Raw genomic sequence first — 476,575 nt, forward strand, 5'->3', positions numbered from 1 at the left:
TTAACTGCCATAGCTTGTTCTCGACATCTAGTACTGTGAGTCCTCCATTACGTCCTTCCTCAAGATTGCCTGGGCTAGTCCTGGTCCTTGGGGTTCCCATATGAATTTAGAATCAGCTTGCCAATTTCCACACACAAAAAAACTTGTTAGGATTTTGATTAGGATTGCATTCAATCTGTAGATGATGAATGGAGGGAGAATTGGCATCTGCACAATATTAAGGCTTCTAGTCTATGAACATACCTGAGTTAGTTTTTACTTCTAGGGTTTGATTTTTTTTAATAGTATTATAATTTCAATTCAAAAAGGTGTTTTCTATTTGTGTCTGGTATGTGGAAATAGCATTGATTTTTTTTATATTTTCCTTGATTCTTGTGATCTTATTACATTCACCTATTTCTAGCAGTGTATGTGTAGAGTAGCTACAGATAATGAAAGTTGTATGCCCATCTTTCCAACCTTATACCTTTTGTTTTCTCACCTAATTGCACTGGAGCGGATTTACCTTATGCTACTGAAAGGAAATGATGAAAGCTAGCAGTGCTTTTCTTGATCTCAAAGGAATTGTTCTCGGGCGCAAAAGGAAGGCATTTTTTCTTTTACCATGAAGTATGACGTCAACTCTAGGGTTTGTAGCCACAATGATCAGATTAAGGACGTTTCCTTCCATTTCTAGTTACTGAGAATTTTTATTGTGAGTGAAAGTGGAACATTTTATCAAGCGCTTTTCTGTGTTTACTGAAAATGGTCAGTGATTTTTCTTCTTTATGTTAGCACGGGGAATTGCATTGCCTGGTTTCCTACTGTTCAGCCAGTCTGGCGTGCTCAGAACAAACCCACATTAGTGGTGATGACTTCTCTTTTTTATATATCATTGGATTTAGTTTGCTTGTATTTTTGGTTAGGAGTTTTGTATATCTGTACATGAATGGAAATCACCCTCTACTTTTCCTTCTGGAAATTTCTTTTGTTGGGTTTTGTTTGCAAGATTATGTTAGCCTAGAAGAAACAAAACAAAACAAAACAAAAGATTATGCTAGCCTCATTAAAAGCATTGGGCAATGTTTCTTCTTTTCTGTTCTCTGGAGGAGTTTGTGTGAGACTGATGTTTTTTCTTTCCCCAGCATTTGGAAGAATTCACCAAGCAAGACCTTCTAAGCCTGGGGTTATTTACTTGTCCTTGTGGGGGTCTCACTGTTGTTTTTATTGGCAACACTTATTTATAATTAAGGTTGTGCAACTTCTTATATGTTGAAAACAGCCATTTGTAGTTTCTTTTTCTGTGGTCTTATGAGTCATGGCCCTGTGCCTCTCTCTAGTGGATGCTTGGTCTCTGATATTAAATATTTAAGTACTTAAATATTAAAGAAACCAGCCCATATCATATTACATATTGAAACTATTTCCCCCAAATTTTTCGTTGGTCCTTTAAGGTATTTTCCACATTGAAATTTTTGTGTGTTCAGATGTATTCATTTTTTTCCCTTTTATGGCTCCTTCATTTTATGTCATGACTAAAAAGGCCTTCCCCACTCAAAATAAAATTTAGAATGTAAATAATTTGTATATAAATAATTAGAGACATAAGTAATAATTTCCAATAGGCTATAAATAAATTTTCCTCATGTTTCACTTTGATATTTATGTGGTTTCAGTTTCAACTCTTAACTCTTTGATCCCACTGCAATTTATCTTCATGTAAATAAAAAGGTGGAGATCCCATTTTATTATTTTTCCAGCTGGCCATTCACTTGTTCCAGTGCCAGGTGTTAACAGTTCGTCTGTCCTGCTGCCCTGAAATACTCCTTTAGCAAAGTCAAAATCCCCATGCTTGTTTACATCTCTTTGCACATTTCGTAGAGTCAATGATTTTTTTGTTTATTCATGTGCCGTTGAACTACGTATGTTTATATACAAGTTTATGTTTTGTTTTAAAATCTGATGGATTTGTTTATTTGATTTTGGTTCTTTTTTCACTTTTTACAAAGGCACCAGTGCAATTCAATGAGGAAAATAAAGGTCTTTATAATAAATGATGCTGGAACGGTTACCCAGGCAATTGTTTCAGCTTCCCCACTGAGGCCCAAGGTTCCTCTCAAACACATTTTTGTATCCAGTGTGAGGAAGGGTGTCAGGCCTCCTTTGGTCCGTCTGTCTGTCCAGGGTCCGCCTCTGTCGCTTACTCTGCATCCTTCCGGGTCCGCATCTATATTCTCGTCTGTAAATTGGGATACTCACCACTCCCCTCCGTTAGGGAGAATTACATGCACTGAGTTGATGCGTGTAAAGCAATAGAATAGCACCCAGCCCGTGGCCAGCGCCCACCAGATGTTGTTATTGTCTTGGGATATGTATTCACGTTAAGGGAGTATCCGTTCATCCCATTTTATTTAGGGTTTTTTTTTGTTGTTGTCTTTTTGTTCTTATCAAGAATGGGTATTAAATTTTGTCAGATGCCTCTTCAGACCCTGTGGAGATGACCCTGTGACTTGTACCGCTTCTGGTAGAAGAGGTAAGAGTCACCCTCACGGACACACTAAGAGAAGACCTGCCTTGCAGTGCTGGTGTCGGCTCCACTTGGGGAGGCAGGATGTGCTGTTCTCTTAAATATGTTGCTGGATTCACCTTGCAAATATTTTTTTCAGGAGTTTTCTATTGTTGCACAAACAGAATGGGTCTGTGGTTTGCTCTGCCAGGTTTAGAGTCAGCGCTACACTACCTTCATAAAGTGAATGTGGCCATTTTCTTCCTTGCTCTACACGGTTGGAGCGTAACCGGCCACAGAGGTCTCTGGTCTTAATGGCAGGACACGCTTCACCTGTGGAACTTTCTGGAAGGGTGTTTGAGGTAGGCTATGAGCATTGACCTGTCTAGATCCTTGCCTCTTCTTGGATCTGTTTGTCCTTCACAGTTAAGTTTTCCAATTTAATAAATAAAAAGATGGGATGCCCAATTAAATCTGAATTTCAGATAAACAACCATGTCTTGAGTATAAGTGGGTCCCGAGTACTGCAATCCTCAGTGTGTTGCATTGGCTATTTAATGACTTCTCTAATTTTTTTCAAAAACCTATTTTTCTGATTTGAAATTTGTTGATTTCTGGGTCAGTTTTTACCGCGAGCTTCTACTTTCCTGATTGTTCCGATTGTTCCTTTTCTAACTTATGTTAGATGCTTTATTAATTTCAATTCTTATGATTCTATTGTTCATCTGTCTGTCCAGTGTCCGCCTCTGTCGCTCACTCCGCATTCTTCAGTGTCCTATTAAAGGCAATGAATTTTCTTTTGGGGCCTGTGTATAGAGATGTGTAGAGAGACGGCTGTAAGAGGCCCCGGCTGCGCTGGGAATGCACGTTGACTGGCATTGCTGGGGGTCCGGGCAGGAAGCGGGCAGGGGCTGGGCAAGTCCCCCAGGGCGGATGAGCGGAGGCAGAGGAGTGGGCTTCCTCCAGGGGCCCCAGGGGGCTCCGTGCTGCCGCGGGGCAGTCGCCTGTGCACAGGCCGGTGCTCGTCATCGCCGTGGGTGGGGAGGAATCGGGGCAGTGGGGGCGGCAACGAGCTGAGGGGAGATGAGGAGGGGAGGCAGGGCCGAGCCACGCACGTGGGCGACTAACGGGAGGGTAGAGGGGGCACCTGGGAGCTTCCGGCTGCCTCAGAGCTGGCTGCCCTTTTGGTGTGTTTGGTCCACGGTGCCTGAGGATCCCAGGAGCCCTGAAGGTGGTATGTGGGTCTGATGCTCCAGAAACCTGGGCCAGGGCCTGGGTGGGGACAGTCAGCTCACTGCGGTAACCGAGCCTCGGGTAACAGCCCCAGGAATGGCCAAGGGTGAGTCGGGACTGGGCCCCCAAGGCCCCCACCGCCAGCGTGCAGGGGCAGTTACGCCCTGTGACCTATGGATGCCCCTGGGCAGCACTGTAGAGGGACTTGCTCGGGCCTGGCTGGCGCCGGCAGCCTCCCGGGGCTCGGGGCCAGTCTGGGAGCCCAGGAACAGGCTCCTGACGCAGGAGCGCCGAGGCTTGTGCCAAGCAGCGTCCTGCTCCCCACGGGGTGTGGGACGGCCGTCAGGATGGGCCCCACAGAGCTGTGCCAGGCAGCCCTCCCCATCCGACCCCCTCTCTGGCCACACAGCCTGCTGGGTCGGAAACCCTTGCACTCCTGCTTCTGTGTAAGCCTCTACCTTTCCTGCATCTCTGACCTCCAGCTCTGCTCTTTCCAAAGCCTGCGGCCTGCTCCCTCCCAAAGCCAGAGTGGGGAGCACAGCAAAGAGGGCAGGCAGCCCCCCATTTCAAGGTGGGCTGCCCTTTGTCCCCAGGCATTTCCCTTGAAGGCCATCAGAATAGCCCCCTCCCCCTCCCAGTCAAGCCCAGATCAGGGACTGGCGCCAAGCGGACCCGTCTCCCTATATGTGGCCCATTAAATAACAGTCCCCAAATGTGCCCACACCTGGATCCCTGGAACCTGTGAATGTCGCCTTATATGACAAAAGTGGCTGATTGAGTTAAGGATCTTGTGATGGGGCGGTTATCCTGGATTATGCCCACAAGCATCCTTACACATGTTCTGAGGGTGTCTGCCACCCAGACCCACCCGAAGCACAGGGAGACTCCACACACACAGAGGAGAAGGCTGTGTGACCACCGACGGAGGGGCTGGAGGGCTGTGACCACACATCAAGCCGCAGCCGCCAGAGGCTGGGAGGCCCCGGAGGGAACACCGCCCTGCCTATATCTTGGTTTCAGCCCAGTGATACTGACTTCAGACCCCTAGTCTGTGACAGTATAGGTTTCTGCTGTTTTAAGGCAGTTTATGGCATTTTGTCCAGCAGCTATAGGAAATGAATACCTGCCAGCATCCTGCTTGCCAAACCCCTGTGCAGAGTGGGAGGCGGTGGCTTAGTAGTGGAGCCGATTCTCAGCCCTGCCAGGTACGGTATACATTCACTATTCACTATTTCAATTTTCGTTTTTAATTTTATTTTAAACCTTTATTTCTGCAAAGCCAATCAACAAGTGTTGGAGGAGGGAAGTGTAAAAGTTATTCTTGCATATTTGGGAGCAGCAGGCACTCAGTGTGAGAAAACAAACTTAAAATAGTTGAATGGAAGGCAGTACCCGGCCACGTGTATTTTACGAGCCACGATGTTCTTGGCTAAGCGGCGCTCCTCTCTTCTCTAAAAGCTACAATATGAGACAGTCCACAGTAGCTCGCTGAGAAGTGCTGGCGTCAGAAGGTGAAGGCCGAGCGCCCCCAGGCGTAGCCCTCCGGGGGCTGCCGAGCCGTCAGGGAGCATCATGTGCAGTGGGAATGTTTCTGGATCTTTCTCCCAGAATCCTGATGTTGTGACACTGAACGTCTGGGGAACAGCAGATGCTCCCAGGAACCAGTGTGGACGAGGACGCCCAGGCCAGTCCAGAGGGGTCTGCCCAGGGAGGGTGGCCCACGCAGGAGCTGGCAGAGCCCGTCACAGCGGTTGGAGGCTCGTCGGTCCAGAGCAGTGGTTCTCATCTTGGGGTGCTGTGGCTGCTGGCGGGGGGCGGGGGGATGGTGGCTGCTGCATCTCGCAGGTAGAGGCCAGAGATGCTGCTTAGCACCCTGCAGGGGGAGGACAGCAGGAGCTCCCCAGCAATGGGTGTTCCACTCCAAAGGTCAACAGCGAGAACATGGCTGTTGTTGGGGCTGGGGGCTGAGGTGCCCCCTCATCCAACCTTCTCCTAGCCTGGAGGACGAGGCCCAGAGACAGGCCTCAGCCAAGCACCCTGTGAGTCAGGGGCAGGGGCCCCCAAGCCACACCCCTGCCTCCCCACCCACGGGTGAGCCCCACGCAGCCAAGCCAAAGAAGCAGTGGGGGCGCAGCCCCTGGCCAGCCTGCTGTCCCCCGGCCGCGGCGGGTCCCTGGGCAGGACCTCAGGGCTGCGGGCTTGTGCTGCCCCTTCCCCCACCCAGCCCCCTAAGCAGGCTGTGCTGCAGCCTCCTCTTTAATTGTGGACTCAAGGGTCTACAGAGCGGGTGGGGGGGCCCTCAGCAAAGGGTCCAGACCCTCATTTCATGGCCAAAGCTAGCCTGGACACGTGCTGGCGGCCAGCCCCGGCCCTCGGGCGCGCTCCTCAGTAGCCGGAGGCCTCGCCGCCCTTCCTGGGGTCAGCCACAGCATGCACACAGGCCCCCTCCTGGGACACGGCCTGGACCACGTTCAGGAAGAAGAGCCTCCTGGTCTGGTTCTGGCCCCGGGCCTGGAGCCCCTTCTGTACCTCCTGGAGAGGAGAGAGGTCCAGGTGAGGGCCGCCTGCACGGGGCTGGGGCCCAGGCAGGGATCTGAGAAGCAGACTGAGAAGGCAGGGCTGGGCGAGGGGGGCTGACGATAGGAGAGGAGGACGCGGCCCCGTCCGCAGGGCATGGACTCGGGGGCCTCACCCTCAAGGGACCCTAGAGGAGAAGGCTGGCCCCAGGGAGCCTGCAGGGAGGACACTCCCCAGACGGCAGCTCCAGATGCAAGCCCATCCTGCCCTGGGTCCGAGGACACCGGAGGTCCGAGTGCACCGTCTGAGGTACCCAGGGGCTTTGGGGGAGACGGGAGCTACTGGGGACTTAGCCTAGAGGCTCCAATCTGAGGACCGTGAAAGCAAAGCCTTCCAGAAGGTGGCTTGGGCCACGTGGAGTCCCAGGTCCTCCACACACTGGAACTGCCACAGTCAACATCTGGCCGCCTGCCGGGGGGCTCGGTGGCCAGGGTCCCCGGGACACGGAGGGCAGGCCCTGGTGCCAGCACCGTCAGGCTGCATAGGACCGTCCCCTCTGACAGTCACATGAGAAGACCGGGGGCCCTAGAGGCCCTGGAAGCTGAGGGCCGCACTGGTTGGGTAATCAGCTGAAAGAAAGACCCATTTCCCCGAATATCCTTGAGCCCGAGGACACTGGCTCTGGGCTGAAGGCACCTGTGGCCCTGGCCATGAGGCGCTCAGCACACGGTGCCCTAATGGCTCAGGTCTGAGATGGCGGGCGCACGGCACCCGAGGGCGTCAGGGCCCCGGGGCTGGCCTCTAGGACACCGAGTGCCTTACCTCGGGCACAGCGCCCACACACTTGCGAGTCTGCAACCCTTTACACAGATCCTGGGGTGCAGGAACTGTGCTCCTTGGGCCCCCCATTTCCACATAGCATTTTGGACCAAGCCCAAGGATGGTAGACCTCAGGGCCCTAGATGCCAGAGACCTTTAGGCAGAAAGACCCCCATGCCCTGCAGTCCCCAGAACCAGGGCCCCTGACCTGAGGTCACACTGGCAGGGGTCTCCGGACCTCTGTGCCCTGGGTTATAAGTTTCTCTGCCTGATGCACTAATTGCCCGATGTCCTTAGGTTTGAAGACCAAGGTCCTCACGGTGGAGGCCACAGCAGGAACTGCAGGCCTTGGGGTCTGTTCCTCAGGGTCCCGTGGCCACACTCCAGGGCCCTAAGGAACAAGGACCCTCCTGACCTCAATCCCTGGGCCTTGGAGACCCAAGATCTCCACCTGGAGTCTAGCATGTTCTCCAAGGCCCTGGACCTGCGTGGCCAACACTACGTCTCCCAGGGTCCTGAGCTCCTAGGTCTGTAGATTCCAGGCTGTCATCTCTGAACCTTCAGTGTCTACGGTCCTTAAAGAATTGATGTCATGGAGTAAGAAACTGCAGTCTAGGGTCAAGGAGAAGGGTGAGGCCCGAGGGGGTGCGTGGCATCTCCTGCCCTGAGGGGGCCCGTACAGGGAGGCAGGGCCTCAGACTCTTGAGAGTTTGAGCCAACGGGCTGAGGCCCTTAGACTCCAGGCCCCGAGATCAAGGTTCTCAGGGACTGTTTCGGCTGACGGCCCCTCCTGTGATCCTCAGAGTGCTACGGGCCATGGGGGCGGCCTTGAGACAAGAGAGGCCCACAAGGGGAGAGGTGGCTCTGAGGACCCTGAAGCCCAGCTGGCTGAACTGGCCCTGGGCACGGAGCTCAGAGCCTTGAAAAGCTGCCAGTCTTTTCAATGAGGTCCTAGAGGGGGGCATCTGCCAAGCCAGAGGAGCCAGAGGGAGCTGCCCAGCTGTGGGGTGGGGTGCAGGGGGCAGGGAGGCCAACAAGAGAATTCAGCTCCCTGGGCCTGCTTGTGTGGGAGAACAGAGAAAAGCATTCATCAGAACCAGCGCCAGGGCACCCCCAACCCCCAAGGGAAGCCCCTCTGCAGACTCTCCCAAGAATAATAAACTCTTTTACAAGTAAACTTGCAAATAAAAGTAGCTGCGAATCACACAAGGAAACAGACCACCATGAGGGGAAATCTGAGAGACCACAGCCAGGAAAAACAGCACTGGAGAGAACAGCACAGATGGGGCAGGTCAAGGTGCAGAGGTCAAGGTGCAGAGGCACTTTGCCTGGGACAAGCATCACCCCGTTCTCTGCTTTGGAGGCCACAAGGCTGGCCTGGTGACCCCCCCCCCCCCCGAGCTTCTGGACTGATGGTCCCAAAGCTGAGGTGCGCCTGGCCTGAGATACTCAGTGCCTGGGATGCCAGTGGGGGCTCTGAGCGACACCCACGAGGGTGTCCCGCCTGGTGGTGGCCTGGGCCTCGGCCTCACCTGGCTGAAGCCGGGCTCGTATTCCACCTGGCCCTTGTCGTCGACATGCAGGATGGGGGCTACAATGGCTGCTCGCAGGTCAAAGCCAAGCCACAGCTTGTTTATAATGGCCTGCGGGAGAGAAGGTCTCAGGGAGCAAGGGGAGGCCAGCCACTGCCCCACCCCCTTTCCTGCCCCAGGAGCAGGACCTCAGGGCTCCCCGGAGAGGGTCCATTCCAGCCGGGAGTCCCCAGACTCACCTGGGCCACAGCAGAGGTGATGAGCTCCCCTCCAGCCCCACCAATCACCAGCTTCGACCCCTGGGCTGCATTGACCAGGATGGAGGGGACCATGGATGATGGGGGCCGCTCACCTGGAACTAGAGGCCGGGCAAGAGTCACCTGCAGCCTCGCGCCCTCCAGGGCCGGCCCTCCATCTCTGTCTCCACGCACCAGTGCACAGACCGGGGCTGGGCGAGGTGGGGGGCCGGGCCGGGGGCGACCGCGCGTGCCCACCTGCCTGCCTGCACCTCCTCCCGGGGGTGGGCCCCAGGCTCACCGGGGGGCGGGGCGACTCCAGAGCCCGGCCGCTGCCTCCAGCACAGGTCCAGGAGCTCGTTGTTGAGGAGGATGCCTGTGTGCGGTGAGTACACCATCGCGCCGAAGCTGTAGGCAGAGGGCAGGGCCTGGGCTGGGGCGCCCGCACTGCCCTCGGGGAGCCCCCCACCTCAGTGGCTGCCCTCCAGCATGCCGGAGCCCCATCCTCTCCTGGGCAGCGCCCCCAACGCTCCACTCGTGCCCCCGTCAGGGCGCCTTCCTGGGTGAAGCCCGTCCCCGGGTGCGTCGGGCTCAGGGTCACCCGCCAGCAGCCCTTTCAGGCAGAGGTGTCGGGGGTCTAGGACCCCTGCTGACAACGAGGGAGAAGGGAGGGGAAGTCAGGCGCCGCCCCGTGGAGACAAGCCCGGGAGGCCGGGGCTGGTAGGTCCCGCTGAGGAGTAGCACCCGGGGCCAGGCAGGCACCTACGGCGTGTTGATGGTGCTGGTGGCGGCCACAGCGCTGCCGTCCTCCCCCAGCACGGACACGTGCGCTGTGCCCATCCTGGGGCCCCCGGCCCCAGCCAGGTTGTAGTGGCTAAGCTGGTGGTCACCCCGGGCATCGATCTGCTGGCGGATGTGCTGGGCTAGAGCCTCCCCCAGCAGGTCCTGGGAGGCGTTCTGGGGCGGGCAGGCAGGCGGCAGGGTCAGGGAGGGGCCAGGCAGGGCCTACGGAGCAGAGGGTCCCCTTGGGGGCCCCTCCCCAATCTGTCCTCCCTTGAGCCCAGGCTACCCCCAGACCTCACCCACTTCCAGGTCCTCTGAGATGTGCTACCACTGTCTCCCCATTCCCGTACCTGCTGCTCCCAGGTCCCTTCCAGCCCCCAGACCCGCTGTGCCCTCCCTGTCCTGGGCCACTGCCAGGCTCTACTGTCCTAGAACCATGTACACATCCCTTCTATCCCACCTGGCCAGACTCTTGGGGTCCCGGGACAGAGCGCTACTGGCCTGGCCCTCCCTTCGTGCTGACCAGGGGCTGGGCAGGGAGCTCTCCACCAGCCTCAGCCTGCCTCACCTGCACTTCCAGGTGGCTGCGAGGGTCCCACAGTCGCCACCTCTGTCCCCCAGCAAACTTGAGCGTCTCCACAAGGTGATGGTACAAGTTCACGCTCCCCTCTGGCCTGGCCACCGACTCGGAGGAGAAGTTGAACCCTGGTTCAAGAGGCAGAGAACAGATTCTCCCCCAGAGCCCCTGGAAGCAGTGTGGCCCAGCCCATTTGATTCTGGACCTCTGGCCTCCAGAGCTATGAGAGAAAGATTTCTGTTTTAAGCCACCAGGTTTGTGGTGATTTGTGAGAGCCGCCGTGGGGAGCAGATGCACTTGGCCGCAGGCAGCTGCAGCCCCAGCCCTGGACGCGGCCAGGAACCCTTCACCACCCCACAGGCTGCCAGAGGTGGGCCAGGCCTCAGCCCTGGACGCACACTCTGGACGGGCAGCTCACCACCTGCAGAGCCCACCTGCTCCCGGGCCCTAAGGGTGGGGTGACTCAGGGGCTGGGTGATCTCAGACCCTCAGCAAAGCCGCCAGGGTGGGTCGTGCCAGAGGCCGACTCCAGAACACATCTTGACCTGTTCCCACAGCCCTGGCTTCAGCACCTCGAGCCAAGCTAGGAGAGGCAGCAGCTGTCCAAAGCCACAGCCGGGCTTGGAGCTCAGGTTCGCGGCAGGGCAGGACTCCCCGGGGAGGCCAGGGGCCTTGCCTTTGAGGACATTGAGGATGAAGCTGAGAATTGCGCCCCCCGCGGGCGGTGGTGGTGAGTACAGGGTATAGTCTCCCAGGGGCACCGCCAGGGCATCCACCACTTGTGGCTGGAACGATGCCAGGTCCTGCAGGGTCAGCCGGCTGCCTGGGGTGAGACAGAGGCCACTGTGTACAGAGGGGGAAACTGAGGCAGAGAGTGACAGCTGCTGACCCCAGGTCACACAGTGGGGCTCCCCTCACCCCCTTAGCCTTCTAGATCAGGAGGGGTGATGGTAGGTCTGCAGGCAGTGGTCTCAGGGCTGGGCCTAGAGCCAAGCAGGGATGGGTTCAGAGGCCAGAGGTAGGCAGGTTGGTGGGGAGAGGAGGGGTCGGTAGGCAGGACCAGCCAGCCTCTCGCAGACTGTGAGGGTGGCCAGCTCCAGGCCTGGAGCCCACCATGGCCCACCTGGCTCCCCTTTGCTGGCTCTAACTGGAGGGGGCTCTGCTCCTCCAGGGCCTTGACCTCAGGACTGGACGCACGGCCCTGGGGGCAGCTGCACTCCTGCAGGGCCTGCCCTCGGGGCCGGTGCCCAGAACCCAGCTCTTTCTCTGGCAGGGTCAGGGCTTTGGGACCGCAGCACGGCTGACCTTCCCTGGCAATGTCGTCCAGCAGTGTCTGGCCCAGCCTCCCTCTGTAGAAGGCCTCTGCGCCCTCCGTGGCCACAGTCTCCAGGGTCGTGGCCAGCGCGGGCCAAGGGAATGGGTCCTGAGGCCTCAGGGGTTCTGTCCCATTGAAGAAGAGCTGCCTGGGGATGCGGGCAGCCTCAGGGTGGCATCAGGTCCTGAGGGCAGCCACCCCCCTGGAGGGCTCTCAGGGGTCCTGGGACCCTACAGGGGGTCACCTGGCCTGGGTCCCGACAGCAGGGGCGGGCCTGTGGGGACAGACTGTGGGACTGGGTGGGCCTGACACCCTCCCCTCACTCACCACCCTGCCCCGGGAGGGCACGCCCCCAAGCCCGGCCTGTGACACGCAGGGAGGACCTGGGCAGTGGCCAGCAGGGTGGGCTACCGGAGCCCTCCTGCCAGCCTGGAGGGAGGGAGTGAGCAGGACCGGATGGCAGCCGAGCCCAGGCTCAAGCCCTGGGAGCCCTGTCACTCGCGTGAGTGCCCTCGGGCCTGCGCCACTCCGATCAGGTTCTGATCAGGTTCTGCCCCGCGCAGCCCAGAAGTCTGTGAACTGAGACAGCAAAGTACCGGCTGGCTTCAGGCCCCCGACACCCCTCAGGGTCAACTCTCCAGCTTGAGGAGGTGTCAAGGTGGGGGCTGGGCTAGACAGGCCGTGGCCTGAACCCAGGAGCTGAGGGGGGCGGCCCGGTGTCTACAGGTGGAACTCACCTCAAGGACGACTTATACAAGGAAGGCCGCAGGAGGTCATTCTGCAGGAAGTGACTGAGGATGGGGGGCATGTGGTAGCCCCCTCGGAGCAGTGCGATGGTGGGCTGGAACAGCTGTGCCCAGGGCAGGCGGCCGTGGCGGCGGTGGGCCTCGGCGTAGCCACGGAGCTCCCCGGGCACCCCGACCCACTGGGCCCCTGCACGTGTGGTGGCATCATGCCCCTGCCCTGGCTGGCCCTGTCCTCAGCCCTGTGGCCTGCTCCATCACCCCCACACATGGCCCCCAGCCTGGCAGTGAGCTTTCTAGAGCCGAGCCTGACCACACCCATCCCTGCTCAAAACCCCTGTGGCTTCCCACCACCCTCCACACCAAGTTCACGGCCCAGCCCTCGGGACCCCCACAAAAACTGGCTCCAGGAACCGCCACCCCCTGCACCAAGCCAATGGCCTTTGCCCAGGCTGCTCCCCCTGCCTGAATCACCCCTCTTTACTCAAGGAGCCCCTCTCCCCGGGAAACCCCCTCAGCAGGTCAGGACCTCTAAGGGGGCTGTGCATCCCCTTGCTGCTTTCTCCTGGCACTGGGGGTCACCGCCTGTCCATTAGGCACACTGCCCCCCTAGGAGGGTGTTCTGGTCAGCCCCAGTGGCCTGGAGGGGTGGGAGTGGTGCCTCTCCCAGGGCCTCACCTGTGCCCAGTGGCTGGGCCTGCTCGCACTGCTCCAGCAGACCCGGGACATAGCTGTTGGGCACCGTCTCCCTGGCATTGATGACCTCCACCTTCCCTGGAGTCAGGACAGGGTGTAAACTTGTTCGGGTGCCTCCAATAGGATTCATCTGACACCACGGCCCCCCAACAGCTCTGACCCCGCCCCAGGCCTCAGTTTCCCTGTCTGTCCCATGACCATGAACTGGCCTGTGCTAACACTGGGATGGGATCTGCTGTGGAGGCTCTGCACCAATGAGGTGGGAGGGCCCCAGGAGGCCTCAGGGAGGGCCCAGGCGGATGGGGCGGCCCCAGCCATGCACTCATGACGTTTACGAGCACTATCACCAGTGAGCGCTTGCGGACGAGCCCCTCTCCCCCAAGGGGGGCACATCCGGGCTCACCTGTGGTCACGTTGAAGATGGTGAAGATGACGCCTCCGCCCAGGCCCATGCTCTGAGGGTTGACAGCCCCGGTGCAGACCAGCGCTGCGATGGCAGCATCCACGGATGAGCCGTGCCGCTGGAGGATGGCTCTAGGGAACATGGCACAGCGTGGGGGACCCGGCCCCAGCCCCCAACCTGGCATTCCCAGGGGAATGGTGACAGATGACTGGCCCACCAGCCACCAGCCACGGGTTAGGTGGGAGACCACACCGGGCTGCCCCCTTGCATCCAGCTGCTCACAGGTGCACAACTCTCTGCACTGCAAATTGTGACGCCATTTATACCTCCCCATATGTACAGGCTGCTCCTCAGTTTGCACGGTTTCTGCTGCCGTTATTTCCAGGTCAGCAGCCCAGGTTCATCTGCAACAGGCAGAACCAGGCCTCGGCCAGCCCCCGGGTCCCTCTCAGCAGCCCCGGGAACCCAGCCCTATGTATCCTCCACTCCCTGTCTCACTGGGGACACACTGGCCTCCAACCCCTTTAAGACTGGACTTCTTCAAACTGCACTTATCAGGGTGAGCATTTAATAATGTATATGATTGGTGAATCAGTAAGTTGTTCATCTGAAACCAGTATGATATTATATATAAACTATATTTCAATACATAAAGATTATTAAAAAAAGACTGGACTATTTTAGGTGACCCCAGGCTCCTGTCCTGCTCTCAGGGCTCGGGGTGTGGGCTGATGGGTCCCACAGTCCCTCCCAGGGCCCCTGTGTCTATGGGGAAGCTCTCCGGCCTCAGATCCCACATCTATCCATGGGCAGCAAGAGGTGGGCCCTTTGGCTCTGAGGTGCTTCTCACACTGGCCTGGGTCAGGGAAATGACCCTGTCCTCAGGCTGGCCCCGCACAGCCCACTGGAGGTGGCCTCTCCCCTCCCACCCAGAAATTCTCCCCAGCACCTCAAAGAAACCAGAATTTAAACCCCAGTTACAAATGGGGAAACAGAGGCCCAAAGGAGGTGGACATCTGCTCCCCTCCCCCACCCCGTGGGGCCTCTGACCCCAGTGTCCTCCCTCGGCTCAGGCACCCTGGCCTGACCGCTCCACCTGGGCTCACGCCCTCCCCTGAGGCGCGCACCCCTGCTGGGGGCACCCAAAGGCTCCGCGTGGGCCCACGTAACCCTGGACCGGGGCTTGGAGCCAGAGGCCCGACAGAACCCAGACTGTTACTGAGGCATAGAGAAATGCACATTGTTAAGAAGATAAAACACCATAAACAAAGACAAAAGACAAGCTGGAGAAGAAATTTTTAAAAAATTCCCATCACAGAGGCCTTATCTCCCCTGGCCCACTGCTTCCTGCGCCTGGCAGTGCTTTGTGCCCTCAGCCTCCAGGAGGGCCCCCCTTGCCCCAACCCTGGTTTTCCTCCCCTCGCTCTGCTTCCCAGGCTCATTCCTTGGTCCGTGGGCATCTGCACCTGCTCCCAGCTGAGCTGATTCAGGGCTTGAAGTGCAACTGTATGCTGAGGCCCGCCAGATGTTTGTCTGCAGCCCGGCCCTCTCCCCCGAACCCCAGACCCTCACCCCCGGCCATCCACAAGATACCTCCCCTGGATGTCTACGAGGCATTTCCTTCTGATGTGGCATAAATGGCGCTTTTTTTTTTGTATCATTAATCTACGATTACCTGAGCGATATTGTGGTTACTAGACTCCCCCCATCACCAAGTCCCCCCCACAAACCCCATTACAGTCACTGTCCATCAGCGTAGTAAGATGCTATAGAGTCACGACTTGTCTTCTCTGTTATACTGCCTTCCCTGTGTCCCCACCACCACGTTATATGTGCTAATCGTGATGCCCCCTTTCCCCCTTATCCCTCCCTTCCCACCCACCCTCCCCAGTCCCTTTCCCTTTGGTAACTGTTAGTCCATTCTTGGGTTCTGTGATTCTGCTGCTGTTTTGTTCCTTCAGTTTTTTTCTTTGTTCTTATATTCCACAGATGTGTGAAATCATTTGCTACTTGTCTTTCTCCACCTGGCTTATTTCTCTGAGCATAATACCCTCTAGCTCCATCCATGTTGCTGGAAATGGTAGGATTTGTTTCTTTCTTATGGCTGAATAATATTCCATTGTGTATATGTACCACCTCTTCTTTATCCATTCATCTACTGATGGACACTAGGGTTGCTTCCATATCTTGGCTATTGTAAACAGTGCTGCGATAAACATAGGGGTGCATCTGTCTTTTTCAAACTGGGCTGCTGCATTCTTAGGGTAAATTCCTAGGAGTGGAATTCCTGGGTCAAATGGTAAGTCTGTTTTGAGCATTTTGATGTACCTCCATACTGCTTTCCACAATGGTTGAACTAACTTACATTCCCACCAGCAGTGTAGGAGGGTTCCCCTTTCTCCACAGCCTCGCCAACATTTGTTGTTGTTTGTCTTTTGGATGGTGGTGATCCTTACTGGTGTGAGGTGATATCTCATTGTGGTTTTAATTTGCATTTCTCTGATGACAAGCTATGTGGAGCATCTTTTTATGTGCCTGCTGGCCACCTGAATTTCTTGTAAACTGCGCTTTTTACTTCCCTCCCGCCTCTGCCCCAGAGCAGCTCCTCTCCCAGTCTTCACTGTCTTAGAAAAGAACACAACCATCCACCACTTTGCTTGGGCCGTAAACTCCAAAGCGTCCTTGGTCAGTCAAGTTCTTTCATCCCATATCCAACCCACCAGCCAGTCCTGCAGTGAGGGTTCATCTTACACCCAGATTTGAAACAGTGGCCCAGTTTCAAATAACCTATTATCGAATTGGATTAAGGTGATCCCAGAATGTTGGTAGCCTAGGCCTCAAATTCTAAAAATTATTTTTTAACAATTCTTAACACACTCTCCAGTGCTAATTTAAAAACAAGCAAACTAGGAATTGAGACAGCATAAACAAACCCCAAGAGAAATCACAGACAGTGAAGAAAAAGACCCATAGGATATCTAGGTTATGAAATCGTCAGACCACAGATTTTAAATAACTACATTCAAGGATCTAAAAGGCAAGATAAGTTCAGGAGAACTGGCAGATCTAGAACATAGAATTAGCAGCTCTGTGCTAACAATAGATTAACAAAAGATTAGATGCACATTTTTTAAAAAGATGAATTCCATACAAAATATCCAAATTTAAGCACAGAGAGAAGAAATGATAGAATATATAGAAATAGATTAAGAGACATAGGGATAAAAATGACAAAACAAAGATTTCATGCAAACACTAACCAAGCTTGTATAACTATATTAATTTCAGACAAAGTGGGCTTTAAGAAAAAAAAAAAGTGTTATTAGCAATAATGAGAGATACATCATTATGAAAAACCCAGAGCAACAAGAAGATACAAAAATCTGAATGTGTGATCACTTAACAGATTTAAAATACACAAAGCAAAAATTGGCAAAACAAAAAGAAGAAATAGACAAATATACATACCGGGAGACTTTAATGTACTTCTCTCAGTAACTGATAGAATAAGGAGGAAAAAAATGGATGACACTACAGACTACTTGAGTGACATCACTAGAATAAATGAACTGAAGTGGCATTTATGGAACACTGTACTCAACAGTCATGCAGCTGAATACACATTCTCTTCAAGAACACATAAAAGACTTATAAAAATTGATCTTTTGCTGGACCTTAAAGCAAGTCTCAACAAGTTTCAAAGAAGGAAATCATCTAAGTTAATTAGAAAATTCCTATATATTTTGGAAATCAAGAAAACTATTACTAAAAAATCCACGAAACAAAGAAAACATTACAGTGGAAATTAGAAAGTATTTGGAACCAAGTGTCATGAAAACACCCTACATCAAACCTGTGGGGTCATCAGATCCGTGTGGGAGGCAGTGGGGGGGGGCAGCAGCTCTGGGGAAAGCCCACTCCCTCTGCAGGCCTCACAGGGGCGCCTGGAAGGCCCGTCAGCCTGGAAACCTTTGCTCAGATGAGTTTCACAGACTGAGTTTGGCAGTCAGTCTCCAGCGTACGGGGATGGACGGTGGCCCAGGGAAGTCTGGGTAGGGCTAAAGAGTTCTGGATCCTGAGGACTCTCAAAATGAGAGAAGCAATGCTCTCCTTCAGGGCAGAGCCCTGCACTGACAAGAAGTTCTAGAATTGAACAAGACAGCAACAACAGAGGCAAAGGAAAGAGAAGACAAATATCAGAAAATAGGAGACCATATATATTTTTTAAATAATTTTATAAAACCAGTGGAAGGAACCCAAGAGCCATGAAGTGATAAAAGCTATTTTGACCCACCTTCCATCCTAAAAGTACAGGAAAAAAATCATCTTGCTTAAACATGAACAATAAAATATGTCAAAATCACACCCTATTTAGAATTGTTATAAGGGAAAAAACAGATTATAAAGAGCAGAATAATGTCCCATGGAGGCATGCCAGAAAGACAAGCCCACAAAGCTGATGTAAACTGCAACTTGATATTTCAAAATGTGCTAGAATAAATTGCTATTAGAAAAGCTATGAAACAACAGCCTACACCAGAATTAGAAAAACTGCGAAAAAAAAAAAGTGAAATATCTGGAGTGAATGAAGACTTAAAAATGAAATTACAGAACTCAGGAAAGAATGAAATATAAAAGAAAGAATTCCCAGAAATGAAGGCTAACCAAGGATAAACACAGGGAAAATACCTACAGAGATTCCTTAAAAGAAAGATGAGATGAAACGGGGGAACTTATTTTTAATCAAAAAGAAATGAAGAAAGAGATTTTTAAAATGCAGATATAGAAGTTAGGCAAAGAAGATCGAATAAATAGGAGTCCCAAAGAGGAAAGCCAAATTTTTGGAACAGAATAAATAAGAAAAACAACAACTCAAGATAATTTTTCTGATTAAAAAAAAACTTACTCTGTATTGAAAGGGCATTCCACTGCATGGGAAAATTAATTCAGAAGAGCCAATACTGAGACATAATCTAATAAGCCTATTGGACTTCAATAAAAAGATTGTCATCAGACTTCAACATCGGTGTTTCATGCCAGGGACAATGGAGTGTTATAATCAATATATTCAAGGGAAGAAAATGTGAGCCAAGGATTTTATATGCAGCTAAACTGACCTTCACCTACAATGGCCACAAAGCTATCAACATGTAAGAATTCAGTGAATATTTTCCCCATGAACACTTCCTGAGGAATCCAATAAAAAAACAAACTTCAGACAATCAAAATAACTGGAAAGACATTGACATGAGTGGGAGTAAGAATTAAAATTATACTTACCTGCGGAACAAAGTCCAAAAGTGAAGGTTATAATGGAAATAGTGCAGAAACGTTATGGTCATTGTTCTGAAAACATAGGTACAGTACAGCCATTACAAATGGGGTGTTCACATTGTTTTGAGGACATGGCTGTTGTCTTTTACTTATGGGCAAGCCAGATGACAAAAGCAAACGAACAAACAAAAACAAAAAACTCTTTGGTTTTATGGGCCCCAGTACTGATAAAAGTAAATGATGCCTGTTACTGCACATCAAATTTGGATGTTAAGGATCATCCCTTGGACCAGCGGAAATTTTCCTTTTACTAGCTGTGTGGACAGAAAACTCATCTGCTGGGAAGAGGCAGAATTTACTGGAAAAATGGTGGAAACCCCTAATACTATTATGGTTTGTGGAGCCTGTCATGTGGGTAAAAAGAGGTGGTGGGGTGAGAATGGAGAGAAAATACGAGAAATAGAATAAGCCCATTGAGTAATATGTATTAACTGGGAGTAAAATGATACCGCTTTGGATCGTACACTGGGAGAGAGGAAGGCAGAGGGAAGAGGAGGTTACCAGATAGTGTCAGTATTACTTGTAGTAGGAAACTATTGGTCAGGGTTCTCGGAGAAACAGAATCAATAGGTTAGACACGGAGAGATTTTTATTGTGAGGAATCATCTCTGTTATTGTGGAGGCTGGCAAGTTCAAAATCTATAGGGCTGGCCAGTGGACAGGTAGGATTTCTAATGTATCATCTTGAGGCAGAATTCTTTCTTCTCCAGAAAACCTCAGTTTTGCTCTTTAGGCCCTCAACTGATTGGGTATGGCCCACCCACATTTTGGGGGATAATCTCTTTTACTAAATGTTGATTGATTGTAAATGTTAATCACATCTACAAAATACCATCACAGCAACATGGAGACTAGTTTTTAACCAAACAACTGGACCCCACAATGTAGCCAAATTGACACATAAATTCAACCACCACAGGAGCCAACAGAGAATATCCCAAAAAAGTAAGAACTAAGAGTACAATACCTTATACATCTAATATCGTACTTACATATTGTATGTATGTGTACATATTGTATATACATACACATATTGTATGACATAATAAATATATTGACATAAATATAATCATTAGAATAAAAATGCAAGCCTTTCTGGATTAATACTTAGTCTACAGGCACACACCTAATCATCTACATTTGCTTTCTTACAGCACTAAACTATGTTTTCTACCTTTATCTTACATCTACCTACTACTTCAGCATTTTATTAAAAATAATAATAATAATAATAATAAGGGAGAAATGTGGGATTCACATATAAATCAAGTATAAAAATCAAACGAATATTCATATTTGACCTGATTGTTTATAGCTCATGATGTGTGATCAAAACCGAAAGTTTCTGTGATGACTGCCCTTGCACTGTTCACCATGTAAGAACTTATTCACTATGTAAGAATTTGTTCACCATGTAAGAACTTGTTCGTTATGCTTCAGAAGATTGGAGACTGTTGAGAATTAGGCTTGGGGTGGATTAATGATTGTGCATTGAGTCCCCTATACAGAATTTTATTGTTGTTAACAACCATTTGATCAATAAATGTGAGAGATGCCCTCTCAAAAAAAAAATGCAAGCCTTTCTTGATATAAAGAGCTATACCAAGAAGAGAAAATAAGTGATGTATTTGCTTGTTTTGCCCAAAGAAACCCAGAAATAATTACTAAATAAGAAATAAAGTAGGGGAGGAAATGAAAGGAAAGAGATATATACATTTTAAAATGAAAAAAGACACAGGAAAAAATTAATCAGAAACAAATGAAAATGATTTTCTGTAGAATGAGAGGGAGGCCTTTGAGTACCTTTTTATATATTCAAGTTTTGACTTGAATTCAAAAATGAAATTAGAAGAAAAAGGAAAAAATAAAACTCTAAATTGAATACAAGCTGAAAAAACTAAGCTAATTACATAGTGAACTGATACCATAACCTCACAGGAAAAAGAATTTAATTTACTGGACAGCTTTTGTGGGCTATATCCTAAGGAAAAACCATAACAAAACCAAAATGAAAACCCTGCAAAGACATCTTGAATTTTACTTAGTAGATTTGTTGTTCATAGTGGTACTGTGGGAGCAATTCTGAAACTGTTTTGTGAATATTTGGGGATAGTGCAAGTTACCACCTATTTTGACACTGGCAGAAGAGACATACATCCAAGGAGGGGATGGAGAAAATGGAGATGAACTCTGTTGTGGTGGATTTGAATTGGAGGTGTCAGTGAGAACTCATGATATTTAAACATTTCTGGTTCTATGCATTGACACGACGTAGAAGTGATGGCATTCCAATAGCAATGAGTGCTCTCTGCACCCAGATCTTGGTGTCTAAATACCAATGTCTACCAATTATTGATTTCAGGTCTAGTTGAGGGAATATACAAGTAGATTCCAGAACATGTTGTGTGAGATGTCAAGAAAATTCTCTAAGACTATTGGATTCATGTAAAAGAACATAGTTGTTGGCATAAAGGGCTACCTTTAATTTGTGACAATTAGAGCACCAAAAATAAACATGATGGATTATAGTGGTGGATTCAATATATTATTCAATATATTGAATTAAAACAACCCATGAGTCACTAGTGATACTCAAGAATATCTGGGTTGTGGGGAGGGGGGCTTCTTGACAGACAAATGTCAGCTCACAAATGTTGAAGAAATGACAGGTTTAGAAATCACCTTTTTGCAGACACAGATTTATTTATTCAGACAAGAATCAAAACAGATGCCAAAACATGGGATGATGTTGTTTGAGAAAAGAATATTCACCTGTTCTCAAAGTATCCAACCATGTGTTACTGATTTAATAGGGAAAATGGTACCCCTTACACAAAAGAGGTCTAGATGACACCACTGTTATGAAGTGAGCCAGCCTAGCATCCCCACAACGGAAGAACCTAACATTTTGCTCCCTCTTATTGATGCAGCTGGAACAGACAGACCACCACCTCTCTTCTGTTTAACCTGAATCTGATCGTAAATAACCAGACAAACCAAGACTGTGATGAAGAAAGGCTGTGATAAATTGGAATGACTTCTTTAAAAACGTTAACGTCATAGAAGACTAACTGATTTTTTTTTTGAGCACCTGCTTCAAGGAGCTCATGTTCTGCTGGTGCTGGTTTAGGTTATTCTTCAGTGTATTATTGAAAACTATACATAGAAAGATAATGAAAAGATATTAAAAGTTACCCATAATCCCACAACCCAATATAACCATTGTTAATAATCTTAGTGTATTTCACTTCAGACTTACGCATACATGTGCAAATAGATGTGTGTGATTTTAATGCTGAGCAAGACTGCCTATATTTAAAACTGTTGTCTGAGATGAAATAACCTGGTTAGAGAAATTCATCATCTTCCAACTGATTTTTTTCCAAATAGGGGATTGTTCTAGATTAAATAAGACTAAAGAAACATGACAATCATGGATTGGATACTTGATCTAAAAAGGTGACTAGATAGATAGATGGTAGAACATAGATGATAATAAACGATAGAGATAGAGATAGAGACAGATTGTAGAGATAGATGATAGAATTATTGGCTCAATTGGGAAAATTTGAATTGGACTAGGTACTAGACACTATTATCATATCAAGGTTTAATTTCTTCAGTGTGATAATGGAATTAAGGTTATATAGGAGAATTATCTTATTCTTAGTAGATGTATGCCAAAGAATTTAGGGGTAAAATGTCATGATGAATGTAGCTTACTTTCCAAAATATGGATAGATAAATATATGGAGAGAGAGAAAGAAAATGAGGTAAAATAGCAACAATTAGTGAATCTAAGTGAAGGGTATATGTGTATTCTTTTCATTTTTCTGTGAGTTTAAATTTTTTTCAAAATAAAAAGCATTTAGGGGAAAAACAGCAACAATAACAAAAAAAACTTGTGGAATGCAGCTAAGTCAAACTTTGAGGGAAAATTATAGCTTTCAATTCATAGATGAAAAGAGAATTTAAAAATCAATAACCTGTGCTTGCTTTGGCAGCACATACACTGAAATTGGAACGGTATAGAGACAATCAGCATGGCACCTGCACTAGGACGGCATGCAGATTTGTGAAGGGTTCCCTATTTTTGTGGTTACCATGGGGGAGAGGTTGGGGAGGGCATGGAGGAGAGGGAAGGGGATAAAGGGGCACAATAATTCACAATCACAATGTAGGGTGGTCACGGGGATGGAAGTACAGCACGGAGAACACAGTTAATGATTCTGTAACATCTTACTACATTGATAGATAGCAACGGCACTAGAGGGGGTGAGGATTTAATAATATGGGTGACTGTTGAAGAGGAATTAAATGTACAATAAACAGAACCAACAAAGCCAAAAGTTGATTCTTCAAAAAGACAGTAACATTGATTTAAAAACACCTATCAAGATCGATCAAGACAAAAGAGAAAATACTAATTGCCAATACCAGGAATGAAAAAGAGGGCTCATTACAGACCCTACAGATATCAAAAAGATACTAAGAGGACAATAAATAGTAGTATGACAATAAATGTGACAATATGTATAAGCCATACAAATTCCTTGGAAAGAACTTACTAAAACCGACACAAGAAGAAATAAAAAGTTACTGTCTTATATTTATAAAAGAAATAGAATCCATTAGTTAAGACCTTCATATGTGCACAAATAGTTCACGCTCAGAAGGCATAGCCAGTAAATTCTTCCAGTTACTTAAGAAGAAAATAATACCAATCTTAAAAACAAGAAACAAGAAAACCAAACCCTCTCTCCCAGAGCATGAAAAAGAAGGAATACTTCCCACGTCTTTTTATGAAACCAGTGTAACTTTGATACCAAACCCTGATGAGGATATTATAAGAAAGGAAAATTACAGACCAATTATCTCTCATGTCTCTTATAAAGACAAAAATCCTAAACAAAATATCAGCAAATCAAATCTAGTGATAAAGAAAAATGATATTAAAATCATGAACAAGTGGGGTTTGTTCCAGGAATGCAAGGGTGGTTTAAAATTCATTGCATTTCTTAAAAGGAAAAATTTATTTCATTGTTTTGATAATGTAGAACATGTCTTTGATGTACAACCTGGTAGGAAAATCGGCAAGATTTTAGCAGAAACTTCACAGAAGAGGATATGGGAATGATCAGTGACGACTTCCAACCCCACGGCTTTAGGTATGGATTTATTTATTGTCTCTCCTCCCCCACCCCCACCAACCAAGGCGAAGATTTGCCATCTGTGTTCCTACTGTGCCCCCAGGACAATGGCTGACAGCTAGCAGATGCTGCACTCCTGTCTGGTGAAGGCAAAGAAGCACGCTTCTGCCTTCACACACCTAGGATACCCACTGACTTGTACCCCAGTACACACCCACGTGCACAGGCACAGGGCATGGGCTCAGGGCCACCTGGCTGGAGTTCCTGCTCACCAGCTGCATGACACCAGGCATATAACTCAGCCTCCCTGGGCCTGGGAGCTCCCTGAGCCGCTGGGCTGTGAATGGGGGAGTTCTGGCAGCAGAGTCACAGCATAGAACAATCACGCTTTCTAACGTGCCTCTCCTCAAGGAGCTGGGAGGCTTCTGTCACCATCACTGCTGTCACACACACACCCACTCAGACTGCACAGGCACACATGTGCTCACACATGGGGTGCTCAGTGCCCAGGAACATGGGCTGTTTCCTCCTGAGCCCCAGAGAAGAGGAATCCCTGGTAAGCTGGACAGGAATACAGAGAGAACCACAAGGGCTGGGAGGGGTGGGGGGGCATGCCCAAATCCCCCACAAACCTTTCCCCCAATAGTGTTCCCTGCTCTGACCCTGGACCCAGCAGCAGGTCCTGAGATGCCAGCTCCAAGTCCTGGGGCAGTTGGTGGGCAGATAGCTGTCATCAAGGGAGTATGTCCCACGTGCCTGGTGAGCTCCATGCACCCCCCTGAGGGAAGTGCTGATGTGAGTCCCATTTCACAGAAGGGGAAACCGAGGCCCATGAGGTGCAGCGACCATCCCGAGTCTCTGCTTTCCTCTGCATCGAGAGCACCACCCACAGACCCCTGGGTGCATCTGTGGCAGCTGACAAGGCCCTTCTCTAGGGGCCCATCCCCAGCCTCGCCTCCGCAGCCCGGTGCCAGCCTGGATGCCCCCACCCAGGAGTGCTCTGAGCCCCCACCAGCCTCCTCTTCAACTACGCACTTGACCAATAAAGCCCTGGCCTTTACAGGCTGAGCCTAGAGGCTGGGCGGACACTGGGGTCCCAGGCATGGGGTGGGGGTTCTGGGAAGACCCCCCCAGCAGCCCTGGGGCGTTTCCATCCCTGCAGGGGGCGTGGAGAATCATGGCCCCAGCTGGGCCTGCCCACTCTGCGACATTAGCAAGGTCTCTTTGTGTGGGCCTAGTTTCCTCATAAGTCAAGTGGGACAGTGGATCCCACTGAAGATCCCGTGGGAGGCAGACAGATGTCACAAAGCCTAAAGGCCACCAATGACCCTGAAGCCCACACAGTCTCCCTAGACGGCAAGCACTTACTCCAGGCCTCAGAACACCCAGTTTGCTCACAAGCCTAACCTACTGGGATATCCCCCCACAAGATGGCAGGCTGGGGGGAAGGGACCTCACTGCCTCCACGCATCCACTGTATGTCCACTAGGCGTGGTGCTAGGTCTCCTGCGTAGACCTCAGGAGTGCTTCCCCAGGGGCTGGGGCTGCAGAAGGCGGGGAAGCTGGAGACAGGAGGGAGGGAGGGTGGGCCGCAGGCACGCAGCCCCCACGGAGCCCGCGGCAATCTGGCGGGGGCCCTCGAGGGTGGGATCTTGAGCCCATGTCAGGCGACCCCCATTCCACAGCAACCGGGGCCAGCTCCAGGCTCCCTCCCACTCCTGGCTTCTTAAAACAAGAGCAGGAAGTGGAGAGTGCTGGCTGACGAGTACACGGAGCCCCGGGGAGAAACCACATCCCACATCCGCTAGCCTCACCCAGGGGGTTTGCAGGGAGCTCTGAGGGCTCAGAGCAGAGCCCCAACCCGGGACCCTCATGCACACAGCAGGGCACGCCACGGAGACCCCCCGCCCCAACAGTGACTCGGGGAGCTCCCCAGAGACATAGGGGAACAGCCTCCTGCTCCCGGAGTCCATGTCCCCCTCTGGTCTCTGGGGCCAGAAGCTCCCAGCCCTGTTTACATCTTTGCAACTGTGGGTTCAGGTTGACCCCTCACCTCTGCATGTTCTCCAGGGCATGGGGTAGGGGCAGGCTCGCCCACCCATCCTCCAGCCCCCCACCTGTCCCTGGGCTGCCACATCGGCCACTGCCATCCTAGGAGCCCGGAGGGAGGGGCAGGAAGCCCTGTGACAGCCCAGGGAACGAGGTCTGGAAGGGGTCCTGGAAGGAGAGGCTCACAGACGCAGGGAAGAAGAATGAACAGAAAGAGGACCGACGGGAACAGGAGAGCCCGCAGGAGGCGGAAGCCCCAGTGAGGGACACTGGGTGCCCAGTGGCCCCTGGGGGCCACACTGCCCCTGCTCTGGGACCCACCCCTTCGGCTCCCAAAGCATTTCTGATTCTGACAGTCAGTGAGGCAGATACTCCGGCTAGCAGACCAGGCTGGCAGCAAAGGCAGGGTGCTTGCTCAGGCTCCTACAAGCCCCAGCGGGGAGGGGGCAGAGGCGTCCTGCCACGTTCCACCCGGTGACCAGGGAAGCTTCCCATGGGCTGGGCTTCCTGGAAAAGGGCTGGGAAATGCCAACTGGGGACCCCTCAACCACCCCTCCTTGCTCTGACCGGCCAGACATCAGTCACTCTGCCCACTGCTGGCCCCAGGCCCTGGCACAGACTCGGGGGAGCTGGGGGGTCGGGGAGAAGTTGGGACTCAGCCCAGGCAGGGGCCAAAGTAGGAGATGGGTCCCAGGCAGCACTAAGCACACCCCGGCAGGCTGGGACTCCCATTCAGAGCCCTTGAACCCCCTTGCCCAGGCCTCTGGTTGAAGACCCCAGCCTTAGAGAATTGACAGGCCTCTCTGAAGGGGCCAGCACGGCCCATCAGGGGCAGTGGAGGCCAGACTGGTGACATTGAGGCAGTGCCCTCTCTGGGCCTCCTGAGCTCTGGAGCTGCTCCCGGACACACACCACCTCTGTTCGGCCCACACGGTCCTCACCTCAAACCCCAGTCTGCCCCATCCACACACCTGTCGCCTGTTTTGTGCAAGGGCCCTGGGGCTGCTTCCTTGCTGGAGCCCAAACCCACGTGGTGCCCACATGCACACGCACACATGCACCTCCTCCACACTCTCCACACCGGTCACAAAGTCCCCGGAGGGCCCAGCCGCCGAGGGCCACCGGCTCCCATCCACCTCTTACTCACCGTCCAATATCTGAGCAGACCTTGGAGTCGCTGGCAACTGCAGCGTGGGCAAAGGCAGGGGGGCCACAGTGGGCCTGGTGGCGAGAGATGAGCACGGCAGGCACGATGACAGCCAGGGCCAGCCCCAGCCCCAGCAGGACCGCGCCGACCACCACCCCACGGCTCCGGGCCATGGCTGCCACTCGGCGGGTCCAGGAGGCAGGATCAGTGCACAAGCCAGTGTGCGGTGACTCACAGATGACTGGACAGACAGACAGACAGACAGACGGAGCAGGAGACAAGCAAAGGACCGATGGGCCAGATTGCTGGACAGAGGAGAGTAAGAGAAGATGGTCAGACAATTGGACAGAGACGGGATTACCGACGCTGGACAGACAGATGGGTTACAGGTGAAGAGCACACAACCTGGCAGACACGTGGGTGAGCAGGCGGCAGGCTAGCAGCGATCGGAGCGCTGTCCCCCTCGAGCGCTCGCTACAGAGGCAGGACTGGCCACATGTCTGAACTTCCAGTTTCCAGCCCTTGCTCTCAGCTCCGGCAGGATGCCAAGAAGCAGCGTGTTCATGGGGAGTTTTCCCCTCCAGAGGAGCCAGCCTCGGCTCTTAACTCCTTCCTTGCTGCCAAGGCCCACCCCCTGCAAGCCTGGAATGTGCCAACAGCCCCTTCCCCACCCACCAGCACCAGAGCTGCCCCACCCCATGTGCTTGAGGATGTGGAGTCCACTGTCCCCAGGGGAGCTGGGAGGCAGGGTTCCCAGGGCCCCCACGGCTGCCCTCTGGGTCCCAACAAAGCCAGGCCAGCAGGGCTGAGGCCCGCCTGGCCCCTGGCCCCAGGTCAGGGGCAGAGAGGCAAGGGGGGCCAGCAACGGCAGCCCTCTTGGCACGGCCCTGGCCAGCAGAAGTGCCCCTGAGCACCGCCAGAGCCAGAGGACACTGGGTGTTCAGGGCGCAGAGACAGCGGGAGGGGAGCCCCAAGACGAAGTCACTCAGGACCTGAGTTCAAGTCACCGCTTAGCTGCGGCCAAGCCAGGGCGCCAGGAGTGACCAGGCGGGGGCTTGGCTTCCCAGTTTGCATCAGATGCCGAGGACTTTAGGACGTCTGTGTGAGGAATGCAGATAGGACCCTTGTGCCCACACCACCCTCCACCCAAGTCCCTGGGCAGCCGGAGCAGGAGAGGCTGGGGCGGGCCATCCCGCAGGCCTGTAACCAGAGCTGCCCCGTAGGGTGGGGAGGGCTGTGGGCGCCTGCCTCTCCCCCCACTGTCCCCCCGCCACAGTGACATTGCTCAACCAGGAACCAGAGCGCATTCCCAGGCTGGGCCTGCCCACCCACTGGAAGGCAAGGGAAGCAGGGACAGCAGGGCCGGGGGGAGGGGGGGAGGCAAGTGGGGGGCAGCGCCCCTCCTCTCCCAGCCACGCTGGTGGGGCTGATGCTCGGGTGCAAGGACTGCCAGAGCAGAGGCCCTGGAGAGGAGCCCGGCTGGAGAGGCCCAGCCCGGGGGGGCCCCGAACGCCCCTGTCCAGGAGATGCAGGAGGGAGGGAAGCCTGCCCCCCCGGCCGCCGAGGGAGCCCTTGGTGAGCCCCACGGGCCTGGGGCCCTGGGGTGCACCCTATCCATGTCCTGAAGCCCAAGGAGCTTCGTGACCAGCCCCACCTCCAGGTCATGAGACCTCCCCTCGGGCCTCGCTCTTCTCCCCTGCAAATGGGACCATGGCCTTTCTTCTGGGGCCAAAATGAGGGTGAGGAGAGACTCGCGCACCCCACAGCCCAGTCTCCATCCCCTACGCCCCAGAGCCCAGAGGCCGTGCCCTCCCTCAGACCCCTGCCAGCGCAAAACCCCCATTTCCTCGTGGGCACTTTGGAAGCACCAGGTTTCCCAGCCTCAAGAAGGAGAGCCCAGACCCGGTCTTGCATGGCCTCTGGGCCCCTACCCTCAGGGGCCCCCAGCTCGTGCCCATGGGTCGTGGGTGACACCCCCACCCGCCTTCCCCGGCCTAGTCCAGCACTTCACTTCAGGCGCTTCAACTGAGCGCAGCCAGCCGGCCCTGGGCCGGGGCAGGAGGGCCAGGCCTGGGCGAAGGAAGCAGGGTGCTGTGTCTCCTGTGGGCCGCCTGCCCGCAAGCTCCCCACCCCGGGCCGCGTTCCCGGCCACCTGCCGGTCCAGCCCTGACCCTAAGGACCTGGGGCCTCTCCCAGATCGCTGTTCTCTGAGAACTGGCTGCCCCCCAAGCGGCTCACAGCTTGGGTTTCTCGGGATTTGTGCTAGGAAAGCCCCCAGGCCTGGCTCTGACCAAGATGTCTTGCTCCAGCCTCTTGCCCAATCCCAGTCTTCCCAAACCTGTTTCACTCTTTGTGTCCTGGGTGTGAGCCCAGACACCCACCAGACTCGGGGGGTTCCAGGGTTCCCAGCTTAAGCCGCCTCCCGCTGCAAGTAAACTCAGGGCCGTGGCGCCCCCTGGTGGCGAACGTTAGGAAGTGCCACTGCCCAAGCCAGGGAGGCGATGGCCTGGCCCCAGGTCCTGGAGCTCAGGGTGGGAAGGACAGTGCTTGGCATGGACCTACCCTGGGCCCTCCCACCCGCCAGGTCTCCATCAAAATGCTGGGGCTCTCGCCAGTGTCCAAGGTGGGAAGACCTCCAGATCCACCCTTCCCTGCCGGACAGCTCCATTTCATACACAGGATGCTGAGGCCGGGGAGCTGGGAGCCAGGCCAGCAAGGCTGCCCAGAGCCTGGCCCTGCAGCCCGCATTTATTGCACTGTTTTTCCACTCACAGGGAAACACAGCCCTCAAAGTCCCACTCCTGGCCCCAGTGGGCGTCTCATCCCTAGACTGCTGCCCAGCCTGCGCACCCTGAGGGCTCAGTAGCCGGCAGGCTCCCCGCCTTTCCTGGGGTCTGAGGCGGCCGCCCAGCCATCGGATGTGCGAACAATGGCCTGCACCACAGCGATGTAGGTGGAAGTGACCTGGGTGTCGTGGTGCCGGGTCCTCAGGGCTGCGGCCACCTCCTGGATTCCGGGAGGAGAGAGGAAGGCCTCAGTGGGGCCCAGGACACCATCCGAGCCAGGCCAGTGTCATGGGCTTCAGAGACCCAGGTGGCGCCATTTCTGGCCAGGTGGGCAAGAAGAGCACGTTGGGGGCACCTGGGCCTAGGGGTTCTTCCTGGGGCAGGTAGCCTGGCTCCTAGTGCACGGGACTGAAGATGGCCCAGGCAGCGGGGGTAAGGGCCACCCGCCCTAGGCAGAGGACAACAGCTAGCGCCCACTCCGTGAGGACTCAGGAGACCTAAGTCTCCATCCCAGGAAACCTGTGCTCCCGCACCCCCAACTGTGACTTGGTTTCCCGCCCCTGCCAGCCCCACCTGGTCAATGTCTTTCTCCAGCGTCGTGACATTGGGCAGGAGCTGGTTGTGCAGTCGGGGCTCCTCTACTGCACGCGTCACATCGTAGCCAAACCACAGGCTGTGGATGATGGCCTGGGGGTGGAGTCAGCACAGGGTGAGGGGCGGGAGGGGCAGGGGCCGAGGGGACTGGGCCGGGTGGGGGCGGGGGTGCATACCAGCGCTGTGGCTGTGGTGATCTGCGTGCCCCCAGAGGCGCCCACTGCCATGCGGACCTGGCCGTCCTGGCCCACGATGATGGCCGGGCACATGGATGAGAGCGGTTGCTTTCCTGTGGGCGGCAGTTGGTCAGGGACAGGGGTGTGGGTCAGCTGCTGCCCTGGACACCAGCCCTTTCCACACCTGAGCCCCATGCCCCACACCTGGCTTGATGAAGTTGGCTGGTGAGGGGGGTACCCCAAACTGGTTGGTGATGTTGGGGGAGCTGAAGTCATCCATCTCATCGTTGAACAGGATTCCACTGACTGACGACCGCACCTTGGCACCAAAGCTGCAGACCAGCCTGGTCAGGCCGCTGTGCCCACCCCACCTGGCCCCCACCCACCCACCAGCTGGAGCTCCGACTCGCTCCCATGAGGCCAGGGACTCTACTGAAACGGGGCCTCAGTTTCCCACCATGCAGGGGGGGATGGGACCCCCTCTGGCCCACCCAGGCTGCCGGCAGCTCCTACTAGAGGTTGATGGTGCTGGTGGCCGACACGGCACTGCCGTCCTCCGAGACCACGGACAGGTGCGCGGTGCCGCCGTCGTTGGGCGTGTAGAACTCAGGCTCATAGTAGGAGGTCGGGTGAGTGGTGTTGTCAGAGATCCGGGCCCGAAGCTGGGCAGCAAAGAACTCCGAGCTCATGTTGCGGACCACCTGCCGAGACCCCAGAGCCGGCCTGAGGAGGTGGGGGCGGGTGTGGAGGGGCACAGGCTTGGGCCAGCCCCTCTTGGGAGGCTCCCGATCATGGCCCTGACCACAGCCCTCCTGCACCCCAAACCTCAAGGGGCCCATCTGACCCCCTCTCTCCAGACTTCGTCTCTGTTGCAGTCAGCAATCCTGAATGTCTATCTGTCTGTCCCCCAAACCCTAACTTTTGACGAATTCAGCCATTCATTCATGGAGCTTGTAGTACATGCCTAGCACTATGGGATCAGCAGGGAACAGACACGCACGTCCCTGACTTCATGGCAGGAAAGACCAAGGCAAGCAGGGACATGCTGGAAAGAACAAGACAGGCAAAGGGAATGGGGAGGGATGAGGATGGGGAGGAGTGTTCAGGGAGGGCTTCTGGGAGGAGGTGACATCTGCAGTGAGGCCTACATGGTAAGTGCAAAGGCCCTGAGGCAGGTCTGAGTGACAGGCAGAATGAATGGGGTTAAGGAGAGAGGAGGTGGAAGACATTGGTAGGGGCCAGGCCCATAGGTCTTCATAAATCCTATAAAGGCTTTGGTTTTGCTCTGAGCTACCCAGCCTGGGGTAGAGAAATGCGCACACTGGTGGGTTACATGATCCCTCTGGTGGCCATGTGGAGGAGAAGAGTAGAACCCAGCTGGGAGGCTATGACATGAACCAGGTGAGAGATGATGGTGGCTGGCCCAGGTGGGAGAGAAGAGGCACCAATGGACCCCACGTCTTGAGTACAGGGGAGTCATTAACCGGGAAGGCGAACTCTGCAGAAGGGGCAGTGCTGGAGACAGGAGCTTGATTTTGGACAGGTGCCCTTTGGACACTGAAGAGCCTGTCACAGGTGGGTGGTGGGCCTGTGGGGGTGGGGGGTCACAGGCAAGGCTGGGCGGAGGGATAAATGGGGAGACTGGCTCAGGTGGCTCCCTGAAGCCATGACCTGAGCAGGTGGCCAGGATGGTAAGGGCGCAGAGGGAGAGGAGAGGAGGAGCCGGTGAGGAAGGCCCTGGGGGCCGCACGAAGGGAACACGGGCCATTCCCAGCAACACTCCTTGGATGCACTGATGGATCCAAGCAGAGACCTTTCAGCCTGAATCTACTCCCAAGGACGCAGAACCTCAGCTCCAGGGTGTGGGATGCTCTGCAAGACAACTGCCCTGGGCTTTAAGATCAGGAGAACAAAGGTGTTAAGAGACTGGAAAGACATAGCAGCGACCACAAGCTGTGAGCTGGGTGGGCCCTCGGACCTAAGGGACGCTGGGACCCTCAGGGAGATTCTGACTCAGGGGCCTAAAGGGTCGGGACACCTCGATGTCAGCATGTAGAGGTCCTCAATCTCAGGAGATACAACCTAAAGTGCAATATCTGCTAACTTACTGGCTAACGATTCAGAAAAGAAACGTGCATCTCGACAGAGAGATGAACTGAGACAGGACAAGAGGAAGGAAATGTGGCAAAATGTCCACAACTTTGCAAAACAAGCAGTGGAGGGAAGAAGAGGCCTGCGAACTTCATGACCTGCTGCTGCTGAGGCCCGAGGGGGAGGCGGAGGCTGGGTGCAGGGTGGGGGGGACCCAGCATGGACTGAGCAGGAGGGCGGGGCTGGACGGGTGAGGGCTGCAGAGAGCCGGAGGCGGCCAAGGCTGCTCTACAGGGAGCAGAGGAAAGGGCAGCGGCTGGAAAGCTCTGGACCGGCACCAGCGCACCTCTGGAGAACGACCCGTCAGAGACAGCAGAATGGTAATGCTGGAGGCGGAGCAGCACAGCAGGAAGGGGCACTGAGGCAGCTGGTGGAGCAGCTGCAGGGTCACCCTTAGCCAGGAGGGAGGGTGAGGCATGCAGTGTATGGCTTCTGTCCCCTTGGGGACACAAGACAGCAGGTCACTGGCTGCTGTGAGGAGTGGGTACAAAATGGTCATCAAGAAAGAAAAGAGAGAGACCCAGTAAGCAGACAAGCTGCTGGTCAGCTGCGGCCCCTCCCGGGAGGCACGAGTCAGTCTGAGTGGCCTGCAGGTCCACCCCCAAATGGGGGATCCTAGCAGGTAAGAAGAGACACGATGGGGCTATTGATGGAGGCCCAGCCTGGAGCTGGAGGGCCTGGCAATGAGTAGGTGGGTGGAGATCTTGGAAACATTAGCTTCCGGGTGTGGCCAAGGAGCAGGTGGCCAAGGCCTCTGCCCACGTAGAACACTGTTCCTCTACCCATATCCATCCTTCTCATCACCTTTGAGGGTTGCAATTCTCCTGTGCATTCTTCACCTCAGCACTGACCAGTCCAGAACCTTCTAGGCCCAGGGCACAGCACGTGCAAAGGCCCTGAGGTGGGAGTGAGTATGTGTGGGGGGTGGGTGTTAATTATTCATTGTCAAGTCTGTCACATTGTGAGCTCCTTGGAGCAGAGGCCCAGATTCATGGTCCCCAGTCCACCCCAGCACATAGTAGGTGGTGGGGATGGATTAATAAAATAAACATGAGGCTGGGGTGGTCCCGAGGAACCCTCCTGGCACCTCTGTGGAACGCCCCCCACCCATCACAGGCCAGTGCCTGCCCCTTACCTCAGTCACATTGACAAACTTGGGGTCCCCAAGCAGGGTCCTCTTGGCATAGGCAAACCGGAAGGCCTCCACAATGCGGTGGTAGGTCAGGCCCTTCTGCTCAGGCGTCTCCACACTTGCCCGGGAGAAGTTGTACCCTGGTTGGGCAGAGCCAGGCACACATTGGTGGCCCCAGGGCCCTTGGGACATCCTAGCTCAGCGGAGATGGCTGGCTGTCCCAGCGTGGTCTTACCCCTGCCTGAGCCACTTGGCCCACCTTGAGAAGAACATTCAATACCTAGCAGCAGTGGCCACGGCAGAGGAATGTAAGGCTGGAATGAGGCAAGGGAACCCCTGGCCTGGGCCTCACATGCCCAGCTAGAAGGCTATCCAGTCTACACGGTTGCACACAACTTAGACCCTCTGGGCCAGGTGCCCCTGGACATGAACTTCTGGCACCAGGTGCCAGGGGCAAGCCAGACCTGGTAGCTCTTGAGCCCTTGCACCTGAGCCCAGCCCACCTCTGGGACACCACTTTGCACCTCTCCCCCTCCCAACCGCTCCTTCTCTTCCTGCAGCCCCTAAGCATCACCCCTCATGCCCCAGCCACTGTGCACTGCCTCCTGCAGGCCATGGAGGGGCAGCTCACCCTTGAGGATGTTGAGGATGAGGGCCAGCACGGGCCCGCTGAGTGGGGCACTGGGCACGTACAGCTTCGCGTCCCCAAGGCTGATGCTCAGCGGGTCCTCTATCAGCTCGGCACGGTAGTTGTTCAGGTCCTTGGCTGTCATAATGCCCCCTGTGATGGGACAGCAGTTCAGTGGGTGGACATGGGATGAGGACTGCAAAGTTGGAGGGGTGCACAGGCCACCAGGCTGGGAGCCCTGCCTTCTCTTGAGGGCCCCCACCCCTCCACCCCCCAGCAGCCCTCTACCTGCTTGCCCCACTGGCCTCCAGGTCTGCCTTCCCTCCCCTTGGCTTCTCCAAGCGGAAATACCTGCTCCCATCTCCCTGCTACTCAGCCCCCTCCTCCCAGGAGGAACTCTCCAGGGAAATGGCTTCGGACAGACCAGATATTTACGGGTTAAATTCTAGAGTCAGTGGTAAAGGCTGACATGCTCATCACCCTCCTCTGAGACGCACTGACAAACATAACGCATGAACAAGTCCACAGCTCATGGAGTGAGAGCAGCACCGGGCTCCCAGGCCAGAGTCCATCAGAACCTGTCCCACAAGGTCCTGACTACAGGACCCTGCGTGCAGCCCTTCTGACGCCTCTCTTGCCAAGCCCACCTATCTCATCCCCTGGGGCCCTCGTGGAGAATTAAAACTGCTCTCTTGGAATGAATGCCCTTCTTCTCTCTGCCTATGAAATCCAACCTTATTTGCAGCTCAGGGACCACCTCCTCCAGGAAGTCCTCCCAGGTCTTCATTTTAATGTTTCTGCAGCCTATGCCTGCATGTACCCCCTGGGAGCTTTCCCTCTGGGACTACCTTAGTTTTGGCCCCAACCAGGAACTGGGCATCCACGCCATCTGTCACTGACTACAAACACATCTGCGCCTCTCCAAGGTAGCCGGCTCACCCTCCGCCTGAATGTCCTTGACAATCTGGGCCGTGAGGCTTCCGTTGTAGAAGGCCTGGGGGCCCTCGGAGGCCAGCGTCTCGTACGTGTCGGCCAGCCGTGGCATGGTCACTCTGTCCCCCTGCCGCAGCACCTTCCCATTCCGGCAGAACACCTCGCTGGGGCAGAGGGGCCTCCGCTGAGGCAGGGGTAGTGCAGGCTTGGCCGGCTACCCCCACCTTCCCAGGAGGACAAAGGACAGTGGGCGCCTGTCCACAGGCAAGTGGCCCTGGCATCGGGGCTTGTCTGCTGGCGTCCAGACCATGCCTCCTAGGGTCCCCTGCCACTCGGGACGCTCGGGTGGGGACCCTGCACCCCAGGCTCAGAATGTGCGCCCACACACGGTGGGGAGAGTTTTTGTCTCCCGGGACCTGTCCCTCTATCAAAGCAGCTTCCTGGGTGCACTGCCAGCCGCTCACAGTCAGCAGTGCCCTCGAGCCCGTCCACCCGATGTCCACCCAGCGCCCGCACACGTACCACAACGCAGGCTGCCGCTCAATGGCAGCCCGGCTTCTCTCCAGGGCTGCTGCCAGGCCCTTCCCCACAGGGAAGCCCTGGCGGGCCAGCTGGATGCTGGGCTGGAAGAGACGAGCCCAGGGCAGCCGCCCGTGCCGCCTGTGTGCCAGCTCATAGCCTCGAATCTCGCCGGGAACCGCCACTGACAGCCCGCCTGTGGGGGGAGAGGGGCGAAGCTAGTGGCTTCGGGAAGGGGACCTCAGGAGGGGTGCTGCGCTGGGCGGCATGCCAGGCACAGACCGCAGATGGGGCTTAGGAGGGAAACGGAGTTTCGGAGTCATTTTTGGACCAGGCAGACGAGAGAGTGGATCGGCTGGAGATGTCTGAGCGGACGCGGCAGGGAGGGAGGAGCGTACACGCCGGCCTCTGCCATCGCAGGGCCAGCTGTCTGCCCCATAGGTGCCACCTGAAAACCAGCGCCCCGGATTCCATCTGTTGCCCTTGTTTTGTCCCCCAGCTTAGGGAACACCTCCTGACACTCTAGGAGGTGCCCAGTAAATCGTGGTGAAATAAATCCAGAACATTCTAGCAATCTCAGCCTCTGAAGGATTTCATTTCTACACATACTGAGTTTCCCAATGGGTACAAAACTTCAAAGACTCTGTATATCGGACGGGATCCCCAAGGGGCGGCTCACAAAGCCCTGACCCGAGGGGCAGGGCCTGCAGGATGGCTCAGGCCCACAGTGGGTGGCAGGCACCCTCGCCACCTTCCTCCAGCCTCCCTCCCTGTAGCCCACTTGGGCCCTTGGAGTGGCGCCCCCTGGGGGCCACCGGCTTCCCCTCAGCTGCCTGGAGACTTTGGGGGCCCCCTCTCAGCATGAGGCCAGGTTAGGAGAGACTCCACCCCGTACTCCAGAGACATATCTCCATGAACAAATGAATGAATGAATGACTTGGATGTCTGTTAAATTCAGCAAGGTTTTTAGGCGGCCTGGACTCAGTCCTGTCCTCACCACCGTCCAGTCCAGCTGTATGACCTCGGCCCTCTGGGCCTCAACATTCCCACCTGTGAAACAGAAATCAACACAGCATTCCCCCTGCCGCGAGTACAGGGAGGATTCAGAGCGTCACAGGTGAGCAGGGCCGAGCAGAGGGCCGGCCCCAGTGGGCCTGGTAGTGCACAGGGTGACCCCGGAGGGGCCTGAGCAGAACCAACAGAGGCTCCGTCCCGTTACCCTCCGTGATGATGGACTCAACCGTCCGCTACGGGAGGGTATCCTGGGCAGGAGGGAATGGGAGGGGCGGGCACCGGCGACGGGCAGAGCTGACCCAGCCCAGGACAGGCACGCGCTCATCCTCCCGGCAGCCCGGCTGCGCACACATCCTGGGCCGGCTCCTCACCTTCCTCCGACTGCTCCGAGCTGTTGAACATGTGGGCAGAGGCCAGCCCAGGGGCCACCTCGCGGGCGTTGATGACCTCGGCTTTTCCTGGAAGGAGAAGTGAAACTGAGCAGGTGCCCCCTTGGCGAAGCCCCTCGGGCTTTCCTTCCACCACAGGCCCTGAGCCCCACAAGCCAGAGTGTGCTGCTTGGACTAGACAGTGATGACCAGGGAATGGGTACCAGATGGCACGAAGGGGAAGCAGGTTCAGCAAGAGTAACAGCAGTTTACTCGGATGTCATCAGGGGCACAGGACGAAGTCCCCCCTTAAGAGCTGTAGACGATGTCTTGACACACATCCTCGAGTCATTTTACAGGAGCTGAGATCCCACCGGACAGACACGCTCACCCTAGCACACACTCCAGACTAGCTGGAGCCAGAAGATTTATGATTTGGATCCCCAAAATACCTCCAGATGCTCCAGATATCAGAAGATGCCCATGAGCCGATCACACGTTCTGAGACCCTCACTCACAATTTTCCCTTTAAAAACCCTCGCTTGTAAGCCAATGGGAGAGTTTGGGACTGGGCGTCAGCCGCCGTTCTCCCCACTTCTCCTGGCGCCTACTTCTCTTCACTTCAACCCGATGCCAGTGTTTGACTTGCTGGCAGACCCGGGTTTGGCCGGCTTGATAACAGAAGCAGGTGGGCAGGCTGGACCAACGCCAAGCCCTCACCCCTTGGGGACCCGGGGCCCCCCAGGTCAGCCTGCACCAGCCCAAGCCCAGCGTGGGACGGGCACCCCCAGCCCTCTGCCCACCCCCATGGGTGCTCACTCGTTGTGCTGTTGTAGATGGTGAGGAACAGGCCACCCCCGATGCCCATACTGTGGGCGTTCATGAGCCCCACGCACAGCAGGGCCGCGATGGCAGCGTCCACCGCCGAGCCGCCGTCCTGCAGTATGTCCCTGCCGGAGGCCCGCGGTGAGGAGGGCGAACAGGTGGCTCCCAGCCCCTGCGTGCACCCTGCTGCCCACCTTGCCCTGCCTGGTCGCCCTGCCAGAGGAAGACAGCAGCAGAGCCCACGGCGTGTTTGTTTTAAATGTAATTAACTCTAAAACCCGTGGGCTCGGATGTCCCTCTTTTTCAAGCAAACAAATGTAGGTGACTTTTATAACAGAAACAAATGGAGAAGTGTTACTTTTTATTAGTGACTTCTTTTCTGTTGGTCTTTACGGGAACCTGATCTTGTATGTAACGTGAGACAGGGTTCTAAAACAGCATAAAAGAGCAGAGTTTATCCAAAGAGACGGATACCCTTACAACGGGGCCCAGGGACCCGGCCGGGCCCAGGGAGCCCTGCAGCCTGCGCCCGGGTCGCTACGCCCTCGTCCCCTCACCAGAGGATGCTGAGAAGCCCTGGGGAAAGAACAGGCAGCTCCATACACAGAGGCTACCCCTTGTCTAGGCAGCCCATTTACAGGAGGGGAAACTGAGTCTCAGAGAGGCGAGGGTCTTGCCTGGGCCCGCTTACTGTGGCTGTCCTCCAGGCCTGTGTCCCCACGCCCTGGCCCGCTTACCTCCCAATCTCCGAGCAGTGCTTGGCGTCTGCGGCCACAGCTGCCCTGGGGTACACGTGGTTGTGCGTCTTGGAGGCCGCGGGCAGCCAGAAGCAGAGGCCGATGATGAGGAGCACGAGGGACACAGCCACCAGGGCCAGCACCGCCATGTGCCACTTCTTCATGGCTCTGCTGGAGGGGGTCGAGGGTCAGGGTCTGCTGCGGGCCTGGCCTTGGGCACACCTGGACTCCCCACCCCACAGGGCACACCCCAAAGTCAAGTCTCAGAAACGTGTCCCTGTGTCTCCTCCCAGCTACCCGGAAAGCATGCAGGCTGTTCAGTCCCTAGACATGTGCTCAGGCTGTTGCCTCTGCTAGAAGCTCCTGGCCCCACCTCTGCTACCCCAAATCTCCCTGCTTATTCTTGGGGCCCCACCCCACCAATAAGGACCCCATCTCCAGCAGGGGCCCCGCAGCCCCAGATTTCATATGCCCTCTGCTTAGCCATCTCCTCATAGGGAGGACCCTCCATTGCCAAGCAGGGAGCCCCAGGAGGGTCAAGCCTGGCCGATTGCTTCTGTTTCCCCCTCAGCCCAGAGCCCAGCAGTGTCCATGGGTTCCCCCAGAGGGGCCTGTGCAAAGCATGGGGTTCAGCTTCCATTGAACCCTCCGAGGGGCGCCCACAGTCCCCTGCTGAAATCATCAAGTCAGCCTCCATGTGGTGGGGGCCTACCTCCCTCAGCAGATGGGGGCCCTGAGCCTTGCCTGGGGAGGTGGCCACGAAAGCTGGGAGTGTTTGGCTGAAACAGCTGGAAAAATAAGCGGAGTCTCCCTCACACACTGCAGGAGGCTGTGGCCACAGACAGACTCTGCTCCAGAGAGAAGCAGGCTCCTCGCTCTCCTGAAAATCAAGAGGGTGCACCTGAGAGGGGGTGCACCTGAAGCAGGCTGGCCGGCCCTCCCCAGGGAGCTGTGAGGTTTCTCTGCCTCCACGGGAACTCTGGAATTGAAGAGGAGGCTGCCAGCCGCTGGTGTTGGTGTGAGTTCTCCAGATCTTCTCCCGGGCACAGCCCAGGGAGGATCTGCACGGAGCAGGGCCAAGCCCGGCACAGCGATCCCGCAGGAGCCTGGGGTTGGTGAGGAGAGACGTGCTCAGGTGACAAAGCAGGGAGACCCATGCGTGAGCCGGGCCTAGGGGGTGGGGGGCACAGGCTCTGCAGCCGGCAGGGCCCCACTGGGCCCCGCCTCGCCCCTCACCTGGGCGGACATTGGCAAGTTGCTGACCATTCGTCCAGTGGGAATGACAGAGGCGCCCTGCTGGGTATGTTGTGAAGACTTGGTGAGGTGGAAAGCGTGAAATGCTAGGCAAATGTTGGCTACTGTCACCTCTGCTGGCAGGGAGACGCCCTGCTCGGGGGCTTGGGGCACAGGGCACCTGGCGGGGCTCCTGCCCACTCCTTCCCTGCTGTGCAAGAAGGGGCAGCAGCGGCCCCATGATGGTGGCAGGAGGCAAGGGGTGTGACCCCGATGGGGAAGGAGAGTGTGGGGACAAGCAGGGGGTCCCCCTCTCCAGGATGCAGTTCCCTCCAAGGGGCAGGTGTCTGCCAGTGAGCTCCAGGCTGGGGCCCCTCTGGCCCACCCTGTGCCTATTCAGGGGACCTGAACTCCAGGCCCGCACAGTGTCCCTGAGATGGTCTGGGAACAAAGCACCACCCCATGGCCGTGTGGGGGGCATCCAGACCCCAGCGGGGAAGGGCTCTCCCCTCCCGGGGCTCCACGGGGGGTGGGCAGCAGTAGGATCCATGACCCCGTGGGACCCGAGCCGGCCCCTCCTGTCCACTGCGACCACCTTCACCGAATCCAGGCGCCACGGCCTCCGACTGGACTCCCACAGCCGCCCCCTGCCCCCTGCCCGCCTCCCGGAGTTGACTGTCCATTCACTGCTCTTCAGTCCTCAGAAAAGCAGCCAGAGGGCTCTCTGCGGAGTGCCAACCAGGCCCCGCCCCCTCCACCGGCCGGGGGACAGCCCCTGCCCTCTGCCCCCAGCCGGGCGGGACAGCCCTTGGGGCGCACCCTGGGCCCGAGCAGGGAGCTCAGGTGTGGGTCAGTGTCCCAGGTGGGGGCAGCTGTGCTGGGAGGCTGCAGGGCCTCCCGACCGAGACCAGCAACGCACAGCGTCTGCTCCGGATGCAGAGCTTTTCCATCATGCATGGTGGGGAGAGGTGGTGCAGGGCAGGGCGGGACAGGGGCCAGCGTCCCCAGCCGGGCACAGACACAGCCCCGCCTGCCAGGGAGGCCCCCGCTCCCACCGCCAGGCCAGGGCACGCGGGCCCCTTGGGAGCACAGCCCCTCTCTCCTGGACTTGGTCTCATGAGCTGAGATGCCCTCAGGGCCCTCCTCTCTCCCCTCTGGCCCCTGGGGTGAGCCAGCGGTGACCCCCTGAGGTCGGCGCTCTAGCCTGCCCTGCCTGTCCATCTGTCTGTCCACCCATCCGCCCAGAGGCCCAGGAGGGCTCCCGAGGGGCAGGGGCACCTGGTGAGGCTCGGGCGGCCGGGACTGTGGGGTGAGGGATGCAGCCTGGCCACCTCCCCTCCTCCTGTGCTGGCCCAGGCCCTGCAGGCAGACATCCCCAGGCCTGAGGAAGACCCCCTGCTGGGGACCGCGCTTCCGTTTCCCAGCCTCCCACCCCATGTTTTTCTCAGAGACTCACCAAAACAATGTCTAAACTCCGAGGCCTGCCTCTCACCCAAATCAGTGTCAGGAGAGGAAGCTAAGACCAGAGGGTGGGTCAGGCACAGAGCTGGGACTCAAATCCGAGCCCCACTGCTCAGGACCCTGACGGGCTACCTGAGGCCCCAGGGCAGCAGGGGTGCGAGAAAGCCACTGTTCATCAGAGGACAGCTCTGGGCCGAGGCATGGCCAGACCAGTGTGCCTGGCAAAGCCTCAGCCAGAGTGCCGCTGAGGCCCCACCCCAGAGCGGCCCCAAGCCATGCCTGTGCCCCCCACAGAGACCTCAGGGCACCTCTGAACTGGGATTGGGGTCTGGAAGGGGGCACCAGGGAGCAGGGCAGGAAAGGGCCAGAAGGGGCTGGAGGCACTCACATGCTCACCTAGTCCCAGAGGGGGCAAGAGAATCGCCGGGGGGTGCCCAGCATCCCCATGGGGCAGCTGAAGGCGTCTGACAAGAGTGGAGAGCAGGCAGTCCTCTGAGAGAGGTCCGGCCTGGCAGGAGGCCGGCCCCAGAGGCTGACGTCACAGCAGCAAGGAGGCGCAGTGACTCGGCCTGTCAGCAGGTGACTAAAGTTCGCACAGCCCTGGGAGGGCCCTGGGCAGGAGTGGGACGCGGCAGCAGTGCCCCATGGAGGTGGCAGCAGGCAAGGGGTGTGACCCCAATGGGGAAGGAGAGGTGTGGGACAGGGGCAGAGTGTCCCCCTCCTGGGACTCAGTTCCGTCCAAAGAGCGGGGTCCCCTCTGGCAAGCCCCAGGCTGGGTCCCTTACTGGCTGGCCCTGCCCTGCTCAGAGCATCTGGACGCCAGTGACAGTGTTCCAGAGAAGGCTCCCGAGGCAGTACAGCACAGGTGCTACCAGGACTGGACCCGAACCGGGACCTGAGAGGCCTCAGGGTCCCTCCCTGGAACAGGGCCTGTGGCCTCACATCCAAACAAGCTACCCCCTGTCTGGGAACGGTAATGCCCCAGGGCCAAGGAACCATGTGAACACCCTGGGAAGGCTGGGCCCAGGGTGGGCCAGAGCTCATCCAAGGTCACGCAGCCCAGCCGCACATGCCCAGACCCCCACACCTGTCCCCAGTCGCTGCATGTCCCCAACCGACAGGCCTACCAGGGCAGGAGCAACGGCAGGCCCGGCGGGACCTTGGACACCGCTCCCCGCTGCCCCTTGGCCCTTGCCTGCCAAGAACAAGGTTCAGCCGCTGGCTTCTTGAGTCGCGGCTCCCTCCCCTGCTCCCGGGCCAGTTGTGTCTCGGCTGCCCTGAGGTCCCCGAAACCCCCATCCGTAACACTGAATCCACAGCCGCCCGGTAAGGCTGCACCATCTGATAGAAACAAGGAGACACAGAGCTGACCAGACCACTGCGGCCCTCCTGGGTCACACGGCCAGAACAGGCCTTGACCTTCCCCCCACTGCCTTTGAGCAGGCATGGGACGGAACCCCCCGGGTGCACACACATGAAATCCTCGAGAGCCACAGGATGGGGTTGCTACAACCGAGCTCTTTCCCTGGACACAGCCCAGAGGCCGGGCACCTACCCCCGGGGGCTGGAGACCAGCCAGGATCATCCGGGGATTCGGCCCCGAGCAGCAGCCTTGCAAGGCCCTCAGCTCAGAAGGGTCTGCAGCGGAGGGACACAGGGCTCTGTCCCCACGGTGAGCCTGCTCAGCAGTTTTCTGCCTGCCCAGGATGGCATGAGACAGCGGTATGAGCAGCAGCAGAGGGGAGAATGTCTGCGTGGGCAGAGGACGGCCCAGGCCCCACGGGCGGCCCCCGCAGTGGAGCCCCGGGCTGGCGCAGGCTGGAGAACCAGAGAGCTATCTTCTACGGGGCACAAAGCCCGGCAGCAAGTGCAGGTTCCAGGGACAGGGACAGGCAGGGAGGCACCTCATCAAGGGCCGTGTCAACGGAAGCATGACGTACAGAACAAAGAAGGCTCATCCTCACGTGTCAAGCGTTTCACATTCTGCTCTGGTCAGCCCCCCACCCACACATGGCCTGGGAAACCACGTCCCACCAGGAAAGGCTGCCAAGCTGGGCCGGAGGTCTCCTCCAGGGCCCCAGGGCTCCTGTCCTAGGCACACAGGTGGTGACCTCCCCATCCCCAGAAATATGCAGCCTCACCCACCAGAGATTCTGACCCTGCCACAGCACTACCTTCACCCCCACACCCCCACACGCACGCACACGCACACACAAGCTGAATCCAGGCTGAGTGGAGTAGGTTCCCAGGATGCAACGGAGAGGGACGTATGGGCAAGAAGTCAGAGAAGCCAGCCTGGAGTTTCTCAGTTATACTCCAACCCAGCTCAATGGCTGTGTCCCCACAACCCCAAAGCCACAGGGGTGAAACTGGGACACAGCCCAAAACCCATTCACAGACAGGAAACTGAGGCTTAGGTAGAAGGGACTTGGCCGAGCTCAGCTGGCCCTGGGAGGCACAGCAGGAGGGCCCAGACCCACCCCTCCCGCCCTGCCACTGCCAGCCCACAGCGAGAATTCACCCCGGGTGTGAGCGCACAGCTGCCCGAGGCTTCCCCCAGCCCTGCCCATGCCCCCGGATGGGAAGCTTGTCCCTACCCAGACCAGGAGTTGGGCTCTGACTCTCTTGCTGCCCACCCTGGCGGCATATGGCTGAGAATTAGAAAAAGGCCCCTTCCCCAGAACTTGATAGCCCGGACCTACCGGAAACCTGTCGAAATAGCTATATATTCCTGTAGTGACCACAAGGTGGCGGGCGCCCCCTAGAGTTGTGCAACGATTCCTTGCAAAATGGACCCCGGCCCGCCCCCACCACAGCCGCAAACCAGGGCCCCAGGAGGGGCGAGCAGGGCCTGAGCGGGCAGAGCGCGCCGGCCCCACCACAGCTCCGGCCCCACCCCAGGGCTGGGCTGCCCTGCGGCTCCTCCCGCCCCAGTCGGCCAGGTCCCCCTGGGCCTCAGTTTCTCCCTGCCGCCCTCCTCCTTGATACCAGGAAATCCACTTCCGAGGGGCTGCGGCTCCAACCAGGTTTTCCTCGGAGAAGTCAGGCAGCTCCACCCAGCCCTCCTCCGCCCACCCCACACCTGGGGCAGTGAGCCTGGACAGGCAGCCTCAACCCACTTACCAGACAAAAACCACAGGGGCCCCTGGTCCATCCGGTGTGACCTCGCGGCAGGATCCGTCCACACAAGCCCCGCCCCCTTCACCCCGAAGGGCAGCTCACTCCCAATCACACAGGTGCATACGCTGGGGCTCCCAGAGGAAGAGGGACTCCCCCAGCGCACAGCCAGCACGCGGCCAAGCTGGGGCTGGAACCAGCCCTCCAGACACTCCTGGGAGGCCCCAAACCCGAGTTCCCCTGACCTAAGACGACCAGCAGCTCAGAGAGGGCTAGCTGCACTTCGGGGTCACACAGCACTGGGGCACAGCCAGACTCCCCTCCCAGCTCACCTGGCTCCAGGGCTGGTTCCCCTGTGGCTCTCCAGCAGGAGCTGAATTCCCAGTGCCCAGCTGGGATCCAGCTCCTCCCCTCTTTCCCCCTGCCAGCCTGGGGCGGGGGAGGCTTTAAAGGCACAGGAACCTTTCCAGGTGGGAAGAGGGCTGGCTCCTAGTGCCATCTCTAGGGTTGCATGCCCCAGGACAGCTGCTGGCCTCTTGGAGCCTACTGGGGTCCCACCTCCTGAGCGACAGAGCTGAGTTTTGAGGGCCTCAGCGGGGCTGACTGAGGCTGAGTTCTGGACAGAAGCAGGTCAGGCCAAGCATCCCCTGGGAAGAGGTGTGTTTCTCCCAACTTTCCGAAGAGCTCTGGGGCACAGGCAGATGTCCGCACCACTGAGGGCTGGGAGTCGGGAGTGTAAGCACCTGAGGCTCCCCCATGCCCGAGGAGCCTCAGGTTCTCCCCGTGACTCCAGGGTACAGGTGCCCCCTCCATCCTGCCTTCCCCCTGACTGTTGGGGCTACGGGTGGGGTGTTGGGAGGTTGTCACTCCAAGGACCCTGGTTCCCGGGACTGAAGGGGGTCACATGACCCAGGGGAGCCTTCCCTCATCCCCTTGCTCTCTGGGGTCACGAGCAGGCAGGCTGATGGGGGACATGGGGCAACGAGGGTAGGGGTTGGGGCTTTCATCTCATGCCACAACCTGCTCTGCCTCATCAGATGAGATGGAGTGGGTGCCCCCACAGGGCTGGCAGGCCCAAGCCTGCCTGTGGCTCTGAGGTCCACACATCTGCCGCCACTATCATAGCCCTGTCTTACATTCATTCATTTCCAGCCAGATCCTGGCTTATCTGGATTCTTCCCTCAAGGAGCCCTCGGCAAGATTGGAGATAAGCTAGTGTGATTGGCCAAGGAGGAGCGCAAGGCCCTTAGGGGGAAGCAGGCACTGAGTGGTGGGCAGAGCTTGGGCATCCAGCAGAGCCCAGATGGGACTGGGAAAGGCCGTACAGCGCCAAGTGGGGGGAACTGTCTGAGCTGGAGGCCGGGTCCTGCAGGCACCCTGGGAGCAGGGTGGGTGTGCGGGAGCTTTTTGACCTCCCAGGGCCCTCCTGAGCCCTGAGGCATCAGCATTTGAAAGGGAAGTGACTGGATTCGGACCCAGAAGACCAGGCCAGTGAGTCTGGACTTTGAGAGCCAGGGGAGGTGGTGAATGTGTCACTGGGCTGGGTAACCCATTAACCCCAGCTCACTCATTAGGACCCCGGTGGGTGACCATTAGCTCCTCAACCTGTTCAGGAGTCACGCTGGGGTGTGGGAAGAAGGGAGCGTTGGTGGCTGGGGCCTGGCTGAGATACGCTCTGTGTCCTTAGACGGAGGCGTCTCCCCACCATCCTGAAGATTTTCATCTCCTAATCACCCCTGCTATGCTGGCACCAGCAACCTAGAGTGCTCGGGGTCCTTGGTCAGCAGGAGGCTCAAGGGCTGGTCCAGGGGTGGGGCTGGCAGGGCACCTGGCCCATTTCCCTCTGAGAAATGGGCTCACAGTGTCCTCCGAGGCCCTTCCTGTCCTTGGAGGGTCAGGGCGACCCCCACCTCTGTGCCTGGGAAAACAAGGACCTGGTGGGGCAAGAAGAGTGTTCCTGGCACAGGAAACACAGTCTGAGAGGGGAAGGGACTTGTTCAAAGCCACTTGGCAGAACAGTGACCCATGACCTGGGGAAGGCCCTGCAGTCCACTTCCTGAAAGTGGTGCCTCCTTGCAGTCTCTGACATGCCCCACCCAGCAATCCTGGGAGTGGCTGTGTCTGAACCCCAGGAAGTACCAGGTGAGCCTCATGCCCTAGGTGGGCCATCGCTGGCAGAGACACAACATCCCAAAACAGGCGCGAGCCTCACAGGGAGCGAGCTGGGTGGACGGGGGATCTGAATTCAGGCAGCACCTGATGCATTGTCAGAACTCCTGGGACAGGATCTCAGGGCCCAACAGCAGCCAGGAAACCCGAGAATATCCAGAACATTCTGTGTGCCCTGCTATTTGCACCAAGGAGACATTTGGTAAAAGGGCTGAACAAAAGTGACTTTGACTCCAAGCACCATAACTTTAATCTTAATGAACTTTAGGATCACAGAATCTCAAATATTTGGTCTCTGATCTCCCATCTCCAGCATCCTAAAAAGGTTGGCTTGTACACCTGCCCTGACAGGGACCTCGCTACATTTAAAGACAGCGAGACTGTGATTGCTTGGCAAGTTCTTCCCAACATCAAGCTCCAATATAGCTTCTGGAGCTGTGAGGGTTGGCCTGCTTTAGGTGGGCTTGGCCGCACATCCTGCCCACTGTTTGAGGCCACAGAGTGGAGGAGCAGGGGCCACCCCAGGCCCTGAGGCTACCTGGCCAGAGCTATGCAGACCCCATTGCAGGGAAGGAAGAAAGACTGCAGCTGAGTAAATTTGCTGGTGTTGCCTAGAAGGAGCTGGGGAGGTGAGCTCTGGCCCATTGCCAGCACAGGCAGAGCCTTGCCGACACCCCCTGGAGCCATTTGCAGGTCCCCCATTTTAGCACCTGCCTTTGATGTGTGGAAGCTGGTGCACCACCAAGTGCGTGGGCCTCCATAGATGTCAGCTCATTAGTACCTGGGAACGTCTCGCAGCAGGGCCGGGTCTGACACCTGGTAGACCGAGTTCGACCCCCAGGCTCAGAGGCAGGATGGCAGGGTGGCCAAGGGAAAGGGCTCTAGGTCCCTAGTTCAAATTTGACCCCAGCCACTGATTGCCCAGGGTCTCCTTTTCCTGCCCTCTGTTTTCTACCTGGAGAGCGGGGATAATCAAAATAGCTGTGGGCAGCTTTGCTGAGATGGTTGTGCACAGGCTGCAGTAAGTGCTGGCCACTCTCATGACTCCAGCCCTCATGAGTCCAACATCCAGGCCTGCAGCTGCTCTGCCCCTGCCCAGTGAGCAGCCCACAGGTCCAAAGTGCTCCCCCTTCTGACCGTGCTGACCTCCCTGCTCAAGGAAGCACTTATCACATCACCTTGTAATTCCCTGTGGTGTCTGGGAGCCTCAGAGGGTAGGGGAAATAGGCTGAGTCTCATTTGCACCCCAACCCTCATCCCGGGGCATGGCCTGTGCTGGGGGAAGGACACACACTCTTGTCTCTAAAGGGGGCTGCAGGCTCAAGCCTGCCTGTCCATGCCTGCCCCCCCAACCCCACACACCTGACCCTGCAGGGGCTCAGTGGCCTGTGGGTTTACTGATGCCAAAACTGTCCAGAACTTTCCATGCAAGCCCTGTTTGACCCACCTGGGCTTCCAGGAACCTCACTCCCCAACCCCTTGCTAGCATCTGGTTCCTCGGCCTCCTCCACCTCTTCGAGCTGGACTCAGTTGCTCTCTAGCTGACTTCTGCTAAAACCTCCCGTGGGCTGCTGTTTCTGATGCCTCAGGTCGACGTGCCCAAACCTGAACTAAGCAACTGCCCTCCCCAGACTCCTGCAGCCATGTTAGCCAGAGTCTACACCAGGGTAGCCACCACTGCATCCTTGCTGGCCCTGTCCAGCTGCCCTACCTCTACACCCCCTCCTGGCACACCCAACCCTGGCCTCCTGAAGGCCGCCCCTTCTCACCTGGCAACAACTCCCCAGAGACTCCAGTCCCTAGGCTGTGTCCCTACTACAGCCCCAGTGCTCAACAAGCAAATCTGAGTATGTCCTTTTCCCACCGAACAACCCTTCAACGGCCCCCTTTGCCCTCCTGAAAACTTACCACCTTGCTGAGGCCCCACCCTTCCTCTGTGGGTTCACCTCTGTTGTTTGATCTCCCACTGGGACGTCATGCCAACCTCAAAGCCACCTCATCCGGAAGCCCCCGACCTCCTGGTCAGGTAGGGAGCTGTTACTTGGACCTCCCCAGTCTGTCTTGTACTCCACAGAATCCACAGGACCCAGTGGTCATCACTGAATGATGGATGTTGGGTCAAAAGAGCTCAGACCCATCCAATGCCACTGTGTGCCGGGCCCTTTCTTCATTGTGCCTAATCCTACACCACCTTTGCCAGAGGCGCATTTGATCCTCCCCATTTTACAGACAAGGAAATAGGTTTACCAAAGCTACTGCACTGAGTTGAATAATGCGTCCCTCGAGCTCATATCTACCTGGGAGCTCTGAATGTGACTTGACTTGGAAATCTCTTGGTAGATGCCATTAGTTGAGATGAGATCCTACTGGACTGGGGTGGGCCCTAAATCCAACAACCAGTGTCCTAATAAGAAGGCCATGCGAAGACAGACAGACAGACACAGGTGAGAAGGTCATGTGAAGACAGAGGTAGAGAGTGGAGAGAAGCAGCTGTGAGCCAGGGAATGCCCAGGACCGCAGGCCATCCCCAGAGGCTGGAGAAAGGCCCTGCCACCTGCAGAGAGAGCACTGCCCACATCTTGATTCCAGACTCTAGCCTCCAGAACTGTGAGAGAAAAATTTCTGTGGTTTTAAGCCACCAAATCTGTGCTAATTTGTGATAGCCACCGAAAACTAACGCAGCTACCTACTTCACCTATGCTTGCACTGCCAATGAGGGGCAAATCCAGGAGGTTCGAATGTAAGTATGAGCCTACGGCTGTGAGCTGCACGGTGATTGCTGGCCCTGCGGCAGGGTCACAGCCCGTCCCTGTGGAACCAGCTCCAGGGGACACTGTCCCTGTGGACCATTCACCTGCTTCCTTCCTCCACAACCACCCTGTGTCCTTTGCGGTGGCTGCCAGTAGGCTCAGTGTCACCTGGCTACTTGCAGAGGTACCATCTGCGGGTTGGCCTTCTTCCTCCTGGGCTTGGACTAGCCCACTGAATGGGTAGAGAGGAGGCCCAAAGGTGGGGCAGGTCCAGTTCCAGCCCCAGTCGTGGCCCTCTTACCTGCCTGCTAGGTCATCTGGACCTTGGTTCCCTGTCATTCCAGCTGGGCCATGACATGGGTGGCCTAGGGTTTGGGGAGCCGAAGGTATGACTTGCTGCTGCTTGTCTTCTGGCAGGCCACACCTGGGGCCCAGGATGCCCCAGCAGGGTCTGGGCTCCAGCTGTGGCCTTCCCTTCTGGTTCTCCGACTCCCCCACCTCCGACCACCCTGGCTGTGCCTGAGACCTGGTGCAAGCCCCTGAACTGCCATGCTAGCCCTGGGGGCTGAAAGGGCAACAGCCCAGCCGTCCCACCATGGGGCCTCCACAAGGAGAGCTCTGCTGCCCAGGACAACTCGAGGAAGAGGGGCCAGCAGCCTTCAGGTAAGAATACATGAGCACTAGTGAGAGGACATGATGCCCCCACTCCCAGGGCAGAGTTCTGCCTCTGGGGCCTCCTGGGTTAGGCCAGAAAAGTCCCCCCAAACCAACTCAACCTAACCACACCCACGGGAGACTGACAGGGGCCCGTGCAGGGGTCTGGGCCGATGCCATCCTCCCTGCTTTCCTGGGAATGTGTCCAGGAATCTCTCAGCCAAGGACACAGAGGGTGGGCTGGGTAGGGAGGGGTGGCTGGGAGGTAGTTCTCTGCTTTCCACAGGACTCTCTAAGCTGGGCATCCCCCCATGCCACTGCCTGGGTCGCCCCCTTCATGATACCCAAGCTCAGCCCTCCCTCCCCCCACCCCCACCCCTCTGCCTCCTCCTCCTCACAGTCAAGGGGACCCTGTCCAGGCCTGGCTCAGCCTCTGGAAGGATATGGTCAGGATCTGAGAGGCATCCCAGCTCTGGCTCCAGCCCTGAGCATGTGGGGGATGGGGAGGAGGGTCTTACCAAGCTGCCAGCTCTGAAAGGGGTTCTGAGAAGCCTCTGGGGCAATGGGGCTGCTGCTAAAGCCTCTGGCCCCGTCACCACCACGTCAGATCAGCGACAGCACCTCAGCCCTGGAGTAAGGCAGGCAGGCAGCCATGCAGGTCTGCCAGGGAGGAAACTGTGGTGCCAACAGCCCAGGACAATGCTGGCTACAGAGCAGCAAAGGGAAGGCTGCTGAGTTCAGTGACAGGGGGGCCCAGGATGGAAAGAGGCTAGGGATGGGCCTCAAGGGGGTGCGCAAGCAGGCGGCAACAGAGGCTGGGTTTTGGTGGGTGTCAAGGAACAAGGACACTAAGCCACCCTGGGCTTTGTCTCAGGGCCTCAGCCCTGGGGGACCACAGAGCCCAGCACCCTATCCCTGAATACACTCCTAGGGGGCGGCGCTTAACACAAGGAAGGGGCCTGACTCTGTGCTCACCCCCATGTTCCCTGGGACAGCGTCTCCTCACCCTCCGCACACCCCGGCGCACACGCGTCCTCACAGGGTGGGCACACCCTCCGCGCCGTGGCTGTCCAGGGTCTGGGGCCTAGAACCCCGAATGCGCCCCTACCCGGGGAATGTGCGGGGCCCAGAGCTGCGGTCGGGAGCGCTGCAGGCGGCAGGCAGCGTAGGCCCCTCGAGAGAAGCTGGGGGGGTCGCTAGCTCAAGCCTTTCCGGGGGGGGGGGGAAGTCCTGCCTCCTCACAATGCCCCGCCCCTCCTGTCGGACAGAAAGGCTGGAGGCAGGTGTGGGTATGGCTGGCCCGATGCCAGCCTGTCCGGAGCTGGGCTTAACGGTTAACCAGCACACCCAGTCCCGTTTATCTCCCAGGCCCAGGTCAGAGGCGGCGGGCCCCACCCATTCTGCCCAGGCCTGCCCCCAACCGGCAGAGGGGCAGTGAGTGTCGGTTCAGGAGTGCCCGTGCAGGGTGGACAGGTCAGGTCCATCTGTTCCCTGAGGGCGAGGTTTCCTGAGAGCAGGTGATGGCACTGCCTGCGGCTGGCAACGGACCCCCGCCCACCCCGCCCTGACTAAAAGTCCAGCGCTCTTTGCACTGTCAAAGCGGCTGATCCAGTCAGCGCTGTGGCCAGAGGGTTTAGAACGGCACGCGCCACCTCGTCCTGACGCGGCTCAGCGCCTCCCTCGGCGGCTCCGGGCACCCGCGACAGAGTTTCCGAGCCCGGTCTAGAGCGGGTGGGGGCCTCTCCCAGCGAGACCCCCAAACTGAGTGCTTGGAGGTCCAACGCCCAGCAGGCACGCGTCTCATTCGCCTGCTCCAGCCCCGGCTCCAGCCCCGGCTCCGGCGCGCAGCCACGGACCTCGCGCTGCCCCCACGGCGCCTCCAGGGCTCGGGGCAGGCCGGGGGCCGGAGGGGGCCGGGAGGCGGAGCGGGGCGGGGCGGGGCCGGGGGCGGGGCGCAGACGGCCGGGGGAGGGGTGCAGACGGCCGGGTCTCCTGCCCGCCCGGGCGCCCCGCCCGGGCGCCCCGCGGCCATGGGGGCGCGGCTAGCTCGGCGGGCTGGGCCCGAGGCGAGCTCGGGGGCCGGGGCGGCGGCAGGGAGATGGGCCGGCGCCCTATGAACGCCGGGTGCGCTGGCTCCGCGAGATCCAGTCCACACTCCGCAAGCGGCGGCCGGAGCGCGTCCGGCAGCTGCTGCGCCTCCTGCGGCAGGCGAGAGAAGGAGCGCGCCGGCCCGGGGCTAGAGCCCGCGGAGGAGCCGGGGGCTGCGGGCCGGGAAGGGGCCAGGAGACCATGCGGAGCTGGCCTCGGCGCGGGAGGCAGGGTGGACCCGGGACGGGCGCGCGGGACGGGCGGGTCCGCGGGGGTGGGAGGGTACGACTGGCCTCTGGGGACTGTCTTGTCTGCGCGAGGCGGCGACGGTTGGAGGGCAGTCGGCTACGGAGGGCCAGTGAGGCCGCGGGGACGGGCTGTGAGCGTGTCCAAGTCTCTGGGGTTCGACTTGTGAGTTGTGCGTGGGCAGCGTGCCCCAAACCTGCAGCTCGAAGCCCAGATTCAGGCCTTGGCAGGCAAGGAGGGAGGCTGGGAGGGGTGGCAAGTGGGGAGTGTGCATCATCTTGTTTTCGAGGGGCCATGGGAAGAGGGCAGCCTCCCCTCCTCCAGGGTGAAGGGAGGCGCTACACAGGCCCCCGGAGAGAGGACTCTGGAAAGCGACAGACCGGCTGCTTTGCAGGTGCAGCCTCGCCGTGACACCATGGCAGCCCGGACAGAGCCACAGCACACATCACCCAGTCCCCTAAGAGGCAGCTCACCCAATGAGTACACCCAGCAGGCATCTATACATCACACATCTGGACAGGCGGGGGCTCTGGCCCCACACACGGGGTCCCTGAGTCCCGGCTCCAGGGCCCTAGGTTGCTCTAGGAGACATGGGTTCTGGGCCCCGCGTCATCACTGGGCAAGCCACTTCCCTCTCTGCCCGAGTGCACCCCCCACCGCAGCAGCTGCCGCCACAGTCTGCCCCGTCCTATAAGCCGGAAGCAGCTGTGCAGGTCTTTGGGCTGCAGGTGTATGATAGAGATGGAAAATTGAGGCTTGGAGAACAGTGGTGAGCCTAGGGCCACAGAGCAAACTGGGGGGCAGCCAAGGCCAGGGCTCACCAGCCAGCCAGCCTCGCAGCCCCATTCCTCCTGCGCTGGGTTTCCCTTCTCTGGGCCCAGCAGGCAGGAAAGGTGGGTCTGGCCCTTCAAGAGGAGCTGTCCAGACTAGTGGAGGCGGGCTGATCCAGGGCCCTGTCTGGGTCAGCCAGGCTCACCGGTCACCCCTCCCTTCAGGGTCCTGTCTAGCTGGCATCTGCATCTTTAAGTGTTTAAAATGCAAACAGCAGAGCAGCACCAGATCAGTTAGACTATCATCCGGAAGCACAGATCTCTGTGACGGCCTCTGGAGTCCAAGGCACCAATTCCAGGCCCAGTGAGGGGCCTGTCCTGCCCTAGACCCACAGGGACTCTACAGTTACGGCCCTTGGGCATTGCTGCCTGGCCTGTCTTCTGGTGTGCAGCGGGTTATGTACAGAACATGTCCTGTCTGGCCTGGGGACGGCCCACGTGGGGTCTAGAGGCCCCCTGGCTGTGCCTACCCCAACAACTTGTCAGTATATCCTCTAAATGGGCCCTCTAAAAGGAGGTTCGGCATCACACCGGGCCTATGGAATAACAGGAGGAGAAGGCCGAGGACTGGAGGCGGGGAGGCCAGGGTGGGAGACTTGGAGGCTGGACAAGGGGGCTGGTGGAGCAGGGAGGGCATGAATGCTGGGCTGTAGAGAGTTCCCAGCATGCAGACTCTGTGAGTCTCCAGTTTCACTGGCTAAGAGCATTTGGTCTCCACAAAAGGGGATAAGGGTCAAGCTCAGGTGTGTGTTTCATAGGACTGGCTCCGGCAGCTCTGTTAGGAGGGGATGGGAGACGTGTTGGGAGGCCGGCAGCCCCAGGAGGAGGCGGTTGAGCGGTGAGGAGGGAGGGCTGGCTGGAGAGGGATAAGGGAAGAGCACAGAAGATGCCTGCCCAAGGGAAGGATGGGGACAATGACACCTTTTGCTGAGCTGGGTGCCAGAGGCAAGACCGGCTCAACGTCAGGAGATGAACACACCCATGAGCTGCCTTGGGGACAGTTGAGCCGAGAGAGAGATCCACCCCCACAGGAGTGGTCTGAAACTGTCAGCAAATGGACGGTGGCTGCAGCTCAGGAGAGCTCAGGGACCGGTGGGAGAGGTAAAGGGCCCAGAAAGAATGCTGGAGGCCAGAGGCATTTGGGGATCATCAGAGAAGCCCCCATAGAGTCCCCTGGACAAGCCCAATGTCTGTCCTCGAGGCAACCAGTCCAAGGGCTGCGGGACCTGCGTCATTGCCTCCCTCGGGCCCCCAGGGCACCGACCCTCTCCTCACCCAGTCTACCTGCCCCTGGATTGTCGGTCCGTCATCATCTCGGGGAGACGTCAGCAAGCCTCAGGGAGGGAACAGAGAGGAAAATTAGTGTGAGGGTCTCTGGCCGGACCAGGCCTGGAAAAGGGAGGCCTGGCTCCTGGCTCACTTAATTCTCGCCACGCACAGGACCTGGGCCTCGAGGGGACCCTCCTCACTGACATCCTTTATAGGAACGTGGCCTTCCTCAGTCTGGTGGACCCCATCTCCCGTTACGTGCTCATGAACCTGGCCCAGGACCTGTAGTGCCCCAAGATGGTGAGGCTAGTAGGCACAGGCCTCAGGCTGGGCAGTGTGGTTGATGGGCCAGGAGAGCCCAGGGCTGGGGGCTAGGAACCTGGGTCTGTATCTGGCTTGCTGCGAGGCTGTAGGCAGGTCACTGTGCCCCAGTGTGACCTGATGCCAGTTTCGGTGTATTAGGCTGGGCAGCAGCTGGAGCACAAGTGAGCTGTGCTTTCCCAGTCCTGCAGTGTGTGGGGGGTAGATCTGCTTCCTGAGTGGCAGCCTGTGCGCCGGGCCCTGGGACCCGGCAGGACGTCATATAGGTACCTGGTGGGATACAGAATGTTCTGACAAATTCACCGACTGAACCAAACTCCCGTCCTCCAAGTTTCTGGGTCAGAAAAGAGCCACCCTAGACTGGAGGTCCTGACCACACATCCCTGTCCTGTATGGATACCCTTGGGGACAAGTGCTCACAGCTTCCCACAGCATCGTGAACCATAAGCAAGTCCCTCCTCATGGTGAGTTGTTGTCTGCCACCTACAGCCTCCCACCACCCCCATGCCAACACGTCTGCCCCAAATCCCACTCTGATGGCACCTAAAAACATCCTTCCATGAGCATGAAGTTGCCATGCTCATGACAGAGCCTGTGGCCAGCGACCAGGCCCCTCTCTTAGTCACAGTGAATCCCCTGTGAAGAAAAGGTGCCCACCACAGGCCCTGCCAACTCCGAACTCCTGAATCCATGTGCAGTTGTCCTGGAGGCTTCTAAGGCTGGCCTAGAGCCATCACAGTGACCGCCAGGGCTTGCTGACTGTGTGTGCACTGCTGCCAACAGAAGGGCAGGATAAAGAACGTGCCGGGTTCTGGAGCGTGCTCAGGGCCAGCTCTGTGGAAAGCTGGGCACCCGTTTTCTCCCTGAGCTGGTCCTCTCTGAGGGCCCAGAGCCGGGAGAGAGCCAGGTGGCAGCGCTGGCAGCCCAGACCCAGGCCCACAGGTGCCGTCTAGCACGGGGAGTGAGAGGAGTTGCGTGCTGACCTGGCTCGCTCCTATTCCCTGGGGTGGCGATGGGGGCAGGGCTCCAGGGAGGCGCGTGGGCCTGCCTCCTACTGGGGCAAGTGCCCAGGGAGCACTGAGGGCAGGCAGGGAGCCGGCTGGTAGCCCGAGACCCTGGCCTTGGGCCCGAGGACAGGGAACGAGGGCCCACTGCCTGGGCCGCCTCCCGCCACACACGGTGGGCCTCGGACCAGCCTGTCCGGCTCCCCATGGGCAGCCTCCCCTGGCTCCGAGCCGGGCCATAGCCGGGGTGGAGGAGGAGGCTGGTGGGCCAGGCAGTGACCCATGACGAGTGACCCCACGTGAGCACGTGCTTGACTCCCCAAGGCCCGGGGCTGGGCGGGAGGGGTGGCACTGCCCACCCACCCACAGGACTATGAACTCTGGAAATCCTCAGACAAGATCTGTCAGCAGCTCACCTACCACCTTACCTCTCACTCCACCTGGCAGCGAGGGTCCAGCCTGCCCCAGAGGAAGACTCGGAACTGGTAAGGGGATCCCAGCCTCAACCCCACCCCACAGCCCCCAGGGTGCCATGCCAGGCTGACATGGAGAGGCAGGGCCAGCTCTAGGGGAGACTCCAGGCTTCTCTCAGCAAGAGGCTGGTGTCTGAAATCCCACCCGTGGGCCTCTCACCCTCATCTGCCTGGAAGCCAGTCTGGCCAGTGGCAGCAGATGCCCCACTAGATGCCCCGCTAGCAAAACTACACTCTTCCTTTGACCCACCTTTGCTCGCCCTTCCTTCCGTGGCCTGTCACAGAGCTTGACACCCCGTCCCCACCCCATAGCAAGATGACTTCAGTGGGCATCAGCGAGTCCTCACAACAGGCTGTGAAGGAGACAGATTCTGGGTCTCATTTCACAGAAAGGAAACCGAGGCTGGGAGGGGCAAAGCGGCTTGCCCAAGGCCGCAGCCTGGCTTGATTTTCCTGCAGCCCTCTGGGAATTCTCTGCCTGCTAGCTCACTCTGCCCTGGCGCCCTCTCCCCGCCTCTCCTCGTGGCCACAGGCAGCCTGGGAACCTGCCACCAGCACCCTGCCCCAGGGTCCCGGTGCCATGGCTCCAGGCTCTCCCTACCCACCTACTCGTCGCCGCTCCTCGGGCCTGGTAGCCCCCACTGAGCCTGGAGCCTAGAGACTTGCTCCTGCCGTGGCAGGTGGGGGCCCTGGAGGGGGTCCCACTACTTTCAACCCCCAGTCTGGCCTATCTGCCTAGTGGACTATGTTCCAATGACAGGAGGGACCTAGAGGGGGTTTCTGGAGGCAGTGGGGGGCACTCCTCAATCTCCAAGCTAATTTTCCAGATTAGACACAGGGAGCCCTTTCCCCAGGGCAGGTCCTACCCTCCTGCCCCCCACCACTGCCCCTCTCGCTGCCCTGGACCTGTCCCCTGCTGGTCCCCATGGCCCGGGAACACCAGCCTGATACCCTGTCACCCTCACCTGAACGCCTCTGCCTCCCCACAGAGGACCAACTTTAAAGGAAGCATGGGAAAAACATGTGGGCTCTTGAGTCAGAGTACCTCAGTTTGGACACCTGGCTCCCCACTTGGTGGTGTGTGACCCTGAGAGTCTCACGTCTACAATCTGACATCCCTGTGCCCCTCTGCAGAGGGGATAATCACTCCTACCCTGATGGGCTGGCATAAACACCAGTGAGACAGTAGATGTAGCAGGTGATGCAGGAGCACAGAAGGTCTTTGTAATGGTAGCAGCTCGTGGAGCCTGAACATGTCTGTATTTAATCCTCATAACAGCCAGGTCTCCTTTTCACCAAAGGGGAAACTTAGACTCAGAGAGGTTCCCAGCATTGCCCATGGCCACACGTTTAAAAAGCGGCAGTGTTGCCAGGTTGGCCCAACTGGAGGGCCTGGGCCTTGCCATTGCCCTGGGCAGCCCGGCAGTTCACTGTCTGCAGCTGGCGGAAGCCGCCTGGGCCATGGGCCCTTGCTCAGTCCACACCACCTGCAACCCTCCCACAGCCTCAGGAGCAGCCTCCGCAAGACTCAGCTGGCGGCAGAGCCCATGAGCCTCTTGGGAATCCCGCTGAAAGCACGGGACCTGCGGCACATAACACGTTACCTGAGCAGCCAGGGAGCTGGGCTGGCGGTGCTGGACCCGAGCTTCAGCGAGCTGAGTGAGGAGCTTCTGCGCCTGCTAATGCCCAGCCTCTGGGCACTGCCCTGTCTCTCCCAGCTCCTGCTCAATGGCTGACGCGGGCCACCACCTGCGAGCTCACTGAGGCCATCGAGGACACCACCAAGTTCCCCACCCTGGCCTGGGTGGACCTGGGCAACAACGTCGATGTGGCCTCCCTGCCCCAGCCCCTGCTGGTCAGCCTGCGCCAGCGGCTAAGTCAATGAACCTCACTCCCCACCATCTATGAGGGCCTGGACCTTGAGCCGGGGGGCAGTGTGGCCACAGCCACCACCCCTGCCTCCCCTGGGGCTCTGCAGCAGCTGGGCAGGGGTCTGAGCCCCAGGTCTGCTGTTCCAGGTGACCCACCCCTAATCTGGCTGCTACTGCCCGACTGATGATGCTCCCGAGCACAGGGGACAGGGTATGACGGAGGCCCTGGAGGTCCCCCAGAGATCCAGGAAAAATGCTCAGCCTGGGATTAGGGGGACCCAAGGAGAATGGGCTTGGTGGAGGCCAGTCGGCCCAGGCTGGAGCCTCAGCCTTCCTCAGCAGGAGGGGCCCGGGGCCCACTGTGCAGATCCCACAATAAAGGGTGATGCCTCCCTCTGCCTCAGCGTTTCTGCATCAGAGACCTCAGGGCCACCGAGCACCAGCCCTGCTGCTGAGGGAAGGGGTGGCCAAGGACACAGGGACACTGCCTACCTGAAAGGGAGGGACCAGCTCACACTGACCCCTCCCAGGGGCTCCCTGGGCAGGGACCCCACAGACACCAGGGTGGGGGCCGAGTCCATCTGTGGGCTGGCGAGTTAGAGGAGGCCACCAGGAACACGGCCCTCTTCCGTGGGAAGGGCGTGGAGAAGAGCAGTTGGAGGCCCAGAGAGGTGCAAAGCTTGGAACGAGCCCCACAGCAAACTCGTGCCTGAGCCCAGGCTGCTGACCTCCCACCAGGGCCCTCTGGGCCCGGGACAAGAGTGTGCTGAGTGGGGGCAAAGCTCATCTTCCACTGGGCACAGCACTGCCCACCACCCCTAGTACCACCACAGGCCTCCTGTACTTGGCCAGTGGGCAACTCTGTGGGGTTAGGAGACATGTCAGACCAGATACAGAGAGCTTGTGTGTCCCCTCCAGGCCCTGGGGGCCCAAGTACCTGTACAGTCCTCTGCTGGGGGGGCCCTAAGAGAGCATGCAGGGGTGGACGTGGGCACAGCCAGCACCAGGGTGCTGGGGCGGAGCTGTCCTAGGGCTGCCCCAGGAGGTAGCCCGCTCCCAGCAGGGGGCTGTACCCACCACAAGCACCACAGGACAGGCTCTAGACCAGAAGGTAAGGCCCTGGTTATCCTCACAGCCCCGTGTGGAGAGCCGGGGTTCAGTCTAGGAGTTGGGCAGGGCAGGGACAAGAAAGGAATTTAGAGCTGTCCATGGGGGAATTTGAGGCCCAAGCTGGGGAGGCCAGGGGCCACATGCTCCTGTGTGGAGCCATAGGCCAGGTCTGGGGGCAGTGGGACCCTGTCGGGTGAGGACACCCATGCCTAGGAGGGCCTATATGCACAGGACCCCCAGCTGACCACAGCTGTGGCCCACAGAGGGGGGACTGTGAGCACAGAGCACAGCACACCCCAGGCCAGCTCCAGGCACGGCAGCCTCCTGAGCCAGAAAAGAGATGGAACAGGGGGCCCAGGCTCCCGGGAGCAGGCAAAGCAGGGTGGGAAGCGGAAGGCGCCAGCAGAGGGGAGTGACGGGGAGGCTGGCCTGGGGCCGGCAGGCTGATGAGCCCGACACACGCAGGCGGCTGTGCTCTCTTGGGACTCCTTGCTGGAGAAATGCCGAGCTCTCTGTGACCCCCTGCCCTCCTCACTCCTTGCCCACCACTAGCCCGGATCCAGCCCACAAACCTTGAATGTCACCATCCGGAGAGACTTCTAACAGGGTGATGTGAGGACCTGAGCTGGGTGTTGCCAGGCGAGCTCCGGGGGAATCCAGGCAGCAGCTGGTCTCAACCTTCCTGCCTCTTGGACAGAGGCACTCGATGTAACAGCTGAGCTGGAGCATGAAACGGCTCACAGGAAGAGGGTTGGCCTTGTTGCCAGGCAGGTGTCCACTGCCCCATTGTAGGGCCCTCCCGTCAGGGCCTCACGACCACCAGCAAGGCGACGCTGCATGCGGGGACGCTCTAGGATGTGGCGATTCCAGGCCATGGAGGCAGCGAGCGGGCCTCGCCCAGGCCCCATCCTGGAGACAGACAGGCTTGGCTTGGTCCCAGCTCTGTCCTCCGCTGCTGGTGGCGTGGTCCTCTTGGGTTCTGTTCCCTCATTTTGGAAACTAGGTAAAGCAAGCTTCCTCTTATCCTGCTGACGTGAGGATGACATAAGGCTTGGGAAGTGCCTGCCACATAAGGGCACAGGGCAGGCTCTTCAGCGTCAGCGGGGCCTCCACCCAAGGCTTTCTGGGTGGACATGGCTGGAGCCCAAACCTTCGGGATTAGGCAGTGCTGAGGCTATTTATTTATTTAAGGAGCACTTCCATAGCCTTTCCCTAGGCCAGGTGCTGTTCCAGTGACTGTACATCCTTTGATTCTCTTTGCGCTTGTATGGTGAGTGCTATTACCACCTCCACTTTGGAGGTGAGTGAACTGGAAGCAGGGAGAGGTTGAGTGACTTGCCCAGAGTCAAAAAGCTGGGAACTGCAGGAGCCAGGATATGAGCCAGGCGGCCTGGCCTCAGTCTGTGATGCTGACCCTGCCCGATGCTGCCTGCACAGCCATCCTGGGGGCCAAGAGTTCATTGGAACTCCTGAGCAAGTCCCTGCCAGAGAGGCGTTTGAGGCAGGAGACCATCCTGGTGGCTCTGCTGGCAGGCATCTTGGGGCAGGGAGAGACTGCCAGCCACACTGCCCTTGGAGCAAGGCCAGTCGGACCTCCCTGTGCCTCATTTCCTCATGTGCCACAATGGTGGGGGGTGGGGGGAGCAGTGAAGACCCAGGCTCTGCCCTCTTCCAGGACTCAACAGGATTAATGAGGAGTGGGTTTGGAAGCTTGTCAGACTGAATGGAGCCCAGCCCCATGCTCAGGGCCACGGGACCCACGCCCACCTCTGGCAGCCTGGCGGGGGCAGCTGCATTTTGTGCCTGCACCTCTCCAGGCCTCAGCCTCCTCAGCCCTGACCCCGCCTTGCCAGGATGTCCATAGCACTGAAAGGATATGTTGAAAAGATACCAACGCTCCTCAGGACCTCTGTGACCAACACTTGGGAACTTCTGTATCTCATTACGAAGGTTATTTGAGCCCAGATAAGGTGTTCTAAGATACGAGTTTACAGCAAGTGTCAGCCTCTACTCAGTCTTCATCTTGAGAAACCAAAATCTCAGGTGACTGATCCCTGTGGCTGATATCAACTTAGCACAGAGGTTTTTCTCTAGGCCTTGGCGGGAAAAGAAAACATACTTCTTAGAGACAGCCATCATTCTTCAATGGAGACTAGTATTTCTTTACCCAACTGGATACTTGTTTTATTTTTTTAAATGTCTTATTTTAAAAATAATCCTTCATTGCAGTACAATTGAATTACAATAGATATACCAAGTGTTACAAGTTTAAAGTGTGTAGTATGGCCTCTATTTACATCTATGAAACCACCTCCACAATCAAGACAGTAAACCTGTCACACCCAGAAGGTACCTTGCGCCCCTTGGTAATGCCTCCCTGCCCGCCCCCTTCCCTAAGCAACAATTGACCTGCTTGCTGTCCCTGTGAAGTACTTTGCATTTTCAGAAGTTTCAGAAATGTGCAATCATATACAGGGTATACTCTTCTTTGCATGACTTCTTTCACTTGCGTAATTATTTTGAGACTCCCATCATGTTGAATTGTTGAGAGGTATCTGTTGGTCAGATGTGCCACAATTCATTCACCTGTTGATGAACACTGGGTTGTTGAGTACAGCCTGTATGACTGTATGATTCCGTATTATCTAAAACTCCAGAAAATACAAACTAATCTAGTTTTTAGTTATGACAGGTAAAACTGCTAGGAACTATTTATATACAGGTTTTTGCCTGAACATAAATTTCTTTTTCTCTTGGGCAGTGGTAACTCAGTATGCTTTTTCTTGTAGTATCTTTGCCTGATTTTGGTATCAGGGCAATGCTTGTCTCAGAATGAACTGAGAAGTATTTTTCTCTGTTCAATTATTTGGTTAGAGTTTGTGTAGAATTGATATTATTTCTTCCTTAAATATTTGTTAGAATTCCTCAGTGAAGGTGCATGGGCCTAAAGTTTTCTTGGTGAGGTTTTCAACTATAATTCCAATTTCTTTAATGGAAATATAGGACTTTTCAGATTAGCTATTTCTTCCTGAGTGAGCATTGGTATTTTGGGTCTTTTGAGGAATTTGTCCATTTCATCTTGCTCAATTTGTTGGCATAAAGTTGTTCATAATATTCCCTTTCAGTATCTCTGGAATATGTAGGAGACACATCTCTCATTGGTGAGATTGGTATAATTGTGTCTTGTCTTTTTTTCTTCCTTGATCAGTCTTGTTTAAGAATCATCTTTTGGTTTCACTGATTTTTCTGTTTAGTGCTATAAATTACAGCCCTAATTCTGCTTGAGTGGCATCTCACAAATTCTGATATGTTGTAGTTCCATTTCCAAGTCAGCTTGAAATACTAATTTCTCTTTTTGTTTCTTCTTTGGTCCATGTCTTACTTAGAAGTGTGTTACTTTGTTTCCAAATATTTAGGAATTTTCTGGATCTTCCTGTTCATGATTTCTAATTTTATTTCACTATGGTCAGACAGCATGGTATGGCTTGAAGTCTTCTGAATCTTGGTAAATGTTCTGTGTGCACCTGAGAAGAATGTGTGTTCTCTTGTTGGGTGGTCCTCTAGTGTTAATCAAAGTCAAGTTGCCTTATAGTGTCCAAATCTACTATATCCTTGCTGATTTTCTACCTATTTGACCTATCAATTATCAAGAGGGAATGAAAATCTGTCTGCTATTGTATTTATCTATTTCTTGTTGTAGTTCTATCCATTCATTTCCTGCTTTATGCATTTTGATGTTTTATTACTAAGTGTGTAAATGTTTAAGATTATTATGGCTCCTTGATTAGCTGACTCTTGCCATTATAGAATGATCTTCATTATCTGTGGCAGTATTTCTGGCTCTGAAACCTTCTTGCCTACTATTAATGTAGCTGCTTCAGCTTTCTTTTGATTAGTGTTAGCAATGGTATTATCTTTCCCAATCCTTTTACTTTTAACCTATTTATATTTTTATATTTACAGTGTGTTTCTTCTAGGTAGCATGTGGTTGGGCCTTGCTTTGTAAAATCCAATGTTTTTTAATTGTAGTATTTATACCATTTACATTTAGTGTGATTATTGATAGGCTTAAGCCTATCATCTTTCTATTTATCTATTTATCCTGTATGTTCTTTGTTCCCTTCTTTCCTCTTTTTCTGCCTTGTTTGGAATTATTTATAAACCCGTTATAAATCTCCTTTGTTGGTTTAACTCCTTTTTTGAGGTAAAATTCAAGTGACATAAAATTCACCATTTCAAGTGTACAATTCAGTAGCTTTTAGTACATTCTCTAAATTGTGCAACCATCATCACTAATTACAGAACATTTTCATTACTGCAAAAAGAAAAAGAAACCCAAACCCATTAAGGAGGCCCTTCTTGTTCTCCCCTCCCATCTCTGGCAACCACTGATCTATTGTGTCTTCATGAATTTGCCTCTTCTGGACATTTTACATAAATGTGGCCTTTTCTGGCTTCACTTCACATGTTTTCAAAACTCTCATCCATGTTGTAGCAGCTATCAGTAATTATTCCTTTTTACAGCTAAATAATACTCCACTGTATAGATATACCATTTTTGCTTATCCATTCATTGGTTGATGGACGTTTGAGCATTGGCTTAACTCTATTTTAGTTTTGTTTTGGGGCTCTTTAAATTATCACAGTCTATTTCCAAGTAATATACCACTTCTAGTATAAGAACCTTATAATATGCTTTCCTTTCTCCCCTCGTTTTTTATGCTAATTGTCATGCATTTAACTTTGACATGTTGTAAACCCCATAATAAAATATTCACTCCTTTGTGTAGCTCCAGATTTTCATCTGATAAAATTTTCCTTCTGCCTAAAGGATGTTCTTCAATGTTTTTTGTTAAGTAGGTCTCCTGCTGAATTTTTCAGCCCTTGTATTTTTGTTTTGCCTTCATTTTTAAAAATACATATTCCAGGTATTGAATTCTATATTGAGAATTTTTTCTGTCAGTACCTTAAAGATGTTGCTTCACTATCTTCATGCATGTATGTGATGCCGGGGTTCTTGTTTGCGAAGTTGAAGAATGAACTTAGCAAACAGTCAAGGCAGGAGAGCCAGGGAGACTTTTATTGAGAGATGCAGTGAGAGGACAGAGCTCCTGGCTTATGCCAGGAGGGGACAAGAGAGCCTGGGGTGGTGCATTGTCTAGGGAATTTATAGGCAGTTGAGAATTTTTGGGATTTGAAGGCTTAGGGTGTGGACTTGTACCACCTGCCCTGCCCTCAAGGTGGGTTGGGTTGTTGTCTGTTTGCTAGGGCTGTTTACAGTAAGTCACGGGTTATGCTGAGATACCCTTGCAGATCACTCAAACATTCCAGACCAAGTACTCTTGGCCTTTTGATCTTTAACTGATCTCACTGAAGATGTCTATATTCCTAGTCTAGTATCATTACCCTAGAGAATTAGTGTGACCTTCACTTTGCATAATGCTGAAACAGTTTCAATAGGAACTTTACATTGTTACATTGCCTTGACTGTAAATATCTTGCCTTGCTTTTTCCGGAGGCCCTCAACCCTACTTTGTCTAAGCCCATGGTCCCTGCCTCATATGGTTCCCAGTGAGAAATGTCATCCTTATCTTTGTTCCTTTATTATCAGTTTCTTCTCTAGATTAGCTTCTTAAAGATTTTTTTCTCTTCACTACTGGTTTTGAGTTATATGTCATGGCGTTTTCTTGTTTCTTGTGCTTAGAGTTCATTTAGCTTCTTTGATCTGTCCATTTATAGTTTTCATCAAGTTTGGAAAGGTTTTGGCCATTTCTTCAAATGATTTTTCTATCCCCCAGTGCCTCTCCTTTGGGGACTCTTAACACCCATATATTAAGCCACTTAGAGTTGTCCCATAACTTTTTCAGATTTTGTTTGTTTCAATTTGGGTAGTTCCTAGAACTGTCATAGAATTCACTAATCTGTTCATCTGCAGTATCTGTTAATCCCATCTAGCTATAGAAACTCAATTTGAAGTTTCTCCTCCCTTTCCCCCACCCTCTCCTTCTTTTAAATCTTCCATGGCTCTACTTAACTTTTTGATAATATGAAATATAGGTAAAATAATATTTAAATGTTCTTCTCTGCTAATTCTAACATCTGTCAGTTCTGAATCTGTTTTGATTATTCTTTTTATGGATTGTCCATTCTTCCCTTGTCCTTTCTTTGCATGCCTGGTAATCTATGATTGGATGCCAGACATTGTAAATTTTATTTTGTAGGGTGCTGGGTATTTTTGTATTCTTAAAAAAATTGTTTAAACTTTGTTCTAGGAAACAGCTAACAGACTGTAAATAGTTTGGTCCTTTCAAGTCTTGTCTTTATATATATAATTACATCCAGGGCTTTGTCAAGGGCTAATTATTCCTCATTTGTAAGGCAAGACTTTCCTGGATAATTTGTGTAAGTCATGTTTTTAAATGTTTTTATTTGAAGTTTTAATGTTTCATTTTTATGATGTTTTGACATCTTGGGATCTTGCTAATAGTGGATAGGCTGCCCTTCCCAGTTAGTTAATTCCTAGAGATGGTAAACAAGTAGCCTGCAGAGCATGCCCTTCATATACAAACTAACCAATCCAAATCTGCCTCCAACCACCTTTATCTAATGCACACACCAAGCCATATTTTCCCTGCCCTAAGTCACCCCAAGGCTAGGTACTGGACAACTAGATACCACCCTATAGCCAAGAGTCCTCTGAATTTATTCAAACTACCCAATTCTAAACTTCCTCAAACTTGTCTTTTCTGCCTCACCCATTCCTTCCCCATGGGAACCACAATAGATATCAAGCCCTCTCCTCACTCCTTCCTCTCGACCCACCCTAGTGGTTCCTCATGTGACCCTGTGTGGCATGACATGCTCCCTCCTCTTGGGAATTTTAAGTAATAAACTCTTCTAAGGCAGTTGCTTCCATGTCTGTCACCTATCGTAACTGATTAAAAGAAAATTTTGGTAAAACAATAGTCTACCCAATATCCTGTGAATTAATTTTTGTAAACAGTTAACTATTCTCAACCCTGTGTGATACTAGGCACAGTTACAATCCTTTTGGATGTTTGTTTCCCCCAGCCTTCCTTAGTTTCCTTACCCTCACGTGCTGACCAGTGTTCTGAATGTTCTAGAGACCCTTCTGCAAATCACCTCGGTTCTCTGTGCAGCTTTCTTCTCCCTGGTATTGTCCTATGAACTTAAGCTGCCCTGGCCTCTCTAAACTCTTGCTCCAAGTCCTTAACCCAGGTAGACTGGCAGGGTCTGCTTCAGTTTCTCCTTCCCTGTGCCACTGACTGGAAATTACTGAAAGGCAGTAAACCCACCTTATTTGTTTCCCATTTCTTGGGGATTATTCTCCTTCAGTGTCTGAATTCCCCCCCCCCCCCCCCGCAAGCATGAGAGTAAATCCAGGCAATTACTTCCACCTTGGCCAGAAGCAGAAAAAAATACTGTATGCTCTATTTTGATTTAATTTTTTAAAAATGTTACAGAATCCCCAGCAGGACAATGTAGAAGCTGAAACAGTATCAGTGGATGGACTGAGTCTAAGCCCTCCCTTGTATAGATAACAAACCAGGGGACACCACTCCAGGGAAGTGACAGTGGAGGTAGTCACAACCAGAAGCCACCTCTTAAAGCTTGGTCTAGTTATCTTTCTAATCTTTCTATCATACCAACCTTGGTTCCATATTTTCTTTATCTTGTTTTCTACTTTAAAGTAATGTTTTCAAAGAAAACACATGTTTTTTAAAAAGAGAGAATGTGCTTAAATATTCAGACTTCCACGTGATCATGAGACTGCCCCTCTCCAACTGCGGCAGGAAGTCGGAAGCTTATTCTGTAGAGGAGGAGGTTAAAAGGTCTCTGGGCTGGGAGGCTTCCCCCGAGACCTGGGAGACGACACGAATCTGGGCATCCTAGACGCTGAGACTCTCCAGCTGTCTTCCCCGCCGAGTCCCCAGAAAGCCAACTCCTGACAAGAGACACTGGGAGTTTTCTCCAGAGAATATTACCAGCCCAAGGGGAAAGTCCTCAAGGGAGGGCATTGGAAATCTACTCAAAAAAGCTCAATCAACTCACCTTACAAAACACACTCTTTTCAATATCCAATTCTCAAAATTTAAGCAGACCATCAGTGACCGCCAGACAGCTAAGGAAAGTCTGTAACATAAAAGACCAAAGAAAAACAAAGACGGGGATGAAAACATCACACAGGAAGATAAAAGGTTCAACAAAGCGTATTGGCAGCCTCAGAGATAAAATATGATGATCACGGAATGAGGTCCTATTAAAAAAAAAAAAGACAGAACATTCAGAGTCAACTCGAGCAAGTCTTCTATAAAGAAGATCCAAAGACAAGAAATTGGTGAGTGGGGAGAGAAAAGATAAGAAAAACAGAAGTCCAGGAGATCCAACATCTCAACAGGAATTCCAGAACGAAAAAACAAAACCAAAGGAAGGAAATCATTGACAAACAATTCAAGAAAGTTCCCAGGAGTGAAGGATGAGAGTCCGTTCTGAAAAGGCTCACAGCCCTTCATCAAGGCACGCCATTGTGAAATTTCCGAACACTGGCAACAGAAGGGAGAAACAGGGATACACACAAAGGATGGAGACTCAGAATTAGCTTCAGACTCCTCTCCCTCACCAGATCTAAATGACAAAGTAACCCCTTCAAAATTCTAAAGGAATACAAATCTTATACCCAATCAAGTATCAGAGATCAAGGCATTTTCAGACATGCAAGTCCCTCGAAAAACTACTTCCCATGCACCCTTTTACTGCAGGCGCTTTACCAGAATGAGGTAGTAAATCAAGAGAGAAAGAGGTTACACAGAAAACAGGAGATTCAGCAGAGGACTGCTCACAAAGACAGTATACATTTGGCTCAAGGGAGAGCCAGTCAAGAAGAAACTGATAAAATAGATGATGTGTTCATGTCTCTGGGGAATTCTGGGTTTGAATTATTAACAAGTGGACAGAAACTAAGCAAATAAAAATTCAAGAGGATGATTAATTCTAGGGAAAAAAATGTTCTGCAGGAAAGTAATCCAGTCTACTACATGGCTCAGCTATGATTTATACATACAAAAGAACACTGAACATGCTCTAACTAAAATCCTATCAGCGGGACTGGTGATGGGACATTTGTGGTGGACAGGAATAAGAGGCAGAAGTCAGAAGATAATGCCAAAAACAGAAACATCAAGGAGCAGCCATGCAACACATGTTTAAATTGAGATGTGGAGGCAAATACCAACAAGTCAGCCAATGGTTAAAAGGGAACCTTGATATACATAAACAACAGAATATCATTCAGTCATAAAAAGAAATCCTGCCATTTGCAATAACATGGATGGATCTAGAGGGCACTATGTTCAGTGAAATAAGCCAGGTGGAGAAAGACAAATACCATATGACTTCACTTACTTGTGGAGTATAAAAACAAAGCAAAACAGAAAGAACAAAGAAGTAGACTAGAAACTGAGAAATAACAAGTGTTTACCAAGGAGGCGGGGGATAAAAGGACACAATAGTTCACAATCATAATGTAAGTTGGTCACAGGGATGGTGGTACACATGGACAATACAAAGATTCTGTAACATTTTTCTACGTTGAGAGATACTAACTGCACTAAAGGGGGCGAGGATTTAAGAATATGGGTAACTGTTGAACCACACTGTGTCGAACATTTGAAAACAATATAAGATTATATATCAATGATACTTCAATTTAAAAAAAGGGGTGGGACCTTGAAACAAGGAACACGGGGGAGATGGGCGGAGAGGACTGCTGCTTTTCCTAAGAAACCTTGCAAGGCTGTTTGCTTTCAGTGCAAATAACCGATTTCTTTCTAAAATGCAAGATATGATACTGTTCATAAAGCTGTATGTTTTAGGTTAATTTTCTTGATTGTTTTTTAAAACTTCCAAATTTTTACTGTCAACATTAGAAAGAAAACCATAAATGAGAACCCCCTTCACTTTTCAGGATCTAGGAAGGGTTCCAGCTAGTTTTCAGTGTGTAAGGTTGATATTCCTGCATGGTTTCCAAGGTGAAACAAAGACAGCTTTTCTGATCCAGGATGCAATTCAGTATTATTAACTGTATGTAATGTTAGTATTTAAGAATTACAGTTTTACTGTAAAAGCATGGTAATTTAAGTAGTGTTCACACTAAAATAACATACTCTAGTCCATGGCCAAAATGTGGCTTCAGATGTCCTGAATCAGAATTGCCTAGTGGGGGAAGCAGAGGCATTGCTTAAACTGCAGATCCCTAGGACCCATGCCAGAACAGCTCATCAGAATCTCTGGGAGGTGGACTTGGAATCTACATTCGAACAAGATCCCACGGTGATGCTGAAAACCACTATTCTCTCACTGTACTAACTTAGTAGGCTTTATTAATAAAAAGCCAGTAATTCAATGTCTACAAATAAAGGGCACTAGCAGAGAAGTGGGCAGGTAACGCACGCAGGGTACTAGTGGATACCACAACTTCTACCTGAAAGAACTCTACTTTTAGAAAAAGCTTGAAGAAATCCACTCTATGCATAACTCAATGTACAAATGTCTTTTCTTACCAGAAACAATCAACCCTTGGTCAAATCAAAAACAAACTAACCCCAACTCCATTCACAGTAAGTTCACCTGAAACGGCCCCCAGTCCAGAAGCCCTCCTCTGGACTGGCACTGAATGCAGAACCACGAGCATACTTCACCCAAATGTGTCAGAGGAGCTGGGGGTGCTGCAGCAAGAGGCACAGGGGTTGCCCTGGGGGCTGGTGTTTGAAGTCTCATGTGATGTGCCTGTGGTATCTGACCAACCCACCAAGGCCTGTTTCCTGGGAGTTCTTTATTATAAGAATAATATAAGATCTGTTTCCTCATGACAGGGTCATGATCGTAAGAGAGATTGTTAATTTAATTCCTACAGTTAATGGATATGTTGGGTTTTCTTCTTCTTTCATTACTTGAACAATCTGTCCAATAAGCAATGTGCTAAGGGCCAATCAATAATCAATCCCTTTTCCTCTTAATAGTTTTTCTGTGGTTCATCCTCTCCTGAGCCCTTGGTAAGACCTCTTTTTGGTATTCTTTTTCAGGCAGCTTTTCCAATTTCTGTGTTTGTGTCACAACTGCCACAAATGTCACTTTGCATGCCCAACCTTTCTACCTTTGCTACATTAAAGACCACAGTTATGCTAAACAATGTTATCATTTGATAAAAGCACAATAACGTGTTCCCCCAAATCAATATGAAACTGCTTATGAAGCCAGGACAGGAGCAACTGGTGTTGGCCACTAGGACTTTCTGAATTACCTTTTAATAGATTACTTTTTCCAAGTACTGACCCACTAGTGTTTTCAGGCTACAGAGGTCAGAGTATTGGACTTCTTCACGGGGGAGGACCAGCCTGTGTTGTGCTTTTCTAGCTGAGCTGATGACACTTCTGTAAAGGTCACCTGAACAGAGCACCATAACAAATGCCTGTGTCTGAAGATCAATGAGACAGTCTGTATGTTCCTGGAGTTTTCCTAGGGCTTAACTGGAAACTGGCCTGGGACAGTAGCTTAACCTCCTATCAGTAACTGTGCTACTTCAAAGCAGGGCATTTTCGCAGGACAGCTCCCAGGGTGTCAAAATTTAATCAGCTGCCAAAGCAAACAGAACACCACACTCCAAAATGAACACATAGTCCTTATTTTCTCAAAAACAAAGGAAAAAAAACACTATATTTATTTAGTGAAACATTTACCCTTATCTAAAGAAAGATGCTAAAAGAAAACCTAGTACATACACATAAGCACGCACCTGCCATGAACCCAGATAATCTAAAAGAAAAAATAAGAGCAAAGTTCTATTTAACAGATCAATTTATCTTCGCTTCTGGAAGATGTTTCCACGACCCATTCCACGTCCTCTTCCTCTTGCAGCCACTGAAAGGTGGGGAAGAGAAAGAACAAAGTCAGGTCAGTGAGCTCATGCCACGGAGCAGCCAGAGCCCCAGAACAGGGCTGAAAAGGCCACCTGGTCCAACACCATGCCCACCCCATCGCATGTCCCCACCGTGCAGAGAGCCAAGAACTGGCACCTGGTGTCAGCGCTGCAGCGGCACCAGGCTCCTGCATTCTGGCCCAGCCCTGCTCTCTACAAGAGGCTGGGAGGCAGCCTGTTGAGGTCAGGTGGTCTGGGAAGCAAGTGTTGAGACCATAGGAAAGATAAATTCCCAGAGCAGCCTTAGAGCAAGCTCATAAAACTTCACAGATTAATTTTACACTTAAAATTCTGAAACAAATAGTTTAATGTTAACATGTTAGAAACCTGAATGAGGAGTTTTATTACTCTTTGAGTTATCCTACATGTATGAAACACATGTTTTATAATGGCAAAACAAATAAACAAAACACAAAAAAACAAAACCACTCCCCATACAAAGACTACTGTTCTCTGTGACCCAAGTGTTCTTGGTGGGGACAGTGGCTTGGGAGGACAGGCGAAAATATTCTGATGGCTACTAACTGGAGACTCATCTCTTTCCCCTCTATTAGAGCCTATGGCTGCCCTGAGGAGGCAGGAAAGTCACCCAAGAACCCAGTCACATAATGACAGGGCCAGAAGCAAGGGGCTGGAGAGGCACAGATGGCTCAGGCAGGAGCCAGCAGGCCTAGGCAAACTCAGTGCCAACTGCCTTCTAATGCCCAGCTGCTGGGCTTCACCTTCTGCCAGAGAAGACAGTGCAGTTACGTGTGACAATGAGAGCAGCCCTTCCCGAGAAAGCAGAGAGAACAGCAGTTCTAACAAACTAGCTGGCATTTCTGAAAACCATTCCTTCTCCAGGCCAAGGTCCAGAGCCTCTGTCTAGAAAGGGTAAGGAGAGTCTGATCAGTTCTTCTGGAGGGCATTTTAAGGGATTACTCTATTGCATCTTTAAACCAAAGTCACCTCATATACAAAATAGGTACAGCAGCCAAAATACTGATGGAGAATCTACTAACTTTTCTGTACTGTAAATCTTTTTACAAATCAATACTATGACAATTTCTAACAACTGCACTTCTTAGGAAATTAGCTAAGAAGCTTATCAGTATGGCAGAACTCTTCACAGAACCAAATGTAAAACCTCTGATTGACCTAATGCAAAAGAAAGGCCAGAGTAAGTCACTGGAAAAATACTAGTCCCACTTTTGGAAGTGCTAAAGGAAGGATTTATTTTCAACTATGAGAAGCTTTGGAAATAGAAGTCCAGCCCCCTTTAAAGGGTAAAGATAGCTTAAAACTTACTTCTTATCTGAAAATGGATCCCCACTGTCAACACTGTCCCCACTAGTGCTGGGTGTCAACACATACCCCAGCCTCTCTGGGAAGTGCTGCCCCATGCCAGCTAATCCACACCACAGTGCCCCTGCTCAGGAAACAAGACAAGAACGAACTCCCCCAAAACCCTAGAGAGAGTTTCTGGAAACATAGGGTCTCCTAGAAAGTCATTACAGGAGACCTATCTACTCTTTCATTTAAGACAAGAACCCCCATCTTTCTTCTAAGGAACCACTTTGGATTTTGCATAAGTCCTATGAATGCCATCAGGCGAAGCACCACAGAGAAGGGAAGGGCCCCCTGAGGGCCCCCAAGACTGCAGGAATGGGAAGGCAGTGGGTATAGAGAGAGTTGAGGTCAAATCCACCCCCAGCCCAGGCAATAACAGGGCCCTTTCCTAAAAGACACATGACAAACCTTATGTTAAAACCAGCACACAAGGAGCACCTACCTTGGGCCTTCAGGATAGCAGCTTTTCCCCGGCCAGCCCCTGAGCCTTGGTTTTTATTTTTCATGCTCTTCAACATGGGTGCATTTTTCAGCATGTCAGGCAAAATCAGAAAGCGGATCTTGCTGCCACGGATGTATACCTGCTCCAGCTGTGCCACTCGGCCATCTCTGTATGTGACTGTGATGTTGGACATCTGGAAGGGAATCACCAGCTCATCAGTAAGGGCAGCAGCACCAGTGGAGGACAAGGGCACACCAAGAGGGGCAGCTTTGGCTGGTGGTAGGGAAGTCCAGAAATGCAGAAACTAACATGAAATAAAGCAGCCGGGCAAAGCCAGTGGGAATACCAGTGACTTCCGTGTGCACCGGGGCTGTGCTAAGCACATCTCACAGGGTTCTCACAGCACCTCCAGGTATAAACATTCCCATTTTTACAGGTAAAAAGAATCAAGTACTCATCCAAAGTCAAAGAGACAGAATGCAGGGATTCCTGATTGGATCCCAGATAGCCTGGCTCCAGACCCTAACTGCTACACTGCCTACCCTGCCAGCACGTGAAGTGCTCTCAGTGGTGATAAACTCCAGCTGAAAGCAGCTTTGAACTGAGTGCCCAAACTCTGTGACCTCTCCTGCATCTACCCAGCACAAGGACTGCAAAGGAATCATCAAGGTCACAAGCATGCACCAGAGGAGGCTCCTATCCCCCTGAGTGTATGCTCTAGAAGGCAAGACTTGAGTTCCTAGGGACCGAGAAGTAGAGGTAGCAGTGCCTGTATGAAGGGTCCAGAATATCAGAGGCAGGAGGCAACAGCTTGCACAAAGACAGGACACATGGGAAGGAACCTACAGGATGCCAAGGACTGGAACGGTGGAATTATGACCAAGGACAGGGGCACCACCTTGGAGACTACGGGGGTCACTCAAGTTTGTGGACAGAGGAAGGATGAGTAGGGATAGGGGTAGCACTTTGGAAAGATGAATGTGCCAAACTGGATAAACTGTAGGATGGAAGGGCAGGGAGCCTGGAGGTGAGACCAGACTAGCTTGGCACGGGAAGGTGACACAAGCCTGCCTGTGCCAATCTCTACAGGCACGTCTGCCCGAGAAAGCAGAGAACAGCACTTCTAACAAGCTCGCTAGCATTTCTGAAAAAGTAGCTTATTTTGTGAGTCTTCTGGATGGAAGAGGATAATAATTTATGGGTCAAGTCCACATTGTAGAGAGGGGTGCCATCTCCCCAGATTTCTGACTCGCTTCTTGACCAAGTCCCTGTATTCTGTTTGACTTTGGCTTATATTCACTTGCTCTTTTCTTCCAGTGCTAACTGGCCACCCGGTCTCTGCTTGAGCACCCAGTGTTCAAAAAGACTAACAAAACTCTTGGCAACCCACCAACATCTACACAATTGGAATGGCTTCCAGACCTTCAACCCATTGTTGAGCTCCAATCACAGGCAACAGGGCTCAAGTTTCCCATAAATCTGCTCCAGGCTCAACACCCCCAGTTTTTTAACAAAAGTCCATACATGCTTTCAATCCCTGCCATCCTGTTCTTGCCTTAAAGAACAGCATGGCTCAGGTGCCACAGGTGAATGTGCTATTGTTGTGGTTATGATATAGTTGGACTACTTGAGAGAAATCTGGGTCCCACCCAGGCTCACAAGTATCAGCCACTCCTGTGACTCCATTCAGGCAGAACAGGCCTGGGACCTGTATTTGAGGATGGCCCTGCCACATGTCGGAGGTGTAACCCTGGCTAAGTCTGCAGCCTCAGTTCCCTTACCCGCAATGTGAGGAAAGTACAACAGAGCCACCTTTCACTGAGCCCTCATTAGTGTTCCAGGCAACTTCACATTGTAACTTACAGAAAACCACAAGATCCTACTGGGTAGATACTATCACTGTCCCCACTTTCTGAGAGATCAAACTGCAGAGGCAGACCTGTCCCGAGGCCATGCCCTTGCCCACCATTGTCTTGCCTGAGGTCACACTGCCCCTATGTGGCCTGGCCAGGTTTGAATCCAGGTCTGACTCTAAACCCACACTTTAACCACTAACAATTAAACAAGATGGCTATGTCTCAGTGCTGTTCCTATCACCTAGCACATATCAGAAGCTCAGTAAATGGTGAACCTAAATGATAGTTAAAACGTCTGTTTTGGGGGCTGTGCCCCCACTAAGCCACTTCCCCAACACATCCTGGTACGTCTCCCTCCTGCCTCTGTCAGGCTCTGCTGCTTTGAGAACTCCTGGCAGAGGCTGTTACGTAAGACCATTTGTATTAGTCATAAATGGCACGTGTCATGCCTGAAGCAGGAACCAGTCCAGTATCATCTGACTCCTATTACAACCCTAATAACCAGGTCCGCTATTGCTCTCAGGCCTTCCTTGCAGCACCAGTGGAAAACGGCTGTGTGCAAAGCCCCCAGTCCCACCTAACCATGCAGCTTATTATAGGTCTGAGCTGTGTCGGCATCATAGGCCCAAGGCAACAACTTAAGTGAACTGGGTTTCAAAGAAAATCAGGCAGAAACAACCAGTTTACTCAACTTTCCCAAACAGCCACAACGGAATACAGAAGGCATACACTAGACGCCAAACTGAAACGACATCTTGGGGGAGAGAAGATCTTAGTACAGTCAAAATTGTGCGAATTTTCCCACACATCTGCGACTAAGACGACACCACTAGCTCCAGGGTTACAAAGCAACACTGGGATGATTCAGGACCGTCAATCACAACATCCCACTTGCGGGACACACAAAAAACACTCAACAAACGTCTGGTTTCCTTTTCACTTTTCCCTGCCCCCTTCTTTTAATAATAGAGCCTTCTTATTATTCAGCCATTAAAAAAAAGAAATCCAGCCATTTGCAGCAATGGATGGATCTAGAGGGTATTATGCTCAGTGAAATAATCCAGGTGGAGAAAGACAAATGCCATATTTTCCACTTGTTTGTGGAATATAAAACCAAAGCAAAACAGAATGAACAGAACAGCAGTAGGCTTAAAGACACTGAGAAATGACTAGTGGTAACCACGGAGGAGGGGTTGGGGTGGGTGGGAGGGGAGCACAAAAATTCTCAATCATAATGTAAATTGGTCACAGGGATGGTAGGGCAGCATAAAGAATAAACTCAATGGTTCTGTAACATCTTCCCATGTTGACAGACAGTAACTGCACTAGAGGGGGTGAGGATTTAATAATACCGGAAACTACTGAACCACTGTGTTGTATATTTGAAACCAATTAAGACTGTACATCAATGATACTTCAATAAAAATTTAAAAATTAAAGAAAAAAATAGAACAGCCTTCTTTTCCTCTGATCCCTTCTAATCCATTTGCCTGCCTGAAATGTAACAGTCAGAGCTCAGGGTCTGACAGGTCGGAGGCAACAAGATCTGGCAGGTTTATTCCTCCGCGCCTCATCTTTACAGACTAAGACCAAAGACTTGGGTGTAGGTCTGCTCTGTCCATGCCTGGTCACCCTGGGCATCTGGACGCCTGTCCTCAGAGAGGTCCTGTGATGACTGAAGGATCTATTGGCAGTAGCATAGTGCCTGGCACCGAATAAGCATGCAACAAATGGAAGCTTCTGGGTACTACTGAGTGCACACATTCTTTTGGAGACAGGTCTTAGCTTAACAAGTTAAACTCAGACTTTTAAAATACTTAACAGTGCCCAGGATCTTGGTTTCTAAATTCTACTCCTATCCGAAAAGAAACCAAGGCTCCCTGAAGAAATGGTTGATTCCAGAGCTGGTTAGGGAAGGTAAAAGATGAGCATGTAACAAACATTTTGCTCCAGAAGGTAAGGATGTGCTCCCCCAAAATGGCCAGGGCACACCAAAGGATACAGGAGTCAACTTGAGGGGGCTCTTGCTGGACAAATCTGGGATACTCTGATCAAAATAATAATCATAACAGATTATAACCCATTTAATAAAACAGAAACCCATGAGCCCATATTGATACAGTAGACCTAATACAGAAAAAGCATGGAGTTAAATAAAAAGTCATGAATCTCTATGTTGTACACCTGAAACTAATATAGTATTGTATATCTACTGTACTTCAACAATAAAAAATAAAAAACCTAAAAAAAGAAGAAGTATTCTTTTGCAACCATCATGGTAAAAAGACTCAAGCAAGAATCTTAACTGGATACTAAAGGAGGGGTGCTAGAGGTGGTGGTGACGGGCAGAATATGCACAAGGTATTTACTTAAAGAATCTCCCCACAAAATTCTTATTAGTTGTAAAAGTAAAAAGAACACCCAGTGGAGAGACCACACAACACACCAGCCAAACGATCTAGGTTAACATCACGAGGAAGGGGAAAACAAGTATTTAGTGTGACACCCTAAGGAGATGAAAACTCTTACACAGTAACAGCCCCCCAAAAAAGCATAACACGAATCTAATCATGAGGAAACCCCTATAAAAAGATATTCTAAAGATACCTGGCTTTATTCTTAATTTATTTTTTATTTTGCTATCATTAATGTACAATTACATGAGCAACATTATGGTTACTAGACTCCCCTTATTATCAAGTCCCCACCACATACCCCATTACAGTCACTGTCCAACAGTGTAGTAAGATGCTATAGAATCACTACTTGTCTTCTCTGTTATACTGCCTTCCCTGTGTCCCCACCACCACATTATATGTGCTAACTGTGACGCCCCCTTTCCCCCTTATCCCTCCCTTCCCACCCATCCTCCCCAGTCCCTTTCCCTTTGGTAACTGTTAGTCCATTCTTGGGTTCTGTGATTCTGCTGCTGTTTTGTTCCTTCAGTTTTTTCTTTGTTCTTATACTCCACAGATGAGTGAAATCATTTGATACTTGTCTTTCTCCACCTGGCTTATTTCACTAAGCATAATACCCTCTAGCTCCATCCATGTTGTTGCAAATGGTAGGATTTGTTTTCTTCTTATGGCTGAATAGTATTCCATTGTGTATATGTACCACATCATCTCTATCCATTCTTCTACTGATGGACACTTAGGTTGCTTCCATTTCTTGCCTATTGTAAATAGTGCTGCGATAAACATAGGGGTGCATCTGTCTTTTTGAATCTGAGATCTTGGTTTCTTTGGGTATATTCCTAGGAGTGGAATTCCTGGGTTAAGTGGTATTTCTATTTTTAGGTTTTTGAAGTACCTCCATACTGCTTTCCACAATGGTTGAACTAGTTTACATTCCCACCAGCAGTGTAGGCGGGTTCCCCTTTCTTCAAATTCTTGCCAACCTGGCTTTATTCTTGAAAAACATCGACAGTGTGAAAAGCAAAAGCAGAGGAACCATCCCAGATTAAAGAAGCCTCAAGTGAGCTAACAGTTAACAAAGTGCAGTAAGTGACCCTGGACTGAATGATGTCACGAGGAACACCCTGCCACAAAGGACATGATTGGGACACCTGCAGAAATCAGAATCTAGACCACAGGCTACAGCACTGATTCAGTGTTGAAGTTGCTGAATTAACAACACTAGTGTGTTTACAAGAAGAGAATATATTTCTTATTAGGAAGTATACACAAAAGTATTATGTGATGAAGGAGTATGATGACTGCAATCCACACTCAAATAGTTCAGAAAAAAATAGATAAATAGCTTAAAAATTAGTTTTCCTTCTAGCCAGAAAGCTAGGTATCAGAAGAAATAACTAGCCATACCATATTCAAAATTTCAAAAACTTTCCAGACATTAATTCTGGACAGTTTCCTACTGACAGTCACATGAGAGTTTCTTTTGGGTTATCATGCTTATAAGACATAATGCTGAGATCATTTCCCCACAGACCATTAGCCACAGCCAAAGAAAAAGCGTTCAAATAGTTCAGTCAGTGATGCGGTGGTCATGCCAAGGCCCCCAAAGCACCATTTCAGCTTCTGCAGAATCTAGTTAACTCTTATCACTTTCTCCCACCCAAGCTTCTAGGCATTATGTTGTTTTAAGGGTAGTGAAATGTTTGGTTTGACCAATACCCTCTTCTTTTTAACATTTACTTTGTTTATAACCATAAACTCAACACATACTTGTCATTTTTTAAATGAAATTTTAAAAAAATGTTTTAATCACATGTAATTTCTACCAAAAAAATAAGTACTCACTTGGATTGGTTTCTAGAGGTAGAACTATGGTATCAAAGGGCAGGAAGGCTTCTACGTTAACATGTTGGATGTGTTTCCAGAAAGGACTTTAACAATTTATACTTTTACTAGCAGAACAGAAGTATAAAGAACCCTTGGTAGCGTTAATTTTATTTTGCCAACTTGCAAGTTTAGGCATTCTTACTATTTTCTAATTTATATACCTGATTATTTATAAAACCATTATTTTTTGCATGTTATTTTTCTTCTCTGAATTATCCACTTTATGACTGTGTTCACTTTTAATTGGGAAATTAACATTCTTGATTTGTAAAAACTATTCATATATTTAAATACAATAAACTTCCATCATGAAAAAATTATGAGATTATCTAAATGCCTGGATACTGACTAAGCCAGGCCAGAACACTTTGAACATTCCCTACAACTCTAGGAAGGAACTCTAGGGACCGTTCATGCTAGATGCCTAGTAAAATCCATGGCCATAAAAGTTTCCCCCAAAAGGTTAAATAAATAGAGTCTTGCCTTTAAAATCAAAATGATGTGCTCATTTCTACTCATTATTCCTCACCCTAAAGCTCTTTTTATGGTTTCTAATAGTTTACCAAATATCTGACTAGGATTCTTTCTGAAGATATACTTTTTTCAGATTTTGAAGAAAAATCCCTTAGTTCCCTCCTTGACATTTAATAAAGACAGGATGTTTCAAGACCATGGTGAGTACACATAACCAAGAATAGAAACTTCCCCATTTGGGGGCTTCTGGTTCTATGCCTAAGCTGGGCAAGAGATGGGATATACTCCTCCACTGGGTCCCATCCCTGCTACAAACAGAAATACCTCAAGAGGACTGCATGGCCAGCCACAGGGGCTCTGCTCGCCCGATGCACAGGGGGCCCTCAGGAGATGTTCACGGGAGCGTGCATGGGGACCCAGCCCCCACAGTAGCCTGCAGCGCTGGCCACCAGACCGTGCTTGCCTTGCAGCTGCACGACTTGGGGAGTTGGAGCAGCCAGGCTCCCTGCCTTCCCAGCCAAACCTCAGATGCACAGAAGCACCTATACCTTCCTGCTCAATAAGTACCATCTCAGAGACCTCAGCTGAGGTTTAATGCATGCACACATTGTATTTTCAAATGTCAGTAAAGGCAGTGATAACCGACTATATTAAAAATAACCAAGGAACTGAAAAACAAGGCATATTTTGTAAAAGGATGCTGTTGAGGATATTATCTAACATAAGACTGTATCTCCTTCATCAAGGCCCAGGGAAAAAAATGTCTCCCATATCTGAGTACCAGGGAAAAAACCCTGCACAACTGATATTTTATATTCAGAACATATGTACCTCAGAACTGATGATTTCCTCGCCTGGCCTACAAACAGCTTAGAACTGAACAAGCTAGGCTTACACCTGGATGTACCTCTTAAATACACAGGGATTTGGGTTTGTGTTTCTGGGTACGATGGCCTGGTTGGTTTCACTTTACTGTTTACCTCAGGTTATCTGCACCTTGACCGCTCTCCTTTTATGCAACCATGTAATTTTTTTAAGCCACCTCTAACTCTTTTTGAAAGTGGGTGGTGTAAAAAGTAAATACTTGATACCCTAATTACATGCCCAGGGAAAAAAGTCCACACTAATCATAGTTATGGTAAAAGTCTCTCGTTCATTTCCCAGATCTCTGTGGTGTGACCCACCCCTCTTTCACAACAGAAAATTTTATTAAAGCCCAACATCAAATGGCAAACACTACATACCAGTTGCCCTCTAGCAAAAAGCAGGCAAGCTAAGTGCTAAGAGGATGCTCCCGTCCCCAAAGGGCAGCTAACTGGGGCTGAGGAGGAAGGAGAGCAGCAGGCACTGCAGCAGCCACAGGCCTGAATGAACTGTGCTCAGTGTTCTTGGCCACAGGTCAGCTCCACCCCAGCCTGCTGGGGTTTCCACAATGTTCAAGTTTAGGCAGAGCAGTGAAGCCTCAGCATCTTGGCATGCATGGTCTTATGGGCTCAACTGTGCTCTGCCCCCATTCCTATGCTGAAGTCTTCCCCCAGTACCTCAGAATGTGACTATTCTGAGAATCGATCTTTACAGAGGGAACTGGGCCCTAAATCCAGTGACTTGTGTCCGTATTAGAAGAGATTAGGATACAGACACACACACAGAGGAAGGACTATGTGAAGACACAGGAAGACAATAGCCACCTATAAGCCAAGGAGAGAGGCATGGAACGGATGCTTCCTTCACAGCCCTTAAAGAACCAACTCCGTGACACCTTGACCTTGAAATTCTAGTCTCCAGAATCCTGAGAGGATAAATTTCTGTTGTTTAAGCCACCCTGTGTGGATCTTTGTTATGGTGACCCTAGCAGATTAATACAAGCAGGAAGCAGGTGGCTGGCTCCCACCATGTGACACGCATCGACTCATTTATGCTGCATTATGGTCCTGAGGCTGAGGTGCTATTTTTATCCCTGATGCAGAAAGGAGGGAACAGAGGGTGAGGGAGGTCCAAAGCTCATTCCAAGTCACACAAGTTGGCAGGTTGTAACCCAATTCCAGATTGGTCTATCACTAGAATCCGTGTGCTTACTTCACAGTGGCTGCACCTGAGAGACCAAGACCATCTATCAGATACCCTCATATGACAGATGAGAAGTCTGGGGCCCTGGAAATTCAGTAAGTTGTCCAAATAAATAGTTGAATAAATATATGAAGATATCTTACCCCCAGTCTTACATTCTACTCACCAAACTAAAGTAGTTAAAACCAATGAGATGCCACAGGACTGATCTACAACAATGGTACCTCACAAAGGCAAAGGAGGCGAGGCCCTACAGGAGTTTTAGAGAGTCCAGATCATCTGCCTCTATAGCATCAACACCAAGGAAAGAAACCTGAAGTCACCAGATGTCTATCTCCCTGAATGCCAGGGAGCTGGTCAACCTGGCAAGAAGATGATGCTCAAAGCTACAAAGAAATCACAAATATCTGATCTGCAGTATGACCTTGGGTAAGTCACCTTACCTCTCTGATCTTCAGCTTTCTCACCTGGAAAATATGAACAGGTACCATATGTTGTTGACATTTCTAATGTGCAAGGTGCTGCTGAACTAGCTGCTGCACATACATGACTCACGTGATCTTTGTAACAGTTCTGGGGTGTGAGAGTCCTTGGGAGTACACTGCTGAGGTGTCCCTCCCAGGGACAACAGGCTGGCTGTGAGGAATGTAGGAAGCTGACGGCCTGGAACCACCACAATATTCATCTGGAGCCTCTCTCCCCAGCTGCCAGCCAATGACTGACCACAGCGGGGGTACTAGAGCCAGGCCATTTCTGCCCCATGCTAGATCTTTCGATGAGCAATCTTTGCCAGGCTGGGACTGCCTCAGAGATACACACAGTGGAAGGCTCTTCTTATTTACCCCTCCTTCCTTTCCCCTCTCCTTGTTCCAGTGTCAGACCAGTGTCCTGGACTGAAAGCTCTACTGGCTACTCTTGCTCCCTCTTCTTTATCCTTTACTGTCATTTTCCCCAATAAATCCCTTGTACAACTAATTATTTCTGGCATCTGTGTCTCAGACGATTCAAAATAACACCATCCCCATTTTGCAGATGAAGAAACTGAGGTGATTAACACACCTAAAGTCAGACAATTAGGATTCAAATCTACATCTCTGATTCCAAAGCCCAAGCTCTTAACTGATGATTTAAAGAACAAAGGAGAAAGTATGCTGACACACTTTGTAAAGTAATGTTACACAAATTCATGAGATTGTTGGCAGAAATCAAAGCAGTGCCATGCAAAGGGCACCATATCAGGAAGCTGCTCCAACATTTGTTAATGGACCGATGTTCAGTAGATGAGTCCTTAAAAGTACCCTCCCTATTTTGTGGCCGACAAAACTATCACCAAACCCACTTACCTCACGAGGTAACCGATATCATCAAGTGAGACTCCTCCCCCAGGAAGGTGGCACAAAACACAGAATCCACCAACTGTGAAGCGTTACACAAACACGTAGGGACAAATGGGCAATGGGCCTAACACTAAAGAATTCTACAGCAGGGAGTACTGCCCCTGCTCAACAGGGCCCCAAAATATGGGAGACAATGATTATGGAATGGAGAAAACAACTATAAATGGCTCTTATTTATGCCCACATCCCCAACACCGGTAATACTGCCTGGCACACATTAGGCATTCAATAAATAGTGACTGAAAACAACTTTAAAGAGGCCTCCAAGCACTGTCTTTCTATCCTCCAGAACAGAGGCCCATGCTTCTCCCACAGCCTCACATGCAAAAGCAGGATACCTGGCAGTTCATGTTGTCTTCCGCCTCAATGAGCTTCCCACGATACACCTCACCAGTGTTTGTCTCACATGTCACAATGTGACCCTCGGCCTCGTGTAGAACTTTAATTGGCACACCAATAGACATCTTGGCAAGGAGAGAGTTCTATAGTGAGAGAGACAACAGTCAGTTCACTGGTCAGAGCCTAGGAAGACATGTGGCATATACCATGCCTCCCTTAAGCCTGACACTCCATAAAACTTTAATCAAGATACCGAGGCTGCATTTTCTACAGAAAAAGGAGCTTAACTTGAGGAAGCCTATCTGGCAGATACATGCAAGACATGGGGTGAGGAGGAATGTGGGGGCTGGATAAACAGAAAGTTAATGGGAATGAAGAGAAAGAGACTCCCATCTCCATCCCTGTTACCGTATGTCCTTTGTCTTCATCAAATAACCAGTACCCCATACTGTGTGTGTGTGTGTAGGGGGAGAAGGGGTTGCTACGTATGTGCCGCACAACGTATATTTGTCAACCCCCGGTTGTGGGTGACACCACTTTGAGAACCCATTATACACACCTGAGCTCTCCGGCACAGTAGCCACTATTTGCACTTAACTATTTACATCAAACTTAATTAAGATGAAATAAAATTTTAAATTCAGTCCCTCAGTCACACTAGCCACATTTCAAGTGGTCAACCGCCACATGCAGCTAGTGGCTTCAGTATTGGGCAACACAGATACAGACCAAAGGATTCAGGCAAATCTAGAAGAGGCTATGCATTTAATTCAACCCATTAAGTGCCCTTGGACCTTCCACTTACTTCACTATCAAGGCTAAAGAGAAAATATCAGTGTTCACAAAATAACGTGCTGTAAGCCGGCAATGCATATCTTGGAGGAAAAACAATCCCGGGCAAGCATCTGATTTAACCTAATTAAAAGGGAAAAGCAAGGGACCTTTTATTCCAAGAAGAGCAGCGATTGAAAGTTATAATACATACATCTTTGTGAGTTCAAGAGAGGAAAGCGAACACGAGGTTGAAAAAGACAGGCTCCCGTGATGAGGGGACCTACGAGTCTGAGTTTGGCTGAAAACAGCGGTAACTACTGCAGAATTATAAGCAATGATCCACTGAAAAGGCAACAGAACTTACAAAATGGATCTAACGCAGTTTAGAAACAAGGAAACTTGATAAAACTTCTGTAACAAGGTGGAAAGCATGAGCGACCAGTGTCTGAAAGGGAGATGGAGGCAGAGATGCAAAGAACTTCGAACAGAATTGACCAAATAGGGTTCGGGGGAAGAAGGCAATCAGCGAGAAGTGATTTCAAGACTACTTGCCTGAGTGCTTCGAAAAACATGGCTTGGAGAGGCACAGAAAGTGAAGAGCATGTACTTTGGAGCGAAGCGAATGAACCCATTTCCAGGCGCTAGTAGGCTACGCGGAGGTTCGGGTGGCCCCGTCTTCCCGCCCCTCCCTCCACTAGAGCCCCGGAGAGCGCCACAGCAGCGCGTCCCTTTCCCGCCCCCGGCCCCTCAAGGAAGCCTCGGCCTACCCTCGCCCTTCCCCAGCCTCTCCTCACCGGCTCTGGCCTTCTCTTCCTTTCCGGTGCGGCGGCGACTCTGGCGACAGCGAAGGCGTGAGGAGAGCGAATGGCGGCTCGCGCGCTCCCAGAACACCACACGTTCCCAAAATGCCGCGCGCAGTACCGCCCCCTTCCCTTTCCTAGTGGTGAACGAGGTCTTGCCTCCGCTTCCTCCTCACCCCTCCGGCTGGGAAACGTGGACTCTAGTACGATAGTTCCGGCCCCAGAAGAGAGGGCTAGAGACCCGGCCCCGGTGTCGCCGGAAACACCGACCCTCGGGCGGGCAAGGGGAGAGTGGGGCTCGTGTTTCCAAGCACCAGGGACGGGCTGGACGCAAGACAGGGATCTGGGCTCTGGGCCCTCGGATCGGGGGCGACAGGCAGTGGGGCCGAGGGCCAGGACCTTCCTTCACAATTTAACCTTTGAAACCCGGTACCTCCAGGTAAGGGGCGCCCTCAGCAAGGCGAGGTATCTCACGGTACAGATAGGGAAACAGGTATAGAACAGAGCGAGGGCCAGCCCAGGGCCGACCGCCGAGGGAGCCGGAGTAGTATTAGGTCTCCCGTAGCCTCGCAGTGTGTAGAGAAACACCCAACCTGAGTCCCAAAGCTGGCAGAGACGTAGCCGGGCAGAGGCGGAGCTGCTAAGGGGAAGTCTCTGGGCAGCCAATGTTCGCAGAACCGCAGGGCCTCGGGGCGGGGCTCAGAGAAAGAGGCGGGGCCTCTGGGACCTGAGGCGGGGAAGGGTCTGCGCCCCGGCTCCAGCAGAGGGGAAAGGGGCGGGGCCACCAGAAGCCGAGACTGCCAATGGCCGGGATGGGCTTACATCCGGTAGGGGGCGCGGCTTGTGGCAGGGCGGAGCCCCGGGTCCGAGGCCTGGAAGGGCCGGGGCGGGGCTTGGGGCGGCCCAGCTGCCCGGGTTCCTTCTCCTTTCGGCGCTGGCGGTGGCCGCGGTGGAACCCGACAGGCGCCGGCCCCGCTCCAGCACTAGCCGAAGCAGAAGCTGCAGCCAGGCCGGGGTCATGGGCGCCCCGCGCTGCCCGGGTCATGAGGACGGAGGCGGAGGCAGCGGGGTCGCTGCTAGAGCCCGGTCAGTCTCTCCCCCAGGGCCCAGCCCTCAACCCCAGGAACGAGAGGGACTCCGCCCTCGCCGAGCAGGGTCCGGCCGCACGACCTTGGGCCGACTGCCGCCACAGTCGAGCCGTAAAGCTTTGAGCGAAACCTGGCCAGGTGTACGTTTCTACCTTGGCCACGCACTCCCAACCCCGGTCAGTTAGTATTTCCTGATACTCCCAGGGCTGGGACCCCAGTCAGCTCTAACAGCGGCCAGTGGGAGGGCCCTGGTTGTGAGGCAGGGGTGGCACCTTCTCCAGAAGCTAAAAGCCCTACTGGAGCGGTCTTGGAAGATCCCGTCCCCTCGGGGACCTGGAGGAATAAGGCCTAGAAGGGCGGGGACTGGCTGAGAACACAGAGCAATGGGAGGGCTCCCCCTGGCATTTTGTCTAGCTACAGTTCTTCACCTTAGAGTGGCTTCTGACCCAAGGCGCCCTGAGTTCCTTTGGGGAGGAAACCAAGACTGACAGTTCAGTGCTGTGGACCTCAGTTTGTTTTTCTAAGTGAGGGAGAGGGAAAATAGTGACTCCTTTCTGCTTAAGGCACAGGGTTGATGAGAAAAAGAAAGTGCTAGTAAACTCTAAAGTGAGGTACCAACTCATGGCAAAGGCCAAGACCCTGTGGTACCCTGATCCTAAGACATCCGTGGGACCCTGGTGTCATACCCAGGGGATGGTCTGCTGTGTTTGCAGCAAAGAGTAGGGCCTGGTGCTCTTCTGGGATTTGCACCCTACTCCTCCAGTTATATAACTCTAATCTTGGACCAGATCCTTGCCTTTCCTGTCTCAGTAGAGTAATGGTTCACATTCACAGGGCTTGCTCTGCGCTGGAACCGTGCTGAATTGTTTATGTGCAGTGCCTTCTTAACCCTCACAAGGACCTCCTGAAGTAGGTTACACTTGTTGAACTTTTGCAGATGGAGCGGACTGAGACTGAGAGGGTTACGTATCCATGGCCTCCCTTCCTTCTTTGGCCACAGCTGCCCAGTGAAAGCCAGGACAGGGCCTTCCAGGCAAACCCTACCTCTCAGGTGGGACAGCCCCTTGGCTCCAGGCATCAACATCTGGCAGCAGCTTTGGGCTTAGAAGGCCTCGCCTATCCTTATCACCCCCAACAGCACTGTATCTGGATCCCTAAGGGCTGGCCTGCCCATACCAAGACTGGGGATTTAGCTGCCCATACCAAGACTGGGGATTTAGCCGTGCAGGGCTTCAGGATCAAGGGGTTCTAGGGATCAGGGCAAGCAGAGGAGGGCCCGGAGACCCTGAAGAACAGCTGGACAGAAGGGAAGGCACAGAGTCAAAGCCTGACCAAAGGTGGCCCCGTTAGCTGGTGTCAGAGCCCAGGCACAGAGTAAGAAGCTGTGACCCAAGGGCTGTGGTCTGGAAGCCTGGGGGAGGGGGCATTGTGGTGACAAGTAGGCCTGGGCATCTCAAGGGATAAGGTCTTTTTGGTGAAATGCCTTCCCTTCACCAAGCCTAGCTGAGTGCCTGCTCTGGTCCAAGGGCTGGGAGGGAGTGAACGCTACCCCATTGGCAGCCACTGAGGAATTCTCCATCCATCAGTGGGGAAGATAATACTGCCTCAGATACTCCATATTGAGGGGGTCAGAGAGGAAAAGAGACCAGAACATTTGGATATTCAGAGATAGAAGACAACATTCCAGACTAAAGGTTATGCAAGCTCAAAGGCTGGGGAGTAAACAGCCCATGAGAGAGAAACAAAAAGGCAGTTTATGGCCACAGGGAAGGGTTCTGGAAAAGGGAGGCACACCACCATGAGGAGACAACACCCTGCACAGAGCTCTCCCTCTGCTCAGCCTGCTGTGGGGAATTATGGTAGAATATGAATCCCTAGCTTTCCCAGGAGCCTGGCACACAGTGTGTGCTTAGTAAGTTCATTTCTTCTAACAAAGGTTTATCGAGTTACTACTGAGTGTCAGACACTGGGCAACAGGAATGACTGTGAACAGGATTAGCAAATTCTCTGCCCTCGGGAGGCTTACAGTCTGCTGAGGAGATACAGCTGCTTTATGCTTATTTTCCTAATTTCTTTGCTTAGTACTGCAAAGGAAACAAACTGGATGCTGGGAAGGAGGGTCCCTTCCCCCTGTGGGCACAGTCAGAAAAAGCCCCTCAGAGGAGGATACTTTAACCGGGGATACAAATCAAATGGGAGCAGCCTTGAGAACTGCAGGGGAAAGAGAGTTCCAGGAAGGGACAGCTTCGTGTGCAAAGGCCTGATGGGTTCCCAGGGTAATTGGAATGGGGTGAGGGCCTAGGCAAGGCTGGAGGGGCCTGGGCTGGGGGGCGCCCAGCAGGCCATGGTGAGGGGGAAGATGTTTATTCTAAGAGCAGGGGGAGACTGGATGGGATCCCTCTGATTGCTGTGCACAGAGATGGGAAAGGAGCTGGGGGCGGACTTTGGGTCAGAGGACAGGCGGAAGCTGGGCAGGACTAAGCCCTCAGGACTGAATCCACGACAGTGGGAGGAGGCAAATGTGCAAAGGCTTTGAACCATGTCCTAGGTTCCTTTTATAGGCAACTAGGGTCAGGGCAAGGAGGGAACAAAAGCCTTAGCCTGGCCCCAATCCCCAAACTGGGTGGAGGGTAGGGTTCACGTCAGCACCTATGAACAGCTTTACATATGCTCTTACCCTGAGTTTACACAACAGTCTGCGGCTGGCATCTGTGGCATCTGTTTCATAGAGGCAGAAGCAGACGGAGGGGTCAGGTACACCTCCCCAGGTGACTCAGCCAGCAGGTGGCCTATATGGGTCCGTGCCATCCCGCCTTGCGTGGGCCCTGCTGCATGCCTCCCTAGGTGAGGAGCAGGGGGGAGAGAGGGGCAGCAAAGGAGCAGTCTCAGGCTCCTGCCTTCTGGGAGCATACAGCAGCCCAGTAGGTCCCAGACCAGCTCAATGCAACGATCCCTCCTTTGAGCCAAAGCATGAAATTGGGCCTGAGGAGTGCAGGTGACAGAAAGGGTGTGGCCAGCCTGGGATCAGGGAAAGGCCCTGCAAGTGGTGCCCTGCAAGTGGTGGCATCTGAGCCGGGCCTGGGGAGGCTGGGGAGTGTTTAGACCTAGGAGAGTAGGAGCTTGGGACCTGCTCCAGCAAGAGACTGCTCAGATAAGGCTGGCAGGTCAAAATGCCAGGGTGGACTCCAGGACCAACGAGCTGCCTTCCAGTCAGTGCAGGCACTGGCAGCTGGGGCTGGCATGGCAGGCAGGCTCCTGGGGCAGCTCTGCACAGGCTAGATGCAGGTTCAGGAGAGGCCCCAGCAAACCCTGAGATGAGGAAACAATGTGGGTGGGTTTTCACAAGCTGAATGGGTGTAGGCCTCATGCCAGCCTGACTCCACTCAGGGCCTCAATGCGTGCTCTTCCCTCTCTGTCTTGCTCTCTCTGACACTCCCTGCCCCATTCTGAGGCACACTCCCACCATTCTCCCCACCTAACCCTATTCTTCTCTTACGTTTGCTTGTTTTTGCTGTCCACCAGGACAGGCTTATGTCACTCACCACTGTATTGCTGGCTCAAATGCCACGCGCTTACTAGGGTCTTGGGAAATATCTGTTGATTGAAATCAATCAGACCAAAGTCCCCCACTTTGAGACAGCCAGACTCAGTACAGCAGGAAGTCAGTTGCTCAGCCCACTGCCAGCCAGTGACAGAGCTGTGGCTAGACCACCCAGGTCAGCCCTTTCTGTTCCACCTCACTGCTTGGGAAGAACATACTGAGAGGTCACCCAGGGTAGCATCCCACGTGCCCAGAATACATGACAGTCCCTTCCTCCTAACCATGGTCTTCATACTTCGGTGGCCCTGGGGACTTTGGAGTCAGGCAAACCTTCAGGGACCTTGTGAATTCAGACATGAATATCTGCTGAGTGCCTCCCATGTGCCAGCCCCATCCCTGCCTCCTCGGAGCTCTTGCCAAAGAGGGGACTCAGAGAGAGGCCCAGGCATGACAGCGTCGTGGGGAAGTGATACCCACAGATAGGAGTTAGCTTAGGCACTTGGGAGGCCAGGAGAGTCCAGGCAGAAGGAGCAGGTGTGCAAAGGCCCTGGAGCATAAGGGATCATGACAAGTGAGGATTCTGCCTGGAGGGCAGCCTGAGGAGGACAAGGGGAGGCGGGGAGGCAGAGGATGCTGGGGCAGCAGCCATGAAGCATTGTCCTACGAGATAAGGGAAGCAACCCATTGGAGGACTTTGTGTCGGGCTGCCCTTCCCTGACTATGAGATTGCTGCTGTTGTAAGGAAAATGGATGGGGTGGGGGCGCTGAAAGGCTGTGGGCCAACCTCTGAACAGCCCCTGCAGGATCTAGGCAGGAGCCTGTGCTAGTGGCTCCAGTGGGGGTGGTAGTGGCAGAAATTAGGACAAGGGTCTGTGACTGCCCTGTGTTTCCATGCAGGGGACTTTGTACAGCTGCCTGTGCCCATCATCCAGCAGCTTTACCACTGGGACTGTGGCCTGGCCTGCTCCAGGATGGTGCTGCGGTGAGTGGGCAGGCCTAGGTCCTCCCCAGCCATACCATCTGCTCTGGTTGTGGGGAGATGCAAGGAGAGACCCGGGTGGGATTCACCCTCCACGTGGCTGTCCTTGGTTGGGGACTGCAGGGGGCCCAGCCTCCATCTGAGCTTGGTTGCATCAGCAAAAGCAAGCAAAGGGTGGACCAGGCTGTCTGGGTGTCTCCTCTGGGAGTGCCTGGAGGCTCTGAAGATGGCCAGGAGAGTCCCAAGGGCCCAGGCCTGGCCCACAGAGTGAACCCACTTCCACTCCATCCTCCGGCCTTGGGCCTCTGGAAAACTGAGTCACCAGGAGCCGATCGCTGAGCTGAGGCTGCATGAATGTCACTGGAACCTTAACCACCAGAGCATGAAGAGAACATAGCCGTCTCCTTGTTGGGGAATTTTCAGGCAACTGCCTGGAACCCCAGAGCAGCCTCTCCTTTACCTGTTTTATATCCTGAATTCCTGGCAAGATAGGGTTCTGTGCCTAAAACTTGGAAAATTACTGATGTGGTCCAAGCACCTCATCCTAGAGATGAAGCTATTGAGGCCAGAGAAGGCAGCAACTTGCCCAAAGTCACACAGCCTGCCAGAGACATGCAAAACAGAATCCAGGCCCCTGACAACCTGGCTGGCACAGTGCCCGAGACCACTTCAGGTTGTGCTTGGGTAGCGTGGGTAGAACGCAGGATTTCAAGACAAAGGACGGAGACTTCTTAGAGAGCAGGAGCTTTGTCAGTAGCTGGCAGGCCCTTGGGAGGAGGTTGATCCAGGCCAGCTTTCCCCTGAGGACAGGATGACCTCAGCAAACCGTCTGCCCACAGGTACCTGGGCCAGCTGAACGACAGTGAGTTTGAGAGCGCCCTGCAGGAGCTGCAGCTGACCCGGAGCATCTGGACCATTGACCTGGCCTACCTGATGCGCCACTTCGGCGTGAGGCACCGCTTCTGCACCCAGACCCTGGGTGTCGACAAGGGCTATAAGAACCAGGTGAGCAGCTGGCCACCAGGCCTTCAGCCAGGTCCAGTCATTGGGTGAGGGTGCATGGACACCTGAGCACGCACACAGGTGTGCAGAGACCAGGGAGAAGCATCAGATACCCTGTGGGCAGGACCTGTGAGCCAGCAGACTAGGTGACCTTGAGGTCCAGCCTGCCCAGAGGATCTGAGTGGTAAGCTGGTTCCCTTGGCACCCCTGCCCCAGAGACCCCAGCCACCTACCTTTAATAGCGCTTGACCCTGTGTAGAGGAGCCTCTCGGCCTCCCTTCCTGTCCTTCCCTGCCATCGCTGAGCACAAGGCAGGGTCAGGGCCTCTGACCTTGTCCAGCCATTACTTTCCCATTTTCTTCCTTTTCATGGGACAACCAGCTCCAAGCTGGGTAATTGATGTTCTGGAAGAAAAAATGAAATACCATCTTTCCTCTTTTTCCTTTTGAAAAGAATGCTGACGTAGCCTCACCAACACACTAGTGGGTTCCCCTGACCCCTCAGCCCCCACTCACCCAACAGTTAGAGCCAGTCCCACCTGCTGCCCAGGCAGATCTCACCCTAGGCTCTGAAACATGGCAGAGCAGAGTCGCGGCTGGCCTTGTTGGCAAGAGGGTTGTCACATGGTGGTCAGTGCTGGTCAACCTAACTGTCCTTTGAATCTTCTAGGCAAGGGAAAGGAGGCTTATGGATCTGACTTGGTTACCATGCCACAGGGCAGAGGAAAGGGCCCAGGAGAAGGGTCTCTGTTCCCCTAAAGGCCTTGTACCAAAGCGTGTTCCGTGGACCTCCCCTGGCTAAGCCGAGGGGCTGCTGGGCATGTAGGTGGCCTCAGCTGCCTCCTTGGCTCATTCACTACAGACGCCTGCTGTGGTGCCCGAGCCCAGAGACGACTGACCTGGCCTGGGGAGGCGAGCCGAGCCCAGCCGACCCCCCACCCCGCCGTCTCCTGAGCAGTATCGTCCTCATGCCCCTGTGTGGCCCTGTGCCCTGCAGCCAGCCACCTGCCGCCTCTAGACAGACACAGCTTTCTGTCCAGGCATGCTGCCTATGCCACCTCCGTCAGCAGGCTGGTTTCTTCACCCTCCTGCCGTCTCTAACCCCATAATACGCTCTTCACTTCATCCCCATGGGGCGAGGGCAGGCAGGACAAGCAGCCCCTCCAGGCTGCCTTCTCTCTTTAGTCCTTCTACAGGAAGCACTTTGACACAGAGGAGACCCGGGTGAACCAGCTATTTGCACAAGCCAAGGCCTGCAAGGTCCTGGTGGAGAAACGGTGAGCCTCCCTCCGTCCTTCCTGGGTGCCTGGTCTTCCAAGTACTTGCGGTGGGAGAGGCCTTGGGACGGCACAGTGGAAAAGCTAGAGATCTGGAGTCTGGCAGAACTGGAGCTTCCTACACTGGGGCCTGTTTTTCCTTCCATAAAATGGGGACAAGAGGGGACCTACTGTATATAAAACTCACCTGGGGTAGATCCTGAGCAGGGGCTGGAGGAACAGGAAAGCCAGACAGGCTCCAGCAGCCCTATGGGACAGAACGTGGGAACCCCAGTGAAGAGATGACAGCCCGAGGAACATACACAGTGATGGGTGGGTGGCAGGGGACAGCCCGTTGTGTAGGCTGTCTGGGGAGGCCTGGCTCCCAGATCTCCCTTCGGACTGCTGTGACCTTACGTGTGACTCCCACTTCTCATCTACGCATGGGGGCAGGTTCAGGCAGACCCTGGGAGTGACTTATCCGGAAACGAGTGACTTTCTTCTCCAGGCTTGCTATGGGGGCCATGCTCAGGCCCGCTGGCTCAGGGCCTGGCCGGCCTCCCCCGCACCCCTCTTCTCAGGTCATCCTGTTCTTTACAGATTTCTGATTTCATTCTTAACAATGTAGCTACACGATAGGCAATTTGGAAAACAGGTGGGAAAAGTCTCTGCTCATCCTTCAGCCACATGATCCCATGTCGGAAGGAGAGTCAGTACATGTTTATTTAGAGGTGCTTGACGGGGCTGTCCCCGTCCCTCAGGTGAGGACACAGGATGGGAGAAACAGCGTGAGCCGCCCACAGTCACCCCAGCAACTCGGCAGTGCTGTGACCTGGACCTGGGGCTCCCACACCCAGTTATCCCATGAAACCCGCTGCTTTTTCTCCCAGCCGAGCCCATTTTCTACTGTAGCTGAAATCCCACTTGTGCACATATACTGGGAACTCAGCCAGCTACTGCATTTCAAAGACCAAATGGGAAACTGGCATGTTTCCCTGGGCTGAGGCAGCAAACCAAACTGTCACGTGACCTGGCAGTGGGCTGGAGTTGTGCCAGGCCCTGTGGTGCTGACCCCACCACTCCCGAGGAGGTTGTGAAGGAATGAGGGCCCTGAGTGGGCAAGCATCTCTGCCGGTAAAGATGGTGGAGTCCCAGCTTAGGGGACCCCCACCCCCACCTGCCCTTCCCTTTCTGGCTTCTCAGCAGGATCTGCTGCCTCCAGAGCACCGGCTGGAGTAGTGCTGAGGGGTCTGCCTCAGGGCGGCTGGCTCTGCTGGGCGGGGGTTCCTCTGCGAGTGCCACCGTCTAGCCCTTCCTGGGCAGCCCTCTCTGCCACAAGGAGCCTTAGAAAAGAAGAAAAATAGCCCTTTCAAAGAAGCATTTGGTTATGAAATTGGCAAAGCTGGGCTTGGCTCAGATTTTGGGAATTAAATCGGGCTGACAATTTCCAACGTAAACCACACATGATTTAGGGTAAAGGATTAAGGGGGGTGGTGCTCAACAAAAAGATTCACTCATCAGGCCAGGAGGTGGGTTCCCATATGCTGCTCCACTGGCCCCTGACAGGGGCCCATCAGGGGCTGGCCCCTTGCCACCCCAGGAAGGGCCTGACGGGGCCGGCTTGTCTTTGGGTGCACTCAGAGCCCCTCTGCCACTTGGCCTTAGGCTGAGCCTGGGCCGCAGTGATGACCAGCACGTTCCCACCTATAAGCAGCCCAGGGCAGAGGGAAGATGAGCCCTGTTCCCAAGCTCTGTGACACGCAGAGCAGGGGAACGAGAACAGGGCACAGGGTCCGCTTGAGCGGTGGAGGATGGGGCCCAGCAGCACCAGCTGACCCTCCTCCCGCCCACAGCACGGTGAGCGTGCAGGACATCCAGGAGCACCTCGCGCAAGGCCATGTGGCCATCGTGCTGGTGAACTCGGGGGTGCTGCACTGTGACCTCTGCTCTAGCCCCGTCAAGTACTGCTGCTTCGCCCCCAGCGGCCACCACTGCTTCTGCCGCACCCCCGACTACCAGGGCCACTTCATCGTGCTGCGTGGCTACAACCGGGCCACCGGCTGCATCTTCTACAACAACCCAGCTTATGCCGACCGTGAGTGCCGGGTGGGGACGGATGGGGTGGGCTGCACACGTGGTCCCCTATGCCTGCCCCCAGTGACTCCTCACTCAACCTGGTGTGGCCAAGCGACCTCCCTCACCACCTTCTCCTGAAGCCGCGCTCCTTCTGGGCCCCTGGCGTCTGTGCCACCCCTCTGGCCATGCAGCAGACCAGCCACACACCTGGGGCTGTGCCCACCTCTTCAACCTGGTCGTCGCCAGGCCAGGTCACCTCTCCCTCCCATACCACCAGCCACATGCTGCTGCCCAGGGCCCCGTGTCCCCACCTCTTGCTGTGGTTTCTTGCCCCCTTCCCCACCCCAGCCCTCCCAGGACAGCCAGCGGGCACACTTGCCAGGAAGGGAAAGTCTGCCCAGGCCCAGCCTGGCTTCAGGCCCATCCGGGGCTCTCTGCCCTGGGCATGGGGAAGGGCTGCCCTGACGCACTGCAGACTTACCCCGTGAGGTCTCAGGCATGTGTCTTCCCTTCTCTGGGCCTCACTTTCTCCCATCTGCTAAACTGGGAGGGATCAGAGAATGAGCTCACAAAGGCTGAAATGGGCAAAGAAGGCTTTCTAGGGGTGTAAGACTGGAGTGGTGAAGGGGGCCAGGCAGGTGTGACATAATTAGACCTCCCCCAACTCCCCTGGGTGCCGGCGAGTCACATGTTCCCCCAGCCTGCTGGCCCACTCTGTCCCTTGCAGGAATGTGCATCACCAGCATCAGTAACTTCGAGGAGGCCAGAACCAGCTACGGCACAGATGAGGACATCCTCTTGGTCTACCTGGACAGCTGACAGCAGGAGCCCGGTGTGTCCGGGCCCTGGAGTGCCACCCCGCCCCAGCCGGGCCCGCTCAGGAGGCCCTGGCCCAGGCCCTGGGCTGCTGGAGTTCGACGCAGCCTTGGCCCATGTGACGTGCCCTGGGGGACCTGGGGAGGCCGTGACATGCCCACTTTGTCCGCCCCTGCCAAGTGTATTATGCCGCTTACCCCACACCCCTGCTGATTGGTGGTGGTGTCCCCAGAGTGTCTGAGCAGAACCTTCCTGGATCCTGAGCCTGACTCCGCCTGTGCCTAGGGGACACGCGGCCCCTTGAGTGCCCTGTTGCCTGCAAGCAGACCCAGGACTGTGGGGGAGGCCTCTGCTCATCTCCCCACAGAACTTGGGATGGAGCCCTGGCAACGCCGCTTGTCAGGACAGTACCTGTTGGAGACTGTGTAGCCGGCCCTGATCCCCCGGGGCTGCGAACTGCTTCAGGCCTTGCTGGGAGTCCTCAATCCTCGCCCCTGGATGGGATGCAGACCGCACCCCCCACTCCCACCTGCCACAGTGCCCTCGGGTGGATACCACTGCCCCTCCCACCTCCCAGTGGACCCAAGTTCCTGTGGCTGGTTGCAAGGCCTCCAAACCCTGGGCAGGGCTAGGCCTCCGGCAGAAAGGACTCTGAGGCCCCCCAACAGGCACTACAGCTCCAGAGGGTGGAGGGCCCTTAGGGAAATGGACAGGGCCCTGTCTCCGGGATACCTGACCCCAAGGGCTCAGAACAGGTGCCTGGACCCCAAAGACACCCCACCTACAAGGCCTCCTGACACCAAAGTTCCAACAGCGGGGCCTGACCTCTGAGTGTAGGGGGGCCCCATGCCTCAAGGGGCTGGGTACTGGGGTGCTAGGGCTGTGCTCCTGAAGCAGTGGTGAGGGCAGCTGGAGGCCTCCCACCCACCCTGGGGTTCGTACCGGAATCTTTTGCACAAACTGTTGGGTCTCTTCTGTCTTGACAGAGAAGGTTGGTGCCTGTCAGGATCACGCAGCACGACACGCAGCATGGACTAGAGCTTTTCCTTTTTTTTGGAGTGGGGGGCAGTGGTGGGTGTTTGTTTTTGAGATTTAAGTTTTCACTTTTGGGGAGTGAGAATCATCCTCAAGTAAGACAATAATAGTGAGATTGCAGGTACTTTGGAACCGCTGACACCTCTCTTCACAGGGCAGGTAAGCCAGCCCAAATTCTCTCTCCAGGAGAAGGGGGAACCCGTGGCTGGCAGGCTGAATGCCAGGGCCCCTCACCTTACAGATAGACTCTGGCCCAGGACAGTGGTGGAGTCTTGAATCCAGGTCTGCACCTAAAGAAATAAGGGAAATGGGTCATTCCCAAAGGGGCTGAAGACACCCGTCATGGGCTGCCTTGGCAAAGAGGTGGGTTGCCCCAGCAGCCACACTGCCCCATCTTGACCTTCCAGTGTCCAAAGCATGGCTGCTCTGAGGGGCAGGAGAGGGCCATCAGACCACCAGGCCGCATTCCCGCTCAATACCAGTCTCAGCCTTCAGATGAGCGGGAAGCACTGTTAGCTGGGCAGCCCCCTGGGGTCAGAGCCTAGTGCTGCCTTCAGACTGGTCTCGTCTCCTTTGCCTTAATGCTGGGGGGCCCCAAATCCAGGAAGCTCTGGTTCCACTCCCAGGAGTTCAGTGCATGGCAGCTGTGGGTTTGGGGTGTCCTTGGGAGGGGTCCGGGTAAAACTGTGGTGAAAATGGATAGATTGAGGAGAGCAATGAGAGGAAGAGAAGCTTTCAGGATGGCTGGGTGTGCGTGAGGTGGTGCACATGCTGGGAGCTGTCGTGTGGAGCAGCCTCCACAGACAGTGGTTATAGCACCTCAGTCCATCATGGGACATCAGAAATGCTCGGTCCCTGGGCTCAGAGGATGGCTTCTTGGGGCAAGTCACAAGTTAGAGGCCAGGCCACCCATCTGGAAGATCAGTGGAAAAGCTGCCTGTGTCTGAGATGGTGCATCTACCTGGGGAGGGTCGTGGAGGCAGGAGGCAAACCGTGTTGCACTGTGTTCTTGCACAAGCCAGGGAAATGGGGCCTGAGAAAGAACCTAACATCAGGACCTGCCCACAGGACATGGCACCCATGACCTGCTGTCCACATGCTGGGGGCCTGGGAAGCCCCTGGAGCCACACTGGACAGTTTGCTTTGTTCACTGTAGCCACATGGGGACAAAAGGGATCTTTTGCATTGCAGAGATTTTATACCTAAATATATTTTGTTTGTAATGAGCCATTCTCGATAAACATTATTCTCACTGCAAAGCGATGGGAGCCCTGACCTGCCTTTGTGAATTCTTGTTTTCCTGTGTTCTCAGCATAAGCACGTGGGAACCCAGGTCCCTGACACTGTTCTGGGTTTTAGCTGGGACTGGAATTCCAGTTGCCTGGAACCCACTTTGTGCAAGGCCTAGGCCGGCAGGTGCAAGGGCCTCCAGCCAGCTTGACTGCGGTTCTTGGAGGGGGCATGGAGGACAGCCCAGCCTCAAGCAGCAGGAGGGTCTGGGGGATGGAGTCTGAGGGGACGGTGGGGCCCACAGGAGGATCCAGGGGGAAGCCCTCCGGGCAGGACTCCAGCCCTCCCTGCCTCCTTCGCCCCCAACCAGCAGTTCCCTTTTTGCCAGCAGATGAGCTCTTCTAGTATTTCTTTTGATAAGAATTGTACTTCTGAAAAGGAAAGTGTTTGGAAACCCTGCTTTATCTGGCAGCCTCGCACCCGCCCCCAGTCCTACAGGGCACTCGGAGAGCCAAGCGGGCTTCGTGGGGCGGGTCTCGTCTCCGGCCTGTCCCCCATCCTGACCAAGCACTGCTCCGCCCCTGCCGAGCACCCCACTGCAGAGTGCTGTCAGTAAGAGCTCTAACCAAGGTCTAGGACTCCTGCAGACTGGAGAGCACTGCCCTAGGCGCACCTTCCGTCAGGGAGTCGCCCCTCTGGGGACGGGCAGCCCGCCAGAGTGCAAGGAACAGCAGGTGCTCTGTGTGTTTAACCAGGAGCATGTGCACGCTGGCCCCTGGGCACTGCAGCACGAACCTCCTGCCCACCAAGGAAGGAGGCCTGCTCTGAATGACTATATCATGGTCAGAACGGGCACAGGAGAGACTGGTTGGGGGCCTCTGGGTGGCCGCTGCGTGCAATCATGAGAGAAAATGACATAACGAGAGAGGTGGTAAAACAGGAGGGATGACTGTGAGTGGAACTGGCTGGCTGGAGAATGCAGGGTGGGAATAGTGGGGGGAAGGCTGAGGACTCCCTGGGAGCCAAGAGGCCAGGCCAGAGCAGAGAGCAGGAGGCAGCTGGACCGGTGCCTGTGGCTCGGTCTCACGGCGCTGCACGAGGGTTTCTCAAGCTGGGGCTGCAGTCGCCTCAGGGCTTGGCTGGAGCATCTGCCCCCAAGCCACTCATGGGGCTGCTGGCTGCAGGCTTGGTGTCCTCAGACTTGACGGGTGGTGATGACAGAGAGACTGAACGCGAGTGCCCAGGATGAAAGCCACAACCTTTTCATTTCAGAAGTGACATTCTGTTATTTCTGTGGTATTCTATTTGTTAGAAGTGAAACAGTATGTCCCGCACACACAGGGGAGTGCACAGGGCATGAACCCCAGGAGGCAAGGCCACCGGAGGTTGGGTGGTTCCATTTTTTTAATCTGAAAGCAGAGCTAGCAACCATCCCCAGAGATCATGTAGCCTCGTGTATCCTGAGGCCTGCCCTTCAGAACACCAGTGGTGAGAAGTCCTGTTGTCACAGGGTCCTGGTCAGGCCAGCTTGGCCAACACGGCACGTTAACACTCCCTACTGGGCAATTTAAGATGTGCAGAAAAGGCTCCGTATAATTCTGCAGCAAGGGACCCATTCATTTAGGGTTTTCTCAAATTACTTAGCCACGTTTGTTTTTGCATAACAGCAGTATTCTATGAAATATGCTGGCATTTTGGTAACCACTGGTCTAATCCAAGGGGGAGACTGCAGCCAGCGGGGAGCAACTGGACCAGGTCAACGAGCTATAGTTAGATCCAAACCCATCATTGCTGCTTTCCTGACCCTAAGCCCAGGCCAAGGGCCGGAGCAACCTGAGTTCTGCAGCCAGAAATGGACTGCCACTGACCCTGGAGGACCTACCTCCAGGTAGAAAGCCTGGCACATAACCACGATGCTCTGGAAGTGCCCAGACCCTGCTCTCCTTGTTGACTTGCCTCCATCTGACCTGCCCCAGCCCCAGAGAAACACACATCAGAACAGAATTGAGAAAACCAGGAAGACGCTATCCTGCTGAGCTGCTGGCCCCAGGGGCCTGGCAGTGGGACCATCATGGGACTTAAGTGTTCATGGAAAAACCTCAGGCCGAGACTCCCGGGGGCTCAGCACAACAGCCTCTCCAGTGGCTTCTCCACCCTTTTCTGCCCCCAGCCTCCATCCTCTCTGCCTCTCCCTGACTGCCTGCTCTGACATGCATCCTGAATACTGCTTCCCAAGGATCTCTCCCAGCCTCTGGTGAAATCCTGGGCTTCCCCAAACCCTGTAAGATCTGGTGAGCTAGTCTTCCCAAGCTGTTTGGAGCCCCTTGATTTTCAAGGGCTTGATGTCTACATCTTATTCTACCTTCACAACAGCCCCTTGAGGCAGCCAAGCTGGCCTCCTCTTGGTGTCTCCCACCTGCCAAAGTCCTTTCCTGCCTGGGCCGCTGGCCCTGCTGTTTCCTCCCCCTGTACCCTCCCTCAGGGCTCTGCTCAATGTCATCACTTTGAAAGAAGCAACTCCACCCTTTCCCCACACTCCTCAACCACATCATCCCATCTACCTGTCTCCACCGCTGTAGCCCCAGTCCTGACACCTGGTAGGTACGATAAAGTGCATGAATGAATGGTTGGTAGGTCTTTAACACCTGTTTTAGTGGCTTTCCTGTACTTTTCAGAACTACAGGTCATTAAAAGGGAGGTTGCATTTGAATCTTTGATGTCATGCAGAATCAGCAGACACGGTCTCTTACAAGGATGAGAAGGAGAGTAAACTGGTAAATGGTGTTTATAGGGTAATTTGGCAGTGTACTATTGTGAGGCAATTCTCCTCTGGTGGCTGCATTTCTGCATGTTTCCTGAGCACAAACACTGGCTGCCTTCGTTACAAACTATCTTAGGGATGTTTGAATAGCAAATAGTCTTGGAACACATGATAGTGTCTCGTTAAGAGCAAAAGACAAGCAGACTTGGGTTCTTTAAACTCAGGGTTTCTCTATTATAATGCAACCCACCGCAAGTGCAAGTGTCCCCTCTCCCCTTTTGGAACTGGGGCTTGGAGAATCTGCAAGAAAATTCTGGTACTCCGGCAACTGCTATTGCTGTCATAAATTGTCCTTTGCTCCTACCCATGACTGTCACGTCTTCTACTAGCATCCATGAAACGTGGCAGGCCAACTTGCAAACAAGGCCCTTCATGGTTCTTGACAGTTTGGGCAATAAGGGTGGGATGCTGACAGAGATATGGCTTTCTGGAAGAAGGATGAGGGCCTTGCAGGCATTTAATGGGAAGTCCATGGGAATCAATAGCAAACTTGCTGACCAACTTGTATGGTAATCAGGCGATATGCGGTCCTTCACTTTATTGCCTATTAATGAAGAATTGTGAAGAGCTGCAGACTCAGTCCCCTTAGTCCAAGGTTCAAAGACAGCTACCTGGACGGAGCCCTGGTGGTTAACTCCTTGGGCAGAAGGCGTCCTTCACTCTCGGGGTCAGCTTCACATCTTCTGCATTGTAACAACTAACAGCAAGTCTTGTCTTGAGTGGGCAGATGGTCGTGGCCCTTTTCAAACAGCCACAGAGCTGTACACCTGCACTGAGTATGAGAGGCGAGAAATTCAAGAGCTGTGGGAAGTGGGCAGGGCTCACAGACCTGCGCTGGTTTGCTTGGGCACTGATGGGTGGGGGTGTGTAGTGCAGGCTAAGGAGGAATGGCACGGCATGGCTGTCCGCTCAGCTTCTCCTGCATTCCCTCATGCCAACCTTAACTCCACTAGGAGGCAACGGTAAAAGATCCCAGAGGTGTTTTGCACTGGGTCCTTGACTGCTTAAAAACAGCTTTGATCAACCTAGGGATTCCCCTGAGACAAACTCCTACAGAAAGCCACAGATGAAGCAGTGCCTAGTGTGCGGCCTCTTACTGGCTCCAACTGGGTCTGCGATGCCTGTGAAGGCAGCTGATGAGAGGGAGAAGCTGACCCAAGACATCCCGGTAAGTTCCTGCAGTCAGCGCTGCCACCCAGCACCACTTTCCTAGCCCTTAGGATAAAACTGGGTGAAAACAAGTGTTACTGTGACACGGGGGCCAGCAAATGTTCCACAGTAAGCTGGATTCTTCAGAAAAAGTTACCACAGCTCACATCTAGTTGGCGTCAGCCAAAGACAAAACTTGGGCAGCCCCACTGGATGAAGGCGGGGATCCCCAAAGCTGAAGGAAGTGGTGTCAGGAGTGATGGTCTTGCCACCTGACATGGGGCTGGGGCTGGGGCTGGGCTGAGGACTCACGACCTGCTGGCACGCCCCTGGAAGCTGAAGGTGAACACGCCAAGGCGAGTGGCACGGAGCCACTCTCTCCTCCCACAGTCCCTGATCCCTTGCTCCCTCTCTACCTGGATATCAGCTGCTTTGAGGAGAAATGAGGTCAGGGCTGAGGTCTCCCTGTTCTCAGGGGGAACCAAAGGCCATATGCACCTGAGTATGCTGGGGAACTTCAGGGATGGGGGCACTCGGACTTCTATGGCTCTGCTGGATATGAGTGCCCAAGCCACCGTGCCTCCAAGTGCCTGTGGGGAGCGCGTTTCCAAGTTCACCTAATGGGGTTCAGGTACGTTTCACAGCAGGGGAGAAAAAGTGAAATATCTGGAGCCCTTTGGTCCAATCCAAGCATTGTTTTTGTTGCACCTGTATCTGAATGTATAGTATGAATTGATGATCGTCCTTCCAGCCCATGAACGCAGAGGGCACTCTCCCAGTTAGGAAGAGCTGCAAGCACTTCTCTGAGGGCCAAGGGATTAAACTCCCCTGCCCTTTGCCCTCTGTCAGTAGGTCAGAATTTTGCCTGAGTCCCTTTATCCTCTGATGCCCAAAACTTCCACATGTAGGTGGTGTCCTATTGACAGCAAGCCTCAGCCTCAGCCTCAGAGATCTTGACAGTAGTGTTTTCACACCTCCATGAGCAGGGGTGACTGATCAACCCTGACCAATTTCAGTTTCTGGGGACTATGTGGGCAGAGTCACAACACTCAATTCCTCTAACAGCCAAGGAAAAGCTGCCATCCCTTCTTTATCCCTCCATCTGGCACCTTCTTGGAATCTTTGGGTTTTGGAGAGAGTATTGCCACACTTGGGCATCCTACTTGGCCCTTTATATCAGCTAACCTGCAAACCAGCACCCTTGAGCAAGGCCCAAACCAGCAGGCTGCATTGGAAGCCATCCAGCAAGCTATGGCCTGTCCATTGGGGACCCACAACTCTAAAGGCCCCTTTAAACCACATAAGTCTCTGTGACCAATGACTGTGTTGGTTGGAGCCTCCAGCAAAGAAAGGAGATTGCCCCCGGAGGTGTCCCTTGAATGTACTACATCCAAGACACAGTGACCAGGTACACTACTGGGCTCTTGTTGAAACTCAACACCTGACCCATAGAAGCCTTGCCTGTGACATGGAAATGGCCAGGGACACCTCAGCTGTGCATGAAAAAACTGGCAGCTAATCCTTTGGGGAAAATATACCTCCCATTCCACCAAAACAAACCACTGGCTGAATGGTGACCTCAGTGTCCCCAGAATGCCTGTGCCTGGTTCACTGATGGGTCGACCAAGCTGAAACATGATGGTGCCCACTGGGCTATGGTGCTGTTCATCCCAGCAGCACTACCAAGAGCCAAAAATGGACGTGAGTCTCACTCCGCCCAGTAGGCAGAGCTCAAGGCCACGCTCATAGCCCTGGGCCAATACTCCACTTGGTGAACCTTGGTACATTTTATTGACTCTGGCTGTTGCCATGGACTAGTCAGGACTGCCACTTGGAAAACCTTAAAGTGGCAGATTGAAGATACCCTCTCTGTGGCCATGAGCTATGGAAATAAACTGTGGCTGTGATCCACCTGTCTGTCCTGCAGATGCCCATGGCAAGAGCCTGTCCTCTGAGGAGGCCAACTATGATCGGGCAGCGGGCAGCACCCAGACTGCCACCTGGCTTCACCACTGTGCTGGGCGTGGTGACACATCTGCTGCCGCACAGAGGGAAAGGCAGTTTCTGATGCCGAGGCTGCCACCGCCTGCTGGAGCAGTGACTCCTGCCCCAGGCCAGCCCATTTCCCTTGCAGAGCAGGGGGTCACCTTGCGCAGGGCACCCTGGCCTGCTCATGGCAGATGAACTCCATCATAGCTGAGTGGGGGGCGCTTCACTCCTGGGGACACTTTTTCAGGTCTTGGAGTTGCTGTTCCAGTCCAGTCAACCCTGGGCACATCATTGTGGCCCTTGAAACTAATCTGTGTGATTTTTTTTGCTTTCCGGGCTATCTGCAGTCTGATGAGGGTGCACTTTTTATCACAAAAGCTACTCCAAAACGGTGGGCAGTCAAGGTATGCAGTGGACCCTCCACATTCCTTGCTGTCCCCAGGCACCTGGAATCGTTCAATGCTGGAACGTGTCCTCACAAACCAACGCAGAAAGGTCTCTGCCTCTGCTTCCCGCACTCCCTCCCGGCCCACAGGCTTTCATAAGGCCCTCTGCTCACTGTCTCTAGAAAGGCCACTTCTGCTTGAAAGGAACTATTCTGAAATCTGGGGACTCAGACTTGACAATCTGGGGGCATGCCGCTTCCTCCTGTCCCTGGCTCGCAGCTGGTTGACACACCCACAGCACAGCCGAGCTACAACGGGGCCCAGGGAGTCAAATGTGATACCGGTTCAGCCACTTGGACTCTCTTGTTGGACTGACATGGTTCTTAGATCTTCAGGACAGTGACCACTTGGGTGAGTGCACTGCCTGCTGACACCCCCGAGGGTCGCCCACGCGGGACAAAGTGGGGAACATAATGGGCCTCTGTGTATTTTACAAAAATGTCCTTGTTCCTCTTACACCAGACCCTTCCAAATAAAAGGTTTGGGTTTGAGAAAGGGATAACTGGGGTGGGGGGATTAGCTATTGGAATTTAGCTGTACCAACTTTGGAGAGGGAGCAGCAACTTTGGCACCTAGGAAACACTTCAGATCCCCGGAGATAGGGAGGGAAGCGCATTAATCACTAATGATCTGTGTCTTTCCGAACTGCCTCTGGAGACTTTCTTAGGAACAAAAATTCCCTGCTGCAGCACTTCCGAACTTGTAAGCATGTTAAACGGAACTGCTGGGTTTGCCTCTTCCTGACCAGACAGCTTTGGCCACAGTTTGATCACCACTTTTACTAACCTTATCAGAAGTCTACTGGGAATGCATGGAACGACCCCGGCTCCCGCACCTCCCAGGAAAACACCTGCAGTGCTGCCAGATGTCTTCCCAGCCCCCACCCCCCAGATGATCACTCATTCTGCAGAGAAGCCAAATGACACCCAGTCAGTGGCATGGCAAACAGGACAGATTGATCTGATGCCCTCCAGCAGTCCTGCCAAATACAAGGATTAGACCAATTATTCCAACTACATGGAGCGCCTGAAGGCCTACCAGCGGGCACGGGCCACACTGGAGGTGTCATCAACCTGTGCCAACTGATTCAGGTCCCACATGGGGACCCCAATGTTTGTAAGTAACACCTTCTAATGGGCATGTGTGCCCTCATCATGTAGCCCACTGACAACTGTGGAGATTTTGCTAAAATGGGGCTAGTCTTAGCTACTCAGGGGAGCTTTCTGGACTAGTAACTGAGTGGTTATGTATGTGTACACTCACATGACATGTGCAGTTATCCCAGTGACAGTAGCTCATCACCTGATTAGAAAAGGTGATGCAAAATTTGTCCCTGACTTCAGGGTGATCAATGGTACCACCTCAGCCCCACAGGGATGCAGGTCAGCATCAGCTTGCTGGCCAGGGTCAGTACAGATGACAGACTTGGCTAGACTTCCTGCCTGTGGGCCAAGGCAGAGACAGGGAAGTATCTAATTCACTTGCAGTACCTGGATTAATGACCAGGGCAAGTAGAAAGGTCAATGCTTGAGAAAGCCACTTGGCATTCTAAGGCAGATCTTGACAGTTTATGGGATTTTTCCAGCCTGTTGGGTCAAGGACCCTGGGTGGCAGGACTCAGCTTAATTTGCAGGTTGGGCTCATTCTGCTTCTTGAAATCCTGGGGATGAAATTAATTAAATGCTGTGAGACAAATCAAACTGATTTGGTCCAGCCTCTGTTGGTCAAATTAATCAGCAACTGACAGAGTGGTATATTCATAGGGAAATTACCAGAAGTCAAGATGATGCCGAAATGAGGGGTGGATGTTGTTGGAAGCTGTTGTTGCAGATCACTCACATCTGTTAAATTTCTACATGATTTTTAAGCTAAAACCTTGAATCCTTTGTCCTGGATTATCTTTTCAAGTGTGTTTGTAGAGCTAACAGCCTTGGAAGATAACGACAGGTCTTCCTCTGGAGCAAAGTGCAGGTGTATTCTTGCAATTTGGGAGACAGAGATAGTGTCAGCCTTTAGAGCAAGCGGCAGGCACACTTTACTGTGCAGTATAAAGAGCTGAATTTTCTAAGCTCCCCTCTTTCTTTTTCCCTTTCTCCTTAATGCAACCCACTGCATGTGCAGGAGTCACTTGGCCTTTGTGTGGTCCTGTGGGAATTAGGACTTGGGAAATGCTGCAAGAAAATGCTCCTACTCTCGCTGCTGTGATGGCTGTAATAAATAAACTCTTTTGTTTGTCTCTGACCCAGGAGTGTTATGTCTTCTGCCAGTATCCATGCCAGTAACTGAGGTAGGCTAACCTGTCAGCTTGCAAATAAGGTAAGATCTCAAATTCTTCCCAGTTTTTGACAAAATGTTCCTGCTTTTTAACACAGTGAATCCTATTTCTTGGAACCTATCCTAAGAAGACAATAGAAGTAAGACTAATTTAGCATTAAACTATTCATACCAGCATCATTTGTAATAGCAATGAGTAAATGAATAAATGCATAACTTAATGTCTAGTGTAGGGGGAATAATTAAATAAGGGACATCTACATGTTGAACATTATGCCGCTGGCAAAGAGTCTAAAAACATTTTTTACAGTGAAGGAAAATGATCACATTATATTGTGAAACAGAGGGAACACCACAAAATTATAGAGATGTTATGATCTGTTATGTTTAAATAGGCATAAAAAGGACTGAAAAGAAACATGCCAGGATGTTAGCTATGGTCTATCTCTGGCTTAGAAGACTAGATGCTATTTTTTCCCTTCTCCAACATTTTCCTTATTTTCTAAATTTCCTATAAAACACTTGCTCACTATAATCAGGAATGAAAAGCTGATTTCTCTTTTAACTGCCACAGTCCACAGCTGTGAGATCTTCTGCCGACAGTCCCCATGGAGCCAGCATGCCTCCCTTTGCTCGACAGACCTTCCCTGAGGGCCCACTGTGCAGAACGTGGAGAGCAGAAGCCCAGCCTCAGCCTGCACCTCTGAGACCGGCATTCCAGGGCCCACGGCTCATCTCAGACTGAGGTATGTGGCCAGGAGGGTCTTCTGAGCACATCCATTTAATGTTTTGTGGTTGTGAGTGAGTGTTGGGGGTTTTCTGTACATTCTGGACATGTTAATAAGATGTAAGATAAGATCTTGTAAGACACGTGTTTTGCAAATATTTTCTCCCATGCGGTGGGTTGCCTTTTTATTCTGTTAGTGTCCTTTGATGCACAAAAGGTTTTAGTTTTGATGAAGTCCAATCGATTTCTTTCTCTTGTTGACTGTGCTTTTGGTGTCATAGCCATGGAATCACTGCCAAATCCCAAGTCCTGCTCTGAATCCAATAGCCTGCTGTTGATGGGAAGTCTTACCAATAACATGAACAGCAGAGTAACACATATTTTGTATGTTATATGTACTATACAGTCTTCTTACAGGAAACTAAGCTACAGAGAATGTTTTTTTCAAATTGTCACCATCTCCAAAAATTTTTCCAAATGTATTTGTTGAAGAAAAGCTGTAAGTGGACCCACTCAGTTCAAACTTGTGTTGCTCAAGGGTCCACTATGTATTACATTGATTAATATCTATATGTTGAACCATTCTTGCATTCCAGGAATAAATCCCACTGGGTCATGGCGTGTAATCCTTTCATTATGCTGAATTCAGTTTGCTAGTATTTTGTTTGAGGGTTTTTGCATCAGTATTTTGCACCAGACCAGTAAGGGATACTGGTCTGTGGCTTTGTTTGATTGTAGTGGCTTTGGTGTCAGGGTAATGTCAGCCTCATAAGATGAGTTAACAAATGCTCCCTCCTCTTCAATTTTTCAGTGGGATTTCCAAAGTATTGGTGTTAGTTCTTGAAATGTTTGGTAGAACTCGCCAGTGAGGCCCTCTGGTCCAGCTTTTCTCTGTTGGGAAGGCCTTGATTACTTGTTCAATCTCCTTACTAGCTACATGTCTATTCATGTTTTCTATTTCTTTGTGATTGAGTCTTGGTAGGTGTTTTGTTTCTAGGAATTTGTCCATTTCATCTCAGTTATCCAATGTGTTGGGTACAATTGTGTTGGTTCACAACTTCAGGAGTCCCAGGTGAAATTTGAAATGGGCTCCCATAACCAGAGGGCAAGGAGGGACGTAAGAAAAAGGCCCCTCCAGGTTGGTAGGTGACAGTTTTAATAAGTAAGAAACTTACACACTTGTCTGGGGCAGCCACCAGATGAGCAGTTCTTTGCACATGCCCACCAGAATCTTGAGAGTTTACAGGTAGAGGCCTTAACTGGGTTCAGTCCTGCTACTGCAAGTGGACAGTCCAGATGGTCCCAACAGCACATTGCTCTCTCAAGGTTGCATCCTTGATGTAGCTCCTGGTTGGGAACAATGGTCAGGATGTACATTCCAAGGACAGGGGAAGGGGGAAGGAGTCCACTCACGGGTCAGCAGGCCGCCACGTCCTCTCGATGATCTCCGACAAACTGTTCACAGTAATCTCTTAAAATCCTTTTTATTTCCGTAGAATCTGTAGTAATGGCTCTACTTCCACTTCTGATGTTACGAATTTGAGTCTTTTTTTCCTCTTAGTCAATCTAGCTAAAAGTTTATCAATTTTGATTGTCTGTTTGAAGAACCAACTTTTGGTTTCGATTTTCTCTGTTATTTTTCTATTCTCTAGTTCATTTATCTGTGTTCTAAATTTTATTCTTTCTTTCCTACCATTAGCTTTGAGCTTTGTGGTTTTTTTTTTAGTTCCTGAAGGTGTAAATCCAATCAAATTAGAGAAGAATCCCAGAAACCTAAACCAAGGCAGAAAACTCTTTGTTAAGATTCTGTTCCTCTAGAACCACTTCTACCAGAGTCTATCAGTCAGGGTCCAACCAGAGAAGCAAAAACAGTAGGATTCAGATTAAAAGATTCATTGCAAGAAACTGATTTAAGTGACTGTGGAGGCTGGATAGACAAGTCTGAAATCCATAGGGCGGTCAGTCAGCAAGGGTGAACTGGAGCCCCTAGGCACGGGCTGAAGCTGTCAGGCAAAATTTCTCCTTCAGGGAAGCCTCAAATCCACTCTTAAGGCCTTTGACTGATTGGATCAGGCCTACCCAGATTATCTGGGATAATCTTACTTGCTTAGGTAAGTGGTTATGGACTTTAATCACATCTGCAAAATACCTTCACAGCAATATCCGGATTAGTGTCTGAGTAACTGGAGAGACTGCAGCCTAGCCGAGCTGACACTTGGAGTGACTGTCCCCCTCCCACAACCATCCAGCAGCTCAGTGACGCTGGATCAGCCTCGCCTTCTCCCACTCGCGTGCACGCTCCCTCTCGTATGCTCACGTATGGAGAAGTCAGGAACATCAGGACTGGGGCATCCCATCTGTCTAACTTCAAATCAACCTGCCCTATCAGTGCCTGGACATTTTTTTAAATTGAAGTAAACTTCATATAACATAAAATTAGTCAGTTTAAAAGATGCAATTCAGTGACATTTAGTACATTCACAGTATTGTGTGTAACAATCACCTCTATTTAGTCCCCAAACATTTCATCACCCCAGAAGGAACCTCTACCCATTAAGCAGTCACTCCTCATTCTACCCTCCCCACCTGGGCATTTTAAGCTCATCTGGACAGCAATGTTATCAGCATCACCAGGGAGAACTGGACATGTAAAGCCTGATGTACTTGCTGACCTGCTGGCGGTAGGTGGTGAAGGCCAGCTACTCTTTCACGATATTGGGGCGATAGTTGGGTTTGATGGCTTCCGCAAGCTCCTGCACATACATCTCATATCTGCCCGTCATCTGAAAGCAAAACACAGACATACTTTAGAGGTTCCTGGGTTGTGAATGGCCCTCACTTTCTTGCCACCACCTCTGCCACTGGAGGGCAGCAATGAGACAGAAATACCAGAGGAAGGCTGGTAGGACAATTTCAGACTACTGTAAAAAAAAAAACAACACACACACACAAACAAAAAAAACCCCGGTGACCTCTTGGCACAGATTCGGGTGCCATGGCAAAGATCACAGATGTCAAGATGACTCACACCCCCCGCCCTCCTGCTGGATGACTGTGATCTGCCCATCTAGAAAGTGTGGCCTACCCTGAAGGCAGGAGGGCTCTCCTGGGGTCCTACAGAACCCCAGAAAAGCAGCCTACAGCCCAGAGGAGGGTAACCTGCGCTAGGTCACCAGCCAAGAGTGGAGGTGGCTGGGATTTACACTCCCGTCTCCTGGTTCCAGGTCTGGAGGTCTGTCCACTCCATGTGGCATCTCATCATGGACACAGATGGAGGCTGGGAGAAGGCAGAGGTGGGGCTGGGAAGCCCACCTGGAATGCTGGCCCCCTGGCAATGCTTCCCTCCATCCCAAAGCCTCGACAGGAATTCTTGCCCATCACCGTAGCGTGGGAGGGCTTCCACTTTCAAAAAGTTATTGAGAAAACATTGTTTATTGATTCGATTCCAACTTCTAATTTGCATGAAATCCTACATTAATCTAAGCTTCCCAGGAACAGGAAACAGGCCAGGAGACTTTCATGTGGGCACTGCCTTGTTTGTCTGATGAGGATCTGAGACTCAAGGAATGCACTCAAGGACCCACACCTAGGTAAACGGGGAAGCCGGGCCTGGAGCCCGTATCTGGCCAGATCTGAAGCCCTGGTTCCTCCCAGACATGCTGATCAGTCATGACAATGTGACATGCATTTGCATGACAATTTGCTTACAGATGGGTACTGAGTTGGTAGAAATACTGCTGGACACTAATACAGCAAACTCCATCTGCAGCCATGATGAGATGCCGCATTCCCGGGAGCTCAGGCCATGGCTGTCACTGCCCCGTTCCAAAGGTGGGCACTTAGACTTCTCCCATGACCCCTGATGTCACAGGGTGTTAGGTCATAAAGGCTACTTGGGAACTTGAGTGAAGCCTCTCATTTTACAAAGGCCTGGGAGCAGAAGGGGCTTAAGGTGACTGGGCAAGGGGGTGACAGAGCGAGGTCTAGATTCCATTTCTCTACATGACCCATTTCCCTCTATTGTCAAGGCCTACACTGTGGGGCCTGGCCAGACATGCACATTTATCTTGTGATAAGCGTAAAGGCCTGGAAAGGAAAAAAGGATTAGAGAAGCCAGTCTACTCTATTCTCTGGACAAATGAAATTGAGATTAATTTGTTTGAAGGTGCCCAGCATCTAAATCAGCCAAGAGGAGAATTTATAAAGGTCTGCTGCCTGGCATCACTTGACCCAGTGGCTCCTCCTTCTGCACCAGCCCTGAGGGGCAGAGACCGAGTCCTCTGGCCAACTTGGAGCCTCATGCGGCCATCCCCGAGGGTGAACCCAGCAGCCAAAGTTCTCCGCCCTGAGAGCAGGCTGAGGACCCGAGGAGAGGAGTAAGGCGGCAGCAGGGACTCGGGGACCCACCCTGAAGTTCCAGATGTCACTCATCTGCTGGCAGAGGTTGAGGTTGAGCTCAGCAACCAGGAGCCCGTCCCGGTTGCGGGAGAGGCCGGGAGTGCGACTGCTGTCAGGCGCTGCCACGTAGCTCGAGCCATAGAAGTAGCCGAAGTCCCGGTGAGCTTTGCAGGAGCAAAGGGAAGCACCATGAGCCCCCACAGGCACACAATGGGCTCTGTGGAGGGGCAGACACAGAAAGGGATGCCAAGACAAAGGGTTCATGCCACCCTCCCCCGCATCTGCTAAATGCTGAGGCCCGAAATGACCGGCCTCCCTCCTTAGGCCTGAAGGCTCAGTAAGTTGCCACAAAAGTCACCCTCAGAGCCCCCAGCTCTGCCCGTGGAAACATTTCTAAGGGTCACCCTTGTAGAGGTGTTGGCATTTGCTCCCAACACCAGGCACCCACAGCCCATGGGAGTCACATGGCTCTGCAGGGCTTCCAGGGTGACCTGCTCCTTGTGGTGGCCCCGCGCAGTGAGCTGAGGCTCTGCCCTCGCCCACTTTGCCAGCCGTTCCCACCTTCCATGCCTCAGGCCCCTCACCAGGGAAGTGGGGCAAACAGCCTCCCTGTGGGCATGTAAGGAGCAGGTGAGGGCAGTGCAGGGCCCGGCAGGCCCCCAGTGGACCTCATTTCCCTGCTCTGCTGCACCTCTCTCTGCAGGAAGCTAACTGTCTTGGAGACTGAAAGTCTGGGTCCCCAAGTGGAGCAATCTGGAATCCTTAGGTTCTGGGTAACAGACCTGTTCAGTCTCTCAAGCATCCCAGGGGACACCCTGAGCTGGCGCGGACACCTGCTAGATGAGGAGGGCACCTTCCCTCCCACATTCCCAGCCCGAGAGGTAGGACAAGGGGCTGGGGGATCCCCAGCAGAGGTGAGGTGGTACCTGCCCTCAGATCAAACAAGCTTCAGATGCTAGGAACCCAAAGCAATCTGGGCATTGGTACAGCGTGGGTGGGGAGGGGCCAGGTGGACAAGGACAAAGGAAAAGAGGGATCTGAAGGGTGAATAAAGCACCCCCCTTTTCAGGGAGCTCACAAGAGGCTCTCCCACACCCTGGTCTGTCTGCACACTAATGCCAGGGGAGGGAGGGCTCCAGCCCCCTGGATCCCATCTGGGAAGTGAGGGGTCACAAGGTCAGGACCCAGGCCAAAGCCAAGCAGAGCCCACCCCTCTGAGGTGCCAGATGCGCAGGCCTGGTCTGCGGGTGGACCCTGCCCGCAGGAGGTGGACGGAGAAGGGGGCGGTGAGATCCTCTCCTCAGTGCAGCCGCCACGGAAACTTGAACATACCTTTCTTCCCATCTCCAGAGGTGAACTCGTTTGGGAAGTGCTCCTGCGAAGCAAAAGCAAGGTGACGCAAACCCATAGTTGGTGCCACCATTGAGTTCACCGCAGAGTCAGGCCGAGCGGGGTCAGCTGAGCAACAGTTCACGTGAGACGGAAGGGCTTGGCACTGGGCAGCCAGCAGGTGCTTACAAGTGCCCCTGCTGAGCACCCAGCACTGGGCCCTGCAGGCGGCCAGTGGGGCTGGAGAAGCACGGTAAAGACCTGGACTTCGCCTCTGGGATGTTCACCCTCTAACGGCAGCAAACCCCAACGCTGCGCCGGTGGGGTCTCAGGGCTGTGGACGCACCGGAGGCTTGCCTGCCGGAGGAATAGGCAGCCCAGGGCCTGTGAGAGCGTAAGTGGGAATCCACACACCGTTTTCAAATGTTTTCCCCAAAGCCTAATGGAAACGGCCCATCAGGCTGTGACGGGGTCACATGGGCTAATTAAAACATGGAATATCCTTATGCTGCCAGAAATTAGATCGACTTAGTGTGGAAACCTGGGTTATCTCTGGCTGATCAGATGCTCTGATTAGAGGTTGACATCTGATGAATAAGGAGGAAGAAGAGTATTATGTAATAAATGGATCATGTTTGGTAGTTAGAATTGCTCAGTGCATGGGGTCAATAGGGAAAAATATGAAACCAGATACTTGGTGGTGATAGGGTGAGAACCTTTCAAAATGGTTTCAGCTAAAAACAAAAATAGAAACAGAGGAATGGCATAGTGATATCTTTACAAGTAGCAGACCAAGCCAGCTTGCCCTCTTCTGGGACTCTATGATTTGTGGCACGCACACAGAGAAGGAAGAGAGGTGTGGCCTGTCCCCCCAGCAGGGCCGGCAGACAGTAGCTCCTTTCTCTGTGGCCTTTGCTGGTCTAAGAGACCACCCCCCAGCCCAGCAGGCAGCTTATCACTCTGTCCCCTCCCAGCACACCTGGTTGACCGGGCCAGGGAGGCTGGCCAGAATGCAGGGACTCACCTCGCCCACACGGTTGATGGCACAGGTGAAGCAGTGATTGGCGATGGCTGCGTTTCGGGCCTCGATCGGCCACAGGGACTCACTAGGAGAGAGGAAGGAGAGGAACCAGGTCACTGATGTCCTTGCCAGGCTTGGTGGATGCTTGGCCCCGAGCAATAGTCAAGTTGCCAGCTTTTCTGGCGTGTGGTGGGGATGGCTAGGGAGCCTCATATTCGTGGCTGACCCTGAACCCGCAAGGTGGCCAGCTTCTGTACACGGTGTCCCATGCTCAAGCCTAAGCAGCCTTTGGGAGGGTGGGCGGCTGCTGCAAGCAGGAGCAGCCCAGGGTCAAACCCTCGCCCTGAGCCTCAGTCTCCTTTCTTGAAACTTCCTCAAAGGGAGATAAAGGCTGCCCCTGCAGGTGAAGCTTCTAGAGTACCAGAAGCTCCAGAACTGCTACTTCTCACTCCCTCCTCCTGGTCTGGGCGAGGAACCCTCCTTTCAGGCAGGCAGAGCCTCATCTGGTGAATGTCGGAGGGAGCTGGAGGCAGCGGGGCTCGTGCATGGCACTGGGAGGGTTCTAACGGCCTGTCCTAATGCCTGTCCTGCTTGTCGTTTGCCTTGCAAAGCGGTCTCCAGAGGAGCGCTCAGGCCAAGCGGACTGCACCTGAAAGGAACCTTAGGTAATGGAATGGGGGCTAGATTCGGTAGCAGGTGTCTGTCTCCCACCCCGTGCTGGGCCCCATTTCCCAGAGCCTTCCTGTTTTCCTCTTTAGTTCCCTGAGTCTCTAAGCAGGGGCTCACTGGTTCTCTAAGTGGCCCAGGAAGGAGGCAGCCCAAAGGCACAGCTGAGCTGGGGCCTTTCTCAGTCCAGCACCCGCAAAGGAGAGGACCCGGCAGGAACCCATGCCCCACCTGGAGACCGCGCCCTTCTGCAGCCACCAACTAAAATGGCCTTCTTGTCACTAATTATCTCTTGTCTGAGGAACAACATCTTTAAGATTCTGGATTGACAGGCATAATGCCCACTTAGAAACACTGAGTGACTGGGAGCAAAATGCCCTGGAATCTTCCTTCAACGTGCACCTGGTTTAAACCAGGGAGTAGGTGGAGGGGGTGGGCGCTTGTCACAAGCCTAATTCTCAGGAGGATTCACGAGTCTGGGGGAAAAAAATCACAGGCTTGATTGAGGGGACTCATTTTGCTGCTTTTCTCCCCCAGCTGCTAAGCCGAGCTGACAAAACTTTTAAGAAAGGATTTTTATAGAAACACACCCGTAAATGACATTTTCAGGAATTAAATAGACAGTAGCAGAGCGAGTGCCATAAAACATCTTTCTTGCAGTCCTCCAGGCAGGGTGGGCTGCGTAGGACTCAAACCTGCAGCCGGCAATGAAAGTTAGGCTCAAAACAAGCAAGGGAAAGGCACCTAGAGGTTCGGGGAGCCCAGCACATGCAGAAGTCACGGGGACACCCCTGCAGGGGGCAGAGGAGGAAAGGGACATCTGCCACATTCCCAGGGTGGCTACACAGCCCCTAAAAACAATCACAGTTAGGGGGCAAAATGCAGGAAGGGGCTGGGATATATCGACTTCCTGATTAACCCACATACATGGCAGAAATCTGCGACCACATGGGCTGTCAGGATGACTCAGTTCATCAAAAAGCAATTCAACTTTATTGTGTACTTAGAACTGTGGGACCCCAAAATGAGTGAGGACATCCTAACACACAGGACAGTGTATATGGGGGACTGGTGGCAGGGGGCACAGGAGATGCCAGAGAAGGGGATGGGTTGTTCTGGGAGCTGATGTTTGTGTATGGCTGGTGATTTGCCCAGTATCATACTTAAAAACACCATCAATTCCACAAACAATCATTTATCATTTTAAGGAGATCACCCAGAATCCCGCCATCCTAACAGACCATCTGTGGTCATTTTTCCAAACTCTCTGATCATCCATGGCAAAAGATGTTTACAGAGTTCTGACCGCAGCCTGGAAACAGCCTCTTTTGCTCACGGGCTCCTGCTGTGATGCTGCATTGATCTTCATAATGACTTTTTAGTGGCTGTACAATAACCCGTGGAAGCGACAGGCTGAAACAGACCTGGGCCTGTCATTGCTCTCGCTTCTGGCTTGTCTCTCATTATAAATAAAGCTGCCAGAAACATCTTCACGTGTACAGCTTTTTCCTCCTCTTTTAGACACTTCCTTAGGTAAAGTTCTAGGAGCATAATTATCTGGTCAAAGGGTGTGAACATTTTAGAAGCTCACGAAGCATAGTGCTTCCCAAAAGACTCATGATCATTTTAACTGCCGGCCTCACCACACCATGGAAAGCCACAAGTTGAATGATTGTTGGCTGAGGAAGGAAAATCAATAATTTTTAATAAGCTTAATAGGCTGTTGAGGACGTAAGTGGTTATGTGCATATTACATAGGGGTGCTTCTGTTTGCTTAATTGGGGCTGTAAACACCCAAGGGAGTGTAGCGTCAGGGAGGTGGCCATCTGAGTCTGAGACCATAGCTTTGCCTGCCCTGGCCCAGGAGCTAGTTCAGGCCCAGGCTGACTCAGGGCGTTGGCTTCAGTTTCCTCTAGGGACCCTCTGGGGAGCTGGAACTTACTGGACATCTTACGCATGGCTGGCAGGAGGGGGCTGCTCCAGGGTGGCCCCAAGGTTCTAGCCAGATGCCGTGGCTGGATGAGCTGTAATCACCCTAAGTCACAAGTGCCAATCACAGTCATAATGACCAAGCCACCACAAGGCCCCGCGGGGGTTCTCTGCGGGAGAGCCAAGATGGCTCCCCTGCTACCCAACCACAGCTCTCCTGGACACAGGCAGATGCTCAGGTGCACGGACGGGGCAGGGGACCTGAGGGAGCCACAGGGTTTGCATGCTGTGCAAATCGGAATGCTGAGGGGAAGTCACACTTGAGAAGGGGACACAGTGCTTATAAGAAAAATTAAATGTCAAGTTCTGACATTTAGAAGAAATTCTATTGAAATTTAGTTGTGAGAAGGGACAAGAGTGACAGGTATGGGCCGGAAGGGAACTCAGAGCTGCTCCCCCACAGAGGGACCAGGGGCTGTCCCCTCCTCTGCAGCCCCCTCCCTGAGGGGGCGCTGGCATCTAGGACTGCAGAGAGGGAAAGCCAGCACCTCCTGACCCAGGAGTCCTGCTTGCAGGAAGTGAGTTGAGGAGAAAGATATTTGCACACACATTCCTAGAGCTCTGGTACTTGTTAATGATGCAAAACTGGAAACCACCCAAACACTCAGCCGCTGGGGAAGAGGAGCAGCGGAAGTGTAGTCACACTGGGTCATGCTGGCTCACTCGCCATTACTGACTGAGGGGCCTCCAGGGTCCTGCTCAGGGGCTCAGGGCTGCCAGGGCCCACCCCACTGCCCTGGACAGCAGTTTTCTATTTGGGAATAAGGCTAACACCTAAACATGTGTTAGGTGTCACAAGAAGTTAAAAACAAGCTTCAGAGCCACTTGGCTGATCTGTTAGGGAGCCTCAGCCTGACTCCCCCATCCATTCCTTCTCTTGTCCAGATGTCTGCCCTCCGCACAGCGGACGCTGCAGACACGAGGCTCAGGAATCTGCAGTCCCCGCTTCCAGAGGTACAGTGGCTATGCCAGGGATGGAGGCAAAGCTGGCCAGGCACCTACTACACCCCAGGTTCTTTAGAAGAGAAGAAGCTGCCTAAGTGCACAGCACACAATCCCAGGGTTCAGGCTTGCCAGATGTCCTGGTGGTCCCACCCCCCCGCTGCTGTTTACCAAGCCCCTCCCCTCTCCAGGCCATGCAGCCTGGCCATGGGCCTGAGACAGCTGGCCCCCAGGACCCCTCCCGAATCCTGCCTGCCGAGTGACCTGAGGGCTCCGATGGTGGCCGAGGGGTTGAAGATGATCTCGGCCCCGTTGATGCTGTACATGAGCCAGTTGAGGGGGTGGTGCCGCCCATAGCAGATGTTCACCGCGATCCTCCCAAACTGCGTCTGAAACACGGGGTGGCCCAGGTTTCCCTCCATGTAGTAAGTTGACTGAAAAACAAAGGGCCATATAATGCAGCCTCTCAGCTGTGACATTTCCCTTTCCTTAGACTTGACATAAGAAGAGGACTGTCGCCAATACTCCAAAGCAACGCTCTTGGGTGTGACTCTAAATTCTGTAATTTCAAGATGCCAAAAAATCCCCCCCACCCTCCCAAAATGAACCCAAGAAAAACCAGACAATCGCTACAAGCCAACCCAAAGGGGAAATCACCATGGCTTTTGCATTTAGCCACAATTTCTTTTGTGACATGTCAAAAAATCCCCAAAGCAACTTCTCGTAGTATTTCAAGGATACACTTTGGTTAGGTTTCAGTCATGGTACAACAGAAGGCAGATTGTCTGGTCACTGTTAACATGAGTTGGTTAATGTCCCCAACAGCCATGTGTACCTATAAAGAATGTCAAGCTGAAGGGACTGGGAGCTCATCGGGGCAGCTGTCACCTGCTGGGGAGAACCCACAGCCCGGGGGCTCACGTAACTCGCCCAGCTGATGAGGACCAATCTGACACTAGAACTCACCCCCAGGAGGTACTCTTCTCCACAGAGCTCTCTGGCATCCTGCCCATTGCTGTGGATGGCCCTGTAGGGCAGGCAGGTGGCACACGGCCCTGCCACCCCTGCCCCTCCGCCTGCCCCCTCAGGCTGCCGGCCCTGGGAATTTCCATGGATGGCACTGTGGGGGACTGGACTGGGGTCTACTTGGGGTCCCAAACAGACCTGTTCCTGGAACATTCGTCTCCTCCTACTAATATTGCAAGGGTCGGGCAGCAACCAGGATGTGCACATGTGGTGGACATTGGGCCAGATCCTGGTGTGTCGAGACAAGCCCTTTACTATCTACAGGGAGCTAAAGATTAATCCCAGGGTAAACAGCCGGGAGGCATGCCTTCCCACCCCCAGCTCCAGCTGTTACTGAGAAACACTGGGCTCTTCTTTTTCCCCGGGGGAACCTCGGCTAGCTCTGCAGATGATTCCTGATCTGCCTGACCAGCCTGAGGGTGGCAGGGACCCTCACCATCAGGGAGGGCCATGGAGGACTGGGGGCATCGCATCCTGCATAACTATTTTTTTCAGATCAAGTCCAGATTTCATATCTAGTAGGTGGAGCTCACTTCCCTCCTTCAAATGTCCACCCCCACATCCTACCCACCCATAAATTTGGCATTAACCAATCAAAACAGCTCCACTGACTTACACCCTGCTCACAGACACACAGCCCTATCTACCACAGGTGCACAGATACACATGTTCAGCCACTGTCTCCCAACACGTGGACACGGCTGACTGAGACCCCACGTGAACCACAGACACGGACCCTCACCCCCCAAATAAGGACTAGACTATAGGGACTAGAAAGGGGCCACAGGAATCATTTCACATTTGTACACTGTTTATTTTGGTTTTAATTTATATCCTACTTACTTCAGAGATAATTTCAGAAAGCTAAGTCAGGTCCTATTAAGAAAAACCAGCCCTCTGTGCTGAAGGTGTTTGGGACTCGCCTGGGCATCCCACCTGAGTCCCATCTGCCCTGTGGGGCGGGGCCACGGCAGGGGGCCCCAGGCATTGCAGCCACACTGTGTTCCGTGTTGTGCGACTTGATGTGATCTGACCCAGAACTTCCCTCACAAAAAGGCCCAAGGAGATATGCATACAGAAGGGCAAGCCAGCTGGGCCGGTCATCTGGGGGGCAGCTCACCTCATTGAAATCGCCCACTCTGGGGATGTGGTTTTTCCTGGTTTTACCAAGGATGGCTCCAGAATTGGAAATCACCACGGCTGTGTTCCACAAAATGTCGCCATGCTCTCTGTCTCGCTCCAGGATGGGGGATACCACCACCAGGTCGTGTTTCTTTGCCAGCTGGAAAAATGATGAAGATCACGGAGTCCTACTTTCAGATCAACTGTCATTGTTTCTCATTGAAGAAGTCAGTGATCCTCCTGAATAACTAGACTTGGTTCAGAGCTTTCACTTGCATTTGCCCTTTGGAGGACTAGATGCCAGTGTGTCCTGATGTCTAAGCTCAGCTAAATGAGAAAAGTCATCATCCCCGGGCACTGCTGGTGGGAATGTAAAGTGGTGCGGCTGTTGTGGAAAATAGTATGGCAGTTCCTCAAAAAATTAAAAATAGAACTACTCTGTGACCCAGTAGTCCCACTCCTGGGTATATATACAAATAATTCAAAGTAGGGTCTCAAAGGGAAATCTGCACACCAGCGACCACAGCAGCACTCTCACAACAGCCAAAAGGTGGATGCAACCCAAATACATGGCTGGAGGGTTGGGCAAATCCATATAATGGAATAGTCTTCAGCCCTGAAAAGGAAGGGAATCCTGTTGCACGGATGGCATGGATGGCATCCTTGACCTGGATGAACCTTGGCATTATGCCAAGTGAAATAAGCCAAACACAAAAGAACACATTCTCTGTACAAGTTCACTCACGTGAGGTCTCTGAAGTCAAACTCATAGAAACAGAAAGCAGAACGTTGGTTACCACAGCTGGGGCCAGAGGAAAGTTAGCTAATGGGCACAGCATTTCAGATTCACAAGATGAAAAGTTCTGGAGACCCCTTCTACACCACTGTGAATGTACCTAACACCACTGAATGGTACGCTAAAAATGGTTATGATGGTAAATTTTATGGTATGTGTTTTTTACCACAATTTAATAAAAACGAGTAAATCATGGTACTTCTCATCTGTACCAAAAACAAAACAAGACTCTTTGACAACAAATTCCTTTTGTCTCCAATGAGAACATATACCTGGTGACCATCTGGATGAGCAGCCCTGGATGGTCTTCTGTTCTCAACTCTAATTAGCCTGTCATTTCCTCTGGCTGGAATGACAGGAGAGAGGGAGAGACACAGTGAGAGAAGGAGATGTTTCAGGGCATGTGAGGGAGGCTGGGGTCCCTGGTCCCTTCTGATGCCCACAGGTGTCCCTTGGTACCAGTCCTTATCTCCACTCCTCCTTTCCTTTTCCTCCAGCCCTGGTTCAGGTGTGTTATCTGCAGTCACCTCCTAACCAGTCCTCTTCCTCTTCTGTCCGCAGCACAGAGTCAACAACCCAGTGAATGGTGATTTTTTCCCCAGAGCTCGAGAATGCTGACGTGTGGAATCACATCCGTCTAGACCAAATCACTATGATTACAGCTCTGCTCAAAAACACCCTAAATTACATGCATAAAGGCTGAAATGGGACAAGAAGAAATGGAAGTTCTCTGGTTGCAGGTGAGAATAAGGATATGCTACCATTTGTAACCTCTTTGAATGTTAGGGGTTTTTGGATAACTGCTTTATTAGGATGTAATTCATGTAGCATAAAATCCATTTTTATAAAACGTGCCATTCAGTGGTTTTCAGGACATTCACAGAGTCGTGCATCCATCACCACAATCTAATTTCAGGACATTTTCATCACCCCTGATGGAAACCCCATGCCCATTAGCAGTGACACCCCCACCCCCACCCCAAGCCTGTCAGCCACTACTCTGCCTTCTGCCTCCATGCATTTGCCTATTCTGGACATTTCATATAAATGGGATCATACAACACATATTATGAGGCTCTAATAAAGAAAAATGAACACCAGTGTCTATGCTAATGAGATGAGTCCTGCAGAGCAGCCTACATAACTCAGGCAAACAGCAAGGTGAACAGCAGAGCTCCAGACAAGGAACAGGCCTTGCTGGTCCCTGAGCACCAGCCCTGCCACTTACTGGCTGTGGGACCTACTGTGGGAGTCAGCCCCAGGCCACCCTCCCTGGCTGCAGCTCCCTCACCTGAAAAAGCCACTAAGGTCCCTTCTGGCTCTGAAACTGCGATTTTAAGTGAAAGCACACTAAAAAAGGGCAGCAAACAGTCTTATCTGATTTTATCTGGCAAAACAAGCACCAAGTGTGTGCATTTTCCATGGTGAGGCGCCATGACGCCCAGCAGCTGCGGCTGGTCGGTGACCCACATGTGATGGGCAGCTGCTGCCAGGGCAGCAGCTGACGTCCCACCTTCTGACAGAATCTGGTGGTGGGCCCGTCTTCTGCTGACTCAGCAAACTCCGTCCAAGGAAGCTTCTCTCTCGTACAGAAAGCAAAGGGCATAGCTGTGAAGGGGAGGAAAGTCAGAATCATATCCAATGCTTATGGCCCCTGAGGGGGGCTCCTTGGCCCAGCAGTGGAGGGTCTCCACAAGGGAACACAGCCCCAAGGGCCTCGGCCTAGCTTCTGAGTCCTGTCCCTGGCTGTGTTGCTGGGCAGACCTAACCTTCTGGGCTTTGTGATAAAACAATGGGGTGGGCCAAGTGTCTTTCCTATGGTCTTAAAAGCAATTGCAGCAGGGACCTGAATAGGTACCTGCACACCCACCTTCACTGCAGCACTGCTCACAAAAGCCAAAAAATGGAAGTAACCAAAGTGTCTATTGATAGATGAACAGATAAAGGAAATGTGGTCCATCCATACAGTGGAATATTATGCAGCCATAAAAAATGAAGGAATTCTGACACATGCAACAATATGGGTGAACCTTGAAGCCATTATGCTAAGTGAAAGAAAATAGTCATAAAAGAACAAATGCAGTCAGATTCTACTTACACAGGATCCCTAGGATAGGTGAATTCATAGCGATGGAGAATAGAGTGGTGGTTGCCAGGGGCTGGGGGAGGGGAGGGTGGGGAGCTGTTGTTTAATAGGAACAGTGTCTGTTTGAGAAGAAGAAAAAATTCTGGAGAAAATGGTAGTCATGGTTGCATAATGTGACTGAACTTAATGCTACAAAACTGCTTAAAAATGGTTAAAATGGTACATTTCATGTCAGGTATATTTTGCCACAATAAAAAAATGTGTTTAAAAAAATTTGCAAAAGGTACAGCCCCAAACTGTTCCCAACCAGCAGATCCTGAGCTGCTGGCCAATCTGTAGGTTGGTAAGAGCACAGCCAAGACTCTTTGGGGAAAGTATCAGAGAGCCACTGAGGATGGCACGGGGACCCTCAGCATGTCACCATAAGGATGCTCCTCCTCCCAGGGACAGGGCAGCTTCTTCAGGAACAAGGAAAGCCACTCACTTAATGACCCCATGATAAGTTTGGGAACCACTGGATGGGCTGAGCACACCTTAGGATAAACGCATTCTTCCTGTGATTCCTGGCTAGATGCCAGCAAGGGGCTAATTCAACAGGAAATTTCATTAAACTGGCTGATGTCTGTTTTCAAATAATAGGTACATATATATATGCAGTGACAATTCCAAGAACCCTAGATATACCAGGTTCAAAATGGCAGTTTCCTTTGGGTGTGTGCCAGGGGGAACTGTATTGGGGGGCACCATGGACCTTTGGCTGTGTGTGTCCTGTCACTTCACAACCTTGTCCACACTCTTTAATATCCACCAATCTAATGGTATCTCCCTGTGACTAAATATGAGTCTCCTTATCACCAGGGAGGTGGAGCACCTTGCCACACGGTCACTGGCTTTCTGGATTCACCCTCTAGGCAATCTTGTTCATACCCTTTGCCCATTTCCTACTGGGCTGTCTGTCTTTTTCTTCTTGACTAGGAGCACTGAATCCCTTGTTTGGAACAATTCCACATACTCTTTATATCTTCCTCCTCCCAATAACCCAAGTCCATTCCTTACAGAGGAGTTAGCTTAATGGAAGCTTCCAGATGCTTGCTATTGTCCTGGTCACTCTGAACTGACAAACCTGTTGGGAGGGTTTGTGGAAAGCTGTGTGATGTGACTGTCAACGGCTTTAACTGGTCATGGCATGGGATGTGTGGCCAGTTTGGGGGTGTTAAATTATAGCCCACCTTTCCCAAACATGGCCATGTGCCCAGACCTGGTAAAAGGCAGCTTGTCCTTGATAACCCCATGAAGAAGGTGTGACTCTCCTGGTTTCACTGAGAAGGAAGGGAGACATCCGCCTCCCAATTCCTTCCAGTCTCAGGAAGCCTGGTCTGAAGATGGGGCCGGTATGAAGAGGCCCCCAATGGCATCACCACCATCCTGGCCCCCAGGGACAGCTAAATGGGCAGCAGACTCTGCCAACAAAGCCCCAGGGGCCTCTGCACCAGGCTCAAGACTCTCCAGGCTCGCCTTTGGTGAAGAGGGATGAACTATTTTAGGGAAGCCAACAATAAAGCTGTTGATAAACAAAAAAAATCCTTAATGACCATTCATTCTCAGCTTTCAGAGCATTAGAAGAGACTCAAATACCCCAAGAGAATAAAACCCTTTTGGATTTCATTTCAGGTTGCTAAACTCTCCAAATTTCTCCATTTCCATTTTAAAGGCTTCTTTTCCTGTTTATACAACCACTATAATGTAAACAAACTTCCAAAAGAAGGATGTGGAATGGAGGGTGGAGGAGGCTGGCTGCAAAGTCCCAACTACAGTTTTCAGATTAGAGGAGAAGGGGGTTCCCAATTCATTGAACCAACAGTCCAGAGTCAGGCTCTAGACTTAGACCAGGTCCTGCCCTCCGGAGCTGCCACCCTAGACAAGGGAGCTGGATTATAACCTGGCATGGCCACACAATGCACTGAGTGCTCCGTTCTTTGTAGGGGAGCTCCCAGGGCCCCCCAAAGGAGGAGGTGTCTGTGGTAGGCCTTGAGGGGCTGAGTGGGGGTTTTCCAGATCCAAAAAAGGGAAGAAGTTGGTTAAACCATCCAACAAATACTTTTTCATTTTTGTCACACACCAGGAATTGTTCAAACCACTAAAGATAAAATGGGCTTTTATCTTTAGTGGAAGGAATGGATAAACCAAATGTGGTCCATTCACACAACGGAATATTATGCTGCCATAAAAAGGAAGGGCATTCGGACACATGCAACAGCACGGATGGTCCTTGAAAATATTTTGTTAAGTGAAATAAACCAGATACAAAAAGACAAATACTGTGTGATTCATTTATATGAGTTACGTGGAGTAGCCAAATTCATAGAGACAGAAAAGTAGAACAGTAGTGATCAGAGGCAGGGGTGTTATTGCTAAATGAGCACAGAGTTTTTAATTGAAGATGATGGAGGTTTTGGGTATAGACAGTGATGCTGGTTACACAACTTTGTAATGTATTCAATGAAACTGAATTGTACACTTACCAATTGTTAAAGGGATAAATATAATGTATATATATTTTTACCACTATAAAATAAATTTAAAAGAAAAAATTAAATGGAACTTCTGGGTGCAGATGGCAGATTGGACACACACCTTTGTTCTTTTTTGAAACTTCACCAGATGACACTAAAGGGATTTTTATGCAAATGTATAAACCCACAAGGATGAGGCACTAAGAGAAGGACAACAGCAACAAAATGTGGGAGGCTGGAGAGCTAAGGAATGGGCTCAGATGTCTTAGTGCAGCTAGAAAACTCAGTCCCCCCAGCAGTGCAGGAGGCCAAGAAGCACCCCATTCTCTACCACATACCCCTCGAAAGATCAGGAGCCTGAGGCACTGCATAGCTCTGAGGGTGGGTGCAGGGATGAGTGACAAACTAGAAGGATTGGTTGCAAGTTTTCTTAAGAAGCAGTCAGAAGTCCAGTCCCTCCTCCTCCCTGGCTTGAGGCTGGGATGTCCCCTCCCACCCCAGCAGAAAGATAGAAGTTTATTCTCTGGAGACAGTTAAGGAGGGTTTCTGGTCTTGGGGAAGCCAGAACAGATGAAAATGAATAGAGTGTCAAAAACAAAGGCATTAAGTAAATATCAGCACACTGGAACCCTGCCCTCTTTCTCTTCTTTGCAGGAGGTAAGAGAACTCTTCTCTGGGGAATCTGACCAACTTGAAAAGAATGATCCAAAGACACTACAATGGGGATGGCCTAACAAACAGATAAATAAAGACATCCTATCATGAAGCTCATTGGAGAGGCCCCTCCCACAAACTCAGAGTTTGCAATCATGTTTTAAATCCCCAATTCTTAAAATATAAGCAATCAGGGAAAAAAGAGGCTAATTTGGAGAAAGTAGGGAGAAAAAATGTTACTTAATATCTTCAGAGATAAGAGAAGATATTGCAACTATAAAACAAGAACACAATGTGAGAAAACAGGAACTTTCAGACCAAAATAATTATTGTAAATTCAAAATATGATAGCAGAAATGAAAGACTGAATAGAAGTCTGAATGACAAATTAGAAAAGATCTATCATATAATTGTGGAAAAAGAAAGAGATGAAAAAATAGAAGGAAATACAAAAGAAAATTAGGGATCTAGTACAGGGTTCCAACATCCTAATAGTAGGAGTATCAGGAAGAGAGGAAAGAAAAACGGGGGAAAAAATCACTAATGAAACAGTATAAGAAAACTTTCTAGATCTGAAGAACCCAAGTTTCTAGACTGAAAGAACTCACTGACTGCCTAAAATAATGGATTAAAACAGATAACACAATGGCACAGCATTATGAAAACCCAAAGTATTAAAGTATAAGAGAAGATCCTACAACCTTCTTGAGAAAAATAAACAGGTCACATACAATGAGTCTTAAATCAAAATGGCATTAGACTAGTCAACAATACCCAAAGCCAGAAGACAATGAAGCAAGGTGTTGAAACTTCTGAAGGAAAATTATTTCTAACCTAGAATTCTATACCCAGTGAAACTATCAAGCAAGTTGCCGGAGTAACATATTTTCAGATATGCAAGGTCTCAAAGAGTTTACCTACTATATGTTGCTTCTCAGGGGACTACTCAATCAAAAAGCAAGAAAAAGGAAGGTGTGAGATAAAAGAAATACAAGAGCAAGGAAAAGAGACATCCCAGGATGACTGTGCAGGAAAATCCCAAGCTGCCTGCTATGCAGCCAGCACAGTGGGCAACTGATTCAGACCAGAGCAGTCAGAAGGCTCCGGGACATATTCCCCCAAGGAGATGGAACCAATAGACTACTTCACATGTGTAAACCTCTTAAGGGGATTCAGAAATCTGGGAGAAAGTTTGGGGTAGAATTTGGGGTAAGTATGTAGAAAACAAAGCAGACTCCAGGGAAAACAGGGAAAGTTATTCAGGAAAAGAAATCAAAGTATATGAAATAGCTTGGCAGAGAATGGATGGGGGACAAGAAATGTACATGTATGTAAAGGGGTCAGAAAGACACAAAGGACTGATTCTATCTTCTTCCACAGTGGGAAGTCAAGAGATAATGCAAAACTGAAGAATTAGGAAGCAGCAACACAAAGGTAAATTCATAAAGAACCAGCTAAGAGTAAAAAGTAGTTGCCTCTGGGGAGGAGGAAGCTATTTTTTAGTAATAGGCCTTTAAATCATGTGACTCCAAACCATGAGCATAGATAACTTTGATAAAGATAAAAATAAAGGTACATGGTACCAGGAGTATATTGCAGGGACTTAACTTCAGATAGGGAGATGGGCTCGTTCTGAGGTCTGAAGGTTGGATGGGTTTAATAAGACTAGGGGAAGGGGCCCCATGCCAGGCAGAGGCAACAGCTGCTACAATGGCCGGGGAGCATGAGAAGGTGTCTTGGCAGAGTGGAGGATCAGGGAGGTCAGGGCAGAGGCCAGCAGAAATGAGGCCACAGAGGTGTTGCAAGAACAGGCTATGCAGTACAGAGTCTCACTTCATAAAGATCTTTCCTAGGTGTGGAGAGCCTGTTAGAGGGCGTCAGGGTGGAGGGCACAAGGAGACCAGCAGGAGGCAATCACAGACGCTGAGCCAGGAGCTGACGGTGCCTTGGACCAGGGCAGTGGGAATAGGGTGGGGAGGAAGAAGTGCGTGGCTTCACTGTGGGAGAGCTGACAGGACCAGACAGCAGGCTGGGGCATGAGGGGGAGGGAAGGCAGCTGGGTTCCTGGTACTGTTGACGAAGAACCTTTCTATGGATGAGAAAAGGAGATTCTCAGAAACCGAGTAGCACTCTTGGTGACACTGAGATAATACACAATTGTTGGGAGGCAGCAGAGAAAACACCCCCAAGAGAGACTTACTCCACGCTTCCTGGAAGCAGATGATGTTCACTCCGCACATCGCTGCCACCTCTACAATGGTTTCCATGCGCCGGTGAAGGGCAGAGACCTGGCAATTTTAAAAGCGAAGATCAGAACCCATGTACTTCTATTGGTTGAGACCATTTTTAGAACTCATCCCAAAGCACATGTACAACCCCCCACCAGGCCAGCTGCTACAGGATAGGCAGAGCAGTGGGTTCCAATAGTATTTTGTGCTGTCATTAGGTCCAAAATCTGCAATAAAAGGTGGAGGTGCAGAGGCTATGGGGTCCCACACACACTCCACTGCCTTTCTGAGCCCTGGTTCCCTCACCTGGAGAACGGGAACACTGCCTGCCCCATAGGGTTGCTGAGAGGGCAGGAGGAGGTCGTGTGCTGCTTACTGCAAGGTGGGCCCACCGTACACTACGACCATCTCTGGGGCTCCCTCATCCTGCCTCAAGGCTTCGGTGATGCCTGTCCTGACACTTCCAGTTTCCTGTATCTTATCATCGAATGACTTGCTTTTCCCAGCTGGGCCTTCTGTTAGGAATGTGCTTCTCCCTCCACCCAGTCTTCCCTGGGTGTATCATCCATGTCACATGTTGCCCACAGAGGGTACCGAGGTACCTCGACCCTCCCTGGCCTACATGTGCTCCTCCAGCAGTGCTCTTCCCATTGCTGTCATGTTCTTCCTCTGTTTGTCACTTCCATGACCCCAAGCTTTCCTTGGGGGCAGGAGGAAAGCACCCCATCTCAGTATAACACCTGGAAGGAGACATTCAGAAGTGTTTGTTTATGGAAAGACCAGAGGAAGCAGGGGTACATCCTGGAGAGCGCAGCTCTTTCTGATGCGCTGTCTCTCCCCTCCCTGTGCACACAGGAGCTCCACAGATAGTTGCTGGGTGCTGACAGGGTGCAAAGTGTGTCCCCAGGTGCTGCAGGGGGAGAAAAGCATCCCTGCCCCTCACCAACTGCAACCTGGGATGGCCGAGAAGATGTAGTCACAGTCAGCGAATCCAGCAACAGAAAGTGAACAGAGAACTGGGAATCTTTTAATCCAACAAAAGCACAGGAAGGGCCAAAAGTGAAAAACAGCGCAGACCCCGACCTGGAATCCAGCTGACCTTAGGCTTCTCGAGACTCCCTAAGAACGCACAAGCATGCTGCATACTGAGGAAACCTCTGCAGAGAAGGCCTGGGGAGTCTGGGCAGCGGGAGCAATGCTGGGAAGTGTATACAGCCGATCCCCTATGTCTGTGGCAACATGTTTCTTGAGGGAAATACCAGGTGCTGTCACATTTACATTCCACTGTAAGGTCATGAGCAAATGCCTATCATAATACAGCAACCCTGCAAGTGCCATCAGCTAACAGACATGTGGGTATAAGTGAGCCCCTGCCCTTGGGATCAAGGCAAAGGAACACATGGACGGACACACGAGTCCTGAGCAGTATGTGCTGGCAGGCGGTCTTCGGGTGGGAGACTGAGAGGCAGGAGTTCCCCGGAGGGAGCATAGGCCAGACAAAAGGGCATCCTCCCAATTGGTAAATGGAACTTCAGATCAATGGCAGGAGAGGAGGTGGACAAGAAGGTGGAAGGAGCAGTGAGAAGGGAGAGCGAGGCAGGAAAGCAGAGGTGCCAGGAGAGAGGGAGCTGGAGATGCAGGCTGCGGAGAAGGGGGGCCGCCAGAGCCGAAACGTCTGGTGTTCGCTCAGGACGCCTATGGACCCAGAGGGGGCAGCCAGCCAGACTGCGTGCGTGCTCAAAACACAGAGCAGGCCACGGCCCTGTTTATGTGTTTATGGTCAAAAGAGGCTGCACCTGTTCCATCACAGGGGCGTCTGCAGGCAGGGCGGTTCTGGTCTGAACGAGCCCCACGCGCACAGTCCGAGGCTCCCTCAGCTGCTCCTCCGCTGCCTCGAAGGCATGTCCCTGTAGCTCAAAGTCCCCTGCAGAGGCAGCCACCAAGGCCTTGCCAGGCAGAGGGAGCTTCCTGAAAGGGCAGAAAAGAAGAGGTGGGATGATTTGCATGAGGTCTGCTGAATTTAACACCCCCCTCCCCACAGCCTTTTACCAGGTACAGCAGAGGTGGGACATTCTGTCATGCAGGCACACAGAGGGGGCCAGGGCCAGGGCCCATGCGTGGGGGGCTGGAGTGTGGGCCCAGGAGGGGGACAGCAAGGGCCTGGCCCGATGGAGAACCAACACTACACTAAGTGTGGACTTCAACTGATAGTCACTGGGGATACTTGAGCAGGGAGGTGGCAGGGTCAGGCCTTGAAAAGGGGGGCAGTGGGGTGGGAGTGGCAGGGTGACCAGTCAGGAGGTTGATATTTTACCTTTGCTAAAATCAGGGTGGGGATTAAAGCATCGGTGGTAAGCACAGAGGAGAGGGAATGGATTCCCAAAAATGGTTGTGGCCAAGAATGAGAGGGCTCTGTGGAGCCAGGGGGTGCGGTGGGCTGTTATAAGACAGAGGGGCTGCTGAGGACGAGGCTCAGGAGACGGCTGGGAGCAGAGGCCACTGCTGACAGCACTGCTGAGGGTCCTGCAGCCATTTGCCACTAGGATCACACGTCTCCAGTGACTGCCAGCGCCATGCCCTGCTACTGCCCCTGCCCGGGGAGGGGGCAGTTCCACAGCCATGCTGGGTGCGCTCAGTGGGGCCCTGGTGTCCAGACCAAAGGCCCAAAAGCAACCACCCTGGTTTGTGGTTTATTAACAAAGGCAAGTGGATTATTTATGAAACCTTCCACCAAAGTGACTGTTGGTCAAAGAGCAAATGCCTCCTGAGACCTGTTGAGCGCTGGCACCCAGGTGAAGCGGCAGGGGTCCAGGAAGGCCTTACCATCTAAAGGCAAGATGGTTATGAAATACTCAGCGAACACATCAAAAAATAACCTGACAGCCATTATCTAATAATAATATTTCTCTCCTACTTTAAATCACTTTCTTAAAAACGTTTCTTTCAAAATCACAGCCCTGTCATCCCAAGCCCCCTGTCGCCGCCCCCTGCCAGGTGGCTTCCATGTGACAGCCCTGACAGCTCCGAGCTGGGTTCCGCCCCTGACAATCAGCCTGCTTTTCAACAGTCAGGGTTCCGTGTGCTTCAGCAGGTAGGAAACAGCAGCAGTGCCCACACAGCGCCTCCCGCTGCGGTGACTCCTCAGAGGCAGTGCCCCTGGCCCCAGGAGGAGCCTGCCACCCCCCAGCAGGCTTCAGCCCCGGATGAGTCAGCCTGGTGGACAGAAGAGGGCCCATCCCCCGGGGGGTGAGCGCTGGCATCCCTCAGCCTCTGGCCATCTCTCTCCCGTCCCCTGCCCACAGCTGGCTGCTTTCCCCATCTTCTACCACCACCACGACCTCCCTGCCGCCTCACTTCTATGCTGTGTGGCCTCCGCCCAACACCCCCAGCTTTCTACGGGCACTCATTCTCCCAGGTCCCCGGCGAGGCAGTCCAGGCCCTCCACCCTCACCTCTCAGCAACCCCTGCCCTCCTGTTACCCATCCTCACTTCCTGCCCCACTTAGTCTTGGAGAACCCAACCGACCCTGGAGTCCCATTCTGTAAACAAGTGCTGTGCCCACTGAAGCTTGGCATGGGGATGCATGCGGACACAGGCCGGCCGTGGCCCAGAGAGGCTGGGACCAGGAAAGGAGCGAGGCTCACGCGGGACTCCGTGCTCCCTGCAACCCTCCCCGGGTCCTTACAGTTGGCTTTCTGTCCCTCATCCTGCCACTAAGGCCCCACCCCTCGTGGCCTCACCTCTAACCTGATGGAGTAAAGTCCATCAGCTCCTGTCCTGGCCCCACACCCCCTCCAGGCCCGTCCCCCAGCCCCCACCTCTGCCACCTGGGTCCCGGCAGACCTCGCCTCAGAGAGCCCAGGGCCTGTCTCCTCAGCAACCTCTGGCTTCTGGAACTTCATCTTTCCTGCTCTAATGGCTCTTTACCATCAGCATTTTAAATAATTAAACTAGAGCTGTGCTACAAAAGAAACACATGCTCCTGGGGAAGAAAAATCACAGTAGAAATGGAGCTCCAATGAAAAATGAGTTGCCCTTTCCATGCCACCCCCAAACCCCAGTCCTGCACCTCAGAAACAATGTTTCGTGTATCTTTCCAATATTTTCTCTGTATGTATGCATCACATATACAACGACTCTTTGTATATTCTGCTCTTCCCTTTCCTCCCCTTTTCACTTAACAGTATGCATAGCTTGGCTATCTGTCTCTACAGATCTACCACATCCGCCATTAAAGCTATCTGAATCGCTCCCACTACAAAAAAAAAAACAGGAACAAAAAAGGAGGGAAGCAGGCTCCATACAGGTCCCTCTTGTTACCTCCCCTGCTCCCTCCCTCCGCTGTCCACCCCTCCCTCTGCAGGGAGCTTCCCTGAAGCCCTCCCCTCCCACACCTTCCACAGGCCCCTGATCCCTGGGCCCCCCTCCCCACTGCCTGACCACCGCCAGGCTTCTAGCTGCTAAAACCAGGGGGCGCCCTGCTATCCTCATCCTTCTCGACCTGCCTGTGCAATATGACACTCTCGTCCCTGTCCTGCTGAGTGTCCTCGATACCCACCATCCCCATGTCTTTGCCTCTGAGTCTCCCACAAAGTCTCCACTTCCTCCGACCCCTTTAACATGGGCCTCTCCCACTCTGCATCCACTCCTCCACCTAGAACGACCATTTCCAGAACAATCCCAAGCCCACCTCTGCACAGTCCCTGTAGTGAGTTGAATTGTGGCCCCCAAAAGATACGTCCTCGTCCTGACACCTGGAACCTGTGGATGGGACCTTACTGGAAAAAGGATCTCAGCAGATGTAATTGAGGGTAGCAAGGTGAGATTACCCTGGATTATCCCGGTGAGCCCCAACTCCAGCGAGTGACAAGTATTCTTACACAAGATGCCCAGAGGAGGGACACAGGGAGAAGAGGAGAAGGCACGCAGAGACGGAATCAGAGGCTGTGGCGAGGCCACAAGCCCAGGAGCACAGGGAGCTGCCAGAAACTAGACAAGGCAGGGAAGGATTTTCCCCCAGAGCCCCTGGAGGATGGCAGCCCTGCTCACTTCCTGATTTTGTGCTTCAGAACTGTGAGGATAGATTTCTTCTGGTTTAAGTCACCCAGTGTGTGGTAATTTGTTACCGCAGCCCTGAACAGCGTCCCCAGTTCGATTCACCAGCCTGCCCCAAAGCTGCTGTCATCAGAGGCGGGCCCCAGCCACCTGAGGTCCCAGCCAGAAGCAGCAGCGCCTCTGCCTGTTGGTTATCCACACCGCCCCTGACTTCCCCGAGACCTCCAAAACCCTTCCTCCTCTCAGCCCCCCACGCACTCTTTACTCTAGGCCGCCTCCTTTGTCACCTGCCCTTTGCAGATTCTTGAAGGCTCCCACCACGGCCAGGACAAGGCCCACTGCCTCCGCGTGGCACACAGAGCGCCTGGGATCCGTGCTGGCGACTCCCGCCTCCCCTCCTGGGTGATCCCCACAGTAGTCTACACCCGCAGTCCCCGAAAGGGCATAACCTCTAGCATCTGGGCCTTGGCCTGGAGAACCTGAACCCATCCTGTCTCCAAACCAACCCCTTCATCGCCGTCAGGATGCAGCTCAAGCATGGCAGCACAGGGAAGCCTTCCTGCCCTGCTCCCCCTCCCCCATACATATACTCTCTCCAGCTCTCCTGGCATCCCTATTTCACAATGTAGAATAACCATCATAAGACGGAAAGCCCCTGGAGAGCAGGAACCAAGGCTTACTCATCCTCGCACTCCTAATACCCAAGACAAAAATAGATGCTCAATAAATGTTTGTTGAGTGAATGAGTGCTTCTTGGTTCTGGCTGTCTTAAAATTGAGAGTCAATGTTCCTTAGGGATTTCATCTGTCTGGCAAAGGCCCATTTAGCTCATTCACTTAGGAAACATTTACTAAACATCGCCTTTGTGTTGGGCACAGCAAGCAGTTGGGAGAGCAGGTGGTCTTGTGTGCAGCTCAGTGGAAGTCCAGAGAAGGGGCTGAGGACTCAGGCTCCATCGGGCCTTCTCAGAGGCGGCCGTGTTTGAGTCACGCTGTCAGAGGCAAGCAGGGTTTAAGCAGAAGGGTTTTTAAACGACCAATAATTTTCCATCCCCAGTTCATAAGTTCACAAGCCTGTTCATAGCCAAATCCCACCCAATCACAAGGACTGAGCAAGTAAGAACGTTTATACCCTAGAGGTAAAAGCCTGGAAGGGTTCAGTGCTGACTGGAACACAACCAAGGGAAATAGGAAAAAGAATGGAAAAGGAAAGGCATTTACTCAGTTATATTGAGCCAAGTCCCAGGATGAGGTCTGGCGGTCATTGGTCAGTGGACCTTGGCTCCCATTTTACCTTCCATTATAATAACCCCTCCCCACTCTGGAGTGATCCAAATGTTACCTCTTGCAAGGTAGTCCTTACCCTGATCTCTAGAATGTGCTTCAGCCGGTCACCTACACGGGAAATTTATTTTGCTTTTCCTAAGACTCTTGTGTGTTACCTCTCCCTGACACCCAGAAGCAATCTCCATCTTCTTCCCAGGAGAATGTGCCCACCTCATCCTTAAAACAAACCTATTCCCATCCCTAGAACTGTAGCCTAAGACGCCCCTTGCTTTAAGACATCTTTTTTGGGAGCCTCAAATCTAAAAGACTAGTGAGCCTTCCCTAAAAGGAGGTGGAAAATAGTAGTCTAGCATGAGCATACTGGAGGGGATGCAGAACACTTTTCAACAAAGTTCTGTACCACATCCACCCTCAAAGGCAATTGTTCTACCCTGACTGTCCACTAGCAGTGAAAACACTCATGGATCTGAGATCTGGCCTCCCTGCAGTAACTCCACAGCAGCTGGTGGCTGGAAGCCACTGATGCAATCAACACCCACGAATTTCAGATGAGTTGATCAGGTTCCTGCCTGGAGATCACTGCCACAAGGTCAGGGAGCACAGTCTGGCTGAGCTGGGGAAGCCCGCCAATGTGCAATGAAGTGGAGAGACACTTAGTCAGGAGCTGCATGGGATCAGAGTTGGGGCTTCATTCTAAGGGCCATGGGAATCCCTTACAGAGTTTTAAGCAAGGAGCAATAGGATATGACTTACATTTTCTGGTTGCTTTGAGAAAAGTGGACTGAAGAAACAAGAGTGGAAGGGGAAGTATCTTCCAGCTTTGTATACTGGGTGTCCAGCAGGGTACTGCCCCCAGAAAGTCTTAGCAATGCCCACAACTCAGTGGTGGAAAAACATTTGCACTGGGCAAGGTAGCTAACTTCTGTGGCTTCCCAGTGGGAAAGGAGGTTCCTTCGCCAACCAGATTCAGGCAGCCTCTACCTTCATGGGTCCACCAGAGGCCCAGTCACTGCAGGAAAGAGGGGCTAGGACCCGGCAATCGATTAACCTGCTGGGAGCTCCAGCTGCAGGTACTGACCTAGACACTCACAGGACGCAGCTGGTGACTGGAAGCAGGAAAGGAGAATTGGGTAGCCACAGGGAAAGCCCCGGAAAGTAAAAGACCATCCTTTCCCTTCAGGTTTCGGGTAACTGGGAGACAAGTGGCTTATAGGTCACTCCAGGGTTGTGCAACCCGAGAGCCCCAGAGCCCTCACATCTAGACGTTCTATGGTCTCTGCTCTCCGGCTCAGTACTTCATCACCGACCCCCCAGAGCTTTCCAGATCTTGAAGCACTCTCCCCGGTCCCTGAGACCCACACTCGCTGGCCTCAAAGTCCACCCCCTCCCTCCCAGCCTATGGGCCCCAGACCTGGTCTCCTTGCCATAAAGAATGCGTTTCACCTCCCGCAAGTCTGCGGGTGGCAGGTGCTTCTCCAAACACTCCTCCAAGGACTCCCACTCCGATCCCGCCATGTTTGGAGTCAAGTACCGACGTCCGGGCCCCAAAAGCCTGCCCTCTGCCCGCAGCAGGAGGTGGTGGTGGCCAGGCCCGCGCAGGCGCCCTCCCCTCCCTCGCGCCAGGTCGGCTCCTGGGGACTCCTGTGAGGACACGCCCCCTCCTCACGCCTCTGTGGGGCGCAGCCAATTAGCATTCCAGGGCTTCGTGGATGGGCCCGCCCCTTGCCCTTCGCACCAACTCGCGCGGGGCACGCCCCCTCCGCCGGCGGGGCGGCTCCGAGCCCTCGCGCCTCAGGCGGACGCCGCGGGCTGAGGCTGCTCCCTCCCGCCGCCCTTGGGGCCCCTCGAGGCCGTTCTTTTGGCCTCTTCCTTGCCTTCGGGTTCGGGGCAGGACCGAGAGCCTGGGACAGGCAACGAGTGAGGTTAATTGGCCGGCCCGCCGCCGGCCTCCTGCGCCCTCTCGGGGGTTCGCGGGGCCGGTTCCGCCCCCGTAGGCAGGGCCGCTCCCCGCCGCGACTTCGGCCTCAGGTCTGCGGAACGGGGCCAGCGAGCCGGGCCGGCCCAGCCCTCGGATTGCGGAAGAATGTACGGGACGAGTCTCAGGGTCCAGGGGCGGTCGGCTGCTCCACCGGCTCCCCGCGCCCCTCATCCCTGAGAACCCCCAGCCCGCGAGGCCGGCCGGGCGCCAGACCCGGGCGCGCTGACAGCGCTTGAGCGCAAGGTCACGTGCCCCCACGCGCTTTCGTGGGGTCAATACTGCAAGGGCTGCGTCCCCGGGCAGCGGCTCACGCCTGGGCCTCCGGAGCCCCTGCGCTCGGCCGTCCGCAGTGGGTGTGCCCCTGGGCGCTTTCCTGGGAGCCGGAGCGCTTTAGCCGGCCGGAGCCTCTTCCAGTTACTGTCGATGCGGAGGGTCCTGGTCCTTCAGGAGCCGAAGAAAGCGCTCTTTTCAGCTCAGCGGAGAATTAAGATAGAAAGACCAGCCCGACTCTGGCAGGCAGCAATGGGGAGGGAACTTACGGGCCCAAATCCTAGATTAGCCATTTGCAAACCTTGTGACCCCAGGAGAGTTATTCATACACTGTGGGCTTCTGTGGCTTTATTTGTAAAATAGGAATACAACTGCCTTTCAGGGTTGTTTAAAAGTAAGATAAGATAAGCACAAAGGGAGCTGAAAGTAGGTGCTGTTGGGCCAAATACTTTGGATGTTTTATATAAGCCACTAACTCACAGGTTTGGGTCATTGTTGATAAATTTTACCTGACAGTTCCTAGTATCTGATGGAACTCCCTTTTCAAGAATGCAGTTTGACTGAAGGCTTTTTGTGTATAAGGCTCTCAGATTAGGAGAGTACACAGACCGGCAGGACCTAGTACCTTTCCTCCATGATTGAAGTAGAGACAAACTTGTAAATACTTGTAAATAGAGCAAATTTATATAATTTATAAGAAAGGTATAAAGCATGGTGTGGAGCTCAGAGGAAGGGATGATTTCTGGCCTAGGAAGGGAACAGTTGAAGGCCTCCTGAAAGAGGCCTCATTGCCCACTCAGAGGAAACTTGAACGCCTTCTCTCCTGTATGCCGTTTCCCTTTTTGGTTCACGGCCTCGCTGCCCACTCATTTGCCACGTTTCTGGGAGTCATCCCCAACTCCTGCGTGTTCTTTCTTTCCCCCATACAACCAAGCATCTTGAATTCTGCTAAATTTATCCCCTGAATTTTATTAAAATCCTTTTCCCTCCCACCTCATGCCTGCAGTCATGTCATCTTTTGCTTGAATTGTTGACAGTCTTTGACTTAACCCTCTTCCTCTGATGTCTATCCTTAGTTGTCTTTCTAAAACTAGTATTTTACCATCCTTTGTACCCTCCACGTCTCCCTACCTGGAATGGCCCTCTGTCTTCTGTTCTGTGAACTCTTACTCATCCTCCAAGATGCAGCTCAGTTTTGACCTCCTCTGTAAAGTCTTCTCCAAGTGCTTCAGGAAAAGTTTGACTCCGCTAACGCTTTATGGATCCCTCTGTTAAAGCACTTATCAAACACGATTGTGTAATTATTTCTGAGTCCTGGGCAGGAACTACGTCTGATCTACCTTTGTATCTACAGGGCTTTGACACTCAGTAAATAACTGTTGAAGGAATTAATTCTGATGGGATGAGGACAGATTCCTTAAAGTGATGGCGTTTAAGCTGGGCCTGAAGCAGAAGTGAAAACTACTTTCACTAAATTGCTCAATCTGTCTTTTCCTAATGTGACAGGTGTTTCACGGTAGGTCGTTATAAACCAGGGTTTCACAAAGATGAAATACTAACTTGAGAAGGATAAAAACAAGTTGGATAAAGCTTTTTTATATTCACCCAATTTATTTTTCACTCAAAATAATAAGACACTTCACTAGATCCTTCTGTGGTAATCGCTAAAAAAAGACTTGAAGCTCTGCCTGTTTCTTTTTGGAATCCAGTTGAACACTGAAGGTTTTTTGTTTTGTTTTGTTTTGGTTTATTTATTTATTTTGAGAGGGTATCTCTCATATTTATCGATCAAATGGTTGTTAACAACAATAAAATTCTGTATAGGGGACTCAATGCACAATCATTCATCAACCCCAAGCCTAATTCTCAACAGTCTCCAATCTTCTGAAGCATAACAAACAAGTTCTTACATGGTGAACAGTGCAAGGGCAGCCATATCACAGAAACTTTCGGTTTTGATCACACATCATGAACTATAAACAATCAAGTCAGATATGATTATTCGTTTGATTTTTATACTTGATTTATATGTGAATCCCACATTTCTCCCTTATTATTATTTTTAATAGAATGCTGAAGTGGTAGGTAGATGCAAGATAAAGGTAGAAAACATAGTTTAGTGTTGTAAGAGAGCAAATGTAGATGATCAGGTGTGTGCCTGTAGACTATGTGTTAATCCAAGCTAGACAAGGGCAACAAAACATCCACGGATGCAGAAGATTTCTCTCAAAACGGGGGGGTGAGGTTCTAAGCCTCACCTCTGTTGATCCCCAATTTCTCACCTGATGGCCCCCCCCACGACTGTGCCTGTCTTAGGTTGTTCCTGAAGGTTTTTAACTTCATGCAAACATACTAGACTGAGGGACTAGTCATTGTTTCAAAGATCAGCTATTTCGTGGCAACATGGTGTAGTTTATGGATATATAATTGTTTGGCAAATGTATGCAAATTGAGCGGCAGGGATGGAATACAGCACAGCCTCGATGTGGTGGTCACCTCTGGAGGTAGAGGTCGGAGACGGGGACGGGGATCATCTGCTCATGTATGATGCTTTTTTTTTTTTTTAAAGATTTGAAGCATATGATCTTAACATTTAAAAAATATGGGTATTACTATGCTTTCTTTATGTTTGAAGTATTTTATTAAAAATTAGTAGATAGAAAAAAGAGCCTTAGACCAGGAGACAGGAAATCTGAAGTTTAGTCTGGGTTCTACCATTACCTCAGGTGGGGAAGAACAGCAGGCTGGGAAGGCGGTCTTCAGAGATGACCTAATCCTTTCCTAATCCTAATATGATTCTAATAATCTAGTCATATATAAATTCCTCTATTTACATGTTTATTTGTGGCAAGAGTTTCATTATAGTGGCTGTTTTTAGAGAAAGAGCTCATTTGTTGAAAATATATGAATGTCCCATTTTAGGTGTTATTTTTAAATTCGCAATGTGCATTAATTTTAATCCTTAGGGAAGGTTTTTAAGGTAATGTCTCTACTTGTCAACATTTGAAGGATTAAGTTTTCTGCCCATCATTGATTAGCAGTCCTTGCAACAGCCATGGCATGGAAATGCCACCTGTCCTCTTTCCCCCTGTGAGCCCCAGGGGCTGCTCATCTGTGCCCTCAGGTAGCACTTCACAGCACGTAAAAGCATTTGCCTCTTTCTGTTCCATTGATCCTCCCAGTGAACTATGGGGCAGGGGTTCTGGTATTTGTCAGATTTCCAAGTTAAACATGACACTTACTGGAAATAAAAACACAGGAGCCAAGATTTCACTTATAGTCGTGGGGGAAAGCTCCCAGATGACCTTATTTCTAAGCAACTTTCTGAAGACACTATTTCTGGGTTAACTTGTCCCTCTGTGGTGTTCCTCAGCTCAGAAGTCACAGTTCTTTCTTTGCTAGGGTTTGTTTTATGGTTATTATTGTTATCCTTGTATAGACTTAAGTGTCTCGAACGAAAGAGTTGGAACAGTGCACCCAAGCTCACTGAAAATGGATTTTGTAGCAGCAAAGCCAAAATGGGGACATATGAAATTTCTTTATCTCCCCTTTTTAGGAGCCTAAACTTCTTTGCTTTGGGTCCCTAGCTTGTGCCCTTATGACTAGCCCTGCCCACCCCTGCAGGGCCTTTTTAACTCCTGTACGCTTTCATAATCCATCTTAACGAAAGCTGGCCGACACTAACATGCACTGACCAGCTCCACTTTAGTAGTGGACTCTGAAAGGTCCTACAGAAGGGGCATCTGAAGGTAAAAATGCCAGGCGTGGGGGAAATATTTAGACCAGGAGACCCTCCCCCTCAGACATCATCATTCAATAGCTTCATTTTTCCCCGGGAATATGGCCTGTATGATGCATCTGGCACATTCCTTGTATGGACTCTCATTATCTCCTAGATTATTCAACCAATCCGTAATCACCCTTCCTGCCTCCCAACTTCACGTTCCCCCTCAGCTTTGGTTCCCAGGATAAGCTGTTCTTGAGCGGTACTCCATTCATTTAGGCTGAAGTGCAACATGGCCCGGCACCAGGCCCCCTGATCTGCCTTCACCTTGTGCGGCCCTGCACTTGGGCCCCAGCGCTGTCACTGTTCCTAGTTGCACAGACACTCCACACTACTTCATGTCCCTGTCTTTGCTCAGCTCCTCCTTCACCTAGATGATCCTTACCAAAGCCTTAAGATTCCAGTGTCTCCCCTGCAGTAAAGCCTTTCCGAGCTCCTTCAGGCTTGCTGAAGTTCCCACTTCTATGTTGCCGTAATATTGAATCTGTAAAGTTTCTTGAGGATAGCGGTATGACATGTCTTTGACTCTATAGTGCTTTACATATAACTGGTGCTCAATAAATGATTGTTAAGCCAAATTAAACATCATATCAGTATTTATAAATGTTTGTATCATCACTTACTGGGTCCTTTTACACATATTAACTCAGTAGCTGCTTATTTAGCCTTGTTTAAAAATTGAGGTATCATTAAAATACAGTCTTATATTGGTTTCAAATGTGAAACACAGTGGTTCATCAGTTACCCATATTATTAAATCCTCACCCCTCTAGTGCTGTTACTGTCTAGCAACGCAGACAGATGTTACAGAATCATTGACTATATTCTCCAGCTGTACTAGTGTCCCCATGACCAACTTCTACTGTGACTGGAAACTATTGTGGCTCTTATCCTCCCCCGCACCCCCCAGCCTCAACTCCTCCCCCTTGGTAACCAGGTCACTTCTCAGTGTCTATGAGTCTACTGCTGTTTTGCTTTGTTTTTATATTCCACAAATAAGTGAAATCATATGGTGTTTGTCTTTCTCCTCCTACTTAACCTGGTTTTTAAAAAGACCACCCTTAGCTGTGGCAAATTCATAATCCTCTCCTTTAAATGAGACTCTCAGCTGTCTTTGCACCCTGGTCACATAGGGTGCAAGTAGTCCGAATCCTTGAGTGACTCCAACAGCATCAGATGTGGGGGAGGGAGTCTACCCTTGAGAGCTACTCACATAGCACAACTCTGCGTACTGAGAAGTTGCTGGTTCAAAATGTCAGAGTTCATTACTCTCTGATTAGCCTCTTAGCCCATATTCCCTCCGATTAGGAGTCTGGTGGGATCCTTGGCCATAACATTCCAGAGTAAAAGATGATGCATATTGGACCCCATTTTCAGAAATGTCCTAGCTATAGGTAATAAACAGCTGCCTACTTGTATTTTCAGAAAGAACACAGTGCTACAGAACATTCAATTGGATATATAAATAGTTTTTGCTATTAGGTAATTGCAGATTTAGGTAAATTACTTGATACCTTTATCTAATCTCTAATGTTAAAGGTTGAACTAGTTCTCATAAATTCTATGATTTACTTTGTTATCTCTAAAGTGTTGTAACAACTCCTTTCATTGAGACCCTTTTAAAAAAAAATCTGGATGGCAAGGAGAGCGCATGTTGCCTAAGACCTAGAGAGCTCCTTGGGCATTAGCGCCCACAGCCAGGACCGGGCCAAACTTGTGTTGGAGTGTCACAGGTGCCGGGGGAGCTGCACAGGCTCTACACCCTTTTAGCCACGGGACCATAGGGAGGTCACGACCTTTTTGGATCTCCGTTTCTTCATCTATAAATGAGGATAATAGTACCCATTCTACTTTCTTTGATTTGAAAGAATCTAATAAGTTGAAGTATCTTTGAAAATCTATACAGTGTTATCTCTATGAGATATTATTTTTAACCAAGGAAAAGGTGTTGGATATGCTATTTACACGGGAAACTGTAAATGTACCACCCTTGATGTACTGGATACTAACACGTGAGGTATTTTTCCAGTGGTGATAATGCCCTTGCATTGAATCATTTATACTCTTTCCACCAGTTCTTCTGGTGATAAATAATATACATTTGAAAGATGAGTAATTTTGAAGAAGGCTTCAGTCTAAGGACATGAATAAAGTGAAGCTGTCTAGTCTAAGCTGAAATCTAGTCCATGACCCATTACAAGCTTGTGTAATCACGGGCTAGCAAGCTAAGCACAGGCTTGTATATCATTAGGAATGCAAAATCCCAGGTTGAATTTTTGGGACCCAAATTTTATGAAGTATCAATGGGGTAAATGAACTTTCCTCTCTACCTCCTTCTCCCCCTAAAACAATTGCATCGATGTGCAATGGACTTTAGCAGCAATACATGTGACATTTAGGGGTATTCAGTTGTCTGTAAGCTCGATGGGAGTCAGCACCGTGTTGTGGCTGCCAAACAGGCTGGGACAGTCTTAGGGTGCATTATGAGAGGTATGGTGTCCAGGACACAAGGGAGATGACTGCCCCACTCTTTTCTGTGCTTACCAGGGCACACCTGAAACTTATCTAGCTCTGGGCTAGATAGAAGGCATATAGATCATCTTGAGTACATTCAGAAAGGACAGAGATGATGTAAAAACAACAACAAATAGTTGAAGGCACTAGGAACATTTATCCAGCAAAACAAAACAAACAAACTCAGGAAGGATATTATCACATTAATCAGATACTGAGGAAGGCCGCACATAAAAGGTTTCTATTTGTCCCATATGTGGCCCTAAGGAGAGAAGTCGGAGGCACTTGATAGGAACTCAGGGAGGCATATTTCAGCCCCAAACAGTTATTTCCCACAGGTGATCCAAAGATGAACTAGGCCTGCCTCTGTGGGCGGTGAGTTCTGTCATCCTGGGTGTTCGAATCCAGCCTAGATGACCACTTGGTGGGAGTATTGTAGAAGAAAGTCATCAGCTCAGGGGTGGAGCCAGATAGTCCATGATTTGTGTAAATTGCTTTAACATGAACCAAAAAAACGTAGGGCTATCGAATCCAAAGAACCATAAGCAGAGCATAGGACACTACATGACAGATGGTTTGGTATCTGAAGAAGTGAGAGTCAAGAGGTACTGAAGAATAGGTGATTGGGAAGATGTTATTATTATTATTAATATTAGTAGCAGTGGTGTATTTGGTTGGTTTTAAAAGTAAAGGACCACTTTTATTCCTAGTTTGTACAGACCTCGTGTCTGGGGCCTACTGATGATGGGAATTTTGGTCCCCAAATCAGAAGATGAAACAACTATCTTGTGGTCGTAATGAGTAATGTCAACTTGGAAGTGGTTGTATCTGGGACTCAATTAGGGGAAAAAAAAGACTGTGTGGGAATTAAGAGATCAAGCAGGTACAAGTTGTACACAGCCTGAGGGTGAAACAAAGGCATAGCAACAATTCCATTTTGTTAAACTAGACAAAACAGACTTGTGTTCTGTACTTTACCATCTGCAGATAACTGGCATCTTGAAATCCTGAACATGGAAGCAAAGTCTATTCTGTATCTCTGAGGGGCTATACTGGGTGCTAATGATCCGCCAGGGAGGTCTTGCAGGATTGTAGTAACATACCAGGCTCTCTACCCCACCAACAACCTTACCTCCAGCAAGTCCTGCCCCCTGTCCCAGAATCTGAGTCTTACTTCAGGTCTCAACTTTGCTGCTAGCCCTGCCTGGACGAATGCACCAGACGGAGGAACTAGCCTGCCCTGTTGGAGCATTTAGCCTTCTTGCACTGCAGTTCAGTCACTGAAGCTATGCTTTGTTTCCTGAAACCCAGGTCTCTCTCCAGCAACCTGCTGAGCTGTCTGTCCTCTTTTAAAATTAGCACTGTTAAAGATTTGAATCTGAATTTTGAGTCTCACTCTGGTTCTAAGCCCTGCTAGCTCTTGCCAGACTCTAACAGAAACGACTTCCTGGGCTTCCATGATGCTAAATCTCGGGGCCACAGAACCTTGCCTCTGGGTCTCTGGAGGTGCTGCAGGTATGGGCTTCAGTTCTTTATGAACCAGGCCCCCCTTCATCCTCGGGAGCCTTTCTGACAATGCCAGCTTTCTCCCTCATCAAGTTGGTCTGACCATGCCTCCACCCCTGGGAAACCAGACTGTGCCGGCCTGTGCCCAGAGCAAGCCACAGAGCCGTCTTCCACACTCTGCCTCTGCCGCCACTAGCCACCAAGAGCCTCCACGCATCCTTTGGACCTTCCGCTGTACTTCTGGGCTCCCCGGCCCAGTGTCTTAACAGGGTGTATTTCCTGTCTGGACTCTGAGGAGTTTGTTTCGGTAGTCCATGGCAGGCTGCACAGTTTGTCTCAAAAGGATCTTACAGCCATTTAATACTTGTTCTCTCCACTGGTTAGTTGTATAAACATGTGTTGAATGTGCCAGACACTGTGCCAGGCACTGGAGTCAAACATGAATAAGTCATACGGTACTTGTTCTTATAATCATAATATTGGCTCCTATTTCTTGAGCACCTGCTATGTGCTCGGCAATGTGCTAGGCCTGTAAGTGACAGACTTTACAGGAACGAGAAGTGTGTTGTGAAGGGATAGGAGGAAAAGCTGAGCAGTTGGTATTACATACATAAGGCTCTGGATACAGCACATGGTCAGTGCTGACACTGTAGCTCCGTTTACAATATTAGCTGATAACATTACCAAAAGCACCTCACAGGTCCAGAGGTGGGAGAACAAACATCTGAGCTAGAAGGATGTGTGGAGGACACAGGCAGGTCACTTCCAGAAGAAGGAAAAGCAAGACCGCAAGCAGAAAAAGGTGGCCATTGAGCCGCCTGTCTGTCTGGAGCACCAGAGCAGAGAAAGGGTTGCACTGCGCCAGGGTATGGGAAGATACCTAGAGAGTTCTAGAGACATGTGTGCTAAAGAAAGACTCCAGCCATGAAACCCTTTACCACATGCACAGGAGAGAATGATTGCATGAGGTTTTTAAAGACTTCAAGGCTGAGACGAGCCTGAAAATTATCCAATTAAAGGAAGGAAGATTGCAGACTGCTTAGTCACCTGGAGAGAGAGAGTAGCCCTTACAAAATGAGAGGAGATGATTACATTACTTAAGAGCATTGATCAACATGTTTGGCAGGACAAGTGGAAATGTTTTTCTCTTAAATAATTCAAGCCTGCAGGCTACCAACAGAGTTTAAGATCGTGTAAGCGCCTGCTCTATACAAATGTGTGTGGTGTTCCAGTGGTGAATGAGTAGAGTTTAAATGAAGAGTAAGTAAAACTTACTGTCTGCATTCAACTGAGAGTACCTGAATAAAGCCTCTGATGGTAAATACACAATAGCCTTCAGTTAAACACGTTACATAAGGAGAAGGAAATACTACTTGCTTGTTGACCTAGATTATAATATACTTAAACCATATAATAAATATTATAATCAGAGGGAGTCAGGTCTGATAATTCAAAGATTTTTCTAACGTTCTGTACTTCTGTAAAATAGACAATTCACGATGTATGACAAATTTTCACGGCTGATTGTTCTTCTTGCCTCAATAGTTTCCTGAATGAATTGATTACAGAAAGTGGTAGGGAAACGAATGAAATTGAAAGAGCACTCAAGTTATGGCCATAACGAGATAGGATTATATAGTGATAACGTTTAACAACTTTCCCATCCATTGGGAAGCAATGATCTTATTTTATCAAAAGAAGCACAGTACAGTATCAAAATCATAAATTTAAAGTCCTGGCTCTGCTATGTATTAAGTTTTATACTTAACCTAGGTTATTTAACTTTTCTGGACTTTAATTTCCTTTTCTTTAGCATAAGATGATAGTATTTGCTTGTATGGCTGCTTCAAGGGTTAAATGAAAAGTAGATCTGTGAAATAATTAGCAGTGCAGCCCGGGCAGGGGCACCCCTTTCCTGCCGTGATGTTGCCACTCAGATTATTTGGAAAGCCTCTGTCTAAGTTGCCTAGAATCTGTGACACAACTTCTAGAATAAACTTAGTGCTGGTGCTCAAGAAATCTAGGCGTGTGGGGTTGGTTTTGTTTTGTTTTGTTTTGTTTTGAGGGTAGATTTTATTTTTGAAAAAAACGAAAGCTAACTCAGAGCTAAATTAATGGATGACCAGGTTTGAGATGTTAGCAAAGTGGGACATAAAGTTTGGATTGTAGATTGACTCTTTAAGCAACTTCAACAGAAGTTCCAGAAAAATACGGAACAAAAACAGAATTGTAGGAATCAGTTTTGTATGGATAAATTCTTATATGTTTAAAGTTCAACTTTATCACATAAAATCATACTCATTACTATGGAAAGGATGATGCGAAACAGTTGATAACAGAGACTAGCAGAATGTGAGAATAAAAAAAAACATAGAAAATGTTTAGAGGCCATTCTACTGGCATAGAGTTAATTTGAAATATTTTAGAATTCTTTATGTACAATTCAAGCTTGGGTACTAACTTGTATAGATAATTTTTAAAGTTTCATTTCCAAATCTATATCAAGGCCTTTTACATCCTCCCCAAGCAAGCAGGCCTAATTTGTCTTCCACTCAGTGTACCTTCAAATGAATTTATCTTTCTCAGCTAACATCCTTCCTTCGGCTTCTCAGACTTAAAAACTTAAGTCTTAAGTCTTAACCACTTACTCTGAACCGCTGTGCAGAAACGAGCAGGTCCCCCGTGGTCAGAGTGCCGGGCAATAGCTAATGCTGCAGTGGGCGCAGTTCACAGGCCTGCAGGGGAGAGCGTGGCAGGGGCCGAAGCAGGCCGGTGGGAGTTCAATACACAGCGGCCCAAACGAATTGCATGGGGAGGAGACATGGGGAGGAGACTGTGGGAATAGACTGAATACGCTTGGAAGGACAGGCCATTGTTTGAGGATGAGATAGGGCTTTTTGGGAAATGAAGTTTTTATGAACATTTTGGTGCAAAAAAACAGGAAATAAGCTAGAAGAGAGGCCTGTTGCGTGCTAGGCGGCTACTCACCCCTTCACACGTTCTTTCACCCTCATAATCCCCCTGGCGTGGGGCCCCTTCCTCTTGACACAGGAGGCTCTACGCGGTTAACAGATCTGCCTCCCCATGAACGCTCGCTGGACTGTGAAGACCACTCTTTCCTCGCGTGTTACTGCACCCAGGCTGTGCCCGCCTCTGAGTGACTGTCGGTCAGATACAGAGCAGGTGGGGAGGAAGGCCGCTGTCACCGTGCGGAGGCCACCTGGGGGGCGGCAGGACGCGAGGAAGGCCCTGCGCGGAGGAGGGGCGCACGGGGCTGGGGACACACGGGGCCTCGGTCGCCCGAGAGGAAGGGGCCGAGGAAGCCGGCGTGAGCCGGTAAGGACACCGACCGGGTGACAGTCAGGGACCACAGCCGAGGAGCAGTACTCAAAGGTTCCGGCAAAGGAGGGAAGAATTGGTTGAAAGTTTTTAAAGATTTTTTTTACCCTATCTGAAACTGCTTTCACTTTCTTGGGACTTAAAAAAAGAAGGGCAAAAAGAAGCCAAGTTTACAAAAAAAAAAAAAAAAAAAAAGCCCCTAAAAGGAGTCTGAAGAATTGGTGGATCAGTCTATCGTAGAAAAACCATAAAAAAGTATTTTTATGTTTATATAAATTTAAGCTCCACTCCCTCAAGAATAAGGGATAAAGTATCAAAGAACTCCAGATTCTTAAGATAATACAGAAAACCCAAGGCCTTATGATGTAGCAGAGGGGACACCGAACCCTGGAGTGAAGAGACCTGCCCTGAATCCTGGCTCCGCCACTAGACAATTCCCATCGTCTCACGAGGTCTGTTTTCTCAGCTGCAAAGTCGGGGGTTGATCTGTGCTGTCTGAAGTGCCTTTGGGCTCGGCATGTCTGTGCTGGGGTTTGGATTCGGTGTAACACGGTAGTTAGGGACACAGACTGTGGAATCAGAGTGCTTGCGTTAGATCTCAGCAACTCACACCCAAGCTGTGTGACCATGGGCAAGTTATTAGCCTTCTGGGCCTCCATTTCCTCATCTGTAAACTAGGGATACTAATAGTAAATACTCCATTGGGTGGTTATGAAGATTCAGTGAAAAAGAATCTGCAAAAAGTGCCTGACAACAGTAAGTACTAGATAAATATAAGCGGTTGTAATTATAGATTGTAAACAGCTGCTCTTCTGATACCCTTTTGCCACTGCTGAGTGCACACAGCTCTGTACCTATATGTAGTTGCAAAGAAGGGAAATGGAATTAACCAACTGGAGTTTGCCAGGTTCCCCTTTTGGGAAAGGAATGAAAAGAATCTCCAAAGATCTCAGTGGTCAGGATCTCTGGGTTATGATTCAGCCACAGTCAACTGTCAAATTTTCCCACAGATCAGTGGAAAGTCACTGAAGACTCCGAGCAAACAGTGCCGCCCTCCTCACCTCTCTGCTCGGATGCCCCGCTGACGCTGGAGATCTGACCGTACTGGTATCCCAGTGGGGAGAGGACCTGAGTATGCGTGGTGGATTTGCCAGCCCAAGTACTGGGCGGTCTGTACATGCTTCTGCTGCACCAGCGAGGCCTCTGGGCACAAGCCTGCAAGAGTCTGTCATCAACTCAACTGCCGGGCATCAAAGGAGAACAGTTGGGGGTCCAGACTGTTTTCCCAGGCAGGAACGATGACGCAGTGACTGTCACAGGTTATTTCAGAGTTCAGAATCTCAGGTCTCCATCCTCCATGCCTTTCTCTGTGGGTAATGTTAAGATTATGGACACCACCTTGATAAACAGCACACATTAGTGATAATCCCTAAGATTTTTTAGTTTCCTCAAATCACCCCAGGAAAAGCATCATCTGTTAATGAGGACACAGTTTAAGCAAAAGCAAAACCGACACATTTGCTTATAGTTCTAGCATCTTTGAAACCTTCTTATGTCACCTTCCCAAGAGTGAGTTCAGAATCCTTTGTATTGATTGGATGCTTCTCACTCTTCTGCAGAGCGCTGCAGAGGAGACTAGCAGCTAGCCCTACACCGTGCTGTTCAGGCAGGTGCTGGTGATCTGAGCCAAAGCTCTTCTTATTTCTTCTTATTCCTTTCAGGAACAGACGTGGTACGGTCCAAAGCTGGTCTGGATTTCCCCCTGCATTGAGGTCTACTCCAAACAAGAACAGACTTCAAAACCGAGGCCTGTTGTCCAGGTAGGAACTCCCTCAACAGCTGACCCTGGACTATGTAAGGGGTGCCAGCCACCAGACATCCGTCATCACAACACACCTTTCAACTGCACTTCAGTGACCCTAGAACCTCCACTCTGAACATTTCTGCCCTTGGCCACATGCTTTTCTGGTACTTTTTTGTCTTTGGGATCATTAGGTTCCTGCCCTTTGCAAAATAATCTGTTCGACGGTAGTTGAGATGCCCGTATGCTGTACGTTTGTGTAGGTAAAGACATCGAGGCCCAGAAAAGTTCCTGCAAGTGCTCCTCAACAGGCGGCACGCCGGGATGCCGGCTCCTCTGAGTCCTGCTCCGCACTGGCTCTGTTAAAGCTCTTCAAGGCATCTTCTCTTTAAAGTATCTTTTTAAGCATCTTCCTTTAGAGGAGGGGGTAGGATGATTGCAGGGAATGAGACTGTCAGTGGAGAAAGGGGGAGCTGAAGGAAGGTTAGAACCCAGGCAGAGAGAGGGCTTGTGTAGCAGAAGGCCCAGTGACTGGTGGGCACCTGGCTGTGGGCCGCAGGGGGAGAGAACAGCACGGAGTCGAGAGACCACCACCCCATACTTGGTCCACTTGAAAACCTCACCCAAACAGACACAAGGGCCCCTCTAGGACTTATTATTTCTACAGCTGTGGTTTAACTGCTGCTTATCTTTCCTCCAGGAGGTTCCTTGGAATGAAGCCAACGCGAGGCCAGGGCTCTGGAGGGTCTCCTCGGAGCAGAGGGGCCGGCGGCGGCCAGAGCCCTGGTGGCCTTTGGCTGGAAGCACTGTCCTGATCTGCACGTCCTGTGAGTAAACCCCAGCAGGCTCAGCCCTAGGCCAGAGGGAAGTTACCCTGCTTCTCCTTGAAGAAGAACTGGATGTACTCCCACATCTCCCCTCCCCTCTTGCTGATGTTAAAAAGTAGATTCTCAAATACCAAATGATTTCACTCATCTGTGGAATATAAGAACAAAGGAAAAACTGAAGGAACAAAACAGCAACAGAATCACAGAACTCAAGAATGGACTAACAGGTACCAAAGGGAAAGGGACTGGGGAGGATGGGTGGGTAGGGAGGGAGAAGGGGGGCAGAGAAAGAGGGGTATTAAGATTAGCATCCATAGCGGGGTGGGAGAAAGGGGAGGGCTGTACAACACAGAGAAGACAAGTAGTGATTCTACAACAGTTAGCTACGCTGATGGACAGTGACTGTAAAGGAGTATATAGGGGGGACCTGGTATAGGGGAGAGCCTAGTAAACAAAGTATTCGTCATGTAAGTGTAGATTAATGATTAAAAAAAAAAAAAAAAAAGCAGTTCCTATGTGGTGACCTCTAATGAGTTCTACACAATGATATAAAGGGCATATAAAAGTGTAGGCAAAGGGTCTGTTTGTGTTTATACAGAGGATCAAAGCCTAATTTGGCTACCCTGAAAATGAACTAAGATACGATATGAAAAAGAACTTCCAACATCAGCCCTCTCGGGAAGACTCATGACAGAAGATGATCAGCAAAAAAAAAAACTCCAACAAAGATCCACGCACTGCTACAGCTGTAGATGCACTCATCCCACCAGTTCCTGGACTTGCCATGGGAATGAGGAAGGAGCTATCTAAGCTGGCCTGTGCATACAGTAAAACAAAAATTGGACTGGATCTGTACTGTTGGAACTCAACCAAGAATTAGGAGAAGTGCAAATTGTAGCGCTCCAAAGTCTTACAACCACAGACTATTTACTGTTAAAAGAACATATGGGATGTGAACAGTCCCCAGGAATGGGTTGTTCTAGTTTATCTGAATTCTCTCAGACTGTTTAAGTTCAGTCGGACAATATCCACCATATCATAGATAAGTTTTCACAAATGCCTAAGGTGCCTAACTGGTTTTCTTGGTTTCACTGGAGATGGCTGGTAATTACAGGTATGCTTTGGTTATGTAACTATACTCCTATTATGTTAATGTGTGTGCACAATTTAATTAGTAGTTTAAAACCTATCCATGCTGAAGTTACTCTACAAGAAGATATGTCAAAGAAATAATCAATCTTCCCATGTTTTCTTCCACCTGCTACTTCTATAGCTTTTCTTCTTCCTACCTAATCACAACCTTTAAATAGAACTCGTGCCACATGTCAAATTTACCAAGTATCATAATTCTTCCAAGTGGTAAAGACACCTCAAGACAAATGCTGGGCATAGAAGCCACAGGGCATAAATATGCAAAGAAGTAAAAAGCTAACCTTTTCAAACAATAAGGCTTCCCTCTCACTTACCAACTTAACATTTCCCTGTATGGCCCCGGAAGATGACTGGTTAGCCAGAGACGGGTAAGATTCCTCAAGGGAGGAACAACCTAAGACAGGCACAGTCGCAGGGGGGCCATCTGGTGAGAAAATGGGGAGCAGCAGAGGTGAGGCTTAGAACCTCACACCCCCTGTTCTGAGAGAAATCTTCTGCATACATGGATGTTTATTGCCCTTGTCTAGCTTGGATTAACACATAGTCTACAGGCACACACCTGATCATCTACATTTGCTCTCTTACAACACTAAGCTCTGTTTTCTACCTTTATCTCGTATCTACCTACCACTTCAGCATTTTATTAAAAATAATAATAATAGAGAAATGTGGTATCCACATATAAATCAAGTTTAAAAATCAAATGAATAGTCATATTTGAACTGACTGTGTATAGTTCATAATGCATGAGCAAAACCGAAAGTTTCTGTGATGACTGCCCTTGTACTGTTCACCATGTAACTTATTCACTATGTAAGAATTTGTTCTCCATGTAAGAATTTGTTCGTTATGCATCAGAAGATTGGAGACTGATGAAAATTAGGCTTGGGGTGGATTAATGATTGTGCATTGAGTATTGACCCCCCTATACAGAAATTTATTGTGGTTAACAACTATTTGATCAATAAATATGAGAGATGCCCTCACAAAATATATATATATATAAACACACTTCCAATTGTAAAATAAATAAGTAACAGGGATGTAATGTATAGCATAAGGAATATAGTCAAAATATTGTAACAACTTGGTATGGTGATACCTGGTACCTAGAATTATCATGTATATAAATGTTGAATCACTGTGTTGTACACCTGAAACTAATGTAATGCAATACTGTTGTCAACTACCCTTCAATAAAAAAAAAAAAAGTAGATTCTCAGATTGCTTGTCAGCTTAGAACCACGTTGTCCGTTAGCAGCCCTGGGAGATGGTGTCTTAGTGCTTTCAGTCCCTTGGCATATCTGGAAGTTTGCTGCATGGAGGGTCAGGAGGCCTGGCTTCCTGTCCTTATCCAACCACTAATTTTCCCTGGAACCCTTGGCAAATTGTTCCTCTCAAGGCCAGTTTTCTCAGCTGTAAAGTTGTTCATAGTAGCAACAGCTGCCATCTATGAAATGTTCACTATTATGTATCAGACATAATCACCTTAAATTCTTTTAATAGTCAGTCCTATGAGATAAGCACTGTTGTCCCATTTTACAGATAAAGAAACCGAGGCTTAGAAATCTCACACCCTAAGCACCCTATTTAAATTGCCAACCCCCCACCACTGGCCAACAGTCCTTTCTCTGCTTTTTTCACCATAATATTTATCACCACCTGAAATTCTACGTATTTTACTTTTTTTGTTTGCCCTCTCTGCCTACAAGACTATCAGCTCCACTCGGGAGTGGATTTTGCCGTTTTGTTATTGTTATCGTTGTTGTTCCTTTGCTGTATTCCCAGAGCCTAGAATAGTGCCTGGCACACAGTAGGCTCTCCGGTACTGGCTGAACAAAAAATGAATGAATGAGTTATTGGTAGGAGCATAAACCGGTATAGACTCTAGAGAAGTCAGTTTAGCAATGTTAATATTTAGTATGCATTAGCCTTTTGACCCTGTAACACCAGAACTAGGAATTTATCCTATAAATGATATATTCTCAAATGTGCTTAACGCCATAAGTACAAGGATATTTTCTGCAATGCTATTTGCTATAGAAAAGGACTAGAAACAGTCAAAACGTTCATCAATAAGGGAACTCATTAAATAATTGTGGTAGGTCCCCAGAGTGGAATTCTATGCAGGAGTGTGGCTAAGAAGGAAGCAGATCTGTGCGTGCTGACAGACAACCACCTGAGATACACTAGTAAGCGAACTAAAGCAGAGTCCAGAACAGACTATCACTTCCTCTGTTTGTATTAAAAGAAAAGATGTGATAGAATTTAAAATATAGTTACTTAGACTGGGCTGTTTCTAGAAAGAGGGACAAAAAAGAAATAGTTGCCTTTGGGGCGGGGACTAGAGGTTCTGGGTGAAGATGGAGAATATACTCTTAGGTGTGCTCTTTTTTTTTGTAAGTGTTTTTTTAGCAGTTTGATTGAGATATAATTCACACACCATACAATTCACCCATTTGAAATGTACAATTCAGTGTTTTTTGCTATATTACATTATAACTTTTAAAATACACATAGCATAAAATATGCCATTTTAACCATTTTTAAGCATACAATTCAGCAGCATTAATTACTTCCACAATGTCGTGCGACCATCACCACTATTTCCAGAACTTTTTCACCCCCCCAAACAGAAACTCTGTAATCATTATAGTATTTTGTAGTATTTGATTTTTTAAAATCATGTGCATATTTTTTAATTCTAAAAACTAATTTAAAATAGAAAGCAAATCAGGTTTAGAAAATTTAGTAATTTGTCTAAGAGCCCACAGCTTGTACTCCGTGGTAGTAACCATCAGTTTTATTAAAAAAATAATAATCATAAAAGAACCAGATTTTAGCCAATGTAATGGGTGTCGTAAGGGATGCTGGATATCCTCTAGCCGTTTCACTTCGCAGGTAAGATAACAGACTCTCCGCGATGAGGTGAGCACCCCAACTCAGGAGGCCCATCAGAAGCAGGCCTGCTAATCCAAGGGACAGTATTCAGAGTAGGTCACAGGAAGCGTCTCGCTCCTAGACAAAAAGTGGGGTTGGAATCCCTGCTGCCCAAAAGGGAATTTAGGAGTCCCCTACCTTGGGTTTCTCTTGTAGGTCCCAGGTGCCTGTACTGTTTAGTAGTAGAAAATGGGATCATTCTGATATCAGTGTGTTTATGTGAAACGGCAGTAAACCTTCAGCACCTATCTCAATTTCTCCTTGTAAGGAAATGCCTCTGCTTAGTACATCCAAATCCTCACTTGATTCTTACCTCTTATAAATATTATTATTTAAAGCACATACTTAGTGATCAGAGAATGATGTGAGATATTTTACAGCCCATTTATAGCCTGTATTAATTTATGAGCCCATTCTGCCCACTAGTGTAAGCTCCAGAAAGACAATAACTGACGGCTGATTTCCTTGTGGTAGGCATCTGGTAAATGCCTGTTGGCTGAATGGGTTAATGGGGCTGGAAAAAAAAAAAAAAGCTATAATAGGAGATGTGAGTTTTCCAAAGGTTTCGCTGTGCCTCCCAGCAGAGGTGCCCGCCAGATCACAGAGCATTGAAATTGCTGGAGGTTGAGGCGTCCCTCAGACGCCAAGAAGCAAATAGGACCCTTCCTCTGTCGTACTTATCTTGGCATTAACGATGCCCTCACTTACGGGATTGATGACAAGTCATCTTCTCTCCCTCCTCCCACCCCCAGTAGACTAGAAATCTCATGGACACATGGACTATGTCTGTCTTGACTCATCATCATATCTCCAGCACCAAGCCTGGAACATAGTAGGGATTCGAGAAATACTTGTTGAAGGGATGGATGAATGAATATATCACCGTGTTCGATAGATGAGGAAACAGGCCCAAAGAGGTTTGGCTTCTCAGTGACGAAGCTGGGATAAAAGGCAAGGTTTCCCAGTTCCCAGGCCGACCATCTGTTTTCCTTTGTGTTCTCAGTACTGGACTTGCAACATCCTATAGTCTAGTCTGACCCTTTCATTTCACAAATGGGAAGCTGAGGCCTGGAGAGGGGAGGGACTTAGCAAGGTCACAGAAGAAGATTGTGGGCCAGGCCAGGCCTAGAGCCCAGGTTTCCCAACTCCCAAGCTAATGCTCTTCCTTCGTGAAGGTGTAGGACAACCCAAAGCTGGCCTGCGCTGGCGGCCAAGCGCCCGCCGGAGGTCACGGCGCCGAGCCGCTCTCAGAACTGCTCGTCTGATCTCAGCCTGAACTTTCAGTGACTCTGGTCTTCAGCATCCTTTTCCCCCTTTTCCTTTGCATTTGGTTTCATGTGTCTATGCAGTGTGTGCTGTAAACGAATGGTGCTACGTGTAGGAAATGGGCTTCAGCCCAGGCCTGCTACAGAGGGGCTGAGAAGAATAAACATGAGAGAGGGGCCCTGAGCAAACAATCGGCTTCCCTCCTCTGAAGTGACCTCGGTGCCCCAGAGCCGCACTTCTGTTGCTTCTCACAACTGCCGACACCAGGCTAAGCTCCACGCACAATAAGAAGGAAATCGCCAGAATTTACCAGGAGGACTGGCTGTTAGTATTGGCTGTTAATGCCTTGCTTTGATGAAGACCAAAAACTGGCTTGTTCCAACCACGGTCCCCTTCTGACCTCCACTTCAGTTTCCTCCTGCAAGTCACTTACTGGGCATCCACCAAACACGACTAAAAGCCCCTTTCCAACACAAAATTTTAGCCTCTCGAAACTACTTTCTCTGTTTGTTTTTTTTTAACCAAATACTTGCTCTGAACAGAAAAGCACAAGAAATCTAAGCAGCAGCTGACTTGGGTTACTCTGAAGGACCAGAAACACAGAGGGCAGAAAGTGATTAATGTTACAAAAGCGACCAGTGAGGAGAGCAGGTCTGCGTCGGCTCAAGGGGGGCAGAGGGGGTCTGGGCTAACTAGGAAAACTCAGGGGAGCGATGTGAACCAATATGCACAACTGTTGTGTCCTTTGGGTCCAGGTCTTGTGAATTAGTTATCTACTGCCGTGTAACCAATCACCCCACTCTATGTATTCGTTGTCTATTGCTGTGTAACAAATTACCTCAAAACTTAGTGGCTTTAAACAATAAACATTTATTATCCCAGTTTCTGTGAGTTAAGAATCTGGTGGCCTCTGGCTCAAGGTCTCACACGAAGTTGCAGACAAGCTCCCAGCCTAGAGACTCAACTTGGGAATGGGGGAGAAACTGATTCCAAGCTCGCCGAGGGGGTCCCAGGCACGCCTCAGCCCCTCGTGGCACGGCCGCTCTGCAGGGCTGCTTCAGGACGGTGCTGGCTTCCCCCAGGTCGAGAGGTTTAAGAGAGAGCGTGATGGCAGCCACAGTCCTTTTAGAACCTGATCTTGGAAGTGATCTCATTGCTTTTGGTGATTCTTTTCATTAGAAGCAAGTCACTGAGTTCAGCAACCCACATAGGAGGGTATGGATACCAAGAGGCAGAGGTCACTGGGGGACACCTTAGGGGCTACCTACCACATCTTGCTGGATGGATGGTATTTAAATAAAATACAGTAGGGGATAAGAGTGAAAGCACAGAGCTTAGAAAGGTTTGACTGAGATGACGTGGTTGGAGCAGGCTGGGGTGGGAGTGGAAGGGTGCTGGGGAGGTTGGCTGGGCCCAGGCTGAGCTGGGTTCTCTAATGCCAGTCCAGGGTCTAATTTTTAACCTCAGGCTCTTGTCTATGTTCCCCCATTCAACTGTAAGCTGTGTAAGCACAGAACTATGTCTATTTTATTCTTACTATATCTCTATGATTTATAATAGATGTTGGCATGTGGACGATGATCAAGAAAGTTTGTTGAATAAATAAACCTATGAAATATCTAAGGAGTAATGCCTAGTAGCCAGATTTGTCTTAATTCTGACAATTTAACCCCCCAAAAAGCCCACATAATCACTTCTGGAGCTCCCAATCAAGATTAAACATTGTCCCCTGTTTCTCAGGTATCATTATTCAAATTACTCAGCACATAACCAAGGAGCGTTGAGGTTTAATCACGGGCCTTCATTGGACTAAAAGGTCTTTAACATCTTAATCTGTTGAGCCTCAGAATCTTGGTTTACAAGCAAAAGAAGACAAACCTGGTGTCTAAAGGAGGGCAGATGAGCCTGGTTTCCTCGCACTCAGCAGTCCAGGAGCGTCACCCACACCTAGATTGGGAAATCTCCTAGAACAGGCTGCACTGCCTCCTGCCTTTGTTGGCTGGCCAGAAAGCCTCTGGGAACCGTTTTTGTGCTACGATTCAATACGCACAACTGTTGTGTCCTTCAGAATAAAAGGGAATCTGTTCTGCAGAAGGAGCACAGGAGGCCAGACTGTTAGGTGGGCATACTGGTTCGCTAGGGCTTCCATGATGAAATGCCACACACAGGTGACTTAAACAATGAAACTTATCTCTCCCAGTCCTGGAGGCTGGACGTCTCAGATCAAAGTGTCAGAATGTCTGGTGTCTCCGAGGCCTCTCTCTTTGGCTCATAAATGTCTGTCTTCTCGCTGTGAGTGCACATCCCTGGAGTCTTCCTCCTAAGGACACCAGTCCTATTGGATTTGGGCCTCCTTTATAACCCCTTTAATCTTCTTAATCACCTCTTTCAAGGGCCTGTCTCCAAATACAGTCCAAATGGGGGGTTAGGGCTTCAACATAAGAATTTGGAGCGATTCAAGTCAGTCCGTACAGTTGGCAAGGTCATTTTACATGTGCCTTCCATGCCCTCACCCATGTTCTTCTAAAGGAATGATTATCTCCCATTTGCAGAGATGGCAATTGATAATTCTTTAAAACTCTCCTTATCCACCAGCTCGTGTGATATCACAACAGCCTCCAAGATAACAGAGGTGGCGTGTCCCTCCTCTGCAATGAGGAAACCAGCAGTGGGGTCACAGGTCGTCCCGGTCACGAGGTCCAGAACCTGGCCTCTGGCTCCTGGGCCGCCCCCCACCACACCCTCTACCTTGGTGTGGTCCGCTCAGGATGAGCCACTGCCCACCCCCACCTGGATTCCAGACGCCCACTCCCCCCTCCTGCCTTGCTCCACCAAAACTTACCCACCCTACGAGGTCCTTACATTGATTTTCAAAGTGACAACTGGCTGGCTGAAAAAAACTCTCATTAATAATCCGTAATGATTTGCTAGTGAGTGAGAGATTACCCAGGAGGGATCCTGGCCAAACAGATGAACAATCCTCTGTATTTTATAGCTTGCGAAATATTTTCTTCACATACCACATAGGACTTACTTTTGTTCTAACAAAAATTCTGTAAAGTAGATGCCTTTATTATCCTGCTTTTTAGAAAAAGAAAGTAGGTTAGTTAGCTAGCCCAAACCCACTCAGGCAAGTAAGAGAGGTGGGACTTGAACCAAATACTATGTGCTTTTTCCCCCTGTATTTGTTCTACCGCCAAACTTTACTAGATCATTCAGAATAGTATTTTGTTAATCTGATGTTTTCCTCTAAACATTCAAACATTCCTTCCCTTCCCGTCTCCTCTGTCCCGACCTACCCTCTGCCGAGCTCCCACAGTGCTGGGACTTGAGTCTCAGCTCCATTCCTGCTGAGCTAGGGCAAACACACGCACATACTTTCCTCCTCACTAGACCTTTGTTCCTCCATCTGTGATTCATTTCATTGACTGGGGTCATTTTCCTGCTTCTAGAGTCTAATACACTCATTATCTTTATCTTCCATTTCATTCATTCAACAAATAGTTACTGAACACCTGCTACCTGCCAGGCACTGTGCTAAATACTTTTTTCCATCTGTTTTTGAATACAGGCTTGGTTCTTTGGGTATGTCCCAACAACAGAATAGAAAATCCCAAAGAATGAAAAATAGAAGGAAAGAATGGAAGGAAAAGAAGAGAAGCTCCTGCAAGAGATCCTTCTCCTCCCCCCACTTGCACACCTCGCGACTGCAGCAGTCCTGCAGAATACAACACACAATCCGCAGCGGACAGGCCGGGCCCGCCCTCAGGGAGTTTACTTGCTTACACGCCAGGACTGGCCCCTGGGAAGCATCCATCAAGTCCTCTTACAGAGACTAGAGCCGTGAGGGTGAGTGACTTACCCAGGGTCACAAAACAAGAAGTGGCAGAGGGGGATCTTGGAAGCTGGGTCTTTTCACTCCTCGTCTGGGCTGTTTTTCCTGCACACTATGTCACGGAGTGTGAGTTCTCCTGACACATGGATCATCTCAGCTTGCTGACTAGACTGCAGCCTGTCCAGGGGGCCTCTGTGCCCAACGTCTGGCTCCATGCTCTGCCACCGCTGTCAGTGGTCACTGACAGCAGGACTCACTCTCAGAAACCACCCTCAGAGAGTCCCCATTTCAACATCCTCAAGCAGAAACTCCCTAGTTTCTACTGAAATTTAAGACGCAAGCGTCCAAGGATCCAAGTCTGACGCTCAGAGCACAAGCCAACCCTTAAGCAGGACCTCCCCGTTCTTTTCATGCTGCTGCGGCCAAAGTCTGTTTGCCACTCGCAGATGGCATGCTTTTCGGGCCCACTCACCACATTCCCACCCATGCTCTTCTCCAGATGAGCACCTGAGGCAGTGGCTGTAGATCTAGGCCCTGCCCACTCACCTGGCATTCTGCAGACATTGGCTCACAAGACCTCCGCTGCTCTGTGCGCCTGCTCCCTCAGGGCGAGACACTGCGGCTCAGGCTAAGTCACAGACTGAAGCAGCAGGAAGTGCAGCACGGGATCAGCGCGCCCCTGACTTCCCACATGGAAGCACCTTCATACACGCGCTTTGCATGACCCACGGCCGCTCAGAAAACCGGCACCAGCAGGTCAGCCCCCATATATGGAACACCTGTTTGCACTGTAGGCCTCAGTACGTGTTAATTTCACCACCCCTTCACCATACTCATTTTTTAGTATTATTTTAAAATTGATTAAAGTTACACATCCATGTAATTTAAAAAGTCAACTAGTTCTACCAGGCTTATTAAGACAAAGAACAGCCCTCAGCTCCCTCCGCCCACTCCCCGCCATTTCGCCCCACTTCCCCTTCCTTAGAGGGACCATTTCCACTTGTTTAACTAACTCTTCGACCTATCTATAAATAACAGGTTTGTGTTGCTGCTTCCTGAGTTTTTAGTTCAGGCATTGCCTCTTTGACTTCCCACTGTGGGGGATGAGACTTCAGTTCCCTTCTCTCCACACACCCCTTTCATTATGCTTCTCAAGCCCCCTTGTCCCCGACCTAGTGACCCTGTAATTTTTGGCACATCAGTAAGTAGTGCACTTGTTATTATGACAATGTAAATGCCACTGACGCCAAGCCACCTAGTCAACTAGATTGCTTTTCCTCTCCAATAAATCCTTTTGTTTTATCTTGTTTGTTCATACTCTTAGGTTTCTAAGACCTTATCTGTTATTAACCTAAACTCTGCCAGTTACCCAGATCTCCTCTCAAAATGTCCTTGGGAGAGCCCCGTGGAGCCTCCCTGCCGCCATCCGGGGACCTCCCTCCACCACCGTCTGGGGATCCCCTCGCCACTCTCCTGGCTTGGATCACCTGTTTCCGCTTCCCATGTCTCCTCCTTTCTTGCCTTCTTTTTGAGGACATATATTTTCTGGAACTTCCTGAGAAGGCCTAAGAGGGAGATTTTTTGAAACCTTGCATGCCTGAACATGTCCGGCTCTCAACTGATGAAGTGTGGAACTCTAAGTAAGAAGTCATTTGCCTCAGAGCTCTGACAGCAGGGCTCCACTGTCTCTACCTTCCAGGACCACTGTTGAGGCCAAAGACATCTCTGCACGTGACCTTGTAGGGTTTCTTTGTCTTGACTGTTAAGAAAATTTCACAACCACATAGCTATTGTGCTGGCCACTCCGTGGTCCTTTCAGTCTGAAAACTCATGTCCTTTGATTCTGGAGTGTTTTTTTTTTTTTGAATTGTTTTGTATCCTTTGTTGTGTCTCAAAACTCCCGTCGTTCAGCTACTGTGATGAATTTCTCATCTGTTCTTTCCCAGTTTCTATCTTCGTCTTTTTACTCCATTTTACTCTATTTCCTCAATCTGTCTTCTAATCTTTCCATTAAGTTTTTCTTTTCTGATGTCATTTTTTCTTTCCAAGAGCTCCCATTGCAGACTTTGCCCTGGAAAAAAACCCTTTCAGTGGAGTTTTGGATAGAGTGAAATTAGACATCTGTGTTTTATCCATTATTTTTACCCAGTAAGTCTATATACACAGGTTATTCAATAATTCCTACCTTATGTTTGTACCAAACGCTTTCAGCTTTCCTAATGGCTTCCTACCGTTAATATATTTGACCCTCACAACCTAGACTGTGATATCCAGGTAAGACCTTGGGGTCATCCAGTTTATCCCTATTGGTTTGCAGAGAGAATAACTGATTCTCAGAGGGGAGGTGACCCCTCGGAAACACTTGTTTCTGCGGGGACTTGTCAGCGGCGTGGCGGGTGGAGTACGTGGCAGGCCCGCTGTTCTCACGCAGGCTTTGTTTTTCTTTTACTCTTTTCCAAAGTGTCATTGAGGTGTAGCTGACATACAATAAATAAACTGCACGTGTTTAAAGTGTATGACTTGATGTTTTGGCTCATATATGCACTCCTGAAACCATCATCATAAGCAAGATACGGCCCCCCCCCACACACACACCCCAAAAACATGCCCGTGCCTCCGTGTCACAGCTCCTTCCTGCCTCCTCCAGTCCCACCCAGGCCACCACGTATCTGCTGTCGCCACCACAGGTTAGTTTGCATTTGCTAGATTTAAACGGAGTCATAGAGTGCCATCTATTATTTTGTCTGCCTTTTTTTTGCACGTATATTTCCTGAGCTCTTGGGAGGCCCTACCTGATTGTCCAGGCGGAAGGGCCTCACCAGCCCCGCCTCCTTCGCATCCTTCTCTCCCACACCTCCTCTTCATCCCCCTTCCAGCCCCAGGGGGGACCGCCGGCCATGCTCTAGTCTCCTCTCCATCCCAGCCTGCTCTCCAGAAAGGACTGACACACTCCATTCACACTGACGGGGCTGATTTGATTTTATATGTGTGATTTGTGTGATTGTACAGAAAACAAAAGCACATTTGGCTTGTGCCAAAGAAACAAAGTTCACATGATGGATTTCCAAGCATGCAAATAAGTTTGGAAGAGATTTCTGGACAAGGGCCTCCCCTCAGCCTCTAAAAGTACATCGTCTGTAACGGGTCTTCACATAAGCCTGACCCTGCCTGCAGACAGGCGGAGTGAGTTGAAATCCCATACGGTCCCATTCAGAATTTGGATGCCTGAAGTGTCAGTCATTTAGGAGCTAAGGAGAGAGCTAATGCCTTGCTGGTATTCCTTCCTTTTGGTCTATTTATCAGGGAAAACAATCCCGGGTACATAAAAGGCCACTCAGGAGGGTAGGGCCTTCCGTGTTTAGTCCTTATGTCCCTATGTCCTCACGTCCTTGGTCCAGGTGAGAGGCGGGCCACCAGAGGCGGCCGGCGGCAGCTGGACTGAAGTCCAAGCTGACAGTGGCCCAGGAATCCCTGTGGGCGAGGCTGGCAGACCAGCCAGGCTCTGGACATGACATGCGTGTCTCAACAATCTTCTTACTCATTTACACATTTAGTCTTTACTTCTTCATTCAGTCATTCATATTTATCCTTGACAACATCGTGAAGCAGGAGAATGGGAAATATTTCCTCCATTTTACAAATGAAAGAAGACAGGTAGCATAGCCTGCTCACCTTCAAGCCCTTCCTCAGCACTAGGCCTGCCCTGGGGCCCCAGGCCACCTGCCTGTCCACACAGGGATCGCGGGCTGCAAAACCTCCGGGCTGCAGCAGGCGAGTCAGGGCAGGGAGCCGGGGCCCCCAGGCCTGCATTCCCGGCCGGCCATATTGCCCCCTGCACCGCTCTGTGTGGTCGTCCCCCGGGGTGTACTGTCCCTCCCCACAGGCCTGCCGGGAAATGCACAGAGCCGGGGAGGCAGGACAAAGGCAACTGTCCCAGCAGCCCGTGGGGTGGCAGCCGTTGGGCACTTTCCTTGTGAGCGGGAGGCCCTGCTCAGCACAGAACTTGGGCTTCAGGAGGAAGACACGAGGCAGTCCCTTCGGCTCGGCTCGGCTTTTCCCCAGTACGTGCCAAGGTGGGGCCAGGCACAGCTCCTGACCTTGGGGCTGCTTCAGCGTTTTAGCATTACAGCGGCACAGTAAGGGTCCTGGTGCAGGGCCTTTCATGAACGTGTGTCTTTGCGAAGAGTGAGGCCTGGACATGGGAAAGGCCGGGTCACCGGGTAGTCACCTTTCAGCTACACCACGTATTGTGTATTTCTGTCTCTCCACATCCCCACCAATACTTTTTTTTTAATTTAACAATTAGTTTTATTTTAGCAAAAAAAATTACAAATCAGGACCAGCCAAAAGAACAGATGAGAGGGATTCTGGGGGGGCCCCAAATTCGAAGCTCTGTGTCATTTCCCCAAGAGTGAGGATGCACATCAGTGTGTGACATCATACACCGAGTATTGTTAACCAAGGGAGCTCACCGAGCTTTGGTGTCCAGAATTTTGTTTTTATTGGGCTTTCATTACATAGACATGATTGAATGAATCACTGGCCAGAATGCTAAATTCAGTCCCTACCCGTCCCCCTTCCCTGAAGATCACAGAGCCCCAACCCTCTAATCACATGGGTGGGCCCTACTGACACTTTAAATCATTGCCAATTGGCTGTGAGTGGCTGCAAAATATATTCTCATTTGCCTTTCCTTAATTACTGAGATAGAACTTTTTTATTTTATTTTATTTATTTATTTTTTTAAATAATTATTTTTTATTGAAGGGTAGTTGATGCACAGTATTACATTACATTAGTTTCAAGTGTACAACACAGTGGTAGAACATTTATATACATAATTCTAGGTTCCAGCTATCACCCTACCAAGCTGTTACAGTATCTTGACTATATTCCTTATGCTATACATTACATCCCAGCTACTTATTTATTTTACCATTGGAAGTCTGTCCTTTTTTTTTTATTTTTTGTGAGGGCATCTCTCATATTTATTGATCAAATGGTTGTTAATGACAATAAAATTCTGTATAGGGAAGTCAATGCTCAATGCACAATCATTAATCCACCCCAAGCCTAATTTTCGTCAGTCTCCAATCTTCTGAGGCATAACAAACAAGTTCTTACATGGAGAACAAATTCTTACATAGTGAATAAGTTACATGGTGAACAGTACAAGGGCAGCCATCACAGAAACTTTCGGTTTTGCTCATGCATTATGAACTCTAAACAGTCAGTTCAAATATGAATACTCATTTGGTTTTTATACTTGATTTATATGTGGATACCACATTTCTCTCTTTATTATTATTTTTTTTAATAAAATGCTGAAGTGGTAGGTAGATACAAGATAAAGGTAGAAAACATAGTTTAGTGCTGTAAGAGAGCAAATGTAGATGATCAGGTGTGTGCCTGTAGACTGTGTGTTAATCCAAGCTAGACAAGGGCAATAAAACATCCACGTATGCAGAAGATTTCTCTCAGAACAGGGGGGGTGAGATTCTAAGCCTCACCTCTGTTGATCCCCAATTTCTCACCTGATGGCCCCCCTGCGACTGTGCCTGTCTTAGTTGTTCCTCCCTTGAGGAATCTTACCCGTCTCTGGCTAACCAGTCATCTTCCGGGGCCATACAGGGAAATGTGAAGTTGGTAAGTGAGAGAGAAGCCTTATTGTTTGAAAAGGTTAGCTTTTTACTTCTTTGCATATTTATGCCCTGTGGCTTCTATGCCCAGTATTTGTCTTGAGGTATCTTTACCACTTGGAAGAATTATGATACTCAGTAAATTTGATATGAGGCACGAATTCTATTTAAGGGTTGTAATTAGGAAGGAAGAAGAAAAGCTATAGAAGTAGCAGGCAGGAGAAAACATGGGAAGATTGATTATTTCTTTGACATATCTTCTTGTAGAGTAACTTCAGCATATATAGGTTTTAAGCTACTACTTAAATTGTGAAGAACTTTTTTATTTTTTAAACTTTTTTGAGTAAATTTAACATGTAATGTATGAATTTAAGGTATACAGAATGTTAACATTGATATATTTCTATGGCTTATTTACTACTTGTTACAAGTTAGTAGCCCTAACCATCATTAATTTTATCCCCCCAACTCCTAGTAACCATCATTTTATTCTGTTTTCTACAGGTTTAACATTTTTAGATTCTGCATATAAATAATGCCATACAATACTTTTCTCTGTCTGACTTACCTCGCTTTGCATAACGTGCTCATGGTCTGTTCATGTTAAATGGCAGGATATCTTGTGGTTGGATAATATTCCATTGGGGCTGAAAACATGTCACATCTTTTTTTATTCATTTATCACATCTTTTTAAATTAATTTATCCATTGATTGGCATCTGAGTTGTGTCCATATCTGGCTATTGTGAATAATGTTATGATAAACATGGGCATGCATGTATCTTGTCAAAATCCTGTTTTCATTTCCTTTGGGTATATACCCAGATGTGGAATTGCTAGATCATACGGTAGATCTATTTAAGTTTTTAGGAACCCCCATATTGTTTTCCATAGTGGTTGGTCCAGTTTACACTCCCACCAACAATGTATAAGGGAGTTGAACTTATTTTTACATGCTTTCTGATCATTTAGGTTTCTTCTAAATTGTCTGATCAGAATTTCACCCATTTATCTAATAGCTTGTTTATTTTCACAGGAGTTATATATTACAGACACTAATCCTTTGTTGATTATTGACTGTATGTATCACAGATACCTTCTCCCAGTCTGTGGCTTTCCTTTGCACTTCCTTTATATGGTTTTTGTTAAATTATTATTTTTTTATTTTAATTAGCCAGTTTAGCAGTATTTTCTTTTATAGCATTTGCTTTTCTGTCTTGAAAAATTCCTCTTTGTCCAGAAATCATAAAGATATTTTCTTATACTTGTTTTTATAAGTGATAAGGTTTTTTTCCCCCACCTTTGTTTTCAACTTTCCCATAAAGAAGCTCCATCATCTCGGAACCTTGTGCTGAGCACGAGCACTTCATCCTTTGTCTGTGTTCTGTAGTGTGGCCTCTACCATATCACCTGTTCCCATACACAGTTCGCTTCTATCCTTTGTATCCTGCTGGGTTGGTTGGTTTGTCTGGTCCCGCACCGCACTATTGTAAGGACTTGAGCTTTATAGTTCAGCGTATCTGTTAGGGAAATTTTTCACTTCCTTCAAAAGGAAGAAAATTACTGTGGTTCTTCTTGAACCTTTCTTCTTTTAACATGGTTTTTTGGATATAGTTTGTCATGTTTCATGAAAAACCCTATTGGGATTTCTAAAGGAATCGCCCTTGATCTCCAGATTGATTTGGAGATACAATATTGACTCCTCCCACCATGGACATGGCGCACCTCTTCATTGATTTGAGTCTTCTTTTTTGTGCATATTGGTTAGATTTATTCCTAGGTACCTTCTTGTTACCTTTGTGAATGATATGTTTTTAAATTACTTCTTATAATAGTTTTTGCTGGTCGATAGGAACACTATTAATTTTTTATTCTCTTATATCCAACAGCCTTGAACATTCATGAGTTCCATTAATAGTCCAAAGAAATTTTGGGGGTTTTTCTACATAGATGGTTAATTCAACTGCAAGTAATGTCACTTTATTTCCTTTCCCAGTCTTGTGTCTTTTCTTTTTCATGTCTTATTGTGATCTCTAGGACCATTAGGACACTGTTGAAGAGAATAAGGGTTTGGTCTTTACTAGGAGGAGAAATCTAATATTTCACCACTCAGTATGATGTTTGCTGTAGGTTTTGGAAAAATGTACTTTATTGGATTAATACCTTTATTTTTCTAGTTTAAGTTTTTTTTACTATGAATGGATGTTTAATTTTTTCATCAGAATCATTTTCTGCATCTATTGAGATAACCCTGTAATGTTCTTTAGTAATATGAATAGCATTGATTGATTATCCAATGTTAAGCCATCCTGGCATTCCTGGGATGAACTCTATATTGTGCGATAATTTATATGACTTTTATATGTTGCTGGATATGGTTTGCTAATACTGAGTATCTTTTACTTATGTTCATGAATATTAGCCTCGAATTTTCCTTTCTCACACTTGGTATATGCTTGTATATGCTTATAGCATATACAAATGTAAATATACTATTCTTATAAGGATTAGAGTCATTAGAATTAGAAGGGAATCTAAAGAGTATCCAGTTTGATCTCATCCCTTATATTGGAAAAAACTGAAGCTCAAGGAACTAGCCTTTCTAAAATCAAACAGAGTTAGAAACAGACGAGTCTAAAGTACCTTCCAGAACACTTTTAATAAGTCCAGGGTCTCTAAGAATGTTCCCTAATGCAGAAATGGGTCCAAAAGCCCCTAAATGGAGTATTTGTTCCAGGGTCACAGCACAAGGTCCCTAAGGTTCATCCTCAACATCCGCACAGAAGGGGGGCTCCAGTCTCCCCTCCATCACCCTCTGGGTACTCCCCAGCCTCCCCCACATCTCTCCACAAGCTGTTTCCTGCACCAGAGCTCCTGTTTTGCTTGTGCTATTTGCGTCTGCCTCTAACAGCTGGCCCCAGCCTGGCAGCCCCTCGCTCTGGGGATTATCCAATTATCCCATTAGCCCGGCATGTCCTTCCTTCCTCGAGAGCTATTAGCGCCATCTCCCTCTCCCTCGTTCCCGCCCAGGGCTGGGCCGTTGCCTCCCTTGCTTCTTCCCTAGCCAGGGTCAGTCCCCAGTCATCGAGACTCAGAGAACACCAGAGCAGGAAGGGACGCTTCCAGCCATCCATCTGCTTCACTTTGCAGGGAAGGGAACTTGCTCGCCGTACCCACAGTCACATGGCCCATCCACGCCAGCAAGGACCTAACGCTCGGGTCTGGCAACTTCACAGCCCAGCTCTTCCTCAGAGCACGTGGCCAGCGCGCCTTCTCAAGAGCTCAGTGCTCACTGCGCTCGGCCTGGGATGGAGAGGACGCCATCCCCACCATGCTCTCGGGGGATCTGTGCTTGAGATTGGAATTTGCAGTCTGAGGAGGGAGATACAGAACACACCACTCGTGGACACCAGCACGTTGTCTAGGAGTTAAGACACACGTCAGCAGAAGAGACGTACCAGCAGTAGGTAACAAACTCCCAGTGCCTAGGACCGACTGAGGACTAAAGGAACTGCACCAGAGGGGCAAAGGCTTTCCGCAGAGGGTTCCGGAAGGCCTCGTGGAGGAGGTGGCTTTGAAGAGTGGCCGCTGGGAATCATGGGAAGTATTTAAAGGTGGGGAGGTTCAGAAGGACAGCCTTCCTAGCGGAGGCCCCCCTGAAAGGGAGAGGAAGGGAGAGGTTTAAGAGGAGGGTAGGTGTTCAGTTTGGCTGAGTTGGGGAGCGTGAGGGCAAGTGGGTAGCAGAGACTAGGCTGAAGAGCAAAGAGCGGCCTGGATGCTGGATGCCCTGCTGAAGGGCGAGGCTTGACCCCGCCCCATGTTTAGGACCCACTAAGCGTCCTAGGAGCGAGGCAGGGACATGGCTGGAAGTGTGCTTAGGGAAGATTAATCTGGCTGCACGGTCTGAATCGATTACGGCAAAAGAGACTAAGGCCGAGGGGTTGGCTTGGGGCTTCCCCAGGTGGGCGAGAGAGGATGCGGCCTCGGCTGACGCCGTGACTTTGGGGAGGCTCATGGGGAGCAGAACAGGCAGAGCAGATCCAGGGACATTCGAAAAGAATAGTTAGCAGGATGCAACAGGCTGGAATTCGGAAGATGCGGAAAGGAGCCCCCATTAGTGGGATTAGGGAAGTCAGGGGTAGCAGAGACAAGGATGGGCGAAAAGCAGGAGGAGGGTGGGCACCCTGCTGCACTCTACCTTCCGGCTCTCTCTGCGTGAGAGGTTTTGTAAATTGGCAAAATTAGCTTAACCCTGTGCTGGGTGAATCCTTATCTACCTCTGTCCCTCCAGCTTCTCTACCAAACGTCCACATGCTGACCCAATAAATTACATGCTGCCCCCTCCAGACAGCAGGTGACACTGGTGTCACCACAGGTGGTTCCGGTGGGAGGGATTTCAGGACTTGGGTGGACCCCCTTGATGTGGGGCCCTGAGCCTCTTCGATTCCTCTCAGTCCACACCAGCTAGTCATCTCCCACCCATACCTATGAACGCCACTCAGGTGGTGACTTTGTTTTTTTATACTTGGTCACTCTGTCCTCCCAATCACCTGTCTTAGTCCCCATTCCTGCTTTGGGCTTCCGGGGCTAAGCCTGACAACTCTGGCCAAGAGAGATGAGTCAGCCTTCTGTGGCCTCAAGGTGCAGGGGAGGCCCTCATGGATCCTCAGCGGCGCCCAGGCCCCTGCCAGGCCGGGGAGCCCCTGGGTGCTCTCCGTGTGCACCGGGGGCCCAGCCCTGGATCTCCTGCTACTGCAGCCTGGTCACCCCACTGGAGTTTCTGTGGGCCCCAGAACCCCTCCCGGCTGCCCCACCCAGTGGGCATGCCCTGCAGAACCGTGCAGGGAAGCTGGTGTCCTCCTCTGTGCCACTCACCTGCTGCTGTGCAGCTCCCTAGGTCTTTTCCAACCATTGTTACTCCAAAGTTTCTAGACCCTCCCTGTCTTGAGCGTCGGCCTTTGGCAGCTTGCTCATTCTGCCGTGTAACTGACGGATGATCGGCACGTCCGCAGAGGGTGTTTCCATTTGCCAGTGATCAGCTGTGGTGGTGAGAGCCACAGGAGTCTCCTGCCTTGAGCGGCCGTGAGTTCCCTCAGTGCTGGCTGCTCTGGACCGTGGTTTGAGGCTGCAGATGGTTCCCAGGCATTTCCCAGTTAGCCAACCCTGAGCATAGCTACTGAAATGTCCGTGGTGTTTTGACATGTCTTCTCCCTTCAGATTTGCTTTTTCAAACTCAGTGCAGGACTTTACACTGATCTTTGCTCGGTTTTATCTGGCCGCCTGAGGTCCTATTGAACCCTGATTCTGTCAGCCTGGACAGTTACATACCCCTTCTCTGTTCACCTCTGTGATAAGCCCCAACTCCTGGATTTGAGACTTTAATAACATAGGGACCGGCTGGGGCTGAGGACAGCAAACGATCCATAGTCAGTGCCCCTTGCCCAAGTCACTGCCCATTTCCACACCCACCTCCCAGCACCCACAGACACACCGGAGGCTTCCAGGTGCCTCGTGTACATTCACACTCACCACGTTTCTTTATGTGGCAGTGGCAGGGCAGTGTCAATGAGCAGAAATGAAAACCAGGTCAGCAGCCCTCTTCTCCCTTTCTCTCTCTCTTCCCTCCTGGCTTCCTTCTGCGGGGAAATGGGAGTTCCTACCGCCGGGATCCTCACCTGACCCTAAACTACTTGATGATGTAACTGGCCTACTGCTAGGCTACTGCTCCCACACCCGTAGGCAATGAGCTGTCAGTGACTGAGTCACTGTGTAAAGAGCTCTGCCCAGTCCCTGGGTGGAGGCAGAGACGGAGGTGGACTACGGACCTGCAGACGGCTGGAATCCAGTGCTCTACCCACTGTTGGGAGAACGAAGCAGGGTATGAACCTGTTTACCTCAAGAGGTCCTTTGTCATTTCTCCATCTCTCTGAATCCGTAGTGAACCTGCCTGGGGCTGAAACCCTCAGGCAAGACACTTCTACTCTCCCATGTCAAGACTGTGGCAGCTGTGGTTACTTGCTCTCTTGTGTTTCTGAACCAAAACATGGCTTTGTTATTGATCTAATAAGAATCCTGAGCATTTACGTCATATCTACCTTCCAAAGCACTTTGACATTTATTATCGCATTTTATCTGCAAGTGGGCATGACAGCTCAGAGAGCGACAAGCCCACGGCCAGGGACGTCAACAGCAGGGCCAAGGATCAGCCTAGTGCTGACCCCCATTCAGCGCTCAGTGAAGCACAGGTGGCATTTGGCATCTGAAGCAGGCAGAAAAGAGAACTGAGCTGAAACCCTAAGAGAGAGCCCGGGATGCCTGCAGGAAGCCTGGCCAGGCCTCTCTGGGCCCCGGAAAGGCCCTCTAGGCCCCCTTAAGGCTCTGCAACCCGCAGAACAGTTGCGATGTTGGGCTCTGGGTCTGAATTTTCCTAATCGAAAACTAGATAATTTTTAAAACTCCCATCTAACTGAGCAATTCCAAAAATCTCTGAATATAAACTAGGCACTACCCTCCTCACTCCCCTTTCCAACCCAACTAGAAAATGTGGGTGGATTGAGAAAGAACAGAAAAGAAAGATCAAAACTGTGACAGCCCTCTGACAACATTTTAACTTGAAAATTGCCTGCACATGGCTGGCATGATTCTGTGTAGGCAGATGCAAATCAGGTATGCATGTACTCAGCTCCCCTCCTTATCTCCTGACAAACACCTTCAAGAGGTGGGCTCTGCAGCTGACCACTGTCCTTTGAAAGGCTCCCTGGACCCCAGCTGCCTGCGTGCGCAGCTGGATGGGATCTGCTCCTCCTCCGAACTGCCTCCCGTCCCGCCCCCGTCACCCCCGCCGCACTCCTGCTGCCACGACAGGCCGCATCTGGCTTGTTTTCCTTAGTTGGTCATTGGCTCCTCGCGCACCTGCAGGGCCCAGCATTCATCAGCACGTGCTAGTGGAGTGATTGACAGGGGACACAGGCGGGGCGGTTGGGACTCAAGTTGTGGCCCGCACTGTCCTAACCCAGCCTCCTGGTGTTGGGGGAGCGTGTGTATTTCTCTCGGGCCTTGTCCCGCTGCGACGGAGAACTGAAGGGCAGAGACACAGGAGTGAAGCAGAGTAAAAGCTTTATTTAAGGTTACTTAGAGAAGAGGACCACCGGGCACCGGCAGCAAGGAGAGGCGCCCTGAAAGGTCTGGAGGGAGAAAGGTTAAGATGAAAAGGTTACACACTCAGAAACTGTGGGCGACCTCAGAGAGAGAAGCGCCCCCTGAAAGGTTAAAAAGAGAGAGTTTAAAGTTAAAAGGTTATGCATTTAGAAAGTGTGGGCGACCTCAGAGACAGGAGCGCCCCGAAAGGTTGGGGGTTCCCCCTTTTAAGGATTCTTTAGGAATGTGACTCAGGGCTGACTTATTGTCTGTTTGCTAAAGAGTAAGTTAAGAATCTTGCATTTGTAACTTTCTGGGTATTAAAATACAATCTTTAAGATGGAATCTTCCCTGCCTTTTCCTGTTGTTACGACTGGGCCAGCATGCTAGATTAGTCGCCTAGGTTACAAACTACCTAATTAGGGCCGGAAGGAGAAAAAAAACAGCATACAGGTAAAGGTAAAGAAAGTAAGCTGGGCTTCGTGATTAACACAATAAAGACGTGGGCAATGCTGAGGGACCTCCTTTATCTGGGAAAGATTCAAACGTTCCAGGCCAAGTTGCTCTTGGCTTTTTGAGCTTTAATTGATTAATTTTGGGTCTTTTTTAGTGGACGGTCTGGCCTTTTCCTCTTCCCACCACGCTCATGTCTATTTTCCCGCCTAACACTCGGGAGCTCAGCTGTATCGGGTGCTGGAGCACAGAACGCTTCCCCTGGGCAGGCGGGGGTCCCACGCAGAGCCTTCCTCGCCGGCAGCAGGAGAGCCCGCCCTCAGCGGGCACCGGCCTGTCGCAGCCGACCCTGCCCGTCTGCGGACGAAGCCCTGGCCTGCCCCCTGCTCACGGCCAGCCTCCCTCCGGGCCTGACCGGTGGGCGGGCAGGGGCTTGTTCTGGAAAGCCCTGCCGAGCTGCTCTCTCTCCTCCGGCCAAAGGGGCGGGCAGGGCAGCTCCAGGCCGCTTAGCATGTCCGCCGCCCTCCTTGGACGCTGAGTCCCCTGACCTTCTCCGCGGCCTGGGGGGCTGTCCCAGCGGCCACCTGGCCGCTGATGAGTGGGGGCTGCAGGGGGGGAGCTCCTCGGGACGGGGGAGGGGGCCGCGGCCCGACCCTGTCACCGAGGCTGCCCGTTTTAGGGTAGATGAGCGCCCGGGAGGGGGCCGCCTCGGGTCTCCCTGCGCCCGCCCCTCGCCGGCGTGAGCGCTCCCGCGGCGGAGGGCTGTGCCCGTGTGCAGCCAGTGCTCGGCCCAGGCTGGGGCCTCGGGGAGGGCGGCCGCGTGGGGGGCCGCGTGGCGCGGCGGGACAGGAGCGGGGCGCTAGGCACGGAGGGCCGTCCCGAGGTGCAGACGGCACAGAGCCATGCCCGTTTCCGGAGCAGCCGGCCCGAGACCCCGGAGCCTGTTCCCCGCCACTGAGAAAAGGCCGGAGGCCTAACTGGGCCGCTGCCCCAGCCCGGCAGGTGCGGGGGGCCCGGGCGTCTCGTCTCCCCTTGCTCCCAGGCTGCCCTTGAGCCCTGCGCCGCCGCGGGTTGCCCGAGCTTGCCACCCCGTGGGTCAGCACGTCCTGGGCAGACCCAAGCCCCATGCTGAGCAGGCTCTTGGGAAGCCCAGAGGGTTGTGTGTGAGGCCTCCTAGGAGAAAGGACGCCAATGCAAATGGGGAGAGCCACAAAGGCAGGGTTTCAAGAGGGGTGGTGAGGGGAGGAGGGGAAATGAGCGCCTTCCGGAGGGCCTCCAATGGGGCCAGCCTGAGTCAGGCCTCCGCCGGCAGCTGCCCCCAGGGACCCGGGCCGTTCCTGCCGTGGGGGACCCTCGTGCTCCGGACAGGCCTGAATGAAGCATGCTGTCCACCCCCAGCCCTTTGGGAAGAGCAAGGAGAGGGCAGAGGGGCCCCATTGCTCCGGCAGCCCGGCCCAGGGCAGACGCGCATCTGCATCGCACGGGGCGGGGCTGCCTCCAGGCCCCCTTCTGCGCCCCGTGCGCACCTCCTGCGGTGGTGCACACGCACAGGCGCTCACGTGTGTTCCCTTACGGTGAGGGAGTAACACGCGGCACCTGTCTGCGTGAGCGGGCTTATCCCCGAGGCCTGGTCCTCAGGGGGAACCTGCGTGGGGCTGCGGCGGCGGGAGACCGGGCCCCCCGGGCCTCGCGGAGTCACGGGCGCATCTGCCTGGGCTCCGAGCTGGGCTGGGGGCAGGCCCGAGAACGCCTGCAGCTCAGTTGTACCCAGCGCCTTTCCGGAGCGCCTGGCCCCGGCCCGCGGCAGCCCCGGAGCCTAACAACCAGATCTTCCATCCCAAGAAGCCTCGGAAGAGGCTGGAGAGATGATGATTCTTCCTCCTCTGCTATGTGGTTCTCTTTCCAGCCTTTCCCGACCAGCTGGTCATGAAGACCAACAGAGCTGGGCCTTCCCGGGCGGAATCCACGCCCCGCTCTGCCTGCAGCCCACAACCAGCACAGACCAAAGTGTGCAGGAGGGAGGAGGCAGCTGCTGTGCCCTCATCTCGGGGGTCCTCAGCCCTGCCGTCCGTAAGAACCCGGAGAACCCCCGCTGCCCAGGCACCCCCAGCATCCCCACGGCAAGGGTCAGGCTTCAGTGCTTTTCAAAGCACCCTCAGTGCAGCTGGTCTGGAGGACCTCTGACTGAGGGGCATTAAGCTAAAGCAAATCTGTGCCAATTGGGGGATATTTACACGTGCATCTGGGTAGTAAAAAGTGTAATGATGTTCAACGCAATGAAATACAATCGAGGGAAGTGGTCCTTCCCAGGTGCTAGAAGTAGGGTGATAATATGGGGAGGGGGTCAGATGCCTCCCCTGCAGTTGTGACATTTCATTTCTTGAGCAGAGTGGGGGGGACATGGTATTATTTCATAGTTTTTGGTTTGGCTAAAACAGTTTCTCATAAATTCGTAGGGAAAAAATGAGCCTGGATTTTGCAGTCAGACAGACCTGAGTTTTAGGTTCTGCCCCGTAGGAGCTGTGTAACCTGAGGCAGGTCCTTAATCTCTGTGTTCAAGAGAGGTTGTTGATCATCTATGAAACGGGGCTGCCAGGGCTGCATGAGGATTCCTGGGAAGTGCCCAAGGAGGCACTTCTTCCCATCCCTGCCTGCGTGTGCCTGCGACCCTGCAGCCCAGCCTGGCCCTCAGGCTGGGGCAGGTTGCTAACTTCCCCTGGGCCTCAAACGTTTCCATCCCAGAACCTCCTAAGGTAAGGGCCCCAGAGGCCAGTGTCAGAATAGGAAATGCCCATTCCTTATAGGTTTCTTTCTTGGGATTAGCATGTGGGGTGACTCCAGGGAAAGGCAGTTGAGTCTTACCCAGATCTCTTTCCAGATCCGTCTGCAGCCTCTCAGCTGAGGGGTGGACAGTGGGGAAGGCGGGGCGCAGCTCTGGGAAGTGACACACAGGTACCTCGCTCAGAGGACAGAGGCAGGTAGGGAGGGGAGGAGGAGCCTGGCCCCCAGTGAGGGGATGCCTTGGCCTCTGGAGGGACAGCGCTGGAGAAAAAGCCCCCCTTCCTTCAGCCCCTCTCTTAGGATCAGAGGTCTGGGGGCTGCATGTGGGCATTTAGATTCTGGGGCATCCAGCCAGCCCTTCCCCTTGGAGAATGGGAGCCTGCAGAGGCCGCCCCAGGCAAGCAGGATGTCTGCCTGTCTGCACAGATGCACGCATTCTTTCACAGATGCAACACGTATCATACATGTGTGCCAGGCCTGACGGAGTGGAGAAAGGAACTCAGACACCATTCTCACTGGACAAGCATAAAACACAACGTGGCTCATTTTTATTTTATCTCACAAAAAAAACCATTCCCTTCAGAAGGAAAGGCGGTTACCTAGGGCCACTAACTGGGAAGCTCTGAGCTGTTAGGACACCCCGTGGTGGGCCAGCCCTGGCTTCCTCCTGAGCCCACACGCTGGCTCTGCCCCGTTAACAGTCCCCCATACTTGAGTCCAGCTTTGTGGACCCAGGAAATGGCCCTAGATGGACAGGGTGAGACGTGCGTGGCAGCTCATGGCTGTGGCCGAGGGCTGCCTGGGGCTCCTGGCGCCAGGTTAGCGGCGGGACTGACAATGGACCTGGCTACAAGGCAGGCAAGATAATTTTAAAAAAGGATTTCCTCACGCTTATATTTTTTCCTGGGAAAAAAATAGTCAAATGCCACCTCCAGGCACAGCAGCTTCTGAGTTCTCAGAAAGTCCCGGGAGGGTGGTGTGTGTGTGGCAGGGGGCCTGATGGAGCCACTCCCCTGCCTCGGGGCTAGGCAGCCTGCTCTGCCGTGGCTGCTCTGCGGAGACGTGGCACCTCCTGGTGTTGGGGGCCAGGCCTCCCGCCCGGTGAAGATGCTCTGGGGCCGCGGCCCGCCCGGCGCAGGGCCTCCCAGCCTGGAACATCTGCCTCTCTGGACTCCAAACCCTTCCTGCTGGCCTCATGCCGCTCCAGCCAGGACTCCTTCCTCGGTGCACAGGGGAGCTGGCCGCAAGAAGGGGCCCTCGGCACACTCACTCCTCCGCCGAGCGGAAGGAAGGACGTCCTCCCCATAGGAGAACGGAAACTCAGGCGCATCAGGACACTCCCGCTCCGGCCGGGGCCTGGGGGCCCCTGAGCCCAGGACGCTCTGGGCCTGCTCCCTTGAGCTTGTGGCTGAGGAGCTCCACGTCCCCGTGGGATTCGGGGGCACTCGCTCTGCTCACAAACCCCAGAGCGTAGCCGTTGGGCCTCCTCTCAGGGTGCGGGGCGCTGCCATTGGCCCACACGCCCGGCGGGTGGCCGTTGAGGCGGAGGCCAACCTGCTCGGCATCGCTGCCGTGAGCGGCCGAGGCCCGGGCGCTGGTGCCGCCTGCCTTCAAGGGCTCCCGCCGCCTCAGGATGTGGCTGCGGATGATCTTGCGGAAAGTCTGGCGGAACTCGCGGATGCGGTAGGCGTAGATGAGGGGGTTCACCACGGAGTTGGTGTGGGAGAGGACGATGGTCAGGTACATGAGCCAGGCGGGCGCGTGGCTGCACGCGGGGCAGAAGAAGGTGAAGCAGTTGATGATGTGCAGCGGCAGCCAGCAGAGGGCGAAGAGCCCCACGATGATGGCCAGGGACTTGGCCGCGTGGACCTCCTTCTGCAGCGTGGACTGGGCCCGCGCCCCCGGCAGAGGCTGGCTCTCCATCTGTTTCAGCTGGCGCCGCGCCGCCAGGAAGATCCGCAGGTAGACGCCCAGCATGAGCAGCAGGGGCCCCAGGACGCAGGCGAAGAAGTTGTAGTACACCATGTAGTTCATGGGGACCACGTCCTCAAAGAGGCAGGCCACCTGGCCTGCACCGCAGCCCTGCGAGCGGTTCCCGCCCGCGCTGGGCCAGCCGCAGCTGTTCCAGCCCAGCATGGGGGTCAGGCCGATGGCGAACGACAGCACCCAGCAGACACCGATGATGCCCTTGGCCCTTGTGCCAGTCACCAGGCCATTGTACCTGGGGAGAGGAGACCAGTGTCAGAGTTCTGAGAGACCAGGGCCGGGAGGGGCCTGGCCAGAACCCCAGAGTGGCACCCGACCCGTGCCCGCTCGCCATGCGGCCTACGGCCGGTCCCCTCCTGCCTCCCAGCCGCAGCGTCCCCTCCGCTATGGGGAGGCCCACGCCCTGCCTCTCTTCCCAGGAGGTGGCGGGGCTGCGGGCGCCCTGCGGGGGGAAGGCACTGTGTCCAGATGGTTATGAATAGTCCTGGGGCTGAGCTAGTCTGGTTTGCGGGAATTAGTGATCAGTGCCGATCTCAGCTGGTGCCCGGGCAGCTTGCCCCTTAGAGGGGGGACAGTGGGTCAGGAGCAAAGGCTCGTGGCGGGCAGCAGAACCAGCCAGATCAGGCCTGGAGGTAAGACTCATCCCGCGTGCACGCCGCGCACTTCCTTCTCCACGGAGGGTCTCCAGAAGCCCTCGGAGAGGTGGCCCAGGGGGGCAAAGGGGAGGTGGAGGTCCCAGGCCCAGTGAAATACTCTCCTCTCCAAATTCACCCTCGGCTCTCTGCATAGAGAGGATCTCAATGTATGCACGTGAACCTTAGCCTGCAGGAAGGAAGAGCTGCACGAGGCACTGAAGTCCAGAGAGGAAACGCAATCTGCCCAGAACCACTCAGTCCTCCAGAGGCCAGACCCGGTCCCAGACCCGGGGTGTGGCCCAATCTGCCTGCCGGTAAGCTGGCTCCATGCCCTTTGAAAGGTGGTGCAGATTTTATTAAAAGAACGGGCAATCAGAGAGCCACGTCCCTGCTTGAGGGAAGTCTCTGTGGTCTGAGAGTGGACCTCCTGGTAACAGTGTTGATCCCAGCACCACCAGACTGCCCCCTCCTCTTGCCGCGGAACCCGACCCATCCTTCGAGTTCAGGCCCCATATCTTCTCAGGGAAGCTTCCTGCTCAAGCACAGTTATCCCTGCCTGCTCTGGGCCCTGCCGGGGTGGGCTCTCCTCCACCCATCTCTGCACTACACAGTAGGCTTTAAAACGTGCTTGCCTTAGTGCCAGAACTGGGAGCATCCATAGAAACTGTTTAGCCCATCTGCGGGTGGCAGACCCAGCAGCCTAGAGGTAATAGGTGTGAGGCAGGCTGGCGGGTGTTCACCCCACGTGCAGGGGGCAGCGAATGCCGCTTGGTCCCCGGCTGCCATGCAACATGTGCCCAGTACAGCCGGACCTCAGGGAGCTGAGGAGCTGGTTTTGTGGGTAAAATTTCCCATGGTTTAAATTTTGTAAACTCAAATGAAGAAAAACAACAACAAAAATCTGGTGGTCTCTGACTTCTTATCTAGCCCAACCCCCTCATTGTATAGGTGGGGAAACTGAGGCCCAAGGAAAACCCCTCTTGGACATGCGGTGGACATTCCAGGAGCTGGGAGCACCGTGCGTGAAGGTCAGTCTGTCAGTTCCGGATCTGTGTCAGTTCTGGACTCCCGGGTGCTCGTGGCCACAGTCAGCAGCAGCTCGGCCACCCTCTGCAGGACTTGGCAGGAAAAGGGCCGGGACTCAGTCCTTCTTTCAAGCCACAGAGAGCCTGCGCTGCCCGGTTCCCATTCTGGAGCCTCAAATGCGAAGCCATGGGCTTTTTTTTTCCCCCATGTAATGCTCGTATAGCACTTGCTTTGTGCCAGGCCCTGTTTTTAGTATTCTACAAATAGTAATTTATATAATCTCACTGAATGAGAGGCTCTTTTAACATCGATACTTTTCCCGAGAAAAGTGCATCCCTCCCTGGTGTCTAGCCCTGGTGTGTGCCTGCTTGGCCGGGCCCTGTCACTCCGACTCTCTGAGCTGCAGTTTTCTCATCTGTAGAATGAGACTCGGATCTAGGGCCTATGAGCACTGCCCACAAGGGCAGAATGTAGACTAGGTGGCTGAACATCACTGGTAAGTGGACTGTGGCTCAGGGCAAGTAAGAGCTTCTCAGCTGAGCTTTTCACAGAAGAAGTGGGTCACCTTGGGCACTAATGAGTTTCCTGTCAGTTAAGGCAATGGAACAGAAGCAAGTAGTTACAGGGATGGTGCAGGGGACCCTGGAGGCCACCTTCTTTGGGGGTTTCAAATTGTTCTCCAGCAGCCTCCCTTCTTGCCCGCAGGCCCAGGCAATCCCAGAAGGGGAGCTGCTTAGGAAGGGGAGGCTTGAATAACAGTCACCGAGGAAACAGGCCCACAGGCTTCCGGAGCAGGGGCTGAGGATCCCTGGTCCGCACAATTGCCTGCTTCCTTAGCCCAGGAAACCGTCAAGGGGACTCTGTCACTGCATTCTGGAAAGAAACCCCCTGGGGGGCCCCGAAACAGGCCCACTTAACAGCACCTGCTGTGCGGAAAGTCCTGGAAGGGCCCCTCACACTCCCTCCCCGGAAGAGAACCAGAGGTGGGGCAGGAAGCAGGCGAAACAGCTTTTCACCGCATACCCTTTTGTTCTTGTTTGATGTTTCAGCATGTGCAGGTATTATGTATTAAAAAAAAAAAGCAGATTAAATTTGAGTTTCAAAAGAAAGCCCCTTAGGCTGAGCACCCTTGGCCTAGGCCCCAAATGGAATAACGGCCCAGCCAGTGTCCCCTGGGCCGGACTGTGACTTACAGCGGTCACGTTCTGACCCCCTAGGCCCCAGATGTAGACCGCATGCTGGCAGGGAGGCCAGGGCTGCCCAGCACGATGCTCTGCCACTCTGGGGCACCGGAGGCGGCAGAGGAAGCAGGTGCCAGAGCCACTGCCCACCACATTTTGAGGCGCCTCTACATCCCTGTGTCCTCTAGCTCACACGCTGCCCTCCCTGGGGGCTCACCACTCTGCATGCTGGGTGCTCTGCATGCTCACCCCACGATCCCGAGAGCACCTGCTAGGACTCTAGGTCGGGCTTCCTGTGCATTTGCCCTGTGCTGTGAAGGCGGAGCTTTCCTAAGGTGGCCAGAGGAGCCGGTGATCCAAGACCTAGAGCCCCCAACGCTGGGCTGAAGCAGGCCTGAGCCAGCCCCCCGCCCTCCCGGCCCTCCTGCTCTTCTGCCTCTTCCCCTCCCTTGTGCCAGAGCCCACACGCTCATTCCTTCCTCTGGGCTTTTGCCTCAGGCTTGGCCCCTCCTCTTAACCTGCTGGCACACATGCCATCCTACAAGACCCCTTTGGAATCACCTCCTCCAGGGAGCCTTCGCTCCCGGCTCCCGATCCTGCCCTTCTCGGAGGCCAGGGCACTCAGGTTTTGTCCATGGAGCACATATGGCTTCGGGCTTTTGCACCAGCTGCTGCCCGTTCTCACCTTTCTCGTGAGAGCGCTCACCAGGGGCTAATGTGAGAGACGGGAGGCAGTGGGGTGGGAGTCCCCGGAGAAAGCCTGGCTTCTCCCCGGGGTCCCCGTCCTCGGGACTCACCGGGAGCTCCCGTCTCTGCCTCTGGCCAGGCCTCCTTCTCACCAGCGTCCTGACTCGGCCCTGCCCCAGCCCACCAGGCTCTCCGCACTTGGGAAGAACACACAGATTTTTCTGCAACTGAACTCTTTTTAAAAAAAGAAATTAATGGGGAGTAGGGCAGGCCTGGGGTGCGGCATCGGCCCAGCATCGGTCAGAGGCCAGGCCTCAAAGTAGGCAAACAGCCCTGAGTGGAGCTGGAAATGGCACGACGAGGAAGCTGGCTTCCCAGCTGGAAGGGCACAAAGAGGGGCAGGAGAGGCGGCCCGAGCCCGGCGGAGGCTCCAGAGCTGCCGGGAGCTGCGGGCCCTCCTGGGCCTCCAGTGCCCTCCTGTGCCCAGCTTGCTCTCGGGGGCCCCACACGGACACCGTCACGCACACTGCCCTCCCGGGCCCCAGCCCAGGGCCCTTGAGGAAGAGGGACCCGGAGTCCCTGCGTCAGGGAACACGGCCCTTCTCTGGCTCTGGCCTCTCTCCGAGGAGTGACACAACGGCTAGAACATCTGCCCCAGCCACAGTGAAGGGCCTGCGGGTCAGAGGGGCCGCTGCGCCCACATCCTCCGTGACTGTGAAGCTCTGTGCCCGAGGGGAGGGTGGGCGGTGTTGCCTCCTCAGCCCCACCTGCTCCAGACCCACGAACCAGGCTGGCCCTCCAAAGCCTGACTGAGCTCAGACGGCCAGCGTCCAGTGAAACTAGGTCCCGCTCTGGAAGTCCATGGGAGTCAGGGGTGCCGAAGGTGGGGACAGTCCATGGCTCCAACCAGGGGCCTGGCTCTGAACCTCCAGCAGCTCAAGAAAGAGCAGAAGACCCAGCCAGCCCACCCCAACGACCCTCCTCAGGGCCCCACCGCTCCTATCCACAACACCTCTGTGGGCTCAGAAGGACAGAGAGGACTGTTCCCTTTTATAGATGAGGAAACGGGCTCAGAGAGGGACAGCTGACTTTTCGCAGTCACACAGCATGTCCCATCCTCCTATATCGGGGAGTCATTCCTTTGACTCTCAGGAAACAGAGGCAAGCTGGGCCCCTCTCAGCTGAGACCAGCAGCCCTGACCTCTCTCTCCAGTATGGTACAGCCCTTGAGTCAGGGAACAAAGGGCAGGGGAGGCTTCTGTTTCCCACTGAATGTTCCCCCTGGGACTGGCCCCTGAAGTGGACACCAGTCCTTCACTCCCTGGTCCCCCGAGGCCCCCAGACAGGCGCCCCTCCTGGGCTCTGTGTTCTAAGCTGTCCTCAGGAAGTGTGGCCTCTGCTCTGCATTAAGTTGGAGCCCCCTTCTCCTCTGACAAGTGTCCTGGGCTCTCCTGAGATCCAGAGTGCCCCATAGGCCACATAGGGCCTGGGCTCCTCCCTTTATTTAAGCTGTATAATAAGGGTGCCTGCTTCCCCCTTAGAGCCCAGGTGACAGCAGTGGCCACCTGGTGCAGGTCTAGGGACCACCCTGTGACCCGGCTCCCCAAGGACCGAAGCTGCAGGGGGTGGCAGACCACGTTTCTTCCCAGGCCCGGTTCCCACTGTGCCCCCAGCTCACTGCGTGGCCCTGAGGGCTGGCTCCTATCTCTAAGCCTGCTTCCATCCAGAAGATGAGAGGAAATGACCTGAGGGCCCCGTGGTTTGACGCTCTAAATTTCCATTTGCTCATGGAGCCTGCTCCTTCCCGGCTGGCCCCCCCACCCCCCTCCCTGCGAACACCGGGGCCACTGGGCCTGCTCAGCCTGCGCCTGCGTAAGTGCTGTCCACCGTTTGGGAGAATTGGCCATGGGGACAGGTAGCCCTGGTCCTTCAAGAACTCCCTCAGGGCCTGCAGCTGCCCATGCTGTGGAGTCCAGCTCTAGGATGGAAAGGCTAGGAGGTGGGGCAGGAGGCCCCAGGCGCCCCCAGGGGAGGGGCACAATCCTAGCATCATCCCTGGCCAGTAAGCTGGAGGCCACAAGTCAAGTCAGCCCCAGGGAAAGTCTTCATTTATACAATACACGGCTGAAGTCACTTCACCAAAGATTCACCACCAGGCCCCCCGGACACAGGCCATCTCCAAGAGCATGAGTGTTTGGTGGCCTGAGGAACACAGAATTTGCATATAGGTTCGTGTGACTCACTGTATTCCCCTCTCTGGGTCATTTTCCTGATGTGCAGACTGTGCGGCTGCCCAGAGGAGCTGGAGGAAGGCGGGCAGGCTGCTAGCTCTGAGGCCCTGTGGTGCCCCACGGTGCCCCACCCCAGCCCAGCACCAAGCTGGGTGAGGAAAGGCCCAGACGCGCCCACCCAGGCCTTGGCCGCACACATCTGCCAAGAGCCCAAACACAGAAGCCTCAACCGCAGCCTAGAGGAGGCTGGGGAGAGCCAGGGGGCCCTGTGCCCATGGGGATCAACTAGATTGGCACAGTTGCTGGCCTTGTGCCAAGCCCTGGGCAGCCCCAGCCAAGCATGTCAGCTCAGCATGCTGACACCACAGACCAAACGCTGACCCTGGGCTCACCCTGACCCTGGGTTCACCCTGACCCTGGCACAGGCCAGACCCGGGCACAGGCAGCCTTTTTACAGATGGGAACCCCAGCATGGGGCATGCCAGGGAAGAGAATGTGGGGCCGCCCACCACCCCCGCGCCTGGCTCACCGGAGGGGGAGGCGGATGGCGATGTAGCGGTCAATGGCAATGGCCAGGAGGCTGAAGATGGAGCTCTGCGTGAGGACCAGCACGAAGCAGGCGAAGAAGAGGCAGCTGTGGCAGGCGGCACAGAAGCCCGAGCTGATGGTGATGGCGAAGGGGATTGCGAGGACGCCCACAGCGATGTCGGCCGCTGCCAGCGACACCACGAAGTAGTTGGTGACATTCTGTAGGTTGCTGTTGAGCCACACGGCCCAGCACACAAGCACATTGCCCAGGACGGCCAGCACAGCAATGGCCAGCTCCACCACGATGTACACCAGGAAGCCCATGGAGACCATGGCTGCGGACGGGCAGGGTCAGCAGGGGTGTGGGCCAGGCCAGCTCATGGTCCATAGCTGCAACGCGGCGGCCCTGCCCAGGCCCCAGCCCCTCCTCCACAGGAGCCAAGAGCGGTCTGTCGGTGGGGGGGGCTCCCCACGGGCTTTCACAGCTAGCTCCAGGCCTCCAGAAAGCAGGCCCCCTCCAGGGGCTCCAGCATCGCGGCCCACCCAGCTCAGCGTCAGGGCTCCTAAGCACCTGCCAAGGGAGAAGCCTCGTGAGGGCTGGACCAGCAGCTGGGGGTGCAGCTGAAGATCCCCAGGGGCCACCCGCAGCCCCAGCTCGCCAGCACCCTCCCTGCAGGCCAGGCACCAGCGTGAGAATGACCTTCCCGCCCTGGACATTGCTGGGCACCAGCCCCAGTCTCTGCTTTTCTCTAGGGGAGCCAGGAATCTTTCAAAGTTAAGTCACTCGTGTTAGCCTCCGGCGCTCAGCTTCTCAGGCCTTCTGTGGTGGCCCTGCCCGTCTCCTGGGTCCTTAGCTCCCCACCTACCTTCCTCCTCAGCCAGCCTCAGGCTGCTGCGTCCCCCGGAGCATGCCCTGGAGCCAGCAGCCGCTACCTGCCCTGCCTGGAAAGGAGCAGGCCCAGAGTCCCCCCTCCCAGGGGCCTGGGCCCGTCTGGTCCCATCTCCAGCTGCTGGCAGGGAAGCCCCTTGCCCTCGCGGGGCTGCACTGGTGGTGGAGCAGGGAGCCCGCCACTCAGAGCCCCTGCCAGCTGATGCACTCTGGGGCGGGGCAGCTGTGTCCCCTCCTCCCTCCCCTCCCTCCTCCCACGCCTACTTCCCAACCTGCTCCTCTGCCTGCCTGACACCAGGACTGAGAATTCAGTTTGGTGCCGGGCAGAAGGCAGGGCACTTAGCCAGGACATGCTGGAGGGCGGTGGGCAAGGGTTTCTCCTTTCCAGACCTCAGTTTCCCCAGTGATACAGTGAGGAGGGAGGTTGGATCCCAGATAGCTGCTGGCGCCATTTCAGTGCTCCCCCAGATTCAGGAACAAGGAAACAGATTTGAAAGGGCTCCCCCGAGTCGAATGTCACAGACACTGTAAGGAACTACTGACCTCTCCGAAGCCAAAGCACAGGTCTCGGCCTCCCCCAGCCCAAGCACCCTGCCCTGGGTTCCCCTGTTGAGCTTGTGAAGTGGTCTCCATCCCGCACTACCTCTCCCCACCGCCTCTGCCCCCGTATTGGCACACTCATGGGTACTACCCAGCAGTGCCCCCACCCCATGCCGAATCCACGCCCTCCTCCAGTCCTGGGCCCTTGGGGGGCCCCTGGTACACGTGGGCAGCAGCTGCCACCTGCCTGGGGACCAAGGGCCCACAGCTGCCTCCCAGCCGCCCTCACGTGGGTTCAGGGGCTGCAGCCCCTCACTCTCCCAGGACACGAGGGGTACAGTGGGACTGGCAATCCTGGGAGAAGGTCACCTGTGGTCCCTCACCATGTTCAAAGGGTCAGACCCACTCCCCCCAGCCCCGTCCAGGAAGTGCGAGATGGCTGCAACAGACGAACCCCATTTCCTAACTCCATGGGCCTCGGTGGCAGGAGCTGGGCGGGTCTGGGCTGCAGCCACACCGAGGGCTGTTCCCCGGGCCCACTCGGTGGCTGGCAGTAGAGCGCCGGACAGCAGGGAGCAAGAGAAGAGAGGCCAAGTCCTTGGAAACGGGGGTTCCTGCAGCTGTGGCAAGTGCAGAGGGCCCCTCTCAGGCCTGGCCGGGACCACCACCTCACCACCTAGGGACCACAAACGAGTCCCACCGAGCCTCTGCTATGCTGGGGGCATTTGCCAGCCAATCGTTGGCAGAGTCTCTTGGTGCCACCCCTGGACACACCGAGCGTCTCTGCGTGCTCCAGCCTGAGCCCAAAGCAGCGACCTCCAGGGGACCCCCAACAGAGAGGCTGTCTATCCAGGGTCTCACACTCATTCTGCAGAAGGGAAACGACAGCCCCGGACTGCCTCCCACCCCGGGGCCCTCAGGCCCAGCACCACCAGCTGCCTGGCCAGGTCCAGGGAGCGTCAGGGACCCTGCCTCCCACCGGTGGCCGGAGCTGCCTGCCCTCCTAGCCTCCTCACCCTGGTGTGGGCCTCACGGGGCTGATCTGCGCCGAGAGGTACCACAGCCTCTGCCAGTCTGACCAGCCCAGGCGAGAAGGCTGACTTGGCCCCAGACCATCGTACAGATTCAGGGGCCGACCTGCCCCGGGGGCAGATGAGGTGGGGCCACCAACAAGCCACTTGACCCAAAGCGTGCCATGTTTCTGTGAGGCCCTGCAGCCCACTGCCCAGAGCCCTTGCAGATGGAGCCACAGCACCAGCCAGCCCCTGCCGTGGTGTCGGGCTGACTCCCCATGAGACAGGATGTCTCCAGGCGAAGCGCACTTCCAGGGGCCTAACCCGCCCGGCCCTCTGTTTGGTGAGGCTCTCCCGGCAGCCCCTGCTGCCCACGGACCCCAGGCCCCAGGGTCTCCTAGCACCTTGCGCACCCCTACCAACACCTTCCTGCTGTCCACCAGGCCTGGGCGCCCTCCTAAATCTCCCTGGACACAACAGGTCCTCCTGCCCAGGTCAGTCCTGCAAGGAACTAACGATGCATTAATGCCCCTGCCCACCGAGTCCGGAAAGGCCGTGTCCTTGCGCATCCGGCTCCCATCTGCCCTCCCAGCAGCATTCCTGCAGCCTCCTCCAGCTGCTGCCAGCGCTGCCAGGGCCCCACAGATACCCTGGGCGTCTGTTAACCCAGAGTCTCCCAACGCCAAGCGGAGCACAGCTGTAGAGCCCTGGCAGTGGGGCAGCCGGGCAGGGAGCAGGCGGGGGCTGCTTCCTGCTGGAGCTGGTCTGCACGACGGCGGGGAGCTTCCCAGTGGTTGGCCAGCAAATCAGCCCAGGGCTGGGGTGTCCTGACTTGTGGCCATTGCCAGACTTGCAGGGCAAATGCTCCCATTATGGCCGATTTCAAGCTACTATGTGTCATAAGAACTGGGCATCAACACACACATTCAGCTCAAGAGCACATGCGCCACTGGGCTCCAGCCACAAACGGGCCACCAAACCCTGCACACACCCAGGGGCTACCTGCCTGGGTGTCAGGACTCTACCCCAGACCTTCCAACCAACTTGTGCAGCCTCCTCAGGAGCTTTTAAAATGAGGTTGTGGGGGTGTCAGGGGTCATCTGTGCTGTTCTCACGGGCCCCAGGGGCCCAACCTTACAGATGAAGAAGCTAAGGCCCAGAGAGGTTAAGGACCTCTCCCAGCCTTAGCACGAGCATAAAGGGTGGAAAAGAACTGGGGGAAATGCCCAAGGAAAACCCAGCAGGAAGATTTCCTGGGGCCTCCCTGCCCCTCTGCACTCCCTCCCTTCTGAGGCCTCCAGCAGCAGACAGGAAGGTCGAGGCCCAGGGCAAGGGGCCCGGGGGGCGGTGCTGGGACCTGGCAATTTCCTCTCCCTCTCTGGTGGCCCTGGCTGATTAATCCTGGAGTCATCTGTTGCTAGCCAGGAGGGGAAACTAAGTATTAATAATGTAATATTTCCCTGTGATTGTGCCTTGCTGGGGACAGGGCAGAGGGCAGATGCTGCCGCATACGAACCAAAGACACATGCAGGAGAGCTGGCCTGACAAGCCCTGAAAGGATGACCCCACAAGATTCCCAGAAGTCAGACCTAAAACCGCCTCTTCCCACTCTGCTCCTCACCCTGCCAGCCTGGCCACTCTAATCGAAACTCCAGTTAATTGAAACCCGTTTATCTCCTGGCCCACTTCAGGCTCCTGTACATCAGACTAGGGAGGCTTTCTGTACACATGCCCAGATGGCAGCGGCACCCCCCAGAGCCTGCTGGACGGAGGTGCCTGCAGCTTCCAGGCAAGACCCTACACACCTGCTCCCGGGCACAGCTAAGGGCGAGGTACTGAGCCCAGCGCAGGAACTCAGATCTGTCACAGACGTGCTGGGGCCATGCCCGGGCTCCCGAATCCCAGCCTAAGCATCCTCCATGACTTCCTCATAGCAAATGTTTCCCAGATACCTCTGTGTGCCAGCCAGCGTCCCAACTGCCGGACCACAGGGAGCTGTGGGCCACCTGCTGCTGAGCCTGGCCCCGGCAGGGACCTGAGCCCACAGGGCAGGGCCCCGAAGGAGACCCGTCCCAGGAGGCCGTTCCGGGAGCCGGTGCCACGCGGCTGTGCGGGCTGCTCCCTGCCTCCCGGGCCTCGACTCCCACGAAAGGTGAGCCTGCAAACCACAGTTTCAAAGCACAGGAGGCAAACTCAGGCTAAGGAAGATAAGCAGCAGCATCCAAAATACGGAGATGGATTCATTCCAGACGAGATGAAGGTAACAGGGTAACCTAATAATGATTTTCAAAGATGTGTAGGACCTTCAAAGGAATGAAAGGAATAGCATGTGTAAACAAAAACAGGTGCATATGAGCAAAAAGAATGTAAAATCCCAGAAATGAGAAACAGAGGGATTGGGAGGGTGCGCACTGGAGGGCGAGTCACCTGAGGTGTGCGCACAGCTGCAGAGACCATTGGGGACTTGAAGACAGTGCTGAGGAACTCTCACGGAAACCTCACAGGGAACAAAGTCTACGGGGAGACAGTTGAGAGACACGGGAGGCAGACTGAGAAGCACCGACATCTGCCTCTTTGGGGGCAGTTGGGGTGAGGGGAGGGCGACAAGCAAAGATGAAGCAGCACTTGCTCCTGCCGCACACCCCCCAGCTCTGCCATGACCAGTCTCTTGGAGGGGCCCAGCCTGGATGCAGCCTCCCAGAGCCCCAGGATCCACCAGGCCCCTCTCCAAGCCCATCGATCAGAGCCGGGCAGGGGTCTGTTGCTGCTGCCCAGAGGGGAGCAACCCCCGCATGCTAGTGCCACCTCCCACCCTCGTGCTGCAGAGCGACCTCAAGACCCGGCGGGCACTGGTGGTGCCCCCTCCCCAAGCAGCCACTTGAGGCGGCTGCTACTCAGTCCCTGGGGCTGAGCCGGGTCCCCAGAGCGGCCTCCACATCACCAGCCCCCTGGACGACAGGCCTGCCACGGCACCCCTCTCCCCACTGGGGACCCAGGCTCCCCCTGCCGCTCCCTCGGGGCCAGGCCACAGGCCAGAGAGACTGGGTTCTCCCAGCCCGAGGAGGCCGCTCACCCCCTCACTGGCCACCTCACCTGACACCCCACTCCAAGAGGCCACTCCTCGCACGAGGTGCTAGGCGCCCACCCTGGGGTGGAAGGGCTCCAGCTGGGGCCCCACTCCCGCTCCACCCCACACTCACTCAGATGTCCCCTCAGCGCAGCCCTGTCCTGGGAGGTGCTGGGCACCGGCCCTCGCTCAGATGAGTCCTCTAATGGCGGGATGACAGGCACTCTGATGCCTGAAGGGGCCATGGGAAAGGGCATCTAGCAGGCTTCTCCGGGGTCCCATCCCAGGCCCACTAGCGTCTGTGTTCTCTGGGGTCCCTGTAGCAAAGGTGGGACGATGCAGCCCTGGAGGCTGAAGGAGAGGGCAGGAGGCTGGCCAGACCAATGCCAGCATGGTCCTGCCACTGCTTCTCGGCCCACTCAGTGGCCCTATTAGCCAGGTCAGAGTTTGCAGAAGTCACAGAGATGGAAGCCCCTGTGACAGATGGGCAGACAAGGACCTCCCGCCCAAACACCAGGGAGGCACCAGAGGGGTGCTGCCCCCCTCTTTATGGCACACCGAGGCAGCCTTACCTCTGGGTGGCAGCTGGGCTGGTGGGAGCAGGGGCAACAGAGGTGGGAGCTGCAGAAAGACAGCGCCGGCCGCAGCCCAGCACCTCTGAAACAGGCCTGTCCTGCAGAAGGGGGGAGGGGCCCAGGGGAATCTGGGAGGCAGGGGAGGGGCCACTTGGGCTGGACTTGGAGGACAGGGAAGAGGGGGAGAGATTCCAGGCAAGGAATCCACAGATTCCAGCCTGGGGGAGGCTTACGGGCATGTCAGGGGCGGCCCGAGGGGGTCCTGGAGAGCTGGAGCACCCTGCCTTCCCTGGGTGCCCCCCCAGGCTGTAGTGAGGGGCAGCTGCTCTTCACCTCTGCCCAGACCCTCCAAACCCTAGCAGGATCCCACGGCTTCCGCATGGCAGGAGACCCTTCCGTGATTCTGTGAGCAGAGGCTGGGAGACCTCTGCCACTAAACTCCTTCCCACCACCTGGAGCTCCCAGGCCCTGCCCAGGAGGTCTTGGGGGGCTCCTCTCTGCATCCCAGCTCTGAGTTTCTGTTCGCTTCCCACTTCCTTCTCCCCATCTGGACCCAGCACAGACCTCCGGGGCCCCACCCTCAGACATTGCCCCTTCAGTTTCCAGACTACCGGGCAACCCTTCCCTCTTGTAGCCACCGATGCTTCCCTGAGCCCAGACCCCTTGCCCGGAGTCTGGGAATCATTCCTTTTGCCAACTCTGCACGGGACTCACAGTCTCCTCGGCGTCCCGACACTCACACCCACCCCTTCTCAGCCTATACTTCGCTGTCCATCTGGCCATCCTCCCCTCCGCTCTCCCGTGTGCACACCTCTCAGAGCCCAGCTTGAGTTGGCAGTGGACAAGACAGACCTCACCAGATGGGGTGACGATTTCAGCTCACAAGGATAAGACAGCTCAGGAATTAGGCAGGTTAGATGGTAGCAAGAGCTACTGTGGCATTTCAGATTGCTGAGCGCCCCCGGTCTGTGGTCTACACAGCAGGCACTGCCCAGGGCCACCCAGAGGCTCTCAGTTTTGTAGGTGTGATGCTCTGAAGTCAAGTGCTTGCTCCCAAGCCAGCTCCATCTGGCATCTCCCTCTGTCCACAGTGGTCCCTTCCAGTGCCCCTGACCCCCCAAAGGCTAACACTATCTCTGGGGTTCCCCCACTCAGGTGCAGACACTGACTGTACTCTGATCTGCTCTGTGCCACCCTGGCAGCCAGGGCCCAGCTCTCACTCTCCACTACACCCTGTGCATTCAACATTGCTCATATGGAGCTTGTTTTACAGATGAAAAGCCAGATCCTCGGGGGCAGTGACTTGCCCAAGGCCACCCAGCAGGTGAGCAAGGAGGCAAGACCAGAACCCAAGTTTGGGCATCAAAATCTCTGGTCCACTGGGTTGCCCTTAAAGCCTGCCATTGCCCTCCTAGGGTGTGGGCTCCCGGAGGACAGGACCAGGGTGTGGCTGGGGAACTGCATTTCACAGGCCAATCCAAGGGAGGCAAAACGGAAGTCCCCAGAGGCTGGCTAGGACCAGCTTGGCCCAGAGCCTGTCTCCTGCCAGCCTGCCTGGGCTACCCTCAGCCTCCCTGAAGCTATGAACAGGGAAGCCAGCTTAGCCCTGAAGCCAGTCTGCCCTTAGGAGATGGGGATAGAGGGGTGGTGGTCCAGGGGACTGGCAGAAGATGCCAACGGTCAAAGGCAGAGCCGAGCACCACGGCTGGTGGGTCAGCCTCAGTGAGGGGCTTCTGCCATGGACCTGCCCGCCCTGGGACAGGGTCAGCCCACAGGACAGGGCATCCAGCCACCCACAGTCTTCAGGACCAGCCACGGAGCTGAGGAGGCAGACCCCAACCCCACAAAAACCTCCCCGGCCCGCTGAACTCCAAAGAGCTCCTCACTGTGGCCCCCAAGGCCGGGACACTGGGGCAGCCCCACCTGGGCATGGGGGTGATGTGAAGAATCTTCTGGCGGGTGCAAGGGCTGTGAGGCCATAGCAACCGGACAGCAGAGACGGAGAGGGGCACAGGCCCCCTCGGGGCAGAGCTGCCTGCCAGGCACAGGGGGAGCTGGCCGGGGCGTCCTGACACCCTCCCGGGGCCGGCGACGACTCCAGTCCCGGGGGAGGGGGTGTGGGGAGAGCTGCCCTCCGGCGTCTCGCTTCTCCGTCTTCCCGTCGTGGGGCGCAGGGCCGCCCCCTCCCTCCCACTGCACAGTCTGGGAAATTCAAGTCCAGCGCTGGGTGGCCGCGCTGGAACGCGCAGATCTCCCGCCTCGCTGGCCCGCGCCCGCCGCGATCCCTTGGGCGGCTCTGCCTCAAATCCCTCGAGGGACAGCCGGGACAGTCGGGGGAGCGCATCACCCGGCCCGTCCTCCCGCCTCGCCGGTGCCCGGAGCCTGATTCCGCCGCCGCTGCCCACGGGACGGGCCCGCCGCGGCCAGCACTCCAGGCTCCCCTTTCTCGCGCCTCCCCCGGGCGCCGGTCCCCGCCCGGGCTGCTCCGTCCGGGGCCCCTCTCGCCCCTGGGGGTCCGCCCGCCCTCCCCGGGCCGCGTCCTTGCTCCCCCGGCCCAGCCCGGCCGGGGCGTGTCCGGAAGGTTCGCCGCATGCCCCGCGGCCAGCCCGCGGCGCCCAGACGGACCGACGACGCCCCCCTAGCGGTTCCTGCGGGTCCGGACGCCCGCTCCCCACCCCTCAGCGCGGGGACTACCGCGCCCCGCGCCCCTTCGCTCCGCGCCGACCCCGCGCCCCTCCCGGACGGGCGTCCTGCCCCCGACCAGTCTAGGTCGGGCGACCGCGCCGGCGCCGCCCGTGCGCCCGCCATTCCCGGGGCCGCCGCGGGGCAGGACTCGGACCCCGGCCTGCGGGCTCCCTACCCGGGCGGCGGGAGAAGGGCGTCGGGGCGGCCGGGGCCCCCAGCGGAGGGCGGCCCGGGCCACGCGCCCCTCCCAGCCCCGCGGTCCCCGACGGCCCCACGCCGCCCGCCCGCCGGGACCCCCGGGACCCCGGACCCCGGCTGACCTGCCGCTCGCGCGCCGGCTCCCGCTGTCTCGCCGCCGCTTGGGCTCGGGCTTCGGCCGCGGCGCCCACGGACGCCCCCTGCAGGCGGCTTCGGGAACCGCGCTGTCCCCGCCCGCCCCGCCCCGCCGGGAAACCGAGGCCCGGAGGGGGCAGGGGGCAGGGGGCAGGGGCGGCCCCTGGGCGCCGGGGGGCCCAGCCAGGCCCTCAGGAGGGCGAGGCCGCGACGGGAAGCCCCCCAGCGAGCTCTCCCGGCTGCCGTCCCTTCCGGCCCCTACCTCCGGAGCCACACGCCCTCCCCTTCGATGAGGGGCGGGCCGGCATCCCCCTGGCCCTGCGAAGCCCTCCGGACCCCCGGCCCACACTCCCTCACAAGGAGACCCCAGGGATGCCCCGGCCTCTCGGGGCCTCTTGGAGGAGCCGGGCTGGGTCAGTGCCTCTGTGCCATCGCCTCCCCACTGTCGGTCTGTGACCCAGGAAGTGCCCAGGGCCCGCTCCTCCTCAAATGTGTCTGTAGCTCCCCAGTCCGGAGGCGTAAAGCCCTGCCTTCTCAGCATTGCATCCGGGGCCCTCAGGGGTGCTGCTCCTGCCCTTGCCTCCCTTCCTGGGCCTTGCTGCAGCTAGTGGCGGTGTGGGGTGGCACCTCAGCTCAGAGGATGCCTCTAGGAAGCTAGCTCCAATTCCTCCAGTCTATATTCTGGACCAGGGGCCCCCGTTCCTACAGTCCCTGACGCCCAGCCAAGCCTTGTCCCCCACTCCCACTTCTCTGAGCAAAGGGAGGGGGGACCCATCACCTTCTGCACCACAGACTAACCTGGAATCTCAAACCCTTGGCTGGGAGTCCATCCACCCCCAGCCCTCAACCCCTGGCAGCCCATGTTCGGGAGACTTCAAATTGGAAACTTCAGACTGGAAACAGCCCCACATGGCCCCAGCCCAGCCATACAAGGCAACCCGCCTTCGACCCTCAAATCTGGACCCATGTGGCGTGACCCTGACTCTGTGCAGTGGGACAAGCTGCATCAGTGAGCCAGGGCGTCGGTGGCCCAGGGCTTGTAGGAATCCTTGTGTTCCCGAACCTGCTGGGGCCAGCAGGGCAGAGGTGAGGGGCCTGGGACAGAGGGGCTTGCCAGGCTGGCCCCCGGGGCTGAGGCATGGACAGGAGCACCCCGTCTCCCCCAGCAGCACCACAGGCAGGGAGGAGAGGGTAGGTGGAGCAGGAGCCCAGGTGCTTGCCGCCCATCCGAGAAGTGAGAGCCCCAGCTGTGCTGTCATTTGCACGACTCAGTCTGGGTCATTGGGCAGCCTCCCCTCTTCGTTCCTGGGCCAAAACCTGCTTGCCAGCCCTACCTGGCCAGCTCTGCATCCCTGATCCCTCTTGTGTCTCATATTCAGTGGGGCCCCTGAGGTGGTGGGGCGTGGAGAGGGCAGGCTGAGAGGAATAAACCCCAAGATTTCATGGGGTAAGGCACTCATGGACTGGGAATGTCCCCCTTGCCCTGAATACCTTCCCCACCTCCAACCTGGCCCTGTCACCCTGTTTGCCCCCACCCCAGTCCAGGCCTTTGCAGCCCCAGCCCTCCTCCTATTTACCTCCATTGGTGAGGGTACTGGGGGTCAAAGGAGCTTCCTTACTGAAGGAGCTCCCATACTGGCTGGGGACCCTGCCTCTGAAGCCACCAGCTGGGGTTGCCCTGGTGCTGTGACTTTCTCAAGGGGCTTGAGGGACGCTGTTGTCTCCCCTGTAAAATGGGACTCATTTGTGCCATGACATCTGAGCTGAGCTGAGTCAGACTACGGTAGCAGTCAAGGGGTACCTTCTGGCCAGGAAACACTTCTCCCAGGCCCTTGGCTCCCCACCCTTGCTTCTGGGCCACCACACTGGGCAAATGACAAGCGGGGACAAAACCCTCCTGCTCACACCTGTTCCACTCATATTCATCCAAGCTGTCATTCAACAAACATGCAAGGAAACAGCTTGAGTCACGTGGGGCCAGGAAGGGACTATGTATGAGGGTTCATAGGGCAGAGACAACACTCAGACAACCCCAGGGACCATTCTAGTCCCCCTAACCCCCAGCATGATGGTTCTCTCCCCTGCCATTTCCTTTCTTGGGGCCAGCACCCTTCCCACCAGAATCTCTCCACGTGTGAGCCAGCCATACACACATCTGGCCCACACCAGCTGTGCCCTGAGCCCAGGGACGGAAGGCCTCATTTCTGCAGCTAGAGCAGTCTCAGGGCCTGAGTGCTAGAGACCTCAGAGCTCACCCCTGGTACTCAGTGTGGGTGCCCCAGGCCCAGGGTAGCTGTGGCCTCAAGCCTGGGTGCCCAGGCAGCGCCTGGCTCAGCTCCGGCCCCACAGCAGCTCCCCAGGCCTCCCAACCACCAGCCCTGAAGGCAGCACTGGGCCCCCAGCCTTCCCCTACAGCAGCCCCTCCTGAGCCTGTTGGAGGAGCTGCTCCAGTAGTTCAGCATCCTCTCTCACATGCTTTCGTGTAAGTCGCCAGTGAAGCCACTGCCTGGAGACAGCACACATCTGGGACCCTCCAGTTCGGCAGGCTCGGGGAAGGTCCGTTCACACACACTGCCTCCCCCCAGGGAGTCGACTTGCTCAGGTTGACTCACATCTGCTCCCTAGGCCTTCCTGAGGGACCCTCTGCTGCCATGCCCTGACCCGAAGGGTCCACCCTCCGGGTACCACAGCTTAGGGCCACCTCCACAGATGTGGCCTTGCTGTGCTCACCAGCACTGTGCCCTCAGCCTTGAGAGTGCTTCTCAGGTGTCATGCTGGGGGAGGCCCCTGTGCAGTTGCCTGGGAGGCCCTCCAGGCTCAAGGGAGCTTTGAGGGTGGGGAGCCCAGGGATGGCCCTGGCAGCCTCTATCTTCTACCTCTGGGTCTTGGTTTCCCTGCCTGGCCCAAGGTCGGGCTTTGATGGCTGTGAGTGCCAGCCCTTCCTTCTGTCCAGGCCCAGGCTCCACAGGCCAGGTGACAGGGCCAGCTGGGCTCTCCCCTGCTCCAGAAGTCTGTTCCCAGACTACCCATGCCCCCCCCCCCCACCCCACCGGCTTTGTTACTGTGCAGGATGCACCTGGGTGGCCTCTGGCCTGATTGGTCTGGGGCCAGCTGGGCCACATCAGGGAGCAATGCCAGACCCAGGATGAAGCCCTGAGTGGGCACTGAGCCCACCAGGCTGTCCTGGGGTGCTCACCAACTTCTCCAGAGGGAAAGGGTACTGCGCACATCCTGGGGCTCGGGAATCGAGGCCCTGGGGCACCTCCCAGGGCTCCAGTTTATGCTGAGACCGAGGCAGGCTCCAAGAAAGCAGATTCCTAGGAGGAAGCTCCCCAAGCGGCGTGCAACCCTGGCGGCCACAGGAGCTCCAGCCCCCCAACCCTCCTGCCTAGGAGGATGTGTCAGTCTGGGTGGGCTTCTGGGTGTCAGACAGCATCCCTGCTAGGCACCGTATGCCTCTGAGCTGGTCTGGGTACACCCGTGTAGATGTGGAAACTGAGCCCAGATGGGAGTGGGGCCCTGTCCTGGCAGCCCTTTGAATGCCAGGGCCTTCCTAAGAATGGCCCTCAGTGGGGAGCTGCCAGAACATCAAACTGGCTGCCCCCCGGCCCCCATGCCCTGCCAGGCACCTCCCTACCCCACTTCAGAGAGTAACCTGCCTAGTAATAGGGTCCAGGAGGAGCCCCTTCTTGGGGTTACCATATTGCAGATGTGGGAAGGACCCCAGTCCATCACAAGTGTTGGTAGCAGACCTCAGTGAGGTGGGGGCCACAGGTGTTTCGCCTCCCACCGGGTGCACCCTGCTTCCTGCCCGAGGGGTGCTGTGACATGCCTGGCTATCATTCTTCCCTGGCCTTTCTTGTCCTGTCTCCTAGGACTGCAGGTTCCCTCCCACCCCAACACTCAGTGGAGACATTCACAGTGGCTCCTGGGGCCTTCCCCTGCTCTGAGCCTGTCGGTCAGCTGGGTGGCACAGAGGGCAGGCCCTGCTGGTCACACTCCACACCTCTGACCTGCCCTCGGCCCTGTCTCCTGGCCTGATTTGCTCCCTGTGTTCACAGCCCCAGGGGAAGGCAGGCCGGACCAGGAGGCACAGAGCCCTGTCCTGCCCAGCCCCCAGCCCGCCTCCTGCACAGGTGCACAGGCTGGGCCTGCTGACTTCCTGCCCTGGTAGGGTCACAGCTCCAGCCAGCATTTCTCCAGCAACGTGGGGCCCTGGGAAGGACCCCGCCCCTACCCACTGATGCAGAGCAAGTGCCAGAGGCACAGGAACCTGTATCTGTCACCGTCATCCACTTGAAGGACAACCTCAACAGAACTCAGGCCAAACCAAAGCCGCGAGAAACGTAGCACTTTGAGGATGGGGCCAGAGAGCTGGCCTCTGCACGCCACCATGCATGGTCCCCGGCCCTGTGAAGCTGTGGAGAGAAACCCTTTCTGGACCTCTACCCTCCCCGGGCACCCGTTTTCTTACTTCCACCCCTCAAAGCCACCCCCAAAGAGATTCTAGAACCTCCCCTAAGTCAGGGCAGCAATGACTCCCTTCCCAGAGGTGCTGCCCTGGCCAAGCCGGGGCAAGCAGGGCCCCGGGACTGGGTCTCCCTGGCCAGCTGCTGAGGTAGCTGGAACGAAAGGCAGGATGTTTTGGGGCAAGCAACCCCCATACCTGAAGAGCAGCATCTAAGCCCATGTTGCCCCCAATGCTCCCGCTGCTGAGGGTTCGGCAGGGGCTCTCCTGCACTGCACACGAGACCTGTCTGAACGTTAGCCCCGGGCTCTGCAGCTGGGGAGCGGTCCTCACTCAGTCCTTCCCAGCGCCCAGCTCTGTAACCCGAGGTCTCGGGCACTGAGCACTGACGCCAGGCCGTGATGGATGCCTGTGGCTGTCAGCTCCATTCAGGGGGCTCTCAAGCACTCACAGGATATACTTCAACTCAGGCTAGTCACCTCAACCCCAGGTCACCCAGTGCACAAGAGGTGGCCCCACCAGCCCCTCTGCATGTGACATTTGACAGGTGCAACATTATACGATGCAGTGTTGTTCTGGGCTGTGCTCTGTGAATTCATCATCACGCCACATGAGATGCACAGGAAAAAAAGGCTTGACTGGTTGGTTGTCTCTGAGTGGTATAATTATTTTTTTTTTGCTTCTCTGTAATTTTATATACTCTGAAAATTACCTCCAAGAAGATAAATTTCTATAAAAAAACCCAAGTCACCCCCTACCCACCAAAAGAGCCCGTGTCTGGGCTATGGCTGAGGAATGCCAGGGCTTCTGTCCTCGTACAGCAGCTGGGACGGTGCTCCCGGGGCCTTGGCACCTGCCCCAGCACCCCAGCCCTCACAGGCCTCACCAGGCCAGCCGCCTCCTCAGGTCCAGGCACTGGCCCAGGCTGTAGCTGTGTGCTGCAGCCCAGGGTTGGGGACTCTTGATCCCCCGCCAGGTCTCCAGGCCTGTCAACTACAGGGAGGGGCAGCCAGCAGGGATGGAGGCTGGGCTCAGGTGCCCTCCCCTTGCCAGTACTGGGGGTCAAGGGTCCTGGTCAAGTGATGTCAGCAGGGCAGCAGGGAATGGAGAGCTAGAAATGCCCAAGCCTGATGTGTTTCAGCAATTTTAATACATTCAAGAATATTTAATAGAACAAAATAAAAAAGTATCCTCAGTCAGCAGAAGCCCGTGGTTGAGAGAAACAGGAATTAACTGGCCCTTTTGCAGTAAAGCTTGTGCTTGAAGGGAGAAGAGGTGAAACGACTTCCTGGAGGCTTCATACCAAGTGCCACTGGACTAAAAGCACCTCAGTGTGTCACTTTTAGGTAATATGACCATCTAGAATCATCCCATAAAGGATCCTGTTAGAAAAAGCAAAAGCCATGCTTCTGGAATCTTCTCACTTGTTGGACCCAAGTACAAACGTGGGCAGCCCAGCCGGGCCCTCCCCACGGCCACCCTCTGCCCTGTCACCAACCCCAGGGCATGAATCAGGACAATGTTAGCAATCTGGTCATAGCCCAGCAGCTATGACCCCCCCAACAGCATGAGCAGCCAAGCTGGCCCACCCGGCTGGGAAGGGACACAGGCGAGAAATGCAGACCAGGAGAGGCTTCTCCTTCCTCAGACGAAACCGGCCCCAACATAATAAATAAACAAAAACATGGCTGCACAGCTGACATGGTCCAGATGGGCACAGGCCTCCATGAGGACAAACAACAAAAGTGGGACTCAGCTAAACCAGGTACATATATTTAAAAACATGAATCTCACCCTAACAGTCCTTCAGCTGATAGCACAGGGCCACTGCCAACACAATAGAAACCAGAACAGAACCCAGTCGGGAAGGATGGGACAGAGATCCGCTGGGGTTTTCCGGTGTGTGTGGGGCCTGGGCTCCACTCACTGGAACTCTCCTTATCAGCTGAAGTGGGCACTTCGCAAACAGCCTCCCATTAGGGTAGTAGCCAGAGCTGCTGGGTCAGGGCATCTGGGCATGCCTGCTGGCAATATGGCCCCACGCGTGTGCACAGCCTGTCTCATATGACCATTCTCTTCTAGGCTGCAGATATGTCAGACTCCTGGTCTGGAGCATCATGTGCACATACATAGCCCACAGCCCCCGCGTGGGCCAGAGGGCCTGTGTGAGCCCCACCCTGCGGCCTGCCTCACCGGGGGCAGCTCTTCCTCATGCTGCAGTGCAGGTGCCAGACGAGCTACATTCTGGAAGCAATGGGTCTTGACGCTGTTTGAGCCAACAGCTACTGTGTCAGGTGTACTGAGACATGGGCTCCCTGTTCCCCAGAAGGGCTGAGTCCCAGCCTGAGAGGCATCTCAACAGACAGCTGGTGATGAGGCTCTGGTTCACGCCCACTGGGCCTGGAGAGGGCGGCATGGCAGGGAACCAGCTCCTTCACTTGGCTGCGGCGCCAGGGGCCTCCAGGACCCTCTGTGCAGGGCACCCTCGTCAGGAGAGTTAAGGCACTTTCTTAGTCAGTCCTTGCCTAGGACTCACATCTCAGCGATGCAGTGACTTACATCGCACTGTCCGGCCTCCTTCCAGCTGCTCAGCTTCTCCTCCTGCTCCTTCTCACCTCACTCCTGACTTTCACCATGTCCACATTTCGGGTTTTATATCTATGCCTACAACAATTCAACTTTGGTACTATGACAAAAAGAGCTATTTCCCCCAATATTGCTCTTAAGAGAAAAACATTTTTTTAACTAGAAGAACTCCTTATGACCAATTCTTTTGACTAGAAACCTGAAGTCAGAGCTGGGTGTCCAAGCCCCATGAAGCTGGAGGTCAGGTCAGCAGAGAATCGGCGAAGGGGCCCTGGCCTGCGACTAGATGGAGGCCCAGCCCGTGAATCGTTCAACAGCAGCAGACCCTGAGAGCCGGGAACACGAGTCTTGGTCATCTGCACTGGCTAGGACAGCCCTGTCACAGAGAAGGGGGCTGTCCCACTGCTCTGGACCCACTCCTTGAATCCGAGCCCCTGTGAAGGGCTGAGGCCTACACACCCAACACTGGGAAGCAGGAGCCTGTCAGACACTGCCACCCCTGCGTGGTTTCCATGGGTGACAGGACCTGCTCGACGAGCACTGCAGATAGGCTGTGGCTGAAGCTTTCACTGACCCCATGAGCTGCCCGCATAATTTAATCCCCTTCCAAGTTGAGCTGTTCATGGGCCTCTGGCACCCCGCAACACTAACGAAATTCAGACATATCTTCAGAAGGAGAATTCTGGAGGCACACAGTGCGCGGTACGGAGTACACGCCAACCTCTGGCTGATGGGTCACGTGGAAGGAGCCTGGGCTGAGTTGCAGGCCACATGGGCCCAAGTTCTCCCAACCCAGAGGCGCCAGGCTGAAGGCTCACGCACTGTGGGGCAGCCCAGAGAGTCGCTGAAAGCTTTACAGGGTGCGTAGCTAATGGTGCTGGCGTTGCCTGGTAACTGGGAGGTCCTCCTGGTGTGCTCAGGTTTCGAAGTACTTGTAGATAGCTGTCACGTACAGCATCACGTTTTGCCAGTCGGGCCGTTCAGTCCGCACCATTTCATTAATGTCCTGAGAGAAGGAAGAGGACTGGTTGGCATTCCAGGTCACCTCATGGCCACTGCAATACGGGCTCCTGGGACTGGGTGGGGCCTTGAAGGGCTCTTGGTCTAGGCTGGATACACACCTTTGAGGCCTGGCAAGGATGCCTGCTCCTACACTTGGGGACCCCCTCCTCCCTGGGCATCAGCATGGTCCCCCGGCTCCCCACTCCTGCCCGAGCCCAGCCTCAGAGCCCATACGAGGGTCATCCCTGCTCCCACCACGGCCCCCCAGGGCTGGAGGGGTTCCATCTTCTCTGCTCCACGCCTGCCTCTCATCCTAAGCCTTTCCCTGCAGTTACTTCTGAAAGCCCTTTTTGCCCAGTCACCACCCTGGGAGAACCTGTGTGCCGGGCAAACCTCACTATTCGAATGCCCTTAGCCATGTCAGCCACCTGTAATCACCAAGACCTGTGAAATGTTAACTGATGCTGTAGGGAAACAAACACGGGAAAATCTGGTTTTTGATATGTGACCTGGAGGCCCTGGATCATGGTTGCTGAGAACTGCTGCGACTTTCTGAGGGAGCCACTCCATGGTGAGGGACATGGAACAGGCCACCAGAGCCTGCAGGATGGAAAGGCCACCCTACTAGTGACTTGGTATTGAAAAATGAAAATGTTGTGCAATGTAAGAATCCTGACTAACAGTTCCTTAGGGTGGGGAAGCAGCCCACTTTTTGCATATTAGAACTTTACATGTGATGTGAACTATCCAGATAATGGAAGATGTTTCAACAACTATCTCTTTCTAGCTATACAATTGAATAGAAGCCACCCCCAAAAAGCGTATTTCTATGAATTGAAAGGGTATATTCATGAAACTCCGTACGTGAACACCTTGAAATGTAAATAGGAGTGTGAATATGTCTTCAAAGCTACCCAGCTGTAACAAGAGGTCACGTTGACAGGTACTCCTGGGTGGGGAGGTGGCCCAGGGAGGCCCCAAGGGGGATCCTGGGCTCCCGGACTTGGCCCCGTGAGGTTCTTTACTGGGAGGAAACACCCAGCTGCGCAGTGATGATGCGTGTGCATTCCTGTAATCCCTAAGTATAAGGTTCATTTCATCAAAACGTCTCTAGGTGTGGAACAACTGGCTTTGCATTTGGACACAGTATTTCCAAGAAGTCAGATAGTGGATGAGGCAAGAGACCAGCAGAAGCCCATCTGTTGGGGCCACTGCAGGCCCCGAGCAGAGACCTAAGGGAGACCCTGAAATGCAGATTTTCTGGGACTCACTTCTTGCGCTGTGAGCAGCGGTTCACTGTGGCCTTCAGAAAAGGGAGACCCACTTGTACCTCTATAGCCAGCTTCCTGGGACTCAGCATCCCCCCACCCTCCCCCTCCAGTTTGACAAAAGGCAGACAGACCTGCTGGAACATGCCTTTGACAGTGACACTTATAAACTTGTTTTTCTTCTGAACCTAAGGCTTCAGTTAAAGAAGAAGGTAACTAAGGAAGTCAAGGTCGCTGCTGCGGCCACCATAACCATCCCAGCCAGGCTGCTTCCCCACTTGTTTCCTGGGAGGCGCACGATGCTCCTGGGACAGGGGACTCCCTGCCTGTCTGCACACCATCCATGGGTCACTGGCTCAGCAGCCACCTCAGATGCCGCCCCACCACCCAGGGCCTCCACTAGGAAGAAGTAAGCCCTTCCTAACTGAAGTAGTCCTCGGGGAAGGGGGCTCACCAGTGTGGATTTGATTCCAACGCTCTCAGCTGCCTGGAAGGCCAGGGTGAAGTTCCTTCGCTGTAAAAGAAACGGTGTGACTGGGGTGGACAGCAAGGCCAGGAGAAAGGTGACTTGTACCACCCTGAGTCTGGGAGACGGACACCCACCCTCAATGGTACTGAACAAACCCACCCTGCGGCCCTCACCTAGTGCCTGGGTCACAGGCTCGCCCCCCCTCATAGGGCCCTTCCATCCTGGTGACTCCCAGACATCTTCTCTTTCCTTACTACTGAAAAGGGTCACTTCTGACACATCTGCCCCGAGCTACCCTGACACAGACCCCACAGGCTAATAGGAAACACCTGTCAAATGAGTTTCCTCCCCTTTGGCTGAATGGTGGGAGGGGCTGATGGGGTTGGGTGGCTAGGAGACCAGAAGGTCTGGGTCCTCTCCCAGTGCCCATCTCAGCAGGAGCTGTCCCTTGACCCTGTCCCCAAGCAGCTTCCTGAAAGGGATGACTGAGCTGCATGGAGCTGGTGCTATCAGCTTAGTCCTGTGCCTGGAGGTGGCAGGAGGTGGCCTGGGGGCTGGTGCGGCCCAGGATTTCATGCCTTCAGCAGCTCTCCTTGGTCACTTCTGCATGGAGCCCTTGACCCTAAACTAAAGGTCATTACCCAAGAAGTCTGATGGCTCCCACTGGGAATGTCATCTCTTGGGCAATTCAAAACCAGCCAAACATTCCATATACACAAAGTGCGTCAGGGCAGATAACCACCACCCAGAAGGAGAGCAAGCTGGGACAAGGCCATCGCAGAGCCAGCACTGTGGTGCATGGCCCCACCAACAGAGGCTCTGCTGTCCCGTGTGAGGAGGATGCCAGGAGCCAGGCCATTTTGTGGGCTGCCTACCTTATCTTGGCTATTCAGCTCTTGATATGGGATGTGGGCTGGAAGGTATGTATGCAGGAGAGCACAAAAGGCCAGCCCATCATTCCAACTGCTGCTGAAGTTTGTGATGTCGATATTCTGAAGGAAAGCAGAAAACACGTAAGCAACACACACTGATCTTCTCAGGAGGAAAATCTCTGTGCTGAAGACATCAACAGCTGCCACCTCACATAAGAGACAGATGCCAACCAATGCAGGGGCTGCGCTTCCCAGGCCGCTTCTCCAAGAACAACGGGGATTTCCTTTGAGAGGTACCTTATCCACGTGCAAACGAAATTATTTGTAACTACGAAAGTAACATGTCATTCAGAATGTTTTATTATATGATGCAATTCAGCTAGTACGTAGCCTTTACCCATATTTGCAAGAATCCTTTTGAAGATGAAAGTCCACAATTAAATTTCGGAAATTTATGCACTTTAGTAAATGCTACAAACTGAAAAAGAAAGCACTTCCCAAACACTTATTTTATGTCTCACTGTGTATTTCATGCAGCCTTCACTGTATCAAAAGTTAGCTTCATAGGTGACTGAGTAAGCCCAAATTTTACTACTGAAGGTACACCACCAGCTCTGGATGACAAGCTCTCATTTCTCCCAGCAGCAAATGGCCACAGAACACTGTGCTCACAATTACTACGCTTATTACTACTGCTCACAAGCGCACAGAGCTGTAAGGAGTTGGCTGTCCCTGACATCCCTTTACAAACTGTTAAGTCCTGAACCAAGTGGGGGACGTGAGCATCATGGGCAATGGACAGGTGGGAGGTGGGACCCTTTGGGGAGACTGTCTAGCCTCATGGGTCTTGGCCAGTCTCCTCACAAAAGCATCAGGAATGTGAGGGGCACAAGGCCCAGCTCTTCGTAAGTTTTGTCATCAAAACCAATGGTCTAGCCCTGACTGCAAACGCCCATAGTGCCGCCCCCTGGGAGCTCTGCTCAAACACAAGCCTCCCGAGGGCAGCTGTCCCAGAGGCCACTTCCTTCAATGACCAGACCGCTGGCTGTGCCAGTCTCACGCTCTGGCCTAGAGGCATGCTCATGCTCTGTAGTGAGGGAAGTTACCAGATTAAGGTGCAGAGGGATGCAGACCTGCCCAGAGTCACAGGTAAAGGTTGAGGGAAGCTTGTCATGCCATCACCTGACTCAGCCATGTATGAGTACCCCTGCCAGCCATGCAGTGACATCAGCCCTCCCCAAAAGCCTAGAGCAGGCAGACATGCCCTGCGTCACACTCCTGGGCCATGAAGACAGTGGAGATACACACCCTGCTTCATCCCCGCGGGGCCGGGGCTGCCTTTGTGGGGCCTCTGCTCTGGTAACATGAAGAGTCACCACCTCTTCAGGCCCCTGCGGCAGGTGCCTGACAGCTGCAGCTGAGCACTGCCTCTTATCTGAGCTCTGGAAGTGGAAGCTCCATCTGGGAGGAGTGGAGGTCCAGGGAAGGGAGTGACCTGTCCAAGGTGCTGGGCTGGCAGCAGGGAACAGGGACTGCTACCCTTGTCCCAAACATCCTTAAGCGGTACATCATTTAAATTCTCTATCACCAGGTGCATTTTTAAACAAGGGAGCGGGGCTTGAGAGGCCCAGGTCACAGGGGCAGTCTGTGCAATTACTCACACTCGGGTCTAAGCCCCAAGCCCGTCCACCCGCCTAGGGACCCGACCGGGCCTGTGACTGAGGGCCCTCACAGAAGAGCCACAGGCACTGGGCATCATCACAGAGACACAGGCCAGGAAGCTCTCAGTGACATGCCCAAGCTCTGTGCAAGGCCAATGGAAGCATATGCTGCCGAGGACTCTGACCCTGGCCCCCAGAGGTCACATTCATGTCTCAAGGAAAACAAATCTCCACTTCCTGCCGCTGCGGCCCCCCCTCCAGCTCCCTGAAAGGCGGGCGTCTGGCAGAAGCGCCTACGTGCTTGGCCTCACTGCACCTCGAAGCAGAGGCTCCTGCACCAGAGGAAATGCTGCGCCCCGGCTCCCAGCTGTGGGTCCCCAGCCTTCCCCGAGCTTCCTCAGGACAAACCCAACCACAAACCTGGAAGCTCCACCCAGAGCAGTGACTTCAATTACAAACATGCCAAAGTGCTGTAAGCAAGAACAACAACTCCTCAAGATCCAGGTTAGAGCGAGTTAACTTCTAAGTACCTGACAACCAACTTCCAAATCCCAAAAACTGAAGCCCAAACAGAGGCAGGTGGCAGGCATCATCACCTCCCTCCCTCCCTCCCAGCCAAGGGGAGCAGGCCAGGGGCGGACATGAGGCCAGTAAGCCCCAAACACAAGTGAGACCCGAGTGTCCCCCTCACCCCATCCCCCGCATCCGGAGGCCCTAGGGGAACAAGAGCTTGGCCTTGAAATAGGGGTGCTTCAAAACCCTTATGGTGGGGAAAAGCCTGTGGTCTGAGAGCAGGCCCCAGAAGAGACTGCCACCACGCTGGCACTCAGCCTGCACCCCCTGCTCTCCATACCACCATCAAATTGTTTCTAATGATCAGGCCTAAAAAAATCAAACTACTATAAAATAACACAGAATATAGAAAAGTATATATACAGTGAAGCTGGTTCTCTTGAGGCTGAAAGCACAGTACTAGAAAATCCAGATGGGAAAGTTCCCCTGGCTTCTCTTTCTGGAGCTCTTAATTTCACAGCTGTCACAGCCATGATACAATGACAGGATCAACAGAATTAATTGCACAGAAAGGTACAAAACTACCAAATCCCCAGAGAAGTGGCTGTTCCTGCAGGAGCCAGCTCCCTCTGCAATCAGTGTCCCAAAGCCAGGCCCAGGGCCCAGTGAGGCCCCGGCTGGCACCCCCACCGCCAGGCACTCCAGACACATGTAGAGCCACAGCCCGGCAGCTGTGCAGAACCAGGACCACAGTGGGCTACTGGCTTCTGGGGAAGAGCGGCAATGGGTGGAAGACCCAAGGGCCCTGACCAGGTTTCCCTGGTGACAGAAACAGGCAGATGCATTCACAGGCAGCAGCTAGACTCCATCTTGCCATCTCCTGCCTCCCTCTGCTCCCTGCTTGGAGCCCACAGAAGGGCCTGGATGAGGTCTGGGGCTAAACTTCCCCTTGCTGCTTTCTGCGGAAGTGGCAACAGGCTCAGGGAGGTGATTCTGCATGTCAGTTCCTAGTCCCTGTAACGCGTGATCACTTTACCTGCCCGCGAAGCCCAGGTAAGCAGTGCTGATCATGGATTTTCTTGCCAATTGAGGAAAAAGGCTGAAGTTTTTGTGCCCTGGATAAAAACAATGAAATCCCACCAACATAAAGCTTTTGGGTGGGGGTCTGAGCCAGGCTTGACAACGGGCACTGGCCCCTTGCCAGCAGCTTCTCTCCTGTAAAGTGGACATACAAACCCCAGCCCACAGATGATGATGAGTTAACAACACACTTGAAAACCATGAGGTGTTCTGCATACATAAGGGATTTTTATGGTCCTGTTTACTTAGTACTTATTGTAGAGGAGATAGAAAAACCCTTTGTAGTAGATGGCACCAATCCCACCCAACACCAACAGGCCAGAAAATTACCGAGAACGTCCCCGGCTGCTCTACACTCACCAAAGTCCCTGCTCCTGGCCACAATTCACTGACCCTCAACATACTTACGTAACTTGGAAACCACCTGATGGGCCTTTTGTGTTAAACATGGAGCAACCCCATGTGGTGTGGCACACAGTCTCTTTCCTTCACTCTCTACGTTTGGATAAGGGACTCAGATAACAAGCTACCTCAGAATCCAACTGCTAAGCATTCATTCAAAAACACGCTGGTCGGAAACCAAGTGTGACGAGGCACAGTGTGCCTTTCAGGTGGGAGTGCAGGGCCGCCCCATGTGATCTCTCTTCTGCAGGCCTGCAGAGAACAGTGCATACAGCCGTGTTCTTCCAATGCTGGGAAAGGAGACCTTCACCTGGGAGAGAAGGAGCCTCGCTGCTAAAGCCCCAGGGTGACTCCCTGGGTCTGCAGCCGAGCCCACAGGGCAGAGGGCCTGGGGATGGGCTGTTCACTTGAGGGTTCATTCCCCCATCAGCGAGTCCTCAAGCTGGGCCAACCTGTGTTGGACCTTGGCTCTCCTGGAGGGAGCTGTCTTGTAGGACAGAGCCTGATAGGCAGACCGGACATGCACCAGGGCTCAGGGCAGGCTGTGGGAAGCGTGGCTGACTAGGAGCAGGGGATGTTCAGGGCCGCGAGGCGGCAACCACAGAGGCCCCTGTGAGAAGTGGCAGGCAGTAGGCGGACAGAGAGACACTTTAGAGAGAAAGTGACTGGCCAGTGACAGACTGATGTGAGGTGGCAGAGAGCAGACAGCGCCAAGGATGACGTGGTTTCTGCTGGGACCCTGGCGGCCACAGAGCTCTGTGGGGGTGGAGCCACACTCTCTGGGGTCATGCTGCAGCACTTCTGAGATGCCCATGGGAAGCACCTAGGACGCTGACCTGAGGAGCTCGGGAGGGGCAGTGCGGAGGGGTATGAATGTGCAAGGACGATGACTGATGACCACCCCGCAGCCGGCATGGGCAACAGGAAGGCGGGAGGCCATGGCCCCAGCCCTTTGGAGGCACCCTGTGTACGGGCCAGGCCAAGGCGAACAGCCTTCCACTGGACCCCAGGGAGGGCCGGACAGGTGGGAAAAAAGTAGAAGCCAAAGGAAGAACATGTTAAAACGAGAGCATAGTCAATAGCTGCACAGAGGACAAGATGGCTTGAAAAATCTCCTAAATTTAGTAAAAGTTGAGAGAGCAATGGCAAATCATTAAGTGAAGCATGCTTACAAATTCGATTTTAGGAGGACGCACAGCAAAGTTAAATGATTTGTAACCATCTTGTGACTTTCAGTTAGTTATACATGTTTATTTCATGAAGGTTGTCTAGAAATGGGATTTCTGTTTTTTAAAAAGTGGCATTTTCAGTGTATGAGAAAAGTCCTTGACTGTAAAACATATCTTCTAGGGCATTTCCCTTCAGGCAGAAGGGCTCGTTTATGCTTTGCAGATTCACGAAGCGGCTGCAGGGTCAAAGCCTTCCGCCTGCAAGTGTCCTGACCCCTACACTGCCAGCATTTGCAGCAAGCCAGCCAATTCCTTCAAAATAAACTGAAAACACAATGTTTTGAGAAGAGCAAGCACAGTAATGGAAGGATATTCTGCCGCTCACTATTCACAGGCAACAGTGCCAAGCTCTCTAAGAAGGTAACGCTTTTCTTTTTAAAATAAAGACACAGGAAACCTACTAGTAATTATAATGCAAGTTCCTAAACTAACTAATGAACTAGAGATTTTGCATTAGTTTCAGGTCACTGCAAGGCTTTTCTACCCTATAAGCCTGTTTGGATTAGGGGTAGACAAAAGGGTTAAGATACGTGCCAGAACAAAAGTTCACAAAAGCTTTGTACACAGACTCAAACAAGGCACTCTGCCCCATTTTCTCCTAAAGGCACATGTCCTGCAGCCCAGGAAATGTCCACTAAATGATGTGATGGGCCAACAGACGTGGCCTGTTTCACAGCCATTGCTGTCCTCCCCACTCTCATGAAAACAGACTTGTACAGCCGCAGGAACAACTCCCCGCCTCCAAGGGACAGGCTGGGTGTTCCCACCCACTGCTTCTGGACCTGGGGTAGAAGCCCTCTCCTGTTCCTGGGACCTCAGATATGACTCTCTCCTCTGCCTGTGCCCTTCAGTTCCAGTGTGCCTATGTACCCACTGAGTTGAGGGGTGTAGTATGAGAGTTAAGAAATCACACAAATCCCCACAAGAAAAGGTTAAAAATGTCAAAAAACATGTTAAAATGTTTTAATTTTCTGAAGTTTAATTAAGAGCCATAAAATACAGCCCCAAATACATGATCTTTAAATAGTTATTAAGGGTCTGAACTATGTAAGGAAATGACACTTGTATGGGCCTACGGCAAGAAGCCAAAGCCCATGATTCATCTCTGCTAACACATTCCAGCACCAATTTCCTTACGCCTGTCCCAACTGTTGAGAGCGGTGCCCAGAGGTCCACACACAGGCAGAGGCAGGGTCCTTCCCAAGACTGAACAGACTGGGAGACACATGCTAGGGCCTTTAGGAGGCAGGAGGGAATTACAAACAAAACCCCTGCCATGTGCTTCAGCTGCCTTAGCCCTGGGCGTGGGCACTGTCTGGAGGGTGTTCAGGAATCTGAGCGCCTTTTTCTGTGTGATATGGTTGGTGGCAGCAGGGAGTTGGGGGATATAATGTCTGAAAGAGAGGAAAAGGCCATTAAGAGACTGTTTACCACTCCTGGTAAACAGAGAAGGCGGCAGAAGACCCTGGTAGTGACAAGCAGAAAACGCTTAGTGCCTGGCTGCCACGGTGGAAACGAGTGAGCCTGCTCCAGCCGCAGACCCAAGGGTGCTGCCCCAGGGACTTCAGTGTTGTCTCCTTTTTGAAGCCGAGCCAACGTCGGCTCCAGGTCATGGGAAGGTAAGACAGGGGAGGTGGTAAGTGTTCAGGGAGAGTCTGAGGCTCACTTCTCACCAAATCCAGGTGTTAGGATTTATGTAGTAAAGAGGGAGAAAGGAAGCCAGGGCAGGCAGCCCAGGGTGAGCCAGCGACCCTGAAGACAGGGGCTGCATTTTGTGCCCAGTACTTGGGGGAGGGGTTCCAGTAAGAACCCTCCATCCTCACTGTGCATCAGAATCACCTGCAGAGCCTTTTAAGGTGACTCATCATGCTTGGCTCTACCCCCAAGAAGCTATTCCAAGCTGCCTAGGCATCATTTTCTTTAATGTTACCCCGATGACCTGCACATGCAGCCAAGAGGCAGGACCACCCATCTAAAAACTGAACGTGGGTGGCAGTGAGTGGACACGAACATGTAAAAGGTTAAGCCTGTGAGTTCATGATGTTGCTCACACAAGCACACCGGGAAGCCTGGCTGGGAAGCCACTCATGACCCTGGGTGCTGGGAAATCAAGCAAGAGGATCAAGCATCAGATAGAACTTTCCAAACCAAACTGGAATCAAGGCAATCACAGTGCTGATGAAAGAGTTTGTCTGTAAAGAGGAATTCTAATGACTTAAGGAGTGACTGACAGAATCAGAATGGCACCACTTGGCAACGAAGATTACCTGTGGCTAGTGACATCACAGAAAGACTTGGATAGATGGACACAACCACAGCTGAGGTATTTCTGCCAAAAATATGAACTGGAATCTGACCAACCTCTAGCTATATCTTCCAGTTTACACGAGGGAAGACACCACAGGGATGTAGTCAGCAAAATCTAAAATGTACATGGCTAGTAGGACACAAGATCCAGTTCCTTTAAAAAGACAAACTGAAAGAAAAAAAAAAAGGAAGGGCAATTTTAAGATTAAATAGACTTAAAAGAGGCATGTTACCCAAATGCAATTTGTGAACCTTATCTGGGTCTTAATTTAAACAAATCACCTGTAAAACTGCGATTCAATCAAGAAATTTGAATTGTTTAAATATGTGATGACATTAAAGGCTGGGATTTGCTTCAGAATCGTGGTGGGGTGGGTGAACGGGGGTGGGGGTGGGGGGACAACAACACTGAGGACCCTGTGGATGACCTGGGGCTGGGGGATGTGTACATGAGGACTGTTTCACTGTTCTCATTACCTCAGTATTTATTTGAAAATTTCCATGAAAAACAAACCAACCTACAACTCAACAGCAAAACAAACAACCCAACTGCCCAAATGCAAAAATGGACAAAGGACAGACATTGCTCCAGAGAACAGCTACAGCTCCATTTAGTTGGGGAGGAAATGCAAATCAAAACGATCGCAAGTTACCACTTCACACCCACTGGAATGCAGACCATTTAAAAAAATGTAAGTAACAAGTGCTGGTGAGGATGTGGAGAAATGAGAACCCTTGCTCATTGCTGGTGGGGCTGTAAAATGGTGCAGCTGCTGTGAGACAGATCAATGGTTCTTCATTAATTAAATATAGAATGCCACAGGACCTGGCCATTCCATGCCCAGGTACACAGTGACGGGCTGAAAATGGGTGTTGAAAGAAACACCTGCACTGCAGTGTCCAGAGCAGCACTTTCACAACAGCCAAAACACAACAATGGGTGACCCAAATGTCCCCCAACAGGAAGTGGATATACAATATGTGATCTGTCCAAACAATGGCCTAATTCTGAGTCATAAAAGGATGAAGTACTGACACATTCTGGGCAACATGGGTAAATCTTGAAACATCATGTGAGGTGAAAAGTAGACACGAACGTCACATATTATACGATTCCATTTATATGAAATATCCAAAATAGTGAAATCCCGACACAGAGAGCAGATTAGCAGTCATCTGTGGCTGAAGAGAGGGAGTAACGGCTAATGCACATGGGGTTTCTGTCGGGCGTGATGAGAAGTTCTGGAACTAGATCGCAGTGATGGAGGTACAACACTGGGAACACACTTAATGCCACCTGACTGTAGGCTTACACATGGCTAAAATGTACATTTTACATTATGTATATCTTACCACAATAAAACAATCTGTGGATGCTTTGAATTACTTAAGGTCTTACAAATCTGTAACGCAAGGTAGATCTCATAAGCAACTAAGTAGAGTGTTTACTGAAAAGTGACGTTTAAATTCAATGATTCATAAATGGGTTTTATGGGAATGTATTATGACCCTGCTTTAAAATATATATATTTTTTAATTTCTTAAAAACAAATACACAAGCAGCTGAAGGTACGAGGCAGGGTATCAATCTGCTTCCTTCACCACTAGGATGAACTAAGGAAGTCTGGCAACTCGGAAGGATCCTGACAGCTCATCCCTGTAATGGCTGTTCCAAAGTCGGGACAGGGCAGCTGCCCGGGACTCTACGGGAGAAGTGGCCACATGAAACTGCCACAATGCTGGCAGTATGCTAGAAGCACTGGGCTCCCCTCCAGGATATGGCCCAGCTACACTGAAGCTTCATAAAAACAAAATCTAAGGTATAATAATCCACTTTTGGTTTAATGTGCTAACTTTTTTTAGTCAAATGAACATATTTTGTGGACAGCTCAGGATAAGTCAGCAAACGTCACCCTAAGAGAGGATTAATGTCCCCACACTGTCCCCACAAACCCCTCTGAAAGGAGGCTCTCCACGGAGGAGCATGCACGAGTGATGATGTCCGCCACCAGGAAGAGATGCGAGGTGGGAGCTGCTGGCCCGGCCGGTCACAGCTGACTCAGGCACCCTGGGCATGTTACAAGTTCTATTAGCAGCTTAGAAATTGGTTCTGCCTTTTCGAGATTTAGCCTTGGCAGGGGGTATCACTCCCTAAAATGCAATTCAACTGAAGGAGACACAGCAGTCCTCAAGAACCACTTATCCCGGTGTGTGCTGTACTCGGGGAGAGGGCCTGGGCCAAGGAAGAGGAGAGCCATGTCTCCTCATCCTAACCCCCAACGGTTTCCCCGAAAATGGGTGTGTACGAGGGGAAGAAAATCAGGCATTCCAAAACATCCTTGGGATGGTGGCCTCCTTTAGTTTCTCCTCAGGACACAGGTCGCCAATTTTGTCCTCAGGCTCTAAACCAGATGGATGTAGCGCTATCTGAATGGTGTGGCCCGAGAGGCTGCCCGAAGAAAGCAGTCCTGACTCACACAGGAACCCTGCTCACACGTCTTCTCTGAGAAAAGCTCCCCGTCTATGCTAGAAGCTCTGGTGACAAGAAGGAAACCGTTTCTCACAAAGCTGACTGCTCCTCCAATTTAAGTCTTGAGAAATTCTCTATAATGACTTGAAAGCCACCTCTCTTAGATCATTAAGTTGGGTGACAGGTATTGTCAGTTTTAGTCCCAAAGCCTGGGCTCTGAATGTTGGGGCCACCCCGTACTAGCTACAGGACTGTGGGCACACAGTTCAACTTGGAGGAGCTGCAATTTTCTCATAAGCAAAATGAGAAAATACCCAACTAAGAATTTAATGAGAGCATCTGTACAGTATATAGAACAGCTCCTCCGGCTTGAGTTCAGCAGATCCTGTCCTCCCACCTCCCCAGAGATAGGGCAGATCCCACCTTCTGAAGCATGATATGAAACAGGACCCTGCTCTCCCGGGCCCAGGACAGGCCTCCGAGCACCAGGAGACAGCCGGCTACTTCTGAGTCCCCTAGTCAGTGCCCCAGAGCTTCAGGAAAACTGCTGTCTGGGCCAGAGGTGATGGTCTGTGGGCCCGGGAGCTGTCAGTGTGACTTGTCACAGGTCTCTGCTGTGCTCAGTACAATGAACAGCACTCAGGACTTTGTTTCTCTCTCTCTCCAGGCTTTTTCTTCTCCAAGAGCTGAACAGAAACCCTGGCGCACTCTTCAGGCATTCAGCAAAGTTCTGCTGAGTAACATGCTTTTAAGAAAACTCTGAGGGAAAAATAGAGAAATCCAAAAAAAGAGAGTCTAGGAGACCTGAAAGCCTCAGTACAGAGAGAGGATTAAAAAAAGGCTTATAAAAAATAGGCTTGATAAAAAGAAAGAATCCTTTAGCTTCTAAAACAGAGGGCTGCTAGAAGCTAAGACACGCTTTATAAAGCTATGTTGGGCAGATGCAGGGTTTATCCAGACTTGCACCAACATCTTACACTTGAAAAAGGCAATGCATGCAAAAAAGAGTAGACACACAGACACTACTGTGCACTATTAATTCAGCACAGAGCAAAGATTTTGACCACTGCACTGGAGGTGAGCCCTGACAGGGAAGACGCCCATTGGGAAGCATCATTCTTCTCTCAGTACTCACATTTCAGAAGAAAATTGCCCACCCACCCTTCAGAACTCCTTCTGACATGAGCCAGGACAGACTGTGAGCCTGCTGCTCTCCGCGGCACCGCACTTCCCACTTCAGGAATTGAAGGTTACGCATCTGGTCTGATCCAGGACGCCAAAGCACAAGGCGCCCTGGATGTGATGTGGCCATGGTACTGCAGCAGCTGCGGAAGGAAATGATCTCAGGGAAGAGATGCTCAATATAGTGTGCTCCTCTTAGGATGAACTTTCATTGCACACAGCAGGAACTAAGTGCTTTTCTAAATCGGTCAGTGTGTTAGTTTTTACACCTATAGGGTACTGTTTTGGCAGGACAATGGCAAAACATCTAAGAAAAGGTCCCACACCTATATTTGTACTTCTCTCCAAAGCCCCAAACTCAATGGTTTATTTACCTTTAGTGAGATAAATGATAAAGGGAAATGGTAGAATTCTACTTGGACCTAATATAACCAGATACCCCCAGTGGAAAAATGGTGCTGTCACAGGGTCCCAGAGGGGAGACTGAGTTCCACTGTGTGGCACTTCATGCCCGACCCCATACCTACTATTCTGGATTTATTTCACATACATGCTTGTTACCGTGCTTTTTGTTGGTTTCTTGATATAAAACACATTAGGATGCAGCCAGATAGAGAGGGTGGCGGCCATTAAAGAGGAACACAATGGCAGTAACATATAAAGGCCATTCAAAATTGGATTCTACATAGCACAGTAATGGGTTCCTATGATTGCAAATCTGAGCCATAAGAAAGGCCCAGAAAAAGGCATCATTTAAAAAGGCCTGGAAATAGTATGTTTCAGAAAATATTTTTCAAAGTTCCTTGAGAGCAAAGGTCATGCTCTAGACCGCATTATATCCCTTCTGGCATTTAATGACCTCTCTGGTTGTGCACAGACACTCCACCAAAGGTGATCCACAGATGGCAAATAAGCACATGGAACGATGCTCAAAACCAGCAGTTGAGAGGCAACTCCAAGATTAAAACCACAGTGAGCTACGACTACACCCCTAGAGAATGGCTAGAGGCTGACCACACAGTCTTGGTGCAGATGTAAAGGAGCTAGAGCGCTTGCACACTGCCGGTGGGAATGTAAATGGTGCACGACTTTGGAAGACAGTCTGGCAGCTTCTTACACAGTTACACTAATACTCACCACGTGATCCAGCCAATCCATTTTTCACGTGTCTATACAAATGCCTGCACGTGAATGGCCAGAGGAGCTTTACCTACAATAAGGAGTAGCCGGAACAACCCAAATGGCCACCAACAGCTCAATGAATAAACAAATTGTGATGGTCCATAAAATGGAACACTCCTCAAGAACAACAGAGATGAATTATTGATATACACAATATGAACACATCTCAAAAAAAATTATGCTAAGTAAAAGAAGCTGGAACACGCAACAAATTATATATGCCATGATTCCATTTACACAAAATTATAAAACTGCACACATTACACAGTGGCTGCCTGGGGCTGGCAGCAGTGCTGGGAAAGGTGGACAAAGGGAGTACAAAGAGACGGGAGGAAACTTTGATGGAGATCGACCAGTTCATTTATCACATGTGGGGACAGTCTCTCGGACATACATAGGTCAAAAGCCACCAAACTATAAACTTTAAATATGTGCTGCTTCTATGTCAATTCTTCCTCAATACATGTTTGTGTTTTGTTTTATTTTTTAAAAAGGAATCCCAGGGCTACAAACACATATAAGTACCACAGAGGCGCTCTCAGTTTTTAACCTCTCTACTTATTCCCTGTGTTGCAGAGTTTATGACTGGATGTCATACAGGGTTAAACCATGGCAGAACCAGATACAGTCCAAATAAACTGATGAACGGTGCTGTCTAATGGAAAGCACTCTGGCGTGAGCTCTAAAAGGGAGAGGCCCATGTCTTTGAATATTCCAGGACACTAGGGGATGTGCTAAACAGACCTGGAGAGAAAAGTGCACCTGGCTTACCTAAGGGATAATTCTTCATCAGATTGTCACTACTCTACCCAGGTTCCCTCTCATTTGTGAAGCTATGTTTTTTCTAAAAATCATTATAATGTTCTATGAGGTTAGTGTCACATTATTAGCTTCTCTACTCACTTAAATAAGAGATAACATTCTTTGTGGTAGACTGGATTTTTCAAAGCTGGCTACAGCAATATTTCTGGCGCTCTACCCTCTTCAGAACCTTGCGGTGTCCAGCAAGAGATGGTGTCTATCTCCCTTCTCCTTGTAACTGGGCTGGCTGTTGTGACCCCTCGACAAACAGAACGTGGCAGAAGAGAGGCTGCATGATTTCCAAGACCAGATCATAATAGGCAAGGGGGCTTTTGGTGGTCTTCTCTCAGGGCATTTTCCCTGGAATGCAGCCAGCATGCTATGATGCCATCCAGGCCATGTGGAGAGGCTGCATGTAGGTTTCCAGTCCCAGCCCAGTGAAAGATGTAGCAACAGCCACCATCAACCACCAGACACATGCAGGCGGGCCCCTGAGACAAAGCTAAGCAGAGATGAGCTGTCCCACCAAGCCCTAACCAAACCATAGATTTAAGAGCTAAATAAACACCATTAACTTTTGGGGTGGTGTTTGTTACACAGCAGTAGATAACCAGACCAACCTCCTTTCTCTTAGATCTAAAGAGCCCATTCCGAAAGGACACCAGTTTCTCTTTCCTTCCCAACACAGAATCTAATGGTTAATTACCCTTTCCTTACTATCTTTCAGGAGGCAGCAACAGAGCATCTTCACAAATAACCTGCTTCCGCAAACACAGAGGTCACCCTAAATTTCCTGAATGGCTTCAGGCTAAAGTCATTTGTGAAAAGCCAGAGCATCATGTATATAACATAATTAACCTGTCAAACTTCAACTCCTCTGTAGACTTTACATTGTAATATTGGTATCCCATCCAAAGTGGATGAAGCATTAGAAAAAAAATTTCTCCTAATGTAAGGAAGTAAGGGCTGCCAAATATTATTTGACTCAGACAATTTAACAAATCTGCTTTTAACAATAATTAAGCAGCTCTTGAAAAATATTACTTATCTAATTTCTATTTCTTGCCATTATTCACAATAAAAATACTTACTGTTCAGACTAAAGAGTCTGGGACCCTGCTAGGGAGGCGGGATAGCTTAGTAGAAAGAGCCTGGGGCTGGGCATTGGAGAACCAACTGTACCATCTCATGCAAGCATGCCACCTCTCTGAATTGAAGTTCCCTCACTTGTAAAGTGAAAGCTCAGTCTGTATGATTTCTAGGGACTGCCTCAAGTCTTACTTTAACTTCTGAGAGTGGAACAGGTGCTGATTCAGATGAAGTACTTCAAATTTTATCTAAGCAAATGAACTCTTGAGATAATTACCTGATAGCTAACCAAGAGCACTGGCAATCAAACCACCTCACCACATTGAGCAAGCTCCACAGTGGGAGTGAGGAGGGGAAAGAAGGAAGGTAAGAGGAGCAGCACCCTGAGTTACGGAGGGTGATGAGCCCTGGGCTCTGTTAACACCCTGCAGGCCCCTCCCCTTCCAGGACGCCACAAGCCCACTCTGTTGATCAAGTCACTGCAGGCATGTCTGATGGACTGCTGCAGCTGTGTACAGTCCATGCCTCCGCCAGGCAGCTCGGTCACCGTTACCGAATGTCTTTCCCAATGCATGGTCCTGAATGTAGCTCTGAAAGATGCTCACAATGGGAAAAGTAAAAATCAGCATTTAAGAACTGGGGATATGTGGAATTCCTCCACTTTTTCACCTGTATAGGAAAATCTAACTGGCGTCAGATGGGGTAGAGGAGAATGCTCCTTGAGTAGTGTCACCTACCACACAATGAAACACTGATTAACTAATTTATTGTAATGGTACTAAGCAATTAATTTTAAAAATTGCAGCCCTGACATTTCTGGAAATAGATGTTAACAGCTGCTGTCAAATCATGTTTAAACAGAATCCAAGTACATTGTGATTCTGGGAAAACTTTGTTTCCCAGCTGCTATGTTTGGCATAAAAGGAATCCCCTGAAAACAGGAAACAGTTCTTTTGCTCCACTGTGACCGTGAAGTGACCATCTAACCTCTGTGTACAACAGAGGACACAGGCCCAGGACAGCCCCAAGATGTGAGCTCTTTCTATTCCCTGGTGGCTCCTTGTAGACATGTGAACTTCTTGCCCAGCTACTGAGAGATTTCTGGGCAAAGACATCATGTTATCAGTGCAGAGAATGATTAGACAGTAGCAGTTTTAATGCTTCATTGGAGAGAATTTTGAGTATATGTAACTCCACATAAAGAACAGACTGCAAATTGGGCCATTCTTATTCCCTTTGTTCAAGTATTTTTAACCCCTGGAACACAGTGATATTTACAAACAATAAGATCTTTCTGTATAGAAACTTAATTTCCATGCAAAGTGACAATATAAAATAACAAAATTTAGACTTTCAATCTAGATGTGATTCAGATCAAAACCCTTATCTACTGCCTGCATACACCTTTTTTATTTTTTAACTTGGGAAGACATTCCTCTGACCTAAGATTCCAGTTACAGAAGAGGAAATTAAACCAACTAAGCTTTGCTTTGACCAGCAGTTAATTCCAAATCCATTATTTTAACTGCACTCTATCTACTGGCAGAACTCTCACCTTTTCTAACCTTTCCCATTCCACACCCCACACCCCCATCCAAATTGAACTTGAATCATGAAGAGAGGATGTTAGGAAGGTGGAAAGGGGAGAGAGAAGGAAAGATGGGAGGAAATGGCAATCCATAATGTTTCCCTGAGAGAGACTGAAGGCCTCTTTTAAAAGGGAGAGGAGTATCAATAAAAATAACATGCCACCCTCAACACTGGACAGACAAGGGGAAGAGGAATCTTGTGAGCACAGGACACTTCTCTATTCCCTGGCCCCTCCCAGCATGCAATGGTCAAGAGGAATCACAAGAAACCTAAACCTCTGGAGCCAATCTTTTCACAGTTGAGGAAAGCTACCTTTATATGGAGGATTCAGTCACCCCATGACCTTTGAACTGCTGGAATGAGTAGTGGCCCAAGGGAACATAGCTAACACCAAGTGCCTGAGTTATTCAGGTAGCAAATATCATATAAACACCATGCAATTTACTAAGAGAACTTCCTTTTCTCCCATTTGCCCACAGACAGTCTAATATTCCAAAGGAAGCTGTGAAGAACTGAGCTATTTTTATTTTTCCTTTGGTTCTTACTCTACTGACTCTCTTTATTCCACAGGGACACATAATTCTGGGAGAATGAAAGATAAATGCTTTTTTTTTTGGTGCTCAGTGGCAGAGGGTCAGAGGCATGAAAAAAGAAGCCAGAGGAGGCTTGCTAGGAAACTTCCAGCTGTGATAGAATGGAGGTCGATAAATCCTCTCCCTAAAAAACAAATATAAAACTGGACAGAAGTGTCAAAAATAATCGTTTCAGGGCTCTGGAAATCAAAGGCAAACAACTAATTAAGATGCATTGTTCATAAAAAGGGAAGAAAACTTCAGGTAAGAACAGAGGTGTCTTTGGCCCTCTCGCCTAAAATTGCTCTTATCTCTTTTCTTCATTTAATTAAAAAAAAACCATTAACATTGAATAAAGCAATAATTATAACACTGTACTACTGGGTTTATAACAAATAAGTATAATACATATGACAAGGGGAGCATAAAGGAAGAGGAAATGGACTTACACTAAAGTTGTATTTTACCAAATTAAGTCAGAAAAACATTAAGTAAACTGGAATAAGATGTATGTTGTAATCCCTAGAATCTTCATTAGGAAAATAACTTTAAAAAATAGTAATATGGTCACACTCAACTATGTGCTACCTGCAAGAAATGCACTAGAGAAATATATATCATCCTGAATGTATTTACAAGAAAGCTAGTGGCTGCATTAGTATCAGATCCAGACCAAGCAGATTTCACAGCATAGAATATTATCAGGGAAAAAGGAAGTCATTTCGTAACGACAAATACAAATTTCTCGAGGGGACATATCCTTAACAAAATACACTGTTTAGAACTGCACGGAGAAACAGAAATCCACAACCATAGTCAAGAGGTTCTGATACCCTCAGTTCAAAAATTGATAGAGTAGACAGAAAATAGTTAATGATACAGAAATGTGAACATTCTCAATGATGGGATCTAACTGACTTTATAGAATACTTCTCCAACAGCATTAAAAAAAAAAAACTATAGACCATATTCTGAGCCACAAATGAGTTTCAATAAATTGAAAAAGGACTCAAGTCATAGAAAGTGTGTTTTACTTGATTCTGTTTTATAGATCCCAATTCTCTATCTCTTCACGTACTTTCTAACATATTAATCAGTTATTTTAATGGCCTCTCTAAGAGTTCCAGTATCTGGAATACTTTAAGTTCCTTCCTATCACTCATTATTTCTCTTGATTTTCAGTCATTTGATCAAGTTTACTGGCATGTCTGGTATTTCTGATGGAATGAGAGATATTGTGTATCAGAGTGGAAGAGGCAGGATGATGTCATCTCCCTCCAGAGGTTTTACATTTCTTCTGGCAGGCAACTAAAGTGAGGGCTGATCACTTTGATCTAATCAGTGAAAGTTTTGATGCTGAATTTAGAGCTGCTCTCTTCCAGCCAATCTTTATTTGTAAGACATAGTTCTTTTGAGGTCTCTACTGAAATCTCAGGGTGTTTGCCAAGGTCATTCTTCTTTGGCTGGCCTTGAAGTCTAATTTTTGTCTCCCTAGTACTGTGAGAACTAAAGCTGTGCTTAAGCTTTTATCCTTTTGGCAGGAGCTTTCTGCTTGATTTCTCCAAATCTATTTCAACATATTTTAGGAAGTGACGAATAACCCGACGGCAAAAGCTAACCCAAATGCTGAGTTCACTACTCTGAAGTTGTCTTTTCCCTGGGATTTAGGGCCCTCAAATATTGGCCGCCTTAGTAGCTCTGAATTCAGATTTTAGTCTCCCTACTCAGTGATTATGGAACAAGCCCTGGTCCACTACCTTCTGTTTGGTCTCTGCCGCATGCCAAGAGCTGGCAAATGCCTCAAGGGTTTAAAAAAGCAGGGGTAAATATGGGGCTCAACTCAATGTGTTTCTTTCTCTCTGCAATGTTGGCTCCTTCCAAATTTGTCCTTGCTATCTTGGTTATTAGTCCCTAGTGTCTTCAAATATATATATATATTTTTGGCATTTTAAACAAAACAGTAGTTCTCAGCAGAGTTTGGTCTGATATTCTACTATAAAGAGTAGTTCATCTTTTTAAATTACTTATGTGTATTTTACGGACTAGTCCACAAGCTTTCCAAGAGTAAGAACTACCTTTATTTCCTGATTTCTGCTTCAAACCCCAGCACAACACAATGCATAGACTTTAGTGTGTATTTGATAAATTAATTTTTATATTAGGAAAAATTGGTAGAATGCATAGCACATAGAAACATCACTTCTAAATCAATCAAGTCCATCAATTTTTCTCATTCCACTAATCTCCACTAAGAAATGTGCAATCTTTTTTTCCTCACCCTGAGCACTAATGAGCAAATTCCTCAATAAAAGTATGCATTCTTAATGCTTATTTATGATTATCTTATGCAATACTAAAAGCTTTTGTTCAATTGTTAAAACAATTTTGTATTAGATTAAGTGGTTTCATTATCCTTTGGATTAACTAATCTATTTCTAGGTCTATTATTTATCAGAAAACAATGAGACTTTTCATCCAAAGCAAAGCTTTCTTAAATTAACCTTTAGAGGCTCCTTGACTGTATTTGGTTAGGGTTTTCCAAAACAAGGGAACAGTATTACAACAAAAGCTGCTAAATATAATAAACTTTAGAACCAAAGAAGAGTATACTGAGAGTATAAATTATTTTCTCTATTACCTGATTATTCTTCTAATATCAATCTTGTACTGTTAATCCCTAAAGAAATGGGTAAAAGAACCGAAGGCAGTTGCCTCTGGGAAGCAGAAATTACAGAGGTGATAGAACAGGGCAGTAGACTATCATGTCTCTTTATAAGCACTGAAGAATTATTAGAGTTAACTCCATATTTAAATTAAACTTTAAAACATAATTTTGTACAAAATGAGGCACTGATAAAAAAAAAAAAAAGATGATATAATCCTTACAGTACTAGCTTGTATAATATGCCGTAAACTCATGATATAGCCTTGAGGGAGTCATTTATCCTTATGGGGGTTTCAGCCCCACATTTGTGGACCTGAAAGTAAATCAGAATGTCAAGGCCCTTTCAACAGTAATATTCTAGTATTCTAAAACTTCAGTCAACAGTAAGTGGCAGGACATAATTTAAAAGAGAAAAATTTATTTGTTACATAAAAGGCAAACTCACAAGGGCTTGTTTTGTAATGGATGGTTAATGAAATTACAGTGATTAGTACAATTATTTTAGGATGCCTCTTAGAGGAGTTAAAGGAAGATGATATGGGTATTAGGGAATCTATCTCCTCTGATTAGACAGCTCCTACGACATAAAGCATGCATGGTCCAAGCATTAATGATGCATTTGGGGCCTGAGAGAGCAGTATGTGCTAAGTGTCACGTAACAGCTACTGCTCTAGTGAGCTAAGCCAAGTGTCACAGCCTGCCCTTTCCTGCAGACTGTGAGTAGTCAGAGACTAAAGGACTGGTCCCACACTGCTGGCTCCGAAGGATGGGTATGCTAATTCATATTTACAGCTAGATAAGGAAAGGGTTCTGGTACCTCTTGTATGGCTCTTGCCAAACTAAGAGCTCTATCAGATACATCTTTCAGCTCAAAAAAGATGATGCGTTTCAGACTATCCAATTTTAACTCCCAGAACTTCAAATAAAAGAACCAGCATCTTACCTAATTTTAAACAGCAAGGATAGAAATCTATCTCACAGGGAACAAAAGCCAGATGAACAAGCCACACATTATATATATATATATAATTATAGAAATGTCCATAAGAAGTAAGGAAGAGGGGAACTGGGTTTGTAGCATAACACTGTCTAGTATACAAACAAGTTTTTCTTTATGTATGTTTACTATTCTGTTTTGCATTATATTTCTTCCTGCACTGTAAGTATAGTAAATAAAAAAACTTACAATATTAATATAAGTTCTTAAGGAATTACTTTGTGTGTTATTTTAACTTAGTACCACGTGCCTTAAAATATGCAGTCAGAGAATTTAAGTGGGAAGGAACCAAGAGACATTAAATCATCGATTTTATGTCTGAATTATCTCAATCAACTGTGTTGACTGATATGTGGTTTTCTCCTTTTATTCTATTGGTACTGTGTATTACATTAGCTATCATATTTAACTTTCTAATCAACTTGATACATGGCAAAGTTCCATACACAAGGGGAGGGTACTTTATAATTATATGAAATTACTCAACTAGTACTCTAGGAAGATTTAAAGGTTGTGATACAACACCCAATACTGTAAAAGAAAATAATTTAAAAATCTATTAAACTGCAATATACGCTAGAAAATGTGTATGACTGCCTCAGTTACTCCTCCATTTTACTAAAGAAGAAACTGAGGCTCAGAGGCTAAGTAATTTGCACAGGGTCACACGGTAAGGGGCAGAGTTGACATTCAAACCTTACTTGACACTCTTAATCATTACTCTATGTGTGATTCTCATAGTGTGGTCTTTGGATCACCTGCACTGCTTGTAAAAATGCAGATTCTAGGATCTCATTTTATATCTCCTGAATTACAAATCTTTAGGGGTAGGTCCCAAGAATCTGCACTTACCCTACAATCTTCACAGGATTTAACATAAAGATTTGAGAACCATTGTTCTAAAAATGAACCTTTAATATATCCCATTACACTTAATATATATATAGGGTTCACACACAGCTCTGCCACGGGCTGTCTTATGCTAGATGCTGAGTAGGCAAAGACAGGCCCTTCTAAGGAGCTCACAGTCTAGAAAGGAAGACAGACATGCAAACTGACAACCTTGATACCCTTGTGATATAAGCTGTGGGGTTTGGGAACACAGGGAAAGTGAATTACAGATGCAAAGACCTCTCCCCCACAAAGAGTTAAGTCCTGAAATACAGAAAACACTGCCCTGGATTGGACTGGAGACAAGGGAGACCTTGGCTCCTTCATCTCTGGGAACAGGGGCATGAGCGGGGCAAAACCAATCTCACACAGATCCTGACCTCTCAACTAAAGGAGCAGACAATCTCCAGACGGAAGGGGTGGAGTTAAGGGGGTGGGGAGCATTTAGGGCCAAGGAGAGACTGGGGAGTTCACAGGAGTGAGGAGTCAGTAAGGCCACTCATGGCCAGTCACAGAGGACCATATACTGTGTTACTCCAGTTACATGAAATGTCTGGAATAGGCAAATCTTGAGATACAAAGTGGATTAGTGGTTGCCTATAGAAAACAAGGATTTGCTAATGGACAAGGATTTTCTTTTGGGGTTGATGAAAATATTCTACAACTGACTGTGGTGATGGTTGCACAATTCTGTGAATACACCAAAAAAAACCATTAAAAGATAAATTTTAAATGGGTGAATTGTATCTTGTGTGAAATATATTTCAATTAAAAAATTCTGTAATGAAAATAATTACATGGTGGTGCAACACTGAGTTATGCTTGAGATTTCAAGTCTTAGATCAAACTTAAAGCCATCAGATTTGATGATCTTGCCATTCGGAAGGTTGAAAAGATCTTCTTTATGCCTGCCTTCAGGTCTGGAGTATTCATTTTCAGGTTGGAGCTTTGTGTCTAGCTTCTCTACTTAGCATATTATTTGCAAAGTTCATTCATGTTGTAGCATGTGTCAAAAGTTCCAATCCATGGCCAAGCGATATCTTTCCATTTATTTATATTTTCTTTAATCTCTCTTAGCAGTGCTTTGCAGTTTTCCATGTACATCCCTGTGGCTAAATTTCTTTCTAAGTATCCTTATTCCTTTTGATGCTATTATAAATACATAGGTTGTCTTAATTTCATTTTCAGAGCTTTCATTACTAGTATATAGAAATGCAAGTGATTTAGTATGTTGACCTTGTATCCTACAACTCTGCTGAATTTTTTAGCTCTGAAGTTTTTATGTGAGTTCTTTCAAGTTTTCTAGATCTGAATCATGTCATCTGTAAATAGAGATAGTTTTACTTCTTCCTTCTCAATAACTTTTATTTCCTTCTTTTGCCCAACTGCCCTAGCTAGAACTTTCAGGAAAATCCTGAATAGAAGTGTTAAGAGTGGACATCATATCTGATTCCTGATCTTAAGGGGGAAAACTTTGTCTTTTATCATTAAGCATGATGTCAGCTGTAGGTTTTTCATAGATTCCCTTTAAGAAATTGAGAAAGTTCCCTTCTATTCCTAATTAGTTCAGCGTTTACATCATTAATGGATTTTTAATCTTGTCAAATACCTCTTCTGTGTTGACCGAGTGATTAGGTGGTTCTCCCTTTTATTCTATTGATAATGTGTGTTACATTCATCATCGTATGTTGAACAAACTTTGCATTCCTTGGATAAATTCTACTTGGTCAAGGTGTATGGTTCTCTTTATTGGCTATTAAACTGTTTACCAGTATTTCATTGAGGATTTTTGCATAAGGAATACTGACTGACCCATAGTATTATTTTCTTGTGTTATCTTTTCCTGGCTTTGTTGTTAGGGTAATATTGCCCTTGCAGAACAAGTTAGGAAGTGTTCTCTCTTATATTTTTGGAAAAGTCTGAGAAAGAATGATGTTAATTCTTCTTTTAAATATTTGGTAGCATTCACCAGTGAAACCACCTGGTTCTGGACTTTTCTTTGTTGGAAGTTTTTTTATAACTAACTCAATCTCTTTTTGTTGTTGGAGGTCTATACAGATCTTCTTCTTGAATAAATTCGGATAGTTTGTGTATTTCTAGGAATTTGTTCATTTCTTGTAGGGTATCCAATTTGTTGGCGTACAGTTGTTCATACTATTTCCTTTTAATCCTTTTTATTTCTTAAGGTCATTAGGAATGTCCCCTTCTTTTATTCCTGGTTTTAGTAATTTCAGTCTTTTTTTTTCTTTGTCATTTGAGCTAAAGGTTTGCCCATTTGTTGATCTTTTCAAAGAACCAACTCTTGGCTTCATTGATTTTCTCAATTGTCTTTTCTATTTCTTTCATTTCTGCTCTAATCTTTACTGTTTTCTTCCATCTGACTGCCTTTGGCTTAGTTTATTCTTTTTTTTCTACTTTCTCAAAGTGGAAGGTTAGAGATTTTTCTTCTTTTTAAAAGGAGGTGTTTACACCTATAAACTTCTCTCTCAGAGCTGCTTTCTATGCCTCTCATAAATTTTGGTATTCTGTGTTTTCACTTTTGCTCTCCTGTATTTTCTAATTATCCTTGTGACTTATTCTTTTGCCCACTGGTTATTCAGAAGTATGGTTTAATTTCCACATTATCCTGTGTTAAAATTTTCTAATTTCATTCCATTGTGATCAGAAAAGATACTTTATATAATCTCAATCTTTTACAATTTATTGAGACATGTTTTTTGACCCCACATATAGCCTATCCTGTAATGCTCTACGTGTACCTGAGAATGTGTACTCTGTTGTTGCACAGCCCTGTAGATCCAGTGGGTGTGGGTGCGTGCGTACTAAAGTATACAGTCACGTCTGTCCTTGCTGATTTTCTATCTAGTTATATCCTGGTCATTTTCTTTTTTTGCTAAGTCATTTTTTTTGGTTGCAGTAAAATATAGCTAACATAAAATGTATCATTTTAGCCATCTTTAAATGTACAGCTCAGTGGCATTAAGTACATTCATACTGTTATGCAGCCATCACCACTGTTCATCTCCAGAACTTTTTCATCCTACAAAACTGAAACTCTGGCCCCATCTAACAACTCTCCATTAGCCCCTGCCCTTGGCCAATCCTGGCACCCACCATTCTACTTTCTGTCTCTATGAATCTGATTACTCCATGTGCCTCATATAAATAGAATCATACAGTATTTCTCTTTCTGTGGTATGGCTTGTTTCCTTTACTGTAATGTCTTCAAGGTTCATCCACACTGTAGCATAAGTCAGAATTTCTTTCCTTTTTAAGGCTAAATAATATTCCACTGTATTGCATATACCACATTTTGTTTGTCCATTTGCCTATCAATGGACATTTGGGTAGTTTTCATGGTTTAGTTACTGTGAATAATGCTGCTCTGAATCTGGGTGTCCAAATACCTATTTAAATCCATGTTTTCAATTCTTTTGGGCATCTATCCAAGATCATATGAAAATTCTGTTTAATATTTCGAGGAAGTGCCATACATTTTCCACTAATAGCCACACCATTTTACAATCCTGCCAAGAGTGCACAAGGGATCCAATTTCTACTCTTTGTCACCAACACAACTAGTCTCCTCTTTATCTAAATGGTAGCTGGGGATATATAGATAATTAGTAAATCCTCACTGACTATTATGACTTTCTGAGAATTGAAGTCTGGTACAATACCTTAGCTCTTTAAGTTGAAAATCACTGGCTGAATCATGTACAAATTTGTCTACAAGGCACTTATTTGTGGCAGATCTTCTCAGTCCATTCCTCCACTATTTCACTTCCTCTTTCACAAAAAAACTGATCGTAAAAGTTGCAGCTAGTTCCTTTATGACATACATTTGATAAGATGAGGGCTGTGATAAGGCCAAGAATACAGAACTCTAACTCCCTTCTTGTGTTGTACTTCTGTGCAGCTGTACCACAATACGACAGCATCAGGAGCACTGGCTGCAGGCCGAGAAGAGTCTCTGTTACTGAAGTCATACGTGGGGACACTGGGAATCTAAGCTGTACTTTTTAGCAGACTAATAATGGGTACATTTTAGGTTTCTGTTTTGTGAAGAATTAGAACTGCCTTTCTAAATGCCATATTTAACATCATTTAAAATAAAACCTGAATAAGATATTGAAAGAAAAAAGAGAGAGAGAGAGACCGACAGACAGACAGGAGAGAGAAGGGCAGGTTACCAGGACAGTGCAGACGTGAAATGGTAAGGACACAAGGACAGCACGGTGGGAAGGAGGAAATGCTATTGAGAAATAAACTTGCCAAAATAAAACCTTAAACACAGTATGAAAATAATTAAAGTAAAACAAGTATGTTTTCACTCTTAGCCCAGATGAGACCTCAGTAAGAGAATCTAACCAGGACTTAAGGTACCAGAAAGATGAGCTCATCTGGAAAGGTAAGAAACTATTTCATTCAAGTGGCACTCGGTCCAGTATGGAGTAGACTTACTGCTTCCTTGAAATGCGGTGCGGTACTCGTCATTTCTCCTGTGACACGGGTGGTGCGCTACAACACTCCAGCATTGTTTTCCAACTGCCCATGTGGGACAAGAGAACCGTATGATTACCTGATAGCCTTCTGTTTTCTTCTGACACCACTTCAGCAAGGCGTTCCTCTTTGAGCCTCCATATTCTCTTGCCAATGCTGAGAGTGGGTCCTTCCTTTCTTCCCTAGGTGAAAATAAGGAACCATTTATAAACCAGAAATCCCACAAAGAAGACAACAGTGTTGATTTGCATCCTTGAAGAGGGTAAGTACACATATTAAGGCATCTAATAGCAAAATTTATCTTTTCATTTGCTTGTGTTTACCTATAAATTTTTACAGGGTCCTCATAAACCACCTAAGGTCGTGGGTTTCTGCTCTCTGTATCCACATGGAAAGTGGCAAAGATTCCATGTAGTGTGCATCCACAGTAACAGGATGCCTTCCAGGGTACTCAGGCGAGGGGGAAACAACCTAATACTGGCAGCATGTGAAAGTCGTCATGGCTGCCTTCCATTCACAACCTTACCCTTCCATAGTCTTTATGTTTTAATTTTTTTTTTTTTGCTTATTTTTGTTTCCAACTTTTCACATCCTCAATCATTTCATCTTTTTTTAAAAACACAAAGGACAAGGTTATACAAGGTGAAGGATTGTAAGGCATAGTTCCTGCCTTCAAAGTGCTTACAACTGGGGGAAGCAGGTATGACAATAGATGACAATAAATTCTAAAAACATCTGTAATGTCTCAAAAGTGTTTACTACTAACTTGTACATCTTTATTGACTGTAGGCACATCGAGTTCTACCTGGCATGGAAAAACGGGAGTTTCCTGTAAACTCACTCACTCATTCAGTACATCCTTATAGAGCACTACTGTGCCAGGCAGCATGCAGGTGCCAGGCAGTGGACAGTAAGTAACACAGGGTCCCTGCCCCTCAAGGAACTTCAGTTAACTATAGGATGGGCATATTAGAGATGCTTGAGGGAAAAAAGTATCAGTGGCTATACATAACTCATTTCTTAAGTTATATGTAGAGTACTTTAGGGCACTAAAGTAGGCAGAATAAATACTCTGCCCCAGATAAAAAACTGAATCGAAAATGATTTTGTGATCGCCCTGGTAATGAAGCAGGGGAGGCATACAATCTGACTCACCAGTAGCAAATCCTTCCTTTTAGTAGCTACTTTGGAAGTAGAATGGAACACAGAAGGATACCTGGAGAGTGTGCTTTATAAAATAACTGACTCTTGACAAAGAGCATACTTTAAATGCTTGGTCTGTTTTTAAGTGATTACTTTATAAGTAAAGCAGAGTCTAGCCCCACATCCCATAAACTTAGGCCATTAAGTGTCCTTGAGATTATTATGTTATAAGAGGTTTAATATTCTTCAACACATTGATTCTGTCTGTATTTACCCTTCAAAGTATGTTAGGAAATCAAAGCACACCTTTGAACTAGGTTTAGCACCTAGAAGTGAACCTTTTCCAATGAAGTTCAAGGTGCAATGACATAGCACCCATTTTTATTTATCTTAATGCCAAAAGTAAAATACAAAACTACCTCAACATGCAGTTAGACTTTTACGTTCATGTGCCAGCCCACCAGATTCCTGCTCTAATTTAAAGGGTTCAAAGAAGTTGTTGTAATACCAACGAAACTTAGGAAAAGAGAGTAAAGGTAAAGATACGTCAGGAAATGCAAAAAGGTTCATATCAACCTCTTATGTTATAGAAAATAGCTTAAGAGCATCAAAGATGAGTAAACTCTCTGGACACAATAAGAAGCTACAGAAGGCAGCCTCCTAGAGCTGGAGGGTTGTCTCTTGTACCTTCCTCATTTTAAGATGAGGAAACTAAGACTAAGAGGTGCCTGCTGGTCTTTATAACTTCTAAGTGAGGGAGCCGGGAAGAATGGGTGCCCTTTCCACAGGAACGTGCGGGCAGCCTATCACCTAGGACAGAAAGACAAGCACGGACGTGTTCTTCCCTGCATCAGCTGGGGCACAGCATGAGCCATCCTCATCCCGGCCTCTTGTACTTGCTCCAATAGTGCTCTGCTAATAAGACTACTATTCTAAGAAGCTGGATCTCTAGAGGCAGGGTTTTTAAAAGTAAGCATATAATTTGAGTCTGAGAGGCCAAAAATTCCATTTTATTTCAACTCTTTAAGTCAGCATATGGCTAAAGCTCTGAAACCCCCATTCTTATTCCTCCTCCGATTCTTCTTAATATGTCTCAACAGATTTTCCTCATCCCTAAAAATGACGCATGCTAAGCTATTTTTCCCTCTAAATTATAAATTCTTAGTCTCAAATGGCCTCTGACATAAGAGAAATACAAATTACATATACTGTTACATTTTCATGTATTGTTTTTATCAATGATCAGTGTAGCATCATGTTCTCAGCTCACAGTCTAAACAATTAGAGCCATATTTGGTAGCTCTTATTCTTTTATTGTTTTTCTAAAAATCTGCTGCCGAAATTAATCATCTTTCCCTTTGAAAACCTCCTGGGTCCATCCCTCCCTTACATGTCCACTGGTAACACCCTGGTGCACACTTGATAACTTTGTCCCAGGAACATAACGTCCTTGTAGCTGCGTTCCCGAATTGTACAGAACAGTCCTTGAATCGTCTTCTCACATTAATGCATTTACACCACTTACAGCTGCTACTACATCAAGTGACTTAGATTGACTTTAAAGGGGGTCCACTGCCTGGTCATACCCTACCTAGTCAATTTTTTATTCCACTGCCCCAGGAGATAGGCCTTCTGTCCCATCCTCTGCATGCACACTACCACCTACCCACAGCTCCCCAGCTCCTTGATTATTCATCCTTCTGTGTGTTCACTCAAGTCACTGACCTTGTAATGACAGCCCGCCTTCTCCATCTGCGACCCTCAAAAGCTCCAAATTTCATTAATCTAGACACCTTGCCTAACACTCCACTCACACCCAGTATTCAAATTTCACAATACTTAGCTTTTGTATTCAACTATTTTCTAATTTAAAAAACCAAAACCAAAACAAAAACACCAAAAAAACATCCAAAAAACAGTAGTTGCGAGTATGGGCCCCCTAACCTCATCCATAAAAAGAGGGGTTTGGAGAGAGAGAACCAAGATGGCGGCATGAGTAGAGCAGCGGAAATCTCCTCCCAAAACCATATATATTTTTGAAAATACAAGAAATACAACTAATCCTAAAAGAGAGACCAGAAGACACAGGACAACAGCCAGACCACATCCACACCTGCGAGAACCCAGCACCTTGCGAAGGGGGTAAAATACAAGCCCCGGCCCGGAGGGACCCGAGCGCCCCTCACCCCAGCTCCGGGTGGGAGGAGAGGAGTCGGAGCGGGGAGGGAGAGGGAGCCCAGGACTGCTAAACACCCAGCCCCAGCCGTCCAGATCAGAGCACAGACACAGTGCGTGCGTGGGGTGCTGGAAACTAGGGAAACAGGACAGTAAGACCTGTGAGCAGGTCCCCACAGCCAGCGCACCCGGGACAAAGAAAAGTGAGTGCTTTTGGGAAGTCTTAAAGGGACAGGGACCCCACAGCTGGACGGAAGCATCCTGGGACACTTAGTCCAGCAGCTGCAAATCCTGGGGAACTCTGGGTGCCTGAACCCCTGCAGCGCAGCTCGGAGGCCCCTCACAGAGATAAACAGCCTCCCACCTGTTCCCCCTCTGATGCGGCTCCACCATATCGGAGCAGCTGCCCGAGGCAGGCCACGCCAACAGCAACAGCAGAGACAAACTCCATAGCGGCCGGGCAAGAATCAGAAGCCCCATCTACACGCAGCTGCCCAGCACAACTCGCTAGAGGCTGCTGTTCTCCCAGGAGAGGAAGGCCACAAACTGGCAAGAAGGGACTTTCACTTACCCAACACACGTGCCAGCTCCCCACAAATCTATCGCCATGAAAAGGCAGAAGAAATTGATACAGACCAAGATCACAGAGGCGAACCCTGAGAAGGAGATAGACCTAACCAGTCTACCTGAAAAAGAATTAAAAATAAAGCTCATAACCATGCTGATGGAGCTGCAAAGAAAGAAAGATGCAAGAGCTAAGGGATGAAGTCCGGAGGGAGATTACAGATGTCCAGAGGGAGATTACAGACGTCCGGAGGGAGATTACAGAAATGAAACAATCTCTGGAAGGATTTATAAGCAGAATGGATAAGATGCAAGAGGCCATTGATGGAATAGAAACCAGAGAACAAGAACGCATAGAAGCTGATGCAGAGAGAGATAAAAGGATCTCCAGGAATGAAACAATATTAAGAGAACTGTGTGACCAATCCAAAAGGAACAATATCCGCATTATAGGGGTACCAGAAGAAGAAGAAGAGAGAAAAAGGAATAGAAAGAGTATTTGAAGAAATAATTGCTGAAAACTTCCCCAAACTGGGGGAGGAAATAATCGATCAGACCATAGAAGTGTACAGAACTCCCAACAGAAAGGATCCAAGGAGGACAACACCAAGACACATAGTAATTAAAATGGCAAAGATCAACGACAAGGACAAAGGCAGCTAGAGAGAGGGAAAAGGTCACCTACAAAGGAAAACCCATCAGGCTATCATCAGACTTCTCAACAGAAACTTTACAGGCAAGAAGAGAATGGCATGATATATTTAATGCAATGAAAGAGAAGGGCCTTGAACCAAGAATACTGTATCCAGCACGAATATCATTTAAATATGAAGGAGGGATTAAACAATTCCCAGACAAGCAAAAGTTGAGGGAATTTGCCTCCCACAAACCACCTCTACAGGGTATTTTAGAGGGACTGCTCTAGATGGGAGCACTCCTAAGGCTAAATAGATGTCACCAGAGAAAATAAAATCACAGCAAAGAAAGCAGACCAACCAAATACTAACTAAAGGCAAAAAAATAAAATCAACTACCCACAAAAGCAGTTAAAGGAAGCACAAAAGAGCACAGAATAAAACAACCAACATATAAAGAACGGAGGAGGAGGACTAAGAAGGGAGAAAAATAAACAATGACCAGACTGTGTTTAAAATAGCTCAATAAGTGAGTTAAGTTAGACAGTAAGATACTAAAGAACCTTTGAACCTTTGGCAACCACGAATCTAAAGCCTGCAATGGCAATAAGTACATATCTTTCAGTAATCACCCTAAATGTAAATGGACTGAATGCACCAATCAAAAGACACAGAGTAATAGAATGGATAAAAAAGCAAGACCCATCTCTATGCTGCCTACAAGAGACTCACCTCAAACCCAAAGACTATAGGAACAAAGAAAGACTGAAGGAACAAAACAGCAGCAGAATCATAGAACCTAAGAATGGACTAACAGTTACCAAAGGGAAAGGGACTGGGGAGAAAGGGAGGAATAAGGGTGGGGAAAAAGAAAGGGGACATTACAATTAGCATGTATAATGGGCTGGGGGGCACGGGGAGGGCTGTGCAACACACAGAAGACAAGTAGTGATTCTACAGCATCTTACTACGCTGATGGACAGTACTGTAATGGGGTTTGTGGGGGGGATTTGGTGAAGGGGGGACCCTAGTAAACATAATATTCTTCATGTAATTGTAGATTAATGACAACAACAACAAAAAAAAAAAAACCACTAGTTGCTTGGGGAAAGAAACTATCCCTTTATTTGTTTTACCTTTTCCTTCTATACCTTCTTACCCAATTCTGGGTATAGAGATCAGAAAACATTTAATAATAGAAAGGAAAGAAAAAAATCAGTGCTCGAATGCCACTATCTTACAACCTGATCATTTACTCTCAAAAGATCAGGAAAGGTAGGCATGAAGTGCATCAGTATTAACTGCTGACTACCTTATCCGGCTTCGGGTCGTGGGCGTCACGGACGCTGTGGGAGAGGAGGAGAGGGAGAGCTGTGGTGACGTGGTTCCCATCGCCATGAGGGAGGCAGGCGATGCTCCCTCGGGTGCAGAGATGTCTCGCTTCATCTCTTCACTACTTCTTCGAGACACTGATTAGGAGAAATAGTCGTTAGGCATTTTACAGGAAAACATTTTAAACTGAGTGCTTAAGACACTTTCTTCAGTAGATTCCAAAATGAGAGAAATTACAGAAGGAAAAATTTACATCATCTTTATCTGATAATTTGAAAGGATTTTTTTCACTTAAAAAACTGTTAAGAAAGGTTCAGTAGGTAAAATACGCATTGAACCCCACATTGCCCAAAGGCACAGAGTGTGTCTTACCCACCCCTGTAACACTCACAGTACCTACCTGTCGAGCACAGTAAGTACTCCATGAACATTCATTTAATCACAAATACAACTGAAAATCAAAGGCTAATTAGACCAATACTTGGAACTACTTGCTCTCAACTAAAGTCAACACAACCCTTCAGAACTCAGCCAAAATACTGTCCAAGAGAAAGGAAGGGAAGAGATACTTCAATACAAGGCTGCACTGAATTCTGGATCAATTCTCAAAATTTATGGGTATATGAGTGCATATACATGTTAAGATAAATCAAGCTGTACACTAACATTTGTGCATTTTATTGTATGTACCTCAATATAAAAATTTTAATGTAAATGGAGAAAAAGGAAATATTTTAAAACATTTTTTTAATAAAATTGAATATAAGTAAAAAACAACTAATGAGACAAACAGAAAGCCAAAAGGTGGCAAGTCAACTACTGAGAAACAAGGACAGTCAGAAAAGTCCTATTTTGAAAAGTCTGGCATAGTAAGACATTGCACCTTGTTAGAATTACAGGAGTTCTGAGAACCGTGAAGTGGAAGTAGCCGCTTCAGCTGTTGAAAACAGAACCACAAAAAAATCAACTTTCTAGCAAGAAAGTGCTGAGTATGAACAGGTGAGCTGCACACAGTGAGAAGTAAGGTGGGAGACAAAGTCCCTGACCTCAGAAAAATTCTCTGTCGCAGCAGAAGATGCTGGATATGCATGAGCTACACACTGCATCACCCTGGGCTGGCTGTGGTATAGTCTGCATCATAATCATCAGTGATTTCTCCCCCAATTACTAAAACTACCCCCTTTTATTGGCTGAAATTTTCTTGATGATTTGAGGTAACCACAAGTAGAAAATAACTCTGCATTAGTAAACTGATGTTTTTAAAGATCCAAAGACAGATGCTTTCTCCTATTACATGATCTTATTAGAATGATGCACTTAAACATTTCGGATATAATTATGCAATTTTTCTTGTTTTTTCTTTCAATGTCAGATCTCTGTATGCCTTACATCAGTAGTTTGTTTTAAGTGGTGTGCTAGCAAATTGGATAAGACCTTTCAGAATTTCATAGAAAATTAAGGAAACAGAAAGACTTGGAAAAACTCTATTATAGGAAAGGGCTTTAGGATGGTGATTTTGGCTGGACTTCCCACTGATTTAAAGACCCAGCTGTGATGTATAAACACTGTACTAACTTAAATCGATGTACAAGTGGGATGTTACCTGTATGAGGCAGAGCTACAGGAATTTCTCTTTTCCTGATCTAATTTCTAACTGACCTATTAAAAGGGAAAATAATGTGAACAACTGATAACTGAGAGGCAACTCTAGGTGACAAAGTGAGGCCATCAAATTCACCATTATAGGATGGCTTTACTGTACTGGGAAAATCTGGCTTCCAGAGAATTTTCGGTGTTCTCTGAAATAACTCTAACACAGTCATGACACACTTGGGATAAATATTCTCATCTTTCACAACTGTATCAACTTTATATGAAGCTGTATTTTCAGTACATCATCCAACCCACTCTAGGCACATAATAAATACTATTAAATGAGTGGAACTATCTGGTTTTGGGGATTTAGTTGTTGTTAATCAGGGCCATGAAATGTGATTTCTATAGAATCTGGGAGATACAAGAGGGGAAATTCAGAGTGGAAAATGATCAACTCAAGAGCCTTAAGGGGGCAAGTACAGGTAAACAGGTTTAAAGAGCAAGTATTCAGTGCCATTACTAAAATTTCTGTAAGTCTCTTTAAAGGAAATTTCAGATAAAAGCCATTACCTGAGATGGCCTTGGCACTTTCCATCGCAGGTACTCTTGGTAGTGAAGCTGGTCGGCTGGTTGAAGAGGTTCTTAACAGATGCTCTGTGCAAAGAGGAAAGGGCCACAATAAGGGGATCTGCCCAGGAAGAGGGAAGGAGCGCGGCAGCAGGAGGGTGCGTGGCCCTCCTCGCATCTTGAGGGCTCATCTTCCTCTCCCAATCCAGGGTACCTCCACAATTCCCCACAGAGCCCATTTAAACAACTTCCGTAGACAAGGAACATGGGAAAACATTTCATTCAATGTTTAATTTCTAAATATTTATTTCTATGAAACCTTCGACACAGATGAGTGCTTCTAAATCACTAACTGCTACCTACCTCTTTGATGCAATTCAACCAAAATCCAAAGTTCCTGTATGTGTCTTGATCTAAAAGCACAGACTAAATGAAAACCTTGTCCTTAAGTGGGGAAGCCATACATGTATACTACCAGTCAGGATGGGGTATTAGAATAACAGTGATAAAGTGCTATCAAACCACGGAGGGAGAAGCCAGTCACTTTGATTTCAGGCAGCAGGGAGGCTTCAACAAAATGACAAGAAGCTGGCCTTTACTAGTAGAGAAGAGGGTGGGGAACAGTATTTCAGCCAGGCAATAACCAGAGCAAAGGTATTCAAGTTAGAGAACAATAAAATCCCAGCATGGCTGAAATAGGGGGCCTATGGAAACCACAGAGGGCAGCAGGAAAGGGGGCTTTAAAGGCTGACTAACAAGAGCCTCCATGCCCTGGTATGTGGACTTTAGCCTGAGGGAAACAAGGACGTGTTGGACATCCTTGAACATTCAGAGAAGGATACCACCAGATGCTGCCTCCGTCTATGTCTGCAGCCTCACCTGTTCTCCTCCTCCCTTGCTTTCCAAACACAAGCAAGCTGTACTGGAAGTTCTCCAAGTTCTTGAAGGTTGGCACTAGCTGTTCTCTTGCCCCTACACTCCTCCTCCATTCCCTCCTCGGCCTGGTGATCTTGATCCTCCTCTGGGTCTAGCTTCAGCATCACTTCCTCCAGACCTTCCTCCCTCGTGGTGGGAGCTCCCCACCCCCAGACCAGCACTCTTCTTACCCAGGGCTACGAGCCTGAAAAAAGGGCTATCAGGCCAGGATGATGGCAGAATGGAGGTGTACTGCCTGTCGGGGGATAGTAGGACGAAGGAAATCGTCATCCCTTATACTTAATGAAGACTATTAGTCTCACTGTCCAAGAACGTCCCCTACAGCAAATGTATTTAAACAAGAGGAAGGCAATACTGACCATGCACTAGTGAAACAGATCATTCACCACTTCTTTTTAAGAACTGACAATTTAAAAAATTCTTTCCTTCAAAATATGCTGTTGAAAGTAATAGCACATGACATTGTCTTCCAAGGATAGCACATCTTTTATCCCAAAAAGTATTTTCTAAGCATATAAGGAAAATTTGGTTGTAATTACACACTATTTTGGAGGGGAAGGGCGTGGGAAACATGAATGTACTTTCTTATAAAGACAGAACTTACACAACCTAGAGTCATTATATCTTTCTTATATTGAACAAACATCACCTCTGTGCAAAGAACCTATAAGCAATATGGGAGTTCAGAAGCCAGCATGCATATGTAGTTTTGGAAATTATTAGCATATAGCTGATGGGGTAAGAAGTGAACCTGGAGAGATGAGGGTATGGTGACCTTAGAGAAATTTCATACAGTGGTGGGGACAAACGGAAAGAAAGTATTGAGGAGTGATTGGAAGATAGGACGGAGACGAGCTGTGCACTGGTGAACAGAGGGTATAGCAGCTGGAGGAGGTGGGGAGAGAGGGCGATTTTTTTTCCCAATTGGAAAAAGATGTGAAAGAGAGGGTAAAGTTAAAGCTACAGACGGGTGTAATAGCATGAGGCTAGCAGTATCTGTGAAGACCCAAGGGGATGAGATCCAGGGCTCAGATAAAGGGACAAACCTACAGAGATATTCTGCTCGCTTCTGACAAGACACATAGCAATACCATGAGCCTATTAGGTCTGCTATTTAATTCTTTCCTATTTTAAGAAATCAGAGGAATAAATAGGTACAGGGAGTTGTCCATTTATTGTTTCCCAAATCAAATTTATATGCAAAAGAGTAGGTTTAAAAATAGCAGCCTAGAGGAGGGGCAGAAGATGGCGGCATGAGTAGAGCAGCGGAAATCTCCTCCCAAAACAACATATATCTATGAAAATATAACAAAGACAACCCTTCCTAGAATAAAGACCAGAGGACACAGGACAATATCCAGACCACATCCGCACCTGAGAGAACCCAGCGCCTCGCGAAGGGGGTAAGATACAAGCCCCGGCCCCGCGGGAGCCGAGCGCCCCTCCCCCCAGCTCCCGGCGGGAGAAGAGCAGGCAGAGCGGGAGGGAGACGGAGCCCAGGACTGCCGAGCACCCAGCCCCAGCCATCCTGGCCAGAGTGCAGGGCGCTCGATACTGGGAAAACAGGGCAGCAAGAACAGTGAGCGGGCACTGGAGGCTGGGCGACAGAGGGCATAAGAAAAGCGCGCGACCATTTTTTTTTGCTTTTTTGCTGTTTTGTTTTGGCGAGCGCTTTTTGGAAGTCTTAAAGGGATAGGGACCCCAATACTAGGGAAACAGGGCAGAAAGACCAGTGAGCAGAGGCCTGAGGCTGGCACCGCAGAATAAAGAAAAACGAACGACCACCTTTTTTTTTTTTTTTTTTTTAATTAAAAACTTTTTTAATTTTTTTTTTCTTTTTTTTTTTTTTGGTGGGCGTTGTTTTGTTTTGGCGGGTGCTTTTTGGAAGTCTTAAAGGGGCAGGGCGGGTCACTTAATCCAGAGGTAGGGAATCCGGGATCTCTGGGCACCCTAACCCCTGGGCTGCAGGGAGCAGGGAGGCCCCTTACGGAGATAAATAGCCTCCCAGCAGCTCCTGCTCCAACGCGACTCCACCATTTTGGAGTAGCTGCCTGAGCCAGGCCACGCCCACAGCAACAGCGGAGATTAACTCCATAGCAGCCGGGCAGGAAGCAGAAACCCTGTCTGCGCGCAGCTGCGCAGCACAAGCCACTAGAGGCCGCTGTTCTCCCAGGAGAGGAGGGCCACAAACCAACAAGAAAGGAAGTCCTTCCAGCCGTCACTCGTCCCAGTTCTGCAGACTATTCCTATCACCATGAAAAGGCAAAGCTACAGGCAGACAAAGATCACAGAGACAACACCAGAGAAGGAGACAGACCTAACCAGTCTTCCTGACAAAGAATTCAAAATAAGAATCATAAACATGCTGACAGAGATGCAGAGAAATACGCAAGAGAAATGGGATGAAGTCCGGAAGGAGATCACAGATGCCAGAAAGGAGATCGCAGAAATGAAACAAACTCTGGAAGGGTTTATAAGCAGAATGGATAGAATGCAAGAGGCCATTGATGGAATTGAAATCAGAGAACAGGAACGCATAGAAGCTGACATAGAGAGACACAAAAGGATCTCCAGGAATGAAACAATATTAAGAGAACTGTGTGACCAATCCAAAAGGAACAATATCCGTACTATAGGGGTCCCAGAAGAAGAAGAGAGAGGAAAAGAGATGGAAAGTATCTTAGAAGAAATAATTGCTGAAAACTACCCCACACTGGGGGAGGAAGTAATCGAACAGACCACGGAAATACACAGAACCCCCAACAGAAAGGATCCAAGAAGGGCAACACCAAGACACATAATAATTAAAATGGCAAAGATCAAGGACAAGGAAAGAGTGTTAAAGGCAGCTAGAGAGAAAAAGGTCACCTATAAAGGGAAACCCATCAGGCTAACGTCAGATTTCTCAACAGAAACCCTACAGGCCAGAAGAGAATGGCATGATATATTTAATACAATGAAACAGAAGGGCCTTGAACCAAGGATACTGTATCCAGCACGACTATCATTCAAATATGACGGTGGGATTAAACAATTCCCAGACAAACAAAAGCTGAGGGAATTTGCTTTCCACAAACCACCTCTACAGAACATCTTACAGGGACTGCTCTAGATGGGAGCACTCCTAGAAAGAGCACAGCACAAAACACCCAACATATGAAGAATCGAGGAGGAGGAACAAGAAGGGAGAGAAGAAAAGAATCTCCAGATAGTGTATATAACAGCTCAATAAGCGAGCTAAGTTAGGCAGTAAGATACTAAAGAGGCTAACCTTGAACCTTTGGTAACCACGAATTTAAAGCCTGCAATGGCAATAAGTACATATCTTTCAATAGTCACCCTAAATGTTAATGGGTTGAATGCACCAATCAAAAGACACAGAGTAACAGAATGGATAAAAAAGCAAGACCCATCTATATGCTGCTTACAAGAAACTCACCTCAAACCCAAAGACATGTACAGACTAAAAGTCAAGGGATGGAAAAACATATTTCAAGCAAACAACAGTGAGAAGAAAGCAGGGGTTGCAGTACTAATATCAGACAAAATAGACTTCAAAACAAAGAAAGTAACAAGAGATAAAGAAGGACACTACATAATGATAAAGGGCTCAGTCAAACAAGAGGATATAACCATTCTAAATATATATGCACCCAACACAGGAGCACCAGCATATGTGAAACAAATACTAACAGAACTAAAGGGGGATATAGACTGCAATGCATTCATTCTAGGAGACTTCAACACACCACTCACCCCAAAGGATAGATCCACTGGGCAGAAAATAAGTAAGGACACGGAAGCACTGAACAACACAGTAGAGCAGATGGACCTAATAGACATCTATAGAACTCTACATCCAAAAGCAGCGGGATATACATTCTTCTCAAGTGCACATGGAACATTCTCCAGAATAGACCACATACTAGGCCACAAAAAGAGCCTCAGTAAATACTAAGAACCATAGGAAAAGTTGGAGGGGGTCCTTCAGAACTGCACAGATATCCATTAAAGTATAAATACAAGAAGGTAGGATTTCTATCTGAATTTCTCCTGCGAATTTCCCCACTAGGGCTAGATCTCGGGCTTAGTCAGAATCTGATTCTGATTTACCCTCTGAAGAATGAAAATTGCTGTGAAACTTTTTAAATACATGGTTCTCTTTCTTTTCTCTATTTTAACTTAAAAGTAAAGAGATAATAACTTTTAACAAAGGTTTGGCTTTCTAGTAAAGCCTCCTAAATTTTATCCCATTTATTACAGGTACTCTTACCATAAATCAATTTTTTCAAAACAGTGAGCTTTAAATAGTCAAAAGTAATACAATTTAGACAGGTAACAGAATGAATTTCTTTACAGAACATGACTACACTTGGAACAACCAACTTTCTCGGCTACCTGTCTAAGGCCAGGACACAAACATGACCCTCACAAGGTCACACTGATGGTGGACAACCCTGGGCTCCCCAACCATCTGAGCCACCCAGCAGAGAGCTTTGCTTAACATTCTGAACCCTATTAAAAATCACTGTGCAGGTGGGAACACTGAAGACCTTTTCTAGTACCGGTATCCATATACCTTGTAGCAGATCTACCCTTTCCTGCTTAGGCCAACACTACTTCACATTCTATTTACAAAGATTCACTGAGGCAGCACCCGTCATGACCCTAGCCATTTAATTCAACTGCCAAACAATACCTACAAAAGAGCATCTGATTAGTTCATTTATAATAAGAATTCTCTGGTCCAAAATATTTTCCTGCAACTGCTGCACAGCATGATGCTAAATCCGAACAAACAGACAAAAAATCCTCACCTTTTACAATATACTTAACTGCAAAAAAACAACAAATCCTCTAATTTAACTGTAGCATTCCACAGGCAGAACTTCTTTAAATTTCAGTAACTGAAGCCACTAGAATTTTCAAAATGAAAATTACAGACTATTTTTTATTTATGCCAAGATAAAGACACAATTAAGGAAGAACAGCCGTTCAAGACAGAGCTCAGAGGGCTTACTCTCTTACCAGTTTGGATAAACAGTGGCTTTTTACGGCCAATCATCATTTGATTGTTCTTACTTTTATAAGTGATTTCTTTCCTTAATGACTGTTTAAGATAAAAGATCTATCATCAAATTTTCAAATAAAATTCACCTGAGTGTGTTCCCTTTGTGTATTTGCACTGTTTCAATTAAGCCCCATTAAGGCGTTGTAACAGAGTAAGGCAGAGAATTAGATCAGCATGAACACAGACTGACCACAACACCCAGGCCTAGCTGCATTATCATTTGATACTTCATCAGAGAACAAAATGAAGCGAGCCAGGAAAAGGTTTAATTCAGCAGAGCCCAGAGATACTTAACACATTTATTCTGTGCCTTCAATAACCTTGGCCCACAGACCTTCCACACCCAACCCCTCCCCCTCAAAAATGCCAAGATAATAGGAAAAATCAAATGGTAAACTTTGCCCAGTTTCTCAAATCTGTCCTTTCCTAAGAATCACCTGGGTGCTTGTGAAAACAAAGCTCCCAAGCTCCCTTTCCTGGAGAGTCTATGTCAGGATATCTGAGCTGAAGCCCAGGATTCTATTTTTACCAAGTGACCCAGGCAAGTATGACGAACAGGCAAGTGCGGCTCTGTGGGTGCTGGCTTTCCCCAGCCACTGTCCTACTGTGAGCCATCGAAGTGGGAGAAGGCCCCAAGGGTCAGCTTCAGCCTGTCCTCAGGAGGTTGGAAAGGCCCGGAGTCGCTTCTCACTGGAGCATCCCACCCTCCTCAGAGGCCACCTGGGGCCGGGGGTCTCAGTATTCGCCGGTGTTGTAGGATCACACCAAAGTACTCCAGAGGGGGTCTCTCCCACAGGGCTGTCTCGGAACGAGGGCTGCCCATACTCTCAAAGGCTGGGGCTCCTGGCTCGGACCACATTTGGCTCTGACTACAGGTCAAAAGGCTGGTATTACTGGCAGAATTGGGGCACAGGCAATGGGCAGTGGTGCGGGAGTGCTCCTAAACCCCCGGCTTTCATGTTTGCCCTCAATGCATGCAGCTTTAAGATGACCAGAACACAAGGCACCTTGACACTTTCTCACAGCCACTTGCTGGCAGCCAAGCAAAATCCTGCAATAAACTAAATAACTCTTTTATTCTAGGAAATAAAGAGCCATCATTCTCAGTCACGTGTGATACCAAGAAAAAATTCACACAAAACAGTAATAACACCAACCAGTGAGCATTTACTGTGGGCTAAAATTTGTGCTAAGCACTTCACATGCTTTGACTCATATTTCATTCATGCCTATCACTGTTTATTAGCAAGAGCCCAGTAGCACCAAGGATGTGAGGCCACCTCAGTGAACCAAACAGAAACAAATCCCAGACCACATGGCCCTCAGGGTCTAGGAAGGCAGGTAATAAATGTTATAGGTAAATAAACTGTAGAGCAGACCAGGAGTAAGTACTAAGGTTAAATAAATGTTTTAAAGGGGACAGAGATCAGAGGAAGGGGTGTGTGGAGGAAAGAGTGGTTTATAATTTTAAATATGGTGCTCGGGGCATCACTAGGGTGAGATTTAAGCAAAGCCTCGAAGGACAGCAGGAGTGGGCCATCTGGACCCTGGGCAGAGCTCCAGCAGAGCAAGGCCAGGGCAAGGTCCCTAAGTCAGGAGTGTGCTGGGTGCCCAGGAGACAGCAAGGAAGTCTGGGGTCTGGACAGTGACCAAGAGAGCGAAGTGCTGAGGCTGGAGGGCCTGGGAACCACTGAGAGAATTCCACCTTTTCTTCTGAAAGAAGTGAGAAGAAAGTGGGGAGTTCTGAGTAAAATGACACATTCCAATTTATGTTCTTCAAGATTACACTGGCTGTAGGGTTAAAATAGATCTCAAGGAGATTAGGAATCTTTTGCCAGAACCCAGGTGAGAGAAGGTGGCTTTGACCAGCAAGGCAGTAGTAGAAGGAAGAAGAATGCTCTGATTCTAGGTGTACTTTAAAGGCAGGGCCAACAGAGTTCCCTGAGAACTGGACAGGTCTCAGATACAGAGCCTAAGATAAAGAAGGTAATTAAGGCTGACTCCAAGGTTTTAGAGGCTGACATTGCCATTAACTAAGATGGAGAAGACAGATTACAGGTAGAACGAGTTTGGGAATGAGGTGATCCTGTCCTAGATCACTCAGTCTGAGAGTATCAATATCAGAATGGAGATGTTAGTAGGCAATTGGATATATGAGTCCAGACTCCAGAAGAGAGGAACAAGTGGGGACAACAGTTTGACAAATAGTAGTTAAAGGCATGAGACAGGACCCAGTAACAGAGTGAGTACCGACAGAGAAGAAGAGTGGCCGGGGACTGAGCTCTGGGGCACACCACCATCTGGTGGCATCCCTCAGGCCAGGGAGCAGGAATGGGCAATGGGGACGGAGGAGGGGCCAGGGTAAAGACACAGGAATGTGGTGTCCAAATGTGGATTGTGGAAACCAAAAAGAACATCATGGAAGACGTAGGGCTCCACAGGGCCAAATGCCGCCACCACTTCACATCAGAGGCCTGAGAACTACCTGGTTTAGGGCACAGTTCGCTGACAACCTCGACTAAGTGGCTTTGGGGGATCAGTGAGGGCGAAAGCCTGACTGCAGGGTTTCAGAGAGCCTGGGAAGAGGGGGATTTAAGTGTCCTGGGAGGTAGGTATTCATGATTACTCCAAATTTACAGATGAGGAAACAGCATCAAAGAGGTCAGTCAACAGCCAGGACCCGTGAAGCCAATGATGTACGCACCACACACATCCAGTCTTAGCTGGATCCATCTGGGAGGTGAGGGTGGGAACATGGTGAAGATGTGGAGAGAACCATTTGCAACAGCATGGATGGAGCTAGAGGGTATTATGCTCAGTGAAATAAGCCAGGTGGAGAAAGACAAGTACCAAATGATTTCACTCATCTGTGGAGTATAAGAACAAAGAAAAAACTGATGGAGCAAAACACCAGAAGACTCACAGAACCCAAGAATGGACTAACAGTTACCAAAGGGAAAGGGACCAGGGAGGATGGGTGGGAAGGGAGGGATAAGAGGGGGGAAAAAGAAAGGGGGTATTATGATTAGCATGCGTAATATGGGGAGGGGGGCGGCGGCACGGGGAGGGCTGTACAGCACAGACAGGACAGGTAGTGATTCTACAGCATCTTACTACGCTGATGGACAGTGACTGCCATGGGGTATGTGAGGGAAACTTGGTAATGGGGGGAGTCTAGTAAACATAATGTTCCTCATGTAACTATAGATTAATACCAAAAAAAAAAAAAAAGATGTGTAGAGAGACTGTAAACCTCCTACTATTTGTTCCCTTAGCAAAAGGATCTCCTGAGGGGAGAAAAAGACCTCATGTCATGACTGAAGAATGAACCAGAGACCAAAGAGCAGGGGTAAAGGCACATCTCTGAGCAGGGAAAGTGGCAGCAGCACTGTCTAAACATCCAAGGCTGGCAGATGGGGGGGGGGGGGCAGCTCACCTGCTGGAACAAACTCTTCCTGCTCTGGTGCTACATGCAGCCCACGTGGCATCCTCTAGTTCTTTGAGAATGATCCTCACGAGCCTGCTTACTTCCTCCGCCACCCATCGAGACCTTATAGTCCCACCCACAGAGCCTAACTTCACGACAGAGAGAACAGGAGGGCCTGAGATGACCTCCCTGAGTGCTGAGCATCTCCATGCCTGCCCCAAATGGAGTCGGCCTTTTGGGGCACCGTGCCCCATGCCCGTACCAGCTTCCCGATGCAAAGGGGCAGCACAGGGAAGAGCAGGAGACCTGACCTCGGCAGGCAGGAACTGGGTTCTGGTGCTGGCTCTTCCTTAAGTCATATGAATATGGACAAGCCCTCCACCAGTGCACAAAAGGGCTGCTGGCCTCATCTCTCAGACTCTCAGTTTCCTCTTTTAAACAACATAGAACATGGAGGTTAAAAGATGGGCTCTGGAGTCAGACGGCCCCAGTCTAGTGTTCACTAGCTGTGTTAACTTGCATTGTTTAACTTCTTGAAACCTCATTTTTAGTTATTTACAAAATGGAGATAATAATACATACCCCATGAAGAACTGTGAAAACGCAGTGCCCCGCGATGGTGTGCACTACTGCCTATCATAACGCAGGGAGAGAGTTGTCTTCCAAGATGCAGTTATTGGTAACTAATCTTCCCCATTTGTAATGAAGACATTATTAGTAAACATCTCATGAAAATATATACCAGACTGATTGAAACAATGTCAGAACAGAGAGTTGCAATTCAGTTAGTAAAAAAAGAATTAAAAAATTAGTAACAGAAGTGAAATACTGTGACACATGAAATATACCTTGAACAGGAATTTCCCCATAGTTTGGTCTCTTATCTGACAGGGCTGTCAGGGGTTTGGATGTAGAGATTGGTCCACTTATGGAATGTCTCTGAAATAATAAGATAAACCGTTGTCAAAAGTCAGGTTAAATTTAGAGCTGTGACTTACAAAGAAAGGAAATATTGCAGAGTAAATAATAATGAACTTGCCTAATTCCTTACCTACTGTTACTGTAAGACAGACACAGACACACACACACACACACAGACACACACACACACACACACACACACACACACACACACACACACACACACACACACACACACACACACACACACACACACACACACACACACACACACCTCACCAGCATATAAATGTGATCAATATACTACTTAGAAACTAAGAAAGATCCCATGTGCCCTTCCCTCCGTTTTCCCCAGTGGTAACAATTCTAGGATAGTGACACCACCAGGATACTGACACCAACACAAAGAAGACATAGAATGTTCCTGTCACAGTTTACAGTGTACCTTCCCCCGACCCCACCCTGTATCACCAACCCCTGGCAACAACTGCTAGTACTCAGAGTGTGATCTCATTGTTTTGTTTAAAGAGAATTCTTAAATATCATATACCATTTAGTGAAATACAGATGTGCTCCTACACACCACTGTCCAGCATAACCTGTCTTTTTAATTTGGCACCACTGAATGGCTCTGTCACAGGTGTTCTCATCCCCAGTCTTACGCATGTATCTCTTGGCACGCAGCCAGAAGCGGCCACCACAATCTTAAACCTCTCAGTTCTGCTTCATGTCCCGCCATCTCTACGCAATGCTCAAACACCAATAAACTGCTGACGCCCACAGAGGCCACGCCATTTACTGTCTCTATGCTTTTTCTGATGCTCATTTCCCCAGCTGTTCCCCAGGCCATTTTTATCTATCTAATGTCTAACCACTCATTTCACATTCCCAGCAAAAAGGTATGAGAGGTTCGGCTTCTCCACATCCTCACCAACACCGGATAATGTCTTAACTTTAGGGATCCTAAAGGGTATGTAGTAGGATCTCGTTGTGGATTTGGTTGTCATTTCCCCAAAGCTAATGCATTGAGCATTTTTTCATGTGTTTTTTGGCCATTTGTGTATCTTCTCTTGGGAAGGGACTTCTAAAATCTTGTCCTTTATTTATCGGGTTGCCTTCAACCCCAATAAGACAAACAAGGCTTCTTTGAGTACAAGCCTTTTAACAGATAAATGGATTATGAATATATATTCCCCAGCCTGTAACTTATCTTTCATTTTCTTAATGTTCTTCCAGAGTTGTTTTGAGTTGTGATGCCCAATTTATCACTTTTCTTTTATGGTTCATTCTTTCTTGTGTCCTAAATAAGAAATCTTTGCCTTCTCAAAGGTCATGAAGAGTTTCTCTACTGTTTTCACCTAGAAGTTTTAAAGTTTCAGCTTTCACATTTACGTCTTCAGTCACCTTCAATCTTTATAAATGGCATGAAGTGAAGGTTGCGTTTCCCACCCCTGCCCCACATGGATATCTAGCTACTCCCAAATCCTTCGTTGAAAAGGCTATCCCTCTCCCACTGAATCACCTTGGTGTCTTTGTTGAAAATAAATTGACCCATTTCTAGATTCTCTATGTGGTCTACTGATCTCATGTCTACATTTAAACCTAAGTCAGTAAGTACCACACTATCTTGATCACTCTAAGAGCTGAAATCAGTCTACAAATTTGTTTCTCTTTTACCCCCAGATGCTTTGGTTATTCGGGATCCTTTGAGTTTCCATGCAAATTTACAATTATATTATCAATTTCTACAAATCAATGTGTGGGATTGCAACTGGAATTGTATTGAATCCACAGATCAGTGTGAGGGAGAAGTCTAAGATGTTACCAATATTGAGTCTTTCAATCCATGAATATGATGCATCTTTCCATGTATTATTCTTTTAATTTCTCTCAGCAATATTTTAGTTTCCATTGTTTAAGTCTTGCACATTTTATAAAGCATTGCTAAGTATTTCAATTTTCAGTTGTTTACTGGAGTCACTGTATCTAAGAGACATCAAAAGGAGTACTCACGACAGAAGCCAGTCTTTTTATATACCCTTATCTAGTAAGTGATACCCCATCACTTCTGCCACACTCTATTCACCAGAAGTGAGTCATGAAGTCCAGCCAACACTCAAGAGGAACAATTCACACAAGCACATGAGAACCAGGAAGTGCAGATCACTGGGAAGTATTTCAGAGTCTGCCTTCCCCAGCTACGCAGGGATCTTCCTGGTCCTTCTGAGGCTAATTTTTAAGGTCTTTTGGGGGTGGTCTAGAATAGTGTTTATCTAACACTATTTAGTTCCGCTTTACAGTGTGGCCCTTAGGGGTCTCTAATGAACTCTCCAAACGTTCAAAGAGGTTTCTCCACAGTGGCCAGTGAGAACTCCAATGATTCCCCACCCTGTGTGAACGATGGGAAGTGTCTGACAGCTCCCTGTTAACTGTTTTTTTTCTCAGACGTCGTTCTTGCCTGGCCTTGTACGGGTTCACCCTAAGCCTGTGCAGACTAGTATTCAGGCAAAGCGTCAAATGAATACCTTTGTGGGGTTCTAGACCCCTTTCTCTGCAAGCTCCCTCCTCCCCAGTACTCTGCCCTGCAAATTCTAGCACTTTCTCTCCCAGAACACTGATCTCTTGTCGCTCCTCAGATCCAGTTGGTTTCCCTTCCCTGCTCCATCTGGGTCCCTGCACAGCCGTCTGAAAGCTGCCAACGGGAAGAGTATGGGCCACAGCAGTACTTACCTCACTTCTTAACTTTTTATTTCATGGGTCATGATTTTATACTGCTTGTTGTATCACGTCTGGATATATTTGCTTCCTCTATTTTGTCCAACTTTCTAGTTGCTTGTGAAAGCAGAATAATCCAGCCCATTATTCCCTCAGAGCCAGAAGTGGAATTCCCACTCAGAGGAATTCTGAAAAACTCACGATCCCAATCTTGAGCCCTGCTCCCCAGCGACTGTTGTCCAAGTAGGATGAGGCCTGGGAATCTATGTGTTTAAAAACTCTACGTGATTTTTATGCACAGTTAGGTTTGAGAAGCACTGTGTAACTAATCAAGTATTAAAACACTACCGAATGTGACTTGTAATCATTCACTTTTTTTGAATTATAGAGATGATAATTTTCACCCATCTTTATGAAGATTTACACAATGATGCTTCGTACATTAAACTTTGACAAATACTACTTGAAGAAACTTCAGCTTATTTGAAGTTTACTATATTTTGCACCTTTATTTTGGTTTACTTATATCCTGAATTTTTAGAAAAGGTTTAACAGAGAGCATATAAAAAGCATTAAGTCTGTAGATGGAATATGGAATTCCCCTTTCCTTCCTTTTAAATTAAGAGTGTAGGGAGCCAAGATGGTGGTGTGAGTAGAGCAGCGGAAATCTCCTCCCAAAACCACATATATTTTTAAAAATACAACAAAGACAATTCTTCCTAAAAGAGTGTAATATGCAAAGCCACTAACTTGCAACATTACAAATGCAAAGGGAGCACATTTTTACCCTAAATGTGACAAAGGAAAAAGTTGAAAAGTCCACTCACAAAATACATGGTTAACACAGCACAAAAGACTCCACTGCAAGAGAATGTTCCCAAACCCTCATAGAATTTTAGGAAGACTTCCCTATATCATAGGATGCTAGGTTTTAGGCCATTTTTCTTTGGCTACTCTCACTTATGTGGAAAAACTTCACCTCGGCTACCCCTTCCAAACACGGATTACAAGTGGGAGGGCCTCTTGGGCACTACGGAGAGACAGCCCTCTGCCCTGCTGCTCTCTGCGTTTCCACAGTGGCAAGAAGAACAACTTCTGAAACCTGTTTACAATGGATCAGCAGTGCTCTGTGCTAGGCTGCTACGGAACGGCCCACAGTGAATCACACTTCTTAAATGCACGACCCGTACAGGCCCTGTCACTCGGAATCGGAGCGGGCCTTAGGACTTATTTGGATCAAAATAGGACAGAAGTAACTGTCCAAGTTCCAAGCCCAGGTCTTCAGAGGCTTTGCTCACTTCCACTTCATTCTCTCAGAGCTTAAGACACATGCCATGAAGGAGCCTAAGAGGAAAGACCACACAGAAAGAGCAGCCCAGGCACCAAGCCCAGCCTCTGGCTGAGTGCAGCTGAAGGAGTGAGCCTCAGAAAAGCCAGCAAAGAAATGTCTAGTCAAGAGAGAACTGTGAAAACTAACAAAACTGCTGTTTTAAGCCAGCAATTTGCTGAAGTGATACGCTATGCAGCAGAAGCTAAAACATGCCAACTACATAATCTACTTAGAGAGAGGTCTGTGAAGTCTTCATTGCCCAGGTTTGAGTTCCAGACCTACCACTTCTTAACTATATGACCCTCAGCACGTTGCTTAACCTTTCTGGGCCTCAGTTTCCACATGTGAAAACTAGGGACAGGAATAGTACCTAACACCCAACAGAGCTGTTGTGAGTAAATGAATTAACAGTATAAAGCATCTGAACAGTGTAGAACTCATACTAAATGTTCAATAGTTGTTAGCTATCACTATTATTAGAGATTTTCAGAAGAATAACACAACTGATATTTACATAATTTGTATCAATTAAGGATAATTACAGTATTTCAGGGAAAAAAATCCCAACTATAACCCTCATGAGGTAGTCTTTTGCCACCACAACATAATTGTAGTGACTCTGAAGAGGACTAACTCAAAGACGTGAGGCCCCTAGAGCCGCCATGGCCACAGGGACTTACCTGCATAGGGGAGACTGCTGCTGCAGGGGGGGTTTTCATAGGACTTGGACTCAGAGGCGTTCGAGGAATTGCAGCTGCTGTAGGATTTGGTCCTACAAAAACAACAAAGAAAGATTAAATAATGAATACATCATGGTACAGTAGGAGCTTGCAGAGCTACTCTCCCCTTAAGGGTTCCCCAGAGTAACTGAGGCTCCCCCTGCCCTGGAAACTGTCCTGGCTGATGCCTACTGCCACGGAACACCCACAGCTGGGCCCAGCACTGCTGCTTCTCTTGCCACCAGGTGAATCGTTTGTTTCTAGAGTAGTGGTGATTGTTTCCGACCCTGGCTATGGCAGTCATTTTATGTTTGCTATTTAATTAACTTAGGTGGTTAAATAGCTCCATAAATCAATGCAATTCAAGTGCAAAAACACCCAAGAGGTAAAGCACTTCCAAAACTGCAGCAGGTGAGAAGCCTCACACATAGTGGGTGTTCACTAACTATTAAACAAAGGAATGCTGGCCTCCCATTCATCTTTCTTCACCTCCTCCAGCAAGAGTTCATCACTTCACAAGTGTTTTCTGGCTTATATTAAAGGCATGGATATGTGGTTGTTTGCTCCCAGGCCAGTCTCCCTTTCTAGACTGGACTGTTCAAAAGTTGTATCCGTAATTCATCCATTTCTAAATTCTAGTAGAGGGTGCATAAAAAGAGTTCCTTATTTGAAGCTAAGCTAAAACAAAAATGGGACACACAAATGGAATCAGGCACATCACACAAGTGGGGCAAAAGGAAGAGGTAGATCACTGTAGATCACTGTGGAATTTTTTATGTAGCCAAGTACTTATAGCTAGAGCTGTTATTTTTAGATGTGCTTTTTGAGATAAAATTCATATAATATAAAGTCAACCATTTTTAAATGTGCAAATAGCATTTAGTACATTCACAATATTATGTAACCATCATCACTTCTGCCTAGTTCAAAAAAATTTTCATCACCCTAAAAGGAACCCCAGTACTTATTAAGTAGTCACTCCCCATCTACCTCTTCCCCTAACCCCCTAGCAACCACCAAGCTGGTTTCTGTCTCTGAATTTACCTATTCTGCATTATTTCATTCTAACAGAATCTTACAACATGTGACCTTTCTGCCTGGCTTCTTTCACTTGGGGTGTTTTCAAAGTTTATCTGCATGATAGTACATATCAGTACTTCCTTCCTTCTCAGAACCAAATAATATTCCATTGTATGGATACAAATCATTACATTCATCCGTTGATGGACGTTTGGGTTGTTTTCACATTTTGGCTATTGTGAATAGTGCTATTATGAACATCTGTGTACAAGTAAAAAACGTTTACTTCTTTTGCATATATATAACCAGGAGTGAAACTGCTGGGTCATTTAGATTATAAAATATTGTCTTTTTTAAAAGATCAGTATAGAAACAGATTATCTTTTTTGCATTAAAGCCTTTTTTATTAATATTTTGAAAAACTGCATGATTTAAATTTAGTGTAGACATTCCATAATTTTATTTTAGAAGTATGTATTTTTTTTAAGTACTCCTTTCATCTCAGCCCGTCATATTTCCCAGGCGTAGCCACTAACAGCAGTTCCAAGTGCATCTTTCTTATACTTTCAATGGAGGTATCTATGTACTTTAAAAAAGAAAATGAGATCATAGTATATAATACTGGTCTGCAACTTGCTATGAAGGCTTACAGGTCTATTTTAACATCGGTACTTTGAGCTCTACCTCCTCCTTATTAAAAGAAGCATAATATTCTGCTGTGTTAATGGATCATAACTGACTTAATCCTTCTAATGGACATTTAAGCAATTTCCAGGTTTCCCTTTTTTTTTCCCAAACAGTGCCACCTACTGAAAACCTATATTTCTACTTACTATTCTACATTTGGGCCAGGATTATCACAAGAACGCTGGGGTCTGTGAATATTGCATCTTAAACTGGAAGATACTGCCTAACTACTTTCCTAAATATCTGTACCCACAGGGTATTTGAGTATACAACTGACTTTTGCTCTGATTTTAAGACAAAGAAAATTAGCTTGTATATAATCACAGAATATAGTTTCTAGAAACTCTACTCTTATTAGAGAAAATTAGAAGAAAGCCTATAATAAAATTTAAAGAGTTTCTAGCAGAACGTTTAAGCTTTAGGACACATTACACTTAGTTGTTTTACACAAACTACATCTTTTTCCCTTTCCCAAAGCTGAGGAAGTTAAGAGAAATGAAAAGCAGCCAGTCATTTGAAGGTGGAGAGGGTGAGCTTCCAGGCAGAAAAGACCTTGTGTGACATGAAAACCTGACTTATTCCAGGACCCGAAGAGCAGAGGGCAGGGGAAGAGTGGTTCAAATGAGGTAAGAGGAAGAAAGGGTCAAACCATGCAGGCATCTGGGGATCTGAATTCCATTCTAGGCAGTTAAAGGATTTTAAGCAAGAAAAATATTTTTTATCATGAAATAAAGGGGGAGACTAGTTAGGAGGTTACTGAAATTGGCAGCTGATGCCAGCTTGAGAACAGATGAACAGCTTGAGCCAGAGAACAGATGATTAATGAACACGACTGGTAGCTGATCACTCCACTAGAGACGGAGAAAAGAGGCCTGAGCAAAGTTGCACATGAGGGAAGCTGGGTCAGGAAGACTTACTAATGAATCAGATGCAGGTTTAAGGAAGAAGGAAGAGTCCTGGATTTCTGGCTTAAGCAACTAGGAGGAGTGGTGCTGCCATTTACACAGGGGAAAGACTGAAGCTAAGGGACAAGAGTTTGGTTTGGGACTTAACAAGAGGTCTAAGAGACACCCAAGTGTCAATGCCAAGTAGGCGTTTGGACTTACAGACCTCAAGGAGTTCAGTGGAAGGGAAAGGGCATAAGTCATACATCTGGAAAGTTTTCAGGCATAAAGAAGATATTCAAAGTCACTGGATCATGTGAAGACACATCTCTGCATAGGGTACAGCACAAATCTGAGACCAAGATCTCTGAGGCTGAACAGACCCCAATCCCCTGCTAAAATTCACCTTAGAGTAAGACTAACTCACTAATACGAAGAACATCAAACCAGGCCAGAGAACAGATGATTAGTGAATACGACTGCCTGCCTTTGGTACAGTGCATAAGAATTACCTTGAGACGCACTGTCGAAGGACTTGATGAGGGTCTTTACCGTAGGGGTTGGCTCAGAAGAGGTTGAAGAGCGCCTACTCAGTCCCATCCCTTGCCGTAAGGCTGCCAAATCTCTCTCAACAGCATTCATGTAGTTATACACCCGGCCTCGCTCCTCCTCTTGCCTGAAAACAATATTGAAATCAGAGAATTTTTACATATATACTATAAAATGCACATTTTCCCCTCCTGACTGAAAAGCATTAAAATATATCAGTTGAAAAAAAAAGGATCTGGTGAGCTGAGTAAACTACCTAGTCTAATATTCTCATTTGCTTGGTCAATTCCAGGAAATGACATTATAATTTTTATATCAGGTTATTTTAAGTAGGTTAAATAACCATCAGATTCCATTTTCATCTGAGTAGGCATAAGGTGAGGACGTCACTAATAATTGGCAAGCAGTAAAATAGGAGGCAGACTGGCCAGAGATCCCGACTGATCAGAGTCAGGCATCTCGAGGTTCTGTGCTGCAGAGAAGTCTGGCTCTTCTCAGGGGAGTCTGGGAATTCACCTGTACATATGAATAGTCTACATGAATATACCATTCACAGATACGGAAATACAAAGAAATGAAATAAAAACTCATATTCTTAAACAAAAAACAAAAAAACTGCTATAGTCTCCAAACAGAGTTTCTACAAAGGGAAAAAAAAGCCTGGGCCCGTATTAGTAACATGAGTCTCCTAGATGCTCAGTGTTATGGACAGTGAGTCATCCAAAAAAATCAATTCCATTTCATTTCTGGGCAGCTCAAGCTCACTGATCTAACACAAAAATGTTGGTCTGGAATGAGATTTCAGTTGCAGAGTTCGTATGTCGTGTAACTATCAAGTAAGTTTATAGGTGGACAAAAACTAAGCCAGTTCTGAGGAAAATCTGTCTCTGGTGGCCACTTGGCTCTTCTAACAGGAATTTCTGCTTCGGCGCGTACCAGCGGGTCTCAGGCTCAGAAGCCGCCGTAAGTGAGAATGTACAACAGCGGTTATCAGACCTTTTGGTCTTAAGAGTCCCTTTCTACTCTTAAAATTACTGAGGACCCCAACCAGTTTTTGCTCATGTAGGTTATATTTACTGACACTTCCCATATTAGAAATTAAAACTAAGAAACATTTAAGATATTTAATTCATCTGGAAAGAAAATAAACCTAGGACTTACTAACATATTTTATGAAAAATGATTATTTTTTTAAATAGCAGTGTTTCTAAAATTTTGCAGCCTTCTTCAATGTCTGGCTTAACAGAAGACTGATAGATTCTCATTTCTTCTGTATTCAATCTATTGTGATATGAAAAAAAGCAGGCGCCTTGCACAGACATGTAGTTGGAAAGGGGAAAAATATTTTAACTGTGGCTTCTTAGTTAACTGAGGCTATTCTTCTTTGATACTACACCAAAATGCAACAAGTGGTACTTACTTAAAAGTTTAGCTACAGTGTGGAATTGGAAATCAGATGAAAGAACTTCTCCTACTCTGTCAATGAAAATCTCTTCGTCTATCTTGTACTTCGAATGGATTTTTTCCCCCATACGTGATTGTGTAACATCATGCTTCAGTCATACAGAAAATATTGGTTCACTGAGTTACACTGATTTTCAAAATGTTGACGCCTGTCATTATATAGTTTTTAAAAAGTCACATGTGTTAATATCTCAATGATCTCATCAGAAACGCTCTAAATGGAAAGCTGCCAATCTCACAATGGCAGGTACAAGTTTTCCAAAATCCTAACATTCACTTGAAAGCCAAGATTTTATCAATGACAACAAATACTGTCAGTTATTTTCCTTCAAGTGACAGGCTCTCTTAATCATTTACAAGAAATGTCCACCAAATACCAAAGTCTGAATATACATAGTTTATCAGTCATTCTCAAGAAAAAAATGGCGTTCCATGAAAAAAAGAAAACAGCTTAAACTGAAACTATCCCAGAGTACTTTCTTCAAGACCACCCCACCCCTGGGTCCCCAGCAGACACAGCAGGAGTACTCAGTGCACACTTCCCACTCATCACACAGAATGGTAAAGAGCAAACTCAAGATCAAGGTTTTGTAAAATTAGTAATTTACTGCTTTATAATGTTCAATTTACTGTCTCAGATGTTCAAGGACATCTTTAAGTGAAATTCTGCATTTTTTAAAATTCAAGTGTGTGGTGGTGAAGAGTACAGGTGACTGTGAGTGTAATCTGGTGCCAAGGCCTTGATCCATCAACAGTTTGATTTTGCTTTTCATCAGCAAAAGGCACTGTGAAAGGGCAACTAACTTTCCAGTATTATGGAGAAAATAGTTTGACTTTGCAGATCTGCTGTAAGGGTCTTAGGGACTCCCTGGGGTCTACAGACCTCATTTGAAGAATCACTGCCCTGCAAGATGCTACTTCTTTCATATGTGCCTTAAAGACTGATAAGTTTTCAGGATCCAATGGGAATGATTCTTTAAAAGTATAATTGCAGTCACTCAGATTATCTTTAGAATGGAGCATTTCTGATACACTATATAACAATATACAGAAAAAAAGTCATGAGTTTTCTATTAGTAGAGTATGAATGTGAGTTTTATACCAGCAGAGAAACAATAATCTTCTACTTCATTCTGTGTTCTGTTTAAGGAAGCCAAAGAAAAATGGCTTACGTCTCTGGACCATACACTAGAGTTAGTTAAATAAGATAATTAAACAATTAAATAAAAACAGCTTTTCAAAAATACCCTGTTAAGTATTTTTCTAAATTCTTTTCCTTTGTCTATTTAATTACTAAAAACAGTGAATAATCAAATTCTTAATAATAACTTCAAACATAAAAACTACTCTCCCCAGTCACAGATGAGAGTCTGATTGAGGAACTCAGGGCACACCACAGATTTCATCTCATTTAATACTTTTTATGTGCTTCCAATGATCTGTATGTTAGATGGGAAAAAATACTACCGTGGAGATTCATGTAGTTATAAGCAAAGAACAAGTAAAAACCACTCAAGTCAGTGATGGAGAGAAACTGCGTTTGTTACAGGGGCCTCTGATGGCATGAACGTGTGCTTACTCATCACTTCCCTGAGTCTCCCTCCCAACACTGTAAACATCTTTTAAAGATGAGCAAACCAAAGCTTGGGGAGGTAACAGCCCTGACCAAGTTCACACAGCCAGTAAGAGGCAAAACTAGATGGGAACCAAGCCTGCCTGCCTCCAGAACACACATCCTTAATCAGAGGCTGCTAATCCAAACAGGGCTAGAGGGTGGGGACAGAGGAAAGGGGAGAACCACAATGCACTCTGGTGCAAGGGACCATTTAATTTTGGTTCTCCTCCAGAGTTACTTATTATGCACACTGACTACAACATGGAAAGATCCATACAGACTGTGCTATTTTACAAGAGTCATAAAAGGAGGCCAGAGAAGTTGATAACTTCCATTAGATCCAAACTCAGTCATACTAGTATCAAACCCTGTGTTCTTTCTATAATACCGTATCACAAGACTGCGATATAAATGCTTTCTATTCAAATAACCGGTTTCTGAAAACATACTTGCGTGACTTTATTTCTTCCAATTCTTTTGTGAGTTTCTCATTTTTTTCTTGAGTCTCATGCAATCGGCGCTTCAAATCACCGATCTCCTCCTGGGCTTCAGATTTAATGTCATTTGCAATAACCACTGCAGTCTGGAGATCAGCTTGAAACTGCCGCCATTCTGCAGATTCTTCCTATATTAAAAAACTTAATTTTTATTTCTAAAAGAGAGCAATACAAGCTTTTTAAAAAATAAAATGTGTTTGTGATTAGATTGCTATAATGCACTGTCCCAAATGATGATTAATTTCCTTTAAATCCCAGAGAATTGCTATAACCTGTTTCTAACAAGTAATGCAATTATTATTAGTGACCCTGTTCTTAATGAGGAAAAGATTTTCTGGTTGATCTGTCTACTGAGCACCAAGCACTCAAGAGTGCCCAATAAATGTTAATGATGATAATGTCAAACCTCCCTTCCTTGTGCAAGTTTTAAAGTCTCATGAAAATGAACATGTTATCCAAAATTTATAGCGCTTTACCTCTGAAAAGCTCAAGAAGGTACATAAATGGTAAGTGAACGATACTGAAAGATTTTATAGTGGAAAACCATAAATATCCTGACATCAAAAATGAACAGGAAAAAAATTCAAAAGTAAAGGAAAAGGAAGAGGAAGCCAGAAGAAAAACACTAATCTCAATCTAGACAGACAAAAAATCATACAAAGGGAGGAGCTAAGGAACTGTATGGTTCAGTGCTTCCCACAGCCACAGAGGATGCAGGTGTGGCTGGGCGGGGACGCCTGCCCAGGGCATCACCTCCACCAGAGCCACAGCTGCCCACTCCCGCTACCCCAAAGCAATTTTCTGACACCATGAAGGCAGCCTGGACAACTGAGGCATGACCCACACTATAAGACTAGTGACTCCAAATCTGTGCGTCATGAAGGGCACTGCTACAGGCAAGCTGAACAAATCCACAAAAGACAGAAAACCCACATAAAAAGAGCTTAGTTTGGGACACTTTGTAATGGAGAGCTAATAAACTTCCTGTCCAAAATACAACACTTGTCACCAAAATCCATCTTTCTAAAATTACTAGTACTGAATTACCAGTACATTCTTCTGCCCAGAATCTAGCACCCTGCAGTTTGGAAGGGTGGCATTTGCCTTCTGCCCAAAGCCCAGTGGGATCAATATTAACTGTCTGAAGCTTAAGGTGAAATATAACACGGTCAGTGACTACACAGTACTCAACTTGCAGAGACTATGTTTTCTAATGAGGTAATACATAAAGATTTATCCTACCCGAAGTCTCCTGTGCAATGTCTTGATTTCTCTTTCCATGTCATGTTTTTGGTCCTGGAGTTTTTTAACCGTATCTGAAAAGACCACAAAAGTTTAAATATTTGTTCTCAGAGCTGTGTTCAAAAGCAATAATATAAAGAGAAGAGGTCCTTAAATATGACATTCAAAAAAGTCATCCTATCCAAAGGCTTTTTATTTTTAATACAAAACTTTAAAAGAAAAAGGAATGTTCAACCCAAATTTTAACCGTTATTATTTTCTAAGGAAAATATTAAATTTAAATCATGATTTCTGGATTATTTCCTTCCTCAATGTGTTAATTCTGAAACAAAAAGTTAAGTAAAATCAACTGTTAGAAACACATTGTTGGCTCATAACCAACCAAAACAACATTAGCTGCCATTAAAATGTGAACTTGTAATCAAAAGGTTACTATTCTAAAGTATTTATGCAAGCATGACTTACTTTCACACACTGAGATATAAAGTCAAGGAAAGTAGTGAATTAATAAAACTTTTACAAACTCAATGAACTATATAATACACTAGGGAGCTGTTATTTACAGTAATTCTATGAAAAAGTTTGTACAATCTATAAAGTATGTATTTATCAAGTAAATCAACACTGTTCAAATTATTTCTTGCATAATATGATTTTCTTCAAACAATTTTCTTCACCATAAACATTTAGTGAGCACCACTAATATATGAAGTACTATTCTAGATAGAGTGAGGACACGATGATGATGGCACAGCCAAGGCCAGTCCCTTGGAACTAGAAATATACAGAGAAGTCATATTCTATTTGGAGGCTCAGCTCAAAATCCCATGCTTAAGGTGAAACGCCTTGGAAGGCGCCTGCTGCTAACTGCACTCAGGATGTCTCTCGCAGGCGGTACTTCAACGGCTCAGGAACCAATCACTTTCTCTTTAGTGAGGCACCAGCAAAGGCACTTAGGTCTGGTGACAAATACTCAGGCTTTACCTACTGCCTCCACTGGCAGACAGCTCTGTCCTTTCTGTTCCAACTCCACCTATGCAGCCTTGTAACTGTTGCTGCCAACACGACCACAGGCCTACCTTGGAGATACTTGCAGGTTCATTTGCAGACCATCTCAGGAAATCAAATATGACAATGAGGTGAATGTTGCAGTAAAGAAATAAAGCGAGTTGATAAGTTTTCTGGTCTCCCAGTACATATAGAAGTTATGTTTATACTACACTGTAGTGTGTAAAGTGTGCAAGAGTGATATGTCTAAAAAATAATGTACATAACTTAATTAAAAAACACTTTATTGCTAAAAATAAAAGCTAACCATCATCTGAGCTTTTAGGGAGGTGTAACCTTTTAGCTGTTGTGTCTTGCCTTAATGTTGATGGCTGCTGACTGATCAGGGTGGTGGCTGCTGAAGGCTGGGGCCGCTGTGGCCATTTCTTAAAATAAGACAACAATGAAGTTTGCCATATTGACTGGCTCTTCCTTTCACTTGAACACTTAGAAGCCATTGTAGGGTTATTAATTGGCCTTATTTCAATATTGTTGCATCTCAGGAAATAGGCCCCTGATGAAGGGGAGAGACTCATGGTGGGGGGGTGGGGATGGACAGCTGGTTGTTGGAGCAGCTGAACACACAGACCTTCAGTCTACCATTTTTATGTATACAGTTCATGGTGGCCAAAAACAATTACAAAAGCAACATTGAAGATCACTGATCATAGATCACCACAACAAATATACTATTAATGAAAACATCTGAAATACCACAAGAGTTATCAAAATGTGACACAAAGACACAAAGTGAGCAAATAGTGTTGGAAAAACGGCACCGATTGATATGGGGTTGCCACAAATCTTAAATCTGTAAAAAAAACACATTCTCTGCAAGGCATGATAAAATGATGTATGCCTGTACGTTTCTTTACAAACTGTCTCCACTAGACAAAACACTTCAAAAGCAGGAGCCATGTGGTGATTTCACAGATCCAGCATTTGGCACATAGTAGGTCTATAAAATGGAATAAATGTATAAAAATGCAAGCTAATGAAGGAAGCAAGAAAAAGCATTACTAAAATCATTACCTTGGATTGTTTTTACAAATATTCCTTCGACAGACTGAACTATTTATTGTTAGGGACATCATAACTATAGATATTAGTGTTTGAGTAAACATTCCCTCCTACTCCTTATACTCAGTACAGGAACCTAGGCATAGTGACCACCTGCAATGACACATGCAATCAAAAATAAATCTTCCTTAAGCAAACAATCACCTTTTAATCAGGACCCTAAAGTTTAAGTACGTAGGTGTTTTTCTTAGAATGCTGGTTTTCCATCTCCCAGTTCCATCAGGAACCTGGCTCTGCTGAAACCTCTGTGATGTGATACCTTTAATTCAATGTCAGTACACTTGTGCTGCTATTTTTAAATGGCAACAATTCACTCTGGTAACAACATAAAGCCTAGAATATTTGTAATGATTACATGTATAATAATTATTATAAATATATAATAATGTTATATTTCCTAAAGCTGGATAAAAAATAAATGAGATAAAACAGGACAAAAAAACACTGTAGACAATTTTGGTAGTCAGCAGTTAACTTCCTCCCACTAATTAATCCCAAAACTGTTCAACAAAAGTAGGGCCTATGAAATAAGAAAGGTTCAAAGTTTACTTATTAATTCAACAAATGTTTCTTAAAAAACTACTTTATACCAGCCTTTTTTCTGGGTGCTTAAGTTATGAAGGAAAAATAGGTGTAGTCCCTACCCAAAGAGAAAAAAGAAGATGCTTTCACATGCAAAGGATTAAACTTTTTAAAAAGTTTGTTTCTGTAAAAGTTGCCTCTGACCTCATTTAATCTGAGAACTAAGGGTTTAAAGGGCCATCCAATTGGATTAAGGGCAAAGTGGACAGTGAGGAGAGTGAGTGAGTGAGTATAACACCCTAACTGGTATCTCTAGAGGCAAGGAGGCTTCTGGAACCACAATGGGAACCTGGCTCTGTATATACCTATATGTATACAGATGAATTCAGGGTCTTGGTGATATTATCAGACATAGATAAGGAGTAAGGACAGAAGCTGAAATATGTCTAGTGTTAAAAACACTAGGGGTTATACCTTTGATTTATGCAATATTTGTATGCAAAAAAATTTTTTATAAGTAAAATTGGCAAGCAAACAAAAAATATTTAATTTCTTCTCTGCTGAAAATTGTTTTCCTTTTCTTCTGGTCAAAAGGACATATCTGCCTAACTTCAGATAATTCACCTAAGTTAAAGAACAGCCAATCTTACTACTTGTTCACTTTCAACAGCTGGTATCTTAATGCTCAGGTGCCACTTTAAGCCACATGGCCATCTCAGACTGACTAAAATATCCAGAATTTCATTAATTTCTTTTGTTCCTATCTTTTTCTCTTTACCAAGCTCTAATTCATGGCCACATAATTCACATAATCACTATTCTTAAAAGTACATTCTCCCACACTCAGCACTACATATTTATTACTATCATGTCTTCCTATTACTCCTTTTAAATAGAAGAGAAGCTGGCAGTCAGTGGACGTAGCTAGGCAGAATAAAGTGTCCTAAAAGTGTCTCTGGGAAATCTGACTTAAACTTTACAAATCATAATTATATTTTCACTTAACAATGTTAAGTATTAAAAATGACAACAGACTTTTCCTCCTTGGAAACAAAGGAGTCTAAACTCAAGTTCTTGTTTTGAAGACTAGCTTCTTTAGCAACACTGCCATCCAGCCCTAATAATGGTCACACAAAAGGACAGCTTTAGTCGGCCCCTCTGGAGCCTCTCGATGCAGTTTGCTTCCTCTTCAGTTTTTCTAGGGAGAGGGACACTGCCATCTACTGTCTTCAACTCAAAACCAACATTAAATTCTATCGAAGAAGTGTACTGCAGTCTCATTTTTAATTATAAACTAGAACTCAAATTTTCAATGTTATATTTATTCTAGAAAATAGGTAAACTGTTCTTCTCATTGTTATTAGACCAATTTTGTTCTGAACAACTCCGGGTAGTGCCCTGCCCATTTAATAATAGGGTTCATCAACTTCTCACCACTAAGACCTACCTTCCCTGGCAGCTGAGGACTGAGGACAATCAGGCAGGCCTCCACTGTGGCACCCATCATATGCCCATCACTCATGTAGATATTACTAGACAGCTACCTTAGCTGCTGGTTCAACCCATGACCTTTGGGGGTATGAACAGTTAAAGTTCACAAGCAACCTTTCCTGCCCCCTGTATCCAAGAAAACCCTCAGGGTACTGATACCTCAGTGCACACAGTCAGACTCTTGCATGGTCAAGCACCTCCAGGTGACATCATGTGCAGTTTTTAGATGAAGATGAAGGACAAGAGCGACCAGTCAGTTAAAATGCTATGCCTCAGGGGCAGGGGAGAGAGGCCAGCAGTGTAACCAGCCACAGGCCACAGCTTTACCACAAACCAGAATTCCTGATGCAGGAAAGGACACAGACGAGTTTCAAATAAACCATTTGCTACTTTTCTCTTCTTTTACTCATTTTTATTTTTCCCCCAAAAGAGTGGATATAACTTCTTTACCTTAATTCTAAAAGTAATGCATGTTCATAATAAAAAGTCTGGAAAACAGAAAAGGGTAACAAAAATAAGATTACTCATTATTTGCATTTGGCATATACTTTTCCAGACTTTATATGTTGTGTATATTTTTTTAAAGAAAAATGCGACACTATTTATACAGTTTCATAAACCTTTCCACTTAGCAGTAAGTAACATACACCTTGACTAACAAACACATACCTGTAGCACCATTTTGATGGCTGTTAGTATTCCATCAATTGGATATATACCATGATTTGTTTTAGAAACCTCCTTAACAGAATGGTTCCAGTTTTCTTTTTAAATATGATGATCTTTACACAATTGTTCAGATATTACTTGAAGATAGATTTTTGGAAGCAGAAGCAGTGATGAAAGACCATTTGAAACTATCAACAGGATCCGAGTCAATCCACTAGAAGGTTCTAGCTCAAGATTCTAGCAGAATTTTTTAAGAAGTCACCAAGTTAAAGAATTTATGGTATAAAACACACTGAAATCAGTGCTTACTTTGCAGCACATATACTAAAATTGGAATGATACAGAGAAGATTAGCATGGCTCCTGAGCAAGCATGACCCCTGCGCAAGGATAACACACAAATGCGTGAAGCATTCCATATTTTTATGCAGAAACAACTAGATATTTCCAAAATCCTGTGATGAACGAGGTCTTCAATCCCTTCCTAACAGCAGGATTTTTTTGAGCACCTATTTGAGTCCAGTCACACTACAAGTCTTGAGGAGGAGGCAGAGTACAAATAAGAATAAGAAGCAAAGAACAATGAAGCCCTTCATGGGACCTCAGCCTTTGAAGTTACATATCACGAATGGCTTCAGTCAATAAAATGCTAGTTAAAGATTCAGTTGTGCAGAGAGAGAGAAAGGGAGGGAGAAATACTCTTCAAAAAAGGAGGAAAACAAGAAACAGAAATAAATTACTTGTCTTTGAAGAAACTACATGCAGAGTCTCAAACCAAAATATTTATAAGCTGCCAAATACAGGGGAAAGTGAATGAGTGTGGAAAATATCAAGAAATGGTAATTGTATCTGATTTCAGATACAGATGGCAGAACACAATTCCCCAAAGTTAAGTGGTATATACTGAAGGCCAAAACAAGCATGGTGTGCACAGGCTGGTGGTGGATGCACCCCTGGACCCTGTGCGGTATCGCTGAGTAATAGAAGTGGTAGTGCTGAATGAGTAAACATAAAGCCACAGTCTTCTTAGGATGCAAGTCATTTTTTGTCAGTAGACAAAACAGTGAAACCATCCTACAAATGCTAATCTCACTTAGGTGGAAGAAACAGGATAAAATAACTTCCCTACATCCATGCAAACATAGGGAGAGTAGTGTGTGTAATACAAACTAGTGTTAATTCTAGGCAGCTGTATTAATAAAATCTACTTTGTTCAAAGATAATATATATATATTGAAAAACAGACCAACACAAAAATGATCTACAAACAGACTGAGCAAAGACTCAGGAGAAATAAAAAACAGAGAACACTCATTAAGAAAAAAATGATGCCAGTGAGCAAATGGAAAGTGTATACAAATATGTCACAGTGAACAAGGTTGTTAAGGAAACCACTAGAGAATTCAAAGCAAAGAGAGAAGAATAAATGGAAATATTCAAGTCCCTTACCCATTTTTAAAAATTAGGCTGTTTGTTTTGTTCTTGAGTTGTAGGGGTTTCTTTATATACTTTGGAGATTAACCCCTGATGAGAATATGATTTGCAAATATTTTCTCCCAATCTGGGGGTTGCCTTTTCACCCTACTGATTATGTCCTCTGATGCCCAAAAGTCTTAATTTTCATGAAGCTTAATTTGTCTATTTTCTCTTTTGTTGCTTATGCATTTTGGTGCCACATTCAAGAAATCATTACTAAATCAATGTGATGAAGCTTTTAACCTATGCTTCCTTCTAAGAACTTTCTGGTTTTGGCTTTTATGCTTAGAGCTTTAATTTATTTTGGGTCAATTTTTGTATATGGTGTAAGGGTCAACTTTATTCTATTGCATGTAGATATCCAGTTTTCCCAACACCATTTATTTGAAAGACTAAACCTTCCTCCATTGAATGATCGTGAGACCTTTGCTGAAAACTTTCATGAAGCACAATATATATTAGGGTTTATTTCTGGGCTATTTCACTGGTCTTGGTCTTTGTCTTTATACTAGTAACACACTGTTTTGATTATTATGTCTTTGTAATTAATTTTGAAATCATAAAGTATGAGACATCAAAAAAAAATACACTGAAATCAGTATTTCTTTATGAACCTGGCTACCATTTCAATGTAATGTTATGTTCACAACTTTTATGGTTTTTAATTACAGAAATAATACACATGGCTCATGCTCTAATACTCTATTGTCTAATGGCTTGCTCTATTTCACCTATGGCATTTCTCTGTGCCTGTACACAGACCCACCTCATTTATCCTTATTGGTAGCCACAGAACTGAGGAATGCTCTGTGCACATGTGTTAACTAGGTTTCAACTCCTGAAAATCTAGGTAATTCCCAAGTTTTGTGGTAACCAGCAATTCTGCAACAAGCATCTATATATATGTATATATTTGCAAATTTGTAAAAATGTTACTGAAGAACGATTAATGCATGCTTTACATATCCTTAATTTTGATCTTTTAAAGGGTGTCAGATGATCAGCTATGGAAGTACATTTTTCTAATAATATTTCTTTCTCTTAAAAAAAAAAGCAGTTCCTGTGTGGTGGTCTCCAATAGGTTCTTCACAATGGTATAAAGGTCATATCAAAGTGTGGGCAAAGGGTTTGTTTGTGTTATTACAGAGAATCATAGCCTAATTTGGCTACCCAGAAAACGAATTAAGATACGCTATGAAGAAGAACTTCCAACATCAACATCCTCTGGAAGAGTCATTCCAGAAGATGGTCATCAAAAAAACTTCAACAGAGATCCTGGCGCTGTTGCAGTTGTAGCTGCATTCATCCCGCCGGTTCCTGGATTTGCCGTTGGAATGCAGAAGGAGATATCTAAGCCGGCCTGTGCATACAGTAAAACAACAAATTTGACTGGATCTATATTGTCGGAACTCAACCAAGAATTAGGAGAAGTACAAGTTGCAGTGCTCCAAAATCGTGCGACTATAGACTATCTACTGTTATAAGAACATATGGGATGTGAACAGTTCCCAGGAATGTGTTGTTTTAATTTGTCTGATTTTTCTCAAAATATTCAAATTCAGTTAGACAATATCCATCATATTATTGATAAGTTTTCACAAATGCCTAGGGTACCTAACTGGTTTTCTTGGTTTCACTGGATATGGCTGGTAATTGTAGGTCTGCTTTTGTTATGTAGCTGTATTCCTATTCTGTTAATGTGTGTACGCAATTTAATTAGTAGTTTAAAACCTATACATGCTTATGTTACTCTACAAGAAGATATGTCAAAGAAATCATCAGTCTTCCCATGTTTTCTTCCATCTGCTACTTCTATAGCTTTTCTTTTTCCTTCCTAATTACAGCCCTTTAGTAGAATTCGTGCCTCATATCGAATATCACCGAGTATCATAGTTCTTCCAAGTGGTAAAGATACCTCAAGACAAATGCTGGGCATAGAAGCCACAGGGCATAAATATGCAAAGAAATAAAAAGCTAACCATTTCAAACAATAAGGCTTATCTCTCACTTACCAACTTTACATTTCCCTGTATGGCCCCGGAAGATGACTGGTTAGCCAGAGACGGGTAAGATTCCTCAAGGGAGGAACAACCTAAGACAGGCACAGTCGCAGGGGGGCCATCAGGTGAGAAATTGGGGATCAACAGAGGTGAGGCTTAGAACCTCACCCCTGCTGTTTTGAGAGAAATCTTCTGCATCTGTGGATGTTTTGTTGCCCTTGTCTAGCTTGGATTAATACTTAGTCTATAGGCACAGACCTGATCATCTACATTTGCCCTCTTACAGCACTAAATTATGTTTTTTACATAAGCACTAAAAGTTTTCCACCTTTATCTTGCATCTACCAACCACGTCAGCATTTTATTTTAAAAAAAAATAAGGGAGAAATGTGGGATTCACATATAAATCAAGTATAAAAATCAAATGAATAATCATATCTGACCTGATTGTTTATAGTTCATGATGCGTGATCAAAACTGAAAGTTTCTGTGATGACTGCCCTTGCACTGTTCACCATGTAAGAACTTATTCACTATGTAAGAACTTGTTCACCATGTAAGAACTTGTTGGTTATGCTTCAGAAGATTGGAGACTGTTGAGAGCTAGGCTTGGGGTTGATTAATGATTGTGCATTGAGTCCCCTATACAGAATTCTACTGTTGTTAACAACCATTTGATCAATAAACATAAGAGATGCTCTCTAAAAAAAAAAAATGTTACTGAAGAGATTTCTGGAAATCGATTTGCTAAATCACTGTTGTATAAAAGGCTATAGTAATCTATATTCCTTCCAACAGTATTTGACTTTTTCTCCTCCCGTACATATATCAATCCTTTAAATTTTTCATACCTGCAAAGTGAAAATTGACATCTTGTTTAGTTTCTTTGCTTTTCTAGTGAAGTCAAGCATCTTTTTGCATCTTTTCCTCCCTCATCTATGCATATACTTTATGTAGCTAATGGATTAGCCTAGTCTTAATGATGTACTGATTTATATTTGGTATATATTACAAATTTTTCTCCCAATGTCATTTATAAATGGTACCACTAGTGAATTGAAAATTTCAATTATACACTGTCAATATGAAAACTTTTCCCTTCATGGCTTCCAAGTATTCTGTCTTTAAGACTCTTTCCACCACAGAAATATACAACTCTCCTCTGTTACTTCTCTAAGCTCGAGCCACCTTTGCTCACCACTGTCACTAGTGCTCCATGTAAAAGTGCAAATCCTGCATTCAATGTCAGCCTCCAGCCCCCAGGATCAGAACTACAGAGGGTAGGAAAGATGCTTGCTCAACTGCAAACATGCATAGAGCACTACTATGCAAATAATAAATGGCTGATAAAGTCCTTGTAACTGAACACCACCCAAACCAGGCTTGAGATCTGTTGGTGCCAACTATTCTCAAGACCAATCAGTTCTGGTTTGCTGGATTGCTTGTGAAGTCATTAGCTTTATTTCTTTGGGCTCAGGTGAGCTGCTTCTTTCTGTTTCTCTTTTAAGCTTTTAAAATATATGAAAATGCCTAATAAGCCCTTATTGGTCTTTCTTATTTATAAAGGAGAAGAATATTAGAACTAGTGACTTCAGCAAGTTTCTTAACTGTGGAAATCATGGTTCTCCCCACAGGCCTCTTCCCTCAATGTAACGACCGTTTAAAGGCCCTGCTGATCACAGGTGCTTACAGTGGGGGTTCCCCTCTGGGTATACAAGAGGGGAAGCAGTGTGAGTGTGAGTGTGAGTGTGAGTGTGAGTGTGAGTGCGTGTGTGTGCTCATTTCACTGCTAGGCCAAGCTGCCTTTCCCATTGTGTGGTCTTCTCTCCGAGAAGACGGCAGCCTGTGGTCACTTCTGGTGTGACTTAACTTCTCTGACACTAAGTCATGCCAGAAGTCGCTGGTACCATATTTCCCACATGATTTAGAAAAGAGTTTGAGCCCAGCAGCAGTCTGAGGGTAAACACCAGAACCAGCACCCTACAAAGGAGAGGGTGATACAAAGCTGCTGGTAATTCCTCACAGCACAGCCTGAAACTGCTGCTGATCCCAGAGGTTGGATGGCTTTAGTCTCCCACCCTGCCTGTACCCCAGATTTTGCTGGGAACATCATTATTCAAGAGCTTTGGTGTTCTCCAGGGCTGTAAGTTTTTCCAATCTGTTTGATTTCTCCATATCCCCAATTCTATCTTCTTTACATATTACAAAATTATTCAGAACTACAAATCTTCTGCTGAGACCCTTCTCTGTTTACTATCTTTGCTTTAGGTTCATTGTAATTTTTGTATTTCTCCTGCAATGTCACTAGGATTTGGGGAGGGATATGAAGTACATGTGGGGCCTCAGGCCACTATCTTAACAGTGTTTGCTGAGTGACTTTTCCCATCAAATCTTTCCAGCTAGAGGCTAAATCCAAGAGCTACTGAAAAGCACCGCAGGCCAAATCTGAGTGTGCGGCACTGATGTTACTTGGAGGCTGTCTAGGACTTCGAATACCCATTTGTTGCACAATACTGTACTGCAGTTCATGGATACCCTACTCATTTTCTTCAGTCTTTTTTCTCTCTGTCCTTCAGATTGGATGCTTACGGACTGATCCTCAAGTTCACTAGCTCTTCTGTATCTTGAATTTGCTGTTCAAATTATTCATTTAACTTTTTCTATTAGCTGTTCATTTTTTCAGTTCTATAATATCTACTAGGTTCTTTTTTTTTTTTACAGTCTTTATTTCTCTGCTCAGATTGCTGTTTGCCCATTCATTACAATCATATTTTCCTCTACATTCTGAGTACAGCTTCAATAGCTGTTTTAAAATCCTGTCTACTAATTCCAAAGTCAGGATTATTTTAGGGGTAAATGAAGAGTGACTGCTAATAGGTACAGGGTTTTTTTGATTATCAACATTTTATTATGAAAAAATTCTAAATCTGACTATGGTGATGGTTAGTAAAACATTCTACAGAAGAAAATCTTGACTTCTGAAATAACATATTCCCTGTCATCAAGTATCCTATACTAAGTGCTAATAACTTGGCACCAACTCCAAGTGCTAGAATTCTCTAAGAAAAAATAATTAACTCCTATCAGACTATGGAGATATAACAACTAAGTGTAATGCATATAATTTGTTTGGAACCTGGTTGCTATAAAAAAGTAAGACACTTTGGGAAGAGCAGGAAAAATCTGAGTATGGGCTACTAGATGACAGTAAGGAATTGTGATGGATGTTACCAGCCTTGAGAACAGTATTACAGTTAGGAGGAGACTGTGTAGGAGCTGCATGCTGAAATATTCAGGACTTAGGTGTCATGAGGTCTACAACCTACTGTCAACTGATTCAGTTAAATACACACACACAGAAGGTAAACACCGCAAAACATTGCAGTGGGTGTAACTATACTATTTTTGCAGAATTTCTGTATATTTTAACTTTTCATGACAAAAATGGGGAGAGAAGCTACGTGGTTAAAAAAGGATTTACTCAGGATTTTCAGCCATTTTATAGTTAAACTCTACATAATATACTTTTATTTTGGCAATGATTAGTAGAATTTCATCCCAGCAATCCTTATCACCTAACATTTTTCCAGCTGTTACCTGAATTATCACAAGGTGTCACTCTTTCCATGTTCAAATGAAAAGTCTTGTAAGGGAAAAGGCTGCTACTATCAGTACTAAACAGAAAATGCACTGAACTTCCAAATTAATCTGAAAAGCCTGAGAACCTCTTACAATTAGGAAGCAAAATTAGATAAATCCTCTCAGTTCAGAAACAATGAAATACAAACTAGATATAAATGTTGAACTAAAAGTTTTTGAAAACTTTAGATGACAAAGTTGAACTCTATAACTATCACCGACCCCAAGAAATAGTCCCAGTCAACTACTTTAGTATCCAGATGCCTCAGAACATTCAATAACCCTGGGGTCAACCTACAGATGCTGGGTCACCTAGCCAGAGCTCAGAATTGCCATAGAACACATTTAAGACTCCTGCAAACAACCCATTTCCTCCTGGCAATAGTTCTAACCTCCCACTGTCCCAGCGCTGCACCCACAGCACATCAGGCTCAAGGTTGCACCTGCCTATCAATCCTCTGTCAAGGAATTTAGAGCTCAAAGGAGCAACCTTAAAATCATTAAGCAATGAATCCAACTTAAAATTTTCCAACATTTGAGGAATCTGGAGGAAAAATACATTAGAATTACTTAAATGCATTATTTGGAAATAGAGTTGACCCTTAACACAGGAGGTAGGGGTGCCAACCCAGCCCCCCAGTCAAGAACCCATATGTAACTTTTGAGTCCCCAAAAAATTAACTATCAATAGGCTATTGTTGACCAAAGCCTCACCAATAATATAAACAGTCAATTAACACATATTTTGTATGTTACACATAGTATAAGCTGTGTTCTTATTTTATTGTAAGAGTAAAGAAAATGTTTTTCAGACTGTTGCAAATCTCCAAAAATGTTTCCAATATATTTATTGAAAAACACCCACAGTTCAAATACCAGCACAGTTCAAACCTGTGCTGTTCAAGGCTCAGGTTAATTTCAAATTTACAAAAAGGTGCAAAAAAATAGAACAAGAAACACCCATAACTTTTACTCAGATTTGCCTTATGCTAAAAGTTTACCCTTTTGTTTTATTATTTGCTATCTCCTATCCCTGACTATCTGTCTGCCTCTATCTAGCCCTAATTTTTTATTGAAGCCTTAAGGATATATACATCATGGTCCTTTACCTCTAAATATTCAGCATGTGGTTCCTAAGAATAGGGACATTCTCTTACATAAACACAGTACAGTTATCAACTTCACAAATTTATATACTAACATACATTTATCTCATCTATCCATCCACATTCCAACTTTGCCATAACATCCTTATAGCATTTTCTCCTACATTACTAGACCCCTCCAGGCACAGGTATTGCATTTAACTGTCATGTCTTCTTATCCTCCTTTAACCTGGAACTTGGCCATAGCCTTTGTCTTTAATGACACTGGCATTTTTGAGGAATATAGCACCACCCATTCCTTCTTAGTAAAATATTCCTCATTTTTTAAGCAAAAATGTCTTCGACATAAACATGAGCAACTTCTTCATGAACATATCTCCACGGGCAAGGGAAACAAAAGCAAAAATGAACAAGTGGGACTCTATCAAGCTGAAAAGCTTCTGTACAGCAAAGGACACCACCAATAGAACAAAAAGGCATCCTACGTATGGGAGAATATATTCATAAATGACAGATCCGATAAAGGGTTGACATCCAAAATATATAAAGAGCTCACACGCCTCGACAAACAAAAAGCAAGTAATCCAATTAAAAAATGGGCAGAGGAGCTGAACAGATACTTCTCCAAGGAAGAAATTCAGATGGCCAACAGACACATGAAAAGATGCTCCACATCGCTAGTCATCAGAGAAATGCAAATTAAAACCACAATGAGATATCACCTCACACCACTAAGGATCGCCACCATCCAAAAGACAAACAACAATAACAAATGTTGGCGACATTGTGGAGAAAGGGGAACCCTCCTACACTGCTGGTGGGAATGTAAATTAGTTCAACCATTGTGGAAAGCAGTATGGAGGTTTCTCAAAAAACTCAAAATAGAAATACCATTTGACCCAGGAATTCCACTCCTAGGAATTTACCCTAAGAATGCAGCAGCCCAGTTTGAAAAAGATATATGCACCCCTATGTCTATCGCAGAACTATTTACAATAGCCAAGAAATGGAAGCAACCTAAGTGTCCATCAGTAGATGAATGGATAAAGAAGATGTGGTACATATACACAATGGAATATTATTCAGCCATAAAAAAAACAAATCCTACCATTTGCAACAACATGGATGGAGCTAGAGGGTGTCATGCTCAGTGAAATAAGCCAGGAGGAGAAAGACAAATACCAAATGATTTCACTCATCTGTGGAGTATAAGAAGAAAGAAAAAAAACTGAAGGAACAAAACAGCAGCAGACTCACAGAACCCAAGAATGGACTAACAGTTACCAAAGGGAAAGGGACTGGGGAGGATGGGAGTGAAGGGAGGGATAAGAGGGGTGGGGGGAAAGAAAGGGGGCATTACGATTAGCATGTATAATTGCGGGGGGGCACGGGGAGGGCTGTGCAACACAGAGAAGACAAGTAGTGATTCTACAGCATCTTACTACACAGATGGACAGTGACTGCAATGGGGTATGTGGGGGGGACTTGGTGACGGGAGAAGTCTAGTAAACATAATGTTCCTCATGTAATTGTAGATTAATGATACCAAAAAAAAAAATTCCTTATTTTTTATGTAAATAATGCTTATGGTTAAAGTTATGCCTCAGCCAGAATGTAGCCTAGGCCATATTATGTCCAATATCTGTATGCCTATCATTTACATGATCACCCCTTCAAAGTGTCACCCAAGTTTTGCACTGTATAGTTTCTGGTTTTTCCTTCTTCCACCTCCAACACAGCAACATAATAAATAGTCTGTGGGAAGACATTTTAAAATCAAGCAAATTTCTCTTCCCCATTAAATTCTCTACATAAAAATGATTTGTACTATTTTTGCAACCTTTTTGTAAGTCTGAAATAATTATAGTTTTTAAAAAAAAACTTTCATTGTCATTTACATTTGCCCTCTTACAGTACTAAACTATGTTTTCTACCTTTATCTTGCATCTACCTACCACTTCAGCATTTTATTAAAAAAAAAAAATAATAATAATAATAATAAGGGAGAAATGTGGGATTCACATATAAATCAAGTATAAAAATCAAACGAATATTCATATTTAACCTGATTGTTTATAGTTCATAATGCGTGATCAAAACCGAAAGTTTCTGTGATGACTGTCCTTGCACTGTTCACCATGTAAGAACTTATTCACTATGTAAGAACTTGTTCACCATGTAAGAACCTGTTCGTTATGCTTCAGAAGATTGGAGACTGACGAGAATTAGGCATGGGGTGGATTAATGATTGTGCATTGAGCATTGAGTCCCCTATACAGAATTTTATTGTTGTTAACAACCATTTGATCAATAAATGAGAGATGCCCTCTCAAAAAAAAAAAACAAAAAAAAACTTTCATTGTAAAAAGCAAAGCAACTTAAAAAGTGAGTTTCAATTCTACCAGATCATAAAATCTCCACAGTAGGGAGGAAAATCAGACAAATAAATAAAAACCTGTGCTTTAGGTATAAGGTTATACATGAAGGACTGATTTTGTTTCAGTATACTTGCAATTACTAGAAGCAGATAATGAATGGCTGTCCCTGAGACCTAGACAATAACCCCACCAGCTTTTCAGTGAAATGATTTTCCATGATCAAGCACAGTTTTTAAAATAACACTTCCATTTAACAGTTATTCTTTAGGAACAAACCACAGATGACTCACTAATGCATGAAACACTCTTGAGCACATGCACATTTCTGCCAGCCACCATGCTGCTACCTTCAACTACTACTTAATCAGAATTACTGATTTCTATTTGTCACTCAAGGCAAACTATTCCCACCTGTTAAAATGGATAGGAAAAAAGGAATGGGAAGCTCCCCCACCACTTACTCTCTAGATCAGAAATAATGAGGTTGTCATGAAGTTTCACGGCTCGGTGTTGTTCAACTTCGTCCTCAAGTTCAAAGATGGTTTCTTTCATGTCGCTCCTTTCTGTCTCTTTTTCTTCCAGCTCTGCTCTTAATTTTTCTAATGTCATATTCAAATCTTCTATTTGTTTCTTAGCTTCTTCTTGAAAGGCCCGGTATTCATCTTCTACCTACATAAAATTGATTGTCAGATTAGAAAAGTTAAGAGCTGCTCTAAGATAAGTTCTGGAAAGGAGGCCTTCACACAGTTTCAAGTGGAAGCTGAGTGCGAGTTGCTATGCATGTACTGAAACAACTTGTTGAAATAGCTTGTTTAAAAAGATGCAAAAGCAGGGCACAATAATATAGGACTTAATGTAACATGCTTAAGCATAATTTGCTACATCACTGAATGAAATTATATTGACATTTAACTTAACTAGATTATTTATGAGGGAATAAATTTCCTTTTGGAAATTTTTTCCTCTTTCAAGTTTGGACTGAAAGCATGCAACTGATTAATGATTAAAACGCTCTCCCACACAAAAAAAACAATTAGTGAGAGTTTCTATATCAAATTTTTTAAAAAAGGGAAACAATAAATTTCTCAAAGATTGCCAATGCAAAAGCTTTAATCCATAGTGCCCCCAGCATACATGCTCCAACAAATAACACATATCATAAATTGTAGCTCTAAAAGTCATCACTAAAAAATTAAGGCCTAGATTATTCAAATTTTGGCCAAAGATACACTGTTTCTACTTTAGAAATCACTGCACTAAAATAGGGAATAAAATATAAGCTAGAATAATTAGGTATCTCAGGCAATAAACACTACATCAGCAATTGTGGGACACACAGCCCTGGCCTGAATGCTAGCTACTCTGGGCCGCAGTTCCAACTGAGTCCTTATTATTATGCTGTTTGTAAAACAAGGTGACTGTACCAACTGTATCTAAGGTCCCTGCCAGCAACAAACCATGGGCCTCTAAGCAGTAGGAGCTTCCATACTCCAAAAACATTTTTAGCATACAACGTAACTGTAATTGAAGAACTACAACCACAGTAGGATAAGTGGCAGACACTGCTGACCCCACACACTGGAATACTGGCTTTCTAGCTTTCTTATGCCAAAATATACCAGAGATGGGGATCTAAAATTGTGTGCCATGCTCCCCTGGGTATACCCAGAACAAGGGACAAATTCTGTTGTTAGTTGTAACTCTAGCCCCATCCTCTCACAGCACAGAAAATGAAAATGAGTGGAAATGACATTATTATAAGAATACTTTTCACTCTATCCCACTAAAAGAAAAACATTACAAGATCTAAAAAACATCAGCCTAAAAAAAGCCCATGACACACCACACAAGTGACACTGGCTCTCAGTAGGTATGCTGTGTACTGCGGCTATGCACTGTTGATCCAGGACATTTTATCCACTTAAGTAGTACCTTTGCAATGGTGTCCTGCAATCGATTGGCATCATTTCGGGTGTGCGCCAGATCTTCCTGCAGGCTACTAGCCAAAGCCTCCGCTTTTTCTTTGTCCAGCCTGACACTCTCCAGGAGATCCTGGATATCAGACTTGTCTCCAGAGTTATGAATGGAATACAGCTCGGCCACCTTTTGCTTTTCATTCTCCAGCTGGGCCTTCAGGCGATTCATTTCTATCTGGTCACTGGCCACTGTGGCTTTGTACTCCTCTAATGTGGCTGCCAAGGCTCCTTTCCCCTTCTGCTCAGACTCAATAATTCGCTCCATATGATGATTGCGTTCTTTGAGTGCCCCTATCATTTCTTGAGCTTCCTTGTTGTCTTGTTCTGCCATCTTCAAAGTATTGCTCAAGTGCTGCTGGACACCAAGAAGCTGCTCTCGTTCAAAACGGGCATTCTCAGCTAGATCCATATAACGTTGTTCCAGTTCCAAATAGCGTCCACTTTTCACATCCTCATCTATGACATAAGAAATGTGATGTTCATCTAGAAGGGAGCGGAAATACTCGATTTGTCGGCTAAAGTGTTCTAACTTATCACTTTGCTGACACAGAGACTCCATAAGAATAACCTTTTCCTCCCCAAGCCTTTCATTTTCGCTATTCAGCTCCTGGGTAATCTGCTGTAAGTCAGCTAGCTCTTGCAGAGTTGCCTGAAGTTCCTCGCTCGTGCTGTGTTGGTTCTCCTCCATCTGATGTATCCGTTCAGTCAAGCACGCAACAGACACTTCGCTGGCATTCCCACTGCTCCCCTTCCGAGAGCGCTCTATGCTCGGAATGCCTTCTGACTCGGAGGACGACGGTGCATCTAGGGCGTCGTCGCTGGATGTGAGGGGCTGGTACACCTCACTGCACTCACTGTCTAAATTGTCCATGGAGTTACTGTGCTGATGGTCCATGAGGGTGTTTTCATCTTGACTCAAGAGATCCTCCACTGACCCCGGGGCAGAGCCTTCTACTGAAGAAGTCAGAGTCCCTCCTCCATCACTCTGGTTACCAGGAGTGATTTCTGGGCTCAGAGACTGATAGCCAAACAGTTTTTCAGAATTGTCTAACCTCTGCTCTAGGGAAAAGCCCAATGCATTCAACCTGTCCTTTAACATTCTGTTTTCATTTTTCAGCTGGTTGAGCTCTTCGCGGATGGCAGTATTCTGTTCCTGTAACTGCAATAAAGTAGACTCAACATCAGTTGGCTGGTGAGCAATAATGGCTTCCTTCTCCTCAGATTTTTCATCTCCCTCGGAAGGATCCTCATTAATGCCCAGCTGAGCACGCATGTCTCGGAGTTCATTTCTCAAATGCAAAATTTCCACATCTTTAGTTTTTGCCAGTGTGAGAAGATCTTTCACTTTGGCCTCCAAAGCAGCTTTGTCACTGATCTGATTGTCTGACTTAGACTTGCTCATGCGAACATCACATTCTGTGGCAGTACGACTGCGGGAACGTTTAGCCAGTGCCAGGTCATTAGGCCCCTGACCTGCAGAAGGTATTTTTTTGCTCTGGTTTAGTCGTGTGCGTTCCCGTAATCTTTCTCTAGTAGAACTGGATTCTTTATTACCTGTAGAAGTGCTCCGCTTGGTTGAAGAACTTGTGCCTACATGTTTAAAACAAAGAATTTAAGGTAAAATATTAGCAATAAAAGGCACATAGTTTATGCCCAGGATCTAATGAAATGAAATCTACAAATCTACATTGCTTTTGACCTATATTAATCTTGCCTTAGAGTCTGGTTACTGTAAAATTCGGTTTTCCAAAAACCAGAAGATCCTTAATCTTTGAATTATTAAGGAAAAAGAAATAATACACTGAATTATACACTTTAAAAGAGTGAATTTTATGGAATGTGAATTACATATATTAAGCCGCTAAATTTAAAAAAGTTATACACATTAACTTGAATCCTAAACCATGGCTTTAGGTGGTGGCAAGGGGCATAGTATTCTAGGGTAAGCTGGATGAGGACAACTTCGGTCAGCCAGTTGGGTGGCAAGCTAACTGCAGAAACAGGTGGTAAAGGAAGATCACAGGTGAGCAAGCAGAGAAAGGCAGCTTCTGGACAAACCAAAAATCTAAGCTACTTAAAATAAACACAAAAAATATGATCAAAGTAAATGCAAAACATCTGTCACACCACACAAAATGACATGAATAGTACCAATAACAATAATTATAATAGTAGATAACATGTACTTTGCACTTACTACACATATACACACATATTAACACTTCATATATGTTAAGTTGATACAAGTCTCATTATTACCATCCTGTTTTACAAATGAAGAAATTCACAGAGAAATGTCAAACAATTTACCAACATCCCACAGGTAATCAATGGATGAGCCAAGATTCAAATGCAGGCAGGCAGGCAGCCTGGCTCCAGAAACTCCAACTTAATCAGCGTGCTATACTGCTTCTCTAAATGTTAGAAAATGGTGACACATCAACGTCATATAACGATGAGTGTTAAATCAAAAGTGCTCCACAAATCACACTATTATTTAACTACTAAAATTCTAAACCTGTGAAAATAACTGACATGATCATATATTTAATATAAAAAGAACAGGAACATGTTTAAATACTCATCAACACTTAAGAAATAATCAACTTTTTCACTTTGAAAAATTAGATCTAGAATGGATAAAGAAGATGCGGTACATATACACAATGGAATAGTATTCAGCCATAAGAAGAAAACAAATCCTACCATTTGCAACAACATGGATGGAGCTGGAGGGTATTATGTGTAGTGAAATAAGCCAAGTGGAGAAAGACAAGTACCAAATGATTTCCCTTATTTGTGGAGTGTAACAATGAAGCAAAACTGAAGGAACAAAACAGCAGCAGACTCACAGACTCCATGAAGGGACGAGTGGTTACCAAAGGGGGTGGGTGGGGAGGGAGGGAGAAGGGGACTGAAGTGCACTATTATAGGCACACATGGGATGGGGGTGTCACAGGGAAGACAGTGTAGCTCAGAAAAGACAAGTAATGCCTCTGTGGCATCTTACTACACTGATGGACCGTGACTGCAATGGGGTATGGGGGGAACTTGATAATATGGGCGAATATAGTAAGCACAATGTTTTTCATATGAAACCTTCGTAAGAGTGTATATCAATGATACCGTAATAAAAAAAAGTAAGAAAAGAAAAATAAGATCTAGACCTAATCAATTTAAGTTATTTTTTCAAGAGCCTGCTGGCTCTTTACATAGTAGGCATCAGGCTATAGGAGTAGTAGGGAGAGAAAGGTCTTTGTGATGTAGGAAGACAACTGCTAATTTTGCCAGGGATCAGGTTTAGAACAGCGGCGGGAATTCGGGCTGGCCACAAGACAGACATGGATGAGGAAGTACCAGTGAGCATGGCCAAGAAAAGTCACAAAGTAAATGGAGGCAACTGGGGAAGGCTTCTATAGAGCCCTGGACTCCAAGGAGATTCAGTGAGACACAGCAATAAATTTTCAGTAAATGTCTTGAGCAGGGAAGAAACATAAAGAAAGAGAATTTTTATGGAAATTAATCTAGAGGATACTAAGTGAAGCATCTGGAGGAGGAGGAGGAGCGGTGAGGGAGGAGGGTGGGCGAGCAGATCACTCCTCCCTACATTTGGGGAGTAAGACATAGATCTCCCCAAGAGCAAAGAAGGGGCAGTGAGTCTGTGACAGACCTCCAAGACAGAAGGAACAGGATTAGGAGGAACCAAATGCAAATGGAGGCCAACAGAAGAAAAGGAGGGCGTAATCTTCCCTGCTAATATTAATTATCTCCCCCATGTATGTAAATGGTACCATCATCCTTACCTTAACCAAAAGCCATTCTAGGAAAGAAAAGCTCTGTGCATGTCTGAAAGACAAAAGGAAAGGAGCCAGAAATGAGGGAAGAGACTAGCAATGTCCCAAAAGGAAAGAAGAGATAAAGAATCAAGGAGAAAGGAAGAGATCGAACATGAAGAAAATCTCCCCTCGTGACGAGTGGGTGGACAGGGGAACCTGAGGTGGAGACGAGCAAACTGGTCTCGGGGAAGTCATCGGGATCATAGGGAGTTAGTAGAGGCGGAGCAGATGAACTGAAGAATTAAGGATGTTATGAGCTAAACTGTATCCTCAGATTCATCTGCTGAAGCCAAAAGCCCCAGTACCTCAGAATGTGGACCGTATTTGGAAAGAGAGTAATTAACTTAAAGAAGTAATTAAGGTGACATGGGGTTGTTAGGGTGGCCCTAATCCTATGACTGGTGTCCTTATAAGAAGAGGAGATTAGGACACAGACAGAGATAGGGATGACCATGTGAGGATACAGGGAGAAGGCTGCCATCGACAAACCAAGGAGAGAAGCCTCAGAAGAAACCAAACCTGACAACACCTTGATCTCAGACTTCCAGCCTCCAGAATAGTGAGAAACTAAACACCTGTTGTTTAAGCCACTTGGTCTGTGGTGTTTTGTTATGGCAGCCCTAGCAAACTAATACAGAAGTACAATGCTATACTGGAGCCACTGATCCAAGGAGGTGATAACTGAACCCAGCCTTGTGAGGGCAGGTAACACTGGTCAGCAAGGCACCAAGGGTGAGAACACAAGGGATCTCCCCCAGTGAACTCTAAAGGCTGGAAACAGAAAGAGACACTGATAGTATCAAGTCTTTCATTGCCTTCTAACCACACAACAGTACATTTAATTTTCTTCTTACCACACAAGCTGGAGTGTTAAATGTGGTGATGACCCAAGGCTTGACAGTAAAAGACCTAAAGTTCAGCCCATGCTCCATTACCAGTTTTGCAGCCTGGTACAAAATGGGTACCCAATAAATATTTACTAAGCAAACAAATGCATGACCTTGGGCAAGATATTTAAGCTTTCTAACCATAACTTTCTCATTTCTAAAATGATGATAATGACAGTTTCTACCTCACAGTAAGGATAAATTGGAATAATGACTATAAAACACAAAGTAAGGACTTAACTTGGTTCCTCCTGGTGATAACACACAAGTATTATAATTAAAAGCATGGCATGATCACTCAAACGTAAGTTGGTCACAGGGAAGGTAGTATAGCACAGAGAATACAGTTAATGATTCTGTAACATCTTACTCTGTTGATAGTGACTGCACTAGAAGGGGTGAGGATTTATTAATATGGGCAACTGTTGAACCCCTTTGTTGTATAACTGAAACTTACATAAGATTGTATATCAATGATACTTTAATTAAAAAAATAAAAAGTGGGGCATGATCTGGGATGGGATGGAGAATCCACAGAAGGTCAAAGCAAGAGAGAGGACATAGGTGAACCTGGGCTGGGAAAAAGTCTAATACACAAGAAGGGTTAACAGGCTAAATAAAATAAATACAATTAAAGAAGGTCTACTACAATTTTTTTATTAAGTTATTATTGATATACATTCTTCTGAAGGTTTCACATGAAAAAACAATGTGGTTATTACATTTACCCATATTATCATGTTCCCTGACACCCCACTGCAGTCACTGCCCATCAGTGTAGTAAGATGCCACAAAGTCACAATTTGCCTCCTCTGTGCTACACTGTCTTCCCCATGATCCCCCCTACACCATGTGTGCCAATCATAATACCCCTCAATCCCCTTCTCCCTCCCTCCCCACCCGCCCTCCCCCACCTCTCTCCTTTGGTAACCGCTAGTCCCTTCTTGGAGTCTGTGAGTCTGTTGCTGTTTTGTTCCTTCAGTTTTGCTTCATTGTTATACTCCACAGATGAGTGAAATCATTTGGTACCTGTCTTTCTCCTCCTGGCTTATTTCACTGAGCATAATGCCCTCTAGCTCCATCCATGTTGTTGCAAATGGTAGGATCTGTTTTTTTCTTACAGCTGAGTAATATTCCATTGTGTATATGTACCACCTCTTCTTTATCCATTCATCTACTGATGGACACTTAGGTTGCTTCCATATCTTGGCTATTGTAAATAGTGCTGCAATAAACATAGGGGTGCATGTGTCTTTTTGAATCTGAGAAATTATATTCTTTGGGTAAATTCCTAGGAGTGAATTCCTGTGTGTATTTCTATTTTTAGTTTTTTGAGGAACCTCCATATTGCTTTCCACAATGGCTGAATTAGCTTACATTCCCACCACCAGTGGAGGAAGGTTCCCCTTTCTCTGCATCCTGGCCAGCATTGTCGTTCGTAGTCTTTTCGATACTGGCCATCCTAACTGGTGTGAGGTGGTATCTCATTGTGGTTTTTCTTTGCATTTCCCTGATAATTAGTGATGTAGAGCATCTTTTCATGTGCCTGTTGGCCATCTGGATTTCTTCTTCGAAGAACTGTCTGTTCATATCCTCCGCCCATTTCTTAATTGGATTATTTGCTTTTTGGGTGTTGAGGCATGTGAGTTCTTTATATATTTTGGATGTTAACCCCTTGTCAGATATGTCATTTATAAATATATTCTCCCATACTGTAGGATGCCCTTTTGCTCTGTTGATGGTATCCTTTGCTGTACAGAAGCTTTTTAGTTTGATGTAGTCCCATGTGTTCATTTTTGCTTTTGTCTCCTTTGCTCGAGGAGATGCATTCAGGAAAAAGTTGCTCATGTTTATATTCAGGAGATTTTTGCCTATCTTGCCTTCTAAGAGTTGTATAGTTTCATGACTTACATTCAGGTCTTTGATCCATTTCGAGTTTACTTTTGTATATGGGGATAGATAATAATCCAGTTTCACTCTCTTGCATGTAGCTGTCCAGTTTTGCCAACACCAGCTGTTGAGGAGTCTGTCATTTCCCCATTGTATGTCCATGGCTCCTTTATCATATATTAATTGACCATATGTGCTTGGGTTTATATCTAGGCTCTCTAGTCTGTTCCATTGGTTTATGGTTCTGTTCTTGTGCCAGTACCAAAATGTCTTGATTACTGTGGCTTTGTAGTAGAGCTGGAAGTTGGGGAGCATAATTCCCCCAGCTTTATTCTTCTTTCTCAGGATTGCTTTGGCTATTCAGGGTCTTTTGTGGTTCCATATGAATTTTAGAACTATTTGCTCTAGTTGTTGAAGAATGCTGTTGGTATTTTAATAGGGATTGCATTGAATCTGTAGATTGCTTTAGGCAGGACAGCCATTCTGACAATATTAATTCTTCCTATTCATGAGCAGCACGGGATGTGTTTCCATTTATTGGGGTTTTCTTTAATTTCTTTCACAATTGTCTTGTAGTTTTCAGAGTATAGGTCTTTCACTTCCTTCATTAGGTTTATTCCTAGGTATTTTATTTTTTTTGATGCAATTGTGAATGGAACTGTTTTCCTCATTTCTCTTTCTGCTAGTTCATCGTTAGGGTATAGGAATGAAACCGATTTCTGTGATTAATTTTGAATGCTGTAACTTTGCTGAATTCAGATATTAGATCTAGTAGTTTTGGAGTGGATTCTTTAGGGTTCTTTATGTACAATATCATGTCATCTGCAAACAGGGACAGTTTAACTTCTTTAGCAATCTGGATGACTTTTATTTCTCTGTATTGTCTGATTGCTGTGGCGAGGACCTCCAGAACTATGTTGAATATAAGTGTGGAGAGTGGGCATCCTTGTCCTTTTCCCAATCTTAAAGGAAAGGCTTTCAGCTTCTCGCTGTTAAATATGATGTTGGCTGTGGGTTTGTCATATACGGCTTTTATTTTGCTGAGGTACTTGCCCTCTATGACCATTTTGTTGAGAATTTTTATTATGAATGGATGTTGAATTTTATCAAATGCTTTTTCGGCATCTGTGGAGATGATTATGTGGTTTTTGTCCTTTTTGTTGATGTGGGGAATGATGTTGATGGATTTTCTAATATTGCACCATCCTTGCATCCCTGGAATAAATCCCACTTGATCATGATGGATGATCTTTTTGATGTATTTTTGAATTCAGTTTGCAAGTATTTTGTTGAGAATTTTTGCATCTATTTTCATCAGGGATATTGGTAATTTTCTTTTTTTGTGGTGTCTTTGCCTAGTTTTGGTATTAGGGTGATGCTGGCCTCATAGAATGAGTTTGGAAGTATTCCCTCATCTTCTACTTTTTGGAAAACTTTAAGGAGAATGGGTATTAGGTCTTCACTAAATGTTTGATAAAATTTAGCGGTGAAGCCATCTGGTCCAGGAGTTTTGTTCTTAGGTAGTTTATTACCGATTCAATTTCCTTGCTGGTAATTGGTCTGTTCAGATTTTCTGTTTCTTTCTGGGTCAGTCTTGGAAGGTTGTGTATTTTTCTAGAAAGTTGTCCATTTCTTCTAGGTTATCCAGTTTGTTAGCATGTAATTTTTCATAGTATTCTCTAATAATTCTTTGTATTTCTGTGGTGCCCATAGTGATTTTTCCTTTCTCATTTCTGATTGTGTTTATGTATGTAGACTCTCTTTCTCTCTTGATAAGTCTCACTAGGGGTTTATCTAGTTGGCTTGTTTTCTCAAAGAACCAGCTCCTGCTTTCATTGATTCTTTCTATTGTTTTATTCTTCTCGATTTTATTTATTTATGCTCTAATCTTTATTATGTCTCTCCTTCTACTGACTTTGGGCCTCATTTGTTCTTCTTTTTCTTGTTTCATTAATTGTGAGTTTAGACTGTGCATATGGAATTGTTCTTCTTTCCTGAGGTAGGCCTGCATTTCAGTATACTTCCCTCTTAGCACGGCCTTTGCTGCGTCCCACAGATTTTGCGGTGTTATTGTTGTCATTTGTCTACCTATATTGTTTGAGCTCTCTTTTTATTTGGTCACTGATCCATTGGTTATTGAGGAGCATGTTGCTAAGCCTCCGTGTGTTTATGGTCTTTTTTGTTTTCTTTACATAATTTATTTCTAGTTTCACACCTTTGTGGTCCGAGAAACTGGTTGGTACAATTTCAATCTTTTTGAATTTACTGAGGCTCTTTTTGTGGTCTAGTATGTGGTCTATTCTTGAAAATGTTCCATGTGCACTTGAGAAGAATGTGTATCCTGCTGCTTTGGGTGTAGAGTTCTGTAGATGTTTGTTAGGTCCATCTGTTCTAATGTATTGCTCAATGCCTCTGTCTCCTTATTTATTTTCTGTCTGGTTGGACTGTCCTTTGGAGTGAGTAGAGTGTTGAAGTCTCCTAGAATGAATGCATTGCATTCTATTTTCCCTTTTAATTCTGTTAGTACTGGTTTCACATATGTAGGTGCTCCTGTGTTGGGTGCATAGATGTTTATAATGGTTATACCCTCTTTTTGGATTGACCCCTTTATCATTATGTAATGTCTGTCTTTGTCTCTTGTGAATTTCTTTATTTTAAAGTCTATTTTGTCTGATACAAGTACTGCAACACCTGCTTTTTTCTCCCTATTAGTTGCATGAAATATCTTTTTCCATCCCTTCACTTTTAGTCTGTTTATGTCTTTGGGTTTGAAGTGAGTCTCTTGTAGGCAGCATATAGATGGGTCTTGTTTTTTTAATCCATTCACTGACTCTATGTCTTTTGATTGGTGCATTCAGACCATCTACATTAAGGGTGATTATCGACAGGTATGTATTTATTGCCATTGCAGGCTTTAGATTCGTGGTTACCAAAGGTTCAAGGGTAACTTCCTTACTATCTAAGAGTCTAACTTAACTCACTTAGTATGCTATTACAAACATAATCTAAAAGTTCTTTATTTTTTCTCTCCTCCTTTTTCTTCCTCCTCCATTCTTTATATATTAGGTATCATAATCTGTACTATTTGTCTATCCCTTGACTGACTTTGGGGGTAGTTCATTTAATTTTGCATTTGTTTAGTAATCAACCGTTTTACTTTCTTTACTGTGGTTTTATTACCTCTGGTGACAGCTATTTAGCCTTAGTAACACTTCCATCTATAGCAGTCCCTCAAAAATACACTGTAGAGGTGGTTTGGGAGGTAAATTCTCTCAGCTTTTGCTTACCTAGAAATTGTTTAATCCCTCCTTCAAATTTAAATGACAATCTTGCCAGATAGAGTATTCTTGGTTCAAGGCCCTTCTGCTTCATTGCATTAAATACATCACGCCACTCCCTTATGGCCTGTAAGGTTTCTGCTGAGAAGTCTGATGATAGCCTGATTCGTTTTCCTTTGCACATGATCTTTTTTCTCTCTCTGCCTGCTTTTAATATTCTGTCGTTATCCTTGATCTTTACCATTTTAATTATTATATGTCTTGATGTTGTCTTCCTTGGGTCCCTTGTGTTGGGAGATCTGTGCACCTCCATGGCCTGAGAGACTATTCCCTTCCCCAAATTGGTGAAGTTTTCAGCAATTACCTCCTCAAAGATACTTTCTATCCCTTCTTCTCTCTCTTCTTCTTCTGGTAACCCTTAATATGAATATTGTCCTGTTTGGATTGGTCACACAGTTCTCTCAATATTCTTTCATTCCTAGAGATCCTTTTTTCTCTCTGTGCTTCAGCTTCTTTGCATTCCTCTTCTCTAATTTCTATTTCATTTATCGTCTCCTCCACCATATCCAATCTGCTTTTAAAACCTTCCATTGTGTTCCTTAATGATTGGATCTCCGCCCTAAATTCATTCCTGAGGTCTTGAATATTTTTCTGTACCTCCAGGAGCATGTTATAATTTTTATTTTGAAATCCTTTCTGGAAAATTGATTAGTTCAGTCTCACTCGAGCCTTTTTCTGGTGTTTGAGAAAATTTTTGTTTGAACCAGGTTTCTTTGACACTTCATATTTGTATGTGGCGCCCTCTAGGGCCCAGAAGCTCTACTCTCTGGAGCTGCTCAGCCCCTGGAGTGATGTCAGGGATCGCAGGGGAGTGGTGCTGGTGCCTGTGGGGAGGAAAGAGCTGTTTCCTGCTTCCCGGATATTATGCCTGTCTCCACTGCCAGAACCAGTGGGCCGAACACATAGGTGTGTAAGCCTCTATGCTTTGTGTTTGTAGCTGCTATAGGTGGGGCCTCCCTCTGGCTGTCCTGACGCCAGGGCAGGGGTTGGTGGTTTGCGAGTCGGGTGGAGGCTGGCCGGGAGGAAGGCACAGCAGGCTGCGTATCACGGTGGGGAGACTTGGAGCTGCATAGCCAGCCAGGGGGATGGAGTGCCTGAGGATCCTGAAAGTTCCCAACCTGCTGGGCAAAGTGCACCCGGACACTTTTTTCAGTCCTTGCCCCTTTAGCAGCCCTCTCACTGTTAGGAAGTCTCTCAGACTGCCCTCCCAGAGCAGCCAGATATGGATCCCTGTTTTCTACAAGCAGCTAGAATCTCAATCTCTCCAGGTATTCTGCCTGTCTTGGCTTTCCAACCCCACTAATCACCAGAGTACCATGCAATGTAGGTTCATGCTCCCAGAGCAGATCTCCAGGGCTAGGTGTTCAGCAGTCCACTCCTTACCCTCTCTGTTTCTCTTCCTCCTGACAGTGAGCTGGGTGGGAGAAGGGCTTGGGTCCCACTGGGTCATGGCTTTGGTACGTTACCCTGTTCCGTGAGGTCTGTTCTTTTGTCCAGGTGTATGCAGTCTGGCACAGCCTTCTTCCCTGTTGCTCTTTCAGGATTAATTGTATTAATTATATTTTTGTATTATATGTGGTTTTAGGAGGAGGTCTCTGTCTCATCTCTCATGCCAACATCTTTAATCCTCACCCTCCCTACTACAATTTTTGCCAATTTGCTGTTTTACTATAAACACATGATCTTATGTTTACTCTAAGTTTTAAGGTTTTTTTTCTGTAAGTGTTAGAAGAAAAAATATGATGGCATTTACTCCTTGGACTATAGGATGAGTTAATTTATAGATTCAATCAAATCTAAAAACAAATTGCTGATAATGAATGAAAAAAGAATGGTAGCACCAGAATGACTGTATCTAGGTGCTGATCATCAAAGGCTGCTAACATCATGGAATGTGCCTGATGATGGATGACTATTACCCAAGGAGGAGTCTTGAGGGGAAACAAAAAGGAACCTGAATCTATCCCATCAAGGCTCGAGATCCAGTGACATTCACAGTAAAGGGCAAGAACAAAGGAACATGGTCCAGGACATTACAGGGATATGACATCAAAACCAAGATCATGGGAAAACTCTACGGGTCAAATAACCAGTTTCTACAAAATTTAAATTCCAAGAAAAAAAGGATACCCATAGATGGAAAAAAGAAGACTTAAGGGACATATCACCAATTATATATGAACCTTAAGTGAATCCTGATCTGAAAAGACAGTAAACATATATATGAAACACTTATGAGACAGTTGACAATTTAAATACTTATTGAATAATTTATGATTTGAGGAATGATTATTAATTATTTTTAGGACTGAAAATGGTATTGTGATTATTTTTAAATTAATCCTTACCTTTTAAAGGTAAGTATTTGTGGATGAAATTATATGACATCTGGAATTTGCTTCAAAATAATAAAGGGGAAATGGGTGTCAAGGAATTAAGACTGGCCATCAGTTGATAAGAGTGATGAGTACACAGGGTTGAAATAACCAACTTTTTAGTACATGTTTGAGATTTTGTAATTAGACAGAACCCCATATATACCAACGCATTCTGCCTATTCAAACAAAAGTGCAGTTAAACTCTCATGCTGAATGCCATCCGTACCTGTGCTAATCTTGGCCTTGCTCTCCACGGTGGTCATGGCAGGAGCAGATGCTGAAGATGCTGTGGAAGGGCAGGTGCTTTTCTTTCCTTTGACACCATTAGTCACTGTCACCCCTCCAGCCATTCCAGCTAAAAGGTCATCGTTGCTCTTGGTCTAGAAGCAATAGAAAATAAAAATAAATTGACTAGATGAAGCAAGATTAAATTGTATTTTCAGACTAAACAATGCTCTTAACTTTTATATTGACTTCAAAGAGCTCTACAAAGACTTTGATTGTTACCAAAGAGTGCATCACACCATGTTACAGAAACAGAACCTCTTTTCTGGTTTATAAACAATTCTACACTTCTTTTTATAATATGAAGATCACATGTGTAATCAAAAATCTTATGAAAGCCCACTGTGTACCCACATGTGCTAGATTCAGGGAGGGATGGGAAAATGTGAAGACACCCCCCTTATTACTCTTTCATCTAGGACACACCTTATGAACAGGGATCATTTAAGTGATATTTCATGGGCTATCAGAAAAGTTACATAATGCCACAGGAAATGCCATTTATCTGTATAAATGTGATTTCTACTGAGAGTCAGAAATCATCTTCATTGCTCTAAAGTGAGTCAATGATGGAGCCATAATCTAGAAGAAATTAATCTGTAATTTTTCTTATTTTATTAGTAGATAATTTATTTATCTACTAATTTCAGCCAAAATTAAAAGCTGATTTTTGTAAGGCCTGTAATATATAAATTAAAAACTAGAGATTTTATGGTTAGAGTGAGGGTTCACCAGCTTAAATGATCATACTATTTGAGAAAGACCATTTGTAAAATTTATTTATATTTTATAAAGATGACTGACAAAATATGAACTTTTTAAAAAGAAAACAAGCACTCTGGATAGTTAGATTGGGTGTAAAATTGTTACTTAGGAAAAATGGTGAAAGAATCTGTTTCTGCTTCTAGAAATAATAGTGAACACAGAGTAAAGATCTATAAGAGGGAAGGAGGGATAGAAGATGGGAGAGCAGAAGGAAGAGATATAGTTTTTAAAGAAAGAACCAAAAAGTTCTGTCCCATTAAGGTGAAGGCACAAATGAGCTGATTTATATAGTTTTCTATCTGGAGCCATGCCCACCCTTCGATAATCACAGTGAATTCATTTCTACAAATTAAACTAGTTCATAAATAACTAATCTCTAAAGTCTCTTCCAGTTCTAAACGTCAGTGACTCCATATGGAGTAGATTCTGTCCTCACCATTCAATTATGAAGGTTATAATATAAAACCATTAGGAAGCTCAACCTATTTTACAAAAAAAGAGGCAGAAAAGAATTAATGTTTGAATGATCTAAACAGAATTAAGTTTTGGTAATTTAGGATTATCACACTATCAAAAATCTAGATTATATAACAAGTCAAGGGGGTTATTGCATTAATAATTATGGATTGTTAAGGACTAGTTTGTTACTGAAATTGGTCATCAACTATGATGCAAAAAAATCATAAATCAAGTTATGCGTCCTTCCTGTCAATTTGTCCCTCATCTATCTATCAGCAAATAAGCTGAACATACTGTTACATTTTCAAATATTTTATAGTGTTAATAAAAGTTAAAATTATCTTTGAAGTAATTTTTCTTCCTCAGTAAGTTAAAACACTCCTTCTTTCATAATTACATCTGAAAACCACCCTTCATAGTCATATGAAAAGTGGCTTAATCATCACACTTTGCTGTTTATAATTTGTCTTTGAATAATGGAAAAGTTAAACATGTATCAGAGCACCAAATCAAAAGCTCTACAATTATCCTAATAACCACAACAGTAGTGTCGGCACATGAATAAAACAGTGGAACAGAATAGAATCTAGAAAGAAACTGCGTATATATACACTTGATTTACGACCAAAGAACCAGCACAGAAAAAGTTGACATTTTTAATAAACAGTGCTAGGTCTACCCAGTATTCACAAAGGGAAAAAGAGTGAATGAGCCCTAGTTCACACCATACCAAAAATAAATGCCAAGGCTTTTTAACTATGATTCAAAATTCTGGATGATAAAACAAAGAACTGATAAATTTAACTACATAAAAAATAAAATCTTTGAAAAGAGTTTTCTGAAGTTTTACATGGCCAAAATAAATAAATAAATGTTAAAAAAAAAAAAGAAGAAGAGACACTGGGAGAGCATATTTGCAATATCTCATGGATAAAAGACTAATATCCCTACTACACAAAGAACTCTTAAAAATCAAGGGGAAAATAGTATGTTTTAAGATTTTGTTGAAGAAATTCCATTTTGTGTTAGGTCATGTTAGTCAATTAGAAAAAAGACCTGCATGACTTCTATTCCAAAAAAAAAATCAAGGGGAAAAGACCAAAAACCACACAGAAAAGTGAGCAAAATGAACATTCACACACAGTCAATTAACACACACATAAAAAGATCAGTCTAACTCACAAGAGGAAAAATGCAAGTTAACCACCACTGCTATTACCACTTCTCAGCTAATGACTGGCAAAAATGAAAAAGTATGACACATTCTTTTGGGAAGGATGTGGGGTAACAGGCACTCTGCTAAGTTGCTGGTGAGAATGAAAACTGATAGAGCTTTCTGAAAAAAATCTGACAATATCTAACAAAGCCACATATGTAGTCACCTTTTGCCCAGCAAACAATCCCACTTCTAGGAATTTAACCTAAGGACACACCTCCAACAAAAATACATATGCATGAGATTATTCACTGCAGCATTGCTTTTAATTGCCAAACAGCAGAAAGAACTTAAATGCCTGTACACAGAAAAGTAGCTGAATAAACTACTATAGTTTACAGAACTAGTAAACAGAAATAGTAAACATAACAAGACTGCTATACAATGGTATGGAGAGATTTCTAGAATCTATTAAGTGAAAAAAAGCAAAGTGCAAAGTATATCTAATTATGTCAACTTTTGTGTAAGAAAGGGGAAATAAAAAAATACACATGCATCTGCTCCCATAGGCAAAAGACACACAGGAAGGATACACAAAAAACAAATTAGACTGTTTACCTCCAAGGGGTGGGTGGGAACAGAGTTAAGAAGGAATTGGGGAGGGGAGAGTCACGTCTGTGAACACACCTGCTCTTCTAGTTCTCATGTGTGGAACCATGGTTGTGTTTCACATGTTCACAGTAAATAAATTAATTAACAAGGGTTGGGGAAACCCAAAAATGGAATTCAGCAGGAACAAATGCATTGCAAACAAGTAACAAAACCACATGGGGAGGGAAGGGAGGGCAATCCAAGTTATCTTTTGAACACAGTATTTCAGCCATAAATCCTCAAGTTCTTAAGCTAAAAACAAAAAAGTGGAAGAACTCTAGCTGGTAGATCTGTTTTTTGCAGTGGCATGGTCAACAATTCTCTATATTCTGTATATTCTAGGATTCAGAAAATAAGTATATTATAGCTAGTGAAAGCCAAGTTTCTGTCAGAGAAAGTGATTACAATTATGGAAAGTGGCAAGTATAAACCCTGTATGTCAACTGGAACTGGAAATATAAGTGTGAACTCCAGGTTTTAATATATATGGAGATAAACAGATACAAAAATCGACAGATTGTATGTATGCAGTGTATTTCCTATCTCTGTTGCCAGAGGGCTTAGAATCAAAAGTACACTCAAAACCAATGAGCTTTTTTTTTTTAAGTTCCATCCTGCACTAAAAGGAACAAGGCCTCCTTGCAGAAAAGGCTGATTCTAAGGCTGGAGCTAGTATAGTAGAAAATTTATGCCAGAAATTAAGCAACTGCTCAAAGAATCAGAACACATGAAAGGATATGCTTCAGCTAACAGGAGCTCCCACTGGTCAAACTGGGGACAATCTGAGATTCAAAATAAATGATGTTAACAGTTAACAGACCACTGAATAAGAAATCCATAATCCACACTTAATGTAAATACATAAAGAAGTGGGACAAAAGGAAAAACCCTTATAGTAGAATGCCAACTAATTAATGCAGAAGGCAGGGTGGAATCAGAAAATTATTATTTGGCAAAAAACATAGTAATAATTTATTCTGGAAAGAATTAATCAAAAGTTGGCTAAACCAGAGTGAAAGTTGAGAAAGGGAATTTATAAAGTCTCAGAGTATTTTGACAAGATACTTATTAATTACAAAAGGAAACATAGTAATCTCAGTGGAGAACCTAGAACACACCAAATTAACATCACCAGGAAGGGAACAGACTGACACACCATGCCTCCAGAAATGCATGGTTTCTATGGGACTTCTGCCAAAAATGCATAATCCCAACATAATCACAAGGAATTAATTTGCATTATTAACAACCCCAAATTTGGAGGACAGTCTACCAAATAAACTAGCCTATACTCTTTGGTAATGTCAAAGTCATAAAAGACAAAGACTGAGGAATTATTCCAAATTTAAGGATGATAGTGAGCAAAACAACCAAATGCAATTCATGATCCTGGATCAGAAAAAAATTACCTTTTTTGCTGAATGGACATTAGCACAATTGGCAAAATTTAAAGTCTACAGACTATATGTTAGCATTTTATTAGTGTTCATTTCCAGATTTTATGCTTGTACTATGGTTATAAAAGAGAATGTCCTTGGTTTTTTGGAAATGCATATTGAAACATTAAGCAGTAAAGAAGCATTACCTGTACAATTTATACTTAAAACAGTTCAAGAAAAAAATTATGTATGTATGTTTACATGTATGTATGAAGGAAAATGACTAACCATGAAGAAAAGTTAACATATAGGGAATCTTAGTAAAGATATACTGGAATTCTTTGTATACATCTTTTAAAACTTTTAAGTTCAAAAGCATTTCAAAATAAAAGGCTTTTAAAAAATTAATTCCAGATATATTGAGGATCTAAATATAAAATGTAAAATAACAACACTCCTATAAAAAAGTATAAGACACTATCTTCTACCTTGGGATGGGAAAAGATTTCATAAACAAAACATATACACAAAACTAGCCACACAGAAATGACTGACAAACTGGACTATATTAAAATCAAGAACTTCCATTCATCAAAAGATACCACTAAAGAAGGAAAAAGAGAAGGCAAAGAGTGGGAGAATATATGTGCAACACGTATAAATGACAAAGGGCTCACATGTAGAATAGGGAAAGAACTATAAATCAGTACAAAAAAAGACACTGCACGACCTCATACCCATTACTACAGGAGTTTTAGCATTAAAAAACAAAAAACAAGTGCTCGTGAGGACATGGAAAAATTGAAACCCCTATGCACTGCCAGCAGGAATGTAAAATGGTGCACCTGCTGTAGGTAACATTATGGAGGGTCCTAAAAAAAATTAAAAATAGAACTACCACATGATCCAGCAATTCCACTTCTGGATATATACCCAGAAGAACTGAAAGCAAGGTGTCTAGGAGATGAATTCATTCACAGCTATTACTTAAAATAGCCAAAAGATGGAAGCAACCCAAGTGTCCACTGATGGAAGAACAAATAAGCAAAATACAGTATATACATACAATGGAATTTATTCAGTCTTAAAAAGGAAAGACATTCTGACACATGCTACAATACGGATGAACTCTGAGTGAAATATGCTACTCACAAAAAGTCAAAAAACTGTATGATTCTATTCATATGAAGTACTTTAGATTCAGAGAGACAAAAAACAGAATGGTGGTTGCCAGGGATGGGGTGGTTTGTTGCTTAATGGGCAAAGAATTTCAATTTCACAAGATGAAAAAGTTCTGGAGATGGACAGTGGTGATGGCTGCCCAGTAATATATGAATGTACTTAATGCTACTGAACTGTATACTTAAAAATGGTTAAGATGGTTAAACGTTATGTGTATTTTACCGCACACACACAAAAAAAAGTTAAAGAAAGATAACCACAATAGAAAAATGGGCAGTGATTTGGACAGAAACCTCACAAAAGATGATATCTGAATATCCAATAAACACATAAAAATAAGATATGAAAAAGTGTTTAATCTCATCGACAATAATGCAAATGCAAATTAATGCCACTTCAGAATCCCTTTACACACACCTGAATGGCTAAAATGAAAGACAAACTTAAGTGCAGATGACAATGCAGAGCAACCAAGAGTGTAAACTTTGAAACCACTTTGAAAAATGATTTGGCTCCCTATCTATTAAAGCTGAACCATTGCACCCTATGACCCAGTAACTTCACTCCTTGTTACAGGGACAAAAGAAGTGGGTGCACATGTGTACTAAAAGATACGTATAAGGTTCATATCAACATTATTCTAACAGCCACAAAATGGAAACTGCAGACGTCCATCAACAGTAGTACAAATGAATGACATGTCACCATCCCATGGATTTGTGATCAACAATGAAGAAGGAGCTGCTGAGATAGACAACAATATGGATGAGCATCATGGGCTGTAACACTAAGTTAAGGAAATTAGGAACACATGAAAAGAACAGTGTATGGTTACATTTACATGAAGATCCAAAACTGGCTGAGGTGCAGATGTACTGTTTCTTGACCTGGCTGTACTGTATGCTCACACTTTGTGGTAATTCACTAAGATGAACACAGATGGTGTTTTTGAACTTCTCTTGATGTATGTCATACTTTATCAAAAAAGTGAAAACAAAACAAAACACAACTCTGTCCTTTCCAACCTGCCTTTCACATGAACCTAACTGCAGGCTTTTTTCCTATTTCTTTTAATTTTTGTTATACAGGTCTGTAAATACATGTGCATTCATACACATAAACACCCCAACAACAATCCAAATAAATGAAACTGATGAAGGAATAGATTTTTAGTCTACTTTTTAACAAGTGCAAAACACAAATCATCTGGTAAGAACATTTCTTCCAGATGAAATAATGAAATACAACAACCAAAGTATTGATGCTTCTCAGGATAAAGTCCAAGTTTCACAGTTTGCACCTTTGTCTCAAAATTTAAGATTAAATTTTACCTTTCAAGTTTCGGAGATGGACTGCTCAATCATATTGTTAATTAACTTTTGCAATGAAAAGGTATGACCACAAATAATCAGTGAAGAGTCATCAATTATTTAGATTGATTCTAACTGAAGTAACCACAGCTTATTAATTCTCACCTATCAAGTTTTAGAAAAAAGTATTCCTGGGACAATGAAAACAAGTACTACTTCTACAAGGATAAACCATGAACACCTGAGCAGTGTGTGAAACCTGGAAAGGTTAGGCATGTACGAAAATGATCCCTCCGGCTGGCTGTGACAAAGAATTATCCATACAAATGCTCCAAGATAGAGGGCACAGCTATTCATAAGAACAGGAACAATTTCCTTAAAACTCACTATAAACATCAGTAGAGCTTCATTCTATACTTACAAAAGCTCCCATCAGCAGTGAGCTGCTCTGGATCAGAAGGGTCCCTTCCCCTGTATCTCAACTAGATTTAGCCTCAAACAATACTTGAAATTAAGAAGTGCACGTCCTCATACCCTGCCACTGCAAAAGTGTCACGCAAATACTGCACAGTGACAGATACTCACGTGCGGGAGCCCTTATGACAGGATGAGTACATGCACATGGTATCTACATGATTAAAAGGCAAATGCTTCTTTCATGTGACTAATCATCAGGGCTCCATCACAGCTACAGGAATTCAGACTGTGGGAGGTGTCTATATGCTAGAGAAGCACGGTGCAATATGAAAACTTTGAAAAATAACGCAAGTTTGTGGGGTCTCCAAACGCTTCTGATATTTTCAATTCTTCTGCCCATTTTCACTCTTTTCTTCTTTCTTTCTGTGCCTTTTTACTTCACTTAGTGACTTTTTTCTTCTCCTTTCTTAAGTAAAAGCAATTGCTCCAGTCTAGGTAGTGTTCCCAAATAGTTTCACCCCTTCTATGACCCTTACTCCACTACACACACACACATGCACACACAGAACTATTTAAACAGTCAGCCAACATAGCAGAGCCAAAGCTGTGAACAGCCAGCATTTGCTGGCACCCAGCAGACACACTGTTCTACCTCACAATGAAAAAGTACTCACGGTTCAAAACCAAACTACCATCAACTCCAGATTCAAGCCTCAGAGGAGCTGACATGCCGGCTCCATGCACACTCCGTAGCAAACCTTCAAAGACACTGCCTGCCACTGATAAGGAGTCAACAGGTGGAAGGCAGCACTGCACATCCAGTGCCAATGTTTCAACCTGTTCTTCCAGTCACGTAACAGGTCACTAGTCACACAGGCACTCCACTCTGAAGACAGCCCCAGCAACTGAGTAACCAGTTAGGTCAGGAAATGCCAGCTATCTTACACAAAAGAGTGGCAGCACTGCCACCAAGGAAACAGTTTAGAGTGTTGATTCAGACTGACGGAAGCAGGGCAAAGGTCTACTCCTGGTACCATCCTCCAGGCCACAGGAGGACATCCAACAGCTCATCAGGGATGTAGGAGCAAGGAGAAAACCTGGGGACATCTCCAAGCCTGTGGAATAAGCCTGGGTTCAGTTTCAACAACCCTGGAAGAGAAAAACCAGCATTTCCTGCTAGATCTTTCAACACATATAATGAAGTCCCTCATCAGCTATTCTTGTGAGGTGTTTCTTAAAATAATTAAACCACGATCTATCAAAGTCCTGCCTGGACAAAAGGCTTTTAAACAGATCATGTTTCAGGCAGTGCTTGGTTTCTCCCTGTCAGACTAGTAGAAACCCTTTCCAGGTTTTCTCCATAGAGTCAAAAGTTTCTACTCAAACACCAACTCCCTAAAACAAACAAGCAAAGAATAAAAGAACTGTGGATTGAGAAAGACTAGAAGATAACCATGTAGATCTCTGGCCAATGAATCTATGACGTGACCAGCTGAAAAAGGGCCTGGAGTCATCCTGTCCCTTGAATGGTCCAAACCAACACGGACACAGAACACCCATGGGAAGACTGTTGTTTTGAGCAATCAGTCTTGAGTTGAAATAAGTTTCTAGAGCTAACCAACAAAAATGCTACTGCCTGTCACTCACTAAGCATCTGCTGTGCGCGGCCCTGTGCTAACCCCTTTCACATACCCCTCACTTCATCCTGACCAAGGCCCTATGAAGGCCATGCTGAGCCTGGGTCTATTGCTCCTGAAGTCCATGGTCACTATCCTACACTAGTAAGAACTAAACCAACCTCTTAAGGAGTGTAACAAAAACTAGTTATGTTAGTTTCCTAATTAAATTATTATCACCCAATTTTACTGGGATTCAAACTGGATCAGCTGTCAGGAAGAAAATAGCAGTTCATGGTGTGTAAGGGGCTGGGGAGGGAACAGAAACCCCCATCTAGGGGTTTCAGGAATGTTACTGCTGGTCCTTTACAGCTGAGCATACATGCTCTTTTCATAAAACCTTCCTGGGCTAGAAACAGTATTTCCCTACTTGAAAGTGCTTGCACTGCTTTCCTGCTCTCCCAGAGCATCTGCCTTTTTTGCGTGTATTTTAGTTATTCATGTATGTGACTACTCCATTCATTACTCCGCAAGCCTCACAGAGCTAACTCTACCTCCAGCACAAACCAACACAGAGCCTTGCATGACGCAGGTGCTCAGTGATGTACCACACACAAGCCTTGCGGCTGAAGTGAAGGTTCCTATGGACAGGATTCTCACCTGGCCTTGGTCAGATAGCTCACTATACACGTGTAGGCAATTCGTTGCTACTGACTCTATATAATAAAGAGCTCCGTCCAGTGCTCTGTGCGACACAGGGCACAGCTGGAGGGCAGCTGCACGGCTAAAGGACAGCAGAGACTGGAGTGGTGGCAGCGCCGAGGACGGAGACTGAGACGGCTGTGCAGGTAGAGAGGCTCAGAGGCAGAGACTGGCTTGCTGCACGCAGACTTACTCTGAGTGGACGGGATTCTAGTGACTGACCTGTCACTGTGAGAATAAAGCTGGGTATAAACCCTTTCACCCCAGAACATTCCACTGTCATTTTTCAGTCTCACTGAATCCATAGTGAACTTGTCTGGGGCTGAAAGACATTGGCAAGACAAGCTTACTATCTGGTTTTGTTCAGAAAGACAGACTAACCAGAGCAAGTAAGTTCATCACCCTGTGAACTCTCTTCAAAGGCTATGCGTTCCCAGCGCCAGCAGAACCCAACCCCTAAACAATGTCTGTTTAGTAAATCAAACATTATAGTAAGATTCGCTCCTAAATCCATCACAAATTCAAACATCACCACATTAATACCTTGGACAATAATGCTGCAGCTCCAGGTCTTACAAGTTTGCCTCCTATAGATGCCGAAGGGTTATTTTCAGGTTTAGGTTTCTCTACTGTTTTGCTTATCCCAGACACTTTAGGCACTGAGCCAACACTCCTGCTTGCTTTCTTCATTCTGGGTTGCCTCTTCGTGATGCATTTACAAGCAAATCTGTAGAAAGAAATGGCATGATATGAGAACAAAACTGGAAGAACATTCTTTAGAAATTCTAAATTTAGAAGTTTAGAAATTCTGAAGAGTTTTACCATGTGATAAATAAAAAGGTTTGAAAGCTATATGTTGCCACAGAAAATAAAATCTGAAAAGTTCTTAGGCTTATTCATCAGAACGCACCCTATTTTCAAGACTTCCTTCTTGAATATCATTAATTTGAAATTATTTTGTGCTCTAGTTCAGTCAGGAAAAAGAATATACTAGATATTCTAATGGAATTGGCTAGACATAATATGCATTATCTTTGGCATTTAATAAAGCATTAATCGTCCTGGCATTGGAGAATTGGCCATTTTGCAGGTATTTAAAGTTGATCATACATTTCACATTATCTAACAAAGTATTAATTTCAAATATAGATTGTGATATCCACACATAAGCAGAATATACCAGCAACCCAACACATTCAGGATCTAAATATATTTACCAGCATATCTCTTTTATCAAGATGCAGCATCAAAATTCTTTATCAGAACATAAGCCTCAATTTTAGGTTCAGAAAATAAGGGCATTCTATATACTTATAAGGAATATGACAAGTTTTCCACCTAAATGGTTTGTATGTGATTTCACAGCTTAGAGGACTGGGAGTAACAGTGGTGGCACACACAGCTAGTCAGATAAATAAACCTTTAAATACATCTTTATTAACTGAGCTGGAAAAGGAGTTCCCACAGTAATATCATGTTTGGAAAGATATCATGTTTGGAAAGAACTGGCTTGGGTAGAGTAATACAACTAACAAAAACGAAGCCCGGTTTTTAATGTAAAGATTATGTATGATAACTCTCAGAACCATATTGAGCACAAAAAGAGATCAGAAATCTTATGAAGATTTCTACATACTAATAAAGAGAAACTTACAGAATAACCCTTTGGGAAAGAAAAGGCTCATTCCAATATCCTTAATGAATATTTTACCTAGACTGGGCTCAAACACTCCAGATTTATCTTGCCTTGACATAATACAAAGTGTACCAACTGGTTTGGTGGCAGGAAAAGTGAGACAGGGTGAAGGGGGCTCTGCTCCACCTTCAACATGATAAGGCCTTTGAGCAAAAACAATGCTGTTATTATCAACTGAAACCCAGTGGAACTTCAGAGACTCTCCTCCAGCTTCCTGGTTATTCCTTATAGAAAATGTTATATATACTAATGATCAAATTACCTACTCCCTCTTAAGCCTTTAGCTTTCTGTTTTCCAATTCCATTTGAGTAATCTGCCCACTGTGAGTACTCCTTCTGGTTCAGTTCTACCATCTATTTCTTACACTTTCCCAGAGGATACTGCAACATACATACATACATACATAAATAAATAAGTGTGTGTGTGTGTGTGTGTGTGTGTGTGTGTGTGTGTGTGTGTGTGTATCTCAAGTCGCTTCCCACAACAAGTACAATATACAGTTGTACTGACCCCTGCCAGCCAATGATTCTGCTTTTCTCACCTGTAAAATGAAGGAATTAGGTTGGGCCCACCACAAACTCAAGGTACCTGTAGAAAAACCAAGTTCCTAATAAGGTTCCAAAATCCAGAACCTTTTGTACAACTTCCCACTTTTCCTTTTTATTTACCTTCTCTTTTCTAAACCTCACATTTTGCAAATGGCTCCCTAAAGTTTCTTTCTTCTCTTCTCCAAATTCCATGCCTGCACTCCTTTCTACAACAACACTCAGACCCTCTAGGAGTCCGTCTACTCCTCCAGCCTCTGTCAAATTAATTCTTCCTAGACTAGCACTATCCCACAGAAGTGAACTGCAGTGGCAAATACATTCTATATTCATATACCTGTACTGCCCAATACAGTAGCATCTACCATTTGCGGTTACTAAGCACCTGAAATGTGGCCAGTGTGACTGAGGAACTGAATTTTAAATTTTATTTCATTTTAATCTACTAAAGTTACATACTGGCTACCATACTGGACAAAGTAACAGACTATCTCTTTCTTGTTCCTGTCTCTGTCCCAGAATTAAAACTACTCCCACCCTTATGACAGCTATAATCAAAAAGATAGTAACAAGTGTTGAAGAGGACATGCAATAACTAGAACTCCTACATGCTGCTGGCAGGAATGCAAAATGTGCAGCCGCTTTGGAAAACAGTCTGGCAGGTTCCTCAAGTGTTTAAACAGACTTACCACATGACCTAGCAATTCCACTCCTGGATATATACCCAAGAGAAATGAAAACATTTGTCCACATGAAAACTTATGGACAACTGCCTATAGAAGCATTATTCATAAAAGCCCCCAAATGGAAACAACCCAAACAACCTCAAAAATATCTCCCAATTAAACTATGACAAAATTCTTTGTTAGCATCTAAATTACTTTTTACTTATTAGCATGTATTTATTACTTATTGGTTACATATTACTATCACATAGTTCTCTGTTTACATGCCTTCTGCACACAAAATAACTGTTTCAATTCCAAATGTCCATCAAAATATCCACTGATGAATGGATAAACAAAATATGGTTAAGTCACCCAAAGGAATATTACTTAGGCACAAAAAAGAAATGGAGTAGCACTACGTGGTACAGCATGGACGAACCTTGAAAACATACCAGATGAAAGAAGCCAGACAGGAAGAATCGGTATCATATGACTCCATTTACACAAATTGCCCAGAAGAGGCAAATCTACAGAGGCAGAAAGTAGATTAGAGGTTGACAGGGGCTGGGGGTAAGGGACATGGATGCTGGCTGCCGATGAACATAAGGGCTTCATTTTGGGATGAAATATTCTGAAACCAGACTGTGATGCTGGTTGTACAACCCTGTATATATACTAAAAAACACTGAATTTTACACTTTAAGTGGGTGAATTGTGCGGCATATGAATTAAAATCTCAATAAAGCTATTATATAAAAAAGCAACCCAATGAGAAGTATCAAACAATAATTTTTGGGAAGTAGATCCTAACACTGAAAGCTACCTGATAGAGTGGAGCTCAGAAGGAAGATACAGCCAAAAGCTTTACAGATGCTGAGATGCAGGCTGGTCCAGATGACTGACAGCCTGGCACTCAAGAGACCTCTTAGACCAGTGGTCCTCATCCACACTGGGCCCAAAACTCCCTTTCTCTAACAAATGTAAACATGCCTTTACTACTGAAATGAAATCCAAAGAAAACCTATTTGTTATATACCTATTTTCTTAAAAAATCTACTTAATGTGCCAACTATATAAAAAATAAAAGTAATTTATAATAAAATAAACATGAATTTCAACATGTAAATGTTCAAGCAAAACTATCTACGCGTCTAAGTTGAATCACTGTGACTTTGACAGCTATAGTCTTGACTCGGGCAGCATCTGGTAGTATTGGCAACCCAGACACCGTGCTATCTACCATGCATGCTGTCAATAGTGCAGTTGTCTAAGAGGATGAACTACTCTTGGACTTTTTATGTCTACTGAGCAATGAGATGCCCAGACATTTGGTCAAACATTATTCTGAGTGTGAGGATGATTCTGAATGAGATTAACATTTGAATTCATAGGCTGAGTAAAGCAGATTGCTCTCTCTAATGTGGGCAGACCTCATCCAATAATTGAAGACCTGAATAGAACAAAAAGTCTGAGGAAGATGAACTCCTGACTGAGTACTTACACTGGGAAAGTAGGTCTTCCCCTGTCTTTGGACTTGAACTGAAACTGGCTCTTCTTGGGTCTCAAGATTGCCTATTTTCAGACTGGAACTTACATCATCAGCTCTTCTAGTTCCTAGGCCTTCTGAATCAGACTTCATGGCCCCTACCTATTAAATGCCAATAGTACCCAGCAACCATTCAGACAACCAAAAAAGCTTCTACAATTTTCTAAAATGACCTCTATCTAAGGACAAGGATCCTCAAAAACAGACTGTGATCTACCAGTAGATCTTGGTGTGCACCTGGTTAAGAAAATGGAATCCCTGGTCCAGACGTTGCCTAGAGCTCCTCTAGTTCTACTGGACACGGGGGAAATTAGAGTGGAGGGAAAGGACCAGCACAGTTCACAGCACCTCCAGTACCCGTTAGTAGGGTTAGTTACTACTGTCCCTTCCCCAACCCTGCTCAAGGGTGCTGTGTCAGCACCCATCACCACCTTTAGTCCCGCAAAGTCAGTCTGGGAGGAGTAGCTCTCCTCACCAACACTGTATGGATCCTGTCTTTCTACATATGTTAAATTAATCTCAAACTATAATAATCCATGAAGTGGTCACAAGTACTTCTCAAGTAGTACTTCCCAAAAATATCAAAATAAAAATACTGCTCCCAAAATAGGGGAAGGCACTGAAAGCCTTGAGCTCCTCCGACAGGGCAGGCACCATGTCGCTGGTGTGCCATACCCAACAGTTTACTAGATACTCACAAGGGCCTACATGGTCACTGATAGATGAAGGGACTCAGTCTCAAAGGTTGTAACTCTACCTGGGTCAACCATTCTTAAGTGACAGGAGTCTGAATCCAAACCCCACACCTTACCCGCAGCTCCACATGGCCTCCAACACAACCATACAAAGAGCTTCCTCAGGAATGTGCAATTCTTTATCTCGATGAATACTGTACAAGATATGAACAAAATGTAGTAACACTAAAACCATACTGCTCAATCAGCCCCTTCTAGATTTACCTACTTATTCTATGGGTCAGTGCTGGTATTCTTAAGTGAATTTTTTTCATTTTGAAGGTACTAATTACCATGTTACTTAATATAAAATCTATCTTTTTTAGAGCAGAAAATTCATTACCAGGTCTAGCTATGTATTAAGTTATAGCTATGAAAGTAGAATTCTTAGCTATGATCATATTAACTTATCTATACGTGCTACATTTTTATTTAAAATAATTATTTGGTAGGCATAGAAAGAGACACAACTGTTCTCATTTATAGAAATAACCCTGCACTTAGAAGGCTGCTATCTTGGTGGCCAGAACTCTCACCCAGGCGTCCCGGTACTCACAGCTTCTCAGGACAGGACTTGCAGCTCCGGGAGTCCTGCCTGAAGCTAATTACACATCTGCAGCCACACAGGAAGCTTGAGTTTCCTTTACATCTATATAGAGATCCTATAATTAAAACCTACTGAGGAAAACAAATAAAGGGCCATCTCTTACCTTCCATGTATAGTACATAAAATACTATTTAAAAATTAAACCACAGACACAATCAAACTAAAATTTAAAAAATCAAATGTTTATTTTAAAAATAAAAAGTACCTTGGAGGCCATTTATAGGAAATACCACATGCAACACGACTGACAAAAATCTTCAGCTACAAGCATCTACTGTTGGAAGGTACTTAAAAAGTTATGAAGAAAGTCATTGTTTACTCAACAGTCACTGAATACTTATTTTGTGCCATGACAAGCCAAATACCAATTCTCTGGGAAGCTAGTGAGACAAGGCCTAAATAAATACAGGGACATGTAAGGATGTTTAAGTCAAAAGATACCTACTTTCAAGCAGTTCACAGTCTAGTGGAAGAAACAAGGTACATAAATGGTGAACAGGTCTTCATCCTTTATAAAGTCTACTGAGAAAACAAGGTAAGTATATGTACACAAAGCACAACAGGTATAGAAAAAAATCTAGTTCCTGCAAAAATTCTGTCTTTGGGGAAGGGGGTGGGAGGCAAACCTCAGAGATGTGGGAGAGCATGGCCTCACCTGAAGAACTCTGAGGACGTGGGTCAGCTAGAATACAGAAACATCAAAAGGAGGACTGCTGGGGAAGGGCCTCGGCAGGCCGTCCAGCCCTGGCCTTCACCTGGCACAGGACAGCGAACCACAGACAACTAAGCGCGGTGCAGCCCTACATCAGGTTTGTAGTTCCCGAACAAAGGATGCTGCTGCCAAGGACAGACCAAGTGCCACAGGCATGAGGAAACGGCAAGGGCATCTCCTTCCCTTTCTTTCCCTCTGACCTGACTCAGCTCACTCCAAACAGAAGTGCCACCATCACCCCCACAGCTCTCCCAGGACCTGCACCCACGGCGCCATGCCTGTCCTTGCCCCATCTCAGTCTCCCGAATCTCCAGCCACTCTTCCAGCTCTCACACTGCCTGTGTCTCTCCGTGTCGTGGAGCACAGGACCCTCAGAACTGGGCGCTGATACTAGACAAACCTGGTCTGGCAAGCAGAGTTCAGAGTGACTGTTCTCTTGACCCAGACAATGAGATTCCCTTAACTTCATCTAAAGAAAGACCTGCTTCTCTAGGAGCTACCAGGGAGGCTCACACTGAGTCCAGCACTACCTAACGGGGCCAAATCTCTCCCACAAACTGCTGCAGAGCCACTTTTCTTTTTCCCCTAGCATTTTATTATGAAAATTTTCAAACACACAAAAATGTTGAAGAAATTGTACAGTAAACACCCCACTTTTCTCCTTTTCATACCTTTGCAATTTACATTCTGAAAAAATTTACACTTGTACCCATTAAAATTTTCATTTGGTCAGATTCAGCTCAAGATTCCAGCCTTTGGGATATTTTTAAATTCTGACTTAAAACTCTTTAGTTCTCCCTCTAACAAGCACTGTCCTCAATCTAAATCACAGGTCTATTCAGGAGCCTCGCCTACAATAAAAGGAGGTTGGATTCTAAGGAATCTCAAAGGTACCTTCTGACTCCAAAACCCTTTTAAGTTAGTATAATTCATGGAACTCAAAACATAGAGGACAATGATAAGACTCGGATGTACCACTAGAGCCTCCCTCTGGGTCTCAGAAACAGCAACAGAGCACTGAAGTTACAGGTCAGGAGAGCTGGGTTCAAGCTCCAGCTCTGCCATACAAGCCATCTGACGGTGGGCTAATCACTTCATCACTTTTTATCTTTGGCAATTCTGCTTCCTCTCCCACAAAGAGGAGTTGATAAAACCTAACTAATGGAGTTATACAGAGTAATAGGTACACAAATAAAAAGAAAAAATATCAACATATTCATTCCATAAGTTTTTTCACCAGGGCTAAAAGGTCAGAAAAATGGTTCAACTATCCAAGATTAGGGATGGCAATTTATTTCAGTGATTCAGAAACTCCACCCTCCTTAACCATCCATGAAAAACACACCAATCAAGTTTAAGTAATGACAAAAAGACCCTAAGACCTTCTCTTAACTGTCATGATACTGCATCAAGTAGGATCCACGCTGAGTGGATTGTCATGTGAACTACTAGGAGCTGGACCATCCCTTGTGAGCACCTTCAGCCCTGGCACAGTGGGACAACTACAGTGATGACCTCCATTCATTCCCTCCCTCCTGTAGTCACCAGGATCTGTACGGCTGCCACTTTTTCCTTTGAATTCCCCCTATTCACCTCCAATTAGACCCTTTCCCCCACTGTGTTACACAAAATGTACTGGTATTTAAAACTATTAAATTGCTATTTAATTGATATTTTTAAATCTACTGTGCCTATTTAATAACCAGTATCAGAAAGACTGCCCTACTATGTATGGTCAAATCTGTATCCCTGGGCAAATTATCTAACCTCTCTGAACTCTCTGTTTCCTCATATATAAAATGGGCTAGTAATACTATCTACCTCATAAGGACGCTGAGAGGATTAAATAAAATAATGAACCTGAAGTGCTTAGCAGGGTGGCAGCCCACAGTAAAGCCGGGATAAATGTGAGCTATCATAATTCAGGAGAACACACTGCATGCCCCAAGGATGACTAATGCCTTATTAAAATAAAAGCAGCAACTCAAAGACACTTTGTAAGAGAAACTCTTTATAAGGGATGACTAAAGATTGTGTTTACTTACTACTACTCACATTAAATTATATACTATGGTACAGAGATGTCAACAAATAACACTTGTTTCTGGTTCTTTCCCACTGAAAATTATATACCAGGAAATACTGGAAATACATGGTAGGGAGTCCACAGGAATGATAATCAAGAGGCCTGGACTGTGGTCAAAGGCTTGGCACATCTGCATGACCCAAGCCAGTCAGGCTACCTCTGTGAGCCTTGCTTAGAAGCAAGGTGTGTGGATTAGAAGCTTGCTTTTGGAAATTCAAAATTTCAACTTGTACCTTCAGAATCAGGAATCACAACTGTTTTTAAAAAGGAAATTGCTTATTAGTTGATTTTTTATGTGTATCAACATCCCACTAAAAATTCAGAAAGGGTTTCAACCCAAGCAATCTAAATACATTTATCTCTTATCGAAACACAGGAAATTGTAAATTTAAAATTGCAAATCAAGAATAAAATTAAAACACTTAGGAAGAAGAATCACACAGTTAAGGAAAAATTGAAGTTAGGAGACTGGCCACACTGGAGTCAGAAAGTACAAACTGCTAAAGGAATCAAAACCAAAAACCAATCTGATAAAAGGCCATCTACTATAAACACCAAACAAAATGCAGAAGAGAAATTCAATAAGAAATGTTTTAATTAAACAAATCACAATGCAATAGGCTGATCCAATACTGAATTCCTCAACATTTATGTTTTTAAACTTCCTATGACTTATAAAACATAATCGGAAAAATGCACTTAAATGTATCCAAGCAGACTTGGAAGGAGACTCCATTGAAAAAAGTCAAGGCTTAATCACAGAAAAAGCCTGAGCCTTGTCATTTCAAAAAACTGCACATGTGCAAGTAGGCGTGTACTCAAGGTGCACGAAACAGACAGGAAGGAGAGAGAAGCCATGGTGAGATGCCTTCAAGGCATCTGCTTAGTCTGGATCCACATACGAAAGTCCATTTCTGCTCAAAACATTCAATGTTGTTCTGACTAAGGAGCTTACTGACAAGTTTAATGCTTACTAACAATTTTTAAATGCTTTTTATTGTAACAATTATTTTCACTTTTAAGACATATTATTTCATGCCTAAGATTAGGGTGTGATTATCAACTAACATGCACATTTAATGTGATAAGTTGTTTTGGTATGGTATTGTTTTCAGGAATCAGTGACACAAATTTTGACTTACTTAGAAAAGGTGACATTCACATCTACCTCTCCTCCACTTACTTTCACTTCCAGCTAAGAAGGAAGGAACTTCACTGAAGTGTCCTCCCCTTCCCCCAGGTGTGCACTCCCCTTAAAGACGCTCATGGTCCCAGAAGAAGGAAAAAGCAGCTTCCATCCGATTTCCACTCCCGTCCCTTCACAGCTACCTCCTTTCTGACTGGCCACACCTGGTGAAGGGAGTCTGAGGTGCATCAACGGGAGACAGGCTGTGCAGTTCAGCCATCCATGCCCAAGTGGACACAGAAGTCAGCGATAAGGGAGGGGACGGTGAGCAAGACAAACACAGCTCCTAGTGGAAGGACAGGGGCAAAGTCAGACTACAGTGGAATGGGATAAAAAGTTGAATTGGAAATGAAGGATAAAGAACTTCAAAAATCTGGCTTATTGAAGGGGAGAGTCAGAGCGCTGAGGAGGCAGAGACACTTGGTGGATGTTGCTATTGTTTAAATATGAGAGCAAGCTGCCTGGAGACTGCCAGCAGACAGCGTGGAAGGCCCCGTGCTGCACCAGCAGATTTGATTCTCATAATTGCCGTATGTGGCTGAAAAGGAGGAAGAAACTGAGGTTAGAGAGGTAAACGGCTTGCCTAAAGTCTGAACTCCCTCCACTAAACCACAACTTCTGATAGGATGACAGAAAGAGGAGTTCAATTATGAGCACTAAAAATTCAAACACACAACGTTATTTCCATTTGTTTTGGCCACAGAAAAGCACATTCTTGCTAATTTATAATTTCTCTTTATTACTCTGCAAGATTTGACACAAGGAAATACTTAGAAACAGCTAGGATTTTTCAGACTTAGAACTCTAAGTCTCCTTCTTACAACTTTCCAAAACATAGTAACAAAAAACCTAAACGCACACCAAAACCTCAGATTTCCGGAGATGTCTCTTTTTAATACAAGCTGCTGAAAAGCCGTTAAACTACTGACAATACTTAACATTCCAGACAAGTGACAAGGCTGGAAAAGGACAGCCTGAAGGAATTTCTGGCTACACTACACAAATGTTTTTTCCAGATTTAGTCCAAAACAAATTGGTTCCCAACGTTCAAACTCCCAGAATTCAAGAAATTTTGAGTCTCCTCTGGCTACTCCCTCGTCAGCCAAGTTCCTGACTATTTACAAAAGAAAACGTTTATTCAGGACCGCTTCAAACCATGGGTTATGGCCATATTTTTGGCAGGCAGTTACAAACTTGCACAATACTGTATTCATAAAATTAACTGTAGGCCATATTTTTAATTAAAAACATCATTTCGATACATTTACAACAAACTGACCTGAAACACAAAATTAAACATTATCTTTTGTGTTTTACCGATGATTCAAATATAACCTAAAAAATCCTTTAAACATAAGCTAAAATTTTAGACTCGAACCACTTCACACCCCCTAGAATGACCATAATGAAAGACAAAGATAAGGCTAAGTGCCAGGGAGGAAATGGACACCTGAAGTCTCCTTCATTGCTGGCAGGAGTATAAAACATTAGGGCTCCTCAGGAAAACATTTTGGCAATTTCTCAACAGTTTAAACCACCACTTACCATATTTCCAGTAAAACCATGCCAAGTATTTATCTAAAAGAAATTAAAAGTGTATATCCACACAAAGACTTGTACACAAATGTTCACAGCAGCTTTTTAAAAATACATACAATTACTCCAAACCAAAAACAACCCAAATGGCCATCAAAGGAAGGATAAACAAATTGTAGTATATCTATACACATAATAGAATAAAACTCAGCAATAAAAAGGAAGAACCCACCGATACATGCAACATGGGTGAATCTCAAAAGCACTATGATAAATAAAAGAAGCCTGATACATTATATTTTATGAAATTCTAGAAAATGCAAATTTTTCTACAGTGACAGACAACAGATCAGTTGTTGTCTGGGGGTGAGAAGAGGGGAGATTAATTGAACAGGCTATAAGGGAACTGGTGGGAGTTATGGAAATATTCTGTATCTGGACTGGGATGGTGCTTACATGGCTGCACGTATTTTCAGACCTCATCAAACTGTACATTTAAAATGGAAATATTCTGTTGAACATAAACTATAGTGTAAAATTCATTTAAAAAAATAAAAACAAGCTCTTAAATACTCAACTAAAAAAAAAGTTAGATTTGAGAATTGTTTTGTCCATGACACAAAGGAAGTCATTCTAAATGTAACAAGTTAAAATAGATTACAATTTGAATTCAGTTTAATAAAAATGAAATGTTTTTTAAACAAGCATTTCACTAGTTAAGTAAAATGAAAATTAATTTTAAAAAATAAGAAATACCTTTCCTGTGTGTCTACTGAATGTACGGTAGTGAGTGGTCTCAATAGAGGGTAATTTTGCCCCTTAGGGGATAGCTTGCACTGGACATGTAGACATTTTTGGCTGTCACAACCAGGGTGGAGGTGCTACTGGCATCAAGTGGGCAGAGGCAAGGGAGGCTGCTAAACACCCTATAATGCACAGGATGGCCCCCAGAACCAGATGGCCCAAAATACCAAGAGTGCCAAGGCTGAGAAACCTTGGTATAAAGTGACCGGTTTAAATCTGGGGCGGAAGGGAAGATGTTCATCTTTCTGTACCATTCCTGAGTAGGGTCACATTTGCACAGACATTCTTTTGAGTTGAGAAAGCCTACTCAACAAAACTGGCTGAAAGAGAAGGGAATGTTTGTGCCACAGGGCCTGTTACTCCCCTTGTATTTCCATCCACATACCCCGGGGAAAGGATGGAGAACTCAAAGAAGGGCTCTCTCTAATCTCCCAGAATGAAATGTGGGAAGAAGCCACAGGGGCTCACTGCTTACCTGTACCACATTACCAGCAATTCCATTTTACCAGTAATTGGTAAGCCAAAGACCTGCAGTCCCCTAGCTACCTGGCACAGACTGACAACCACAAATGGACCGTCAAAATCTGCTGTTCTCCAGTCCCTCTGAACCCTCCCTGGCAAGAGGAAAGAAGGGAGCCACCTAAAACCTGAGGGCCTGCTGTGCGCTGAGATCTGCACTGGGGATTCCACACACATCATTTCATTCAATCCTCCTTCATCTTAGGGGGTGATATGATTATCAGGTTCACTGTAAAAAGAATACCCATGCCTTCCACAGGTAGCACACTTGACAGCAGGGGTCTGAATAGGTCCAGCTCCAAACCCCACACCATTTTTCCAGGCTAGGAAACTCCCTGGTTTGTCTTTATCTCAACGGGGTGGCCTGTACAGTGGGTGCTTTTTCTTCAGAGACAATGAAGTATGGCGGAGCCATGTCTTGGCAACCAGAGGAAGATCTCTGACTTACATCACTCCCTTCTCTGCGCCCCTACCATCCCTGCCAGTCATACTCCGGCCTCCTCCTGTCAGGGAAGCCAGCCTGACAACTACCACACCTCCTGAAGTTCTCTCTGCCTATCATGCTTCTATACCACCCCCATTTCTCCCCACTGAAGCCCAAAGCCCACCCTGCCACCCATCAGGTGACACCTCACTGCCTGCCTCAGAACAGACGCCCAGGGACCAACGTATGGCCCTCCGGACCCTGCTCCCTCCCACCTTTCCCACCTCACTTCTCATATTACAGACCAACAGCCACACTCCTTCAAACACCCACACTTCTGCTCCTACAGTCCCTGTCCCTGAAAGCCCCATACCATCTTCTTGTCTGAGAAGTAACTGCTCATGTGTCTGTCACATCAAGAATCAGCCGAAATGCCATCTCCTAGCACTTTCACCACAGCACTCATCTCACTGTATTTCATCCAGGCCACATTTGGTACATATTTCTTAAGACTAAAAAAAATGTTAATCTCAAATTCAAATGTAATTGGGTGTTCCATATTTTCTCTGGCAACCGTAGGCCTGGCACACAGACCCTCAAAGAGGGAAGAGAAGATGCCAATAAAGAAGGAAGCAACAGAATACAAGACTAGTATATAAAGTGAACCATGACAAAAAAGATGGGCAGAAGTCTTGTGCCATAATCAGCGAGAACAGTACCCAGAATCCCCTCACTGACATTCAGCCCTCCATAGAACAGCCTGACCGGCAATTCTAAAACCACTCTCTGGGGATCCCCTCCAAACAGCGTAAATTTAGAACAGCAAGTCTGTTCCTCTTTCACAAAACCAGACACCCTGGTTGTTCACGCTGCCTTATTAACACAGCTCCCTCCAACTGGGCTGTTATTCCCCGCAACTCCAATGTCCATTAACTGAAAACGCCTTTGTCCTTCAAAGCCAATTTCAAAGGACAGGTATAGTACAAGTCCCCTCAAAGACCAAGTTAGAGCACCTCCCTTCCCCAATACCCACAATCACACCTGGTGTCCCCTTCCTCATGAAGCACCCCCCATACTTGGACTATAACTCTACTAGCACTTATCAACACACCCTCAAATGGTAGTTGTGTGCAGACGTCTTCCACAGGCCTCACTTGGGATGCAAATGCCATACATGAGGCAAGTCAGGGCAAGAGCCTTAAAGACATCCTACAAGAACTAAGCAGAAAACAGAAGCGAGCACTTGAAAAAGAGACAAAAATCAAAGCAATGATGTGAACTGCCCGAATCACTGTGGAAAAGCATATGTGTGTAAGAAGTAAATGCTAGTGAACTCTTTCTAGACAGGTCAGTTAACCACCTATTATACAATTCAGAGCCTGACTGCTATAAGACATCCGGTAACTGAGTGTAGAACTTCCACTCACTTATTAGTGGTAGGATGAGGATGTAAGAGGGGAAAAGAGGAAAACAGTGGACACCACTTCCTTCTGAGTTCAAAATGTCATGGTCCATACTTCCTTGTTAAAATGCTGAGCCCCATCATGTAACTTAATTATACTGATTTTGCTGTTGCCAATTTAGGATCATACTGTTTGTCTTTAGCACATGAGTAATATATTACAAGTTCAAACAGTAAAGCTCAATTATATGTCACATTTCAATATAACATAGCCAATCAGGTATTAAGAAAACAGAGCATGTAAAATATATTTCTTTCTAATGCTTCATTCTAATTTTAAAAAAGTAAAATTTCAGAACAATATTACCCAATGTTAGCAAACTTTGAACTCTAGTAAAAGGTTACTAACAGCAGATATTAAGAATAGACTCCCGTACAAACAGAAGTTTACTCCCAACTTAGTAGGCAAGAGTCATCAAATCATAAGCCTTCAGAACTATTTTCTAGGTTCAAAACACTAGCCCCAAAATTACCAAAACCCTACACATAAGTATGCCTCTGAAAATGTTGCCTACCTAATCTGATGCAATGAATAAATGATTAACTTGACTGTTATAGCTTTAAAAACAGCCATCCCCTCTAAGGACTTCGGAACACAAAATAAACAGATTTTTAAAAAGAGAGTGGCACTGTTCTAGGCCATCACACTGGGCATGCAGCCTGTGACACAAGGTGGCAGATCTCTGAATAGCAACCTGGTATACCTGCTGGTGTGTACTCATGAATTAACATCATCTACTAGAAAGAACTCAGATTATTCAGGTAGAACTTGGGTTCCAATGCTAGCTCCACCACTTACTACTTATGTGGCTATATTACTCATCATCAAACTTCAGCTCTCATCTTTGAATGCAGGCTAAGAACTCCCAGAGGACCGCTACAAGAACCACATCAAATAACCTATGAAAACCAACAAAGACAGAGGCAGCTCCTTTCCTCCTCACTACAACCAGAAAGGTAGACCTCCTTTTATCCTAAATTTCTTACTTCTATCTCCTCATGGTACTAGCAGAAATTGAACACACTCTCTTTCTTCCCATTATAATCCCCAGGGTTTCTACTCCTCGACTTAAGCAGAGAAGCTTCAGGGTTCTTCCAGGAAACTGGAATCTTCATTGTTCCATTCTAAGTGTGTGCCACCTTCTCCCAAATCTCACCACCCTGCTTTGATCCCTGCTGGGCCTCACTCTACGCAGCCTTCCTTTACCTTCCTTATTCTGTCAGTTACAAACTAAAACTTGTCTTTCCCTCAGACCAAAGACCATCCCTTTGTCTTCTTATTCACACCCTCCACTCCGCTTGAGTAAACTTCACTGGCCTGTCAATCTCTCTCTGAACCTGTCTGCACTCTTTCAATCCTTTCTATCCTTCCTGTTTTTGAATTGTTGCTTTTTAAGATGAGATAATGGTTTTGTGGGGTTTTTTTTAAGATTGTTTATTCATTAATTTAGAAAATAACAAAAAAGGCTCTGGGAAATTTTCAAATATTTGGAAACTAACACACTTTTACATAATCCATGAGTCAAAGAAGAAATCAAAAAGAAAATAAGAATGTATTTTGAATTGGATGCAGATGAAAACATGTGTAGGATGTTTCTAAAGCAGTATTTAAAGGAAAATTTGTAACATTAAACACCTATATTAAAAAAGACAAAGGTCTCAAATCAGTACCTAAGCTTCTACCTTAAGAAATAAGAAAAAGAGGAAGTGAAACTGAAAGTAAGCAGAAAAAAAACAAATAATAAAGATCTGAGCAAAAATCAGTCAAACAGAAAAGGGGAACATAGATAAATGAAACCAAAACGAAGTTATTTGAAAATATCAATAATATCGGTAAACCTGATGAAAATAAATATAAAAATTCTAAGCAAAAGTTCAACAAAATGAATCCAAGAATCATAAAAGGATAATACATCTTGACTAAGTAGGGTTTATCTCACAAAGTTAACATTCAAAAATCAAAAGTAACTACCATAAACAAATTGAAAAAGGAAAAACATGATAATCGCAATACAGAAAGAGCACTAAACAAAAATCTAACATTCCTAATTTAAAAAAATAAACAAAAAACTCTAAATTAGAAGATAATCTCAATATGATAAAAGGCATCTATGAACCATCTACAGCTACTATCATAATTAATGACATAAAATTGAATGTTTTTCCCCTCAGATCAGAAATAAGACAAGGAGATTTGTTTGCTCTCACCATTCCTATCCATTATTGGACCAGAAGTTCTAGAAAGTGCAATAAGGCACGAAAAAGAAATGAAAGGCATCCAGATTGGGAAGAATCAAAATTCTTTATTTGCAGTCAACATTGATAGAAAGAATGTCCAATGGAATCTGCAAAAATCTATTAGAATATGTGAATAAGCAAAGCAAGATCTCAAAATATAAGGTCAGTATACAAAAGTAATTCTATTTCTTTATATTAACAGTGAACTGGAAATTTAAAATTTAAAATACTATCTAAAATAACATCAAAATATATGAAATACCCAGGGAATGAATATGAGCAAAAATGGTGAAAGGTCTGTAAACTAAACGTTACAAAATTACTACTGAGAGAAATTAAAGATATAAATAAGATGAAAGCTATACCATGTTCATGCATGGTAGATGCAACACTGTCAGAAAATCAATCCTTCCAAATTTAGCTATAGATTCAAAACAATCGAAATCAAAATTTCAGAGGCTTTTTTGTATAAAGTGTCAAATGGACTCTAAAATTCACACAGAATTGCAAAGGGCCTAGAATTAGTAATTGTTGAAGCTGAGTGATGACTACATCACCACTGGGTTTCATTATATTATTCTACTTCATAAATGTTTGAAATTTTCCATAGTAAGAAGTGCTTTGTTTCAATAGAGACTGAGATGCTTTCAGGCACACACAGAAACAAAATATCCTTCCTTTAAAATTTTCATAGTATTACAAAAATGGTTTCCTTTTTCATACCACCTTAACTCTAACCCCCTGCCTAGTTTCCCAGGCCCTTTAGCCAGTCCTCTCTGCTTCCTGTTTCTCTTTGACAGGAGTCAGCAAACTATGATCCATCAGCCAAATCCAGCTCATCACTTGTTTTTGTACAGCCTAAAAACTAAGAATAGCTTTTGCATTTCAACATGGCTGGGAGGAAAAATTCAAAAAAATTATTTCATGACATCAAAAAAACAAAATTTCAAATTTCAACATCCACAAAGAAAGTTTTACTCAAACACAGATATACTCATTCAATTCACATATATCTGTGACTACTTTTGCACTACAATGACAGAGTTGATTGGCTCCAACAGAGACCATATGGCCTTCAAAATCTAAAATATTTATTATCTGGACCTTCACAGAAAAGGTTGTCAACCTCTACTCAGCGATATGCCTTCCCCCCTCACAGCTTACTAAAATGCTCACGTCAGGCATGCCTACTACTGCCTCTCCTTTATTCAAGCCCCACCTACTCCTAAAAACCCAATTCCATTTCTCCCCCTTTTCCCAATCCTAACCATTATCAGCAGCTTATGTGGAAGTAGCTAAGCAAAACATTACATGTTATTGCACAGACTCCGGTCTTAGGATCCTGATAGGGTGGCTGATGACACATTTCCAATTTTTCAAAGCAAACTGGCAGACTAGGAGCTAAGAAGTAGTGCACATCATGTAGGGTACTGAGAAAATTGTTCCCATAAGCTATGTGAGAAATGTGTCAGACCCCTGCCTGCAATGTCATCATTTAAATATGTGCCAGTACAGGTGAAATAAGAATGCCTCTCCAGAAACCAACACAAGACAACAGAATTCCAAAAAGAAATTAGGAAGAAAAAGCTGAAAAGGGGCAGATGGCAAAAATAAAAAAACCTGTCACTCCAACAATTTAGAGACTCTCACAAACTGTAGTGAATGAAAAACCGTGGAGACGCTAGTATGTAAAGGGGCAGTTACTCCTTTCCTAGAAGGCCAAAGCAGCTTGTGAAGAAGGACAGAGCAGGGCTTCGAATGGAACACCTCAGCCCATCAGGTGTCCTGACTTCCTTGAGCTGGCACACTAAGTAAAGTGACAAGCCTGCTGGCCTAAAACCCATGGACCACTACCATCCTTGCAGGCCATTTTTTAACAAATAATGAATAAGAAACCTGATATGTATCTCTGTGACTAAAGTCCCAGATAGGAAACCCTGACCTTTGGAAGACATGATGTTTCATGTCCAATTTTTTTCAGTTTTACTGAGGTATAATTGGCAAGTAGAATTGCAAGATTAAAGTGGACACTGTGATCGATATTTGCACACATGTATTATGAAAGGATTCCCATTTAGTTACTTAACACATCCAACACCTCACATGATTATCCTTCTTCTTTTCTGTCTCTTCCTTTTTTTGTTGGGGTGAGGTGAAGTCATCTCCAATTTAAAATGGCAACCCAGAGAAAGCAGAATTTTGGAAGGGTACAGGTGTTGTTGAAGACAAGTTGGTATTGTCCACAAGTTCCCAGTAGAGGAAAACTCTGAAGAATAGACTCTGGAAAACCTGCTTCTGTGAAGTAACATGGGAGTTTCTGGCTAAGCATAAGCTTACTGTGTCCCCACAGAAAGGCAAGGCTCCTCCAGGGTATTAATACAGTTCGGAGCCAAAATACATCGTTTTGCTTTACAGTGTCTGGATCCAGGAAGACAGGAGTCCTAGTTAGATTCTGTGCTCTTTCTAGATTCTGAGGACCTGTAGGGTACTATGTGCAGTTCCAGAACAAGACTATAAGGAAAGAATCTAATAACCAGCCTGGCTCCAGTCCAGAAACAACTCTGGAAAGACTTTCAATTTGGTAAGCTGTTGAAAAAAGAGCTTTTTTTTTTTTTTTTTTTTCCAGAATTAAAAAAGGCAGAATAGAACTAGTGAGTTGAAAGTTATCGAGACAGATTCTGGGGCATTTAATAATCAAAGGTGCCCCTACATCAATTGAGCTGCCTGAAAAGTAGTTGGGTCTTGTGCCTCACTCACCAAAAGCATTCTAGTGGGACTAAAAAGACTGCTGCAACCAACACCTGACATCAGGTGAACTGTCAGGTTCTTGCACTCACCTTAGCTAGATATCCAGACAGTCACAACAGTTCACCTCTAAAGGATTCAGACAACAGTGATATAACTTCAGTTATTTCAAAAAGCATGTACTCACACAGGAATTCTCCTAGCTTACTCTCATTTGCCTGTTTCTTGAGGCAGCCTTTCTCAGGCCAACTATCCCCCATCACCTGACATCTCCCAAGCTCACTTCTGACACAGCATGGCCCAGTGGTTCATCACTGAACAAATACCTAAACGCTAGACTGACAATGAATTTAAAAAAAAAAGTAGACAAAAATAAAGAAATCAATATAACTGCTATTCAAAATTTTATCATCTGTTTGAGAAGTAACAGGTCTTTTTTTCCTTACCTCACTACTCTGGAACTTCACTTTCAAAGATGTTCAGCAACAATTCTAATGATCCTTTCTCAGAAGTCACTCTGAAGTCCACACAGAACTTGCCACTGCTGCCCCCACCTCTCCCCATCTGCAGTACGCAGCTCCTCTGGCCAGGCAAACGTAGCTCCTATGTGCACAATCACATGCAACGAGCAATGAAACAGGTTAAGAACCTTGGGTGAGAAAGTAAATACTGAGTTAGCTTTTCAGAACACAATCTCACATATTAAATCCTCTCCTTAGCTTCCCACACAGCATGAACACTTCAATTTTTATATCAGTTAAAAAAAATCCCTATAGGAATAATATTGGAAAAAAGTTGTAAACTTCAAATCCGTATGTAACTGTCACTTTATTTATAATAATATAGAAGGAATGAGGATACATTCCTAATGTAAGATAAATGAACCGATGAAACAAAATCATCATTAAATATTATAAAGAAACTGTCCCATATTTAAAACTTGCCTCTGAGTGGCTTATGGGACAAGAGGCATGAACTTAGGCAGAGAAGAGAGGAGGAAAGGGCCAGGAAAGAAAGAGTACAGAGGCAGGAGGCAAAAAAGAGTAGAACAGGCAAGTGGACTTTGTTAGGACAGGGCAAGTATCAAGTTTAATCTCCCACCAAAGTCCCACAACAGCCCCACGGCCTTTGTTACTAGGTGGTGACTTAAAAGGGAAGCCCCTTTAATCCTTGGGCCATTTTTCATACAGGGAGCAAAAGGTCAGTGCAACTCTAACTACCAATTACCAGAGTACTTGCCAAAGCAACACAAAATAAATCCATCCCTCTTATCATATGAAAGCTCTTCAAATATTTCAGAGAAATATTACAAGAGAAACAATGCCCTACCTAAGTCTTCAGGCTAAATATCACTGCAGCTCCTCCACCGTACAACAAATGCATTCAAGCTGAAAGGCAGCATATGACAGTGAAAAGAACATATGATTTTTAGTCAGAAACCTGGGCTCATATCCAAGCTTGGCCACTGGGTGTATTCTTAACCTCATTTCCTCAAATAATTAAAGAAGGTAATAGTTGTGCTGACTACCTCAAGATGTGCTGGGAGAGGACCATATTTAATGAAAGGTATACATGAAATGTATGCCTTTCAACAACACTGCTACAGATGCTCAATAGATTCCATGGTACTATTAACATAAACTTCATAAACCTTATGAATTGAATTAGTTTTATAAATAAAGTTTTGGAACCCAACCCAAATAAGCTCATGTGCAATGGGGGAGAGAGAGTAAGAAGCAAATGCAGGACAGGAGGTGATTAAGAGTAAAGCTAGACAGTATCCTGGTTGACATTTATATCCCACACTTGACCTTCAGAAACAACTTTAACATAACCTTACAGGCTGCATTTTTTTTTTAAACTTTAACACAAGGAATGTTAGTAACTAAAATTAGTATCTGAATTTAGTAACTTTTTTTGTAAAATAACATTTTATTCATTACAGTGAAATTCTGATTATTAATACACAATTTGCATTCCCTCGTGGAGCCACCTGGATCTGGCTGAGCAAGCCTTTGACCTGGACAGGTAACAAGATTGAGTAAATGTGTCTAAAATTTACTTTTAGACAGTAAATGTGTGTCTAACACAAGTGTGTTTCTAACTTTATTTCAAAATCAAGTATATTTTTAAAAATCAGAAGAGAAATGTTATTTTTAACTGCATTACTTCTAGGGCCAACAGAGAGGGATTAGTGCAGGCCCAATTAGGCTACACATCAACATAAATCTGACATCATCATCTTTCCCTCCAGGCCTAACCACTCTAAAAAGGAGCCAGATTATTTTCCCTAAGCATGAGCATGAATAATTTAAAGTACACTTTACTGTAGAGACAATCTCAATAATTCATAGGGCAATAAAATACACAGAAGTTCAGAAAGAAAACAAGACTCCTGAACGGGCCTGCAAGTTTTGCCATGCCCCTCAAAAGTACTCTGGGCAGCACCCATCATGATGCAACTCCCAACACATACAACAACTCAGCCAATGTTTGGTGAAGGGTGTATCTTACTTATAACTAGAGTAACAGACTTGAATACCATTTATAAATGTGCAATCTTTGCTATCACAGGTTTATAAACTTACATTTCAGACTCATCAACTTCTCTCTCAGAAAAACTCCATATCCACATTAACCAGTTGGGTTTTTTCTTATTTTTTATTTTATGAAAATGTTTCCACTTTGACCTGCAAGGTGATTAAAACAAATACTGACTTAACAGTATCATATAACAACATCAAAATCTAGCCTTAGTACTTCATATACACTTCTCCGAAAGCTGCCTCAGACTCAAAAAAACTGCACGGGTAAAGCCCTAGGCTTTATTACTTGTTTTTTCCTGACTTCCTACCCCCTCCCCCATTAGAAAGTAAAAGGCTTGGGGGACTTGTTTCTTTTGTTCAGTGCTGTTGCCCCAGAGCCTAGAACAGTGCCTGGCACGTAAAAGCCACTTAATAATTATCTGCTGAAATGAATGAATAAATATTTATACTATGGAATATTACTATGAAGCTATTAATCACAATGAGTCAGAGTGATAGCAGCTGATTTAACGGAATTTCCAAAAGTATTAAGTGGAGAAAACAAGAAGCAGAAGTGTTAAAAATAATCTCATTTTAAAAACAGTATACCCTGAAAGCCCATACACTGAGGAAATGGAGAACTTGGAACCTTCATATGCTGCTGGTGGGAATGTAAAATGGTCCCACTCTGGAAATACTTTGGTGGCTCATCAAAAAGTTTAATATAGTTAACCTTTTGTATTATATGACCCAGTGACTCCACTCCTAGCTATATACCTAAGAGAACTGAAAACATTTGTTCACACAAAAATTTGCAAATGAAAGTTCATAGCAGCTTCATTCGTAAGAGCCAAAAGTGGAAACAACCTAAATGTCCACCAACTGATGGATAAACAAAGTATGGACTATTATTTTACCACAGAAAGAATGAAGTACAAAGAAATACTACAACATGGATAATCCTTGAAAACGTTATGCTAAATAAAAGGCAGACAAAAAGCCACATATTCCATTTATATGAAATGTCCACAATAGGCAAATCCAGAGAGACAGAAAGTAGATTTAGTGATTGCCAGGGGCCGGGGGGAGTGAGAATGGGAAGTGACTGTTAATGTGTACAAGTTTTCTCTTTGAGGTGATGAATATGTTCCGGAATCAGAGAGTGGTGATGAATGCACAACCTTGTGAATATACTAAAAAACACTGAAGTATACACTTCAAAAAGGGTGAACTTTATCACATATGAATTATATCTCAATAAAGCCGTTATTTTAAAAAACCATGTTTGCAAATGAATACATGAATATATCACTCCTATACTCAAATACCCATACTCATGTATTCACATATTCAAATGAACACATAATATATTCTTGTATTCAAATGAATACATGAATGATGAAGAATCATTTGAAAAGGTGGCAATCCCAGTGATGGAGTATGAGGGGAAAAGAGACAAGTGTTGAGGCAAGGAGGACATAAACAACAACAACAAAACAAAAAAGCTAAAAAGAAATCCAAGACTGGAGGCCTTGAATGGGGGGACTGGGTAAGGCTGAATAAGAATGCAATAAGGTGAGCATTAAGAATAACAATGAGGGTTGAAACAATGAGCGTTGAACAACTAGGGTTGAAAAATCCAACAGGTAATTTGTAACCGGAGAGAGAAAGCAAACCTAACTAACTGTGATGATTCAGTGGAGTTTGCAGACCATGCCGACCACCAGGAAGGGAGAACAGGAACATGGGACAGAAGATTTAAGAATGGTCCAAACCCATCACTATTTAAAAAATAAAGTATGCAAGAAGAAAGCTCAATAGCTCCTGGGGTAGAACAAAACCATGACAAGGAGATGCTTCCAGGAAAGAAGGAGTGAGACTCAGGACAATGGTGTCTCCTAAGTGGGAGAAATGGGGTACCTCTTTAGAGAAGATGCCCAGCTGTGACTGTTCTGGAGAAGAGCAGCCCCAACAAACTGTCTCAGAAATTCCCAAAATAAGAGGTGAGGGCCATTTTTAAATGGCTCAGTTGGGATTTTTTCCCAAGAACATGAAAAGAGAGAGAAGAAGAAAGGGGCAATTTTAATTTTTTACAGGTTTTTCTTGACAATCATAACACTGCTGTCAATGTTTTTGCATGCCTTTCCTAAGCCTAACTAGAGTGGGTTTTTTTGCTTTTGTGTAAGTTCAGTTCTTTTGAAAAATAAGTGTAATAATGGGGCTTTATTTTAAAAAACAAAGTATTTTTCCCCTTTAACACATTTGTTTTCCCTAGGATATACACACAATAGACAAATTTGAAATTTAGTATCTTAATTTCTTAAACCTTTACCTTCTAAACACACCAAGTTTAAAAAAAAAAACCCACGAAAGTGGAAGGGTATACAAGGAGAAAAGGGGAAGCAATATGCACCAAATGCATATTCTTTCCAGCTGGGAACAAAGACAATGCCCAACTGGTTTCTGGATGGCAAAACTGACATTAAAGACAGAGAGTTTCCTCCTTCAAGAAACAGGGTTTGAACTAGACATTCAGACACAATTAAAAGGACTTTGCAAGTTGGGGTGAAAGACTGGGAAGTGTCTCCCAGCTGTCGAGCTCAAGTGCATCTGGAATTAAAAGCTCCTTAAAGGCAGGGCCTATGTGATCCATGGCACTGACATGCCTAGCACACAATGCACCCAGAAGATGCAACTTTCCATCAAGTCACACACTGCTATGCACTGCGGTGTCACCAGCTAGTGGAGGGAGCAGAAAAAATAGAGTGTCAAATCTTAACTAGACAGGGTGTTAGGCAAGTCTGCAGAAGAACAGGGTTAAGGAATGCCCTCCAGGCAAGGTAGTACCTGAGCTGAGTTTTGAAGGTGATAATCAGATGAAGTGAGAGAACATTCCAGCAGAGGGAGACAAGGAGACTAAATAGAGTTCAAGGGACCAGAAGCTGTTGAGCAAAGCTCAATAAAGCACCTAAAAAGAGGTGGGAAAAGGATGAGTGGAGGCCGGAGCCCAGTAAAGCAGTGTCCTGGATACCAAGCTAAGGACTGGCAGACGTGATTATGAAGATATTGGGAGCTGCTGAAAGATTTTAAATTTGGAGATGGGGGAAGGGAGTGACTAAACAAAATATTCTGGAAAGACAGAGGCAGGAGCAAACCTCTGTAAAAAAAAGAACTACCATGAAGATGTGGGAAAAGGTCGGAAAAACATTGTTAACAAATCTTCACTCTCTTCTCTTGTGAACAAATTTCCTTCCTGGGGTTATCCTTTGAAAATGGAAAACTCGAAGATAGCTGTCCTCTGAATGTAGAAATGAGTAGAAATTAGAAACTGCATTATTAATTTTAACTCAACACTTTTAAAATGTATGTTTGATATATTGTAGTTTTGTGAGTACCAAAAAAAGAAGGTTTACAGAATTTCCAAATCTTCTCTAACAGCAGACCAGAATGAATTTTAAAGATCTCACAGACAACAAAGATCATGTTATATTCACTTTGGAACAGACCTGAGCCACTTCTCCCCTTCAGCAGATCTGAAATACAATCTGTAAACCTAATTTCTTGATGGTCATGTTGTTTCATAGCAAAAGACTGAGACCACAATACTGAAAGATTTCTGAGTTGACAAAGACCCCCCTGGGGTTTCTTTACCTCAGCAGCTTGCCTATTAAGTACTAACAATTCCAACCATGAGAAGGAATTTCCCTGCCAAGGCTTATTTTGTTGGCGCAAGCAGATACAAAAAAATATCCTGACATTCTATATCCAATACCAAAGGATGATCAGAATAGGAACATCTTTAACATGAAGCAATTTAACAGAACTTTCTCAGTTGCCTGTGGATTCTGACAAATGACCACAAAGTAAACTTGTATTTACTCTTAAAAATAGTCTGTATTTTAATCTTAGCAGCAGAAGTCCCAAGAAGTTTTTCCTAAACTCTCTAACAACAGCAGCAAAACAACAGATTCTGGACTGTATTTATTCCTGAAAATATCTATTGTGATAACATAACCAACCTTGTACATGCCATTTATGATCACCATATAGTATCATTTACTATCACCATCATTTCATGAAAGATGCTTAATTTTAACACCAAGGAAATGGCACATTATTTTAGAAAGGGCAGTCCTTTAACTCAATTTACGTTTTATGAAAAACTCCCCATATAGTGCTTGTTTTTCTCGATATGCTAAGGCACGTTTAAGACTCCATTTCAAAGGCCTGACCAAGAGTCTCCAAGATTTGTTCTCACCAGCTTTATGATGCCCCTTCACCCCATCTTTGAGGAGGGATCACAAACAATGGCATGGAACTGGTGAGAAGACCCAGTTCTACCCCCGGCTGAAGAGGACTCTGTAGGCAAGGATCCATTAGATGTTAAAATCGGCAACTCTGGCTCCCTTCCACCTTCTCCCCACCCCTGCACTTTACAGATGGGGCAAAGAAGGTCCAGAAACCACACCGACTTGCCCAAAGCCATAAAGCCAAAAGAATTTCTTGGCCTACTATTCGCCATTCCTATACTGAGCTGGATACTTTGCGAAATACTATGGAAAAGTTAGAAGCGTGATTTAAATATGTATATGTTTATATGGCAAATCTTCTGTATTATAAAAACTCATCCCTGATAGTAATTTTGAACCAAAGTAATGCTATCATCTGAGTCATCTGAAATATAAGCAGGACTGTGTTGTCAGTTATAAAGAGAACTTCTGCTTCAGAGAAATCCCATCCCAACACAACATACTGCAGATATTCCCTACAAGTTCAAGTTTACAGCAGAAATTGCGATACAAACCTCACCTTAACCACAACTGCTATAATTACTTTCCACTCACCATGATCCTGTACTTGACACTCAGGTATCTGGACTGTTACCAAGGTGCACTTGTGATAAAGATTTTCTATGACACACTATCCACTTTCTTACTAAAAATGGACATTAAGAAAATACCTATACACCTAGAGTATACAAGGGCAATTAAGAAGCATTCTCCAGCTATTTAAAGTTGAGTCTTTCGAGACGGCTTGGTGTACACTAAATCAAAGGAGTGGGAGTGTGGGGGGAGACAAAAGCGACATTTTTAAAAAGAAAAAAGTAGTGGATCAGCTGGCTGTTTCTTTACAGAAAAACTTACCAGATCAACACCCTACTTTTCCTTACACCATTCCCCTTCTGTACTGGTTTGGCTATTTTATAACCTATATGTATTATGCTCATGTCTGCTGACATCTACTAAATCCACAATTCTGATTTCATCTCAAGATGCATCCTCTTGGGGGACAGACAGCAAACACTGCTGCACTCTGCAACATTTATTAGTTTCTCGAATCCGTTGCAAACTCGGGAAACATTACCATGGCATGAGTAGCTCTTCTTACAACACACTTTTTCCCTGCAATCAATTCAGAGCAGCAAATTTTTGGAAATTTTTCCTGGGCCCTCCCATACCTGCCGGCAAATTATCAAGGGCATCAACAAATCAGATTCTCTGCATTCAAGTTATCACAGGAATTCTTATTTGGTCTTGTAAATAGGCTGAAACTACGCGGAAAATGGTTTCGTTATCTCCAAGGGGGCTACCCAAGAATGAACTATGTCTTAAACGTTAACCACTTAAACCACACAATTACCAGATTGCGGGAAATGCAAATTTTCCTCAATAAAACATCGAATTATTCTTACCCAACTTGATACAATTAACCAGGTCTCAAGAAAAAAGGACATTCCTCCAGCCTTCGGGCTGACCTCTCAGCGGGGCTGACCTCGAAGCGGGGAGGGCTGATCCCCGCGCCGCGTTCTCGGGGCTCCGGAGCAGAGCTGGTACCCGCGGCGGGCAGGGGACAGGACTATGGGCGGCGGCCCCAGCCCCTCCTGGGGCGAGGGGAGAGCAAAGCGGAAGGGTCGCACTCGGCCCCTCAGCTCAGAGGCATCCGGCGGACGGGGATCCCGGAACACCAGTCAGGGGCGCCCCGGAGATCCGCGCCGAAGGTTGCAGGTCCGGCTGGGAGGAGGCCGGCGCAGGCGCGGGGCGGGCTGGGGGCCCGGGCGGGGGACGGCGCAGGCGCGGGCCCGTCGGGGTCTGCGGGGCCGACTGGGCCTGGCCGCGCGGGCGGCGCTGAGGAGGTGGACCGGCCCGCCGGCGCACACTGAGGGGACCGGGCGCTGGCTCTTACCGCGCGGCGCCGCCTCGCTCGCTCGCTTGCTGGCTCCGGGTTGGGGCCGGGCGCGAGTTCGCCCGGTGGCGCGGCCCGAATCCGTTGAGTCGGGCCTCAGGGCAGCAGCCAACCCCGCGGCGCCGTTCGCCCGTCCCGCCCTGCCTCCCTCGCGGCCCCCGCCTTCAGCCCGCCCCTATCCCCGCCCCCGCCCCGCCCCACACGGCTGCCGCCGACTACGCAGGCGCCACGAGACCCCGCCCACGTCCCCGCCGTCGCGCAGGCGCCTGCACCCCCGCCCACTCCACTCGCGTCTCTCACAACTCCGAGTCGCGCAGGCGCCCTGTCACCCGGCCGGCCACAAAAGGGTCAGGGGCAGCCACTGCGCACGCGTCACGCCTCGCCGGGGCGTTTCGGAGGGTGGATGCTGTTGGAGATGGCGCTGGGCGCGGCCGGCTGGCCAGTGTAGAGGTCGCTCTACGCGGGAGCCTGTCTCATCTCAAGAGATCTACCATTCGTACAACACGTATTTACAGTGTGCCAAGGACGGTGCTAGGCACAAATTAGGCGGTGATGAGAAAAACACACAAGTCACGTCGTGCTGGCGGTCCCCGTGCAGCAGAGAACACAGTAACAGGCAAGTCACCGAAAATAATGAGGCTAAATATCCTTTATAAAGTTAAAGATCTGTTAGGTCGCAATGATCATACACATTTTTTCTTTGATAGTTTCCTAGGCAGAAGACAAATTGGCCTGGATATATTTTTAATACATTGCTGGACTATTTGCAAATGTTTTATTTAGAATTTTTGCATATATGTCCATAAGAGATATTGGCCTACTCTTAGGCTTTCTTGTATTGTCAATGTCTGGTTTGGGATTAAGTTTATAATTCACAATCGTTGAGGAGACTTCCCGTTTTCTTCTTTATCTGGAAAATTACATGTGTAAAATCAGGATTTCCTGTTCTTTTTTAATATTTGCTGAGTTTGCCTGTAAAATCATCTGGGTCTGTTGTTTTTCTTCAGTTTTGTTTGTTGTGAGATTTTGGGGTATGGGATGCAGATGTTAAAATAAGCATTGCATTTTTGTAATAGCTCTAGGTCTAGACAGAATTTCTGTTTCTTCCTGTGTCATTTTTACTAAGTTATATTTTTGCAAGAAAGTGTTTGCTTTGTTGATGTTTTCAAAATCATTGGCAAAAACTTATTCATGGAATTAATTCCTTTAGTTTTTTGTCTTAATTTTATTCCTTTTTTATCTGGTTTGGAATAGATTTCTACTACATTTATATATTTCAAAATTCAAAAAACATCCATACATCTAGTTCCTCCTCCCACATAGCAACTACCTATATTGAGTTTCTTGATACCTTCTAGAGATATTTTATGGATATAAACAAATATTCAAAATGAACAAATTTCTTTAACATGAATAATAGTTTACTGTAATATTAATCTGCACCTTTCTTTTTAAAACCAGAATATCCATGATGGTTTAATACTCTGGAGATAATCATTCAACCCTAGTGTAGAACTGAGGTGATGATACTCAGAACCAGACAACCCAGTGTGAATCTTAGCTCCATTGCTTCTTAGCTGTTTTTGCGTTTCAGTTTTTTCATCTACAAAATGGGTGCTGTTATGGGTCATTGTGGGGATTAAGTTGGATCATGCATGAAGAGGGTTTAACACAATGGCCGGCACCCAGCAAATAGCTGATAAATGTGAGTGGCATTAATGTTGCATCTGTTTAAGCATTTACAGTTCAAGAAGGACTCAACATCGCTTAGATTCTCATATCACCCCTGTAAGAACTGCATGGAGGACAAAATTGAGGCTCAAAGAGGTTATTTCCCTTGGCCAAAGCCACCGAGCTAGCAAATGGCAGAAACAGCACAGTACTGTCTGCTCCCAAGCACCTGCCATCACCCCATTGCTACTGACAAGCCATGCATGCTACTGAAAGATCCTTTTTGATATTACAGGGTCCAAAATAAATGTACAATTCAATGAAATATCAAAAAGTGAAAGTCAGGAAAAAAGCAGTTTCCCTATTTCCCACCCACAACACTACATCCTCCTCAAATGTAACTACCATCTGACATCTGGATTAATAAGAACTGATTTTGAGCTTTATGTAAACGGAATATTGTTTTGGTTTCCTAGGCCTGCTGCACACATCAGCACAACCTTGGTGGCTTAAAACAATAGAAACATACTGTCTCATAGTTCTTGACGCTAGAAGTTGTACATCCAGGTGTCAGCAGCTCTGAGCTTCCTCCGAAGGTTCTGGAGGAGAATCCATTCCTTGTCATCTCTTCTCCCTTCCGCTGGCTGCCTGCATTCCTTTGTGTTCCTTAGCTTGTGGCTGCATCACTCCAATTTCTGCCTGTCTATGGCCGCCTCTTCAGGGTGTGTGGATGTGTGAAGTCTCTCTCTGATTCTTATAAGGGCACTTCTGATGCCATTTAGAGCCAATCTGGATAATCCAGGATAATTCCCCATCACAAGATCCTTAATTTAGCACATCTACAAAGACTCTTCTTCCAAATAAGGGAACATTTACAGGTTCCAGGGCTTAGGGCTGATATCTTTTGGAGCCATTATCAGCCTACTACAAGTATGCATTCCTTTGTTTCTGCCTCCTTTCACTCAACAGTGGGTCTGTGAGAGTCATCCATCTTGTTACATGCGTCTGTGGCACGCAGAATGAGTATCATTTGGGTGTAGTGTTCCATTGTATGAATTTACCATACCATGATTTATCCATTCTCCCACTGATGGGCATTTGGGTTGTCTCCAGTTATGAGCTATTAGTGGAAGGAAAATTGGGTTAAGCAAAAAGATCCATGGTGTCTCCAGTGGAAGTCTGTGCATCCTTGCAGCACACCCTTCCAGGTCATCTCATTCTGATTCTGTGGGGGCTCCAGGCCTTTTATTGTCTGAGCTCTGTTACAACTCTGTAAACTGTAGAAAACTGATGGCAGTGCAAATGATTCTTGTCTAGGCACAATCCCCTCTGCCACACACACATGGTAGAAAAGCCATTTGCAAGTTTATTTCAATATTTCTGATCTATAAATGTGCCTAACCTTTGAATTCTCCTTTGAACTAATGGGTAACATCTTAGTGGTCCCCTCATTTAATTTATGAGTTAAGTAAACTCTTTGATACATGTTTATTTTATATTTGCATGAGTCATGATTTTACTTTTTAAAAATTATCTTTTGACATTAGAAACACAGTTCCTAGGAGTACTCTTGTACACAGCAACATACTTGTAATGAGTGAACACTACTGTCAGAAAGAAAACCTCAGGTCCGAAATAGAGTACTTACATGAGGCCAAGTCGCCAATATTTAACCTAATACCTTAATACCTAACCTAATTCAGTTTCAACTTCCCCCAGAAATGTCATCTTCACCAGTCAGTCAGGAATTTTCTAGTGAGCACCACTGGGTTCATCTGTCACATCGGCCCTCTCCATTCCCCCACCCCAAAGAAGATCAAGCATCTGCACAGGGCCCCATTCTCTTCACCCTAAGGTAAAGCGACCAGGCCTAAAACAATTCTTTCTTTTCTTTGCTGATAACTTTGCCCGACCTTCCTGTCTGTAAAAACCTTCCATTTTGTACGATTCCCTGGAGCATCTCCATATTTGCTAGAAGGGATGCTGCCTGACTCATCAATCAACAAAGCCAAGTAGATCTTCAGATTTACTTGGTTGAGTTTTGTTTTTTTAACAGTACTGAACTAGATTTTCTGCCATTGAACTTCTACAGCAAAAAAGCCGTGGTCCACCAAGAAGGAGGATGCTGACATTCCCGGAGCAGCAGTCAGGCCTGTGACCCACCCTGGGGACCAGACAGAGTCGGTTTTGTCAGGTCTCTAAGAGCCTTCTCTGGCTGAGGCAGCAGTGTGAGCTGGTCCTGATTCAGGGGAGATGTTGCTAAGGTGTCCTGGAGGGATCAGCAGGACTGTCAGAGGACGTGGCATTTGAGCAAGGTTTCCACAGGAGAAGGCATAGCAGAGACAGTAGACAGCAGGAGAGAAAGCAAGGAAGTAAAGGGGATCAGGTCAGCCTCAGAAACCAAAGATGGAAGGTACAGGGCAGAGCGGGGAATGTGGCTGGGTGCGTGGAGTTGGGGCAGAGCAGAGAGGGCCTCCCCACCAGGTCTTGAAATGTAACCTCTATAGAGTGGACAGTGGTCCGTCATTGCATCTTTGGGACAGGGCAGTGACGTGCTGCGAGATTATCACAAGACTGGAATGCACAGGATGGGGAGGGTGACCCTTGCAGTCAGGAGACGTGTTCACAGCTCTGGAGGCAGGGGAGGTGGGAGGTCTGGGATGGTGATGGAGGGTGGGGCACACAGAGCCATCTGGGCTTCACATCAGTCCATGGCTGGGCCTCAGTGCTGGGTGGTCCCATCAGCCTTACCTGTCCTTGCTCATCCTCGTTGGCACCCCAGAACTGGAGATGCAGAAAGAACAGGCAATTGGGGCAACTACTGGCCTGGAGCAAGAGGGCATCTGGGGAAGCAGGTGGCCCACTACCTGTCCAGAAGGGCATTATTAGTGTGTGAGGGCCAGCCTCTACCACGGCCACCAAGGGGCAGGGCTTAGGACACTACGATGACCTCCGTTCATGGGCTGAGAGTGCCCCTCTGGTCAGGTCCTGCTGGCCCTGTTAGGCTGGGGTCTTGTCTCCACTGAAATGATCAGAGGTCTGCAGACCAGACCGCCTCTGAGTCCAGCACCTTTGGCTTCCCACGGACCCACTCAGCTCACCCTGATGCCCACCACAATTACCACCCCACTTGGGCCCAGCTGCTTCATCTGCCCCACAGCTGGAGAGGCCAGAATGGCTGCAGGCCAAGTTTTAATCAGAAAACAACTGTTCCCGACAGTTAGCAGGCCGTCAACTCTTGAGTGCCGGGACATGTGGTGAGGATTCCCGACATGCCTCCGCTGGAGCCAGGAGAGCTCTGGGCCCCGGGCACAGTGCATCTGTCAGATGAGTGAGGACGTGTCTGCAAGCAGAGATGGGCTGTTTGCCTTCCACAGCCATATGGCTCATTCCGGGAGGGACCCAGGTACCCAGTGGCCATGACCCGAAGCCCCAGAAGCTTCTGGAGATGGCCAGCTAGCAACCCAGAAGAGACGACGGGGACCGATTCTGCCCAAGGCATCCACCCTCCCTCATGGCCTACAGAGATCAGACATCAGCAGGCCCTCTTACATCACAGTCAGGAAAACCAAGGCCAGTGAAAAGGGAATGGTGAGTGGGCCTTGGCATGCACCAGTTCTGTGGGTCCCCAGACTTGAGTTCCAACTATGGCTCAGCCAGCCTCTAGCTGTGTAACATCAAGCACATTCCTCAACCTCTCTGTGCTTCCAGTTCTTCTGTGAGCAATGGCAAAACTCCCACACCAGTTGGGGATATTGGGTGACTAAACAAAGGGTCCCACACTATTCAGTGTCCCTGGCACTCACACAATGCTTCTCTTCAAGGCCCTCAGAACGGCAGTCACATGGCTAATAAACAGTAATGATGGGTTAGCATCTGCTGACCTGGAACCTGGAAGTGTCCATAGGGCAGGGCCTGGCCTGTGGGAAGGGCGCAGGACATGGTGCTCTTTACTGCCCCTCAGCACCCAGGTCCCCACCCACAGAAAGCAATAACCCTTGTCCAGTCTTCTGATTTGACTCCACCCAGCACTGGGGACCCCAGGGAACAGCCGCACATCATGGCAGGGGCTCTGGGGTCAGGGACGAGCCTGATGAAAGGATTCCAATGCCATGGGCCTGAGGCTCAAATAATATTCATGGACCTGTGTCGCAGTGTCTACTATAGCTTTTATTTTACAGGTGAGGGAAGTGAGATTCAGAGAGCTGAGTGAGTTGTCCAAGAGGGAGAACCAAGCCTTGCCTTTAAATCCAGGGTCTGCACCCCCAGTCGGTGTGGCAAAGGAGCCTCCTGCAGATTCTGCACACATCCCACGGCTCCAAACAGTCCTGAGTTTCATTTTAGAGAATCATCTTCAGGAATTGCAGCCCTTTTTGAAAAAAATCTCCCTTTGAGGGTAGACTTCACTGTGGGGAAACTTTAAGCAAATGCGTTAAAAAAGAGGAGGATGCCAGTCCATCCTTATCCTGTCTTGAACCCAAAGCACGGCTTTAAGTAAGTGACTTCTTTTGCAGGAAAAGCTGAAGGCAGTTCAGAGACATTGTAGAAAGACCTGGAGGAAAGGAAGACAAGCCCACTGAGAAAACATGGAACCTCCCTGGGAACAAATTTAAGACTGCTCAGCCAGCCACTCTTGTCCTGCATGAGGAGGAGAGGGCGCAGCGGGAGGGACCGGAGCCGTGTCAGGGGCAGTCCGGGCTGGGAGCAGCCGTGGGCCTCCAGCCTGAGCCGGGCCGACCTGGACTCAGGCCCTGGGCTGCGGGATGCAAGACTACAGGGCAGGCAGCCCTTCCCCGGAGCCAGATGCCGGAGGGGAAGGAGGGGGCAGCTAGGGGACTGGAAAGGACACGAAGGCTGCTGCCGCCTTCTCTCCTGCTCTCTGGGAGCTGGACAGCGCTGAGTGTTTGTGGGCAGAGGGGAGGGACTGGACAGAGGGATGGGATTCCCCACCAGAGGAGGGCAGGCCTGCAGCGATGGGACTGAGGCCGAGGCCAGGAGGGCGTGCACGCAGAGGGTCTGCAGGTGGAGCTGTGTGAGCAGCCTGGCAGGAGGGCGCTCTCTGCTTTCTGGGGAGCCTTTGGTGGGCAGGGCTGCTGGTGGAGGGGGTGGAGCGGGGCAAGTGCCCCCGCCCCCAGCCCTCAGCCTCTGGCCCCAGGCCCAGGAGGAAGTTATCTGCACCTGTTCGGAGCAGGAAGGCACTGGCCATTCTGCAGGAGAGCCAGGATCCGGCTGTGGTGTTTGACTCCATCACAGAGTGACTGCCCTACTTCCTAAGGCTCCCAGAACAAATAACCACACGCTGGGGGGCTTAAAACACCAGAAATGCATCCCCTCGCCGTTAGCTCTGGAAGCTGAAGTGCAAAATGCGGGAGTTAGCGGGGGTGGGTGGGTGGGGGGATCGGGGGGGGGGGGGGGTTCCTGAATTCTCTGGGGGAGAGTCTGCCCATGCCTGGCTCCTGGCTCCAGAGGCCGTGGGCCTCGGCTCTCCTCCCCGGAGCTCGGCTTCATCCTCACCGTGGGTTCTCCTGGGTGTTTCGTGTGGTCTCCTCGTCTCTTACAAGGACACCTGCCGTTAGCCTTAGGGCCCACCATGATCCACAGCCTCACCTTGAGATCCTGACCTCACTGGCATCTGCAAAGACCCTTATTCCGAACAACGTCATGTGACGAGGCCTCGGGTGGACATACCTGGGTGGGGCGGGCACGATTCGCTGATCACAGGGACTGCGCGAGAACCACTTGTCCTTTTAAAGGCTTGGTATCGTCTGAATGTGGGGGTGCTTTCATAAGGAAAATTAAAGGGAATGGTGGCCCTGAGCCAGCTTTAGGGACCACACAGTCCAGTGGGACAGGCACGTGGCTTTGGTTCTGAGCACCTGGGGAGCGGTGGCCGTGCACCAGCCAGGCCAAAGGCCACAGTCCATGCTGCCGGCGGTAAGTGCCAGCCTGTCCAGCAGCCAGCCTTCTTTCCCAGGTAGGCGTCGCTTCTCTGGGGTCAAGAAATCCTCAGGACCCCAAGGTCTTCGCGCCCTTGCTGCACTGGGGGTCAGCCCTAGCCAACCTCTCGGGTGCCGCTGAGTCTCGCCCACTCCCTCGGCCAGGGAAGCTCAGGCCGCCCCCGGGAGGTGGGACCTAAGGGCTCCGGGGGAGGGGGGTCTGCAGGCTGAGCAGCTGAGGGGGTGGCGAGAGGCCGCCTGGTGGCTTCCGGCTCGCAGTGCCATCGCCTGGGGAACCTCACTGTGGGGTGAGCGCGCGCGGACGGAAGCCTGGGAAGGCCCTGCGCTCTCCATATCCGGGTGGTGGCTGTGGTCAGGTCACCCCGGGGGCCCCAGGGTGACTGTTGAGTTGGAAGAGATTCACACTGACCGCAGGCAAAAGAGACCACATGGACTGTGCCTGTCTGTGAGGCTCACTGCTGTGGCCGCCCTCTGACCCCAGGCTGACCCTGGCCCCCCTCTGAAAGGGGGGGAGGTGAACAGGAGGCTTCAAGGGGAGGACCCAGCCTCCAAGCTCAGCTCTGCGTCCAGAAGTTGGCTGTCTTAGCCGCGTTAGCTCAGGCTGCCCTAACAAGGTAGCACAGACACAGGCTTCAACAGCAGTTTATTTCCTCACGGTTCTGGAGGCCTGGAGTCCAAGGTCAAGGTGCTGGCGGGGTGAGTTCCTCCCAGGGCAGCTTTTCCTGGCTTGCGGGCGACTGCCCCGTCCTCACAGGGCCCTCCGTTGTTTGCATTCAGGGAGAGGGACCTCCGGGGTCTTTTCGTCCTCTTATAAGGACACCAGTCCTATCAGATGGGAACTCCATGTAACCTTATCACCTCCCTAAAGGCTTGTCTCTGATCACAGGTTAGGGCTTTGACATATGAATGGGAATGGGGCAGGCACAACTCAGTGTAACCGCCAAGGAGTAACAGAGTCTGGAAAACCCCAGCGCAGCCAGGACAGAGTGTTGGGAAGGCGTGGGTGATGTCAGCCAGGCGGAAGAGGGTTTTGCTGCACCCTGGCACCCCAGCGTGGCATCACCCAGAGGCTGATCGAGCCTGAGGTGGCCTGGGTGGGCTGAGGCGCAGAGGCCAAAGGACAGTCTGCAGGGGTGGCCAGGGCTCCTATAGCCGCCACCCACTGACCAAGACCCTGGAGTCTTTTCCTGTCACCTGATGGAAGGGCCCCACCTGAGAAATGCAGCTCAGGAGTGTTTATCTAATGGAGAACACAAAGGTCACAGACACCTTAGCCCATCCCAGATGACTTCCGATAACCACTCCCAACGCTGTGAATATTGTTAACAGAAAATAGAAGAGACAGCAGCCACTCTCTTCTCCCCACTGCTCCTCTCCTTCTGGCCCCATTTCCCTGTGCTGCTCAGCAGCAGGGCTGGGAGGCTGGGCCCACGGTGGGCAGCCACAGGCCAGTCAAGACAGCAAACCTGCAGAGGGGAGGGGACAGTCTGCGCCACCCCAAGGCAGTGCCTGTCATGTAATTTAAATTGTAGCTATGTTTGAATGAGCTTGTGCAGCACCTGCTTCCTCTGGATGGGCCTGGGTTGCCCGTGCTGGCTCCTGGGGGCCGTGCCATGGGTTGGGGAAGTCTGCCTGTCCCCAGTCACTCAAGCCCTTGGACCCTGGGGGGCCACTATCCTGGTGCCTCCTCTTCAGGTGGTTGCTCAGCCAGCAGCTACTTGGGGACCTGAACTTGCTTAGGCCCATTCCTCAGGCCCCTCTTCGTCCCATCTGAACCTACACATCACCGCTGCCAGCTCGTTTCACAGCAACGATGGAAACCCCTAAAGGAGAGTTTCTAGTTAGGCCCTGCCCAGTGCCACCCACCTGAGGGGAGTGGGAAGGCGTTGGTGTGTGGCCTGTGCCCTCACTGTTGGAGTTGATCTGGCCAGAGAGGCCCCAAGGCCTTTCTCAGGACACACAGGCCGCGATGCCCAGCAAGCTGCCCCCACGGTGTGTGCATATATCTCCTTTGGGAGCTTGCAGAGAGGCGGTGCGTTCTCCAATCTGGACACTTCCAAGAGATGCAACAGGGCCCCATCTTCCCGGGAACCACTGATGTGGATGCCTATTGGTCATGGCGCTGGCCACGCTTTCTGTGCTGCAAGAATTGGGGTGACACAGGCTCTGCCTGGCAGCTGACCCATCACTCTCCCCCACTCCAGCTACACCGGCTGAGCTCCAACCCCCGCCCCATGCTCGAGTCTCCTCCCCCCACCCCGATCCAGATGTGCCCCTCAGCCCTGTGCTGCTTGCTGACCTGGGGCAGCTGCTCTGACAGGCCATTTGGGCCTCTTCAAGAGCTGGGTGTATCTGCCGTCCCCTCCTTTTCTGTTTATCTCTCTAGAGCTATTTGTAACAGCCCATCATTGGTCCATGGAAACGCTTCCTTTTAAGGCAACTGGGGCATTCCTTTGCGGGTGGGTATACAAGTTCTGAGATTTCTCTACCAAGTCCTGGCCCCCTTTTATTCGCCCAGGGCCTCGAGCTGTGTACCTGCACAAGGACCACCATGTGCAGTCAAGGTCTGGCCCTGTCCAGCGCAGCAGGCGGGGAGCAAGCTTGGGGGCCCAGCAAGACAGTGATCTCTCAGCCTTCGCTCACGGCCAGCTCGGGGACACCGGGGGCGCTGTGTGCCTGTTTCCCCACCTGTCCAGGTACTGGACCCAGAGGCCTCTGAGGTGTGAGATCTCAGATCGGGGGCAGCAGTGAAGGGTCCTGCTCCCTGGACCATGCCACTGGCGTAGGCGTGGCTGGACAGTCCCTGCTCTCAGGAGCTGGGAGGCAGGCAGCTCTTGCTTGAAAAACTCTTAGGAAGAGAGGCAACAGGGCATTTTGTTTGTAAGGTTTTCAAACAGAATCAGAACCGTAGGAAGGGAGAGCTAAGTGTGGCCTTTTAGGGGCCAAATACTCGGGGAAGGGCCAGTGGCAGACCACTCCATGTTGGCGGATGTTCAACCATGGACAGACGACACCGTGTACGCGGAATTCCAGTGTGGGCAGGAGCCAGTGTCAGCCCTCACGCCTTGTGGGAGGGGGCCCTGGGGCTGGGTGCTGTGGGGCAGGACCAAGGCCTTCGGAGATACTGCTCTGAAGGTGCATCCCCAGGACACCTTGTTGGGCTCTGGGCGTGACCTCCCCCAGGTCAGCCCAGCCCAGGGAAGGGTCACACTGACCCCAGGGCTGGTGCCGTCTGACCATCTCTTGCCAGGACACTGCCACACCCCTCCATTCAGTGAAAGGGCCACAGCGATGCTCCTCAGGCAGCTGTGCTAGGGGTCAGCTAGAGGAAGTGGCACAATCCAGGCAGGTGGCCTAGCACCACGCTGCCCCTTGCCCTGAGTTGAGGAGGCAGCCAATGAGGAGGCCCTCCTCCCAGGGGTTGGAGGTAGACCCTGAGCCTACCACCCTTCCTGGCAATGGGGGCCAAGTAGATGTGGCCCAGGTCCTCCCAAGCCTCACACGCCACACACCCACGTACAACCCAGGTGCAGCCCTGCAAGGCTGCTGGCAGCTAGGAGGAACCCATGCCTGCAGACAGCGGGCTTGCCCTCGCGGCACCGCCCACCCGAGGCCTAGCAGAAACTATGGAGACTTGAGGGCTGGTGCAGGACCAGGCTGTGCTCCTGCTCAGCAGAGGACTGCTGGGGCTCCATGTTCTAATGCTGCCCACGGTGCCTGCCCAGGGGCCTGCAGACCCCACCCGGTCCACTTGCTGCTGCTCCCAGCTCTGCTGCCCACGCCCGATCCCCACCCCAGCTGCGCAGGGGAGCCTCCCAGCCTTTTGGCGCAGCGATCACCAACAACACAAGCCGTCTTGGGTAGCTTTAATGCCAGTGCCGGCAGTCCTTTTCCCCACGGTGGGACAGAGACGGCTGAGCTCAAAAGCAGAAACACAGCTCTTAAAGAGGCCCGCTAGCCACCCACCATCGGAAGGCTGGGCTGCCTCCTGAGGGGGCCAAGCTTGTTGCTCTGGACTCAGGGCCTGGGAGAGAAGAGCATGTCCACTGCGGCAGTCCGGCAGCTGACCCTCACGCAAGGTCACATCTGGACTCTAGGCCTCCCCTGGCCCCATGCTGGCTCTGCCAACCTGCAGGCCTGCGCGTGAGACGGAACGACAGAGGCGGCCAGGAACCAAAGAGCCCGCTGCCCATGGCCAGGCGGAGGTGCACGTTTACAGCTACACGAGAAAGAGTGGCCATTCCGTCACTAAAGAGCTCACATCTGCTATGAATAAAAAGTAAAAGGGGGAAGGAGGCAGGGAAGGGAACAAAAATTGGCACAGACATTGACACTGCTTTCCAGTTTCTATGCAGCGGATGCAAATCATGAGACTCCAGGGGAAACAGAAACAAGGGCTGGGCTCTGCTTTCCTAAGCAAAGCATGTTCCCCTTGCAGGGTGGAGGGCTGCTAAGATGGATGGAGGTGGGAAGGAGGCCAGAGGAGGCCCAGGAAGCCCAGGGAGTCCAGAAAGGTGCAGACGACCACACTCCCTGCCTGCCTTCCCCAGGAGAGTGCCGCTGCTTTAAAGCAGAGGGTCTGCTCTCCTTGTAAGAAAAAGTACAACTAAATAAATACGGTATGTGGATGGAAAACCTTCAAATGACTTGTTTTCTGTACCCTCCTCACCCCCTACCCCCCACCTTGAACACAGGGGAGGTGGGGACACAGGGCCCCCCATGTGCTATGAGCTCGGGCAGGAGCTGCCCACTGCATCAGCGGGCAAGCTCTCCGGCCCCACCTCCCCTGGGGCCTAAGGATCAAGGGACAGTGCCACAGGTCACTGGTGTGATCTCGTGACAAGCAGATGCCTCTCCCTGAGTCTGGCCCCTGCCTCCCTCCTCTAGGTCAATACGTCCTCTCTCCCTGCAGGACCAGCACGGAGACTGCTCCTCAGTTTCTTTTCTTCTCTTCTTGCCCAATCCCCTCTTTAAAAAAAAACGCCATTGTTCATAGATTAATTCCTTCAAACTACTCAGTGGTCTCCCTCATTCTCTTCTCTATGTCAGAGGGTTACCGGAATGTTCTGGCTTCTGCAAAGGTATGCGGACAGCAGGAAGGGTAGGTGCCAGCTGGCTTGTCCTGCCACCTGCTCCAGGCCGGGTGCCCCCCAAGCCCAGGGCCTGGCCTGTGGGGCAGCCCTCATTCCTAGCTCCCCACAGTCCCCACACTCTGGAGGCTCCAGGACTGACGGCGCCGGTACCTGGAGGAAGACAAAATGCGGCTGGGACACGGATTGTCCAGAAGTGCACTCTAATATCTTATTAGGTATCTGAATCTGTTAGGAAAAAAATTAGAAACTATGTATAAAACTTAAAAATATTCAAGTATCAAAAGGCTACTCGGATCAAAGTTTAAAACAAGCTGTCAGCAAGCTGCCGCTGCCCAGTGGAAACTTTTACAAAAGTTTACTGAGTTTGTTCAGCAGAGAGCGAGGGAATGAAGCCATCTGTGCGGGGGCGACTGGGGGAAGGGAGAGAGTGAGCAGGCAGAGGGGTGGCGGCCTGCAGGAAGCCAGGGGGGTCAAGGCCTCCCCAAGTCAGAGGGGAGCACGTGCCCAGCAGACGGTCGGGATGGCGATGGGTCACGCTAACCGGAGAATAAGCATAAAGTGTGCGGCCTGGGCCTCCCTCCCCCTGGTGTCCAGGGATGCTGCCAGGCTCCGTGGGGGGCTGCCTTCCAAGGGTACAGGGATGGCAGAAACAAAGCAAAAGGACAGAACACGAAGTCGACCCACTTCTGCACAAAGACCCTTGTAGGAAGAAAGAGCAGGAAGGAGGCGAAAGGGGTCAAATGCTACACAGTGTTGACTCAGCTTTTCAAACCCTGTGACAAACGGAGTCAAATTCTAAGTCAGGGAAGTTGAAATGCCCCCACCCACACAGGGACGGGCTATGGCCCTCATGGTATGAAGCAGCAGCAGTGTTTATTCAAGACACGACAGTGAGGGAATCTGGTCATGTTCCCTTCTCCCCAGAGGGGGCATCTTGATGCATGATCCAGTAGAAATCTTTTAAACTCTGATTAAGTTATGTTCTTAGAACCACTCCCTTCGCCTGGTCCCCGGCAGGCCGGCAGTCTGAGACGTGTTGGCTTGGGGCGCCCTCTGGTGGCAGCTTGGAAAACCACAGTCTGAGAGCTCGGCTTGCAGGCTCCGGGGCTGGGGCCCAGAACTGCCCAGGCCACATGGCCTTTTGCCTTGGGTAGTTGTCTCTTGGCAGATGGCCGGGCCCTGGGGCAGTCCAGTGACTCCTCAAGAAGTTTTGGTCCCCGCTCTGCGGATGGCTCGTTTCGCCAGGAGGTTTCCAGGCCGTTCTGTTGGCTTCTCGGAGGTGGAGATGGGCCTTTAGACTTCCGTGGAGAATAGGATGCTTTGTCTCTTGCTGTCTGGGGCAGGGATGGCCTCCAGCTGCAGGAAGTACAGCAGCACCTGGACCTGCCGGGGCAGAGTGGGGAGGAGAGAGGCTCGGACGGGTGCTCTCGGCTGCAGGTGGGAGGTCTTCCTGGCCAGAGCCCAGGGTCTGGCTACTGAGGCCATGAGGCAAGCCCAGGTTGCTGAGTGTGCACGACATGAGCTCTCACAGCAAGAGATCTCGGTGCCCCTGAGGACACCAGACTGGGGGTCCCTAAGAAGCCCCAGTAAGGCAGAAGGAAGAGCATTGACCTGGGCCCTTCCCACCCCTCCCAGCCACATGGCCCTTGGCAAGTCCCTCTCTCAGACGCTCGGCCACCCCCCCTGAACAGCTAGCTCAGTGGGAACTCCTGGCAGGAAGCAGGGTAGGGCTGGCAGAGGCCGTCTCTGTGGGGCTGGGCAGCATGGGCCGGGGCCTGGCTCACACCTGGGACATGACCTCCAGGGACCAGCTGTCGGTCATGGAGATGGGCTGGCTGGGGTTGGCAGGGAGCTTGCTCTCCTTCTCCGAGGGCCGGAGCAGTGTGGGGCCGAAGACCGTGGCGAGGTTGTGCAGGGACATCTTGTTCACCGTCTCCTTTTCTGCCACCCTGCAGAGGGCCAAAACAGAGCATAATTGCCTCCAGGACAGACACGAGGCAGGGGGTCCGGGTCATCCTGGAGTCCACAGGGTGGTGGTGGGTGCCACCCCTTCTGCCTTGGGCGGGCTCCACAGCACAGACACCCCACCCTGGTTGTGCTGAAATCAGCCCCAACCTGGTTCTTCTGGTCAGAGGCCCAGGACAGAGCCCTTAAGGCTGGCAGGTGGCTGGCCAGCTCTGGAACAAGACCTGATGAGAGGAGGTGGCTGAAGCACCACGCTCTTGACTTAGGGTGAAGGAGGAGGAGGGTAGCAATGGCTCCAGTACCCAGAGGGGTAGAGACAGAAGGCCGCAGGGGCTGCGGAGTCCGATGGGAGCCAGCGGGGCATGGAAGGACACCCCCCTTGCTGCCTGGGGGTCCTGGAGCTCCCGGTCCGTGAGGAAGAGCTGGAGTTACCTTTTCAGGTGGTCCAGCAGGAAGAGGAAGGTCAGCAGGTTGGCCTCTGGGAGTGACAGCAGCAAGTTAAGCATGCAGCTCTCCTTTGCAACGGGGTCTGAAAGAGCTGCAGTGGGGCGACAGGGTCACAACTGTGGGCTGGACACCTTGCCTGGGGCCCTTGTCAGAAGGCACAGGACAGTCCAGGCCTGTCATCCTCCGGGCCCATACAGCACTGGCCCCAGGTTAGGACCCAGGGATGGGTGCTGACGTTGGGGGTGGGTCAACCTGAACACCTTTTCTGTATCTCAAGGGGCCAATGGCACCATAGGGACCAATAGCAGGGGGTGCTGGATACGGCTGCTCTCCCGCCAGCTCAGCCGCTCTTGCCTGCTGCCCAGCAAAGCCCAGGGCATGAGAAGCAGGGCATGGAATGGAGCCAGAAGTGAGGAGCAGGGGGCTGCGAGGCCTGGCAGCCCCCTCATCACCCCAGGCCCCTGGGGGGTCCAGGCTCTCGGATGAATGGCCCCGTGGCTGCAGCTGTGCTGTACACCAGCACTCCCACTGTGGACGCCACAGGTCAGACTGGCTTGAAGACCTGCTTGACAGGTCCAGGACCTGGGGTTAGCACAGCAGGGCAGGCATTCCGGTGAGGAGGACGGTGGCCTTCAGACCCCACATCCAGGCCTGTCCACGGCAGTGTCGGCCATTTCACCCTCCTGGGCTCCTTGGAGGGTACGGACAGGGCAGCCCTCTGAGGACTGGCATAGGCTTCCAGAACTGGCTTGGTTCTCAGTCCCCCCATCACCCTCGGAGTTTGGGCTTCAATGCAGACCATGGTGCGGGGGCACCGAGGGGTTCTCTCACCTTGCCGCTGACTCCCCACCGGCCACCCCCCCGAGGGCACCAGCGGCCAGGAGGGGCAGTGGGAGATGCACTCACCAATGCCCTCGGCAAAGCTGGGGTAGAACTCGTCTGTGAAGAGGGGCTCGGGCAGTTCTCGGAAGTAGAGCTTCAGCGTCCCGGCGATGGCGTTCACATCCATCTCACTCATCATCACCGACACGTCCTTGTTATCTGAGGACGGCACGGACATGAAGGGTCCACAGCGCCTGGGCGCGGCTCACCCCAGGATGACTCCCCCTGTGAGCGGCTCATTTTACTTCTTCCAAGTGCCTGGCTGTTCTGACAGGGGAGGGTTCTCGCCCCTCCTCCTCTGCTGGGCAAGGGCGGCCTGGACAGAACCAGGCAGGTGTGCCCCTGAGCAACTACCCACGACTGGCCTTGCCTGGGAACAGGAAGACACTGGGATTCCTTGTTCCATTTTAGGGTTTAAACCAGGCCTTCCCTTTGGCCTCAGGTGGCCACTGGCCCTCATATCACAGGCCAGGCCGACTCCAGAGGTTGCTGGAACTATGCCCAGCCCACCCGGGGGGCTGGCCTTCTAGGGCTCCAGCCAGGGAGGGCGGAGTCTGTAGGCATGAAGGCCCACTGGGGTCCTGGTGTGCTCATCTGACAACTGGGACAGCTCCCCATCTTCTGGGCCATCAGACAGCACTGACCCCTGGACTCTGGCTGGCACTGCTTTATCACCCCCAGGACAAGCAGACTGAGCCCCAGTGCAAGGTGGGGTCCCTGCACGGAAGCCCTGGTCCAACTCAGCAAGAGCCAGGCACGCACGTTAGGACAGGTTAAGAACTGGCTTCTGTGCAACAGCTGACTCCCTTCTCTCCTCACTTTAAAAGTGATAGAACAGTAAGAGGAGAAATGGCGCAGAGCATCATCTAACAAGTACGGGCCCGGAGGGCGCCCAGAGAGACTCAGCACGGACACCTGCCCACACTTCCATCCCACACTGCCTGGGCCGACACTCACTGACGTCAAAGGCAGCCTTCAGTGCCTGGATGTCTGTGGCCACTCCGGACACACGGTAGATGCCCACTTCCTCCATGCCCCGGCGCTCGATCTCCTCCACGCACTGGCGCACGATGTAGGGCACCTTGGATCGCTCCCTCCTGTGAGGGCAGAGAAACGCCCTGAGTGCCCGGCAGCCCTGACATGGGCCACGGTGGGGCTGGACCCATTACCGGTCTGCACACTTGGATGGACAGGTGAGGGTTTTCGCGGTAAGGAAGGGGCCTGGGGCCTGGGGCCTTGTGCCTTGTGCATGTTTTCCCTTCGCCTGCGAGCTCCTGACCCTGACTGCTTATAACCAGGGCTCCTGGTAGCTGAAAGAGCTGCTGGTAGCTGAAAGTCCTGGGAATTCCATATGACCTTTGGGGTAAGGTCAGGGGACTTTCTAAGTGGACTCAGCCACAAAGAAGTTAGATAAAAGATCACCAGGCCAGGGTTAACAGGTGGCTGCACAGGGTCCTGGAGAGCAGCTAACTGGTCTGAGTCAGGTGAATGGGACCCATCTTGACCCTGCCACCCACTTGCTATGCAAGTGGCAAATCCTGATACCTCCGGGCCTCCGCTAGGGGCGAGCCCAGCCAGAGCGAGCAGTCAGCCTGGCATCTGCCGGACAAATGACTCCACGGGGCTGCCTACCACCAGCCCCTGGAATCCTGTGACTTAAATGCTTTTCTCGTCCCTGTCTTAACTACGGATGATCCCAGTACTCCCAGGAGGGACCCTGGAGTACAAATACTTCAAAGACAGGAGATGGAGCTGTTTGGAGGGTCAGCTGGTGTAGCATCTGGATTCAGGAGCCCAGCACAGCTCGGGCCCAGGCCACCCTCGTCAGTGGCACATATCTGGGACTGCTGCTGAGTGTCCCCTCTGCTCGTGCCCAGAGCCGTCCAGGGGCACTGTGGGGAAGGGGAGTGGTGTTCAGACACAATTAGGTATCTGGAGAACATCCGATGCAGACAGCAAAGGCAGGGCCCGGCTAGATGCCCAAACTGGGGAAGTGAATGGATTCTGGGAGGAAACAGCCTGTGTCCCCGAGAACTACCCTCAAAATGACATGAGAGCTGGCAACTGACCTATGACAAAGGGCAGGGATTGTTCTCATCCAACAGGAACCCTGATCATGACAAACTCAGAGCAAGGGAAGAAAACCCTGCCACCACGCACTTCCAGGAGCCAGCCCACCCACACAGGAAGGGGGTGAGGACATTCCTGAGCTGATGGGACAAGTTTCGTAGTAAACACGGGAGGCAGCTAAGCATGCAGATGCTCCATTGGCTTGTGGGTGGGGGAGCATCTGTGTAGCAACCATGCACAGAGAAGGAGGACCCACACCTGCTCTTCTCCTCGGGAACACCTGGGTGGGGGGCCTCAGGCAGGGGACGACAGATGCTGGGACCAGGCCCCTCACCACTCACTTGGTGACCACAGCGATCTTGACTCCAAAGACGCCCGTCTGCTTTCTGGAAGGCATTCGCTTCAAGCTGAACTCCCTGCTGGTGAACTTGACTGAGAGTTTCACTTCAATCTGCAGAGGGAATAAGAGGCATGGCTTTCCCATCCTCCTGGTCCTTACAGCCCAAGTTCCCAGGGACCTGGGGTCTCCGCAAATCCTTCCAGTCCCGGGGCAGGCTGGCTAAGGTCCTGGGACGGGGCAGCCCGCATCCAACTCAGTAAGAGCCAGGAACAATCAGAAATACCCTCCACAGTCCCCACTGCCTCTATTTCTTTCTTATCATCATCATAAAAAAAATACAGAGAATAATGTAACAAAAAACTACAAACTGTTTGTCAAATGTTAACACTGTCACATGTGCCTAGACCATTTTTGGTGTGTGGTAGTGTTTTTCATTTTTTTCCTATTTTTTTTTTTAAGGTCTAAATCCTTCTAGGGCACTGAAGGCTATTCAGGGGGCTCAGTTTCTACAGGCAGACCCCGGGGTCAGGTACTGCCTATCCTAGGGAAGTGATGGATTATCATCTGAGGAGGGATCCTGAGTGTCTGGCCAGTGACTGCACTCCGGTCACCATACTTCTCGCACCGAGCAATTCTGCTTGGCAGGGCTTCTCCCACTCCAGCCATGCTCGCCTTGACACTAGCTCAGGCTTAGCCTCCTTCTGACTGTTCTGGAAGGAACGGGCTAACTTCCTGGGGGAAGCACCAGCAGAGCCCCGTGGGTACATACCCCGTTCATGGCGATGACGGTCCGCTGCCAGTCTCTGTCCGGCAGCGCCTGGGGGTCCAGCTGAAAGCAAGGAGTCGTGATGATCAGATGCCCTGGGGTCTGTGCAGAGCTCTGCTGGGCAGCCACCCAGGCCTGTTCCTTCTCCACACCTGAGCCAGAATTGGAGCTGGACCTTGGCCAGCACCTCTATCGCAAAGCCAAGAGGGTCCAGAAAGAGAAGCCCTGCTAGAAAGCCCAGAACTCTCCTGGCTCCCAGACCTTCGCTGCCTGGGGCCCAGGCATGAGTCAGTGACGGCTCAGGGCCCTGCACCCTGCTGCTCCCTCACCAGTCTTCACAAGGTGCTACATGCAGCTCAGTAGAGGCTGAGCCATCGGTTCACATTACATTTTGGGAAACCCAATTTCAATGGCAGCTTGCAAGGGGCATGCCATCCAAGAGTTCACAACACTTTTCTCCCTTAGAGTGTTCCGTGGTCTGGCTGCAGGGGCCTGGGCGGAAGGCTCTCCAGTCCAGGCCAGTGCTGTGGCTGAGTCAGGCCCAGAGGACCCAGAGCCCAGCTCCCAACCACACAGCTAGGAAGAGGGGCTGGAGGAATGCTCTCTGCGGCCCCTCGAATTTCTACCCACCAGAACATTGTCTGAGTGCTGGTTGGAGAGACTGTACTACTTAGGGCCACCTAACAGTCTGTGCTGCTGTAAGACACCCCAGCCTTCATGGTTGGGCTGTGAGTCCCCCACCCACGAGGGCTCTATCACCAGTCCTGGGGAGCACACATTCCACACCAGCAGCCTGGACAGATAAGCACCTGGGGAGATCTTGTTAAAAAAATACCTCCTTGGTTCCAACAGCAGAGCTGTACTAGCAGCTTGGAGTGGGATCTGGGGTGTGCAAAATGAGAAACCTCCCCAGGTCTCATGTGAAGCCAGTCCAGGGAGCCACTGCCCAGCACCCCACAACCTAGTGCTCTCCATCCTGGGCCTCACGATTTCTTCACTTGCCTTGGAGAATGGTTCGTTTCTGCTACTTGGCTAGCCGGGAATCACTTGTTTACCCACTGCAAGGGCCCTGAGAGGCGAGGCAGCTGCAAAGGGAGCCCACCTTCCTCGGGCATGTGCACCAAGCCTCTGTCCCTGCTCATCCCGGGCGCTGCTGGACCCCTCCTAGGACCCACTGGTTAACATTCCCAAGGGGCTGAAGTGTACAGACAACAGCACATAGACACAAGGGGTGCAGAGCGCCTGCCTCCCGGGTGTGCAGTGGCCATGGGTTCTCATTCCGCATCCGTCCCAGGTCCTTAGGGGTCACGTTCTCAGGCCACAGGAACCCTGCCCCGGGGCAGGGTCTGGGAGCAAGGGCCAGTCAGTCACAAATCACTCAGAAAAGGGACCCTCCCAAGTGGAGCTTCCCTGCCAGAGTGAATCCTGGGTAACAGCCTCCTCCAGGGGAGGCACGGGGCAGAACCTCTGTGCCCTGGAGCCAGCAGAGCCCTGGGCTCTCAACTAGACCAGGTGTGGGGGAAGGAGGCGAAGGGCATGCCCTGCTGGCCCACTACTCCCGGGTCCTGGCTGCCCAGGAAGGAAGGGGCAGGCACCGTTCCTCCTGCTCCCAAGGAAAGAGAGTTGAACAACCCTGGGAGTTTTTAAAAAGGGAGACACAGAAGCAGTTTCGACAGAAGCCACCCTTCCCTTTCCCTCCAAAGAACAGTAATCACCAGGTCCCTCTCCCCTTGAGAACCAGACGCAGCACTGGACAAGCAGAGGAACGGAGGTGGAGGGTGGGTGGAGGCACCGAGCGGGACCCAGCCCCACGTGGCCCACCCTGCAAGCCCTGGCACACCCGCCTGCCCACCTTGCCCTTGCACGTGAGGCTCCGGATGCACGTCCACAGGGCCATGCCACGAGCACACAAGTGCTTTTCGGCAGAGGCCGCCCGGCTCCGGCCTGCCCAGCTCGCGTGGAAGTACCGCAGGAGGCCCTGCGCGGCGGTGGGAGCCGAGGGCGTATCTCGCATCTTGGCCTTGCTGCTCGAGTGGATGCGGCTGGAGGGAGCGCAGGGAACTCCCGGCCTCCGGCCTTTTGTCCAGGCTTCTCAGGAAGCCCAGCCCCAAGGTCAAAGCTTCCGATCACCCACGGGTTCTACTTTTTTGACTGTATATGTAAAAAAACATCCCTGTCCCCCCCAGCAGCCTACTGGTTACAGGAACTCCAGCGTGTCATGGTTTTCCCTAAAGCCCAGAAAAGCCAAGCTTCCTTTTCAAGTGGCCGGTTTCCTGTGGGCGTATTTGGACACACTGAGTAACGTGTCTGCCCTGCTTGCCAGCCTCATAGCTGGATGTGCTCTAGGGACACCGTCCCCCGGGGCCTACACAACTCTCACAGCCAGTGACCCCAATAATGGCACGACTGCCTTGGATGGACTTGGGGCGGATAACACCCCGCGGCTCACTGATGAGGGGGTTCACTGCCATCGCCCACCGCCACCTGGCTTCCCCGGCTGGCCTCCACAGTGCAGACCTGGGCCACAGGGCTGCCGTGCGGTTCCTCACAGGGCCTCCAGCCCTCACGGCAGCTCCAGTGGGAAGACCATCCCCAAGCTGGCTGGGCTCCAAAGAACCACGTGTGCAGAGCGACGCGGAAGCGGCACGAAGAGCAAGACGGTGATGAGGCTGGTGGCTCGGCTCAGTCCAGCCCCAAGAAACATGTGAGGCTGGCACGCTCTCTCACGGGGCTATTTAAAGCACCAGGGAAGTCAACAAGCAGGGGGCCGGGGCTTTTAAAAATAGAAGACTGAGGTTGAGGGAACCAGGAAATGGCGGTCGAGGGAAAAACCGAGCATGGTTTGGATGCCCACAAGGGCTCCTTGGGGTCTCGGCAAGGAATGCGCCTGCTGCCCGGGGCCGGGGCCAGGGTGTCTGCTCACACCCGCTGTCTGGAGGAGGAACATGGGGGTCCCTGTGTGTCTCCCCCAGGGCTGGACAAGGTGGAGATCTTGAAGGAACTGTGTTTGGAGGGCTCGGGGGATGGTTACCCCGAGGTCTGCCTGCCTGTTGCCTCCTCCCTCGCCTCCTCATAGGCGAGCTTCCTCCATGCCCACTGCCACCGGCCAGGAGAGGTCCAGCAGGGCCTCCCCAGCACAGCTGACTGGCTCCATGTGTCCACTGTAACCCACCCCCTGGAGCATGCCTTCTAAGACAGCCACAGAATCTCCCAGGAAAAGAAATCTGCTCTCCCGCGACAGCTCCTAGCCTGGCCATCTGCCCTCTTGAGCTCTACCGCCCACACCTTTGGCCCTCTGCTCCCCTTCTCTTATCCCAACCAGGTGCCAGAATCACCTAAACAGATAAAGGAACACCGTCAAGGACAGCTGCCCTAGAGAGGATAGGTGGTAACAAGTGCCGGTGCGGAAGCGGACAAACAGGAGCCCCACATGCTGCCATGGGGACGCGAAATGATGGAGCTGCTCCGGACACGCAGGGCAGGTCCTTAGAGGCACACTCGGCTGCCCGACCCCCACTTACACTCTTAGCTGTCCACGGAGGAAGAGGGAAAATATCCATCCACACGAGGACCTGGGGGCACATGTTCACCGCAGCTGAGCTGTAAGTAGTCCCAAGCTGGAAACACCCCAGGTGCCCACCAGCCGGTGAGTGGGTGAACCACACGTAGCATGTGAGTACACACGAAGGAGCACAATTCAGCCATAAAGAGGAACGAAGTGCCGAGGCTTGCTGTGACGTGGAGAACCCTCGAAAACATTATGCAAAGTGCAGGAAGCCGTTCAAAAAAGACTGCAGAATACAGTATAATTCTGTTCGTATGAAATGTATAGAAGGTGCAAATCTATAGACAAAAAGCAGATCAGTTTGGGGGTGGGAACAGAAGGGACATTGTCTGGCATGATGGGAATATTCTAAAACTGGGTTATTAGGGACAATCACTCAACTCTGTAAATTCACTAAAACTCGTTGAATTATGCACTAGAAATGGATGCACATATGGTATGCCAGTTAAAGAAAAAAGATACAGGGTCCCAAAGTGGTCTGCGATAGGACAAGGAAGGCCTGGATCCCCATCGCCACACTCGCTCCCCGGGACCGTGCTGCTTTCTCAGGACACATCCTGGGGAACCTGCACAAGGATTTACTCTTGTGGTTTTCCATGTTCACAACTTTTACAGCTGAAACTCCTCAGACGTGTTAAAAATAATCATCATGGCTATTATGCTACCAGTGCAAGAGACCCCTGGGAACCGCCGCCTCCAAAGCAGTGTTTAGGAGGTCACACTGGCTTCGCTGCTGCTCACACCGGAGCCACCCCCAGGGCAGCCAGGAAGGCATCCTTGACGGCCTCAACAGGAGGCCCTGGCAGGGCACACGGCCTGTGGGTGCAATGGGCTGGCCCTGAGATGCTCCTCGGTGACAGAGGCGGGGCCTTTCGATGCCTTTGTGACAGTGTGTGCTGCCCCCACCCCCTGACTAAACGCCACACCTCCCCTGCCCCATCTCCTTCCTGGGTCTTCACTCCTCCTCTTTAATTTGGTGGAGATCCGCCTCCCCTGCCAGAAGGTAAGCTCGCGTAAGACCGGGCTTTTGTCTACTTTATTCACTGTGGCATCTCCATGGCCAGACATATATGCATATGATATAAATGCAAATATATCTGCTACACATACTGGCAGAGAGTGAGCATTCACTGCATGCCCTGGGGTTTACTGAGAGCCAGGTGCCTGCCCTCTTGCAGGTGAGGGTGCTGAGGCGCCAGGGTGTGGCTGGGGGAGGGGAGGCAGAACCAAGGGCTTCCCCAGCACGCTGCACAAGCAGGGCCGGATGTACCCTCTGGGGGTCAGAGATCTCATGGAGGGGGCAAATCACTGAGTCTTGGCTCCCATGTCCATCCCTGTACCCTGTGGGCATCTTTAAAATACGGTGGTAAAATACATATAACATAAAATGTACTATTTAACCACAGGTAAGTGCATGATTCAGTGGCATTAACAACATCCACAATGTCGTAAAACCACCAGCACCACCCATCTCCAGAATTTCTTCATCATCTCGAACAGAAAAACTGTACTCATTAAGCAGTAATTCCCCATCCCCACCCTGCCTCTGGCAAATTCTAGGCATTTGCCTATCTTAGGTACTTCATGTAAGTAGAATCATGCAGTACTTATCCTTTGTGCCTGGTTAATTTCACTGAGCATAATGTCTTCAAGGGTCATCCGTATAGTGTGTGTCACAGTGTCCTTCCCTTTTTATGGCTGCATAATATGCCACCGTCTGGGGAGCCACATTTTGTTTATCTACTCACCAGGAGGTGGGCACCTGGGCTCTTTCCCGCCTGAGGCTGTCCTGCTCAGCACTTCTGTGAACATATGTGCTCCACTCTTGGTGGTTTCTCCATATTCACACTGCTGCCAGGCACTGTGGCTGGCTCATGGGCACAAGTGCCGCAGAATGGGCGGCTGAGCAGGGAGAGGGTGGACCTCACTGCTCGGTAAGAGATGGAGTGCTGTTGCCAGGGCATCGCTAGGCAGGGCAGAGTCGTACCTGCCGGGCTGTATCCAGCCAGGTTTCCACACGTGAAGCCAGCAACCTGGGCCAGCAGAGGAGTTTGGGAAGCTGCATGAGCCAGTCCCAAGCGCCAGCTCTGAACGAAGCAGGGGTCAGACCGGAGACCTGAGCCCAATCTCATTCGAGACTCACGTAAAACATTAAACAAAATAAGCTCTGCTGCCCCCACTGGAATTTGAGTTGTGAGCCCAGGTAGATACTTAAGCAGGAGAAATGGGAGAAGACAAAATTCTAGAATACAAAGGTACTTACTAAGCAGAAGAAACCCAGGGCTGAGGGGATTTAGTCAACGTAGAAAATTTGCAAATGCAGAAGAGAGCAGAAAAGACTGAAGGAGAAACCCTAACAGCTACGAGGCTTCAGTGTTGCTGGGCTTTGCCGACCCCGGCCCGAGACATGCCGGGGCACGGGGGGAGGCCGCAGTCCTGCCCCAGGAGGACCCGGTCAGGCCATTAGTAGGCTGGACACCTCTGCCCAGCCCTCCAGCTTCACCACAACCCACACACTTGCATGGATCCTGTGCCCCCGCTGTCCCTGGAGCACAGGACGCTGACACCGCCACCTAGGAAAATCCTCCCCTGAAGCCTTGGCCTCAGGGATCCCAACTCTGTGAAGGCCTCTCTGTCCTGACTCCCCTCAAATAGCCACGCCATCCAAGCCCCCTGGCTGCCCTAGGGCAGGATGTGCCCCAGCTCTCACTGCACCCGCAGCGGCCTTCCTTCCAAGCCTCTCTGCTCCGGACGGTGACGCCTGGGCGCCCTGGGCAGTCACCAGGGTGGCGTGGTGGGCTCCTGGTGTCTGGGCGTGGACTGGGTGACCCTGCTTTCCCACGGGGGCCCCTCCCCGGGACCTCTGCACCTGTCTGCCCAGAGGGCTTGGACTCCTGTGTCTGTGGCCCTGTCTTTCTGGCCTGTGGCCTGACACTCTGAAAAGACCAGCTCACTGCCCTGGCTCTGCAGGTAGAGCCCTCCACCCTCCTCTCACAGAACTCCCATCTTTTGGTGGGGGAGGTGGGCCCCTGGCAAGGCACCTGCAGAGCAAGGCCTGCAACCTGAGTCTGAGGCTCCTGAATGCTCAGCTCACCAGCACCATGCAGGGGAGTAAAACCAGACTGACTGACCCAAGGCCCAGATGATTCTGATGAGACTGGGCCCCAGGGCCCCAGACAGGCATGTGAGCAGCTTGGGTTTGATTTCCGCCCCTGATCTCCTTCTCGGGGTGCCTGGGGACCTGCCCAGTCCTCCTGGCTAACTCTAGGCTTCTCCCTGGCCGCCCATACCTGGGGGTTGCACTTCCCACCCCACTGGAAGTTAGGGACCCCTACTCAACGTGTGAGTGAAGGTATGTATGGGGTAGGGGGTGCCTGGTGTGTAGCAGGGAGCACATTATCCCCCCACTTCCAGAAGCAGGACCCACAGGGCCACATGCCCCTCCCACAGGGCATGCTGGAAGGTGGTTGATATTATGAGGCAAAGTGGGTGGGATGGTGGGAACCCCGAGTCATGGACGTCCCCTCTCCCTGTGTACCCCACACAGAAAAGTGTCCCTGGGGGCCGGGGATGGGAAGAGGCCTGGCTGGGGTTGCAGGGTGTCCCCGCGGCTCCAACTTCCTTCCTCCTCCTGGGAATCCTGGTTCATAAACAAGCCCCTCCAGGAGCCCAGGGTCTCCAGGGGACAGGCCGGCACTGCCCACTCGGGGTGACTCAGAAATGCCCGATGCAGTGCTGGGATTCCTTCCCAGCTAATGCTGGCACAGGGCCAGGCTTCCCACTGAAGGAGAGACAGACACGGGGGCGGAGCCAGAGCCCACACTCTCCCCAACAGCAGCGCGGCAAACAATCCAGAGGGCGGCAGCCGACCCCAAAGGCCCGCGGCTGCACGGCCCCCACCTGCTCACACGTGGGGAAACACGTTTAGATGGGCCGAAGGAGGACTCACCCCATCGCCCAAGCCGTGGTGGGGGTGGGGCCGAGGGAGCCGGCAAGTCTCCCCTTGACCAAACTCAGAGGCTCCTCCGAGCTGTTTTTCCAACTAGGCCTCACCCGCAGGCAGGTACCCAAGAGCCCAATTTCATCAAGAATCCTGCTAAGTCAGTTAGCAAGATTCCCCCATTCTTGATAGCTGATTCTTTGACGGTAGCCACATTCCTCATCCCCCACTGCCCCCAGGTGATGTCTGAGTGCCTCGGCCTGCCTTCAGCAAGACTCCCGTTAGGCTGGTTCAGAGACCCCCCTACTCCTGACGTTTCCTCTAAGTAACTCATCCAGTGACACCCCCAGCCTGCTACACCTTCCCACATCTCCCGGTCGTGTTCAGCATTGAGTTCCGGTCCTTCTCGCCCTGCTGCAGGTTCCACTGCAGTGGCCCTCTACCCATGCTGACAGTCCCCCTGAGCACAGCTGGCCTCGCCACTGGAACGAGAGCACGGGTAATATTTTTTTAGCAGAGTCCGTGTCCTACATCCCTATCCCGTCCCGAGACTGGGTCCTCCTAGGAGGACCAGCAAGGTAGTGCTCGCTGGAGGAGGACTCCCCAGGGACGTGGTGGGGAAATGCAGACTGTGATCTGGCGGTAGGAAGAGACAGCAAACAGCCAGGAACTCAAACAGATGTCCCTCGTTGGCCCCCACATCGCTGCTCTCTCCCCTGGGACAGGGCAGGGCAGGGTGCTCACCTGGCACCCTCAGACTGTTGGACAGACTATGCAGTAAGCACACACATCTGTCAAGGGGGGACTCTGGTGGTGGAGGTAAGGACCCAGCTGGTCACAGACTCCTGGCCAGGACCCCAGAAGTGGAGTGACTAACACTGGCCTGCAGCCTGAAGCCCTGTGCTACTAAGACCCTACAACTGGCCCAATGGTATGTCAGGCTGACAGGGAGCAAGGAGGGGCCGTGCCCTTCTCGCCAAGATTGGGCTACAGGTAGGACTCGGGTCCAGGTCACAGGCTCCCCCACCACTTAGAGGGTCCAGTCTGTGGGGTCGGCCAAGGGTGTAGGCCTGCTGCCCTCGGTGACGCTGGGCGAGGGGGATTACACCTGCTTTCTTTCAGTGTCTTTGTACTTCCCAGTGTGTGGGTGGGGCCTGCTGGTGGGGGGGCGGGCGGGGGCAGGAATAGGGCCACCAGAGAGCATTTTTGCTCTTAGACCTGGTCTCAAGGTACAGGGTGGGCCCTGGAGGCCCTGAGCCACTGAGTCCTCTAACAAGCTTCCAAGGTGGGACAAGAGGCAGCACGCATCTCCCAAAAACTCGGTGAACCACAGTGGGCCTGGAGCCACTGCTGACTGAGGCCTTGCTTGTCTGTGTGGTGAGTACACCGCCCTCCCGCAAAGACAGGCGCTCAAGGGGGCGTCACCCTGCCTATGGCCTTTCCTGCTGCGCAGTGTTTCACCACAAAAGGACTTTTACTTCCTGCCCTCTGGGAAGGGAGGTGGGGCTTCTTGGAGAACCCTGTCCCCCTCCAGGCACCTGGGAGCCCCAGCCCACTCCCACCGAGGCTTCACCTGGGTCCCAGGGTAGGTACTAGGGGATTGGGAGCAGTCAGTGCCCACCCCCAGGCAGGGCAGGAGGAACCTGCTTAGCTGCGTCTGGTTAAGACGCCCCATAAGGAAAGTGGATAACAGGGCTTTCCCTAAGAGGGGTGCAGGAGAGCGTGAGCGCAGCTACAATGCACACAAGACCGGCAGCACAGCTGCCAACCGCCAAGGCACGGAAAAGCTGGGGTGGGCTTCCAGGGCCCGGGCAAACTACGAAGAACCAAGGGCCTCCTGGCTTCCTGAGGACCCGGGGATCCCGTGCTGGGCCTTTGTGGACACTTGCCCACCAGGGTGTTCTTTGCCAAATCCTGGGGGAATCTATGCCCACCCCATTCAGGGATGCAGCCGCACCCCCTTGTAACCGGATCTAGAGGCTAGAGAGGGGGTGTCCAACAGGTGGACCCTGAGACTCGGGCTTTTACAAGAAGCGGCCTCGTAATGGCAGCCCAGGTGAGGCCTCACCTCACTGTTCTGCCTCCGGGCTTCCCTAAGGCCATGAAGAACTGGGGCGCCCGCTGGAAAGACAAGTTGGACTGGAATTCTTACAGGACAAGACAGGGCACAACACTCAGAGAGAGGGGCGGGAAAGGGCCCACGAAGGCACTGGCTCCGGTCCCCGCAGCACGGGGTCCCCCACCGCAGGCCGTCTCAGGGCCTCTGGGCATCGCTGGGGAAGAACAGGGCGCTCTGGGCGGGGGGCATGAGAGGGGACAGGGGCAGGGGCACGAGGGTGTGCTGGCGGTGGCAGAGGCGGGGGGGGCCTCACCTGGACCTGGCCCTTCCCCACGATCCGGTCTGTGCTCTCGCCGTCCTCCTTGGTGATCCTGGTTCTGTCGTAACACTTCTCATAGCACAGGATCCTCAAGGTCTGGGAGCCTTCCAGCTCGATCTCAAACTCCTGCAGCCCCAGGGACAAGGGGCCCACGTTACCAGGCAGGCCTGAGCGCGTGGCTCAACGACGGCCTCCTTGCTGCCCCAGGGGGACCCTCCTCGTTTACATCCTGCAACACAGACCCTCAGAAACTACTTTCCTGTGAGCACCGCGCGGGGGCCCAATCTGCGTGCTTTGGAAGCTCTGATGCCTCTAAAACCTAACACAAACTCCCCGAGCAGCACCTCAAAGGGCAGCTCCCGCCACCTGCGCCAGAGGCTCCTGGGTGCTGCTCAGATGCAGATGTGCTGTGGATATGGGTAATAACGGGGTGTCAGTGTAGGTCCACTGACTGTAACAAGCGTCCCACTCTGGGGCACCAATAGTGGGGGAGGCTGTGCATGTATAGGGATGGTGGGGAATATGGGAAACCTGTCCTTTCTGCTCAGACCTAAAGCTGCTCTAAAAATATGTCTGTTGGAAGGGAAATAAGTAACTGATCCGGGGAGGTGACAGAGAGGCCTCGGAGGAGGAACAGCCCCCACAGGCTCTGGCGTTGCCTGCTGTGGGGAGTGGCCCCAGCCTCTGCCTCCACCCACAACAGCTTCAGTAAATTCTGTTTGTCCCACCAATGCTTCCTCGGCACGGGTTCCTGGCAGGGAAATGGAGGAGGGTGAGGGGGAAAGAGAAAAGCAGACATTTCTGAGTCTGAATGGGGGTGGGGAGCGTGTGCATGCCAGGGACTTGTAGGCCCCTGGACGATCCAGACGCACAGTCAAGGCAGCTGCCAGGTGACTTGCTGCTCCGGAATGTTCCGTGAGCCTCCAGCTCTGGCTCACAACCAAAACACTGCACAGTGTCTAGAACCCCTGCCTCGTGGTCCTCTCGCTCTCTGGAAAGCCTTTGATGGATCCACTGGCTCTCATCTCCCCTTTCTCACAGCAGCCCTTCTGCAGGGACACCCAGAGCTATGACGACCAGACTCCCAGTGTCCCAGGGCCGCACAGGCAGCAAGTCTGATGATCAGAGCAGGGGATGCCGAGACCTGGGTTCTGGCCTCACTATTCCGCCAGCAACACAACCCAAGGAAGGCCAGGCAGTCCGCTGGGCCTTAGCTTCCTCCTCGGCAGGAGTGGGCTGTGGCGGCGCTCTGTGGCCCAGCTGCTGTGGCCCACCTCCCTTGAGGGCTGCGCTGCTCCAGGCTGGGAGGGCATCCTCACGGATCCGGGGACCTCATGGGTACTGGCCACTCTGCAATTACCCCCGACTCCTGAAGACTCAAAGCCAGACGGTATGCGGGCAGTTCTCCAAGGTGGAGAAAAACCGAGCAGCAAACTACAAAACCAACACCAGGGACAAGCACACAGGAGCCTTCAGCCCAGTGAGGCCAGACAGCAGGGCCTCTGGGTCCCCAGCCCCCGCGAGCAGAGGGCCCAGCTTCCAGCAACCAAGAGGGAGAGCTCATTCCAACTTCTGAGGAAACACGCTATGGAAACCTTCCAAGTAAACGCAAAGCAATAACAAAGGCGGCACAAAAGCCCTGTTAAGTTCTTTTCCTGAACACACTTCTCTGGCAATACAGGTGGTTTCTTTGTGATAGGTGGTAGTGGGGAGTACGATTCTCAGGAACAGGGAGATAAAATCTCTCGGACACATCCTCCCCTTCCCTGCCCCAGGAGATTCCTGGAATGCTGGTGGAATGCCTCGCCTTGGCCTTCGGGGGAAGCCATCCGGAAGCCCCCAGGGCCTCAGGCTCTCAGACTCCATGGACCATATCCTGGCTGGCTGGCAGGAGAGACTTGCCCGGAAGCCTCACCTCATTCCAGTTTGGTGCAGTTGTGTCTCTGTAGACGCGTGTCTTGGCTTTATTCACAAAATACCCAAAGGAATCCACTTCCAGGGTGCAGTACAGATCTGCGGGAGGGAGACACAGGGGGTGACCATGCTTTTCCATACTACCCACATGATATTTCCAAAACAAGAAAGAAAATGGTCTTTTCTTTTTGGAAGTAAACACCAAACCAGCGGCCAGCACGCATACTGACACCTCTGGCAATGACTGCCTGTGGTGCAGTGGGAACCGGGGCCTCTCAGGACACCTGTCACTCAGTCATTGGCAAACCCCACGTGAGCTCAAGCCTCTGTGGGCTCAGGACCCTATGGCTGGGAAAATGTGCCATCACCGCCAGGGGGACACACCAGGGATCCAGGGAACTGCCTACAACCTGCGCAGACCCACTGTGAGTTTACCAGGCTATCAGGGAAGGGTGCAGCAGGCCAGTGCCAGGCACTGAGAGCAGCTCAGGACTAGGCAGGTTGTGGGGTGCAGGGTGAGCAGAGGGTGGCGAGGCCTGGTGGTAGAGACCAGGGAGAAGGCCAGGGCAGGTGGCCAGAGCAATGAAGAAACTCCACTGGAGAATGGCATGTCACTGATACCACCTGTGACCTGGACAGTGGCTTCCAGCCTGGCCACAGGATGGGCAGGACATGAAATACAAGGAACAAGTTTGGGGGTCACAGGGATAGGTTCTGTTTGGGCGTGGGGAGTCTAGAACATGGGTCGGTGAGAAGACAAATGGAAAGGCAACAGAGGGAGGTCAGGAGAGGTAAGTAGGGCTGGAGAGGTTGCTCCAGGCGTCATCCGCCTTGCTGACGGGAGGATCCCCGGAGCAGGAAGGAGCTGCAGCGAGGGAGGAAGGCCTAGGCGGAAGCCCCCAAAATACTAGCATTTGTGGGGCTGCCTTAACAGAGAAAGGGGCCCCGGGGAACAATGATGCACGTTCAACAGCTTTATGGAGGTACAACCTGCCTACCATAAAAGCCATCCGTTTTAAGTTGGAGGATTTTTGGTAAATTCACACACTTGTGCAAACTGCACCACCATCATTTCAGGACTCTGCCCCCACCCCAAAAGCCCCCTTGGGTTCAAATGATGTCACTTCTCCCATCCCAAGTCCCAGACCACCATGAATAGGCTTTCTGTCTCCACATTTTGCCTTTTCTAAAAATTTTATATACAAGTAGTCGTCTGCATCTGGTGTCTTTTGTTGAGCACTAACTCTTTTCAGGCTCATTCATGCTGCTGCCTGTATCAGCAGTTCCTTTCATTGCCAAGTGCTGGTCCATACACAGATAAACCATGCTTTGTTTATCATTCATGTCCAGGTCTTTATGTGGACATATGTTTTCATTTCCTCAAGTAAATACTTGAGAGGCTGCTGGGTCACAGGGCAGGGGTGTGTTTAACTTTTTAAGAATCCGAGAAAGTGTCTTCCAGGGTGGCTGAGCTGCTCTGCATTCCCGCCAGCAGCGTCTGAGGGCCCAGTTCTCTCCACTTCCCAGCCAGCATCCACCGCTGGGAATCCTTCTGACTGTTGCCATCCCGATGGGTGTGAGGTGGCACCGCACTGTGGTTTTAATTGAGCGTCTTTTCCTGTGCTTACTAGCTATTTGGATGTCCTTGGGGAAGAGTCAATGAACACCTCTTGCTTAATTTTTTTTATTGGGTTTTCTCTTTAGTATTGAATTCTGTGAATTCTCTATACATCCTGGGCACACGTCCTTTATGGTGTATGGATGGTTTGTAGGTAATAACCTTCTCTTCTGTGGCTTGTTGGGGGATTCTCGTTTTGTTTTGCGGCAATAGCGGAAAGGTCGGCAAAACAGAGCCTTCCCTACGCCCTGGACCCTCCAAGGGGCCCTGAGGGCTTGCGTGGAGCCACGCTGAGGCATGCAGCACTCCTCCCAGACTGAAAGCAGCCAGCCTTCACTGCGCTGACAGCTCGAGTAGATGGGGGACCCCTCCAAAGGGAAAGGAGGAAGGGGGTATCCAAACAGCTCATCAGAGCAGTCAAATCTACTTGGCTGATGGGGTCAAGGTGCCATGGCCCCCCTAGCTTGGAACCTAGGCCATGTTTTCTGTCTGCAAACTGTGGCACCTGTGATTACACGACGCGGCTGCATGGGGCAGCTCACTGGCTCGCAGGACCTGAGGAAGGCACAGAAATGGCCGGTCCCTCTGGGCATCAACCAGCACCAGCACCTCAATGATGCCTGCTGGTAAGGGGGCCAGCCCCTGGCACCCATGCCCTCGGGCTCAGTGCCCTGACACCTCCCTCCACAAACCAGCCACTTACGTGAACTCTGTGTAAAGCCGGTGGCGGAGTGCACGATGACATTCAGGAACCCGGAGAGCCCGGGAGATTCGTCATCTGTGCGAGAGACGAGAAGTGAGCGTCTGTTCTGAGAGGGGAGGCAGGTGACAGGCTCTGTTTCAAAATCGACCCTCAAGGGGGCACTGTGTGACTGTCATTGGCAAGGGGCAGGACAACGTCATGAGCCAGGAACAAACCCATCGTGGCCTATGGCTCAAGGACCTAAGGATCTAAGTTGGGGTCACAGCACAGGTCAACCAGTGACTGAGACAGATGTAGTAATGTTCCCAGGACAGGCGAGGGGTCGGGGTAGCAAGCAACATGGGTACACGTGCACATGCGTATACAAGCATGTACCTGTGTCAAGGAGCGTGTGTGTATGCCAGAGTGTATGCAAAATGCAGCATGACAGAGTGTGTGGGAGGGAAGCACCTGGCTAGTGGGGACAGAGGGGCAGGATAAGACCCAGGGCAGGAAGGTCTGAGGAGTGCCTTGTGACTAGGGACAAAGCCATCGGTTGCCTTAACCAGCCAGCAGCTGGGGAGACACCACCCTTAACCCATCCCGCCACCCCTGGAAGGGGCTGACAGGCCCAAACGGCACACACATTCCTCTCAAGGACACACATGGTCCCAAGGACAGCACCATCATGGGAAGGGGTGGTGGCCTCTGCAGGGTGGCCCACCTTCCTTGTTGATGGTCAGTGGAATGCTGTGGACAGTCTGAAGCTTGACACACGAGTTGGTCAGCATCTGCAGCTCCACGGACGTCAGCGAGAAGCTCTTGAAGCCTGAGATGGGGGAGCATGGGTGCATCAGCCAGCCAGCCTACAGGGCTCTCGGACCTCCCGGGACACCCAGAGGGCATTACTCCTAGGTCCCCACACTGGACCCTCACCATGCCCCAGCGAGCAGCAGTAAGTGGCAGAGTGATGTGTGGCCCCAGAAGCCCCAGAGGGTGAGAAGAATCAGCATAATGCTTAGAAACATAGGTATCTGCCTGCAACCCAAGCACAGCCACACGGCAAGTGTGAGAGGGCCACGCGGAGCATCTTCCCGTAGGGCGTCCCCAGACACCCAGCACAGCTCTGCCCCATACCCTGCTAATGTGGGCCCCATTGCTCCCCTGGCGAGGAAAGGGGCTTATTTCTGTACAATGCTGAGCAGGGAAGATGCTGCCACTCTGCAAGTGGTCTGGGTGCCCTGGGAACCGAGCACAGGCAGGGCTGCGGGAAGCAGCCACCAGAGCTGCCAGGAGTGCCTTGTTCCCCAGGACGCAGGGGCACTGCAGGGAGGCAGGGAGGGGCACGGGTCAGCCCACCCTGGACACAGTGCTCAGCCAGGTGCCCCTGCAAGTGGGACAGTGGCACACAGAGAGAGCAGGTGGGAGCCACTTAGCCAGGACAGCTCAGGAGTCCCAAACCATATGGCTCGGGGGCAGAGCAGGGAACCAGGCAGCTACAGCCCCAGGACTTGGGGTGGGTCTGCTTCCTACCCATGAAGACTGCCATGCAGCACGGGGGCAGCTCTGAGCTGGGCAGGAAAAAACTGTGCACAGAGAGAAGCACCCAGGAGAGGGGCTGGGCTGTTCAAGGGGAGTGAGCACCCTGCCCTGAGAGTGTCATGGGGAGGCTGCAGGGACAGGGGAGTGGGGCCAGCAGTGTGGCTGTCCAGGGGGGCTCAGTCAAGGGCCCTTTGGCATCAGCACCTGCTGGGGTGTGGGGCAGGCCTGGATGGGCAGGCAAGGGGGGTGAGCTGTGTGTGGGGGGCAGGCCCAGGGGAAGGCAGCAAGGGTGTAAGGTGGCCCCAGGGGGCAGGCTGGGAATCCAGGGGAGGCTTGGGAGAGGGGGAAGGGCTCCTAGAGGAGGGCAGAGGGTCAGTGGGGTGGCACACAGGGGATGCGGGGGAGGCCTGGAAGCACGGAGGGCATGGGGCCCTAGCAGGACAGCAACTCTCCAATGGTTTCCTGTCAGAGCTCCACAGAACATTCACTTGGAGCAAAGCCCCACGCGCAGCCGCCTTGGGGAACAGAAAGGTCAGAAACCACAGGAGGAGCACAGCATCCACCCCAAAGTCCCGGAGCAGAGGGCCTACCGGGCAGAGCCACTTACACTTCTTCTGCTGCTCCCGGATGGTCTCCCTCCACTCGGCGCGCTCATAGTCAGATGAAATCAGGAATGTGTAACTCTAGGAAGGCGAGGACACAGCCCAGTTACCGCTGCTCCAGCTGAGGCGATGCTCTGGCCGCCATCCGTGTGGAGTCCTCTGGGGCACCCCCACAAGGCACACGTACCCTGGTCCGGCCTGGGGCCAGTGTGGCTCACGGCACGGCCCATCGCTTCTGGGACTCTCTGGCCCTCCCACCAGCTGGGCTTTGGGCCACAGCTCCCGCGCCCTCTGCAGGCCCGCCTCTGGCACCAGCCCTCGCCTGGACTGCCTGGGTCAGAGCGCGGAGTGTTGTAGCTCAGGGCCAGGGAGGAGGTTACCAGGTGGGATCTGCAGAGGTGAGGGCTGATGCTGCATCCAAGCCCTAAGCCCTGAGCCGTGACCCCGAGACAAGGGTCCTGGACAGCCTACCTGCCGGCTCTCCCGGCTGCAGGCTGACAGGTGTGTGTGACACCCACGGAGGGAGAGTCCCAGGCTGCCAGGGCACTCAGAGCCAGATCCGGGAGGGAAGGGACCTGTCCTGCCTACAAGGCTCCCTCCCAGATGGCACCCCTGTAGGCCTGAGTCTGCAGAAACTTGCCAGCCCTCCCCTACCCCCACTGCCCCAGACTCCCTGGAGACCCCACCACTCCCAGCAATCAGCCTGGGGCTGTGGCCCAAGCGCCGGTCAAAGGCCCACGTGCTGGTGCCTGCCATGCTAGACAAGCCTCTCTTCGCAAGGGGATGCTCTCCAGAAGAAATGGGCTGCCGCTGAAAAGGCCACCTGGGCACTGGGGGCCAGGTGGGTCTGCCTGGTAGAGCAGGGGCCCATGGCCTGCCGGGCGGGACCCGGAGGGTGCTCACCTTGCCGTTGCGGTTGTGCACCCTGAAGGCCATGCTGGGGGACATGAGCAGGAGCAGCGACTCCTGCTCTGAGAGCTTCTTCTTCAGCCTCTCGATGGCCTTGCTGCCCTTGTTTGCTCTCTGTGGGGAGAGGCCACACACTCACTTCACTCCATTGTACCTGCGCCACCTATGCCCACTCGGTCAGTCCCCACTGCCCCCAGCGCTCGGGCTTCAGTCAGTGGCCATGGGCCACAGGGCCGAGGCCCAGCACAGGCTGCCAGGCATGCTCAGTCAATGCTTCCTGAAGGAATCACAGTCCTCCTCATGAGGGCAGAGGAGGCACCCTTCAAACTCCCTTCTTTTGATCCCTCCAAACTTGGACAATATCCAGGAGACCATGGTGACCCAGAGGGCCCCTTTGCCTTCCTGGGTCTGACCACACTTCAGCGTCAGGCCTCCCCAGAGTGTATGTGAGGGTCCTGATGGAGGGCTAGACACATCCCTGGGCCTGATCAGGAAAACCCTCCCAGCTACAGGCTGCGTGCCTCCCTCCTGAAGCCCCTCTGCCCCAGGGAGGAGACCACGCTGTCTGCCACTAAACGACGGGCACAGCGTGGACGAGAGCAGTGGTGGCCAGGCACAGCGCTCGAGAGCTGGAGGACAGAGCCTGGGCTTGCCGTCTGCTCCAGGACACCTGGCTGCAGAGGCCACAGCCCCATCTGGATGAATAAAGCACCTTGCAGTCACACAGGTCTCCTGGCGCTTTCCCCAGTCTACTGGGCCTGTGGCGCAGTAGGACAGCAGGTGGGTGAGGGCTCAGGATGACCCGTCCTGCTGCGTCCACCTCAGCTGGGTGTCCCTGGACTGAGGCCCAACCCATCTGCGCCACTGCACAGCCCCTGCTCTGGCCCAGGAGGACCCTACACAGGAGGAAGGAGCCCCTCAAGTCTTCTCAACCTCTCCGGAAACAAGCCGGGGCAGTACAGAACCCCCCAAGGGTGCATGCTCCCTCCTGGGGCTCCGTTAGGGCAGCTGGGCACCTCCCCGATCCTGTGTCCCGGGAGGCTCCTGACAGGATGCCCGCTGCTCCAAGGGCCTACAGGGGTCCTGGAAGCGGGGAATCTTGCACAGCAGAGCTCACCCACTGGCCTGTGGGCAAGGGGCTGCTGCCCACTTGAGCCACAGAGCCCACCTTGCTCCCACCCAGTGGGCCCCACCTTCTCTCTCTGGATGTCGTTCTTGATGTGAGAGATCTTGATCTTCATGGCATCCAGCTCCTCGTCCAGCACCAGGGGGATGTTGGGGGCCGCCTCTGACTCGTCCACCGTCTGGAAGCTGAGGTCCGTGAGAGGGATGTACCACTTGCAGTCATATTGTTGGGTTTTGCTGGGAGGGGGAAAAAGCATGTTAGCATACTGGCTGACTTCCTTTGCTAACAGCACTGCTTTCAAGAGCCAGAAAACTGTGTTTGTGGCTTGCACAGTTTGCATGACTTTAAAACCCAGCACATGGTCCGTGTAACAGGCCGGCATGAGGCCATTGGCAGACCCTGGCAAACCGGGCTCTGTGATTCCTGGGGACTGTCCCCCCGCATGTGTGATCTGGCCCAGAGGGGTCTGACCAACCCCGATCGATCTTACCCTGTGCCAGTGGTGGCAGCTCCCGGGCTCCCTGACATGGGGCACACAGAGGCACCAATGGCAGGACTGCAGCACCCCAGAGCTGCAGAGTATGAGGAGCAGCAGATCTACCATGTGTAATTCCCTGTCTTGGGAACCGAGGCTCTCTTCTGAGTTCATTAAATCCACTAAGTATGATGATGGCCGAATGGGGGGAAGAGCCCAGTTCTGGTCCTTCCCAATGTGACCTTCTTTCTCCATTCCAGCCCATGCAGCCTGGGAAGTCTGGTTCCTGGGAGGGGCTGTGGGGGTTCTGCACGCCTATGCTGAGAACAACTCAGGAGCCATCACCATGTTTGGGGAGACCAAGTGCAGCGATCATCTAGTGATACCTGCCAAGGGCAGGGGAGGGGCAGCCACCCCCACCCCACCACCTGCCAGCCTGCACCAGACCTGGCAGCCCCCTGACCTGTCACTCGCTCTTCCCAGGTCACAGAATGACAGTCCTGCAGTAACACCTGAGGTTATAGTCAGGTTCCCCTCTCACTGTAGGGTAACTGCCTGGTCACCCATCCCGACCTGGAACATATCTAGATTGTTAGTGATGACCTTTGACCTTGAGCCCAGCATCACATCCAGCTGGAAATGGAATGTAAGTTAGCTGAGAGCAGCCTGGCCTCACAGTTACCTACCCCTCCAGGCCCATGTCGAAAGGTCTTTAAAGAGCTATGTTTCCTCCATATACAAAACTGACCCCGAGCCTCCCAGAGACCCTCCCTTGCCAGCAGGACGGGCTGCAGGACACTCACCCTCCGCTTTGCTTCTTGAGCTTGGTGCAGAGGAGCAGGTCGGTGAACAGGAAGACGTGGCGCAGCTTGCGGGCCCCCTCCACCAGCTCCACCATGAAGCTGTCCTTCAGCAGCTGCCGGTGCTGTGGTGAGGAGGGGGAGACAGGGGCTCAGGTTAGGGAGTGGGCCACTGGGGGTGCGGGTGGCCTCTTCTCCTTGCACCTCCAACCCTCAGACCCACTTTCTGGGGTGTACCCTCATCCCAGCAAGTGCATGTGCTGCACGCACTCCTCCAGCCCCTCCTGGGTGCCTGGCCTGTGGGAGAGGACGACTGGAAGGGGTGACGGCCATCAGCCTGAAGGCCAGGGAGGGACCTGTTACGGCCAAGTCAATAGTCTGCTGTGAAAACGATGGAGGGAGCACCTCTCAGTGGCAAGGCCAGGCCTCTCCAGGGCAGCAAACGGATACCCGGAGTGGGCACGAGGCCAGCCACGTGATGCAGGGAACACTCCCCCAGAGGGACCGCCATGGTGCAGGCCCTCAGGAAGAGTGTGGCACCCTGGGCATGGATAGGGCACCTGGTGCGCGGGGAAGGGGTTGGCCACAGTGTGTAAGGGGGCCAGGCCTGGTTCTGAGGGTGGCGGGAGGCCAGGCAGGGTGCCCACTGACACAGGATGCCGGGACACCTGCAGCCTGAGCCCGAGATGGCCTCCCCAGGGCCTACTGGGCACCTGGAGTGAGCATGGGCGGGAGGCACTAGCCCCTAGCAAGCCATGCACTTCTGTACTGGGTGCTTCACCCAAAAGACAAGGGGTGACCCCGCTGGCTCACACAGCTCCACGGGGTGCTGGATGGGCACATGGAAGTAAGTCAGTAATTCCTTTAATCAACAGTGTCCAGCATCTCCTAAAGGCCACGCTGTGCCACACTGAGGACAGGGAGACGGGGTGAAAGGCTGACCCAGCAAGCCTTCCCTACACCTGTTCCAGGTGTGCTGTGCAAGCACACAGCCAGCCATCGGATGTGATCCCCACAACACCACAAAGGCAGATACTAAGGCCCATTCCACAGATGAGAAGCCAGCCTCAGAGAGGCCCACCACCCATCCCAGGCAGCACAGCAAATGAGCAAGCATGGACGCTCAGTGGCCTGCCCTTGGCAGCTGCTAAACCCAGGGGGCCCAGGTGCTCAGTGGGCGTCTGGCCAGCCTGGCCTCAGGGAAGGCCCCCCAAGAGAGGCCAACTCCCCGCCCCTCACCGTGATGGCCAGGGAAGGTTCCGGAGGGTCAGGTACACATCCCAGAGCAGGCAAAGACGCACAGGTCTCCCCAGCGGAGGGCGCGCTAGCCCCCCACCTCCCTACTCCCGGCCTTCAGCAGGTCCACTGCCTGCAGCCTCAATGTCCTCTCAGGGGCCTCGGACCCCCTGAACTCTCCCACGCCCTCTGCAGGAGCTGCGGGCAGCGGAGCCTGGGCCCGCACACCCCCAGAGGCAAAGGCATCACTACGACACGTGGCTTGGCTCACAGTGGTCTGCCAGCCCCGGGCCCCAGACAGCTGACTTGAACAGGAGCCACTGGAGCCCATGGGATGGAAAGTCAAAGGGCTGGAAGGCGGCAGCATGCCAGGGCTGTGGTGTGCTGGCACTTACAGTCACCCCCTGGTGTCGGCACCCTTGGGAGGTGAGAAAGATGTACACCTGGAGAAACGTCCCATACGGTGTTGGAGACCCCAGAGACACCCTGTCTGCTGGGTCTACATCAGGGAACACGTCTGGGCAGGGTCCTGGGACACCAAGGTCCTCAGGGATGAATGGATGGCAGCCTCCTCGGCAGGGACAGCAGACGGTCTACCAGCCCGGGGGCGGGGACCAAGGGACCCTCTGTGAGTGGGGGAGATGCGGCAGGACAGCCAACCTCTCCCATACAAAGGCGCTGAGCTTCTGGACATTACCAGCAGAGGGCGCCCTATGTCCAGCGCGGAAGTGGACTGGTCCCCCGGCTGGCAGGTCAGAAATGCCCAGTGTCCAGGGCTGCCCTGCAAAGCCCCCTGCCACCAGTTGGCTTACTCTCACCCCTGCCAGGTCCTGCTGCTCACTTTCTTCTGAAATGTCACCTTCATCCTCCACAAAGCCATTGTTACCCTGGCACTATTGGCAGCCTGCCGGGCTCACAAGGCTGACTATGGGCGGCACACAGGCCCAGTGTGCTCGGGCTGCAGCCGCCGACGCTCTGATGGGCAGACTCAGTTTTGACGCTGTGACAGATGCCAGGGCCCTCCTCAAACAGCCTGACCTGTGCAAACCGTCATCTTTCTAAGAGAAGTCCCAAAGTTGCAGGTACCTTGATGCCTCCTAGCCTGCCCAAGTGCCATTGGTGTACTAGCCTGTGCCCTGCTGTGTGCTGCACCCCATCTCTGAGGACCGCGGTGCATGTCACCTGCTGGCCCCTCACTGCACAGGTGTTGGACAGCAGTGGCTGTCCTCTAAGCATAGGGCCCCATCGCCGTGAGCCTGCCCTGTCACGTCCCGATTGCCCTCTGTCCTGAGGAGGCACCAGGCTTCGCTGACTGAGTCCCAGACCACCCCGGGTGTTGCAGTGTGCCTGAACAGAAAATGTCCAGCAAAGGGGTGGGAAGGAGGGGCCTCCCAGCCCTGGGAAAATAGGGCCTCCAACTGTGACACTGACAGATTCACAAAGGGAGCCCAGACCCCAGCAAAGAGACTAGAGTCGGGAACTGGAGGGCAGCAGGAGGGGTTGGAGTCAGCGGTATTGGGGGGCGGTTTGTGCACCACGTTCTCCATCCCTCTCTCCCCAGGTTCCTGGCACCCTAGCACAAGACAGTTCTGAGGGATGAAGCCTTCCCAATCCTGGGGCCCAGACTCTCAAGGCTGGTGGGCCCATCCTGACCCACAGTCTGGGGCCGACCCCAATGGATGCCTCCTTCCTGGCTCAACTGGTTGGCCAACCTGGCCCGGGACAACCCGGCCTGAAGCCCCAAGCCAAGGGAGGTTCCTGCTGCTCACACAGTCCCAGTGAGAATACAGCAATCGCTATCGGCCCATTTCAGGGACAGCAGAGGCCAAGGATAGAAGATCCGGGGGAGAAGGGCAGAGAAACGAAGGGATGCATGGAAGGAATGTGGTGAAGGGGGGTCCAAGTGAGTCTGCACAGGCCTGGCGCAGGGCCACTCTGCTGGGCTGTGGCCATCACCTGGGCCTCCTCTCTGGTAACCAGTTCCTGTGGGGATACCAGCTGGCCAAGGAGACACCTGTCAAGTAGATGTCTCTCCCAGAAACACTCACCACTTCTAGTCCCACCTGCCTGTCAGGTCCTCTGGGGCACACAGGCCGGGGTGTGGTCGGTGAGGTCACATGGTTGGGAAGGACTGTCCTGTGACAGCATCTTATGCAAACAACCCCAGAGCTGTAGAAGAGAGAGGGCCGGGACCCCACTGGAACCTGGGGACAGGCAGCACCACACTTCTGGGGGTCTGAGGGGTGGAGAGCAACTCAGAAGAACCGGTTTTTGGGGACTGCTGGAGAGAACATGCGTCTCTTCATGTGTGTCCCCGTGTGTATATGTATCCCTGAGTCTCTGTGTCCTTATGTGTCCCTGTCCCTTTGCACGTATGTTTGTGTTCCTCTGCATATGTTCCGTGAGCCCATGTTCCATGCATCCCCATGGGTATAAGCGTGTGTCCTTGTGTGACGTCCTCTGCATGTTGTGGTGCGCAGCAGCCGTGGTGGGGGAATGGCTCTCCCTCTGGGGAGCCCCCCCGCATCCCAGTGGGGAGCACCTGCTGGAGGGGACGCTGATGTCTCCCCAGGGAGTGCCGTGCCAGAGCCGCTGCCACCTCCCCGGCCTGTCACCTGCCCTCCTCTTGCCTCTCCACCATGTAATACGGGCTCAGCCGCTTCCTTTCTCTGAGCCTCAGTTTCCCTAAAGTTAAAATGGGAGTGAAACACCAGCCTGGTGGCATGCTTTAGAGGACCACGTGGGCCTCTGCCAAGGCTACTGGCTACCACTGCCAAGTCCTCTGGAGGTGCAGGCCTCGCACAGGGGCCCTGTCACTGGGCTCCTCCTGCATCATGACAATCATACAGGGGGTGGCGGGCACTGTCACCCCCCATCTACGGACAAGCAAACGGGCCCAGTGAGGTTACGCCATGTGTCACAGTCTTCTGAGGAGGGGCGCCTCCTTCCCAAGGGGCCTTCCCTAGGCTGGCCGGCCACCGCCAGCTGTCACCCGGGCACCACAGCCCCGACCCCAGCTACAGCCCACCCAGAGCCTCTCTGGGAAGACCCACCTGGAAAAGGCAGGCTGTTACTGGCTGACTACCTGTGTCCCCCCACAGTTCTCATGTTGAAGCCCAACCCACCTGGAGGCGGGGCCTTTGGGATGATGGGGTTTGGAGGAGGTCCTGAGGGAAGACCCCGTGATGGGACTGGCACCCTTGTAGGAGGAAGGCAGAGCTCTCCCTCTCTCACCGCTCGCACAGTGAGGAGGCGGCCATCTGTGAGGCCACACCCCGGCCTGGCGGCACCGGGGACCCCAACCCCTGCCCTGTCCTCACCCCACCTCCTTCTCCGCAGCACCCCTTGCACACTTGGCCAGCAGGGTCCAGACTCTCCACCTCTTCAATCCTCCACCGAAAGGCCACCTTTCTCGTCTGCAGGAGCCTCACCGCCTCTCAGCCACAGCCCGCACCATGGCACCGCCCCGCAGCTCCTGCTCAGCCCGCCCGCCCACCTCCCTCCACGAGGGCTCGTGCGACCCAAGCAGAGGATGGCTCCAGGAAGCGGCTAGCTCTTGGGAAACAAACACCAAAGCAGGACCACCCCGTTCGCCTGAGCCTGAGCTGGGATGCTGTGCAGCCCCTGGCACAGAGCTTAGAGCAGAAAGGCAGGTGGCCACGCTGGGGACTCACCCCGTGGTGTGAGGCTGATTAGGCTCTCAGTGGCAGCCTCAGTCAGGCTCACTGCCACCATGTCCCCACCATGTCCCCACCCGAGCCATACGGCTCCTATCCCTGCACGAGACCCAGAGGCAGTGGGTCAGCGACCCCCAGGCTTAGTGCCGCTTCCAACAAAGGGTGTCACACTCACGCCAGATGCCAGCTCCGACTCGCACACCTCCGCCGACCCATTGTGTGCACCCACCCAGGATGGCACTGGGCTAGCACCAAGCTGGGCTCTCCCAGGAAGGGGTACAGGCCACCAGAGCAGGCTGGGTCAGTGCGTCCATAGCTCCTGTTCTGCATGCTCTTATGGGTGACATGCAGGGGAATGAAGACTGGGGTGGCTGTCAGTGGCAGGGAGGGAGGGGGCGAGCCCTCCTGGCTGCAGACGTCAGGACCACCACCTTCAGCCTGTCTCCAGTTACAAATGCAAACCACATCTGCCTCCCTCCCTCCCACTTTCAAACCTTAAATCTGCTATTACAGTTTTTTTAAAGAAAGAACACTCAGGAGGAACTCGGTGGCTCCGGGTAGACAAATACTGCCCTTCTCACCAGTCTCCTCGGGTTGGGACCTGAGCTGGCAAGCATATGGGGAGAAGGAGGGGTGCTCTGGACATACCTGCTATGATAGAAGAAGAGGTGCCAAGTGAGGCATGCACCCCTGCAGCACTGCCTGATGCCACTCACACAGGACTGGGTCATGCCCCACCAGGGTCAAGGACCATCAAAGGGCACCCCCAAAATCCCTCAACACTCTGTGGAGGAATAGAGAGGGGCCCCACACACCCCCGCGTGTGCAGGCTGGGCAAACCTGGGCCACCTTGTTCTCACCCACCTCTCCCTTCTTCACGGTCATGGACTGCCGGCGGGGCGTGATCTCCTCGTTGATGCTGGACAGGAAGTTCTGTGAGATGCGGAGGGCGTCTTGTAGCAGCGGGTGGTCAGGATGGCTGGAGGGTGTGTGCTTCAGCAGGTCCTGCACCAGGCAAAAGGACTCAGTGCTGGCGCCCACCACTCTGCAAACTGCAGACCCCCACCACAGACACAAAGCCAGGCCTGCTGGCCCACCGAGAATTGCCATCACCTCCCATGACAGGCCTGGGCTGTGCAGACAGCACTTGTGATAGCGCCATCCTGGAAGCAGATCCTAAATGGTTTTCCCCCAAGCCCAAGCTGTCTGCACGCTGCTGAGAGAGGCTCCCACTCTCAGAGTCTAGGGCAGCGTTTCTTCACCTTGGCACTGTGATGCTCTGTGTCAGACCATTCTCTGTGGGGGCCATCCTGTGCATTGTAGGACGTTGGCACCACCCCTGGCCTCTACCCACTATATGCCAGTAGCCTCTTCAGTCTGCAGTTGTGGCACCAATAATGTCCCCTAGGGGGCAGAATCGGTCCCAGTCTACTGGTCTGTGCAAGGGGGACAGAAAGCTCTGGGCCTTCCAGGTGCCTCCTGCTTTAGGTAAGAGATTAAGCCTCTTCAGAATCTAGATGGGAACATTGACCCCTTCTCCAGTAGGAATGCATGTAATTCGTGCTCAAGGTCAACAACTCTGCGGTTCAGAGAAACAAAATCCCCTTCAGTCCCAAATCCTATCTGCAAAAAGAACCTGGAGACACGACATAAGCCTGGAGGCAGGCTCCGCGTCTGGGCCCCAGCCTCCCCCACTGCTCGCAGGCAGCTCCCTGCCAGGATGCTTGGCTATGCAGGCCTGGGCAAATCTCGGCAAAGGGATGGAATGAAGGGTGTTAGAGACTCTGAGGGGCCACGTGCCAGAGCCTTCCAAGCCGCAAATCGCACTTCATCTGCCTCCATCTGACAACTCTTAATCGCAGAATGGTAAGAAATCATCAAGTGTCCACTTGATGGAATGGTATGCAGATTAAATACCATGAGGCACGGTTGTTTGGGCCAAAGTAGGGCCGTCTCCATGATACAACATTAGGGGAAAAAAAGCAAAGTGTGGAATAATCTACATGGCACAACACCTGTCTAATTAAAAAAGATGTTCATATGTCGCATGTGCGTAAATAATACTTGTGGCGGTGGCTCCTTTGTGCGGAGGAGGCAGAAACAGAGATGAAAACTCCACAACTCCTGTGTTTAGGTTGTAAACTAAAAAAATATATACACCTGTATGACTTGCCATCTAGATACCTGAATAGGGTCACCCAGGCAGTTAGGATTAGGGTCCATTTTTGTTTTCTGGTTTTGTTTCTTAGCACTCAGTGACCCCCCCCCACTGCCTGCAGGAGCAGGCCCACTGAGGCAGGGCCCCCCAGGTACCCTGGCCCCAGGCTGGGAGGCAGTGGCCCCGGAAGGCACCTAATGCCTATGCCCCCACCCATCCACCCTGGAAGCTTGGTTCACGCACCATGACCACAGGCCCTTCCCATGCAGGAAGGGGTGCTCTCTCCCTGTGCTGGCTTCTACAAGGGCACCCAGGACACCCGGAGAGCCTGCTACATCCCCCCATCTATTCCCCTGGGAGTCCTGCATTTCTGATAAAGGTGTATGGCAGAAAAAGGGTGGTGGGTGGGCAACAGTTCAAACATCACCGTCAGCCCTTAGAATAGCAGATGCCAAAGCTCCGGTGTTAAGGCCCAGGTGGAGTGACTCACGTGCAGGACCAATGTGCTGCGGGTCACCCGGTCCACAGGCTTGTAGAGCAGGGCTGCAGAAAGACAGGCAGGGTGAGACGGCCGCACACAGAGAAAGCAGACCCAGACCACCCGTGGCCCATCCGCGCTGCAAGCGCTTGGGTGGAGGGAGCAGGCCACCCGCATCCCCTGGGAACTCCCACCTCCCCAGTGATAAGGGCAAACCTGGGGCACCTGGAAGGCCCGGAAGCACGGCTTTGAGCTCTTAGTCTGACATGAAATGCCAAGTCTAGAGGCGCTAGTCAGAACGCATGCCTGCATGGCCAACTCAGGTACGACAACAAAGGGCTCAGGGTTGACACCTTTCCCTCTGGGCTGGGGAGGATGAGCCACTGAGGGTCCCAACCCTGCCCTCCAGCCCAGGGGGTCCCCTGTGCGCAGACTAGCATGCAGTTCTCAGTGTCCATCCCTACAGCGGAGAAGTCTGAGAACGGCAGGAACTAACGCTGGTGCTGACATAGCTCTCGGCTTTACGGGTGTTTCCTGGATACCTGGACCCTGCAGCACAGGAGCCCCGGCCAGCTTTGGCTGCCCCTGCTTCTTGGGGGCAGCGGTGACCCTGACCATGATGGGCATGGATTTCCTCACGTGACTCCCTCAACTAGTGTAGGACATGCATAATTATTCCCATTTTACAGACGGGGAAACTGAGGCTCGGCACATGGTGAAGCTCGGGACACTGGAGCCACATCTGCTGTCCTCTGTAGGGGTACCTGCTCACCCCACTCCACCAAGCAGGGTGAGATGTGACTGATCAGTCCCAACCCCACTTCCTGCTCAGAGCAAGGAGGGTGAACGCACGGGCCTGAGCGCCTGGCGACTCGGGCTCCACCCCTGCCTGGCCACTTAGGACCTATGTTCTGGGGGGTTACTTTTGTTCTAAACCTGTTCTCTGTCATCTGAAAAAAGGAGGAAAAAATGTCCTTACGGGGCCACTGGGGGACAATGTGACAACATTTAAAGGCCCGTCAGCGCCTGGTTTACGGCCGTTAGCTGATGCCCACCATTCTTCCCGGGTGGCAGCCTGGCGCTGGCGGCCTCCTCCTCTACCCACCTCGTCCCCTGGCGCGCTCACTGCAGGGAGTCTGGGAGAGCGAAGGCGCCGGACGGCGACCCAATGGGAGCCGTGTCTGCTTTTCTCCCAAGGGCCCATCTGCTCAAGGAGGCTGCCCCCCGGGGACACAGGGGACTCACTTTCCAAAGAATTCTTGGCCGTCTGCTCCTTGCCGTCCTTGCTGCCTCTGGCTCTCAGGTTCTGCACCCACCCCCCGAAGAAAAAGCACATTTTCAAATGGGACAATCGAAGCGGCTTTGACATGGCAAGTTCCACGGTCAGGGAACTTCAGTAGAAACCTCACCCCCTTCTCAGCGCAGAGGCGGCAAGCCTCAGGGGTGTGTTCTGGACCACAGCATGAAAAGCGGAGTGAGAGGGGCGCACGGCAGCCTCCAGATCTGCGGTTCACCTGGGACACCTTCTCAACCTCGGCAGCTGACATGTGGGGCTGGAAACTTTACCTGTGGGGGCCTGTCCTGTGTACTGTAGGGGGCTGGGCAGCAGTCCCAGCCTCTGCCGGGGTGCAGCAGCAGGCCCCTCTTCCTGTTGTGGCCATCCAACTCCCCAGGCACCACTAAATACCTACTGGGGACACCGCCCCCCATAGAGAGCCTCTGATGTAGAGAATCCTGTAAACCGAGGCAAACCTTGCCTTCCTGTGTGCACAGAACTGCTTTCTGGGAGCAGTTAAGCAGAATGCAGCGGACTGGTGGGGCTGACAGGCCACCATCCCTGGGACCCACCCAGATCCCACCTCCACCCTACCCTCTAAGATCCCAGGAGGACAACAGAGTTTTTTGGTGGGTGGGTCACATTTCAACACAACAGAATAGATGATATCACTGATTTGGTCCAAGGTGCCAAGAGAAATGAAGATACAAGATCCTCATGTGCCTAAAACTGTCTCTTGAGAGGAGCTGTGGTTAATCCCAGTATTGGGCTTCTGGACAGAAACAGCACCAGGACAGAAAGGGGCTCAGAGACGGTTCTCCAACCTTCCGTGCTGCAGGAAACCTCAGGACAGAACACTCAAGTGTTCAAAGCTCGCTGGGGCCCAGCTCCACAAAACACTTGGTTCCTCTCCTGATGTCTAGCACCCCTCAGTGATTACTCCTCCATGCCTGCCTCAGCAGCTCCCTAAGGGCGTGAAGGGTGTGACAGCCATGCATGAGACTCTGCACAAATCAAGGGCCGTGCTCAAGGGAGCCCGGGAGGTGGCACACGCACATGTGCCCCCTGGACACACTGTGCATACCAGCACCCAGAACCCTTGGAAGTCCTGCCTCAAGAAAACAAATGAATTTGGTTTAACCCCGCATTTCCCAAACTTGACTCCAAAAGTCCTGTTCACATAACTCCTATGATCTATCGCCTGGGAGCTAGCATTCCACGGAACCCACTTGGGCAGCTCTGGTCTAACTGGATGCTGCCCAGACTCATTTCTCAGGACGGAACCCGGGAGAAGGTGAAGGACCGCCACACCCCTGCGCCCTGTCCCGGGAGGGGATCCCAGCCGCGAGCCGGCTCCCAGCACTCCAGCTTGGGCTCAGACTCCTGAGCGTGTGTGGCTGTGGGATGGGAATCCTGGGGGTCACCCTACCATTGCTTCCTCCCTTCTCTGTAGAAAGCTGTCCCAGTGAACTTAACTCCCCTCCCTATAACAGTGCCTGATCTTCAAGAATCAGGTCTCTAATATGCCAAGGTTATTTGGGATTCTGCACCACCCTTCCAGCTGTTAGCGGTACAGGGGTTTACTAACTGAATGAACTAAGGAAAGGTATGAACTGAATGCTCCAGGCAAACCAGGGAGCCTGGGGAGGGAAGTTTGGAGGCCACCTGCAGCCTGGGGTGTGCACAGCCCATTACCAGCAACATCAGAGCATGACACCTCCCCACCTGCTCTCTGGCAACAATGCACAAAGTTGGCCTCAGGACTCTCGTGTCCAGACCTGTGCTGACGGGGCCGACTCTCGACACTCTTCACGCACACAGACCTTGCAAGACAGCCTCTGTCTGGGGGACCCAGCTAAGCCCGAGTCAGGCCCTGGCGCTTGGGGAAGCAGGACGTTCCTTGAACTGTCTGCTCACAACCGCATCCTTCACAAGGGGCTATCAAAGCTGACTCACAGGCATCTGGAAACAGAACTGGTTTATGACCAGACCTTGGTTTGGTACACCTCGTTCTCCCTAGTCACAGTGTACCAACGGCCAGCCCACGGTTCACTGCAGTAAGCGCAGGGGTGCACCTGTCTGAACAGCGTACCTCCGAGATTTCTGCAAACTGAGCGTTGGCCTGACAGCATTTCTCAGCCGTTTCCATGGCAACTCCATAGTTGTCTACAAAGGCCCGGTACACACCCAGCTGGCTGGCCTGCAGGGAGGAAGGAAAAGAGTGTGGGACAGGTGCAGGACAGGTATGGGCACATGCTGTTGCTCCCCATCTTTCTGAGCTATGGGCTCTGCACAGATCTGGAGAAACCCCAGGTGCAGCAGGTGGTGCAGAGCTGCAGATACCTCAGCCCCTCCGTGCTGGCCTCCCACCGCTTCCCCTCCCCACGCACTGAGTATGCTTCCCTTTCCCAAAGCAACAGATTGAGAGGTGACTCAGCCCCAGGCAGGTGATGGTTGTCCTCTTCCACAGCTGCTTATTTCTCCCATCCCACTTATTTAAATGGTGCCACCAGTAGCAGCTAAAACTGAAGGCTGTCAGTGAATACGGACCAATGTCTCTACATAGGTGGGATGGAGCAGCAGCTTCTTGCTCTGGCTGCCAGACAGCAGAGTGGACAAGGAGGTCGGCCCTCTGGCCTGCGGTGGCTGCAGTGCTCTGCTAGTGTCCAGTGCCTTCAGACACATAAGGAACATGCAATCTAGCTGCCCCTGAAAAGCAGCTCCCAATGGCCAGACACGAGCCCAGCCCAGATCTGGCAAAAGGGCCCAGGTGTCACACTGCCCACAGGGCAGGTGGGAGACCTGCTGGCTGCCAGCTGTGAGGCGAGAGGCATTTAATTTTTCTTTTGTCAAACCAAAGGTACTCATTAATAGGGGGGTCTCCTCATTTAGCCTCCTCCTCAGACACTCAATTGTGCGGCACCTTTCATGGAGGGCAGCATGCAGTCACCACCACCTCTGGGCCCCAGGCACCTGTAGAGGCAGCTGTGGGGAAACCAGTTCTCCTCACCTTGCACCAGCAAACCAGGCCTGGGGAGGGCAAGGACAGACCCCAGTCACCCACTGGTCAGGGCCTCCTTCTGCAACCCACCATGAGCTGGACGCCCAAGGCTTTCACTAATCCTGATGTCTGTTCTGTGCAGAACCTAAATTTTATTTCTACATGCATTTGCATTTGTGTTGAATTTTATGTTTCTTCCGATGACAATTCCAGATGCTGGGTAAGCCAAGCATCCTTGGTACTGTCTGGTCTCTGGCCCTGCTCCTTGCAGGGGCTGCACGGAGGGCCTGGGGGTGCATGAGGACAAGCAGCAGCTGCAGGAGGCCCCGCCCAGCCCCTACCCAGCCAATGGCCCTGACAAGTGGCTGCGTCCAGAATCCAGGCTGTCTATCATCTGTACCATTGTCAGACCAGAGCGACCCTCTCTCCCTCCTCCCTCCTCTCCTAGCCAGAGAGCACCTCCCACCAAAAGGCAGGCCTACAGCACCGCCCCACAGCCATGAATCACTCAGGGGCAGGGAGGTCTGCAAGCAGAGGAGACACACGATAAATAAGCAAACAAACGCGTAACACAGCAGATGGCTCAGAGGAGCAGGGCTGGGAGTTTCAGGCAGCTTTAGACAATGTGGTCAGGTTGGTCTCTCTGTAACATCCTGTGGGGATATTGCTGTTCAACTGTGTCCTATGAATTGTGTCCAACATTCCTGTGTGGAAGTACTAACTCCCAGCACCCTTCAAGGTAACTGGATTTGGAGATGGGGCCTAGACATGATTAGGTGAAAATGAGGCTGTAGGGTGGGCCGAATCCAATCTGACTGGGGCCTGTAATAAGAGGTTAGGACACAGACACACACAGGGACAACCATGCAAGGACACAGGGAGACAATGGCTGCCTACAGGCCACAGAGCGAGGCCTTAGGAGAAGCCAACCCTGCCAGCACCTGACCTCAACACTTCCAGCCTCCAGAACTGTGAGAAAACAGACCTCTGTTGTTAAAGCTGCCCAGACTGTGGCAGCCCCAGTGAACCAACACGGGGTCCGAGAGAGGAGAGCCCCTTTGGTTACTTCTTTTCCTACTGCCTTTCCCTAAGGAGCTCGTGTTTCCCATGTGGCTCTGGAGAAGTTCCAGACAAATCCCTCCCACATTCTTAGCTAATCCCAAACCAAGCTCCACCAGTGATGGACAGATGGAGCTCACATGCCCCCTGACGGTGGATAGAGAGACCCTGTGCCCCCTGACAGCGGGCACTGAGGACACAGCACCGCTATTGTGGTATTTAAACTTTTTTTTTTTTTTTTTTTGCCAGAGACACAGAACCTCGATCTATTCCCAAGGCAACATCCAATAAACCCAAACTGGCCTTTACCCTCCAAAAAAAGGTCAAGGTCACATAAGGCAAGCAAAGGCCAAGGACCTGCCACAGACTGTAGGAAGGTAGAGACATGACAACCAAGTACACCCCCTGGCTCTGGACTGGATCCTGAATCTGAGAATGAAGGTGGTTGGAAGGAACGTCACAGCTGACTTGGGAGAAATATGCATATGGATCACATATTAGATCCGAGTCCCGTCAGTGCGCGATTTCCTCACTGATTACTGCGCTGTGGGTTACAGAACAGCATGTCCTTGTTCTTGGCAAATACACAATGAAATATTTAGGGTTAAAAGGGCAGGTATCTGCCATTTATCCTCAAACTATTCAGTGTGTGTTATGTGTATGTACGGAGAAGACAGAGAAATGTGGAAAAATGTCACAATCAGCGTATCTGGCACACAGGAGTTCTCTGAAGTGTTTTTGCAACACTTCTGGAAGTTTGAAATGATTAGAGAAACAAAAGAATGTGCTGATAAAGTTTCAGCCAGAAGCCAAACCCTGAGTGGTAGTAGTTCTCTGCGCATTTCCGCAGGACGGGGAGTCCAGGCGTCGCCTGCATCAGGCTTTCAGAGCTTCCAGACACAGCGCATGGTCCCAGGACAGCGGAGAGGTCCCAGCTGGGGAGCCTGACACGGCGACAGGGAGCCGGCCCCACTCTTGGTCTAAATGGGCCGAGGGTGGGGCCCACGTCTGTCTGTCCTTGGGGAAACCGCAGCACCCAGCCCAGCTGGCACCTGTGTGCGAACTCAGCATGCAGTTGCTGGGCCTCGACTTCCCGCTGCAGCACCACCCCTGTCCCCACTCTGCCTGCTGCAAAGGTAGCTCAAGGACACCAGAGAAACCAGAGGAAACTTTCCCAATTCTGCATTCATTAGACTATTAAAATGTGAAAAAAAAAAAAGTTTCCGAGTGATTTCGGAATGTTATTCAGGGAAGAGGGCTGGTTGTGGTTTCTTCCCAGTAACACAATTTTCCAGTTCTCAAAAGGGCTGCAGCCTGAGTCAAATCCACCAGGCTTAAACCTGCTGACGGTTCACAGGAAGAGAAATGGTGGGCGGTTTTCAAAGATGGGCGGCACCTGCATCAACATACACCCTCTCACTCTCTGGCCACAGGGAAAGGGGTCCTAGGTGGCGAGAATCTGAAGGCAACAGGTGAAAATTTTCGTATGTTCCTTTTGTTGCTCCAGCCTGGAGTCCAGGGTGTCTGAAACCAGGACAGGGGAGGGAGGGGACTACCAACAGGAAAGCCACACCTTGGAGCGGAACACTTGCGCCCAAGTGAGCCAGGGCGAGGCCCGGGTTGGGGCTTGCAGGGTGTGTGGGAGGCCCAGAGACTGGGGACCATGTTCTGGGTACTTGGAGGGGGTCCTTTTGGGAACTGTTATTCTGTCATCCTGCAAAAATGCCCCCAAAGGCATTTTTTGAGATTCTGTTTTTGGAGACAGACAAACCAGGGTTACAGTCCAGGCAAGTGACCTACCAATCCTCAGCCTCCCCACCTGCACGGTGATGAGGAAGGGCCTCGCCTTACAGGGCTGCCCAGCTCAGGTGAGACGGGGCACCCGCGGGTCCCCAGTGCTCCTGATCAGAGCCGAGCCCCATACTGCAAGGCTGGAGGTCCCCGCTCCCCATCACAAACTGCCCCTCCCCAGCACTTCTCCAGCCTGTCCAGGGAACCAGTCCTGACTCAGACGCGGTGGGAGGCTGTCACTCCCGAAGTCTTTGGACTTCGGTATGCCTCTGGCTCTGGAAGCAGCAGCTGACAGGAGCCGAGAGCATTTTCCCTGCTTCCTCTCCAAGGCCCTCCTTTGGGACCAGAGGGCACTTCCCCAGCGCCTGTATTTTTACTGACCCAGTTTCCTCCTCCCCACCCTTCTTTAAACAAATTCTCCAAGTGATTCAAGATCCTTTCATTCCGGTGACTGCAAACATGAAGTAAAGTGTAACACCCCTTCTCTGTTCCCATCTGCACTTGCCCCCCCAGGCTCCACCCACGCCCATCTCCTGTGCCTCGGATGGGAATCCTGCTCTCCCGGGAGGCAGCACCGGCCCCACAGGGACCCTCCAGGGCAGAGGCCACTCTGCAGTCTGCAAACCTCGAGCAGAGCTGAGCAGAGCTGAGCAGAGCTGGAAAGGACCCAGCAGCATAAGCAGGGGCAGGTCTTATGCTGGGGTCCAGGGTGAATGCTGCGCCTGCTCCAGACCTGCCCCTGGCATCTGAAGTAGCGAGACACACCCCGACTCTTCCTTGCCACTGTCACCTTGGCATCCAGAGAGCCTCTGACAGCACGCGCCCACCAGCTGAGGCAGAGGGTTGGAACTGGAAGCCCCAGGGTGGCTGCCGTGCACGTGCTCCGAGCCACTCACCAGCTTCTGGAAGAGGTCGCCCACACGCTGCTGGTGGCCCCACTGCTGTACGCGGGGGGACAGCCCATCGTAGAACTCCTTGTGGATCTCATAGAGCTCAGGCACTTTGAAGAAGATGGTCTCGATCTGCTGGCTTGTCAGCACCGGCTGAGAGGTGGTGGCAGCAGCCTTCAAAGGCTTCATGGGCTGGGAGAAGGCACAGGTGACAGTTGAAGTAACACAGGAGGGAGGGCTCTCCATCTGTCAGGTGCATGGTATGACCAGAGCCCATTGTGGCTATGTGATACATGTGCTTCTATTTCTGAATTCCATCGAAAATAAAAACTTAAAGCTAAACTTGGTTTGGCACCTGTCTCATGCCAGCACCCACCACCCTTTGGTGGCACCGCAGAGGTGGAATGTTCTCACTGTCTCATGGGTATCTCAGTGACTCCAGGAAGGGCGGGCTGCCCTCACGCTCTGACATTGGCCTGGGACCTGGGCCGTGTGAGCAGAGAGCTCCCCCACCCTGGCCCTGCCCTGTGCCCCCACCCCCGCCCCGTCCTGCCCGCTACACCCTCCTCACCAGCAGCAGTGCCTCCAGGTGGCTCAGGTAAGTCTCCTCGCTCGCCAGGATTCCAGACAGGACCCATTTCCTCATCTCCAAGCCCTTTTCCAAGTCCAGCTCACTCTGCAGGAGACACAGATGCAAGTCAGCCCCTGGGGATGAGGCCCGAGGGGACCCCTCTCAGAGAAGAAGGCCGGCCTGAGGACGTGCCTCTGGAGAGGGCTCCACGTGGGTGTGAAGGGAGGCACGGGAGCCTCAGCACCTGCCTGTGGTCACAGCAAATCAGAGGGTCATCCAGCAAAGCCGAGGGCCACCCTTGACCTTGACACTGGGACACAGAAGGTCTGGAGCTGAGCAGGATAGGCAATGCCTCCCTCCCTCCTCGCCTGTGACCAAGGCCTGGCTGCCCAGAAGAGGCAGGGCCAAGGGGGCGCAGGGCCCCACTAGGTGGCCACTGCCACCCCTTCCACCATCACCCACTTTTTGCCTGGTGCCCACCTGGCCCTTGGACTGACCTAGGCCTTTGACCCACTGGGCCCAGGGGTGGAGCTCAGGGCTGCTGTCACTTGATTAAGTGGAACCACATGCCTCTTGCTCTGTCCTTTGAACCTGCTCTTCCAACCCTTTGGCAGAGACCCTCTAATAAGGTCCCCTTCCCGTCAACACCCCTACCAATTGGGGGAAGCTCTGCAGCCTTGGCCTCAGGGTCAGAGCTGATGCCCGCTGGTGCTGATACAGCAGGTAGAGTTTGTGCGGCTGGAAGACCATGCCAGTCCCAGTTGTGATAATGCAATGGCTGCAATGTGCCCCTGGGGCCTTGGAATGCGACTGTATTTGGAGAAAGGGTCTTTAAAGAAGCAGTTATGTTAAAATGAGGTCTCATGCAATATGACTGGCATCCTCATAAGAGGAGATTAGGTGGTCCGAGGGTATGAACTTCCAGCTGTAAAAGCAGTCAGTCCTGGGGATGTGACATATAGCATGGTGACTATACCGTACAGGATACTTAAAAACTGCTAAGAGAGCAGACTTTGAAAGTTCTCATCACAAGAAAAATAAAATTGTAAGCATGTGTGGTGACCGATGATAACTAAAATTACAGTGGTGACCATTTTGCAACATATACAAATACCCAGTTACAGTGTTCATCTGAAACTAATCTTATATGTGAATTATACTTCAACATAAAAAAACACAGATTAGGACACAGACCCATACAGAGGAAGACACAAAGAGAAGACGGCTATCTCTAATCTAGGGAGCGAGGCCTCAGGAGAAACCAACCCTGCCGACACTGTGACCGCAGACTTCCGGCCTCCAGCCTGGGAGGAAGGAATTCCCGGGCGTGAGCAGCCCCAGCCATGGTACTGTGTCAGGGCTGCCCGGGAACTAGTACAGATGATGATGCCGCAGGCACTGGACACTGCTGCATGATGGCCTGGCCACTCCCCAAGCTCCGGCCGGCCATGCCCAGAGCCCGCTTGTGCTCTCTGCACCCCCCCTGTGCTGACGGGCCTACCACAGTCCCCCGAGGTGACAGCCCTGTCTGTCCCTCCTGCTACTGGTGTCCCTGTCTGTGAGTGACCATGGCACAAGCCCACTGTGGCCACCCCGTCACTCACTCTTCCGCCCCCTCAGGAGCTCGCTGATGGGTGCAGGCTGCAGACCCTCGCTGGGGCAGGAGGACTCTCTGCTGGGTGCCGGGGCTCAGCCTGGGTCTTGTGGGTTGTTGAGCAGTTTTCTGGCTTCCACCCAAGAGATGCTGGCAGCAACGCCCCCTCCTACCCATGACTGTGACAGCCACTAATGTCTGCAGATGTCATGTCCCCTGGGGGCCAAACCCCCCCTAAGTGAGAACTGCTGGGTTCAAGGAAGGACCTGACAGACCAGCTCAGGCTTCAGGGTGTCTCTGCAGAGTCCACAATCAGGTTGCCCAGGGTGGCCCTCTGTTTCTCCCACCCTGCTGACCTTTCTACTTCCCTGGCCCAGGGGGAGGGAGACACTTGGCAGTATAGGTGGCAGACCCAAGAGAAGCCAGGCTTAGCAGGTCAGCCCCGCGGTCCCAGGCAACTGTCCCCTTGCCCTGAGCCCCAGCTACCCAGTGTAAACTGGGGAAAGGGATCCAGTCCCATGTCATACCTGACTCTTTCTGGGTCCCTGGGGCTTGCGGCACATCCTCGTTGCCCACTGGGGCCATCTAAGAAGCTTTCTCGGACCACCACTTTGCTCTGGGAACCTCCAAGTGTGCATGAGCTAGATGCATGCATGTGTATACGTGCAGACCCACAAGGATGGATGTGCACGTACCCATCTGTGTGTAGGAGAGCACCCATCAGGATCGTGGCTGACAGCCACCCAGGGGAAGGACACCCACATACCACACCACCCAGCATCCCCCTCCCTCCCTTCACCAGGGCATGCTGAGCAGCGGCTCTGTGGGCAGGAGCCTCCTGGACACACTGTGCCTGGTCTTGGAGCTTTCTGGGCCTGCCCGGTGCCTGGAACATGTGGGCACCCTATGAAGATGCACTGAGGAAACAAATCAGCAAGCGGCCCAAAGCTCCTGGCTGGGCCCTAGTTTTGGCTGCATCTTTAGGAAGCTCTGAGGACTCCTGGGACCCCTGTGTGCGGGACAAGCAGGTGCCTCCACCTAGGACTGTTGGCTTAAACTGCTGGGGCCTGAAGCGCTTCCACAGTCAACAAGTCCGCCGCCCATCAGGCACACGGTGCAGGGCCGGGGGCCCCAACACCTCCTCCCATCTCAGCCCACTGAGGTCATATCATGAATGGGGACGCAGCTCCCAGCTGACCCTGCAAGTGCTTCCCGCAGTCTGGGTGCCCTTGGGACAGGGTGGAGGTGAAGGGCAAGGCAGGCCCCTCCAGCTGCAGCCACCCACCCCCACTCCTTGTGTCCTAAGGAACAATCCTACTACTGTGCGTGCAGGGCGGCGGAGCCCCACCCAGCATGAGACGCCAGTGCGCACGGGTGGCAGCGCTGAGTCTCACTCCCACCCACACCATCTGGAAAGCTGGGAGGAAAAAGTGTTCGCAGGAAGGCGCCGAGTCAGGTTCTCCCCGTTCCGGAGGGCGTGGCCAGCAGGAGGGAACGTCTGGGCTGGGGAGCGTGTTGGGCCCGGGGAGAAGACAGGAGGAGCGGCCCCTTTCCTAGGGCTGAATCTTCTCCTCAACCTCGGAATGGTGCCAGCGGCACCAGGCAGGGGTGGCTCAGAAGCCCGCCCACTCCATCATGTGGGAGAGAGGGCAGGAGAGATGGCACTGAGACGGGAAAGCAAAGGGCAGGGCAGGGACCAGGGTTATTTATAGCCCTGCCTGTGCACCTGCCCATGCTGGGAAGGGCATGTGAATCCTGTCGGGGCCAGGGGCCAGGGAGATCACGGTGGGAGCAGGCCCGAGGAAAAGGGCAACGAGAGAACAGGAAGGCAGCAAGGGGGACAGAAGGCCTTCTACAGCCGGGGGCAGGGGGAGGCAGGGGAGGGAGTAAGGGGCACAGACCTAAGGCTGACAGGGCGGAGAGTGTGACAGTAAGGGAGGAAAAGCTGGCGGTGGTACCCAGTCAGCCATGGGGGCACCGGCAACCCAGGGGGCTAGGTGGGCAGGGTGCAAAGCCTTGGCTGCAAAGGGGTAGGCCGCTCCGGGCTGGGAGCCGGCAGCCAAAACAGCTGCCCTCTTCCTCTCTGGGCAGGGGCTGGGCCTCCATTAGCCACCACGCAGGACAGCGTCCTGGAGCCCAGCCAGCAGAGGGCAGTGGCGGGGGACTCCTGCAGCCCCCAGCCTCCGAACACAGTCAAGCCCACGGGGCAGGCGGTACATTTTCTGTGCCCTCCCCCTAGTGAAGCCACCTGGGAGGGCTCTCAGGAAAGAACAGCACAAGCTGGGCTGGCACTACACACCTGGTGTCCCCAACTCCACAGGGAGGACAGGCAAGGGCAAACACGGTCTCCATTTCAGTCAGGACCCCCAGCTGGCTGATGCAGCCAAGCTGAGCCACAGGGGTGCAGCCACACTGCCCCCGCTCCCCAGAGCAGAGCCTCCCTGGGGAAGCACAGAGGCCTGACGGGTGCACCCATGAGACATGAGCTCGTGGATGCTCAGGTAAAAGCACAAGTCAAGAGTTGTAATTTCTGTTCCAGGGTCACACTTGCTGAGCATAGGGATGGCCACCAGCAAAATAGTAAAGCAGGCCTGCTTCAAACAATCCTGAGCCAGTTTTTAGTTCCCTAGGGAAAATGCAAATCTGACTTCAGAGTTGTGGTGAGCAATGTATGCATTTACATTGTCTGCCTTCTGAATACAAAAACAAGAAACCCCCGAGTGTCTCTGAGCCCCACCTGCAGAGGCAGCACCTGGGCACAGCCACTACGCATACGCAGCAGCAGCAGCTGGACCCAGGTGCACGGGCTTTCCAGGTGCCACCTGCCCACGAGGGGCCCCAGGCTGGAGGTTCCGTCCAGCTCTGCCACTCGCTGAAGGGCTCCTGAACATGAGGCATGGGCTGTGGTCCTGTCAGACCCTCCTTTTGGAGGCCCAGTGTCTCTGGCCCTGCCCCTTGGCTAGTACCCTGGGGACTGGGTCCAGCAGGTCACTGTGGGGACCAAAGTCACACTGCATGTCACAAAGCATAGAGCCTGCTGGGCAGGGGCCACTTGACCATGTCAGCTCCCCTCTCGGGGCCTTGCCTACAAACGAACGGGTGGGACACTGCCAGGACACTTGAGGACCCCAGAAAGGACTGACCAGGCAGACCGTGAGCCCTTCGCCTCCCCTAGTCCCAGGATGACAGCTGGGGGTGATATCTGGACCCCCACACCTTTCCCTGATGCCTCTCCAAGCAGGTCACTTGCTAGCCTGCAGCTCTGGCCCAGCCTCCCGGGAGTGCCCACCACACTGCCTTGCTCCCTCTGGGTGCAGTGCCAGCTTCGCCCTCCCAGGGGAGAGGGGCAGTGGCTGCTGCAACGGCCTGCACAGAGACTACCCTTCTTCCAGTGACTCCAAGAGGCTTGCTAACACGCATACTTGCTTGGCCTTGAAGAGATGGGAGGATGTGTGCCTGCTGGCCCTTGCCTAGGACAACCTGTCCTCTCTTGGGGCTTCTCCTGGGGTAGCAGTCATGGCTCAAGGGGGAAATGCAGACACCTTGGTCAAGACCAGAGGCACCTCTAAGCATGTCCAGAGATGAAGAATGTCATGGACCCTCAGGGCTGGGAGGGAGCCTTGGTCACCACCAAGACCTGCCCGACGAGGCCACCGGAGTCCTTCCCCCAAGGGCCTGGACAAGGGGGTGCCTGGCTTCTGCCGACTCTACCTACCACTGGGGGCGGCTGTTAATGGAACAGACACACAACCCAGAGGTTCACTGAGCCTCCTCCTCGCCATGGAGTCCCCAGGAGGGTTCCTCTGGCAGCCACGCAGCCCAAAGGCCTCAAGTTTGGCACAGGGGGATGAGTGCCCTCCAGGAGGGAGGCGCGAGCAGAAAACCCCTCCCTCGAAGCTGCTTAGATCGGACACCTCAGGTCTCAAGACCACCACGCCTCCTGTGGGCTCTAGAATGTGACAGGCTTGTCTTCTTCAAACCAAAACTTGAAAACAAAAGAAGGAAAGTCTCATTTCCCAGATGCAGGGAAACCAGAGGCCAAAGCTGTACCCATGCCTGGGACTCTAAGCCCCTCGCCAGAGGGTTTCTAGAACACAACTCCACAGCCCGATCAAATTCCTGTTTTACTATTTCACACCCATTAGGATGGTTACTGTTAAAAAAAAAAAAAAAACAGAACAAGTGCTGGTGAGGATGTGGGGAAACTGTGGAGCCCTTGTGCACTGCTGGTGGGAATATGAAATGGGGCAGCCTCTGTAGAAAACAGTATATAAGGTCCTCAAAAATTTAAACATAGAATTTTCATGTGACCCAGCAATTATATATCCTTATATACCCAAAATAACTGAAAGCAGGGTCTTGAACAGGGATCTGTACCCCCATGTTGCTAGCAGCATTATTCATTGACAGCTGAAATGCAGAAGCCACCTATGTGTCCATCAACCAATGTTGATTAGCGTAATGTGGCCCATCCATACAATGGAATACCATTCACCCTTAAAAAGCAGACATTCTGAAATATGTTACAACATAGATGAACCTTGAGGAAATTATTCTTAGGGAAATGAGTCAGACACAAAAAGACAAATATTGTATGATTCCACTTACGGTAGCCACAGTAAGACAAAGGTGAATGGCGGCTGCCAGGGCTGGGGGGAGAGGGACTGGGGAGTTACTGTGTAATAGGTCTAGAGTTTCATGTCTATAAGATGGAAAGAGCTGCTGGGCTAGATGGTGGGGATGGCAGCACAATAATTGGCATGTATTTAATACCAATGACCTGTACACTTAAAAATGGTTAAGATGGTAATTGTTATATATATTTTAACACAATTAAAAAAAAAAAATTCCCATCTTTATCCAGACACTTCCTGACACCTGCTCTGGGCCAGGTGGTTGGCTTGGGATGGGAGACCCCAGCCCTCCAAGCACAGATGTGCAGCCTCTTGTCATGCGTATAACGTGAGAAATGTCTCTGGGTTCCGTGGGGGCCGTGGGAGGGAGTGGGCCGGATCTGGACAGTCTCCATAGCAATGCGCCCCTGAACTGGGGGCTAAAAGTGAGGATCTGAGGGCAGGAGCTCGGTGGGGGTGGACAAACCTCAGGGGGCTGGGGCCCTGGGAAAGACCAGCTGCCTTGAGTGGCCAGGGGGAGCAAGGTCATGGCTGGTGGCGACAGCCCTCAGGGATGATGGATGGACAGCCACCACCCATGCCAGGTTCTGGACTCAGACTACTCATTAGGGGCTGTGAAGACCCTTGTCTATACCAAAGGCAAGAGGCGAGGGGGTGCACCCAGAAAGGCAGGGTAGTCCAGGGAAAGACCATAAACTGAGCAATCAGGAAGGCTTACGATTGTAGTTGTATGGCCTGAGTCAGTTACTCTGCCTCTCAGAACCTCGGTTTCCTAATCTACAAAACAGTGAAACTGGACATTGGAGAAGCAGCTGCATGAGACAGGTATGTGTTACACACTGGCTTCCTTTCCCCACCTCATGTTTCAGAACAAGGAGCCTCCCAGGCCCCATGGTCCTGATCACAGAAGCATAAATAAGCAGTCCTGTAGCTAAGGCGCCAGCAGCGGAGAAGCCACTACAGCGGAAAGATGCGCTTCCAGTGCTGCCTTACAGCAACAGGCAAAGAGATTGCTTCCTCCTGTTTTCAAATCTGGGGTGGACACCCCCAGAAACAAGCTAAGGAGAAGGAGGAAGGTACCCGTGCTCAGGGGCAACAGGACCAGAAGACAGAGACGTGCAACCGCCCCGGGGACAGCGATCTCAGCCCAGGAAGGAGGGAATGCAAGAGGTCAAAGCGGTGCCTGTTCCAAGGCAGGGGACGCACACCTGGGCCCTAACGCACCTCAGAAGTGCCCTCTGAGCTGTGGGGCAGCTTAGAGCAGTGAGAACACCAGGCCAGGCCAGGCTGGCACACAGCTCACGAGGGGCCAGCACAGGAGCCTGTGGCAGCCCCAGGGCTTTGTGCCCGTGAGAAAGGGGACAGCCCGGGGGCTTCTCTGTGCCACAGGGCACCTGCTGAATGTGCCGCTGCGTACTAGCCACGTGACCTCAGGGCCTCAGTGCCGTCTGTAAAGTGAATCTGACAGCAGGATTGTTAGTGACAATGAGGCCTCAAGAGAAAGACCCTAATGGATGGAGTCATCGGCAGTGTCCCCTATGGTACCAGGGAGCAAGTCTGCAGCACAGGGCAGGAGCCCAGACACGGCCCCCACTCGCACCACCAGGGCCACTCCCCGGGTCCCGCTGGTGTACACAGTGGCATTCTACCTCCGGCTCTCTCAGCCCCAGCACATGCTGCTGCTTCCTCCATGCTCAGATCCCCAGTTCAACACAGAGCGTCCGGTGCCTCTGACTTCCAGCCATCAGCTGCTCCATCACCTACTTGCTACCGGCCCCTGACAAGCAGAGGCACTTCAGGGAGCCTCCAGGAGGAGCGCGGCAGGCCTGGAGCCGAGCCCCAGCCCCGTGTCACACCTGGCCCACCCGCCCTGAGGCTCACCGCTCTGGTGGGCTCCAGGGTGTCCCGGCTGCCCCTGGCCTTGCTGCCGAGGTGGGGTGAGGAGGAGGGCGAGTCATCAATGTAGGGCAGCCCGTCTTGGTGTTGGCGCTGCTCCTCAGCCCGGTCCGCCGTGCAGCTGTACCCGGGTGGCATCCCAAATGCTGCATCTGTGCGCAGAGAAGCAGGCTGTGTTAGAGACAGGCACGGGGAGGAGGGCCGCCTGCCCGGAGCACCCATGCCCACCTGTCCCAGCAGGCACTAGGCTGATGCTGCCTGTCACCCGAAGGCATGCACCAAGGACCTCAGTACGCTGACTCACCTTCATGACTGACGGGCCAAAGACCACAGGAAGGCCAGAGACGATACAACCCTGGGTTTTCCAATGCTGTCTGGGGCATGTCCTGGGAGTGGACTTGAGCCGTTACAGAAAGGTAGACCCCAAACGCTAGTGCCACGCTGTCAGGGATGGTCCTTGTACACCCATCCATGTGATGGCCAAGGAGCACAGGTCAGCAGGCCAGCCCAGGGAGAGGGCACTGCAGCCCCGCTCCCCGCCCCAGTCCTGTCTCTCAGCTGACTCTGAGCCCCTCTCTCACCTGGCCTGGAGGAATCCCAGGCCACCTCTACCCCAGTCTAAGTGTCCCTGTGAGGACAGAGTGGCTTATCCTACAACATGCCCCCTGTGACTGGGGACTGCCCAGGTGCAAGAGTAACACCTCCATCCTAAAGGCAGCGAAGGTAGCTGCGCCCTTCCTCTCCAGCTAAATCATAAAACCCACACCCCTTGGCCTGTCACTGTTCCCAGAATGTTCTAATCCAGCAGACTCCTCACAAGGATGTCAACCCACAAGCCTCCAAGCCTCAGTGGTCAGTTTTCTGCTCCTTTCAAAGGGCGTCTTCACAGCCCGTGGGAATCCCGAGGTCTTCCTGGTTGGGTTAGGTCACTTTCCCCAAGACTCACCTGTAGGCAGACCCGCCCAAATGTCCCCACCACAGGTGGCCTCTGTGGCACTCATTCGCTAGTTTACAACTTCCTCTGCTAAGCACATCCAGGCCAGGTGGGCACAGGGGCACCCACAGGCTTCTGGAGCCAATCCAGAAATTCCAGAGAGGGACCGTTTTTAGTTCTTCCCACGTGGCAGCCAAGAGGAGCTGTGCCTGGAATAACCAGATGGTCACCTCAGGCTACAACCTCCACCTGAGTCCCAGCTTCCTCACACACCGCTGCCCCGCCCACGTTCTCCACCTGTGTCCCAGCAGGTCACACGCCCTCTACCTGGCGACCTTAGTCCTGGCTACATGTCAGCGTCACCTGGGAAGCTTCAAAAACGTTAATGTAGCCAGCCCAGCACGATCAAGCAAATCAGACTCTCAGGGATGCTGGGGCCCTGGTAGCTGTGAAGGCTTCCCAGGGGATTCCAGCAGGCAGCCTGGGCTGAGACCCACTGCACTACCCCGACAGGGTGTCTGGCCCTGAGCTGGCTGCCACAGTGACCCACACCGTGTGCCCAGTGTCAGCACACAGGTGCCGACCACTAAGGCCAGGCCAGGTTCTGTTGGATGTGTGTGTCCCCAGGAGGGTCCCAGCAGAGGCTAGTTCTGGGTTCAGAGTAGAAGATGGGGTAAGGGGATCTCAAGAGCTGGGTGGGCTCCTACCGAGTCCCCCAACAAGCTGCAGAGAAGGACCCTGACCCCCTTAAGCCACGGGCCATCAAGGGGGCTCCGTGTACCACTATCACTGTGTTGGTTGTCAATGCTCAGCCCTACTGGCCTTTGTCCCTAGAAGGATGGAGGTCAGGGCCAAGTTTTACCTCCTTCTCCCAAGATTTTTCAAAGCCAGCCATCTGGCCATCACTCAGGATCCCCGAGGACAGCCAGGGTAAAAAACACAAAGCCCTCTTCATGCAGAACTGTGACGCTGCATCCTGCCCAAAAACTGGGTCTGACTGCAGCTACCACATCCCTTTGGGAAATCACAGATTTAAAAAATAGAGTAGGACAAACAGAGGTCTTCCTGTCCGCTCAACACACACAGGGCGAACCCTCTGTCACAGCAGACCCCACTGGAAACCTGCCCACCAGGGGAGCTGCTTCCAAAGGCAGCCCGGGCCCCACGGCAAGGCTTCAGCTGCCAGCCATCTTCCTTCCGGGGAGCCTCACTGGTTTCCCTGGGCCCCAGGCGTCTCTGCTCCACTTCTGCACCCCAGGGTGCCCCTCCAGGTGGGGTGCGTGGTTCTGAGGGCCATGGGTGAATTCCTCAGAAGCAAGGTTCTGGTCCTCCAGGGTTTACTACCTACCCGTGAGGGTTAGTGCAGGTCACATGAGCCGTCCACCACACAGTTTTCCTGACTTTAAAATCAGGCACCTGAACAGGACAATCATTAGAGGCCCACTCAACTCTAGCATGAGCCTGTCAGTCATTCTCAGGGTGGGAGGCCTTGCCCTCTGACTCCTGACCCCACCTCCTCTAAAGTTCCCTCATGCTGCTCCCCACTCTTCCCCTGGACCTGGCTTTCACATCCACTCAGAATTCGTAGCATACACACGTCTCTCTCTAAGGAACTTTAAACTGCTTTTTTGTTTTTAAAACAATCTTTTAACAAGTCAACATATTCTTCAGCACCTGTTAGAGCAGCCTTTATCCCAGTGCCACCACCTGATTTCCAGGCCTGTGACTACTCTGAGCTCATGTCCAAGGTCAAAGCAACACCCAGGAAGAACTTCAGGGTCTGACTCGGAGCCCCAGGGCTCACTCCAGAAGTGCGCCGAGTTCACATTTGTGAGAAAACACACTGGCTTAGCAACATCCTGGCTAAAACCCAGGGCAGAAGCAAGGACCCAGCGAGGGTTAGCTGCCCAGTGTCAAGCACGACCACTGATGCCAATGTGGATACTTCACTTCCACCAAGTGAGCCTAAGGGACCAGGTTTCACAGGCAGACCCAAGTGAGCACCTGGACCCGCCATTTCCCACTCTGCTCACACTTCTTCAAACTCCTGTCTCAGAACTGATGCTTTTAAGTCTGGGTCCCTGATGACCAGGTGGCCTGCTGCATTCTGAGGGCTTCAGCTCACTGTCCCAGCTAATCCAGGCGCTTGTGCTGATACAAAGGTGATGGGGGCGGGGAGGAATGCCTTTCATTTCCTTGTCCCTCATTCTGTGTGGCACACAGGGACCCGCCTGTGTCTCTCACTGCAGCTTGTCCCATCTGAGGTCCCCACACCGCCTCTTGAGCATGAACTGTATTAACGGGGGATTGTGGAAGCTGCCATCTCCCAAGAACCAGAGCAAAGCTAGAAGCCTTGCTCTCCCTTCCTCTACCGGGAACACCCAGTGGGGAGACCTCTCTGGGCCTGTCACCTCACAGGACTGGGGGCCTGGTGGCCGCAGCAGCTGGGCACTTCCTGCAGTTCCCCTAAAGCTGAAACCAAACACAGGAAAGCAGCAGTGGGGTGGGGGCCTGGGACCCCACAGCTACAGGAGGCTCCTGGGATGAGGGCAGAGCCACTGAAGAGCTAACGAGCGGGGGTGGGAGGGCAGACATCTGCTGGCTTTGGATAGAAAGGAGATGTACGCCGTGACATTCAGTGAAGTCAGAAATCCCCTCCTCTCCAGGCAAGCTGCTTTAGCAGCATCCCAGAGCCCTGCAAATCTAAAATCTCATCTTTGATGCAAGAAAAAATGACTTCCACCCCCAAAAGTAGGAGGAATAAGTCCTGGTTAGGGAGTGGTCCCAGTCAGTCCAGGTCACGGGACTTATAACACCTTAATGACAACACTGGTTTAAAAAAAAAATCCTTCAAAAAAATTAAACATATAATTACTATATGATCCAGCAATTCCACTTCTGGGTATATGCTCAAAAGAATTGAAATCAGGTACTTGAGTGGCTAATTGCATACCCACGCTCATAGCAGCACTATTCAGCATAGCCAGATGGTGGACGCAGCCCAAGTGTCCATGGAGGGATGAATGGATAAATAAAATGTGGTCCATCCATCCAATGGAATATTACTCAGCCTTAAAAAGGAAGGGCATTCTGACAAGCTACAACACGATGGACCTTGAGGATGGGCCAGACACAAAAGGCCAAATTTACTGTAGGATTCTACTTATATGAGGCATGTGGAGTAGTCAGGTTCACAGCCACAGAAGGTAGAACAGTGGGTGCCAGGAGCTGGGGGAGGGAAAATGGGGAGTTACTGTTGAATGGGGACAGAGTTTCAGCTTTGCAAGATGACAAAGTTCTGGAGATGGATGGCAGTGATGGCTGTACAATTCAAATGGGCTTAATGCCAATGACTACACTTAAAAGTAGTGAAAATGTTCTATTTTATGTTAACAACATACCACAGGCACAAATTCCTAAGGTTCCTGCAGCCAGTGCAATGCTTGACTGGCTGTGTCAGGGAGGGCATAAGGGGGCTTCCCTGCACCCACATGCACAGACCCCAAACTTCCCAGCAGTATGCTCCTTGAGTTGATGACAGCAGGCTGGGTGATGGGCACCAAGTTTCATTTTATTCTTCTGAGTATTTATTTAATAATGGCAATAATAAAGGAAAGCCTTGTGCATGCTAAAGAACCCAGACCAGTCAAACTGGCACAGCCACTGTTTCTAGCAGCCACATGTGGTTATGAACCATCCTTCTCTTACAGTTCACCCATCACCTTTTCCGGCTGCTTCCCTGCCCACCCAGGCTGGATGAGATCCCTGCTGGCTGATTTCCTGAGGGTGAGAGGAGAACCAGCCCATCACAGGTCACACCCAGTGCTGGAGCAGGACACCTCAGGGGTGACAGCACGCCTGGGCCTGAAGCCCGGGGGCTGCTGCCCTCCCTGCTCTCAGAGAGTTAGGCATCTGCCTTCAAAGCACAAGCTGCCCTCAGATCAGCCTCAGTCCTATGAGGCCCCAACAGCCAGCCTGTCTGTCTGTTCTCCTAGCCTTGGTTCAAACAGCTCCAGCAGCTTTCAACAGCCCACCTCCCTTTCTTGCTTCTGCATATCACAGCACATGCACCTCTCCGAGGCCTCTGCCAGGCCCAGCGGGGACCCCTGCTGCAAAAGCTCCCATGACATGCATGCAGAACCAAGCTTGGGCCACCAGCCACATGTCTCCTCGTAGCAGCCAAGCCAGGGAGGACCTTCCCAGACCCAGTATGCTTGCAGGGTGCCCAGATCCTGCCTTCAGTTGCCTGGATGCCACCAGATGTTCAGGGAGGGCTCCAGGATCTCTGCTCCTGTACCGCCCTCTGGCCAACACCCCCGAGTGAGAGCTGGAGTGAGCCTTCAGGAGGAACAAAGGCTATGCCCTCAGCCCTCCCCACCCAGAACAGAGAGGAGAACAGGAGAGGGCCAGGGGAGCGGCTTTAGGATACACACACAGGGTCAGGAGAAAGGGGATGGGACATGGGGAACTTGGGTGGGGATGGCAGGAACTCAGGAATACCATTGGCAGGGTGGTCTCCTGTCCCTGTTTACACTGTCAGCAGATGGCTGGGCTGTATTTACTTACAAAGGTAAAAGCGGATCAAACACCATCTTCCTTCTGGTGGCTAGGCCAGCTGCGGTGGGGAGGTCTCTGCAGAGGCACGTATGGGGCCCCCACCCCATCATATCTGGAGAAGCCTCTTTCCCCGTCTCCTCCCCTCCTCTTCACCCTGCACCCTCTCCTAGGTCACAGGCAAATGACAGAGTGGTGATGGCGCTGCAGGACTGGTTACTTTTACAGATAGCAGCTTGCATCCTTTGGGGGGCCTGCCAGGTAGGCATCACCCCTCCAGGATAGAGGCCCAGAAAACTGCAGCTGAGACAGAGAAGTTCAGGTCTTATTGAAGGGCCCACCGGTTGGAGCTGGCTCTGCACCCCACACTCATACACAGTCTCCAGCCTTCCCCCCACTGCCGCCCTGTGCAATTCTCTCTGCAGGATGGACCTCAGGTCCTGGGGCTCAGCCTCCGAGGGTGGCTCCTTCCCAGGGCAGCAGGACCCTGCATGCAGTCAGGGAATAGCTGCTGTGCTTCGGAGAAGTGAGTTTCCCAAACAGTGGGAAAGTGTCAAATCTTTGACATAGCAAGTAGGTATTTTTGCAAATTACCCTCTACCTTTTGCCGGGAACCTCCTCTGGGCTGGATATGCTGATCACACACATGTCATCTCCTTGAACCCGCCCTGCCTCCCTGAGTGGGCAGGAACTTCTGGATGCCCATTTTTCAGACAAGGGAACCGAGTCTCTGAGAGAGGAACAGATAGAGAGCCTGACACGCCCAGGTCCACCTATGTGAACTGCCCATTCTGTCACCTTCCGCCACTTTTCAAAGAGAAGACACTTCTAAATGGGGAGGCTGATATCCATACGACCCAGCAATTCCCCTCTTAGGTACGTAACTAAGACTGAGAGTAAGTGTTCAACCCAAAACTTGTGCCAGAACATTCAAGCAGCATTATTCACAACAGCCGAAAGGTGAAACAACTCCAATGTCTATCAACAGATGAATGGATAACAAACTGTAGGATATCTAAACAATGGACTATTACCTGGCCTTAACACAGAATGAAGCTCTCACATGTATGAACCTCAAAAAACTACAGAGCAAAGAAGCCAGAAACAAAAGACCACATATTGCTTGATTCCATTTACATGCAATGTCCAGAATAGACTCATGCACAGAGGCAGAAAGGAAATACTGTGTATGGGGCCTCCTTATCGGGGGCTGGGAGTGTTTTGGAACTGTAAACAGAAGTGCAGGTTGCACATTATGAATATAATCAATGCTACTGAATTGTTCATTTTTAAATGTCTAGTTTTCTGTTAAGTAATTTCACCGAAAAAACAAAATATCCCCAAACCCAAGATCTCTTTTCCTGTCTGAACCAGGAAGCCCAAAACATACTCCAGCTGCTTCCTGAAGATGAAGAGCATCATTTTGGACAGATGCCAGTCCTGCCTGCCACAAGCATCCGGGGCAGCCAGTGGGCACTGCTGTCCGTTCTGGGGCCATCTGCTCGGTCTTGGCGGTTTTCTGCTCTCCCCTCCCCCATCAGGCTGGCAACTGTCTTTTCTTCCACCTAAACCAAGTGGGTCAAAATTCTTTGTAAACAAGACTCCCCCATCCAGTTAGCCACTGCACCCCAGTGAGAGGCCCATCGTCAGAACCTCTGGTTTTGTGAGGGGCACAGGGAGCACCTCCGGATCCTGGGGGCTGCTCAGCCCTCCCTCACGCTGCTACCTGCCAGTGACATCGCCAGGCCAGCAGGGAAAGTCCCAGCTTCCCAGGCAGATGTCACAGTCCAGACCAGCATGTGGCACACAGAAGGCCCTGAGGCTAGTCAAGTCCCCACGACAGACTGGAAAATGCTATACGGGAAGGGCCTGAACCTGCCCACCCGGCCTGACAGGCAGGCAGCCCTAAGTGCCCCAAAAGAGGCTAAGCTCTCTGGGAGGAAGTAGGCTGACCAATACAACAGTTCTCGCAGCTCTTCCTACTCGGGGTTTGGGTTCCAGCTACCTGGAGGCTGAATCACCAGAAGGTCAACTTTGCGGGGACTTTTAGCACTAAAGACTGAGTGCCCCAGAGCGGGCAGACAAGGACCCCCAGTCAGTGCCCAGAAGCTGGTAAAGGAGCTGCTTCTGTCTCCAAGGACCCACCTGGGCCTAAAGCTCCTAGATTCTTGGGGAGGGAATAGCATTAATGCTCTGGCCTAGGGCTGGGACCAGCTGGTGCCAGGGCGGGGCAGGCAGCCGCTAGAACACCAGCTGGAAAGAGCGCCCTCGGCCACCAGATGGTGTAACTGTTACTCTTGGGCACCACTCTGACTCTGCAACAACAGGATTCAGAAAGATTTCTTAGAGGCCTTTGGCCTCAATCAAAAGAATGTATTTATTGAGCAGCCAATATTCAGCCAAGATGTACAGTACTCGATTCACATGGGATACCATGCTGGGCACATGACGGCAAGCACCAGAGACCCAGCCCCAACCCCCAGGAGCCAGCAGAACCCCAGGAATCACAGGACATGTGCCTCATGGCAAGGCCTCCAACAGGGGACAGCCAGACCCTCAGGCAGGGCAGCAGAGACCATCTCCCCAGCAAGTGACCCCAGAGCCAAGCTAGTGGGGTGAGTGTGGCAGACAATGCCCCTCCACTCCAGGAACAAAGGTGGGAAGGACACTATGTAGTGGGTGAATGGTGGCCCCCAAACCACAAAATGGAATATGACACAGCCTTAAAAAGAAGTTCTGTAATGTGCAACAACATGCATGAACCTTGAGGATATTGTGCCAAGTGAAATAAGCCAGTCACAGAAAGACAAATACTTCGTGATTCCATTTATATGAATACATTAGTTTGCTAGGCCACAGACCGAGTGGCTTAAACTACAGGTATCTATTTCCTCACAGTTCTGGATTCCAGAAGCCCGAGATCAGGACGCCTGCATGGTCAGGTTCTGGCGAGAGCTCTTTTCCTGGCTTGCAGATGGACGTGTTCTTGCTGTGTGCGCCCACGGCACTGCCCTGGTGCATGTTCATGGAGAGAGAGCACTGGCTCTCTGGTGTCTCTCTCTATAGGGGCACTAACCCCATGGTGAGGGCCCCACCCTCATGACCCTCTCTCCCAAAGGCCCCATCTACAGTATCACATTGGGAGCCAGGGCTTCAACACATGGATTTTGGTGGGGACACAGAAACACTCAGTCCAGGGCCTAAGAGGGCTCTAGAACAGGCAGATTCACAGAGACAGAAAGTAGAGTGGGGGCTGAGGAGGGAGGGCAGGGAGTTACCACTCATTGGGTAGAATCTGTGTTTGGGTCAACTAAAAATTCTGGAGATGGATGATGTGGTGGCTGCACAACAATGTGAATGCACTTAATGCCACTGAGCTGTACACTTACAAATGCTTTAACACAGTAAATTGCATGTTATGTGTATTTTTAACTTAAACTAATAATCAGCCAGGTTTGGAAATTTAAACAAAGTACAGTGTTATGGGCTGAATTCTGTCCCCCAGAAACTTCCATGTTGAAATCCTAACCCCACTATATCTGAATGTGACCTTATTTGGAGATAGGGTATTTACCAAGATAAAATGAGGTCACTAGGTTGGGCCCTAATCCAAACAACCACGTCCTTGTTAAAAAAAGGGAAATCTGGAGCTAGGCTGGCACGCGGAGAGAATGCCACATGAACATGAAGACAGCCACCCACGGGCCAACGACAGAGGCCAGGAATGGATTCTCCCTCACAGCCCTAGAGGGAACCAACCCGGCCTCCACCTCAGTACCAGACTTCTACTAGCCTCCAGAACTGGGAGGTGTAAATGTCTATTGCTAAGACCCCAATTTTGCAATTCTTTGTTTTGCAGCCCTAGTCAATGAATAGGTACATTAACCATGGAGATCAGATGGCAATGCTGAGGAGCTGTTTCACCCAAGGTCCCCAGGAGGAATGATTCACCTGTTTATTGAGCCAGTCAGCTGCAGCCACCCAGCGGCTGTTCATGCTTGGAGTGGGCCCATAGCACCTCCACATGCAGGACTCAGCAGAGAAGGGAACCCCTGGGCCCCACAGGGTCAGAGGACAACAGCCCAGCCGTGGGCCTCACACCCTGGGCTTTGCACCCTGTAGCCACACAATGCAGCCATGCCCTCCTGGATTCTCCTTTACCAGCACTGCTCCCGCCCAGCAGTCTACAGTGTTTTGTTATGGCAGCTCCCCTTTATCCTCGATTGATTCCAACACCCAGGTCTTGTCTACAGAGGAATGCGTGAGGAGATGGGCCAATGGTGAGCTGGAGACTCCCTGCCTGTCCACCCGTATTCTTGCCCTGGAGAAGCATAGCCCTGGCTCAGGCCTGTGGGCTTGTCTGCAGATCTCACCCCTGCCCTAGTCCTGGGACACCCCCATCTAGACTGCTCCTGGCAAAGTCACTGGCTTGCAGGCACATAGAGGGGATGGCACTGAGTTGGGGGCTCTGAGACATCCCGGGGGCAACACACAACAGCAGCAGGTCCTGGCCAGGTATACTGCCTTGAATTCTCACACCTCTGCAAGGGTGCTATTGGCACCTTGTTTTACAGACGGTGGTGACGGCTTGGAAGTGACAGCAACATGGCCTGAGCCCCACAGCTGGCAAGGTGAGAAAAGGGATCCACACAGGCAGGGCTGCCCAGCTGAGGCCACTTCCTGAAGGCTCTCAGAATTTAGCCACACTCTGAACTGGATCCCCAACTTCAGGCCTTTGGGGAGCTGGGTTGGAAGCAGGTGATATTTTGTATTCTGCACCAGAATCTGAGAAGAACGAGATGTCAAAGTGAAGGAACAGACCAGGAGGCAGCAGGGTCTGGAATTCTAGGCCAAAACAGATTTCTCCTTGGGAAACCTCTGTGCACATGAGTAAAGTGGCTAGGAACTCGCCCACCCTTGACTTACACATTTGGAGAAGGAAACAGAATTCCTCCGTTCCCAGCCTCCCCTGCCCAACCTCCAGGGCCTTTTACAATGATCCCTGAAAAAAAGACAATAAACAAACGGATCACCTCGGCCCCTAGAAGCTTGTTTCATCTCCCTATGTTCCCACCAGTGAAACGGGGATAATGACACTCCACCCACACACCCTGAGGGGGTGACGGGCAGGCCACCATTCCCCTGCTAAGGGGAGGAAGTGTCCAGGAGCACAAGCGTCATTTATAATAATTATTGGAAGCCTGGGCCATTCATGTGGTCCGACCTGTGGGAGTGACTGTGTCACTCTGTTCCAGAGAAGTACCTATTTCCTCTTGCCTGACTTCTGGTATACTAAGCATTACCCTCCATCTGTGTGCGAGGCTGAGGGCTCCCCTTTCGGAAACATGGAGGTGCCCATGTGCTCCAGGATACGGGGAACATATTCCCCACAGCCAGGAGCCACGCGACAGCAGGGCCTGTGGCACCTACTGGGTCTCAGGCCACGTGGGTCACAGGGCGACCCTGGCACAGTGATCTCGTCTGTCTGGCCCTCCAGGGCTCCAAATGCTAGCCCCACTCTGCCCTTCTCAGCAGCCCAAAGCTGGTCCTCCAGGTAGGCCATGACCTTCCGTTGCCCCAGAGGGGAGCACGGTGCTCTGGTGCAGCAAGAATCGGCAGGAGGGCAGCTTTCCCCACTCCCCGGGGGCCTCAGTCTGCAGGCCACAGGGTCTTTGTGGAGCACGAGGTCTCCGAAACAGCTGAGGAGCCAGGCAGAAAACAAGCCGGCGAGGATCTCGGTACAGATGTAAGAGGAGACGGAGGACTAGCCTCAGCTCTTGACCCGAAACTCGAAACTGCCATGTGGGAATTACCACCTGCAGCGATAATCCTCACCGAGTTGTCATCGCAGTGTGACAGCCTTGTCCAGGCTGCACGCTCACCCTCCAGTCAGCTCAGGAACCAGGCCCAGCTCCCCTCTAGCGTCCCCCAGCCTGTGAAGAGGTGGGATTCACATACTTGGGGTGCCCCCTACTCAGGGCTCCCTCTCTGCAACCCAGCCAGGAGTGTAGGTCCCAGTGAGAGGGTCTGAGGTATGCTCGGTTCCTTAGGCACCTTTTGGGAAGAGTGTCGTCCAGAGAGAAATCCAACTCAGGAGAGGGGCGGTGTGGACCACACACTGCACAAGGTCCTGCTCCCACCAGACACAGACCTACCAGGAAGAGGCCCTTCCCTCGAGAATCCTGTAATCCTGGGGGAGACAAGGCATCTTAGGAAGGTGCCTCAAGGTGTCCGACACCAGCTCTGAGCCTGGCGCTCCGCCGAGAAACACCCCATGTGGTAGAGTAACAGCTTGGCTCACCTGGGTCACTCTGCCCAGCACCCCCATGGTGAAACTGGCACCTCTCTCAGGTACTGTTAAAGGCACAGAAGTTGAGCTCAGACTTCCCGGACAGACCTGCAGAGAACAAGGCCGATTCTGCTTCTTGTGACCTTGATCCCAGCTCACCGCCTAAGGTCCCATGCCAGCATCTCTTTGCCTCTAGATGGGCACCACCATCCCCCCAGCAGGAGAGCAGCGGGGTTCCAGTCAGCTTACACACTCAGGACGGCATCTGGCACAAAGCAGGCATCTAACAGGTGTCACCCCCTCTCAGTCCTCGAGAAAGGACCCCCCACGGCTTACGCCCAGGACCTGGGCCCACTGCGTCCCCCCAGTGGAGTGTCTGCTGTCTCCCTGAAGCCAGTCTCAGCTGCACAGCTGTGGGTCTCCCTGCTCCTGCCTTCATGCGGTCTGTGGCGCGCTCCGCTGGGCTCTCGGCCGGAGGGTAGGGAATGTCACTAGGGAAGCCGTGGGCAATCTGAACATTGGGCCGGTCTGCTTGGAAGCTGGACCCAGACCACCTCAGAGCCCCGGCTTCCTCCCACCTCTTCCAAAGAGGCCGTGTGAGTCAGCAACGCAGACAAACAATCCCTAGCTCTTATTCTGCTCTGCCCTCCAGCACCATTGTGCTGCTGTAGGGTGGAGACGAGGGGGTGGAGACAGCCATGGGGTTCCTGGGGCACATGGAAGCAGATGGCAGGGGCTCAAGGAACCTGTCTGGAGAGAGTGGCTTTTCTGTAGAGGATGTAAGGACAGAAGCGCTCCGGCAGGGTGCTTGGGCTGGCTGGTGCCTAGAAGGGCAGCAGGCAGAAGCCCTAGAGCCAGGGTGGCAAGCCACCATCCCCACAGGCCCTGGAGAGTCAGCCCCACTGGCACAGCCCATTGGCTAGAGGAGGAGGCACTGACACGCCCTTGCCTGAAAAATCCTACAGGTACACTCGCTGTTTTCCAGGTCGCCCTTAATTGGAGGCACTTGCTCAGTTTACACCCAGCAATCCAACCCAAAGGGCAGGGCGGCGACACAGCTGCTTTCAGGGAATCCTGAGCTGGGAGAAGACCCACAAGGTAGACAGGAAGTGACCTCTATCCTCAGGCCCACTCTGGTTTTCACCGTCACCGTGGCTGAGAAGACAGGAGCGCCCGCTGCACCGCAGCAGAGCTGGGGAAGGCGCAGCCGACTGCCCAGGCCCCCTCCTCAGCGGCGGTCAGGCTGTGTCCACATAGCTGTTGCACACCCCCCTGTGCTGTTCTCCCAGGTTTCCAGCTTCCCTGGGTGCCTGGCCCTGCAGCCTGTGCTGCCTGGGGCTCCCGCACAGGCCCCATCTGCCCTTGCAGCCGGACTGGGCCACTTGCTGTTCCACCCCGGGCGGAGACTCACACCTCTCCATCCAGATGGCACCCTGGGCCTCTGAAGTCTGCCAACTTTTCACAGCCTGCTGCCACAACGAACCCTGCCCCTGGTCCTCACCCCATGCCCACCAGGGGACACTCCCAGGTTCTTTCTCCCACTCACTGTGTGTAAGAGCTCCTGAACTTCCCATCTACTTTATGACCCACGTCCAGAGGCCAGAGCCTTCCTCGAGTACTCATAAACTCAGGAAGGCCCTGTGTCCCATCGCCCCTCAGGTCACTGGCCACCCAGGGACCATTTGCGGAAGCACTGTTGCCCACCTCACTGCCTCAACACCTGATGCCACCCCCCGGCCCAGATCAAAAGAAACAGACACCATCCATACACAGAACCAGCAGCACCTGGGAGGCTGGGAAACGTGACCCTAAAAGCTCTTCTCCCTAAGCTGATAAGGCACCTAGTCCAACTTCCATTCACTCTCTGTAGGACCCATCTGTGCCTGGGTCTCTCTAAAAATGCCCACACAGACACTGCACAGCTGACAGCCATCCGGAGGACTCAGCCTGAGTTTCAGAACATCTGAAGGGTGTGTGGGTTGAGCACATTTGTGAGTCACAAAAACTGTAAGTGATTTTCTGGGTCAGTGACAGCCGGGAGAGCCTCGAACATCTGCCCCCACGTGTCTGTGGCCCAACAACTGATTTTCCACAAGCCCCTGGATGGTGCACCTCTAGCAGCAGGCAAAGGCCACAGGGAAGGGAAACACCGACAGAGAGGGGAGAGGAATGCTAAGGGGCCGGGTGCCCACCACATGCTCACAGGGAGCCAGCACTTCACAAGCACCCCTGAACTCAAGCCTCATGTTTTGGGAAAGGGAGAGGAAAAGATGGTGATGATGTCTTTTCTGTTTCCAAACAAGAACAGCCTGTCACCACCAGGCGGACTGCCGCAGGCTGCCTCTGTCAGGATCAGGGCCGGCGGGAGCGGTGTGGGGACGCTGCTAGGGCCCCAAGCCCACACGGGCTGGTGGGAAGCATGTGCGGGAACTGAGGTCTAAGCAGGCAGGCACGTGGGCCCTCGGGAGGCTCCGAAGCAGATGCCCTGCTCTGTTGGGGGCCCTGCCGGGAGACACCATGGACATGCAGGAGATGCAATCAAGGAGCAGAGGGGCCTGAGAAGGGAGATATCCCACCGGACCCCAACAGTCCAGAGTGATTATACTCTCTGAAGTTCTGGACCCGAGGTCTCTTCCATGTGAGCAAATTTCTGTCCCTCGACATTCTCCTCCTCCTTCAGAGAAGTGTGTCTATGTGTGTGCAGGTGTGTGCCCACGTGTGAGGCACGTGCACCCACCCCTAGGCTGGCAGCTCCCAATCACCTTTGCCGAACAAACAGCAGAGACTCCTTGGCCTGGCCCCATGGCACCAGGCCTCCTAAAGAAGGCCTCCAGACACCTGCGTGATGCAGCCCTGCTTGCAGGCTCTCTCACCGGCCACCTCTTCCAGAGGCTGAGGCAGGGCAGGGCCGCCTGTGCCCACAGGTGCATCAGGCGGGCTCGCTGCTGACCAGCTACAGGGACAGAGGCTGGCAGTAGCCGAGCTGGGCTGGAACCTTGATCCTGGTTGGGGGCCGTCTGCCCCTAGACTGCCTCTCCAGGTGGCAGGACCCACCACCCCAGCGCTGGCTGTGCCCAAGCTGCTGGCTTGGGGCAGAACTTACATGCTGGGCAGCACAGACCTTGGCTCGAACCCAGTCCACCACTGCCCAGCTGGGTGACCTTGGCAAGTTACTTCATCTCTCTGGGCCCCATGTTTCTAAAAAAGAAGATCTGGCCGATCAGCCAGCTGGCGCACCCTGAGGAGGAGGTGCCAGGCACTGAGCTCTGCACAGCACAGCCCCCAGGAGGGCACCTCTCCAGGGGCACTAGGGGCCCTCGGTCCTGTTGCCCAGCTGGGCCAGGGGCTCTGAAATCAGCAGCCCTCATCCTTGGCCAAGCACCGACCTTGAGGCTTTCAACAGCCGAGGAGCCAAGAAAGCAGCATAAGATCAGAGAATGATGCTAAGGTCTGAGTTAGTAAGTTGGCAGAGAGGCCCTGGACGTGGGAGGCTGGAGAAATGACATGGCTCAGTTGTCTAAAGAATGAGTGGCGTTCAGACAGGCCGAGGGCACCCTAGGGAGCAGGCAGGCAGGGCAGAGGCATGGGGGGACCAGGAAGGGCCAGGAGAGAGGATGGAAGACCCTGAAGACTCGCTTGTCTGGCACTTACTCCACCTGCAGCTCTAGTCAGGGGTCAATTACTGCTCTGAAAAAGGGGCACAAATGTGGGAGCGTGTGTGGGTGGGGACATAACTCATGGGCCATGTGCTCCATGAGCCTGGCCAGATGGTGCAGGTGGCCCAAGTGTCCAGTAAAGAATGCACGACACATTCCTCTGGATTCCACGCCTGCAGCGGAAGGCGGGCAGGAGGAGCACAGCCAGCTCGGCCTCCACACGGGCAACCTGAGTCCCAAGCCTCTCAACAGCACAGCTCCATCCAGGGCAAGCTGCTGGTCCCTGTACACAGGTGGGACAGGGAAATTATCTCAGAAACCATGGCCCCCTCCCCTGTTCCTGAGCACCTACAACATGCTAGGCTTACGGATGTTACTGCTGATCCCAACACAACCCTGTAAGTTCGTATAATTACTGCAATTGACAAAAAGGAAGACAGACACACAGAGGAACAGTAGCACACTGGTGCCATCTGCCCTGTCAGATGGTTCCGGAAGCGATGCTCCCTGCTCCATCCACGGCCCCCACCCCAGAGAAGCTGGAACCCCACACTATCATGGAGCACACACCACCAAGGAATGCTATGTGTCCGTGACAACTGCATGGGTGGGTGCTCTCGGAAATGACAGCTGGATTTGGGGCTGGGGGTGGGGGTGGGCTGGTGGGAAGACAGGCCTGGCATGCGGAGAGGGGAGGAAGTTTCTGGGATCTTCCTTCTGGCCAGGAATTCCTGATGTTGCCAAAGGTCTCCATGCATTCTTAGCCTCCCCGTGGAGATTCAGGTGGGAACTTCAATGTGCAGATGGCTGTACCTAGCCGGCAAGGACCTCTGAGTCAGGCCAGGAAATCAACAGAAGGGCATGGAGCAGAGCAGGGGCTGGACAAACAAGGGTACACTGCTGAGCGTCCCACTGGAAGGCAGAGAGGTGCTTCTGTAGCATCACAAACTGAAAGCTGCTCCTGCTTACTGGGGACGGGAGAAGCAAGACCTCAGAGGGCTGGGCCTGAAGCTGCAGGGCGACCAGCCTCTGAGGTTACAGGACAGACCACAGGAAAGTTACTGGGGAAGGCGGAGGTGACCAGCATAGGCCATAACCCTCAGAATGATATCTGAGGATTGCAGTCAATCCCAGGGAGCCCCACCGCAGGCAGAAAGAAATTCAGCAGCAGAAGCTTGAACTTGCAGTTCCGGGCGAGGTGGAGAAAGCACACTCCTCGGAACTGACGATTCTGGACAAAACCCCCGAGCCAGCTCTCAGGGACTCTGAGCGGGGACACAAGCAGGAGGCTGGGGAGGGATCTTGGGGCCTGGGGAAACCATGGCAGTGACTTCTCTGAATTTTTGTTTTAAAGTTTATTTCTTTTAGAGCAGTTTTAGGACCACAGCAAAATTTCCTGTATGCCTCCTGCCCACACACATAGCCTCCCCCATTATCAGTCTCCCACACCAGAGTGGTGCATGTGTTAAAACCAACAAATCTACACTGACACGTCATTATCACCCAGAGTCCATAGGATGCATTAGGGTTCACTCTTGGCATTGCATATTCGATGGATTTGGAGAAATTTATAATGACATGTCTCCACCATTACAGTATCATACGGAGCAGCACAGGGTTGTGCTTCGCGCCTCTCCCAGCCTGGGCACTAGAGCAGGCTAAAACTGCCATAGGTACAGACAGAACAGTCTCTGCTCTCTAGCCAAAGGCCCAGGAAGGAGAGAGCCTGTGGGTTAAACCCTCTTGAACTTACCCACCTTGCTCCAGGTGAACACCAGCAAAAACAAGGTGCCCCTTCCCATCCCCACAGACGCAGCAGCGATGGCAGCCCCCATAGGGTGGAGCCCGTGGTCTCCGCACTCCCCACTAGGAGAGCCACCAAAGAAATGGAGCCCCTGCCCTCACTGGCACAATGGCAGTGGGACCTCAGGTGACAGCACAGGGAGAACGGAGCCCTAGCTCCAGCTGAGACAGAGACCCTTGGGAAGCTATGTGGGGAAAATCACAGAGAAGAGGCTGCTGGGCTCACCCCAAGCTGCATACGTGCAGCACCAGCTGGACTTAGCACAGCACAGGTTTGGAACGCTGGTGAGAGCACAGACCACAGCCCAGCTTCCACACAGGCCCCTGTGCGGTGCCCAGCAGGGTGGATGGTAGAACTACGGGCCACAGAAAGCGGGCCAAGATGTGTGGTCTGAATCTAACCGGCCTGCCTGCCTGCCTGCCTGAGTTAAACTCAATCAACATCTCTAGACTAAACAGATTCCAGTCTCATAATGTAATATTCAAAATGTCCAGGATACAATCTAAAATTACTAGACAAAGAACCAGGAAACTTAAACAAGTGTCAAGGGAAAATAAAACCAACAAATACCAATCCCAGATGACTCAAATGTTAGAATAATCATAATACAACTTTAGAGCAGATATTATAGCCATGCTCCAAGAAGAGCAAAGACTCTTGAAACAAATGGAAAGACGGGAATTCTCAGTAGAGAAACAGAAGATATAAAGATCCAAACAGAATTTTAAAACCAAAAAAAAAAAAAAAAAAAAAAAAGAAAAGAAAAAGAAGTATAAAAAATAATATATAAAAAAAATAACAGGTTCAATAGAATGGAGATGATAGTGGAGTCAATGAACGTAAAGACTGATCAATGTAAATTATCCAATCAAACAACAGAGAGAAAAGAGAGTGGCAAAAAACTGGAACAGAACCTCAAGGATCTGTGGACAACATTAAAAGGTCGAACATTCGTGTCACAGGAGTCCCAGAAACAGAATATACAGAAAAAATATTCGAAGAAATCAGAGCTGACTACTTCCCAAATTTGGCGAAAAAGTCATAAATTTACAGATCAAGAAATGCAGTGCACTTGCTGGATAAACAAGGAAAACCACAACCAGACATACCATATCAAAGTGCTGAAAACTACAGATAAAGAAAAAAACTTGAAAGAAGCATATTGAAATCTTGAAAACAACATATTACATAAAGAAGAACAAGGATGTAAATGATTGCAGATTTCTCATCAGAAACTATGGCAGCAAGAAGAGGGTTAAAAAAATTAAGTGCTAAAAGAAAAGAATTGCCAGCCCATCAGAAATACCCTTCAGGAATGAAGGCAAAACAAAAACCATCTTAGATGAAGGAAAACCAAGACAGCTTTTTAAGACCTATTTTCAACTTCTGACCTCTGCAATTTTAAGACAATAAATTTGTGCTATTTTTCCTACACTGTTGGTAGGGACATAAACTGGTGTAGCTGCTGTGGAAAGCAGTACGGAGGTTCCTCAAAACACTAAAAATAGAAATACTATTCGACCTAGTAATTCCACTTCTAGGAATTTACCTGGTGAAAACAAAACCCCTGATTCAAAAAGATATATGCACCCTTATGTTTATCACAGCATTATTTACAATAGCCAAGATATGGAAGCAACCTAAGTGTCCATTAATACATGAATGGATAAAGATGTGGTACAGATACACAATGGAATGCTATTCAGCCATAAAAAAAGAAAGAAATCCTGCCATTCTCAACAACATGGATGGATTTAGAGGGTATTATGCTAAGGAAATAAGCCAGGTGGAGAAAGACAAATACCATATGATTTCACTTCTTTGTGGAATATAAAAACAAGGCAAAACAAAATGAACAAAACAACAGTAGGCACATAGACTCTGAGAAGTGACTAGTGGTTACCATGGGGAAGGGTTTTGTTGGAGTGGGTGGGTGGGGAGGGTGAGGGGGACAGAGGGGCACAAAAATTCTCAATCATAATATCTTGGTCACGGGGATAATAGTACAGCATGGAGAATATAGCCAATATATTCTGTAACATTTTTCTATATCAACATATAGTAACTGCAGTAGTGGTGGTGAGGATTCAGTAACATGGGTAACTGTTGAACCACTGTGTTGTATAACTGAAACCAATACAGGATTGTATATCAATGATACTTCAACAAAAAGAGTTAAAATAAAATAAATTTGTGCTGTTTTAAGCCACTATGTTTGTGGTAATTTATTACAGTAGCAATAGGAAACTAACTCGTGTGTCTTTGAGTATAACAGAATTAAAATAAAAATTAATTAAAGAATGACATCTGGAAAAAATCCCAAACATCGGAAATTAAACATGACACTACTAGTGATCCATACATCAAAGAAGAAGTCTCAAGGAAACGTCAAAAATGGTTTAAGGGAAACTGAAATAAAATCACATATCAAAATTTGTAGGATGCAGTTAAAGCAGTACTTAGAGATAAATTTATAGCATCAAATGCTTACATTACAAAAGAAGATGTTCAAGTCAATAATTTAAATTTCCATCTTTAAAAACTAAAAAAAAGGAAGAGCAAAAATAAACCTGAAGAAAGGAAATAATAAAGGGTACAAAATAAAATTGAAATTTTAAAAAATATAGAAAAATTATTGAAAAAATAAAACCTGATTTATTGGGAGAGGAAGATCAATAAACTTGATAAACCTCTACTCAATTGACCAAGAAAAACATAAAGAAGACACAAATTAGCAAAATCAAGAATGAAAGAAGGAATATCATACATGATTCCACTGACATGAAAAGGAAATATTACAAACAAGTTTTTGCAAAAATTTGACAACTTAGGTGAAATGGGCCAATTCCTTGAAAGACACAAATTACCAGAACCCATTCAAAAAGAAAAAGATAACATGAACAGCCCCATATTTACTAAAGACATTAAATATGTTCTTAAAAAACTTTACAAAACCAACAACAAAAAAACTCTAGGTCTAGATAATTTCATTACCAACATTTAAAAAAGAAATAATATTCCCCATCTCTTCCAGGAAATAAGAGGCAGGAATACTTCCAAGCTCATTTTATAAGGCCAGTAGTATTCTCACACGGAAACCAGACAAAGATACTACAAGAAAAAACCATAGACCATAATCTGCCATGACATTAGATGAAAAATGTATGACAAAATATTAGCAAATAAAATGCCACAAAATGCAACACACACACACAGAATAGCAGCCACAACCAAGTAGAGTTTATTCCTTGGAATGCAAGGCTGGTTTAACACTCAAAAAAATCACCTGATATTCCCCATATTGACAGACTTACATCAGTAGATGCAGAAAAAGCACTTGACTCTGCAGGTGTCCACCAGAGCAGAACTGGCTATCACTGCTCCTTCCAGAAGTTCTTTGCGTGATCAAGGCAGAAGACAAGAAATACAGATGATATTTAGCTGTTTGCTTTTTTTTTTTTTTTTTTAGGGGGGCTCTTTCCAAGACTCTGATTTGAACGCACACCAAGAGGAAGCTCCTTTGCAAAGTGCATGGCTGGAGGACCCAACCAGACCTCCAAGCAGGGGGCTCCTGGCTGTGATACAGAGACTGGTCCATCCGCCCACACCAAAAGCAAACTCTGCCCCACCACTTTCCCCACTGGCTTCTGACTGAGCTCCAAGCTTGTTCTTCCAGGAGGTGCCTCAACCCAGGTGGACATTCCTCAGTCCACCAGGACAGTAAATGGCATCTTCCCTGGAGGGAGGGGAAGCCTCAACCCTTTACTCTCTCCTGGAAACATCCCACAATTTCTGAGTCTGGTTTTCTCTCAGTGGAACCTGCTGGGACCATCCACCCTGACGCTTATTCTACTAACCATTCATAGGGCTCACAAAGATGACTTCTTCATGCAAGATCCACACCAGAAACCAAATATCCAAAAACTCAGGGCCGTGGAAATTCTGAAAGGGCTCAGTGCTGTTGTGATCTGACCAGTAGGGTTTGCTATGAGGCTTGGAGAGAGAACTGCTGAATAGAAAGGTCAAAAGGTTGTCTTCTAGGGATCATTAAGGCCATGCCCTGTCACCAAGCAGCTGAAAACCGAAGCATTGAAAATATACTTGAAAATGTTTTAGCCTTCCAAAGAAATTCACATCATTCCAGATGGGAATTTCTTGCACACCCCTGACAGCTTATCCCAGTGTTTAACCATGCTTACAATCAAGTTGTTCTTCCTTCTGTCCCCCAGGGCAGCTCAGATGCTGGCTAATTCCCCACGCTCTCTGTGAGAGCTGGACCACAGGGCAGCATGCTCCCAACGGCTCACTCCTCGCTTCTGGGCTGAGTGTATCATGCAAAAGACACACCGCTGGAGCCTCTGCTGGCAAGGAGATAGATAATGGGAGCTCCCTGGCAGGGCTGTTTTGAGACTGAACATTTGACAGAGTGGCTGCCTATTGCAGCACTTGACACACACACGATGCAGAAAGTGGTGGCTCCCAAGAGCAAGGGGCACTTGTTAGCCCGAGTCTCCAGGCTAGAAAAATCCACATCTTTAAATATTTTCTGAAAGGCCTATTTTCTTATCCATTCAATTTACTCAGTTTGTTCAGGCAGCTCAGCATTCAAATGTTTTTCAGCCTTGACTTTTTTAAAAGCTCAAGGTGAAGCTGTGTTCACAGCACACAGCTCACCTGTTTAAAAAGGATCCTGTCACAGAAGCACATATGCGGCTGCCTCCAGATCCCCACTGGTCCAATCCCAGGCCTGGTGGCCAACTGAAGCCTGACTTCAGTCTCCTCACAAACCCAAATCCCAGGACCCCCACCCTCCCAGCCCCTCTCAAGTGGAATTGAGGGGATTTGTATTATCCATATTTAAACCTATTTAAAAGATAATACAGCTGGAGAGGAGGGGACTCTCTCTACACAGGAATGCTATTCTGGGATCTTCTACCTCTTGTTTTATCCTAACCAGGGGTCAGTAAACTTTTACTGCAAAGACCCAGCTTGTAAATGTTTTCAGCTTTGCAGTCAATGTGGTATCTGTCACAACCACTCAACCTTGCCATTATAGCATGAAAGCATGTTTATCACACACAGACTGACAAGCATGCCATGTTCCAATAAAACTTTTATTTACAAAAGCAGGTGGTGGGCCAAACTGAGCCATCCCCTGGCCTAAATGACAGGAGAGGCCCCAACCACCTTTCTCCCCTGAGTTTCAGAACTTGGCTGTTTCTTTGCAACACCACAGGCCTAGAAATTTGTTATGCAGCTCAGGAAGCTTTCTCTTCCTCCCTCTGCCCAGGCATTTAAATGCTGCCAAGAACCCAAAAGTACAGGCAATACACCACAGGACAAAAGAATGTCCTCCCCAGCTCCCTTCATATGTGGCCCCTGGTAACAATACACGCTCTCAGTACCAACAAATAGAATGATTTGGGCCATGTGGGAAGGATATTTCTAAAGGGAAAGCTCACGTCAGTCACAGCAGAAAACATGAGCCAAGATCTTGATTCACACACAACAGATTCTGCTGGAAAACAGCACAAGACATTTGAAGGAAATGAATCATTTATGGAGCTCGAAGAGGTGCAGTTGCTGAGGCCACACCCTGTCCCACCCTGCCCCACCCAAGGACAGACCCCAGCAGGGCCTTCAGGTCCCCAGGAAGGAAAGCAGGACATGGGGTGGGGAGCACGCTGGGCTTGGTGTAAGAGTTTGTTTGTTAGGTTTTTACCTGCCTCTTTCCAAAAGGATCTGAGGCCGCCCGAAGAAATTAACTAGTGTGAAAATCAGAACATTGGGAAGAAAGTAAAAATGAAGGCCCCAAGAATGTTTTAGGTCCAGGGATGCTTTAACTATGCCAGCTGAACGCTGAATCTGGTCCCCAAGCTTCCTGACAGCAAAGGCCAGAAAAGGGGAGGAGTCTTGGATAAGCACTGCCATTGGGTGAAAGAGCAGATGCAGGATGACAGGAGGGGCTGGGCTTACTTGCCTCAGGTTATTTAGATCTGTGATTCTGTCGCATCCCCCAGTTCGCCAGGGTGCTCCACAAATAGACGATGGCGTCATAAAGGGTGATAAACAGCCCTGGGTCATTTCAGCCTTCTCCAGACTCGCAGGGATTTCCCCCAAATCAAAATCCTGGCCAGCTACCAGCACCAGTGGGCAGGCCGGAGCTCCACCCGTGCCCCCTGAGGCCCCAGGCATGAGGGCCTAGAGCGCGGGCCCTGTGGTTAGGCTCTGGCGGAGCCCACCCCCTCCACCCAGCTTGGAGACCGGCCAGGAGCAGAGTGAGAGGCAGGGCGGGGTCTGCCAGGGGGGTGAGCCCAGAGGCATAAAGAGAGGAAGTGCCAAGATAATCACAATGAGTGCTGTTCTGGGTGGTCTGGGTGCCTCAGGTCAGGGTCTTCCTCTGTTTAAATGGAAAAGGGGCATCAAGGTGCAGAGGAAGCACACCACCAAAGGGATCACTTCATTAAACTGCACACACACACCTCATGGGGAGCTGATCTCAGTACCCCTCCAGGCAGGCTCAGCCCCCTCCTGCTTGGGCACACACGCCCTTCCTGCAGCAGCCCAGCCAAATGCCCTCGATGCCCAGTCTGCCTGCAAGGTCTCTGAGACCGTCCCCATGCCATGAGGCCAAGAGGACCAGAAATACCAATGAGGACACTTGGCTGCAGCCTCCAGAAGCTCTGGGCTCATCAAGGGCTGCTCTGTCCAGGTCTGGGAGGGAGTCCCTCCTCCTCTAATGAGCAAAGGGTCTCTGGGCAAATCAAGGGAGTCACAGTGGGTGGGCAGGTGGGGTGAACTCTCCTCCCAGCCTCTGTCCTCCCCTGGGAGAACACAGCTCACTCACTCCCAAGGTCGCTCAGAGGGAGGGGTCATTTGACCCTTCTGGATGCGGAAAAGGAGGCTGAGCTTTGGAAGAAAAGAAACAGCGCCCATCCCGTGCACCACCCAGGCTGCCAGGGAGAAGGCAGCAGACACTTCCCCCTTGCCCACTGGCAGGTCACTCCCAGTGTCCCCTTGCACAGCCTACCAAGAGCTCTAAGAATAAGTAACCGAGTCAAAAGTATAAATGTCAGTCGGAAAAACCACCTCCAAGGCTGCCATCCAGACAGGAGCGGCCGAGGCACCAGAGAGGTGGCCCCAGAACAGCAGGAGTGACCACTGCATGGCGGCCACAGTCAACGTGGAGGGACACGCGAACACACCCGTCTTCCTGTTGTGGAGTCAGCCCCTGCCTTTGCTGTTTCAGCACCAGCTTCCTTTAGACCATGTGGAGAAGAGAGATAAACCGGCCCTCCAGGCTGGAGGCCCAGATAAGGGTGAGGGCACTCCTGTCACTGCCCTTGAACAGCAGTGGGTTCCAGGCACCGGGGCCTCTGCCACGGGAAAGGCAGGAAGAGGCGGCTCTACTGGAAAGGAGGCCTCGGTCAGAGCTCCCTGGGGGAGAGGGAAAGGAGAGGTGGGGAGCCAGTGCTCACGCAGCAGGGAGGACCCCAGAGCCCCGGGGCATCCCTGTGGGAGGCCAGGTGGGAACAGCCGCCATTGGAGCCTAGCGACAAACCCATCAGCTCCCAAAGCGGGGCCACAGCCCGGCCGTGCCCTGGGGTTTGCAGACCCCACTCAGCTAGCCTTTCCTTGAGGGCAGGGCCCCGCAAGCCACAAGGCTCCGAGCTGTGGGGGGTTGGTGCAGGGAGGGCTCATCTGGCCCCAGCAGCACCTGCAGGATCTGCCCTCACTCCATCTGCTCGGCGGCACCCAAGGAGGGAGTCGGCACCCTCACCTGAGAGATGATGAGAGCTCAGGGCCGCTCAGCGGTGTGCAGGCAGTCCAAGGACGGCCCCAGAGCCACTGCTCCTTCCCCGTGGGCGCACAGAGGCTCACCCACGCTCACACCCACACCCTGGGCACACACACCGAGAGCCCCCGGTCCCACTGCTAGGGGGATCACTCCATTTGCCTGCTCCGTGGAGAGACACCAGCCTGAGACCCACATGGACCTGGAGGGAGGTGGGGGCAGTAATTCTGCCCAGGTACCCGAAGGACCTGACTGCCTGAGGGGAAGGCTCAGGCTCCAGTTCTTGAACCCAGTGTCATTGCAGGCCCCAGGCCCTCGCCTGTTCATGACACAGCACTGGTCAGGACTCCACACCCGCTGGGCTTCCAGCCACTCTCCCTCCAGGACCACACCTCCCTGCACCCTTTGCCCTTCTCCAAAGTCCACTCTCCCTAGCCTTCTCCACAAACCCATACCCCTAGCCAACAGTTCCTCCTGCTCCGAACTTCCACAGCACCTAGCATTTGTGCAATTTAGCTGACAATCAGAGCAACCTTTTCCACCAACATGTTGTGAACTATTACATCTCATTTTGGTTCTCACATCTTTGTGTCCCACTTTCCCACTGAGGCTGGAAACTCTGCCCCTATCAAACTTCTTTCTATGCCTCGCTGTGCCCAGGAGCATACCCAAGATGACAGGCAGTGTGTGGTCCCAAACCTCTGCAAGCATTAATTGAGGCGCTACATGACGGCACTGCTCTAGGCATGGGGGATGCGGAAACAAACACAGCTCGGTGACCAAGGCAGCCTGGTCTGGGGGGGAGCAGCAGGCGGGGACTGGTGTGCGGAAACCTGATGAGTATCACTCTTCATGACAAAGATGACACCCCACACACACAACAAAGCTGCCCAGTGGAGAAATGGAAGGTAGGTGGAAAATCCAGTGACGCTAACCAGGAAAACAAAAACACATTCACCACCAAATGGGGATCTGGCCCAAGGCCTGAGAAATAAAGTTTCCTTCACCCTGGAAGTGAGACACCCTCCACCCACCCACTTCCACAACAAATAGCTGACTGAAGCCGGGAGCTTTCCTTGAGAAGCAGTGTGGGTGCCCTTACCCGGCCTCTATTCAGCAGGGCGGTGGCTGAAAGGGGCTCCCTGCACCCCTCCCCCCAGGTCCTCCTGAAGCCCCTGACTCTTACTCTGAGCCCATCATCTGAATGAAGACATGTCCCATTTGCCCTGGTTCTGGGGGAGGCGGTACAGAAACAGAAGAACCACCATGCATGACGCTGCTGAAGGGAAGCTGGGAGAAGGCAGTGAGGGCAGAAGCAGTGGGAGGGCTGGGCAGGGCAGGGAAACTGTCCCCCAAGGTCCTCTGAGAAGCAAAGGGGGCCCTACTCTCCCTGGGGTGTGAGCAGGTCATTTTATATCTGCATCCCAATTCTCAAATGTGTAAAAGAAGGAGCAAATTATGGGTACGAATTACTTGTGTGCTGAGAACAAGGTATGGCACCTGAAGCAATTCTGGCTCACTGCTGAGGAGGCGGGAAGCAGGAGATAATTATAATGCACTGTGAGTCCTAATGAGTGAGACACTCTGTAAGGAAGCTGTCGCCTGTGCAGACCCAGCCCCACCATCAGCAGATGCTTCCAACAGGCTTCAAAGATGCCAACAGGCTTGTGTGTGAGAAAGGCCCCCCTGCAGGTCTCCAGGGACAGTCTGCTAAAGAGAGAGAGGGTCTGACCCCTTATCCAAAAGGATGCAGAGCTACAGAAAAGTATAAATCTGTGGAAGCCCACAGCACAGGCTGGCCCATCTCCTCTGATGCTCAAACAACCCCAGAGAGTGTGGAGGCCACTACTCCCATCTTCCAGACAAACGCCAGCATCCAGAGAGGATGGCCGTGTACCTGCGGTCTCCGACATACCACCTCTGACATCACTCATGGCTGATTTTGCCGACATCGCAGAAGCTTACTGCAAAGAGTGTGAAAGAAGCACCAAGTAGAGAGTGACACAAAAGGAGGTGAGCTTTCCAACTGGCAGGGAAGGAAGAGTGCTCCCTGGGATGCTGAGGGCCCCCAGGCAGCTGCAGGGCCTCAGGCTCAGACACCCTCAGGTCCTGGGGATCTTGAGGCCTAGAAGCGAATGCTGCCCCAAAGACAGCAGGAGCCACTCAGCCAAAATGACCCAGGTGGAGGGGCGGCCTTGCTGGCAGCCACTCCAACTATCCCCCCACCTCCCAGTGTCATCTGTATCCCGCTTTTCCAAGGAGGTCACTCCCCCAGCACAGCTGTGGGATTGAGGGGATTAATACCTAAATCAAGTAATATAGAAATCAAATGTACAAATGCATATGACCTGATTGTTTCTCCTACAACTCCTGATGCATGATCAATAACAAAATGGGTAAAGACAAACAGTTCCTACAACTCGTGACCGCCCTCACATGGTTTTGGTGTCCTTGTGGAGCATCAGGCCCTAGGGCTGGACTCAAGGTAAGATCATGATTGTGTGTTGATCATATGTTGAACTCCCTACTCAAAATTCTTTGGATGTTTGGGTTCATTTGCTCAATAATTATGAGGAGTGCCTTTTCGGCATTACTCTTGCACTGTTACGCCTTGCATCCCCTGGCTGATCCTTTCAGGTCTTCGATGTCTCATCGCATCTCCTCCCTTATCTGCGGGACAGAGGCAGGGAGGGGAACCGACAACAGCCCACCCGGAACCTGACTCATGGCTGTCATTTCCCCATAGGTAAACCCCCTCGAGGTGACCCCCACCCTTTCAAGAGCACATCTGACAGAGGGAGGGAGGTCCCCTCAGTTCCTCCTGCACAGGATGAAAGTACTTCATGGACCTATAAGGGTGGTGGCACAGCAGGACCCCTGTGTGCTCTGCTGGACCTGGAGCTCACAGGGGAATGGTGTGCCCAGACAGGTGGCAGGGGAGCCCCTGCCCATCTGCAGCGGCCAGCTCCAGGGGGCCGCATCATCACCGGGAGAGGCGGGGACTGCAGATGGCTCCATGCCCCAGCACAGCAGGCAGTGCACACACAGGTACCAAAGGAGCCTGGACCTGCCCTTGGAGGCAGGTAAAGGAGCGAGGGGCAGGGAGAGGTCAGGGGAGGGAGACGAGTCAAGGGAGAGAGGGAGATGTGCCAACCGGGGCCCAGTGAGGACACATCTGGTGCATACACTGGCTGACCTGGGCCCAAGGGCAGGACAGGGGTCAAAATCAAGGGGAAGGGGTCACAGTGAAGGTGAGAGGGGGTGGTTCTGGAGGCATAGTGGGAGAGGCTGGGGGCAGGAGGCTGCCTGCAAAACCATCACCCAACATCAGGGCACCTGAAAGGTGTCCACGACCTACTCTCAGCTTTCCGCAGACTCAAGGCATTTGCAGCGTTGAGAAGCCGAGGCCATGCTGGAAGACACTCCCCCGTGAGGGACATCCGCTAGTTTTTGCTCCTCACTTCTTCACTTGCTCTCCTCCCCCTGGATTATTTTTAAATGATCGGGTTTCCTGTTTTCACTGCCTGGCCGGTCTGGCCCTCTGTCCATCCACCCATCATCACAGCCATTAGGGTGGGAACGGGCTGGCACGCTGCAAGCCCCCTGGCTCCCTAATGAGGGATTAGCCACCTTCTCACCCTGCACCAGCTGGCCGCTCTGTAAACACCACTTCTTCCCTCGAAGGGCCTGACCAGGACCTCTCCCATGGCAAGGGGCCTCTTAATGAAACAAGTAAATAGGCTATTCATCCTAGCTGCTGACAGCCACTCACCCTCGGAGCTGGCTCATTCCAGGACAGAAAAAACAGCCCTTGACAGCAGGGCTCCTCGGACCACCTCCCGTCCCCCAGCAGCGGGCCCTGGACCATGGCTGGGATGCCCTGGGCTGAGCAGAGTGTCCTCACCATGAGGAACCAGACCCATTCCACCTGTCTGGTTACCTAGGGCTTGAGCGGTCACAGTCAAGGCCAGCACACTGTTGGGCTGGTTCCCAGCCACCACTGCCCAGGCTGAGGCCAGTCCCCAAGACACATCGCAGGGCCGATGAACGGCCACTAGGCCCCATCTCCCTAACACCTGCTAAGACACCTAGACCCCTCCTCACATCAGCCCTACGGCCAGGAGGGCCTGAAGCAGCGCTTTTCCCACTCTCAGACCCAATAGCAGCCCCAGACATGGAGGCGGAGTTGGGACGATGTTGGCAAGGAGGTAGCATTAAACGGCTTTACCTGCCTTATATACTGGCGGTCCCACAAATTCTGGCTAATTAAGTGTTCTGCAGCCATTAAGGAAAAAGTTGAAACCCAGTTGGTCAGGAAAAAGAACTCAGTCCTGGGTGATTCCTCCTAGCTGGACACCAAGCACTACCTGGGTTCCTTCCTGGAATCCTCACGAGGCCTTGGGAGGGGGAGGGAGGGGAGGGGCGGGAGCTCCGGGGCTGGCCAGCAGCAGGAGCAGGCCTGGATGCTCATCCAGCTCCAAGGGTCCCCACTGCTCCCGCCTGCTTGGGAAGCCAGAGCACTGGCAGGGCCCAAAGACCACGTCGGAGCACACCCCCTACCCCAAGGGGCCCACAGGGGCTGGCCAACGGGGTCCCAAAGGCTTGGGAGTCCAGGAGGGAAGGAGCACAGGAAGGCTGAGAGGGGGCAGGTGGGCCCCATGCAAAGGCGGAGGAATTTCTCTGGCCAGAGAAGGGCCACTGCAGATCCGTTTCCCCGGAGTGAGTCCCACTTGCTCAGGGCAGGTCTGCTTCCCTTCTCTCCCAGCCACAGATTCATACAAGACCAGCTTTTTGCGAAAAGGCAGATTCAGGAACGGGACCACAGCTCTCCCACCGACAGGACCTGGCCGCTGAGGCCTCCCCTGTCCCAACTGATGGCCCGCTTGTGGCCCGGCCAGCAGCTGTCGCTCGGGCCCACCACCCACCCACAGGGCCCAGAGTCCCAGCCTCCATGGGAACACCCTTCCTCCAATCCTCCAACACCCACGTGCAGGCAGAGCAGTTTCCGAAGTATTTATTTATTTAACTTTTTATTTTGAAACACTTTCAAATTCACAGAAAACTTAGAAGAATACAAAGAACCCTTTTGTTTAGGAAAACAGCACTGTCTTACGAAAGAAACCTGGGCAGACAGACAGTATGCTTTGTGCCCCCAACTCAAACAACCAGACAGCACGGTCCGTGGGCACAGGGGTCCCCATGACATACTCTCATCCTGCATAAGGACGGTCAGCTCAAGCTGGCCGGGCCCATGCCTGCCTCATGGACATGGCCGATCCGCACCTCTGGAGGCTGGGTCCTCCTGTGCACCACCCAAGGCCGGTCCTCCCTCCGTCCGGGCGATGAGATGGAGAGAGCACTGTGGAGCTGGAAGGTGCCCAGTGTGCCAGTCACTATCTCCAGACGCCTTCTTCCCAAAGTCCAGGCGCTGCAGGTGTCCTGTGCTGGCCAAGCCTACAAGTCTGTGGAACCTGAGTTGGCACCCCACCCCACCGTTCTCAGGCTAGGCACCCAATGGATGGCGTGCAGAGAATTTTTATCTTAAACCTATGACATGAACAGGGCAAGAGACAAAATCTAAAGGAAGAGGCCATAAACAGCCTCCCCCCCTTGATCAATCCCGAGACTCATTTTGCACAGTCCCTTCCGGTTCCTCTCTTTTGACCTGCAACTGCAACTACACAGCAGGTGGCATACCCGGGGCGCGCAACCACACCTGCCCACGTCTGCCACGGAGGCGAGACGCTGCTCGCCTCCCATCACGAGGCAGTGGTTAGACCTCTCCACCCACCTGATCTGGACCTGCCCTGGGACCCACTCAGATATGGACAGAGGGCATGGGGTATGACGTCCACGGCCCAGACCTCAGGAGGTCTTGCAGCTTCTGCCTCAGCTTTTGGAACCCAGCCACCACGTGAAGATGCTCAGGCTAGAATGCAGAACCACGACCTCACAAGGACAGAGAGGTGCCAGCCCTTCCAGCATCTCTGCCCGCTGACAGCCACAGAAGCACTGATCCTCAGTCACAGGAGAATACATCGTGTTGTTTGAAGCAACTAGGTCTGGGGCTGGTTTGTCACACTACAAGAGATGACAGACACGCATCCTAACACATGCAACTCTATACATCACTTTTCCCACTTAGGGGCACTTTCCACATGCTACGTGACTGGTACATAATTCTCATCATTACCATTTGATTATTACATAATAGTCCACTTTACAGTCCAATGCTAACGTAACCCCTTTTCTATTGTGTGGCATTTAGTTTGTTTCCAGTTTTCCACTGTTAGGAATACAATGAATAGTTTCACATAATAATACCAAAAAGGAAAAGGGAAAAAAAAGTCCTATTTCCTTAGGAAAATATCCTAGGGTGGGATTACTGGAGCTGAGCTTATAAACATGTTAATGACTCTTGACAATGTAGACAACTAGAATTCAAAGAGAAAGATGCCCTCAAAGCATGAAGAAAAAGGTGCTGGGAGCAAACCGGACTTTGCAGAAACATGGGTATCTGTGTTCTGAAGCCAGGCCCCACACAGATCTTAACAGTTGTGGCCAACGTTTATCAAGGGGTCCCAACCCCGACCACAGAGGAAAGAGCCTGGAGCACCTGCCCCTAAAATGCACCCACAGCTTCTTCACAAACACTCAAGGGAAACCAAAGGTTACATGCAAGACCTTTCTCAATGAAGCTTTCTTTGCAATTACCAGCTCTGCAGATTTCCCAAACAAGGCAAAATCCAAGGGAATCTGGTTATTCTAGAAAATGACCCAGGTTTCCAGGAATGGTGTAATTCCTCAAGTCTTAATCACCGTCTAACTCCTTGCTTGATTCACTGGTCCCATATCCCTCTTAAGGGTAGGTGCCCGTCCCCCGAAGGCAGGCTCCAACCCTGATCCCTAAGCTGCTGACCGTGATGCAGACCCACAGTCCCGCCCAGGGCCAGGCCCCACATGGTACAGTGCTGCCTGGAGGAAGGTCCCCACCTGCTTGCCCGGTTTTGCTCCCAAAGCAGAGTCAAAACCAAATGGGGTCCCTGTCCTACCTCTACTCTAGTTTCACCACTGACTTGCGCAGGGGCAGCTGGCATTACACAGAAACACCCCTTCCCCCAGCTGCCCTCATCTCACCACTTCCCGGGAGTGGCTGACTCAGGCTTCCTTGGCAGAGAAGGTGGCTGGAAGCGGAGGTGGGACTCACTGCAGAAACGCCCCTTTCCAAGAATCCGGCCTTCTTTATCAGCGACCTGCTACATTCCAGAGGGCGGTGCTCACAGCCGCACTTACTGCAAGAGAACAGTTCCCCTTTTCCATCAACAGGGGCTGAGTGGTGCCCTGGGCACTCAAGCAGGAGGGACCTGTTTACAAGGAGGCAAGAATAAAAGCATGTACACCCACGCTCACAGCAGCATCACTCACGATAGCCAGAAGGTGGAAATACACTAAGTGTCCATCAGTGGATGAACGGGTAAACAAAATGTGTCTACGTACAATGGAACATCATTCAACCTTACAAAGGAAGAAAATTCTGATGCACGCTGTAACTCAGACGGACCTCACATTATGCTAAGTGAAATCAACCAGTCACAAAAAGGCAAACACCGTATGATTCCTAAAGTCATCAGGTTTTAGAGACAGAAAGGAGAATGGAGCCTGCCAAGGGCTGGGAGGAGAGGATGGGGAGCTTTCTGCTCTGTTCAATGGGGACAGAGTCTCAGTGTTGGAAGATGAAAAAGTTCTGGAGATGGATGGTGGTGAGGGTTGCACAACAATGTGAATATGCTTAATGCCATGGAACTGTGTATGCTTAAAAAAATGTTATCACAATTTAAGAAGAAAAAGAGTGAAAGCAAAGTTCAGTGACAGGCTGAGAGCCCTGCCTTTAGTTCTCTGCAAATGCAGAGCTGAAAACACACAAACAGGCTCTCAGCTACCGAGCCTGTCACCTCACCCCACATCTTCTGCCAGATGGTCATTTTCAGGAGCGACTCTCTCTGTGCTCTGGGAGATTCAGCAAGAACCCAGGGCCCCCGGGGCCGCGTGGAGGCTGCGGCGGAGCGGCTGGGGGAGGAGGCCCAGGCGGCCCCGCTTGGCTGTCATGGTTCCTCGTGTCTATTTCATGTACTGAGGTGTCATCTACAAGGTCACTTGAAAAGAACGGCTCTGTTCCTAAAATAAAACCAAACCACTTGAAAAAAAAACACTGCTTGGAAATGGACAATATGGGCTTTTCCAGCTTTCATGGAAAAAGGCAGCTTCTCATCTTCCACTTCTGTCTCTTAAAAATAACACAAACCCAACCTGCAGCCGGCTGATGAGGCAGCCAGCATCCTCTCCCGCTATCTGTCCTGACAGCAACAACGGTAACAACGATCAAATGAGAATAACAAGGGTTATTAAGCACTCGAGGCGTGCCAGGGGCTGGGCTGGGTGCTCTCTGCATGCATCATCTCCCTGAACTCCATGGCAAGTCCTTGAGTGAAAGCCACCTCTGACTTCTATTTTACAGATGAGGAAACTTAACCGTCCTCCATCCATTCTCAGATGTGAATGTTCCATAAATTTCAACATAGTTGAAAGTGGGCTCTCACAATCACCTCTGCCTCTTACTAGGATAACTGGAACCCTGCCACCCTTCTTGGCAGCCCATCAGCTAACGGAGCACCCCACCTCGGAGGCTGGGGTCTGGCTCTGTGTCCCTCGGGAGGCTGGGCCCCACTGTCCCTCAGGGGAGGGGCTGTCCACACCTTTCAGCTGAGCCCCTGCCTCACGCAGGACCTCCAGGGCTGGGAAGCCCGGGTCAGCGATGCTGCCATCCCACAGCCCGGCCCCTGCCCACCCTAGCAGGCCAGGCACTGGACATTCCCACTGAGCTACAGGCCTTGAGCGTCCCTGGCGGGTGGCAGTAATCAGCCACATCTCCTCTGGGACAGCTGCCCTGAGCCCACCAGCTTCAACCCAGATAAGCGAGGGGATGACCAGGCAGATGAGCCCAGGCAACAGAACAAAACCCGACAAAGGAAGTTCTCGCAGCCTCTGCCCAGGATTGCTGTTCCACGCAGGAGCCAGAAAGCCTCCCATATCAGAGAGAGTGTTCACTGCACCATCAGTTCTCACCCACTTTGTGGTCCCACCCTCCCAGCGATGGAGATAAAGAAGGCCATCCCTCACGTTTCCAAGTCCTCTGTAGACGAGACACTGATTGGTGACCAAGTAATTCATTCCTCCATCGGGGTAATACCTGCAATTGGGCGTGCAGCTTGCACCTGCCACAAGTCTTGGCCAGAGAGCAGGTGCATTTATTTTCTTCCTCAATTAAGGCCACAAACCACAGCAGAGTCACAAACAGCCTTTCCATCAGGACCAGAGCAGGTGGCCCGTGATGGGTACCATGTGTGCTGGCAGATGTGGAGCAGTGCACACAGGTGGGCACAATCTACATGGCCGTCAAGTTCCAGGAGCCCCCTGTGTCCCCACAACAAGAACCATGCTCTTGCTGGAGAGGCTGACGGCCCAGGCACACAGAGCCTTGCTCCAGGGGCTTATCCTGGCCCTGGCAGCCCTGTGGGTTTCACACACCTAAGCAGCAATAACTCCAGTGAACTTTCAGAAGCCAGGGTACTCCCTGCTAAGGCCTTTGGGGTCCTGGGGTCCCTACAGTCTCCATATTGCACAGTGGTTCCCCAGGACATATGTGTCAGCAGTTACAGGTCTAAGCACTACAGGTAGGAAAGGGATTCAACTATGAACACAGCCCACCCTGAAGGTTCCTCGTTCTGCACAGAGTCAGGGGATCTGCCAATCCTAACTGAAGTCAGTTCTCAATCCCCAGCCCAGATTCCAGGCTGTAGGGGACCTTGTGGCCATATGCCACGGCAGCTCTTCTCTGGCCTCCAGCCCCCTTCCTGGAGCCTGCCCCAGCAGCAAAAACAACAAAGGGACTCAGCAGCTATTCTCACAGGGAAGACAGGTGGCACACAGGAGAGCTGCAAGCCCGTCTCAGAGGTCGTGGGTTCGACCTCCCATTCACATGCCAATGCCACCTCTTGGATTCAAACCCTGGGGGGAGGTCAAGGGCAGGACAGGCAGGACCCCAGGTATAGGGAAGGGGAGCCAGAGGAGAAAGGGGCTTGTTCCCTGGGACCGAGGGGGGCAGCTCTCACGCCCCAGATCCAGTGTGGCCAGGAAGACAGGCCTTCCAAAAGCAGCCGTGAGAAAAGGACAGTGTCCACCAGAAGCCATGAGCCGTACAGCCTCATTTGTAAGAAATGTTCAGAAAAGGCAAATCCACAGGGACAGAAAGCAGATGGGTGGTGTCCAGGACTAAGGGAGAGCCTGCCAGTGGGAACAGGGCTTCTTTCAGGGATGATGAAAATATTCTGGGACCAGACAGTGCAGTGGTCGCACTACTCACCTCTGTGAACACACTGAAGGCCGCTGCTATAGGGTCTGTAAGATACCCCACAGAGCCACTGGAGCAGGGCAGGAGGGGCATGTGGACCTGCCCAGGTGACAGGCGTCCTCAGGGATGAAACGGGATGAGCTGTCAACAGGCACAGCTTGGGTGAATCTCAGGTGCACCCTAAGCCAGAGAGGCTGGGCCCACTGCAGGAGCCCATGCACGGGAAAGGCAAAGCCACAAGGAGGAAAAGCGGCCACCAGGGGCTGCAGGTGGGAGATGCGTCAACGAGGGATACGGGTGACGGCCCCTTCTGGGGTGACGGCCCCGCTGTGTTTCTTGATTGTGGTGGTGGTTACACAGCCCAGTCATCACACTCAAAAGAGTGACTTTTACTGTCGGTCAATTACATTTCGATACACACACGTCATTGGACATATAGCCTCTTTTGAATCTTTGGTATTTAAAAAATAAATAGAACAGAATTTACAATATATATATATTTTTACCCTCAACCCAAAATCTTGTTTTCCTAACATGGACAAGAGTTCCATAATTGTAAATCAATTCAAAGAGGAAGGGAAATGGAAAAACAAATAACTGAAAAGAAAAATTTGTAACTATGTGTGGTGATAAATGTTAACTAAACCTACTGTGATAACCATCGCACACCATATGCATGTATAAAATTGTTACGTTACACACTTAAAATTAATACAATGTTATATGTCAATTACATCATTATAAAAAACTATAAAACAAACCAAGTAACTGAAGAGGGGAAGGGGCAAATAAATGTAAAGATCTGATGTTAAAAAAAGACCACTGAATTTGTACACCCCTTTCTATAGCAGCATTTCTCACAATAGCTAAACGGAGATACAAACCAAGTGTCCATCAACAGATGAACAGAAAGAAAACGTGGCTCATCCATTCAATGCAATTATTATTCAGCCTGAAAAAGGAGGGACATTCCGATTCATGCTGCAACATGGCTGAAACTTGAGGACATTATATTAAGTAAAATAAACCCATCCTAAAAGGACGAAAACTGTATGATCCTACTTACATGAGGTCCCTGGAGCAGTCAGATTCATAGAGGGAGAAAGAAGCAGAGAGGCTGCCGGAGGCTGGGAACGGTGAGTTACTGTTGAAGGGGACAGAGTTTCAGCTGTGCAAGACGCAGAGTTCTGCAGGACAGTGGGGATGGCTGTACAATGATGTGAACATTCTTAATGTCTGCTTGAAATGATAAATTTCTACACTTAAAATGTTTAACATTACATTATCTGTATTTTACAAATGATTAAACAAATTCCAATGACTCTTTCCAAGTCGTCAGTAGCCACGTGTGCTCTGGGGTAGGACACTGCAGCCCGAGCCCCAGCCTTCAACCAGCCACAGGCCCTCACCGTCATGATGCCCACACACACAGGGCAGGAGCAAGCGCTGCTTCTCCGCCTTTCCAGCCCGCGGGCTCTGGCCTGCACTTCTCACCACCATGGGGAAAGCTTGACAATGGCTTCTGGACAGCTGCCACACACCAGGCTTGCAAAGAGCCAACTGAAGCATAAAGTTTCACTCACACTGAAGCTCCAGGGTGTCACTTGCACACAGACACAGCATACCCCACTGTCTGGACTGGTGCTCCCCAACAGGAGACTGCGGGCCAAGAAGCCCAGACGAAGGTGAGCACAGGGAGTCACACCTGCTTTGGCCAGAGCAAGGCCATCAGTGGCCTGGCTGGGCAAGCAGTTCTGTCCAGAAAGCACCCAGGAACCCACAGTGGCCTGGGAGCACGGGGGCAGGGCACCGAGCAAGGCCTGTGGCTGCCTGGGTGGGCTCTCACTCCCACACTCACCATCCTCCATGTAGCTGCCACTGGGGGCTTTCTCTGGCACACCAGAGTGCACTACCTCGTCACCAGTCAGTCCCTCGTCTGAGGGGGCACACTCAGCTGTCCCAAGCCTCACAGACCCCTGCAGGAAGCCACGCCCTCCCACCCCTCCATCCTCTGTCAGGCCTGCTTCTGCCTGGAATGCTCCCTCCTCCCCCGCCACCCGACAACGGCCTAACACACTCCTCTCCATCTGGGTCCTTTCAAGACCCAACTAATGGGCGGCCCACTCCACGATGTCTTCCTTGAGCTAACCCAGCAGGCTAGTCCCTTCTTGGTGCTCACTGGCACTGACCTCTGTCACAGCACCCCTTTATCAGCTGCTACGTGTCTGTGGGTTCCTTGATGTCAAGGGCTGGCTGTGTCAAGGCCTAAGCGTAGGGGCTTGGACCCCAGCAGGTGCTATATAAATTTCAGATGAACAGAAATGGAAAGCTGGATGACGGATGGATAGTGGGTGAACGGATGGATGGGTGATGCATGTTATTATGGACTGAATATTTGTGTCCCCTTAAAATCTGTAATTTGGAACCTAATCCCCACTGCGATGGTATTAGGAGGTGGGGCCTCTGGGAGGTGTTCTGGTCATGTGAGTGTAGTCCTTAATGAATGGGATTAGTGCCCTTAGAAAAGAGACCCCAGAAAGCTTCCTTCCCACTCCTGACACGCGAGGCCACAGCAAGACGACAGCCATCTATGAACAGGAAGCGCACCCTTTCTGGGCACCGAACCCCCTGGTACCCTGATCTTGGATTTCCAGCCTCTAGAACTGTGAGAAATAAATCTGTTATTTATAAATCAGCCTGTTTGGGATACTCTGGCACAGGAGGCCAAATGGACTAAGGCAGATGGATGGATGGATAGAGTGGCTTAGGCATGGCTACTGCTTTCTCAGGAACATCTGTTACTAGGAAACAGAGGAGTAAGAGTTTACCCACACATATTTGGGGCTTGAGGAAGATTCAGGATTCTAAAATCCTGTTCTCTTAAAGTGGAGGGTTGGCTAATCTTAAAGTAGAGGGTTGGCTTTTTTATAGCTTTGATCAATAAAAGACTATCTTCTTAACATTTTATTATAGGAAATTTCAAACACATACAAAAATTGAGAGCACGGTATCATGAATGCCGTGTGCAGTCAGTCACCCAGAGACTGGTACCCCGTGGCCAGCGTTGTTTCGGGGGATGAACATCCAGCACTGGGCAGCAGCAGGATGCAGGGGAGAGAACAGGTGGGCAGCTCCCACCCCAACACCACCGCCAGTGACTTTCTGGAGGCCAGGAAGACTGACCCTACCTGCCTCACAGGCTCCGTAAGAAAAGCTCAGGAGGCTCCTGAACACAGATGTGAGACACCCACACACGGCTCTCTCATCTTACTTCATGATCACCAGGAATGAAGAGGCAGCTCACTGTAGGACGAGGGTTGGAAACTCCAGCCCGTGGACCTAATCCAGCCCATCGCTGCCTATTTTTGTGTGACCTGGGATCTGAGAATGGTTTGTATACTTTAAAATGATTACATTTTAAATGGTTATAGAAGCACCTACTTAAGCACTTTAATTTTGCCTCTCAGCCACAAAGCCTAAATTAGTCACCATCTGGCCCTTTAAGAAAGGGTCTGCCAACCCCAAGACTGCAGAGCAAAGAGCAGAGGCTCAAATAACCATCTGCGATTCAAGTCCAGGCTCTGCTGAGGAAGCTCTTTACCCTTCTAAGCTGCTGTCTGAGCACCAGTGTGGCGGGCACCACCTAGCTCCCTGCAGGGTGGAGCCGGGCTCAGGTCCCAGAAGACACCACGGGATCCCGTTACAAAGCACTAAGCCAAACCCAAGTACAATTCCAGTAAAGGGAGGGGTCCTCTCTCTCCCGCAAGATCATCAGAGAGGGAAAATCCACACACTCTGAGGGTCCCAGGGAGTCAGACTGCATAGCAAGCTGAGGCCGCCGCATGGGAAGTTCTAAAGGAAAGCACAAACTTCCGCGGAGGCATCTCTACAGGAGTGCAGATGGTCAGCAGTCTCCTCCTGTCCCCACACCTTTCAGGCTGACCAACCCATTCCCAGAGTAGGCTGGCTGGGGCCCAAGACAGTCCCTGCTCTGGCTGGCACTGCGGAGACTGCAAAGTGTAATGGGGACCAGACAGATTCCCCTGCAGAAACGAGCCTCAGACTCCAATCCTGGGTTGGGCCTTCATGAGGCAGCTGGCTGCTGGGGTCATCTGTGATGAAGGAAAACAATGGCCTCCAGGTACCAAACATTCCCCCAACATGGTACAGAGACACATTCAGGCAAGAGCCATGTACACAAGCCCAGCTCATGTTGGCACTGACCTCAGCACAGGTGTTCCTGACCAGGCAGGGGTGTGATCCAACTGGCAAGATGCCAGTTGGCACTACGTGGCTTCCCCCTGCCAACCACCTGCCTGGACACCATCGCCTCTGCCCTGGCAGATGCCCTCCACACTGCCCTCACCCCCCATCAACAGCTGGGCTTCCGGCTGCCCACACTCTGCATTTCAGCAAGCTGCCCAGGTGACACCTGCAAGCCTCTGAGCATCTGTGCCAGATCTGTGCTAGAAGGACTGGCCAGTGCACAGTAAGGGAAGACGAGAAGGCAACCAGCAGGGAAGCATCCTGGTTCCTATTTAAACTTGCATGCTGAGCCAAATCCGCTCCCAGGCACCACAGCTCCCTGGACACAAGTCACTGCAAATAGCCAGACCCAACTGGGGTCTTCCAGAAAAGCTACTTCAGGACACCTGCTAATAAGGTTTTCTAAGAAATTTGCTGGGAACTCAGAGCAACATGACTTAACTTAGAATCACAAAACCAAAGGGCATCTTAAGGACACTACTGTGCAGCTACCTCATTTACAGACGGGAATTCAGAGGCCCATGGAGTTAAGTAATCTACCAACATCAGAGTGGCAGCCAATGGCACAGCCAATGGCACAGCCAACATGGCAACACAGAGCAGGAGCAAGTGTGAGCTCCAGCTGTATGAGCCATCTGAAACTTCTGAACCGCTGGCTGTCAGCTGCAGCAAGCACTAAAACAAGGAGTACTAAACCCACTGCAGTGTGAGACAACTCACTAGTGTTGGGGAGATGTTTCTTCTTAAGCCCACTTCACCACACTGCCCTCCCTCCAAATATGGCCCTGCTACACCTGCCCCCACTCAACACACAACCTACACAACCACAAAACCTACCTGCTCCAAGTCCTCAGGCACACTGAGGTGTTTGACCTGACAAACCCAGCAGTGTCCTGCTGTCCTGACGCAACTTCTGCCAGCTGAGAACAGCCACACACTGTCAAGCAAGCTTCTCCCCCTTCCATAAAATTCCTTTTCTACCATGGTGCTCAGCTCCCTTGGAGCTTCCATTAAAGCCAAGCAGGAACTCCATGGGCCAGAATTGCCTGGACAATGTTATTTATCCAATCTAACCCATGGCTAGGAAGCATGGAAGAGAAGCTAAAATGCTTTTCAGATTTAGTTACAAGCAGTCCAGAGAGGCAATAAATCATCAAGTTTCATGATTAACAAGGGACAGTGAGTTCTTTCCCTACCAGGGACCACAGAGCTGATAAAGAACTAAATGTCGCATAGCCCGTGGCCTTGGGAGGCTTCCCAAATTGGAGACTGGATTGGTGTGGCCCCACTTAAGACCTCTCCTGATCCAGGACCACTGGGCCTACCCATTTCTAGGGAGCACAAAGGAATTGGGAGTCACGGTGGGACCCACTTTGGGCAGTTGCCTCCTAAAGCAAACCTCAGCCTCAGATCCTGCTTCACAATTTTGGATTTTCTGAATCACAATTTTGGATTTTCGGGAGACAAGGCCCCACCTAACCTTCCCTCCCCTACCCCATTTCAGGGGAAGACTTCCTTATCACCTCATGGACCTGCTCCAGTGAAGTCCTGCAAAAAGAACAAGGGTAAGAAAGAAGTCAAAAGAGAACAGAGGATTAACTGTAACACCAAGGATGAACTGGAACAGCATTTCTGGAAGGTATACGGCAGCAGACATCAAGGGTCCTAACATCATCCACACCTCTGACTTGGCAAATCCACTGACAGACGGAAGGAGGCAGACATGTGAACACAAACCTATATAAAAAGATGTTCACTGAATGTAATGAATGCCACTGAACTGTACACTTAAAACAAAATGAGATTACCTACAAACAGTGGGATATTATTCAGTCTTAAAAAGGAAGGATATTCTGGCACATGCTATGACATTGATGAATCTTGAGGACATTATGCTCAGTGAAACAAGATAGCAATACTACATGATTCCACTCATACGAGGTCCCTAGACTAGTAAAATTCACGGAAACAGAAAGCAGAATGGTGGTTGCCAGGGGCTGGAGGAGGAATGGATGGGGAATTACAGATGCTTATGGGGACAGAGTTTCAGTTTTACAATATGAAATAGTTCTGGAGATGGTGGTGATGGCTGCACAACAATGTGAATGTGCGTAATACTGTTGACCTGTACACTAAAAAAACTTCAAAATGATAAATTTTGTTTTATACATATTAAAAAAATTTTTTTTAATTAATAATACAGCAGTATACCAAAAACCACTGAATTGTTTACATGGGTGAATTGTATGGTATGTATATATACATAGGTATATATATCCAACAAAATTCATTAAAATTAGATTAAACTATAACTCTATTACAAAGTAATAATGTGGCCTTTAAAAATAATGTTCACAAAATATTTAGTAAAACAAGAAAATGCTCATATTAATTGACAAAAGGAGGACACCCAAGTGTGCAGTGAGATCCTGGCTACATAAAACACAGACATGATTTTTTTACAAAGTCAGGAAGACCAGAAAGAAAATCTCTCTTAACACTGATCAGAAACCTGTTTGCCAGAAGCTTCTAGCTATTAATAACAGACCAGCCATCCAGATCTGACCCAAAAGAAATCTACTCCCTCTTCTACATGCCAACCATTCAAAACACCCAGCTACTACCTACAGATCCCGGAGATGGACAGTTTCAACCCTGGCTACAGAGGAAATCACCTAAGGAGCTTTTCTAGAACCTAAGCTGGCTCAGGGGAGGAAATCAAACAGCCATATATGAAGTTCTTCTGAAGAGGGCGGCCTTTGGGAGCTGGGAGAGGCCAGCAGCCAGCAGGAGACTGAGGCACTCAGTCTTGCAACCACCAGAACTGGATTCTGCCAACAACCTGAGCGAGGAGGCACAGGACCCAGGATGGGAACACAGCTCTGGTCCACACTTTGGACTACAGCCTTGGCAGAGCCTGAGCAGAGGACTCGGCTGGGCCAAGGCCAGGCTGCTGAGTCATGGAACACTGTGAGATTCAAAAACAAACCCAGGAACAACCTTACAAATGAGATTCTGCAGGACTGACCAGCCATGCGGATGTTGTGTGTGATTTTCTTTTTTTAACTACAGCAGAGACAGTTTACATGAGCAGTGAGGGTAAAGCCTACTGCCTTCAACCTCTGCCAGGCTCAACACCCCTGTTTCCCGTAACCACTCGACTGACACTCTGAGCTTTGTGGCTGCAAGCAGAGTAAAACTGTGGCCTCCCGGGGCCTGGACACTTCCACTGACAGCACACAAGACTTGCACTCCCAAATGTCAGGCACTGTCCAGCTGATCCATAGGAGGTTCCAGTCCAGTGAAATCCCCTAGACCTTTCCCAAGTGAACCACAACCTTGCCCAGCCTTTAAAAAGCCCCCTTGAAGCATCAAAACAAAACAGCTCTGAAAGGGAACAGCCCAGGACAGTGCATGGGTCCTGACCCACTGCTCCTGCCTGGTGTGCACCCTGAAGCCCATGATGGGGCCAGCGTCGGTATCTGAGCACACATTACAAAGCCCGCAGGTTGGAGGGTGTTCCCCACGAGAAAGTCCCACCTTAGCCTTTGATGTTCAAGGTCTTATTTAGTCATGTCCTGTCGTGCCTGTCTTAGAATTCAGTAAACATAAAGTGATCCTCCTCCCTTAGGTACGGCTCCGATTAATCTACATACTTGAGGGAGCCCCGTGCTCTGAGGCCAGGGAGAATGCAGAGAAAGAAACGTCCATGTTCTGTTCTCCAAGCTTACACCCTGAGCTCATGAGTGACAAGGCAGGGCACCCCAACAGTTGATTGTGGTACTTTTGCACCACAATTAGGAAATGTGGAAAAAGGAAGCTGGCCCCTTGCTGGCTTTCTGGGGGGCCAGCCACCCAGCCCAAAACAGTGGACCCTTCTTGAGCAGTCAGAACAAAGTGCCTCTTCCAGACAGTCAGCGGGCCAGGCCCCAGCCACTAACCTGCCCAGACTTCCTTGCCAGAGTTTCTGGAACCGACCGCAGACTCAGCAGGGATAAATAAGCAGCCACAGGGCTCACAGGGCTGGGGGTGACCCAGGGGGCCAGGACCAAGTCTCCAAGGCTTCCTCACACACCCCTTTCTGGAGCGCTAGACACCTCTTCCTGAAGCAGAAGGCAGCCTTTTCCAGAGCCACACCGAGCTCTTCCTGGAGCCGCACACCTCCGTCTAGGGCCTCCCCCGACATCCCTTGCTGGAGCCTTGCCCACCCTTCCACAGAGAGGCGTCTGCTGCTATGACTCACCCCATCTGGCCATTGAAGGAATATCACAGAAGAAGAGACAGACTTATATTAACAATCACAACCTGGAGTGTTTAGGGCCAGATCCTAACACTGGCTCACCAGCTGCTTCAGGGGGTGCTGTTCCATAAGGGACTCCCTGCCAGTGCCCAGGGCGCCTGCAGACACGGCAGTCTCAGATCCCAGGCCACCACCATGACTCCGCGGGGCCCCGAAGCCAGGCCCATCAGCACAGGGGTCGTCCCCACATTCCTCTCAAACCGCACTCTGCCGCCAGCCCCACAGCCACCCTTGCCTTCCCCTCTGTGTCACCACATGGCAGGCCACCCTGTCCCCTCTCTCAGACCTGCTCTGCAGCCCCCACCCACCCCAGACCTCCGGAACCTGCCTCTGGCCTCACTGCCAGCCACATGTCTGCCTCCTGGTCGGTGTACTCCTCACTCAGCCCCCCGCCCCGAGGGTGAGCCCCATCAGTGTGCCCTGTGCGCCAAGCCCTTGTAACCGGAGGCCTGCGGTGCTGCCAACCTCCCCACAGACCCATGCACACCTCTATCACCTCCCTGGGCCCCCACCTGGACGCTAGGCACTGAGCAGGCCCATGGGCTCACACTCCAGGGGCTTTCAGACTGGATGCCAAGCCCCTCGTCAAGCAAACACCCTTCTCTCCCCCCCACCGCAGGAATCTGGACACAGCCCGTGTCCAGACCTTCACCCGTGCACCGCTGGCCTCTGCCCTCCTGTCATGACTTCCTAGAGGTTACCTCCCGTTGGCTTTTCTGCAGCATAAACTCCCCTGCTTCCCCACGGCCCCCACCCGCCCGCCACCTCTGGCTCCTTGGACTCTTGTCTCTCCTGCTCCCTCCCATGCGGCCCCCGAATATCCAGGGCCCCAGGCCTGCTCCAGCCCTCCCCACCCCACCACCACCCAACCTCTGTCCCTGCTCCAGCCTCCCTCATCCTTCTTTGCTGGATCCTCCCTCCAGGAGGCCCCAGCTTGTGGCCAGCCCCGAGGCCCTGCAGCACAGCCATCCCACCCCAGGGTCCACCGGCCTTGCCTCTTCTCTCTTCAGTTACCCTCTCCCCGTGGACTCGCCCTTGTCTTCCCCATCCTCCCGCAGCCCCACCAACCCGAGAGCGCAATTCCAGGGACCATAACTCCCACCAGACAGTCTCACACGCAGCCAAATACACTTCCTGAAGCGAAGCTCCAAAGGCATGCTCTCCCCCCACTCAACAACCTTCAATGGCTACCCATTGGCCCCCAAGAAAGCACAAGATGCTCAGCTTGGCTGCTGGGTCACGCACAGTGGAGCCCCAACCCTCACCCGCCTGCCCGCCTCTGCTGCCCATGTTTTACACCAGTGCTCCAACCGAACAGGTTCTGCTATTTCCTGAGCACACTACATACTTTCCAGCCTCTGGGCTCTGGCCTACTCTAGACTCTGCCTAGAATATCCCCCCAGACGGTTTCCCCAAGGCCACGGGACAGATGTGAGGCTGCCTTTCCCATGAGCTCCATGGTACCACCCTCCCCACGGACCTCAAGACCTGCACCAATTATAGTACTTAGATGTCTTTTCGTCCCTGTTCCCACCCCGGCTCCTCACGCCCCAGTTAAGGGCTGAAGCATCTTCCCACTTCCAGGGACATCAGGAGGGACACACCCTCGTGAAGAACAGATCAGTGTATTCCCAGCAATTCTGCCTCTTAGGAAAACAGTACGGAACTCTACACTTACAAGTGGTTAAGATGGTAAATTTTATGTTATGTGTAATAATTCTCACAATTTAAAAAAAACCTTAAAATGAGGGAGAGAGGCGGGGCCAGTGAGGTGGGCTCAACCAGATCCTAGTGCTGCTGAAAAGTGGCTGCCAAGCAGGGGCTCACTGTCCTGTCTTTCTAACCTTCTCGGGGGTTTGAAAATGGCAACTCTTTTAAATTAAGAACACACCTGGAAAGTCCATTTCAGTAACAACCCCATGCCTCCAAATACAAATGTGAACACGTTCACCCATGTTCCTAAGTGGATGGCTTTCAGAAGTCTTTATATCATTTACAAATGAGTTACATTTTCTGGTCTAAGATTTGGGCAAAAACAAATACTACTGGCTCACCTTCCCCAAGAATGGACACATTGTGCAGGGCACCCAGCTAAGATAATTCACAAGCCAGACTGGGAATTTCAGCCAATCAGACGACAGCTCTGGGCACAGCACAGCAACCCCCATGCCTTGGAGAGGACAGGCGAAGAGTTGGGTGCTGACATCACTGGCCCAGCCTGTGCATCCCTGGCTCATGCACGCCACAGCCACTCTGCGACACTGGGGAGGACCACAGGACAAAGATCGGCCTCTCAATCCAACTACAGAGGAAGTGCAAACAAACCCTGAGGATGGCCTTGTGTCCTCCACCTAAAACCTCGGACAGCTCAGCTATGGGGGCCCTGCTGCTCCTTCCCAGGGACACCCAGGAGGGAAGGCACTGCGATGGCAGCCTGCTGGCCACAGCACCATCTGCCCTTCTCCCTGGAGCAGAGGCCCCGGCCAGCTCGGCCTCTGTGGGGCTTGCTGTGCAGCGCCTACCCAGGCCAAGAAGGAGAAGGCTTGAGGGAGAAACTTTGAAAGCACCACGGTCAGTGAAACAAGCCAGACACAAAAAGACAAGGACCGCGTGAGTCCCCTCCTACTGAGACAGGGACCATGGATGTAGTCAGAATAGGGTGAGGGCCTCTGGAGGGGGCAGAACGGGATATCTGCAGTCAGAGCAATGTAACGACATGCAAGGAAACCCCCCCTGCTAAAACTCTATGTTAAACATTGAGCTCTAGAATCATTCTTCAGTAAAATCCGTTAATGTTCCCCAGATAAAGAAGAGTAGCACATGTTTTATTATGATAACCATTTATAATCATGTGTAAGATTCACTTTAGCATACTAAAAGGCCCAGGCCTATGTGCTGTCTTTCTTCTTCACATCTGATGAAGTGATTTTGCAAACTGGGCAACTAATTTAGCAGGTAAGCCCAGGCATAAACAACACAGTAAAAGGCAGGAAGGATTCCACCTTAAAGATAAGATTGCATTTTAATACCCAAGAAGTTAAGACGTTAGAAATTCTTAACTTACTCTTTAGCAAACAATACCTCGGCCCACCTTGGGGGGCTAAGCAGGTGGCCTTGTTTCCTGTGCCCCCAGACCAAGATGCTGGTATCTCAGGGAGAAATCATCAGAGGAACTTGCTTGTGTTAAGTTCATTCTAAATATTCAGAGACCACTTAACAAGTCCCCACCCCTAAGTTTTTTCATGTTCTCGAAAAATCCTCAACTGCCTATAAAACCCCCTAGACAACGCACCACTACGGGCTCTCTTGTCCCCTCCTGGCGTGAGCTGGGAGCTCTGTCTCTTCACTGTATCTCTAAATAAAAGCCTGTACCTTGCTCTCCTACCTTGACTGTTCGTGAAGCTCATTCTTTGGCTCCGCAAACAAGAACCCCAGCATCACTACGAGGCCCCTACAGGCATCAGCGTCACAGGGAGAGGAATCGGAGTGGTGGTGGCTGCCGGGGCTGGGGGAGAAGAGGATGGGGAGTCAGTGCTGAATGGGGACAAAGTGCGAGTTTGGGAAGAAGAAAAAAGTCCTGGAGACGGACTAAGCTGGTGGCAGCACAGCCACATGAATGTACTTAAGGCTGTGGAGCTGCGTGCTTACAAGTGCTTAAACTGGTGCATTTTGTGTACTGTGTATTTCTCCACAATAAAATGGGGGGCAGGCAGTAAGGAAGACCACAGCCCTCTAGGTCCTGACATGGAAAGACCTGTGAGGGGGAGCCACCAGGCTGGAGGCTGAAATAAGCTCTATCACCCTGACCCCTCGTCACGGGTGAGCACATACACTCTCCACTGCCATCTGGCTCCAGCCCCCATCACCCCGAGGCTCCTTCCCGGCCAAGAGGCTCTGCCAGTCCCTCCAGAACCTCTACACACGGCCCTCTCAGGCCCCAAGGCCTGAGGACAGGTCTGACCAGGACCCCGTGAGCCAGGAGAGAGCCCCCAGCCACCTGTGGGCCCCAGTGACCCTCTGGAATGCTATTTGGCCTTAAAAAGGAAGAAAGTACTGATGTCACAACACAGATGAACCTTGACAACCTTATTATAAATGAAAGAAGCCAGACACAAAAGGCCACTGGTCCTATGATTCTGTTCACGTGAAATGTCCAGAAAAGGCAAATCTACAGAGACAGAAAGTAGAGTAGGGGGTGCCAGGGCTGTGGGAGAGAAGGGTCAGGGCTGAAGGGAGGGAGTTTCTTTTTGAGGTGATGAAATGTTCTAAAATTAGACAGTGGGGATGGTTGCATAAGTGTGAATATACTAAAAATTCTAAACTGTATGTTTTAAAAAAGTGAATTCTACGGTTTGAATTATATCTCAGTAAAGCTGTTTAAAAACCCTACCACCACTCAGAACACTGCTCCTCATTTACAAGGTGTAAGTCCAGGAAACCAGAGAACCACCTGATCACCAACACCCAGGCACCGGGGAAAGATGGGACTGCCTTTGCCTCCAAGCTCAAGGCTTTCTAGAGCTCTCAAAACATGGGTGGGGAGAAAAAGAGACAGCACCCGCCCTACTCCCACTCCCCACCCCCTGCCCCCAGGTGTGCAGCACTTCCAGCCCTCCCAACCCCTCAGGAAGTGGGGTGTGGCTGGGGGGCGGTGGAGGCGGTGGGCATGGTGGGCTGGGAGCCCAAAGGCCCCGATGCTCTCACAGCCACCTGACTACCCCAGGACATCACAGCTCTTCCCTCTACGCCTTCCACCCCAGGGGAGGCCCACACCCAACAGCCACTCCAGCACCTCAGCAGCACCCTGCCTGGCTGTACCCAGCTTTCCCGTGTCCTCCCCACACAGTATACATGGCACCATCTGGCCTGCAAAGCCCTTAGCAGTTTGTAGATAGCCTGGTCCCACCTTCCACCTTCGATTCCTATTAAAAGAAGAAAGTCTAGTTTTCATTTCTTCCCTGAAGGCCTCCCAATCACAAAAAATGAAAACAAAGTGGTTCTAAGCCTTCCTTCTCCAAACTTGGGCCAGAGGTTTCGGGGTAACTCTGAGAAGAATCAAGAGGTCTCTCCCTCCAGCTCTCATCTTCCAAGACCCCAAAAAGCCACAGGGCCATGCAGTCCTAAACACTGCAAGAGTTCTCGTTTTACCCAATGATGGGGCTGGTGCACCCTAGCAAGGAGGGCTCCTCGGGCAACATCGGTGAGTGGCCCCAGGTGCCCTGGGCTGGTGGAACTTCACACCATGTGAATAGCTAGCGTTCACTTGCGGCCACAATACAGAAAAATACGTACTGTACCTTTAAGGTGCAGGAACTCCACTCAGCCCAGAAGGGCACACTGAGAGGGAACAGAGTGGGAACAAGGCACCACAGACCTCTGGGTCCCCCTGGAACTCCTACTGGGCCCTCTGGCGGAGCCACGTGGGTGAAATGGCCTGCACCTACTGAATTATGCATTTCTCCTTTCAAATCTCTTGCTAAGTGGTGTTCAATCAACTGACATTAGTTGCCTGAGGGGGCATCTCCATGAGGCCAGACTGGCGGGGTGGGGAAGCACCAGACCCCCAGGGACCACCCACTTGGTGTACTCCCACTCCCCCAAAACCTCCCAGGGTCATCCTCCCTGGCCCAGAGATTTAAGTTCTTATGCAAGGCCGTGCACTGAATCTACCTTCAAAGTCTGCATTCTTGCCACAGACTAGGTCTACACATATTGCCTCTAGGTCATTTCTAGAATATTCACCTTGTTACATGCAAGGTTGTATGCATATATATTATATGCAGAAAATCACTTCCTGCTTTATTGGCATACCAACTCACCCCAGCAGGGTATTTTCAAAGGAATCATGTCAGATCTTTAAAATGAAGTGAGTCTTTAAAAGTTCTTTTTAAGCCAACAGCGGCTGCAGAGCAGAGGATCCCCTCCGGCTGACACAGGCTGCAGCTGGTACAACAGGCCTCTCCCTCTTTTTCTAATGTCCCCTCGCTGTCTCCTGGCCAACAGATACGGTCCTTCCTAATGCTTCCTGGGCCATACACTGATCTGCTGCACACATGGCCGGCCATCTCTGTCATATCTTCTCAGCCTGGCCTTGTCCCTCTGCACCTCCCAGAACCTGCTCACAGCAGAGCACGGTCAGTATGCACCGACCCCCCTCCTGCCCTTGGATGGGAAAAGCAGATGGATGGGCAGCTTCCCTCCAACACACCTGTCCTGTTGAGCCTTCTCCACACAACTTGCTGGAGGAATCTTAGCTAAGTGCCCCAGGAGGATGTATGGAGTTATGAACATTTCTGGGAGATTTGCAAACTAAGGGAGAGAAACAGCATCTCTGGATGGCTGATACCTTCGTGGGCCCACCTGAAGGCCAGGGCCCAACGATTCCTACCTTGGCACTTAGTTCTACATGGCCATCTCCCAGATTGAAAACGACCTGCTGGGAGCCCTGTGGGGTGCTAGTGAGCACGGTTCCCGCCTGAAACATGTTTGCCCAATGACTGATCAAGGCAAGGTCCTCTCCACCTCCAGGGGTCACTCTGTGCCCACTGTCCCATCACTGGCATCATACTGCCATCAGAGGAGAAGGCCAGAGCCTGACTTTGGGCAGGCGTCTGTCTCACACCCCCTCAGACCCAATTAGCCAATGGCATATAATTACGATAATAATCTTGCTCCAGCCACTTCACAGAATGTTTCCCGGGTCCATGAAACAACTTCTGCCCAAGTCCTATTTCCTACACAAGCAGGCACCATGATCTTCCCACTCAGACCTCAGCAGGCGTGTCTATTGACTTGCCAGTTACATCTCCCTTGGGCACCAGCCACCACCCCTGTCCACAGTCATTTTGCAAGGTCCTGCAGCAAGTGCCAGAATCCCAGACAGCTAATTAGCAGGCCCCAGTCTCAGGATTCAGGATGCTCTTTAAGGTTGAGCAGGTGAAAAGAAATAAAAAATAATCTCCAAAGTCACGTTTTCTTGCTGGAGCGCCTGTATCATTAGGTCCCTGAAAATCCAGTCAGGCTTATTAGATGGGGTTAAGCAGCCTTGGGCCAGAACAGGGAAGGGTCTGAGCAATGAGAAACCTCAGAGACGGGGTCTCATTTCACCTTGGGCCGCAGACACCCACAGCACCCAGACACAGACAGATCCCCATGGGCTCAGATCACCACCATTGCATCAAACGCTGCTATGGGCCTAGAGAGAAGCATGTCCTATAGGACACCAAGGTAGGTCCTTGTCATAAGAAGGAAGTGAGACAGACACAGGATCAACAGGAAATAGCTGCAAATATACAGTTAAAGAAAGATACAAAGGGAAGACGCTAAGACATCACAAAGGTTTTGTTTTTGTGTTTTGGTTTTTAAAGACGAGGCCCCTGGAGATAAGCCTTCCCATAAATCCATTAATAAAGGCAAGAATTTCCATGGAGACAGTGCCTGGCACATGGTCAACGTTGTGCAAATACTTCTGAGTGACTGAATGGGGAGAGGTGGTTGCCTTGGTAAAGGGAAAGGTAGACATAAACCAGGATGACAAAGAAAAGATATGGAAAAGGTTGTGTTAATAGCTTAAAATTTTAAAGAAAATAAAAATAAAGGAAAGGATCTCAGCAACGACAGGGTCCAAGCCCTAACTGTTCAGATGAGGAGAGGTGGGCAACACATGAAGCATTAGGACACAGCTCTCCTGCACTGCCATGGCCCCAGCAGGCTGCTTCCTACCACACAATGCTTTACTAAAATTTCTCTTAAAACACAGCTGGTGAGGCCAGCATAGCACCATCTCTCTCTGCCCTGGCAGCCTCCCCTGCCCCCAACTAGGGACACACTGAGTACTGTGGACTTACCTGTGCCCTCTCCCCATTCCTATGTTGAAGTTGCAATCCCCACTACCTCAGAATGTGGCTATATTTGGAGATGGGGCCTTTAAAGAGGTGATAAAGTTAAAATAGGATCATTAGGGTGGGGCCCTAATCCATATGACTTATGTCCTTAAAAGAACAAGAAATTTCGAACACACAGAGGCAGAAGGGGGCCACCTACAAGCCAAGGAGGAAGGCCTCAGAGGAAACACCTTGATCGTGGACTTTGAGCCTCCAGAACTGAAAAGAACATTAATTTCTGTCATTTAAAACCCCTCAGTCTGGAGTATTTTGTTGTGGCAGCCCTAGTAAACAAACACACTGGGCCACCTCAACGAGGGGGGTGGGAAAGCCCAGGAAATGACATCACCACTAACAGGTGCTCTCCTAAAGAGAAACTGGCCCTCAACACCTGTTAAAGATCAGAGATGAGGAGTTAAGGATGAGAATGTTGCTACCAGGAACTTCAAAACCTGACCTGAAATAAACCGACACCAAAGCACAGAGGTTAGGTGATTCCACTTTTTCTTTTTAACTTTTTACTAAGGTATTATTAATAAACACTCTTATGAAGGTTTCACATGAAAAACCAATGTGGTTATTACATTTACCCACACCATCAAGTCCCCACCCATACCCCCCAATGCAGTCACTGTTCATCGATGTAACAAGATGCCACAGATTATGTGATTCCACTTATATTAAGTCCCTCGGACAAGCAAATTCACGGGACAGAAGGCAGCGTGGTGTTGCCAGGGGCTGGACATGTCACCAGGGGGAGTTACTGCTGAATGGGGACAGAGTTCCTTGTTTTTTGGGATTAAGTTCTGGAGATGGACAGTGGTGATGGCTGCACAACAATGTGAACGTGCTTAATGCCAATGAACTGTACACTTAAAAGTGGTTAAAATGGTACATTTCTTAAAGATCCGTCATGCTACATCAATAACATATTTTAATTAAAATCATCACATTTTTTTCAAAGAAAGGGAAAAAACCCTACAAGAGCCACAGGAATTGTATTCCAGTCAGAATCAAGAACATGGGGTTCACAGTTAATTAAATCCACCACCACCCTCGAGCCTTGACCTAAAATGCAGCCTCAGTCAAAACTCAGGCCTACTGCTTCGCAACCTGAGAATGGAGATGCCCATGCATTCACTGTGAGTGTGGACCCCCCTCCAACCAGTGGCGAGCCGCAGCCTGGGCCTCGCACACAGCTGTGTCCTTTCCCAGGCAGGCCTGAGCACGTGGCTCAGCTGGACCCTTTGTCCCCGTCGAGAGTGGCCGTCACATATGCAGGCCTCTGGGCCACAGAACTCCCGGCCAAGGAGGGGCAGCTACTGAGGCCAGAACAACACGTGAGGCAAAGCGGGGAACATGACATGCAAACCAGCAGTGTCTCCAGTTCCTTTGGTGAAAGGTTCAGGAATGCTTCATTCTGTTCCCCAAACAAGAAAGTCATCCTTCCCGAGCCAGAGAACACTCCTAACACTTGATCCAGACTGTGTTTCCACCCTGTTGATGACTTACATGGCCCCAGGCTGTGCCTGGTTCGGTCTACTCTGCCTCCTTCACAGAGGAGCCTGTACTCACCACAGGTGGAGCTGACGAGGGGCCTGGGTGACCTTTTACTGCCCCACAGCTCCTCACTCAAATTGACCACCAGTCCATTCAATCTCCCAAGGCGAAAACAAAGCAGTGATCCTTCTGGCAACAGCACGCTGTCAGAATCCAAAGGGCAAATTAAGCTGCTTGACATACCTGTGAACACACAGGGCAGCGAGGCACATGAGGGTCCAGGAAGAAATCTAAGATCTGGGGTCACATCTCATGACCGACACTTGGAGAAGAGCTGAGGGACCCACAGGGCTGGGTGTTCATATCAAGAATTCCTCAGACCTCAAAGAGGAAAGGTCCCTGGGTAGTCTGGCCTCTCACGTGACAGGGCTCAGAACAGAAAGCTAAAGGCAGGGGTGGAGTTCGCAAGAGACAGGTGCAACTGATAAGATGCTGCCCACGACCAGCACACCCTCCCGATCCATGCACAACCCCAAGCCGTGAAAACGGGGAAGGGCGCTTCCCTTCTGGTTTGTGTGAAGTGCCTGCCTCCAGCCAGGCTCCGTGGGAGATGCGGGCACGAACCAGGGATCCCTGCCTTCAAAAGCCACATACTCTGTGCTGCCTCACGGATGAACCAGGGCACCTGATGCCTGGGGAAATAAGCCAGACACAGAGGGACACATACTGTAGGATCCCCCTTATCCGAGGTACCTAAGAGCACACGGATCAAAGAAATAGAAAGAATGGTGGATGCCAGGAGCTGAAGGAGAGGAAATTTCCTTCAAAATGGGTGAAGATGGTAATTTCCTTTTTTTAAATTTCCCATTTTACCACATTAAAAAAAGAAGCAATAGTCCAGAGTCACACAGGGGGAATATGGGTGCCTTCGAGCCTCTGCTGTCACTGCTCCTCAGGGTAGGCGGCTGCCCCCACCCTCTGCCACTAGACTTGTGCTGACAGCCAAGGCCCCTCTTCAGTGCTGCTGCTTCTGGAAGCTTCCCTGATCTCACTCCCTCTGAACACAAAAATAATGTGTGTTCCTGTCTCCCATTAACTTGCAGGCTCCCAGATGGCAAGGACCATACTCTCTCCTTCTATGTAGCCCGCACGATACAAAGGAAGAGCCTACACACAGCAGGGCTCAGAGACGATAGGCCCTTGGGTGTGCGGAGCTCAGAGGACCCCTGGAGCGACCGGTCATGCTTTTCAGGTGCAGCATGGGACTCTGGGAAGAACACCCAGAGGCCACCACATTCCGGAAGGACCGGCTCTGCCGCAGGGTCCTGGAATCCCAGCTCTCCCACTTCCTGGCTGACTCTTTACCTGCTGATGGGCAGCCTGCCATGGGGTGACAAAAGAACCCACAAAGGGCCCTGCATGGAACACACTGCCATGGGGTGATGAAAGAACCCACAAAGGGCCCTACATGGAATACACTGTCACCATGCCTGGCACAGAGCAGTGGGTGGTCACTTAGCTCCTTCCCTCAAATACCAGGGGCCCTCAATTCAGACATATGAATGCCCACTCATCCAAAGGGATTCTGCAACTGTTAGATCCAGACCCCCATACCTGCTGTAGAGAATGAGGGTGACTTCCACTTCCCACACTGATTTTCCCCACTGTCCCTTTCCAGAGCCAGCAGGGCCAATTACAGAACATTAGTAAACAGTCCTGACAGAGACAGATGGCTGAGCCAGGGAGGATCCCTCCTTCCCCTCCAGCCACAAACCTTGCAGGAAAGTGCTGGGCAGAGTTTAAAGGCTCCCAGAGCTAAAACAACCAGCCAGGCATTTTAACGTAAGAGGAGAGAGAGTGTGGGACCGACCTTGAGGACATTGAGAGAACGATCCATCAAGTCCTAAGAGTGGGGTCCAAGTTGTAAAACTAACTCCTCAGCCATTTCCTGCAAACCTACCCTGTGTTACACGTGGAGCCGGGTCTCACGTCTGCAGCAGTTGTGAGGAGGGATTCATGAGCTGGAAGGCCCACTGAGACAAACACCATCCTACTGGGCCCCACTTTCTGCAAACTCAGAAGTTCCCCCAGCACACATCATTTCAAATTGCAGGTCTTCATGAAAACCTCTCATTTCCTTCTTCATTAATAATGCTCTTCTGCGGCACGGCACAAAGGGACATCTCAAGCTGGCTGCATCGGTCAACAGCTGGCCAGATGAGGCCGGTACCCAGCGACCACAGGGCAATCCTCCAGACCTCAGAGGAGCTGATGTGCCTGCAAAGCTGGCTTCTAAATACGACAGCCTCCCACCCCCTCAAGGGACTTAGGGGATGCAGCTGGGCCAGGCCTCGGGTCCAAGCAGCACACCACAGCCAGCCCCGGCTGCAAACGGAAGCTCAGCAACTGGATGTACCTAAAACAAACAGGACAGAGTGCTGATCACAAAAAAGCAGCTCAACAGAGCCAAAAACAGCCTCACTCCTTTCAAGAGGATTCTGACAGAGCAAGCACATTGCGATTCCATCAGCAGAAAAAGAAAAATCAATGGAGCAGAAAACCGGATCAACCCAACAAGGACCAGGACTCGAAGTGATTCTCTACAGCCTCGCACCTCCCAACCCACCCTCCCCCCACCCTCTCCTCACTCCAACACAAACTGTGCCTGGATGTCAAAACTTAGCCCTGTCATCTGCTGTTACATACGACCCCACAGGCTCAATCGTAGGACCATGAGTCAGACCATGGGTTAGCAGCTCAAAATAAGCACCGGTGGGCACTCATCTGTGGGTAGATGAGGAAGAGAGGACGCATGGAAGGATCAGAAAGTGAAGCTGGAGTAAAATGCACAGAGGAGCCCATGGGTGAGTAATTACGGGCGATGTCTCCCATCAGAGCTGGGCAGATCAGAACAGGTGTGGCTCTGCCTCAGCCTGGGATAAAATCTTCACCCTGTCGATGTTCAGCGGCCCACTGAGTCAGAACTGTCTGTCACCTCACTTCCTAATTTGTATTTTCACCTACTCTGACTTGTGTTCGGGCTGCTGGCTAGCAAGCGAATCAGACACGTCTACGACCTGGGAACAGCTTGCACATCTTGTGTTCCCAAACATGCCACATAACTGTTACAGGACAGCAACAGTGGGGTGGCAGGGAATTCCCAAGACACGGACCAATCCCTGCTAAAAGCATCTGATGTAGGCAGCAGAGATGACTCCTCCTGACACCATCCCCACTGCCCAGAATGGAGGAATCAAAAGGGCTAAAAGATTACTGCCCAGGGCATCCCAACCCACAGAAAGTGCCCTCACCAGAGGCACACCACACTAAAACCGAGGGAGCCACCTACCATCCGCACACACCACCCTGTGAAACTAACCCGGTTCAAAACACTGGGACTCTGCATTCAGGAGGAAGGGGTTTGTTGAGGGGCAGGATCAGCCTGAATTCTTCCCATCCACAAAAGTCTTTGAAAATCACTCCAGAGAGTATCAACTTATTCCTTGCCGCTAATTCCCCCTTTCCATTACCTACTACTGCTCAATGGTTCCCAGCCAGGATGCTGGTGTGCCCACCCAGGGTGGGGGAGGTACCCACCTGCTTCTCCATGGAAGGTGCCCTCCTGAGACAGCCTGCCCGACGCGCTGTCCCCATCGCTGGGCCAGATCTGTCCCGTCTTGCGGACACCCACGATGGTGGCCTCTGACACCACGACCTGGCCCTGCCTGTGTCGCTTCTGGCACTGCGGGGTAGGGGGGCTGCTGCTGTCGAAGGACTGCTGTGAGTTCTGTGATGGCGAGCGGCTCTTGTCCCGGAACATGCGGTAGGTGGTGGGGCTTGGGGACACGCGGCTGGACTGACCCGAGGAGAAGTCCTCCTCGCTGGAGGTGAGGTTCTCATTGGAGCTGCAGTCCGGGGTGTAGCCGCCTCCGCTGTCCTCAAAGCTCCGAGGGGAGTAGGACCTGCGGGGCCAGGTGAGGCGTTTCTCCTGCTCGGAGGTGCTCTGGCTGCGCAGGAGAGGGCCCTTGCCCTCCCCTTCTACCATCATGCCCCCGACGTAGATGCTCTGGTAGGGCTGGTACTCCAGGGGCGGCCAAGGGGGCCTGCTGCCGCCACCATTGGCGTTAATCAGGTTGTCCTTCAGGAAGCGGGGGTTCAGCTCCGCATCCTCGTAGTCCCCATCGACGCCACAGCTGCTCTCAGAGCGTCCCCGGTGGGAGGGCCTGGGCGCGTCCCCCACACCCGGCCCGGCGCCCTGCTGGGACTTCTTGCGCTCCATCTGCATGGCCTGGCTGCCCAGGGAGCTGATCCGGTCCGACACCTCTTTGTCATTGACCTTAACCAGGCCGCGCTCGTGGTGAAACTCGACGTTCACGTAGAAGGGCTTCTCGGCGTCCGCCGCCCCGGACTGGCTGTGGCCCTTGCGGATCCTCTCGAAGTTGGACCTGAGCGCCGCCACGCTGGTGGGGGGCCCCCGGTCGTCCCGGTCGGCGGGCGCGGGGGCCCCGGGCCTGCGGGCGGACGCGGGCCTTGCCTTGCCGGGGGAGCCCTCTCCGTCGGGCCGGGCCTCCACCTCCTCAGCCGGCGGCGGGTCGGCGCCGTCTGCGGGCGCGGGCGCGCGGGGCTCGGCGGCGCCGTCGGGGGGCTGCGCGGCGCCGCGGAAGCCCCAGCGCTGCCTGTCATAGCTCTTCTTCTCCTTGGCCAGCAGCGTCTGCAGGTAGATCATGCGGAAGCGCTCCTGGTTCACCTCCTGCTCCAGGCGCCGGATGGAGGCCTTGCAGCGCTCCAGCTCCCGCTCGATGTCGCCCACCGAGCGCAGCTCCATGCGCGGCGGCTCCGAGTCCGGGAACTGCGCCCTCCACGCCTCGGCGAAGCCCACGGGGTCCACCATGGCGCGGCCGCCCTCACCTGCGCCGCCCGGCTGCGCGCGGGGCCCGCCTCAGCGGCGGCGCGGCGCCCTGGCCAGGCCAGGCCCGGGGCGCCAGGCGGCCCCCATGGCCCGGCGCGGCGGCGGCGGCGGCGGGCGAACAATGCCCGCCCCCTCCCGGGCGGCAGGTGAGGCGGCCTCCTCGGCCCCCCGGCGGCGCGGGGGCGGGCGCGCGCGAGGGCGGGGGAAGGGCGCGGGCCGGGCGCGCCGCTATTGTGTGCGGGGCTGCTCCGCGCGGCGCGGGGCGGGCCGCCCTCCGCTGGGCCGGGGGCCGCTAGCCCATGGCCGCCGCCCGCGCTCGCCTCTCCGCTCGCTCCCGCGCCGCCCCGCGTCCCGGCCGCCCCGCTCTCGCCGCACTCCCGCCCGGCCCGCACTCGGCGCCGCAGGAAGGGGAGGGCCGGGGGGCGGCGGCCGCGGCGCGGCTGACGGGGCCGGGCGGGCCTCTTAAAGGGGCCGCGCCGAGGGCGCGGGGCGGTGCGCGGCGTGCGCGGCGCGCGCGGCGGGGCGGATCGCGCGCGCTCCCTCACCTGGCCGCCCTCCTGCCTCCGTGTCCGCTCCTGGGGAAACCGAGGCCCCGCAGCGGCGAACCCGGCGTTCCGACGCAGAGTCACTCCTGGAGCAGGAACGCCTGGATCCCCATTTCACAACGGCCCAGAGGCCGCTCACCAGCGCCAGGGCCACCCAGAGAGGAGCCGGGAGCGGCAAGTCACCGGGCGAGCCCGGGAGGGCCGGGCTGCGCCGCCGACGCCTGCAGCCCTTGTGTGCCAGCGGGCCTCCAGCGCTGTGGACCCGGGTGGGCGATGGAGCGACAGCTGCTGCAGGGGATCCTCACAGAGCAGACCCATCGGAATCCCTCCCCCAGGTCCTTCGGCACCCACATCTTCCTTCCTGCGGTCCTGAGGCTTGTGTTTGCCCGCTGGCCTCTCCTGAGCTCCAGAAGGCAATGTAGTTTTTCCCAGATTGCCTGACTCGGAATGCATGTGTTTAATCTCACTCTAAGGGGGTCACCAGCCTCCTCTGTAACCCGCAGGGCTGGGCGGAAGACAGGACAGCCCAGGGCAGGCAGGGAAGCAAAATCTTTTTTTCTTACCCCCAGGGAAGCCCAAAGATCTTAGACACACAGCAAAGAGGGGACTGTAGGGAGTCAGCTGAGAACCGAATGAAAATCCCCAAACCCAGCCTGCTGGGTGAAGGGAAAGCGGAACAGGATTTGTCAACCAGACATCTGGGCTTGGCTCCTGGCTGCCTCTGCCTCTCAGTGCCTGGGCCTTGAAATTAGAACAAGGACCCCCGCCTCTGTGGGCTGCTGTCCCTGTGTGGATGTGGGTGGTTATCTTGCCCTCTGCCAAGTTTCAGCGCCACCCAGAGCGGATGTCTCGACATCTAATCTAGAAAGAACAGAGCCCAGGGCCAACGGCCAGGCCGGCTTGGTTCCAGTTCAGGCCTCGCCAACTGCAGACTTAGTGAGCTGAGCAGCTCCCCTCCCTTCTCCAAGCCTGTTTTGTCCTTACATGTAAAATATACTGAGTACTGTGTGTAAAGCGCCCAAATGGGGAAAACATAAAAGTGTGATAAATGACATGTGGTGTGGTGTGCCTTCCATGATTGCTTGTTAATGCACATTAAAACCCTTGGGCCAGATGTCCAGGTACTATTCTCTGCCGCCCTCTGCAGACCTCTCTACCCTCCTGAGGCCCCATGTCCCCTCTGACCCAGCTCCTATGCATGGCAGATCTCCTGCAAGGCAGGTAGGGCCCTTGAAAAACCTGTTTTACAGACGAGGCAACAGAAGGAACTGAACCCTGCCTTTGGGGCCAGACAAAGCAAGGCCAGAATCCTAGCAGTGTTCACATCCTCAGTGACGTTGCTTTAAAATGGGTCTAAGAAATCCTGACTTCACAGGGTATGGCACAGAGTGGCTCCAATCAACATTAGCTGCCTTGCTTGGATGACCTGCTCAGGTCACCCAGCCAGTGTGTCAGGTGAGGATTAGAATATAGGCCTCTGGAACCCCATTCCCTGGACAGCAGCAGAGAGAATCCCAAAGACACAAGTTTGCTTTTTTTCCTTGCTGATGGGGCCCCTTAGTTCCAGGGAGAATTGTAGGCTCATCAGGGACATTATTATTAACCACTTGGGATAGAAAAGGATACTTTGGATGGGAGGCCTCATCTGTTGGTGAGGTGTCCCTTTCTGTGGCTTGCAGGCCCCAACTCAGCCCGACCTAACGTATTGTATACACAAGCAAACAATTCAGGAACTCTGACTATTTAGTTTGGGTTTGCAGGCTCTGTTCTCTTGGCACAGCAAATGGCTTATTTTTGGGCACAAGGACACAGCAAGATAGTGGCTGTCCCCCCACGGGACAGCTGCTTCTGGCTCCAAGGACACTCCTCCCATCTTCAGTCCCCTTCCTGTAAATACTGCACCTCTGGGTCTTTGGTCCTTTCCTGCAGAGCTTTTTTATCATCCATCCCTTCCCAGGAAGGGAGGAATGAGGAGGGAAGTGGAGTCCAGACACATAACACTCCATAATTCCCCATTCAGTGTCTGTCCCCAGCTAGCTCTAAACTCCTGAGGACAGAGGTCTGTCTGTTTGGTTCCCCGATGACCCTCCCCAAGGCTCAGCACATAGCGGGTGCTCTGCCAGTGCTGGCCGAATGAGCAACTGACGTGTGTGTGGCTCGGAGGAGCACATGGCCAAGGGAGAGAGATGCAGGGGTGGGAGGAAAGGAGAAAGCAGGCAGAGTTAGCCACTGCACAGCTCTGTCTGCTCTGCACGAATCCAGGAGGCAGAGGTTGGGAGAAGGCTTGGGAGAAGTGACATCTGAGCTGGACCTAAGTTTGGGGAACAGAAAGGCAAAGACAGGAGACTTCAGAGCTCTAGGGTATGTTTGAGGACACACCTAACTGGGTTAGGAGATGAGGCTGGTGTGGGCAGCGGTGAGGAAAAGCCTTACAGGCTTCTAAGAAGTTTGGATTTAATTTGCATGCAAGGTAAAGCTTCTGGAAGGTTCTGAGCCTGAAAAGTCCGATAGAACTTCCAACCATAATGGGCATTTACTGTACTCTGCACTGAATAATACAGCAGGCCACCATCTTCCTGGTGTGACTCCTGAGTACCTAAAATGTGGCCACTCCAACTGAAGAACTGACTTTTTAATTTGATTTAATGTTAATGAATCTAAATTCAAATAGCCTTCTTTGTAGCTGTCATAAGCTGCAGAGTAACTTGATCTGAGTTGTTGTGCAAATAGTGGAGGGTCGGGTGTGGGAGCAGGGTCAGAAGTCAGGAGCTATGGCCCTGATGCAGGTGAGGGACATTGGTGCCCCAGACTAGGGTGCCAGCAGGGTGATAGAAGAGGTCAGATTTCAGGATTGTTCTGGACTTATAGGTTGGATGTGGAGAGAGGAAGCTATGGGGTGGTCAGTGGGTCACTGACTGTGACTGTGAAGCCAGGGTGCCCACATGAGACTTCAGGTGCCCATAGCCTACCCACAGGGAGGAGTCGGGGGGAGAGAGCAGGGGCCGGGAGCACTGAGATGAGACAGAAATGGGAGCGGTGTTAGTGAAAAGCTGGTGTTTATGGCCACCGGGCTGAAGACTGCCCCTGCCGCCAAGGGGACTGGGTGGGGAGGAGCAGCAGCTGGACTCGGAGGGAAGCGGAGGCAGAGGGCCCGAGAAGGCAGTGGCCAGGGAAATGACAGGGACCCAGTAGTCCCAAGGAATGCGGACTCGGTGCGGAGGGCAGGGCCCCTGTGCGATGGCTGCTGAGCCCTCTGGAGGAGGGAGGCTGGGTCTGGTGCCATGAGGCCAGCAGAGCCAGGGTGGGCGCTGGAGGCTGGCTGCACGAGCTGGAGGCTGATGGGCCACAAGTGCTGGCCCCAGGGGGACTTCCAGGGGATTCAGCAGGTGGAGGGGACTTCACCAGGGGCTCCACAGCTGTCTTCGAGCAGCAAGTGACATTTTCTCCATTATGCTTTTCTGAATGCTCCATAAGGAAAATGTCTTATCTTTTGTAATTAAAGAAATTGATGTTAGTTTTTGTTTTTATTTTTTACAGCTTTATTGATATATAATTGATGTGCAATAATTTGCATATATCCAAAGTATGCTCTTCAATGAGTTTTGACATCTGTACCCACCCATGAAACCACCACAATCAGATAACAAACATTTCCATCACTCCCAACAGACGTATTGTTTTTAATAAAACAGTAACTAAAATGGGAAAGGGAAGTAGGATTATTGGTGATGTCTCCCCTCAATTTCCTTCATTTTCAGGGATGTAGTTATTTTGCTTTTAACATTTAAAAATCAAGCGCACACACTCACCTCCCACGCATCCTCAGCAGCCTTTAGCTCCCTTAGCAGTTCCTGAGCCCCCATCACAGTGCTGGCAAACCCTTTCCCAAGCCTGCCTTTTCCCTTTGCTGGAGGACGGCTGGCTGCAACAGCCCCCTCTGCTGGACAGAACATAGAACTTCCGATGCCTTATAGCCCCGGGTAGGGCAACAACCCAAATGTCTATCAACACGGGTAGGGCAACTACCCAAATGTCTATCAACAGATGAATGGATAAATGTGATACATTCATGCAATGGAAAACTATTTGGCCACAGAAAGGAATGCTACGATATGGATGAATCTTGAAAAAATTATGCTAAGTAAAAGAAGCTAGTCATACAAGGCCACATATTGTATGATTCTGGTTATATGAAATGTCCAGAACAGACAAATCTACAGAAATAGAAAGCAAGCTGGTGGTCACCTGGGGGTAGGGAGAATGGGAGGAACGGAGAGAGACACTAGTGGTCATGAGCTTCTTTTTGAAAATGTTCTGGAACTAGACAGTAGTGATTATGGCACAACTTTGTGGATATACAAATACTAAAAAGCATTCAATTATACACTTGAAATGGGTGAATTGTATGATATATAAATTATATCTCAATAAAGCTGTTAATGTTAAAAATGAAAAATCCCTGGGGATAAGTTAAGCCAGCCCTTGGGTTTGCCAGCCCAGGGTGGGAGCAGTCCCTGGCCCTGCTCACTGAGGGGTATGGATAAGCATTTTTCTAGCATCTCCTTCTATCCTCCCACTAGCTCAGGGTACTGCCAGGTCACCCAGCCTTTCAGCTGCAGGCAGGCTTGAGGCCCAGGCCTCTAGATCCTCTGGCCTGTATGCTTTGTGTCATTCAAAAGGCAGAAGGCCCCAGTAGTGTGAAACCAGGGACTGACTTATCCTTCAGATGTCCATTTGTTCATTGTAAAATGAACTGGCCACCCCTGACCCCCTTGGGGACTTCCTGAGCAGGGCTGCCAACTATGGTTGGGCAGGGTGTGCACTGCACAAGGGCTCACATCGAAGGGGCAACTGTTCCCAGCTTAGACCTAGTAGATATGATACTGGTGGTGACACCAATTGTAAAAAGATGTCTTGTTCTTGCAAAATCAGTTTACAACAGCAGTTTTCTAACAGATGGACATCAAATGCCTTGAGCAAGGAATACTTTTTTAAAATTGAGGTGAAATTCATATAACATAAAATTAACCATTTTAAAGAGCACAATTCAGAGGCATTTAAAACATTCACAACTTTGTGTGACCACAGCTAGTATCTAGTTCAAAAATGTTTCTATCACTTCAAAAGGAAACCTCATACCCATTAAATAGTTGCTCTACATTTCCCCCTTTCCCCAGCCCCTACTCCCCATAACAGCTTTTCTACTTTCTGTTTCTTTGGGTTTACCTATTCTGCTCTCTGCCTGAAGACCTACCCAACTCAAAGCTCAGGCCTTTGCTTGCTCCTTCCCTAACTACTCTGTACCTTCCTCCCCACCATCTTTGGCGGCTAGAGGCCAGAGGAGGGCCTTGAGGTGGGATGTGACCCTCATCTGTCATCTGTCGGCCCCAGGGAGCCGCAGCAAGATGAGCAAACCAGGCCGACCACCAATACAGCTGTTCTTCAGTCCTGCCGGCTTGCGCTGTGCTGGACAGCGCCTGGCTGGGCACTTCCTCCAGGCTCCAGCCCCCAGCGCAGAGTGGGAACGCGGATGCCTGCGGGGCTTCCTTGGCCAGGGGCTCTGCATGAGTGAGGGTATGGGCTTTCCTCAGGCCCCCCTCGGCTGTAACTCCACCTGCCTTCTGCACGGTCAATTACTGATGAGGCCCCTACAGCCAGGGGAATCTCGGCAGGCCCTGGCTTCTGGGCTTCCCAGAGGGCAGAGGGGCTGGGACAACATGAGCTTGTTCCTGAAGGCCCGGCCAGTGCGATGGGCCAGACTGTGGTTTCCAGTGAGCAGAGACCCAGACCACCTGCAGGCCAGGTGGCACCACCCACCTGTGGGGGGTGAGGGGACCCTGGGGCCGCTTTCCTTTCCAGACCACCCATCATGTATCCTTGAAGACGGTGGGCAGCAAACAGACCAAAGGGCCTGTTCACAGCAGCCTAGGGACAGAGGGCACCACTCCTGTACCCTCCTGGGGCACAGCTCAGACAGGTGGCTGTTGGCCCTGAATGCTGGGGGGGACGTCTGAATGAGGGGGTGGAGGCCAAGAAGGCTCTGTGCTGCCTGGAAGGAGGCAGTGTGACAGCCGCACTTCCCGTCTGCCTATCAACTTCCCTCAGGGGAAGGCCCAACATATGGGAGGTGACATTGGGAGGCCACAGCAGATGGCAGAGGAGTTCTCCAGAGGTCCACAGCAGGGCTGGGGGGAGGGAGTGGCAAGCAGGTGCCCAGGGCTGGAGGTGAAGAAGGCTGAGAGCAAGTGCTTGGCTCTGGGTCACTGCAGAGCCTTCCTCACATGACCAGGGGGCTGGGGAAGGACTGACAAGCCATCGGGGGCTCGGGGGCTTGGGGAGCAGGGAGCAGGGGGTGGGGGGGGAAGGGACTGACTGGCTCATTTCTTAGCTGTGCTGGAGACTGGGTGGGTGTGCTGGGTGTGGTTGGGGCTGAGCAAACCAACCCCCTTCAGGGTCACAGCCCAGGGCTGCAGGGCACTGGGACCACTGACTGGGAGACACGCAGGTAAGGGGCAAGGGTGAGGCTGCTGGTATGGGATTCCCACTGGGATCAGACCCCAAGCTGAGGTGGGAGAGGGACTAGGAATCCAGAGGAGGGGACTCAGGTTCATCCCATCCTGTCAGCTCTTGGTGCCTGGCTCCTCATCCGTTAGATGGGGACAGGAGGGTCATGACCCAGCCCACAGGGTTACTGCGATTGGAGCGAGGGTCTCCAGGCCCTCAGGGCTCAGCAAGTGGGGTTCTCACTGCTCCCCCAAGAGGCTGGGGGCTCCACTCCTGGATGGCCCTGCTTTGGGAATGCTGGGCCAGAACTGCCAAAGCGAGTGGGTTGGAGTCGATGACGGTGCCTGCTGGGGTCAGGGCTGACCCTGGCTCTGGCCTCACCCTCCAAGGAACCGAAGTGAAAATTCCAGTGGTAGCCACATTACATGCCTGGGTCACCTGTTCATTCGGATACTTCGTGGGCTGCTGCTGGAGACCCAGAAGTGAACAAGGCGGACCACCAAGGCCAGAAGAACGGTGAGTGCTTCAGTGATGCCTCCAAGGAGACAGGGATGTAGGGTGCCCAACTGGGGGGGCAGGCCAAAGCAGGCTCCCCTGGGGAAACCAAGGACGGGGTAAGGGGCTGCTCAGCAGAGAGGGGGAGCAGCAAGTGTGACAGGGCCCTTCACCTTCTCACCTTCTCCTCAGCTCCTCGTCATGGCCCCTGGTGAACTGGGCCTCCCAGAATTCACACACTACGGGGCCCCCTCCCACACTGACTCAGAGCTTTGCCCAGTGGGACACGTGGCAAAAATGCCCCATTGCGGCAGACGATGCAAAGGGAAGACAGACAAGCACATTCCTGCTGGGGGTTGTACCCTTGGGGCGCTCTCTGGAATCTGGCTGCCATGCTGTGAGGAAGCCCAAGCCACCATGTGGAGAGGCCTTGCCAAGCATCCAGGCAGATGCCACACCCACTGTCAGACACACAAAAAAGAGGCCATTTTAAACTACTGGGACATTCATTCCAGTGCCCTAGTCACAAACTATGGAAAAGAAGAGCCAGTCAAACTATAAAATCATGAGAAATGAGAAATGGTTGTTACTTCTAGCAACTCAGTTTTGGAATGGTTATACAACAATCAATACCCAGCTCCCCCCTGGCCACCACCTCCCGATCTAACTCCTTCCTGTGCCCAGACCCTCTTCACCTTGCAGGAGGCTCCTTCCCTAGGCATGCACAACTTTTCTCTGGAATTTTCTGTGGCTGGCTCCTTCCAAACTCCTCCCAAGAACAGATCTTATGTCTGAGCCCCTGCCATCCCTCACTGCTTGATGCCAGCAAGGATTCGTGGGGCCTCTGGGTGGGTGGTGAGGCACCCTGGCTCTGACTGCCCAGGAGAGCCAGGCACAGGATTGTCCCCCAGGAAGGTCTAGTTCAGGCAGGAAGCATCTTGGGTCAGAGTGCAGTACGTATACTGGGAGTAACCAGCAGCCTTCCCGCCTCCCTTTTACACCTATTGAGCACCTACTGTGGACTTTCCTCCTAGGAGGTGCTGGGAGAGGAACCATCGCCCGGCTCTTGGGGGTCCCACAAGAGGATGGGGGGGTAAAGCCCAGACACAGACAACCACACCCATAGTTGACAACTGTGAGGAGTGGTGGGGGCACCCATTGAGTCCTCCTCGGGGAGGAGCACCCACGCCGCTGGGCATGGAAGAGGGCCTAGCACCTGCAGACTGAGTTGTGACCAGGGAGGAAGGCTGAAGCACAGCGCCTGCAGGGGTGGGCCGGGCGGCTGGTGAGGGGCCTCAAATGCCAGGGCAAGAGTGTGGGCTCGGAGAGCAGAGGAGGAGTGGGGAAGGGGCTAGGGAAATGGGGCAGGGGGACGAATGTTTTTGGAGCACTTGCATATGGCCCTGGGCCTCTGCTGGGGAAATTCACAGCCCCATTTTGAAGTCTGAGAATGTCTTTGTTGACTCACATCAATGGAACCACACGGAAGTGATTCTGACAGAGATGCCACCTCATCCTGGGAAACGGTGGAGCACACACAGCGGGCGACACAAGTAGTTTGATGAAGGGCCATCGACTCAGGATGCATATGTAGGAGCCCGTGTGGTTGCAGCTTAGGAGCTAGTAACAGCTGGGCACCATTACTGCCCCCAGCTCTGGGGCCTGAAGGGGCGAGGGGAGGGAGCTGTGGAGAGCCAGCCTTGCTCACCCTGGGCTGCTCTCTGCTGTGCACCGCAAACCCGGTCCTAAGGCACCCTCAGCACAGCCCGACTCCCGAGACTGTGCCTAGTCGACCAAGCTGGGGCTGCAGTCCACAGGAAGGCCTACAAGGTCTCTGGGGGATCTGGAGTGCGCAAAGCTCTGACTGTAAGGATGGCCAGGGCACCTTCTGTACAAGCTCAAAGTGGGACACAAACCAGATGTCTCATGTGCGGGGCAAGGTAAGTGGACCCCCATCCATCCACAAAGGGAAAGTGGCAGGTGCTAAAGGAACAAGCAAGCTTTATGTGCAGAGAGGGCCCAGCAGGTCATCAAGAATTCAGGCTGCCAGGCAGCCTGTGGGGCGCGAGGTCATTCTGGTTAAACAACAAGCAAGCCAACAAACATGGTGGTGCTGTCCGGGAACAGTCTGGAAGGATTCCTCCCAGCAGCTACCAATGCTTACTTCCAGAGACTGGAGCGGGACTTTGACTGCGTATACAGAGCTGTGTACTGTCTTCCTTTGTTTTACAATGAGCATATACATAATTCCTTTAAGAGTGATTTACATAGAAGTATTTTATGTCTGTAAGAATGCTACAACATGGTGAAGGGGGATGAGCAAAAAAGATGCCAGTGTTCTTCCCCAGCTGATACTTGGTGACCGCTGCCAGCCCATGAGAACTCACTGGGCACCTGCAGTGTGCCAGGCACTGTTCAGGGTGCTGGGAGAAGGCACTAGCCAGAACTGCTGCCCACAAAACGCTCACCATCCAGGAGAAGCAGGTGGGGTATGCCCAAGTGCCTGTGGCATGAGGTGGCAGGGATGAGAGGGCACATGCCCAGGGCTATGGAGTATGGGGTGGGAGGGGGTAGTTAACAGCCCCCCATGGAGAAGCAATAAGAAGGCACAGAGAGGGGCACTTGGGGCAGGAGCGGGGGAGGGAGGCCTGGACTGCTCCTGCCTGCTCTGGGTGTGCAGATGGGGAGCTCACTAGACTCCAGTGGGCCTCTGATGTCCTCCCAAAACAGGTAGACGCCATCACAAAGGCCCTGGGAAGCACATACCTGGCATTTGCTGTTCCCCATACCTTTCTTGTGCAGGCTTTCTTGGTGGGTGAGGGGTGGCGAGGGCAATGGTGGGCACCAGCCCAGCAGTCTGGGTGACTGCTGCCGGGGGCGAAGGAGGACAGTGCCATGCACGAGGATTATAGCAGTGAGTAACCCCAGGACTAGCTGGGTAGTCGTCTTCCTGCGGCACGGCTGGGGAAATTCGTCGTCCACAGTGGGCCAGAGTGGGGCAAGAGGCCTGTTCTGCCAGTCCTCTCATCCACTGACCAGGAGGGCAGGACTCCAGGGGTCTCAGAAGAGCCAGAGACAGCCCCTCAGCCAGAAAGGGCCCCAGAGACCTGCTCATCTATCCTCCTCCAGGGAGGCAGGCAGCCCATAGATCCCGCAAGTCTGGGGCAGAGCAGGGAATGGCAAAGCCTGGGGCCCTGAGGCCCAGAACTGCAAGTTGTATTAATAACTGAGAAGTCCCGAGCAGGGATGGCAGGTGGGTTTTCCCTCCAGCTGGCTTGGTAAGGTCTGCCCAGGCGAGCTGGGAGAGCACCTGAGTGGGCTGTGGATGTGTACCGAGGGCAAGGATATGGGCCATGGGGGCCCAGGGGGCCCCTGTCTGCAATCCCGAGGCCCCTTACGGCCAGGGGGACTGCCTGGTGACTCTGTAGATGCGTTGGCCTTCCGAATGATCACCACAGTGCGCGCAGCAGCCGGGCAGTGTGGGGCCCCCAGGCAGGTAGTGGGGGCCTTTCCTGGCTCCTCTGGCTAAAGAGAAGTGGCTGAGAGCTGGGGTCAGCATGGTGGGTGAGCAGCACATGGCAGAGCTCGGGCTCCATGGTACCGCTCCACAGCCTTGGACAGCACCGCCCACGTGTGTGTTGGGAGTGGGAGCTCTGAGGCCCCAGCTAACAGCAACCCAGGCCGGAGGACCTCCTGCTCTTCTGGATCTCAGGTGGACTTCCATCTATTTCTGTGAAGAGGGGAGAAGCCACTTAGCATCAAACCAGTGCCTGCAGCCGACACTGGGAAACCCCCCTGCTGGTACCCTCTGGTGACTGCCATTTAGAGCTGGGAGCTTGCACAGGCCGAGGCTTAGGATGCATTCCAGGTGGTGGAACAAAGTGCACAAAGGCTTGGAATAGGACAGCCAAAGCCAGCGCACATCTGTGGAGCCTGGGATGTCCAGCCTGGCCCAAGAGGAGGCTGCCAGGAGGACAGGGAAGTCAGGGAGAGTCTGGGCTGGCAGGTGGGGTCAGGGAGGAGGTGGCCTGAGGTCAGAGTGACGGGAGAAGAGACAGCCCAGAGAGGGCAGCAGAGGCCAGCAAGTGAAGGGGACAGCGGAGTCTCCTGCTGAAGGGTGTGGGCCCCAGCCCTGACCCAGGGCCACCTGTACGCACGGATGAGGTCTCCGTCGCCGACCTGGAGCCAGGCGCTGTTCCTCCTCGCCAGGTCCTGCAGCACCGACTGCTCGAACGCAAGGGCAGCTACGCGGCTGAAGAATGCCTTCACGTTCTCCCCTGTGGGCCCACCAGACAGCCGTGACCCTGTCTGCCTCTGCCCACATCCGCAGCTGCACGTGGGTGGGACCCGGCAGATGTGGGGCCAGGGCAGGGGCAGTGCAGGCCCCAGCCACCTGCTCAGCAGCTCCCTCGTATCTCTGGGCCTGGTTTCCCAGCATCTACTACTCTTCCAATCAATTGCTTCTGAGCACCTCTTGTGGGCTGGTCGCTGGGACACAAGGAATCAGACGGCGCCTGCTGTCCTGTACCTCTGAGCACCTGCCTTGAGGGCAGCGGTAAGGATTAACGAGCCACCTGCTCCAGGTGGAGGCGGCTGCTCTTCTGGGCACAGGGCCGGGTCCCAGCTCCCAGCATGCACACTGGCCCCTGTAGCTAACAACCTGCACACTGCACAGGGCAATCTGCTTGGCTCACAGGGAGTGCTCTGTGCTGTTATTGTGGTTAGAGGGCACAGGGGATGCCACTGGGAAGGAGCAGACAGGGCAGGCATGGGCATTGTCGTTCATGTTTGTGTTGGGCTGGAGGTGGTGCTGCCACCACAGTGCCTACCCTCAGCATGCCCACCACCGCCTTCCCCAGTCCCTGGCCAGGTGTGCCCCAGGCCCCTCGCCTGGGACAAGGACTGCTGGGTGCAGTCCTCCCTGCGGCCCCAGCCTCGGAGGCCAACCACGCACTGGGCGCTGACCACTGTGCCATGTCATCCCTCCACAACCTGTGTTCTTGGACTGTTCTTTGCTTCTCTGCATTTTCCAACTTTTTCTCAGTGAACACATTATGGCTTTTGTAACTTAAAACACATTTTTCCATCAAAAATAAAATGAACTGGGCGTCATCACCCCACTTCCCAGATGAGGACACTGCGGCTCAGGCGTTGGGCACCTTCCCAGCCCAGGGGCCCAGTGTGGCCGGGGAGGCAGACCTGTGGCTTGTGCATGAGGGCTGGGGGCTGTGGGCATGTTTCAGCATCAACATGGCCACTGGGGAAGGGATGGGAGCGCCTGTTATGGGCCCTTCTATGTACCGGGGGTGCCACCTGCCCAGCAGCCATGGGGAGACTGGCAGGACGTGCAATGGTTGCAGGTGAATGCTACATTCCAGTCCCAGTCCTCACTTCCTCCCTGGAACCTGGAGCGACCTCACAGGGAAAAATGGACCTGCCCCATAGGTGGGGTTGCACAGGGCCCCCACTGTTTGTGTCACTATTCTTGTCATCCCTGGGGAAGGGCACCCAGTCTCCTAGAGATGAGGAGACTGCTCAGGCAACAGAAGGCCCTGCACAGTCGCCAGCATAGCCGGCTGGGGTGCAGACACGCAACAGGGTACAGAAGGAAATGTGTGAGCCTCCCACAGCTGGCCAAGCCCACCATGCCCACAGCCCCGTGTTCACCCACCTGTCTTGGCAGACACCGACCAGTACTCAGCCTGCATCTCATTGGCCAGGTGCACGGCCTCCACTTCCACCTGCTCGCATGCAGCCCCTGACTGGGAGAAGCAGCCCTCCTGGCCCAGCTGCCCAGCCTTCCCAGGGAGGTGGCTGCCACTGCCCACTGTGCCTTCTCCTTCCCCATGTCGCCCTGGGCTGGGCAGCCTTGGGGTAGGGGAATGCCTGCCTGGGACGGGGCCCCAGTGGTCCTGGGCAAGTCTGAGGGCCAGCTGTTCCTCTCTGATGGGACAAGCACGGCAACTCCAGTGCCCGACTCACAGCTCCCAGGCCTGCATGTGGTCTTCAAATTCCCACAGAGGCACGTCAATGAACCCTTTACCCACCAAGCTTGGGCTGAAAGCAGAAGCATTCTAAAGGCCCCCCCAGGCCTCCAGCTCTGCTCAGCTCACCAGAAGGTCCTTCTTGGTTCCCACAAGGAACACGAAGCAGGAGCCCGGCTCGTTCTCCCGCAGTGCGTCCTCCAGCCACTGCCTGAAACACAGAGGGGAGACAGGCTGAGATACGACACTCCTCTACCCAGAGGGGCCCGAGGAAAAGCAAGGGCCGGGGGTGCAGCCTCAGGTGCAGGGAGGGCACCTTGACCCAGCCTGGCTCAACAGGGTGCTGGTTCTGAGGCCAGAGGGGCCTTGGCTGGACCACAGAGGGTGGGGATGCTGGAGGTGAGGATGCCATCCTGGCCCTGGCTCTGCCCTCGCCTGTGTCAGCTTGGGTGTCCTGCACACCTCCATCAGCAGGACCACCATGTGGCCTCCCTCACAGGGCTGGCGAGATGCTGGGTGTGAGTACCCCAAATAGGTGAGGTGCAGATTCTGGCAGAAGAGGGAGGGCCTCCCAGAATGGGTCATGTCAGCTCTCTGAACCAGATCTCTGCCCAACACAGCAAGTGCCACATCGAGTCCCCTCAGACAGGAGCAGCTATACAACTTGCAGGGCCCAGGGAAAGTGAAATGCTGGACCCCTCATCCTGCAATTATTAAGGCTTTCAGGATGGTGGCAGCAGGGCATTAAAGCAGGCCCGGGACCTGCACTCTGGCCCTATGGGACTGTGCTGGCTGCACCCCCTAAGCCAGCCCTGCCTTCAGCACATGGGTGCAAATCTTGAGGGATAACAAGGCAACTGGACAGAAAGCAGCCTGTGGGTAGTTGGTTCTGACAATCAAACCTGGTCACTTGAAGCCACTGTCGGGGCCTGGCTCCTGGGCCCCGATGTGGGGGAGCCCTTCCAGGCAGCTTCCCGAGCCCAGGGGAACCATGGGGGCCAGAGCCCCAGACTTGCCTGGTGTGTTCCAGAGTCTGCACGTCAGTGAGGTCAAAGGCTGTGACGATCACTGTGCACAAGGGAAGAACCAAGAGCCGCTCAGCGACAGGCGAGGCAAACACACATGATAAGGGGTTCCCCTTGGGCAGCTCCCTGCTCCCCAGGGGCCCAGAGAGGAGCTGGCCCCCATGGAACTTCCAGGGGGCCCCCAGGCACTCAGCCCTGGACCCCAAGATGAGACACCCCATGGCCACCCCTCAGGACCCATCCTCCGGCCACCCCTGTGACCCACACACAGCAGGTCCCCTTCACTTCCATCCCCTCTGCCTCGGGGGCTCTCCTGCAGCTTCAGCCAATGGCACAGGGGCCCCACCTGCCCTGCTCCAGGGAGGCAAGCCATGGTCACGGGCTCCTGTGTTCAAATCCAGCCCCTGCCGCTGACAGCTAAGGGAGCTCAGTGAAGGCCTTAACTGCTGAGAGCCTCGGTTTCCCCATCTGTGAAATGGTGAGAACACCTCTAGTTCCCAGGGTTGCTGTGAGAATTAAATAAGTGCAGCTACTTGAAAAGCTCCTGGTCAAGGGACTAATGTGGGGCAGACTGTCACCCAAAGGCATCTGGGGCTCTGAGGGCGATTACCAACAACCAGCTTTAAGTAAGCAGTTTTTGAGGAGTAGGGTGGACAGAGAACAGAGATGCAAGCCCCCAGCCCTCGGCTCCTCTCGTCACTGGCGCTATGCTGGCCCAGGGGCTGGGACCCTGTTGGAGTCCTAAGGGGAACCCCATGTGCAGGAACTGCAGAGAGCCTTCACACTGCTGGCCCCTGGGGTGTGAGCAGGGCAGGTGGGCCCCCTCGGCATTTGGCTGACGGCTGCAGGAAAGCCCGAGTCAGAGGCAATAGAAGGGGAAACTGATGGTGGTGAGGATGCTGGGCGTGGGTCACAGGGGTGGCTGCTGTCTCCAGGTGGTGTCATCCCCTCAGGAGAGAGGCCACAGCAGAAGTGGGAGAGGCGGAGCTCCAACCCACGGCTGGGGTGCACATGGTTTGTTTCCTGGTTTTGCTTTTTCCAAATCTTAATGAAAACGTATGATTTTCTTATACCAGTCCTAGGTAGACAAAACGGCCTCATACTTTTGAGTTCTCCCTTAGCTCCCCTCTGGCCAGCCTCCCCCCACTTCCTCGAGTTGACTCTGCTCTTCTTTTCTGGGGTCTCTGGAACACACTTGACCTCTGAGCATCTTCCTGAGCTGACTCTGGGGCTGAGACTTAGGAGGAGTGCCCACCGCCACAGGGAACCCTGAGGGTATGGCTGCGGGGGCCGGCCTGGTGGCTGAAGGCAAGGCGGCTGCCTGTGCCCGAGCATGGGCCTGGGGGATGTCCTCAGTGGATCTAGGAGGACAGGTTTGGTGACTTCTCATTTTGAGCCCAGGGAGGGGCCCCCCCCGCTGCACGGGGTTGAGGGCCCCACCGCTGCCGTCACCCAGCTGCTCACCCTGGGCACCGCGGTAGTAGGCGGAGGCGATGCATTTGAACTTCTCCTGCCCTGCTGTGTCCCAGCTGTGCAGTGGGAGAGAGAGAAAGGGGCACAGAGGGTGGCAGATCAAACAACTGCAGTGGTCTAGGCAGGCAGGCTAGTGGGGCTGTGGGTGGGCAGACCAAGAGCCTGGCCAGCTGCATGGGCTTCAGAAAGCGCCACTGCCAGCCGGCCACCCCTGCCCTTCAGTTCCTCGTGACCCTTCCTAGGATGCCCCAGGAGAGAACTCCCCAGCGGGAGTCATCATGCCCCTGGGGCGGGGGGCATAGCCTTAGTATGTGCACTGCTCGGACGAATGGAATTGTAGCTCAGTCCTTCTGACTGTGCAATGAGAAGAGAATGTGCAACCTGAATAGCTCTCTCTGAAGACACGGATGTCCACACACGGAGGAGGCCCCGCAAATGGGACCAGGGCTCCTGGCCAGGCTGCCAGCTGCGCCTCTGCCGCGTGATCATGTGTGACTGGTCACGGCTTCACGCTGCCCTGTAGTGGAGGGGACGCTCAGCTCCCTGGGTGGGGGTGTCTGACAGGGACATGGCTTGCATCTCCTGGATGACTCTGATCAGTCGGCTCTGGCTCCATGGAAAAGAACTGGCTAATGACGACTGCCGTGGGCATGCTGTAGCAGTGGGGGTGCACATGCTCAGATCTATCCACCCAGGACGTCAATATGCAGGGCTGAGCCCCCAAAATTCATCCCTTTGTAAATTAACAGATCAAATTTTAATTTTCCTCAGTAAATTGAAAAGAGATAAGCCATGAATAAGACTATAGTCTGAAAATTTTTTGAGTGATCCAGCATGATATGAAACATTTTGGCTCTGTTCTTTCATTAATTCATTCACATCTTCTTCCATTTCTGAAGCTGACGCTGGGAGGGAGCCAGGAGGGCTGCCTGGAGGTGGGGCCCACTGGGTGGCTGGCAGTAGCCCCCATGTAGGAGAGTGAGGAACTGAGCCAAGACAGTGCCCCTACTCTAACTAGACACAGCCAGTGGCCACCACGGTAAGCCCAGCCGCGGGCTGCGCTCTGCATGGCTCCACCCCGGCTGCACCCCCAGCTTGCCACTCTCCTCAGCAATCCTGGCTCTGGGTGCCCTCGGTCACACAGCTCGTTTTCACAGCCTCTTCTGCTCTGGTCTGACCTTGCACCCTCCCTCGGGCGAGCCTCCTTGGTACCACTTGGCTCTCGGTCTGCCCTGGGGCTGTCCTTAGAGAAGAGGGTGCCATCTGGGCAGTTAGGGGCTGATCTCCAGGACAGGGTACGTGCCGTGTGGACCGCACGATCCTCAGGCTTGGCCTGGGCAGGGCACAGAGGATTGAGGAATGAAGCCAGGGGGGCAAGTGTGAGCCCCAGGGAGAGAAGGGAAGAGACCCGGGACACAGGTCTGGGGCATAGCAGCAGGCAAGGGCAACAGGGGCAGCCACGCAGGAAAGCCTGGGATGGGGAGGGCCACGCAGGAGAGGGCGGGGCTAAGGTGCCGGCGGGCCTCAGCATCTTCTCCGTGCCAGAGCAGAGCCGAGGCAAGGTCCAGAGCTCCGATGGGGAAGTGTGAGCCTGGGGGAGAGCCTCTGGGCTCTTCTGAGGGACACTAAAGGGAAAGGTCACAGTTAATGGGCAACAAAGAGCAGAGGCCTGGTGTCTGTCAGGAAGGCAGACAGACAGACAGACGGAGAGGAGCAGAGGCAGCAGAGGAAGGGCGGTGGGGTCAGGTGGGACGTGCAGCAGGCCTGAGGCAGGCATACGGACTGTGTGGCCTCCACTAGAGCCTGGCATGCAGGGACCAGTTTAGGCCGTTTTCTAGATGGGAACAGAGGCTGAAGCCACTTGCCGAGGCCACCCAGCTGACCTGGTGAGTGGGATCGTGGAGGGCCAGGCAGGGGAGGGGCAGGGACACAGAGCCAGAACCTGGAGCGGTCGGGGCATCAGGGGAGAACAGGGATGGGTAGGCACAACAGGCTCTGAGGACTTTCCCAGGTCCGATGACCGACATAAGACATGCATGGGGACTGAGGGACCTTCAGGGTCTTGGGGAGCTGGGGAAGCCTGTTGCACACGACGCCCCCAGGCCTGCTAGTCCAGGTGGGTCCCCGCTGAGCGACACAGGGCACAGTTGAGAGTGAGCTTGCCAAGGCCCTCCCAGGAGTCTCCGCAGAGCCCACCCACAGCCACACAGGAAATGGCGTGGCATAATGGCGACTTACATCTGGAGGCTGTAGGGAATACCAGCAATCTCAAAGCGCTCAATTTCAAAGTCTACGCCGATGGTAGCCTTGTAGTCACGGTCAAAAACATTCTTGCAAAACCTGTGGGAGCAGAGGAAGTCATCAGAGAGGTTGGGTGCAAAGTCTAGAGGCAGCAAAAACCCACCCATAGGGAATACAAGTGACGGTCCACAGAGAGCAGGATGGACGGATGGAGACGCCAACAAGAGCTGCGAAGGGGAAGAGCGGCTGGAGCAGCCCGAGAGGCAGACAGGGCCGGTGAGAGAGAAGCTGGGCAGCAGCTCGCAGAGAAGACAGTGAGGCGTGCCTGGGGCGCCAGTGACAGTGCGAGGTGTGCCAGGCTCCTAGGATACCACGCGCTCCGCCCAATCCCCCAGCCCCAATTTCTTGCGCCCCTTCTGGGATGTGGTCCTCAGCAGCTACAGAGTTTCGACTATAACAATGTTGTCTGGGACTCCCAGCGCCTGGAGGAGCAGCCGGCGGGCCCACCTGTGGATGAGGCTGGTCTTGCCCACGTAGAGATCGCCGACGACCACCACCTTGGAGAGTTTGAGCCTGTTAAGAATACGGCCATGTTGCTCTCCCGCGTGGTCACAAGAGCATCTCCACACACACACCCTTCCTTCCCTGTGCTCCCCACTCGTGAGCCACCCCTCAATCCTGGGCAGGGCGCGGCCACCTGCTGAGACACTCTGCGGTGTCTGTCCCCACCCCTGGCCCTTGGAGGGGAGGCAGGAGGGCCTGTGTTTGTTCCGGTGGCTCTGCTGTCTCAGGGGCAGTCCCCTGACCCCACTGGGCCCATGTCCCTGTCATAAGGATCAGAGCTGGGCCTGAAGAGCGGCTGGAGGAACGGAGGAAGGGCCCCAGGTTGGGCTGTGTCCGGGCTGGGGTGCAGCGAGGAAGTACAGACACGGCGCCCATGTGCAAGGGATATGGGCACAGGGGCTCTCCTTCCCGGCCAGGGGCTGTGTGCCTGCGTGGGCTACGGCTCCTTGCAGGCAGGTACTCCCTGACTGGGACATCACCGCCACTTGCTTCCTTGGAGGTGTCTGCAAGGGCCAGGCAGGTCAAGGGGCACGTTGTGGCCAGGACTCAGGTCTGCACTGGGATCTCGCACTCTCGGGGACCCTGTGCACTGAGAGCAGCTGCCCCCTCACTGTGCAAGTGCTGTGTTCCCTGCGGCAGCATTCCCGGGTCTCCTGGTGATACTTTAAGAGCTTCCACACTCACACCAAAGACGCTCAACGAGTAAACATCTGACCAGGCACTTCCTCAGCCTGCAGACAGCAAGAGGGCACCTCTGTGTCACCTGGTGCATGTCACCTGGCCAAGCCTGGAAGGGCCCAGGCTGTGTCTACTCTGTTCCCAGGCTGCCTCTAGTTCTGGAGCAGGGTGGCCCTGACTCCACTCCACAGGTGAAGGACTGAAGGCACTGCCAAGGGGCTGCGGGGGTACCCTCTGTGCCTCACTTTCCCCACCTCCCAGCACTGTTGGGAAGAGTCAGGGAGGAAATCTGAACCAGCCCCGTCTAATCAGTGGTCATCCCCTCAGCCCACGGCCGTGCCGCTTCAGCCGCTCTGCCCTGAGCCCTGCCTCACTGGGTGCCTCCTCGGGAGAGCTGGGCCTCTGCCTCGGCCTCACCACACCTGTGTGACGACTGTGAGCCCTGTTGGCTCCCTGAGCAGACTGTGGGCAACTCAGGATGAGCGGCAAAAGCTGCCCTTGGACCTGTTAAAAAAAGGAGCGATTGTTGCAAAATCCCTGTGCTGGCAACACCAGGTACTGCCCAGGCTCCCAGGCTAGGTGTGGTGAGTAGCCCAGACGGGCAAGCGCATAATTCCACAGGAAAAACACTCGGTGCACAGGAAGGGCACCCCAGCCAGCCCAGCTTGGAGGGGTGGGTAGTGAGGGACTCAGAGAAAGCTGCCAGAGGACTTGACATCATTACACTGGGACCTGAAGAGCAGGCAAAACATTCCAGACATACACTGACACCTCAGGCTGAAAAATCACGTGTCTGACTTACTGAGAAAAGGGGAAGCGGTTCCATGTGGCAGAGGAGAGTCGAGTAAAGCCAGACACAAACCCCAGTGTTCTTCAGGCCTGTACTGGGTTGCACCGGTATAGTCTGTGTGTTTCCTCTGTTCATTCACACATTCATTCCTGCACGCATTCCTTCCCCATCTCCCCCACATCCCGCGCCCCTGGGCTGAGGTGGCACTCACCCGACAGCCCCCGTGTTCCTGCTCTGGCAGACGGTGCTGACCTGACTGTGAAAATGCTCTCTGAGCTGCAGGCAGGCATTGGGCGTGTACCACTGGAAAGAGACAGACAGATGGACACATCGTCCTGGGAAGCCGCAGCTCCATCACCGGGCAAGGCAGCGAGGTTGGGGCTTGCTTCCCAGCACCCCCTCCTTCCGTCCCGAGGCTGGCAGCCTCATCAGCTTTCCCTGATTCCTCTGACATTATCTGGCCTCAATCTTGTCAATAGCTTCCAGACTCCAAAGTCTTCTACGTTCCCAGAAGTAGCAGAGGGGACAGACCCAAAGGCCAGGTGGGGACCCAGAAAGCTGGGTCTTGCCTCGGATGGCTGTGCCTTTGCTGCGGGCATGTGGCAGGTCTCTGTCTTCTTTGGGCCTCTCAGGTGAGATGAGTGGTGGGCTATGAGGGCTCTTTTAGCTCCAAGATCCTCCCGTGCCTTCTATGGATCTCTGATGCCACTTTTGTTTTAAAAATATACATGTATGTACATGGAGAATGCTCCGGAAGGCACATCCCGTCCTCTGCATGTCTTGGAAAGCAGCACTGGATCGCGGCTTAACAGCAATGGCCTCAGGACCACGAAGGCCTGTGTCTCCCTTAGCCTCTGTGTGACCCTGGGTGGCTGCCTACCATCTCTTCAATTTCCCCTGCATCTCCGGGCAGGGAAGAGCCAGAGTCCAGGAGTCAGACACTGCCAGATCAAGTCCTAGCTTTGCCATGCCAGCTGTGTGACGTCAGGCAGCCCTCCCTACTTCTCTGAGCCTTGCTGTCCTGCTCTGAATATGGGGCCCTTTGTCCCATGAGACCTGGACTGTTTGGTGCCAATCAAGCTTCCCTTCCTTCTGTTTCATTAAACACCAGTCTCTGTCACCCAGAGTTACCACTGTCAGCCTGGTAGGGAAGCAACTGCCTGGGCCCCTGTTGAGATGGGAACCCCTGGGGGAATATCCACAGATCTGAGCACCAAGGCCTTCTCTGTGGTGTGTGGAGAAGGAACTCTGGGGGAAGGCAGACAACGGGGAGAAGGAGTGGCTTGCAGACTCCAAATGCCCAGAGTGTACAGTCACCTCCTTCCTCCTTACCAGCCTGGAAACAGAATTCAAAAGATACAAAGGCCACTCCATGGACAGGATTTCTCCCTCCATACTTGTCTCAAGCCACCTGGAGGCAGCCATTGATAGCAGGATCTTACATATCCTTCCAGAGATAGTTTGGCAAGTACAAAACAAACACACACAGGGCATTTCTCCCCTCTCCTTTTTTTCAGATGTGGGAGCATGCTACACACACTGCTCCTTTCCTTGCATTTCTACTTAGGTCTGCTCCTTTCCTTGCATTTCTACTTAATTTACTCTGGCCTTCACTGCACATCAGCACCTGAGGTGCCTTGCAGCGTTTTGCTGTTTGAGTAGCCTCTGCTCAGTGGACATTTACGTTGGGTCTGACCTGCTTTACCATCTGCTGCAAGGCCTGCACTTGAATGGCTGGATCAGAAGGTGGGGGCATTGCAATGTGGGGAAATACTGCCTCACTGCCCTTACGGAGGTTGTACTGATTTGCATTCCCTGCTTCAATTAGATGGAATTCCGTTCAGATGGAAGACAGTTGTGTTTTCAGCAGGAACTAAAGGTAGAATGATAAGGGTGGGGGAAACTGGATTTGGTGTCAGGAAACTGTAGTGCTGTTTTGGTAATAGTAATAGTAGTAATAATAATAATGAGAACAGCAGCGACAACAGCTCAGGCAAGGGAGCTCCTATGTACCATGAGCCAGGCACCCAACTTGAGAGGAATTATCCTTGTGTATCAGTAGCTCTGAGAGGTTGAGTAAGTTGCCCTTGGTCACACAGCTAAATGACAGAGTCAGGACTCACACCTAGGACTATCTGATCTCAAAATCCGTGCCCTTAACTTCCAGGCCACACTGCCTCCTGGTGTCACCCTTAATTTGCTAGTCTACCTTGGGCAAGTCATTGCTGAAGTCTCCAGTGTCTCAAGGAGTCTGGTAAGTCCCTGAGGTCTGTCAAGTGAGGGACTGACCTCTTGGATTCACCTGCTTTGTTTCCAGTGGTGAGTGGGTGGGGAAAGCTGGGTGTGGGAATGGTGTCAGGAGAACAGTGCACATATGAAGGGCTGGCCTAAGGATTCTCTACCTTAGGGAAGCTGGTGATGATGCGGTCCCGGCTCACAGGGGGCCCCAAAGGCATCAGGGAGGACCTCATCCTTCCAGACTGTCCTGTGGACCCAACCAGGGAAAGGTTAGGGAGTGTGCAAAACCCTGGCGACTCACCCGCAAGTGTAGGCCTAACTTTGCAGCATTTAAAAAACCATATCCAAGCCTCCTTCTCTGTCAGGAACATGGGCCAGAGGTCACGTCTTTCAATCTGCAGGCAGTGTGGTGGTGGTAGGGTTAGGGGAGATCTGGCTTGCCTAGGAGTCAAGAAGACCTCGGTCTCCTCCTGTGGGGTGTCCAACCAGAAGTGGGCCCCTCTTAGTTATAACTGGGATGTGAGCGAGGCATGGCACAAGCCAGGCTGTGCATCAGAGGGGGCAGGGGGTATAGAATGGGGAGGGTCCCCGGCTTCCAGTGACTGAGGAATTGAAGGCTCTAGGTGGGTCGGGGGCCTCAGCTTTCAGCCCACAGGCCTTTTCCTGACGGCCCTCACCTGCTCAGAGCCTGGCCCATCACACCTGGTCAACAGCGTTGCGTGTCCTCCTGTCCACCCCTCTCCTCACCAGGGTGGCCTTGGCTGTCCTCCCTGATCTGACAGGGCTTTCCTCCAGGGACCAGCACGGGCCTGGCGTAGGGTGAGTGCACGGGAAGTGCGGAGGCCCAGGGCCTGCAAGCCCCACGCCCGGGACACGCCTGGGGGAGGGGTGGGGACGTAACTTCCCCGAGCTGGGGCCTCCGGGAAGTGCCCGCTTAGAGGCAGGCGAGCGTGGGGGTGGGGGGCGGCGGACTCACCCGCGGCGACTGCGGAGGCTTCTCGCGCGGCACTGCCGGCTCTGCGGCGCTTGCCGCGGCGATCACCTAGGCAACGCGCAGCGCGCGGGCTCCGCGGGCTCTGACGAATCCTGGACGTCCGGGGCGAGGTCTGGGCGGGCTTCGCAGCGGAAGCTGTAGCAGTCACCGCCTGCACGAACGATCACCGTAGCAACCAGAGCCTCGTGGGAGCGGCGCGCGCCCGGCAACACCGCTGCCAGGGGAGAGACGCAGGCCTCGGCCCAAGCCCCGGCAGGCACCATGGCAACGGGGGCGGGGCCTGAGGGCGGGGAGGTGGGCGGGTCTAGGGGCAGGGGTTGGGCCTGGGCTCCAGGGGTGGGGTCTGGACAGGGCTGACCGTGGAGAAACTCGTGCAACCTGCCTCCCAGGTGATCACCGTGCCTGGGAGGGGAGGTAGCTCTGGTAGGCGTTCTGTGAAATGTTTGTGTTTATTTTCATAATATATTAAGTAAGATTTTTCCTGGTTATCTAAATAGTTCGTGTTTTTCTTATGAATTGGTATGGAGGGATCTCCAAGATCCCTTGACTCTCTCTCACACCCCGTATTTGATCCATCAGTAAATCCTGTATCCTCTCTCTCCCTCCCACTTCCACTGCTGTCTCTCTGGTCTAAGCCATCATCTTCTCTCCCTGTAACTGGTCTCCCCGCCTCCACCCTGGCCCCTATCCTATTCCCAGTTCCGCAGCCCCAAGGAGCCTCCTGTTAAAACACAGATTAGGTCATGTCACTCCTTGGCTCCAAACCCTCCAATGGCTTCTCTTTCTTAGATTTAATGAAATCTTTAATGGCCCCAGAGGCCCCACGTGATATGCCGTGGCTCATTTCCTCTCCTATTTCTCCTACCGTCCACCCCACCCCCCACCTTGCATCCCGCACGTGCTCCGCTGGCCTCCTTGCTGTTCCTGCAACACGCCAGGCACCGGGGGATTTGCTCTGACTGCTCCCTGACAGGCTTTTCCCAGATAATCACATTGCTCCCTCCCTCACCTTCTTCCAGTTTGCTCAGATGTCACTTCTACATGAGGCCTCCCCTGAACACCCTATTTACAATTGCAGCATCCTCTTAATTATTATTCTGCTCTGTTTCTCCCAGGCATCAACTATTTTCTAACGTATTATGTAATTTATGTTGATTGTCTAGCTCCCCCCACTGAGAGCCGTGAGAGCAGGGGTTTTGTGTCTAGTTCCTGGATGCATTGCAGTGGCTTAACAGTGCCTGCACATTGCAGATATTTAGTGAATGTTAAGGGAATGAACAAGTATTAAATTTTTAAAAAGAAGGGGGAGAACACCGTTTTTGAAGTATGCTGCTGCAACATTAACAAGTAAATGAGTTGTATATATGTGTATCAGTTTAGTTTGTCTCTGGAAAAAATACTAGTGGTTGCCACAGGGGAGGACAGCCAACCATTGGCCTGGGACCGAGGAGGGAGGGGGACAGTTTACTTTTGTAATTTTTGGATTTTCCTCTATGTGCACATATTGCCTATTCAATAAATAACCCAAATGAAAATAATTTGGAACACAGGGAATAAATAACATCCCCCATCTCTGGCCCTTCCTGGTCAGCCCTCATGTATTTTAGGGTGCTTCCCTCTTTCAAGTCTTTCCTACAGACGCCTCCTAGTCTTCAGAGCTCTTGCTCTTGCCAAATGCATTGGCGTTTGATTGGAGGCCACACCCTACAACAGCAAGGGATGGCCATACCTACCTACCATTTACTGACCTTCATCTACACAGTCTGAATCTAATAATGCCTGAATATCATCAGCTTAGTTTGTAGAGCTCATGCTACACAATTAATTTCTTTAATTCATAGCTGTTTAAAAACTGACCTGAGTCACTGAGCTCCTGTAAGCTAGTTTCTGTTTGGAGAGTGAGGCATGTGGGACTGGATGGCCCCCAGGGGCACTTGAAGACTGTGTAATCACCAGAACCAGACAGTAGTTAGCTTTGAGGAGAAGAATGGGGTATGGGAAGGAGAAGAGGCTGCAGGCAGTAATGATGTTCTTCTGGTGGTGAATTCACAGGTGGCTATTATATTTTTATGTTTCACCAATTAACATACATGCTGCATATGACTACATACAACGTTATGTGTATAATTGAAACAGATCACAAAAAAGGAGGTTGGAAAATAATAAAATTGAAGGATAATTAAAATAAAAAGACTGTGTAACCAGATTCTGAGAAGCTCAGGGTTCCCAGCTTTTGGGAATTTACTTGATTCAGCTCCCTGATTTCACAGACAAGGAATCTAAGACACACAATCAAAAGGATTTGCCTAGTGTGTTAGAACTAGAATTGGCATCTGGATTTCCTGACTTCCAGCCCAGTGCTCGCCACACCAACTTCCTTAAAGAGCTAAGATGCTCTGATTTAGAGAGACTCTTCCTGACTTGATCCTTTAAAGGACAACAGTCGGGGCAAATCTCTGCATCTCAATATGGGATCCTTGGCGCACAGATGGAAGTTGGATATCAACACTTCAAAGCTAACGGTACTGAAGGCTGATGCTTGGTGACTTCGTTAGTATCACTGCTAAGACTCATGTCTAAGGGGTGAACTTACATGAGTTGGCTCTACCTGCTCCTGTGCCTGTTTACTCAGCTATAAGATGAACCCAACAGTCTACTTCAAGGGTTTGTTGTGAGGGTCACAGGAGATGGTGAAAGTGCTTTTCAGACTATAAAGCCTGATTCAAGTCCTTTGACCGGTCATTCAGATTTCCTGTGGCCAGGATTCTCACCTGGCCATGGTTGACTAGCTCACTGCACACCTGTGGGCAATACATGGCTGTTGACGCTATAAAAAGAGCTCCGCCCAGCACTCTGCATGTGACACGGTGGCAGGGCTGCAAGGCTGCAGGAGAGCAGAGCAGAGGACAGAGGCCCAGAGGGGCCCAGAAGCAGAGACTGGCTTGCTGCATGCAGACTCACTCTGAGTGAATGGGATTCTAGTGACTGACCTGCCACCTGGAAATAAAATCGGGTATAGCCCTTTCACCCCAAAGAACGTTTTGCTGTCAATTTATTTGGTCACACTGAATCCATAGCGAACTTGCCCGGGGCTGAAACCCATTGGCAAGACAGCTTACTGAAAGCCTCCTGGTATATTTCTGGCACTGGAGAAGCAAGTACACAGAACTGACATGGCCTCCGCTGTCAGGGAGGTTGGAGCCTGCTGGGGGGGAACAGAAGTAAATAGAGTTAGGGGAGGAAACTAGGGGATCACTTACTAATTTGGAGTTGTGGAGAAGATAGATTTCATGGAGGAGGTATACACCGAATTGTGTCCTGAAGGACAAAGAGGTGGTTAGTGTTACAAGGCTGTAGGAAAGAGTTGACCATTTTAGGGATTAAGAGACAATCCAGTATGGCTGAAGAAAGCCATCACCAAGGGCCTTGAATGGCAGGCTAGGAGTCTGGACTCTGTCCTGAGACCAGTGCGGACCGTGGAAGGGTTTTATGCAGGTGATGGCTGGGTCCAGCTTGCCTTCAAGAACAATTGCTTTGGCCAGCAGTGTGTTAGATCCATGGCATGGGCTGATCTGTGTCAATACCAGTCATCCAACCTGCAGAGCAAGGAGC

General features: G+C 50.4%; 10 protein-coding genes, 2 long non-coding RNA genes, 1 other non-coding gene and 1 pseudogene across 35 annotated transcripts; 6 read left to right on the forward strand and 8 right to left on the reverse strand.

Moving 5' to 3' along the window:
• Positions 1–4,942: 4,942 nt before the first annotated feature.
• On the reverse strand, positions 4,943–27,602 carry GGT5 (gamma-glutamyltransferase 5). 4 transcript variants are annotated; one of them, XM_057492057.1, is made up of 13 exons: positions 27,425–27,602; positions 27,020–27,324; positions 13,340–13,470; positions 12,919–13,014; positions 12,235–12,430; positions 11,488–11,645; positions 10,859–11,005; positions 10,174–10,310; positions 9,589–9,779; positions 9,124–9,230; positions 8,826–8,944; positions 8,587–8,697; positions 4,943–6,250 (listed from the first exon to the last, which is right to left on the reverse strand). In XM_057492057.1, exons 2-13 carry the CDS (start codon positions 27,190–27,192, stop codon positions 6,104–6,106), a joined length of 1,713 nt encoding a protein of 570 aa, XP_057348040.1. In that variant the 5' UTR covers positions 27,193–27,324; positions 27,425–27,602; the 3' UTR covers positions 4,943–6,103. The 4 variants fall into 4 exon arrangements, with proteins under 4 accessions (XP_057348040.1, XP_057348039.1, XP_057348038.1 ...); XM_057492056.1 differs by lacking the exons at positions 27,020–27,324; positions 27,425–27,602 and having other exon boundaries at positions 10,859–11,001; positions 11,488–11,622; positions 13,340–15,005; XM_057492055.1 differs by lacking the exons at positions 27,020–27,324; positions 27,425–27,602 and having other exon boundaries at positions 13,340–14,992.
• LOC130680891 (U6 spliceosomal RNA) lies at positions 22,662–22,768 on the forward strand. Its single transcript, XR_008993917.1, has one exon. It is a non-coding gene; the product is annotated as a U6 spliceosomal RNA (small nuclear RNA).
• A 2,098-nt stretch (positions 27,603–29,700) lies between the features above and the next one.
• GGT1 (gamma-glutamyltransferase 1) lies at positions 29,701–44,197 on the reverse strand. Its single transcript, XM_057492059.1, has 14 exons — positions 44,174–44,197; positions 39,595–39,762; positions 38,883–39,053; positions 38,140–38,270; positions 37,324–37,410; positions 35,942–36,134; positions 35,426–35,583; positions 34,490–34,639; positions 33,862–33,998; positions 31,089–31,276; positions 30,780–30,907; positions 30,576–30,688; positions 30,379–30,492; positions 29,701–30,025 (listed from the first exon to the last, which is right to left on the reverse strand). Exons 3-14 carry the CDS (start codon positions 39,044–39,046, stop codon positions 29,879–29,881), a joined length of 1,710 nt encoding a protein of 569 aa, XP_057348042.1. The 5' UTR covers positions 39,047–39,053; positions 39,595–39,762; positions 44,174–44,197; the 3' UTR covers positions 29,701–29,878.
• Positions 44,198–52,296: 8,099 nt separating this feature from the next.
• LRRC75B (leucine rich repeat containing 75B) lies at positions 52,297–58,748 on the forward strand. Its single transcript, XM_057492060.1, is given in 7 exon segments — positions 52,297–52,359; positions 52,361–52,474; positions 54,871–54,999; positions 56,394–56,509; positions 58,002–58,228; positions 58,231–58,458; positions 58,461–58,748. Coding segments are annotated over 7 exon segments (936 nt in total). The 3' UTR covers positions 58,520–58,748.
• Positions 58,749–71,193: 12,445 nt separating this feature from the next.
• Positions 71,194–85,399, reverse strand: SNRPD3 (small nuclear ribonucleoprotein D3 polypeptide). The gene is made up of 4 exons (XM_057492063.1): positions 85,250–85,399; positions 83,681–83,824; positions 73,245–73,437; positions 71,194–71,415 (listed from the first exon to the last, which is right to left on the reverse strand). The coding sequence occupies exons 2-4, from the start codon at positions 83,804–83,806 to the stop codon at positions 71,354–71,356; spliced, it is 381 nt and encodes a 126-aa protein (XP_057348046.1). The 5' UTR covers positions 83,807–83,824; positions 85,250–85,399; the 3' UTR covers positions 71,194–71,353.
• Positions 85,400–86,135: 736 nt separating this feature from the next.
• Positions 86,136–98,322, forward strand: GUCD1 (guanylyl cyclase domain containing 1). Of its 2 annotated transcripts, none has more exons than XM_057492061.1 (6): positions 86,136–86,341; positions 90,782–90,866; positions 91,703–91,868; positions 93,050–93,141; positions 94,974–95,215; positions 95,897–98,322. In XM_057492061.1, exons 1-6 carry the CDS (start codon positions 86,299–86,301, stop codon positions 96,013–96,015), a joined length of 747 nt encoding a protein of 248 aa, XP_057348044.1. In that variant the 5' UTR covers positions 86,136–86,298; the 3' UTR covers positions 96,016–98,322. The 2 variants fall into 2 exon arrangements, with proteins under 2 accessions (XP_057348044.1, XP_057348045.1); XM_057492062.1 differs by having other exon boundaries at positions 86,139–86,341; positions 95,924–98,322.
• Positions 98,323–110,106: 11,784 nt separating this feature from the next.
• UPB1 (beta-ureidopropionase 1) lies at positions 110,107–136,412 on the reverse strand. Its single transcript, XM_057491581.1, has 10 exons — positions 136,206–136,412; positions 130,250–130,421; positions 128,426–128,513; positions 122,486–122,580; positions 120,175–120,336; positions 118,293–118,462; positions 114,435–114,516; positions 113,414–113,456; positions 112,091–112,245; positions 110,107–110,466 (listed from the first exon to the last, which is right to left on the reverse strand). The coding sequence occupies exons 1-10, from the start codon at positions 136,307–136,309 to the stop codon at positions 110,383–110,385; spliced, it is 1,155 nt and encodes a 384-aa protein (XP_057347564.1). The 5' UTR covers positions 136,310–136,412; the 3' UTR covers positions 110,107–110,382.
• Positions 136,413–145,621: 9,209 nt separating this feature from the next.
• LOC130680595 (uncharacterized) lies at positions 145,622–150,936 on the forward strand. Its single transcript, XR_008993611.1, has 4 exons — positions 145,622–146,163; positions 149,196–149,554; positions 149,907–150,005; positions 150,687–150,936. It is a non-coding gene; the product is annotated as an uncharacterized LOC130680595 (long non-coding RNA).
• Positions 150,937–176,544: 25,608 nt separating this feature from the next.
• Positions 176,545–194,153, reverse strand: ADORA2A (adenosine A2a receptor). 4 transcript variants are annotated; one of them, XM_057491549.1, is made up of 3 exons: positions 193,655–193,777; positions 184,292–184,861; positions 176,545–178,237 (listed from the first exon to the last, which is right to left on the reverse strand). In XM_057491549.1, the coding sequence occupies exons 2-3, from the start codon at positions 184,621–184,623 to the stop codon at positions 177,346–177,348; spliced, it is 1,224 nt and encodes a 407-aa protein (XP_057347532.1). In that variant the 5' UTR covers positions 184,624–184,861; positions 193,655–193,777; the 3' UTR covers positions 176,545–177,345. The 4 variants fall into 4 exon arrangements, with proteins under 4 accessions (XP_057347532.1, XP_057347531.1, XP_057347530.1 ...); XM_057491548.1 differs by lacking the exon at positions 193,655–193,777 and adding an exon at positions 193,380–193,492; XM_057491547.1 differs by lacking the exon at positions 193,655–193,777 and adding an exon at positions 185,157–185,365.
• Positions 194,154–198,980: 4,827 nt separating this feature from the next.
• SPECC1L (sperm antigen with calponin homology and coiled-coil domains 1 like) lies at positions 198,981–328,281 on the reverse strand. Of its 6 annotated transcripts, XM_057492229.1 has the most exons (17): positions 322,012–322,107; positions 319,870–320,026; positions 300,458–300,641; positions 290,219–290,372; positions 277,620–279,253; positions 276,149–276,356; positions 260,281–260,354; positions 258,991–259,166; positions 255,426–255,589; positions 252,284–252,375; positions 247,486–247,576; positions 237,207–237,290; positions 235,021–235,177; positions 229,271–229,373; positions 204,061–204,177; positions 203,171–203,230; positions 198,981–201,452 (listed from the first exon to the last, which is right to left on the reverse strand). In XM_057492229.1, the coding sequence occupies exons 3-17, from the start codon at positions 300,602–300,604 to the stop codon at positions 201,363–201,365; spliced, it is 3,351 nt and encodes a 1,116-aa protein (XP_057348212.1). In that variant the 5' UTR covers positions 300,605–300,641; positions 319,870–320,026; positions 322,012–322,107; the 3' UTR covers positions 198,981–201,362. The 6 variants fall into 6 exon arrangements, with proteins under 6 accessions (XP_057348212.1, XP_057348217.1, XP_057348213.1 ...); XM_057492234.1 differs by lacking the exons at positions 319,870–320,026; positions 322,012–322,107 and adding an exon at positions 328,132–328,281; XM_057492230.1 differs by lacking the exons at positions 319,870–320,026; positions 322,012–322,107 and adding an exon at positions 327,721–328,105.
• LOC130680889 (U6 spliceosomal RNA) lies at positions 265,391–265,513 on the forward strand (annotated as a pseudogene).
• A 6,952-nt stretch (positions 328,282–335,233) lies between the features above and the next one.
• Positions 335,234–341,224, forward strand: LOC130680819 (uncharacterized). The gene is made up of 3 exons (XR_008993867.1): positions 335,234–336,455; positions 336,646–338,455; positions 340,198–341,224. It is a non-coding gene; the product is annotated as an uncharacterized LOC130680819 (long non-coding RNA).
• Positions 341,225–341,700: 476 nt separating this feature from the next.
• Positions 341,701–449,440, reverse strand: BCR (BCR activator of RhoGEF and GTPase). 2 transcript variants are annotated; one of them, XM_057492309.1, is made up of 23 exons: positions 448,121–449,440; positions 391,120–391,286; positions 383,011–383,115; positions 382,446–382,631; positions 377,791–377,898; positions 375,668–375,728; positions 374,435–374,487; positions 372,651–372,791; positions 366,877–366,998; positions 365,666–365,834; positions 364,467–364,586; positions 363,569–363,644; positions 362,144–362,248; positions 361,441–361,515; positions 359,121–359,218; positions 357,200–357,331; positions 347,326–347,385; positions 346,558–346,667; positions 345,104–345,243; positions 344,171–344,305; positions 343,250–343,355; positions 342,639–342,801; positions 341,701–342,235 (listed from the first exon to the last, which is right to left on the reverse strand). In XM_057492309.1, the coding sequence occupies exons 1-23, from the start codon at positions 449,412–449,414 to the stop codon at positions 342,146–342,148; spliced, it is 3,816 nt and encodes a 1,271-aa protein (XP_057348292.1). In that variant the 5' UTR covers positions 449,415–449,440; the 3' UTR covers positions 341,701–342,145. The 2 variants fall into 2 exon arrangements, with proteins under 2 accessions (XP_057348292.1, XP_057348293.1); XM_057492310.1 differs by lacking the exon at positions 448,121–449,440 and adding an exon at positions 446,484–446,505.
• Positions 449,441–459,530: 10,090 nt separating this feature from the next.
• Positions 459,531–473,213, reverse strand: RAB36 (RAB36, member RAS oncogene family). Of its 10 annotated transcripts, none has more exons than XM_057491563.1 (12): positions 472,946–473,213; positions 472,271–472,364; positions 469,943–470,034; positions 469,364–469,445; positions 468,207–468,272; positions 467,697–467,798; positions 465,450–465,514; positions 463,973–464,028; positions 463,090–463,167; positions 462,648–462,734; positions 461,134–461,464; positions 459,531–460,706 (listed from the first exon to the last, which is right to left on the reverse strand). In XM_057491563.1, the coding sequence occupies exons 3-12, from the start codon at positions 470,019–470,021 to the stop codon at positions 460,642–460,644; spliced, it is 1,011 nt and encodes a 336-aa protein (XP_057347546.1). In that variant the 5' UTR covers positions 470,022–470,034; positions 472,271–472,364; positions 472,946–473,213; the 3' UTR covers positions 459,531–460,641. The 10 variants fall into 10 exon arrangements, with proteins under 10 accessions (XP_057347546.1, XP_057347545.1, XP_057347547.1 ...); XM_057491562.1 differs by lacking the exon at positions 472,271–472,364 and adding an exon at positions 472,134–472,216 and having other exon boundaries at positions 472,946–473,001; XM_057491564.1 differs by lacking the exon at positions 472,271–472,364.
• Between the last annotated feature and the right edge of the window lie 3,362 nt (positions 473,214–476,575).

Source organism: Manis pentadactyla, chromosome 14 (genome assembly GCF_030020395.1).
Source record: "Manis pentadactyla isolate mManPen7 chromosome 14, mManPen7.hap1, whole genome shotgun sequence".
In the NCBI taxonomy this organism is placed as follows: domain Eukaryota; kingdom Metazoa; phylum Chordata; class Mammalia; order Pholidota; family Manidae; genus Manis; species Manis pentadactyla.

Bases quoted from the DNA above. Each gene is read 5' to 3' on its own strand.
- ADORA2A (XM_057491546.1), bottom strand. From the start codon at position 193,933: ATGCTGAGAAGGCAGGGCTTTACGCCTCCGGACTGGGGAGCTACAGAC. The intron at 178,238-193,379 runs GTCAGCCGGGGT...TCCTCTCCCCAG, and splicing joins AGCCGGCGCGCGAGCGGCAG to GTACAATGGCCTGGTGACTG.
- GGT5 (XM_057492055.1), bottom strand. From the start codon at position 13,673: ATGGGGAGGTATAAATGGCGTCACAATTTGCAGTGCAGAGAGTTGTGC. The intron at 12,431-12,918 runs GTGAGGCCCTGG...CCACACGTGCAG, and splicing joins GGCCCAGCCACTGGGCACAG to GGGCCCAGTGGGTCGGGGTG. The intron at 9,780-10,173 runs GTGAGGCAGGCT...TGCCCGCCCCAG, and splicing joins GCAGCCACCTGGAAGTGCAG to AACGCCTCCCAGGACCTGCT.
- UPB1 (XM_057491581.1), bottom strand. From the start codon at position 136,309: ATGGCGGGATCGGAGTGGGAGTCCTTGGAGGAGTGTTTGGAGAAGCAC. The intron at 112,246-113,413 runs GTATGTTCAAGT...GCTCCTGCAAAG, and splicing joins CTCTGGAGATGGGAAGAAAG to CTCACCGGGACTTCGGCTAC. The intron at 110,467-112,090 runs GTGGGTCCCCGA...TTTTGCTTTCAG, and splicing joins GTGACATCTGGAACTTCAGG to ATGACGGGCAGATATGAGAT.
- SNRPD3 (XM_057492063.1), bottom strand. From the start codon at position 83,806: ATGTCTATTGGTGTGCCAATTAAAGTTCTACACGAGGCCGAGGGTCAC. The intron at 73,438-83,680 runs GTATCCTGCTTT...ATTCCCTTCCAG, and splicing joins AAGACAACATGAACTGCCAG to ATGTCCAACATCACAGTCAC. The intron at 71,416-73,244 runs GTAGGTGCTCCT...CCCACCTTTCAG, and splicing joins TGCTATCCTGAAGGCCCAAG to TGGCTGCAAGAGGAAGAGGA.
- BCR (XM_057492309.1), bottom strand. From the start codon at position 449,414: ATGGTGGACCCCGTGGGCTTCGCCGAGGCGTGGAGGGCGCAGTTCCCG. The intron at 347,386-357,199 runs GTGAGGCCCCCC...CCTTGCTTTCAG, and splicing joins TGGGGAAGGGCCAGGTCCAG to CTGGACCCCCAGGCGCTGCC. The intron at 346,668-347,325 runs GTATGTACCCAC...TTCCCTCTGCAG, and splicing joins CCGTCATCGCCATGAACGGG to ATTGAAGTGAAACTCTCAGT.
- GGT1 (XM_057492059.1), bottom strand. From the start codon at position 39,046: ATGAAGAAGTGGCACATGGCGGTGCTGGCCCTGGTGGCTGTGTCCCTC. The intron at 30,908-31,088 runs GTAGGAGCTGCC...GCTGGTCTGCAG, and splicing joins ACCAGCACCATCAACCTCTA to CTTTGGTGCCAAGGTGCGGT. The intron at 30,026-30,378 runs GTGGGGCTGGCA...CCCGGAATCCAG, and splicing joins TGGAGAAAGACATTGACCAG to GAGGTGGCCGCAGCCCTGAG.
- SPECC1L (XM_057492234.1), bottom strand. From the start codon at position 300,604: ATGAAGAAAGCAAGCAGGAGTGTTGGCTCAGTGCCTAAAGTGTCTGGG. The intron at 279,254-290,218 runs GTACGGATGGCA...TTAAACATGTAG, and splicing joins CAAGGCCAAGATTAGCACAG to GCACAAGTTCTTCAACCAAG. The intron at 276,357-277,619 runs GTACTACTTAAG...AATTTTATGTAG, and splicing joins TGCAGGACACCATTGCAAAG to GTAGAAGATGAATACCGGGC.
- GUCD1 (XM_057492061.1), top strand. From the start codon at position 86,299: ATGAGGACGGAGGCGGAGGCAGCGGGGTCGCTGCTAGAGCCCG. The intron at 86,342-90,781 runs GTCAGTCTCTCC...GTTTCCATGCAG, and splicing joins GGGGTCGCTGCTAGAGCCCG to GGGACTTTGTACAGCTGCCT. The intron at 93,142-94,973 runs GTGAGCCTCCCT...TCCCGCCCACAG, and splicing joins AAGGTCCTGGTGGAGAAACG to CACGGTGAGCGTGCAGGACA.
- RAB36 (XM_057491564.1), bottom strand. From the start codon at position 470,021: ATGCCTGCCTGCAGCTCAGAGAGCATTTTCACAGTCAGGTCAGCACCG. The intron at 465,515-467,696 runs GTAAGTCGCCAT...CCCACTGCACAG, and splicing joins ATTCCCTACAGCCTCCAGAT to CTGGGACACAGCAGGGCAGG. The intron at 461,465-462,647 runs GTGGGTGAACAC...CTTGTGTCCCAG, and splicing joins GTCGGTGTCTGCCAAGACAG to CGACCAGCCCACAAGAGGTG.